Source organism: Biomphalaria glabrata, chromosome 1 (genome assembly GCF_947242115.1).
Source record: "Biomphalaria glabrata chromosome 1, xgBioGlab47.1, whole genome shotgun sequence".
NCBI lineage: Eukaryota > Metazoa > Mollusca > Gastropoda > Planorbidae > Biomphalaria > Biomphalaria glabrata.
In genome coordinates, this window is record NC_074711.1 from 69,534,886 (window position 1) to 70,111,601 (window position 576,716).

The 576,716-nt window shown below is 34.7% G+C and overlaps 19 protein-coding genes and 2 non-coding genes across 61 annotated transcripts in view; 10 read left to right on the forward strand and 11 right to left on the reverse strand.

Annotated features, from left to right (window-relative positions):
• The window catches only part of LOC106074843 (kin of IRRE-like protein 2), a 321,964-nt gene extending 227,666 nt beyond the window's left edge, over positions 1-94,298 (forward strand). For all 4 annotated transcript variants that reach the window (XM_056011107.1, XM_056011115.1, XM_056011100.1 and 1 more), the window contains exons 4-10: positions 40,835-41,118; positions 65,701-65,920; positions 74,606-74,626; positions 77,896-78,058; positions 89,387-89,514; positions 90,524-90,547; positions 91,219-94,298. In XM_056011107.1, the coding sequence (XP_055867082.1) occupies positions 40,835-41,118; positions 65,701-65,920; positions 74,606-74,626; positions 77,896-78,058; positions 89,387-89,514; positions 90,524-90,547; positions 91,219-91,364 (986 nt within the window). In that variant the 3' untranslated portion in view covers positions 91,365-94,298. The remainder of the gene's footprint in view (positions 1-40,834; positions 41,119-65,700; positions 65,921-74,605; positions 74,627-77,895; positions 78,059-89,386; positions 89,515-90,523; positions 90,548-91,218) is intronic.
• Positions 94,299-101,281: 6,983 nt separating this feature from the next.
• On the reverse strand, positions 101,282-118,603 carry LOC106074854 (ceramide transfer protein-like). The gene is made up of 14 exons (XM_013235736.2): positions 118,063-118,603; positions 115,700-115,816; positions 115,225-115,332; positions 112,404-112,536; positions 112,200-112,292; positions 111,870-112,024; positions 111,636-111,728; positions 111,287-111,373; positions 110,907-110,984; positions 110,442-110,609; positions 110,186-110,249; positions 109,859-110,058; positions 109,566-109,692; positions 101,282-105,592 (listed from the first exon to the last, which is right to left on the reverse strand). Exons 1-14 carry the CDS (start codon positions 118,288-118,290, stop codon positions 105,465-105,467), a joined length of 1,779 nt encoding a protein of 592 aa, XP_013091190.1. The 5' UTR covers positions 118,291-118,603; the 3' UTR covers positions 101,282-105,464.
• A 5,399-nt stretch (positions 118,604-124,002) lies between these two features.
• Positions 124,003-144,024, forward strand: LOC106074865 (sodium- and chloride-dependent glycine transporter 2-like). 2 transcript variants are annotated; one of them, XM_013235752.2, is made up of 15 exons: positions 124,003-124,181; positions 125,237-125,351; positions 126,755-126,886; positions 127,804-127,944; positions 132,358-132,535; positions 133,462-133,600; positions 134,170-134,304; positions 135,053-135,156; positions 136,204-136,328; positions 138,012-138,124; positions 140,904-141,032; positions 141,354-141,450; positions 142,669-142,799; positions 143,263-143,418; positions 143,687-144,024. In XM_013235752.2, exons 1-15 carry the CDS (start codon positions 124,107-124,109, stop codon positions 143,855-143,857), a joined length of 1,941 nt encoding a protein of 646 aa, XP_013091206.2. In that variant the 5' UTR covers positions 124,003-124,106; the 3' UTR covers positions 143,858-144,024. The 2 variants fall into 2 exon arrangements, with proteins under 2 accessions (XP_013091206.2, XP_055867118.1); XM_056011143.1 differs by having other exon boundaries at positions 124,045-124,174.
• A 166-nt stretch (positions 144,025-144,190) lies between these two features.
• LOC106074895 (coatomer subunit epsilon-like) lies at positions 144,191-151,717 on the reverse strand. The gene is made up of 11 exons (XM_013235784.2): positions 151,561-151,717; positions 149,680-149,843; positions 148,898-149,000; positions 148,740-148,789; positions 148,528-148,581; positions 148,339-148,420; positions 147,959-148,114; positions 147,226-147,294; positions 144,794-144,868; positions 144,579-144,633; positions 144,191-144,271 (listed from the first exon to the last, which is right to left on the reverse strand). The coding sequence occupies exons 1-10, from the start codon at positions 151,654-151,656 to the stop codon at positions 144,580-144,582; spliced, it is 903 nt and encodes a 300-aa protein (XP_013091238.2). The 5' UTR covers positions 151,657-151,717; the 3' UTR covers positions 144,191-144,271; position 144,579.
• Positions 151,718-154,003: 2,286 nt separating this feature from the next.
• On the reverse strand, positions 154,004-187,721 carry LOC106074902 (NBAS subunit of NRZ tethering complex-like). Its single transcript, XM_013235795.2, has 59 exons — positions 187,535-187,721; positions 184,368-184,431; positions 183,849-183,891; positions 183,588-183,668; positions 183,360-183,407; positions 183,027-183,204; positions 181,579-181,667; positions 180,972-181,266; positions 180,583-180,648; positions 180,353-180,481; positions 179,372-179,435; positions 179,232-179,281; positions 179,000-179,143; positions 178,554-178,735; positions 177,994-178,063; positions 175,811-175,936; positions 175,578-175,729; positions 173,636-173,770; positions 173,388-173,466; positions 173,172-173,276; positions 173,009-173,073; positions 171,723-171,794; positions 171,474-171,548; positions 171,319-171,387; positions 171,087-171,216; positions 170,689-170,823; positions 170,171-170,344; positions 169,762-169,835; positions 169,513-169,572; positions 168,763-168,825; positions 168,586-168,649; positions 168,378-168,436; positions 168,136-168,241; positions 167,009-167,063; positions 166,648-166,816; positions 166,408-166,520; positions 166,217-166,296; positions 165,025-165,120; positions 164,794-164,915; positions 164,433-164,520; positions 163,881-164,213; positions 163,292-163,492; positions 162,628-162,928; positions 162,200-162,266; positions 161,717-161,827; positions 161,387-161,631; positions 160,808-160,926; positions 160,607-160,702; positions 160,410-160,523; positions 160,171-160,265; positions 159,744-159,903; positions 158,345-158,487; positions 157,948-158,043; positions 157,715-157,823; positions 157,051-157,137; positions 156,771-156,910; positions 156,464-156,593; positions 155,879-156,007; positions 154,004-155,263 (listed from the first exon to the last, which is right to left on the reverse strand). The coding sequence occupies exons 1-59, from the start codon at positions 187,619-187,621 to the stop codon at positions 154,976-154,978; spliced, it is 7,020 nt and encodes a 2,339-aa protein (XP_013091249.2). The 5' UTR covers positions 187,622-187,721; the 3' UTR covers positions 154,004-154,975.
• A 189-nt stretch (positions 187,722-187,910) lies between these two features.
• On the forward strand, positions 187,911-198,254 carry LOC106074913 (phosphopantothenoylcysteine decarboxylase-like). 2 transcript variants are annotated; one of them, XM_013235804.2, is made up of 6 exons: positions 187,911-188,119; positions 189,021-189,157; positions 192,356-192,451; positions 194,233-194,361; positions 197,530-197,698; positions 198,077-198,254. In XM_013235804.2, the coding sequence occupies exons 2-6, from the start codon at positions 189,044-189,046 to the stop codon at positions 198,196-198,198; spliced, it is 630 nt and encodes a 209-aa protein (XP_013091258.1). In that variant the 5' UTR covers positions 187,911-188,119; positions 189,021-189,043; the 3' UTR covers positions 198,199-198,254. The 2 variants fall into 2 exon arrangements, with proteins under 2 accessions (XP_013091258.1, XP_055867203.1); XM_056011228.1 differs by lacking the exon at positions 187,911-188,119 and adding an exon at positions 188,152-188,260.
• An 882-nt stretch (positions 198,255-199,136) lies between these two features.
• LOC106074920 (uncharacterized) lies at positions 199,137-272,130 on the reverse strand. 6 transcript variants are annotated; one of them, XM_056011182.1, is made up of 17 exons: positions 272,010-272,130; positions 265,445-266,911; positions 264,184-264,371; positions 261,179-261,303; positions 259,367-260,170; positions 257,502-257,834; positions 255,204-255,316; positions 252,398-252,428; positions 250,133-250,284; positions 246,369-246,404; positions 244,396-244,482; positions 243,441-243,605; positions 206,673-206,855; positions 206,164-206,376; positions 203,502-203,621; positions 203,201-203,341; positions 199,137-203,044 (listed from the first exon to the last, which is right to left on the reverse strand). In XM_056011182.1, the coding sequence occupies exons 2-17, from the start codon at positions 266,858-266,860 to the stop codon at positions 202,973-202,975; spliced, it is 4,179 nt and encodes a 1,392-aa protein (XP_055867157.1). In that variant the 5' UTR covers positions 266,861-266,911; positions 272,010-272,130; the 3' UTR covers positions 199,137-202,972. The 6 variants fall into 6 exon arrangements, with proteins under 6 accessions (XP_055867157.1, XP_055867161.1, XP_013091302.2 ...); XM_056011186.1 differs by having other exon boundaries at positions 250,133-250,254; positions 271,950-272,098; XM_013235848.2 differs by having other exon boundaries at positions 271,950-272,098.
• Positions 272,131-283,243: 11,113 nt separating this feature from the next.
• On the forward strand, positions 283,244-291,120 carry LOC106074837 (eukaryotic translation elongation factor 2). The gene is made up of 14 exons (XM_056011286.1): positions 283,244-283,401; positions 284,046-284,260; positions 284,383-284,570; positions 284,760-284,968; positions 285,073-285,306; positions 285,429-285,542; positions 285,627-285,765; positions 288,573-288,768; positions 288,917-289,175; positions 289,288-289,539; positions 289,629-289,838; positions 290,069-290,251; positions 290,450-290,582; positions 290,689-291,120. Exons 1-14 carry the CDS (start codon positions 283,399-283,401, stop codon positions 290,880-290,882), a joined length of 2,529 nt encoding a protein of 842 aa, XP_055867261.1. The 5' UTR covers positions 283,244-283,398; the 3' UTR covers positions 290,883-291,120.
• Positions 288,411-288,501, forward strand: LOC129924324 (small nucleolar SNORD12/SNORD106). Its single transcript, XR_008776307.1, has one exon. It is a non-coding gene; the product is annotated as a small nucleolar SNORD12/SNORD106 (small nucleolar RNA).
• LOC129924325 (small nucleolar SNORD12/SNORD106) lies at positions 290,293-290,381 on the forward strand. Its single transcript, XR_008776308.1, has one exon. It is a non-coding gene; the product is annotated as a small nucleolar SNORD12/SNORD106 (small nucleolar RNA).
• A 3,235-nt stretch (positions 291,121-294,355) lies between the features above and the next one.
• Positions 294,356-317,304, reverse strand: LOC106066160 (ubiquitin carboxyl-terminal hydrolase 8-like). 5 transcript variants are annotated; one of them, XM_056011273.1, is made up of 24 exons: positions 317,137-317,304; positions 315,217-315,336; positions 311,430-311,574; positions 311,228-311,313; positions 310,567-310,694; positions 310,237-310,399; positions 308,797-308,959; positions 308,181-308,334; positions 307,083-307,716; positions 306,293-306,422; positions 305,681-306,182; positions 305,389-305,544; positions 304,309-304,456; positions 303,819-303,891; positions 303,594-303,724; positions 302,525-302,630; positions 302,270-302,374; positions 301,802-301,924; positions 301,162-301,275; positions 300,729-300,871; positions 300,521-300,647; positions 300,365-300,395; positions 299,846-299,934; positions 294,356-295,268 (listed from the first exon to the last, which is right to left on the reverse strand). In XM_056011273.1, the coding sequence occupies exons 2-24, from the start codon at positions 315,318-315,320 to the stop codon at positions 295,212-295,214; spliced, it is 3,612 nt and encodes a 1,203-aa protein (XP_055867248.1). In that variant the 5' UTR covers positions 315,321-315,336; positions 317,137-317,304; the 3' UTR covers positions 294,356-295,211. The 5 variants fall into 5 exon arrangements, with proteins under 5 accessions (XP_055867248.1, XP_055867239.1, XP_055867216.1 ...); XM_056011264.1 differs by having other exon boundaries at positions 305,389-305,541; positions 305,681-306,185; XM_056011241.1 differs by having other exon boundaries at positions 305,681-306,185.
• A 565-nt stretch (positions 317,305-317,869) lies between these two features.
• Positions 317,870-335,516, reverse strand: LOC106066322 (uncharacterized). Of its 6 annotated transcripts, none has more exons than XM_013225320.2 (5): positions 335,348-335,508; positions 329,712-329,772; positions 327,681-327,770; positions 325,737-325,914; positions 317,870-325,202 (listed from the first exon to the last, which is right to left on the reverse strand). In XM_013225320.2, exons 4-5 carry the CDS (start codon positions 325,909-325,911, stop codon positions 321,406-321,408), a joined length of 3,972 nt encoding a protein of 1,323 aa, XP_013080774.2. In that variant the 5' UTR covers positions 325,912-325,914; positions 327,681-327,770; positions 329,712-329,772; positions 335,348-335,508; the 3' UTR covers positions 317,870-321,405. The 6 variants fall into 6 exon arrangements, with proteins under 6 accessions (XP_013080774.2, XP_013080788.2, XP_055867295.1 ...); XM_013225334.2 differs by having other exon boundaries at positions 335,423-335,505; XM_056011320.1 differs by having other exon boundaries at positions 335,450-335,464.
• Positions 335,517-335,949: 433 nt separating this feature from the next.
• On the forward strand, positions 335,950-362,007 carry LOC106066292 (dolichol kinase-like). Of its 10 annotated transcripts, none has more exons than XM_056011354.1 (14): positions 335,971-336,008; positions 342,869-342,965; positions 345,854-345,964; positions 346,085-346,172; positions 347,263-347,348; positions 348,801-348,935; positions 349,041-349,198; positions 349,306-349,353; positions 349,549-349,734; positions 356,802-357,041; positions 357,322-357,481; positions 358,201-358,305; positions 359,963-360,040; positions 360,286-362,007. In XM_056011354.1, exons 3-14 carry the CDS (start codon positions 345,856-345,858, stop codon positions 360,417-360,419), a joined length of 1,527 nt encoding a protein of 508 aa, XP_055867329.1. In that variant the 5' UTR covers positions 335,971-336,008; positions 342,869-342,965; positions 345,854-345,855; the 3' UTR covers positions 360,420-362,007. The 10 variants fall into 10 exon arrangements, with proteins under 10 accessions (XP_055867347.1, XP_055867329.1, XP_055867355.1 ...); XM_056011363.1 differs by lacking the exon at positions 335,971-336,008 and adding an exon at positions 336,103-336,138; XM_056011331.1 differs by lacking the exon at positions 335,971-336,008 and adding an exon at positions 336,201-336,333.
• Positions 362,008-362,139: 132 nt separating this feature from the next.
• LOC129922973 (uncharacterized) lies at positions 362,140-385,782 on the reverse strand. The gene is made up of 5 exons (XM_056011403.1): positions 385,563-385,782; positions 381,614-382,264; positions 376,476-376,578; positions 363,166-363,270; positions 362,140-363,051 (listed from the first exon to the last, which is right to left on the reverse strand). Exons 2-5 carry the CDS (start codon positions 382,260-382,262, stop codon positions 362,853-362,855), a joined length of 1,056 nt encoding a protein of 351 aa, XP_055867378.1. The 5' UTR covers positions 382,263-382,264; positions 385,563-385,782; the 3' UTR covers positions 362,140-362,852.
• Positions 385,783-408,018: 22,236 nt separating this feature from the next.
• On the reverse strand, positions 408,019-429,119 carry LOC106064705 (T-cell leukemia homeobox protein 3-like). Its single transcript, XM_056011412.1, has 4 exons — positions 428,164-429,119; positions 421,685-421,767; positions 414,425-414,641; positions 408,019-413,279 (listed from the first exon to the last, which is right to left on the reverse strand). Exons 1-4 carry the CDS (start codon positions 428,667-428,669, stop codon positions 413,153-413,155), a joined length of 933 nt encoding a protein of 310 aa, XP_055867387.1. The 5' UTR covers positions 428,670-429,119; the 3' UTR covers positions 408,019-413,152.
• A 10,949-nt stretch (positions 429,120-440,068) lies between these two features.
• On the reverse strand, positions 440,069-464,111 carry LOC106066283 (leucine-rich repeat serine/threonine-protein kinase 1-like). Its single transcript, XM_056028114.1, has 32 exons — positions 464,092-464,111; positions 463,585-463,861; positions 462,883-463,054; positions 462,375-462,551; positions 461,455-461,594; positions 460,557-460,807; positions 459,883-460,007; positions 458,960-459,123; positions 458,303-458,438; positions 457,657-457,807; positions 456,187-456,333; positions 455,649-455,764; positions 453,620-453,717; positions 453,377-453,457; positions 453,196-453,261; positions 452,620-452,790; positions 451,822-452,179; positions 451,522-451,643; positions 450,769-450,929; positions 450,356-450,595; positions 449,304-449,420; positions 448,971-449,110; positions 448,592-448,722; positions 447,780-447,950; positions 446,548-446,709; positions 446,134-446,373; positions 445,657-445,881; positions 444,875-445,009; positions 443,972-444,169; positions 443,628-443,798; positions 443,372-443,491; positions 440,069-443,197 (listed from the first exon to the last, which is right to left on the reverse strand). Exons 1-32 carry the CDS (start codon positions 464,109-464,111, stop codon positions 441,959-441,961), a joined length of 6,222 nt encoding a protein of 2,073 aa, XP_055884089.1. The 3' UTR covers positions 440,069-441,958.
• A 12,924-nt stretch (positions 464,112-477,035) lies between these two features.
• On the forward strand, positions 477,036-497,827 carry LOC106052171 (uncharacterized). 5 transcript variants are annotated; one of them, XM_056011445.1, is made up of 22 exons: positions 477,036-477,058; positions 480,233-480,332; positions 484,049-484,139; positions 485,155-485,242; positions 485,598-485,694; positions 485,960-486,068; positions 486,197-486,265; positions 487,161-487,226; positions 487,522-487,705; positions 488,030-488,126; positions 488,541-488,639; positions 490,572-490,662; positions 490,847-491,033; positions 491,206-491,302; positions 491,416-491,555; positions 491,732-491,857; positions 493,436-493,488; positions 493,595-493,690; positions 493,803-493,986; positions 494,209-494,324; positions 494,763-494,856; positions 495,587-497,827. In XM_056011445.1, exons 5-22 carry the CDS (start codon positions 485,598-485,600, stop codon positions 495,866-495,868), a joined length of 2,187 nt encoding a protein of 728 aa, XP_055867420.1. In that variant the 5' UTR covers positions 477,036-477,058; positions 480,233-480,332; positions 484,049-484,139; positions 485,155-485,242; the 3' UTR covers positions 495,869-497,827. The 5 variants fall into 5 exon arrangements, with proteins under 5 accessions (XP_055867420.1, XP_055867410.1, XP_055867430.1 ...); XM_056011435.1 differs by lacking the exon at positions 477,036-477,058 and adding an exon at positions 477,834-478,036; XM_056011455.1 differs by lacking the exon at positions 477,036-477,058 and adding an exon at positions 477,834-478,036 and having other exon boundaries at positions 484,049-484,114.
• A 6,757-nt stretch (positions 497,828-504,584) lies between these two features.
• On the forward strand, positions 504,585-525,185 carry LOC106052162 (uncharacterized). 2 transcript variants are annotated; one of them, XM_056011466.1, is made up of 17 exons: positions 504,585-504,603; positions 504,725-504,924; positions 509,589-509,799; positions 512,563-512,657; positions 513,377-514,319; positions 515,149-515,347; positions 515,459-515,579; positions 516,117-516,384; positions 516,518-516,632; positions 517,117-517,344; positions 519,176-519,253; positions 519,680-519,799; positions 520,324-520,468; positions 520,582-520,708; positions 521,058-521,170; positions 521,304-521,408; positions 525,047-525,185. In XM_056011466.1, exons 2-17 carry the CDS (start codon positions 504,882-504,884, stop codon positions 525,112-525,114), a joined length of 2,979 nt encoding a protein of 992 aa, XP_055867441.1. In that variant the 5' UTR covers positions 504,585-504,603; positions 504,725-504,881; the 3' UTR covers positions 525,115-525,185. The 2 variants fall into 2 exon arrangements, with proteins under 2 accessions (XP_055867441.1, XP_055867451.1); XM_056011476.1 differs by lacking the exons at positions 504,585-504,603; positions 519,680-519,799 and having other exon boundaries at positions 504,610-504,924.
• Positions 525,186-525,733: 548 nt separating this feature from the next.
• Positions 525,734-538,691, reverse strand: LOC106052163 (DDB1- and CUL4-associated factor 10-like). 3 transcript variants are annotated; one of them, XM_013207467.2, is made up of 8 exons: positions 538,578-538,691; positions 531,829-532,030; positions 531,242-531,355; positions 530,392-530,589; positions 529,412-529,573; positions 528,331-528,487; positions 528,178-528,237; positions 525,734-527,067 (listed from the first exon to the last, which is right to left on the reverse strand). In XM_013207467.2, the coding sequence occupies exons 2-8, from the start codon at positions 532,011-532,013 to the stop codon at positions 526,147-526,149; spliced, it is 1,797 nt and encodes a 598-aa protein (XP_013062921.2). In that variant the 5' UTR covers positions 532,014-532,030; positions 538,578-538,691; the 3' UTR covers positions 525,734-526,146. The 3 variants fall into 3 exon arrangements, with proteins under 3 accessions (XP_013062921.2, XP_055867498.1, XP_055867506.1); XM_056011523.1 differs by having other exon boundaries at positions 538,571-538,614; XM_056011531.1 differs by lacking the exon at positions 538,578-538,691 and adding an exon at positions 538,283-538,303.
• A 67-nt stretch (positions 538,692-538,758) lies between these two features.
• Positions 538,759-550,910, forward strand: LOC106052166 (uncharacterized). 4 transcript variants are annotated; one of them, XM_056011550.1, is made up of 10 exons: positions 538,759-538,789; positions 539,156-539,195; positions 540,024-540,277; positions 543,900-544,029; positions 544,711-544,801; positions 547,063-547,155; positions 547,342-547,504; positions 547,774-547,866; positions 548,298-548,534; positions 550,070-550,910. In XM_056011550.1, exons 1-10 carry the CDS (start codon positions 538,774-538,776, stop codon positions 550,345-550,347), a joined length of 1,395 nt encoding a protein of 464 aa, XP_055867525.1. In that variant the 5' UTR covers positions 538,759-538,773; the 3' UTR covers positions 550,348-550,910. The 4 variants fall into 4 exon arrangements, with proteins under 4 accessions (XP_055867525.1, XP_013062926.2, XP_013062925.2 ...); XM_013207472.2 differs by lacking the exon at positions 538,759-538,789 and having other exon boundaries at positions 539,042-539,195; XM_013207471.2 differs by lacking the exon at positions 538,759-538,789 and having other exon boundaries at positions 539,157-539,211.
• A 4,070-nt stretch (positions 550,911-554,980) lies between these two features.
• Positions 554,981-567,619, reverse strand: LOC106052164 (late secretory pathway protein AVL9 homolog). Of its 3 annotated transcripts, XM_013207470.2 has the most exons (16): positions 567,480-567,619; positions 566,708-567,065; positions 565,918-566,038; positions 565,495-565,580; positions 564,686-564,757; positions 564,278-564,434; positions 564,105-564,184; positions 563,006-563,075; positions 561,732-562,879; positions 561,477-561,611; positions 561,205-561,343; positions 560,694-560,774; positions 560,278-560,392; positions 560,115-560,168; positions 559,824-559,912; positions 554,981-558,239 (listed from the first exon to the last, which is right to left on the reverse strand). In XM_013207470.2, the coding sequence occupies exons 2-16, from the start codon at positions 566,765-566,767 to the stop codon at positions 558,070-558,072; spliced, it is 2,577 nt and encodes an 858-aa protein (XP_013062924.2). In that variant the 5' UTR covers positions 566,768-567,065; positions 567,480-567,619; the 3' UTR covers positions 554,981-558,069. The 3 variants fall into 3 exon arrangements, with proteins under 3 accessions (XP_013062924.2, XP_055867482.1, XP_013062922.2); XM_056011507.1 differs by lacking the exon at positions 566,708-567,065 and having other exon boundaries at positions 567,480-567,613; XM_013207468.2 differs by lacking the exon at positions 567,480-567,619 and having other exon boundaries at positions 566,708-567,194.
• Positions 567,620-576,716: the final 9,097 nt, after the last annotated feature.

The window sequence follows — 576,716 nt, forward strand, 5'->3', positions numbered from 1 at the left end:
CCAAGATGTTCATCTCGTTCTTAGCCTCTTGATCTAAATTTCTGCCAATATAGTTGATTTTTTAAACTCTTAAAGATGGACCGTCATGATAAAACTCGGTGGATCTTTGTTCTTGTTTTGTTTTTACTTGTGTATTATCACTAAGACTTTGTAAACATTCCTCACAAAAGAAAAAGGGATCATAAAACGAAATTTAAGAAAAGGAAATACGTTAACGGAAAAAGAAGAGGAAAAATAGCCCCAGAAAAAAACTAATGATCCGTTAAGAGTGTTTTTATTTTATTGCCACGCGTTAGAGAATTAGCCAAGCCTCACTCAATACACCCTGTTCATCGAGGCGTCAACAGACTCCCTCGTCTAATGGTTCGTTTGGTGTTTATGTCAAATGGTTCGTTAAATGCATCTCATAAATTTTATGAAAATTGCATTTTTTGGTTTATCTCTGATTTACACTGTTGTAACCTGGTTTTGTGCTGGAGGTATTAGCAATGACCAGAAGTCAGCCGTCTGCTCAAGTTTTCCTTTGCTTGTATACAATTTTAAAATACATTAAACAGTTATTTTTAAAAACAAAACACCAAGTCCTAAACTAACATATTAAATGTTATGAAACTAATATAAACTAATAAAAAATTAGCAGTCGGAATGACAAGCACATTGGATACTATTTGTAGGGTGGACTGTTACTCAAATGTTTTTTATTCATATTTTTTAGCATGTCGCCATTTTAGTATTTTAAAAATTCAAACCTTTGAATAAAGGAAATGTAATTTTGTGAATAGTTTCACATTCGACTTAGGACAGTACGCAACAATGTTTAAGTCAAATACGACTTATTGTTGGTTCATGACAAAACAAAACAGAACAAATAATATACACACAAGATAACAAACAACATAAAACATAATAAACAATACAGACACAGGATAAAAGACAACATAAAACATAATAAACAATATAGACACAGGATAAAAGACAACATAAAACACACGTACAAGTACAATGCAATGTCAATAAACGACCTACACACATAGAGTTTTTTTCTTTGGTTAATGTGTAGTTGTTTTTTTTTTTACTCTCTCTCTCTCTCTCTCTTTCCCACTATCTCTTTTTTTCTTGCTTTTTGTCTCTCTTCTCCAAAAGCCTTGACTATCAGCATTTGTCAAACGTTCTGGAACCAAGTTTAAATAAGTACTTAATACCCCCCCCCCTTTTTTTTTTACCTCAGTAATTCCTACTACCACGAATGTATGTATAATTGTACTGTGTGTATGATTGAGCTGTATGTACTGTATGTATGATAACATTTAAACTAATGCTCTGAATTCATATAACAACAAAAAATATAAACAGCCGAGAGACAGACAGACTAACAGACAAACAGACAGACAGAACCAAACAGAACTCATAGCAACGAACATAATGACACAATATCATCAAACATCAAATTTGTCAGTGTGACCATTGATATCTCTTCCTCCCTAACAATGCAACACAAGGTTCCTGCTTCAACTAGATCTAGATCTCGCTCCATATAAGAAACATTTCCTATGAGATCCTAATGACGAACCCCTCACAATCTCTGACAATTCGTTGTTGGCTTTGGCCTCCTTTGTCCCAGACATCGGGCTCTGGCTGTACGTTTGGGCAGACATGTTGGTCTTAGCGGAAAGTCAATTTCACCACATTGTGAGGCTCGACTAAGTCAGATTGTGGGCCACTGTGTCTAGACAAACATTGACACGTCACATCCTGTGGAGCTAAGTGTGGCTTGTTAACTCCCTTTAGACTCGCGTTTCATAAACTTCTCTTTTTTTAAAAAAAAGGGAACAAACTAAAATAAAAAAGAAATTGATGACATAGGGTATATATTCTGTTTGATGTTGAACTGATGTTGTTCCCAACGAACAGGGATAAAATGAAATATATAAATGGTAGAGGGGATAATGAATAATGGCTGTATTTTGTACGTGGCAGTATTAGAGACAGCAGACGCAACATTGTGTTCTGGACTCTTTCAGTTTATAGTTTGTGTGTGATACTGGTTTGGTTTTGGAATCTATTGGTTTATATAGACAAAGTTGATATATAGGTCGCTGTAGTGTCACAGCTAAGACTTGATTGTACTTCCACTTCTTTCTGATGTTTTCCTAAGTCTTTTCTTGGTGATACTTTCCAATGTTTACTTTTCAGTTGCAGTCACATTATTGGCACACTACAGTTAACATTAGAATCACACAATAGTTACATTATTGTCACACTACAGTTAACATTACAGACACACAATAGTTACATTATTGGCACACTACAGTTAACATTAGAATCACACAATAGTTACATTATTGTCACACTACAGTTAACATTACAGACACACAATAGTTACATTATTGGCACACTACATTTAACATTAGAATCACACAATAGTTACATTATTGTCACACTACAGTTAACATTACAGACACACAATAGTTACATTATTGGCACACTACAGTTAACATTACAGACACACAATAGTTACATTATTGGCACACTACAGTTAACATTACAGACACACAATAGTTACATTATTGGCACACTACAGTTAACATTAGAATCACACAATAGTTACATTATTGGCACACTACAGTTAACATTACAGACACACAATAGTTACATTATTGGCACACTACAGTTAACATTACAGACACACAATAGTTACATTATTGGCACACTACAGTTAACATTAGAATCACACAATAGTTACATTATTGGCACACTACAGTTAACATTACAGACACACAATAGTTACATTATTGGCACACTACAGTTAACATTAGAATCACACAATAGTTACATTATTGTCACACTACAGTTAACATTACAGACACACAATAGTTACATTATTGGCACACTACAGTTAACATTACAGACACACAATAGTTACATTATTGGCACACTACAGTTAACATTAGAATCACACAATAGTTACATTATTGGCACACTACAGTTAACATTACAGACACACAATAGTTACATTATTGGCACACTACAGTTAACATTTCAGACACACAATAGTTACATTATTGGCACACTACAGTTAACATTAGAATCACACAATAGTTACATTATTGGCACACTACAGTTAATATTACAGACACACAATAGTTACATTATTGGCACACTACAGTTAACATTAGAATCACACAATAGTCACATTATTGGCACACTACAGTTAACATTACAGACACACAATAGTTACATTATTGGCACACTACAATTAACATTAGAATCACACAATAGTCACATTATTGGCACATTACAGTTAACATTACAGGCACACAATAGTTACATTATTGGCAGACTACATTTAACATTAGAATCACACAATAGTTACATTATTGTCGCATAATGGTTACATTATTGGCAAACTACATTGAACATTATAGACACACAATGGTTACATTATTGGCACACTACAGTTAACATTATAATCACACAATAGTTACATTATTGTCACACCAAATTGAACATTACAGACACACAATGGTTACATTATTGGCACATAATGGTTACATTATTGGCACACTACAGTTAACATTATAATCACACAATAGTTACATTATAGTCACACCACATTGAACATTACAGACACACAATGGTTACATTATTGGCACATAATGGTTACATTATTGGCACACTATAGTTAACATTAGAATCACACAATAGTCACATTATTGGCACACTACAGTTAACATTAGAATCACACAATAGTCACATTATTGGCACACTACAGTTAACATTAGAATCACACAATGGTTACATTATTGTCACACAATGGTTACATTATTGTCACACCACATTGAACATTACAGACACACAATGGTTACATTATGGCCACACTACATTGAACATTACAGACACACAATGGTTACATTATTGTCACACCACATTGAACATTACAGACACACAATGGTTACATTATGGCCACACTACATTGAACATTACAGACACACAATGGTTACATTATTGCCACACTACATTGAACATTATAGACACACAATGGTTATATCATTGGCACACCACATTGAACATTATAGACACACAATGGTTATATCATTGGCACACCACATTGAACATTATAGACACACAATGGTTATATCATTGACACACCACATTGAACATTATAGACACACAATGGTTATATCATTGGCACACCACATTGAACATTATAGACACACAATGGTTATATCATTGGCACACCACATTGAACATTATAGACACACAATGGTTAGATTATTGGCACATAATGGTTACATTATTGCCACACCACATTGAAAATTATTGTCACATAATGGTTACATTATTGCCATACTACATTGAACATTACAGACACACAATGGTTACATTATTGGCACACCACATTGAACATTACAGACACACAATGGTTACATTATTGCCACACTACATTGAATATTACAGACAAACAATGGTTACATTATTGGCACACCACATTGAACATTACAGACACACAATGGTTACATTATTGGCACACCACATTGAACATTATAGACACACAATGGTTACATTATTGGCACACCACATTGAACATTACAGACACACAATGGTTACATTATTGGCACACCACATTGAACATTACAGACACACAATGGTTACATTATTGCCACACTACATTGAACATTACAGACACACAATGGTTACATTATTGGCACACCACATTGAACATTACAGACACACAATGGTTACATTATTGGCACACCACATTGAACATTATAGACACACAATGGTTACATTATTGGCACACCACATTGAACATTATAGACACACAATGGTTACATTATTGGCACACTACATTGAACATTACAGACACACAATGGTTACATTATTGCCACACTACATTGAACATTACAGACACACAATGGTTACATAATTGGCATACTACATTGAATATTACAGACACACAATGGTTACATTATTGGCACACCACATTGAATATTACAGACACACAATGGTTACATTATTGGCACACTACATTGAACATTACAGACACACAATGGTTACATTATTGTCCTTGTGGAGAAATGCCTGGAGGCAAATGTAGGGAACGTTGTGGAGGGTAAAACAAAAACAAATTCATAAAAAAATGTTATTTGAGACAAGAAGATGACGTGATTATTAATTTTGATAATTCTGAATGCTAAAAGATATTTCGAAATCAAGTAATTAAAGCATCTTACCGGGTGTTCGAATTGTTACTGTGCAGATGTTTTGATTAGTTGTTTGTTTTTAATTGTTAGACACTTTGTCTCTGTTATACAAATAACAGGGTGACATTTTCAACATTTATTGTAGATGGCTGAGTGATACTTCAGTAATTTTTTTTAAATGTTGTTTTCATCAAATAAAACATTTATTTTCAGTTGCTACATAGTAATTTTGCGGACTCCTCATTTTTGTTTCTGTAATATTGTTTTTTTTTAGTAATCTCTTTAAAAGATTCTGTTACAGTATCGAGTAACCTCCCTCTGCAGCCCATTTCTGTTACAGTATCAAGTAAACCCCGCCCACATTTTGTTTAAAGTATCGAGTAAAACCCGCCTCCATTTCTGTTATGGTATCGAATATACCCCCCCCCCCTTTTTCGGTATTCTTCACAATAACTATCTTATACGTTGTGGTGCATTCATACGCTGTGGTGCATTCATACGCTGTGGTGCATTCCAAGTGACGTGTGTATTTCTCCTAACATTGTCAGTTGTAAATTAAGTTCCAGGCTCGATGCTCATTTTGTTTTGAAGTGAACCCTCTTGTTACTTCGATGATCTTGTTTTTGACCAAGAATAGCCTCCGGTCAGTGGGTCACCGGTTCCACGTGGTCCACTCTTGTTTAGATGACACGAAACAATGTTACTGTCCAGTAACGTTAAGTATGACAGAGCGTTGAGTAACAATGTTACAATGGTGCTGCTTGTCAGTGCTGATGCCACCCACAAAAGTAAGACCATATCCTTGACATCTAGTGTTTGGTGATCCTTGCCGCTGTCTACAAGGCTAACGAAATTGACCGTTGGTTTTAATGGAGATTTTATGTCATCAAAATTAACAAACAGTTATCAGATGTACGGGCGTCCACTGAATTTGGGGCTTCTCTGCTTGTCCCTGGTCCTTGACGTAGAGACAGATTCTGTCCCTTGTATCTGGCTTGACGATCTACCATCATTTCCATAGACGTCATTCATTTGCTTGCTTCCTTTCTGCGACTCTCTCTCTCTTTCTCTCTCTCTCACTCTACTTCGCTTCATTTCTAAATCTGTCCTCTTTCTGTCTGTATGCCCGACTTTCACTCTCTCTCTCTCTCTTTACGTTTATTTTTCTACTATTAAATCTATTTCCCCACTAGTATCTCTTTGCAGACATTGTATATTCTAAGCCACTTCGATCAGGCCTATTTATGTACGCCCTTCTTCTTTCTCTCTCTCTCTCTTTCGATCTCTTATAATCGTATTCCTTTACTTACACTTCCAACACACACACACACACACACACAGCCTGTCTTTTATCTTGTCACCTCTCTCACAAGCCTTTCTGTCGTCCTCCCCCCCCCACACACACTTTTCTCTAAATCTGAAATTGAATTAGCTTCCATGTAGGTCAACTCACAACTAAAAATAACAATGAGCCGCTGCTAGGGAAATTTAAAAAAAAAACTGGAATTCAATTAGCTTTTTGTTGCTTTTTTTTTCAGGAAAAAAAACATTTCATTGCTTTTACATTTTGTTTAGAACAATCTTTCTCAAGTCTTCGATTGAAATATCGATTAACTATGGCCTTGATCAAATATTATTTCTTAACAATAAATACAAATTCTCTCTCTCTCTCTCTCTCTCTCTCTCGCTCTCTCTCTCTCTCTCTCTCACACACACACACACACATACCTACAATCTCATTAGTCACGTAATCTTCTTTTTCTTAAAGTACATTTTTATGAATTGTTTTTCCCTCCAAAACAAAACTTTCCGTTACATTTTTGTCTAAATACATTTCCCGCTCGCTTACATCTCCAGTCATTGCAATCCAATCACAAGTATACCGCATGTTTTACTGAAATGATTCTATAGGACAGTTTATCACAATGTAATCAAAAGTCAGATTATTTGCAGACGATTGCATAATATATAGAACAATAAAAACAACACAAGACACAGATATTTTACAAAGAGAATTAGATGAATTACAGAAATGGGAATCAAATTGGAGCATGTCTTTCCACCCAGAAAAATGTCAGTTGTTAAGAGTAACAAAAAAACTAAAACAAATTAATTCCACTTATCTTATTCATGGCAAACCAGTAACACAGACTAAAAATGCAAAATACCTAGGTGTTATAATAAATGAAAAACTGTCATGGAATCCACATATTGATGAAACTACAAAAAAATCAAACAAAGCATTAGGATTTATTAAAAGAAATTTCTATAAATCAAATAAGAACATAAAACTAAAATGTTATTTAACCTTGGTTAGGCCAATAATAGAATATGCATCCTCCGTTTGGGACCCCTCAACTCAAGAAAACATTAAGAAACTGGAACAGACAAATAGAGCAGTGAGATTCATAACAAACGAATATTCACATTTGACTAGAGTAACACCTTTAGTAAAATCACTAAATTTAGAAAGCCTTCAGGACAGAAGGCTCAAAAGTAAAGTAGCAATCATACATAAAACACTGAACCATAATCTTCAAATACAAAAACAAAATTTAATAAAATACTCTGAAAGACACAAAGATAAAGGCACATTCCTCGTCCCATATGCTAGGACAAATTTGTACAAATACTCCTTCTTCCCTAGTGCTATTAGAGCATGGAATGGGTTGCCTGAGCTAGCCAGGAAAACCAGTGACTTGGCAGAATTTAAGTCATTGGTTAATATGCATGACTAAATGCATGACGCGTAGGACGTAATCATCTTCTTTTTTGAAGTAACGTCTGTATTATATAAGATAATCAAGACATTTTTACCAAAATTAAATCACATTTAAAAAAAAATAAATTTGAGATACACAAACTAATCTTTTGTACCTACAAGATGGCCGTCATCTGAAAATTGAATTAAACTGTAAAACAAGCAAAAAAAAAGTAAAGTATAAAAGGGAAAAACTAACTGCACATTTACAGCTAATTTTGTAAAAAGTTTTCCCTGTTTCTATATAAAAAAAAGAAAATAATTACCGCTAATTAATTTAATTGGTTTAAATTTTTGAATGATTTATGTTTTGTAAGGAGCAATAAATAATTGTGCAACGTTTGAACTGATCCGAGAATGGGAAGTGGGAGAAAAAAGCGTGTCAAATTTTGTTCCAGACAGACCGACAGACGGAGTTAAAAAAAAAACATCAACAAAAGACTATAATCCATTTAGTGAAATCCTTTAGGACAATGTAGCCTATATGTTTATAGTACATGTTGAAATATGGATGTCGTGTTATCTCGTAGATGCTCTGGAAATGTTTTCTATTTAGTGTTCAAAGTGAATAAAAAAATACAATAAAAAAATACTCATGTATTTGTAAGCTGGTATTGTGGTATAATTTAGAAAAATGTGTCTAGTTTCCTTTTGCTAAGGGCGGGCAACTAGTCATCTAAATAAGATGTGGTTGTCTTCTCTTGGGTTCTGGTCATCTTTACATATTTACAATCCTCTCGGTTGAAGAGTGGGCCAGGAAGGGGACGAGAAACATAAAAAAAATCGATTGATTTTAAAGTCTTTATTCTGGAAACAGATGGCCATTAGCTGGACAGTGGGTGTCCGAAATATAGAACGTCCGGTCAGTGTGATATATGTATAAAATAAGAGAGGGAAGGGTAGCCTTGTCAGATGTGAAAAGTCCCCTGAGTCTAAGACAAAAATCAGATACCCAGGAAGAAGTCACTTCTTTGAGATTTTTTTATATCAACTTATATTGGTGACAAAGGACCAAAGAAAATGTATATTTAGTACTAGCTATGTTTTACACCCGGCTTTGCGTAGGTTGTTCAGTCAGTTTTTGTTTTGTTCTATCGTAAATGGCATCTATGCAGTTTGAATAGTAAATATCTATGTCTAGATTCCTCATCGACCTAATTCTAGGAAACTCTCTAGCTGTAGATCAACTTGACATCTCCAAAGATCACCGCTAGTATCTAAGGAACGTTCATGCCAGGTTTCATCAAGATGGGTTTTGTAATTTCTGAAAGACATAAATACACCTTACATTCTACTTTATATATTAGATAGGTACAAGGTTGTGTGAATATATCTTGTGTTTGTAGTTTATTATGTATCTAGCAGCTTATTTAGTGTATCTTTCTTTATTTTATCTAGTGTAATAAGTCTCTCTAGTGTATATTGTGTATCTACATCTAGTGTAATAAGTCTCTCTAGTGTATATTGTGTATCTACATCTAGTGTAATAAGTCTCTCTAGTGTATATTGTGTATCTACATCTAGTGTAATAAGTCTCTCTAGTGTATATTGTGTATCTACATCTAGTGTAATAAGTCTCTCTAGTGTATATTGTGTATCTACATCTAGTGTAATAAGTCTCTCTAGTGTATATTGTGTATCTACATCTAGTGTAATAAGTCTCTCTAGTGTATATTGTGTATCTACATCTAGTGTAATAAGTCTCTCTAGTGTATATTGTGTATCTACATCTAGTGTAATAAGTCTCTCTAGTGTATATTGTGTATCTACATCTAGTGTAATAAGTCTCTCTAGTGTATATTGTCTATCTACATCTAGTGTAATAAGTCTCTCTAGTGTATATTGTGTATCTACATCTAGTGTAATAAGTCTCTCTAGTGTATATTGTGTATCTACATCTAGTGTAATAAGTCTCTCTAGTGTATATTGTGTATCTACATCTAGTGTAAGTAGAGTATCGAGTACAATTAATGTATTTAGAGTTTCTAGAACCATCTGCACTATGCAGTACTTTAGAATGTGCTAAGTGTATGACATTGTAAATCACTTTAACCAACACAATGAATGAAGTAAATACATACGTAACAAGACTAGTGTTTCAAGCTTACTTTTTCTTCTAGACAGCTTTATGCTGCTGAGCTGTAGGCTCTTTTGCTGCTTGTCCCAAGGAAAAATGGTGTGTTGTTGTCTTCAGTTGTTCATAACTGCGATACAGGCTGCTGTCTATGTTAGGTTGTAGAGGTGGTAGGGTCTGGCTAAGGTGGATTAAAATGGGACATACAGGATATGTTTCACAGTTTCGTAAGGTTGGGTGCAGTGTATACAGAGGTGTAGGTGAGTGGGATTTATTCTGTTAAGATGATAATTAAAAGGTGTGTATCCTGTTCTTAGTTGGAAGATTGTAGATTGCTCTTTGCAGAGGAAGAAATTGATAGTGTCCAGTTTTTTGTTTTGGGTGATTCATTTCTTTGTATATAGTTCTGGCTGTGCTTCCTAATGCCCGTTGTTTAAGCCACTCTACTTTAAAGCTTACAAGTTGGTATAAAAATAAAAAAGATTGTTCTATTACTTGAAATACGAGACAAACCTAAAACTATATCTTTCTCATTGATAACGTTTGAAGTAACACAAGAAATGTCAATGACACAAATACTTGATCACAGGAGATTACAAGTTCAATGTTCTCTTTGGATGTATCGAGGATTTATTGATCTACAGTAATTCAAGGAATGATCGATCTCCAACAAAAGCAGAAACAGTTTAAAGATAGCAATCTCCTTTTTTGTTTTTAAATGTATTTGTGAATTACACAATCTATGCCAATGTCAATAGGACTGTTACTGTATCCAGTAATGAAATGAATAAATGTCGAAATTTCTTGCAACAGAAGTAAACTGTTGATACATATGTCTTGTGTTATTTTGTCAAGTGAAAAGAAAAGAAAAATTAATAAAAAAATAATGATTAAAATAAGCAAATATTGAATAACAGCCACTCATAATAGTAATGCCATTTTTCTTAATATTCTAATTTTTTAACATATCAATATTTAGTTCTGACCATTGGTTATGGTTCTGACGCATTGTATTGTTAACTATCTAAACCAAAAATATGATGTAATGTGGAGAATTGGAAAAACGAATAGTCTCTAAAACTAGAATTTTTGAGTACACATTTCTCAGAACGAGGCAATCTTTACAAACATCGCTTAGTGTATTTACAAATAGAGACTACACAACGCCCCTCATGCTACCTAAAAAAAAAAAAAGGCAAGCTAAATTAAAAAAAAGATACTTTTTTGAAAACAAACCTTGTCTAAGGGGAAAACCAGCTAAATCAATGCTATACAACTCAATATTGCAAGGTTTATCTCCCCTTTTCTATATTAAACAACATTTATTAACTATCACTTATGGATTAACTAATTGGTTAATTTTTAATTTATTCAAGGAGGAATAATTGTGCAAAATTTCAACTTTATTTGAGAATGGGAAAAGGGAGAAAAAGGGGGGAAAATTGTTAGAAGACAGACAGACAGACAGACGAACTGAATTGATATAAGCTTTGGGAAAAATAGTGGATACCAAGTTGATATATGTATTCTTGATGAGACGTAGGAATGATAATTAAGCCTCATGGGTCGGAAAAAGCGAGAATAAACCTTATTACCTTAAGACGTCACTCAACAAACGTTTAGTTCGATGGGGGGGGGGGACAGGGGCAAGGAGTTTTTCTTAAGCCGAACTTCAATCTAACGTCTCACCATAAAATGACTCGAAGTACTAATTCAAGTCAAACTGAACAAATACAAGGTAATTGTTGACACAGTCGAACCCAATCAAAGCCATTTCGGTTAGACACCGCCCTGGTTGGAGGCGCTCAAGGAGGTCCACTTCTGCTCGGGATTTCAAGGAAGAGGACAAAGTCAACGCGCGGGGAGACGCTTCCTTGAGATCTCAAACTGAGAAGCTCTTGGTGCCAAATAGACTTTGATTGAGAAGTGTCTCCTGCTCAACTTTACTAGACCTCTGCCGCCCCCCCCCCCCATCGATATTCTGGAACCAAGCAGACAAGACTGACACGAATGGACTCTAGATACGGTATAAATAAAGAAAATGGTGGGTGTTGAGCCAGATTCAATGATACTCTTACACTCGTCTCCTGTCCAGGTTTACTTGCACTATTATAATGTCACTTTGTCTTGTTGTTTGTTTTCTCTTGGTAGGTCACCGGAAAGGATCGGGTCTGTAGTGACTAAGTTTGTAGTCAAATCTAATGTGACGGAAGATCACTTCATGGGCGGCAGCGGAGGGGTGACCTGTCATACGTCTGTCGTAAGGAATTAGGCTGGACTAATGTGGCGTCAGAAGTGTGACAAGGTCAATGTCAGACTTGTCCATCCTTGACTAATGAACGAATCATCTGTTATAGAACAGCCCAGATAATACATCTATACTATTAGAGTCACTAGAGCTATAGCCCCAGTACGTTCAGACAAAATAAGCCGGGAAACGTTTAAAAAAAAAAAAACAATACTTGTTTTAAAATAATGAGAGGCGCCAATTACAATCACTGAAACACAGCTACTTGTAAGTGTGGGCGGGGCCTTGGTGTTACCTGATCATTAGTATACCATCTTTGCCTTATTCTCTCTCTCTCTCTCTCTCTCTCTCTCTCTCTCTTTCTCTCTCATGTTTTCTCTCTTTTTACAAAGCTTATATCAACTCACTCTGTCTGTTTGTCTGTATGGTAAAAAGTTTGTACATGTTATTTCTCCCACACCCAATATCGGATTGAGCTGAAATTATGCACAATTATTTCTTTTACCTGACAACACAAGAATCAATTAAAAATTCACCAATTAGTTGTTAATTAATTATTTTGTTTGGTATCATGAATAAGGGAAGGTAATCGTACTTGACAGTTGTGGTGGTATAATATGAATTAGTACCATTGAGAACTCGAGCCCTGAGTGAACATTTTTGTATACATTTAAAAAACGATCAAGTAACATTCACCAAGATACTTCGTTCTTCTCTTCCCCTTTCCAAACTGGTCCAGACACATGATAAGATCATAGCGCATTGAGAAACATAAAAGTTAAACAAAAATAATTGGTAAAAATATTTCTATTCACTCAGATGTATTATGTCCAGGTCTATTGCATGCAATCACACCAGAGATACAAACTAATTGATACAATTAGACTTAATTTGTTTTTTTGTAAGTATTTTTTTTCCTTGTTCTCTCTCTCTCTCTCTGTCTCTCTCTTCTCTCTCTCTCTCTCTCTCTCTCTCTCTCTCTTTCTGTGATATAAGCGAACACATACAGTAATTTTGTACTGTACCTTACACTTAAAGATTGTATGTGACTATGAGCCTAATATATGCGAGACAGTGTCACTACCGCTGTTGTACGTCTCTGTATCTTTGTGTCTTGTCTTATCTGGTCCTGTCTTATTTTATATTATCCTGTCTTGTTTTATCTGGTCCTGTCTTATTTTATATTATCCTGTCTTGTTTTATCTTGCCCTGTCTTATTTTATATTATCCTGTCTTGTTTTATCTTGCCGTGTCTTGTTTTATCTTGTCCTGTCTTGTTTTATCTTGTCCTGTCTTATCTTGTCCTGTCTTGTTTTATCTTGTATTGGTCTTATTTTGTCTTTGTCTTATTTAATGTATAATGTTGCCACAAACACATGTCCAAAAATTAATTAAAGACAACTGCTTAAACCCGCTGACTTACAGAATGAAGCAGAAATCAACTCATCAATGCCCTCTCTGCCCTTTGTCATCTCTGGCCTCTCTGCCCCCTTTGTCTTCTCTGCTCTCTCTCTCTCTCTCTCTCTCTCTCTCTCTCTCTCTGCTTGTAGGACATCCAACGATCGACTTGCAGTTACATCAGCTCAAAGCGTCTGACTAGCGAGAACCAAATGCCGATTTAAACTCTATATCGCAATATAGATTTGGTTGAAGTCAAGCTCATGGAAGAGGCATGATTGATTGACCACACGATGGAAAGATTTTTTGTTTTACAACCCAGCAGATGCAAAGGTCTTGGTTTGAAAACAATTTTTTCCCTCGCGTTTGCCTGTCCGAAGAACGCCAACTTGAATCCGCTGTAACACCTGTCACCTGCCATCTTACTCCTGACTGTATGCATAGGAAGAGAAAGAGATGCAGATCTAGAGATACGAGAGAAGAACTGAATTACAAGTGAAAATAAGTCAATACTGATGGCGAGTCAGCTGGGTGACAATAATTGAATTGTATATAACACTGTTAACAAATGGAGTTGATGTTCAAAACGCGTTCAGAATATTCCAGACAAAGTTGAGCAAAGAAAATGAACAAATCTTAATATTTCAAATTCAGTGAAACATGGCGGCCTATCTGGGCTCTATTTGGAGTCAGTTCAAAACATAGGGTCTGTGTATTGTGAAATGTGTGTATGTGTGTGTGTTTGGGAGAGGGTGTGAACGAAGCCCAAGCGTTGAGTCCGACCAGCGCAGTATTACAAAAGGAGTGATTAGTTCCTTAAATACATGGTAAATGTATATTCACGCCATTGTGTGTTGCCATTTTGTAATCGATCCTTGCACTTGTTAAAGTAAACGCAGTATATTACTATATTAGATGTCAAATCTGGTCTTAACTTGCTTAGAACTATCTGCGCACCGCTCTTCTGAAATCGCAGACAACATTAAGTCATGAATACATACTAGTACAACACTGCAATAGTCAAGGCGAGACACTATTTAAAAAAAAACAACCTTTTTTGCTCTCCTGTTAAAAATAACCAGGCCCCAGATAGAGACCCTGACAGAGCTTTGTACAACAAGACAATTATGAGTCAAAGAACATTGTTCAGATCATTGACTGTTCAGATCACTGACTGTTCAGATCACTGACTGTTCAGATCACTGACTGTTCAGATCACTGACTGTTCAGATCACTAACTGTTCAGATCACTGACTGTTCAGATCACTAACTGTTCAGATCACTGACTGTTCAGATCACCGACTGTTCAGATCACTGACTGTTCAGATCACTGACTGTTCAGATCACTGACTGTTCAGATCACTAATTGTTCAGATCACTGACTGTTCAGATCACTGACTGTTCAGATCACTAATTGTTCAGATCACTGACTGTTCAGATCACTAACTGTTCGGATCACTAATTGTTCAGATCACTGACTGTTCAGATCACTGACTGTTCAGATCACTAACTGTTCAGATCACTAATTGTTCAGATCACTGACTGTTCAGATCACTGATTGTTCAGATCACTGACTGTTCAGATCACTGATTGTTCAGATCACTAACTGTTCAGATCACTGATTGTTCAGATCACTAATTGTTCAGATCACTAATTGTTCAGATCACTGACTGTTCAGATCACTGACTGTTCAGATCACTGACTGTTCAGATCACTGACTGTTCAGATCACTGACTGTTCAGATCACTAATTGTTCGGATCACTAATTGTTCAGATCACTGACTGTTCAGATCACTGACTGTTCAGATCACTAAGTGTTCAGATCACTAATTGTTCAGATCACTGACTGTTCAGATCACTAACTGTTCAGATCACTAATTGTTCAGATCACTGACTGTTCAGATCACTGATTGTTCAGATCACTGACTGTTCAGATCACTGATTGTTCAGATCAATAACTGTTCAGATCACTAATTGTTCAGATCACTGACTGTTCAGATCACTAATTGTTCAGATCACTGACTGTTCAGATCACTGACTGTTCAGATCACTGACTGTTCAGATCACTGACTGTTCAGATCACTAATTGTTCAGATCACTGACTGTTCAGATCACTGACTGTTCAGATCACTGACTGGGTAAAACAAAAGTTTTCATTTCTTTTGATTCTCTACTCACAATTTCTAAATATTTTTTTTCGAAATTGATTTGAATGACTGTCGCCGTATGCTCGTCCCTATCGAGTTTATTGTTGTTCAAAATCCTAGTACTCTTTTAGACAACAGCTTCAATAACTTTGTTGCCTGATGCGAAACCTCTAATGAAACTGACGAATCATAAGATTGTGAGTCTTCGGCGATGAAATGTTATGAAATAGCAGTTAGCTTTATAGCTTTACGGTTGAGATAATTTTGCCCACAGTTGAAATACTGATTAGTTTCATCACTCCGCTGACTGGCGAGATACTGCTATTTCAGTGTATCGGTAGCCCTCACAATTTCATGTGAATTAGATGTGCTGTGTGACTGTGATCATCACGTCTGCTAGTCACCATGTTCAACAAAGCGGAGCACAAAATAACAAGCAAACACATTTTTTTTCTACATTTTCCACCCAATTATTTCTCGTCTGAACTAAAAACATTTCAAGAGTTATCTCTAAAGTGCAAGCTTATTTCCCCTTAGTTTTTGTTTTCATTAGCCCGTGCCACCAGAAGCAGAGAGTAGGTGGGGCGCATGTGAAAGATTTCTTTTTGCGGTTGTTGCTGAGCCAATAACAAGTATATTCAAAACAATGTTCAAGGACAACTTGGTGTGCGTCCAATGACTCGAACTGATCCAATTCTCAAATACTCCCACATAGATATAACAAGGGCGCTGAAGATTGAGGCGTGTCGAGATTTGGCCGCCCCCATCCAAGCCCACTTTATATTATTGTGCTCATTAGTATGTTTGTATGTACAGCACGCGGCCGGGCACCGACTTCCAGGCATTTTGAGCAGGCGACCTTTGCCTCGCTCGGTGTTTGGTTACAGATATATTCCCTCGTAAGAGTCATTAAGTTAATGTCATTAATTTACTAATGGAATGGAGTGGGTGACCACAAAGAGAGAGGACTTAGAGATGGAGGATGCAAGTCAATATGACTTTGACCTCTTCACAAAATTAGTCTCCACCAGATTACATTCTAGAAATGGAAAGTAAAACACTTTTCCAATTATTCTAGAAACCGTGTGTCGAGTTCGAACCCAAATGGTGGAGGTGGGATGGAAGAGGGGGTGGGGAGTGATTATTTTAAAATTCTGCTACTATGAAGAGTCCAGGAGGTTCTAAAGAAAACTTTTTTAATTCTCGGAAAAGATGAGGTCCCCGCCACACGACACTCACACAAACAACTGAGATTGACATTAACTACCAATGAGTCAACTATCTCTCTAATTCAAACCTTGAAAAAAATAGAAGGAATACTAGGGATAATGTTTAAGATTTATTTTTTTTACAAAGCATATATTAACTCACTCCATCTGTCTGTCTGGCAGGATTTTTTTTTTTCATGTTATTCCTCCCACTTCCAATTCTTGGATCAAGTTGAAACTTTGCACAATTATTCATTGTTGACGACTACACATAAATCAACCCAAACAATTAATCAATTGGTTGATTCATTCGTGGAAATTAATTAATTTTGTTTATATAGAAAGGTGAAATAAAGTCTGTAGTATTGATAATTTGATATATATGGCAGTAAATGAACAGTTTTTTTCTTTCTTGTATATAAGCTCTGCTTATTTTCTATATTTTTTTGATATTCTGCTAGTGTATAAGTGAATTTTTAATGTTGTTTGTAACTAGTCACAAAGTGAACGGAGAAGAAAGAAAGTCCAGAAATCAATGTGTCAGATGTAAAACTAAATTGGCTTCTCATCACTGTCTATTTTTATTGTCATAACCGTTAGTTTCAATGAGCTTTATTAGAAGACTTTACATTTATAACTATTAGATACAAGTTGAGTTGAGCTTTACTACATGCGATGATTCTCAGTAGGATGAGCTCTTGGATGGATTATCTCCTTCAGTGACAAAGGGACATAATTTACTAGCCAGGAATCTCTGCGACCACTGAGAAACCATAGCTAAATTTATCTCGGTTAAACAGTGACTATCTTTCGATTGGATATAAGCAACAACATACAACACAATTAATTGCTAAGTATATGTCCATGAGCACGTGAGAACAAGACAAACTGAGATGTTTGCCTCAGATCTCGATGTGGGGCTAAAGACATGAGGGAGAGGACAGACCGAGATGTTTGCCTCAGATCTGATGTGGGGCTAAAGACATGAGGGGAAGAGGACATGAGGGAGAGGACAGATCGAGATGTTTGCCTCAGATCTGATGTGGGGCTAAAGACATGAGGGGGAGAGGACATGAGGGAGAGGACAGACCGAGATGTTTGCCTCAGATCTGATGTGGGGCTAAAGACATGAGGGGAGGACATGAGGGAGAGGACATGAGGGAGAGGACATGAGGGAGAGGACAGACCGAGATGTTTGCCTCAGATCTGATGTGGGGCTAAAGACATGAATATGAAAATGTTATCCGTTGAAAGTGAAATCAAAAAATAAATTGACATAGGGGTGAGAGTAGGGGGAGGAAGAGGAGAGGACATGAGGAAGAGGGCATGAGGGAGAGGGCATGGGGGAGAGGACATGGGGGAGAGGACATGGGGGAGAGGACATGAGGGAGAGGACATGAGGGAGAGGACACGGGGGAGAGGACATGAGGGAGAGGACATGAGGGAGAGGACATGAGGGAGAGGACATGAGGGAGAGGACATGAGGGATGGGAAGGTTGTGTTCGTTGAATTTGAATACAAAAAATGAAATCATTTACGATCACACATATACATTTTAAGAATGCAGAGGGAGAGTAGAACAGAGAGAGAGGGAGTAAGAGGTAGAGAGAAAGAGAGAAAGTAACAGAGATAAAAGGAGGAAGTAAAGAATAGTTAAAAAAGAGAAGAGTCAGAGAGAGAGAAAGAGAGATGGTAAAAGAAAAAGAAAGAAAAAGACTAGGACAAAGAGAGAAAGAGAGAGGTGATAAAAAAAAGAGTAAAGACAGAGAGAGACAGAGACATGGACAGAGAAATAAAGAGGTCATCAGAAAAAAAAAGTAAGAGAGAAAGAAAGAAAGAGTATCCTACCCCGACATATGTCTAGCACTAATTGTTAGTTGAGACAAGCATCTAATTAAACCCATTATCTTGATATCCATAACTCCACAAACTGGTCCCCACCGGTACCAAGTACAGACCTAGTCAATGTACTCAGACAGTACTAAGTACATACCTAGTCAATGTACTCAGAGACTTATACGAACCAGGGAAGTAATATAAACACGGAGTCTATCTCCAGAGAGTCTCCCCCTGGGTAAATGGATGACTTGTTTTCTAAACTCAGCTCATGTTTTAACAAAATTCATTACATCAGTGATAACTTTGCTGCTTTGTGATTTTGTTTTTTACATTTCTTGTTTAGTTATGGAACTTATTCTCATCTAGACTGTGTGTTTATTTAAGTCTATAATGTTTATCGTTTGAGTAGAAATGCGAGTTAGTTGAAGTGTAAAACTGATATATTGGATAACGCTTAGAATTGAATTCAGTTTTTGTCTCTATTGGCAGTAATAGAAGTGTCAGTCCTGTCTCTATATACATATACTCATAGAAGACGTGTACTCATTGCAGAGTATACATTAAACTATACATAATTTGTCCAACAACAAAAAAGAAAGAAAAAGGAAAGAGAAGTAACATATTTTGGCTTACATAAAAATGCAGTGCACATTTTGTTATGTCACTAGCAGACGAGCTGGTTTGTACGTGTATAAAGGTCATGATAATTAAATTCTTGTCTCCCTCCCCCCCTGCTAAAAAGAAAGGAAGTCTCCAGAAACAGTGCCTGTGTGTTTACTGTTTACGTTGGCGACGGAGTAGTTGCCAAAGGCAGAGGAAAAAAAACAACTAGAAACACAAATTAAATTTTATAAAAAAAAAATTCCGCTTAAAATTTAATTGAATTAAAAATTTGCTTCCCTTACTATATTTTTGATTTATTTAAAACCGACTAGAAATACTTGGGTTTTAAACATAAACATTGGTTTCTTGATAAGATTTACTTGCTTGCTGAGCTCACTAATAAATTCAACGTCAGTGTTAAGTGTAGATCTGTCACTGACAGCTTAATAGTCGAACTAATAAATGCATCTATTAAACAAAGCTTACATCAACTCTCTCTCTCTCTCTCTCTCTCTCTCTCTCTCTCTCTCTCTCTGTCTAGTAGCCTACACATTTTGGTACGCGTTATTTTGTTCACTTCACATTCTCTAATCAACAAGGAACCATCATCCCTTACAAAACATGAATCAATAAAAAAAATGGTCACTTAATTTATCAATTAGTCGTAATAAATTTAATTTTGTTTATATAAAGACAGAAATGGCTAATGGGAGATAAGCCGTGTGTAGAGAATTAAGTAGTTGCCTAAAAATGTATAAGCACTAGTCTAGCTCAGTGGCTAGCGTATCGGACTTCCTTCAAGGCGGCTTGACCCCACGAGTTCGAATTGAAGTCGAACAATTTATTTTTTTTTCAAAAATTGTTTTTGTAAAAACCAGCACGGAACCCTTCTTCCAGGCACGCCATTGATTGGACATAACACATTGAGCATGCTAATAGCATGAAATGGCGCTACACAAAAACAATTGGTAAAAAAATATTGAATCACACAAATTTATTATTGTTATTCTAGATGTATTATAAATTAAATAATTAAGTCAAAATAATTGATACAATTACTCTTAATATGAGCTTTATTTTTTTAAAGTACTTTTATTGCAGTTTTCATAGTAAATATCTCGGTTAACTTTTGCTATTACCATTACTATCCTAACAAACCTAGGTTTTACTTCTTGAACTAGCCTAGTCTTCCATTGACTGAAAAACTTGTTTAGCTGTGAACATATTGTGTTCATTAGTTTGTTTAGCAAACAAGAACTTCTTGATCATAGGCATTAGTTCATTGAATCTGTGTTGGAGCGTCTTGAACGTCAACATTACCCTGAAGGAGGTGCTCCTATAAGTGTATCCACTCAAGTAGCTGCTGTTATTAGCAATAATGCGGTAATTGTTTCATAAACGGCCTACGATAAGTGTCTGGTATCCTCCCCAACACCCCCCCCCTTTTTTCTCGGCTCCTCCCCCCTCGCCTTCTCCTTTCTGTAGTTTCTGAGAAAGTATAACCTCCTTTGAACATTGTGTCTACTTGAAGCTTTTGTTGACCTTTAACCCCACACTTAATGTGTATATCTTAGCAGTTGAAAATACCAGACTAGCTTACAAAACAAACAAATAATATTGTTTGATATTGGAAACACATGAACGCGTGTCTGGAGACCTCAGTAGAAAGACGTCATTCAGGAGACGCTCGCCTACCTGGGTATCATAACTCCTCATTGCACTCGCGCAGACACGAATTTAACCTTAACGTCTTCTAGTTAGTTCCTTTTTTTTAACAAAGCTTATATCAACTCATTCTGTCTGTCTGTCTGTCTGGTCAAAAGTGTGTACACGCTATTTCTACGACACCCATTCTCGGATCAAGGTGAAGTTTTGCACAATTAATTTCTTTTACCTGGCAACATAAGAATCACTAAAAAATAATTAACCAATTAGTTAATTAACTATTGGTAATAAATTAGTTTGTTTATCTAAAAAAAGGAATGAAATAGTACTTGACTGAAGTGGTAGTAAAAGCTAAATTAGTCCCCTTTATATTAAGCTGCTTTCTCAGGCTTAATGAACACAACCATGAAATAGAAACAATAGATAACTAAACAATCTTCCATGTTCATAGACTTACGCTAGCAGAGTGGTTACCGCGTTGGCTATGAAGCCTGAGAAGGCTTTAGCTCACAAGTTCGAATTCAGGTCCTTTTTTTTTTTAAAATTTTTAGATGCTTTTTTATTGTTAGTCTAGATCAATTACAAATTTAATTACATGGCTGATCAAAACTAATTGATACAAGTACACTTAATATAAGCTTTTGTTTTTTTAAAACGTATTTTTATGTTTTTCTTGTTTTCCATTTCCTTCTATCAGCTGACATGCTCGTCATTGTCCAAAGTTTGTGTCTTTTCTTTTGACCACTTTTCATTCTCCTATCGAGCTGACATTTTGAACCAGTGGCGTAGCTACCAATGTGCGGGTGGTGCGGGCCGCACAGGGCACCAAGTTGAGAGGGGCACCAAAATTCCCTCCATGTGTATTAATTTCCTATTTCCCTGATCTTTTCAGTAAAAACGACTAATTGTATGGACACGAACAAACATAAACTACTGTATTTTAAACATGAACTAACGATTTATAAACTAGTCATGTCGATATTTTGTTTCATCTCCTTGACTATTTCTTCAATACATTCAAGTCACATCATTACCAGAGACCACCGACTATAGACGAGCTGTTATTGGGTATGAATTAACTGAACAATTAAAAGCAACAAAGCAAGATAAGACGTTTATCATTGAATCCAGTAAAAAATGATGAGGCCGACATCCTTAATGATGAAAAAGAAGAAAATACTTCAATACCGCAGGTTCTAGAGACTAAAGGACAGCACACAAGCATGTCTTTAGTACACTCCTCAAAAATTCATACTGAAGAAGCTGAACCATCAGACAGTGTAAACAATACAGAAAGCAGGATAATAAACTCTAGACTAAACGACATTGGAGATTGGCCTGATGTCATCACCGATAATATTCGCATACACCTTGTCACTCAAGGATCTGAAACAATTCAGCGTATGGACAGTCAATTCAGAGAGGTGTATAGACATCAAGAATCAGCAAAAGGAAAGGCTAGAAAGCTTTCAAAGGCTTGGTTTTTACCGACAAATGTCAAACGGCAAGAAAGTTCTTAGAAAGTGGATGTGTTATTCGCCAAAAAAAGAATCCTTATTTTGCTTCCCTTGCATACTCTTCTCAACAAGATCAAGTACCAAATCTTCATTTAACTCCAAAGATGGATTCAATGATTGGTCAGAGGTTATCCCCGAAAATAGAAAAACATGAGACCAGCAGGGCTCACATTCAGTCATCGCTTGCTTGGAGGGAACTTGAAGTTCGCCTGAGAGTAGGGAACAATATGGACAACAAGGCCCAAGATTTGATTATACAAGAGACGAAAACCTGGAGAGACTACCTGAAGAGAATTTTGGACATCATTCGTTTTCTCTCAAAGCAAAATCTGGCTCTTAGAAGGGCAACATCAAGACAATTTCATGGAATTAGTAAAATTACTATCAAAGTACGATCCACTCTTGAAGGAGCATGTTTTTCGAAGTAAGCTTTGTTCCAGACCGAATACATCCATGTCTCCACAAATACAAAATGAATTTATTACAATATTGGGGGATCATGTTAAAAAACAAATCATACAGTAAGTAAAACAAGCCAAATATATCTCTATTATTTTTGACAGTACAACTGACATCTCAAAGCTGGATCAAACCTCTCAAATTTTACGTTACGTTGTCATGGATAATGCAGGTTCGTGAGTCTTTTATTGACTTCATCGACACAAAGGACAAGCATGCTGCTGGAATCGCTGAGATGATTCTAGAGAAACTGCGTTTGGATGGCTTAGACATAATGGACTGCAGGGGTCAAGGCTATGATAATGCTGCGGTAATGAAAGGTCAAAACTACGGTGTCCAAAAACGTATTCTAGAAGTCACTATTCAATGCCTGCTTAAACCATTCTCTTAATTTAGCAGGAATTCGAGCTGCTGAAGCTGAAGTCAATTCGGTAACATTTTTTGGTATACTGGACCACGCCTTTTTCTCAACTTCAACACACCGCTGGGATATCCTCATCAAAATAACCGGAACTAGCCTTAAACGTTTAGTTGAGACCCGCTGGAGCGCCATGGGAGAAGCCTTCAAGATGGTTAGGGATACATTTTCTAAAATTATAGAAACTCTGGAGACATTAACTAGCAGAGTTGAAAATTCATCGACTAGATCTGAAGCAGGTGGATTATTAGTTGCTATTCAATCTTTTAATTTTCTCACCTATCTTGGATTTTGGGCTCCTGTATTAACTGAAATTAATAATGCGCAAGTCTACCTTCAAAACCAAGGATTATCTATTCGAGACAGCTCACTCAAACTAAAAACATTAGAAACATTTTTAAGTACTAATCGAGAGGACATCGCTGAAGCCAGCATTACCTTTGCCGAAAACGTGTGCTCAGATCTGAGAATCAGTACAGAACCTCAAAAACGTATTGGCCATAAGAAAAAGATGCCTGGTTAGAAAAGTGACGACTCTGTACTTACACACAAAGAAGAGCTACGAAGGCAAATTTATTCTACCTTGGACAGGATTGTTCAAGAAATAATCACCCGATTCGAGCAACTTCATGATGTAGCAGATAGATATGAATTTTTGTCGCCTTCCCAGCTTTTAAATCCTCAGGTTGAAATCAATCTCGATAGTACTCCTAGCGACATTGATAAAAACGAATTTCTGCTGGAGCGAAAGAGGCTTCAACGGTTTGTCACAGTTTCATCGGAAGCCTCCGAACTTCCAAAACAAGGACCTGTTGAGCTCTTGAAATTTAAAAAACAATATCAGCAGATGATTCAGTCCCGAATATCGTCATCACGATTCGCATATTTTTGACTATTGCGGTAAGCGTCGCTACATGCGAGAGAAGTTTTTCCAAACTTAAACTGATCAAGAATTATTTGCGATCAACGATGACAAATTTACGACTCACTAATTTGGCCATTTTGTCCATTGAACAAGAGCTGGTGGAAAAAATTGATTTCGATAAAATTATTGATACTTTTGAAAGCAAGAAAGCGCGTTAAATTCATTTGTAGTATGTTTATGCAAAAGTGATTTTTTGAATTAACAATATTTGATTAATGAATACATATTATTTTGAAAAAAAAAGTAGGGTTTTGCAATGTTATTATTTAGTTAGCCTTTTTTTTTGGGGGGGGGGGGGCATCATGATGAAATACCGCACCAGGCATCATGTACTCTAGCTACGCCACTGTTTTGAACATAAGCCAGTGCTACAATACAAACCCATTTTATAAAACTTTCAGATAGATCACTTTAATAATTATTGAATGAATGGAAAAAAGTATTTACCGTTAAAGTGTTCCATATTAAGGGAACTAACAATAATATTGTATTGTTCTTATTACTGACTTTATCAAGAATATTCATTTTGCATAATTCCGCCCCTATGTAAGTATGATAAGCCATTATTAGGTAATGGTTCTTACCAGCATGCAACGAAAACAAAAATTGAAAATAGAATTTCAGTTTTCGTGTATTTTGTTATGAATGTACAATGTTAGCAATGTATAGGTCAGTGGACTAGAGACATAAAAGAATTGTTCCCTATAACAAATTAAATATGAATGTTTAGTTGACGAATTGATTTGTACAAGAATATTTTACTTTATCGTTATCTTGGTGTTGTGCTGTCCTTTCCGGTAAAACAAAAAAGTAAATATTATTTATGGTTTTCTGCTTGATCGAGTTACTAGATGTTATTGAATACTTTCGTTTATTTACTCTACATCACAGTTTTTGATATCACGTCTGACACAGTAGTATGTGCAGCTCCGTAGCTGCTTTTATACATTGCTAAATTGACCTAATGGGTTACTTCCGGCATAGGTCTATAATTTTAATAAAATTCACATCTTGAGACAAAGATGAATTTAAAAATTAGAACAGAAGTTTCAGTTCCATACTATCCGCGCTTGAAAATGAATTTCTTATAAAGTGGCGATTTGGGAGTATAAAAGTGAGATGCAGAATGTGTGAGAGTGTTTGTGTATAAGAGAGAGAGAGAATGTAAGAGAGAGAGAGAGGGTTGTAGTATTTGAAGATGTTCAACATGGTTCGTAGATACACACACATACACATGGTAAGGTTAACTATCTCTCCGATAAGACACACTTCCTGCATAAGACTTCGCTCATTGTTTGTATATATTTATATCCCAGCCAAACCTGCATCTCTCTATATATATGATGACGCAGGTTATAAAAGATGTAGAAGCCCCTGAGTGTCATATTATATTATCATCCCATACTGCATCACATTACCTAGTAATTATATGCAAGCATACAAATGTGACATACCTTCATATTTTGGACAAAAGCCATTGCACTGTGGTTATTTATTATAAGGGATATACATAAATTAAATAAATGTGCCATTAATACATTTGACGAAATGTTGGCGGGTTAACGAGTTAACGTTTCATAAAGCAGCATATAGGAGACTGTGGTTCCAGCTGTTTGAGACTCGCTTTTGTCTATACATCAGTGACGGAACGGCCTACTGTATTCATTACCGAACTTGTCAAGGGGAGAGAATTTCTATTTTCAAGGGAGTGAAGCAGTATTAAAGATGGAAAAGAAATGGAAAAAAGGAAGAAAAAAAAAGTTTCCATAACTACCTCCGCTTCCTGGTAATCACTTCCTTGAGTAGCAGAGCAGTGAACATTGTAGTTGTGTTGATGACCGTTATAGGATCATGGTCACAGGTTTAAAATAAACAAATAAACAATCTAAATGTATTTTTTAAAAATTAAAAAAAAACTAACCAAAATAAAAATAATATTTTCTTAAAATTAACTAACCAAAGGTTTAGTAATTTTACAAAATTATGAATTTTGTGTTTCTGTAACCACAGTAACCTTCCATCAGCTCCAAATGTCAAGGCAGGGGCGTAACTAGGGATTTGGGGGCCCGGGGGGATTGACCTCTTTGGGGGCCCCTTGCATTTTGACATTCGACATATGACATGAGATAATGTACGCAAAAATATATAAGCCTCAAATCAAATTGGTTCAGTATATCAGTAAACTTAACAAAAAGTAATCATCAAGACTCTTTTAATGAATAATACCGTTGTTTATTAGTTAAATAATGCACAAGTGACAAATCTAAATTGATATCGCTTCACGTAGTCCATTCTGTGCAGCAAAGACATCTATAACATCAACTACATCGATACTTTCTAGTATTTGTGACTTCACTGATATTAAAGCCATGATAAGCCTTTCTTGCGTCATTGTGCTCCTGAGATACTTTTTGATGAGTTTGAGCTTTGAGAATGATCTCTCACATGACGTAATGGAAGTGGCCTGAGTTAGCGGTATTCGGAGGAGGTTGCAAAGTCTGAGCACACGTAATTCCCATATGAAGCCTGTTTCCTCAATATGTCTATTGGTGATTGTATTACTGTTTGTTGATGAAAAGTGCTCGTGCATCAATGACATCATTGAAAAAGCGATTTTCTATTTATTTCATCATACAAACAGGAAAAGTAGCACAGTTTGTCACAAGCGTGTCTTCCAACAGGTGTCTTGGTTCAAGAAGTAACCCAAAGGTATCCATTTTCTTTCCAGCCTTTGGAATCTGCCCTTCATCTCCATATGAAATCTGTCCAGCACTTCTGTCGCAACACGTTTGAATTGCAGTTGTATTGACAGTCCTACATTAGAACTCAACTTCCCATCAAGTCTTTTCTTTCATATGGTTGTTTTGATTACAGGGAATCCATAGTATTCACTACCTTCTTTTGCTTTTTCGATGGATTGGGTTTTTGTCAGTTTCTCATCATTTTGCAGAAAGCATGAAAGGGTACTAATTTCTTTAGCAGATTCCCGTATAAGCAGTCCAGACTTTTGTAGTTTCTTCCGAACTATATTAATTGGGCACAGGAGCTTTGACCAGAATTCAAGATAGGCAAAAAATTCGTAATTTTCCACTGCATGAAGAAGATTCTGTGCTAATATTATATGGTATTACGTCATTGTTGGTTGTTTATGTTTTGTGCGAAAGCAAAAGGATTCAGAGTATACAAAAGTGGGAAAGATACATATCTCGTTATGCTCGAGTATAGAAATACTCCGATAAGTGGACTGCCGTATTCACCATCACAACTGCTGACGAGTAGAAGACGCAGGGAATCATTCCAACTGATCAAAAACTATTGAAACCATTGGTAGCTGAAAATGCAGAGACATTACTCAACGAACGACAGATGAAAAGCTAAGTGAAATACGATGCAAAAGCAAGACTACCTAAAGATTATTCTGTCAGAGAGTTCATCTAGGTCAAACATGGCAGAAAACAGTTGTCATAAAAAAAAATCAGCACCCAGATCTTACATCATAAAGACAAACAATGGAATAACATACAGAAGAAATCAACGCTTTTTAAATTAGAGTTTCGATGATAACATCTCTGGGTACTATGATACCGATGAAGACAATGAACTGCAAACTGTTGCTACAAACGAAACAGACAGTTATAGACCAACGTCTAGAGAACTTGTTCAGTCAAGACAACCAGAAGTGGACGAATTGTTAAAGTTCCTAGTAGACAGTGCCGGTCGCAGTGGGCGCCGCGCTTTCATAGGCCCCGCGCTAATTCCAAGTGTACATTATTAAATTAAACGATTATAACGTATATAAAATAACAGGGTTTTCGCGACCTCCTGATTTTTCAGGGCCTCCAGGAAATCTCATGAAAAGGCAAAATATACGATAAAGTCCTGAACTTTTTTTGAATTTATTCAAATCTCCTGAAGAATAGACGAAATTGACGTTTTGGGGTGCCAATAAATAAAAAGTGGCATTGCGAGCTTTCATTTGATAAAAATTTATTGCAAAGACGAAAGTAGGCCTATTTTCTAATTCAAAAAAAATAATTTTGACATTATGCTTATCCCTACCCAGACTAGGCCCCGCGCGATCCGTTTCGCATAGGGCCCCGCAAATGCTAGGACCGGCCCTGCTAGTAGATATCACTATTAAGAACTTTAAAAGGAAGGGTGTGATAATGACTTCAATAGGAAGGATGTATTAATATTATATGATTTTACGTCATTATTTTTTGTTTATGTTTTGTGCGAAAGCAAAAGGATTAGATCATTAGATGTAAATAAAAAGAGAGAGTTTCCATTGGATTGAGGAAAGATGAATAAAGGGGTAATAACTCGAGTGTGAAGTTTAATTCTGAAATTATAGACGCCAAACCCGAATAATGGACAATTTTAGCATTGTTAAGAATAACTTTTAGATCTGTTATACTCGATTCTGTAAATTTTGCTTCAAGGTTAATTAGTATAGCCATATAATACTCGCCATTTTGATCTATTATTAGTAAAGGTAACAAGATACCTGGAATTCGCTGTATATCATGCAGTTTTATTCGTGGCAACAAAGTTTAAAACGGATAACACTGTTTATCTTTCAAAACTGATCTGTGCGGCAAAAATATTTTTAAAATATCTAGGTTTAGTCTTTGTGATAAATTTAATCCATAAATGTTGATTAAAAAAAGACACCCGTTGACATTATTTGTCAATCAAATATATTAATTTATGTATTTACAAATAAATTTCGGACACCCATTTGGGGGCCCCCCCTAGGTGGGGGCCCGGGGGGATTTTAAAATTCTCCCCCCCCATCCCCCCCCCCCCTTAGTTACGCCACTGTGTCAAGGCAATATGTAAGACTGTACTGGTGTGTCATAATTACCGTTTCGTTCGTCTCACAATCTGTGTAATCAAATGAGCTTGGAAATAGATAGTAGGGCCTACTAAGTACTTCATGACAACATGATGCCCCCCTTTAGAATTCACCTAAGACCTATTGAAAGTCCACTTAGAACTAAACTCCAAGGTGAATTTACATTTGACTGAAAACCTGCTAAGTATGACAGCCCGCTGAGTTATAACCAAAGCAAACCAACAACATAACCAGTTGTTTATATACATACATCGAGAAATGTTGCACAATATGGTCAACAGACACTCCATTATAGAGTAACACTGGGTCACAGACTATTTGTGCTGTTCCACTATGAAAGTAAGTACACTCAAGGAAGGGCTATAATTGAGAGGTCTAACATTAAGAAGTGATGGACGGGTGGGTTGGGGAGAGGGAGGCAATACGTTTGTTGTTAGACGTACAGTAGAGCTAATGTCTTCTCATAATGTGCAATGTGTAAGATCCATTTAGTAGAAATATATTTTGTGAAATAGTTGATCTAGCACCTTGACAGGTGAAACTCATTAAGTCACATTTTTCTGGTTAGTTTTTTTATTAGTTTTATTTTTTTAACCACCATGATCTGTTCTTATGAAAACTTGGGACTTAACCCTCAGTCTGATATGCTTGTCACTGGCGGATGTCGTCCCTCAGTCTGATAGGCTTGTCAGTGGAGGATGTCGTCCCTCAGTCTGATAGGCTTGTCAGTGGAGGATGTCGTCCCTCAGTCTGATAGGCTTGTCAGTGGAGGATGTCGTCCCTCAGTCTGATAGACTTGTCAGTGGAGGATGTCGTCCCTCAGTCTGATAGGCTTGTCAGTGGAGGATGTCGTCCCTCAGTCTGATAGGCTTGTCAGTGGAGGATGTCGTCCCTCAGTCTGATAGGCTTGTCAGTGGAGGATGTCGTCCCTCAGTCTGATAGGCTTGTCAGTGGAGGATGTCGTCCCTCAGTCTGATAGGCTTGTCAGTGGAGGATGTCGTCCCTCAGTCTGATAGACTTGTCAGTGGAGGATGTCGTCCCTCAGTCTGATAGACTTGTCAGTGGAGGATGTCGTCCCTCAGTCTGATAGACTTGTCAGTGGAGGATGTCGTCCCTCAGTCTGATAGGCTTGTCAGTGGAGGATGTCGTCCCTCAGTCTGATAGACTTGTCAGTGGAGGATGTCGTCCCTCAGTCTGATAGGCTTGTCAGTGGAGGATGTCGTCCCTCAGTCTGATAGGCTTGTCAGTGGATGATGTCGTCCCTCAGTCTGATAGGCTTGTCAGTGGATGATGTCGTCCCTCAGTCTGATAGGCTTGTCAGTGGAGGATGTCGTCCCTCAGTCTGATAGGCTTGTCAGTGGAGGATGTCGTCCCTCAGTCTGATAGGCTTGTCAGTGGAGGATGTCGTCCCTCAGTCTGATAGGCTTGTCAGTGGAGGATGTCGTCCCTCAGTCTGATAAGCTTGTCAGTGGAGGATGTCGTCCCTCAGTCTGATAGGCTTGTCAGTGGAGGATGTCGTCCCTCAGTCTGATAGACTTGTCAGTGGAGGATGTCGTCCCTCAGTCTGATAGGCTTGTCAGTGGAGGATGTCGTCCCTCAGTCTGATAGGCTTGTCAGTGGAGGATGTCGTCCCTCAGTCTGATAGGCTTGTCAGTGGAGGATGTCGTCCCTCAGTCTGATAGGCTTGTCAGTGGAGGATGTCGTCCCTCAGTCTGATAGGCTTGTCAGTGGAGGATGTCGTCCCTCAGTCTGATAGACTTGTCAGTGGAGGATGTCGTCCCTCAGTCTGATAGACTTGTCAGTGGAGGATGTCGTCCCTCAGTCTGATAGACTTGTCAGTGGAGGATGTCGTCCCTCAGTCTGATAGGCTTGTCAGTGGAGGATGTCGTCCCTCAGTCTGATAGACTTGTCAGTGGAGGATGTCGTCCCTCAGTCTGATAGGCTTGTCAGTGGAGGATGTCGTCCCTCAGTCTGATAGGCTTGTCAGTGGAGGATGTCGTCCCTCAGTCTGATAGGCTTGTCAGTGGATGATGTCGTCCCTCAGTCTGATAGGCTTGTCAGTGGAGGATGTCGTCCCTCAGTCTGATAGGCTTGTCAGTGGAGGATGTCGTCCCTCAGTCTGATAGGCTTGTCAGTGGAGGATGTCGTCCCTCAGTCTGATAGGCTTGTCAGTGGAGGATGTCGTCCCTCAGTCTGATAGGCTTGTCAGTGGAGGATGTCGTCCCTCAGTCTGATAGGCTTGTCAGTGGAGGATGTCGTCCCTCAGTCTGATAGGCTTGTCAGTGGAGGATGTCGTCCCTCAGTCTGATAAGCTTGTCAGTGGAGGATGTCGTCCCTCAGTCTGATAGGCTTGTCAGTGGAGGATGTCGTCCCTCAGTCTGATAGGCTTGTCAGTGGAGGATGTCGTCCCTCAGTCTGATAAGCTTGTCAGTGGAGGATGTCGTCCCTCAGTCTGATAAGCTTGTCAGTGGAGGATGTCGTCCCTCAGTCTGATAGGCTTGTCAGTGGAGGATGTCGTCCCTCAGTCTGATAGGCTTGTCAGTGGAGGATGTCGTCCCTCAGTCTGATAGGCTTGTCAGTGGAGGATGTCGTCCCTCAGTCTGATAAGCTTGTCAGTGGAGGATGTCGTCCCTCAGTCTGATAGGCTTGTCAGTGGAGGATGTCGTCCATCAGTCTGATAAGCTTGTCAGTGGAGGATGTCGTCCCTCAGTCTGATAGGCTTGTCAGTGGAGGATGTCGTCCCTCAGTCTGATAGGCTTGTCAGTGGAGGATGTCGTCCCTCAGTCTGATAGGCTTGTCAGTGGAGGATATCGTCCCTCAGTCTGATAGGCTTGTCAGTGGAGGATGTCGTCCCTCAGTCTGATAGGCTTGTCAGTGGAGGATGTCGTCCCTCAGTCTGATAGGCTTGTCAGTGAAGGATGTCGTCCCTCATTCTGGTAGACTTGTCAGTGGAGGATGTCGTCCCTCAGTCTGATAGGCTTGTCAGTGGAGGATGTCGTCCCTCAGTCTGATAGGCTTGTCAGTGGAGGATGTCGTCCCTCAGTCTGATAGGCTTGTCAGTGGAGGATGTCGTCCCTCAGTCTGATAGGCTTGTCAGTGGAGGATGTCGTCCCTCAGTCTGATAGGCTTGTCAGTGGAGGATGTCGTCCCTCAGTCTGATAGGCTTGTCAGTGGAGGATGTCGTCCCTCAGTCTGATAGGCTTGTCAGTGGAGGATGTCGTACATGGCGGGAAACCCATGCGTAGTAAGCTGAGTATGTTGTTGTTGTTGTTGTTGTTTTTGTTGTTTGTGTTTGTCTAAAGTAAAGAAAGTGAGAACCTAAGCTTTGAACAAGAAAAACATCAAATGTACATTTGGAGAACGGTTTCTACAACGTGTACACTTGTATCAATTTGTTTGGATCAGTTCATGTCATTTAATTAGTTTGGATCAGTTCATGTCAGTCAATTAGTTTGGATCAGTTCATGTCAGTCAATTTGTTTGGATCAGTTCATGTCAGTCAATTTGTTTGGATCAGTTCATGTCAGTCAATTTGTTTAGATCAGTTCATGTCAGTCAATTTGTTTGGATCAGTTCATGTCAGTCAATTAGTTTGGATCAGTTCATGTCATTCAATTTGTTTGGATCAGTTCATGTCAGTCAATTTGTTTGGATCAGTTCATGTCATTCAATTTGTTTGGATCAGTTCATGTCATTCAATTTGTTTGGATCAGTTCATGTCATTCAATTTGTTTGGATCAGTTCATGTCATTCAATTTGTTTGGATCAGTTCATGTCATTCAATTTGTTTGGATCAGTTCATGTCATTCAATTTGTAATACATCTGGACTAACATGAATAAATCTGAGCGATGAGAAATATTTCTACTAATTGTTTTCGTTTAACGCAACTTCTTGCATTTAGCTTGCTCAGTGAGCTCTGGTCCAATCACTTGTGTGGAGGGGGTAGGGAAGGAGGGGGCTATCTGAGAGCAGGTTTCCGTGACGACTTTTTAAAAGAAATTTGAAAAAAAAACAGTTTTGAACATTTCATTTAACCTCGAGGGCTCAAGCCATCCCAAGATGATAAACTAGACTTATAGTTACCTATTGTTACATTCAGACTTTTAGGTTAGAGTCGCTCTACACAAGGTTTATCTTCCCTTAGATAGTAGTACTGTCTCTAAAACGAAATTAATAAACTAGTTTTGACTAACTGATAAAAATAATTGGTCAGTTTTTCTGTTGAGTCATGCTTTGTTATGGGCAATGAATAATTATGCTAAAGATGGCCGCCTCATTAGCCAGCCCCACACGCCGCTTCTGCGTTTGTAGTCCTGTATTATCGCCCAAGAGTCTCTGCTCACATTTACTGCTGCACTTTTATGTTCACTGATGGTGTTTGGGTGAAAACACTTATCCTTCCGTAAAGTGTGAACAGCTCAGGGAATGTCACTACTCACTCGGTGATCCTACTGTTCATTCCACGTGAAGAAAATGTTGTTCACGTCTAATATTGAACCTACACTGCTCACGTGCTGCTCACGTGCTGAGTACGTTATAGACAGCAATGATCTCCATAACAAATGACGTGGCAGATTATGTGAATTAAACTGCCATCTCGGTGATTATATCGCTAATTATTTTCCCTCAGATCTGGATTAATTTTTTTTTTTGGGGGGGGGGGGAATAATCTTGACATGACAAATATATGTAAACAGTACTACTACAATAGAAGACGTCTGTTTTGTTTGATAGCTGTCTATCAATGTGCGCCAGTCTGTGTTTGTGTCAAATATATGAGTGGAAAATATTTTTGTATTTGTCGCTATCAAGGGAAATAAATTAAATACAAGGAATAATTTTATTGACAATGTGCAAGTATCTTTCTCTCAATGTCCACATTAATTACACTTAGGAAGCATACAGTTTACTAACTACTGAACACCTTTACTGCCGTGTTGCGTGAGTCCTTAACAACACTTCATTGAACAGCTCACCTACAAATACGGCCATAAATCTTATTCACGTGACTCCATTGTTGACAACTCATTAAACTGAGTCAGTCTCGCGTACTCCAGTCTTGTCATTCAGTGTTACATTACACCACTTGAATGAGTGATTCGGAGTTAAACGTTTTGTCTCTAACTCGTAACTCACTTTTTTTTTTTTAGTGGCAGCTTTGTGTGTGTGTGTGTGTGTGTTTTGTTTTTCAATTCTTTTTGCTTCTCTATTTTGTTGATAGATTGACCAAGTTTTGCTTGTGTCTGGAGTATTCAGGATTGTGTCTAGAGATTCACCTGGTCTTTTATTAACATGTGGTATCTTTTTCTTTTAACAATAAGTGTAAATGAAGTCAGAAACAAAAGTGATTTCAATGTGGTAACTAGAAAATTAATTTATTTGGTAAAGTGAGAGAGAAGGAGGGAAAGAGAAAAGAGTAGTAGGGAGAAAGAGGGAGGTGAAACAATCACCAAAATGAGGGAAAGAGGTTGAAAAAAAGAAGAAAAAGAGAGTGGAAGAGAGCGAGACACAAGGACTAACAGATTTGTATTTTATATGACAGTTTATATTTCATTTGATGAACCAGTACGATTCATAGAGAGATAGAAAGACAGATAGAAAGACATATTCTCTTCAGAAAACAGTGAGACAGAGGCCTCAGTCACTATCTGGACTATTACCCGTTAGAGCATCATTGTAGGCTCTTTTACAAAATTAGGGCCGGGCCTCAGGCCTATTTGACAGATCGGTTCAAAATGGGCCCCGCATATCATTTAGCATTTACATTTAGCATATCACTCACTATCAGTCACCGCTCTTGTCATAGTCTTTTAAAGGGACTTAACATATTTAGTGTGTCGTACGATTGACATACCTTTAATTAGCCCACTAGCACCTATTGCGTTTAAGTTGCTTCCAATGCATGTTGTATAATACATGTTGATATAATGATCTAATTGATCTAATTAATAGTAATAGCTATTGTAAAAAAAAAAATAGAAGAGGGGCCCCGCTTTTCGTAAGTCCGGCTCTGATGCCATCAGTATCGTTATTCAATCTGAATCACTAGAGCAGTGTTTCCCAAACGCTTGACCTATGTGTACCCCTTTTATCATTTTTGTAAAGGTGAGTAATTTTAATTTAACTTTAATTTATTAACAGAACATAATAAATGGGTATTTAAACAAATCAGCATAGTTAATGAGGTACAATGCGTACCCCGTCCAAAGTCCTCCCGTAACCCTGGGGGTACGCGCACACCACTTATGGGTAACACTGCACTAGAGGAAGGTAAGTAAACCCAATCTTCGATTTACTTTCCTTTATTTCTGCCTCAGCAGCAACATGCACAATTTTCAATCTGCTCAACAGAAACATACACAATTCTCAATCTGCTCAACAGAAACATACACAATTCTCAATCTGCTCAACAGAAACATACACAATTCTCAATCTGCTCAACAGAAACATACACAATTCTCAATCTGCTCAACAGAAACATACACAATTCTCAATCTGCTCAACAGAAACATACACATTTCTCAATCTGCTCAACAGAAACATACACAATTCTCAATCTGCTCAACAGAAACATACACAATTCTCATTTTGCTCAACAGAAACATACACAATTCTCATTCTGCTCAACAGAAACATACACAATTCTCATTCAGCCTCAACGGCAAGATATACCATTCTCAAACTTATCAAAGCTGTTCCCAAATACAAAACGCCGTTGTAACATTTCCCTATCCTCTGGTTCTGTGAATGTAAGTTCCAATTGTCGTATGTAAGTTTCCTGATAGAAATTGTCTCAATAATTAACTACATAACTGGTAGAAGAATGCGGTTCCGTGGTTATAAATAGTGTATTCTTTAGCAACTACCAACAGCTATTCGACATGGCAGTAATTACGAGCTGGTGAGACTCCAACTGGTGCTCCCACGTGTAGGCCTGGAAGAGTGCCCCCCCAGCCCCATGATAGTACAAAAGTGTGTGTACCTCGTCACCTCACCTTCACCTTGTATTAGTTGTAATTAAAACTGTATGCCTGTAACCAGGCTCCATCACCTGCTTGCGACTCAAACCTTGCCGGTGTGTTTACGTTCAATGCACTCACTGTGTCACGGGGCCATCACAGTGCCTGGTGCCTAAACGTGGAAGGGGGGCGGGTTAAGTGTGTGGCGGCGGCGTACTGCGCCCTAGTGTCACGGGAATGTTTGCGTCAGAAAGCATCACAATGTGACGCAATGACGTCAGTCAGCATGCTCTAAGCTATGACTAGAATGTGTGAGTCAGTGAGCTACTGTCAGCTTTTAGACATCAACACTCGGAACCAAGCTAGATCGAAAGTTGTTCTCATTTGTTTGTTCGCTGTATACATTTTCGTATGCTGCCATGTCTGTTTAACTCATTCTTGTCTGATCCACCCACTGATGTAATCATGCTCATGTATAATGATATTAGATGAATTGGGTTAAAAATATTTATCTGTGGAAATCTTTTTTTTTCATTTGACTATTTAATTATTAATAACAGAAATATTATTGAATATCTACCGTCCCTGTCAGGATCACGCTAACTAGTACACTAAGATCACGCAAATAGACTACAAGATGGTTGCCTATTAGTGATGCACGCGCTTAGACTGTCTTATCTTATAAATTACAGACGTTACTTCGAAAGGGAAGATAATTTACGTGAACGTCCATAATAAATAAACGCGCTATTAAAACCACGCTAAGAACACGCTAAGATCACGCTAAATTATTTATTTATTTATTTACTTGATTACTCTTTTTTCAACACGCTAAGCTGGCGCTATGGTCCAATCTCTTTTGTCCTTGTAACTAGTTGATTCCTCACAGGGTAAACACGCCCTGCAGCCCTCAACTCATCAATTTCGGGAAGACTTGGGGCCCACATGGGGGTGGGGGGGGGTAAGTTCGGAGTTTAAATTGGATCAGCACGTGACACAGACCTTCTTGATAGTTGACCGGCGGTCGTGTCCAGTGCAGCAACATTCTTAGAGCTGGCATTGAATTCACAAGGTCTCGAAGGGGGCGCAATCAGTTCTAACCACTGGTACTAGAGCTGGCCCTAGTAGTTGGAGTCTTGGCGCTGTCTCCTTCCTTTCTATACCCTTACCTTACCCCATACCTAATACATTCACATACATACTGGTGACGATATAGTAGCAAATAAAGAAGCCTTATCATAGAAATGTTTGTTATTGTGGTGACGCTTAATAATTTCTATGTTAACACCTTTAGTCCAAATCTTAATTGATATATATGCCATGTATTATCATGTATACAGATAGTATGATTAAATGCATTTTTGTTCGCTGACAAACACACACACACACACATACAAGTATATACATATGTAGGCCTATAGCAAACTCTGCAAAACAAGAAAAGTGAAAGTTTTCTTTCCTATAAGCAGCATGTACTTCTGGAAAACAAAAAACTGTGCCAAGAAGTTTAAGAATGTAAAGACTTTGTGGCATACGCTCAACTTACATACCAACGGTGCATTTACTATTTAGAACATGGATAGCGCTGTTCGAGAAAGTCAAGAGCTTTTGGTGAATGTTTGTAAATTTATTAAAAGACAGTTCATTCAGTGATCTATTTTCATAAACTATGAGGTATTGGTGTCAGTGGTGGTCAATTGTTTGACCTGTACTGAAATTTGGAAAAAAAAATTGGACTATACTGGACAAAAAGAAAAGTTGTTTTTTATTATGTGCGTATATACAAGGCTTCAAACTTATTACTAAGAGCTCATCAAAATTTGTGAATTTTTCTTTTCTTTGAAGCTGACCTTGAAAAATGCAGGGATTTGGTTACTTGAACTGTCACAGCTACGAGAAAGTCAAGGGACAGATGATGATGATGCCAACGTTGAGAGATTGTTTTCACTGTTTAATGCACATGGAACAAAAAAAAAAGCTTGCATGGACTCATTGAGACTTATTCTTCTCACAACGGACAGTTGCAAGAAAATGTCTTGCATGGAGTAGCACGCGTATTTTAGCGCAAATTATGAAACGTGCTTTCTTCTGATATACTAATGTAACACGTTGCATTTCAGCCTACGATTTACTTTCTGTTAAATCAATCAAGTACAAGTCAAGTTTTTAAATCTAGATCTAGATTGACATTGACAGTAGGGCACTATGGAATGCGAATATATAGAAAGAGAGACATAAACCAGTTCAGCGAGAGTCCACACAAAGATACATCATATACACAGGTGCCAAATCATTGGAATGTTATCACGGAAATACCTTTACCCAAGTTTCCCTATAGTTTATCAATAACAACAGGACTAAAATATTTGAAATTATTACTTATCTTGAATTATAGGTTTCTTTGTATTCATGATAAGGTTTATAATTTTAATTATTCTCTCTCTCTCTCTCTCTATCTCTCTCTCTCTCTCTCTCTCTCGTGCTTTTACTCCCTGTAAAGTATTTCCTTCCTCTCTCCTCTTTCTCACTTCTCCTCCCCCACCCTCCCTCTGTTACGTCTCGCACACATCAGAAAACCATCTCTCTACCGCCCTTTGCTATGTATCATTCTTATAACTATCTGAAAACAAATGACAACAAAGTTGAGTCTCTTCGCAGGCAGCTTGACTATCTCTTTGAGTCCAGGCCACAACAACAAATACTCCTGGTCCCAGCCCAGCCCCAACATACCTCTCTCCCCCCCCCCCCACACACACACACACACAGTTCTCTCACATCTTCCGTGTAGACTACATATCTCTTGATTGGTCCCAGCCTAGACTCCAGGGATTGAAGTCCTATTGCCACTGATACCTTCACGCACTGCTACCCATTGCCAAGAAGTTTTTCCGTCACATGTAAAGACTTCCCAAGTTCTAGGTATAATCTACACACAAATAAACCCAGAACACAGACTTTGTGTAACTTCCAGTGTAATATATAGATCCGACAATTTAGTCGTCATCAGTGTAATGGCTTCAATTTCAACTAGTTATTTCTGTCTTTAGAAGAGCACATTTTTTAAAGTGATAAATATCTAGAGATATAATGAAGCATGTAACAAAAAAAGTTGTCTATCATTTTTCATTTTATATAATTCTTGTAATGTTTCAATTTGCAACGAGTCTTTCCAGTGAGCGTGCACAGTTCATTTCTTCTATTAAATCCAGTTCATTTCTACAGCGCTAAATGTTCCCTGTACGTCTAGTTACTCAAATCTTTACTAAATACAAAGAAACGTTTCAGTCGAGTACCGGGAATACCCACTAAAAGCGTGCTCAAAATACAAAGAAACATTTGAGTCGAGTGCGGGAATACCCACTAAAAGCGTGCTCAAAATACAAAGAAACATTTGAGTCGAGTGCGGGAATTCCCTCTGTATCGTGTTAAAAACAAACCAAATTTATTTTGAAGATGATCATATTTCAAGAAATAACGGTTAAATCATAGTCACTGTGTGACCAATAAGGTAGCAACTTTTTTTCCTAAAGATATACTTTGACATTTCTAGGAATCGTTACAGCCGTTTTTGAACTCTGTGTTCACTCAGTGTCCGTTCACCCAAGAAGAGTTTGCAAGCTGATAAGAAGAATTGCAATAACTAATGAACGTTTTTGATGTGTTTATGTCTGTGTGTGTAACGCAAACAAAATGTAAATCTTATCCTGCGTTAATACCCAAAGTGTCTCTTCTGATTTCTGTGTGACTTAATTGTCGTCAAGGTCATTGTTCCTTTGCGGTTTCACCTTCAAACAAAGTCTCTCTCATAGTTGAAGGTTGTCGTTCTTTACAGCGTCTAGTCTTAGATCTGAACATTGTTCTCTGAAGCGCCTAGTTCGAGATCCAAAGCTTTTCTTCAATGAAATCTCCAGCTGACCAGAATCTCTTTCGAGCTTCATTTTATAGATGACCCTTTGTTATATATACTCCATGTTTTGGTGTCCAGACAGTCTGGGGGTGTAGTATAATCTTATCTTGCACTGGTATTCCTGCAGCCTACAATGTGATGATCTCTGACTAAAAGCATTGGTTTGTCTAAACCAGACATCAATTGAGAGAGAGGAGGGGGGGGGGGTGAGTGAGAGAATCACATAAATTGTGAACTGTATCTACCGGTTGAGACCCGAGTCTCTGAGTACATTTATACTTATATGTGGAAGATATACTAACTGTGGATTCATTTATATTAGATTATTATACTGGAAGAATTAATTGTCCCTTCAGGTTCATGTTATTAAATTATTATATATATTCAATATTCTACATTGGCTTTGTGTTATTTTACTGCTATTCAAAAGAACTCGCTGGAGTGTAAGTCTCGTTAGATCTACATCTAGAAACACCCACACACATGTATCTTTAACAGAGCTATTTAAATTTAGACAGCTTTGACTTTATGTTGCCATAATGATACAATTAATTAGCGACACTATTGGACTGTGTCTCTTCTCTTAGGTATGTCTATCTACTATGGATAAGTAAGTCATGTTTCTATATTTCACGTCCACAGATTTAGATTCTACTGAGTCTCCATTCATGGCTGATCCTTTTGCCCCATTGAGGAAATCTGTGACCAAGGAAGCACCCACACCGCGTTACCTTGGGCGCTACAGTGGTAAATTGTACCCCCCGCCTTCTAGAGACATGACCACCAGGCTCCCAGAGTTTTTACCCGACGGCCCACGACCTTTCATCCCTGACCCAAGCTTCCTGCCCGGTGACCAAGACATAATTGCCAACCAGGGCGACGTGGCGGTGCTACCATGTACAGTTCAACACCTGGGTACCAGACAGGTAAGAACATAACTACAGTCCTTGTCAGAAGTAATAATAATACTGATAAATAGCTAACAATTCAATGTTGACAAATCTACTCAAATTATTGCTGCCAACTACAAGATTGGAAAGATGCTGACAGATTGCGTCGCTTGATGCCTGTCAGCTGGAATCTTCATAGCTCTTGGGATTCTTATCATAACAATCTAAAAATATGTGTATGTGTACTATGTACAATTTCTTTTCAACACACACACACGCACATACTTATACTGATACAAATATATTCTTTTTCATTCGTCCGAAACAACAACTAAAAGGAACCATCTCAGGGTTGTCTAAGTAAACTATTATTTATGTATTTAGTTTCATTAGTAAAGAAATGCAATTGTAAAAACACAAGTTAAAAAAACACAAGCAAACAAGCAAAAGGAAAAAGATTACTTTTTAAAAGCAAAGCTTATCCAAGGGAAAAAGCCATCATTTATCTAAAAATGGCAGGATTTTGATCCTTTTGCGGCCATATAAAACAATATCAATTAATTAGTACTAATTGATTTATTAATCGGTTTATTTTTGGAATGATGCCTGTATTGTCATCAACTATGAATAATTGTGCAAAGTTTCAACTTGTTCCGAGAATGTGAAGTGGGAGAAAAAACGTGTCAAAATAAGGGGGTAAAATCCGTATTTACATCCACATCTTTCATTAAGTATCATTTATTCCCCTTATTTTGATATCAAACAAAATAATTAGTCAGCAATAATTAATTAACTAATTGGTTAATTTTCTTATTGATGCATGTCTTGTCAGGTACAATGAATAATTGTGCAAAGGTTAAACTTGATTGGAGAATGGGAAATGGGAGAGAAAAAATGTTCAAACTTTTTACCAGACAGACAGACGGACAGACAGAGTGACTTGATATAAGCTTTGTAAAGACACAAACTAAAGATGAATAGGCAGTAGTAAAAACGAACATTAAAAACAAACTTGTAAAAAACAAGATTACAAAGAGAGTTTGTGTTACACAAACTCAGAGGCGGCCCCCGTCGAAGTCGGATCCCTGTCGGATCTGCATATTCGCAAATAATATTCAAGAGGTGATTTAATTTTGATGTAAAATGTTTTACACGTTTCGGATGTTCCTTCAGAGTTGAAGATAATTACTTCCTAGTCCAAACCTCCCGCAGGACGACGGGGGATGGGAGCGGGCAGGGTTTGAACCCTGGGCCATCCATAAATCTGAACGACAGTCCAGCGCGCAAACCGCACGACCAGGCAGCCATCCGATGGTCAAAAGTAATAATGTTTCAAAGATTCATTTGCCGTAAATTTAAATTTAAATTTAATAAAAAAATAGTAGATTAGTTTTAGTATATTAAAACATTACAATATTGATCAAAACGTTTGGAAATGAAAATCTACACTTTTTTTTTACACTTTAAGTTTAGAAATTGAAATTATACATCTTAATCTAGTCTATTTTAGTCTAAACTAGATCTAGAAATTCTAGATCTAGACTCTAAAATAATTTTAATTAGAATATAAATCCAGATCTAGATATACTGTAATAAAAATCTAGATCTAGTTTAAAAAATCTAGATTAGATCTAAATCAAGATATCATTCCTTTTTTAAACGCGAGTCACATAACGAGGCTTAATAAACATTACTATACCGAGTTCTTTTTTCATTTCATTTGAAGAATTAATTCCATATAACGTCAGAGGGAAAAAAAACACTACGTCACACGGCCTAGCTAGACTAAAAATCGCCTTCATCTATAAGAGCCATTTATCGAGTGTTCATAGACTTTGGTGCACCGAGTGCGTTCTTTAAGCATTTCATTTAAAGAATTCATTCCATATGACGTCAAAGGAAAAAAAAACACTACGTCACACGGCCTAGCTAGAATAAAAATCGCCTTCATCATTACGAGCCTTTTATCGAGTGTTCATAGACATTGGTGCACCGAGTGCGTTCTTTTAGCATTTCATTTAAAGAATTCATTCCATATGACGTCAAAGGAAAAAAAAACACTACGTCACAAGGCCTAGCTAGACTAAAAATCACCTTTATCAACACGAGCCATTTCTCGAGTGTTCATAGACATTGGTGCACCGAGTGCGTTCTTTTAGCATTTCATTTAAAGAATTCATTCCATGTGACGTCAAAGGAAAAAAAAAACACCACGTCACACGGCTTAGTTAGACTAAAATATGTTTTCATTAATACAAGCAATTTTTTCGAGGGTTAACAGACATTGGTGCACCGAGTGCGTTCTTTTAACATTACATTTAAAGAGTCCATTCATATGACGTCAAAGAAAAAAAATTCCATTACCTCACAATAGGCTAGTACCGGTACCATAAAAAAAAATGTCTTTATTTACACGAGATATTTAACGAGAGTTCATAGACATTGGTGCACTGAGTTCTAATAGATATTATTTAAAAAGGATCAAAGCCACATTGTTTTTGCGTTTTGTCTGTCAGTCGGTCTGTCCGTTATCTTGATATAAAAAAAACAACTAAAAGTTATTAAAAATTGATTAACCTTTATTTTACGTTTCAAAACATCGCAATAATTTTTAGGTATGAACACAATTGAAAAGTTTATATAATAGATTGTTCCGGATGTTTGTATAAATAGTAAAAGAAAAAGAGAATTTCAGATAAATGTAATACCGTTAATTAAATTTTTTGGATGGTCTCGTATAAAAATTAGATGTACTACAGCCACGTGGAGAGATTTTCATACCTTACTTTGGTGTTTGGATTCTGTTTTCCTTAAAAATCGGAACATAATATTAACGATAATTAGATTTTTTAATGTTTTAGGTAGAAAGTTAAATGTACTGTAAGAGAGTAGTGAGTTAAAATATTTTTCATAAAAATCCGTAAAAACATTATTTCGTAAATGAGAAGATTATTTATTTATTAATTAGAAGAGGGAGTTCAAACAATTATTTGGCGTTAGTAGATTTTTAAATAAATTCGGAAATTTCTGGCGACGATTTGTAAGAAACAAAATCCGGAACTTTCTTTATCGATTACAAAACTTCTATGTTATGTTTTACAAGAAAATTAAATGTCTAAAAAGTAATTTTCAGTAATCAATTCTAGTAAATTACTTTTTTTTAAAAGCCTTATGCGATTTCAAACAATCATTAGGCATAATTCATGTTTTATAAAACAATATCCGATTACGATTTGTAAGAAACAAAATCCGGAACTTTCTTTATCGATTACAAAACTTCTATGATATGTTTTACAAGAAAATTAAATGTCTAAAAAGTAATTTTCAGTAATCAATTCTAGTAAATTACTTTTTTTAAAAGCCTTATGCGATTTCAAACAATCATTAGGCATAATTCATGTTTTATAAAACAATATCCGGAACATTTTTACACTTAATGAAATATAAGTCAGTATAGAGATTATGATTTAGCATTAATATGCTATTTACATAAAAAACGGAACAACATATTATTGATAATGTGTTTTTGCAACGTTTAAGCATGGAAATTGAATGTAATATAAGTTAGAAGAGCAAACAAACATTTGTTGGCGTTGATTAGTTTTGCACAAAAAAATCCGGAACAATCAATTTTAGATACTTAAAACTATTGAGATGTTATGGGAGGAACATTAAAGGGTAAATCAGATTTTCAATAGCTTTTAGAGTTCTAGTTTTTTAAATCTAATTGTGACGGACATACCGACCAACAGACAAAACGCACAAAAATAAGCTTCTTTTATTCGGATGGGGGCACTAAACAAAAAATAAATAAAATCTGATTTTTAAAAAAAAGTTTAAGGAATTGGTTTAGCACCTGATCATGTTGCGACGTTACGCTACTGCACGAAAATCGCTGCATAAAAAGTCCATTTAAAAAAATGTGCGTGATATTTACATACAAAGTGCATTATTAGCCTTTATAAACAAACAGAAATGTTTTCTTTTAATTTTAGCAGCTAGTTGACCAGAAAAAACGTCTTTAACTATTATTTGTATTTGTTGTAAACATTTCCTGTACATTTTAAAAATATATTTGACTTAGTGATACTGAAAATACACAAAAATTGTCCATCTTTGTTAGCATATTGTAACATTGCCTCCCTTACATTTACGTAATTGTTTTAGAATTGGTGTATTTTTATGAAAAAATCGCTTGCATAATTAATTTTATAAATTAAACGGTTTGCTTTTAGAAAACCAAAAGTAGCCGTTGCACCTAAACTTTTCAAGCCGGATTTAATGATGAAATAATATTTTTCATATCTCTTCTAGTTTTCGAGATCTGAGTGTGACAGACGGACAGACGGACAGACGGACAGACGGACAGACGGACAGACGGACAGACGGACAGACGGACATTTTGCACAAACCTAATAGCGGCTTTTTCCCCTTACGGGGGCCGCTAAAAATGTTCTTGATGCTTTCACAATTCTTTTTTCGCTGCTGATTTTAACATAAAACTTTATTGGCATGACAGTGTTACATACAACTTTATTGACATGATAGTGTCACATACAACTATATTGACATGACAGTGTCACACACAACTTTATTGACATGACAATTGTATTGATATTATAGTGTCACATACACATTTATTGATATTATAATTTCACATAAAATCTTTTAAATATAAAAGTATCAGCTATAAGTTTATTGATATTCTAGTGTAACATACAATAGTAGTTGATATGACAGTGTCACATATCACTGTAGACGATATGACAGTGTCACATATCACTGTAGACGATATGACAGTGTCACAAAGCTCAATACATTTTTGACATTTCGACTCAAGCGATCTTAAAAACTGAAACGTAAACAGAGTGAAAACTTTCATCAACAAACAAAAAAGTGAATGAACTAAAAATAAAACCTCGAAATTGCTAACAATTATAGGCAGACAGATTCCAGTAGTCAGTTATTAGCTGCGGCTTTGATTTCAACTGCCCTAGTTTGCTCTATTGGTAAAGTCTAACAGTCAAGAAAGCCATAGAAAACAAAACAAAAAAAAACGACATAAATCGCAGAGATCTGGTTAGACAACCAGTAACGTCAGTGCGAGATCATCCATTGTTATCCCCTGAGTGTTGATAGTATCGATCCCTGTACCAGAGTTCAGTACGGACCTTCTTTATCTTTGACCTTTCATGGGGAAGTTACCTTTTTTTTTTTTAATAACACCGAGATTTATAGCCAATGGGAGTATTTACCTCTATTTTTGGTGGGAATATCGAAGCGCGAGAATTAGTGTTGAGCCAATGGGAGATAACTTCTACAAACTAGTTAATACGATAACTGTCAGTGGTTATTTATTGATATATTTAAAAACACAAATCTAGATCATGTGCCGAGGATCGTATTCAAAATGAAAAAAAAAATCTTTTATACAAGTGCACTATAAAAGAATAAATAAGTTGGTGCATTAAATAGATAAACATAAATAATATAAATAATTTCTCTGTCTATTGTATTGTAGGAAGATTTACATCAATAATCGATTTATTAAGGTTCCTCAGTCGTTGTGACTATGGTTTATCTCGTAGAGCACTTTTTTCATGTGACTATGGAATGGAGCCCTATTTTGGCGAGACACACCCGTCCATATGTATCGCAGGTTGCATCATTTTAAAATATAAGTAGTGATCTTTTTTTTTTGTTTTGTTTTGTTTTTCATTTCTTCAGCTACAGACTAGATTGTTTTGGTGTGTTGTGTGTTTCTAAGGCAACCATGAGGAAAGTAGGCCGGATGTTGTTGGTTGTACAGGCTGAAAGGTTTCTGATGAAACAACGAGATGGTCTGTCATAATTGATGCTAATAAAAGCCACGGGAATGATAGTTGAAGGGGGATTAATCAGAGACGCGAGAGACGTGCATTTATAGTGAGATTTGTTTCAATGATCATTTCATTTGCGTTACTGCTATAGTGCATCTATATCTCATTTGAAGTGGAATCTTTGCCTATTCTAAATCAAAGTTATATTCAAGTTTGTTGAAAAGGAAGCTTGTTTATGTTTTATTTTATGAAGAGTGTAATGCGCCTACATCGGTTTATTTATACTAACTGTTTAAAGTAACAAACCAAAGACCGAACAAATACATCTAGATATAGAGTTCACGTCCATCGAGTTCCATGTGGACCACTTCTGCCACCACAGAGTCTTAGGACATGTCTGCCTCTGTGTTTTCATGACTCTGCTTAGAATAGAACTGTATAACAAGAGGACAACGTAACAATGATTTGTATATTCGCTGAGAAAACACGGTTCTTCCCTCGTGTTAGTTTACTTCACTTTGTGGTTCTCATTTTGAGCATTCAACGTTATGACTGAATAGAATCTGTAATATTTCTACGCTCTACTATAGTCGAGATTGAACCAGTCACTTTTGTGTTATTTCACAATGCCATTAGTCTTTGGTTTTCCTGGCTGATTCAGGCAACCTGTTCGACGCTTTAAAGGCACTATGGAATGAGAAATGCGATTCTATCTTTTTGTCTTTCTGAGTATTTTATTAGTTTGTCCTTTTGTATTTGTAAGTTATGTTAGTATAGTTTCATGGTTGAGTGTTGTATGTTTTAGCCTCTACTGTTGTTTTACTCTTTAGTCGTCTGTCCTGAAGTGTCTCTAAATTAGTGATTTTACTCATGGTGTTAATCGAATGTGACTATTCCATTGTATAAATCTCACGGCTCTATTTAGTGTCTGTTCTAAATTATTTTTGTTTTCTTGAGTAAAGGAGTCCCAAACAGACGCATATTCTAATATTGATTTAACCAAGGTTAAATTTCAATTTTATGTTCTTGTTTGATTTATAAAGGTTTCTTTTAATACATCCTAATGCTTTTGTAATCATGTTGTCAATGTGGGGATCCCTTGGTAACTTTTCAATCATTTTAACACATAGGTGAAGAGTGTATTATAATTAGTCTACCATGAATAAGATAGGATATTGAAATCAATGTAATAAAGAGGAGTCGCCTTCTGAAATTTGTAAAAACTGAAGAAAACTCTGCTGCCACGATTCCTAGCTTCTTAAATAATGTTTTTTAAATTCCTAATTTCTTGATGAGAAATCTTGACGTCAATCCTGTAGGCTGACAGATCACCACGACGTCTTACGTCATAATGGCGGTGACCTACAAACTCATCAATCAGCTTTACCAGACTTGTGAGATTACATCTTTGTACCAAACTGACTTGTGAGATTACATCTTTGTACCAAGCTGCTTATCACAGCACGTACTTTACCACTAAATTAATTATAGTCATGAATTTGTTTTCTTTCCTTCTAATGTACACTGACTATCCGACATCTTTCGGATCCCTTTAAGCATTTCAAAAAATATTTACAAAAAAAACAACATTTTCAATAGCCGGGATAAAAATAGAGGGCGCTCTTTGAAATCAATTTAAATATAATTTCCTTTCTGCGAGTTTTTAATGAACTGTAGCCCCCCCCCCCTCCCCACATTCGTTAATGAGAGATTTGACTGTGCTAGTAGTTGACTTGTTTCTTTCTGTATACAATGTCTGTTTGACCATAATGGACTCCTAAATATGCGTTTATAACAACGATTTCTTGACTTAAAGACGATAAATGTCGTGGGCAGCTTAGGGGGCATTCAGAATGGGCATTACACACAAGAATAAACGAAATTCTTTAGTATTGTTTTAAGTTCTCTCGATGGATTTCGAGATTTACTCTTCTATTTGAAGCAATATTGAAAGACATTAAATGAATTTAATTTACGTTCCATTATGTGTGTGACAAGAAGACAAAAAAGGTAGATAAACATATATGTGAAATACTTGATTTGACCTTGAGAAGCGATATCAGAGGAGGGGGGGGGGGAATGTGTTGGCGCTAGTTTATGTCTGAGTTTATCAAAAGAAATATCACTATGCGAAGTAGCTTCTTTGATCTTGGATCTTTTACATGTATTGATATGTTTAGACTTTTGTGTGTTTCTATTTGTTTGAGTCTGGATTGTTAGCTCATCCTATCAGCTTATTTACGAAGATAATCTCGTCAGCATTTCCAGCATCATTGTTTATTACTTTAAAGCTGATGTGACTTTGTTGTTGACTGTATCAAACAGAAGTGTGAGATTATGGCGTGTCGGATGAATTTAATTATACATAATAATAGTGCAACGAAGAAATAAAAACAACGTTGCAAAGAGAATTTATGTTATCATACAAACTCAGAGGCGGCCCCCCGTCGAATTCACCCATGAACCAGGAATATTCAAGCTTGTTTTGATCGTTTAAAGCAGTGGTTCCCAAACTTTTTTGTCTCGTAGACCCCCTGCCATGTTTTCTGGTTTTCGGTAGACCCCCTGCTCAACTTGCAATTTTTGCAAATTCATCAACATTTTTTAAAACAAATTTCTAACTGTAATGAATTGAAGAGTGAAAAATAATAATTTAAAACTTCACAACTAAAGATATTATGTTTATTCATGTACGAATTTGTTGTTCAATGAAGTAGTCTTCCCAACATTAAATATTAATTAATTAATTAATATGCCTTAACTATCATTGTAAAAGGTTTCGTAAAGAGCAGTTTCTTGTATATCTCGTGATCTTTCACGTGTGGCTCAAATATTAAATCTGTGGAACTGTTTTCATTAAAAGGAGAAAGGGCGAAGCCGTCGAGTAACTGGAGCCTAAACCATTAAGCTTCGAGCATGAAGGGCTCATTAGCCTTGGCTTGCTACCCACCTAGCAGAAGGAAAACTGAATTCAAAACTCTGCTGCCTTGCAACTATACCCAAACATGGGAAAGGTCTCGTGGGTCAACCTTAAGGAAATATATAAGGAGACGGCGACCATTAGACAGTTTGTAGCACACAGCGCTACACCTTGTCAGACCAAACTGTATTTATGTCGTTTGCAAAGATTTACATTTAAGAAGCTTTTAATTTTATAACTCATGCCACCGAAGCGACTTTGAACTGTATTGTTGCTTTAAGAAATTCTTTTAATAATAAAAGTTGTAGGTTTGTGTAAAACGGCTGGTAAATTCAATGCTTGCCCTTTGCTGTTTTCCGTATTTGGCTTTAAGTAAAGAAATCTTGTAAGACGCTCACAAACCATCATCTTCTTTATATGATGCCAGAGATTTTGTGGCTCTATTCTGAACTTTATCTTTGAGTGTTTTAAAGTTTTTCAAATCTTTATTTTTGTCAGTGTGGCATTGCCTCAGATGATCCTCCAGCGTAACTGGTTTCATATCGTCATAAAAAGTCACTTAGGCAACCAATGCCTTGAAAAGGAAGGAAGGAATCCCAATTTTAAATTAACAACGCTGTACAGTTTACATTTATTTTTTTCTAAACATTAGTTACATGTAGACAAAATTAAGCTGTTTAAATAAGTATTGGAATTGAATACAACAATTATTCGTTTGAATAGCAGGATAAATATTTGTAAATTTTCTTTATAGAGTAATCTGACTATATCCATTAAATATATTTGATTCTCCTATACTTAATGCCTGGACCCAAAACAATGTTCATATCTAAATGAAATGTAATGAAACAAACGTTTACTGTCATTCGAATACAAATATATATCTACTTCCCGGAATACTCTTCTTCCTGCTGGTATAGCTTCCAACACTAGTGTATATTCTCCGCCGGTGATATGTGTCTTGACCGTTGTTTGTCTATATGCCGTAGTCAGTGTATATCCGTTGGTCCTAAATAGGCACTGTTCTCCACCGTATTCAAAATTCACTATTGTTGCCCACAGCAGTGCTAATAATCGTACAAATTTCCATCAAGATTAAATGTTAAAGGTTTTTGTTGAGAACTATGACCAGCCAGAATAATGAACATGTACTTCAGCAGCCACTGACATGATTTTTTTTTATTGACAATAAATTCATAACACATCCAAATGCAGTGGGTAATCCCTGACATTTTTACATTGGTGAATGTAGAGAATTGGCCTTCATAATAATTATAATGATATAAATCTAGATTTAAATGTTAAGCCAATTGATTAATACAGCAATAATGTTTTTAGTTAAGTTTCCACCAAAAGTTTATGTTTACCCATGAGCTTAGCACGTCACTGTAGAGGTCTAAATGACGCTCACTCTCTCAATCTTAATAGATCTAGAGATCAAGAGATTTTGTTACACTTTGTAGTAATAGTAATACCTCAGTAGACAGGAATTAGATACCGATATAACGCAGGTCTTGCCCCACGTTGGGTGCCACTTGTTACGACACAAGACTCTTCGAAATAATAAGACACTCTCAGGTTTTACTCTAGAAATACTTCAATATTATAACAAGTTATGTCTTCTTCTTCTTCTTCATCGTTCTCATTGTTATGTTGGAGTGTTCATATGACTAGACCAATACATGAGATGAACTGCGCAGTGGTTTCCAAATCAGGGAGCTCTCCATATAGTTTTCTTTCTATTGGGGTGATTTGGGGCCAATATCTTGTACGGGCCTCTTGGTAGAGAGAGCAGTTTTGGAGGACGTGGTCGGCATTTTCTGGTGATACTCCACATGGGCAGATTTCACTGGTTCCAATTTTGAGCTTCCGGAACATGTGTTGTCGCATTCTGTTGTGTCCGGTCCTGAGTCGAAAGATTAGACGTTGGTCTTGTCGGGATAGCTTATAGTAAGCGTCATCTTTCTTGTGATTTGGATGAGAGCTCGTCCATTTCTCATTTATTTTATGTACAATTAATTTCTTCATCTCTTCTGGATAGAGTGCAGAGTTTACTTGTGAGTTTGTTCTCCCACTCTTGGCGAGTGTGTCAGCCTTCTCATTTCCTGCTAGTTGTATGTGAGCTGGTATCCATTGAATTCAAGTTATGTAAATACGAACATTTCATTTCTCTTCCTGTCCATTTCTCCCGGCTTCCCCTTTTCAACATCCCTTCCATTCATCACACAAATTCGCACCATTACATTATTCATGCAAACCGTGCTACGCTACGACCGTAACAACCTTCTTAAATGAAATCTATTACCGTAGACCCCCGTGGACATCTCATAGACCCCCAATTTATTTTTTCACTTTCGTAGACCCCCTGGAGGTCTTCGTAGATCCCTGGGGGTCTATATAGACCACTTTGGGAATCACTGGTTTAAAGTAATAAAATTTCAAAAAATAATTTGGCGTTATTTTTCACTTAAAAGCAAACAGGACAATATGTCATTAATAATAAGACTTTTCTAGGATAAGTATTTGAAATAGAGCTACCTTGAAAAAAGAGTTGCGTTAACTGATCACCTGAAAGCAGCAAGGAAACCTCCCCAACTATTTCGCTTAATATATTGGAGTAGCCTCCAGCGCACTGAGCATGCATTACAATGAAATACAAATAGATTTTTTAAAAATATTCGATCATGATTGAAATTAAGCGCACTTTCCAATGCGATTACACAACTAACTTTATAATTGGTGATTTCTATTTCTTTTTTTCAAGAAACCTAATGTTCTAATTCCCTACATTGTTCTATTCCACCAATAGTTTAGTTTGCATGAAACGCGAAGCAATAAATTCAAAAAGCAAGTATGATTGTTCAAAATTTCAAGCTGCTATCTCAGAGTTACAAAGTTCTAAACAGTTGAATTCATTTTTCGAGCACAGTTTTTCCGACTTTTTTTTCAGTTTCATAGACCTAGACATAAAACCTTTCCTCTATGACATAGGAAGATAATTTAGAGTCTTTGTCAACATTTCATTGAGCTCTACACCACAAGAAACGTTTTGTTGTTATAGACTTATTTTAATTTGAACATTTGTGTCAAGTATCTAACTAGATTTCTAGGCCTATTAGTAAATTATTTAATGTCGTTTTCAGTTTACATTATTAGATCTAGCCCTATTTTTCTACATATATCTAAAGCTAATAGAGTTTAGATCGATTTCGATAGATCTATTGGCCCGTGTTTAACATTCATTCATTTTGCAGGAAACACTTTTGATATCTTAAAATGCATACGTTACGTTATGTACGAATTATATTAAGCTAAACCATAGAACTATACTAAATAATTTCGAAATATATCATTTATTTTGTTCTGGAAATTTAGGCATGGGAAATTTAGGCACCATATATTTGTTCATTTATAAATTGGTGTCTCTGTAGATTATAAAATATTGACATTAGAATGGATGAATAGTTTGCTTTGTTAGCCTGCCAATATCATGTATGACACCGAAAGTGTAAAGAAATTTTGGTACGGCCCAACAATTTCTTGCAGTCATGAAGTTCTTGTCAGACTATTTCGTGTTGAGTATTTGAGTTACACTTTGCTTATATTTACAAAGTCCTTTTTTAATTTGTTTTAGTTTTTCGTGGCATTTTGGTCAATTGAAAAATATGGCACGACCAGGCTGCCATGCACTTGATGGTGTGAGTGCCCCATTATCGATGTATGGCAGGCCATTTGTTGGTTTATTTGTTGGTTCTTTTATCTTTTATTCTTTCCATTGAGATACTCGCATCGTAAAGCAGTTCACATTTGATGGACTCAAGAAGCACAACTCGCAGATCCTACCTAATCACATTGAAGCCAATTATGGATAATCGTTCTTGGCGATCTGGGGAGGGGGCAGAGGTCAACGTGACAGGCTCACCAAGGAAAATTATTAAGAAGATTTATCCAATCAACGCTTTCGCAGTTTGAATGTAGTCGAATCAACGCTCAGCTAGCTCCGCTGTTAGCATCCTGGGGAATGGACGGCTGTCGTGGGAGAAAGAACATGGAATTATTGTCCACTCCACTGACCACTTGTTGGCAATAATATTAGGAGGGAAAACACCGGACTTTCTTGACCAGCACGCAATCTTTTCCAGAACGTTATTGATTTCAGGAGTTCCATTGGACTTTTAGAAATGGGAACAGTTTTCCTGGTATGTACGTCTGGCCTCGACCAACTTCTTCAGTATTCAGGTCAGTAAGCAAACACTCACTCCATTTTATACAGGTCAGAGTTGGGCATTCACTATAAAAGTGTTAACAAAAGATTGTGCTTTATGACAAATACTAAAATTGCGTTAAGCTGTTTCCTCAATATATTCTAGTCAAGTTTTATTAAATGCAATTACTCAATTCACTAATTCACTATAGTATAAGGATTGTTTTCACTAAAAAGAATAACGTTTATAGACAGTGTCTTTCTACCAGAGGAGGCCTGTAACCCCTGGAGTTGGTAGAGGAAGTCTGAACGGCTTTTTACGCCCCTTGAATTTTAATATCTACTTTTCATTGCCATTTACTTGACCTCCCCCCACCTCCACTATTTTACCTTCACCCTCTGTTTATTGAATGACTTTGTACAACTTTTTAGAGTTCTATAAACAAAATTGAGTTTTCTTACATTGAAAAAAACGATGCTCAGTTGATCTCTTATATTGGAATCAAATGTGCGGAATTCTAGAGTGAAAAGACGTGTCCAAACAATGTCTTTAATTATCATTTGGTCTTTTCTTTTGTGTGTGTGTGTCTGTGTGTGTGTGTGTGTTTGCTTAGGCTAGCTTCAGTTCTGAGAATAGTTTAATAATCATTCTGAGCGAGAGAAGTAATCATTCAGAGCCAGGGCAGTAATCATTCAGTGCTAGGGCTGTGTTTGACTCAATAAAGATTTTCTTATGAAAGATATTGGTATCTATGTAGACCTACATATTAACGAAATAACCATAATAATATCTAGGAATAAGATTTTTTGGTTTCTAGATATAATTTATCATGAACAGTTTGATTTACATTAAAAGTCGGTTCATGTGTGGTGTAAGTGTGGTATGTGCAGTGTGTATGTGTGCGTGTTTTCTTGTGGTGTGTGTGTGTGGTGTGTGTGTGTATGTAAGGTGTTTATGCGTGTGTTTGCGAATTGTGTGGTGTGTGTTTGTGTGAGATCTGTGCCTGCGTTTGTGTGCTTGTGAAGTTTGTACACGTGTTTGAGATTTGTGTGTATGGTGGTGTGCCTGTGTGTGTATTTGCATCTAGAATAATAGCCATTCCATTTTAAAATCCTGTCATTTAATTAATATTTTCATCGCAATATGCTTTGATTATATCAGACGTCAATATATCAACTCGCACGCATTCAACTTCCGGTGTCCTAGGTTCATTTCAAGATACTTCCGCTTCTAAGAAATGGATTATTTCCTTAAAGAAACAATCATTTGAAAATCTTCTTTAGGAATCTATCAATATTCTTATTCGATGATTTATAGATACATGATGACAACTCCGGATCTCCCCTGCCAGTGAAATATTTTTATAAAAGTCAAAACTCATCAATAAATGGACAAAAAAAAATTCTTAAATAAAAAAAACAACAAAAGAAACAGAAAACAAAACTTGTTTCAAAAAGCAAAACTTATATTAAGCGTAATTGTATCAATTAGTTTGGATCAGTCATGTAATTAAATTTGAAATAGATCTAGACTAACACTAATAAATTTGTGCGATTAAAAATACTTTTACCAATTGTTTTTGTTAGTGCTATATCATGCTTTTAGCTTTCTCAATGCACTATGATCCTTTCACTTGTCCGGACCAGTTCGAAAAGAGGGGGGAGAGAGAAGGAGGTATCTGTGTGTTTGTTACAATGATCGATTTTTAAATACATTTTTTTAAAATTACGACTTGAATTCAAACTTGCAACTAAAACCTCCTCAAGGGAACTAATTCAACAAATACCACCACAACTTTTAGGTACGATTTCTTTTCTTGTTTCAATACCAAACAAAATAATTAATTTTCGATAGTAAATTTTTAAAAATATTGATTCTTGTTTTATCAGGTCAAAGAAATAATTGTGCAAAATTTCAACTTGATCCGAGTTTTGGATGTGGGAGAAATAACGTGTACAAACTTTTGACCAGACAGAGTTGATACAAGCTTTGTAAGAAAACAGAAAACAATGTCAATAATATTTTAGGTATGTCTTCTCGATAAGAGACATCGACGTTAAGAGAAGACGAGGTTGATCTCACGTTGTACATCTCAGAATGACAGAAACAAAAAAAAAACAAGAAAAAAAAACAAAGCTTATTTGAAGTGTAATTGTATCACTTAGTTTGAATCAGTCATGTGATTACATTTGTAATAGATCTAGACTAACAACAATAAATCTGTCTGATTAGAAATATGTCTACCAATTGTTTTTGTTTATCGCTATTTCATGTTCTTAGCTTTCTTATTACGCTATGATCCTATCACTTGTCTGGACCAGTTGAGAAAATTAGGGGGGTGGGGGAGAGAAATGTTATCTGGGGGAACATTACCGTAATCAGCTTTTAAAAGCATTACACACAAAAAAAGTGGGGGGACGACCTGAAGTTGAACTCATGGATCAAGCCTCCTCAAGGCGACATGCTAACCACTTTGCAAGTGAGGTGCTTATGATTATTGAAGATTGTATAGTTATTTATTCTTTGTTTCAAACTTACTTTAAAGCGGTGACCTTTAAAGGGGACTAATTCAGCTTATACGACCACTTCAGTCAAGTATAACTTCTTTCCCTACTTCGAGATACCAGAAATAATTGTGCAAAATTTCAGCTTGATCCGTGAATGGGTGTCGGAGCTGTTTAGCTTGCAATGCTATGTTAACAGTTTAGATTGCATTGCACTATAGTACTTAAATATGAAATGTCAAGACGTCCTGGCACGTGATCGTGAGCCCCACCCCCTTCTTTCCTCGGACTTGTCTGTGCCAGCAGAAGTGTCTACCATTAAATATCTATTTGTAGTTTTACTCCAACGTCGTTAAGCCCCTCCCCGTACTCTTGTAGATCGGACAGAGAAAAGATTTTATTTGTGTGCAAACAACAAGTCGTGTAGGCTGGATCAGCTAACTAGTTTCAAATAGGTCCATTACATAAACCATAAGAGTATATTGATCGATGTATCCATTGTTTCTTGTTTTTTTTTTTTTTTTTTGCTACCCAAATATCATTTTTCATGATACATCTCTCTCTCCCTCTCATTTTTTCTGTTATTGTTTTTCTTTTTTCCTCTCTCTTTCTCTCTCAATCTCTTTCTTTCTCTCTCTCTCTTTCTCTCTCTCTTTCATACTGTCTTTAAATCAGACAACAGTTCAACTTGTGTGGATGTCTAGAAAAACAAATTGACGGTTTGTTATGAAGAGTAAAGCTGGTGATTGGGTGGGGGGGTAACTTGTGTGCCAGTGTGGAGGGAATGCAGAGAAATTGTGGCGGCCTTCCCGTCATCCCACTAACAACGTACTTCTTTACGTCTGCTGACAGTTTCAATTAGACTGGAACCAATGCGTATTTATCAAGTTAGTTGGAGAGTCCTGATGGAGAGAGCAGTTCCGAGTCGCACTTCTTTCAGGAGACTGATCTCTGGACACATTTTGGATTCGGTGAAATTAATATTTAAATTGATGTAGGTCAATATAGAGAAATTCGTATAGTAGCCCAGGTTATTACAGAACTTAATATCTATTCAAGCCCTCGCCCTGAGAACTAGTCCAGAACTTAATATCTATTCAAGCGCTCGCCATGAGAACTAGTTCAGAACTTAATATCTATTAAAGCGCTCGCCCTGAGAACTAGTTCAGAACTAAACATTTAGAGCTATTCCGAAGCTAGACACAATGAATCAAGAACAAGACATAGGAACTAATAAAAACAAAACATACGAACTGTTCCAAGGCAAGACATGTGAACTATTTCACAACTAGACGTGGGAATTATTTCACAACTAGACGTGGGAATCATTACACAACTAGACTTGGGAATCATTTCAGAACTAGACTTGGGAATTATTTCAGAACTAGACTTGGGAATCATTTCAGAACTAGACGTGGGAATCATTTCACAACTAGACGTGGGAATTATTTCACAACTAGACGTGGGAATCATTACACAACTAGACTTGGGAATCATTTCAGAACTAGACTTGGGAATCATTTCAGAACTAGACTTGGGAATCATTTCAGAACTAGACTTGGGAATCATTTCAGAACTAGACGTGGGAATCATTTCACAACTAGACGTGGGAATCATTTCAGAACTAGACGTGGGAATCATTTCAGAACTAGACGTGGGAATCATTTCAGAACTAGACGTGGGAATCATTTCAGAACTAGACGTGGGAATCATTTCAGAACTAGACTTGGGAAATCATTTCAGAACTAGACGTGGGAATCATTTCAGAACTAGACTTGGGAATCATTTCAGAACTAGACGTGGGAATCATTTCACAACTAGACGTGGGAATCATTTCACAACTAGACGTGGGAATCATTTCAGAACTAGACGTGGGAATCATTTCAGAACTAGACGTGGGAATCATTTCAGAACTAGACTTGGGAAATCATTTCAGAACTAGACGTGGGAATCATTTCACAACTAGACGTGGGAATCATTTCAGAACTAGACGTGGGAATCATTTCAGAACTAGACGTGGGAATCATTTCAGAACTAGACGTGGGAAATCATTAAGAACTAGACTTGAGAATCATTTCAGAACTAGACGTGGGAATTATTTCAGAACATCTAAATTCTTAAATGTTATAACAATTGGAAAATTTAACCCATTTAGGCCTACTATTTTATATAATAACTCCTAGTTAAACATTGTCTTTAATAACTTGACTCAGTGTAACTTTGTATTTAATAAGTTGACTTGGTGTAACCATGTATTTAATAAGTTGACTCAGTGTAACTTTGTATTTAATAAGTTGACTTGGTGTAACCATGTATTTAATAAGTTGACTCAGTGTAACTGTGTATTTAATAAGTTGACTCACTGTAACTGTGTATTTAATAAGTTGACTCAGTGTAACTGTGTATTTAATAAGTTGACTTGGTGTAACTGTGTATTTAATAAGTTGACTTGGTGTAACTTTGTATTTAATAAGTTTACTTGGTGTAACAATGTATTTAATAAGTTGACTCACTGTAACTGTGTATTTAATAAGTTGACTCAGTGTAACTGTGTATTTAATAAGTTGACTTGGTGTTACTGTGTATTTAATAAGTTGACTTGGTGTAACTTTGTATTTAATAAGTTTACTTGGTGTAACAATGTATTTAATAAGTTGAATTGGTATAAATCTGTATTTAATAAGTTGACTCAGTGTGACTGCATTTAAAAAGTTGACTCAGTGTGACTGCATTTAATAAGTTGATTCAGTGTAACTATGTATTTAATAAGTTGACTTAGTGTAACCATGTATTTAATAAGTTGACTCAGTGTGACTGCATTTAATAAGTTGACTCAGTGTAACTATGTATTTAATCAGTTGACTTAGTGTAACCATGTATTTAATAAGTTGACTCACTGTAACTGTGTATTTAATAAGTTGACTTGGTGTAACTGTGTATTTAATAAGTTGACTCATTGTAACTGTGTATTTAATAAGTTGACTTGGTGTAACTTTGTATTTAATAAGTTGACTTGGTGTAACAATGTATTTAATAAGTTGAATTGGTATAAATCTGTATTTAATAAGTTGACTCAGTGTGACTGCATTTTATAAGTTGACTCAGTGTGACTGCATTTAATAAGTTGACTCAGTGTGACTGCATTTAATAAGTTGACTCAGTGTAACTATGTATTTAATAAGTTGACTCAGTGTAACTCTCTCTGATGTTTTATTTATTTTTATTTTGGAGGCTGTGTAGAGTCAATAATTGTCTCGGAATGAACTGAAATACAAAATAAATAGATCTAATGTCGACCTAACTCTAGTCCTTTCTCGAATGTCCTAACTCTAGTCCTTTCTTAAATGTCCTAATTGTAGTCTTAACTCTAGAGACCTACCTTTAAAGTCCTATCTCCAAATACCTCCTAATACCTAACTCTAAAAACCTAGCTCTAAAGAGTCCTAAAGACCTAACTCTAGTCCTTACACGAAAGACCTAACTGTAGTCCTAACTACAAAGACCTAACCCAAAAGACCAAACTATAGTCCTTACTGTAAAGACCTTTGAAAAATGTACTCATTCTCAAGGTCCCCTATTTTCCAGTTTAAATAATCGAATCTAGCCAGAACGTTCTGGTATCGCCCATCAAAGGCGGGAATCGGCATCAATACCATACCCTCGTCAACCTTTTCACCAATGAGGTCAATGTCTCGTCTGTCGGACAGGAAACCTTAGACATAGAGTTTTTTTTAGTTTACCATAAGTCTGTGAACTTTGACCCCACAGTACGCACTCTAACATAAATGTAGATCTGAAAGAGGATCAAAACATATTAACCAGAAATGACGTCCATCTTTAAATCTCCAGGATCTGAAAGTGTTCTGGATTGAGCATTTCATGAGGATTGAGACATCGGTATGTTTGGAACTGATACCCAAACATTAAAAAGAATATTTAAAATGTATGCACATCACTGTTCAAAGGCACACACACACACACACATAAACACACACAGGATGGCTGCTTGGTCGTGCGGTATGCGCCCTGGACTGTCGTTCGGTTGTCTCGATGATTTCGGTTCATACTCTGTCCGCTGCCATCCCCCGTCGTCCTGCAGGAGGTTTGGGCTAGGATGTAGATTGAAATCATAAGGAAAATCCGGAACATGTAAAACATAAAACAAATAAACAAACAACACACACACACAATTCGACCACTCTGTATACAGAATAAATAAATTTAAAAAATTAGTCATGTAAATAAAAAATCAGATTAAATTTAAACTTTTTTTAATTACAAAGCTTAAATCAACTCACTCTGTCTGTCTTTCTGTCTGTTTGTCTGTCCAAAAGTGTGTACACGTTATTTCTCCCACACCTACTGTCGGATCAAGCTGAAACTTTGAACAATTATTTCTTTACCCGACAACACAAGAATCATTTTTTATAGAAATTAACCAATTAGTTGTTTAATTATTGGTAATAAATTACTTTTTTTTAAAATCTCAAGCAAGGGGAAAATAGTACTTGACTGAAGTGGTTGGTGGTATATGCTGAATTAGCCCCTTTTTCCAAGGAAAAGAAATAGTACTTGTCTGAAGTTGTGGTATTAGTTGAATTAGTCCCTTTTATAGATTGTCGTCTGAGACTTATCACAAATTTAATTACTGACCGATCCAAACTAATTGATACACTTAATATAAGCTTTGTTTTTTTTTAAGTATTTTTTTTGTATTTTGCTTCTTATGTGCTGTGATTCTTTTGTCAAGCTTAAAAACTCAGCGTCTGAGACAAATGTATAGCACTACAGAGTGCTAACATTTAAAATAGGAAACAGGGAAATCGTTTGAACCCCGACATTTCTTCATATTGCATCCTCTTCTTTTTTCTCTCTTAGTCTGTTTGATTGCTTGAAGGTATTAAGAACCTTAACAGTCATCTTTGAATTCAGAGTAAGAGATCAGATTTACTTTATTGTATTCTTAGGAAGTTTCTTATTGTGTTGATACAGAACTGCCAATGTTTATAACGTTCTGTATTGGACCTTTATACATAGTGTTCAATCAGTGTACAAATGTTACAAAATCAATCAACAATAAAGAAGAATCGAAAATCAATCAGAGACAGACAACCGGTCATCTTTATCAATGTTCTTCTCTATAGTTTTCTTTTGCTGCCGAAATGAAATATTTCTCAAACACTAACTAGGCTTTCAAACTGTTACTAAAATCATTTCGCTCATTTTATTCACTTCCGGTTTCAGTAAGTCCTTTCTTCATCGATCTCCTTTGTCTGCCTATCGATCCATCAAGGTCATCCCAGCAGACAGACATTCCCCATCAGCTTCAACCCAGCAGACAACATTAAAAACCCGCTCATGTGAACTTAAACAAATCTTGTTTCTCTGCTGCCTACAGGGGACAAGAACATTCAAGTCGATGGGATGACAGTAAACTTTGAGAGATTCTAGAGTCTAGACCGTGTCTTTCACGTTCCCGATATATTTTAGAAATGCATTAATGAGATTGTATAAGTTATTGCAGTGTAATGTGTACACAAAGTATAAGCTTGGAATAGTCAATCTCCCAGCACGCATTCCTATTCATAAATTAATACTTGAATGCTAGCACTATTAATATATGTGTAGGCTGAAGGAACTTTAAGTACTCAGACATAAAGCCAAACTTAATAATGTTTGGAGTAGGTGCGTTTCATTGGTTCTCTTAACGGGGTAAGACATGTGGTCTGACTGAGCTCAATGGGGAGGACTTTCAATCATTTGGTCTGACTGAGCTGAATGGGGAAGACTTTCAATCATTTGGTCTGACTGAGCTGCATGGGGAGGACTTTCAATCATTTGGTCTGACTGAGCTGAATGGGGAGGACTTTCAATCATTTGGTCTGACTGAGCTGAATGGGGAGGACTTTCAATCATTTGGTCTGACTGAGCTGAATGGGGAGGACTTTCAATCATTTGGTCTGACTGAGCTGAATGGGGAGGACATTCAATCATTTGGTCTGACTGAGCTGAATGGGGAGGACTTTCAATCATTTGGTCTGACTGAGCTCAATGGGGAGGACTTTCAATCATTTGGTCTGACTGAGCTCATTGGGGAGGACTTTCAATCATTTGGTCTGACTGAGCTGAATGGGGAGGACTTTCAATCATTTGATCTGACTGAACTCAATGGGGAGGACTTTCAATCATTTGGTCTGACTGAGCTGAATGGGGAGGACATTCAATCATTTGGTCTGACTGAGCTCAATGGGGAGGACTTTCAATCATTTGGTCTGACTGAGCTCAATGGGGAGGACTTTCAATCATTTGGTCTGACTGAGCTGAATGGGGAGGACTTTCAATCATTTGATCTGACTGAACTCAATGGGGAGGACTTTCAATCATTTGGTCTGACTGAGCTGAATGGGGAGGACATTCAATCATTTGGTCTGACTGAGCTCAATATGGAGGACTTTCAATCATTTGATCTGACTGAGCTGAATGGGGAGGACTTTCAATCATTTGGTCTGACTGAGCTCAATGGGGAGGAGTTTCAATCATTTGGTCTGACTGAGCTCAATGGGGAGGAGTTTCAATCATTTGGTCTGACTGAGCTGAATGGGGTGGGGAGGACTTTCAATCATTTGGTCTGACTGAGCTGAATGGGGAGGACTTTCAATCATTTGGTCTGACTGAGCTGAATGGGGAGGACTTTCAATTATTTGGTCTGACTGAGCTCAATGGGGAGGACTTTCAATCATTTGATCTGACTGAGCTGAATGGGGAGGAGTTTCAATCATTTGGTCTGACTGAGCTGAATGGGGAGGACTTTCAATCATTTGATCTGACTGAACTCAATGGGGAGGACTTTCAATCATTTGGTCTGACTGAGCTGAATGGGGAGGACATTCAATCATTTGGTCTGACTGAGCTCAATATGGAGGACTTTCAATCATTTGATCTGACTGAGCTGATTGGGGAGGACTTTCAATCATTTGGTCTGACTGAGCTCAATGGGGAGGAGTTTCAATCATTTGGTCTGACTGAGCTCAATGGGGAGGAGTTTCAATCATTTGGTCTGACTGAGCTGAATGGGGTGGGGAGGACTTTCAATCATTTGGTCTGACTGAGCTCAATGGGGGCTGGAGTTTTAATCATTTGGTCTGACTGAGCTGAATGGGGAGGACTTTCAATCATTTGATCTGACTGAGCTCAATGGGGAGGACTTTCAATCATTTGGTCTGACTGAGCTCAATGGGGAGGACTTTCAATCATTTGGTCTGACTGAGCTGAATGGGGAGGACTTTCAATCATTTGGTCTGACTGAACTCAATGGGGAGGACTTTCAATCATTTGGTCTGACTGAGCTGAATGGGGAGGACTTTCAATCATTTGGTCTGACTGAGCTGAATGGGGAGGACTTTCAATCATTTGGTCTGACTGAGCTGAATGGGGAGGACTTTCAATCATTTAGTCTGACTGAGCTGAATGGGGAGGACTTTCAATCATTTGGTCTGACTGAGCTGAATGGGGAGGACATTCAATCATTTGGTCTGACTGAGCTCAATGGGGAGGACTTTCAATCATTTGGTCTGACTGAGCTGAATGGGGAGAACTTTCAATCATTTGGTTTGACTGAGCTGAATGGGGAGGACTTTCAATCATTTGATCTGACTGAACTGAATGGGGAGGAGTTTCAATTAATTGGTCTGACTGAGCTGAATGGGGAGGAGTTTCAATCATTTGGTACGTGTACTGAAAGAGCTAATGTAATTCTTCTATGTGAGAGTTATTGATGGCATTTTGTTTATTTCATTTTTCAAACTGTTTGCTGCATTTCTTGATTGGATTTTATATTTCGTACGCGCCAAACATTTTTTTTTTAAAGTGTTGGCAATAAAAAAAAATGAAGATTGAAATAATAAAGAAAAATGAAACAAAAATTCAAATCTAAGCGTAATGTATAAATAGAGATAAATGCAACAAGCAGGCAGAGATAAATAGAACAAATCAAGCAGAGATAAATGCAACAAGCAAGCAGAGATAAATAGAACAAATCAAGTAGAGATAAATGCAACAAGCAAGCAGAGATAAATAGAACAAATCAAACAGAGACAAATAGAAGACGCAAACAGGGATAAATTGGAAAAGCAAACAGAGATAGATAGAACAAGCAAGCAGAGATACATAGGACAATCAAACAGAGATAAATAGAACAAGCAAACAGAGATAAATAGGACAAGCAAATATAGATTTATAGAACAAGCAAACAGAGATAGATAGAACAAGCAAACAGAGATAAATAGGACAAGCAAATATAGATTTATAGAACAAGCAAACAGAGATAGATAGAACAAGCAAATATAGATTTATAGAACAAGCAAACAGAGATAGATAGAACAAGCAAGCAGAGATAAATAGGACAAGCATGAGAGGATGAGTCTGCATGCATGGTAAAGGTTAAAAGGAATAACAGAGTAAGAGAGTATAGAGAAAAAGAGATGTGTGTGTGATAGAGGAATAAAGAGAAAGACTGTATATATAGAGAGAGAAATGGTGTGTGTATATGTGTCTGTTACAGAGTGATAAGAAGGATGAGAGAGGTCAGATAGATCGTGTGAGAGTAAGAGGGGATACAGATAGCATGCAACGAGAGAGAGAGAGAGAGAGAGAGAGAGAGAGTTTGTGTGTGGCAAAGTCTGAAAGAGAGATGCCAGATTGAAAGAGAAGTGGAGAGAGAGAAAGAGAAATCATTTCTTCTGGCCAATGTCAGTGGGAAAATAAAAACTCAAAACCTGGTTAAGAACAATGTAAATATTTTTCAGAGGACATTGAAAACATACAAATATTGACCAGGGGGAGATAATTACTTGCCGTTCAATTCTATTTTTGTCAACCAATCGTTGGCTCCCTCCATATTTTTTTTTCCCGATTAAAATGACATTAGAATGAGACATTTCACCTGCTGTTCATTTATACACCTGTCTTCATCTCACCCAAACAAGCAAGTACACACACACACACAATCACATATAAACTTGAACGCACACACTGACACACTCTCTCACTTAGGCAGTCACATAAGTACTGACATTCATTCGATCTGCTAGATGCCTCTAGTGTTGCTTGCTACCTTTGATCAAAGATTGTTACATCGATTGAAGCATTCATTCCTCTCTTTCCCTCGGCAGGTGTCCTGGAACAAGGTGGGTGGAGAGCACTTTCTCAGCATCGGCACCGAGGTGTGGGTGCAGGACGCCAACCTGGAGGTCGTCCACTACACCTGGCCTGCCGGGGTCGGTGAGTGGAATCTGGTGTTCAGGGAGGTCCGAGCTCAGGACGCAGGGGTGTACGAGTGCCAGATTATTTCTACAGAGAAGATCATCTGGAAGGTCAAGCTGACAGTTGTAGGTATGTCATTTTATGTATGGCTCTGTTTAGATGTGCATGTATTTGTATAAAGTGTATTAATTTTACTTTGTTTTATGCCGTTATTTTGGTTATTATCTATTAATGTGCTTATAATACATACTATATATACTATATTTGTTGAAAGGGTGCGATCTAGCTCCAGGTAGCTAATACAATATCATATGAAGACGTATCCATAATGTCAAATTACTAAGAAGTTTTAAAGCATAAAATCCGCTTTTAATAAATCAACTTTAACTTGTATTTCAAAGTATTGTAATAACCCTGCCTTGCACACCGCCATTCAAGTTAGTGCTGAAGTGCTCTCCAGCTTGTGCACTGTTAGAGACTAGACCGGAAATAAATGTTGCCATTTAAGAAACAACGGAGTTCCGCTAAGTCAAGGAGCTTATTAAGAAACTGTGTTGAAGGAAGCTCTTGTTGTTATATGTTTGTAATCGTCCTGTACAGAAACACATGTCCTCGTTGCCTTCGTTAGGTCAAAGTTTATTACAGTTTCTATAAACTGACCATATGAGTGTATTAATACTGACTAATAAAAATACACAATTTTAAATAGAAAACCTTATTAGATTGTAATGGACCTCATTCACCAAAACGATCGGTCACGTGATAATATTGATAAAACAGCGGGGGGGGGGGGGGGAAACTGTCACGTGATAACCATTGTTTATTAAAATTAGATTGAAATTTGTATAGAAGAGATAGAGAAGCACGTGACTAAATGTTGTTTGTTAACGATTGGTGAATGAGTTCCGTTCTATTTGTTGCCATTGTTTTCACACGCATCCAGCCCCCTTGACATCAGACTTTCTCTTTTCTTGTATCTAAGTCTACCTTCGTACAATGAATAAAACTAATATTGGTTTAGTCTGTAAACAAAACATCTTTCAAATTAGTAAAACCCTCAGTTCATGCTATTTCATCACTCTGGACCACAGGCATTAAAAGATGGCTTTAAAACTAATATAACTCTTCAGTCTACTGATAATTACAGATACTGCATGTACAATAAGAAGAGTATGGACATTGGACAATATAGAAATAACTGCAAATAATTACATCAGGGCTCAAACTTATTAACTGACCCTCAGCACACTTTATTGAGATTAAAATAAATAACAACAATGTGAATCCAAAAAGATTATTTACTTTGAAAGAAAGGAAGGGCGGGTGTGCCTCACAGTTTGAGAAACATTGCATTAGTTGCATTACGCAGTTAATAAAAATAGAAAAAAGATTAAACGGGCGACAGGTAAAATACATAATATCCTTCGCCTCAAATCTTTATCGGTTTAAGAACTATTCTTTAGAAATGAACCTCTCCTGGCTGAGACACATTTAAAATGCAAACGTTAACTGTAAAAATAATCAATAATGACTCGTTATAAATGTAGATATCCGACAGTGTGCTGTTTATATCACACATTAACAAATAGCATATTTGTATTCATTAAAGAGATTCACAATGAGATAGTATGATAAATTCACACAAGCAGCTGGACACAAAGGATCCGACTTCTTCTCTGTTTTAAATCTGCAGAGTGACAAACTGAAGAATAACTGTTACCTCACAGTGTGTTTGTGTGTGTGTGTAGTGATCAACACTAAAGCGGTTCATAGACGAAGCAGTTTCAAAATAAAAATACGCTACACCATTACGAGGCTGCTATCTCCCAGAATGCCTTTCTCTAATTTTCCCAGTCCACCGCGGAGCAATGGAATAGTACTTCCTGTTGGCTCCGACTGCTGGGAGGACGAACAATGGCTGCTCTTCTCCATTTCCTGTTCTATTGAAATATCGAGCGTAATTTTCGTCCTTTTCAAAACTATGGAAACAGTTTGGGCACAGCAAAATGTATCTCAAACTAAGGCTTTGAGGATCTCTATGGGGCACAGCAGAATGTATCTCAAACTAAAGCATTGAGGATCTCTGTGGGGCACAGCAGAATGTATCTCAAACTAAGGCATTGAGGATCTCTGTGGGGCACAGCAGAATGTATCTCAAACTAAGGCATTGAGGATCTCTGTGGGGCACAGCAGAATGTATCTCAAACTAAGGCATTGAGGATCTCTGTGGGGCACAGCAGAATGTATCTCAAACTAAGGCATTGAGGATCTCTGTGGGGCACAGCAGAATGTATCTCAAACTAAGGCATTGAGGATCTCTGTGGGGCACAGCAGAATGTATCTCAAACTAAGGCATTGAGGATCTCTGTGGGGCACAGCAGAATGTATCTCAAACTAAAGCATTGAGGATCTCTGTGGGGCACAGCAGAATGTATCTCAAACTAAGGCATTGAGGATCTCTGTGGGGCACAGCAGAATGTATCTCAAACTAAGGCATTGAGGATCTCTGTGGGGCACAGCAGAATGTCTCTCAAACTAAGGCATTGAGGATCTCTGTGGGGCACAGCAGAATGTATCTCAAACTAAGGCATTGAGGATCTCTGTGGGGCACAGCAGAATGTATCTCAAACTAAGGCATTGAGGATCTCTGTGGGGCACAGCAGAATGTATCTCAAACTAAGGCATTGAGGATCTCTGTGGGGCACAGCAGAATGTATCTCAAACTAAGGCATTGAGGATCTCTGTGGGGCACAGCAGAATGTATCTCAAACTAAGGCATTGAGGATCTCTGTGGGGCACAGCAGAATGTATCTCAAACTAAGGCATTGAGGATCTCTGTGGGGCACAGCAGAATGTATCTCAAACTAAGGCTTTGAGGATCTCTGTGGGGCACAGCAGAATGTATCTCAAACTAAGGCATTGAGGATCTCTGTGTGGCACAGCAGAATGTATCTCAAACTAAGGCATTGAGGATCTCTGTGGGGCACAGCAGAATGTATCTCAAACTAAGGCTTTGAGGATCTCTGTGGGGCACAGCAGAATGTATCTCAAACTAAGGCATTGAGGATCTCTGTGGGGCACAGCAGAATGTATCTCAAACTAAGGCTTTGAGGATCTCTGTGGGGCACAGCAAAATGTATCGCAAACTAAGGCTTTGAGGATCTCTGTGGGGCACAGCAGAATGTATCTCAAACTAAGGCTTTGAGGATCTCTGTGGGGCACAGCAGAATGTATCTCAAACTAAGGCTTTGAGGATCTCTGTGTACAAACAATATATTAATGATATTTTTAACAGAAAATATTCTAGATGTAGATGTAGATTCTAGAATCATGATTAGTTCGTTTTAATTAATTTTTTTTTGTCCTCATGATGTTCATTTGCATATTTGTAGACATATTTATGTTGTTACTTGTGTGTGTGTGGGGGGGGGGGGGGGGGGTCCTTGTAGAAATGTTATCTCTACTTTTGAGCTTTTCCAAAAGCTTTCTGTCTGTTCAGACAAACAAAATTCTGGCACGTCAACTTTTTAGTGTTATTGGTGACCTTGACACTCTGTATCACGTGACAAATGTTTACAGCTTTACGAATGCAAGACGTTTCAGTATGTTTTAATGTTTACAAGAAAAACGTGTTGTGGTTAAATTTACATACACAGTTACTATGTGCAGTCAGTCCATATCACAGACCCTACTCACATTCAGCTCTCTTTTTCTATTTCTTCTTCTCTCTCTCCATACTCTCTCTCTCTCTCTCTCTCTCTGTTAATTAAACTCTCTCTCCTCATTCTCTTTCTCTTTATATTTTTCCCGTTTTCTCTATTTTCTCCTTCTCCTCTCTACCTGTTTATCTGTTTGCTCCACACACACGCTCTCTCCCTACTTGCACTTTTTCGCTCTCTCTTTCTATTTCTCACTCTCTCTCTTAACACATTCTCTCTCTCTGCCACTCCCTCATTCCCCCTCTCTCTATTTCCCTCTTTCCCTTTAATATATATATACCCCACTTTCTCTCTTTCCCTTTACTATATATATATATACCCCACTTTCTCTCTTTCCCTTTAATATATATATATACCCCACTTTCTCTCTTTCCCTTTAATATATATATATACCCCACTTTCTCTCTTTCCCTTTAATATATATATATACCCCACTTTCTCTCTTTCCCTTTAATATATATATATACCCCACTTTCTCTCTTTCCCTTTACTATATATATATACCCCACTTTCTCTCTTTCCCTTTACTATATATATATATATACCCCACTTTCTCTCTTTCCCTTTAATATATATATATACCCCACTTTCTCTCTTTCCCTTTAATATATACATATACCCCACTTTCTCTCTTTCCCTTTAATATATATATATACCCCACTTTCTCTCTTTCCCTTTAATATATATATATACCCCACTTTCTCTCTTTCCCTTTAATATATATATATACCCCACTTTCTCTCTTTCCCTTTAATATATATATATACCCCACTTTCTCTCTTTCCCTTTAATATATATATATATATATACCCCACTTTCTCTCTTTCCCTTTACTATATACATATACCCCACTTTCTCTCTTTCCCTTTACTATATATATATACCCCACTTTCTCTCTTTCCCTTCAATATATATATACCCCACTTTCTCTCTTTCCCTTTAATATATATATATACCCCACTTTCTCTCTTTCCCTTTAATATATATATATATACCCCACTTTCTCTCTTTCCCTTTAATATATATATATATATACCTAACTTTCTCTCTTTCCCTTTAATATATATATATATATATATATATATATATATATATATATATATATATATATATATATATATATATATATATATATACCCCACTGTCTCTCTTTCCCTTTACTATATATATACCCCACTTTCTCTCTTTCCCTTTAATATATATATACCCCACTGTCTCTCTTTCCCTTTACTATATATATATATACCCCACTTTCTCTCTTTCCCTTTACTATATATATATATATACCCCACTTTCTCTCTTTCCCTTTACTATATATATACCCCACTTTCTCTCTTTCCCTTAACTATATATATATATCCCACTTTCTCTCTTTCCCTTTACTATATATATATATACCCCACTTTCTCTCTTTCCCTTTACTATATATATATACCCCACTTTCTCTCTGCTTTTATTGATTTCTCCCTCTCTTTCTCTTTCTTTCTAGATCCGCATCTCATTTTCTCTATATAAACAGAGGAGATTAGTGTAGTAACTCTATTAGTGCTTTAGTTTACTAAATGAATCGAGCAAGAGTTTACTACTGGTAAGTTTCTGTTCATTAGAAATATTCTCCCACGATGGACACTACAGGACACTGGTAGGACACTACAGGACACTGGTAGGACACTACAGGACATTGGTAGGACACTACAGGACTACGTTGAAGTCGCATTGAGGTATACAAATGTTATTATTTGTTGAGCGTACCGTAAGACGTTAGGCTTCATTACATCTAGTACAGCGTGATCCATTTTAAAAGTACTTGATACTGCCGCAAAGTTCAAACAAGGAAGGAACGTGACAATAAAAGAAGCAATTAAAGCTGATGGATAGCTCCGCCCTAGACCTGCAGTGGGAGGTGCTGCCAGTCTGGGGACTAATTGCCTGAATCTGTCGCCTTTGTTCCTATGACTCATAACTCTCTAATCCTGTGCGGTCAGCTTATTGTTTTGATTGTCCGTTGATTGTCAATACTTCTCTACCTGACAGGCGCAGCACCCCTCATTAAATAGGAATGGAAAAAGTCAACTGGGCGCTGACACGGAGTTCAAATACCGTGGCGAACTCCCTTCTGGCTATTAATGTGTATCCCACACACACATGCACGCCCAAACACACAAACACACACACATGGTCGTTTATTGCCGAAAACGATTATTCAGTAGATTAATTGCTTTTTTCGAGTCGACCCAAGGGATCTCCATCACAATTGTCCAGGAGAATTGTCTCAACACAAATGTTCATTAGGATTCATCACATTAGGCACATTTTGTCGAGGTTGAGATTGAAAAAATATACAATAGAAATTAAATTCTATTTTTAACTTTACTAGTGTGTAAGAACCATAACTCTAATAATAGTTTGTCGTATGAAACTACATTCTTACGTCCCCTAAAATAACTAGACCGAACATTTCTCTCTTACTTTGTCCTGCAGTGCACACTGGGTCAGAGCTTGGTACAGAAAAATTGAGTTAATTTACTCCCGAGGTGCACTATCCGCTTCTGTCTACATCATCTGAATCTTCCATAGCACCTCTTCAGAATAAAAATAAAACATTTCATCTATCTATCTATTCAATACTATAAAGTAGAAAGTAAGGCGTATGTATGAATGCCCCGCATAGAAATCAAAACCTTTCCACCAATCTTGATAAACCTTGGCATAAATGTTCCTTGGGTACTAACTGGAACCATGACGTATGTATAGTAGTTCTAAAAGAAACTTAAGACCCTCAAAAAAAAAAAAGTTGCCCAACTCTATGAAAGTATTACTATTTCATTGATCTAGGCTATGTTTACCATGTTTAGATCGAAAGGATCTAGATCTAGATCTAACTTTTGAAACTACACTTTGCACAGATAGTTTTTTACTTTGACACATGAAAATACAACATATAGTTTATTGATTTCATTATTTAGTAAAACTAACCTTCCAATTTGTGTTTCAAAAACATACATTCGTTCTTTATATCTGTGAATTTAGAACGTCCTGATGTACTTTATAAGCCCCTTCAATTAACTAATCTGGTAAAAACCCGTTTTAATTGTACTTTATATCCCATTCATCTCGCGCTACTTTCATTTTAATTGCTATAGTTATCTCTATTCGCTTTTAACAAATCAGGTAAATCCGTTTCCATAGTATTTTATATTTGATATTATTAGTGTTTCGCAAAACTAATTTTATTTTCGTAGCGAAAGAGAAAACCTTGAAAGGAACATTAGCTAAGTTTGACATAGATGTAAATCCAATCCACTAGATTAGTATTCAGCTTGTATCACAGCCGGGTTTTGTTTTCATTATAAATACTGTCCGTAGATGCACAAAGGCGTTTCAGCAAATCAGAATTAAACTACTTCTTGTCTTTCATGTTTGGATCGTGGCCATTGAAGGTCATAGCACACCACGGAAATACGGATGTATCTATCAATGATTTGAAGCTAATCTCGATGGTTCCTTTAAAACAATATCACCCCCAGAGTCGGATCAGCCTGCAGGATAGCTAGCTATGAAAGTAATGTGATATAGATTTTAATACAATGTCCCCCCTACTGTCAGGAAAGCAAGATATAAACGTACTGTGATATAAGCTCCTTTGAGCATAAAACTTCAGCCCGCCACTGGATCCTATAATACGAAATAATAGCTAACGCGAAATTATTCAGCCAATGCCAATGCATGAAACTGTCATTACGTGACTGTCCGTTTTATCAAATCACGCGCCGCTTGAGTGCAACGGAAGGGAGTTGATCCATGGCGTGATTTGGGTGAATGAACCATGTTTTGATTGGAGCTACTCGTTGATCGCTACAAGCGACCTTTTAATGTTATGTATCCGATTTGTTAGCTGGGTGGCAGATTGGCAGGTTAGGACAGGTGGTCAATTAGTTCACATTCTCAGGTCCTGGTACAAACAGACTAGATCTTTTGATGTATGGTTCATAGTATTATAGTAATACTGAGTGAAACATTGTTGTACTGCCAAAACCTGAAAACAATTCCAAGTTTGTATCTACCTCCAGCGTTTCAAAAATGATCTCCCTGTTATCGCCCTTTGTTACTACACATTCTGGCGCCACGAAACGGCTAAGCAAATGTCTATTTAGTAGAGCATTTCAAATTAAAGAAAGTTGCAATAGTGAGAATAATTTCTCCATGCCCAAACGAAAAAACTTTCAATTTTAAAAGAGATTCAATCTTTTTCTATTTTCAATGATATAAAATTGTTTGCTTTTTTTTTTTTTCAGCCTTTAGATTCTGTCTCTAAACATTTGTTCCACCCTCAAGTCAGATCATTATAACTGCCGGATATATTGATCAAGATTTTTTTTTATTGGGATTCCAAAATAAAGATTTATTTACAGAAGCATGATGCTTTGTGATGTTATGATTCTGATGTTATATGATGTGTGATGTTATGTGATGTGTGATGTTCGATGATGCGTGATTTGTCAATCTTCTTTTTATCTTACTACTATAAATCCTCTCTTGAAAGTCTTCCTCTAGTTCACATTGAAATGCTGCTCACCCAGCCAAGAGTTTTGAACTTACTGCGAAAATTATCTTTTTTATTTATTTTTTTTTTCAAGTGTTTTGGGGTGACTAATCCTATAAAATCATAGATCACTCGGTTCTCAGAACATTTCTATGATTGTGTTATAAATCTTTGTTTTCTGTCACATAGGCATACACATTTTTATGGTTTTACTTTTAAATAAACATTTCAAACATATCTTTTCGGAACACCTATTATCTAATCATTTATCCTTTTTTTTTATCTTATCAAACATCTAAAGATGTTCCATCAAAAAAGATTCTTACATCCTAAATATGTGTATATATCAGTCTAGCATAGCAGTCTAGCATAGCAGTCTAGCAGTCTAGCATAGCAGTCTAGCAGTCTAGCATAGCAGTCTAGCATAGCAGTCTAGCAGTCTAGCACGTCTTGGTCATGCCTTTTTTTTAGTCTAAATTAGCAACAAAAATGTAGCTACGAAATGAATAGACAAGCATCATCCGGAATTATATGTATTATCTTTCTTTTCAGATAAGCCACCACATAAGCCAGGTAAATACTTCTATGTGCTGTGTATAACATCACTTTTTTATTATATAGTTCTGTGTTGTTGGATGTAGTGTATGAATGTATTCAATGTTGTCACGTGACTAACATGCTGAATTATTTTGTATATACATTCTTATATTTTATAGGTCAGTGATCCTTAAAACGAACTTTTAATCTTGTAGATTCAAGTTTGTATTTTAAAAAATAAGTGAAGGTTTAACTGGGGCGGTGGAACATTTGTGAATATATATATTTTTTTAGCTTGAACTATTTGTGGTTCCTATCCTGAGTATTTGAGAATCACTGACTCTTAGTAATGTATTGTGTGTGTTTAGTTTATTTAGTGCACATCAACTTTAAACCCTTCCTTGTCGTACTTTGAGAACAAAAAAGGAGAAAGAAGTAGTTCTCAGTATTGTGTGCCAGGGTCAAACTTGTGGGCCAGGGTCAAACTTGTGTGCCAGGGTCAAACTTGTGGGCCCGGGTCAAACTTGTGTTTAGAGAATCACAAAAGATTTATAAGCTTTGGGCAAATCTAGTTTAGCTTTTTTAAACCAAGAGTTAGGAACACAGCTTCAATTTCTTGTTTCCAAATGTAAACTTACAAACAAAAGGATGGACTTGTGTAAGAAAAATTATAACGCTATTGCCATGTTTGGTTTCCTAATATTTATAAAGAGACAATTTGTTACCAGGACGTGAAAAGACATTCACGTCATAGTTTGAATAAGCTACTCTTGTCTCCTCAACACGATGTTTATAGTAGTGACCTTAGACGATAATAAATACATCTGGTCACTGCTTTAATTCAAGACTTCTTGTACACAATTCAATACTTCTTGTACACAATTCAGTACTTCTTGTACACAATTCAATACTTCTTGTACACAATTCAATACTTCTTGTACACAATTCAATACTTCTTGTACACAATTCAATACTTCTTGTACACAATGCACTACTTCTTGTACACAATTCAGTACTTCTTGTACACAATGCACTACTTCTTGTACACAATGCACTACTTCTTGTACACAATTCAGTACTTCTTGTACACAATGCACTACTTCTTGTACACAATTCAGTACTTCTTGTACACAATTCAGTACTTCTTGAACACAATTCAGTACTTCTTGTACACAATTCAATACTTCTTGTACATAATTCAATACTTCTTGTACACAATTCAGTACTTCTTGTACACAATTCAATACTTCTTGTACACAATTCAATACTTCTTGTACACAATTCAATACTTTTTGTACACAATTCAGTACTTCTTGTACACAATTCAGTACTTCTTGTACACAATTCAATACATATTGTACACAATGGTCACTCTAATGAAGGGCCCACTAGCTTCGTGTCCAGACCACGTTCACATTCAATCAATTCAATTAATTAATAAAACCTGCTAGTTAGGTAGCCTTGATTACTCCTGGCCATTTTGTTGCTAATAATCTGAGTGACCCATTCTAAGTCGCTTAAGTATTTGGTATGTTTGGCCTGATCAGTTAGTATGTAGCATTTGTATCTCCATAGAAAAAAGAAGGCGAAACTAGGAACAGATATAAGTTAAATTGTCACATTTAAAAAGGTTTGCAATTCAACTAGAGCGACCTGATACGAAATATCCAATTGAATTTCACGCCTAGTTTGTCTTGTTTAACTTGTCCAGCATTACTTAGTTACAAGTTTAATGCCAATGAATTTTACTAACAGAATTCGTTACACTTCCTCTGTAGGTCCTACCAACATGATCAACTGCTTACACGCACTAAGAAGTTATGTTAGAGAGCATGTAGTGCACATGTTATTTGAGCATGACAATCTTGATTGGATAGTTGATTGTGTGTTCCAATCATTAACCCTTTTTGTATTCACATGTACATGTTTATATCTCCAGTTCCAGACACGAAACTTTATATCAGTGATTCATTAGAAATTCTGTTATAATGCAAATGTGAGCAGATAGTTGAAACGTCTAGTTTATAAGTTGAATTAGAACGTGTAAGCAGTACAAGATGATGAGGTTAACTCTTCGAACACAAAAAGTGTATTCTCTGAGTAGAGTGATTAGTCTCTACACTCTTGTGCTAGGACTTATTGTGTGCACCCAAACTTGCACTTGGTGCTTGGCATGCTTGCAACTGTTTCTTTAGCCAGTAAAAATATTTCTATAATTAGAAACACAGTCTTACTTTGGTTGGTAAAGAAAAAAAACTCTCGTGTAATGTATTGTGCACGCTGTGGCTAAACAAACAACAAAACATCTTGATCAAATATTGATTGACTTTGTTCTATACTCTCTAGTCTACTCCAGCTGATTTGTAGTCTCGTCTGAATCGCTACTACGTTTTTCTTTTCAACATTATAAATATACAACTAAGAAAAGCTACCAAGGAAAATTTGAGCGTAGACCCACAATTTAGTTAGGGTGGTTAGGGTTAATTTACTAATTTTTTTTCTAGAACCAGGCAGTAATCTGCATTGACCACAGAAAACATAGCATAGAGCAATTAAAGTTTGCTAAGCCAGTTAGTTGACTAGTTAGAGAATAAATATCAATCCATTTAATTGTTTTTAATTGAAGTCATCATGGCGGAATCGTGTGAGCCAAACCAAACACAACTCTTGAGCTTTAACTCTCAGACTTGAACAGTGCAGTAAACTGCGTCCTCTGTTTGGGACCCCTCAACTCAATAAAACATAAAGAAACTAGAACAGACTCAAAATAGAGCAGTGAGATTTATAACAAACAAATATTTGTATTTGATTAGAGTAACATAGTTAGTAAAATCACAAATTTATAGACGCTTCAGAAGTGAAGTAGCGATAATATATAAAGCTCTAAAACATTATTTATCAATGCAAAAACAAGATCTAATAAAAGGCACAAAGATAAGGCACATTTCTTATTCCATTTGCTAGGATAAATTCTCACTAGTGCTCCTTCTTCCCTAGTGCCACTAGAGCATAAAAAGAGTTGCCTGAATCAGCCACCAAAGCCAACGTCTTAGTATAGTTTAAGTCACTGATTAATATGCCTGACTTAATTGATGAAAAACGTAGGATTGCATTATCATCTCCTTTGAAGTAACGCTTGTAATTTATAAGATAAAATTACTAGATCAAACTATACATGTATTATAATAAATTAATTATATATAGGCTTATATAGTGAGCATGTAGAATGGTGCACATTATCTCTACACAATCTACTTGAACCAATGGTCTTACGAATGATGCAGAATGCTGTTTCTACCCAACAGAGATAAGGATAGAAGGGAAATCCTTCGTTGAGTCGGGGCAGTCCGTGTACCTCCGATGTAACACGACAGAAGGAGACCGTATCCCTGACGACGTGGATTGGTTTAAAGATGGCGACAAGATTGAAGCCAAAGAATACCCTAATGTTGTCATCACAAAATTCAGGTAATGCACATCTGCACTGAACTAAATATTGTCTTACATTTAGTGACTCCATACGTGCATCTAGATCTCTATCAAAATATATGAAGTAAAAATAGATATTTATTTGATTCTATACTTGACAAAGAATTGTCCCATTCACGACAAAAGAACGTGTTTCGTTTGCACGAGACATTTGAAACTCAACAATCTGATCTTTGTTATACATTCATCTGTACGTTAATCAGGTGGGGAACAACACATGATCCTACGACAAGTCTCTCCATTCTTGTCTTGACACAGTACATCATCTTTTCCATAGACAGGCCGTCCATTAATTAAAAGTTGTCCTCTCATTGCTTTGTTTCTTCTGTTTTATGTCCCTGATACCCCCCCCCCCCCATGCATAAAAGTCTTTGAGAACCTGACAAAAAAAAGAGACAAATCGATTGGGATAGATATATCAATAAAACAAAATCAACAAAGTCAAGTTTACCGTATTGGAAGATCATTGTAGCCAATTGAATAATAACTAGCAAAATATAAACAAAATACATGTGAAAACAAATCTTATAAAAGGGGAAGAACTCTACATTTACTTCAATATCTCTCAATAAGTTAGAAGCCATTTTTCTGTTTCGATACAAATCTAATAGTTGTTGTTTTTTTTTTAGCTGATTCATGTTTTGTTAGGTGCAATAAATAAATGTTCAAAGTTTCAACTAGATCCGAGAATGGGTGTGGGAGAAATAATGTTTACAATTATTTAAGGGGACAAAACCCTAAATATTTTGCCATTCTTTGAACACTGAAGAATTAATGTCCCTTGTCGGTATAAAATAAAATAATCAGTTACCAGTAATTAATTGACTAATTGGTTAATTTTTTATTGATTCATGTATTGTCTTCGCCAATAAATAAATGCAAAGTTTTAACTTGATCCTAGAATGGGTGTGGGGAAAATAACGAATTCAAACGTTTTACCAGAGAGTGAATTGATATAAGTTTAGGAAAATATAGTTGTTCTTCAAGCAGCAAAGCTTAGAAGTTGATTTTGCAGTCTCGACATGTTCACACACAAAATAGTTCAATTTTTAAAAAGTTTCCATCACAGACCTATATATATATATTATATCTAGACTGGAAAAAGGGAATAAATTTTTACCCGCTATTGAACGATTCAGTATGTATAGAGATTGTTATGTACTTAACTCTTTTTCAAGCTGTTAGGGAAGTCGCCCCGAATCTGGGAAAATCGATCTTTTCTGTCTTAGAAAATTAATGATCTTTAGTTTTCGAAGTTTAAAAATAATGCAATACCATTTTTTCGGATTTTAATTAGAATGGACTATTAATCACACAGCTATATATTCACGCATATAAAGGCATTTCATGTTAGTGTCCATTGAGACAATGTTTATAAAATCCTAGATCGAAATAATTCATCTCTGTTGATTTTAATCATCTGATGTAGGCCTACGTTTAAATAGATTTATTACCTAGATCTTTTTATGAGAATATTATATATATAGGTCTGTGGTTTGTTTTTTGTTTTTTTTACTTTTTTGCACTCATCATCAAAGCGAAATTAGGACATCAGCTTGTAAAGAATTGGACTGTTATCAATTACGGAGTCGAGTGAAACTTTTTATATTTTCGTTTGAAAACACGTCATATTTAGTGTCTATCATTCAACACTTTGTAGTATTGCATGATTATATTTGAGTTGAATGTACTAGTTGTATTCTTTCAATTACCACTTTCAAATAGTAGATCACTTTTTATAATGTTCCTTATTTAATGTAATGTTTACTTCAGTCATAATTTTGTCATTCGCCAAGACCATACAATATCTGTATCTTATTCTTGTCTATCGATCTCTCTGATCAGGAATAAATCAAAACCTAACCAAGTTCTATTCAATCTAACAGTTCTGATTGAGTGAGCGTTGGAATCTATATTTAGTATTTTTAAAAAAAATAAATCGAAGCAAGACAAGTAAATATTTGATTGTAAGATTTATCCAAATATTTGATCAAACCTGTGACCCAACATCAATCAATATTTGGACACTTCCAGTTTGTGTAGACTTCACTGCTAGACATTGCTCCATCAGTGGACTTTCACTGCAGCCAGCGAAATGAGGAGGAAAAACTAGAACTCGATCACGCTGTTTAAAGCTACTAGAAAGATTGGTGTTATCGTTAGGCAAGGGGAAGGTCCTCAAATTATTGGCGCTTCTTTTAATTTGTTTATACAAATGTACAGGCCAGTGTGTAAAAAATGACCTTAAGTCAAAGCTTGAGTTGAATGTACTCTTGAAAAGTCAAAGAAGCCTACAAACAAAACCAATCCATCAAACTTAGTTTATATAAGAATAATTACTAGCGTGATTTATAATTAGCTAAGTGTAGCAGGCGAGCTCTTCTGACATAGAAATTAGAAATGCTGCTTCACATGACCAACCAATACGTTATTCCGTCCGAATGATTTCTGAAGTGAGCCAAAATGGAATGTATTAATGTCTAATTTGTAACAGGTGAAATCAATCTTTGATCTCCGTTGAGTTTTTTAGAGAGATTTTTTTTTAGATACTACTAAAAATGTCTGAAACCATGTCGTGGACATTCTGTGGAACTTAATGTTGTTTGAAACCTTTGAACTTGAGACATGAGAGCAATGTATTAAAACTGTGTCTAGTAACAAGTGAAGGGTCTTAACAGTCGTACAAATACAATAGAGTCACCGGAAAATGTGCTACCTTAGTATCCAATTTTTTAATGGACCTCACTTGAATGTGAGTGTCTGTGTGAGTGAGTGTATATATGTGTGTGTGCATAAAAGTGCACGCGACTGTAACCTAGCAATGGTTAGAGTAAGATTGCTAAGAAGTTTCTCTCAAGAGCGTGTGAATAGGCTACGGTTGGACGAGTTCTTTAATACATGAGCAGAGATTATTTCTGCTTCAATGACTATATCGCACCTGAAAATGAAAGTCAATGGAAGTGATATGTCTGGTCACTCTCCAGTGAACAAAAGAAAAAGTTATGAACATGTTTATATCACTCCCTGATTCCTCTATCACAGAAACCTAGAGCGTTAGAAAGTTGGGGCTTATAGAATTAGAAAGAAAATCCGTTATCCCGATAATTGACAAAAAGGGGGGAAATAAACCTAGTGGATAATGGACAAGAAGGGGGGAAATAAACCTAGTGGATAATGGACAAGAAGGGGGGAGTTAGGCCTAGTGGATAATGGACAAGAAGGGGGGAGTTAGGCCTAGTGGATAATGGGCAAGAAGGGGGAGTTAGGCCAAGTGGATAATGGACAAGAAGGGAGGAGTTAGGCCTAGTGGATAATGGACAAGAAGAGGGGAGTTAGGCCTAGTGGATAATGGACAAAAAGAGGGGAGTTAGGCCTAGTGGATAATGGACAAGAAGGGGGGAGTTAGGCCTAGTGGATAATGGACAAGAAGGGGGAGTTAGGCCTAGTGGATAATGGACAAGAAGAGGGGAGTTAGGCCTAGTGGATAATGGACAAGAAGAGGGGAGTTAGGCCTAGTGGATAATGGACAAGAAGAGGGGAGTTAGGCCTAGTGGATAATGGACAAGAAGAGGGGAGTTAGGCCTAGTGGATAATGGACAAGAAGAGGGGAGTTAGGCCTAGTGGATAATGGACAAGAAGAGGGGAGTTAGGCCTAGTGGATAATGGACAAGAAGGGGGGAAATAAACCTAGTGGATAATGGACAAGAAGAGGGGAGTTAGGCCTAGTGGATAATGGACAAGAAGAGGGGAGTTAGGCCTAGTGGATAATGGACAAGAAAGGGGGGAGTTAGGCCTAGTGGATAATGGACAAGAAGAGGGGAGTTAGGCCTAGTGGATAATGGACAAGAAGGGGGGAAATAAACCTAGTGGATAATGGACAAGAAGAGGGGATTTAGGCCTAGTGGATAATGGACAAGAAGAGGGGAGTTAGGCCTAGTGGATAATGGACAAGAAGGGGGGAGTTAGGCCTAGTGGATAATGGACAAGAAGGGGGAGTTAGGCCTAGTGGATAATGGGCAAGAAGGGAGGAGTTAGGCCTAGTGGATAATGGGCAAGAAGGGAGGACTTAGGCATAGTGGATAATGGACAAGAAGGGGGGAGTTAGACCTAGTGGATAATGGACAAGAAGGGGGGAGTTAGGCCTAGTGGATAATGGACAAGAAGGGGGGAGTTAGGCCTAGTGGATAATGGGCAAGAAGGGGGAGTTAGGCCAAGTGGATAATGGACAAGAAGGGAGGAGTTAGGCCTAGTGGATAATGGACAAGAAGAGGGGAGTTAGGCCTAGTGGATAATGGACAAAAAGAGGGGAGTTAGGCCTAGTGGATAATGGACAAGAAGGGGGGAGTTAGGCCTAGTGGATAATGGACAAGAAGGGGGAGTTAGGCCTAGTGGATAATGGACAAGAAGAGGGGAGTTAGGCCTAGTGGATAATGGACAAGAAGAGGGGAGTTAGGCCTAGTGGATAATGGACAAGAAGAGGGGAGTTAGGCCTAGTGGATAATGGACAAGAAGAGGGGAGTTAGGCCTAGTGGATAATGGACAAGAAGAGGGGAGTTAGGCCTAGTGGATAATGGACAAGAAGGGGGGAAATAAACCTAGTGGATAATGGACAAGAAGGGGGGAAATAAACCTAGTGGATAATGGACAAGAAGAGGGGAGTTAGGCCTAGTGGATAATGGACAAGAAGAGGGGAAATAAACCTAGTGGATAATGGACAAGAAAGGGGGGAGTTAGGCCTAGTGGATAATGGACAAGAAGAGGGGAGTTAGGCCTAGTGGATAATGGACAAGAAGGGGGGAAATAAACCTAGTGGATAATGGACAAGAAAAGGGGAGTTAGGCCTAGTGGATAATGGACAAGAAGAGGGGAGTTAGGCCTAGTGGATAATGGACAAGAAGGGGGGAGTTAGGCCTAGTGGATAATGGACAAGAAGGGGGAGTTAGGCCTAGTGGATAATGGGCAAGAAGGGAGGAGTTAGGCCTAGTGGATAATGGGCAAGAATGGAGGACTTAGGCCTAGTGGATAATGGACAAGAAGGGGGGAGTTAGACCTAGTGGATAATGGACAAGAAGGGGGGAGTTAGGCCTAGTGGATAATGGACAAGAAGGGGGGAGTTAGGCCTAGTGGATAATGGGCAAGAAGGGGGAGTTAGGCCAAGTGGATAATGGACAAGAAGGGAGGAGTTAGGCCTAGTGGATAATGGACAAGAAGGGGAGAGTTAGGCCTAGTGGATAATGGACAAGAAGGGAGGAGTTAGGCCTAGTGGATAATGGACAAGAAGGGGGAGTTAGACCTAGTAAATAATGAACAAGAAGGGGGGGGAGTTAGACCTAGTGGATAATGTACAAGAAGGGGGGAGTTAGACCTAGTGGATAATGGACAAGAAGAGGGGAGTTAGACCTAGTGGATAATGGACAAGAAGGGGGAGTTAGACCTAGTAAATAATGGACAAGAAGGGGGGAGTTAGACCTAGTGGATAATGGACAAGAAGGGGGGAGTTAGACCTAGTGGATAATGGACAAGAAGGGGTCAGTTAGGCCTAGTGGTTAATGGACAAGAAGAGGGGAGTTAGGCCTAGTGGATAATGGACAAGAAGAGGGGAGTTAGGCCTAGTGGATAATGGACAAGAAGAGGGGAGTTAGGCCTAGTGGATAATGGACAAGAAGAGGGGAGTTAGGCCTAGTGGATAATGGACAAGAAGAGGGGAGTTAGGCCTAGTGGATAATGGACAAGAAGGGGGGAAATAAACCTAGTGGATAATGGACAAGAAGGGGGGAAATAAACCTAGTGGATAATGGACAAGAAGAGGGGAGTTAGGCCTAGTGGATAATGGACAAGAAGAGGGGAGTTAGGCCTAGTGGATAATGGACAAGAAAGGGGGGAGTTAGGCCTAGTGGATAATGGACAAGAAGAGGGGAGTTAGGCCTAGTGGATAATGGACAAGAAGGGGTCAGTTAGGCCTAGTGGTTAATGGACAAGAAGGGGGGAGTTAGACCTAGTGGATAATGGACAAGAAGGGGTCTGTTAGGCCTAGTGGATAATGGACAAGAAGGGGGGAGTTAGACCTAGTGGATAATGGACAAGAAGGGGGGAGTTAGACCTAGTGGATAATGGACAAGAAGGTGGGAGTTAGACCTAGTGGATAATGTCAAGAAGGGGTCAGTTAGACCTAGTGGATAATGGACAAGAAGGGGGGAGTTAGACCTAGTGGATAATGGACAAGAAGGGGGGAGTTAGACCTAGTGGATAATGGACAAGAAGGGGGGAGTTAGACCTAGTGGATAATGGACAAGAAGGGGGAGTTAGACCTAGTAAATAATGGACAAGAAGGGGGGAGTTAGACCTAGTGGATAATGGACAAGAAGGGGGGAGTTAGACCTAGTGGATAATGGACAAGAAGGGGTCAGTTAGGCCTAGTGGTTAATGGACAAGAAGGGGTGGGTCTCCTTCGTGTTTTTTTTTTTTTTTTTTGTAATCCAAGTCAATCCATTAAAGACTTTGTGCGTGACTTGTGCTGTGGACTGTTGAGCGGAAGTAATACATGTCTAACTTGCCGTGTCAGTTTGAGAGTCCCTGTTCATTGCATGGGAACGTTGGCGCTGAGGCAAAGATTTGGATCAATTATAAATGAAGGATCAATAGCTCGGCCAGAACGACTTTAATCTATGGCGCGTAAGATGCTGAATCCGATAAGGTCAATACTTGATGGTCCCATTAGCTACATAAATTATCATTTATCGATGACCCAAAGCGAAAAATCTGTGCAGACACAAATATTGAATTGTTCGTGTTTCATTGACTCTTTCGAAACTGCCAGAAAGAGGAATAAAGGTTCATTTATGTCATTATATGTCATAACATACCTCAAACTCTTGTGAGGGTAGATCGAATTTTGTCGTTGTGGCAGATCTGGGAAAACTAAATGCTTAGCTTGATTGGTGGTGTACTTGAAAAAATTGAAAAATGTATTTGAAAAATTTCCCAACCTTCAAATCTCAATGTCATTAGGATGTGAGCGGGCTATTTTAATTTTTGGTACATCTGCATCTCCCCGGTGAATGCTCCTGGACTCTCAGAGGTCTGGAAATCGTAAATTGACCCTGAAGTGAACAAGAAATGCAAAAAAATCGTCCTCCAAAGCACGGCCAGGAAAACTGTCGCCCAGTACCCAGCCTATACTATTAGAGTGTACACAGATGGTTCTACGAGAGAGAACCTAGGCCAGACGACATCTGGGTATGGCGTGGTAGTACGATTCCCTGGCTCCACTGAAAACGACGAGATTCTGTGTCCGTGTTCTGGCAAGAGCAGTTACGTAGCTGAAATGGTAGTAATTCAAAACGCAGTAGAGTCCATTGAAGAACGACTTAACGAGGCACAACCCAGTCCTATTACACTATTCACAGACTCTTTGTCGTGCTTACAAGCCATTGAAAACTCAGCCGACACGCTCCAGGAACCACTGGCAAAAACACTGGCTTGCGCGGGACGCCTTCAAGAAAAACACAACATTCAGACGACACTGCAATACATACCCGGACATGTCGGCGTGGAAGGCAAAGCTGACTCACTGGCCAAGCTCGGCACAAAAACTGGACCATGTGGACGTGCCACAGACTTTTAAGCAGGCTCGGGCAATTGTAGACGAATGGACGAGGGAAAGTGGCATCGGAATTGGGAAAACAGTAACACAGGCAGGGAAGTCTGGCAAAACTTAAAAGGGCCCTCTAAATCGGACGAATGTTGGCAGTTGAACAATGAAGAACGTACAATCGGAGCTTATTTGGCTAAATTTAAACCTAACATGGATTCACGTTGTAGACACTGCCAGCAAGACAACGAGACGGTAAACCATCTGCTGTACGAGTGCCCGATACTACACCCCTGGCCATTGAAGTGAAAAAGAAACTAGTAAGCATGGTGAGTTGTACGGAGACAGGGAAACTCTACAACGAACTGCTGCTTTCCTTGTCCGTCTTATCAGAGAATAGATTTCTCAACACGGTGCCCGAGTGCAATGAGACTCACACGGTACAGAGGCCAAGCGAGTTATTAGTCGCCAACCAAGCACGCACTAATCATAAACAGTGCCATCGGGAAATTCCCATTCTTACATTAATCTCTGGTGTGTGTCTGAAAGTGAAAAACGTATCTATTACAAGTCAAAACTCTATCCACTCTTTAAACTGACTATCTCTGTCAACTCTTTAGATCGACTACCTCTGTCTACTCTTTAGATCGACTACCTCTGTCCACTCTTTAGATCGACTACCTCTGTCCACTCTTTAGATCGACTACCTCTGTCCACTCTTTATTTCGACCAACTCTGTCCACACTTTAGATCGACTACCTCTGTCCACTCTTTATTTCGACCAACTCTGTCCACACTTTAGATCGACTACCATTGTCCACTCTTTAGATCGACTACCTCTGTCCACTCTTTAGATCTACTACCTCTGTCCACTATTTATTTCGACCAACTCTGTCCACTCTTTAGATCTACTACCTCTGTCCACTATTTATTTCGACCAACTCTGTCCACTCTTTAGATTGACTACCTCTGTCCACTCTTTATTTCGACCAACTCTGTCCACTCTTTATTTCGACTACCTCTGTCCACTCTTTATTTCGACCAACTCTGTCCACTCTTTAGATCGACTACCTCTGTCCACTCTTTATTTCGACCAACTCTGTCCACTCTTTAAATTGACTACCTCTGTCCACTCTTTAGATCGACTACCTCTGTCCACTCTTTATTTCGACCAACTCTGTCCACTCTCAGAAGCGCCTAACAATACATAATATATAAGGCTTGTCTTCGAGTCCGAAGATTAGTGAGGAACACAATATTTCCTGTGGCTGCGCAGCCCCAGCTGTGACCTACATAAGATACATAATCTTGAACTAAATTTGCGTTTAATAGTAGTCTCTCAAAAATAAGATTCGTTAAACTTGTTTATCACTAGCTCCTAGATGACCTAGAACATCTCGACAGGACACAAATATTATGCATATGTGAGTCTTAAGACGACCTTATTAGAGCTGGTTCTAGTCCTCGGAAACATATCTACCGGATCTTTGGATACAAAAAAACCCATTGAGTGTTTGGAGGAAGTGGTGACTCAGGTCAGATCTGTTCACGTGCTGCTATGCCATCAGAACAGAGATCGATGGCTTCCATTGATTGATTTCATCTTTAGTCGTGAATCTCTTTGTCGCTAGTCGTGTTCACCTCGGTGTGAAATGAATAGAACTGTTATCAATAACTTCGAAACTTAAGACATTTATAGTTGGTGTGGGTGTACTTTTGATGTGGATTTTCTCTTGTAAAGTGGATGGCTGCCTTGTCGTGTGGTATGCGTCCTCTGTTGTCGTATTGGTGGTCCCGAGTTCGAACCCTGCCTGCCTTCACTCCCCCCCCCCCTGCTGGAGGTTTGGGTTACGATATAATAATCTTCAATTCTAAAGAAACATCCGAAACATGTCAAACAAAACCAGCAAGCGTTCAATTTGGGCTGTCTCTTATAGCAAGCGTTCAATTTGGGCTGTCTCTTATAGCAAGCGTTCAATTTGGGCTGTCTCTTATAGCGTGCGTTCAATTTGGGCTGTCTCTTATAGCAAGCGTTCAATTTGGGCTGTCTCTTATAGCAAGCGTTCAATTTGAGCTGTCTCTTATAGCGTGCGTTCAATTTGGGCTGTCTCTTATAGCGTGCGTTCAATTTGGGCTGTCTCTTATAGCGTGCGTTCAATTTGGGCTGTCTCTTATAGCGTGCGTTCAATTTGGGCTGTCTCTTATAGCGTGCGTTCAATTTGGGCTGTCTCTTATAGCGTGCGTTCAATTTGGGCTGTCTCTTATAGCGTGCGTTCAATTTGGGCTGTCTCTTATAGCAAGCGTTCAATTTGGGCTGTCTCTTATAGCAAGCGTTCAATTTGAGCTGTCTCTTATAGCGTGCGTTCAATTTGGGCTGTCTCTTATAGCGTGCGTTCAATTTGGGCTGTCTCTTATAGCGTGCGTTCAATTTGGGCTGTCTCTTATAGCGTGCGTTCAATTTGGGCTGTCTCTTATAGCGTGCGTTCAATTTGGGCTGTCTCTTATAGCATGCGTTCAATTTGGGCTGTCTCTTATAGCGTGCGTTCAATTTGGGCTGTCTCTTATAGCGTGCGTTCAATTTGGGCTGTCTCTTATAGCAAGCGTTCAATTTGGGCTGTCTCTTATAGCAAGCGTTCAATTTGAGCTGTCTCTTATAGCGTGCGTTCAATTTGGGCTGTCTCTTATAGCGTGCGTTCAATTTGGGCTGTCTCTTATAGCGTGCGTTCAATTTGGGCTGTCTCTTATAGCGTGCGTTCAATTTGGGCTGTCTCTTATAGCGTGCGTTCAATTTGGGCTGTCTCTTATAGCATGCGTTCAATTTGGGCTGTCTCTTATAGCGTGCGTTCAATTTGGGCTGTCTCTTATAGCGTGCGTTCAATTTGGGCTGTCTCTTATAGCGTGCGTTCAATTTGGGCTGTCTCTTATAGCGTGCGATCAATAAGTAGATTTTGTACAAAGTTGTTTGTTTTTTTTTTGTAAAGTATAATTTAATGGGTTGGGGTTTGGGACATTTTTTTTTATTGTTCCTTTTTTTTTATAGAAAACATACACACTTTTTCTTTAAATAAAGTTCTTTTTCCACCTTGTCCTCTTTTTGGAAGTGTCTTCCTTAAATGTATTCTATTTGCAACGGTTGTAATCTAAATTACATTGAACTAGTTCTTCCCCAACGGCTAAGCCCGGTGTTTTGATCTCGATGGAGGAGAGAGACTTCAAGGGAGAAGACAAGAGAGAGATAGGGGAGAGGCGTGGATCAAGGTGGGTGTGCAGTGTTTCCCATCACTACGCAAACCCACTTGCAACCTTCCTATTTTCCCGCATTCCGTGCACAGACAGGTGCAGAAGACGGAAAGAAAACTTAAATAGACCGCCAGCGGATAAACTTATTTAATTAACATGCATAGACTGATTTAACTCTTGTTCCACAGTACCTTGAAGGGATTCACTTAAGTTCCATAGTACCATGTAGGCACTCATTGAACTCTTGTTCCATAGTACTATGTAGACTTTCAGCTTTAATGTTCCACGTACCATGTAGGCACTCATTGAACTCTTGTTCCATAGTACAATGTAGGCTTTCAGCTTTAATGTTCCACGTACCATGTAGGCACTCATTAAACTAATGTTGCACAGTACCATGTAGGCACTGATTAAACTCTTGTTCCACAGTACCATGTAGGCACTGATTAAACTCTTATGTTTCGTATCACTTCCAGGTCCAGAGATACCATGTCACTGGTCAGCGAGCTGGTCATATCGCCTGGCACCAGCAACGACTCTGGCACCTACATCTGCAGGAGCTCTTCAGAGCTCATCGCCAGTGTGGAGGTCAACGTGTTAGTGGGTGAGATGGGGCGGGCTGGGAAAGAAGCATGTTCTAGACTTTAGGCTTTCTGGATGCACACCTTAGCATAGAACTAAATGCATTCAAACAATAAGGCCTGATATATTTACCATATGTATAATGTTATTTGTTTGTTTATATATTATGAATTACATTGAGTGAGATTTATAACATAATTAGGGCAATAAACTGTGTCCACTCAATGGCTGAAAATTCGATTTGATTAGCCAGAGGTTTTAAAAATGTTTGACCTAAAAATAAGTTGTTCAGCAATTCTCTGATGATGTTGTTGAATGTAGTCACAAATTGAGCCTGAGTACATCAACACTTGCAAAACTTTACAATTCAAAAACACTTCCCTGTAGATTGCGTAGTGTGCTTGTTTTCAGCTAAAATCTAGAACAATTATAAACCTCAATCCACTACATAAAAAAATGCTTAAACTAGTTCCATTATTTTTTTCTATTTTTTTCAAATTAATGCTGTATATATCATTGTAAAAGTTAGATCATTTTTAATTTTAGCGTCAATTTTAATGTTCAGAGACTGTTCACAATGTCAATGTATATGAATCATAAAATAAAAAAGATTTAAATCAATCGATTTGACAATTGTTGTGTTCCCTCCCCTGCATTCACGTTATATCAATCAACGTGTCAATGTTGTAATAACATCTCTTGGATGTTGTCTCTGTGTCACATAGTGAATGGCAGTGTCGTCACACACACAGTTGTGTTGGACAGTTTTGGTGTTGCTTCTAAAAAAGTTTTATCATGTGCTATTTACTTTTACTTAAATATAACGAAACAAAATAGTCTTCTTTTTTTTTTCAAAAGTATTAATTATGCACATAAAAAAAAGAAAACTATAAATCGCCATTGAATTGAAGGTTTTTAAAAAGTCTTGAATAATCCGAATTTGAAAATATGTTAAGCGAAAGAAAAAAGTGACTTTGTTTCTTTGATCTGGACATACATTTATTTTGTTTTCTTTTCTTTTTTTTTTTCAGCCGACAGTTCCAATGTCAAAAGAGGTAAGCACTCTCTATGTAGTTGCTGTGTGGGTGTTTGTGGGTGTCTGTGTGGGTGTTTGTGTATGTCTTTGTGGGTGCTTGTGTGTCTGTAAGTGTGTGTGTGTTAACGCAAGTTGGTGCCTAAGCTGGTCTTTTCCTTTGGGCACCTCTGTTACGTCGACCCTTTCAGCTCACCAGAAAGTATTGCTTTTGTTATACGTTCGTCCCCCATACGAGATACATGCCCTGTCCAGCGTAACTGTCGGACTATGCGAGGCCCCTCTCTAATGTCCATACCGGCGTTCGCAAGAACATTGCCTGTTTGTAGTGTGATCTTGCCACCGTAAGTCCATGATGGAGCGCCAGCACTTTTGGTGAAAGCGTTCAAGAGGTCTTAGTTGCTTACTCTAAAGTATCCATGTCTCAGATCAATATAGAAGGGTTGAGAGAACCACTGCCTGATAGTGATTTCTGTAGGCAGGCGGAGCAATTTATTCCACCAAACTCTCGCCTGGAGGCTTCTAAAAGCTATACTAGCCCTGGCCAGACGGTTATCAACAAATGTTACACTTATGAGTAGAATTAATCTCACTCTGTTTATTTTTTATTTCGGCTGTAATCTGTCTCATCTTTTCCTTTGAGCTGATTACCTTTTCCTTCAAGTTTGATTGTTTTCTTTGATTTTTTTTCAGGTACAGGCGTCTCTCATACACAAACCGGAAGTGGCTACAATGCCGGAAGTCCTCTACAAAACCCCAAAATTTATTTTACTGGCAATGTACTTTTGGTGTGTCTGTCAGTACTGGTTTCAATGTGTATCAACCGGCTCAACACATGACACAGTGCACAGACAGATTAGACATTCAAATTGTTCTAAAGCTTCACATTGCGAAGCTCTAACCGAATTGGAGCTAAAGGACTGCATTAATGGTCGTTGTCCAGGGCCAAAACGATGATTCCCTCGAGATGTTTTGCAAAAAAAAAAAATAAGAAAGAAAACTCTATTCTGACTACTGACAGTATATTAAGTATAATTTATTCAAGGCAGTGATATGGAGTTGTGTATATATCTCAGCTTAGTGTGTGTATGTATAGAGCCTTGATGAGTCGCCTGTATAACTGTCACATCCAGCCACAGCCATGATCATTCAAAAGTTCATACATTCAAGTCTTGAACTACTTATTTCCGTTAAGGTTCAACTGGAGTTCAAGGTGAAAACATTGCCTTGGTCAGAAAGCTAGAGGAACTTTTTTCCTTATAGACTTTCAGTGGAGTTGCAAGTATTTTCTTCTGGAAGGATCATTCAACTGTCGCCCCCTCTGGCATGGTTTCAAATCTAACTTTTAATGTCTTTACAAAAATGTATCACCTTTTAAAGGATTAACAAATTCCTACAGAGAAGATATTTTTTATGTTTAATATTTTTTCATCGCCAATATATATTTGTCTCTGTCAGGATTTTGAATCAACAGTGTGGATACGCAGAGAACTTGGTCACTTCAAAGTTTTCATGACTGGATTGTATAGTCGGCGGAATCAATGCAATAGTTCCATCTATAATTTGTGTATTGCAATGCCAACTGTCACAATGATTTTTATTTGTAAACTCGTCTTGTTACTAGCAAGTAGCGTTTCTAGCTTGACACTAGACAAGGCGTTTATCCAGTAGGGAAAAATAGTGATAAAAGTAGCAAACGAGTTTCCAAGAAGGAAATAGCTATCTGGCCCTGAACACTGCAAACAAGGGATGTCTCGAAATTTTAGACTATATAGATTTACGATGTTGGAGTCTCAGATTAGTATCTCTGTGTAGGTATGCACATCTAGTCATGCAAGTTGACTTTGTAATTCTGAGCGTACCGACTGACTTGAAGTGTACTGACTGACTAGAAGTGTACTGACTGTGTCACTGACTAGAAGTGTACTGACTTACTAGAAGTGTACTGACTCGGTAGAAGTGTATCGACTGACTAGTAGTGTACCAACTGACAAGAAGTGTACGAAATGACTAGAAGTGTACCAAAAGTTTTATTGTAGTTTATTAATTTATTTTAGTAAAATGACATGAACTTTAAATTAGGAAAGATGTTTTAAAAGTCTCCCCTTGTAACACGTAATCAATTATTTCTTTTCCAATTGGCTGGCATTGTTATTGTTGATACAATGATGTGTAAATGACTTCAGAATTCCAAATGTTTGTTTACTATAAATCTTGTACTTGATGTTTTGATGTACAGAATGTAGATTCTATTTCGTCCATACATTTATGTCTTCAATGTTTGTAACACATCAGGGAACATACTCTCCAAATTCTATTCATCGTTAGGTTGATGCAAGCTTTCTTCAAACGAGAGGCACTGTGTGTTCACTAGTTTTTCATTGATGTTTCTGTTTTCATTTACGATGGAGAAGATTTAACACATTATTGAAACACAAGATTTAAACGGGTTCCTTTAATTTAAAACTTTAAAATCACATTGTATCAAAACAAACTCCAAGATTGGTGAGATGAGAACTATTCAAGACTCCTAACAGTTATCTCTACACTGGTAATGTAATTCTGAAGTGAAATATAAAATATTTAGAGTATTCTAGAAATTTGCAGGGGTCTGAATTATCCAGACGTGGACTTTGAGAACTTTCTAATGCGTCTACCTGTTACAATTTCACGTTTTTTTTTTCTTCTCTTCCTGCAATATCTCGGGGGGGGGGGGGGGATAAGGTACTGGTACACCATTTATTTTTCTTTAAACCAAACTAGTCAATAATGGAGAAGCCCTAATATCACTTTCCCCAGACCTAGACAAAGAAGTGAACTGTGTGACCTAGCGAGACCATTTATTATATTGGTCTTGGTTGGACCTAGTCAAGAGAGAGAAGTCTGTAGGTTCTGTTGTCTTTTTTTTTTTTGTGTCCCTTCTTTTTCCGTGTTGGTATGATAGGAACCCCAGGCAAGCCTCATAATTCCGTAAATATGTTATAAACACATAATAGCTCACATATAACGAAGCGCTCACAACTGACATTCTGAAGTGCACATATAAGCACACAAATATAAGTACATACAGTGAAGTACACATATTCTTCTTTTTGAACTAACCTTTGAAGATCAGAATTAAGACTGGTAAGATTAGTTTGTTTCATTTCTGGCAGGCCTAATTTTTATTATGTCGGAGACTGTGCTGTGTTAGAAAACAAATTTCCTTTCTTGAAACGTATTCATTCTGCAGAGAATCGACTCAAATAAAATGTTGCAAAAAAACTTGCTGTATTGTCCTGTAACTTGCTGTATTGTCCTGTAACTTGCTGTATTGTCCTGTAACTTGTTGTATCGTCCTGTAACTTGTTGTATCGTCCTGTAACTTGTTGTATCGTCCTGTAACTTGCTGTATCGTCCTGTAACTTGCTGTATCGTCCTATAACTTGCTGTATTGTCCTGTAACTTGCTGTATCGTCCTGTAACTTGTTGTATTGTCCTGTAACTTGGTGTATTATCCTGTAACTTGCTGTATTGTCCTGTAACTTGGTGTATTATCCTGTAACTTGCTGTATTGTCCTGTAACTTGGTGTATTGTCCTGTAACTTGCTGTATTGTCCTGTAACTTGCTGTATCGTCCTGTAACTTGTTGTATTGTCCTGTAACTTGCTGTATTGTCCTGTAACTTGCTGTATTGTCCTGTAACTTGGTGTGGACACATGTTTCTTTTCAAATGACTTGAGCGTAAAATGTTTAACCGTAAATAATGTGTACAAACTATTGATGTGTTTCATTTACTTTGTTTATGTAAACGTGCGTCATGTACACCATGAGATACGGGTGAAAGGTCAACGCTGTTGAAGACATAAATATTTTTTTAGCTCCATTCAGCTGATTGTATTTATTTCATATATGTAAATTTGTATCAGACATTTTACTTGTTTCAATGTACACACTATGTATAGAACCAAATTAGTTTTTTCTTTTAATTTGACGAAAATCGTAAAAGACAACTCACTTCGGTACATTTTCAATTACCTGCCCTTTTATTTCTACCTCATTCATTTATTCATGCAGGTTTTTTTTTTTTTTTTTTTCAAGTTTGGGTGGCATCGGACGAAATCGAGAGACTAGTTCTAGTCTGGCCACGAGATGTAAGAAGTTTGGTTGCAGAACCGAAGCTGAGTTCGATGAGAAATTTAGGTCTAGGACAGCGATACATCAGGATGGAACCACATTGTCGTGTGTGCGTTTGCGCCCTCCTTCGGACTGATTGCCTGTTGGAAATTTTAACGATAAATATTTGATTCTAAATAAGGTGAAAGACGCTATCTTTAAGAATCCCTTTTGCCAACTAAAGAATAACAAGAAAAACATTTTTTACATTAAAAAGACAATACCTCTCTTATACCACATATAGAGCAATTGTAGAGCGATTTTTTTTTGTCTTAATAGCTAATTAATGTTAGATTTTTTTTAAAAGGAACATTTTTTTACCCCCAGCGCCATTCCCTTTTCCCTTCCGCCAGTTAAAAAATCCTGGCTAAGCGAATGTATAGATCTACTAAGCTTTATAATACTCCAATGATAGACCTTTACATCTAAGGTCAGGAGACGATGCGCAAAATATTCCTGAACATTAATTTATTAAACTCTTGAATGAATGATGCATAGACTTGTATATATTATATCTAGACTGGACATGGAGATTTTTTAACACTACAAAAACTGTCTTTAAAATTTTGTTTTGTAAAGTAGTTAGAAGAAGAACAGTTGTTGTTTTTTCAACCCTAACCTATGTAACATATAATTTAATTTCTAGATCTAGCTCTAGTAATTGAACATCAAAAATAAGAGTACTCTCCACTCATAATTATTATTTTGCTTTTTTTTTTATACATAATGTAGAAAGATCTAAGTAATCAATCTGTTTAAATGTATAGCCTACATAAGATGATTAAAATCAACAGACATGTATTATTTCGATCTAGGATTTTTGAAAGATTATCTCAATGGAAACTAAAAGGAAATGGCTTTGTTTTATATATTTGCATGAATATTTAGTTCTTTGATTAATAGCCCATTCTAAAGAAAATCCGATATATGATTTTGCATTATTTCTAAACTTTGAAAACAAAAGATCATTACTTTTCTAAGACAGAAAAGATTGATTGGAGCGACTTCCCTTAGAGCTTGAAAAAGAGTTACGTACATAATCTATCTATATAGGTCTGTGAATCGATCAATCGCGGATAAGAATTTGTTTCCGATTTCCAGTCTAGATATAAAAGTCTATGGAATGATGCCTTCATGCGGAAATAACCGAAGATGTATAGTCCGTTCAAGATAATAATTGTCTCGGTCTCTTACCAAATTGAAATTTATTTCTTTTTATACCTTGAAAAACTGTAACATTCAAACTCGAGTTTTCACAGTGTGGCCGAGCAGCTGATAATTTTTTTCTCAACGAAATATAGCAACTTGAAATTTCTAGGAAAATCGTTTGAACCGTTTTGGAGATCTGCTTTTGCCCACCTAGAGGGTTTTAGGTTCCACGAAGATACGAGTTGAATAGATGCATTGTAAAAATGAATTTGTGTTACAAGCAAAAATAAAAGGTTAAAAATAGGATTTTACACCGTGAAGAAAAGTGTATAAAATGTATACTTTGTAAATTATCAACACGTCCTGTTTTCTGTACACCGGATACGTCAAATAGCTAGCTATTTATAGTTATTCGCTATGGATGAAAATCTCCCATTGAGAGACGAATTTGTTTGTTAATACCATCCCCTATTATAAGCCCGCCGAGAACATTTCTAAAGGATACAAACTAAAGTTAATACCTGTACGTTTTTTGAAGAGTTCTTTTGAAATGTCCAAGTTTTAAATAAGTTGTTTTTGAATTTACAAGCTAACAGGAGGCTTTTTTTTTTCCTTCTAACTTAATTGTTTGTCTTGTTTGAACAATATTAACTATCCCCCCCCCCTCCTGATTTGATTTCTTTCACTCGCCTCCATAGGCTGGGAGGGGGCAGGCTGAAATATGAATTTGATTTCATCTGCAGTTTATGTTTATACTAGATGTAAGCAGTGGTTTGAATGAAACATATATTCTATACAGAGAATACAAGTGTATGGTGTAGGATGTCGTCAAGCCTCTCTCTGTGTTTCTGCCTGTACGAAGTAAGTCTAAAAGGGTTGCAACAAAATGGACTTACTGTCTTATATTTTCATCTTTAAAGTACAAGTCATCAATAAATTCAAATTTAATTGAATCAAAATCTAGTCATGGATTTATTTCTTTGTATGATGTGTGCGTCTTTGTATGTGTGCCTCTAGAAGAATGTAGCATCTTCATGGTTATACTGTGACATTTCATTATTACAGTTTAAGTTGCGCTTCATGTTCTTTTCGCTCACTGCAAACACACACACACACACACATACATATATATATTATTGGCAAAGTGCGAAATGCAGACAATTAATAGAGTGCCTAGGCAAAGTACGAAATGAGTCTCAAATATATGTTCCGCGACCTTAGTGAGAACTCCGGCTGTCTGTTTCGGCGTCTGCATCTTTATAGCACTTCGGGGGGGGGGGGGGGGGGGGCGGAGGGGGGGCCTCTAGCAGAGCATGGTTATTTGTGAGGTAGTATTGCCAGCGTAAGCTCATGGAGTGAAAACACCTTGGATGGATTCGTTCAGTGAGCCCTAGATGCTTCCTATGGAGCACCCAGGTCAAATAGCCTTTAAAAAGTTTGGCGCGATCAACAACTTTGTAAAAAAAATTTGCTAGTAAGCACAGTGAGCGAAGATATCTATTTGTCAAACTCTCCTTTGGAGTCCACCAAAAGCATCAAGTCATTGTCAGACTGTTATCTATCTCTTAAGATAGTGACGCATCGTTGGACACTGTGCTACCCAGGCACCTGAAGTAGTCGACAACATTAAGGATGTGGCTATTAACATTGATTTATGGAGCTGAGTTGGTTCCTTTTGTATTTAAGGAGCTGAGTTCCTATTGAGGACTTTAGAGCATGACCTCTGGTTTCCTGGGGTTGATAGACAGACCAGATGAGCCAGCAGTCTCAGCTTATTCATATATGTATTTTATGTATTCAAGTCAGTAAAACAACCCGTGTTCTTGTCAAATGATTAATACAACCCGTGTTCTTGTCAAATGATGAATACAACCCGTGTTCTTGTCAAATGATTAATACAACCCGTGTTCTTGTCAAATGATTAATACAACCCGTGTTCTTGTCAAATGATGAATACAACCCGTGTTCTTGTCAAATGATGAATACAACCCGTGTTCTTGTCAAATGATGAATACAACCCGTGTTCTTGTCAAATGATTAATACAACCCGTGTTCTTGTCAAATGATGAATACAACCCGTGTTCTTGTCAAATGATTAATACAACCCGTGTTCTTGTCAAATGATTAATACAACCCGTGTTCTTGTCAAATGATTAATACAACCCGTGTTCTTGTCAAATGATGAATACAACCCGTGTTCTTGTCAAATGATTAATACAACCCGTGTTCTTGTCAAATGATTAATACAACCCGTGTTCTTGTCAAATGATTAATACAACCCGTGTTCTTGTCAAATGATTAATACAACCCGTGTTCTTGTCAAATGATTAATACAACCCGTGTTCTTGTCAAACGACAATGTCAAAGTTTGAATGCGGCACCTCTTTTTCCTGTGGGTTCTTGGTTTATAATTTCTCCAGAAGGTTTTTACCCCCAGTTTCTTATTATAACTTTCTTTTAACACCAATTAATACTTTATACCTACAATCCATGTTCGTTAGTCGGTACTTAAAACTGCTGGCATGGCTGCTGGTACTCTGAAAATCCGTGACACTAACCTATATATCTTTGTGCCATAAGCCAAGGTAAACTAACAAAAGAGAGACAACTTGTTACTTTTTAAGAGAAAAATATTTATATTAATTACCTCCCCTGAATCAAGTATGTAAATAGGAGGATCCCCCCCCCCCCTTTTTTTTTTTCCCCCGAAATGAAATGCCGGTCTAAATTTAGTGACTGATTTTTCGCTTTGATTTTGTTTATTTTATGTAAGAATTTAATACTGAAACCATCACTTGCTCCAGCGCAGCCAAGGGGGTTTTGAGTTTAAAACCCCCTACCAAGGGGATTTAGCAGTTAAATCCCCCTCCTGCTAAATCCCCCTCTTCTATAAAACAAAACAAAAAAAAAAGTATGCAAATGACAACCCCATATTCAAAGAGCATAACTAAGAAAGATTTTGGATGTAAACCCCCCTCCAGTGGGATTTGAAGCTAAAAAAATACCTCTTCAATATTAAAAAAAACAAATTACACACTCTAAACTCTATGAGCGTAGCCAAAGGGGTTTTGAGTTTAAACCCCCCTTCAGCGTTGTTTCAAGCTAAAAAAATACATTTTCAATATAAAAATATAAAAAATTACAGACTAAAATTCTTTGAGCGTAGCCAAGGGATTCTTTAGTTTAACCCCCCCCCCCTTTTTTTTTTCAGCGTGTTTTAAGCTAAAAAATACCTCTTCAATATAAAAAAAAGCAAATTATACACTAAAATTCTTTGAGCGTAGCCAAGCCAATATGGGGTTTTTGAGTTTGCCCGCCCCCCTCCTCCAAATGGCTTTTTTAAAAGTTTAAAACCTCTCCAGATGGCTTTGAGTTTAAAATCCCCTACAGAGTTTTGAGGTTGAAAAAATCTCTCTTCAATGTTATTCTAAAGCAAACTACAGCTCAATTCTATGAGCATAGCTAAGGGTGTTTTGAATTTGTTAAAAAAAATCCAGAGATTTTTTAGTTTAAAACCACCCAAATAGATGATTTTGACGATAAAACTTCCCTTGTCGATATAAAATCTAATGCAAAGTACAGTCACCTAATTCCAAGAGCGTAGTCAAGAGAGTTTACAAATTTCTACCAGTGGCTGGGCTCCATTAAGAAAGTACAGTGAATAGTCATCTGCCAAAATTGAAAAAGACTAAATGTGGCTCAACAAAGACGGCTAAAACGGATTTTAGGAGTCAGTTATATAGAGAACGGGTTTCAGTCAAGGAAATCCTATGCCGAACTGGGAGTCGACCCCTTAGTAAGGTTGTGACAGAGCGCCGAATGAGGTTTGCAGGACATGTTGTCCAACAAAATGAATTACGCTTAATAAGCTCGATATTCAACTACTCATCAATCACGAAGAATTTGTAATTTTTGTTTATATTTAGGCCTATAAAAGAAATTTACTTTTGAAAGCTCGACACTGTGAGATCATATATAATTGCGCTTAAAGATAAAGCACACACATGGATGTAGACCTACACATTTTGAAGACACCCAGATGTCGGTCTACACATATTTGCACTTCCAATAGGCTTATAGTTTGGCCCACTGTTAAAAGGCCCTACAGATTAAAAAGTTAATAATTGAAACTCAACCAAAAAGGAAAGGGTTAGGATAAATGTACACTCAATAGCTGTGACGTCTTGTAGAGGTATTAGGGAACATCAGAACTCACGACTCTCAACCATCAATATCCGAGGTCACTAGGATCTAACGGTTGTGGCTCACTTACATTTGCCCTATATTCATAATTAGGTCATTAACCTTGCCTTTGACCAGCACCTGATAATGATTTAAATGATTAAATACCAAGCTGATAGGAAGATGTAGGGCTGTTACAAAGTCTGATAGCAAAGTGGAGATTTCATATTATAGGTTATTCACAGTAATCTGATCTTTGTTTACAATGTGATATTGAGCTGGATTCTACAGGGCTAAAACAAAGGCAAACAAATTATGATATGGTTTAAAAATAGATCGTTTAAACAATGCTTCCGTATTCTGTACAGCAGATAAAACAGCAAACTGCTTACCATTTAGTGATTCGCCTCCTTATGAAAATATCCAAAGTTCACTCCAAAAACACAAAAACGTCATTTTGCTTAAATGTATATAAGGTAGCAATCCAAAAAAATATATAACCAGTTCGAATTAAATCAAGGGACATAGTTCTATCTTAAATCCAATGTTACCGGACAGTGACGGTGTCTGTATTACACACACACAACTCGAAGACTTTACCGTAACAATTATATGTGTCAGTTGGACGAACAGGAAAAAACTGCGACTTTCCCCTACGAGGACATCTAGAAATGTAACCGTTTGGGTGTGTGCACCAACCCACATTTCTAGAAGCTGCTGCTATTGTTACAATGTTACAGTCAAACGAATACACTTTCTTAACAGAATATCGTGCATGTAACTACTCTCTGGAGTTTGAAATACGTCATGCAGGTTAGAAACTCCTTTATTTCAACGAGCCTGTAGGCCACGATTCAATTTTTTAATATTGTTTTTTTCCTAAGCTTAAATGGTGAATGAAAACATCTTAGATTCTTTTCTGTTGTATTTGTACTCTTCTTTCAGAGAATAAACATCACTCAACACAGCGAGGTCGCTTGGAATTTCACAACAGAACACAAATTGTTATCAAAAGAAGTTTTTACTTAAGTGAATGTCAAACATAAAACCATCAAAAATAGATTTGAAAAGAAAAACATCAGAATTCTGGCGATCAGTTACATCTCATAGTTACATTGTTTCTGAGAAATTGATTTATTTATTATTCACTTCATGTAGAATAAAAACTATAAAAAAAACACACTTAAGTTGAGACGATTAATGTAGAGTTGTCGTTCCTAATCATGTAACAAGGAGCACAACTAAACAAACAATGACATGAAAACATTGAAAGAATTCCAAAATAGATTTATTGATAAAACAGGCAAATAGATTATTGAATTTATTATCATAAAATTGTATATTTGAAGTAATGGCTGCACCAAAAAGAGACTAAAATAGCACAGAATATCTTGCAAAATGAACTTGCAAGTTTAAATTTTGTATCCTATTTGTTTTTAGAATGAACCAGAAACACAGGCTGCAGAGTTATTGCAATGGTTTATATACAATAGTTCTTGTATTACTCTGAAAGAATGTATTCCATGAAAAGTGGATGGTGAGAAGTCACAACATGCAAATTGTTCTATGCTCACATTCACATATGTTCAGTCTGAACCAATCATTATGAATTATAAATAATGTGCCTTGTTTTTGTTAGACAAATTTTCTTGAATGACTTCCAATCTAGTTCTCACTTCTAAAACAAATACTGCATTACCATTGAGCTGAAAACTAATGAAACAGCACTCCCCCTCAATCTGACACTAGCACTGTTTTGTGTCTCCTACACTAAACTGTGAACAGTCGTATTGCATTCCAGTGGCCAGTCTTGTCCAAAATCATGTCAAATATTCAAGAGTAAAGGTCAAAGGTTCAAGGAAATGATTACAAAGTAATGGGTGGTGGAGGGAGCAGGTCAAGGGGGGAGTAGTGGAACAAATCCATGATCAAGTAAGAACAATGTTTAAAATAATTTTACATGTAACTATTAAGCAGATCAACTGTTCATCAATCTTCAAACTGAAACTTCATGTTTTAGTCAACAGAAAATCTCCTGGCAATGATGGTCAAAAGTTAATGCCCTCAACAGAATGTTGAGAGACAAATCTCTTCCAATAAAATGTTTTCTCTCAGAGATATCAGTTCAACTTTAAAAGAAGAAATTGAAACTGAAGAGTCAGACAAGAAGAAAAAGTAGTCCCAACTCAGAAGTAGAGCTGTGCATGCATGATCAGACAGAAGTTAGATCACTTGAAAACTAGGGATGATGAAGAGAAACATAAGCAGGTGTAATGAATGATGCTTTCACAAGTACTGCTCCTAGATACTCTTCTGGACATATACCTAGGAATTACTAGACACAAGTCTGTGTTGGTTTTTCTGATGATCTGTAGCTGACAAGAAGTTCAAGTACACAACTAACACCAGAGCAAGGAGCATCTTGTACAAATAATGGACTTGGAAGATGAATAGAGATTTGATTTCAATACAGAAATTATTTACATCACTTTCAATCAAGTATCCCAACATTCATTCACAAACATCACTTTGAATCAAGTATCCCAAATGTGGTATAATAACAACAATAACAATACATTTGAAAATGAAAGGAAATAGACCGACTGGCATGATGCTCATTGTTAAACTTCATTTGGGCTGTGGCTCTCTTTCATTCTTGTGTAAAGAATGTAGCACAAAGGTGTGATCTCTTTGTTATGTGTAATCTTGGCCTAGCAGTTAACTATGTTGTTAATCACCTTCCTTACAAAAGTCATATAAACAAGAGTACAAGTATTGTACACAAGAGTGCAAGTATTGTAAACAAGAGTACAAGTATTGTACACAAGAGTGCAAGTATTGTACCACTCATTTGGAATTTGTCCCATTTCACTAGTGGGCATGACTGAAGAAGAATTATGCTTATATTTATTTCTTATCTTGCATCCGCATTAAAACGATTTTGAAATAAATGAAGACTGTCCAAGAGATGTTTACATTAGTGAGACAAAATGCATCCTAAACAAAATAATTTTAGGTGTAGTTGTCTGTGCATAAATTGTCTGATGCTCCATATCAACTTTATGCATCCATCTTACAAAGTGTTGAGGAAAAGCCACTCCCACTTAGATTAAATAATATTTATATAGATATATTTCTATGTACACCATGAGCTTTGAGTGCTGACAATGATATCACAGTTATCTAATGACACAAATAGCAAAGAGTATTTAACATCATACACACAAATATGTTATATTTAAAAACAAAAAACACACTAGATGCCAAGTTTACACTTTAGAAAGAAGAACATGGAGTTACAAGCACTTGATAGAACAGCACAATAGTAGTGTAATTAAACGAGCTCAGGAGTTGGACAAAATTGGGGGAAGGGAGAGTAAAAATGTTGGTTTGGATTTCATTTCCTCACAAAGAAAAATATGTGTCAAGATGTACACAATATACGCCAAGATGTACACAATATATGTCAAGATGTACACAATATATGTCAAGATGTACAAAGCTTGAACACGGAGAAAAAGGCACAGATATATTCCTATGAAATAGATTTTTACGTCAGCAAATATTTGATAGGACCAGAAAATAGAGACACATAGAAAGTACTGAGCAAATGATACAGGCAGGAGAATATCAAAACCAATAGGACTTCTCACACAGTATAAGCTAAAAACAAATATTAGAAAACAAAACATGGACTATCATTTAAAATCCTCATCAACTTTCATTGTAAATTCTTTTTTAGATTTGTTCAAACTTTTGGTTACAATAGAGTTTGTAAGATGTCATCCTAAAATACTGAAAAAATACACAGGTGGCGTTCACATGACAAAGACCAAACTACTTGCACTGCTCCTGATCTGACAAGACTTGTGAAGAAAGCAGTTCATCTCATATGTTCACCTCTACTCTCTGTGCCTAATAACAAATGTTCCATACAAACTGTACATGAACATTATAACTAATCCTATAGTTCTAAACTTTAAGTAAGAAATCTTTTTCTGTAAAAACATAGCAAAAGTACAAAATCTACAATAAATAAAAAATCTACAGAAATACAGCAATCAGAACTGTCGAAAAATTAATACAAAAGTCATCAGACATATTATGTTGATTTTAAATTACTTCCATTCAGATGTACACAAACTCAAAAGAAATGTTTGTATAAATTTGAAAATAATGACTTGCAAGTAGTTTGATGTTGATGTATTCCTTTTTAAAAAGTAAAGTTTTAGTTTTATTATTTTTATGTTTTTTTGTTTTGTTTTTTGTAACAAATGGAAGCAAAAGAAAGTGTTGTTGTTTTTTAAGTAGACTCTGTATGTAATGTCTGTACTTTTATATATTATGTCTAATCTGAGAACTTGTGTATGTATCTCTGGGATAGTAAAGTGATGGAAGACCTAGTGTAGACTACAAAAAAACAATAGAGTTAACAGACTAGCATTACAGACATGAACAAAAGTCAATAAATACAAAATGTAAAAACTACAAAGAGTCAATCTACATGTACAGAATACAATATAGCCATTGACCTACAACTCCTCACAGTCAAACATGGCTACATCATGTTCTTAAACCAACTCTAGATGGTATCATATGCAAATTATTTTCTTTCTAACTGGATATTGCTACCAGTATTCCTTTCCAATGCTTCTTCAGCAGTATGAAATAAATACAAATCTAATGCAATGTTTAGATTAGTTCGTATTTATATTAATTAAATAAAAAATCATCTCCCACAATGTTGTTTTTTTTACAAACATAATTATATAAGCCAAAACAATGAAGTTTTTCAAAGATTTGTATACACAACTAATACACAGCAATGATGGGAAAGTTATTATGTAAACATTAGAAGGGCAAAATCCCAATGGCATGGTACACAGTGGAGCTGGGAATACACCCAATACTGTATATATGCCTTTTGTTTCTTGAGAATACACCCAATGCTGTATATATGCCTGTTTGTTTCTTGAGAATACACCCAATGCTGTATATATGCCTGTTTGTTTCTTGTTTGTTTCCTGTTTGTTTCTTGAGAATACACCCAATACTGTATATATGCCTGTTTGTTTCTTGAGAATACACCCAATACTGTATATATGCCTGTTTGTTTCTTGAGAATACACCCAATGCTGTATATATGCCTGTTTGTTTCTTGAGAATACACCCAATGCTGTATATATGCCTGTTTGTTTCTATATTAAAAAAATGTCCACTTGGGCTGTTACTGTTAATGGCTACTTAAAAAGTTGTTTTTTCATTGATGATCAAAAGTAGTTATTTTCAAGTTTTATTTTGGCATAAATATGTTGTGATGTTGCCCTTAAAGTATGCACACCCCTAGAACAAGGAAATCATGGTGGTGCCTGGCTGCAGGAGGAAATAAAATGTAACAGTTTTATACAAATTTCAAACATAAATATAACATTTTGAGCTCAAAGAAACAAAAATTAGAAAAGAATTTCTTTATCCTTTGTCTTGTCTATGACAAAACTTGTGAAACGTTTCAGAAACTTGGGATACTCTCTCTTGTAAACAGCTCTCAGTACAGAAGCTGGTGCCCAGCCTCCAGGATTCACTGGTAGAAATAACAAAGGCTTAGTTATGGTATTCTTAGACAGAGTCATTCAATTTAATTCAATTCACTGGTAGAAATAACAAAGGCTTAGTTATGGTATTCTTATACAGTGTCATTCAATTTAATGAAATTGTAACATATAAAAAAGGAAACAATTCAGCTAGTTATTTTCTTAGAAAGAAATTTTTGAAATGATAACTTTTTTTATCCTCTTCTATAAGTCCTTAAATCCTAAGAAAAAAGAACTCATGATGATGTAAGAAGAATTGAGGATAGTTGAAGTCTGTAACATCCAATGTCCTGGCATATTGTTACATCAAATGGCAAGTTATCTTTAAGTGCCATTTTAATTATAGCAATGACCATCATATCATAGCATGATCCACATAGAACTGTATAGCACTAGTTTTCTCAAACTAATTCAATGAAGCCTGACTGAAATAGTTTTGAGTTTATTGAATATTTTGTGTAAACATGTAAACATTTAATACATTACTTATCTATACTGATGTAAACCTGGTGGTGACACAGATGGGGGTAGCGCTGTGTGTTTTTAGCCTACCCAAATCGCCACAGTCCAGCGCAGGACGAGCGGTCAACCGAGACCAGTGACAGTACACACCAGTTCGGCAAGGACCAGTGTCGTAAATATTACGCACGCAAGTCACTGCGAAAGTGATCAACTGGAGTGGTCAAGAAGGTTCGAGGCCAGTAGAGACACTATATAAGAGCGAGTGTGTCAGAATCACTTCACTTCACGTTACCTCGCAATGTGACCAGTACGAGGCGAGAACCAGCACGGTGTGTGAAGTCAGGCGGAGCAAGACTAGGTTTTTGTAAAGACAGTGTTAATGTTGTTGCCCATTGCGATGTATTTGAAATTAAACTGACTGATACTTTAAAGCCCTGAGTTGTGAGGTTCTTTAAGTTCGTTGTGTCGTGTGGTGCAGTTTGAAGAGAGCCTGGACACCAAGGAGAGATCGTAACACTGGTGTCGAAGTGGAATCGTATCTACTATGGCTCGTCTGAAACTGCTGAACAAACTGGAATAGAAAGAACTGAGGCGAGAACTCCATGATCGAGGGCTGAAGTCAATCGGAAAGAAAGAAACCTTGCAAGCACGTCTTCGAGATGAACTAACTGAAGAAGGTGAAGATCCGGACACCTACCTGTTCGAGTTAGAACCCGATGTAGTGCAGCTGTTGGTCACCTTTCAACAACAGATGTTGGCTGACTTTCAGAATGTGTGGAAGTGTGATTTACAGAAAGATACCTGTACCAGAGTAGAACAGATGTACACTTCAGTGAAAGAAGTGACGAGCCCCGAGCCGAATGCTTTGAACGAGGTGGTAGAAACCCTGTGCTACGAAATACGTATCTACGATGGCCATGCTAGTGAAGATGGTGCTTCCTGTGACTATAATAGCAAGCCATACGAAAGTAGCTACCATGAGAAGAAATGTGTTGATTGCTGCGATATCCTCAGCGAGTACAAACCTGATGAAGCTGTTAAAGAACATTTGCATGAAGAAAGCTACCGGCGAGGTTTGAAACCTGCAGATGTCTGTCTAGATGTCAAGACCAACGAGATAAGCCCTGTTGATGATTATGAACACCCACCGAAACCTGATGACGCAGTAGAGACCCCCTTGAAAGTAGAAAGTAATCGAAAAGGTCTCAACCCAACAGATGATTGGTCCGCTGCTGAGACTAGTCGAATGAAGCCTGATGCCGAAGGAGAGGGACCTTTGCATGTGGAGAGTTACCAACCTGCCCCACAAGCATGTCCTCCCTACAAGTCTGAAGATGATGACCTGTCCCATAATTTCCCCTCCAGTGAACCTGAAACCCATCCTAAAAGTCCTCTTCGAGAAAGCCATTTGAAACCACCTGTTAGGCAAATGATTTTGGTTACACCGGCCCTGGTATCCTATCCCTCCCCATGTGTAAAATGGCTGCCCTCAGTACAGAATGACAGAAGGCGACGTTTGATGAGCCCATGGTGCAAGGTGATGCAACCACGACGTCATTGCAACAAGATGATCGACTGGAGGAGAAGAAAGCGATGTTGGCTGCGTTCGAGGATGGCGATGCGACCACAATGTCAGTGCAGCCAGGTGAAGGTCAACTGGCAGAGAAGACGAAAGCGACAGTTGCTGAATTCAATGTGGATGGCTTCGTCTAGCTCAAGAGGCAAGCCCACTGTCACCCCCACCGATCGACCCCCACCTGCAGCGATGAAACTACACATCCCCATGTCATGAGATTGATGCTGTCCGGGCCGGACAGATCTAAGGAGGGGACAGTGTTGTAAACCTGGTGGTAACACAGATGGGTGTAGTGCTGTGTGTTTTTAGCCTACCCAAATTGCCACAGTCCAGCGCAGGATGAGCAGTCAACTGAGACCAGTGACAGTACACGCCAGTTCGGCAAGGACCAGTGTCGTAAATATTATGCACGCAAGTCACAGCGAAAGTGATCAACTGGAGTGGTCAAGAAGGTTCGAGGCCAGTAGAGACACTATATAAGAGCGAGTGTGTCAGAATCACTTCACGTTACCTCGCAATGTGACCAGTACGAGGCGAGAACCAGCACGGTGTGTGAAGTCAGGCGGAGCAAGAGTAGCTTTTTGTAAAGACAGTGTTAATGTTGTTGCCAATTGCGATGTATTTGAAATTAAACTGACTGATACTTTGGAGCCCTGAGTTGTGAGGTTCTTTAAGTTCATTGTGTCATGTGGTGCAGTTTGAAGAGAGCCTGGACACCAAGTAGAGATCGTAACAATACTATAAAGTAGAATGTAAGGAGTATGTATGTTCCGAATAGAAATCAAAACCGTTTGACCAATCCTGATGAAACTTGGCACAAATGTTCCTTGGGTACTGACTGGAACCGTGATGTATGTATTGTAGCCCTAAAACAAACTAAAGACCCTCAAAAAAAAAAAGTTGCCCAACTCTATGAAAGTATTAGTATTTGATGAATCAAGGCCATGTTTACCTTTTTTAGATGGAAAGGATCTAGATAATTTTTAAAACTACACTTTGCACAGATAGTTTTTTACTTTGACACATGAAAATACAATATATAGTCTATTAATTTCATTATTTAATCAAATTAACCTTCAAATTTGTGTTTCAAAAGCATTTTTACATAAATTCATTCCCTATATCTGCAAATTTAGAAGTCCTGATGTACATTCTTTCATTAGACAAGACCGAAATGTTACACATCTCTCTATTCCTAGGTCTAAAACTCTTAGATGATAGAACTTCTCTTCACAAGGATAGTTTTATACTTTAACACATAAACATACTAATTATAGTCCATTCATTTCATATTTTAATCAAATTAACATTCAAATTTGTTTTCCTAAAGCATTTTTCAAACATTTGTTCGCTATAGCAGCTAAGTCGTATTGACATACATTTTAATAGTTCCATTCATGATTCCGAACATCTAACAAAAAAGGTCACACATGCGCAGAGCAAAGCCTCCACGCACGCGCAGAAAGAACTCCATCCAAGCCAATATTTAGCTCTTGATTAGTCTAGACCTAGGCTATCTCTAACTCAAGATCTAATTCAAAGATGATAGATCTACTTAATACTTTAACACATGAACATACAAAATAAAGTCTATCCATTTCATATTTTAATCAAATATATGTAGCCTACAAGCAAATGTTTTTATTTGAAAAAATGGATTTAAGTCTATTAGCTATTTTAATAGCTCTATTCATACTATTTGACATTCACGCATTCGCTATACTTATGACATATTTCGTTTAATTGTTTACAAAACACTCTCAGTGACTATATCGACAGTGATATGCAAAATACGCAGGCAACATGTGGCTAGTATATATATATATATATATATATTTATGGTAAACTTTCTAAATACACCAAAGTTGAAATGTGCTATGACTAAAGTAGCACTGTGAACAAAGAGGTTAAGAGATTAAACTCACCATCAGCAGTGTATGTTATTTTACAGGTAATGTTGTCCCTTGTTATTGTACTTTCATTTGCTGGAGGTTCTATTATAGTCTCACAAATAAGTGCCACATTCATAGTGATTCGAACATACTTGTTTGGCTGTCAAATACAAGACAAATGGCACATATTCATATGTTGGAAAGGAAATCACAGTTGATGACTAATACATGCAATATTTTAATCCAAAACTAGATGAGACATATGACTTTGGACCTTTAACATGTTTGATTCAGAAAAATAAAAACAGCAAATAAGTTCAACTCACAGGGCACTCTGGATGTTCACAAGAATAGTTTACTACTATCCAACAGTCAGGCGTTTCATCATTCTTGTTGCTGATGTGTCGGATGTGTGACCAGAAGCAGGCATCCCTCTGTGATGCTGGCCACACACGTTTGATAACATTATTGCTAATAAATGTGTCATCTGACAGCCATTCTACAGCTCGACTTAAATCCAAAGTAGCTAACAAACAAAAGAAAGTGTACAAAATATTATTAAACAAACAATTTAGAGATTTTAGAATGTCCGAACATGAAAAATAAAATTGTCCTTACTTGTAAGAAATAATTGAAAACTCTATTATCATTACCTTCCCATTCCATCCGTGTATCAAAAGCCCAGAAGTACTGACAGACCTCATGACCAGTTATTCCCTAGCAATAATATAAAAAAAAAAGTTCAATATAAAAATAAATTCTAGTGTATGATTTAATAGGTACTAATTAGTGTTGACAACTGCTAAAAGACAAGAAATCATAATGATGGTGTACAGGTCATAAATGACATTCATCATATTCACTGAAGAAATAATTCTACAAATTCTTTCTGACTATTTCATTAAGCACCTTGACTGTGCAGACAGCTTTCATTGGGTCTATTGGTATGCCATTCTCTTCCAGCTCACGCTTGAACACTTTCATGTCACCTTGGTCAGCTATACACACCCAGTCTACTTTCTCTTCCACATTCTCTGTCATGAGACGCCTGATGTGGTTAGCCACAACTTCATTGATCTAAACAAGACAAAAGAACAAGGTAGAGGAGGAAAGAACTGAAAAACAAAAATTGATTCTATATGTTTAAAAAGTCTTTTCAGCATTTAGTTTACACAACTTTGTTTAATAACTAGTCATTTTGAATGTATAAAAGAAGCTACAATATCTTACAACAAAATAAAAGTTCATGGAATATGGCAACTGAAAATTCCAGTTACACTTTTTTACTTTTACAAGTCATCGTAGTGTTCAATTTAAAAAAAAAAATTGAAGTCTAATTTTGTTGAGTAAAACAGATATCATAAAATGACTTACCTCCTTGTAGAAAGGATGTGATGGTGCTAAAGAAATAACCTGATCTGGTTTACTTGGGGATTCCAGATTTCGCTTCAGCTGAACATGATTAAAAAAAAAATTTATGCTTTTTGATACAAAAAAATGCATGCTCTTAATAGGTAGTTGTTATATGAAGGAGATGTGAACCATATTTAAAATAAAAAAAAAAGAAAGGAATTCAGTGACTTGCAATATTTCAGTTAATGGAGAATGGAAAATTAGAAATGGATTACAATGACTCCTTATGATTACAGAGTTGTGCATTCCAGTTTTTATGTGTATGTGTATTCAAAATATTGTACAAAATGAACAAGTACTAAAGTAGAAATAAAAATTTTAATGGCACAAGTCCTACATACTTTTTCTTCTTCTTTCTCAAGCTTGTCTAAAGTGGCATCTACTGCATCATAAAACTCATCTTCAGGAATAAGGCAGTGAGGTCCTTCCTTCAAAATGCAGAAATAAATATTTAATGGCAGCAAAATGTTACCTTGAGGCTTAGTTTCAAACAAAAATTCTATTTAGGTTATACTAGCATCACAAAGAGTTATTCTGAATAAAAATTCTAATGGGTTATACTAGCATCACAAAGAGTTATTCTGAACGAGAATTCTATTTAGGTTATACTAGCATCACAAAGAGTTATTCTGAACAAAAAAAAATGGCCTACTGGCTGATTAGAAAAGCAAGTGCTACAAAGTGACTTACTTCATAATCTGGTCCACCAACAATCACTTTTTTTGTTTTGTCAGACACCAGAGCTTTGTAAGCCTCCTCAAACTTCTTTCTTTTATCTACCTCCTAAAAGAAAAGCAAATTACACTTATCAAAGAACAAACCCAATTTTTAAAAAAATAAAAAAGCATATAAATAGATTAAAATTCCATAATCTTATCATCTGCAAGCAGTATTGTAACCATTCTACAAACTCAATAAATGTACCCTATCTAATCTCTTTTTCCAAGCATCCTCCCGTTGTACCATCAGTTCTAAGCAGTGAGACATCGTAGCGATAATACCAGCAGTTGTAGCCTTAAAGGTGAAAGCTTCTCCTTTGAAATCCACAGCATGGCCACCATGTTGTTGGAGAATTGAGGCTGAAATAAATATCAAGATTTTAAGTTACAACAAGAATATCTTTATTCAATTGTAGAGAATATTTGTTCAACATGAATAGAATTTGTATAATTAAGAATACAACTTCAAAAAACACCACTTAATAGACATGACAGTTTTCAGTGCTTGTATAAGTAACAACTAGATATGACTTACCAAGATCTTTTCCTCTAAGCCCATCTAGTCTGTGATGGTGATGAACATCATGAGGAATATCAAGATCATCATCAAGATCATCATGTTCTGTTACTATAATCAATCATTCACACAATCTTAGTCAATCAGAAATCAGCAATTTAAAATGATATCATGAATTAAACACTACATATCATATATAAGCTTTGGAAAAGAAAAACTAACATTCATGGACGGCTCCGTGTGTGACTGCTGATGCGCAAGAATCAAAATAACTCTGGAGGGTATCAATTTGACGACAAAGAATATCTCTAAATGTTTCCATTTCAGCCAATTTTTCCTTCAGTCCTCGTCCCCTCTAAAAGAAGAGACAACTTTTGCGTCAAAATAATTGACAACAGAGTCATAGCAAATAATGAACATTTTTTGGGTGGTGATGCAGTACAAGTTTTAGTCTTCTTACCTCCTTAGTCTCCATCTTTTTTTAGTGAAGATACACAAAAATATAATCCAAAAACTAAAGAATGCTTAATACTTTACTAAGAATGTTTCAAAACAGGAAGTTTCTTGAATACAGTAAATAGGAGATGACACCAATAAGCATTAACTCAATAATGATAAGTTAATTTTTTTTTTTTTGTTACATGTATATGTTTTTCTAGCGTTATTCAATATATTTCTAAACATCCTAATATTTCATGACATACATTAAATTTTACAAAGTATGTTAATAATTATTCAACTCAAAATGAATGCACCAATATATATTATTAATAGTGTTATAAACATTTTATATTCAACACAGATTTTAGCGGCCCCCGAAAGGGGAAAAGACACTATTAGTTTTGTGTGGCCTGTCTGTCCATCCGTCCTGTTTATATCTCAAAAACTAACAGAGAAAATAAAAATCGGTCATCATGATATTTTAGATCATTCAAAGTTCTGATGCAACAGCTACTTTTTTCTTTTCCGAAAGTGAACCATCTAATTTTTTAAATTATATATGCAAGCAGATTTTTCAAAAAATTACACCACTTTTCAATGAAAAACTTCAGGGGAGGTAACTTTTAAAAAGGTTATGGGCTTCTTCATTAATAACTCAAGCTTCATTCATAGATTTACACATTGGTACAAAAAAATTGCATGTAAGGTCACAATGGTAAAAGTGTCAATGGTTCTTTATAACACATATTTTCCATTTATAACTAACTCATTGAATAGAATACTTATTCAAATGTTGTTTTAATACAAACTTCATTTTAGTTATAAGTTTCAAAAATAACTAACTACTTCTATAGCGCACTATTATGACATATCCTCATTATAGGGGTCTACACTTGACATTCTAGACAAGACTAAAGCCTAGATCTAGATATATTTATAACAAATGTATTAATAATTTGAAAAAAGTTTCAATTATTAAGGCAATAACTTATCTTCTGACAGCTTAGGGGTGCAGATTTATTTATTATGTAAACAATAGTATCACATTAAGAAATGAATCGGATACAAACAGCAAAGTACACCATTAGTAATGGCATTACCCGGTAACAAAAAGCCTACTATCCATGATCATAACATTAAGATTAAACGGGTAAATTCATACGAGTTCTAAACTAGATATAGTTGATTCTATATCAAGATTCTATATCTAGATCTAGAATTAGATCTACTTTTAGGTCTAGACTTAAATCTAATTCTAGACTAGACTTACATCTATTTCTAGATCTAGACTTAGGTTACTTAGATCTAGTTCTAGACCTAGACTTAGATCTTGAATCTAGATTTAAAACTAGGTCTAGATCTAGCTAGATCTATGTCTAGTTTGTATGACAAATGACAATGGAGATATTAATTTTTATATTGCGAGGGGAATGTCTGGTCCAAGTAGACCTACTCCAAGTCTTTCAAGTCATTTCTTGCTAGCTCACTACCTAAGTAAAATAGGTCAAGAATTATTTTTTTTTCATGTTGCCAATTTATCTAATTTTGTAAGAAGAATAAATCTTTTTTTAGTTTCTCTTTAGTCTCTCATGGTACATGTTATTAATTTTGAATGTATGGATAAGGTTAATTAAAATTATTTTTAAAAATAAAAGTTTACGCTAAGTGAATATATGGAGATGCTGTGGCTGAGTGGTAAAGCACTTGGAACCAGAAGTCCCATGTTTCAATCCTGCTGAAGACTCTAGGTAGACCACTTCGGGGGCCGATTTTCAGTTTGTGTTTCCACACAAACTGTCTTTGTAACCTTGTTTATTTTAAGTGCAACATACAGCCATCCTAGTAGTAGCCCCAACCTCATTAAAGTAAAATGAAATGATGTCAGGTTAAACTTTTTTTTATTGGGGGGGGGGGGGGGGGGGGGGCATGGAGAACAAGACATCTCAACACTTCACTTCATTAACATTGTCATATAAACTCTTTCATGTAGTCTAGTATAGAGCAAAAACTAAAGAACCTCTGTCCTGTGAACTAAGACTATATTTAACAGAAGTGTGGTAAATTTTGATTTTGCATTATATCTTTAATATTTTACATAACCTTTCTGCCAATTTATCCCATCAACACTGGCTAGTGGCATTTGCAGATTTTAACAGGTTAAAAAGGTGCCCTTTAATGATTATAAGTTACCAAGAAAGTTGAGGAAAAGAAATAAAATGTTTTAAAATAACAGAATTTCATGAGCAAGCTTCTCAATACAACCCACCATTGGTTATCCCAAATGAGACTTCAAACAGCAACTAAAAAAAATGAATATTTTAATCTGAAGATAAAAGTTAAAAAACCAGATGATGACTTGCTTGCTAATATTTATTGGAAGTGTTTGAAGTTTGTAAGACATTCATCAAGCTGTACAGTTACACAACTTTTTCTAAAAATACTTTGAGCTTTCAGTAGAAATTGTTGCTATACTATGAAAAAAAAAATTATAAATAATTATGTATGTTAATTGAAAATTGAAATTATTTTTGAAATCATATTTTTTAATAAGCTTATACTTCATGCATACCAGGGCTATATTATTATAAATAATTTTACTTACTTTAAAAGATGATGTTGAAGCTTGAGAAATACTTGTCCCAGATGCCAATGATAACATGGATCCATGACGACGTAAATTATTTTCACTGCCATAGCTGGAATCAGCTTGCTATAATTATAAAACAAAATAAGTATGTATATTTAGTGATTGTCTACTGCTAAAAGTATCTTTTATATTGCTGCAAGTATTGGCTGTCCAGAACTAAGTTACAAACTTTTTTTCTTTTTTATAGTTTTGAAAATTATTGAGTTTGAAAATATGCCCTGAACATGAACTTAAAGAGATTTTGTTAGGGTTTCAGAGATATGTACACTAAGACACTATTTACTACTTTGACAAGACTAGCTGAATATTGCTAATTGATACCTATTTCCTAGATGACTTTGCTGGTAAAATGCAGTTATATTTTCAGTAGCCAATGTATATTTATAATTGATAAGAAACTATTTAAACAACAGTAACTTCTATGACTTACTTTGTGCAATTCTATAGCATCTATCCATGTCTGCCTTTCTTCAGGATTAGCTGCTCGCAAATACCACACATTGTCATTAACACTGACATCAAAGCGGCATTCATCAAACTGATGCGGCTGAAATAGTTATTAAAAATAATAAATATTTTTTATAAAATTAATAACTGTAATCAAGTCAAACACTTTGTATACAAACAAAATTTCTATACCTCCAATAAACCACAGTTTTTAAATGACATAAAAAATGGTATCATTAAAATAAACTGAACCAGACTACAAATGATCAAAAAGGAAGCATGACAAACCAATAACTTCTAAAGAACAGTTAAATCTGGTTCAACGGACCTGCCGGTTATTAGGATCGAAAAAATTATTTCCTGGTGTGATCTAATTTCAAATATATAATAGGATTTGTTTTCTGTACTTTAGGATTCGGTCCGAATAATTGGTTGGATTGATTAACAGGTGGTTAATAGCCAGATTTGACTGTATTTGCATTGCTGCTGTACGATTGTGTAATGTCATTTATTTAACAGAGTGGTGAGTAATGTTAATATTCAAACAGTCAGGATGTTTAGTTGGATTTTTTTGCTAAGGTAGGAGTTTAAACCTTAAAAGCAAATTTAATATTAATTTAAAAAGGTGCTGATAAATAATAAAAATTATTTTTTTTTAAATAAAAATTTAAGATTTTTGAGTCTTTAAAGACATAGAACTAGAAATTGTATCTGATCATTTTATGTCTAGTATGCTTTTGTTCCCTTTAATTCATTACCCATAAGCAAAACATTAAAATTATTTCACTTCTCCTACTCTTTACCCACCTCTTCTATTCTGGAAAATTTTTACCCAATTTTAAAATTTAAAAAAAAAAAAAAAATAGAAACAATAAAGAAGATTGTGCTACAAAAATGTAGATAAATAGGAAATGTTTAATTTTGATTGAAATTTGATGTTTAAGCCTTGTGTATGAATGTTACTGTTTTTCCATTCTTCAATACACTTGATATTTATTTTTCAAACAAACAATGCAGACTATATCTAGCTTATACTTAAAAGCATAAATGGGTCAAAATTTAGTTATAACCGAAACCTAGAGCACATTAAAAAAAAAACATTTTACAATTTTGACTGCAGAATGATTGGAACTTGAGCCAGTAACATTCTAAAATGAACATATAATATGCATATTCCTTTTAAACCATTGTTTGGTGAAAAAAAAAAATCAAACTGTTTCAACAATGAAGGTTTAATTCTATTTTTAACATTTTATTTGAAAATTGATATTAGATTATCACTGCCTAAGATTGGTTTTTAAATTTCAAGTAAGTGTTAACTTAGTTATAAATTTGTCAATCTAAATCTAGAACTAGATTCAGATCTAGCTAGATTAAATATCTACTGCTTAAGTCTAGTGTTTACTCTAGCCAGTCTAGCTCTAGGCTTTATAGGGGAATATAGACTCTAGTGACTATCACTGACTCTGCTAGTCTCTAGTCTAAGGCTAGGGGATTAGAATCTATTTCTAGTCTAGATCTAGATTTATAATTTTAGTATTATATTACTACTATCATCATCTAGATTTTGATTTATATCATGTACTGACACCTTTTCGAATGTGTTGAAAAAATTATTACTTTTCATGTATTTTAACGTATATTATTAATTTATTAGTAGTTAAAAGTTAGGCAATCAATCACTGAGTACCAGCACCTATTTTTTTTACAAAAAAAAAGCATTGTATATATAATGTATAGTTACTATAGTATATATGGTTATTAGCTGGATATGACCCCGGGCCTGCAGATCTTAGTTTGGGCATTGATCTACTGGATTGAATTAGATCTATATCAAACATGGAAAATGTTTCCTTCAATTTTTTTTTATTTTGCAACGAATATAAAAGTAGATGGTGAAAATCGGTTTACACACATTCAGCCAACATGTTCATATTTAAAACTACTGTAAAAACAGGTTTACCCAATTTGTTAAAAAGTTGCATTCATTAATAGAGATACAATAAGGTACTTTTTGTCTATTTTTAGGTATCTCCAATTGTTGGAGAAACATTAAACATACATTACGGTCTCTGCCATGGTCTGAGGGACATAAATATATGCCATATTTATGACATAATGATAATATGACAAGTTTTATCAAGAATGGTTAAACAATTTTTATTTTTAATTGGGACATATGCATACAAACATTATTATACATATGCCTTACTTTCTGCTATATTATTATAATTTATATTAAATAGTATTATAAAAATAATTATAGATCATGATAATTTGATATCTAATTTTGATATCTAATTTAGAGTAGAGATGTCTACTTTGACTCAAACTTTGAGTACTTACAGTCACAGTTGCTTTCAAAAGAGAAACAGCTCCACGGCAACCTATGGCTGTCTCATCCTCTGATTTATAATAACTAATAGCACTGTCTTTTAAAACTATATAACGATCCTGCCAGCCATGCAAATAGTTAGTCCATTTGCACAACGTTCCGGACAACTCCGGTAATGGTTCATCGTCGAAATCTTCTTCGTCATCAGTTAAACTTATTACAGTTCCTTCTTCGGCCATTATCTTTCTTTAAAAAATGGATTGCATCCAAAAAAACAAAATAATAGATAACATAAAGTAGATAGATCTATATAAAGTATTAGATCTATTTGAAATTTACATGGTCTGATAGATCTAGATCTGGTCTATATGTTTCTTGTACTGTTGTCCATTCTATCTTATTCCACCATCTTGAAAACAATCCTCTGTTCATGTGACGGTGACAAGTCTATTTATCATATTTGTATTTTGTTTACATTGGTGTGTGGACGTCCAAATCTTTTTATTACATTCAACACAGAAAAGAGTCAAGCGTGCATTATTTATTTTGATTGTATCTAATACTATTATCTCAAATACAAAATAACATTAGTGTACATAAAAGGGTATTTGTTATAGCGCTTTATATTAAGAAAATATTTTTATCATTTTTGGTATCATTTTTTTTTCTATGATCACCGACAAATGCAAGGGAGGTAGATCTAGATTTTTTAATTAAATCTTTATTATTACGTCCCTTCTGAAAGGAACACAAGCGAACCCTTCAAACTCAGTACTGGTCTAGATCTAATCCTGATCGTTGCTTATAAGCAAAACAAACAAAACCAGTCTACTCCTTATAGCAGCGTTTCTCAAACTGTGAGGCTTGCCCCTAACAGGGAAAAAAAAAAAAAGGGGGGGGGGGGGGGAGTTGCGCCAAGTCAGTCAATTTATTTAAAGGGAAAAAATTTTCATTGTAATTATAAATTTATGTTAAAATATTAACCAAGTATAATAAAATTATTAACAATGTTTTGAAAAATAAAAAAAATCGTTAAAATAAGAGACGTTGATTCAGTGTTATCTTTGAATCCGAAGATTAATGAGAAGTGCAGTATTTCACGTGGCTACGCAGCCCCAACTAAGACCTACATAAATTTCTACATCCAACACACAGATACCATTGCCCAATTTAGATTCTCTTTTCGCTATCTAGTATGTCCTCGACAGTTCAACCCCCCCCACCAATTAAATCCCCCCCCCCAAAGGGGGGGCGGATAGAAATTTAGTGACTGATTTTTTGCTTTGATTTTGTTTATTTTAGGGGAGATTTTAATACTAAACCATCACTTGCCCCAGCACAACCAAAGGGGTTTTGAGTTTAAAACCCCCTACCAGGGAGTTTTGAGTTTAAAACCCCCTAGCAGGGGGTTCGAGTTTAAAACCCCCTACCAGAGGAGTTCGAGTTTAAAAACCCCTACCTGGGGTTTTGAGTTTAAAACCCCCCTAAGAGGGGTTTTGAGTTTTATACCCCCTACCTGGGTTTTTTGCATTTAACTCTCCCTCTTCTATAAAACAAAACAAAAAAAAATGCAAACGAAAATCCCCAAATTCCAAGAGCACAGTTAAGGAAGATTTTGATTTTAAAACCCCCTCTAAAATTTACGATAAACCCCCTCTTCAATATAAAAAAAAGCTAATTACGCACTCAAAATGTTATGAGCGTAGCTAAATGGGTTTTGACTCAGTTTTTAGTTTAAACCCCAATTCAGCTGGCTTTGAAGGTAAAAAAAATACCTCTTTAATAATAAAAACAAAGCAAATTATACACTCAAAATGTTATGAGTGTAGTCAAAAGGGTTTTGTGTTTAAACTCCCCTCCAGTGGAGTTGGAAGCTAACAAGTACCTCTTCAATATAAATAAAAGCAAATTACATACTAAAATTATTTGAGCGTAGCCAATCCAATCGGGGGTTTTGAGTTTAAACCTCTCTTCTACAGATGGCTTTTTTTTTATTAAGTTTAAAATCTCTACAGAGCATTTTGAGGTGGAAAACCCCCAACAGATGATTTTGACGATAAAACTTCTCGATATGAAATCTAAAGCAAACTACAGTCACTTAATTCCAAGAGCATATTCAAGAGAGGTTACACATTTTTACCAGTGGCAGGGCTCCATTAATAAACTGCAGTGAATAGTCATCTGCCGAAATTGAAAAACACTAAATGTGGCTCAACAAAGATGGCTAAGACATATTTTAGGAGTCAGTTATAGAGATCGGGTCTAAATCAAGGAAATCCTATGCCGAACTGGGAGTCGACCGCTTAGTAAGATTGTGAGCAACGCATGAGGTTTGCGGGACATGTTCTCCGACAAAATGAATTACGCATAAGAAGAGTTGTAATGATATCCTAGTACAACTTGACGCCACTCATTCACGGAGGTCCTCATGGCAGGTGGGAAGAGACTTCAGACATTACCAGTGACAGATTTTTATGGAAACAGCTTGACGTCAAATGCTCCGAACGGCGCGGGAGGGTCTACGTCAGTAAGAATAGCACATTAGGTTTTTGAAATAAAACTATTTAAAAGCAGGAAAATGCAGTGTAGATACCTCAAAATATGCATTTAGTTGGCTTTCAATACCAGAAATAGTGCTTGGCGGCGGGACTTCGCCCCGCGCTGGGGGAGCTCTTCAGACCCCCTTGCTAGTAACGGCGGGGAATCTACAATTTTTCCACTAACTCATGGAAAAACCTATTCTAGGGCACAATAAACGTCTTCCGAAAGAATGAAGGGTCAGAATGTAATAAAGATTATGTACACACACACACACATAAATACATATAAATTATTTTTTTCGCGGGGGGGGGATAGAAAAATCCACCCCCAACCCCCCCCCCCCGAAAAAAATCCTGGATACGCCCATGCATTAAATATTAAATATTATGCAAAATGCAGGGGCCCCCAAATGATGGAAAATTCCTAGCTATCTCCCCTAGTTATTGCGAATGCCCATGTGGAATCTTTCACGTGGGACCAATACTATCTCCAATATCCATTCTCAAACAGTTTCACGAGGAACACAAAGGCCAGATTAGACACAATGTTGACCTCTCTTATCACTTCCCAATAGAAAATGGCGTGAAGCAGTCTGTGTACTTTCTCCTACTCTATTCGCTATCTTCTTTGGCGTAATACTGGTTCAAATGAGGCACCGATTGCACGAATTCATCTACATAAGGTTTCGTTCTGACGGCAATGTGTTCAATCTTCGATGTTTACTATCCCATTCGAAACAAAAGAAATGGTCATATCAGATCTTATCTATGTCGATGATTACGCCCTTTTAGCTCACAAATGAACGTGATCTCCAGAACGCGGTCAACGAATTTGCATACGCTGCCGCCTCTTTCAGTTTATCTATAAACCTTGGGAAAACAGGTGTCACCCAATAAAACCCACTCAGCCCCAAAGATCACCTTAAATAGACAACCCCTTAACGTGGTAGACCACTTCACATATCTAGGAAGTATGGTATCAAATGACGCCTCACTTTCAATGGAAGTTGATAACCGTCTGGCCAGGGCCAGTAGTGCTTTTGGACGCCTTCAGGCGGAATGAATCGCTCCGCTTGCCTACAAAAATCAGTGTCTACCAAACGGTGGTTCTCTCCACACTTTTATATGGATCTGAGACATCGGCATTATACAGAAAGCAACTAAGACTACTTGAACGCTTTCACCAAAGATGCTTGCTCTCCATCATGAACATAAGTGGCAAGACCGCACTACAAATAGCGATGTCCTTGCGAACGCCGGTATGGACAGTATAGAGGGACTTCTTATGGTCCGACAGTTACGCTGGGCAGTTCACGTATCCCGTATGGGGGATGACCGTATGCCAAAGGCAGTCTTTTTTTTGGTGAGCTAAAAGGTGATCAACGTAACAGAGGTGCCCCACGGAAACGTTTTAAAGACCAGCTTAGACGCCAACGTGCCTTAGCTGACATAGAAGAGAGCGCCTTGTTGTATGCGGCCTCAGAACGTGACAGCTGGAGGTCACCCACAAAGGCTGCGCGATACACATTTGAGACCAAAGAAAATCCGCTGCCGAGGACAGATGCAGACGGCGAAAAGAAAATCTTAGTCGACCACCGGCGGACAATGGTTATGCTTGCCTTGGATGTGGCAAAATATGTAGGTCACAGCTGGGGCTGCGTAGCCACATGAAATACTGCATTCCTCTTGAAGACAAGCCTTATTATTAAATACTAGTCGACCGGCGGCGTATAATACGCCGCTATTTTGCAGGGGCGGCCTTAAGCCACTGCAACCTATGCAACCGCAGTGGGCCCCGCACTTTCATAGGACCCGCGCTAATTCAAGGTGTATAAATTATAAACTTAAACCATTTTATAACTTAAAAACCGATTTCCATCGCCGTCCTGCCGATTTACCAGGAGCTCCTGGAAATCTCCCGAAATTGCAAAAGATACGAAAAAGTCCTTAAAATATACGGAATATATAGACAAAAATTGTCATTTTTGGGTGTCATTCAATATGGAAAAAAGCCAATCCTACGCGCGATAAATAACGGATTATGCATTAGCCGTAATTGTGTAATCTGGTGAAAGAAGCTTCTCGCGCCTCAAACTAATGAAGAATTACTTGAGGTCAACAATTCTCACAGATAGATTGAAACATTTGGTGATTCTTGCTATTGAGCGTGATCTATTTAGGAAACAGAATTATTATGATATACTGTATGGTGTATAATATTGCTACACGCATGGCTCGTAAAGTAATTCTGTACGTAGTAAAGAATGAATAAAATACATATACGAATTTATTTTCCAATAGAAACTCTTAAATTTTACTTTTTAGTGGCTTCAAATAATGAGAACAAAAACAAAACAAGGTTACAAAGACAGTTTGTGTGGAAACACAACTCAAAATCGGCCCCCGAAAAGGTCCATCCAGGCAGGCTTCAATATTTTCAGAAAGAACATGCAAATGAAATTATATCAAAGACAAATGAGAGATAAGAATGGAGAAAGAAGGTTAACAGATCTTGTGTAGTGCCCCAACGGTCCCGCAGATCAAAGGATAGGTGAAAGTGAATGTTAAGTTAGATGTGAACCTGGCCTAACTAGTTCCCCTTTTAGACCTTGTGGTCTATAGGACAGATTATGTAGAGTTCATCTGTTTTTGTGGCCTACGGTTAACGAGGATGTCTTGTAGCCAGCACAATGACCAACCGCCTATACTTTTCCCCAACTAATGTCAGGTACCCATTAGAGCTGAGTAGACTCAGAGGCGCCCAAAGATTCCAAAGTTGAAAATCCCAGTCTTCACCAGGATTTGAACCCGGACCCCCAGTTCGGAAGCCAAGCGCTTTACCGCTCAGCCACCGCGCCTCCCTTGGCCTAACTGATGTCTTATAATTGATCCAATTGTTTTGAAAAGGCTCAATCTCTTATTCGAATCCTCAAAAAAAAATTTAAAAAAATTTCCGCAATAAAAAAAATGATCATAAAAATAAAGTTTATAAGATTACTATTTATTTTAAATTAGGTCTAACTTATAATGCATACTAATTAGCTTTTTCTCTTTAAAAAACTGCTTGCATAACTGATTTTAAATATTAGATTTTTCGCTTTCAGAAAAGTAGCCGTTGCATCAGAACTTTGAAGGGTCTAAGATATTGTGATGTCGGATTTTCAATATCTTTTCTAGTTTACGAGATCTAAACGGGACGGACGGATAGACGGACAGACGGTCAGACGGACAGACATTTCGCACAAAACTAATAGCGTCTTTTCCCCTTTCGGGGGCCGCTAAAAAAAGAAGAAAAGAACACAGAAACTATAGAGATAAGTCTAAAGTAAATACTACAATCATGGAACATTAGTCTGCTGCACTACTTTGTGCGAACAGTGAACGGAAGTTGGTTCTTTTAATTAAAATAAATCAAAGTCTTAAGTAAAACTTAGATATTTACATATGTTTGCGTTTGGTATTATTTTTATTAAACGCTGTACCTCTCAACAGCCCTTTGGAAGACCCTAGAAATAATGTCTAGAAAGTCAGAGGGCACGAACTCCCAGGCATTGTCCTGTGATTCAGAAGGCATCAGTTCAAGGTCATTGGTGTGTGATTAAGAGAAGTGTTTAGTTTAGCTTAGTCCTGTTTAGGCTCCGAAATAGATCTATGTAGGCCTAATTGCCACCTAATTATAAATATTCTAATGAGGTAGACAACCATAGAGGAGGTTCACGGGATAGGTTACTCTGGGCATTGCGTATATATAACTGTATTGTGCATGTGTTTATATTTAGATATGTAATTTGTGTAAATCTGTAGAACCTTAATATAGTCTACAGCCAATCGCCTAAGTGCCATATGTTAAAGACATTATAACTTTAACTGTAGACCAACTAATAGAAAATCTTACTAATTTTAAGACCATCAATCGATTTTCAATTACACCTTATAATTACCCCACCCAAAACAAGTCAGGATTGATCTATACTAAGAATGCATTTTCTTTTTTGAGTATTGGTGAGCAGATACCTGGGATACAGGGTAGAAGATCCCGATCCTCGCTCCATAGGTAGGGGGGTGGGAGAATGAAGAGTGGGAGTCCATCCGAGACCAATCGTTATAGAAGGCCTGAATACTGACCAGCTACGTCACAGCCTGTGGGCCGTGTTTAGACCAATAAATAGCTCGTTGCTACATCACAGGTCTGTACGATGTGTTGAAGCCTTCTAGAATGAATGATCTCGGCTTATCAAACATTACAGTGCAGTCTACTTAACTCGGAATTTGTGGGGACCATCAAAATTTTTGAAATGAAAAAAAAATTCGACTACAAACATAAACGTACACAGCACACAACGTTCAGTCTGCGTAGACCTAACTTTTAAATTGCAGACATTCCGTTAGAGATGAACAATAGAATAGGGCCTTTTTGTTCTTGCCATACCTCCCCAGGGCAGCCCGGGGGGGGGAGGTCAACAAGCGGGGGTTCGAATTCGGGATTATCGCGACGATTGTCTGAAAACGCATACCACGTGACCATACAGACACTTTTGTGTTAGACGAAAAGGCCATCGCCGAATTATTTTGGGCAGGCCTCAGATAATTCAAGCAAAATAAAACAAACATTTAAAACTTCTTGTATTAATTTTCCTGCACATAGCACATACGTGAACAATGGACTGGCAAACTGGACTTCTTGTTTTCATCTCTGGGCTATGCTGTGGGTCTCGGCAATGTCTGGAGATTTCCATATTTAGCCTACAGCAATGGCGGAGGTAAACAATTGTTTATTATATTCAACAAGAAATACACACGAAAAATACTTTTTAAAAAACAAAGTTTATATTAAGTGTATCAGTTTGGGTCAGTCATGTAATTAAATTTGTAATAAGCCACAGGCGACAATCTATAAAGGGGACTAATTCAGCCTATACCACCACTTCAGTCAAGTACTGTTTCTTTACCTTATTTGAGACACCTAATAAAGTAATTTATTATCAATAGTTAATTAACTAATTGGTTAATTTTTTTTATTGATTCTTGTGTTGTCAGATAAAAGAAATGGTTGTGCAAAATTTCAGCTTGATCCGAGATTGAGTGTGGGAGCAATAAAAAAAACCTTTGGCCAGACAGACAGACAGACAGACAGAATGAGTTGATATAACCTTTGTAAAGAAAAAAGGTAATACTAATGTTAAAAAAAATAATGTCCTGTTCATCTTGTGAGCCATTTCTACGATTAATGCGTTAGCAATTTTAAAAATATTTTATAACTATTTACCTTTGCTTTTATTTGAATCTGCTTTCATTTTACTTTTTGCATGTGCAATTAAGATTCGCTTAGACTAACTAATAATTTTAAATCCAAACTTGAATGCAAATATTCTGCAGGAGGATGAATCCGGCACATCTAGAACGTATGAGCTTTTTTTTTTTTTTGGAGTTTATTTGTCATTGTCAACCCATATTGGAAACTATATTGAGTCAATGAGTCTATTTCGTGTATTCTTTTCCACAATTCCCATCCCTATCAATCCGTCGTCGACTGAAATAAGGTGCGTGAATTTGTTTGGAGAACGGTTATCATTATCAAGGACTTATTGCTGAGTATGTTTTGAAATCTCACTCGGCATCTATAACAGTCAATTTTAGTTTAAGATGCTGAGTATTAAATAGATACGGTAACAGGACTTTGCATAGCGAGTAGCCAGACTTTTGACTGTGATGACCAAAAACCAGTAAAAACTAGTATTGTCTAGTTTGTTGATTTTCCGTGCCAAACGTTTCTGACCACCAAGTTGGTTTCAAACCACTGCATCACTACAAGAACAAGTAGGGGCTACAGTTCTAACGTACTCAATCGAACGATGGGAACTGCATAAGGTATTACGTACTTTGTAACAGTAAAAAAAAAATAGAATAGACCTACAGGTAATAAAGAGGCAGGCAATCCCTGGTACAAGATGTATCATGCCCCCCCCAACCCATAAATATAATTTTATATTGATTAAGTGAACCCTTTCGCACCATGATTGCTACGCCACTGTCAATATGTTTGAAGGTTTCTTTTATCTGTAGGCCTACTATTCTATAAGGAACCATGGAGAGAAAATGTCTCATAATGTTTGAGATCACTGACATGTATATTTCTTAGCTACTGTTTTCCTCGTTCCATTAGGGGCATTCTTTATCCCATACTTCACTATGGTCATATTTGTTGGCACGCCCATTTTTGTCATGGAAACTATCATTGGTCAGTTCAGCAGCTGCGGTCCGACTACGTGCTGGGATTTTTGTCCATTTTTCAAAGGTTGGTGACTTTATTGGAGTGGTTTTAACTGGATTTAATACGTTTAAATAAAGCTGCTATCTACTTCCTAATAAACTAATTTTAGACAGTTCTTCAACCTGGAGCTATATCATAAGTCCAAACAATATTGAAGTTTTGTATACATGACAGCAAGAATTATAACAAAAAATAATTTTTGGTGGAAGAAAAATAATGTTAGAAGCAAGTCTTAAGTATTAGAATCGAACTTGCACGTGCTCGAAGGCGCAGCTACTGGGGCACATGGTAACATGAAACAGCTTAGACGTGTAACAAGAGAAAAAGTATTTTGATAAATTCATCAGATGGCAGGGTAAGTGTATACATCCACAGTATTCAAACATTGAAATGCTCTCTTAAGGTCATTTATAGTACTGAACGTTATGTTAATACAAACCTTTATCTATCTATCTATCTACCTACCTACCTACCTACCTACCTACCTACCCACCCACCCTACTTACCTACCTACCCACCCTACCTACCTACCTACCTACCTACCCTACCTACCTACCCACCCTACCTACCTACCTACCTACCCTACCTACCTACCTACCTACCTACCCTACCCTACCTACCTACCTACCTACCTACATATCTATCTATCTATCTATCTATCTATCTATCTATCTATATGTGTCTGTCTGATCTGTCTGTCTGTTTTTCGAATTGTTTTCTTTATGTATCGTATTTCTCAAATATGTTTAGAACTTAATTTTCTAGTGCTTTAGTGATGTGCTTTTAGTTCAAGTAGGCAGAGCATTCTTCCTTCATCTTCTGACCAGAAGACAATGTCTTAGTCTAATAAACCCAGTAAAGGTCATTTTAAATATCAATGGATTAAGTTGTAAGCCGACACTTGTTTCTTCTTGAATGACAGTCTCGTCTTGTACTTCCAGGCTGTGGTTTTGCAATGGTTACTGTCTCGTTTCTTACATGTGTATACTACAATATGATCATAGCCTGGGCCTTCTACTACGTTTATGCTTCGCTGGAGTCTCCAGTGCCTTGGTACACTTGTGGGAAGTGGAGCACAAAATGTAAGTCCACTGAGGAGCGTACATCTTGATGTTTCCAGCGTATAATGTAGACCCCTAACAACTGAGTACATCTTGATGTTTCCAGCGTATAATGTAGACCCCTAACAACTGAGTACATCTTGATGTTTCCAGCGTATAATGTAGACCCCTAACAACTGAGTACATCTTGATGTTTCCAGCGTATAATGTAGACCCCTAACAACTGAGTACATCTTGATGTTTCCAGCGTATAATGTAGACCCCTTACAACTGAGTACATCTTCATGTTTCCAGCGTATAATGTAAACCCCTAACAACTGAGTACATCTTGATGTTTCCAGCGTATAATGTAGACCCCTAACAACTGAGTAGGTCTACATCTTGATGTTTCCAGCGTATAATGTAGACCCCTAACAACTGAGTAGGTCTACATCTTGATGTTTCCAGCGTATAATGTAGACCCCAGAGTATATCTTGATGTTTCCAGCGTATAATGTAGACCCCAGAGTATATCTTGATGTTTCCAGCGTATAATGTAGACCCCTAACAACTGAGTAGGTCTACATCTTGATGTTTCCAGCGTATAATGTAGACCCCAGAGTATATCTTGATGTTTCCAGCGTATAATGTAGACCCCAGAGTATATCTTGATGTTTCCAGCGTATAATGTAGACCCCTAACAACTGAGTAGGTCTACATCTTGATGTTTCCAGCGTATAATGTAGACCCCAGAGTATATCTTGATGTTTCCAGCGTATAATGTAGACCCCAGAGTATATCTTGATGTTTCCAGCGTATAATGTAGACCCCAGAGTATATCTTGATGTTTCCAGCGTATAATGTAGACCCCAGAGTATATCTTGATGTTTCCAGCGTATAATGTAGACCCTCAAGAACTGGGTACATTTTGATGTTTCCAACGTACATGTTTTCAGCTCAGACTGCTAGTATAAATATATTTAACTGTAAAAAGTTATAGCTCTAAATTCATACTACTAGATTTGTATTAGTGTAATCCAGTGATTCCCAAAGTAGTATATATAGACCACCAGGGGTCTACCATGACTTCCAGGGGGTCTACGAAAGTGAAAACGTAAATTGGGTGTCTATGAGATGTCCACAGGGGTCTACGATACTAACGGATTTCATTAAAGAAGGTGGTTACTTTAATTTGTACATCCCATTAATGTAATTCTTTCATACACTTATAAATGATTTGTACCTTAGTTAATCCTTTAAATATTTATCCTGCTAATCAAACAAAAAATTGTTATATTTAATTTCAATACTTATTTAAATAGCTTAATTTTGTCTACATGTAACTAATGTGTAACAAAAAGAATGTAGATCGTACAGCGAGGATTATTTAAAATTGGGATTCATACCTTCCTTGTCAAACAAACGGTCCCCAAAGTGACTTTTGATGACGCTATGAAACGAATGACGCTGGAGGATCATCTGAGACGATGCCGACCTGACAAACTAGATAAAGATTTGAAAAGCTATCGAACACTCAAAGATAACGTTCAGAATACACCCACATTATATCTCTTCGACACCATATAGAGAAGATGATGGTTTGTGAGAGTCTTATATCTCTTTACTTATAGCGAAATACGGAAAACACTATTAGGTAAAACATTGATTGTATCAGCCGTTGTAGATTTAAAAATGTTACACAAACCTACATCTGATAATATTCAAAGAATTTCTTTAAGCAACAATGCAGTCCACGGGCACATCGATGGTATGAGTTATAAAATTAAAAGCTTTTTGTGTAATTCTTTGTAAACAAGTTTAGGATCAGCGGCGTCACAGGCTCTGACAGGGCGTATCGCTGTGTGCTGTAAACTGTCTAAGGGTCACCGGCTCCTAATTTTTACTCACCTTCACCCCTTCTCCTGTTAGTGAAAACAGCTCCTCACTCAATATTTGAGCCACACGTGAAAGATTAAGAAATGCATGAGTTACTGTTTGCGAAAACTTTTACAATGATAATTAAGTTAAGGCAAATTAATTAATTCATTCATTAATATGTAATCTTTGAAGGACTACTTCATTGAACAAAAAATTCTAACATGAAGCATAATATCCCTAGTGACTGATGATAAACCTTAAAAAAAAAATAATTTCCAGTGTGTTTGGGGATTCCAGTAATAAATAAAATATTAATTGTTATTTTAATTGTTTTAAATTTGAATTTTATCAATACAAAAGATAGAGATCTATAATTTGATTTGTAGCTTTAAATTACTTTTTCACTCTTCAACTCACAACAGTTAGAAAATAGTTTTTTTTTAAATGTTGATGTATTTGCAAGAAAGCAATACAAGTTAAACAGGGGGTCTACCAAAAACCAGAAAACAATGCAAAGGGTCTATGAGACAAAAAGTTTGGGAACCAATTGTGTAATCGAATCTATTTTTTCACGTTTTTCTATTTTGGTCAACGAGAGATATGTGTTGATACTCTCGAAACCAAATTGAAAAGAATTATATCGAGAATTGTACAGTTCTGTATGGGAAGTATTTGCACATTGCTCGTAGACCTTATTGATTTGAAGAATGTAAAGTGGTTTGACAACTAAGCTTTATATATTTCTATAACTCCGCCAGCCCCCTCCCACTGAAGTCTCAGCAGTGCAGGTTATAAAACCTACATATAGACCTGCTTATTAGTTATTACCTGTGATTTCAGGGATTTCATTTAAATGGGAACTTTGTCTCAATGTTTAGCACATTTTGGGGCTTTTAGATGGTCGTTTATTTTATCTAGGGTTCGTTGATATGACAGCCATAACCCCCTCCATCTACATGTTCGTTGATATGACAGCCATAACCCCCTCCATCTACATGTTCGTTGATATGACAGCCATAACCCCCTCCATCTACATGTTCGTTGATATGACAGCCACAACCCCCTCCATCTACATGTTCGTTGATATGACAGCCATAACCCCCTCTATCTATATATTCGTTGAAATGACAGCCATAACCCCCTCTATCTACATGTTCGTTGATATGACAGCCATAACCCCCTCCATCTACATGTTCGTTGATATAACAGCCATAACCCCCTCCATCTACATGTATTGCTGATATGACAGCCATAACCCCCTCCATCTACATGTATTGCTGATATGACAGCCACAACCCCCTCTATCTACATGTATTGCTGATATGACAGCCACAACCCCCTCTATCTACATGTATTGCTGATATGACAGCCATAACCCCCTCTATCTACATGTTCGTTGATATGACAGCCACAACCCCCTCTATCTACATGTATTGCTGATATGACAGCCACAACCCCCTCCATCTACATGTTCGTTGATATGACAGCCACAACCCCCTCCATCTACATGTATTGCTGATATGACAGCCACAACCCCCTCCATCTACATGTTCGTTGATATGACAGCCACAACCCCCTCCATCTACATGTATTGCTGATATGACAGCCATAACCCCCTCTATCTACATGTATTGCTGATATGACAGCCACAACCCCCTCCATCTACATGTTCGTTGATATGACAGCCACAACCCCCTCCATCTACATGTTCGTTGATATGACAGCCATAACCCCCTCCATCTACATGTATTGTTGATATGACAGCCACAAACCCCTCCATCTACATGTATTGCTGATATGACAGCCATAACCCCCTCCATCTACATGTATTGCTGATATGACAGCCATAACCCCCTCCATCTACATGTTCGTTGATATGACAGCCATAACCCCCTCTATCTATATGTTCGTTGAAATGACAGCCATAACCCCCTCTATCTACATGTTCGTTGATATGACAGCCATAACCCCCTCCATCTACATGTTCGTTGATATGACAGCCATAACCCCCTCTATCTATATATTCGTTGAAATGACAGCCATAACCCCTTCTATCTACATGTTCGTTGATATGACAGCCATAACCCCCTCCATCTACATGTTCGTTGATATAACAGCCATAACCCCCTCCATCTACATGTATTGCTGATATGACAGCCATAACCCCCTCCATCTACATGTATTGCTGATATGACAGCCATAACCCCCTCCATCTACATGTATTGCTGATATGACAGCCATAACCCCCTCCATCTACATGTATTGTATTGCTGATATGACAGCCACAACCCCCTCCATCTACATGTATTGCTGATATGACAGCCATAAACCCCTCCATCTACATGTATTGCTGATATGACAGCCATAACCCCCTTCATCTACATGTATTGCTGAAACCTTTGTTTAGATGGCAATGAAGAGATGATGGGGAGGTTCTAAAAGTTCTGTCCCACTTGAAAAGACATAAAGGAAAAGGGGGGGGGGGGTATTAATCCTTTAACACTTCAAATACTTCGCTAGATATAACAGGCGTCACTGAAGACCCGTTAGAGTTCCTGTATTTAATTCCATTAACAGACTGTGTCGACAGAGTTCACATTTTATCACAGGAAGAGTGCCACAATTCTTCCGGCATTGCACTGAGCAATGGTATTTGTCAGACGAGGTTGCACAACGACTCCCTGGTATTGTGGAATAGGACACTTGCAAAGCAGAGTGGCATTGCTCTCACATTTCCTGCTAAAGAATATTTTGAGTATGATTTTCTTTTTACTTTTTTACTCTCATCATTAAAGGTTTCTAGATTTAGTTGACTTATCTACTTAGAAGTAGTAAAGAAATGTTTGTTTGAAAATTATGTTTTTTTTTTAAGATTTATCATTTGACAAAGCGTTTTATCCCTAGGGCAGAATGTTTTGAAGAATTAACCCGAGAAGTCTATAAGAACAAGAGGCGCCCTAACAGTCACCCTGCACGCCCCACCAAACCGTGCACTGCAAGGATCGGTTGTTTAAATATTCAAATTTGATTTTGGTTTGAAATGATATAAGAGCAAATGGCGTAATAGTCATTTTGAAAGAATTAGTTGTTTAGGTCTGGACTTTGGCAATTTGAAATAGAAGCTCTAGTTACTAGTCGGAAGGGACTAAAAATCACTTTTATATGCAGATCTGTTGTAGGTCGGTTGTTAGTTTGTTAATACAACTAAATAGATGTAGGTGTATTATAGGCTATTTTAAATAAATTAACTCTAAATAACATGAACAAACTTTTCTTGTGAACAAAACTTTTATTACAATATTCACAAGTTTAACGTGGACTTGAGATGAGATATAGATCTAATTGTGATGAAATAAACTGATATTTAAACAATATCTAACTCACAACAAAAACACACTTAACACTTTAATGTCTCTAGAATCTAGATCGTCTGCCGTTTCGTATTTGCATTACGCTAGACCCTTTTGTAATTTCATCCTCCTCACTGCATAGCCACCAACCTTTCTTCTCAGAGTCACCTAAGAAACACACACACACAACAAGATAATAGATGGCAGAAACTTACGTAGGCCTTCACCACAGAGTATTAGTATTCATTAGAATGAAATACTGTAGGTCCTGACCACTATTAATATGTAAACAATCAGTGATTTTGTAGGCCTACATTTTTTTTTATTACAGGCGCAGAGTTCTTGGGTATGGATTGGGTAATGACATTACAAACATTGGTCCAATGAGAATTGAGCTAATTCTAAGCCTAACTGTTGCCTGGGTGATTGTCATAGTTTGTCTTGCTAAAGGAATCCGGGTATCAGGAAAGGTAAGCTATCTCAATGCTTATGGAAACTTGAAACAGCAGTTATAAGATTGTGCAAAGTTTTAGTAGATCGTTGATGTAGTCACATAATAAATGTTATCGCCCTGCACTGTAATCATTTGGTAATAAGATCAGACTCCCGTCTGTGGACCAAATAACGGCTGGCTGTTAGTTGAATAGTTTTCTGTAGATCCTAAGTCTGGGTGAAAGGTAGAAATAGAAGTATAGCTTTTAATCTCTTAGCAATAATTAGCAATAATTCTTTAAATAATCGTCGCTGAATCCACTATTGAAGTAAATACCGGTACTCCAATACATAAAAAAATGGAAATAAAATGTCATGTATTCTGCTGGTAACATCAATAAGTAATATATTGTCGCTTACAAGGTTCCTTAACGCTTTAACAACAGCACTATGGGATGGCATTGTTACTGTTGTGTTCTATTCATATTATTGATAGCTAAAGAGTTTTAACAAAAAATGTTTTATATTAAGACATATATTAGTTGAATTACTACCGTACATTTCTGTTACATCCTGACCACTGTCCGTTTGTATTTCTATATTGCAGATTGTATATTTGACGGCTACTTCCCCCTACCTAATGCTGATTATTCTGTTTCTCCGTGGCATTCGTCTTCCCGGTGCGGGAAAAGGAATTCAGTATTACATCTTACCCAATATGAGCGCCTTATCTTCAGCCAAAGTGAGACAATTGTTTGTTTTGTAAGTTTTACCAGTCTAATGTATCAATGTGTGTACATCTAAGTTACATAATAATGCACTCTTAAAGGGCTCAAATGTTTAAGTAACTAATTAAAAAAATAATTGGAAGAGACATAGAATTAATCACTAAAATTTTGTTTACACAGTTGTAGCACATTTTGACGTATAGGGTTTTAAACAAGACATTTCATGCAGATCTAGAGTCTTTGATATTTGTAGGCCTACCAGTATTGATGACGTGTGTGTATACTGTCTCACTTTAGTAATCTTAAGGCGGGGGGTGGGGGGTGGATGACTATTTATAACTGGCTGTACTAATGAATCGAGGATAGCAGAGTTTGTTAGAGCGTGTGTGTTTGTGTTGAAGCGTTGAATTCGTAATGTGTTAGAAACGACTAACGATCTATATAATGGCTCGTACTTATTAATACATTTTAGTTCGTTTGTTGTCATTAGTTGCTTAACAATAAACAGAGTTTTTTTTTCATTGAGCTGTTGTGTGGAGAATGGATGAACGCAATAGAATGTCATGCTTATATTACAATATTGGATATCACTTTTATAAGTCAGAGACATCTTGATACCAAAATTGGTGCTGCTCTCTTATTTTATGTTGATTTGATACATCCTAGAGTTCCGTGTATACGTTGTACATGGACAGTTACATATTTATCTATGAAGTATAAATACAATTCTAAAGTATTCCTCTACTGATTGTCTACTTAAAGATATGGCAGGATGCTGCTGTACAAATTTTCTTCAGTTTGTCTTCTTCCTATGGAGGTATCATTGCACTGTCAAGTTATAACAAGTTTAACAATAACATCTTAAGGTACTCGGGTTTTTTTCTTGTGTTTCACGAACTTTTAAACAAATAAAAATTTAATGATGGTATGGTGATATATTTTATTGGGGGGGGGGGATGCTAACTACTAAGAAATATGAAAAATATAAAGATTAATTATAATACAGTTTCAGCCGTACCAATTACTTACTAGGTTGTGTGATTCATGGTTCCCGTACCTATACGAGTGTATTACTTTATAAATGACACCAATGCATCGCAATTTAAGCGATGACTGGAGTATGGTATTAGTAAAGGGAAAATAAAAGGGTTTTTTATCAATGGGAGACCATTAGGTATGAATGAGTAACATATATGAGTACCATTGATTAGGTTTATGACTAATTTTATAGCTGCATCGTTCAACATCTTCCTTCACTAGGAATAAATCATTTTTTACAAGAGCGACTCTCTGTAGGGGATGGGAGCACGAGCTCTTTACTATACCGCCCACTGCCCATACTTTTTGTTTTCATTTGTGCCAGTTTAAGGGGCTTTGCTCTATTTAAATGTATTTTGTAGTGTTAACATGTTTCTGAAAAGTCAGATCTGGCTATTGAACAATCAGTTGGAGTTGTTAGACTATTAGCCTATCTAAATGTTAATCAATTGTACAAAATATATAGCATTTGTACTTTGACAATAAAAGCTAAACATCATGCAAGCATAAAGATTTTATGAATATTTTCTGGTTCTATTTAAGCAAAATAAAATGAAGCAAATAAATTCTATATTGCTCCTGTCGTTTTCTAGAGAAAGATTAGACACAAACGAGAGATTTAGACTAACAAGTTACACAAGTTCGAGAAAGTAACTAGGCCAGCTGATACAGAGCACAGGCCTTGTTACGTGCCTACAGAACTCTGTTCTGCACTTGATAATTTGTATCGCATTTATAGATCTTAACAAAGTCTTGTTGTTGTTTTGTTGTTGTTTTACATTACGTACACACATTTGACACAAGTAAAACAAATAAGCGCCATTCACGATTATCCCCCTTCTTTTGACTGGCATTTATGTTTATCTCCCTTACAGAGACAGCCTGGTTGTTTGTGTAGGCAACTCTGCGACTAGCATCTTTGCCGGCTTTATCGTGTTTTCTTTCCTAGGCTTCCTGTCCTTTGACCTGAATGTCCCCATTCATCAAGTAGCCGAGGCAGGTTAGATTTGTGGAAAGCAGTCCTTTGTTTCATTCTATTTAAAATGACCCTCTATTTTTTAAATGCATAACTAATACACTCTAGGAGATACGGCTGTCCTAAAACAAGAATTCAACCAACTAATATATGCCAACATGTTGTTATTTATCTCTAGATACACACAAACATATGTGAGTGCACAAAAAAAAAATACTTCACAGTACATATAGTTAGCTACTATCGATTAAAGTTCTTAAATTTGTAAAAAAAAAAAAAAAAAAAAAAAAAAAAAAAAAAAAAGTAGGCTTGTTAATCATTCTGATAGAATGAGTGTGTGAAGGGGTTGGATGGAATGAAAGTATTTTGTATTTAAATACATTTGTTATATTCCCATCAGTAGGCTAATATATTTTTTCTTCGCATATATGGCCATGTTGCAGTCAGATAATAATTGTTGTTTTTAATTTGACTTATCCTTTTAAACAATGACTCAAATATTAATTCCAAAAACACATTGTTTCTCGCAATGTAGGACTGACTATGTCTTTCCCCCAAAGAAAGATCCAACTTTTTGAAGGATAAATTCAGTAAGAGATTTATGAGTTTTCATGTTCAGTGTTCCTGTATCTCGTCTAAATATATAATTCTCTTCAGGGCTCAAGAATTTGGACACCAAGTAATGGAAAGATCACTCTTTTATTTCTGCAATTCGGACAGACTAGAGTTACCTCACTTAATTTTAGAGGAGAAAAAAAAAGAGGGGGGGGGGAGAACAAGTAGTATTCACCCGACACTAAATAGCAAGGCCGGACTTAACCATTGTGGGCCCAATGGGAAACGGAATTCGCGGGGCCCAGTTTGGGTAGGGATACGGATAATAAGTGAAAATTAAGAGTTTGTATTAGATAATATATTCGTCTTTGCATTTTATTCATTCTTTACTACGCACAGAATTACTACACGAGCCTTGCGTGTAGCGAAGCCATACAGTATATGAAAAGAATTCTGTTTCCTATATAGATCACGCTCAATAGCAAGAATTACCAAATGTTTCAATCTATCTACGAGAATTGTTGACCTCAAGTAATTCTTCATTAGTTTAGGCGCGAGAAGCTTCTTTCACCAGATTTCACAATTACGGGTATTGCAGAATGCCGTTTTTTTTAATCGCGCGTAGGATTGGCGTTTTCCATATTGAATGACACCCCAAAATGACAATTTTTGTCTATATATTTCAGGAGACATATATGAGTTTTCTAAACATTATAATAATGTCCGGATATTTCCAGGACTTTTTCATATGTTTTGCAATTTCAGGAGATTTTCAGGATCTCCTGGTAAATGGACCGGAGGCCGAGGGAAATCTGTTATAAAATGGTTTAATTTATAAATTTATACACCTAGAATTAGCGCGGGTCCTATGACAGTGCGTGTCCTATGAAAGAGTGGGGCGCACTGCGGTCGCATAGGTTGCAGTGGCCTAAGGCCGGCCCTGCAAAATAGCGGTTTATGCTACGCCGCCGGTCGACTAATGTTAAAATATTATCTCTATCTTTTTCTCATCTAACAGACCAGTCGCTGAATCTTTTAAAAAAATATATAACTTATTGATACGCATGGCATTCGCATGTATGAGTTTGACTCTTCACGATCAATGTACACATTGTAACAGATGCTAAACGCATCAACTACTTTCCTCCACAGGTCCTGCATTAGCTTTCACAATTTACCCTTTCTGTTTGACCAAATTGCCCGGAACAAATTTCTGGAGTGTTTTATTCTTTGTGACTATAATCCTCTTGGGTATCGACAGCCAAGTGAGTTTTGCGGTAGATTAACATTAAGTAGGCGCTAGATGTAGTTGTACGTTAGTATAGAAGATTAGTGGTGAAAGAGCCAGGAAGTATGGAAGTATAGACAAACTGATACGAACTGATGCCAAAAAAATACGGCCCGCGGGTCACATCCTGTCCGCCAAAACATTGGCGCACAGTATAGAACAGTGATGCCCTACCTAATTCGACCTGTGGGCCATTTTAATTTCCAACACTCGTGTCGCGGGCCACATGAACGAAAAGGTACAAAAAATGATATCGACTTGAATTTGAACTATTTGATTTGAATTAATTAGAACTAGTACTTATATTAATGAATTGGACATTTGAAGCTTATCTCCTTTTTTCACGCTCCAGCAAATGGCTTGATTTCTGTCCTTAAAATATGAGCAACGTTGTAGCTAGCAAATACTCATTCTCTTTTTTAGTAAATATTCCCATAGATCATCCATTCTGTACGCGTAGTTAAACTATCTTTTATTCGCGGCTTAAATCGCCATATTTGTTTTATAATCCCGTTTACATGTTTTTCCTTTTAAAACAGTCTTTCTTTACAAATCAAATATGTTGGATTATTATCATGTTCCACAAAAAGTAAAGATCGGTTTACTTTTTCTGTTAGCTTCTACATTCAGTGTCCAATTTAATAAGCGTACAAATATTAAAGGTCATGGTGTAAAAAAAAATGAAAGAAAAATTGAGGCCCTAACATAGGTAAAGATACATTTGACAAGATTTTTTTTTTTGGATGGGGGTTTTTCTTCACTTTGTGCGAAAATTTCGTCGGGCCGGATGGAACCACGTCGCTGGCCGTATTTTGAGCATCACTGGTAAAGAAAATTAGCATGTTGAAAAAAAAAGGGAGGGTTGGGGAGAAATATCTTTCTATGACCTATGACAAAAAGCTCAAAGCAAGGGCAGTAACTGAAACATGGGCGTAGACAGGATTTTTTTCGGGGGGGGGGGGGGGTTTCGAGGGGATTTTTTCTCTTCCCCCCCCCCCAACCGGCTAAATATATATGTATGTGTGTGTGTGTGAACGAACCCATCGTGGTTGTGGGATTTGATGATTATATGCAATTTCACGTAGCATACGAATGAGCCAAACAGCAAAGAAAAGACAGATTGATTTCTCATCTGTATGCGGACATAAGGGTATTCCGAATGAATAGAAACTCTTCCATGCAGAAATGTGCTTTTATCTTTGTGTTTTCTACGTATTTTTCTTTTAAGTTTTGTTTTTGTATTTGTAAATCATAATGTAACAACTTAAAGTTTCTAATACAAATGTTTGTAGGCCTACTCTATTTCATTAATTTGTTTTTCTTTGCGGAAATGTAGCCAGCGACACGAATGTCGGACATTTTTTTAGTCCGCAGGCCGAACAAGGCTGGCCATCAGTAAAAAGTCAAGTTCCCCTCTCAGACCATGCGATCTCTAGGGCAGATAATGTAAAGGTCATCTGTTTCTGTGGTTCATGGTTAAAGAGGGTGTCATGTGGCCAGCACAACCTGGCCATTAGTGGGATACGTGAATATCCTAGATATTTGAAAAGTAGAGCATTGGACTATTTACTACATTCTCCTCTGGAGTTTCTATTCCTTTATCCTCCTTAATCACTTGGTGCTTATTTTGTAGCGCAGCGGTTCTCAACCTTTTAAGTTCGGTGACCCCTTTTTACAATCCTCCAATCTGCCGCGACCCCCACTCACCCACACACACACAGCAATAGAAGAATTGACAAAAACAATCCATATTTTCGATGGTATTAGGCAACCCCTGGCAAATCGTCAATCGACCCCCAAGTGGGTCGCGACCCACAGGTTGAGAACCCCTGTTTAGCGAGACCAATTTATAACGAATGGTCTCACTTGAAGCTTTGTCGGGCTAAAGGATGGTAAGGGAAGCACTCCTGGTGTTATGTTGCCCTGCTGACTTCTGACTCGTCCATTCTAGAATGTTTACCATCGTTCATTTGTTTGCGTCACGTCCTTTTTTATTCCTGGTTATAGACCTGAACAAAACACTAGGTCTGGCCTCGGGAAAAAATGCTAATTAGATAATAAAATTATCATTAAGTTGGATAACAAACTGACCAAAAAAGTTAGAAAATAAACTGACCAATCTCAATTTGGACGTACATACACATCATTTTGTTTTTTACAAAGCTTATATCAACTCACTTTGTTTGTATGGTAAATAGTTTGAACATTTTTTTTCTCCCGTTTCCCATTCTCGGATCAAATTAAAACTTTGCACAAGTATTCATTGAACCTGAACGAGTTATGAATCAATGAAAAATAATTTAACAACTAGTTATTCAATTGTTAGTGATTAATTACTATGCTTGGTTTTGAAATAAGGGGAATAAAGGCTACTTAATGAAAGATGTATATATATATATAGCCTCATATATATAGCCTCTATGGATTTAGTTCCCTTATTAAATTTTGACAAGTTTCTTCTCGCTTTTCCCATTTTCGATTCAAGTTGAAATTTTGCTTAATTAATCATAGTCGATAACAATACCTGAATCAATCCAAAAATAACCAGTTTATTAATCATTTAGAGCTAATTAAATAATTTTATGTTATATACCCTTAGATAAGCTTTGGTTTTTAAAAGTATTATTTCTTCTATTTCTTGTTTTATTTTAGTTACAGTAAAACACGGACCAAGACAGTCCTTCTTTTGGCCTTGCATTGCAAAATATTATATCTATCGACTTTTTCAATTATCTTATGAAATTATTTGTTAAAAGTTTGTTTTAGTTGAGACTGTAATCACTGGTATTATTGATATGAAACCAAGACTGCGCGAACAGAAATGGATTACAGTTGTGACGATATGTGGGATTATGTTTTTTCTGGGTTTGCCCCTGACATGTAATGTAAGTTTCAGGTAGATCTTGTCGTTGTGTTGTCCATATTATTATTATTATTATATTTTAAGATAAAATATTCATAAATGTCAGGGCAATTAAACTAAGACTAAAGTTGACAAACAATTAAATTGTAGTCCGCAGACATGGCTGACATGTCTTTCTTGTTCTTTCTAACTCACACATCAGTTTTTTTGTCATAGTGTAGACAGGAGATATAGAAAGAAAGAAATTACATTTATTCAAAAAAGATTCTCCTATTTGAATGTTTTTCCCCAAGTAATATTTGATTTGACCAAGTTAATCTCTACAATGTTCCTGTTTCAACAGGGAGGTCTGGACGTGATGGAGCTGATGGACACGTACTCGTCAGGCTGGAACGTGATATTTATAGCTTTGTGTGAGTGTACAGCACTGCATCTCTATGGTTAGTGCAGCTTTCCAAGTTTCCCTTTACAAAATAATGACATAGCTACCAGAGTACACTGTGTCGTTGGACTTGCTTGTGTGTATATAAATGCTTCATCATCTCTTTCATTGTCGTGCTAGTATTTCTTATAAACTAGTACATTTCTTTGTTGAAACCCTTGTAACAAAACCAAGTGGTCCAATTCTTTTATGAGAAGGCCCCGCGTTATCTTAGCGCTCTCCTACTGCAAAGAATTGTTTCAACATAGATAAAAGGTTGCCCCTTTCCCCATTGTTAATTTGAGCTATTCTCTTCTTGGCTGATAGTCTCCCCTTTCCCCAGAGACAACAATGAAATGGTTTCAAAAGATGCAAATAATGTCGCCGGGTAGGCCTATTACTTCTCAGCATAGTGGTATCTAGATAAAGTGAATGTTAGACTTAATGATGAATGAATAAAAAAGGCCAGTTAGCGTTGGAAATTTTATTAACAGTAGCTTTGTTATTGACATTTTACTCGAAACTTTATGAAAAATGCTTTCTAACAAAGGACGGTGAACGTTTCAATACGAGAAACAATATATATATATTTTTAAAAAATTAAACACGCTATATCCCTGGTATAGTAAAAGTTACCGGTATTCGTCAAAGTGCACTTATGCTAAAAATTCCTTTTGTTTTAATATTGGAATTATCTCCCCTCCAATGAACGTTACAGTGCAGAAAGGGGGGGGGGGGGAGGTGCGATGTACTGGCAAAGAGAGAAGTCGGTTGTATTGCGAGGACGCACATTTTTTTTCTATTTGTCATTGCATTAAAACTTCATAGTGGACTATTAATTAAGTCAAAGCAACAAACAATCTTCAATGAAGTGACGTCGTCAATCTCATGAGTAGGACCTTACAGACTGTCAGAGTTCTACGATATGTAAAAAGCTCTTGTAAAGAAAACATTGCAGTGTGTTCAATGCTATTCTAGAGTCTATTAGGCTTTTAAGTCAGAATGGCCCCATTCCTTAGACCTGTGCTCTTACTGGGAAATAAAAATAAGTTGCAGACGTCAGGAAAAGGTATTTGTACTGTTGAATGCAGGATTTGTTTTATGCCGGATCTCGATGGGGGAGCTTACAGAAATTCCCAAAACCTTTTAACTGGCTCAGGGGATAAGCGTATTTTAATTTCTTTTGGGGGGAGTGGGGAAATGTGTGTTGCACTTATCTATTCTACTTTTCTCCCAGGACTATGTAGGTTTATTAAGGACCTGGAAGCGATGATTGGACAGCAATTTTGTTTATACAACCACTGTACTAGAGTTTGTCGATTCTGGTGGATATCTTGTTGGGGGATTATAACGCCTTCATTGTTACTGGTAAGCAGTAGAGTTTCCATCTTACATCAATGTTATTCATGGACATCACTGCACAGGCCAGAACATAAAGTGTTTTAAATATTACTTACAATGTACTAACGCCAATAAATATGAAAACAAATTGTGTTTATTCTTATCAAGAACAATGTTAGTAAGTCTCAAAGTACCCATTACTTGCCCAGATAAAAAAAAAAAGTGTTTAAATATTATATATATATATAATTATAAGGCGTGTGGAGTCCCAAGATTAAGGAGGAATGTAGTATTTCATGTGGTCACTATGGTTGCATATATATATATATATATATATATATATATATATATATATATATATATATATGTATATATATATATACCATATATTATTGTGACCAATAAAGCAGAAGCTGCTAATGTGCTTCTACCAAATAAAATTGTTTGACAAGGTTTGTTTTGAGATGACTGTCTCTCTGTATACTCCTAGTTTGTATTTCTCTTCTCTGCTGTGAATCAAACAAGGATAGAAAAGTTCCCAGCTTGGGTAGACTACATTGGTTGGGGGATGCTGTCATCAGCTACTTTCTGGATTCTTGTCATAGGTGCCTATGTTATTGTCACAGCCCAAGGAACAATCCAACAGGTAAGTCCAAGGTACAAGGTCAATGAAGAAAGCATGTGTTGGAGCAGAAGGTATTATTCATTTCTATTTACCAAAATGATCATTGTTCAGCACCCAAAAATCTTTCCATTGAAAAGATCTTTCACAAAAATTTTAAAACACCTTTTATAAAAGTTTTCATTAAAACTAGGAAAGCATATTTGTTAATTTCTTCCATTCATATTTGAGTTTATTTCTATGGCCTCATTCCCTTGCTGAAATAATTGAAGATTTGCATTTTTTCCCCCAGAGAATTTACAGTGCATTTGTACCAACTATTTGGTGGGGGCCAGCTCTCTATGAAAATAGGATTACCGTTGCTGGCTATGTTGAAGGTTTCACTGTCGACCCTGAGGCTCTAACAATTATTTCAATGAAGAATGAAGTGGAGAATAAAGAGACTAGGAGTACCCTGTACTGATACAGTTTGACTACCAAGTAGAATGAATGTCCAGCTCAACCACATCATGAGCTACAACATTTCAACCAATGGTCCAGTGATAGTTTTTTATTGCAAACTGCTTTGTAACAACAAAAAACAACATCTCATAATAATGACAGCCTTTCCGACTTACATTTACTCAGTTAGATAAAAGAAAATAAATTCTAACACTAACAGGTTTTTAATGTCAAAACATTCACCAATGCAATTTGAATAGTGTTTGAAGCAGATTTGTTACAACAAAAAATGAATATGGTAACTTTCATCTATCTTAATCATATCTTAATCACTTCCACAAAATGAAAAGAGCAGTTGAAATTATCTCATACAATTTAATGACCTTGTCAAATAAATATTTACACTCCATTTGTTCCCACAAATACATTCTAGCATCTGCAACAAGAAGAAAAGGTAAACTGTAAAAACTAAGATAAAAAGTATAATCATGTAAAACATATAAACATAGAGACATGTAATCATCTTTATGTAATCATCTTTCCAGGCACAATTGTAAAAAAACAATTAGAAATGTACTAACACTTTGTCATTTATACTTCGTTTAAAGATATACATTGAACTAGTGCCATTTAACTAATTAAAATACCTGCTGTATGTTTTAATACTAAATAGTTACAGGTCTACCTGTTTGATAGTGCCAATGTTAATATAAACAATTTATAAAAATATAATCGGGTCATACTTTAAGCTACTGCAACAGGAGCATAGTTCCTAGTCAGTCTGTCAAAGTCTGATTCCTGGGGACATACAAATGTAAGGTTAGCATTAATCGAACTAGAAGCTACACAAAGAAAGAAAACAAGAGATATTCTTGACTGTCATTTCAAAAGTGCTGACTACTAAAATTTCAATTTGTTCTTGGACTAGGGAGACAATACTATTTTAACACTAACCAACCTTCTGCAAGTAATCTCTCACAAATGGATGACTTCGATGGGAATCCTTGAGCTGAGAAATGTATCTGTTGCTAACCTGATAGACAACATTTATTGTAAAATAAAACTGTAGAAATAAAAACATTTTATTTGCAATAAACAATGGTAACTATTCTCTAGACAGCAGGGCCGTCTAGGAGATGGAAACTTACACCAGCACAGACTACTGTGGTAGCAGTATGGCACTGTACAAGCCAAAATATTCACCAAAGACTACTGTGCCATTGTATCAAAAGAGTGGTAGCAGTATGGAACTGTACAAGCCAAAATATTCACTACAGACTACTGTGCCATTGTATAAAAAGAGTGGTAGCAGTATTGAACTGTACAAGCCAATTTTCCCTTGGAAAATATTCACTACAGAATGCAGGCCTTGCAGTATTTTTTGTAACTAGCATACATTGATCACTACTAAATTATAGCTGGAAATTTAATTTCAATGCCTTTCCAAATTTATATCAGATATTTTTGTATTTCTTACTAACGTCACTACTACCATATAGCTCACATTCGCTTGGAAAAGTTTGAAGCAGTTAAAAACATTTTAAGCTGTTAATAAAAATTCTATTTAATCACTTTTTTAGTAGTGCTATATGAAATAAGCTAAGTAACAGAGGATAAAAATCATCTTTATAGATACAAGATTTATTAAACTCAATACTGCAGTGATGGGCAAACTATGGATCGCGGCCTACTTTGGCCCCCAAAAACTTTTAATCTGGGTCGCCACATGTTTTGTAATAACAAATGTAAGAATTCAAGTTTTCAATATCAGATGAACCATTAGAGTAATATTGCTAAGTTTAGTTTCTATGATTTACTTAAAGTTGATGTTCCATTAGTAAAGTTTCATAAGTAGCTTTAACTTAGGACGTTCTAAGTTCGCTCATCTCTAATAGGTACCTGACATTAGTTGGAGGAAAGTAAAGGCGGTTGTTTGTTGAGCTGATCACATGACACTCTAATTAACAGTAGACCAAAAATCGCAAAGTCTGAGAGTGGTACCTCACTTTTTTTTTTAAATTGTATTCAAGCATATTTGTAAAATATAGACTTGATTCAAAATGTGTTTAAGATAAGTGGTTATGGAAGTATTTTTTCTACATTTTAAAGACAAACCTGTTTCTCATTTGCAAATAATCCATCAGCCCATTTTTAGGACTATATATCAGGGTTTTTAACTTCCAAACATAACACTCTTTATTAGTTTTCAATATTGATGACAAAAGAAAACAAAAAGTCCCAGAAAATAATCATTAGGAAAGCATTTATTTTTGTTTCAATTTGCTAGTTTTCTTTAAGTTGCTACACATTAAAGTTATTGTAGTGTTAAATGTTGTTAACAGAACTTAATATTTTCTGGAGGAAACTTTGTTAAACAATCAATGATTCAAATGTTTTATATCCAGATATAAAAAAATATATTAAACTGTAAGCTCATCTAAAAAAAAACTATAGGGGAATCAATAGGTAAAAATGAAATTTACATCACAGTTAGCCTAAAAAATTAGTAACTTTAAGTTATGCTTCAGTTCTACTGACAAAGACACAGATGTGAATCTTACAGTCCTATTGATATTACTTTATAAAGGCATCAATTAAACCTTTTACTTTACTGGGGAGTGAGCATTCATGTGATTCTTAAAAGGAACAACAAAAGGGCCAAATATTTTGTATGCAATATCAAGATTGATGGAGTTAAGCTCAAAATAGGATAGAGAAAATATCTGGATTTTTTGGGGGGATTCTAATTCAAAACTAACTGCGAACTAAAAAGATAGCTTCAGACAAGTTGATTGTGATTTATAATTTTAAAGGAGATTTCAAGGCTTAAGTTCTATTGAAAAAGATTTAGATATTTTCAGTGTACCTTTTAATGTGGATTGAAAAAGTATCACAAATGAAACTTAAAATAATATAACTGCAATCTAATAATTATCAGAATCATTTCTAAATGTTCCAATATTTCATGTTAAATGTTTATATCATAATATATTTGTGAGCAGCTTAAAAAAAAAACCTATATCAGAAATAGTTTGTCGGATGAACTACTCAGTTAATTTTTATTAATAACTACGTCGTAAGCTAAACCATATTTAAGAATTAAACTATTATCGAAACACTCTTAACTTTATGCATAATTTACATTTTTATAATATTAAATCTCATACTAAATTTCTGTTATTTCTAAATAGATAAGATTATGGACCACCAAATTTTTCCTTTCATTTTTTGGTCTGTGCCTCAAAAAGTTTGCCCATCACTGTTTTAGTGTCATATAAAACAAAAAAACTGAACCATATTTTAAGTATTATAATAAACAATTTCCCCTAACGGTAAACATCATGTGGGGATTTCCTATATTCGCAAAATATATTGAACAAATGTACTCACTTCGGGTGCCTTTCCTAAGTGTTGACTAAGCACAATCATATTAATTATGGTCTCAGGATTATTACTGTCCTAGAAAAAAGAAAACAAAAGTAGTTCAAAAGCAACCAAGTTGCTAAATTAATATGACCTTTGCACATCATTTTATAGATTAAAACAAAATCCTTAATAAAATTTCTAGCAACAGGAGCATGAAGAGACTAACAGCTCCCCCCTCTTTCAGTATAAACAGTACATTTTAACTGGAAAGATCTGCTTGTTATTGACAAACAAGAAAAATCCAGTATAACTATTGAGATTCATTACAATACCAATGTCTTACACAATACAAATAACTGAAAATGAAAAAAGAACAAAGTATGAAAACCTATGCTTGGAAATTGACTATGGAAGTTACTTAAAAGAAGTCAACACTATACCTAATATGATACTAGCCAAAAGCCTGCAAAAATACACATCACAAATATTTTTCTGGGTCTGAAATAGACCTAAGAAACTTCTAGTTACCAGAGTGTGGTAAATAGACCTAAGAAACTTCTAGTTACCAGAGTGTGGTAAATAGACCTAAGAAACTTCTAGTTACCAGAGTGTGGTAATGTAGAAGACAATTCATCTTAAAGAAATTTCTCAGTTGACACTGCTACAAGGACTAGATTGAAACTTGTTGATGCATTTCAATCATAGCAGTGTCAGATTAACAATAATTGTTTTTTAAATGTATTTTTTTTTAAATTACTTTATCCATTGCCTCTTGTAGTACAGACTCTGCATCATCAAATTTTCCTTGGGCCATGTAGCAAGCTGCCTGTCCATTTAAAAGTAAAGGTGTGCTCACATGTTTGTCAGCAATTTCTTGGTATATGTAAAAGGCATCTTGATATTTGTCACCACCCTGAAATACAAAAAAAAACAACACATAAGCATCATAAATTTTTTAAAAATCTTGTTATAAAAACACAAGAAGAAATTTTTAAATAACGTTCTTTAAACAAATATAATTTTAAAAATTATTGGAAAGAAATGTGTTTAAATAGTTAATGAAAATTACAAACAGAATGCACATAGTCTCAGTGCCATTCAACTGGTCACTAAAAATGTGTTATTAGAACTTCTTACCACAGCTAAATTAAACCAAGCCTGGGCTAGTTGAAATAAAATACTGTCTTCATCAGCATCTTGCATTCTCTTTAACTCTTTCCTAACATCATATAAAAAAAAAACTTTAAAAGAATGTTATGAGAAATTTTATGTCTAAATGTAACAAAATTAAAAAGCAAAAGAAAAATAAATTTTATTTACTCTTACTTTGCAAGATCAACTCTGTCCAACTTTAACAGAATCTGTACCATCAGTGCAATGCTAAATAATGTTTACAAATATTATTAGAAAGGTTCTTCTTTTTACACTCATTATTTAATGCACATTTTTTAAGAATAATTTAGATACAAAAAAAAAAAGTGAATTGTATAAATTTTTTTCTAAGTTAATAAAAAGAAAACTAATTGATGAAAACATACCATTCTAAATTATCAGATTGATGTAATGTTCTAAGTGCAGAGTCAAAGTTCTGAAAATTAAAGCAAAAAAGTACAGGTTTAAAACTGAAAGACATTTAAAGTACATTCACAAACCCTAACCCTTACAAAAAAACACTAACAACAGCAAAATTATTTACCTGTTCATGATAGTAAATAGAGCCAGCCATTAAAAGATATATATGATTAGTTATATCAACGCTGCCACTCATTTTTGAATCCAGATCTCTCAGTATGGCATCCCTAAAACAAATGCGTATAAAAAAGGTGAAGAAATTCCAAAATCGTCATCTATGGAAAATTATCAACAAACAAAATGAGATTTTATTGGACCAGACAGACATATTCAAACATGTCTTGAGTGCAGTGGACATGGACTTGAATTATAGAAAAGAACTAGCTCTCTAGTACAAAAAATGAAGAGATGTGGGGACACAGCAAACAATATGCAATGAGGCAAGGATGACCACTATCATCAGAGAAAGGAGGGCCAGGTGAATGAGGCAAGGATGACCACTATCATCAGAGAAAGGAGGGCCACTATCTTCAGAGAAAGAAGGGCCAGGTACACAAGAAGCACCCAGGTGAATACCATGTTTACCTTTGATATATATATATATATATATATATATATATATATATATATATATATATATATATATATATATATATATATATATATAAAATCAAGCAAGCGATTCAATGGAAGGACTTATAAAAATAAGCCACAGGCACTGTCATTCTTCAAATTAGTTTAAATGATCTTAGCCAACAACAACACATTACAAGACATTGTAAATCACAAGGCTGTAACAACATAAACAAAACTAAATTAATTTAAAAATGCTTGGTACACTTAACAATCTATTTAGTAATCAATCTGTATTAATTTATTAAAAAAAAAAAGACTAGGTATGCTAACCTGCGTGTTTCATTGGACAAATAATCAGCATACATTCTGACTGCCTGTAACTCAGGTGGTCCAGAACTTTTGATTTCATCCAAGACAACACCATATTTTCTTTGAGATATGTAAGCTCTGTACATCAGCACATCCCTTTCAATTTTAAGCTCAGGTGTACTTACCTGGTAAATAGAATAGATTAAATATCTATCTGTAATTTACACACAAAGTGCCTTCTAATGTAGAAAATGATAATGTAGTGAGCACATAATTTAGAGATTTTAAAATGTTTTTTCACACAGGCTGCACCTGGAAATTTATTACACTTTTGAATGAAATGTGAGAAGTTTTAAAGTTGTTTTATCAATTACTTTAGACGATGGCCTAATTAATGCTTAATTAGGATTTGTTTTTAAAGTTAATTATATTTTTTAAAATTTATTAAAAATTCCCGCTTTTTTATTTTTAGCAATACAGGGTCCAGAAAAATAATTGAACACTAATATTTTTTTGATGCTAGATATCATGCCTGGCTATAATTCTACCAAGTTTTATACTGCTATCTTATGCGCGTCATATCGAAAAGTTGAAAATAAGGTTAGCATTGTTAGCTATGGGATTTACAGTTTTTGATAAAAGACGTAAAACCACTTCAGGCCATGTAAGGCCTAAAATTCTGGATATGTTCACATAGTTTTTGTGTATTAAACATATGTGCAAGAATTTTAAGTTTGTTTCAGACAATTTTGATCCCACTTTTCAAATATTTTATTTTCTGCCATCACAACGCCACCTTTTGTCCACAATTCTCTGACATTTCTTGAAGCTCAAGACCTGATTATTTGTTCCTTCAATATTTACATTCTAAACAAGTAAAGTTCATAAATATAAATGAAATCAGATTTGTGAGCTAGAAATTTACTACTAATACTAGATCTACTGCTAGATCTATCGTCTACAAAACTCAATTCCAACTTTCTAGCTTTTGACTTGGGGAAGTGTCTCTGCCGTCTTAGTCAGTGACAAACTCTCATCCTACTTGTTTCATGTCAACACCAATGTTAGGTAAAAAACACAACAAAATTTTTTTTAAACTTTCTAACTGTTAAACATAAAGTCATAATTTATACACCATTGGAAAGTTCTGTTAAAGTATTTTAATGATGTACAAACGAAAAATTGTTTTTTCCAATATTTTTTATTTCACCTCCCTACATAAGCCTCATAAGATTATCATTATCTATAAGATAGACTCAGAGTCTCTAGGCCCTAGGCCTATGCGGCATGCCACTCTCCTGTTGTCACTGTCAGGTAGTACCTAGTACTTACTACTACTACTCAACTACCTTACTAGATCTACTTAGTAACATAATTAGGCCTAGATCTAGTTCCATTTTCACTGACTTTCACTTTAGCCTTAGGCCCTATCCTACCCCCCCCCCATCTTAATGACTGTATCAGTACTATTACAGTGTTACTGAGAGTAGTGAGAGTCTGATTAGTCTGAGTGTATCATGTAATTGATGTATGTATCCTGATCCTAAGTACTAGACCACTAGGACTAGGCTGACTCAGTGACTTGTTGAGTGACTAGATTCTAATTCTACTAGTTATTACTATCAGACTAGTACTAGATTTAACTAGATTATTAGATGCGATGAGTAGATCACTAGAGACAGAGTAGATGACTTAGTCGACTTAGAGTTTAGACTTATAAAGACTTAATTTTAATCAACTTATTAAATTAAGTTATTTACTTAATGATTAATGATAATTATAATATTATAAATTTAATAATTTAATGATCACCAATGACTTGACTAGATAAGATCTAAACTTAAGGTTTCCATAAGATATCTAATGCATTAGTTATAGATAAAAGTGTTGTTGTTTTTTTACATTTAATTTAGGCGCCTCATTTATACACTGCTGAAAATTTCCTGTTAGAAATGCCGTTCGAATATCAAAGAGAGCATCAGTTCCTTGGTTGGCCATCTTGTTTGTTGTGTTGTACTGTCTGCTAGATCTATATAACTATATGCGCATGTGCAGCCAACGTGGAAAAAAATAACTATTTCCGTTTTAATGGTGTGCAATCAACTATGTCCATTTAGTTTGTATCCAAAATACGTTACCTATGTGCGGTACGTCTACAATATAAAAATTTAAAAGTCTACGAAAATGTTTAAGAAATGAGAGCATCTGTGCTAGATTAAGAAATCTAAATTTAGAATATATTAAAAGAAAAAATATTTCACTTGGCCCAACTAGATTCTAGTTTGATATGGATTGTAAGATATATTGTCTATGGTCACAAGCTATAGGGCCTATAGGCATAGGCCTACTGTTTATTTTGCCACGTAAATTTGAGTATCACTTCCCCCCCCCCTTTCTCTTCGCCTTAACTAATAGTCTTCTTTACTTCTGCTTATCAGTTATTTTTAAATATTTGATAGGCTCTATGATATTTTTTGGGCTGGTCCCTTTTTTACTTTTCACATCCTGCTCCCCCTTACCCCTTATAAAACTTTAATTTTATAAAATGTTAATCTATTTGGCACGGCCCGCTTTATATCTCAAGCTCTCTCTCGCTGATACTTTTCGGCATGAGCCTTTTTTTTTCAATATTGCATTCTGCGCATCAAACGCTCACATAATATTTTATCTGGAAACACCCCCCCCCCCCCTTTAAACTCTCTTTATTGTAGCATATATTTTACCAGTGATTTATTGTCTGTTACGTTGAATTACAACGGCCCGCTTCTATCGACCTCCCACACACATATCTCTAGACTGAGAATTAGAGGTGTACTTTTACTACCTACCCCTACAAACTATTTCCCATGCAATCGCTTACCTTCTTCAGTTTCCTAATTCAATATTTATGTCCAAATATACAGGTATTAGGTATAGAATAGAGACGATAGAGTCCAGATGTCTAGTCATTCTACTCTATAAGTCGGAGGGCATACAGTATAGACTAATAGTAGTACCTACTACTTTTAGACTCCTAAATCTAAAGACTCCATTTTCATAATCCAAGAGTTTAAGCAAAACAAAAAAAATGTCTTATGTGCTCACTACATTATCATTATTAGATGGCACTTTGTATGTCAATTACAGATAGATATTTAATCCATTCCATTTACCAGGTAAGTACACATTAAGCTTAAAATTGAAAGGGATGTGCCAATGTACAGAGCTTATACATATCTCAAAGAAAATATGGTGTTAGTTCTGGACCACCTGAGCTACAGGCAGTCAGAATGTATGCTGATTAGGTGTTCAATGAAACACGCAGATTTAGTATATCTACTAGTATGGGTGATAAGTTTTTTAATTGGACTATTTAGTCGATGTCTTTGTGCCATTGGAAGTATTAACACAGCAGCAGATGATGGCTAAGGTAATTAGACTACTGATGGTAGCTGTCTTACTTACTTAGACACTTCCGCGCAGTTCGGCAAGCTGTCTCCACAAAGATCTGTCACTGGCAATACCTGAAGCCTCTTCCCACCTGGTGTCCACTGATATCCCTCCATGAAACTTATACGAGGACGTCCCCGTTTGCGCTTTCCTCGTAGTGGTCTCCATGTCATCGCAAAATCTTGGTATGCGTAGTTTATTTTGTCGGAGAACATGTCCCGCCATGCGACTCTGTCACAACCTCACTAAGTGGTCGACTTTCAGTTCGGCAAAGGATTTCCTTGTTTAAGACGCGATCTATATAACTAACTCCTAAAATCCGTCTTAGCCATTATTATTGGCTGTAGCTGTATACAAGTTTAATTAACTTCGCAAAGTTATATAAGTCTTTGATGTATCTAGATGTCAAGTTTTAGGCATCGCTCATTCCAGCTCTTTATTTCTTCCACTCCTTGTTGACTACAAAGAAACATTTGAGCGGAGTTTGAAATAAAAGACGTTTGCCAAGTAACAAGAATGCTATTCATTTCAGTAGCTTTCCTTGTAATATGTTGCTACTTAGATGATTTGTTTTGTTGTTTACTAAAACAATGGGCTATTTTATCTAAACTTTGTTTGAATTAAATAAGTAACTTGCACATTTAAAAAAAAAAAATTCCTTCTTTGTGAGGCTAGTTATGTTCTATATCTCATTCTATTCGATTTGTTGTAATGTTTATTATTGCCACAAGTCTTTTCATTGAGCTTTGGATTGATGATGTCATATTTCCCAAGCAAACTACATTGCTGACCTTAACATCGTCTGCCCCGTAGATCACAAGGTCTGAAAGGGAAACTTTGATTTTTTAAAAATTATATTGTTGATGTCCTTTTTCATAAGTAAACTGCTATTTGTTAAAACATTTAAAGATCTTACTTAGTGTTAGTAGCAAAAGCTATAAGTTTTATTTCTTTCATCTAGCAGGCTAGCTATTCAATTTCATACTTGTGGTGCATAACATTAACATGAATAATGAAAACAATAAAAAACAAACACCTTTTGTTATAGCTTTGGGTTCACTGAAGTAATGAGTGCATTCAGAAAATGAGTTCCATTGCATTATAGCTTGGATTGAAATGATTGTAGTTGTGAGTCACTTCATTCATAGTCTATTATCTAATAAATGTAAAGAGCTCACTCATTTAAACATGACTATAAATACAGCCTTCCTAAACATTTCACTTCTTTTGTTGTTGCACCATTATAAACAATGTCAATGTCTAGTCACATAACTTTCACAGTTCAAATTTAATCATCACATAGTTGCTTCATCAAAATAAATGCAGCATATCATAACAAACTAGATCAAACTGAAATTCAATGTCATTTTCTGGTGTTTACAGCAGTACTACATGAAATGCGTAGGATGTTATTATCTTCTTTTATGAAGTAACATCTGTAAGAGATAAGATCAAAAGTACTACAGAATATACAATTTATGTCAATTTAATGGTCAAAGCAGACCTTTCTATTTATACATATATAAGAAATTAGATCACAGAACTATTTCTAGTAAACAACACAATAACATAAATTTGGCCCTATTTCATAAAAGGCTTGTCAGGATGAGCTTTGGACTGTTAGCCCAATGATTTGAATGATGCTTAACATCATTCCAAGCAGGAGGTTTTGGCAAATCAACTGCTGCAATAGCACATGTATTTTTATTTTAAGTAAAAGCTATGTGCATTTGAAAACTTGTTAACTGAAATTCCTAAACACACAAGACCAAAAAATACTAACAAAAAAATTGACAAGATAAAAAAATATTTCTAGAAAGAAATGACACAGTAAAGTCAAAATGATTAATTCATAGGATTAATGAAAGTATTGTTATGAAGAATTTCATTAAAGTTTCTTCAACCAGTGACTGACAGAAACTAATGCAGAGTTAAATGTCAGTACAATGGAATGACTAGATTTAGCCTGCAGCAGCAAGGAGCCAGCTTCAGCCTGAAAACCAGCTTCCGCCAACTGAGCAGCAATTGTGCTAGGGTTAAGATATTCAGGGGATTCCGGCTGGCCTTGACATTGAAGTACATAAGTAATAAGGTGTGAGAACACAGGCATGGAAACAACTTGGGGTGCTAGTTTATTGCACAGGATGAGTTGAAGTAAATCTACATCTTCTAGACCCTGTCAAAATAGAAAGCATACACATTTATTTGTGGGTTCATGCTTTTAGTACATTAAATTTCTATACAGCATGTAAGTGTCTACAGCAGGAAAAGTATTAAAATTAAAAATGTATAATCACAATGGGTTTTTTTTTGGTCACAAAATATTTTTTTTTTGAATAAATGTAAATTCTATTATTGAAGTATATAATTTCTCATAGAAATAAAAAAAATAAATGTAACTTATAAAAATATCTTTTTGAATTGCTATAAATTAAAGTGTTAGGCGCCTCTTCGCTGTGTCTTGTGTCCATAAGTCTAAACAGAGGTAACACTCAAAATAAGCAAACTAATTAACACAGATGAAAGGCCAACAATATAAAGGTAGTTGACGCTAATTAACAATGTTGAACAAGAAGTTTAATATTTAATGAAGCAAACCGTTGAATGTCATATTATCAAAATATCTACATCAGAAACTAAATCAGACCTTAATCTAGAGCTGCCAAAATCCTAGTCTTGTTTTTACTAGTCATATCATTGTCTCTAAGTAAAAAACTTTCCCTATTCATGAAACAAATAACTTTTCCTGCCTAATTCCTAATTGGGTCATAACAATAACAAGAAACATTACCTGAGTCTGATTTGATAAAAGATTGATTGACTGCTTTATCAGCTTTTCATGGGATGATCTTAAAGCTAACTTGACACTAGCTATGGGCAAATTCTGTTTGCACAATAATTCAATCAAATGTTCTGTACACTGAAATGAAATAGGCACACACATGAAATAGGCACACACATGAAATAGGCACACACATGAAATAGGCATGTGTAAATCTGCATCCCAATGTTTCCCCTCTTACAAATACTCTATTAGATGCAATTGACAAATCACAAAGAATAAAATAAAAAAGAATTAATTAAAACAATTTTTCTTGGTCAACTTCAGTGGTCCCCAACTCATTGTAATCACTTTGATCTGAAAATACTTTTTTGCTTAACAGTACAATTCATTGAAACTCTAAACAGTATAACAAGTACAGTGATTCAAGTTAATGGTGTCATATACAGAAATAAATCTTTAAAATTCATTGAATGATTTCGATAATTAATTGATTCACTTTATCTTTACCTCATAAAAAGCAAAATGTCTTTAAAAAAAACATTCTAAAGAAATTAAAGGAATAAAATAAATTGTTTCAAAAATCAAAATGACCTTGTAATCAAGAGGAAAATGTGAGCATTCTTGTTTAATGATTGTATTGATAATTTCTCCTGCTTCTTGATCTTGAGTCAACAAAACAGATTGAAACACTTTCAACCACGGGTTGCTTTCTAAGCTCAAACTTAATAAAACAAAGATAACACAAAAATTGTAATAAATTTGTATTTTGTATTTGTATATAGAGCTGAATTTTAAAAAGTAAAAAGCAGAGATAAAAATATAGCAACATTATTTAAAACTCAACACTACAAGACAATGTTAAAAGTATAATATGTAAAATTGTTATCAGTTGAGCAACCTGTAAGTGTCAGACACAGGAGGCCACAAGATGAGCAGACGACTGAGCGTGACATAGTCTTCTTTACTCTTACTATTATCTAACAGATGTGAAAAAAATTGCATCCTTGATTCTTCTGTGTTGATTTTGTTTTCATTCACCTAGGAAGTAGATAACAGCTGAAATTGATTGTTTCAATCTGGTCTAGTAATACTGAGTAAATAAAATCTAACAATAAATTTATAATGCTTAATCAATCTATAAACAGAAAAAATGTGTAAAAGAACAAACTATTAGGAACCTGAGTGTTAGGCCAGGCTATTGAAACTAAAGCTTGAGTTCTGTACAAAGTTAACAATATTTTATCACATTCTGACAAGTCAAAGCTCTGAAAAGACAATAATAGAAAAATATGTTTAAAAAATATTTCAGAAAGTATACTTTATTAAGTCTAGGTTGTAAAAAGTTTTGTTGGGATCTTTTCTGATTAAACTGGGAGAAAAGTTTGGCAAAAAAAACACATCAGTCTTCAGCTTTCAAATATTGTAAATGTCTTATTGATCTTGAAATTGTTTTGCTCTTGCTATTATCAAAATGCAAACTAAAATTCTATGGCTAATACAAGGTCCTCAGGGCTTGCAAAGACCTTCAATCAGGGAACAGTACCAGGAAAAAGAAGTAGAGGCAGACAGAGAAAGCGATGGGAAGATAACATAAAGGAATGAACAGACCTGCCATTAAGGGAGATTCTGTCCATGGCAAAAAACAGAGGAATGGAGAGGGACAGTCGATAGATCTTGCATGGTGCCCCCCAACAGACTACGGGGTAGGTTAAGGTGATTATCAAAATATTTTCATAGTGTAGCTCTAAAGCAAATCATTGAACTGAATTTTGAACATAACTACTTTCAAGCAAATATTTTAAAACTTATTGATTAATTCTAGAGTAAACTTAAAAGTATTACCTTCTCCAAGACTTTAAGAACATTAAGGCGATGTGGAACTTCAATGGTGTTGTCAGAGCAAAAAGATCTAAGAAGTGATATCACATCTTCAGCTTGCACTAAGTCCCCACTGCAACAGTAACACTGACTTTGTTAACATTTTATCTAAAGCTCTGTTGTTTAGTAGCAGTTTAAGTAAGTAGAATAGTTGAAAATGGAAAGACTCAATTTAATTTGACAAAAACTAGGTGTACCCATTGTCATGGTGCTCTCTAACATTTTCCACAACCAGCTGTAAGACTGCCAACCATGGCTTGCTCACAGAAATTTCTTCCTTTATGTTCTCATTTCTGATGAAAAAATATTTTATAATAAATACATTTAAATTAGGACACTCTATGTATTTTGTAACAACTGTGTTAGCCATTGTTCTAAACAATATCATTTAAGTTTTTACAAGTTCAGAATTTGAAAAAAAAAAAAGTTTTTTTTCTTATATGAAATCTTTCATTGACTCATGCACACCTGCCATTTCACTTAAATGCTTGTAATATTACCATGTACAAATTTCTACAAAGTCAATCTTTTTATAATTGAAGTTACTACAAACATTCCACCAAAAAACCAAGCTTGCAGCACAGTTAAACTTGCCTTAGAGAAGCAACTATCAAATTAACAGCTTGTTGAACAATGGTGCGTGTTCTCAATGAACTGGGTGGAGCCACTTGAAGAATGTCATCCACTAATTCTACAGCCTGTCCATCTAAAATCATCTGTACCAACAAAAGCTCCACCTGTGATTTTAAGCATTTTTTAATAATTTTTTTCTTTGCAATATCATATGAAATATACAAAGGATCAAATAATAAAAAAAAAGGAAAGTTTTAACTCTTTCTCTTCGTAATTATTTTTCCATCTTTCGACAGAATTCATTTTTCTCATTACTATTTCACTCCCCTGTTATGATTGGGCTTCAACAGCTTTGTTGTTTGTTATTAGAAAATATTTTATTTGGTATAGAATTAAAGGGGAATGCAGGCTCTTTTTATATAACACAAAATAAAGTTTATAAAATTATACATGAATTTAATGTAATGAGGTCAAATCAACGATGGTATTGTCAATTAGGAGAGAAAGAGTTAAATAACTTTATTGTTATTGTCAAGGGAAATTAATTTTTAATGGGTTTAGAAAATGATTCAGTCTCTAGTTATAACAGCCAGATTAAAGCATCTTCTCAAATGACTAAAAATGTGTTTTTCAATTTGGGGAACAAAATATATAAATTGATTATCCATAATGGAAATTTTATTTCTATTTAATATATTCAGAAAGACTACAATGGTCAAGTAGCTTACATTTTGCAAACATCACCTAAAAATTACACATATGTAACACTCCGCCCATTTACTGTCAGTATATTTTTCTTTGGATAATTAAGCACTGCCTTTGATCTAATATAAATGTATCAAGGTCATGCAGCTTACATTACACTAGACATTAGCAGCTCAAAGGTGCTGAACATAGTTTCTATTGTAACATTCCTTAAAAAAGAACCAATGTAAATCAGAATTTAAACCACAGCTGAGCTCCTTACTCTCTCACTAAATAAATTGTAAATATTCTCTACCTCTTCCTGAACTAACAAATAAAAAAGGATTGCTCATAGTTTATAATGACAGAAATAAAAAAAGAACAGATTATGTTGGGCAGGTCACCTCAAAAGAATGTTAGAGAAAAGAGGAGCAATAAACCAGCAAAAATCAAAAGGCAGGTGCCCAGAATGCAGACCATAAACACGATGGTTTGATGATGTAGAGGCAGATATACAGCAGCTTAGACTTTGGGCATGGAGACGACAAGCAAATGATAGATCTGAATGGAAAGCAGGCCAGGCACCTCCATGGTGTGATGGAAGGATATTTACAAAGTAATATAAATCTGTATCTATTTATAATTTGTGATCATCATTGTCACATCGTGGGGCATGGCTGTCATGACTGAAAGGTAACAATTTTGCAGCATGGAACTTTAATAAGTATAAAAATACCTGATGAATATCACCTTTGGACAAATCATATTTCTCAGCATAAGTGGAAAAAACTGGGTCAGTGGCTTGGGCAAAAGATTGTATTGTGTCATTGGTGAGTGATTTCAAGTGAGATAATCTCATCTGTAGATGGTTGGAACAATCTTCCCAGCTTACATCCCTATAGGAAAAAAAAAAGAAGGATTAGGCCAAATTCTGATTGTACTAGAGATTTACACATTAAGCAAAACCCTAATTTTTTATCAGAAATGCCATAAATATATCTCACAAACTTCAGATAAGAAGAGGACATATCAAAACAGCAACAGATCCAAATAGATATAACCAAAGTTTTTGAACTTATTTAACATAATAAAAACTTTTGTGTGAGTGTGTGTAGTTTTCCTAGTTTCCATAATAAGATAAAACAAAGACTTCAGTTCATTACCCAAGGTCATCTTGTTTCTTCTTCTTGCTAGCTAAGTTTTGTCTGGAAAACTTGAGTGCTCTTTTTGTTATTTCATCACGACAAGCAACATCAAGCTGACAAGCACAAAATACAAAGTTTCCAATGTCAGTGAAATTCTTTTACAAAGAAATTTTCAACTACCAAATTAATAAATCTTATCTACAAAGTAAATAATCTCAGCTACCATGTTAATATGTTACAAAAAGTCAACAACTTACAGTCTTCCTGGAGGTGGCTGTAAATACAATCTGGTCTATCAGTTCTAGAAAGTCTTCAGGCCTCAGCTTTTGGATAAGTTCATGAATAGATTCATAACGGTGAATCCATCCTGCCTGGCAAACACACAGAAATAAAAAATGCAAATAACAGCAGGAAGAGGCCATCTAAAAACTATTTTGGATTAAAAATGACATACCATATTTTCTGGAAGTTTCTTAGTAGCATCACCAGTCCAAAATACCTGCACTGCCCAGTTGCTATAGACACAACTAGAATTAAGAAAACTTTTTTTCTGTAAAAGAAAGACACAATTTATAATTTTGTTTCCAATGGTTGTAACAATGAATTAGGCACAAATATTACTAGCTAAAACAAAGGCAATGATCTAAGTCTTCACCTTATCAGGGATTTGTGTAGAAAGTTTTGCCACAGTAGTTACATTAGATGCAGTCAAACAATGTCCTAGTACATTCATTGGTGGTGTTTTTTCATCCATTAATTGCTTATAATCAATGGCTGTAGAAAAAGATGCATAAAAATGAATATATAATTGTTTGGCCTACCATATCAACAACAATTAAAGTATCATAAAGTTAAAGTATACATGTTTAGGGGACCACTGTGTATATTGGACAGAAATGACTATTTGACATGAAGCTAGCTAATCATAAAGTGAGGAGGGTCATATAGATCTCATTTTAAATATTTTGTGTTGCTTTGATACATCTGCTACTCTGCTTCACCTATGTGATGCTCTTTCCCTTCTCCAGCCTACATCAGGTAACCATTAGGTCTAGATGAACTTAATTAGATGATCCGTATGAATCCCAAGCCAAACTGCAGAGAATTTCAAACCAGGAGCACTATTTTAATTATAGCAGCTCTACAAATCTACCATATTTTTCAAGAGGAGACTAGGCAGACTTTAAAACTATACATTAATACTAGTCTGGTTGATACTATAATGTGTACATACTTGGACAAGCAGGTTTTAATTTCTTGAGTAATGCAACATGTTCCACTGGGTTGAGCCCACAAAGTATTTTGTCCTCCACACAATCCATCAAACTAAAGAAATACTGTAGCCCCTTTAAGTCAGTGCCTGACAATATTGGGTAAATACGTTTCATCATAGAATCAGTGAAGTCTGACTTCCGTGTAATCAAAGTGGTTAATAGATCAAGTTTGTTTACTCTGGCCTGAATATCTTCAATAGATAGCCTGCAGTCAAAAAGATCTTTTAATATTGGACTTCATTAATTCATTCACAAATAGCAAATAGAAAAAAAAAATGCACTTGACCTACCCACTGTCAGAAAATAAGAACTCTATATGACACATATACACATCCCATAAATTTAAGCCATAACGTTGAGCAAGAGACAGGGCAATGTTATAGACTTCATCATCAAGACTCCTGGTAGATCACAGTAAATCAAGAAATACATTATTTTTTATCATCAAATTTTGTAATTTTCTAAACATTAACAAATACTAACTACTTAAGAATTAGTAAAAAAAAAAACTAACTAAAACAAAGGGCACAATCACAAATATACAAGAATATGTCTTTCAAACAGACTATTAGATAATAGCAATGTGAAGTCTGTTTAATGTGGCCATTTATTGTAGTAGACAAAATAGAGATTGTAACATCAAACCCTATAGAGGCAGTTTAAAACCATGTTTTTTAAAGTTCCACACTCTTGGACATGTAGAAATTAGGGATGTTGCCTTACAGGTTCATCTGGATCAAATAAAATTTCAGAGAACATAAAAAAAGAATTACATTGTAAGACCAAAAATTGTTTCACGTTTGTATACTTCATCGTCAGCAAATCTAATCACATCCACACCTAGGAACAGAGAAAGAAAAAAAAAACATTTATAGTGCTGTTTATTTGAACATAACCTAAAAAAAATAATTTAATCTTCTGTCACATTTCATAATTTAATATCATAATATAGTTTACATATTGTTAACAGTTACAATGCAACAAGAATTTTTAAGAGCATGTATGTCTACAAATTTTATGAGAAAAACTGATAACTTGTATTTTCTCTAAAAGAAATGTATTTAACTTGTAAGTAGTACAGATCCTAAGCCTGACCAAGTGATCAAGAAATACTTCAAGATAGTCAAGTGTTCATGTAAGCTTCTTTGATGTAAAACATTCACAAAATTAAAATTAAGTTTCTAATAGCTTTACTACTCACCTTTTCCTAGTCTCTTCAAAGTGCAGGCCTGGTTGTAATCTTCCAGCAACTCTTGGTAATTCTTGAGTTTTTTAAGTAAAGAGATCACTTCCTGGGGCCACTCACTCTCTGCCACACTGGAAATGTACTGTATGGCTCGGCCAACAATCTTAGAAGGAGGCTGTCTGTATAGAGCATATACATGAGGAGGGGTGACAGGTTGCAGGGTGTTGTACACTTGCAGGGCATAGTAATAAACAGCTAATTGTAGAGAAATATCAGTACTTGGGAACTCCTCAAAACAAATACTAACATCATAGTCCTGGAATGTAAAAACATCATTATAATAAGAACCTAGACTACTAAAAGTTGTTTAACTCCTAACATAAATCTTCAACTACCAGATCATAATTTGATTTTCCAGAATTATGATAGACCTAATAAAATGTTCTGATGTCACAGAATAATATCTTTGTGAAGTCATGAGCTCTGTTTAAAGACTCAGAAAGCAGTTAAAACACATTCAACTATCTTAATAAAATATTTTCTTCCTTATGAACATAACTATAACAAACTTCTATTCCACCATTAAAATAATAGTATTACAATAGTTCTCAACTTAAGAGCTATATAGTGTGACAAACAACATTAATAAAATAATAAGAAAAAAAATTATAATTCTTACTTTGGGTGTCGCCATCAAATAAGCCAATCCCAATGTAGCATCTCTGGGCAAGCTCTGTTTGGCCAGCTCTATCAATGCTTCAGAAGTTGCCTCAGAAGTCTTACGACCTGTCAGTGTTTCTTCCAATATAGAAGTTCTCAAAATATTGGCACTCAGACTATTGTCCTCATCTTTATAGCTACCACTATAGTCCAAAGCTCTCTGCAAGTTTTAAATAACAATTTACATTTTTCTTTTTGATACAACCCACTTTAATACTTTTTAAAAAAGTTCTATTACTATTTTAGATTAGGTAATGACCAATTTAAAAGTTGCCATTGCATAAACAACACATATTTTTCTACTTTTGTTTTATTATAAATTTGAATCTTTAAATCAGAAATTATGAAATGCATTGATAATGCTGAAATACTAGCAAAAGCTGAAAAAATATGGTCACAAAAAAACAGAACAACTTTTATCAAGGTCTTTCTATAAATGAAGAGAAGAAAATATAATCAGTTTAGTTTTGTGCAAAAACTTGTATCCATATGGTTTTGTTCACTTTCAACTACTTATTTTAATACTAACAATTACAAATTAAACCTACACTGTCCTCATAGCAATCTTTAACAAGACTGGCATAAAATGGATGGCACCCTTGCTTCTTCATATCAACATTTCTATTGTCAAAAGTGCAGTCCCTGGTATCAGGCACTTTGACCTGTGTGTATTGTTTCAAGGAGGACACAGCACTCTGCCACCATTTGGCATCTGTCATAGTGGAGAGGAGGGCAGATGTTGTGTGCTTGGTGGAAGACAGAATCTGTTGGGTCTGTTTGATGGCAGCTTTGGCAGAGAATGGACTCTCCCTTATATCAGAAGAGTTACTAGCTGTCTCAGATACTTCTATAACAACCTTGTTCACTCTCTCATAAAGAATCTACAGAAAGACAGATGATATCTAATACTGTAATACAAAAATCCACATTGTTGACAAGTTGTGAAGTAAATTAAAAGGTGACTAACTCCACACCTGTGTTTCTCATCCCCCCAAAAAAACAGTATTTGACCCTTCTATTTAGCCTTTTTCACAATGTTATGCACAAATGTTCTAAGCCTAAAAAAAAAAACTAATGAATGGTTTAAACTTAGTTCCTACCTGTGTTTCTAACAAACATCTTGCTTGAAGAACTTGCTGGATTTTATCTTTAGAACAATATGTCATAGCAAATGACAACAGCTTTGCTCTATTATAATAACAAAATAACTCTTTTGGTTAAAAAAAAAAGAAAGAAATGATACTAGTTTGAACTGACATGTGTTGAAAATATGTGCATAATAGGAGGAAGGCATAATCTTATCTTCTTATGTTATATATTACAGACGTTACTATTGTGCCCAATTTGTCATGTTTCAAGTTCCGTTCCCTGCATGTACCTTTAAGACATATAAGACTTCATCTACTTGAGAGTTGGTCATGTATTCATATAATAATCTTACAATACCCCTGGTCAACTTACTTGGCTACTATGTTTCTAAAAGCTTCTTGCTCTGCCAACTTCACACACACTGCCCAGGCTGGACTATGACATAGACTTATTAGACGTTCACAACACTGGTATGCTAAATCATAATCCATGGCCTGTGCAGAAGTGGTCAGAAATGAAGTATTAACATGAGACTTTGATGTACACAGAAGTTAGTAATATTTTATATCACTACTTTCCTTGTTATTCCATTTTATAACTCACATTTATACTTGCTTCAGCAGACATTTGAATGATCTGTCCTTCTAACTCCTGGACATCAGTAGTAGCTATCCCAAGAAGTTGACCAAGTCTTATTAACTGTTTGTTTGTTTTTTATTTAAAAAAAAAAAAGATAAATTTAAAAAATTATAATAATAATAAAATAATAATCTATATATATAATTCTCTTCATGGCTCAACAGTTTGGACACCAAGAAGTAAAGGAAAGATCATTCTTTTATTTCTTCAAGTCGGACTAGAGTTACCCAACGTAACTTTAGAGGCGAAAAAAAAAGAGGGGGGGATAACAAGTAATCTACTCTGTATTCACCCAGGGGGAAAAAAAGAGGAGGATAACAAGTATCTATTTTGTATTCATCGTCACTAAATAGCAGGGCCAGACTTAACCATTGTGGGGCCCAATGCCTAACGGATTTCACTGGGCCAAGTTTGCATAGGGATACGGATAAGTGAAAATTAAGAGTTTGTATTATACAAATAAATTCGTCTTAGCATTTTAGTCATTCTTTACTACGCACAGAATTACTACACGAGCCTTACGCGTAGCGAAGTCATACAGTATATTATAAGAATTCTGTTTCCTACATAGATCACGCTCAATAGCAACAATTACCAAATGTTTTAATCTATCATCAAGAATAGTTGACCTCAAGTAATTCTTCATTAGTTTGAGGTGCGAGAAGCTTCTTTCACCAGTTTCCACAATTACGGGTATTGCATACTGCCTTTTTTTTTAATCGTGCGTATTGAATGACACCCCAAAATGACAATTTTTGTCTATTTCAGGAGATTTGTATGAGTTTTCAAAAGATTTTAATAATTTCTGGAGATTTCCAGGACTTTTTTGTATATTCTGAAATTGCAGGAGATTTCCAGGAGCTCCTGGTAAATCATGAGGCCGCAGGAAATCAGTTATAAGTTATAAAATGGTTTAATTTAATAATTTACACCTAGAATTAGCGCGGGTCCTATGAAAGTGCGGGGCCCACTGTGGTCGCATCGGTAGCAGCCCTGCAAAATAGCAGCGTATGCTACGCCGTGGGTCAACTTGTAAATAATACAATAATAAACTCTATTTCAATTAGTCAAATGGAAATGTTTTTAGCCATATTTTTAGTGCATCATTTATTTTACTAAATTGTTTCATATCAAATTAAATCTAAATGTATATTACCCTTTGGGTTTGTTTATAACTTGTTGGTTTAGTGACAACAGCTTGTCTGACTAGCTCCAGTCTGTCTTTACTTAGTCGCACTGCCAAACAAATATTATTATTATTATAATATTTCAAAATTTCATTAAAAACCAGGTGAACATCAACAAGACTTAAGTTTTCATATCAAGTTGTGAACCCAGAAATAATACCTTGCAAAGGCAGTACAGAAACACCAAACTCGTCTAGCAGAGCAAGGCTCGCAATGAGGTCAAGTTCTTCTTGAATTTGTTTCGGGGAATCAAGTATTAAATTAAGACAGGTCCTACAAAAACAAAAAAAAATAATTGACTTGTAATAATGAGATTGAAATAGATCAAAATGTCAATATTTGATTTGAAACATAAATGAAAACTTGAATTGTTAAAAATGTGCTAAAAAAAAAGCAATACCTGGCCATATCCATGCAAGGATCACTCAGATTTGCAGATGAATTAAAATATTCTCTTGCAGCTGACAGAACTAGCTCTACAGCTCTTTGATATGGTACTTTGTCTTTCAAAGTTTCTTTGTATGGCCTAATGGGCTTAATGTCTCCTGAACTTCTTTCAAGCATGTGACCTATAACATAAAAAGATACATTAAGTTTAAAATGAATTTTTCAAATGCATCAGTTAGATTACAGTAGGATGTTTATACAACAAAATAAACATGTATTATTTGACAGTATCAGTAACAATGGCAGGAGACAATTAAGAATATTTTTGTTACTACAGTCAGACTTAGAAACTGATGTTAAAAAATTGACACTACCTGCCAAATGAATGGTGTCTTGTTTACCAGAGCACATCAAACTCTCAACAAAAATCTGAAACAATTTGTTTTGAAATAGTTGCAGTACAAATAAATCTAAGCACTTTAATAAAAAAAAGTAAAACCCAGAATGTAATAGAAAATAAATCATTATTTACTAAGAAAACAAAAGTTTAATAACATACTATCCATACTTTAATATAAACAAGGTTACAAAGACAGTTTGTGTGGAAACACACACTCAAAATCGGCCCCCGAAGTAGTTCAACCTCAGAACATCAGAATGAAATTCTATCAAAGACAAATGACAGGGAAGAATGGAAAAAAAAGGTTAACAGATCTTGTGTGGTGCCCCAGCGGTCCAGCAGACCAAAGGATAGGTGATTGTGAATGTGAAGTTAGATGTGAACCTAGCCTAACTGATGTCTTATAATGAATATCTAATTGATCTAATTGTTTAGTAAAGAGCCAATCTCTTATTCCTCAAAAATGAAACATTTTTGTAAAAAAAAAATCCCCTCAAAAAAATTTTTTTTTCTTTGGTTGGGTGTTTTACGGTGAACACAGCATTGCAGTTCACGGCGATAATATGAAAAACTACTTATTAATTGTTGTTTTAAATTATGTCTGACTTATATGCATACTAAATAGATTTTTTCTCTTTAAGAAAATAATAAACATCTTTTGTGCGTAAATATAGTATTTATATAACAGAACTTACATAACTTAATACAAATATAAAAAAAAAAAAAATTTTGACAAAAAATCTACAAACGTTTGCATAAATGTGTTAAAAATATGGTTTATTACTATTAATAGTGAATAGTTATAAAAGTGGTGTATTTTTATGAAAAAACTGCTTGCATAAGTGATTTTAAAAATTAGATTTTTTGCTTTCAGAAAAGAAAAAAGTAGTCGTTGCATCAGAATTTGGAATGGTCTAAAATATTGTGATGTCGGATTTTCACTATCTTTTCTATTTTACGAGATCTAAACGGGATGGACGGACAGACAGGCCACACAAAACTAATAGTGTCTTTTCCCCTTTCAGGGGCCACTAACAATTAAGAATAAATAAACTAAAGAATTAACCATCTCTGCTACTCAATATGGAAGCTCAACCTTACCTCATGACACAAGCTTCTAGTTATAGAGTTAGTGTAGACTTGACTCTGAAGTAACATGACATCATCATGAAGTTTATACCAGTCAATGTCTGACAATGGGATGGCCCTACAGGTTATTCAGAATGAACAAGATACAAAAACTTTAAATATCAAACACAAATGTATACATTTGTTCATTAATAGCAGACTGTTACTTAGGTTCTAAACTTTGGCATATTTTTTTAAAATTTAACTATATTCACCTTTTACTAGCCATTCTGGTTAATTTAATCATCAGGCTTTTTGCTTCATCTGGGTTATTCTGACCATAAGAAAAAATAAAATTGGAGAATATCAAAATTAAAAATGTTCAAACTAGTTTAGTTCAATGTCAAATATAAAATCTATTGATACACATATGAAGCTACATAACAACATAAATGTAAAATATACCAAAGAATATCAACATACCTCACTAGCTTTAATGTAAGCAAATGTTTGCTTTAGTCCATTGGATTCTAGTATTCTGGCAGCACTGAAAATTATTACAGATACATAATTTTTAAAGACATATCAATCATGAATGTGTTTATAGGAAAGGGTTGCTTAAAAAGAAGCACTCACTAAGAAATGATTTCACTAACTTACTTTAAGTGCTGCTCTAGTTGATCCACTTGTTTGTGTAGCCTCAACATCTCAGGGCTTTCCTTACTAGACATTATTTCAGAATAAAACAAGGAACATTTTTAATAAATATTGTAATCTAGACTAGGGTTGCACCGGATAGTCGTTCCGGCGCTGTCCGAATATCTGGCCATAATTGTCTCTTGCCAAATGTCACTGCAGGATAGTTGGCAGGATAACATAGCAAAGGTTAGAATAAATCCAAATCATAAGATTAGTACTGGCAAAGTTTCATCCATCTTAGAGTACAAGAAGTTCATAACCACTCCAAATAAATGTTGTGTGTAAAGAAAATATTAAAGATTTAAAGGTATAAAGATCCAAGTTAAGAGAATTGACATTTTGAAAATACTCATTCCTAACAGATCTTTATTAGATTTTGTTTTAAAAGAGCCTTTTTTCCTTCTCACCTCTCATTCTAGTTTTTTCATGAGGACTATAATGTCTACTTAACTTAAAGGTCCTTTGTTTCTATGGCCCATGGTATGAGTAAGTCATAAGGCCAGCACAATGACCAACGCCCTTTACTTTTCCCAATTAATGTCAAGTACCCATTAGATTTGGGAGGAGTCAGAAGCATCCTTAATATCCATAAGTTCAAAATCTCAGTCTTCACTAAGATTCAAACCCAATACCCCTTGGCATGGAAACCAAGAGCTTTACCACTCAGCTGCCACACCCCTCCTTAACAGTAACAGCTAATTATATTCTTACCTGTTACTTTTTGAAGGAAGACATTCAAATATTTTGGTGACTAAATCTAATTGGTCTGTCCTGGAGAAAGTAATATTAAATGATGATGATATGTTTCCTGCTTGAATTATTAACATATACTTCCCAAACAGAAATAATTGAAACTAATCTCTAAGAAAGAACAAACAAAAGTGGAAAATGATGCAGAATCAAAAACATGAGATAACATTGCATAAATATCAAGCTATAAACTAGACTATATGTGTTTACCTGTTGCAAGAATAAATAGCATCTAAAGCTAAACTCATAAGCTCTGTATGAGATCGAATAACTGGTAGTTGGACCTGATGTAGAGATGTCATTTGGATTAGTTAACATTTTTAGAAAAAAGGGTAATACAATTTAAAAAAAGGATTATCCTAAATTTAATCCCATTAACAAATTTACTAGAATGAATGCTATTGAAAAAATCCATAATGGATTGTATCAAATTTAAGATTTTGTTAGTAACAATTTATTGTAACATTTTTAATACAAAATTAATTTATTACCTCAAAAGTTATTTTCTATATGCCAATTTAGTTCTATCACAAAGTTGAATGCAAACTATGTCATATACAAAATGTTTACTTATTAAAAAATTTATAAAAAATTATTAGCAATAATATAAAATGCTCACACTTGGCTTGGATGTTTCAAAAATCTTAACCACCAATGTTAGGTCATCACATGCTTTAGTCAAAATAAAGTCTCTTAAGAGTCGATCATATGAGCCTGATTCTTTCTTTTCACAACGCTGAAGAAAAGGCACCATCCATCTTCGCAGATTCTTAATGTACATTTCCTCAGGAGACTAAAATAGATTACAGATGTTAATTACTGGCTAGCTCTAAAATATTTGCAGAAACTTGGAGCAGCATGCTTGATGAGACTCAGAGCAAGTAAGAACTCAAAAGAAATAGAATGAAATTTAAAGCATATTTTTAAGCATTCAAAAACATTTTTAAAAAGTTCTTTTCCACAAAAGAGATAAATGATAAGAAGTTATCAGTAATTTTGGTGATCAGTTAAGGGGGATTCAAATTCCAGACCTTCAATTTCAGTTTCATAGTTTTAAAAAAAGGACTTTAAAATTGAATTTCCTTAATAAAGAACCTAATTAAGTCACAGTGATAATATTTATTTTAAGACTCATACCTTAGCCATGATAAGTTCTAGCCTGTCATAGTCTGCCATCTCCCTAAGCTGAGAAAATTCAAATGCTATATCCACTCCACATTCGTACACCAACATCTCCATGATGACTAAATCATCTAAGAGTTCAGATAAGCTCTGAAAGAAAAGCAGTTAGTTACTAACCAGTTTGTATTTTTTATTGATAAGTTGATAACTATTGTTTCAAACGTAAAAACAAATAAAAAGTAAGTTTGATGATATATAATGTTTAAAAAAAAAATTTAGAATATATTTATTCTGAATAGCTTTATAGACAAAAATGTATGAGATAAAATTATTTAAGAAAGAATTTTTTGCAATATCTTCTAAATTCCTATTGAGCTTAAATATTTTGTAAGCGTTTCTATGATCATACTTACATCTACTCCCTTTTCAATTCCTAATTTCACCAACTCAATAGCATTGTCAACAATTTTAGATCTTCTTTCAATATCACAAGCTCTTTCATGATACCATTCCTGTATTAAGTTACTTGTCAAATTTTCAATTCTGATGAAAAAAAATAATTGTTTAATATGTTGTTTTCTTTCTAACTAAATAACAAACAGATACGCACTAAGTCTTATTATTATTCGAGAAAAACTTTCAAACCTATACTTGTTGTTAAAGTCAGTATATAGAAAGGAGGCTTCATCATCACAGCCAAGGTCAACAGCTTTCCTGCAATTAATAAACACAAATTATTTGTAAAGATTTTTTAGCATGAAAGTAAATGATAGAACTTATTTATCTGACCTCATACTAACCTACACTCAAAAGCTTCTGACCAATCAGGATGTCTCCAACTATCTGTTTCCCATGGTATGACTTCTTCATCTTCACTGAAAAATCATAGCAGAAGAACTGTAGAACACATTTCACAAATAAAATCAGTGCTACTATTTTATTGCCCCAAAGTAAATTAGTGCATAAGTAATAGGTACAAGAAGAGACAAACAGACTAAAATAAAATTGATTAATCTAAGGATTTTCTGGAAAAAAACAACAACAATTACCTCAACTTTGGCAACAGACTTTTGTATTCATTTGGATCTGAAGTTTCTGGGAAATTAGACAAGATGGCTAGTCTAGACAAAGAGCAGAAAACAGACACAACAAATTAAAATTGTTAATAGAATTTACACTTATCTATAACATTATCTCAGTGGTTACCAATCATTTTTCAGTATCAACTTCACAACATTAAGAGAACTACAACTTCAATATACAACTTCAAAAAGTGAAGACTTGATTCGAGGTTGCAATTCTTGGGCTGGTAGCATTAGAACTATTTTTAATTTACATAAATGTTTTACCAAATTGCATTAGTTCTGGAACAAAAGTCAGATTATTCGCACACAATTGCATGATAAATAGAACAATAAAAACAACACAAGATACAGAAATTTTACAAAGAGAATTAGATGAATTACAGAAATGGGAATCAAATTGGAGCATGTCTTTACACCCAGAAAAATGTCAGTTATTAAGAGTAATAAAAAAACTAAAACAAATTAATTCCACTTATCTTATTCAAAATACCTAGGTGTTATAATAAATGAAAAACTGTCATGGAATCCCCATATTGATGAAACTATCAAAAAATCAAACAAAACATTAGGGTTTATTAAAAGAAATTTCTATAAATAAAATAAGAACATAAAAACTAAAATGTTATTTAACCTTGGTTAGGCCAATAATAGAATATGCATTCTCTGTTTGGGACCCCTCAACTCAAGAAAACATTAAGAAGCTGGAACAGACACAAATAGAGCAGTAGGATTCATAACAAACAAATATTTACATTTGACTAGAGTAACACCTTTAGTAAAATCACTAAATTTAGAAAGCCTTCAGGATAGAAGACTTCAAAGTAAAGTAGCAATTATACATAAAACACTGAACGATAATCTTCAAATACAAAATTTAATAAAATACACAGAAAGACACAAAGATAAAGGAACATTCCTCGTTCCATATGCTAGGACAAATTTGTACAAATGCTCTTTCTTCCATAGCGCTATTGAGCATGGAATGGGTTGCCTGAGCAAGCCAGGAAAACCAAAGACTTGGCAGAATTTAGGTCATTGATTAATATGCATGACTAAATGCATGACGCGTAGGACATAATCATCTTCTTTTTTGAAGTAACGTCTGTATCATATAAGATAAGGTATACAATGGCTTTTGTATTAGGCTACAGAAAAAGTGAAGACTTGATTTGAGGTTGCAATTCTTGGGCTGGTAGCATTAGAACTTGAAATGTGTGAGATGTAAAAAAATAACTTGTAAAAAGGTCTACCTGTGTGGGGCCAGTTCATCGCTGTGATAAATAAATAGTATCTCCACTGCTGCCCAATCATTTTTCTGAAATGTTAAAAACAAAATTCCTGCATTTTACAAATATTCTTATCTTAGAAAGTGTTGCTATTAAAATTATTAACCTGATCTGGTGCTAAAGTTACCTGAGCATACTCTGTAGTGAGTTCAAAGATATTACGAGCACGAAAATGGGTATAGAACTCAGCATTGTATCTCTCAACAGCAGCAAGGGTGCCACCTAATATCAACTGACAAGTTTATACAAATTAATGAATTTCAAGCAAATACATACATACAACAGACTTTTTCAACAACATAAGAATTTTTTTGAAACATGTTTAAATATAGTGAGTACAAACCTCATATGTTTTTAATCTGTCTAGGTAGGTTAGAAACTTGAGTCTTGCCCTGCACATTTCTTTCTGTTCCAAATTTAAGCTTAAAAAAAATGAAATTAAAATGCTAATATTAACAATTACTTGTTGATAACCAATGCTAAATAAAATAGTTTTTATAAATAATTTCTACCCACTGTTACTACATGCTTATTCACATTTCAGTAATAAAACAGAACAGCTTTGTATTTTATCATAAGTTAATAATTTACTTCTGAAAATTGATTTCATCGAGATATGACTTTCGTATCTCAGCACGCTTTTCTTCCTTCAGTTGCTGAGAATCCGGATCAAAAGGGTCATAAACCTCATCATACAAGCCTTCATCTGGATCACACAATATGAACCTGTTAGTAAATTAAAAATAATGTAATCTTATTATTATAACCACATACAGCCATAGAGATTTGTTGGAAATATCAGACATTGAAAATAACCTTTAATAAATCAAATCTATTATTGGCATGATCTCATTCACATGTACACATGTACACAATCAATGCATAAAACATATAAAATATACTTTTACTAGATAGGAACCATGTTAAAAAAAAAACAAAGCCAAAACTACAGTCTTGTTTTGAATGTTTCAGATGTTCCTTCAGAGTTGAAGATTATTACATCCTATCCCAAACCTCCTGCAGGACAGAGAGGGATGGGTTTGAACCCAGGACCATCGAGTCAACAATCCAGAGAACATACCAGACGACAAGTAGCTGGTTTTTTTTTTTTACCTTAGCTTAAACTACTAAAACAAATGTACACTCCTCTATCAATGTCATATATCTAAATCTATAAATACAAAGAATGATTTACTATTTGTAATTTTGGTTAAACTGGTACAAGTTAAAAATATTTTGTGTAAAAGAGCTACTTTTTGATAATAACTGTAAATTACTCAAATACACACCTGCCTACCAAAAAAAGTCCAAATGCGTAACGCTGATGGTCAAAATGCGTATTTTGGCACCAGAATGCGTAACAATTATGCGATCCACTATTTTGTCATATATATATATATATATATATATATATATATAATATTAGATCTAGATGTCATGATTAGATCTACAATCTAAATCTAGATCAATAGAATATAATCTACTCTAGATCTGGGTTCAAGAGTGTTACCGATGCCGTGGATCCGCTACAAATGTAGGTCTACTCCAAACTTTCGTAGGCCTACCTTCATCCTTGATCTATTCTATACCAAGACTAAGAATCTAGTCTAGATCTAGACTAGATCATGATGGTAGTAGATGTTATCGATCTAGATCTAGTCAATCTAAATCATGCTACAACTAAATTGGATCCAGAGTGTAGAGTAATGTAGAGAATCATGACATTTAACGTAATGACAAGCTAGACTCTAACTAGATCTATTCCTGTATAACAAGTTATCTAGATTCTAGATCTAGAATCCAGATCTAGATTAGATATCTACAATGTCACTCAATGTGTTTTGAATCGATAGCACTTCGATATTTTTTTCTATACAAATGAATACGGGAATCAGGGATTCAACATAATTAATTTCTACTAATGAACTTACAAAAAAAAAAAAAGTCACGTTGGTGTATCAGTATCAGCTAACTGACGGTACCAACCTGGTACCAACCCGCCACTCCCTCACTCTCGCGTTCTTCATTTCTTGACTAAATCTAATTGCTTTTAAGAACCAATCAACGTATAGATCTGGACACAATGTGTTCCCCCACCTTTTCTGTCCCCCCCCCCCCCCCCCCAAACAGGACGGCTTAGCGTGACCTCCGTGACCGCTCGTAAGCTAGTCAAGAGAGGGGGGGGAAAAAGGATACGAAATGCGTAACGCGACGGGTTAAATGCGTATTCGCATACTGACGGTCATTTTTGGGAGATTTTGCGTAACGAATACGCATTTTGCGTAACGGTAGGCAGGTCTGCAAATATGTTGAAATGATCACACAAAGCATTCATTATAATCACACTGCGTCCATACATTGCCAACTTATAATCATCATATTGCCGACTTATAAGAATTGTTTTGTAAACACTATAATAATAAAAAATTAGAATAATGAAAAGTTTATAAACAAATGTTCACAATATCAGAACCTTTGATAACTGTCCCTAACTATATGTGCAAAAAAAAACAACAAAAATACAAACACATACCTGCCACCATCCTCCCCTTTCCCTACAGCAACAAGGGCAGGTAAATCTGTTCCATGCAATCCATATTCCAACAGCTCCCTCATGGCATCAATGTTCTCAGGGACACGCTCCATACACTCATGTAAAACCCAGGATCTTTTGCTGATCTTAGACTGATGACAAAGTAGTATGAGAAGAAGACTCATTGAACTAAAATTGTAAAATGATAGAAATTCCTATTTTTAAGTTATTACCAAATAATCTTCAATGGAAGCTCGAGTGACGGCTGACTTTCTCCACTGTTTCTGATACACCAGATCACTGTCCAACATGTAGGCCTGGGCAAGACTCAAGGCTTCACCATATTCTTCAGCTTCAATCTGAAGATGAAAATATTGCAATATGAAGACTAGCAATCAGGGATCAGCAGAACATGAATGACAAACCTGCTGCAACAGCATCTAAACTATGCTATTTTAAATTTACGAAGTAAAAATTGGCTCCATGTTTTAAAAAAAAATAAAGATAAAGCCAAGGCAGACACAGGGCCGGCCTTAGGCCACTGCTGCCTATGCGATCGCAGTGGGCCCCGCGCTTTCATAGGCCCCGCACTAATTCTAAGTGTACATTATTAAATTAAACCATTATAACGTATATAAAATAACAGGGTTTTCGCGACCTCCTGATTTTCCAGGGCCTTCAGGAAATCTCATGAAAAGGCAAAATATATGATAAAGTCCTGAACTTTTTTTGAATTTATTCAAATCTCCTAAAGAATAGACGAAATTGACATTTTGGGGTGCCAATAAATAAAAAGTGGCATTGCGAGCTTTCATTTGATAAAAATTTATTGCAAAGACGAAAGTAGGCCTATTTTCTAATTAAAAAAAAAATAATTTTGACATTATGCTTATCCCTACCCAGACTAGGCCCTGCGCGATCTGTTTCGCATAGGGCCCCGCAAATGCTAGGGCAGGCCCTGTTGCGATCCCTCCCCTACACACATGCAGCAATAGAAGAATAGACAATAACAATCCATATTTTCGATGGCCTTAGGCGACCCCTTTCAAATCGTCAATCAACCCCCAAGGGGGTCGCCACCCACAGGTTGAGAACCCTGTGCTAAATTATTTTACAAAGAAAAACATAATTTTTTGTTTGTTTGTTTTATATGTTTTTTTCAGTCACATATCACAAACAATAAATACTTTGTCCAGAAACTGGAAAAAAAAATTGGTATGCAGCATGCAGTCCTTCCACACTTTGGCAATGTTAAACATGATGCAATACTTTTAAATAAGCAATTCAACATTTGGTTATCACCATAACAGCCAGGGCATTCTTCTAGCCGTATAATTATATTTTTAGACCAAAAATATGCACATACAACATCACTCAAATATGAACACATATTTCTAGTTTTATAAAGATAATGAATTGTAATCATTTATTCGCAGTAAATCCGTGATTTCCAAATAATTAAATATACACTGAATTTGTAAGTCCTAATTGTGAAGAAAGAGATAGATGCACTTTTAAATTTAAAAAAAAAAAAAAATTCAAATGTAAAAATATATATAGATATACATGAATGACCTGGGTTCAAAACTTTGTTTTCATGCAGACGTATTTGTTGAAAGGCTCGTTAATTTTTTTTATTCATTTAATTATGTTTTTTAAAACTCAAAACTAAGATAAATTAAGATACAATGGTCATGAACAATAAAGTGTTTAACCTGAAATATTAAAAAAAAAAAACAACATAGGCCTACTCTTAGCCCAGGGCCGGTCTTAGGCCACTGCAACCTATGCGGCCGCAGTGGACCCCACACTTTCATAGGCCCCGTGCCAATTCTAGGTGTAAATTATAAAACTAACCATTTTAACTTATTGTTGAAGGGTTCCTGGAATTCTCCTGAAATTGTAAAATATACAAAAATCTCCTGAAACTATTAAAATCTTCTGAAAACTGATGCAAATCTCCATAAAAACAGATAAAACAACGCCAATCCTACTCGCGATAAAAAAAAAAAACACGGCATATTCAGCTTTCATTTAATAAAAAATGTAATAATAAGGCGAATTTTAACCAAAACAAGAAGTTCAAATACTTAATTTACTTTAATAGTCACTGGCATCTATCTCGACATCTTAAAAAAAAAGCAATATTTTGCTATTCGATAGTAAATCTAAAAGGAAGAATGTTTATCGGCTTTTTGTTGGAAAATCTACTATCTACTGTAGATGGCTCGTAAAGTTAATTTGACAGTGATTTTGTACTTAGTAAAGGATTAATAAAATGTAGACGAATTTATTTTCTAATACAAAGTCTTAATTTTCACATATTATCCTTATCACAACCCAGAATTTTCCCTGCGCAATCCGTTTCGCATAAAGCCCCGCAATCTGTAGGACCGGCCCTGGGCAGACATTTTACCTTTTTAGTAAATAACTCTTCAGGTGTTGTGGATTTCAAAGAAACAATTCTGTAGACTTTAGTGACAAGTCTGTTTGGAATGAAATTAAATCATTTTAGTTCATTGGGCCTAATGATTAACTAAGGCTGTTATACTTTTGGACACAAAATTATAATACAACATATTGAAACTCAAACTATAAAAGATTCTTTGATGTCTCAGACATATTAGTATATTGGTGAAGAGGAAAATAAAACTTTAAAGTTTTAGACTAATAGATGTGGTCTTAAAAGAACACCAAGGTCAATAAAATAGATATTTGTTTAAATAGCTTATGAAATAAAAAGAAAGCAGATATATAAGATTGTTAAAGTAAAACAGAACTTATAAATTAATACATAAAACTAGGGATATATTTTTAATGCACCTTTTTTATGATAATAAAATCTTTATAGTATTGTTTATATACAGATCATTGGTTCAAGGTGATTGGAATATATTATTTACAAATTGATCAGGGTTTTATATAGGTATTCAAAGATAACGTTAACCCAATTGAATCATTTATTAAGATGCTAACCTAGGTTTTTTCTTTGGAGGCTGAAAACGTTCACTATCTGTGAGGTAATATAACACTTGTTTAGAGACACGTGTTGACCTGGCCATCAGAGATGGATCTTCTTCATCACTGTCATCCTCATCCTCATCTCCATTATCGACAGAAGGCATAAGGATGCGCTTCTTAGGAAAATGTATTTCACACTAAAATGAAAATATTATTTCTATTTATAAATCATAAAACAAAATAATTAATTATTGGCATATTATAAATCATCAAGCAAGAAAAAAACAAAAGGTTTTAATGTGCATGTAAAAGAACGCAGCACAGAAACTTTTTTCCAAATAACCTCTCCCCCCCATATGTCTATCAAAAACAATTGGACTATAATGCATTAAGCATGCTATAAGCATGAAATATATGCTATACAAAATACATTTTAAAAAATCACGTTAAATTTGACTGACCTCTAGACCAAGAAATCCACCATTATGCGCCTGAGTCAACTGTGGTGATGGTTCAAACCACTCCAAAGAAGTTCCAAGCAAGTTATGGAGATCTGATGAGGACACTACACTTACTGCTCCAGTACATCGAGCCAAAATCAAAAGCTGGAAGACAATAAAGAAACAAATTGACTTACAATAAAGGCTATGACATTAGGTTGCAAATGATTTCAAGAGTATTAAATGTACTTACATCCTCTGACCAAAAATTCACATCAATCAACTGCTTATGTGGGACCAAATCTGAAACATAGAAACATTCAAATGTACGTGAAATTATCTGACTTTCAAAAAAAATAATTTTGTTCACTTAACATTAAATAATATTTTAACCTTTTATTCTTTTCTTTTTTGTTGGATTCTCAAGTAATTCAGGATTCAGCTCATCCCATCCAGGCTACATGGAAGAAAAAAAAATTAAGGTGAATGAAATACAAATCAAAACCTGTCATAATCAAATGTGTATTTGGACAACAGAGCAGAATTAAACAACAAGGTCAAAAGAAAAAATATAGAGGCTAGAATAAATTTCAAGTTAAAACCCTGATCAGTTCAAGATGTCAGACTGACCAGCATGAAAGAACTTTCTAAGAATGGGTAGTAAGTCAATGTGGCTCATGGAAAAGTCTATTTAAAATTGTATAGAAGAAAGACAAGGGCATGTATCAGGGTATCTTTACAGTCACTTAATGCTCTGTGCATGCCAGTTAATAGTAATCATAGATGGCTATGTCAATATATTTAACAATTTTAGCAGATAGAAAGATGTAAAACTATATGTTCCTATTACATCTAATTCTACATACAAACATTTGGTCAAGGAAAATTACACACATCATTGATAGTCAATAATTTTAATTACACATCTTCAAGTCTTCAACAAGACATCATTTTGACAAGGTCAATATAAAACCTTACTTCAACATTAATATGTCAGCTTTGATAGACAAGATCTACTCATTTACACATTGATTAAGCCAGTAAACATTATCTACTACAAGTTTTCAGGTCGAATTTCTAATTTCAAATAACATGTTCATTTGAAAACTTCGATTTATCATTTACACTTACAGAAAAGAATTTATTGTCAAGAGTCACATTAATAAAGTGCTTATATTATATACTTGCATTATAAGCTTTTTTTATACATTGATTTACATAACCAGCTAATGCATAAAAACACACCCCAAATATTTATATTTAAATAAAAGTAGCAAAATGTTTGGGCAAAACCAACCATAATGACTAACAAACATCAAAGAAAAAAAAATTAAAGGCTATCTTTTTAAAAAGAAACAAAAAAGCATCTTTTACCTGGCTTTCTAAGTCAAACTCATTTCTCAGACGTAAAGATGGTGCTTCCCATTCAGACAACTTCCCAGAGAAATGGATAGCTACAAGCAATGATGTAGCAGGTGATAAACACAAATGAAAAATACCATCCTGAAATGGAAAAAAATACAATTATTTAGAAATTCACATCCCTATTTGTAAATTCCTTACATGACTCTATTATGTACTGATCATGGGTAAAAAAAATTTACCACTTGAAGGTTGTTCCATGAATAAGGTACTTTCAATTTAGACAAGAAGGAAACTTTCATTTTGGCCTGAAATAAAGAATCAATAAATGTAGTAAGTCTTTTTCTTAAGTAGACAAAACTTTTTATTTTTTTATTTTAATGAGTTAATAAACAGCCATAATATATGATTGATCATTTCTTCTAAATAACATATCTAGAATGTTATATTCTTTAAGAAAAGTATTCTATGTTTACATTTCATGAAATAACAGTTGAATGAAAGCACGTTGAAGAAAAATTATGGCTAAAACAAATTTTATTGTTTAAATTCAAACACAATGACACACATTGGAATGATTTTTTTAAACTCTCAATAGTAACTAAATATTTTCATATTAGCCAACTCATACCTTAAGTTTATCTTCCTCGTAATCAGTAACTAGCTTACAATAAGGTGCATCAGACAGTAACCTCCAAGCTGAGATGCCCTCTTGCCTGGCTTTGGAGGAGCTAAGAGAAGCATCAACTAGCCCAGTGCCACCAACAAACAGAATCTTGTGCTTGACATCGAAGGACACAGAGCTAATACCTCTAGGGTACTCAGAGGCAAAAACAAAAGTGTACCTGAGTTTGAAACCATTGTCTCTATCCACCAAGTAACTGGACATACAACCATGATAATTTATCACTAGTAGCTCAGAGGTCCTGAAACCAAATCCAGCCATCAATTATCACTTTTGTTTTTATTTGGGATATAAATTCTAAAAGAGAATACAAGAATTAAATGGGGTGGGATATATAGAAAGCCTATTAATATTTTAACTATTTAAATAATATTTTTTTCCTTCAGTAAAAAATGTTTCAATGACTTTATCACCACTGCATTGTGAGCCAAATATGTTAAAAACAATACACGAAAAGCTGATTATGAAAAAAAATTACAATAACTAAAGGTTTTCACTAATCTCAAATTTAAACATAAGTCCCTTTTTAGTTAAAAAAAAAAAAAAATATTACCAAAGTTTATCAACAGGTTTATAATCAGTAAAAATGAGAGCAGCCACAGCATCACTTAAATCTAGTGAACCTAATCCATCCTCTTGAACCTATAACATGAACAGACAAAGAAAGATGATGACATGTATGCTTGTAGCTAATGCCTATTTTACACAAAGCTAAAAGAACCAAAAAAACATTTCTTATTAGGCTAGAAACAACCTATAAGTTCAAAATTTTTATTGCAAATAATATTTTTATGAACCTGGGTTGCACATTATTTAATAGGTGTGCTCCATTTAGAACATAAATAAAACACTACTGTTAAAAGAGAATTAATGACTTCCACCTCAATTTTTGTTTCTCTGGTGAGAGAAATGGAGACAATAGTGTAAAGGTAACTCTTCTGAGCCTTACTGGTTGCCTGTAAGAAGTTTGCTTACAGTAGAAAGAATGAGGAAGTGTGTGGTGCTGTGTTTTTTTTTTGAAGATGTGGTTATCTGTTCCTGAGACCTGTAAGATAGCAAATAACATTGGTGCATAGAAGAAACAACCAATATACCCTAGAGGCTAAGAAGGTATCAAGTACACAGCCAGGATAATGATGAAATGTGTGTGAAAGAGCCCTGCAAATATATGCCTTTGTGCTCCTCCCAGTAGTTAAAAGAGTGAATGTCATGTTTGCTGTGATTCTTAATAGACCCAATTCGTCTGGTTGTGCTTAGGCCAGGCTGAGGCTATTTGTTCTTTGAGTTGTGCCCAATATTGTTATCTCATTTAGAAACTGTTTGTATTCATTTTGCAATATCTTTTTGTAGAGTCACTAATACAGGGCCATTGGTCTTTGTACATTTAAATGGAGCTAACTGTGGGCTTTTTTTTACTTTTTAACTGTGGGCTTTCATTTACCATTTTCACACTTACTAAGTGGGGCTGGATCCCTATATGACTGTTGGTCCAGTGAGGGATGTGCTTATCATGTAGCACTTCTGTCACATAACCACAATGGGCAGAATACTTAGTTTTTACTGTTTTAACCAATTAGTATTTACCAATATTGTATGTAATTAAATTAAGCACTGGTTAGTACTTCATGGATGTATGCTCATTGTCAGAATCATCTCATCGTACATATTGAATGCTACCCTTATTCCATTCTTAATGTTTGAGCGAATGGTTGAGAAGATATGTCAGGAACATGCATGACTGATGTCAATTATAAATAAGTAGAACCTGATAGGCATTCAAGATGGATACACATGTGTGACCTAAAAAAAGCATGTGACCTGACAACTGTAGTACTTATTAACCTCATCTCATCATTTTAAATCTATACAACTGTAAATAAACATTCTTCTTCCACTTAATTTCCTTTGGACCAAAGTTTAAGTGCATTGTCATATATCTTTAAAAAAAAACATAGGATATGCTTAAGTAATCTAACAAAGTCAAATTTTGCTCTTACTAACCCCTGGAATAGTAAAAAGAAGAGAGCCAACAATATCAAATACATCCACAGCACCACAACTTCGTGAGCAAGCAACCATGGTCTCATCATCGCTCCATACTATACAGCGCCATTGTGGGTAAGGATCCAGAGGAAATGCATTCCTACCACAAGGTGTCTCCAAGTTATCTCGATGTGATCTGCATTAAAAAAAAACAACAAAGTCATTGAGTCAGTAAAGAAAGCTACCAAAAAAGAACACTATAAAAGCATTAGAAACATAATTTCCATGACAAATGTTAGATATTATCTTTCATTTTTGTTCATGTTAAAATATCATCTTATTTCAAGTTACCTTATTTCAATCCCATTTTCTTGAGCCACTGCCACATAGGTGCCTGAGCTAAATAGAAATAAATAAAAAAAAAAAAGAATATTGTAATAGATATTTCTTTATAACATTTTCTTTATAAAGAAAAACCTTTAAGTATTTATGGAAAAATTATTTTTGCAAAGTGTTTCAGCTTTAAAATATTATTCTTAAATCAATAAAATGTTTCTCTAAAATGAAACAGTTATTTACTTGCTGACTGCTATTTTCCAATTATTCTGACTGCTTTTGAGTTTGACCAACTGTTCAGGTAATAAGCATGGTGTTGGCATCCTTTTCAAGAAAAATAAAGTTGAATCATTTTAGTTACAAAAAGAAATATTTAACATTTAGAGCTGTTCAAGAAAACAAAGAAAAAAATATAATTAAATAATAGATAAATTATTATTTATAACAAAAAGATCCAAATTATCAGTGTTTTAAAGGCCACATAATTTTGTTTAAAAAACTCACTGCATTGGAACACCAGCACTTCTTAAAAATGTCCATGTTGAGCCTGAAAAAAAAAAAGATATGGTCAACATTTGCAAAAAAAAAAAACATTTTTAAAATACTTGGCCTATATGATTCTAATAGGATGGTAAATTTGATCTTAATTAGCTGTTCTGATAACCTAAAGGGTTTAGTCCAAAGAAGTCTAGAGTGAAAAATTGTGATCATACTTTGCTTAGCCCATAGAATTCTAGTGAAACATTCAAATAAAAGTTTGCTTGGCCCATAAAATTCTAGATAAACATTCAAATAAAATGTTGCTAAGCCTATAGAATTCTAATGAAACATTTAAATACAAGTTTACTTAGCCCATAGAAGTCTAGAGTGAAAAATTGTGATCAAACTTTGTTTAGCCCATAGAAGTCTAGTGAAACATTCAAACTTTTCACATAAACTAACACTATTTAAATAATATCAATGAAAATGAAAATTCAATAATTTTGAGAAATAAATAATTTCTGAAACTGAAATTATACTTACGCCTTACTAGTGAAGAGACTCTTCCTATCAGTGAAGTGTTAACTTTTTCTCTGTTGCTACGAACCTTAAGACAAAAAAAAAAATCAAAATTATTTTTATATCTGGAAGATATATAAAAAGAGAACAAATATATTCAAGCACACATAAAAGTAATTTTAACATTTATTTTAATAGTAAAAAATCTGAATTTTTTTTTAATGCTGTAGAGTGTAAAGTGGCATCTGAGCATTTTGAGGAAGCAATTCTGTCATATTCTCCTTCTTTAAACTAAAACTAAAAATGAATAGCCTTTGACTTGGAGTCATCACACAAATGGGATTTACTATTCATAATGACAATCATCAAAGATTTGTATTTGTTGTGTAGTCTTGTTATCTTAACCCCATAATTGAGCACAAGCACCATAGTTGAAATCATTCTGGGAGCTTTAAAAGGTTCCTATGTAGAACTTATGTCTCAATGAAAACTACAACAGATACCTGATAGAAAGGGATTTCTTTTCTGGAGATAAAGAGACATATTCTGAACATTCTTTGAAGACAGCCAAAAGCATTGCTACCTTTAGCAAGACATATCTTCTCTTGATAATGATGTGTCAAAATAGGTAAGAAATATGTATGTCTCTTCTTTTATGTAAAAATATGTATTTAAAAATTACTATGTCAAGCCAATGCAGCATTACACAATACTTGTTAAAATATAACTATCTAATGACCAGTGGCTGGAATTTGTAAATAGTAAACCAAACAATGCAGCAGTGTCAGCAATAGTAGGCCTATTTACAGAAAAGTGAAAAGTCTGTTCAGTGTGGGGAAGTACACCACAATCCAGCAGTTGCTATAGGTTCAAAATATTTTTATTAGAGCACTATTTGATATAGATACATTATTATTATTCAATTACTGTTTCATCTGGTTAGGCATTACAGCTAAGTAACCAACAAAAAATGTTATGCTTCATTCAGTTTATAAATGATGGGGTTAGGGTAGATCTAGACTAGACTCAAGACTAGTATTAATACTTTTAGAGTAACTTACATTACGGACCCCCCCCCCCCCCCCCCCTGCAGTTTTCAGTACATCTTGAACACCCTTTCGTATTTAAAAAAAATACGCCTTTATTTTGATGATTATGGTCTAGTAGGAAATTTCAAAACTCAACCCAACTGCAGCCATAAGGTTAACACAAAACTTTACTATTGAGGGGAAAGGGCTAATTATTGATCGACCAAGTGCCAACGGTTAAGGCATGAATTAGGTCACAAACACTGAGCGAACATTTTTTAGGGGTCAAAAACATCAAATTATATCATATTAGATCTATATGATAAAATTGATATGAATACTTTGAAAACATCAGGGCTCAACAAAATAAGCTAAGAAACTTATGAACTACCTAAAGCTGCCAGAAAAGGGATTGATAGCAAGTTATAAGGTTGCTCGGTTATTAGCAAAACGCAAGAAAGCACACACAGAGGCTGAATCAGTCATTGCACCGAAAAAGTTAAAAAAGTTCCTTTGTGAAATGATACTACCTCAGGCAGAATTGACTTATTGTCAGATTTACAAGATCAAATCTGCAAACACTTTGACGTGACTGATGATGAAGTGTCTCTGCTGTGGTCTCTTCAAGTTGATAAATCCACTGATGTTAGCGGCGAAGCCCAGCTGCTAGTTTTTATTTGGTTCATAAATGATGAAAAATGTGTCAACGAATTCTTATTTTGCAAAGATTTACCAACTACGACCAAAGGTGAAGATATTTTCAAAGTGGTGAACGAAAACATTTTGCTCTTCAAATTACAGTGGAAAAATTGTGTCAGTGTTTGCACCAATGGCTGTCCTTCCATGCAGGGAAATAGAAAGGGATTGTGCGTCAAAAAAATCCAAATGTATTAGTTAATCACTTAAGCTCTTGCCTTCAAATCTTTGGCGAAAGATTTGATGTCTGTTCTGGATCAAGTGATTGAAGTTGTAAACTTCATCAAATCTCAGCCGCTTGCATCCTGACTTTTCTCTCAGCTCTGTGAAGCAATGGATTCGGACTAGAAATGCCTCCTGTATCAAGCCTATAATACAGGCGAGTTCTGTATGGGGACTTTGACTTTAGAGACTTTATTTTCTAATCGCCATGTACATTGACATTTAGAACTAAAAGAACACAAAAGCAACTTTTCAAATTGGGAGTCTTTACCCTATCCAAAATAAGTAAATATATTTCCTTAACAAATTATTCAAACGAGCGAGGCTCTGTCACCTGGTACTAGAGAATTAATAGAAAAGTATTATTATTATTAATCATCTTTTTTTTTAAGTAACATTTGTATTATATATAAGGTAATATATTAATTATTATAGATCTAGATTAAAAAAATAGATTTGATCTAGACTCTAACCTATCTAATACTATCTATTTGATATTATTGACACTATTGTCATTGAATTGATGTGAGCATTTAAAGCAAAAATAGATCTAATTTGTATCTGTATATGTTTAATATTAATATATTTCTATGCTGGAACGTTCAGATGACTAGAAGACCAATATTATGCATATATTATTTTTTTTTATGATATATCATAGTGACTCATATCATATGAGATGAACTGCACAGTGCCCAGTGAGGCCAGTACCTATGGTTTCCAAATCAAGGAGTCTGAGGGATCTCTCTGTATATGATCTAGTTTTATTTCTATTAGTCTATACTCCATTACTATAGTACCTATAGACAATAATACTACTATAGTTACTTATAAATATAACTTATATACTGAGTTATAGTAAGTAATATAGTATAAAAACTATAATATAGAATGTTTGTAAAATGTTTGTTTGTTATAGTAAGTAATATTATTTAATTTTTTTAATATAGTATAAAAACTATAATATAGAATATAGTCACACTATACTACACACTATAGTGTCACTATATAGTACTATAGATAATAGAGTATGTATAGTATAGTGTATATAATATATGAATATAGTTATAATAGTTTAATAGTATTATTAATTTTAAATTTATAATTATAGTTATAGTATAGTAAAAAAATAATAAAATAGTACTATAACTTATAAGGGTGTTTTGGGTGCCAGAGTCTTGTACGGGCCTCATGGTAAATAATATAATATAATATTCAACATAAACCACACACAGATTTCCTTACAAATAATTCGTTTTCGTATTTCCATTCACATAACACTGATAAATCGTAAAGTATGTTTTCACTACTTTTGCTTTCCACGTCGGCCATGTCTATAATAATATCAAAATCTCTACTACATCTGTTGTTTATTATCTTAAATCTAAATATATTCTGATATTTAGTTTAGATTACATTCAGTTATACTAAGATTAGCTAAATTTTATTTTAAATTAAACCTATTTATGTTTTAAAAATCCTAGTTTATATTTTAATGCTATTAAAAATATTGTAGAGAGTATGACCTATTAATAAATTTGTTATCGGGAATTACCTTTAATAAATGTTTACCACAGACATAATATAGGTCTGTGATGTTTATATTTTGGTTGCTGTCAGTTCTTTTATCCACTAGTTTGCCACTGCCTCTAGACTACTCTAGAGATGTTGATATTTATAGAGTCGATAAACTACTCAAATAGAAATCTAGATTAGATTTAGATGTTGATTTAGTCTGATATCTAGATCTCGCGTGATATGTCAAGACGTCTGAAATTACTTATCTAGCTAGACTGTCTTAGTGTCTAAGACTATGTTGTAGCCTGTAGTGTAGGCCTACTAATCATATTAATCATAATCATACTAAATTTAAAATACTATAAAAATATAGATCTAGTCCTAGTATACCTAGATATAGACTAGTTAATAGTATAGTATAATATAATCATTCATGACTAATTGACTAATTCAGTAATTGTCATTAATTATCTATTATCTAATGATACTAATCATAATAAATGTGATAAATAAATGTAGTTATCAATATTATTATGCTATAATAAGTCATGTTTAAATAAGACTATAAAATATAGATCTAATTAATATAAATAAAACAATATAATTTAATATAATATAGATCTAGTGACTAGTCTAGAACTCTAGATCTAATAAATAATAATATTTATAATGAGATTGATAAAAGACTTGAGTCAATCAATGTATACAATACATTTATAATAATTTTTATATATCTAGATTCTAATTCTAGGTATACCTATAGGTATAGGCTTAGGCTCCATTAACTGTATTATATATTATGATTATATATAGGGTCATAAAAATTATCGATCTATATTCGTTTTATCATACAATTATATAAATAATATCTATCTAGATTCTAGTTTAACTATAAATAAATGTTTTAAGTTACTAGTTTATTAGACAGATTAGTCACCTGTTTTAGCACTAGATATAGAATATCTATAGAATAGATATAGAAATAGAATATAGGCTTAGGCTTAGGTTTCATTAACTGTAATATATATTCTATATAGAGAGTTATACAAGTTATCAATCTATAATTGTTTTATCATACAATTATATAAATAATATCTTGTTAGAGCCTAGTTTAACTATAAATGTTCTAAAACTAAGTTACTAGTTCATTAGACAGATTAGTCACCTAATTTAGCACTAGATATAGTCAATATAGAAATAGAATATAATCTAGATCTAGAAGGTACTAATTAAGTAATGGCTAGTGAAAAATTGATGCCAGCTCCTCATATACTGATTGGATGCACAGGAAGTGTTGCATCTATAAAAATCCCAATGCTAATTGAATCTCTTCAGCAACTGAATCCCAAGGTAAACTTACATGAAACACATTTACATGAAATTAATTATAAAGCAATTATAATTACTATTATACATTATTTTTATGATTATTATAATATAATGTTGGACCATGCTGGCTGCATGATATATTAGGATGGTCCTAATTTCAAATCCTCCCCATTTCATTTGTCTTATCCCAGCCATCCAATAAGAAGTTGGGATAGTAAGTGAAAAGCTTCATTTCCAAAAGAACCTTTGAAACTTAAGTCAAATGTCTCATAATATTTCTACTTTAACTATACACTATAGCATACTCAGTGCACTCAGATCCAATATCTTTTGTTGGCATATTGCCATATTGAATTGGGAATATTGTGAAAAAATGACTCTATGGTGTTGTTTTGGTGCTGCTAAGCAAACACCACTGAAATCAAGTAAAATCTTTCCTTCAGGACATTTAACTCTAGCCCCTATGATTAAGGAGTCAAGCAATTTATACCACCAAGCCAAACACCTTTTTGGTGCTTCATAAAAACCTACAAGCCCCTTCTCCTTCTTCACAACTAACCAAAAATTGCAATGGGGTCAGCTATGATAATAAGTTATATAAACAATATAAAAATGACTGTGCAGAAATCTGCAAATATTCCTGGAAATGTACATTTTGCTACATGAAGTGTCAATCAGAAGGCATTTTAATCAAAAGTTATTAGTTTTTTTAATATACTTTTATTATATTGAATCTTTGTACTTAAAGTAGCTATGGTATATGTTCATACTATATTTTAACTAATTTAAGTTCCGATTATCATTTTATTGATGAGTTTTAGCTACTTCAAAAGCTGCATCACATTTCATTGGGAATAGATAAGTCACATTCATTGTGATTTAAACATACAGGCAACATGAGAATTTATATTACTCTTCATTTTACAAACATCTATTTTACAAATATTTGTTGATGCATTAGATGATTAGCGAGTGATAGAATTTTAAATGAAAAAAAAATCAAGCTTTCTCTACTTTTGGAAAGACAACAGTATTTATGAACATGAGAACTAAAATGAAAAAAAAAATGTGAAAAAAATATCGTTAACAGTCCCCAGTAATACAATTAATCTTAGATGAACATTCAATTGGCCAGAAGGCTAGAAAGAAGCAGGACCTAGTTATTAAGGCAGTGTTTCTCAAACTGTTTGGCTTGCCACCCCTAAAGGGGCATGATGTCCTCTCAAAGAAGGCATAAAGGGTGGGTGTGAAGCCAGTCAATTTTTTTCATTCAAGTTATCAATCCATGTTTGATTATTAACCTAGTAAAATAGCATTATTACAATTGTTTAACAGATTAGAATGTTTTAAATGTTGTTTCATCTTCTAATAAAGACCTTTTAAAATGTATACTGTTAAATTGAGAGGCATCTGCAACAATATCAACTGAAATCTTTTTGAAGATGACTTTTCAAAATGTCTCCTCTAGCAGGATTCTTCTTGACTTAACACTTAAATGGTCGAAATTCTCCTGACTGTTGTACATTATTATGTTGACAATGTTTGTGGGACAAAAATTAAAAAGGTCTACATCCTAACATCTTACTTAACACAAAGATGATCTTACAATAATCATGCACATTACAAAAATATGTACACTATATGTAACTTAAATGTTCTCACATAAAAGTGATTGGTCAGTGCTGCCTCCTTCTTTATTAGACTTAATTTGATCTTGATTTTTTTTTAAAGAAAATGAATAGTATGCTCTATTGCAAGAAAACACTTCAATATGATATATCAGCCTGTCCTATCCTTTTTTTTATTTGAGCTCTTATTACTACTTGAAAAAGTGAGTTCTGATGCTAAAAATGCTGGAAAATACTTGACCCTTGCTGGACGAGCTTACAGCACTTCATCAGACTCCATTCCTGTATATGGGAGAACCTACGGCTTCTCTTAAACTATTTCCAGGAAGAACCTTTTTTAATATACAAAATAGAAAAAATTTATCTTCAAAACATTTTATTTTTAAAAAGGACTTTGCTTTAATAACAGTTAATACCTAAATTTGGATTTGCAACATATAATAAATATTTATATAAAATATAACTTGAAAATAGACTTAAGTTTGTTTTCTTTTTCATTACATTCCTAAAACCCTCACAGTGCTCACCTTGCAAGCTTACAGTGCTCCCTTAGGTCCCCAACTATCTAAAGGGGGTGCAAACAAAACTCTTCTATTTAGGGGGGCACCATTGGCAAAAGTTTGAAAAGCATTGCATTAAGAGAACATAGTCAAGAAATTAACAGTGACTGAGGAATAAACACAAGCAGTCAGTGGTGTTGCTTTGGGTGTGATATTGTTCATAGGGTGTGATATTGTTTGTCCTTTCTGAAATTCATGACAGTTGAAGTTGTTCCTGAGACTGTGAAGCTATGGAAGTCATTTCTTTGATTCAGAAGTAGTGAAAGACGTCCCTGACACACTGGGAGATAGCACCACTATATAGATTTAGCTCTAGTAGTGACATCAATTCATGAAACAAGTGGTTGTGGTGGCACCCATACTTGTAGACTGTGTCAGCACCCATATCTGAAAAGTATTCAACAGTGGGAGCAATTGCATTTTTTAAGTTAGTTTATCCAAGTTGGCTAAAGTATTTTCAATTTCCCCTATTGGCTTCAGTTTCTATTTGACAAACTTTTTAAATTCTCCATACTCTAAGACTCTGTAGTGAGCTAAATCTCTTGCAGCATGGTCCAGAAAGATGGCAGTGCTTTTAAGTGTTTCCCTGTTTATGTGCAGGAAGAGACCATGCTTGTACCAGTGCAATCACTCTCATGACCTCCCTCAATATCAAAACCAGCTCCATTCTGATGTAGTATTCTACATTCATAGTATCTTTCTGGCAATATCTTTCTGACATCAGTCATCCAATGTAACATTATCATAGAATAGGGTTGACATGCTTTGTCATTCATGTTATAATATCTTCCTCAGTTCCTATTATATTCACATTTTATAATTTACAACTTTTTTATTTCTATGTAAATAATGACATCATTTGAACAATCATTATTAATCTGATTATCTGCCCATTCTATGAAAGAATATTGGAAAGAAAAGCTCTCTTGTTTGCTCCTGCTTTTGAGAAATCAGATGTATATGAAATGTTGCTACTTGTTAATAATGATTTAGAACTAGATATCTTTTATATTTATCTTTATTCCAAACAGCCTGAAATAAAAGTTGTTTCTACCCAACATGCTTTGCACTTCTTTAGGAAAGAAGAACAGAATGTTATTATATATACAGATAGTGATGAATGGGAGGTAAGTAGCCTTAATTGAATAGCAGAAAGGGAAATAATTAGTGTGGATTGACCATTAGGGTGTATAGGCAAATATCCTTTGAGCAGACACCCAATGGACTGGTGGGACTACAGCCTAATGAGCTGTTTATAATGGCAGTAATGGCAATTAACTCTTTTAAATATTTTATAATCTTTTCTTTCTTAGAGTGTCATGATTGGCCTTGTCCTTACCCTTTATAAAAGATATTTTACAGACTTTACAGTGTAATGCTATCTTAACACATTTGCTGCAATGAAATAGGCTTTATCATTATGCAGTGGTTCTAGTGAGCTTTAATCACTTATACACACTAAACTCTTATTGAACAACATACCTATACAATTTGCCAGGTGAATGATGAATCTATAACAGAACCCTCACTTATTTATCACTAGCAAACTGTGTTCATACCATGTTGGAATGCCCTAATTTAGCTCACATCAGACAGATCCTATTACCACAACAGCCTAGCATAGCCAACACTCTGTATGGCATTGCAGAACAACTGAGAAGAATAGCTTGCTACTTTTCCATTGCACACACTGCTAAAGAGCTTACAGCTCAGTAGCAAAAAGATGGCTAGATGAAGAAGATGTATCACACATAACTCAATGTTATGTAATGGTATTATAATTAGCAATCTACCAAAATCATCACCAATATTGACTTGTAGATGATGTCATTATATTATTGGGTTTGTTGGATTGTCAAATGATTTTTGTTGCTATGAAGATATTCAACACTACCACACAACTTTCAATTTGCCTTCAAACAAGTCAACTTCATGTTCTTAGAGCATATAATATGGTGTGTACAACAAAAATAGAAGTGTGTTTGCCTCTTAAAATGGCAAAAAAAAAACAGGCAAATGATGAGATAAATCTAGACGTTGAAAAGCATATAATATCCAGATTTTTAACGCCATTATAGACCTCAAGCCTTGTTGAAACCTGTTTTATAAAGATCTTGCATGTCCCAGAAATTTCTGTGATATGACTCAGTGGACTCTAGGCTGATAAATATAAGTGCGGGAAACATATAATATGAACAGGGCAATAAATTTTGTTTGGATGGTGTTATGGAAGTTGAGAACAAAGTGTTGTTTGCTGTTGCAGAATTTTATTACTAGGGGTGCATCTTTAATCAGCTTGGCTTATAAGTTTGTGATTATGTTGTCATGTAGGCCTACACTAGCAGTTTGTGAAAGAAGTTTCTACATGTGTAAATTTGTAAAGAATAGACAAGGGAGTACCACCACACAAGAACACTTTTTAAACTTGACATTCTACTAGAAAATGATTTGGAAACAATTACAAATGATGTGGCAGTGATTGGTTCATGGATTAGAAATCTTCTTTATGCATTGAACGTGGATATCATATATTAATCACATTAATTAAATTTCCTTTTAACGTGTTATATTTAACCTTTAGAAAAATCAAATAATTTCAAAACCATTAATAAAGTATAATTTGATAACTAATTAAGTTTGGCTTGTTTTGGAACCTACCAGTCTGCCAATATGTTGAAATACAATACTTTATATAAACCCATGCATGCTTTTTTTTTCATTCAAACTTAACTTATTATGAGGACAAGTATGAATGGATGCCCATCATGACATTCGATGTATGGGTCGGATTGCATGGTTATGCAAGGGACCATTTTGACACCCAGTCTTCCTCTGGAATTAATATTATGATTGTAATATTACTTTACTTTTTTTTAACCAAAATTGGAAACTGTGTATTACTTTGTAGACATGGTCTAGTATCCAAGATCCTGTACTGCACATAGAACTACGAAAATGGGCAGATGTAATGATCATAGCACCATTAGATGCAAATACTTTAGCAAAAATTGCTAATGGTCTCTGTGATAATCTTCTAGTAAGTAGATATCTTTTATCTCATCAACTTTAGACTTAAAGAGCTGTAAAGGAGTTTAGGGAATTCTGTACCGCTTGTTAAAATGCTTTTTACAAAGATTATATCAACTCTCTCTTGTAAAAAGTTTGTACATGTTATTTCTTCTCCACTTTGCAAAATTATTTCTTTTACCTGACAACACAAGAATCATTAAAAAATTAACCAATTAGTTAATAAACTATTAGTAATTAATTTTTTTTTTATATAATAATAATAATAATAATAATAATCTTTATTATCCGTAAGGAAATTTGTCTTACATTACACCAAACAAAAAACATTATAACTATAAGAAACCAAAATGTACATTCACACCAGATTCACTCATAATTTACATGTGACAAAGTTTATACCAGATTGTTCTTATTTAATGATTTGATTGCCAGGGGAACAAAAGAGTATTTGTGTCTGTTTGTCTTTGCTATCGGTGTCTTGTATCTCTTTTGTGATGGTAAAATCACAAAATCCTGACACAAAGGGTGATTCTTTATTTCGAGGATCTTGTTAGCTTTTTTATAGATGTTTGTCTCACACAACTGCCCAAATGGGGTTTGTTTTTTGCCAATGATTTTGCCAGCAGCATTTAGGATTCTATGAAGTTTATTTTTATTTTTAATGCTCAGATTGCCATACCAGGCAGTGATATTGAAACTTAAAATATTGCAGATGTGAGCGTGATAAAACATAGCCAAGGCCTTTTCACTAATATTAAACGAGGACAGTTTTCTTAGTAATCGTAATCTTTGCTGCCCTTTTTTGCTGATATAATCAGTATTTGCAGTAAAATTTATTTTATGGTCTAGGATAGTACCAAGGTATTTAAAGGTTTGCACAATTTCAATAGTCTCTCCAGCTACAGAAACAATATCATTTTCCTTCTTGTCCCTACGAAAATCGATTATCATTTCTTTGGGGTTTTTTTACATTTAATAATAAAAAATTATCTTTACAATATTTTTCAATTTGTTCTATTTCTTTGAAATACTCATTTACGTCTGAGCTCTCTGAGAGCAGGGCAAGAAGAGCCGCATCATCAGCGAATTTTGTGAAGGAGCAACAAGAACTATCGGATTGAAAATCATTGGTGTACAAAATGAACCACAATGGCGATGTCACAGCCCCCTGGGGCGCCCCTGTGTGAACTATGCGTTCATTAGATATAACATTGTTTACCCTAACCCTCTGAGCTCTCTGGGTCAAACATTCATTAGCCCATAGTATTATGTATGGACTAATCTGCAACGCTTTCATCTTTTCAATGAGTAAATGAAGTTGTATAGTGTTAAAAGCTGATGAGAAATCAATAAAGAACAATCTTACATAAGTGTTCGGTAAGTCCAGATGTTTGTAGACACAGTTTAAGATATTTAGGATGGCATCGTCTACACCTTTACCCTTTTGGTAAGCAAATTGTAAAGGGTCTAACTTATTACAAAGATCATTCAAAAGAAACAAGGGAAAGAATCATTAAAAAATTAATCAATTAGTTAATTAACTATTAGTAATTAATAAATTTTTTTATATCTCAAACAAGGGAAAGAATTTGTACTCGACTGAAGTAGTGGTATAAGTCCCCTTTTTAGGTCGTCATCTGAGTCTTAGTGAACACAGCATGAAAAATAAGATGAGACTATAGAAACAATAGATAACTATACAATCTTCCATGTTCATAGGCTCTCCACAAGCAGAGAGGTTACAGTGTAGACTTCAGAAGCCTGAGAAGGCTTGAGCCTTGATAACAAATTCCGGTCGTTTTTTTGTGTGTGTTTTTTTTTATAAATGCTTGTTTATTGTTTGGCATTTTCCATATTGAATGACACCCCAAAATGACAATTTTTGTCTGTATATTTCAGGAGATTTGTATGAGTTTTCAAAAGATTTTAATAATTTCTGGATATTTCCAGGACTTTTTCGTATATTTTGCAATTTCAGGAGATTTCCAGGAACTCCTGGTAAATGGACAGGAGACAGCGGGAAATCTGTTATAAGTTATAAAATGATTTAATTTAATAATTTATACGCCTAGAATTAGCGCAGGTCCTATGACAGTGCGAGGTTGCAGTGGCCTAAGGTTGGCCCTGCAAAATAGCAGCATATGCTACGCCACTGGACGACTAGTTTGAATTATTAGCATAAATGTTTTATTTGTAAGCCATTTAGAAGCTATTTCAAATCATTTCATACATTCCTTTAAGAGAATATTTCAGATTGAAGGAGAAAGAAGGGGATAGCTGAGTGAAGGTTACTGTGATAGTTCTTTAAATGCATTTTATAAAAAAAAAAGTTGAATTTGAACTTAAGGGCTCAAGACTCCTCAAGCCAATATTCTAACCATTGTACCAGCAAAGTGCCTATGAAAATGGAAAGTTTCAAAGATATCGATTGTTAGTTTCAAACTTTTAGGCATTGACCTAATTTTCTACACAAAGTATAAAGGGGACTAATTCAACTTATGCCACCATATCTATTAAGTACAATTTTTCTCCCTTATTCAATACCAAACAAAATAATTAGTTACCAATAATCAATCAACAAATTGTTTAATTTTTTTTATTGATTTTTGTTTTATCAGGTACAAAATTTCAACTTGGTATGAGATTGGGTCATTTGGGTGTGGGAGAGATAACATGATGTACAAACTCATTAGGGGGGGGGGGGGGGGGGGGGAGTGTGTGATGAAGATAAAAAGGTCTAAAAATAATTTAGATTTTTGTTTGGCATTGCTTATATATCCACTTTTCTAATTGCTATGGTAGCAAGGCAATATCAAGAATAAAATATTTGTTAAATTGCTTGTACAATTTATTTCTGGATCTTTTTGATCAAACTTTAAAAAAAATAATTCTGGACATTATTATACCATTTCTCTTTTACTGCATATTGTTACAGCTTCCTTATAATCTTCTCAATATACAGGTCTGTGTTTGGCAATAACAAAATTTTGATAGCCTAAATAACAAATGAACACTTTTCTAATCCACAATACTTGATTTAAAACACAGACCATCACACAACACGCTATCCTAACATCTACTCTATAGTTCAGTTCTTCGGCTCCTTCATTCCCAAGAATATAAAGTAAAATTGAATGAGACATTCACCTACACTCTCTTGCATGTTTGTTTTAAGACTTGTGTTGTCCGAGCATGGGACTTCCATAAGCCTCTCATGTTTGCTCCTGCAATGAACACTTGTATGTATGAGCATCCCATTACAGCTACACAAATAGATCTGCTGAAGAAACTTGGCTATAAAGAAATACCTTGCATTAGTAAAAAGTTGGCTTGTGGTGATACAGGTATTTATTTAGTTCTTCATAATGCAGGTATATCTGCAACTTTCATATACTAAGTAGCAGAGAATTTATACAATTTAACTCTGTTAATCAAATGAATAGTCTGCATGTTTTTGGTGAACATGAATCAGCACACACAAAAAAATATTTTGCACATGCACTGAAAAATGTTTATTTCAACAGTATTTTGAACAAATACTACTAATATTAAGGCTTTTGAAAAATGTTTAAGCAATAAATGCATCAGCATAAACTTACTATATGATTAAGTCATTTACAGTGCCACTGAAATTTTGTTTAGTACTTTCTACTAAAAATAGCAATCACATTTTTATTTGATAAAAAATATTTATTTATTACATTTTTTTTTTCAAAACACAGGTTTTGGGGCTATGGCAGAAGTTCCTACACTGGTCTCAGCTGTGGAACAAAGTCTATCTAGTTTCAATAAAAATGCGGGAAACACCAGCTTACCTAGCACATCTCAGTCTTCTGGTTTATAACTAGCTTATTAACATAGAATAATAGGATGCAATAAATATTTTTAGTGTTCATACAATATTAGATTTATAGATTATAGTTTTTTTAATTGATAATTTTTTTTTGTGACTGTATTCTAGCATAAGTTTAGTTTTATGTCAATGAAGCTAAAATACCAGGTATTAAAATGATTTGTAATTCTAAGAAATTCAAAGAAACTTGATGTTTTTGAAAATATTATGTTTTTAAATCAAGTAATTGTATTCTGTCCCAGTTTTTTTTTCTTCTGAAAGAAAGGAAAATAATTAAATAAAAATAAATAATTCAATAATGAAAATCAACTTTTTATCATTAAGATAAAAGCATTAAAAGAAAAAAAAACAAAGATTTTTTTTTTGAGATTATTTCACCTTCTTTTATTGAGGCATGAGTCAATCACAAATGTTGACAAGAGCATCCATCCATTCAGCAAGTGGCAACCATGTACAATGATTAATAGTGGAAGAAAACATCATCAAATGATGACAAGACAAATGTGTACAAATAAAATCATAACTGGCAAGTCTTGAAACTAGCAATGCACATTAAGATTAAACCAACCAAGTTGACACAAAATTTACACACAGTCAATATCTCAAAGCTTTTGTTTGCAATAGTGACAGTAGTATTGAATATTGTTGCTAATTTTCACTTTTAGACTCAGCTAAAACAGAATGTAAAACATTAAGAACTGAAGGTCTAAACGCATACCACATTACACCATATGAAAATGAGTGGATTGCATGCATACTCTTTATATTGCACAAAAGGATCATTACAAAAAATAACTTATCACAATAAACATGAAGAAAGCTTCAATGAACAAATTATAATGCCAACTCTATCTAAATAGTCTCTGAAACCAAAAATGTGTTTTTTATTGCTTGTTATTCTTATCTGAGTGTAATTGAATTTAGATGTCTTTACAGAGGCAATCCAATATTTATAAAGAATGCATTATATTTCCCACTGAAACTACTCTGAACTATTCTAATAGTCTGTAGTGTAATGTGTATGGTGCTAAGCACAAGTATATCATGACATCTGCATGCTGTTTTGTTGTGTGTATTACATCATTAGCATTATTGCACTAAAACACCAATAAAAGTATCCTGATCAAAACAACTAGTTTTAAATAAAAATGTGTGAGATGATTACAATTAACAATTAATGAATGACTTCAAGCCAATGATGTCAGCATAGTTACATAGTTCGCTACAGTCCCACATGTAGTAATGTTTAAAATCAATGGTATTTTTAGTACAGACAATCAACAGCTTGCCTGCTGTTCCGTTAGCTTAGAAGAATGTACAAAATGTGTTCAAAGAGGATAATTGTTATTGACTGACAACATGTAAATATGTTCAATGAAGACATTGGTACAGTAAACAGAGAACAATTTCAACCATTTGATGCTAAGAAGATGACATTGTTAATGAGTTAATAAGTACATAACTTTTAAAACTGACTTTCTAAGACAGAAAATGATAAATGTATAATCACAAATAATGGGTAACATACAGTAGTACATATGTTTGCTTCAGCAATTTTCCCCTCCAATAGCAATGCTCCTCATTAGTAAAGTGTTACCAGCAAAGTACTGCAACTAGGGGTAATTATCATTTACATGATCACCAAGAAAATTATTTAACTTGAAGCCATCACCTTTGTTTCTATAATAGCAGTTCAATCTATACAATGTTTTTAAAGAGCTGAAGCTTTCAACACCTAAAATCTATAGTTCTTTATTATAACATATAATAACTAGACAATAACAAACTTAGATGTCTTGGTAGTGATGGAAGTGCTAGTCATTTTAAGTAAAAAAAATTAAAAGCTTTTTAAACTTTCCAGATATTTTGATTAATACTTAAGACATTTACTGTGTTGATGAGACTTTAAACCTTTTTCATACTTCTTTTTTTTTTTAAGATTCCCATATACATTATCAAAATTTGCTGCAGAAAAATTACTTTAAATATTAGCAATTTTTCCTATTCCTCTGAATAGATGTGGCCTACATATAAATAGAAGAAACTATGTAAAAATGTATCATAAATACAGCAGGATTTATACAATTGTAAGAAAAATTCAAAATGAGGGAAACAGACAGGTTTTTTTAAAAACTAAAATTTGATATTCTCACTTTTATTAGTTCAATAAAGAAATATGCTTCAACTCCTTTAAATTATTGGATTCTCACTAATCCCCTTATAAAAAGTAAGCTCCTGATAAGCTATGACTAGTTTTCTCAAGAGAGACTAACAAGTACATTAAAAAATGTTTCTTTCCCAGATAAAAAAAATTGCAGCATTTTCATATATATTTTGCAGCACTGAAGTATTTAAATTCCCTGTAAAAAAAAATCAAGCTCAAGGTTAATACTTTCTATGGAAAAAAAAATTATCCAAGAGGGTATGAAAAACTGTAAAGAGACGTAAAATGTATTTAGTCTAGGAATAAAATAATGAATATTTAAAACTAAATCATTTTAAAACTATTGCTATGACATGGAAAGTAAGAAACCAGGTTGTACTTTTACAAAATTCAATCAACATGGATGCAAATAATGGTAGATCATTGCTTACTTACTAAGACTTATGTTATCTTCCTTTGTTAATTTTAGCATTGATTTTTTTTTAAGTTTCTCGAGCATTCCTTTTAAGCAATATGTTAAGTTAAGAATTTTAAGTCAGTGAATGAAAGAAAAAGAAAAATGTAGAAATTTTACAGAATGTATGTTTTTTAATTATAAAATTCATTCACTAAAGTAAAAAGAACTCTTTTTTTGGAATATAATGACACAAATATATCCAAACCAAATCTTTGTAACAGTAAAACCTCCTCATATACTGACATTCTGAAATTGTGTGGCTGAGAGGTAATGTACACTTGAAATTGGCCCTGGCTACCTATCAAGGGGGCTCGATGTTCGACACCTGACCAGAGCAGAGTTGTGTTTACTGAGCACCTAAAGGCAGCAAGGAAAACCTTCTCCCCGATACTCCTTCCCCCCACTGAATGCACTGTCAAGCATGAGTTTCCACAATCAAACCTAACACTCTTCCTATCAAATACCAATGGTACCAGTATTAGATCAATTCCTTCACTGCGTTGGCTGAGAAGGTTTATTACATTAAAAAAAATTGCTATTTTTTGTAAAATAAATACAATTTCAGATCTCCACTCTTTACTAAAATAATAATTCACTGAAGGATAAATAAATCTATAAATTCTCTATTCCACAAAAAAAAAAATTTGTTTAACCATTCATGCACCCTCCTTAAAATATAGATAAAACCAATATTAGTCAATACACTGCTTAACAAAATAACTATTAAATATTAGAAAATTTTCCCCTTTAACAAAAAATGTAATGACAAATTAATCCAATCAATTCTTTTTTTGTTATTTTGCAATAATATTTCGAGTAAAGGGTTTAAGCTTAAAAGTGATGTAAGGAATTTTTACTTCATCAAAAAGCTTAGACATTTCAGTTTGCATTAATTATTTTCTTGGAAGTGAAATTTGATTTTAAAAAGTATGGTATTTTGTAACATTATTCTATTGGTCATGCCTGGTTGTGCGATATGCGCTTTGGATTGGCATTTGGTGGTTTCAGTGGTCCTGGGTTCAAACCTTGCCACTGCTTCACCCATTGCCCTGCAGGAAGTTTGGGCTAAGATGTAATTATCTTATGTAATAATTATCTTATGTAATAAAACTGAAGAGACATCCAAAACGTGTAAAACAAACAAACAAGTAAATAAAATTCTAAGTGCAGCATGTCAGATAGTGAAAGCTTTGAAGTTAGCATAATGAATGTTCTTACATCAATCAATTTATCAAAATATAATTCATTGTAACTATCAATTTCTGTGTGCTCATGTTAATGGCCCTTAAAATTAACAAGTATAGAAACTCTACTCAGTCACATGCAAAAAAAAAATGTATGAAGCATGTTATTTGCACAAAAACGCAAATATGTTTACACAAAATCACACACTAAACAAAGGCAGATCCTCAGCAGTGAGGAAGATGATTATTGGCATTAACATTCAAGCTATCAACATACATGTTTTACCATCAAAATATCCCTAGTACCTATTCAGAAAGCTAGATAAAATGTTTTCCAAAGTACATGTCTCTTCCAATGGCAGTGAACAGAGAATGTGTACAGAATGAGGGATGAATGCAAAGAGAGCATTTATGCTTCTTATAATAAAAAAAATCCTTTGAGTCAAAACACTTCCCAAGAATTCCTAATTATACAGTGCATATATACACACCACACAAGTCATTCTAAATGCAATTACAAAAACAAAACAAATAAATAATTTTAAATTGGACAACGCAACTCAAAATTAGAAAAGTCCTTGAAAAGTTAGAGATAAATACAACCATTTAATCTAGAAATGTAAATGCCTTTATTTTGAGTTTTTCTGAGTGAATGAAAATATAAAAGTTTTAAATTCCATCAATATTTCCATCTATGTTGAAGTAGCTAAGCCCATTGCAGCTTTCAAAATACTTGGTTCAACAACAAAAATTAATTATGTTTCAAAACTTGGCTGTTGTCTTTAACAAAATAGTAGAACCACAGAACCACAATTGATAGAACTCTAAACGGTAAGTCTGTGAATGAAATGTCCATAGGTCTCAGCAGCAAAATGATCCAATTGTGTAAGTGGGAGGGCACTGTTTCAGTCTTTAGAATAGAACTCACATAGAGGGAAATCATAGTGACTATACATGTTCTTAGAGATAGTGTGGGACATCTTGGCCAGTCAGAAGTCTAAATATTGAAGTTGGCATAGTTTTCATATGGATCTGAAACAAGTAGGAAATCAGTGTAAGTAAAATCAGATAAAATGTTTCAGCAAGTATCAAAACTAGAGAGAAAAAAAAAAATATGCAAGATCAGGGAGATTCTAATAGTAAATGAGTAAAGTGTAAATCAACAGATGACTTGTCTATCCACATTACCTCTCCAACAGAACTAGCCAACAAAGTGACAATTTTCTCATGAGGTACTGCCACTACACTTTGATTGTTGATTTCAATGATTCTGTGACCAACTCGAACACCACCACGCTCTGCTATACCACCTCTCAGTAAACTACAAATCTGAAAACAAAATGATTTTTTACTTACAGCTAGGTAAAAAAATTCTTTCCATTTTTTTTTTCAAAGATTTTGACATCTCACAAGTTTAAAAAAAAAAATGTATGATAATATTTTACTTTTTCATTACAGTTCATCACAAAAGGTTTAACAAAGAACTGACCACTCCATTCTGGACACTAAATCCCAACTGATATTTGACATCAGGTCTTTTAATTAGAACTTCCACAACTGGTGGGCAGGGAACAACAGTCAACTTGACCACAGTTTGTGAACGAGACGCCTGAAATAAATAGAACTATGGAATACAACAGCTGCTTCAATGAAGCTGAAATAATTTTTAGATTAGAATTAAAACAAAACAAATAGTCATGTAACAACAAAACTACTTTAATGTCTTTCCATCAGTGTTTGTGTAATGGTTAGAATGAACAATTATTATGAAACAGAAAATAAGTTTGGATAAAGACACAGTACTCATAGTACATGGATAATGACAAAATTATGTAAGGGTTTCTTTTTTGTCCTCATTTATTGGTGTATACTTCCTGTATATAACAACCTAAATCAGATCCTTACAAGCTTATTTTGTTTCACACTCAAGACAGTCTACAAAGATTGTCTGAATGCTATTCAAAACAGGTGTGGAGTTTGCTTGCCCTCCATGCAAGATTGGACACAGCACCCAGTAGATTACATTACTTCAATTGCCCATGCACTATAAAGAGAAGATATAAGCTTCAACAACTGTCTAAGTCTCTTAATTTTCAGTCAACAAAAGGAAATGTACCAAGCCAAACCATATAAAAATGCTACATAAGTACCAAAAAAAAAGGTGAGAACAATGTCAATATCTTTAAAGTTAAGAAACCAAGCAATCACATTGTTGTCTTTATATTACTAAAATTGTTGTAGAGCATTTAGAATTAACTCTGTTTATCTACATGTAATTCTTTCTTTAAAGGCATATCTTTAAGTCAATGCAAGATTTGCGTAAGTCTAATAAAGTGATTGGAAAAATGTCTGTTTGTATTTTGTTACTTTCAAAGATCATTGACCGTCTTGCATGAATACTCCTTTCCTCTTTGCACAGGCCAAAAAAATATATCAGAATGCCCCAAACTTTTTTATTTTTATAGCTGTAAGATCTAAGTGAAAAATTCCTAAAGACTGTGATATTAAGGTTTCTATGAAACTAATAAACTAATTTTAAAACAATGGAACAATTATTAATTTTTTTCTTTTTATAATCTTTGTTTTTCCTTTAAAAAAATTAACCTGAGCAATGCTAGTCTAATTATCTAAAAATGTAAAGTGTCTGAATTATTTTTACTAGGATCAGCTTTATCTCCTGTCAATATAATTTGTTCTAACAACAAATGTTTATAGATAATTATCAGGCATTTGGCTTCATCCATTTTTTATAAAACAAAAAAGTTTCAAAGTTTGGGGTATAATAATGTTTCACTTTACAAATATAGTACTAAATGAAATGTAAAAAAAAAAAAAAAAAAAAAAAGTTCATTAAACAAGTGAAAATGAAGTCTATCAACATGAGTTAAAACAAAGAGTTTAGTAAACAGAGAAATGCAGTCAACTTTTGTACTTTTAATTATGATTTGAATGATAACAGAACTCCATTTCTAAATCTAACATTGTGCTTGGATAAAAGTTCATATCATTTTTTTACAACTTATTTTAATTCTTTTCATTCAATTTAAAAAAAAATACAACTTAAAACAACCTACAATATGACCTTTTTAAAAAAAAAAACAAAGCTATTATGTTTTTAAAAAATGAAGCTTTTTTCCCTAAACAATACAATCTCTTTATTAGATTATAAAAGCAACTTAATTACTAAGTTCAATGCAAGAGAATGCTATCAGAAGCTTTTGAATCAGTAATCATCTAAGCCTGGGGATCAGGCTACAGTGAACTAGGTTACAAAAATCTATAGCCTATTCAACACACCCATTGAACTCAATGGACCTAATCATATTTATAGCTAGTGGAAATCAATTTCATTTCATCAGCTTTCAATAGTTTAGTGGACACGGGTAAGAAAACAGAAGGAAACAACACAGAAAAAGGGAGGGAATAAGATATGGTTGTTTTGTTTCATTTATTGATGAGAAAAAAAATATTGGAAAAGCTTGTTTATTCCCTTTATAGCTTAACACTTCATTATAATAGCATATATTTTTCAAGCTATACACTCTTATATAATGGGGATGATTAAACTGAAGAACAGCATCCATGTTAACTTTAAATAAACCCAGCAAAAATTAAAACTAGTACAGCTTTCTGGGATAATTAAGGGAGCTACTATGAAAATTAAAAGACTGAAAAGCACTACTTGGTTATATCAACAAACAAATCCACCATCCCTTTTCAATTCCTACCATTAGCTTACACTCTCTTCATGGCTGACTCAGTGGAAGCAAAAAGTTGTCAAAAGTCAGAAAAACTAGCAGGAATCTTGTGGTTTCAATCCCCATTCTAGCCATTATTCTTTTCAAAAAGGATCCAATCAGATCCAGTCAATCAAATACAATCCCAAACAAATCATATTAGAAACAATTGAGATGATCCAATTTGATACAAGAAAATTTTAAAATATCATGTTGCTATTATAAACTGTGAGGACCTCCTTAGTAGCGGATATAGTATGTAATTTGTTGTCAGTGTATCAAAAACTAGTTTCTCTATAAAAATCATAAAAGTTTGTCATTTGAGATCTTACAGTCATTTAGTCAAACAGAATTGCCAATGTGTAAACATTGAAAGAATTTATTTTTGGATGGACCAATAGTAGGCATTCTTACCTTAATGTAGGTCTGACAAGATGACAGTGGTAATCCAACAAGACTTATTCCATTGATTGAAATGATTTGGTCACCAATGTTGAGTTGACCACAACGAGCAGCAGGTCCAGTGGGCAGCATATTGGCTAATACAACAGTGGGCACCATTGAACCCCAGCCAGATTCGACTATTACAACCCCAAGGGGCTCATTTTTGGCTTTTGGAACTATCACCTGGTAATATATTAAACATGTTTTGACAATTAAGAAAATTTTAAAAAGCTTAACAAGAAAAAAAATTATTTCAAAGAGATTTTATCAACAAATAATGCTCATAAGCATAAATAATGTAGAACTAATATTTAGTATAACAAATCAAGGGAAAGAGAATAAACTAAACAAGTATATATATAATATATATATATATATTTATTTATGTTTAAATAAGCTTTAAGAAAAACTTTAGACATTAATACAATTTGGAAAGAAACAGGATAAGAGGTTTAGGGATTTATTATTTGTATTCAGACCTCTTTATGAAAATCTTTATTGGCAAAAAGATTGAGTTCCTCCCCATAGATTTCCTGTTGGTTGAGCACATCTTGATAGTCCATCTCCTTGAGAAGGCCTGGGTCTTCAATGCCATTGGCCTTGAGGAACTCCAAATAGGCAACTTGGAAAGCTTGACCAATGGACTGGGCAATGAGCTGAGCCTAAACAAATCAAATGTTTAAGATTATAAGCATGGTAATTTATTAAGTAATACTTCTGTGTAAATACATTTTATAGATAAAAAAAAAAAGGTGAAATATGCAATGAACATTTGCCAGATAAAATATAAAATAATATAATAATGAATTGAAAATGAATAAATCCAAACTTCCAAAATGTATTTTATGAAAGCATTGGCAGAAAAGAAAATCTTTTCAACAAAAACTAAAGAAAAGTAGTTGTCATTTATAGCTATTGCTATGTAATGTTGCACCTAACCACTAATTCAATCAAATGTAGTCTAAAAAGAGACAAATGAAAAAGAGAATATAGCTCTTGAACAAAAGAATATTTCATTACATTATATTTAAACAAAATTACTGAGTATGTCGGAAATCAAATTTTAATTTTAAACAAAAGAGATCACAAGAAACCAGCTTTATAGACTTGACGTACTAATATGTAGTAGATGAAATCCCACACTGATCTAAATAACTTGGGTACATTCCTTTATACATTTGTTCAAAACAATATTGATTGCACAACATCTAATTTACACTTTATATTATGTATAAGTGACATAATATAGTAAATAAACTAAAAATGGATGATAAACCTGTGTCATATTATGCAATATAACTAAGACATGTTCAGTCTTTGATTCATATGTTAATAAAAGTGAACTTAGACTTGTCATGTTATGAGAAAGTTATTGATCTTGCATTTAATCAAATTGTCAGTTTTTTTTCTATTCCGTCAAAAAAATAATTAATAAAAAGAATAATAATTTAATTGCAGTTCCTTCAACAAAAAAAATTAACCAAAATACCTTTTTATTAAACATCTTTAATATTGTTTGCAATGGAGTAAAATTTGATCTGAACCATCCTTTCTCTTATAGTATACAAGGGGAATCATAGGAAAGTAGCTAAAGAATTCCTAGATAAAAAGCTTTATTATTCATATACCAGGAAACTAATTGTAAATGCAGAATGTAAATCATCTTAATACATAAAGTCAACTTTTCAAATTGTAATGTAAGATTCAATATTTTATCTTATCTTATATGATACAGACGTTACTTCAAAAAAGAAGATGATTACGTCCTACGCGTCATGTATTTAGTCATGCATATTGACCAATGACCTAAACTCCGCCAAGTCACTGGTTTTCCTGGCTAGTTCAGGCAGACTATTCCATGCTCTAATAGCGCTAGGGAAGAAGGAGCTTTTGTACAAATTTGTCCTAGCATATGGAACAAGGAATGTGCCTTTATCTTTGTGTCTTTCTGAGTATTTTATTAAATTTTGTTTTTGTATTTGAAGATTATGGTTCAGTGTTTTATGTATAATTGCTACTTTATTTTTAAGTCTTCTATCCTAAAGTTAAAGGCTTTCTAAATTTAGTGATTTTACTAAAGGTGTTACTCTAGTCAATTGTGAATATCGTTTGTTATGAATCTCACTGCTCTATTTTGTGTCTGTTCCAGTTTCTTTAATGTTTTCTAGAGTTGAGGGGTCCCAAACAGAGGATGCATATTCTATTATTGGCCTAACCAAGGTTAAATTTCATTTTAGTTTTATGTTCTTATGTAATTTATAGAAATTTCTTCAAATAAACCCTAATGCTTTGTTTCATTTTTTATAGTTTCAGATCAAGTACTACCCATATTACAGAATTTATATTTTTAAGAGCACTTTTCAATGTTCATCAATTAGTGAATAGCAATTGGTAGTATAATATGTAAGCCTGCATTAATTTAGAGCTAAAATTTTAAGCAGGTAAAAAAAAAACATTTTAAAATATAATTTTAATTTTGTCAATCTTTAACAAAAAATTCAAGCATGTTTAATAAAGATAAAGTAAGTATGATGGTATCTGACTGAGAGAAAAAAAATGTTTGTGATGACAGGGAACCAACCAGCTGTTTGGAATCAGTTCTAATGCTCTACCCTGAAGCTAGGAGACTGCAACACTCCTGCCCACCATGAATAGAATTATTTCTTCTCTGGTCTTCAAAGGACGCTAAGGGAGGTAAGGGGTTCGAGAGAGGGGCTGGGAACTATTTGGGCGGTCTTTTGACACTGATCATGAAAGAGAATAAAGAAGAGAGTGAGGATGGGGGGGGGGGGACCATGGAGTGGAAGGAAAAAGGAGAGGGAGGAGACAAAGAAGTTTCCTCCTGTCAAGGCAGGTATCAGAACCAAATGAGTCCACATCGGATAATCAATGGATGGCTTTAAATAAAAATAAAAAAAAAGCGGCATTCTTTTATATTTGAGACAGATTACTTAGCAATTAGGTCTAGTAACAGTGCCAGTGCTAACACAGGCCAGTGGCTTCAAGCTAAACTATTCAGCCATTTATCTCTGATGAGTTCCCCTAAAATGCAGATCTACTATAAACCCAAACGAATGCACAAACATCCAACCAGTGAACACGTTTGTTATATACACATTGGTTTGAACAGTTTCAATTGTCCTCATTTCTATGGAACGTCTTGTAAGGGGGCGGAGGTTTCCCCTCCCGACTGCCTAGGTTTGAAACATTATCTCCCTCAAAAAAATGCAAATGATAATTACGTGTTTAAAAGCCTGCAATATAGAGCATGTGCATGTATTTGACAATATAAAACTGATGAATGGATGAGTTCAGTTGGTCCAATTTAAAAAGAAAAGCCTATGAATTATACTAAATGTTGATTTTGCAAGCGGTAGGAAGTAGATAGACTACACATGGCAAACCCAAGTAGCCGCTGCTAACTAGTCTACAAAAGAAACATTCTCTTAGTGTACGCGTGATGTCTAGTGTATGATCTGCCTAGATACCACCTCTCTATACTAAAGCTCTTGAGGTGTGCTCTAAAGAACAAGAGACAAACAATTTCAGGACAGAACATTAGTTGGATGATTACGCGGAATCATTATTTCTTGTCATTTTCCTCTTCTCCGGTAAGAGGATTACGGGATCCAATAAATTTGGATGCCAAAAGATAAAGTCTGGGTCAATGGCTAGGAAACGTTGGAGGTCGTCAGGGTGAATAGCTTGAAGCCACCTTTTAATAGAGGACACTAGAGAGTCTGAATAGTTTTCTTTAAGGAGTTGGGGTTATTTTTTCTTTAAAAGGTCTTTATAATTATCGCATTGATATAATATCGGAAATAGTTCTTATGGAAAAAAATATGTTAAACTGATAAAGTCTATCAAACAGGATCTGATAATATGAAGTTTATTGACTTGAGTCAGCAAAGGAATGTTAGTATCAAGTGTGTAGAGTCTATCAAACCAAGACAAAACATATCATGTATGTTCTCAAATGGACAATTCGTCTGAACAAGACTATTAGTACTATCGACACAGTTCTTATTACAATACTTAATGAAGATATAGACATTGGCACAGAGAGGAAGGGAAAAGGCATTGATCTAAAGAATACTCTGTTTCCGATTGAAATATGTGCCGTGAAAAGACCTGACCTCCAAAACCTAACACCTTACTAACGACCGAAAGAAAAACAACGACAAGAAAATATAGGTCTACAAGGTACCAAACTGGAAGACGACAGTCAAACTAGACTCATATAGTGACAAAACACTTGTCAAGGTCTGAAGGGGGAAATACTACTATGGGTCGAACATTTCAGCTCGCAAATGTTATGATTTGGTTGGGATCTAGGAAAATAGCACCTTTAGAACCAAGTGCCGGTAATAAGGAACTTTTATTTAGAAAAATAAATTTCTTTTACTTGGGATATAGAACTAGTATTGAACTGGGTGGGAATGGCTTATAAAATTAATGCCTGAGTTTCATCAAGCCGAAGGCCTTTTTCATCCTCTGATGCCAACTAACTGTAAAATCGTTTTCAATAGACAGGAAGTCAATGCTTTGAAAATTTCTTCATTATACTCGTCTCGTTCTCCAGTGTTAGCATTTGCCCCTCGTTCAGGGGAAATAAACAAAAAGAAACCCGATTGGGGAAAATTGAATATGTGGAAGAGTGCTTTTCTCCTTTTGGTTGTCCCTATGATTGCAGAACTAAAATGTCAACCTTCTGAAAGTCAGCCTGTAATAAGGGTAATGCTGGGAGTGAGTGTTATCACTAGATTGTCATTAACCTTAGTCTTTCTATTGAGATAACCTCCACCAGCAACAACGAGATGAAGGGAGGCAAGCAATCAATAAGCTAATATAAGTGTAGGGGGAGTTAAGCAGGGTGAGCCCCTGGCCAAAGAAGGAAGACTCGTATTCAAACTACTAAGTGAAATGATCAATCAAATAATAGAAAAAGGGAAGGCACTGTCGCTGTTGTCACGTTACAAAATAATGAATCAAACAATATTGTGAATTAGTCGATGGCCGGCTATCCCATCTATGTTCCGTGGTTTTCCGTGGCGCACAGTGTAGCTTGTGCACTGGGAGTAACGCCTATGTACATACAACTAGCTTGTGCACTGGGAGTAACGTCTATGTACATACAAATAGCTTGTGCACTGGGAGTAACGCCTATGTACATACAACTAGCTTGTGCACTAGGAGTAACGTCTATGTACATACAACTAGCTTGTGCACTGGGAGTAACGTCTATGTACATACCACAATAACAATAATAAAGCAAGTTTTGAAAGAGAGAACGTGACGGTGGCTACGACTAAAATGAATGAAATGCAACAGATATCACGTGAATTATCACACTGGTGTTCGTAACGAGCAGTGTCATTAAAAAAAAAGATAAATACAATATTGAAATGATAGGTACTGCTTCGCGGAGCATTTCAGATGTATCTACTAGAAGAGATAAATAGCTGACTCCTCACCAAGACTTGGTACTGGATATACATTGCAAATGAATGGGTCTACACTTATCGCATGACTAGTTGTAGCCTACGATTGTTTACAAATATATGGAAAAGTATTGGAAAAAAAAAGATTACATGGACACAATATGCATTTCTTGCTATCTTTAAACCAAATAGTAGTTTTTCTTTGAGACTGGTTACAAGCATGGTAAGACTGATTCAAAACAATGATATTCTTTGTAAACTGTGGAATAGACCAAAAGTCAGCTTTTTTTTTTCTTTGCGAATCCAATATATTAAAAACCCCTAAGAGTTTTTAAACAAAGCTAAGCTGCAATAAGTTCAAGTCTAGAGCAGTGCTATGCTTACAAAGAGGAAATATTTGTCAAGACGGTAAATGCGTTTAAAAAAGGAGAGAACTTTCAAGTGACTTTGTGAAACGCTGGTGTAGCCCACCTAATGCCTCAAAGAATGCCTAATGAAGCATAAACTCAAACACACGCCTCGTAATGCCGTGAAAGCAGTGAAGCATAAAAGCCAAAGGGAGTCAATTATTGATGATCCCGTATGTCAAGTGCTTCCAATTCGACGCTACTGCAAACGTTCTTTTACGCCATCATTTAAGAACACGTTGAGTCTGTATAGGCTATATTCTCTTAGTAGCTTATACCACTGCCCTCTGGCCTTAAATGATGTTCTGACAGTATCCTGGACACTGACACTTACCTGTTAACAAGTGATATCCTTATTAAATCAATTCACCTCTCAACAATTCCTCGGGTACATGTCGTATGATACTGATACACTAGGTTTACTACACCGACAGAATTCACTTCCACAGACAGGTACACAGCTGAAACATCATTCATCAACACATCTAAGCACACATCACAAACGAAAATAACATTAAGAAGTAGAAGAGAAGAAAAAAAAGTTGACCAACCTCTTGCTGTGTTTCAAACACAGCCTCCAAGGGCTCATATTTGGTTTTGCGGTACCTGGGCACGGCGACATTCCCCCCTATAGCAAACATGTCAGCGGCGTACACCACATTCCTCCCTTAAGTCAACCTTTTGACCAGCACTTTCAGACAATCCAGGAGAGATGCACGTGATGGGCTACCTGTAATGTCCATCGTAATCCGCCCTTTGTCGCCGGAGAAAACACCACAGAATATTAAGTCGAAGGCTTAAGTCAAGTTGACTCAAGACTGGACACCGTCCAAAAATAAAAAAAAATCCTTTGAAATCACTTCCCAGTGTTTGCACTGTTTGCTGGTTCCCTCACGAAGGAAAAAAAAGTAACTTGTGAATACATGGAAATAATCAGTTGAGTCATTAGTCCAAGTTTTCGAGGCACCGCCTTTTCACGCGCTCTGTCGTCACATTGTGATGTACACGAGTTCATCAATTCTACACGGCTTCAGGGATTAGCACTGATTTCAATCTAAGGCTACGTTAAATATGGTAGACATACACAGCCTTGCAAAACAAGAGGGGTAAGATTGACAGGTTGTAACCATGAGGATCCACAAGAAAAAAAAAAAAAAAAAAGATACCTTCACATTACAAATCCTATTATCCTAAATATTGTAGTAGAGATTTTAGAAACATTTCAAAGCAATTTTTCCTAATTTGCACACATTTGTTTTTGTTGTTCCAACAAAGTCATCTAGTGATTCTAGTCACTGACAAAACACCGGCTCATTCAATCTCCATTCCATTATTTTGTTGTCAATCTTTCAAAGTACACACATTTTCGCTGAAGTATCTTTAAACAAGAAAAAAAAAACTTCACTTCTTCCTTCTTAAAAAAGAAACAATTCTTTGCTTGTGTTAGCTCCCTTCTACAGTATAAAATATAGTTTGATTTAAAGACTGCCATTACATGTTTATGTCAAGTTTCATCAACGTAGAACGCAATAAACTTGATGAGAAAGCTTTTCTGAAAGTGTATTTCTGAACATTGCTGTGTTGTTGTTTTTTTAATTACCTTTAAACTCGTACCTTTGTGGAAACACCTGGACTCAAAACTCAAAAAAAACCTGGGTGGACACGATCTCGAAAAAGTCGCAAGTTATTTTCATAGAAATCTGACAGTTGCTGTATATCGTTGGGACAAGAATGACTCACTCGTTTAGCACACTGAGAAAACTCTAGTTTGACCTTTATAATTTTTCAAAGTATAAAAAGAAAGAAATTTTAACTTGGCTAGAGAAAGAAAAACTATCTTGAACGGACTATACGTCTTCGGGTATTCCGCTTGATGCCATTCTATTATTCAAGAGTTTCATTACTTATGTCCAGGAACAGTTTACGCCTATAATCTAGGTCTAGATCTAAGGGCCTATTCTCGCGTAACGTAAGCGCTTCAAGGTGGTAGTTTGAAAAACAAACGTATTTATTTGCCACTGGTGTATTTCTAGAACATAGAGTAATTGCGTGTTTGACAATTGTTTACAAATCAGTTTAAAACTAAGAGGACATTAGTAAGTTTCCAATAGCTTAGATGGTTCGAGCAATAAGGAGAGATTGTAGGAGATGCATGAACTGTTTCGGGGCCTCAATGTAAATGTAGTGAAATGAAATTGTATTGTTTATTTATGAAGTGTGTTCATCATCAGAGTAATTCCAAGTTCTAGAATAAATGTTTTGTATTTATTTAAAAAGTATTTCTGTTTTTAGTTTATATCTAAAATGTAGTATCTCCGGCATTACGATGTTGTTTGAGGGATCAGACATTTTTTTTTATGGGAAAATTTAAAAGATTATAATTATAACATCACAATGTCAACTACAATCTATACAATCGCATTGTATGATCAACACAAACTCATCGTCACACCTATCATTAGAATATTATAAAGTGTAGTAGATTTAGACATTCGCTTAACCAGAATTTTGTTTTCTCAGGGTGGGGTAGGGAGGCGAGGTAAAAATGTTATTTAAGAGGAAAAAAAACGCCATAAAAGTTGTATAGAAGAGTTAATGTCTTTTTTTTTTTGAAGTTGTTTGTTTTGTGTTTCTTGTTCATTAGAATAACTCAGGTCGCACATTCGGAGTCGGCAAATACAAAAAGCTAGGTGTACACGATTCTCGAAAACGGCTCTAACGATTTTCCTAGTAATTTAACAGTTGATGTAAATAGCTGGGAAAAGAAGTACTTGCTCGTTGGCCACACGGGGAAAACTCTTAGTTTTTTCAAATTAGAAGAAGAAATAAGTTTCCATATGGCTAGAAAACTAGGAAATATTTATCTTGAACGAACTATACATCTTCGTGTATTTCCGCACGTAGACCCTATTCGGTCTTCATTCTAGATCTAAAGGCCCATCATTAGGATATAATCAAGTCCGGTAGATATATAAATTCGCTTAACCAGGATTTTTTTTACGGGGGCAGGGTATTAGTGCGGGGTAAAAAATGTCACCTTTTTGTTTTTTTTAATCTAACATTTCTTAGTTATTAAGAGCAAAATAATCGTTCTATAAGTTGTAAAAAGGAGCTATTGACGTTTGTAAAAAAAAAAAGCATTTTTAACGGCCCCCGAAAGGGGAAAAGACGCTATTAGTTTTGTGTGGCCTGTCTGTCCGTCCGTCTGTCCCGTTTAGATCTCAGAAACTAGAAAAGATAGTGAAAATCCGACATCATAATATTTTAGACCATTCAAAGTTCTGATGCGAAAAATCAAATTTTTTAAAATCACTTATGCAAGCAGTTACTATTAATAGTAACAAACATTGGAGTCTCTATAGTATGGGAGATCACTACCATATTTTTAACACATTTATGCAAATGGTTTTAGATTTTTTGTAAAAAAAAATTTTTTACAAATGTATTGCTAGGTTATGTAAGTTGTGTCATACTAACTACTACATTTTACACACACACACAAAATGTTTCCTTTTTTTAAAGAGAAAAAAATCTAGTATGCATATAAGTTGGGCATAATTTAAAACAACAATTAATAAGTAGTTTTTCATATTACCGCGTGAACTGCTGTGAAAGTGCAAAAACTATATAACGCTGAACTAAATTTTTTTTTTTGAAAAAAATATTTTTTTCTTGAGGATTTGAATAAGAGATTGACCCTTTACATAATTTAAAACAACAATTAATAAGTAGTTTTTCATATTATCGCGTGAACTGCAAAGCAATACCAAAGAGATAGGACACTTCACTAAAGGAATTCTTTTTTTTATGGAATTTATTTTTCTTGAGGCTTTGAATAAGAGATTGACCCTTTACAAAACAATTAGATTAATAAGATACTCATTTGAGACATCAGTTAGGCCAGGTTCACATCTAACTTCACATTCACTTTCACCTATCCTTTGGTCTGCTAGACCGCTGGGGCACCACACAAAATCTGGCAACCTTCTTTCTCCAATCTTCTCAGTCATTTTTCTTTGATAGAATTTCATTCTGATGTTATTTCTGAAAATATTGAAACTGCCTTTTTACCTGCCCGGGTGGACCACTTCGGGGGCCGATTTTGAGTTTGTGTTTCCACACAAACTGTCTTTGTAACCTTGTTTATTGTTTTTATAATTATTTAGCAATATGCATACATTTAGTGGCTTCTTCGAGGAATAGCGAGCTCAAACTAAATAAAAGGACAAAGGAATTCCTATTTATTTTTGTTTGTTTCACTAACTGAGCAATGCTAGTGGTTGGTGATAGAACTAGACACAAATCAGTTGTCAACTTGGTCACATTAGCAATGTTGACGTTGTACAGACAAGAATGAAAGAGACAGGAAGCAATATAACAATGGCAGGAGACTGAACCAATAGAAACTGCTGCCATAAACGTGTTAAGGAAAGGTTTGTCCTGAACTGCATTTCCCGAACATTTCCCAACGATTTAGCCCGAGGGGAAAACATCTTCTGGGACACAGACTCGTGTGTTTTGTTCTATTTGCCCACTTCTAAACAATGAGATTTACTAGAAACAAGTCACGTGATTTCAAAATGAAATTGTTCTTAACATCTGTCCACTTGGCTTTAAGTTTAGAAAGTCTCAATCTGTGTAAAACAACTGGATGCGATGATTTTTTAAACTTCTCGCTGGAAAGAAGGTATGCAGAAGTACAATGACCATCCATCGAGATGGGATTTTCGCAGTGTCCCTTCAAAGGCTAACGGTAATTATGATTAAAAAAAATGTTTTTTTTAATACTTTCTTGAAGAGCTTTAAAAACCTTTACAATCAACTGTGAACAGACGCTGCACCGTACAAAAAGGAATGCACTAAACAGATAATACAAAGTAGTATTCCTAGAATAACAGCGCTTTTAATACTTTTATCATTGGTTTTATACTATATTTTATGAAACAGTACACGAATTAGTGCACACTTATATAACATAGTCTAGTAGATGGTGCTCTTGCAAACGTCTTTGATGTTTTTAAAAAACGCTATGACACAATGACACCAGTAAGTTTAAGTTAATGTGACTGTCATTTCATTATTTTCTGTGGACGGTCTATCGATTCTTTCCTGACATTGGATTGTGATGGTGTCATGACTCTACTTATTATTGTGTGCACAACAGATGTGTAAAGTGTTGGCTCTACGCTGGTCTCAAGCATTAGAAGGAACACATTTTCAAAGAAGAAAACTTTTTCCAACCACTTCCTACGCACCACCTACAAAGGAGCTACGTTCATAATCCCAAGAAGTCGCCCACGAGATTCAATAACCATTTCATTTGTATTATTTCTCTGTTTCAATCTGTTGTCTGTGCTATTCTCTGGACCGGGGGGGGGGGGGGGGGGTTTACATTCACCAAGAGAAGTCTTAGTGCCTGCATCAAAGTCTAGCAAAAACTAAAGTACTATATTGTGTTCAAGTAATGAATACATCTTGGAGTACAGAACAAAAGTATCAGATACAATAGCAGTTTTTTTTATTGCCGATGCAAGTGCAACAGCGTTAAAGGAAAATTAATATGCATTTTATCTTCACTAATTTTTCACAATATTTTTAGCCAGCAAGAAAATACAAATGTATATCTATACATTTGATAAAATATTGCCAAAAAATATTTTTGACACGGCACTAAATAATATCACTAAGTGAATAAAAGCCTCAAGTTGAAAAGAACTTATTGAACCATCTTTCTGTTTGAACAACTCATTCCACGAATCAGCTGTACAAATAGAATGCTCTAGTGTGAAGGCAAAAATCAGCAAGATCGAGAACGACAAAAAAAAAATTTGCAAAACGCCTAAAGGGAGAGTAAGCATCATTAACCTAAATGCTTGAAACTCAAAGAAATAATTTCGATTTACAAAAACTGAATAAACTTTTTATAAATGGATACACCCTCCTTCCATTTAGAGAATGTCTAAACATTAAGAATTTATGAACGTTTGCAAGCATGAATACAAGTACACTGAACATCACTAATCTATTCTAAAATGCATGCCTTAGAAGCAATCACTGAGTGTAGTCCGTGACATTGTTCATCAGCAGCGTAACTACTGCTTACTAACACGGCTAATTGGCTTAGTAAGTTTTGTGAAGTCCAAGTCTAGAAGAGGAAATCGATCTCCACGCCCAAATCTAAGCTAACAAACTAATCATTTATCTTGCACATAATCATTACATTAAATTGCTCCATTTTCTCAGCAAGTCTGTAGCTTAGTTTGCTTCTACCATTCCCCCTTGTGTACACACTCGGGAAGTATGGGAGACATTCAAGCATCGCTCGAATACAGGAGTCGAAGAGTAGAGGACTCGGAACATTTGGAAGAACTGTATTAGACATGATTTTCAAACAGAACGTATTTTTGTTACTGAATACCAGCAGAATGTGCTGAGAGTAAAAAGCGTTACAATAATGCACTATGTGCTGAAGGTATAGATACTGGAATTTCAAAAAGCGTTACAATAATGCACTATGTGCTGAAAGTATAGATACTGGAATTTAAAAAAGGCTTACAATAAGGCACTATGTGCTGAAAGTATAGATACTGGAATTTTAAAAAGCGTTACAATAATGCACTATGTGCTGAGAGTATAGATACTGGAATTTAAAAAAGGGTTACAATAAGGCACTATGTGCTGAAAGTATAGATACTGGAATTTCAAAGAGCGTTAATAATGCACTATGTGCTGAGAGTATAGATACTGGAATTTCAAAAAGCGTTATATAGGAGGCACTATGTACTGAAATTATAGATACGTGGACTTCAAAACGCGTTACATTGGAGATACTAAGTGCTGAGAGAACTAACATACTATTCTAGATTATTACTTTATCTGAATGTTATATTCTTTGACCATTTATGATTACGATTAAGTTACGTTAGGAATTTTCGGACAACATACAAGCAAAGACTTCAAAGTGTTGTTGTTTTTTTTTAATTCATCTGTGATATCTTTGACAAGATAAAGAAACAAAAGAATGCATGTATGAAGATCACGTTTCTGTTGACTGGACTTATTTCACAAAAGAAAAAGATTACTCCTAACTAGCGGTGTACTAGAAACAAAGTTGAACATTAAGTAAATGACACCTTAGACAAATGTTTTTAACCAGTCAAAAAAAGCAATGACTAGTTTCAATGGCTACTTACAAAACATTATTCGCCCAAATTCTAACATATAACTGACATCCAGATTTCAAAGTTTATTTTGGGAAAGGTATATAATAATCTTCACATCTGATGGAGCATCAGAAACATGTCAAACTAACTATGAAATGTCAGATTCCAAACCCGAGACCATGATACTGACATGCTTCTCCCATACATTTCCTCCTTAAGTCTGTTCACTATGTCTTGAGCTTTTAATAAAACCCCACGAAACTTAAGAATTAACTGGAGCAGAAACTTCTTATTCTAACATAATCTACTTGACCGAGATAGTTGTCTCTCTTTATTTTATTTTGTATCTGACGTATGTCTTAATACTGTATAATGGGGATGTACCGTATAGATCTGTAGATTTATCATTAGAATGTGTGCCAGGCCAAGATGTTTCTTCTCAAACACACACGTTCTCTCACAAACACAAACATACAAACTCTAAAATGTCTCTCTATCAATTCCAAACAAATCTAGCCACGTGTAAGAAAAAAATAATTCTGCAATCAGTTTGACAACACTCTGATCCACATGACCTACATAAATCAGCCACCAACACCTGAACAATGACAGTTCTCAATCCACCTAACCTGCTAAGTACGACTACTCACAAGCGGTTCAATTACTAAACTTGACCTTGTCCACCAAAATTACCAGCTTTTATCAACACATCTACCATTTATCAATTGAAATAACTCACTACACTTTATATCCACAGTTAACGGATCACATAAGAAGAACAACAATTAGTAATCCCCAAACAAGAAATGTTTAAAGAGCACACATCCAAACGTCTCCAGAAGCCGAGGTTACGGTTCGTAGCGTGTCAATTGTAAAAAGGAAACAATAGCCTTGAAGTTTACCAACGCCAGTCACGCGACTCTAAAAGAAACCTATATTAAAACGTAAGCAGCCGCCCGTCATCCCCTTAGAAGAAAAAAAACAACTATTGATTTGGACATGGTGCAGGCGCTCACACGAGGAGGCAGGCGAACGAACCCTTCACTCACAACCTTCACGGTGGACAGAGGTGACAGTTTTTGTTTACACTCACCCCTTCCCACTCTACGGCAGACGTTTCCAGTTATCCGGTGTGCTGTACCTTTTTTTTTTTGTGGGGGGAGGGTTTCATTCCTCTAGTGGGTGGCAGGCAGTCTGAGGATCGCGGGTGGTGCACTGATAAAGGTGAAACAAATCAAAACATTGACATTCACATGCCTTCAAGTATGAGACGCTGACTGAATAAGAATTCATTCAAGTTCATCGATTCTGTGTTTATTGCAAAGTAAACAAAGGAATTTATCTAGTGAGCTCAAATGATACTTATATGTTTCAAAAATATGGTTTATAAATGGGATGTAATTAGGAAGTAGAAATATTCAGCACTGTCAGATCATCTTTGAGAACGTATCCGCCAAGTCAACTAGACCAGGAATGCACCGAGTTCAAAGAAATAATATCTCGATGTTTTCATCCCGTCAGTTTGTACATTTAAAAGAGGCAAGCCATTGGGTAGACACGTGGAGGAAATACATACACATGTGGACAAAGAAAACAAAGAAAAACATCGGTTATAAATATATAACAAAAACACACACAATGCTTAAACGTACGTAAAACGAAATTGGGTGTGTTTAGTATGAGTTAAAAAGAAATTCACACCCAACGCTTCGATTTATTTATGTGTTAATCATTTTCTACTTTTTACATTTTTTATAATATTTTTTTTAATATAAGAGCTGCTTAAATTTTTTTTCACTATTCATTGTTATGCTATAGCCTTATTAATCTGAAACTTTCAAATAATTCTTAACCACTGATGTATGTAAACTATTTAAATTTTAATGGTATTTTTGTGGAGGGAAAGATCATTTGTGGAAATTAACAATAAGACAATGTAAATAATTAAATCAATTACAAATCTTTTTTTTCTAATCAATTAATATGCATTCAATCTTTGCTATAATCTTTACATTAACATTTAATTATTTTATTTTGCTCTAGTTATCTTTCAATTACAATCGCTTAATTCTCTACACAAGGTTTACATACCCTTAGCTTAGTGACTATTCTATATAAAAAAAAAATGAATTAATTACGACTAATTTATTAACTGATTGGTTGATTTATTTAATTTTTTTTTTTATCGATTATATTGTTATCATCAAACATGAGATTGTATACAAAGTTTGATGACGATTGGAAAAGTAGAAGTGGTGTGTGCAACTCTATAAGATGGAAGAAAGATACAAACATACAAGTATACAGAGTGAGTTAAGATAAGCGTTGAAAAAGTAAAGACCAGAAGAATCGAGGCTAGAAAAGAGAGGGGAAAAAAAGTGAACCAAGGGAGACCACCAAATTGTAGTCCAAGTTAAGGAATTCCAGCTCCTCCTGCCAGAGAAGACAGGCTGACTAATGGGCTAGTTAATGGGCCTCACGTTGCCTACAGTCTCACATAATACGACTAATTGAGCCCATTTCTTCTAGAGAGTGGATACATTTCATCACAATAGGAGCGCAGGTTCAGAGAGAGCGCGTTAAAGGACTAGCTAGCTATGTCTGAGGCCCATGTATGAGATCTCGTTACAGACATCGTAGCAAAGGAGACTATCATTAAAATAACAACGTCATTCCATTGAATGTAGTCCATTTTACAAATGATACTTTTCTAAAGCGGTCGGTATTAGAAAGAGACGATACCTCCTCCTCGTAAAATGGTCGGAAAAAATAAAAAAGTATGTCATTTAATTATTTTACACTGTCTATACATCACCCGGGTACTTTGTGCTGTTTATTTCCTTGTAAGTAATATTTTCAATGCTCAACTATGGTATTATAATTTCAAAAAAAAATTTTTTTATAAATACTAAAAACATTTGGGGGGGGGGGGGAGGAGAAAGAGGAGTTGAGGGGGCAGGGAAGGTTCCGTAATCCTGTGTACCTCTGGAAATATAAGAAGCTCAGTGTCGGAGTCCTAGATCCCGCAGTGCAGCTCTTCAAACCATCTAAATACATGAGTTCAACCAAAATAAAAATGTAAGGACTACAATTGGTTGCGATCGATTGAAGAAAGCGTCCGTTTGAAGATGAAAGAAGAGTGTTCAGTTGAAAACAAGTCTATGCTCAATACTTGATCTCATCACGTTTTGCCACTAGTAGAAAAAACTAATGTAATTAGGTCTCAGAAAATGATGTTGAAAAATTAAAAATAAAAAAAAAGAGATCTGTAAGAGTATAATTGTTGAGTTCTAACTAAAAAGGATGTGGCTAGATGTTGATGTCTGTTGATGATAACTGTGTCTTGAGCCGAGGACAAACACACAACTTGTTAGCTAACTTTAAAACAACTATATCTACATCCTAACATTTTTGAAACATGAGTTAGGTGACTCCAGTTCAAATAAAAACAACATAAACATCTTGCAGAGGAGCATTTCGACTGATAGGCTACTATTGGCCCTAAGTCTTCAATGTGTGTGCTCCAATTGTCTTGAAATCATAATTATACAAAAGCACTTTTAATACTTAAAAAAAAAAAAAAAAGAGTCCGTCATGTGCACACATTAGGTTGCAGACAAACTGACGCCCACATCAAACGAAAGTAATGGACTAACACGAACTACACAAATTGCCCTTTCAATCTTCTGGGATTAAGTGTTTCTACAATTATGAATCCAAAAAACATACTTAGTTTTTGGAAAATAAAAGTGTGCCTTTCGAAAGTACGTCTATTGCACTTTTTAAATGCATTTATCTTTTATTACTTTCATTTGGTCACTATTTAAGCTTTATTAATATATAATTGTATAAGTCGCAGAAAACTAAAGTGTGATTATTGAAGAGCACCTTGTACCACTATGCTGTAGCAAAAGAATTTTATATTTTGTCATGCAATTCCATGAAGAAGAACAGAACAAGATATATTTAATTATTAAACCAAATAGTTCACTTTCAGAAGACCAAAGATCCAGGCAATGGGGAAAACGTATGTTCGATAGCGCTTTTCGTTACTTTTTTTAAATGTGACAGACATGCAGACAGACATGCAGAACAAGCTAAGAGGGTTTCTAGATGGTCAAAGTTAGAGGGGGGGAGGAAGGGAGTAAATCATTATTATTTGTGTGAAATAAGAAAAGCAAGTAATATTTCAGAAATGAAATGCAACAATATAAGACTATAGAACAACAGGAACCGAGCGTATAAAACTAATGAATGAAAAATGCCAAATTAATAACAATTCAGTGTAAGACTTTCGTTTTAAATCCTGTGATTTTCAAATGCCATAATCAATATTATGTCGAAAATTACTTTGAACATTAAGAAGAATTGACTCTTATGATTTCATGTACCTTGGTGTGAGAAACAAACATGAAACTGGCTGGCGTGGAGAGAAAGAAACCAACTTGCTGCAATATGGCATTTTGCTTGGCTAATGCACTGTACTGACCTGCATCGTTTAACACTTGCCCAACATTGGACGCCTGAGCGCCTCTCTTTCAATGGGGCCACTTCTGCTACCCGCTAAGAAAGAATGCCATTGTAGCCAGGAGACAACGTGTTCGCCGAGTTTGATTGTTGGCGTTAATGACGTGGAAAAGAAGGCTAACGTTAAACACTTTAAATGTCAACTCGCCAACGGCAGAAGAAATATTTTTTTTGGTCAGCAAATTGATTTTGAAAAAAAAAATGACCTCGTAAATTTAGATCTATACAACTTACAGTCTCCCAGACAAAGCTAAACAATTTTACACCGAACTACTTCTGAAAATACCACTTCCAATTCTTGTTACATTTTTATTGAATTCATTTAAAGTAAATTTGTTGGAATAATGAAATTCTATTGTTAAAACTAAAATTCTCTTCGAACTAAGCACTTAGAAAAACAATATTTTCAGAGCGAGTTAGTATGCTCTTGATGTCTTCAACATAATAACACCAAGACTAACTAAGTGTATACAGATTTTAATGTAGCGCTCATGACATTCTTAGACTTAAATGTGTCGCAACGATCAAGAAAGACCAGGTCATGGAGGGGGAGGGGAGAATGAGATGATTGACGAAAACGACGAAGTAAATCCTGACTGGAATCTAAATCCAGATTGTTTTTTGTTCCCCCCTGCTGTTTCTACTAAGCTCAAATGCTATTTATCTTAGGACTGCCGGATACACATTTCTTCTAGTCCATTTAGAACAAGTTCATCGGCTTGTTAAATAAACGTCGGAAAATGTTTCTCAGATTGATTCGTTTCTTTCCAATAATTGCTACGAGAGCGTGTAAACCTATTTATTTATTAAGCGTTTAGATGGAAAATAAAAATGCTGTGATTTTAACTCTTCAGAAATGTATCATGAACCTAACCAAAAAATAAACACACAAAACAGAGAAAAAAAAAAAGGGGGGGGGGAGGATGCTTGCTTAAATCTTCATAGTAAAAACAGACAACCTGTAGCCCCCTAAATCTTGTTCTGGCTTTATTCTTTCCAGAATGATAAGGCATAAATCTAAATAAAATACAACTAATTATTTTATACTAAACTAGCTGATACCCGTGCTACGCTACCCCACTCACACATTTTTCTAGCCCTCAAATTCTATAAGTCCCCTTTATTTGTGTTTCTTTCATTCTTCAATCAAACGACTCGTAAACCCCTACTACGGAGTATGCACAAACACTTCTTAGGCCCATAAGTTGTAGCCTTTCATCGCTTTGCACTATAACGCCTTCACTTACACACTATTTTCAAACGTAACGCCCCTTCCTGCGGAACAGTTTGAGAGGAGAAACATCACTATTCACAACTTTTTAAAGTCCACTCTTTACATAATTATTTTTATTTTGTCAGTCATAGATCTAGACCTAGAGTGGCACGTTTTTTAGAATAACCCAATGTATCTTCTAATGAAACAGCTGTCCTTGAGTTTTAAGACATTACAAACTGTATTATTCATCCCCCCCCCCCCAAAAAAAAAGAACACGCGCACACACACACACTTTATAACAATTTTTAGGACTTTAATTTTTTTGCATAAGAACAGAGGCCTTACTTTTATATCTAGATCTAGTGTTTAATAATTGTTCTACAGATTATCATTAACTATAGTTTCAAAACGTAGTAATGTTCTAACACACACACACACTTTCATATCTGATGTAAAACATATCTGATGTAAAAACATATCTGATGTAAAACAAAATTAAAAAAAACAAGGTAACAAAGACAGTCTGTGTGGAAACACAAACTCAAAATCGGCCCTCCCGAAGTTGTAAAGGAAGGTTTCAATATTTTCAGAAAGAATATCAGAATGAAATTCTATCAAAGGCAAATGACAGAGAAGAATGGAGAAAGAAGGTTGACAGAAGGTCCAGCAGACCAAGAGATAGGTGAAAGTGAAGGTGAAGTTGGATGTGAACCTGGCCTAACTGATGTCTCAAATGAATATCTAATTAATCTAATTGTTTTGTAAAGGGTCAATCTCTTATTCAAAGCCTCAAGAAAAAAAAATTCCTTTAGTGAAGTGTATTATCTCTTTTGTATTGCTTTGCAGTTCACGCGATAATATGAAAAACTACTTATTAATTGTTGTTTTAAATTATGTTCCACTTATATGCATATTAAATAATTGTTGTTGTTTTTTTTTTTGTAAATGTAGTACTCAGAATGAAAGAACGTATTCAATTTAGCAATACACTTGTAAAAAAAAATTGTTTACAAAAATCTAAAACCCTATGCATAAATGTGTAAAAAAAAAAAAAATATGGTACATTACCATCTCAATTAATAAATAGCCACCCGTGTTTGTTACTATTAAAGTGAACAGTTGTAAAAATGGTGTACTTTTATGAAAAAAAATGCTTGCATAGTAGATTTTAAAAATTAGAATTTTCCCTTTCAGAAAAGAAAAAAAGTAGCCGTTGCATCAGAACTTTAGCGAAGAAAAAAGTAGCTGTTGCATCAGAACTTTAAAAGGTCTAAAATATCATAATGTCGGATTTTCAATAGGCTATCTTTTTTAGTTTACGAGATCTAAACGGGACGGACGGACGGACCACACAAAACTAATAGCGTCTATTCCCCTTTCGGGGGCCGTTAAAAAAAAACACAACAATTGATAATCAAAATGATCTAAAGATAATCTGTCACATTCACTCTGAGAATTATCTACACGTAGAGGAGAATTACATTAAAGATCTAGATCTATGAAGAAATATAGATAAATAACAAAATGGAAAGAAAAAAAAAGAAAGTTGTGTTTATAAGTGTTTAAGCGGGAGGAATAATTGTTTTGTACTTTCGACATTAAAATGTCGGCTTTCAAATATATAGTTGGTAGAAATTGTGAATAAAAAATCATTTTTGGTAAATTTAACCGATAAAGTTTCGATCATGAAAATATCTTTGTTGTCCTAGATTCTAGATCCAAGGTAACATTTTCTAAGGTAAAATTTATCGTCCACGGCAAGTGAAGAATTAAATTAGTGATTATTATGAGTGAATGAGTGGTCAGGAGCATCAATTTTATATTGCTGACATCTCAGCTATATTTACAACCGATGATGAAGAGCTAATTTAAAAAAAAAAAAAAAAGTTTCATGCTTGAAAATGATTTCGATAAACATGGTTGCTTAGTACGAGAGCAAATCTCGGGGAGCACATTCATGGCTAATTAGCATTCTAAAATCAATACAAATGTCCAACAATCCTATGATGATGTTTACTCCTTCTAATCACCGTCAGTAATTATTGTCAGATGACAGAATTTTTGAAGACAAAAAAAAATTAATTAAGGAATAAACTTTAGAGACCGACATATTGCAAACAGCCCCACATGTTGATTTCTCTTATCTTATCTTATAAATTACAGACGTTCCTCCAAAAGAGATGAGATGATTGTCTCATTTGTCTATTTATGAATTAATCAGTCGTGCATGTTAATTAGAGAACTTAACTCTGCTAAGTAATTTAGATGATTCTGGTAATCCAGGGAAGAATTTGTCCCAGCATATGGAATAAGAAATGTGCCCTTTTGTCTTTGTCTTTCTGAGTATTTTATAATACGTGTTAATGTAATTATAAATTATGGTTTAGTATTTTAGGAATATTGCTACTTTACTTTTAAATCTTCTGTCCTTAACTTCTTTACGTTTAGGGACTTCACTAATGATGTTACTCTAGCCAAATATGAATATTCATTTGTAATAAATTTCACGGCTCTATTTTGCGACTGTTCTAGTTTCTTTGCTTTCTTGAGGGTCCAAAAACAGAATATGCATATTCTAACACTGGTCTAACCAAGGTTAAATAACATTTTAGCTTAATTTTCTTGTTGACTGGTAAAAATGCCTTTTAATGAACTCCAATAGCAGTACTGTGATTCTTTTAGTAATTTCGTCAATATGACGATTCCATGCTAATTATACTTTTAACACCTAGGTATTCTTATTTTATAAGTATGACTGGTTTACCATGAATAAGATAAGTAGTTTTTATTTGTTGTAGTTTAAGTATTTTTTTAAATACAATTCGCATTTTTTTATAGTAGAAGACATGCGCCCATTTCTGTAATACATGTAATTTTCGAAGTAAAATTCCAGTATCTTTACATTGCTTTTATTGTCATAATGCTGGAGGCTCGTGTGGATAGTATAGAAACACCACTGACCATTCGACACTTATCCAGCATGGGGGACGACCGCGAGGAAGATATGGTAAAAGAGATCAATTCAGGCTCCATTTTGCCCTGACTGGCATAGAGGAAAGTAGCAGTCAGCCTCTGAAATCACTTGCAAAAGATCATCTTTGGTTCTTGAACTAGTGCAATTAGGTCGGTCATTTATATAAATTTGAAACAGTAATGTATTTTTCCTGGTTTTTCTGCGATCGGTGATAATTTAGAGCCATTTATTATTACAGTTTTCTACAGTTTTCCACTAGTGTAATGGGCCAGTGTGACAAGTCAAAAACTCGCTGTCAGAGTCACTCAAATTTATCACAGCATTAATTATTATTTTTCACTATTTATTTATTTATTTTAATTATTTCCCCGTCCTACCCCCAAATTCTCCACCCGCGCAACCTTTTCCTCTCCAGACTAGACTTAGTTGACCACATTGGAGATAGCTAGGCCGCGTCTTTCGACTTATCTTCCCTTGACCGGGGCAAAGATAGACACATTCTCTTTGATCGTACCGGCCGGATGTCTGACGGGCGCAGTTGACACCACCTTGTGTGGAATGCAAGTCACTCTGGCCCCCCCCCTCCTCTCTCCCACGTCTCTCTTTGATCTAAGGGATTACTCGGGTCAACACACCACGTGATACTCCAAGGTGCGACTCTTGTCGGACTTCACCCACGTGTAAGAAAATCTTAGCCTAGGACATTTCCTGTGTCCGCCCACATTCTCCAGGCCTGTATATAAGGTAAATTAAATCAAGTCAGACTCTCTCTCCTTTCTCATTCAAGCTGAGCTATCGAGTCTGGACTATATCATTTATTCTCCCTCCTAGAGGAATACCTGGTGGTAAGCCGAACTTAATCACAAGTTCCATCTTAATTACTTTTGTGCTATTTCCACTGGATATTATCATGTGTATTTTATTATTTCATTTATATTTAATAAGTGCATTGTGTATTTCTCACTGTCGTAAGTAGAAAACATAAACATGTCCTATGTATGTATTTATTTATGTATTGCATTAATCTATTAATGCTACGTTGCTCAATTGATCGTTGATGCAACCATGTATATATTTGTACATCTTATTTTATTTTCTTTATCTCGGCTGACAACCTTGATAATTTTACTAGCGCACTAATACTGCGTCTAGAAAAGAGTTATGAGTTATCTCCCCTGTATTGAATTATCTTCCCTGTAGTCATTTTACTTTAACGAGAGTTGCGCCGCTTGAACGGACACCCTCTCCATTCAAGCGCGCTCCATTGTTCTCGGCCGACGGTCGTATGTAAACAAACCGTCTTGGTCGCTGACCACCGCCCATTCCCCCCCCCCTCTTTCTCTATCCACCTGTGTTGTTTATTTGAGATTATCATTTCCCCTTCTATGTACATTTTATATTATTACTTTCCCTTTTATGTACATTTATGTAATGCTACTATCCGCCATCTATTTTCCAAATCCCATTTGTCATCATCTCCCCTTTGTGCTCTAAAGCAATTTCACCAGTCTGACGAATGCACCTCAGTCGAGGGCATCGATAAGATGCATGAGAGACATGTCCTAACTTGTCTTTATTTATCCGCAGCCTCCCTCAGGTGTCTGCCTATTTATTGGATCAACGATCTATTTACCTGCCTATTTGTTTGATATCAAGAATCACCTACTATCTTTGTGCTTAGTGCTATTCAGCACTGCACTGGCTCACTGACCTGCCTATGTGTGTGCTTAGTGCTATTCAGCACTGCCCTTGCCTACTGAGATCTACTCAACTCTATTACTTGGCGCTATCGGCATTGCCCGCCTATTCGACAGCCCACCTGCCGAGCTATTAGGTGCGACGTCCCTATAGATTCAGATCTGTGCGAGACATCATAGCTACGCCAACCCTCTGCAACTCACTGGACATATCCTGTTCACTACACTGCCCAGGCAGAACCGCTCTGCCCGCAGTACACTTGTGCCCACGGTAGCCGGCCACCTGCCCTACTGTGCCCACTACAGATATTAGATTTTGGGATTGAAACTCCACAAGAACTATATCACCGGCGTCCCTCTATCCGCTAGAGCGCCACCTCCAGCTGCAGAACCTCAAGCCAGGACACAGCCAGCTGCGACATCAACAGGACAACCAGCTAAGTCAGAGGACAAAGTGACATACTCTCTTATTAAATGCAAGAGTGATGATTAAATCTAGTATTATTTAGAGATAGAAGCAAACCCTCCCCCTTTTTATTCTTATATGTATATTTATGTAAATAAATATTCTTCATTTTTAACTTTTGTATCTATCTTTCATTGCTTTGTCTCGTTGCGTGTCAGCTCCCGATTCATATGCTGATAGGTTGGTGTGTGATAGCTTTAAAAATAATCATCCCCTAGACATTAAACGCGCCAAACACTCGTCACATTTCCCCACCTGTCACATTTTGGGCCAGTAATGCCAAATAGTTGTTTGTTTGTTTTTTTTTATGTTCTAATATAAGCCTAACGATAGTATGCTGAGATGGTCCACGAAATAGTTCACAATATAGTGAGTAGATGGCAACCAATCAGTCACAGGAGGTTCTATATTATCAAAGCTATTGCCCATTTCTAGGCCAATGACTAGTCAACGTCATTGACATAACATTACGAACATTAGAACCTCTTTTAAAATGATGACTTGTTCACACATAATAAATACCCTCTTTTTTTAATCAACTGTACAAAAGCCAGGCCCGACTACCTTTAACAGTTCTGTGTATACATAATATTACGATTAGAAACATTGTCTGGTATTAACAATGAAATCGTTCAAACACGATTGCACTGATTTCTTTTTATTGATCAAAAACATAATTTTGTTGTCATTTTTTTTTTCTAATTTTACGTGAGCTCAATGTTCTTGCTTTAAACCCAGAAAGGCATTTCCTCCCTTTTATGATGCACCGCGTAAGGTGTTCGTATTGAAAAAGAATCCAGTCTTGAAAACCAGACAGGAGAGACAATAGAATGTCACATATCGTCCGATTTAAGTGATTTAACTCTTAGCCTGGAGTCAAAGTCAATAGAAGAAGCCGGCGGATATACATCGGATACATCCGGGTCTTCTTTTCAATCAACATGAGAGATGTCAGAAGCCACTGAAATCTATTTGCAACAGCGATACACGCGACTTGAATGTGTACTCTATTTGATTCAGTAATAGCCTGAGGTCAAAGTGAATGGAATTCTCAATTACTATGTCACAAATAGGAGAAATGACACAACGAAATCTATAAACATGACTTCCGACTGGGTAAAATCATTGAAATAGAGGATTTGGGGCTGATTTTTTTTGTTCAAATGCATTTGTATTGTATAAGAGCTTAATGTTAACATTTAAGTAGTTAGTTTTGTTAAGTACGTCTAGCAGTCCTAACATTTACAATCTATAATTATTCACTCATACATGTACTTATTGACATGAACATAACTCTATGTCGACTGGGTCGTTACAAAGATTGATTCAAATATATTCTGCGTGTCTTAAACCACAATTTTATTTTTTTTTAAAAAAGGGACAAAGTTTAACAACCACGCACTAGATGTAAATGAATTTCGCATTTTTCATAAACTACCAAATGTGACCATGAACCAAGTAGATGACTATATATAACATAGGATAGTACTAGGAATCATCAAGTAGGTGACCACAGAGCAATATGCAGATGACCACAAAAATCAAGAGGATAAAGAAGCATCAAGTAGATGAACACAAAGCATGAAGTAGATGACCACGTCCACCAAGTAGTAAATGGCCGCGAGCTACATGAAGTGTTCGCAAGTAGAAAACGTCAGTGAACTACAGCACAAGTACCTTATTGGTCAAGGAAACGTGACAACCACTTTTTACTGCAAGAATGGGGTAATAATAGTGTGACAGAGAGCAAAAACATTCATTGATTTAATTCATTAGTATTTGAAGTTTTTATGTTGTTGTTTTTTACCTTGCATATCCAAAAATACAACATATCACATGGATCTATTTATAGTAATTATTTCATTCATAATTATATGTAACATTTCTTCCCAATTTTAAAAAGCCCTATCTCTGTCTGTATGGTAAAAAGTATGTACACGTTATTTCTCCCACGCCCAATCTCGGATCAAGCTGAAATTTTACACAATTATTTCTTTTACCTGACAACACAAGAATCAATAAAATTAACCAATTAGTTAATTAATTATTGGTAATTAATTATTTTGTTTGGTATCTTAAACAAATTGGTAGTATACGTTGAATTAGTCCCATTGAGAACTCGAGCCCTGAGTAAACTTTTTTTTATGCATTTAAAAAACTATCACCATTCACCAAGATACTCCTTTCATCCCTCCCTACCCTGGTCCAGACAAGTCATAGGATCATAGCGCATTGAGAAAGCTAAAAGCTAAACAAAACCAATCGGTAAAAATATTTCTAATCGCACAGATTTATTATGTCGATGTCAAGAATAACAATAATGACATGAATGATGCAAACTAAATGATACAATTACACTTATTTCTTATGTTTTCTAGACAACCAAAACTTCTAAAACACACGTGATAAGCTCTGAACGAAACCAAAAATATTGGGCAAACATAATGATCAACAGATTGGTGAGTATTCATATGTTTAGGATTAAGACGATTGGTACAAATAAGGTACATTTGGTGGATAAGAGGAGCGCTAGGCTTCCGAAGAGAGGAATCTCGATTTCAAACCTTGGTGAATACTGGGATTTTCAACTTTGGGGATTGCAAGGCTTCCTCCAACTCAAATGTATACATGACGTACGTTGTGAGGAAAGTAAAGGAGCTTGGTGGTTGTGCTAGCCATACAAACTGACAAGCTTTACATAATCTGCCCCCATAGATCGCAGTCTTAAAGGGGCACCTTTACTTTTTTTTTTCATATCTGTTGTGAATTTACGTTTCTAAAAAATTAAGAATTGAATTTGTAGTTTAACTCCACAGTCTATGAAAATATTAAAAGAGTTGCTACAGTTAAATCCTCTTATACTGATAAACTCAGTAGATATCTTTCTTAGCTGCGTGAACTAATCAATCAAAGAATCGGCTAAAACCAATGCTGTGTTCGAAAAAAATATGTATTGGAAAGGACAGTTATTATGTGAGCATTAAAATTAAAAGCTGACTCTAACGGAGTTATTGATATTTCCACACCAATTATCTTCCATTTTGCTAACACGTGAAATTAACTGCTCGTATTACCTCCCTGTTCAATATTCTTAAAGCAATGTTTGTATCCAACAAATCGATCTATTTTACGCTGCTCATATTCTTGGGATCAAATCCTAGAGAAGTAGGAGAGCTGCGCACATTATGCATGGTTCACCAATCACAAGTAGAGAAATAAAGAAACAGAAATGTTTTGTTTTTATTTTGGTTTGCTAAAGTTGTCTCAATTCGACCTCGAGCCTCCACAGTGGAAGGCCGACTGAACTATCCAAGCAGAAGGTTTGACAATCTATTGTTAGCTGAAATTCACCGAACGACCTAATTCTCTTATCTCCCCTAAGCTGTGTCTATATATAAAACAAAAGCAATTAATTACTACTAATTTATTAGCTATTTGATTTTTTTTATTAATTCATGTGTTGTCATGGACAATGAATAATTGTGCAAAGTTTCAACTTGATCCGAGAATGGGAAGTGGGAGATATAAACTTACAAGATTCCACCCAGACAGAGTAAGTTCCTATAAGCTTTGGAAAAAACAAGATTACAGATGCGGCCCTAATCAAATTCACCAATGGACGAGAAATATATTCAAGCCTTATTCTTGTTTTGATAGTTTAAAGAAATTTTAAAAATTTGGCGTTCTTTTTCACATAAAAGCAAACAGTGCAATGCGTCGTCTTTGATAAGATTCTAACTCTTATGGAATAAGTTGAGTAGCGTCAAGTGATCACCTAAGATCAGCATGTAAACCTCCCTATACAGTGTCGGTGGCACATAGTGCCAATGAACACTATTACTAATTTGTTTTTGTTTTTTTTTTTGTTGAACCAATACAGTGCGTTGATTACCTACTTTATTGATTTTTACTCAAATGTAAAATCCCAATGCTTATTACATTTATTCAAATGTTATTGCAAATTTTACAATAATATTTAATTAAAATTATGAACAGACTTAACATCATATGAACAGGTTTCTTTTGTTATACTTTTAAGACAAATGGTATAACGTTGTGCTGTATCATTTACACTTAAACTACCATCTAGATGTGTCTAGGCATATTTGGGTATATATCTAGAGATTTTATTATTATCTTTTCCATGTGTCTGCTTTTACCAAGTTATAATTTTTCCAACTTGGTTGTCACCCCCAAAATGGTGTCGGCTGGTGTGGACCACACCCCTCGCACCTCATCCCCCTAGTGACGGCACTGCTCCAAGATATAACTCAAAATTTAAATCTAGATTTAGATATATCTAGATCTCGATCTAGAATATCGATCTCAAATCTAGACTAGGTCTAGAAGCTAGATCTAGACTAGGTTTAGGTCTAGACTAAATAGACTCTAGATAAAGATCCAGAAATAAATCTACATCCTAATCTAGACTAGAATCTAGACTAGATCTAGAAATCTTGAAATAGAGTTTACTAAAGCTAAATCTAGGTCAATACTATGATCAGGATTAGTATTCCTACTACTGGGTCTAACTGGGTTATAGTGCACTTATGCTGTTCGCATCAGATACACTTATTGATGTGATACTGCTTACATAATGAATAAAAATCTGCACCCCTAAGCTATTAGAAGATAACCTTTTTTTTAAATGGATTATAAATGTAAATTTTGTTCAAATTGTTTAATACAATTAAATCTAAATCTAGATCTAAATCTATTTCTGGCCTATATTTAGTCTAACTTAGATTGCTGTCAAGTGTATAGCCTAATGAGGATATGTGAAAACTGCGCGCTATAAAAGTAGTTTATTTCTACTTACAATTGAAACGAAGGTCGTATTAAAATTCTTTTTTAAAAACAACATTTCAATCAGTATTTCATTCATTGAGCTAGTCAATAAATGGAAAATAAATGTTATAATAATACATTGATATTTTTTCTATTGTGACCTTAGATGCATTTTTTTTCAACCAATGCGCGAATCTATGAATGAAGCTTGAGTTATTAATGAAGAAGTCTGTAACCTTTTCAAAAAATTTACCTCCCTTGAATTCTTTCATTGTAAAGTGGTGTAATTTTTTGAAAAATCTGCTTGAATATATAATTTAAAAAATTAGATGGTTCACTTTCGAAAAAAAAAAAAAAAAAGTAGCCGTTACATCAGAACTTTCAATGATCTAAAATATCATGATGTCCGAATTTCATTTTCTCTTCTAGTTTCTGAGATCTAAACGGGACGGACGGACAGACAGGCCACATAAAACTAATAGCGTCTTTTCCCCTTTCGGGGGCCGCTAAAATTGACTTAAGGTGACTGTATATGTGTATGTGTGTTTTGTTACAATAACAGCAGTGGATTACGTGATCTGTATAATCTCATCACCTCAGATGTTCATAGCTACGATGTCGGCAGAAGAATAATTTTGATCAAAAACATATTTTTGAAAACTTTTGAATGTCAACGTTCAGAAACATTCTAGAAAATGATAGGAAAGTCCTTAACAATGTACAGTATTTCAATAGACGGACCCTATTAGACCATCTTTAGATCTGGTACTACACTGAGAGTTATAGGTATAGCAGTTAACACCATAAGTGTTCTCGTCAAGTTTCAGATGACCAGCACTCGGGCAACTAGTAATAGCTTATGTGAACAATTTTTTTATGAAGACTAGTCTAGCCACGTATACTGGGTAGTATCTTCCTTCGTAATGTCACACTGAACATTGAACAAAACGGCAACACAAATAAGATGTGTTCTATAAGCCAAACTATTATCAATTTTAAAGAGAGGTCAGAGAACAGACAAGAATCAAGAGTGTGAACGTCAAAAAGACGCTTAAGTTCATAATCATTGTAATGAATTGTTTATTCATTTTATACTTAAAGTCTTTAATTCTTTAAAACTTACACTATTCTGGATTAGTTGTTATAGAACTAAACAAACCTACAGAACTAAACGAAACATTAGTTTGAGTGGAGGACAATATGAATTAGATAGGAATAAAAGAAAGAGGAGCAAAAAGACAGAACAAAAGTGACCTATCCTTAACAAGGGTTAGCCAATAATTAAAGGTTCTGATTAGCATTGGAGCGGCTCGGAATGAAGTAAATTTGATAGCCATTGATTCGGGCGGTGTTTGATGAAAAACAAATCTAAAAACTGACGGGCAGCCACCGTGTACCAATGACTTTCAACACAAACACGACTAAGCTGCGAGGGTGTCTGAAACATCAAACTCTAATCAAGCTCCAAACAATAGATGAGAAAAGGGAAGAACAAGGGGAAAGGTTCTTGAAATCAATAGTGAAAATTAAAGGGAAGACAATTGAAGACAAGAGCTACTAAAAAAAACACAGTAATGAAGAGAGAGGAAACTCAGTTACAGGTCCACGCGATGGACATTTGGATATCACATGGTACAGTCCAATCAACCAGATAGTTCAACAAACTATAAATAAATACGTTCACATGCACTTGATTTTTTTTTTCATTTTTTTTTTTAAGTTTATCCTTGAATGTGGTCTGACATTAGATCTAGAAAAGAAAAGCAAAAAGTATAAGCACAACAGAGTGCAATAGAGTTACACACACACACACACACAACAAGCAAGCGGATCGGAATGACATACAAGTAAACAAAAAATTTAGGTGGATAATTGCTGTGAGCTCTAGCAGATAGTGATGGGCAAGTAGAATTGGAATCTAAATCATGAACAGTAAGTAGTGTATACAATGTTTTTTTTTAAACGACAATTAAAATGTTTGGGATTATTCAAAGTCAATCAGTCGTCAGTGAGATATCACTACAGTGAAATGTATCAGTTTGTTTTCAATTCGAGATTATAGCCTCCTCTTAATAAGATCCTCAGACAAGAAGTCTCTTTCAGTAGCCGCACACTAGTGAATGGAAATAATTAGCATTCTTAAAGTCCGTGCTTACAATACCACACTAGGTTTGTATTCAACGTCAATACAACAGACTGTGTGACGTGTATTCTGTGTAGTCTATGCCATGATGCCAAAAAAAGAGAGCAGACAGAACGAAGAGACAAGATGCTGTTAAGAAAACTTGAACCTTCCTGTCGTGTCACTCACACTTCCGCACACCTTACAATTTCTATGGAAATGAGAAAATAAAAGAAGAGATTCGGAAGCAATTTGATCTCCTTTTTTTAATATGACGTTTTTAAGCTGTTTCCAATAATCTGCTTTGGCAATTAATTGGCTCAAGTGCTGGTGCCTCTACACAAAATCCTTCGATTGAATTATTTAAAGCACTGAATCTGTTCTTTGTCAACATCAGAGAAAGTTTTCAATGAATTCTTCAGCGTAACATTGTTTAGAAGACAGCAAGCATTTGACCTTATACCAAACAGACTGTAATTATCAATGTGCAAGCAGAGAATGTCCATTAATAAGAAAGTTGTAACAAAGAAACTTAGATCTCTGTAAAGAAACAGTTGAATAGAAACAAGGTATGGGTTTGGGAAGAGACTCTTCAATAACTTTATCATTCTTTTAGCTTACAAAAACATAATTATTACATAGATTGTACAAATAACAACAGCCTTTGATATAGCGCAACGTCACCAAATTAGCAACTATTCGCTGAACAAAATCTGTCACAGAAAAAAAAAAACAACTATTCAATATACAAAGTGATTGACAAGAAACAGAGTTAAGCAGAGTTGAATATGACTACGAAGTAAATTTGTTTTTCAACTAAAATCTGCATGTGCCAAAACGAGTCAAGAAATAACGTTTTTTTTAAATGAAAATAAAATGGTAAATCTATTAAGCCACTAGTTTGATGATTTTAACAAATGGTGGTGGGAAAGAGCCAGTTATCAGGTGACCTTTCAAACAAAAACTTGTCGAGCTAATCAATAACAAATCAAAGATGTCTACAAGAAAGCTGGACAATTAATTGGAGAGGAACAAAAGGATTGAAACATTGGACAAAGTTGAACATATTTCCGCAGGCAACTTGCATTCGAACGAAGATCTTTCTTGAGTTCATGGAATCTGCTTAGAAAAGAAGAAGGAGATTCATTTTATGGCACATCAAAGACATTTTTTGCAAGTTGTTTTTTTTTCGTGGATACAAATATTGCATTTCTTGGATCAATGTGTAGTCAATGCCTAAAGAGTGTCATGTAAGCAGCCAGATGACGGCTTGAGTCAATTAGCTGCTTATTATCGTTCACTTTCAACTGCTGTGTGCAGAAGTACTGGCGCCAAGATCAATAGCGTAAATGTCAAGACTGTTGACAAGTGTCTGTATACACAAGGACGAGGGGCTGCATTAGGTGATAGAAGTGGCCGGGGCTAGTCAATAGAGCAATCCAAGGAAGAGAATGGCAGCAAGAATACCTTGTCACACCTTTTTTGTTGACACTAATACACAACTTAATAGCGCTTTGCTCTAGCAATAGGTTTTTGTTTTTTTGTTTTAAAAAAGAAGACACGTTTAATGCGTAAAATATGCCATACGTACACTGATCATTCCTTGATGTGTGTGTGTCTGTGTGATAATCAACGAGATATGGAAAAGATATTGTGATAGTGCGGATTGGAATTTCAAGTTTTTCTCACAACATAACCCACTGATAGTTTCAGTATAATATCATAGAGGATAAAATAAAACAATAAGTGTATCAGGAATTATGTACGAAAGGAGGTGGGTGGGGGAAAAAAGCCTCCTCGTGGAGACCATCAAATATTGTATCTATAAATTATCTTCAAACTTCACTTGCAAATAATCAAGAGTGTTATGCTATTTTGTTCTGTGTGTGTGTGGGGGAGGGACTACAGAAAAAAATGTGTGTTTTGTTGAAGAGCTTCTGAAGTCCCCAAACAGAGCGCCACACCCAATAACAAAGTCTAGTCCAATCAATGAATAGGTTACATTTTAAGGACAAACTCCTGATTCGATAAGTAATCTCATCTCTGTTATCGGTCTTCAACACCAGTAAATGCCGCTTCATCATGTCTAACGACGCAAGGTTAGAAAATTTACTACGAGATAGCGCCCTTCGAAATTAAACGATAATTATACAATCTAAAAGGATATTGAAGCGGCCCATGGACGTAGATAGAAATTTTCCATAATTTGGGGGCCCGGAGGGCTTGACCTCTTTGCGGGCCCCTGCATTTTGCGTTATATTTAATAAAAAAAAAAACACTCATTTGGGGAGGCCCCCTGTTACCAAGATTGTCCTTTAAGTATGGAGACCAGTGCTTTAAAGAGAGCCAGTAGATAAGTGCTTTGACTAACTTAGATTACATTCAATAGTTACATAGACCAAAACAAATCTTATTTAATACTCTCCCAATCCCGGGTCTTGTGTGCGAGGGAGAGAGAGAAAAATTCCTAAAAACAAAAAGTGGAAGTTCAATATCACAGGAGCCAGGCTTCTGTGGGTCGAGAAGAAAACGTTTTGCTAAGAACACGAGGGGAAAATGAGGTCCTAGATGAAGACAAGATAGAAGGGTGTCTAATTAAAGAGTCTGAAGGCTGACATGGGTGAACCGCTGACGTAGTTGGCATTCTGAGTTATGTTTGTAAAAAATGAACTTATTAATAACTGTCAGAAAAGTTGTCACTAAATTCGAAAAAAAATGCATATAATATAATGTGATATGATCGGTGTATATTTTTAAAAGATCGTATAATGGTGATTATATGGTAGTATCATGAAACAATGAGGGATGTGATGAATGTATAATAGTAAAACAATGGGGATAAGATGGCTGTATACTAGTGATATAATCATTGTTTAATAGTGATCTGATCATTGTATTATAAGTCACAAAGTGATATAATAATTATTTAATAGCGATCTGATCATTGTGTTATAGTAATACAATGATTTATTAATAGTGATATGATCATTGTATTATAGTGATATAATCAATGTGTAACATTTATATGATCATTACACATAATGATGGAAGAGTGTTGATATGATATGATGATTATATATTAGTGATACGATTATTGTGTGATAGTGAAATGGTAACTGTATAATGCTAACATGATCACTGTGTATTAGTGATATGATGACTGTATACCGGTGATATAAATATTGTCTATTGGAGATAGCTGATCATGCTGAAAATGTATTTCATATCAATATTACTCTGAAGAAAAAAAAAGGGGGTTTGTGTATTCGTGTACTTTAAATAACACTTTTGCTGGGCCGACTGTCCATTGTTAGGATTAATATGAAAAAAGCTATTGTGTATTGATCGCACCACGCAGTAAACACACACACACACACACACAGTAGCAGTGATTCAAAGAACGTAGATTAACGTTTGGATACGATGCTTACATTAACCAATAGCACGACAGTTAGGGAGCGAAGGGGAAATAACAATGATGTGTTGCTGCTACACACATCTCAGTTTGTTGACTAATCCTAATTGTAACAATTATGACGTAAAGAATAGGTTTTTAAATATTAGAGAATATCTTAGTAATAAACATTTTAGATAGGACTTTTAAGAGAATAACCTTCCCAGCGATTCTTAGTAACTAAATGAAAGATAAGACTTTTAAGAAAAAGAAAAAAAATTCCCAGCGATCCTTAGCAACTAAATGAAGCCTTGGACCAACAGACGGTATGGATATTATATGTGACCAGTTGACGATCGAGATCGACTGTACTATTCTCCGACAGATATCAAGAACCCGTTTGGACTCAATGATATGCTTGAATTCTTTTAAAGTGAGAATTTTAGAGAAACGCTTTATCACACAGCCATCCGCGAAAACCAATCTATGTCGAGCATTCCACTCAAAAGTGTATCCCGATTTCAATTGAACAACATTAAATTATAATCTCATCTATGTAGGCCCACCCTATACATCAACCCACTAAGACACAACTTATAATCTCTGTAAAGTAAGTTGACCAAACACAACATCCGACTAACACATTACTTGGTAGTAATCTGCTATTATAATTTCAAGGTTCCAGGAGAAATATTCTCTGCAGTTGGGTGAGCGGGTGCGCTTGGGTGCACACAGACCTTACAAGTCGGTATGAATCAGAATCAGTTGGAGGCACGAGCTGGCTGTCTGGAATCCATTTGATTTACTACTTCTATCTCAACACAGTCATCTGGAAACCAGACAGAACCAGATATCCACCAGGACAAATTGCTTTTCAAAGAACTCATCAAGAAAGCCTGACAAGGAATCTCTTTAGAACTGATAAAAACACTCTGATCTCCATAAAGTGGGTGGCACACAACGTACAAACGTAGCAAGTAACTAGTTGACTTACAATGAAAGTTAATGGTGTGACTGGCGCCTCAAGTGACACTTCAATGTTTTCTTTGTAAGAAATGAACATACAGTACTATTAAGCTAAAGAGACTTTCTATAGTGGCATTCTTGATCAATGATTATTCAATTATCTTGATCTCATAAGTTTAATCTGAACTCATTGGATGCTAAGGACAGATTCATTTTGAGTTAGCCTAAGATCTGAACTTCATAGTACCATCGGCAGATTTTTGTTGTCGGAAACAAAGTGTTAAAGAAAGAACATTCTTCCATTCTTTCATCTACCATTGTGCCTCCTGAGCACTTCAATCACAAGTAACTTGCTAATCATTTCTCCCAATTTTAAACTGTGAATTAAAACCCAGATAAAGATCTAGATTAACTCTTAAATCTTTCAAGCAAAAGCAAACCAAAGGCTGAAGGTAATCAATGAATCGGCCACGCTAAAAATAGTATCCAATACACTTTGGTTGGAAACAGTTTTCTTGGGACTATTTAGTGTAGATCTAATTGATTTATTACTTTGAAAATTGACTGTAACAATATCAGTGACAGGCTGACTTTGTAATATTGTTTCATATATTATTTGTCCAAAAGTTCTTGCTGAGCAAAACATTTTTTTAATCCAGTGTAATGATATAACTTTAAAGAATAATACAACAGAAGTCATTCAAGTTGTTTCATATTTGTCAAAGTTTATATTTTCTATTACGGTAACTTCAGTATCTGATAATTAAAATTGAAATGCTTGCTAACAAAATGTTGTGAGTTTATTTCAGTTGTATATGGAGAATTGAGAAACAATTTTAAGTTACCATCTAATACTATTAGATTTGGTGAATAAAATGTGGTCGTGACCTGAGCATTATTATCACAAGGAAATCAAAGAAAACTACAAAACTATCATAAGACCAGTGAGTATGTCTGCAAGTGAGACCTGGATACTGACTGAAACAATAAAAACATGCTAAATATTTGTATGGCATTACTTGTAGGGCAGAATGTATGGTCCAACTAGATAGAATTTTTAAACATTATGCAAACCACCCTAGATGTAATATTACTAATTGTTACATTTAGATGTTGGCATTATTTTTTTTAGAAAAATAAGAGACATGGATAATTCAAACAAACATTAATCAATGAAAAGTAAAAATCTTTTATCTAGAATCTGCCTATATGTCTTCTTTCAATATCCACGATTAAGATTCATTTTAAAACTCTTCCTGAGATTGATGGATAACAAGCTTTTTTTTGTCAGCCTAAGGGGACGAAGCTTATGGAAGAAATATAAGGATATGCAACAAGCATTACATCAAAATTTTTAACTCAAAGAAATTAGATCCAAATAATGTTCTATTCAAATGTAAATCAAAGAAAGAAATAGCAGACAACACTGAAAAGCCTGTCATGCATTACAATTGTTGCTACTTATAGGGAACTAATTATATTATTCACTCCATCACAAAGATGTTAAAGCAGGAGTCATACAGATTCGCATCACTATTTAAATGATTCTAATTTTCAATAAGCAATCAAAATTGCTTTAAAATCATTTAAAAAAATATTAAAAAGGAACATAAAATAACTTTTTACAAACAGATATAGTAGGAGACAAACAGTGACAACATGTTGTAGCCTAAGGTTTTATGTGATTGTTGTTTTTAATACAACTCTTATTAAATTTTGTTATTAATATAGATGATTATATTTATTTAAGGCTTTAATATAAAAATTATATAGAGTAAACAATATGATTGCTGTCATATTTATTATGTGCTTCTTTTTTTTTTAATTTATGTCTTTAAAAAGTAGGCTGTCATTGTAAAAAACTGAGAATCTCATTTTTATCCTAAAACCACAAAAAAAAATATAACAAATAATTATTTAAACAGTCAAACATTCATTCATTATATTACATCTTATTGCATGACAATAAACCCTGTTAACATTTTTTTTTCCCTTGTGGATAACATTTTAAAATTTAATTTAAAAGTGCACATTAATGGGAAAAAAACAGTGCATATCCCAAATTGAAGGTATAATGACTACTTACCTCATCAGATTCGAATACATGGCAAAGAATCTTGGCCTGCCTCCTGCGTCTACCCAAAACATCATCAGGACTGGTGATAAGTCTTCTCCTGGCCATAATAACCAAGATGTCACCAATGTCAGCAATGTAAGAAATAGTTCGTAAAGAATGGTCCATCATTATTTCCTAGAGAAAGCACAAAAACATTAATGGATAGATTTTACCAAATAAATGATAATGATCTACACTAACAAAAGCCATAGATGAATAAAAAAATATTTAAAGAAATCTTGTTCATAAATATAAACAGAGCGACTTAACATTTTATTAATTACACAATAATAACTAAAAGAAATATAGTCAAATGATTTATTTGGAAAAAAAATGTTTTCCTTGATTTTCTTTTAACTTATTTTCATGCTGAGCTGTAGGATCTTTAGAAGTTTGGGCAATAGAAGAATAGTCATTTCAAGGTTCTAAAGTTTCTCTTCTAGAGAAGTAAACCAACATCAACTAGATTGTGGGATTTCCAGAGGTTAGTTTCTGATTCATTCTAAAACAATACAGAATTTCAACATAAATGTGACTGATTGCAACCTTGATTAAAGACTGAATAACAAACTCATCAGTTATGAAAGCCCTTTAAACAAATCTGATAGAACAGCTCAGATATATGTCTAAAATTAGGGTGCAAAATATACCAATACCAAAATGCATGACTAAAATTTGTCTTTTATGACATGTACATGAGAATAAAGCAGTTGGCGATTCTCGCACATGCTCAATTCAAAGATACTGATACCAACACAGTTTTATAACATTTAGAAATAATAATCTAAAATATGTTTTGTTTACATTATATTCAACAGAAAGGTACATTTCTCTGTATCCCTGTTTTGAACTTTATTTTAAAACCAAGTAGCCAACTGAATGAGACAAGCTTTTATATTCTAGTTGACTGTATGCTACTTCATACCTGTAAGTCTGTATTCAGCACCATAATCTTTTCAGTAGAAACAAAGAGATCAACATCAGTGCTTGGCTGATGTTCTCCTTCAGGAGCCTAATGAAGCAAGAATAACAATCCATGTTTAAGAACAGGAAACCAATGGAGAGAGGAAAACTTGAAGACTGTTTTGTGGATTTAGCTACTTTGTTTTTTTCAGAAATGCACTCATTATTGTTATTTTTTAGCTATTATATATTTCACTAAATTGATTTAAAAAAGTAGAAAATGTTTTTTTCTGAGTATGATTAAATAAGCTTTGACAGAGTTGTACAAACAAACTAAAATTGGAAAAAATCAAATGTGTGACAACATTTTTCACCCTGTAAATTAAGTGAGATTAAACAATTTGTCTGCTTGTTCTTTTCTTTAGATTAACAAAATTATTATCAGGACAAACACTAGTACTCTACAATTCAAATAATTCTAGGGACAACCTGAATGAAACAAATTATAATTAAGGATACATAAACACATCAAAATGAAAATACACAGATTCTGCTAAAAACAGCAACATCTAATATATAAGAAAAAGAAAAATACTAAGTGAAACATTGTTCTCAAAAGTGCATATTAAGCTTTAAAAAAAAGTTACCAAGGAAATTGTATTAAATTATATATAGTTCTGTGCACAGAGGACCAACATGTGTGGCAGGATTTACAATTCCATGTATTACCTCCAGTATAAATGCTAACAATTTGTGCATGTTAAAAAAGCAAGCTTCTTGTTCTCATTTTAAAGTTTGGGGGTGGGGGTGGGCAGGAGGGATGCTTCAGAAAACAAGAAATTTCATCACTTTCTTCCATGGTGAAAAGACATTCATTTACATATGAATGCACATAGATGAAACGTCTGGCCCTCCTTTCCACTTACTTCTCAACTTATGCATGACTTATAAATGTTCTAGTCTCAGGAGGGTTTTGGTTTGTTTTTTTTACTAGCCATTAAAAGGAGCAAAAAGAAGATCTGTGTGCAGGAAAGCGCTCTCAGGTGCTAAAGCGTTACAAAGACACCTAAAGAGCTCTTTCAAGGAGTGTGATATTGACATTCATGGCTGGGAAACACTAATTCTCAATCACCCCTCAGGTGTAATGCCTTGATTGTCAGAGGCTCAATATAATTGAGGCAAGGAGAGCAGCCAGCATGATGCAGAGTTAACAAAAGGCTGAGAAAAAAAGCAGGCTTATCTGTATTGAGCCCAAATAACCCTGCCATGTGTGTGGCTGGCTTTTTAAAGCAAGAATTGGTATCTATAGCCATCTTTAATGAGAAATGGGTTCATCTTCAACCACAAGGGAGTATATATATATTTCTTGTTGCTTTTTCTGTCTGTATCAACTTTCGTTTTACTTTTTTATAATAGCAGCATTTTAATTTTTTAAGTTTGGGGTAAATGAATGGTGATCTACAACTATAAATTTCTAATAATAATTTACATAACAAATGCAAGATTCGGGAGCTAGTTGAATATTCCTCAACAATTAGCTCATCGTTAATCTAGCATAATTTCCCTTTTATGCATTTCAGTAGAAAATAGCAACACATTGGAAATTTAAAAAAAAAAAGCTCCTCATATATTTAACAAATATATTCAGCTATGTAAACAAAAATGAGTCCATCTTATATAAAGCATGTACATTCAGAGATTAAAGCATGTACATTCAGAGATTCAAACAAACATAACACTGAACACTTAACTAGATTTATAATAAACGTATTAACAATACAAATCGTATCATTTAGAACTAAATATCAAGAAACAAGTTTCAATGCACAACGAATAGAGTTTGACACAATGTGCACACTATTTCAAGCATTAAAAAAGAAAAACAGAAGTAATAAACAAATAATACAAATACACTGCTTTGAACAAAAGTAAATCATAAAAAATATATAAAAAGCTACAACATATACTGGTGTTACAATGATTTTAGTTGTATACCTGAAATCTTTCACCAAAGTGAAGAACTCCCAACGTCTGGAAAGAAATAATGTTTGACTAAATGCAATAAATGGGTTTCTGACATACTGGCCATTTCAAAACATCTTTTTTGTTTTATTATAGCTGAATATTTTAATTAAGACACTTTTTTTTTCTTTTAAACAGTAAAAATAAAGTTTATATAAAAAATAAAAACATCATTTTTATGTCAAATTTTTTTTTTCTCAAAATTTTGTTTAATGCTTGTGAGTTAAACTTCTATTTAAAGGTTGATAAAAAAATCTTCAAATAAGGAGATTTTTAATCAACTACATGCTAGAAGATCAAAAGCCAAAAATAGAAATTACATTTATTTTAAGCCTATAAAAAAATAAACTCTATGCATATAGTCTGTTGTACTTAAATAAACACATTTGAATAAATAAATCACAGCAAAATTTGGAACCAAGGAAAACAAAGAAGGAAGGAATGAAGCAGACAGTTATGGCCAATCAGACAATAACATACTAACGCAAAAATATATTTAGCTTATTTGTTGGTTTTTTGGGGGTTTTTTGTCCAATTTTATGTCATTTAAACAATTTTTTTCCCATGCATTTAACATGTACAAGTGGTGTATGTACTATGGTCATAAGTTTATACTGGTAGACCAGAAACTAAACATTCATTAGCCTTTCAAAGTAGAAATAAATTAAGAAAATATAAAACTCAGGAAAACATTAAAATTTTTCATGCACAAAGTTACTGAAGTGAAATGCTCAAAAAAAAAAAAAAAAAAACATTTATGTGGCCAATTGTGGTCATCATTCTCTGTACTTTCAACAAGAAATATATGAACTCATGGTTGTTAAGATTTCTGTTGTTGATGGTTTTTGTTGTTTGTTTTTTTACCCAAATGTTTAATGAATTACATTTTCTGAAACGTGTTTAATTAAGTATGTTCAGCTCTCTATTGAAATAACAATGTGTTTAGTACATTGTGCAGCAGAAGTTAAGAATGTGTTAAGCCCAGTATTGAAATGACACTCAAAAATGTTTAAGCATCATTTTTAACACATAAAATTGCTTTACAAAACCTTATCATCTGAGTTTCCTTGGTTCTGCTGCAGTAAAAATAAAATAAAAGAAGATTTAAAATAGGTAATATATCTATTTCACCATTGGTAACATAAAATATGAAATGCTTCACATAAATAACAAAGGGCATATACAGAAAAGGGACTTGAATTTCCTCTCTAAATGAAATCAATAAATGTACTTAATGATATTAAAGGCCTAGATATAAATGAGTAGTGTAGAATACAGCTCTGTTTTATACAAAAATTACATTTAAATATGAGTTAAAAATGTATTTAAATCAACTTCTTTAAAACAGTATGTCACTTTGATTATAGTTAAATGTTTTGTTCTATAATAGTAATGAATAATATTATTTTGAGGTTTAAAGGTTACAGGTTAAAAAAAATGTTTCCATAAAATTTTTGGAACATATTGGTGTTATAACAATAAGAAAATAATTTATTATCCTTGAGACGACCAAACGATTGTGCATAACAAATAACAATACATTATAAAAACAAACCATTTATATGATAGCACAAAGATATACTTTCATACCACAGTTTCTTTGAGTCATTATTTGTGAAATTTACATCAGAAAGTTGGATTTCATTCAATTATTTATTTGCCAAGGGAACAAGAGTTCTTCTATCTGTTTATTTTTGTGATGGTGTCTTGTATCTCCTTTGTGATGGAGAAATATTAAAATTCTGAACAAGACAGTGTTTTTTTATGGGTTTTTTTTTCGAATAAAGTGGGGTTTGTGTGTTGCCAAATTTAGCAGAATATAGGCTTTTATTAAGTTTTTATTTATTTAAAATGTTCAAGTCCTGACATGGATCTACATATTTGATTTTTAATATTTATTTCAGAAAATTACAAATAATCTGCCAAATGTTTTCCTTCTTTGTTTTATGAACTAGTAATACAGCACACACAAAATTATGCAACTGAACTAATTTTTCTGGATTTCTCTCAAAAACAATATTATGTCTGAAAATCGAAGACCAACATGTGTTTCTCAATTACCACAGACACAAATTAAATACTCTTTTAGTTTATACATAAAAAAAAATATCAAATAGCAACATATGATAAATTTTTTTGCAAGACAAATAGAAACAAATAGAAAAAAAGGAATAAATTTCACAATTGTTGACTGGATGTAAACTAAAATTTCCGAGGTCCAGCAGAATGTCCTCATATTGAAAAGAAAATATAACAAAAGAAAAGCACAGAGAAATAAATAATTCAAATAAAGAACAAAACTATGAATTATTGTAACCTTGAAACTCTTTTATGATTGCAAAGTTTTGAAAGGACATAACTTGGTTGTTACACTAAATCTCAACAAATGACCAAAGTCTATGCAAATGTTAGCTAATGACCAGAATACAACATAAAATGTAAGCATTATTTATATCAGGAAACATTGCAACAGTTCTCTGTTGAAATCTGCCAAAGCTAAAGTTGATCTAAGAATAGAAAAGACAACAGACAACATAGACTAAGAACATTGGTCTCTTTAAACAGAGATGTCCATCAACTTTATAGTGTATAGTACAAAAAAACTGTTAAATACAAGAAGCAGGCTAAGAGAGGCTTTTTGTTATAAGCTCAACAAGGTAGAACTTAAGCCAGACAATTTTATTTAAAAATAGAGTCTTGTCAAAAAATAAAATTAATAGGAACACACTTCAATTCCAACTTTATATCACTCTTGAAGGAAAGGCAATCTAAAGACAAATTTGATCTAGTACAAGCAGAAGAAAGCAGCTTTTAGAGATAACTAAATAACTAACAACCTTACAAGAAAAGAATATTATCAGCATTTACATTCTTTAAATGTAAATGATACAACATTCTCAAAAACAAACTAACTTGAAATCCTGATACTATTTGTATTTGACTTGGTACAAGTTTTATTAAAATTCTTTTTTTTCCCTTGTCTCTATCAGATTATATATTTATATTTGTATTTTTGTTCCCATCTGGTTATGTTTTTTTTTATCTGTGGTATTTCATTACTTCACTTCTTATTCTTAAGGAAATTTTTTCTCAGAAATATATCACTTGGTGTTAACAAAAAAAAAAAATAAAGTCTGTGCTCCTCATTAAAAAAAAAAAATCAATTAAAACAAACTAAGATACAGAATTAGAAAGACAAATTTAAAAACTGTTATAACAAAAGTTTCTTGACTTGTAGCATGTCTTGTAGTTGGCGATTAATGCACACAGATAAACACTAGAAATTTAAAGAACAACTAGACAATATTTAGAAACTTACCGAAGCCTAATTTGAATGGCAACAAAAAAATATATGTGCAATGATAACAAATTTTGTACAAAACTTCATTTGAATCATGACTTTGTCACTAGCACTTCATGAGATTAAAATATTGTTACAATGGATCATTTAGAGTGTAAGCAATTTTTTTTTTTTTAAAAAGGTACATCAAGCAGACAAATTGATTTTTGAAAACTAAAAAAGTAAAAAAAAAAAAAAAAAAAAACACTAGTTATAACTTAAAGAGCAGAATTTTCTTTTAAGATGGTCATTTATAATATGATTTTATGGCCCATAAAGCATTGGATTTAATAAGAAATTACATTCAAATATTTGTTAATAACCTCATTGTTAGAACCAAAATTACATATATAAATATATACAAAATAATATACAAATTTGGTACAAATAAATTTACCTTTATTCTACCAACAGCTTCTTGAGCCTGCATCATGCGCATTGCCTTGGATGGTTGGCCTTCAGAGATAAGCTGCGTGGAGCCCAGATAACGTGCTCGAAATAAGACACCTTCAATTAAAACTTCAGGTCGATCAGGATCACGGATAGCAGCTAGAAAAAAGAAATTAGTAAAACAAAACAGTAAAATCTTTTAAGTATAAAATTTCAATAGAAGTAGAACTTATCCATACTAATAAAATGATTTTCAATGCACTTTTCTGTACCTAAAGGATGTTGAAAATTAATCAAAGAAAAATGAGCAATTTTTAACACCACTAGATGACTCAAAAATTAAAGACTTTACATATACTGATAAATTTATTTAACTATTGGAGAAAATTTATTTTTTTTTATTTTATATATATTTCTAAATTTTTTTAGAGTTGAATTTTTTGGGATAAGCTCTTTTAATTTTTAAGAACAAAATTAATCACTTTATTTTATTTAAAATACAAATTTTTAATCACAGATACTAAGGCCCTTCTTCCATTATTTAATAACATTCTGCCAACATTCTGTGTTACGGTGAAAAATGATTTGGCTCTATTATATTAATTATATATATTTTTTTAAAAATATTAAAATTGAAGAATCCACCACCAATGAGACTGTACATCAAACAGAAACTAAAAAACAAACCAAATTTATTTTCAAATGTGTAAGAATTGGAGTGTGCAGTGGATCAACCTAATTGAAAAATGATTTAAAAAAAAAAAAAAAAAAAAAAAAAAAAGGCTTGATTTAAATATAAAACTACAAAATTTCATTTATTTGAACTTTATTGCGAAAAAAAAAAAGGAAAAAAAAATAAGAAAGGAAAGAAGAGGAAATAATAAATAAGAAACTTGAAAAACTGAAGAAAAGAAACTGAGGGAATATATCAATCAAGGAACTTACCCCAAAAAATATGTAAGCAATTATTGCAGCCACCAGCAATGTGATAGTACCGTTGATTAAACACAGTACACAATGTATTAAAATGGCATTGGTTTACATTCGGCATTAGTAATACACACTTAGTAAGTAAATAAGTTCACTTTTTAAAAAAACTAGAGTAAAGCTTTCAGAGTAACATTTACTTCTCACTGACAGTGATGCCATTGGTCTCTCCCTAAACAATATATTTGGGTAACAACATCACTTAAACAGACCAGAATGTGTACACAACTTATAGTATACTGCTCTTATTTAAACGCTCAATCTTACACTAAACATTTTAAAAACATATTTTTAGTTGCTTTATTGTCTTAATGATATACAGCTACACTTAAACCTCATTATACTTAATTACTTAAAGGCTTGCTTTATAAAGCTTTTTTTGTTCCCTTTTATATTTATACTTTTTTTTAAAGCCTGTCAAGTGTACCATTTGCTTTTTCAATCATACATCTACATATAAAATCAAATCAAAGATCTTTTTCAGTAAGAGATAACAGATATTCTGAGTACAAAATTTCAGTACAATCTGTTTCATGAGATTTAATGATGGTCATTAAATCAGTGAGTGGCATTTCATTTATATTTATATCTATAGTAGCACACTATTTTTCCATGGCACATTTCTCAACCTTTAGTTTGCAAATCTCAGAGAGTACCAATAGAACGTATAGAGAAGAAATTTTGTAAGTGGATGAGAAATCCTTCAAAAGGATACAATTTTATATAAATGTGTGTTCCATTGAAAGAAGGACAGATTGTCCTTGGAAATGAACATTTTTCTCAGGGATACTTAGGAGAGAGAAAAAAAAGGTTGAGAAATGCTAATGTTTCTAATGCACACACAAAGCTAATTTAAGTCTTATATTTCAATATCTAGTAAGTTAAAATATAAAGTTAACAAAATAGAAAGACAGCAACAAAAAGCAACAAACAGGCAAAGTAAATATTAAAATGACATTTGGAGAAGAGCCTCAGAACCTATGTTGTTTTGTTGTTTGTTTTTTTTTTGCTAATTCCAAAGTGGTAATTAAGACGAAAGGAAACAAATGTAATATTTTTAATTAGCTTAATCCTTTTTAGTCACATTTTTATACCAGAATCAAACAATAGCTATCTTATTTAGCTTGCTAGACTAAGAGATTTAACAATAGTTTGTATTGGAATGTACATCTCCAACACAGCTCAATAACATCACATAAACTACTGCAGTTAGACAATTTTTTTTAATAATGTGTGAAAGTAGATTTATTTTTGTAGTGGGAGATAAATAACAAGTAACACTGACCTTCCTTAGCTTTTGAGTGGCGCCTGTCAGCCTAAAGAAGAAAAATTTATATATAGTTGAGTTCTTATATCCATTACCACTTCCAGCAATAACTAACTTACGGAACCAGTTCAACTCCTGGCCTTAACATGTGGCTCAGATATTGGGTCTGGTGGAACTGTTTTCATTACAGGAGAAAAGGTAAAAGCAAAGGCGCCAGTAAGCTTCAGGCAGGCAGCTCATTAGCTGGCTACTGTCGTGCGCATCTAGAGTTGATTCTTGTGTGATGTTTTCTTTTATGCACAATAATGGTTTGTGCGCTAGTTCCTAAGGACGCGCTATGTTGATGTCATTGCTTCATTGCTTCTGTTGTGTTTTTGCTGCTGGTGGATCTTTTGCTGGAGCTTTCTTTTGTTGTTTTCTTCCCCAGTATTGGGTAAGTTAGTTTATTTTGCTTTATTCTTTGCGATGTAGTTTAAAACCATTAGTAATATAATCTTGGGAATGATGGTCACAAGGAATGCATATTTTTCTTGTTCAGGGACGCAGGCTTGGGACTCTGAGAGGGTCAAGCTTGATCTGTGAGATGCATTACTTGACTATCACCCTTGGCATTGGCCTGTGACCATGGTGAAGCCAATTCGAACTGTTGCATTGTTTTTAAGGTGTGCTTTATTTAGGTTGAATGACTTGCTGAACTTGTCTTGGACATACTCATCACTGATGTCATATTATATCATTTATTCATTAAACTGTTATCTGTTAAATAATTAATGTAAGTTGACTTAACGTTATTATTAAATATTGTTCGTGTTGAAAAATTGTTGTTAAGTTGAATGACATTTATTCGATGTTTAGTAAGCCATAGTTTTAAATAGTATTACTCTTTGTTTTGGTTTATACTGTTAAGGTGGGGTGGGGGGGGGGGACCCAGAAATCCAATGAAATTATGTCTAACCCTAGATCAACAAGCTGGAAACCCACCTGACAGCTACCCACCTAGGAGAAGAACATCTCTGAATTCAAAACTCTAAAGCTAAACAAGGGAAAGGCTTCGGGAGTCAACCCTGAGGAAACACCGACAATTCCCAACTGTATTGACACTTGCTATTCCTTTGGAAACATCAGCTGTGTGGGCAACATCAACCATAGCAAAAGCCCAGGCATTTCTATGAGATGATCCACACTCACTTTGCGACATATGTATGTAATATTTATGTGTATGTGTGAGTGCATGTGTTTTTTTTTGTAATCTTATTTTAAATGTTTTAAAGAATTTCAGTTAATTTGTTAACCAATGTGTTAAGCAATGCTTTCAATTATGGTGTTATTTGTTATTTATGTGATAATGATTTTGGTGATCAATGGGTTGGTATTATTTGGAAGATGTATTGCTATTGATATTCTTTGGAAAACAAGAACTAAATACCTTAAGCAAAAATGAAATTAATGTATGAATTCTTGAATGCTACCAATCATGCTTTTATAATGTCCACTCAGATCTAGACATTTAATCCAAGCCAATGTTTTATAACAAAAAATTTCAGGGGAAAAGTTAAAGGTTTGCTATAGAGTAAGGCATCTTCAGTATAGATAAAATTGTCTCCAAGAGAAAGACTAAGATAGACTAGGTATTATTTTGTGCTCATTAAAAAAATGAGACTAAGGTGACAGAAATGACAGTTGCCAGAGGATATACAGACAAAGACCTAATCTTCCACAACCAATGTGAAGCAACTGTGAAGTCAGATGGTCAGGAAAACATCCAAGCTGAACAGATTGAAAGACAAATTATTGAATTGTCAAAATTACTGAAAAATCAGTTCTCCTAGTATTGTCCTGATATTTATTTTGTAATTGTAATTTCCTAAATACAGACATACTAAAACAGACTTGGATAATTCTGCAAAGAGTGTCTGATTTTATCATTAGGGTTTTGCTCTAATACCTATCAAAACATGGTTTTGTTTTATGTTTAGTTTTTATTTTAATTTCTACACTTCCTAGGGCTAATCTATCTTTCATTAACAGAGAACTCCGGAGAATTAGACTTAAGTTTTTATTACTTTATAGCACAGGTTATTAAATGTAACCTGCCTGGTGAAAGAACTACTCTTAAAACATTGATTGGTAATAACTTAATTACTTTACAAGTCAAATTAAGTCTTACTACAAAAACTGTATGAGTCATGGTGGCTGAGTGGTTAAGCGCTTGGCTTCCGAACTGAGAGTCCTGGATTCAAATCCTGGTGACGATTGAGATTTTTAATTTCTGGATCTTTAGGGTCCAATAAGCTCTAAAGGGTACCTGACATTAGTTGGGGAAATGTATACAAGACACTGATAGCAAAGACAAACAGACACAAACACTCTTTTGTTCCCCTTGCAATCAAATCATTAAACAGAAACAATCTGATATAAACTTTGTCACATGTGAATTACGAGTGAATCTGGTGTGAATGTACACTTTGGTTTCTTATAGTTATAATGTTTTTTATTTGGTGTAATGCACAAATTGTAAGACAAACTTCCATACGGACAATAAAGATTACTATTATTATTATTATAAGTAGTTGGTCATTGTGCTGACCATCCTCACTAACCGTGGGCCACCATAGAAACCGATGACCTTTATATTATCTGCCCTATAGATCACAAGGTCTGAAATGGGAACTTTACTTAACTTTATGAAAGCCTTTACAAAAAAATATATTTCTCAATACAATTCAAAGAGTATATGAGTAGAAACACCTTAAGACTTATTCTTAGGACTAAACATTCTGTTCATGGTCATGTTGTTATAAAAAAAAAGGTTAATAACTATTACCTCTGGGCGTCTGGTTGTTGAAGGGTCATTTAATTCTGGTATTTCAACATTCTTGTCCCTCTCTTGATATTGCTTCTGAAGCAACCTATCAGTCTCTTCATCTGTATCAGAGTCTAAAATATTGCAAGTAAATTGAAAGAATATTAATTTGTTCTTGATGTTTATTAGTCCATTCTTATGGAGACACTTTAGCAAGGAAGCATGAAATGAACTATGATATGCTTAATGTAAAGATCTTTTTGTTTTGTTTGTTTGACTTTAGGTTTATTTTCAGCTCTCTCTACAAAATGTGTTTCATACATTATTATTTAATTTTAAGCTTGAAAGATTTTTTTTCCAGCTTCTTTTAGAAAACTTTATATACAGTGTAATCTATAAGCTAATATATAATGCAAATCAAATATCTTATTGTTTCAGAGAGCTATGTTGTCTTGTTTGGGATGTCATATTAATTATAGTCGTTTGATGCTACACTACAAATCAACATCCTTTATATTCATTTACAAATAAACAAATGTAGACACAAAGTAAAAGGTGCAGAGATTAATGTGATTAGTATATACAAGTACTGCTGCAAGCCTTTATTATAGTCAACGTTAAAATATACTAACCTTCATAAACTCATTTACCATTTACTAAGGTAATCTATCAGCAGTTAAGGCCTCTTGAGTGCACACACTAACAAATGCTAAACTATTAGGAAGTCTAGTTGTTTTTTTAGTTTCTTTTTACAAAGCTTCTATCAACTCACTCTGTCTGTCTAGTAAAAATTTTGTACAGGTAATTTCTCCCACACCCAATCTGGGATCAAGCTGAAATTTTGCACAACTATTTCTCTTACCTTACAACACAACAATCAATAAAATTAACCAATTAGTTAATTAATTATTGGTAATTAATTGTTTTGTTTGGTATCTCGAACAAGGAAAGATATTGGTCATGACTGAGGTGGTCATATAAGCTGAATAAGTCCCCATTATAGCTCGCCTCTTTAAAGTAAGTTTGAAACAAACAATACATAACTACACAATCTTCTATAGTTATAAGCTCTTCGCTAGAAGAGTGGTTAGTATGTTGGCTTGAGTAGGTGTGAGCAATGAGTTCAAATTCAGGCTGTTCCCCCTTTTTTTTCTGTAAATGTTTTAAAAAAACAACAGGTAAAGTAAAAATTCTTGAGATATCCCTTTCTTTCTTCACCCCCACCCCACCCATTTTCCCAACTGGTACAGAAAACTGATAGGATCATAGCGTACTGAGAAAGCTAATAGCATGAAATTGGTAAAAATATTTCTAATCGCACAGATTTAATGTTTATGTTTCTCTTGTTTATCCTGTCATGTTTGTTGAGTCTTTTGTTGTTGTTTTTTTTCTTAAACAAAATAATTCTATCAAAGACAAATTTATGGAAATATTAAATTTTCTACTGCTAACTAATATATTTAATTTATAATCATAATAAAGAACAATTCAGAAAAAAACATTTCAAAAGTATGTTGAAAACAAATGTAACGTTATTGAATGGAATATCCAGAAATGAATGAAATCTGATTGTTCCAAATGTATTTCAATTTTTAACAAATATATTCAAATTGGATCAGTGACTAATGTTGGATTAAACCAAAGAAAAGAAATGTTTAATTAAACCACCAACAATACAAAATTATCAAATCAAAATATTCCTAGATACAATATAGTTTGGACTACCTTCAATATAAGTCACAAACATGTATTTTTCATGTGTTTTTTATAACCAGTATTGTCTTCAAGCCATTCATCCATAAAAAATGCATCAGGACAACAAACTAATATTAAGTTTAGAATGAAGACCTTTACATCCTGATTATAATTATCATCAAACTTTTTTCTGTATTATAATTTCATTCCCAGCATGCTGAAAAGGTCATCTGCTTCTAAAGACATGCACATTCTCTGAATTAAAAACAAAAACATGGCAAGACAATCCAAGTTCTCAATGCACACTGCAGCCAAATACAAGAATCAAGGAGCCAAAATAAAATATTAGACTAAATTAAATGAGATAACACCAGGCACAATGCCTACAATTAAGACTGCAATTTAAAAAAAAATTAACTTTAAAAAAAAAAAACAGAAAAAAAAACTCATGCTCAACTGTAAAACCACAAAATATTCTAGGCATAATAATAATATTTTCCTAAATTTTAAAGAAATATTTATTTCACTAGGTAAATGAGATGTTATTTTGGCATATGCAAAATGGTTAGTGCTGTTTTTTTTTTTTAATTTTCCAAAAGATTCAAAGCTAGGAAAAATAAATACCTGCATTGGGTGGTCTCGTATAAGAATTAATGTTGCTCTCAATATCACTGCTTTCTTCAGATGAAAGGGGACCATCCACATTATGTATATGGTGCTCCCCAGGAGAGTTTCCTTGATTATGATTGTTCAATGTCCCATTGCTGCCTGCGTGCGCACCATGATTGATTGGAATCATTTGTCTATTAGCCTTGGCAGCATCTTTCTTGCCACCACCATAGGCACCACCCATCTCTAACGAATCATCTTTTTGAAGAGGGGCATATTTTTTCCCTTTGTTTCGCCGTGTGTAGCGGATGCCATCAGCATCCTCACACTCATCATCAGAATCATAACCTACAAATGAAAGCATGCATAGGACATCAAATCACATGCAAGAATCTAAACTTGGATTTTTTTTTATGGGAAAGAAAAAAAAAAAAAAGACAGTTAAAAAAAAATTTACAATCTTGCAAAGCTACTTCTAAAACAAGTACTTTTCAATGGCTGCAGCAAGTATTCAATATAAATCAGATATAGAAAGGCTTCAAACACATCTCATTCCCCTAATAAACATAACAATACATTTCAAACAAGACAACAAAATATATAAACTAGCTAAAAGTTATTCAAAATGCTATATGAAATTAGAATTAAAATGACTTACAATACATTTTCTCTATTTAAAAAAAAAAAAATCAAGTTTGTTAATACAGGTAGGAATAATTTAGTTGAAAACTAGACTAGCCCAGGAATCACAAGCAAATGTTGTTAATAAAGCAGTTGAGATGTGAGGTGCAGGGTAAATATATGCAGCATAAACAGGTTCTTTTTTTCCATCAATTTTAATTAATATACTCATCAACTAATTTTGATTACCACACTATCATACATGATTTATGTCTAAACCTCATGACACCAGTTGCAAACAGATGGTTAGAAATGTTCTTTATGATGAGCATAAATTGTTATTTAGAATGCATTCAAAAAAATAAATATCATACAATGATGACTTCCGTAATATCTTTTATGCTGATTTGCTTAAACAGTTTTAATTTTCAGAGTGAGAAAATAAAAATATGTAATTTGCATTCAGAAAAGTAATCATTTACTTTGTTAAAAGTATATTACAATTCTTTTAACATTATCAAGATGTAGTGGTTATTATAATCAGTAAAATGATAGAAAAATGAATACTTATCATAAATCTATCACTCAACTTACATAGACTGATAGATATTAAAATAAAAATTAATGCAAAATCAGCTTTTACTTAAAATTTTACATTTAAAATTATTTACTTATATTCCAATAGAAATAACTTTATTTTTACAGCATACTTCTACAAAATAAAACTTGTGAAGTATGAATAAAACAAACAAAAGTGATGCATAGCTTTTTTTTTTCTTTTTCGATGTTCATAAAAGCAAAAACCACAGCTGGTTAGAAGCAAGCATTGGACATCTAATTTTGTTAGCATAGTAAAGACGTTAAAAAACAGGTATAAAAGATAATTTTATTTTGTTAATTTTAATAAATAACAAAAAAACTAGACATGCAATTTTAAAATAAAATTTCATGATATAAAATTCTGTTATTAAAAATATACTTTAAATAATGCTTAGTATTTAATTAGCATACCATTTTAGGTTTCATTTTAATAAATAGAAATATCTACTAATTACATTATTTAAAAGATGCAATAAAGAAGCTTCTTGAAATTCATTGGTTAGTAGGTCTATTTATTATGATTCTTGTTTATGTAAATCAAGTAGATGTCAATAACCATCACCAGTTTTCAACAAGCAGTTATTAGGTTAATAAACTTAGCATGTTTTAGGTTAAATAAATAGAACTCGGCTAGCAAGAAGTTAACAAATACTATGTACCTCTTGCTGGACCATCTGGTCGAATATGTTCATCTTTGTCTTCATACTCGTCCTTATCCTCTTGCAAATCTGTATTAATATCATTGCTTCCTATAAAACTACTATTTACATGAAAACCTGTATCTTCCTGTTTAATATCATTTGGTACCAAGGCTTCTGTTGATGGTATCACATATGAATGGCTGTTCTTTTCTTGCAAGGTAGATAATGTTGTTTGTGATGCAAAATTACCCATTGTCAATGAGATACCATTTGACTCATTGATTCCAGCATTGGAATTTAAGTGTGAGCTAGAAGCCACAACATGTTTAAAACTAATTCCGTCACATACAAATCCATTAGAATTGGCTGGTAGTTGATTCTGAACAACATCTTCAATATCAACAGGTGGATTTTTTTCATCTTGCTGGAATGACAGAACATTGGAATATGTTTCTGAATCCAAAACAAAATCTTCACATTCACTGACTATTAATGTTTGGTCTGAAGGCATTTCCACAGGGACTTTTTCAACCGATGTACTTGCACAAAATGCATCGAGTTCCATCTGTAAAGCAGTAGTACTGCAATTAACTTGCTCAAGCTGAGGAACAGATGACAAAGTAAAAGCCTCTATTCCAGTAGAGGATGAACAATCAGCTGTTTCTAAAAAGTCTAAAGCATGTTTCTCATTCTGTTCATCTCCTTCAGATAGATAAGTTGGAGTGGAGCAAGAATCTGAGAATGGTCCTTCTTCCTGCCAACTCTGAACAGTTTTAAACAAGTCATCAAGTACAGCAACAACATCCTGTTTTTCAGTAACCACTAATATATGATTCATAAGGAGAAAGAAATAAAGAATAACCAAATTTATTATGAATAAAACATGAAAATGCTGACATTACTACAATAAAACTCAACAGGTTTCTCATTTTTTAAATTAAAAAAATGTTATGAAACAATTCTAATGAGTACATTTTAATGTTGACTGAAGTTCAAGATGTGATTTAGTAAAATGTGTATTGCTCAGATAAAATCTTTAGTCAAAAACTTCATTATATGATAATTTCACACTTGATGACATTATTAAGATATTTCCAGAGTTTGACACAGCCATGGAGCCCAGTAATGACTGAACATGCACCCATCAGGAAGAGTTAAGTTTGAAATTACAAATCAACAGGAACAAAACATTTACACTAAACAACTTAACAGTACATAAAGCTGTACTTAAAATTAGTTTTAAATGAAATACTCAAAAGCTAAGATGCAATTACAAAGCTAAATATGTATCTTAAAGATTTTAAAACACACATATACAAATAAATGGTCATTTAAGTTAAAAAAAAAACAAAAAAACACCAAGCAGATAAATTTAAAAAAAAATGAAGATGCTGAAAGCTCAACAAGATAATGTCACACAAAAAAAAAAAAAAAAGCAACAACCAAAAGAAACAAAAATTCAGCATTAAAATAATCATTCCTCAAAATCAACCATAATGCACAAACTAGAAATAATAAGCAGAAATTATAGTAACAAAGACAGTGTTCTAGCTGCAAAGTGAGTTTATTGAATTATGAAACAGAACTGTTCTTAGGAAGAGAAATTCGTTTTTGTGTGTATATTTACTAGGTAAATGATACACAATGATACACAATCAAAACCAAGCAGTTTTTGAAACAATCCAACTTTTTAATTACAAAACTGAACAAGACTTTTTCCTTGCATAAGATGCTCCAATGAAGAACTAGAGTTAATTACATACAAATGATTACAAGCTCTCTGCTGTTCAATGACTGAGAAAACACTCAGTAACCTAGTAAGAAACTAACCTTTTTCCTGAAGTGGTTTTCCTTGAACAGGTGCTATTTGCTCCTGTTGTCTTTCTATTTCTTCCCTGACACGACGCATTTCTTCTTGTCTACGTAATAACTGGCTTTGTCCTTCTTTATTGTCCCTTTTAAGAAAACAAAAAAGGTGTTGGTTTTTTACTTTGGAGACACTAATGTAATTAAAAAATGTGTTCATTCATCCATTGATTTTCTTAAAATATATTGAAACAGGCCTAAACTGTTTTAGTTCTTTTAAATCTATGGAAACTATGAAATGCAAAATGACCTAACCCTAACTGAATGCTGAATTACAACCACAAGAATGAAAAATAGAGAAATAGAAATTGATTTCAATTTTGTCCAATATTATATCAAATGTAGGAAGAGCAAGAAACAATGATTTTTTACCAAGGATTGCAAACAGTCAAGAATAAATTTAAGGATTACAATGTCATTTTAATAATTACAGAGTTAAATCCAATAATAGGAATGGCAAATTTAGGCTTTAAAAAAATCATTAGACAATAGGGCTTTGAAATGTAAACAACTAACCCTAACCCTGTGGCGATTACTGCTCAAACTTTCAAGCCAAAATTGAGGCAATTACCATAACAGACAGTGGAAAACAAATTATATGAAGGAGAGCAATCACCAGCAGATATTGTTGTCTTTACAGACTCCCAATCCACTCTGCAAGCACTTAACAGCAGCACCTCAAACAGCCCAAGAGAGTTGACAACACTAATTGTGATAATCCATCAGATGATATCAAAATTAAATATCAATATCACACTTCAGTGGATCCCTGGACACATTGGCATCATTGGAAATGAAAAGGCAGATAAGCTATCAAAGGCAGGTTCAACTATGGAACAACCAGATAGACCTGTAAACTACCTCACCCAAAGGTCAATGTTAGTCAACAATCACAAAGAGGAATGGCTCAACCAATGGGCATCAGGAAACACAGGCAGAGCCATGTACAAAGAAATAACTATGCCTAACAAACTGGACAGTATTAACTTCCTCCCCCGCAAAGAACAATCTACAATCTTCCAACTAAGGACAGGACACACACCTCTGTTAAATAACCATCTCAATAAAATAAATCCCACACAACTCCCCCTTTGTAGACACTGCACCCACCCTTATGTAACCGTAAACCATATCATTTTTTAATGCCCCTTCCTAATCCACCTTAGGCAGACCCTACTACCACTCCAGCCCAACATAACCAACACCCTGTACAGCAGTGCTGAACAACTGAAGAAAACAGCACACTATTTTTCCTTGACAGTCTGCAAAAAAGCTGACAGCTCAGCAGCAAAAAGCTGGCTAGAAGAAGAAAAGTTGCTAAAGCATGGTAATAGAGATGCGCTGCTATCCCATTCCCGCATTTTTTTTCAAAAGTTGCTACAGCTTAATAAAAAATTTAGTTCATTAATGAGAGTGTTTTCTTTTGCTACAGCTCAATGAAAATTGTCTGAAAATGTTTTCTGTTGCTAAAGCTCAATGGAAATCATTTCTGTGTTTCTGAAAGTAATTGTGTTGCTACTTAAGTAAAAGTAAGTTAAGTTCCCCTTTCAGACCTTGTGATCTATGGGGAAGATGATATAAAGGTCATCTGTTTCTGTAGCCCACGGTTAATGAGGGTGTCATGCAACCAGCACAATTACCCACCGCCTTTACTTTTCCCCAACTAATGCCAGGTACCCATTAAAGCTGGGTGGACTCAGAAGCGCCCTAAGGATTTTGAAAGTAAAAATCCAAATCTTCACCAGGATTTGAACGTGGAACCCCTGGTTTGGAAGCCCAGCACTTTACCATTCAGCCACCTTGCCTCCTGTTACTACAGATGAATGGAAATCATTTCTATGTTTCTGTTGCTACAGCTATAAGGTAATTTTAGCGCATTAATGAAAAGGATTCATGTTGCTACAACTCAACGGAATTTTTAGTTAAGTCAAATTAACTTTAACAATATTCCTATCTTTAATTTGGTATACCCATAATTTAATTTATTATTACATCCCTATATTTATTTGAATCTCAAACTAACAAGTCATGTATTTTAAAATACATGCCAAATATATAATTACCTTTTAATTTTTTTTTTTGGTTGTTGGAAAATCAGCACAATTTAGGCCATGTCGTGCGTGTTAATAATTTGTATAATAGAATCAGGTCCATAAATTACAATCCATAATATGTAATTTGGAATTGAAAACATGAGCCCTAAACAACAACAGATAATATCTTAAAATCTCACAAAAAAAAAACCTGACAAGTTTAGGAAAAACTGACTACTGACTTGTTATTTTGAATTTTGTTATTATAGTTGCAGCGTTTGTTATCAAATTTAAAATGAAAAGTATCCATTAGTTATGTAGAAAAAATGCTAACAAATAAATGTTTCAATATTTTAGGAAAATAATTTATGTTCAAAAACTGATAGATTAAAAATTCTAAATTATAATCAAGAAAAAAAAGTATTCAAACATTCATATTTTAAAAAATTCCCTCTGTGGGCTGTCATCACACTTGTGGTACAAAGACATTCTTATACTGATCCAGCAGTCATGCCAGAAAATAACTTTTTGGGGGTAAAAAAATAATGAGATCTTATCACTTTAAGAAGCAAGTGGCCTGCCTAGTTCCCCTTTCAGACATTGTGGTCTATAGGGCAGATGATGTAAATGTCATCTGTTTCTGTGGCCTAGGGTTATCGAGGGTGTCATGTTGCCAACACAACGACCAACTGCCTTTAGATTTTCCCAACTAATGTCAGGTACCCATTAGAGCTGGGTAGACTCAGAGGCGCCCAAAGATCCTGAAATTAAAAATCCCAGTCTTCATCAGGATTTGAACTCAGGCCCCCCAGTTCAGCTCTTTACTGCTCAGCCACAGCACCTCCTAGCTAGCTGGTGGCCAAATTTTCCTACAAATGCTTTTAAGTAAAAAAAAAATATGAAATAATTAAGTGTAAATCTGGTTAAAAAATCTACCTTTTCACCCAAACTGGTTGTACTTCATCTTGCTCTTGATGAGCTGAGTAAGAAGGTGTTTCTAAAGACATATTTTTACTGCGCTGAATAGCTGACTTGATGTCAGCTATGGCCATGTCCAGAGCCTCTCTTTTCATTTTAAGATCATCCATGATTGCCTGAGCATCCATTTCCTTAGGTTGACCTTCCTGTAAAAAAATAAGTGTTAAACATTTTTTTTTTTCAGAACAGCTTTAAAAAAAAAATAATTTGAAAGTTAGGTTCTCCTAGAGAACTAGATACATGTATTGTAGTAATTGAATTACATTTTTTTTGTTGTTCAAATGATATGTAGTCAGTGCAATAACTCAATGTATTTACTCTTTCCAAATAAAGTAGAAAAAATCTATATTTCAACTTTTGGTTTTGTAGTAGTTTGAGGTATATAGCAATTAATTAGATGTTGAAACAACTCATCTCGTTCACTGGATATAAAAAAAAAAAAAAACAGAAAGAAAAAAATCCATGTTGGTGACCTCTAAGCAACCTATTAACAGATGTTATCAAGTGAAAGGTAGAGTTTGTACTCAGGGAAATAGCTGGATAATAGAGAGAAATAATGGCAAATGCTGACACTTTCAACAAGAGAAGCACCAGCACTCAAATAAATCTGAGCTGTTGGCTGGCTCAACAAAAACACTGTAAAGGTATAAAAAAAAAAAAAAAAACAAGTAGACAAAATCAATGTAGAATACAGAAGAAGCTCAGTTTCTAATAGAATCATTAATTTTTTCCATTGCACTACCATTAATATTTTTATGAGTGATCGTTTGATTAGTAAAAACATGATATCAAATAAAAAAAACACTTCTGTTTAGCTAATTGTCACCATGGTGCTTTTTCCTTGTTTTTTTTTTTTTTTTATTTATGCCAATTTGTTTAAAATGTAAATAATTATTTTTTTTTGTTAAATTAAAAGAAAAAAGTTTGATGAATATGTAAACTTTATTTCTTATTGAAATTAAGAATGCTGAATAATTAATAGTGCTATCATATTGACCACACAATATGTTATAATTAAATTATGTAACACAAGCAAAGTATTGGGTTTTTTTAAATACAGGGAAAAAAAATCAGCCTCCAGAAGTCATGTATCTACCACTGATAATTAAAAACGATGCCTCAAAGTAGCATTTCTTTTAATATTCAAGTGAATTACAATGCACCTAAAAAAGTAATTTTTTTTAACAAATCATATAATGAAACAAATGTTTTAACTTACCTCATCATCTTTGAGCTCTTGCTCAAGAGCAGCCTTTTGCTTTGATTTTAAAATCTTTGAAGGGGAACGGTCATTGTCAAGCCCACAAGCATTTTCTTCTGTATCGCTTGCCTGGCTGCTTGACAGACCATCTTCAACAGTTGGAAAGCCAGGTGTTGAGTTACCCCCTTCAGAGGTCACGCTTTCAACCTCAACACTATCACATTCTGTATTCTCAGGAGACAGCGTGAATGCCTTTTTATCATCTAGAAAGTCACTGTTGTTCAAAGGTATCTCCGTCAGAGTTTCTTCACTGACTTTTTCTTGGCTACCAATGTCTGTGTGAATCTTTTGGTGCAAGCTTTTTTCAGGAGATGGCTCCCTAGAACTATTATCTGAACTAACACTGTGTTTAATATTAAGAGAATCATTAGAGCTGGAATAAGCCAGCCTCATGCCAACATATGAATTTCCCTGCTGAACACGAGCATATTTTACATAATCATATTCATTTTCAATATTCATGTTTTTTGGAATGGGAGTTATTACCTCTATAATATTTTCTCTGGCTTTGTTATTTCCAAAATTTCTATTCTTCAATTTTTGAGACATTTGTAATGACAAGTATGATTCAGAATGTTTGTCTTCTTCCAAGTTTGAGACTTCTTTATCACCATGATTATCCAGGTCTACTCTTCTTGCCAGTCCAGGGGAATGCTTTAAACCTAATACTATTGGCTTTGGACTAAGTGATTTGTTAAATTCTAAATTTAATTCTTTCTCATAGTCTTTGACTTCACCAACTACAGGAATGTTATTTCTGATTTCTAAACTGTTTCTCTTTGTACTATTGTCATCTGCATCCTCCCTAAGCTCAGATTTATGCTGAGCATTTTTTTCCCTCAATCTTACTATATCTTCAACAACTTCAGATGACATATCTTTTAATTTAACATTGGGATGTGATATGTTGGATGAAATATCAGAGTTGTTACTTATGTCACCTCTTGGCTTTTCCTTTCTTTCAGCCCCTTGTAAAGCTCCCATGGGAAAATGCTCAGAAAGTGGAAGATCACATGCTCCAAAAGTTTCCAAGTCATCAGGGGGTAATTCTGCATCTGGGAAATCAGGAGGATATGAGTCCAGGCTGTCATCACTACCCCGACGAGATATAATGCTGTTGGTTGGTTCCCCATCATCTAAAAGATTCTGATAAGAAACAGAACTTATTTCACTGGGGTGGCGAGAATTATCACCCCCCAGGTGAACTTCCATACTTAGGTTATCAACACTTTCATCTAACAAACCCCCGGATCTTAAAGTCTCTGGAACTGCAAGGGAGGGTCGCCGAATATCACTTATGTTGCTACAAGCACCAGGTTCATTTTCATCATCTGAATCAATCACATTCTTTACTCTTTTCTCTTTTATAGACATGATTAGTTTAATTTCAAAACTCAGTGAAGATGTTACTGACAAATTTCATTTCTGAGGAAGAAAAAAAATATTATGCCAAATCTGTTTTGTGTTTTTTTTATAATATTTGAAATACTAAAATATGATAATAAACTGGTTCTATTGAAATCTAATGAAGTATATTTATTAACTCTTTATAATTTTCAATGTTTTCTTCATTAAAATTGACATCCTTTTAGTTTTTTAAACCAAATTTATAATAAACCATGAGCTAATGCTTAAATCCCTGGACATTTATTACAATCATTATTCTAATTTTGAACACTTTAGTGAAATTTCCAGTAGGGTAGGTAGAACTATAAAACCAGAATGTGTTGAAATATTTATAGGACTTTTTCACTGGCATTTAAGATTGACAATTTATATAATTTACTTTTTTTTTAAGCACACTGAAATTTTGGACAGTATCATGGTACTTAAATGTTAGAACTACTTTTATATTCTCTTTCCCCATTAAGACATGTTAAGTTTCCATCTTAGTCATTTCTTTGAACTTGTTCATATTTAATAGTAATAAAATATATTTTTGCTATACATTTGATATCATTTATTTCATTTAAATACTATCTGAGATATAGAGGAGCACGACCCAATGCCAATTCCTAGCAGCGACCAGGTTCCAGTGAAACATCTACTTTGACTATCCAGTACTATAAAATAAAAAAAAAAGCTTTCAAGTCAGTATTGTTATCTGGCCTCCGCATTGCTGCCCAAGGCCATGTGACCCCCCATTGTCGCCCACATCCTTGACATCTCAAACAATTCTATATTTAGGGTCATGCCTGAGACTTCTTTATGTCTGAGCCTCTAGTTTGAGTGCTCCTTGTGGCTATCTATTTTTTGCCATATTTTCTTAACCATTTACTCACAATAACTTTGGTACCTTAGTGCTGCTATTAATATATGCCACATGTTATTTGTTTCAGCACTAAATGCTTCAAACACCATTTATGTTTCATTACTTTAATTACTACCACTTCCGAAGCTCTATATGCGTGTATTAATGTAGTCTTTTTGTATAGTTAGATAGAATAAGATGCAATTTAAATTAGGGTCTTTGTTTGCCTTTGGAAGAAGCCTAAGGCTCCAATATATTTTGACAAATTTTCTTAACCTTCTACTCTCAATAACCTTGGTACTTTATAGCTGCTATTATTGTATGTCACAGGCATGTTTACTCGTTTGCTTCAGCACTAAAAGCTTCAAACTCAATAATTTATAGTACACTTCTAGACATTCTAATGTAGACTGTGAGTTCGATGATTTTGACTGCCATATATAAAATTATGCCAGAACAAGCAAAATATTTTTTTAAAAATACTTTTAAAAAAAAAAAGGTTATCTAAGTGGAAGAACTCCTTTTTTACAACCATACCTCTCAATACTGTAGAAGCTAGTTCCCCATTTTATGGAAAAAAAATCAATTACCAATAATTAATTTACTTTAGTGGTTAATTTTTTAATTGTTTTATGTTTTTTACAATAAATAACTGTTTAACTCTTTCTCTCCTAATTGGCAATGCCATCATTGATTTGACATATTGAAGATCTTTTTGTCAAGGAACTAAGTCAGTTGCTTTGTTTTTTTTCTCCCAAAATGTTTTTAATTGCTTCTAATTTAACCTTTGGAAAACATGACATATTTTTTCATTTTCAATGTGTTTTAATCAAAAACTATGTTTTTAAAGAATGGGGGGTCAAAAAAGGCTCTATTTTTACAAAGCTTATATCAACTCACTCTGCCTGCTTGTCTGGCCAAAATGTTTGTACACATTATTTCTCCGACACCCAATTTTAGATCAAGCTGAAATTTCGCATACTTATTCCTTTTACAATAGATAATAGATATAATCCGGAACTCTGCTTGTAGGTCCCTATGAACTTCGATGTTTGTTGAAAGAATGATTTTTAAATAAAAGCCTGACATTTATCAACTTCTTTGATGAAAGGAGGCCATTGGCAGTCCCGCCTGGACAATTTAATGAAAAGCATGACAAATGCTCCAAAATGGGACTGTCTAAGTCAGTATGTCTGGTCACCTTATCTATAGACTATAGTCAACAACAGAGCTAGACAAGCCTTAGAGTGGAACCCCCAGTGCACAAGACGTAGAGGAAGACCAAAAAGAAGGTGGCAACACAGTGTAGTAGATTATGCAGAGAGGACAGGAAAGACCTGTGAATCCATTAAAAAACTAGCAAAAGACAGTGAAGAGTGGCATGTTTTTACTGAGGCACTATGTCCCATGAGAAATGCAAAGGAAAGATGATGTAGTCATAAAATCTTGTAACAATTACTCTATTACTGTATAGATCTAATTTATCTTTAGTCAAGATACTCTTACCTAGTAATACTAGTATACTAGTACAGATCTAGAATCTAAACTTAGGACTAGACTAAGAATCTAACTTACTCTTACTCTAGTCTAGACTTTAGTCACTCTAGACTCTAGATCTACTCCCTACTAGAAGTACTAGTACTAGGTACTAGACTGGACTATCTACCGTTACTGTGTAGAATCTACACTCTTGGTCTAATCTAGAATTAGAGGCTAGTGACAAGTGACTAGTACTAGTGTGATGACAATCTACTTATTAAATCTAATCTAGTCTTCTAAAAAAGCAAAAGTGACAAGTGACTAGTCACTAGTACTAGTGTGATGACAATCAGACAATCTACTTATCTAATCTAGTCTTCTAAAAAAGCAAAAGTTATAATATCATTGAATATGTCATCTAATTGTAGTAGATACTAGATCTAGTAAGTGATAATAATAAAGTATAGATCTATATGACCATATATGACATAATATTCATGATGATGATATCAGATATTTGAGATAAATCTAGAGTAGTTTATTTAATCCGGACTTTACATGAATTCAAACACTCGCTGTTTTTTTGGTCATTACATCTTTATTTTGATATTTAATATGAAACTAGCGTGCTGTATAATGTGCTTGTCCATTTTCCAATGATTCTAACCAATTTCCTTCCATTTAGCTGTCTTATTATGTAAGAAAAACGAATTTCAAATTTGTTAGTCAGGTTGTTATTTTTTTCTATGTTACCAGGATGACTTTACCTCTTCCTAGGGTTAAGACTATATTTTTTGATTGGCTAAGTCTATACTAATGAGCCCTGCAATATTTATTCTGTTTTTGGAGCTGATTTATTTGATTCATAAGCCAAGTTGTTTGATTCCATAAAAAAAAAATAGGGTGTTTTAATTAAATTACCATTTTCTTACCAAAATTTATTTCAAACAGCCAATTTTGGACATCAATGCTAATGATCTTATATTATATTTGTTTTTTTGTTGTTGTTTTTTATAGAGAATAAATGGGCAAATGTTTGGAGTGAGCTTGGTACATTGAATGAAGTTAAATGCCTAGATCTAGACCTACTAGATAGATAGATAGATTTATATAGAGAGAATATAGAGGATTCAGCTATTTAGGCAAGAATGGGTATCCTAACATGTACTATACTACAAAAGATCATCTGTATTAGAAATTTATTAAATTAATAAATAAAAAAACACAAACTTTCAACACACATCTAATTATGCAAACATAAAATAAGTCTAAAAGTCTGTGTAGAAGTCACTATCCCAGTGACCTAATTTTGGTAGAATAAGTGTGTTCATATTTGTATTTTTTGTGTTCCTATTTATATGTATAATTTGAAAACATCTTAATGATTTCATGTGAGGGGCTATGCCTGGGGATCTTAAAATTTAGTTAATATAGAATTAAAATCTGAGTTTATTGATGCCTAAATATAGAGACTGTCTGAATAAATGGTGTCCGGAATCAAATAATAATTTGTTTGTTTTACATGTTTCGGATGTTCCTTCAGAGTTGAAGATAGTTTACTTCCTAGTCCAAACCTCCCGCAGGACGACGGGGGATAGGAGCGGGCAGGGTTTGAACCCGGGACCATCGATAAATTCAAACGACAGTCCAGCGTGCAAACCGCACGACCAGGCAGCCATCCATAATGTGGGTCAAATTTGTCTGAATTAAATGAAAACACAAGGCCTCTTTGAGCTTAAATATAATAACAAATATAGGTTAGGGGTACAAATATAAGTAGTCATCCTTATTCTCCTTAAACTAAAGAAGATTTTGATACTTCATTTTCTTTTCTATGTCGAACCATTGTCAAATAATGCGCTGTCAAAGTCAAACTTTGAAATTTCGGCCTATACTATACTGCCTATATGTGTCCGAATAGAATAAACTACTCTATACTCTATATCTAAATTAGTAAATATCTTGTAATTTTTATTCTTGTACTTCATGATACTGATCATTTAGTACCATTTAGTTTACAGTTACATTATTGACATGATTATTAATGATTTTTCATTATTGTAATTGTATTGATAGAATTAAATTTATATATTCTTAGTAGATAATGTCACAATGCGACTATATTCTTCTATATTGTCACTATATACTCTATATAGAAATATAGATCTAGTTAAATCTAGTAGACTATACTCTATCTAATAATTCAATGCGACTATATTGTCACTATATACTCTATATATAGAAATATAGATCTAGATCTAGTTAAATCTAGTAGACTATACTCTATACAATAATTAAATAGGTATAGACTTATTATCTTATAGATCTAGAATAGATGCTGGGACAGTCAGTGAAGTGTCAATCACCATCAATGATCAACGTGAATGCACTGAATAATCTGAATTTGAATGCCTATGGCTATGCCTAATAATCACTTCACACTTGGCCGCTTAGCTATAACAGTAACTTACAGAGTAATACAGTATAAGTATACTAGTATAGTCTAAATATTAATATAGTTAAGTCTAAAACTTAACTTACTTAAGTTAAGTCGTTAAGTTATATTATTTATATTTTATATAAGGCTATTAAAGCTATTAAAACTATTAAAAGTATTATTGAATTTATTGTATTAATATAATATTGTGACGTGAACTAAAATTTAGTTATCTCTAGTCTCTAAATCTAGATCTAGACTCTATATATATAAGGCCTACTTATCCCTTTCCTTACTCAATAATAATAAATCTAAATGTAATTGTAATAGCCAGAACGTAGACTATTGTAGCCTACTTTGTTTGGATACAGTTTCATGATCCGGAACTGGTGATGATTTCGTTGTCAGACATAATGACTAGAATAAGTTACCACTTGCCAGATAGGATGTAAATCTAGATCTAGATCTATCTATAATCTATGTGTATAGGATAGAGCTAATCTAATTAAAATTTCCTAATTGAGAAAATGAGAAATTAAGACCAATGCATTTTAAGATTTTAATGCCAGTATAACTAGATCTAGATCCAGATTACCAACTGACAATCATTTTCGATATCATCATATTTTTTCAGCACTTGATAGCAATTTCTTTTTTCTAAAACTTTTTTGTCTGTTTTCGGACACCCCCTGTGGTTACTTGTTAAAATTGCAAATAATTTAACACTAAAATATCTAGATATCTAAAATCTAGATCTATGAAAAAACATAAACTGTGTGAAATCTTGCTAAAGCATAATTTAATAATATAGATCTAGTTACTAAACCTAGATTTCAGTTCTATGAAGTCTATAAGACAGACACACATTTATGTAGGCCTATAATATCAAATATAGTCCAATGGGGTGGCGCCCAACCTTTTTTGGGGCATAGGGCCCGTACAAATTCCCGACATGCGTGTCACGGGTCGCATCAACACCAAAGTGTGACCAAAGACGAAACATATATAGCATAACAAAATACTGGGAGAGAAATAATGAAAAACTCCCGTTCTATGTGCTGTGGTAAATTGCATACTATGACAAATTTACATAAGAACTGTGCCCATCATGGGCGTAGCCAGGGGGGGGTTCTTGGGGTTCAAACCCCCCCCCCGAAATGAAATACACCCCCCCTTGCAGGGGGGGGACGGAATTAAGTGACTGATTTTTGCTTTCATTTTGTTTATTTTAGGTGAGATTTTAATACTAAATCATCACCACAGCACGGCCGAGGCAGTTTTTAGTTAAAAACCCTCTACCAGGGGGTTTTGAGTTTAAATCCCCTTACCAGGGGGTTTTGAGATTTTAAAAACCCCTATCAGGGGGTTTTGAGATACAAATCCCTCTACCAGGGGACTTTGAGTTTAAAACCCCCTACAGGGGGTTTTGAATTTTAACCCCCCTACCAGAGGTTTTTGCAGTTAAATCCCCCTCTTCTATAAAACAAAACAAAAAAATGCCAACAACAATCCCCAAATTCCAACAGCACAGTTAAGGAAGATTTTGATTTTAAAACCCCATCCAAAATTTACGATAAACCCATCTTCAATATAAAAAAGCAAATTACACACTCAAAATTCTATGAGCGTAGCCAAAGGGGTTTTGAGTTTAACCCCCCCCCCCTTTCCATTTGGGGTTTGAAGCTAAAAAGTATCTCTTCAATATAAAAAAAAGCAAATTACACACTATAAAATCTATGAGCGTAGCCAAAGGGGTTTTGAGTTTAAATCCCCCTCCTCCAGATTCCTTTTTCTTTAAAGTTTAAACCCCTCCAGATGGTTTTGAGTTTAAAATTCCCCTACAGAGCGTTTAGAGTTGAAAACCTCTCTCTTCAATATTATTTTAAAGCAAACTACAGTCACCAAATTCTAAGATCGTAGCTAAATGGGGTTTTGAATTAAAAACAAAACAAAAAAAAAACCAGAGATTTTTTAGTTTAATAATTGGACGAAAAAAACTTTCCTTTTCGATATAAAATCTAAAGCGAAATACAGGCATGTAATTCCAAGAGCGTAGTCAAGAAAGGTTACAAATTTCTACCAGTGGCTTGGGCTCCATTAATTAAGTGTGAATAATCTTCTGCCGAAATTGAAAATCATTAAATGTGTCTCAACAAAGATGACTAAGACAGATTTTAGGAGTCAGTCATAGAGATCGGGTCTAAATCAAAGAAATCATATGCCGAACTGGGAGTCGAATCCTTAGTAAGGTTGTGACAGAGCGTCGCATGAGGTTTTGCGGGACATGTTTTCCGACAAAATGAATTACGCAAAATAAGAGTTGCGGAAACAGCTTGCCGGAAAATGCGCCGAACGGTGCGAGGGGGTCTAAGTCAGTAAGAATAGCACATTAGGTTTTTGAAATAAAACTTTTTAATAGCAAGATAATGCACTGTAGATACCTCAGAATATGCATTTTGTTGGCTTTCAATACCAGAAATAGTGCTCGGCGGCGGGGCTTCGCCCCGCGCTGGGGGAGCGCTGCGAACTCCCCCAGACCCCCTTGCTAGCAAGGGCGGGGAGTCTACAATAAACAATAAACGTCTTCCGAAAGGGTCAGAATGTAATAAAGATTAATTATGTACACACACACACACACATATATATATAATTTTTTTCCGCGGGGGGGGGGAGGTCAAGGGGGGGGGTGGAATCCCCCCCCCCCCAAAACCCACCCCGAAAAAAAATCCTGGCTACGCCCATGGTGCCCATAGCCGAAATGCCATTAGACCAGGGGTGGGCAAATTACGACCCGCGGGCCACATGCGCCAGAGTGTTTTATGCGGCCCGCGGACAACTACAGAAATCCGGTGTGCCCACAGATTCAAAATATTAAAATGCAAATATATTAAAATTTAATGATTTTAAATATCTATATAAATTTATGAAACTTCTGATTCTTATCACTATTATAGCATTGTCTCCACACGTCATTCTAAAACGTTTAAAGTAAACGAAGATTATTCTGATTGACAATATTTCGATACATTTTGTCAAAGGCACAAACTCAGGCCAGTATTTATTCAATGCTATGAAGAACTGCGTTGAAAGTGTTGGGTTGGTTTGGAACAGGATGGTAAATGTAACAACTGATGGAGCACTTGCTTAAATTGAGAAAAACAGTTGTTGTTGTTGTTTTTTTTAATAAATTAAAGAACAATATCTCAACCATAAACTCTACACGGGAAACTTTGTGCAAGGATGCATTGAATATCAAACATGTTATGGACCCAATTATCACAGTGATCAAACTATACTGAGCTAGGGGGATTTCACCATAAGTAGTTCCAAGAAGTATATGAATATTTGGAAACTAAACAATTCGTTTTTTGATACCACTGCAGTATTTGCTTGGTTAGCATGGGCAAGCTATTGAGAAGAATAAGAGATCTCAAGGAAGAAATTATTATGTTCCTTGAAGGACATTGACCGTGACTTTGTTGTAGAGACTTCATGTTTTTCATCCGCAGTATTGCAATGGGTTACTTGCACATAAAAGCAGCACATGCGCAAAACAGGTTTCATCATTTTCCTTTTTCTGAAAGGTGAATTTAATTCTAGTGAAATGGTTGAAAAGTACAAGACTTAATTTGATTCCTTGATAATGGAATTTGGAAGCAAATTTTAAGACGTCAAGAAATTGGAACCAGTTTTCAATACCCTTAGTTCATCATTTACTGCTGAATGATTCACCTCCAGAGGAAATACTTCCAAAATAATTATGAAAAGTTTCAGCCAGTTCTTCCTCGGGAGTTTTATGGCTGCCAGAAGCTGTATTTCCACACCTAGAAATCTTTGCTGCTGAACTTTTACATTATTTGGGTCCCCATACATGACCAAACATGAATTTTCTTTGGTTTGAAAATAAACAAGTGTAAGAACAGGTCGATGCTGACTGAATGTTATTTGACAGGTCACAAGGATAACTACTAAGCTAGTTCCACAGTTCCGGAACATTATGCACGAGTGTAAACACTTTAATGCATCACGTTAAGTATAAATGTAATGTGAAAATACAATAACAAAATAAATTTAAAAAATATTCGTAAAATTAGTTTCATAAATGGCTAACTATTGTTGTTATTCCTAAATTGTAGTTTTTAAAAAATGTAAATGTTTAATACAGCATACATGTAAATTAAAAAACAGTTAGCTAGCGTATAAGTTGTAAATACAAATTTTTATATATATATATAGGCCTATATATATATATATATATATATATATATATATATATATATATATATATATATTGATAATAATAATAATAATAATAATCTTTATTATCCGTAAGGAAATTTGTCTTACAATTTGTGCATTACACCAAACAAAAAACATTATAACTATAAGAAACCAAAGTGTACATTCACACCAGACTCACTCATAATTTACATGTGACAAAGTTTATACCAGATTGTTCTTATTTAATGATTTGATTGCCAGGGGAACAAAAGAGTGTTTGTGTCTGTTTGTCTTTGCTATCGGTGTCTTGTATCTCTTTTGTGATGGTAAAATCACAAAATCCTGACACAAAGGGTGATTCTTTATTTCGAGGATCTTGTTAGCTTTTTTATAGATGTTTGTCTCAAACAACTGCCCAATTGGGGTTTGTTTTTTGCCAATGATTTTGCCAGCACCATTTAGGATTCTGTTAAGTTTATTTTTATTTTTAATGCTCATATTGCCATACCAGGCAGTGATATTGAAACTTAAAATACTGCAGATGTGAGCGTGATAAAACATAGCCAAGGCCTTTTCGCTAACATTAAACGAGGACAGTTTTCTTAGTAGTCGTAATCTTTGCTGCCCTTTTTTGCTGATATAATCAGTATTCGCAGTAAAATTTAGTTTATTGTCTAGGATAGTACCAAGGTATTTAAAGGTTTGCACAATTTCAATAGTCTCTCCAGCTACAGAAACAATATCATTTTCCTTCTTGTCCCTACGAAAATCGATTATCATTTCTTTGGTTTTTTTTTACATTTAATAATAAAAAATTATCTTTACAGTATTCTTCAATGTGTTCTAATTCTTTGAAATACTCATTTACGTCTGAGCTCTCTGAGAGCAGGGCAAGAAGAGCCGCATCATCAGCGAATTTTGTGAAGGAGCAACAAGAACTATCGGATTGAAAATCATTGGTGTACAAAATGAACCACAATGGCGATGTCACAGCCCCCTGGGGCGCCCCTGTGTTAACTATGCGTTCATTAGATATAACATTGTTTACCCTAACCCTCTGAGCTCTCTGGGTCAAAAATTCATTAGCCCATAGTATTATGTATGGACTAATCTGCAACGCTTTCATCTTTTCAATGAGTAAATGAAGTTGTATAGTGTTAAAAGCTGATGAGAAATCCATAAAGAGCAATCTTACATAAGTTCGGTAAGTCCAGATGTTTGTAGACACAGTTTAAAATATTTAGGATGGCATCGTCTACACCTTTACCCTTTTGGTAAGCAAATTGTAAAGGGTCTAACTTATTACAAAGATCATTCAGAAGAAACATTTTAACCAATTTTTCTAAACATTTAGACACAATGGAAGTAAGTGAAACAGGTCTATAGTCATTCATTTCCTTCGGTTTGGAAACCTTTGGCACAGGTACAATTATAGATGACTTCCACACAGGTGGTATCTCATGGTTTAGTAATGAAGTAGAAAAAATATCTTGGAAAGGTTCAGCTAGTTGTTCAGCACATTCTTTTAAGATTCGCCCTTTTATTCCATCAGGCCCACCAGCTAGATATGTAGGCCTATACAATGTGGCCCCACATTCCTGAAATTTTTTTATAGCGGCCCTTGATAGAAAAAGGTTGCCCACCCCTTCATTAGACCATGGTAAGGGTTGTCCAAAAAAAAAGTTATAGATCTAAAATTACAAACTCAGCATGATTAGTTAAACCATGTAGGTATAAGCTTTGGACATACAAGATTTTTTTAGGGGGGGGGGAGCATGTTTGTACATTTCAATAGAAACAAATAAACGTCTTAAACTTTAGAAATTGCTTTCTTTTTCTATCCCACATTAGGCCTATAACATAAGTACATTAAGTTTCAAAGATTTATCACATTTTTACAACAGCTAAATGAAGCCCATCAACAACATGTTGTTTTTTTTTTACATAACTTTTTATCTTTTTTCAATAAAATCGTTCGTAGGCTATTTTTATTTAAACGAACCTGCAAGTAAGATATGATTACCTACATTAAATAATTGCTACAAAAAAATTAAATATGTTTTAGGTGAAATATCAAAATTATGAATGTAGGATATTTAAATTATACATTTATTGGTTTGATTGTCAGAATTTAAGAGCTTTTTCAGTTCAGCATAATCTTGATACAATGTCATGTGCATAGCTTTCGTATAAAGTACACTCGGCGCCTTTAGATTTGCCCATCACTTTTTTTTATTTAACCTTTAGTCTGAAAGTAATCTTGTGTATTATTGACTTCATCAAATACTTCTGCCCCTAGAAAAAAGTAAAATCACACACCATCTCGAGGAAATAGCTTAGGAGTGTCCCTGTATTTAATGAAAATTCATCTTCAATGTCTCCAATTTGTCAATTTTTTATAGGCTATCTAGCAATCCAAGCAATATTTCCAAGATGACATGCTAATTTTTCTTCTTAGTCATTTGTAGCAATGACTTCCATGTCGATTTTTTGTAATTTTTTAGCTGCCCCTGAAAGGGGAATAGACGCTATTAGTTTTGTGCGGTCTGTCTGTCCGTCCGTCTGCCTGTCCCGTTTAGCTCTCGTAAACTAGAAAAGATATTGAGAATCCATCAAGATATTCTATACCATTCAAAGTTCTGATGCAATGACTACTTTTTTCTTTTCTGAAAGCGAAAAATTTAATTTTTAAAATCAATTATGCAAGCAGTTTTTTTCATAAAAATACACCATTTTTACAACTATTCACTATTAATAGTAACAAACACGCGAGGTTATTTAGTAAGGGAGATGATCATTTACCATATTTTAAGATATTTACGCAAACGGTTTTAGATTTTTTGACCAAAAAATATTTTTTTTTACAATTGACTTATTACTAAGTTATGTAAGTTCTTTCATACTAACCACTACTTTTACAAAAAAAATGTAAACTGTTTTTTAAAGAGAAAAAACTTATTTAGTATGCATATAAGTGGGGCATAATTTGAAAAACAATAAGTAGCTTTTACATATGGACTCATGAATGCCATTGTTTGAATTTTCACTAGTAAAACAAAACTAACGAAAGATATTGATTTTTTAAATAATTATTTTTAGGGAAATGTTTTGTTTTATTCTTGAGGCTTTGAATACGAGATTGATCCTTTGACCATTGGCGTAGCATCCATGGCGTGAAGAGGTTCAATGAACCCGGGCCCACGACCATTAGGGGCCCACAGCCTGTGGAGTAGCAACAAAGGGGTTCATCGCACTTGGGTCCATGACTCTTAAATTGACTAGTTGAGGACTACGTCAGAACTTACAGATGACACTTAGGTCCTAATGTTCACGAATTAAAATTTCGACACACTGCTAATTATTCAATTTTCTCAAAGCTAAATCTGTTTCTCTTTTTTTTTTCTACATTTTAAATGTGATATAAAAACACGTTTCACATTCACTATACTCTGTTACAAATTTAAACGGAATCTGAAATCTTAACTGAGTCTGTACTGTAACAAACTGTCTTAAAAAGTTGTAATTCTAAAACTTTTGTATCCGAGCCAATAAAGTAAATACCTTAAAATACTACAAAAGAAAATAGGATGACAGCGTCCTTGGAATTATTCGCCACATTGTTTTGTTGTCCTCTGTATTATGTAAAAAAAATGTTAATGTAATCATTAGAACAAAATAAAAGAATAGGAGAACAAATCTAAAAAAAAAAAAATATTTAACAAGCAAACGAAACACCCTAGTGTTACATATGTATCATTAAAGCTGAATATGTTTCTTCTGTTACAATGAATGGCGAAATCAAATGGGGAAGCAGATTTATAACAAAGATCCGGAAGATAGAGAGATGTCCAAATTAAGCATGGACTTGTGTGTGTCTCTCTCTGACCAATACTTAGTATTTGGTTCATAGTTCTTAAGGAAAGTTAACACCATTATATATATAGAAAAACCTTTGACCAGGCTTTATTGAAAATGCCATGAATATTGATATTTAACAGGAAAACAAAGCCCCACAGATTCAAAACAAGAAAATAGACCTGTTGGGCAATGCAGTTTTAGCAAAAACGCTGAGGTCCGATCCGCGCCATTTTTCTCTTTCATTGTTGATAGCACTCAAGACATATTTAAAGTTGATCAAATTAGCATGATTTCTTTAAAAACTGTTTTGTGATCTCCGACGAGGAATACCAAAAAGAAAAAATTGCAATTAACCATTTCTAGGTTTCCGTATTTGTGAGAATCAGACGTCTGCAGAATTGGCTGAACAAATGCTCCAAGTAACGAATAATCCCCATTTATCCTTAAATAAGCTGATAGGCTCAAACTGTGATAGTGCTTCTAATATAAGCAGTGGCGTAGCATCCATGGCGCGAAGGGGTTCAATGAACCCTGGCCAACGACCATTTAGGGGCCCACACTCGATGGTGAGACGGATTAGCCCAATAGCGTGATGTGGTACGGTATATATAGTCTACCCTAACGGCTAAGGGCCCCGCACACGACGCTCGCCCAGGGCTTCGCGCACTGCTAAGGCTGCCCCTGCTGCTATATCGTCTGGTATGTGCACTGGAAAGTCTTTCGTGTTGTCTCGGGTTTATACCCTGAGACAGCTTCAATGCTGTTTGTTTTCCAACTGTATCGTCAAAAAAAGCATAGGCCTACTAATTACTTAACTTCACCAACAAGCTTCCCAAACATACAGACAACATGAAAGACTAAGAACAATGCATGATGTAAACAAGGAGCACATTGAAGAAGTTGATTATTACTGACGGAGAGTTATTCATCGCATAATGAATGTTAGTTTTAACATAATCATGCAACAACCTTTTGTTTTCCGGTCATCACAAAGAGTATCGTTTAGGTGACACAAGTAACTGCGACAATGTCTTAGCAGTACATAAATTCTTAAGAAAACAAAAAAAAACACAATCCTTTACCTCGACCCACAGATTCAAAACGATATAATAGACCTGTTGGGCAATGCAATGTTAGCAAAAATACTACACGAGATCCAATCAGCGATATTTTTCTTATCATGGTTGACAGCACAAAAAGAGAATTATAAGTTGAATAAATTTGCATTTTTTCTGACAATGTTTTTTGAACTTCGATGACGAACTACCCAAAGAATTTGCAATCAGAGAGTCATTTGTAGGTTTTCATATTTGTGAGAACCAGAAGTCTGCAGGATTGACTGAACAAACATTCTTAAGAAATAAAATATCACCATCTTTCTTTAAATAACTTACGATGCCACTTAAGGCAATGATGGTTTTCCAATATGAGCGCACAGTACAATAGACTAAGATATTGTTTCAACAAAAGAAGTGGCTTGCTCATCATGTTCACTTTTCTAAACTGTACTTAAACATGGTCTTAAATGATTCTGTTAGCCGTGTTCATGAACTTGCATTGGAATGTCTTTTAGTATATGTACCGATACATACAAACTACTGGATTTCGTTGTCAAACAAAATATTTGTCATATGGGGGGGGGGGGGCATCAACATATTCTTGAACCCGGGCCCACGGGTACTTTGCTACGCCACTGATTTAAATACTTCAATATTTTAACAAAATGGCAAATGGAGCCGTTTTACATAGGCCTACAATTTTTAGAATCCAACTCAGGCCAGTCGTGTTCACAAGCAGTACACAAACTGTCAGTTAAATCTTTCACAGTAGAGCTAAACTGGCCATAAAAGAAAACGTAGGACTTTTTTCTTAGAACCTAATTCCTGGTCATTCTGGACTTCTGACGCGATTGGTCTCGGTGTAGGTCTAATAAGCCTAATACATTGTCTTAGACTCCGTAGATATAACGATGAATGCATCATTTCACTAAATACGACCTGTTGCGACCTTCTTATTTTGTAGCATTAACGCAGACAAAGGCCTCGTCCAACTGTGGTCTACTTAAGCTGACTTTTCGCTGCCTGCGCCTGTCTTAGACAAGAGATTTTCTTGAGATCTAAACAAAAATGTGATCCGCGACGTTTGGAAGAGTTCTCCAGCTGTCACTATCCGAATCCATTTTTATAACTACCACTAGCTGTTATCCTCTTTGCTAGTGAGGGCAAATTGACGTCTGAGTTGGTATAGTAGCGCTTACAGGAGCTGTAAGGGTAGAGTTACAATGTTATTTATTATTATGTATGGACGCTAAAAGATTTTATAATATTGCTGTAACTTAGCCAACAGTAAGCTCAAAGAACCTCAACGAAAGAAGCATATATAAACACTAGTTTAATACTATAACAACAGTAGTACGATAACAAATAGTCAACTAGAGTACTCAATAATAACAACACTTCTTTCTTGTTTACGTCCTAGGTCTAATTATCGACCATCTTTCTTTTATCGTGTCTATGTCCTGTGTCTCATGGTGCACAGTCTCGCACCTAATGACAGTGCGCAATGTAGGGTCATAACAATATTTACTGAAATTGCAAGCGCCCCTTTCGCCCCAGTGTGTACACATATCTATATAATGAGATTTGCATTTTTCTTCGAGTCAGAAGATCACTGAGAAGTGCAGTGTATATTTCACGTGGCTTATACTAGTCCCAGCTGCATCTTTCTTTCATCTGTCTTCAGATATCTCTTTGCTCTGTTATGCCGATCACCTTTCAGCTTACTAAAAAAAAAAAAGGTTGCCATTGGCATACGGTCGGAGCTTTCGAAAAATAAGTAGGCCCTCTATAGGCCTACTGCCCGCCATTATGGCATTCGCAAGAACATCGCTATTTGTAATGTTCATGATGGAGCGTAGACATCTTTGGTGAAAGAGTTCAATGAGTCTTTGTTGCTTTCTGTATATAGTACCCATATCTCGTATCCCTGAAGAAGTTGGGGCGTCTAATAGCACTACAGACCTTATCCAGACGGTTTTCAATTCTCGTAAAAGGAATGCGTCATTTGATATTGTACTTCCCAGATATTATGCAAAGTGGTCCATCGTATTCATTCATGGTCAATTTGGGGCGAACAGATTTATTTGGTGGCCTTTTAAATTTGAATTATGTTTTTCTTAGGTTTATTGTTAAATAATCATATTTGGAGACAGACAAGTACATCACGTTATCAAAAAATCCATCATTTTACAACTTTTTTTTTTTCAACCGGTTGAAATGGACGCTATACAGTACTGTAAAATAAATAGGCCTAATATAATAGCAAGTAGTTATAACAAAGAAAAAAGATGCACGAAATGTGAAATTTGTTGTTAAAGTATACCGGCGTTTTCGGAAGCTATTTCGGCATTTTATAAGATAAAATGTGATCATTGTAAATTGTTTATTCTGAGGCATTGATCTTGGTTAAACTTTAAAATTATTTTTAGTCTTACTTGGCCGGGACCTCATTATTATTAGATGATTGTGAAACTTCCGCTTTTATGTACGAAACCAACATTTCGCATGTTAAATTATCACGTGACTCACTACGTTCTTTTTCCTGCGAGTCCCACTGATAGGACACCACTATTTTGTAGAGAGGTTGTCCATCTAGACTCAATTAAAAATGGTAAGTCTCATCCATGAATATTTTAATATTTAATATCTTGAGAATAGATTTATTTATCAAATGATCAAATATTACGTATATATTTGTTGTGGGAATAAATAATATTTTCAATTTCATTTGATCAAATATTACCATTCTGTCGACGTCACCATAATGTATAATGTCTAGAATTTTTTTTTTATAAAATGTAATCGAACATTCAAAAATATCTCCATAATATTAGAGTTTAATATTGTTGTGCTATTAAACACAAGAACCGTAAAGATTATTCATTGATGTACACTTCCGAGGTATAAAAAAATATCTAAAACTAAAACTCAGCCTAAAATTGTAAAATAAAGTTCTAAGATTTAAAGAGACGAGTTGACCTGATGTAGATTTATATATCTATAGATCTATATATAGTTTCAAAACATGGTGCAATATTTGAGCTTACTTTAGTTAAATTTTTAAATCTAGAATTAATCTAGATAGACTATATCAATTTGTATTTCACACCTAAAATTCCTAGGCTAAATTATCTGTATTTGTCTAGATCTAGCCTAGGCCTTACACATTTCTCCACTCAGTATTAAAGGTTTAGAGTTTAGTCTAGATTTTGATGGATCATACTTCTGTCTGATAAAATTATTGTTTTATTTAAGGTGAACTTCACGGTAGACCAGATTCGGAACATTATGGACAATAAAAGGAATATCAGGAACATGTCTGTGATCGCTCATGTCGATCATGGCAAGTCCACCCTGACCGATTCACTTGTCAGTAAAGCTGGTATCATTGCATCAGCCAAAGCAGGTGAAACTCGTTTCACAGATACTAGGAAAGATGAACAGGAACGATGTATTACTATCAAGTCAACGTAAGCTCTATTCTATTCTCTTGCTTTTTAACATTTTTCATATTTTATTCTTTAATATTAGACTAGGCTTAGATCTACTTTATTTTGAAAGTCTAAAATCAATAATTGAAATTTGTTTTCAGAGCAATCTCTCTTTTCTATGAACTGGAGAAAGATGACATGAAATATATCAAGCAAGAATTTGACCCAGAAAACACCCACTTTTTGATTAATCTGATTGACTCTCCTGGGCATGTTGACTTTTCCTCTGAGGTCACTGCTGCATTGCGTGTAACTGATGGAGCCTTGGTCGTTGTAGACTGTGTATCTGGTAAGGGACCATTTCATTTAGTTTATTATGAAAAGATTTATGGTTGGACAACTTATTTGTTAAAAAAAACAAACTGAAACCATAAACTAAAACTCGAGCATTTTTTTTCTCAAATTGCTATGAATCAATGTACCTGTTAATATGCATAAAAGTTGCATTCATTGTAATGAAAGCATTTTTATTCTTTAGGTGTATGTGTACAGACTGAAACTGTTCTTAGACAAGCCATTGCGGAAAGAATCCGCCCAGTTCTGTTCATGAATAAAATGGATTTGGCTTTGTTAACTTTGCAGCTTGAGGCTGAGGATCTTTACCAAACATTTCAAAGGATCATTGAGAATGTCAATGTTATTGTTGGTACCTATGGTGAGGACGATGGTCCTATGGGAAACATTCAGGTAAATGTTCTCTCTTCTTCCTTTTTAAAATTTTTCTAATGCTTAGTAATAGCAGTACTAAATCTTACATTTTGATAATTAACTGACCTAAAATTTATTTTTAGGTTGATCCTAAAAATGGAACAGTTGGCTTTGGTTCTGGACTGCACGGATGGGCCTTTACTTTGAAGGACTTTGCCAAGATGTATGTAGGCAAATTTAAAATTGATGAAGCATCTTTAATGAAACGACTTTGGGGAAACCAGTTTTATAACAACAAAGACAAGAAATGGTACAAAGAACAAACTGAAGGTTCTGTCAGAGGATTTACCAACTACATTCTTAAGCCCATTTATGAGGTATTTTAATTTTCAAGATTACTTGCATTCGGACAAAATTATTTACTTTTACTTGCATTCAGACAAAATTATTTAATTACATTATTTAAAAAAAGTTTATTAATGAATTGTTATCTCTCTAGATCTTCAATACTTGCATGACAAAAAGTAAAGAGGATGCTGTTACTCTAGTTGAAAAACTGGGAGTCAAACTCACTGCTGAAGAAAAAGAAAGTGAAGGAAAACCATTGTTGAAGGTATACATTTTTTATATAAAAAAATAATAGTTAATAAAAAAAAAGTGACCTATTTAAGACAATTTTTGATTTTTTTTTTCTAAGACTGTCATGCGTAAATGGCTACCAGCTGGGGATGCTATGCTTCAGATGATAGTAATTCATTTGCCATCACCAGTCACTGCCCAGAAATACAGAGCTGAGCTTCTCTATGAAGGTCCTTTTGATGATGAGTGCTGCACAGGTGTGTATACATAAGCTTTATCTGTTTTCTTGTATTTATTAGTTATTGTTGGTATAATTTATATTATGCTTACCTACTAAATTCAGTTTGCAAATCCATGCATGGGCTTAAACCTGGATGGCTGGACATGGTTCTTGAAAACTGATTTTCCTATAAATTTGACATTTTATGTACATCTTTGGGGAAAAATTTACAAGCTATTTGGGAAAAAAAGTGACCATAATAATTTGTTAAAAAAAAAATTAAACTGGCTAGAGACAATCATCTTGAATAGATTATGCGGGGTAATTTTTTTTCTTCCCCAAATTTAACATACATAAGCAGAATTATTGCTCTATAAGCTGAATCGCGGATGAAAGTCTTTTAAAAATGTAAGCTAGTTTTCAATCTCATTGCTATATCAATGATGACATACAAGAGCCTATTTCATGACAATCATTGATTATTAATGATAGGACTGAGATACAGCAATGATTATACCTAGTGCATGTTCTAGTCTCCTTCACTTTTTCAGAGTACTTTTTCTTTTTAGTTGCATTTTATTCTAATGACAAGCTGCTTTACATAGTAGGACTGAGATAGATAGTAAAGCATACCACACTGCTTCAATTAATTATGAGTTATATTTTAAGAAAAATGGTATGGTTGACTAAATAGTCCAGTTAAGGAAAGGAGGGATGTTGTGCAGCCAAATTTATGTTCTATTTCAAAGAATTTAACCATATGTCCAAAAAATTCTGTTTCATGATGTAATAATAAATAAGATTCTCTAAGACTTTAAAGTGTATAAATCAAACATGAGACAAAACTCACTGGCAAATTTCACCCTTCCGTTAATAACCTTGAAAAATTAAAATTTTCAGTCTAAGGTTCTAGCCACAGAAACAGATAACAGATTACTTTTACTTTTTTAAGGTTCTAGCATTTATTTGATATAACTTCCAATGTTTTACTTTATGTACATAAGACAGTGATGACATTCTTTTTTCCCCATCTTATCGAAATATGAAGATATTCTTGCATTGTCAAGCCATTGTGTCTGAGTCTTAATTTTCCTCAGTATTTTTTTTTAGCTTTGGCACTTGTAAAAAAAAATGTTAGCTTGATAGTGTAAAAGACCATCAGTGTCATTTAAGCTATTTGGATCATTTTATTGCTAATTTTAAATATCAATGAAACAACCAAAAGTATTAATTTTCAATTATCAATTTAGGGAATTAGTTGGCTATGTAAAAAAATTTTTTGCATGATTGAAAGTAATTTTTGAGTTATTTTATTTTTGACTGCATTTAATGACTATAGGAAGTTATGTAAATTTATAATATGTATGTAATGTATGCATGGCTAGTAAAATCTGATATAGCTTAATGTGTGAAAGCTTTCAGTTAGTCTGAGAATTGGTTATATAATATATATAAAAATGATGAAACCCTTGTGTTACTGTGATTTCATCCCCCCCCCCCTTTTTTTTTTTTTTCTACTATATCAATGATGAGTCTATCAAGAGCCTAATATTTCATGATATTATATGATTATTAATGATAGGGCTGAGATATAGTAGCATGGAAATATACAAAAGTAATTCTGTTTGACCTGTTTTTATTGTTCTTGTATTTTACTCTTGTAACACTTTAAACTGTTATCTCAGTCGTAGATAAAAATGCCTTTTAGTATTATGAATTCATTTGAATTCCTTTACCAAATTAACTATAGTTACTGTTTACTACTTAAATTATAAAATGTCTTAAGTAAAATACAAAAAGGTTTAACATTAGCTCTTTTTAGCTTGGAAAGCATGAAGTAATCATTTTAAACCAATAGTCTAGACCTATGCTAGTAGGGATTGATGCCTTCAAGCATTAGAAGCATTATTGCAACTGTTTTAGAAAGGTTGAAACGTTAGAAAGCTTTATCAAAGTTCTCTTTGAAATTATACTTGTGTACACTTTAATTTAAAAAATTTCATGTGTTCTTACGACTATGATGACATTATTTTTTCCCCGTCTTATCGAGATGTGAAGATAAAATTGACTTCAAGCCAATTTTTGTCTGAGTCTAGAGCACATGCAACTATATTTGTTAATGTTGCCAATCATTCTTCATCAAAGTTTTTATATGTAATCAAACATGCCTACCGTCCCACATTACGCAAAACCCTCCAGCAAAATCATCAAAAAAAAGCTCACGTTCCGCCAATTAGTATTAAGTAGTTTTATTTATTACGTGCAATATGGCTGCCAGATGTAAGTTAACGCATTTATGTTCCACTTTGGGGCCCAAAATTCCACATTTTCAACTTGATCGAGTGTTCCACATTCTGGGTATTGGAGGTAGGGATGTCTGTATTTATTTTACACTTTAAGCTGTTATCTTGATCTTAGATAAAACGCCTTTTAGTATTATAATCTCATTTGAATTCCTTTACCAAATTAACTATAGTTACTGTTTACTACTTCAATCTAATTAAAAAATCAGTCTTGCGTAAAATAATACAAAAAGGTTAACATAGCTTTTTTCAGTTTTTATTTTAAACCAATAGTCTAGACCTACTGCAACTTGTTTTAAAAAGGTTGAAATGTTTGAAAGCTTTTTTTATCATAATTCTTTTACCTTGTGTACACTTTTATTTAAAAAATTTCATGTGTTCTTACGACTATGATGACAATATTTTTTCCCCGTCTTATCGAGATGTGAAGATAAAATTGACTTTAAGCCAATTTTGTCTGAGTCTAGAGCACATGCTACTACTTTTGTTAATCTTGCCGCTTATTCTTCCTTATTAAATTTTTTATCTGTATTTATTACAGCCATCAAAGCATGTGATCCCAAAGGTCCTCTTATGATGTACATTTCAAAAATGGTACCGACAAGTGACAAAGGTCGCTTTTATGCTTTTGGACGTGTTTTCTCTGGTATTGTTGCTACTGGTCAGAAAGTTAGAATAATGGGACCCAATTATTTGCCTGGCAAAAAGGAAGATTTGTACGAAAAGACAATTCAGAGGTAAATTTTCATGTATGAAAACTTTAGATATTCAATCACTAAAATAAATAGGTGTAGTTAAAATTAAATTTTTTGTCATGTTGATGAGCATAAAGCATTGCTAAGCCATTGTTTTAAAATGATTGGCATGCAAATTTTTTTTTTTCAGAACTATTTTGATGATGGGCCGTTACACTGAGTCCATTGAAGATGTTCCTTGTGGTAACATTTGTGGTCTTGTTGGTGTGGATCAGTTCTTAGTGAAAACAGGCACTATTTCAACTCATAAAGATGCCCATAACATGCGTGTCATGAAATTCAGTGTCAGCCCTGTTGTTCGTGTGGCTGTTGAATGCAAAAATCCTTCTGAGTTGCCTAAGCTTGTTGAGGGGCTTAAAAGATTGGCCAAGTCAGATCCTATGGTTCAAGTAAGATTTTTTTAATTTTTTTTTTAAAGAAAATTTTATTGTAAAACATTTTAGCATGTAGTGATTTTATACCAGTAACCTTAAAGACTTAGTCTTTGACTTCTTTCAACAGTGCATTATTGAAGAGTCTGGCGAACACATTATTGCTGGTGCTGGTGAACTTCATTTAGAGATCTGCTTAAAAGATTTAGAAGAGGATCATGCTGGCATTCCTATTAAAGTATCAGAACCTGTTGTTTCTTACAGAGAAACTGTCAGTGCTGAATCAGAAATCATGTGTTTGGCCAAATCTCCTAATAAACACAATAGGCTTTTTATGAAAGCTGCACCATTACCAGAAGGCTGTGCTGAAGCTATCGACAAGGTAATTATAAGAGATACATTAAATAAACTTGTAAGACACATATATTGCTGTATTATCATTGCTAAAGGCAATTTACTATTTGTATTTAGGGAGATGTTGCTCCCAGACAAGAAGTCAAAGAACGTGCCCGTTTCTTGAGTGAAAAATTTGACTTTGATGTTACTGAGGCTAGAAAGATCTGGTGTTTTGGTCCTGAAGGTACTGGTCCTAATCTCCTTATTGACTGCACCAAGGCTGTTCAATATTTGAATGAAATCAAGGACAGTGTTGTAGCTGGTTTCCAATGGGCAACCAAAGAAGTATGTGTTCGTTTTTTTTTTTTTTTTTTTTTAAACTTTTTTGTTTACAATATTTAGCATACTTTTGACATGATGACTTTTTTTTTCCCCGTCTTATCGATATTTGAAGAGGAAAATATTCTTAAGCCAAATTAACTGATTCTAAATAAAAGTATGCTTTAAAATCTTTTAATTTCTTTTCCTGCATTGAAAAAAATTGTTTAAAACTTTTTTTCCTTATTGATTGACAGGGTGTACTTTGTGAAGAGAACATGAGAGGCTGCAGATTTAATCTGTATGATGTGACACTACATGCTGATGCTATTCACCGTGGTGGTGGTCAGATTATCCCCACAGCAAGAAGAGTTTTGTATGCAGCTGCACTGACAGCTGAGCCAAGGCTACTTGAACCAGTATACTTGGTCGAGATTCAGGTATTTATTTTGTAAAATAAAATCTTTTTTGTTCTAAGAATACTTTTGATAGTGATGATTTTTTTTTCCCCGTCATATCGATGTATGAAGAAAAAGCCATATAAAAAGCCATTTTAACTGAATCAAAAGTATGTACAATTAATTAAAATTACTAAATGATATACCACATTGTACTTATTTATTTTATTTCCCTTTTAGTGTCCTGATCAAGCTGTTGGTGGTATTTTCGGAGTACTTAACAGAAGACGTGGAGTGGTCTTTGATAACCAGCAAATTGGAAATACACCACAGATCACTGTAAAAGCCCACATGCCTGTAAATGAATCTTTTGGTAAGAGAATTTTATATGAATATATTGTTTTTTTTTTCTGGTTATTTTTTTTTTTTTTTTAATGATTGAAGTAAGGTGGAATAAATAAGTTACTTTTCTTTAACAGGATTTACTGCAGATCTGCGCTCTAATACAGGAGGCCAAGCCTTCCCACAGTGTGTCTTTGATCATTGGCAGATTTTGCCAGGTGACCCTAAGGACCCAGCCACCAAACCAGGCCAAATTGTTATTGCCTCAAGAAAGCGTAAAGGGTTGAAAGAGGGCATCCCACCACTTGACAACTTCCTTGACAAATTGTAATAGTGATTGCAACATAATTTGTACATTTTCTGTCTAGTTTACCAGCTTTTGTGACATTTCCTGGGTCAGGGTTAAAACCAATTTTAATGGTCCATAAGAAATCTGCTTTGGTTTGAACAGTTTAAGTTCATTGTTACTAGTCCTGAAGTGATATGACAAGTAACACTAAATGATTAAAATATTTTGAATCTGAATACGAATTATTCTATTCGATGGTCAATAAACCTCCTAAATTAAACTTGTCTTGTTTTATTTGTTTTTTTTTTTTTTAAGTACCGGTACTTGTGCAATAAATGTATTTTATCAGAGCTCTACCTACAGGCATCCTTGAAGATGCAACGCTTAAAGCAAAAAAGTTTGGGAATTGGTAGTGCTACAATAAAAATGCACTAAAAAAAAAATTTTTAGTGAGAAATTAATATATACGTTTTGCAGAAGTAGAAAGGAGCTCTGTATGGGGTATTTTGCATTTTTTAAATATTAAAGGTAATTTTTAGCTTCAAACCCGCTAAAAGGGGTTTAAACTCAAAACTCTTTTGGCTACGTAGCTACGCTGTGGTTTGCACGCTGGACTGTTTCGGATTTATCGAGGGTTCAAATCCTGCCCGCTCCCGTCGTCCTGCGGGAGGTTTGGACTAGGAAGTAAACATCAACTCTGAAGGAACATCCAAATTATGTAAAACATTTTACAAAACAAACAGATTCTGATGAATGGATAGTCATATATTGAAGAGGGTGTTTTATCGTTACGGTAATTTCAAAGGAGTTTTAAAATCAAAATCTCCCTTACCTATGCTCTTGGAATATGGGGAGTGTCGTTTGCATTATTTTTGTTTTAATGAAGAGTGGGATTTAACTAAAAATCCCTTGGTAGGTGGTTTTAAACTCAAAACCCCCCTTGGCTGCGTTGGGGCAAGTGATGGTTTAGTGTTAAAATCTCACCTAAAATAGAATCAAAGCAAAAAATCATTGCGTATATTCTCTGAACCAGCGATTTTAATTTGGAAAACTGGAATTCGACAAGCCTTTTGAACAACTCTATTTTAGAATATTTAGAAAAAATTGAGTTTGTTTGGAGTTCAATTAATTTAGGCTGCAAGTTTAGTCTCACTATTTTACCGTACACACTAAAAGGTATGCTGAAAATATTTAGGCCTACATCTTTTTCAACAGCTTAGAAGTCTTTTTAAATCTCCTTTTAAATTCACCATCTTCATATCATAAATCTGTCTTGTTTCACATCAGCCAGTGGCCCTACAGTCATGTAACGAGACAAGTCATTTTAACTAGATGATTTGTAAATAAAAAGTTGTTTGAAACTTTATTAAATTGATTTTTGTTTTTGTGCCGTGAATCTTAATATCAATTACTCATGTAACAGAGATCTGTCTAAATGCGAAATCTGAGAGCCAAGGATAAATCTTCAAATATTACGAGATCCGCAAACCAATTTTATTATATACATGGAACGCATGCAGCTTGATAATCTTCAGTAACAGAACATTTTTCTGATAAATAATACCACTTATGCAGTATTGTTCTTATCTTATATATTAAAGACGTTACTTCAAAAAAAAAAAAAAAAAAAGATAATTACGTCCTACGAATTTCATGTGTCAATCTAATCATAGGCCTAAGTCGTTGGTTTTCCTGGCTGATTCAGGCAACCTATTCCATTCTCTAATGACACTAGAGAAGAAGGAGCACTTGTACGAGTATGTTCTAGCGTATGGAATTCGAAATGTGCTTGTGTCTTTTTGAGTAGGCCCTATTTCATTAAGTTTTGTTTTTCTATTTGTAAGTTATGATTTAGTGTTTTGTGTATTAGGGCCTATATAGCTACTTTAGTTTTTATTTTTCTCTCCTGAATTCTCTAAGATTAGTGATTTTACTAAAGGTGTTACTCTAATCAAATTGGAATGTTATAACTCTCACTGTTTTCTTTTTCTTGAGTACACTCGTCTAGTCTAGAACTTACAGTTACTCATCTTTGAAGTCGACTGTGATGGACAATGTTATTTATAGATTCTAAGGACTTGGAAAACTTGAATCATATATTGTTGAACAAAGTCTTTATTACTTTTAGCAATGCAGATCAATAGAACTTGTATATGTATCGACTGTCTGAGCACTATAACATTTGTTGAAAGGATTTTGCTGGCCTAATAAATCTAATTTGTTTGGGAGATCTTCAGATTTTTTGTTTTCTTTCGTCATTGGTCACGAATTCATAATAGTGTTTGGTTTAGAAGAGAAGTTTCAGGATATAGTGCTTATGAACGACATGGCTTTATTGCAAATGAGACAGGCTTAAAATTGTTTGTAGCAATTATACTTGAATGTTTCAACACATATTCAAAACTTTTTTCCATTATGTATGAATTTATTTTAAATTTATATTGTAACACATGTGGCAGGCCGACTTAGCCGTCTACGTTTGTCCTAGGTAATGATTTTTTTGGATCTCAAAAGTGTAGGCTTAAGCCTATCCTGCGGCTTTTGTAAAAGATCTAAATAAGCTACTCGTTCCGAAGCCGCATGCAGCCATCTGCTCTCTTCTATGTCAGTTAAAGCAAGTGGGGCACCTCTGTTATGCTGACCACCTTTCAACTCACTGAATAATAGTTATGTAACACAAGACTTTTTTTTTCACTGCATTGTTACAAATTCTGATGAGTGGTACTCCTATGATCATGGGGTTATTCTGGGATTTTGGAGTGACAAACATGTGTTAGCAGATCTGGAGTGACTCTCATGGCCAAAACCAGAATAGGCTTAGTTAGTGATGTTGGTAAGGAATTTTTGTGTACATTAAAAAATGTAAATTTGTGTCAATTAGAGATGTTAAGAGGATGCAAGAACCGGTAGTTCAGCTAGAAGTATGTTGATTTAAAAAAAAATAAAATAAAGTCCTTTCATTTTCATGTAATGGATTTTTTTTATCTTGAGCTTGTTTCCTATTAAGATTTTTCATTTGCAACATTTGATTTATAAAAGCTTGTCAAATAGGGAAGATGGTGTGAAAAAACTGTAATGTAACTGGTCATCACAAGTGTTAGTGATGAAATAGTCTTTTGCAAGAAAATATTTCAAAATGGATCAAGTATGAATATTCTTATGGAAATAGTACTGGTACACAAGGTCATACTTCATAATTTTTTAAAATATTGTGATAATGTCCTTTTTACTTTAGTTTTTAAATACACTGGAAAAAAAACAGGGGAATATTTTTTACAGTTTGAGAAATGCTAGTCTATACCCAGTTTTTCGAAACAAAAAAACAAACACATTAAAGCATTCTTTTTTAACTCATAGGGTTATGAATTTAGGAAATAAATCAATTTCTAATAGATGAACAAACTGCATAAAAAGCTACATTGCAAGAAAAAAGTTTATTATTGTTACCTGATTATTCTAAATGTAAAAGAAAAAAAAAACAGGAGTGCCAGCAAATACAAAACACTTGGAAGAGGTTGATGGATTAATTCAAGATTTTAATGTAATTTTTATTTATATCTTTTGTAATTGTGAAATTTTTAAATTTGCATCTTGTAGTGGTCATGTCATAAGAAATAAGAATAATCTTTAAGAGAGTGTTAAACAAAGATAGTTAAACATATTGGTGATAATTGTCTGACATATAGTTTTGAAAAAGAATTGGTCATTTACTGGTAATGTAAACAATTCAAGCTCGAGAAAAGCATATAGCAACTAGTTGTTTACTAACATAGTCTTCACTTCTCAACATTTAAAGGATCAACATGCTGATGTCTGGCACACCAATTTGATTTGACTAGAAATGTAGCAAAGGAAACACATTTTGTGTGCAATATACTTAGAAGTTAAGAAATATTTACAATTATATATATATATCACATAGTCCACAACAAATAACAAGAATGAATCACACTGTTTTATATCTTGTTCAGTCCACTATATATAATGGCACTTATAAGTTAATGACTTTTTACAGGGAATTTTTTTTTTAATTTGAATTACTTCAAGGCAATAGTTACAGTAAAATATGTTAATTACATACAATTTGTACATCACAATCAATTTACAGATTTAAAATTAAAAATTATGTAAATCATAACCCAGTACCAGGAATATTAAAACCTTGCCTGATGCTTCTTTTAACAAATAGTATACCGGTAATTAAACATGTCAAAATATATTGTTTAAAATTATTATTTGTACAGCATTGGTCTGGGTAGAGATGTACATATTAACATCCTTGCTGAAAAAACTAAAAAGCTCTCCAACTTGGATGACAGTTTGTCACACTGACTGTTTGATGTCTTCAATCAGACATCTATAAATGTGTCTTTAGACTGGGATTGGCATGTCCATTGAAGTGTAATAAAGTACAAATGCTGCAGGGCTCTGAAATAAAAATGGTAATAATGGTGAAAGCAACAAAAAAAAAAAATAAATAAAATGTAATAATAAACTTTGATTAAAGAAACTCGGTTATCTATATATATATAATTCTCTTCATGGCTCAAGAGTTTGGACAAGAAGCAAAGGAAAGATCACTCTTTTATCTTTTATTTCTGAAAGTCGGACTAGAGTTACACTACCAAAAAAAAGAGGGGGGGGGGGCAGGAGAACAAGTAGTATTCACCCGTCACAAAATAGCAGGGCCAAACTTAACCATTGTGACCAAGGAGTCATGGAAAGATCACTCTTTTTTACTTCTACCCCACATAGTTTTAGCAGCAAAAAAAAGGGAAGGGGGGGGGGGGAACAAGTAATCTATTCTGTGTTCACCCGTCACTAAATAGCAGGGCCGGACTCAACCGATGTGGGGCCCTATGCAAATCGGATTTCGCGGGGCCAAGTTTAGGTAGGGATACGGATAATAAGTGAATTTGCATTTTATTTATTCTTTACTACATACAGAACTATTTTACAAGCCTTGCTTGTAGCAAAGCCATACAGTATATCATAAAAATTTCATTTCCTACATAGATCACGCTTAATAGCAAGAATTACCAAATGTTTCAATCTATCAATGTGAATTGTTGATCTCAAGTAATTCTTCATTAGTTTGAGGGATAAGAAGCTTCTTTCACTAGATTCCACAATTACGGGTATTGTATAATGCCGTTTTTTTTTCATCACGCGTAGGATTGCCGTTTTCCATATTGAATGACATCCCAAAATGACAATTTTTGTCTACATACTTCAGGAGATTTGAATGGGTTTTCTAAAGAGTTTAAAAAAATTTCCAGATATTTCCAGGACTTTTTCATATATTTTGCAATTTCAGGAGATTTCCAGGAGCTCCTGGTAAATCGTCAGGAGGCCGCGGGAAAACTGTAATAAGTTATAAAATGGTTTAATTTAATAATTTATACACCTAGAATTAGCGCAGGTCCTATGAAAGTGAGGGGCCCACTGGGGTCGCATAGGTTGCAGTGGCCTAAGGTCGACCCTGCAAAATAGCGGGGTATGCTACGCCGCCGGTCAACTATTATTTTGACTAGAGACCATGTTTAAGTTGAATCTTTGCACTGATACCTATCCATCTGCATCAAAGACAAGCTTGTCCACTGACTAACATCAAAGCATAAGTTTTTACATAATTATTACTAATAGATGAAAGTCAATTAAAAAGCTGTTCAAAGTAATTTTTTTTTGGCAACCTTCAACAATAACTTAGAAAGATTCCGAGTGGCTGTGTGCTTCTTTTAGGGTCAAAATAATAAGATGACATTTTGACAACATTGTTTTTTTGTGTGTAGAAATGGGCAATGTTAAGTTAGATTTTTTTAATAGTAACCCTTTTGTGTATCCGGTGTACAGAATATGAAAGCATTGATAAGTGAAATAATTAAATTAAATAATTAACCATATAATAATTTCTGTGCACTTTTCAGTACTGCAGAATCAAATATCTAAACTCAGTACTTGAATCACAAAGTAATTTGTATTATATAGTTAGCAAATCTTTCACTATGGCGGCCCTGACATTGTTTTTTTTTATCTAAACAAGGATGGTCGAAAGGCCTGGACCCTTCTGCACCGGCTAGCAGGAAAGAAACAAATAACAAACCCCCAACCTATAAAAGGCACTGACGACATAATAACAGAAAACCTTAAAAAGGCTGAAACCTTCAATAAATATTTTGCCAGCATTAGCAAGTCAAAGCCAAGAAAACAACTGTACCAGGCCTTCAGTAATATCTTAAAGAAAGTAGAAAAAGCTCCAACAGTCAACTGTCAGATCTTTGACACTCCCTTTACTCTACATGAGCTCAATACTGCCCTAAAAAGCCTCAAGTCAAGAAAATCCCCTGGACCCGATAAAATAACAGATGAAATGATTCGGGGACTAGGACCACAGGCCCAAAACTGTATACTTAACTTTATCAACCATACATGGAAAACTGGAGACATACCACAGGAATGGAGAACAGCAAACATAATACCCATTTTAAAGAAAAATAAACCACCTGGAGACCCAAAACGTTATAGACCAATATCTCTAACATCCAACATTGGCAAAATGGCAGAAAAAATGATCAATAAACGACTTTATTGGTGGCTAGAAAGTACTTGCTCACTCCACAATGCACAAGCTGGCTTCAGGAAAGCAAGTAGAACAGAAGACCACCTCTTTCGTTTTATCCAGGAACAGTAGAAGGGTTTCATGAAAACAAGCACACTACAGCAGTATTTATAGATTTGCAGCAAGCCTATGATAGTGTGGAGAAAAGGTCTATTTTTGAAAATGAAAAAAATGGGCATCCATGGAAAAATGTACAGCTGGATCAGGGCATTCTTAAAAAACAGAACCATCCAAACCCGATTCGAAGGTGCCATCTCTAGTAAAAAAAGTTTGGAAGAAGGACTACCACAAGGTTCAGCCCTTAGATGCACTTTCTTTCTAATCTTCATGAATGACCTCCCGGACCTTATTTCGGTCAATAAGGCACTTTATGCAGACGACCTTTAAATTTGGACTACAGAGAAATATCCAGTGCTGACTAGATCCAAACTAAATAGAGCCCTCACAACTATCTCCACATATTCAAAATTATGGAAGATGGAAATAAACAAAGAAAAGTCAGTTTATTCAATCTTTAGCCACAGCAACAAAACAGCAAAAAGAAACTACATCCTAAAAATAGACTCTCAGCCAATAAATAAAGAAGAAAATCCAACATATCTTGGTGTAAAACTAGACCAAAGACTGTCTCTAAAACACTTTATGGCAGATTTAAAAGAAAAGGCATCACAAAGATTAAACATAATAAAACACCTAGCAGGAACATCCTGGGGAGCTGAAAAGAAAACCTTAAGAATACACTGGATATGTCAGATCTGTAATGGATAAATGTCTCTCCATACAAGTAGCTGCCAACAAAACATATCAATCATCATTAGATACAATCCAAAACCAAGCCTTGCGGCTAATTAGTGGAGGTATGAGAACTACTCCCACAGCAGCCTGTGAAATAGACTCCAATATTGAACCTCTTAAGTTAAGGCGCAACAGAGCAGCATTAGAAGCTATTGAGAGATACAGAAGGTTGGAGGACGATCATCCAAATAAATTACTAACACAGAGAAATAGGAAAAACAACCAAAAAAAGCAAAGGACTCTGATCCAACTTACTGACGAACTAGCCCTAAAACACCACCTAACCAATAACAGAGAAAAAATTACCAGGTTTTCAAACATTACACCCGGACTAAACTACAAACAACCAACCATCAAAACACATTTACTAAATAACACCTTAACAAAAGAATCTAATCCACTGGAGCTCAAAGTAAGCACGCTTGAAACAATTGAAAGCTATCAAAAAACATCTATCCATATTTATACAGACGGATCGGCTTTCAAAGCTACCATCAATGCTGGTCTTGGTGCCTTCCTGGTCTTCCCTAAAAATAAACACTTTCAGATAAGCGCACCCTGTGGCGATTATTGCACAAACTTCCAAGCCGAAGTTGAGGCAATTACCATAGCACTACAGACAGTGGAAAACAAATTATATGAAGGAGTGCAACCACCATCAGATATTGTTGTCTTTACAGACTCCCAATCTACTCTGCAAGCACTTAACAGCAGCACCTCAAACAGCCCAAGAGAGTTTACAACACTCATTGTGATAATCCATCAGATGATATCAAAATTAAATATCAATATCACACTACAGTGGATCCCTGGACACATTGGCATCATGGGAAATGAAAAGGCAGATAAGCTCAAAGGCAGGTTCATCTATGGAACAACCAGATAGACCTGTTAACTACCTCACCCTAAGGTCAATGTTAGTCAACAATCACAAAGAGGAGTGGCTCAACCAATGGGCATCAGGAAACACAGGCAGAGCCATGTACAAAGAAATGACTATGCCTAACAAACTGGACAGTATTAATTTCCTCCCCTGCAAAGAACAATCTACAATCTTCCAACTAAGAACAGGACACACACCACTATTAAATTACCACCTGAACAAAATAAACTCCACACAACTACCCCTTTGAAACCGTAAACCATATCCTCTTTGAATGCCCCTCCCTAATCCACCTTAGGCAGACCCTACTACCACTACAGCCCAACATAACCAACACCCTGTACGGCAGTGCTGAACAACTGAAGAAAACAGCACACAGCTCAGCAGCAATAAAGCTGGCTAGAAGAAGAAGAAGAAGAAGTCTACCCCTTTCAAAATCTATCCTAATCTTCCTCTTTTCATTTTCTTATTTTTTTTCCTAAAGGTTCCATTATATCACCACCACATTTCTTCTTTTTCTCTCTTAATGTATTGTATAATTTTAAGAATGTCAACTGTGTAAACAAGAGCACATTACTGTGATTAACTTATATAAACTTCTCAATAAACTTAAGGAAATTGTTTATCTTTTAGTGCAGACAAAGAAAAAACAGAAACAATTTTGGATTAGGATGAAAATGCATAACAAAATGGTATGAAAATAATAACCTTCACATCAGAACTAGACATCTCATACACATCTTGGTCATCAAATTTGTACCATTTTTTATTCACAGGATTTTTGCAGAAGGCAGTATCTGTAAAGACATTAAAAAAAGGCTATGTAATAATCAAAATGCATGTTTTATCACATTAATAAAAAAATATGTTAAAATTAATATTTAGGCATTTCAGAGATCACTGATAAAAAAAAATTATAGCTTTTATATAGCACTACTATCATGCTTAGCATGCTCAGAGCACTATGGTCCAATCTCATTTGTGGACCAGGTGGGAGGGGGGTATCTGGGAGGTTTTTCCGTGCTGACATTAGGCGTTCAGTAAACACAACTCTGCTTGAGTCGGGTGTCAAACCTCAAGCCCCCTTCAAGCCAAGCCAAGTTCAAGTGTACTTAGCCTTTCGACCATGCATCCCAATAATACAAAAATACATGATGCACATGAGATTCAGAAGCATTGCATAATTGAAACAAGTCTAGCTTTCTTTGCCTAGATCTAAATACTTACAGTGTCCACCTTCCATTGTGCCAAAATGATTCTGTGAACACAAAAAGAAAGAAAAAGCAAAAGTTAATACAAAATTTAATGTGTTGATTTGATAAGTTTGAATAAATTCTTTCACCACTTTTTAATAAAATGTAAAAAATTATAAATATTTCTTACTGATACTCCATAAAGATTGTAACGCTGTCGAGTTGGAGGGCCAATAACAACCTGAGAGAAGTCATGGTCATTCACAGGAAAATCAACAAAAGTAGTTTTTTTCTGCCACATCCCATCAACGTAAAATCTGAAGAAATGTAATATAAAGAATAATAAGAAGTATTAAATGCACAGACATTGTCTATTAGTATGCAGTATTTTTCCTTACCTGTTAAGACCAATCAACAGAATGGGTGGGAGTTTCCAAAGGTCAATTTTTTTCTCAGCTTCCCTTTCAACACGACAAGAAGGACATTTCCATTTACTACTTCCTGTCAAGATCTCTGGCTTTAAAAATTCTTTCAAGCAATCCTAGTAAAGACAACATAACTTTAAACAAAAAAAAAAAGTTTTAAGGTATTCAGAATTAGGGCACAAATAAATGAGTCAAGAAGATTAGAAAAACAGATTGAAGATGGTGAAGTAAATCAGTATAGAAAGGATACTTTAGTGTCTCTAATGCCCTACTTTTTAATTCTAGAAATGAACCTCTAGTTATCATAATTTAACTCTAAACTTTTGTTAAGTGTTATTGGTAAAATTCATGTACAAAAGATTACTATTAAGTGTCACAGAAACTACTACATGTAGTTACTTATTACCATGAGAGAACACCTTGATGAAGCTGGTATGGGAAGTGAAAGAGACATAAAAACTTGGAATGTCACAGATTTTTTACCACAAGTTCGACACATCAGTGTAGATTTTAATTGTCCCTGAAAAAAAAAATTCTCAAAATAAAATATGCTTTTAGGATTGAATTTAGAACATTTTATTACTTGTTGTTTAAATGCTGAAGAGGAAGAGCCACTGTTAGTTTTGTTTTGTCTTGCCTGTTCTTTTGTCCCATTTAGATAAAAAAAAAAATAAAAGTGCTATTTCACCATTTTAGTAGCTAATAGGTGTGATGTCTTCTGAAACTTACTTGTTTTTAAAATTAAATATGCAAACTGTTTTGTCATACAAATGCAACCTATTTAGTATTAAAAACTAGTTTAAAAGAAGTCATATATTTTATATACTAGGTGTATATGTATTTGTCAAAAGGATAAAAAAAAAATTTATTTGCTAGCTTCATCCATAAACAATGAATGTTAATTTGATTTGATCCCCATACATTTACATAATTTGAATAGCCAGGAAAATTTTGCTTTTTGTATTTCGCATAATTTTGAACTCATGATAATGATTGTAATAATTTTCATATAACAATTAAAAATGACTAAAGAGTAAACTTTTAACCTGAAATAGTTCTACTATAATTGATTTGTTCAGTAACTTGTGATGTTTCCAAGCTAAATGTGCAGCATCAAAATCATTCAACTGTTCATTGTTTTGTTCAGGAATTTCTGGGGCATTTCTAACCTGCAAAAACATACAGAAACCTATTTAGAAAAAATTATAAATTGTTCACACTTTCGTGTAGATTTACGCAACTTACACAAGCCTCCAAACCTTTAAGTTTAGATCTACAACAATCTATCATTCAAAACTTTCTGATCTAGGGAAAGGTTGCATATGTTGCTGAGCTACTTCACTAAAACATTTATAGTCTATAACAAGGTAAACTAAGACAATTTTATATGGTCTAAGACAGACTAGGTAAGACTATTATTTACTTTATTCAAAATTATCTGGTTTCTGGCATGGCAGGACTACTAACTTCTTCATACAAAATGTTCTGACCTAAGACATGGTAGGACTACATACCTCATTCAAACCTTCATGTAAGCCATCAAGTAGAAAGGTCAAAAATTCTTGTGAATCTTGCTGTTGAAATCCAGCAAATGCAGAATAGTACTTGGAAATTGTATTCTATAAATTTCATGAAAGATAACATTTAATAAATAATATCTTTAAATATAAGCTCTAAATACAAAATACCTTAGAAAAAAAGTCTTTTTTTTTAGGCTACGAAATATAATTTTATTAAGTGTTTTTAAATCTATTTTTTTAAGTCTTTACCTTAAGATCTCGAGGTGTTATGGAGCGGTAGTCTCCTGACCACAGAGCCTTGACAACCACAGCAAACTCATCAACCACTTCACCTTGCATTCCTTGTGAACTTTCTCTACATGTTTGAAGTAAAGAGGAAAGCAAATTAAATCTTACTTGTTTTACTTTTAGATCCTTTTGTTTTATGTAGAGGGAAGCGTTGGTGAGTTGTTTTACTTTTAGATCTTTTTGTTTTATGTAGAGGGAAACGTTGGTGAGTTGTTTTACTGTATTATTTAAGATACTTTGCAATATGACAATTAAGTCACAATTTAATACCTCTGAGTTGTAAAGTTCCCCTTTCAGACCTTGCAATCTATAGGGCAGATGATGTTAAGGTCATCTGTTTCTTTGTTCATTGGTTAATGAGCACTGTGCCATGTGGCCAGCACAACAACCAACGCCTTTACTTTTGCCCAACTAATGTCATGCAACCATCAGAGTTTGGTGAACTCAGGGACACCATAAAAATCTCAAAATTCAAAATCCCAGTCTTCACAGAGATTTGAACACAGGACTTCAGTTTTTGAAGCCAAATGCTTAACCACTCAGTCACCCAGCCACCCAAGTTGACATATACACAAATGACAGAATTTCCATGCTGCTGCACTGTGATAACATTTTCTGATTTATATATATTATATACAACATAACTATGTTATCTACTAAATATTTGTAAAAAATTTCTTCAAAAAAAGATAATGCTAACATTAATCAAGACTGATATTATCCAATATCATACTTAAAAAACAACTAAGAAAATATATAGTATAAAGGAAAGCAAACTTTGATACAGAGAAAAGAGCACTACTAGAATCTACCAAACTAAATTGTAACAGCCCCCTTCGGTGCTGTGTACATAACATACATACGGTATGATGTTGTAGAGCTCACCATGACCATTTGACGCAATTGTGTCAACTTATTAGCCCATCATAGAGAAATGTTAAATTTATATGTTAAATAATACTTTTAGGTAGTATCAAATAAAATAATGTGAAAGTATAATTTAAAATATATTTTAAAATAATGACCAAACCTGTTAATGTCATAGAGATAACTGTCATCTAAAAAATATCTAATGAGAGGAGAGGTGTTGTTGAGACATTGAATAGTTGAGTTCATGTAGCAGGTGTTGCCTAGATTTTTCAGGCCAGTTAGTGCAGGTCCCTGTGTAGGATTAAACAACAGTAACAACTAGAAACAAAAATAGAGACAATTTAGGAAACAATGACTATTAAAAAGAGTTAAGTATCATACTGACCACATTGCCATAAACAGGATTCAAATCCCTTTTTCTAATTGAGTAAGCACTTCTTGGAGGCAAGGACTTGTGTCTGTTGATAAAAAGTTATGATAAAATAAAATTAATAATACTAATTCATAGCATTTTCTCCACTATTTCTAGAAATAATTTGTGTTCTAAAATTTGATTTGAAGATACAGTATATGATCATGGCCAAGCCAAGTAGATTTGCTTAAAGCTTTGCCTTGTTCCATAACATTTAGAACATAATAATCAACATTAATAGATGCCAGCAATTTTCTTCTTCGTTAAAATGAAATAAACTATTCCATTTCCAATGATATTAAAAAAATAATATAAAATAAACAACTGTTAATTAAATGATATGAATTCCTAGTAGTGATAAATAACAAATAAATAAATGGAGTCTGCAAAAGCATTTTAGAGTGGACAACACCGTATTGTATAAACCATATCAATAAAGATAAACTACAGTTCAATATCTTACTCAAATCTTGGCTTATTGCCCCGGTTGATGGTTGGCAAAGACTGCCTCAGTGCTTCTTCATCCTCCAACTGCTTTTTAATATTTGGTGATGAGAACGACCTACTTAGTCCCAAAGAACTGGACACATTGGGTTCATCTTTCAATTTGACTGTGAGAGCATGAAAACAGAGTTTAATTATTGAAAGAGTTTTCTTACTCATTAAAACTATTGTAGTAACTCCAGTGGCGGACTGAAAGGGTTAATGTATGTGCGGCCTACTGATACACACGACTCAGGCCAATGGGCTGTCGATAGACAAGGGACAGTACTGCTAATAACCACAAGTATGACCTGTGTTGTGGTCATGTGATCAAGAGCCTTCACGGTCCAGAGACACAGTGTGTAACAATAGACAGTTTAGTCCAGGACAGCAAGACATAAGGACTGTGTGGTACCTTTGAAAATGTAGCTGTACGAGCTAGAGAGACTTGTTAAATTAGGCAGTTCTATTGTGTTAAAGCATTTGAATTTGATGTAGCCAATTGTGTTTAATTGGCTGTTGATGTAATTGTCATTAAACCGCCACTTTGTTACTTGAAGCTCTTGTTGTCAAGTTCTTGAGTCAGATGTACTGTGTTGTGTTTAGCAGTGTTTGCAGAAGGCCGGATTGAGAAGATCGTAACACTATGATTAAGTGATTAGAAATTACATTTTACTTATGCACAAGTTCATTCACAATCACATCTTAAATTGTTTCTTTAGATAAAAAGAAAAAGGTTTACTCTTAATCTTTGAGATGAAAATACTTAAGTGTAAGGTCGAGAACATAACTGTTCTTTAATTGATCTACTTAGTATGATTTTTTTTTTTTTAAAGATAATATATCAATTTTGGGATGTAACACTCCATGTTTTTTTCTACCATTCTCTTAAAAACTCTTCCACCCACCTCATGCATTAACCAAAATCCACTCAAATAACACAACTGATATAAATTAACATGACGCCACCTCATGCATTAACCAAAATCCACTCAAATAACACAACTGATATAAATTAACATGACGCTACAAACTGAATTGATAATTTTTAAAAGACTACCTATTGTTTTTGTACCAACAGTAGCTGGAGGGGTCCACTGAGTTAGTCCCTTGTTATGGTCAATGTAGTAATATGTGTTTGTGGTGCGGTCAAGTCTCTTCTCCCAACCAACAGGCAAGTTGGTGGAGGGAATGGCTTTTGAAGCTGGAGCCTCTACTGGAGAGAGTTATTAGAACAATGCCAGTAAAATAAACATTACCTTTCTTTTTTTTTTTTTTAAATGCGTTATAGTTAATGGTTTCAAGTCTGATTGCTTATTTAATTATTTAACAAAGATATAAAAAAACAACACCTTTAGCAATAATTTGCTTTTGTATTCTTTCTACTTCTTCCAACTTTTTGGCAGCAGCCTCCCTCTCTCTTTTGATCCTTTCTGCCTGCTCAATCATCTGTTTTTCTCTAATGGCTTTTTCATTAGCAGCCTCTTTCTCTCTTTGAATCCTTTCTGCTTGCTCTAACATCTGTCTTTCTTTTAAAGCCTTTTCATTTGCAGCCTCTTTCTCTCTTTGTTCTTCTTGTGTTTTTTTCTCCAAAGCTGCTCTCTCTCTGGCTTTTCTTTCTTCTTCCTGTTTGAACTTTTCAGCTTCCATCTGAGCTCTCTTCATTTCTTCCATCTCCTTTAATTTTTCTTGATTTATTTTCCGCTCCTCTTCTAGTTTTTTCTCAAATTCTTTCCTCTGCTCCAACTCCTTTATTCTTTTCTCTTCTTGCATTAACTTTTCAAACCTTAGTTCTTCTTCCTCCTCTTCCTTTAGCCGGAGAGCTTCTGCTGCAAGTCTTTTCCTTTCCTCTTCCTGCTAAAAGAAGAAGAAAAAACATTATTTTAGCTACTTTGTTTTGATTTAATAATTTTATTGTTCAAATATTAACAATTTTTGACTTAACAGGAAAATAAAAAGTTTACTTTTTCGAATCTCTTTTCTAATTCTTTTAGCTTTTCATCTTTTTTTCTGTCTTGACGAAGTTTTTCAACTTCTTCCAGTCTACGTTTCTTTTCGTCTTCTTCCTTCTTTGCCATTTCAAGGGCTAATAATCTAGGAAGAAAGGAAACATATTCATAATTTTCTTTCCATTCAAATATCATTCATAAGCAGAGATAATTTAAATAATAATTGAAACTAATATTAATGTCGAATAATTGTTCCCCCCCCCCCCCCCCCATAACAATAACTAATAATGGCTGGTGTATTCATGGTTGGGTACATAAGGTTTTGGCAAGGCCATTTTGGGCCAAGAGACTCTGATCTCTGATGTAAATTTATAACACATACATTTTTTAAAATAATATACATTGTTTTTCACTATACTATACTATAGTATATATAGTTTACAGTGCCCCCCCCCACCCAGCCTGAAAATTTAAAACAAAAATTTTGACCATTTCATGTAGACATAGTTCGAACTATGGATGGCTGCCTGATCATGTGGTATGTACTCGGGTCATGTTGTCTCAATGGTCCCAGGTTTAAAACCCACTGCGATCCCCCACCATTCTGTGGGATGTTTGGGCAAGAATGTAATAATCTTCAATTTTGAGGGAACACCTGAAACATGTTAACATAAGAGACCATCATGCCAAAATGTAATGCTTTGTTTATGGTTAACTATAGAGACAAAGCAACAGCTACAGTAATTCCTAAAGTTTAGCTAAAAGGAATATACTTCAATTTTTAATGAAAAATAAGATGACTTACTTAATTTTTTCCTCTTTCTCATAAGACTTTATTTCCTGATCTTGTCTTTGTTTTTCTTTATCCAAATCTTCCTTCATTTTCTTCTTCAATCTCATGAGATCTGCTACATCTTTTTCTTCTTTCTTCTTAATCTTGTCAAGGTCCAAGAGTTTCTGTTCTAGTGCCTTTACTTTCTCCTGATGTTCCATTAAAAAAGCTGCTTTGGTCTGCTGCAGGTTTTTGAGCTCATTTTCTTTTTCCTCTCTATTCTCAACACTAGCTGACAAGTCTGATGCCAGGTTGTTCTTTATGGATAAATTAATTGATTTGGGCTCATTCACTGCCAAGCTATCGTTGGTTATATTTGTGTTCTTTAAGTGTCCTAAGATGTTTGGATTGGGAATAGACTCAACATTGTTAATGATGTTGTTTAAGCTTATTACTTGTCCACTTGTGCTATTATTAGGCTTTGAGGAAATCAAATTATCTTTTGAGGTGGATGGCTTTAGACTACGATCCACTTTTGGCAAAGATGAGTAAGTAGATAATGCAGGTGACATATCATTTGAGACCATAGACTCATTGGAAGGTCCCTGATTGGCAGATGAAACTTTGGGTTGCAAATTGTCATCAAAATCTGGGTAGTCAAAGTCCACTGTAAATCAAATTGAACATTCATTGTTTATGAAAAATAGTAATCAGATTGATTTAATAGTATATTATATATATTAATATTAATACCAGAAAGCAATAATTTATAATATTAAAACAGAAGTTCACTTACAAACATTTACTTTAAAAATAGAACTATTGACCCAATTTATAATAATCTGAAATATTGCTTCACAGATCACAACACAGTTTAAGAAATATCTTGTATGCCCATAAATTATTTACTTCATAGCCATAGCTTATTAAACTTAGAATTATACTGAAAATTGGGTTGAGAGGTGACTTTTTTTTTTTCTGTTGTTGTACTTCATAGCTTCTGATATTCGTGCTGAAAATATTAAAACCTGCAAGTTACCTGCATTGCTTCCAAAGTAGATGATCCATCAAAAGTCATTGAAATAATATTTTATTTGACTGAATCTAATCTAGAAGCTGCAGATCACTTACAAGTCATTGTGGGAGATGGTGGGTTGACTCTGGCAGCATCACTTGGTTTCATGATGTGTGGGTTGGTGCTCATTGTGGGATATAACAGCAACCAGTTCTCATAGCCCCCTTGAAGTATCAGAGGCTCAGACTTGATGATGGTACTTGTGTCAAACTGAGGAAAGAGTGTGTTACAAACTTTAAGAGCATACGAGGGCAATTTAAATTGTAGTTACTATCTTTTCGAAATATTATTAAAACTTATTGTTTAATAAAATTAAATGTATCCAAATATGTTTAATTTTTTAACAACTCATTCCTTTTCTTTCGTTTCTTTACACTTTCTTTAAAGGATTTTTACAAAATATTGCCCACCCAGGATTAAAAAAAACATGATTAAAATACTAAGTATACTTGTCAGCAGTGCTTTTTTTTTTTTACACAAATAGGTTCCAGTATTCAGTGATGGATTGCCTAACTTTTAAATACTAATAAATTAATAATAAACGTTAAAATTCAAGAAAAGGAATACATTTTTCGCCACATTGAAAAAGGTGCAGGTACGCTGTACCGGTGCATACTGTCACAAAAAAAGCAATGCTTGCCAGGAATAATGAAAACAAATGAAATTATCTACCTTGTACAGGGCATCTTTAAGTGTTCTTAAAGGAGTACCCACTAAGACATCAGTGAGAGTAGATTTCCAGTCTAAAAGTATTATGAAATCAGCATGTCCTCTTTGTGCCCATAATGATCTTGAATTTGTTGGCAATTTGGACTGAATATGTGAAACTGTTGAACTAATAAATAGATTAAGCTTGCATTTAGCAATAGAGAAAAAAAAAAAAGATCTAATTCTTTATGTATAATATACTAAATCCTAAAAAGTTATTTTAAAAATATTCCATTTCAAATGCAGTCAAAGAAAGAAATGCTTATTTTATATACAACAAATGAAACTAAATAGACTAGTTTAATTTAAAACCTGTATAATTTTAAAATCTGAAATAGATAATTTGCACAAACAAAAAAAAGCAATAATAAAGAAGTTTCAAAATTTTCAGAACCCAGTCAATGATACAGTATATAACACCTTTTTTATATGTCCAGTAAGAAGCATTTACTAACTGGTTGAATGTGGTATTTCGATAATTACTTAAAATAAAAAAATGTAAGTAAATAACCAACACAACAAAGTTTATTATGTAATTATGTACTGAAGAAAGACTCCAGTTTATTATGCTATAATAGACTTATTTACATTGACACCAGTAATCATGACATAAACCCATTTTAAACAGAGTGGCTTACACAGAACATTGTCTTTCTAGCTATCACAAAAGGGGGACTTTACAAAACTTCATCTATCTATGCCATAACTGAAATACCAGTTAACTTTTTGGTGACAAGAACCAACTCCTTCTTGGTCACATGTCCCTTTAATCTATTAGGTCTTCCAGTCACCTTCCTGAATTCAAGATGCTGATTACTGAACAATATCTTGTCGTCACTGAACTTTCCAAATTATGATTAATCATTATGTCAATTAAATAATTTATACTATATTTAAAAACATATTTTGATCTATCAATATCTTAAAATGCAATAAAAAAAAATGCAATAACATGAGTTAGAAAAAGGGAAATATTTGTTTTCAAAATTATTATTATCACCATTTCAACTAGTGAATCCATTTCATTCTGCTCCAGCCTACAACAGAAGTCTGCATTCATTTAAAACTGCCTCAAATCAATAGCATTGGTCTTCATATAGCTCTTGCTTGTACATAAAAAATTAACTTGTCTTATTGAAGGCTTCCTTTTCATATGATAGTATTGCTAGCCGCAAGCTAATCCTTCTCTTTTATTGACACAGGGTACAGCCAGAAGTTCTCATAGAAAGACCGCTACTATAGTTTTTTTTGTGTGTAAATAGTGCTAAACTTTTTATGTTTTACTTTATAAAAAATAAAAAATTAGCAGATATGTGAACCCAAGGGATGAAGACTCTACATGAACACAAATCTATTTCTTAATCAACTGAAGGATCCCTACTAAAACTATACCAATAAACTCACCCTGGTGCAAGAATATCTTCAGGTACATTGATACATTCTGTGAAAGAGATGTGTGACTGGCTGAAATCCTTTTCTGACCTCACATCTATCACAGTCACTTTAGTGTTGCTATCTCGAAGAAGTTCACACAATTTCATGGGCATAATTAAGCCTGGAGTCTCAGCTAACAAGAAAGATGCTTTATATATATTCTCTTTACAATGTGTCATAGTAAATAGAAATGTTTATGCTTTAGCAAAGAATATTTGGTCACATAGTATATATATAATTAAAACCTTTCTGATTTATGTGTGTGTGTTGAAAACATAGCAGTACATGTACATCTGTTACCTGACTTCTCCTCAGCTTTAGGTATTACATTCTCTTTCTCTTGTGAGACAATAGCTGGCTCGTCTTTGATTTCAACAGCAACATCTGACAACTTCTTGGCCACAGCTTCAGCTTCTTTTAAATCATATCTATAAACAATAGTAGAGATGGTCATATACAATGTTACAAAAAAAAACAAAAAAAAAACCCCACAACAATTTATACTTTAAAAAACTATGATAGAATGGAATGATGAAAATAAATAAAACAAAATAAAAGAAATTTGTGAAGAAGCAAATATTACTTATTATAGCATGGCATGGCCTTGATGCATTTTTCCAGGAATTCATTATTAGTTAAATACGGTACTTAGTGCTAAAATGGACAACATTTCAGGTGAAAGTAATTTACTATCAAGATTTAGTTTGAGGCTCAGAAATGTTTTGGCCAAGTTCTTTATGGCAATCTAAAGGAAAGCATAAAGAGTAGATGTTCATAGGATGCCATCTTATTAAAACAAGGATCCATTCAAGAAGGGATATTTGCCTAAAGTGTCAAGACAATTAAGTAACCTGCAGAGCATGTAAGTGACCCACATAAGGACTACGCAAACAAAATCACTACATAATGAACTAAATGAAATCAAATTTATTTTCATTAGTCAATTGAATAAATCAATCACCTTTCTTTTAAACTTTCTGACAGTTTCTCAGCTTTTTCAATAGCAAGAAGCTGATTTTTTGTTCCTATAATTTTGTCAAAATAATCCTGAAAATAAAAATGCATTTAAAAACTGTTTTGATATAAATGGAATACTAAAGCAATCTGCATTACTAATTAATTACATAAATTCAAATTAGCGAACATCATTAAGAAAGAATTACCTTTTGCTTCTTGTAGTCTGCTTTAGTTTTGATGATTTTCAGGAGACTGAAATACTTTAGATATAAAACATAAGCTTTTTCGTCATCACCTTCTTGTTCATTTCTCGCAGCATCATCAAATAATCTATTTAATGATTTGATTAAGCTGATATTGAAAGAAGAAGTTCAAATTAGCTTTATTTAATAATAATAATAATAATTTTATTTATAAAGCGCTGTTAACAAGCAAAATGTAGGCTCAAGGCGCTGTAATAACATTACAAACCCAAACACGACAGTAGATATCATAAACTAATCTAAAAAATTTTTAAACAAGTAGGTCTTAATGTTCTTCTTAAAAGTGGTGTAGCATGTTGTCGGTCTGAGATCAATGGGGAGTGAGTTCCAAACCTTTGGTTCGTGCACTGAAAAAGCCCGCAGACCCTAGCTTTTGAGGGAGAAACGTGGCACCATTGAGTCCATTGAGCGCAGGGCTCTCTGGAAGACATATGGAGTAATCAGTTTGCTAAGGTATAAGGGCATCTCAATGTTATTATATATACACTGATGACAAAGTGTGGCGACCTTGTAAACCATTCTCGCTTTCAAGGGAAGCCAATGGAGTGTGCGCAAGAGCATAGTAGCAGAATCTTGCCTTGTTTTTCTATGTACTATTCGTGCAGCGTTGTTCTGTATACGTTGCAGCTTGGCTATTTTGTCATCAGGTATACCTGCTAGCAGGGCCTTACAATAGTCAAGGCAGGAGAGTATGAATGTCACAGCTAGCATTTTTGTTGACTCCGTTGTTAAATATGGTCGGATCTGGCCTAATCTACGCAGCTGCAGATAAAGACCTTTGCAGAGCTGACTTATGTGTGGGTCGAAAGATAGTGTTGAGTTGAAGAAATCTCCAAGATTCTGCACTACATGGACATAAGGAAGCTGGCAGTTCGTGATAAAAAGAGAATCTGTGCTTTCAACTTTTGAGACATTGTTCCGAGTGCCAATCGTAATTATTTCTGTCTTATCTTCGTTCATCTTGAGCTTATTTTCAACCATCCAATCGCTCACCCTTGCAATGGTACTACAGATTTTCTCTGCCAGATGCGACACCTCTGAGGGTACTGAGGAATCGTATGACTGTGAGTCATCGGCAAAGAAATGGTATAGGATGTCGGTTGGCCATATGACTGTGAGTCATCGGCAAAGAAATGATATAGGATGTCGGTTGGCCATATGACACCGCTGAGTGGAGATGTATACATAGTGAACAGTACTGGGCTTAGAACTGATCCCTGGGGTACTCTGTACTTCAAGAGTAAGCTTGTTGATTCTGTTCTGTTAACAACGACACTTTGGGTGTGTTCAGTCAGGTAGGATCCAAGCCATTTTAGGACGATTCCTACTAAACCAAAAGTGGCAGAGAATCTGGCCATCATAATTTCATGATCTAGCGTATCAAAGGCTGCGCACAAGTCCAGCATTGAAAGAATTGATATGTGGCCTATGTCGGAATTGTGAAGTAAGTCGTTTGGTACCATGACCACTGCTGTCTCTGTGCTTTGGCACTTCCTATATGCAGATTGAAATTCTTACAAGAGACAGTACTGTTCAAGATGAGAAAGAATTTGCGCTAACACGATGTGCTCCAGAAGCTTTGATGGGAAGGGAAGATTTGATACCAGGATTTTTTTAATAAAGGCCTGACAAGTGCATGCTTAAATTGCTGTGGTACAATGCCTGAAGTCAGTCAAGAGTTCACAATGTTAGTAATTGTGTGTACAAGCTCATCTAAACATTCAAGGAGCAAGGAAGTTGGAATGGGATCAAGGTCACATGACTTATTTGGCATCTTTAAAATCAAATCAAAGGAACTACTAGGTAATCATGCTACTTTGTAGCATGTAAAAAAAAATTTTGTTAAAATATCTTTTAATTGTACAAAAAAAACAAAAAAGTGAACATTCTGATAAAAAACAATAATTGTCACAGTTTGCACACTAAGTTCAAAGGGTAGAGTTTCTCAGTTTTCTAAAGTAACACAAGAAAAAAAATGTCTACAACTGTGAAACTAGTTGAAACATGCCAGATAATTATTGCCTTAAATTGTGGTAAAAGTAATGAACTGGTCTAGAAATTAGAAATAAAGATCATTTGAAATCTATTCAATAAAAAAAAAGCTGGTTCTAGACAAATAAAAGTACAATACTAGAAAAAAAGAAAAAGAAAGCAAACAAAAGACTGACAGTTTCTCCACTTCTAATGATTTTCAAATTGTTTCATTCTGATTCATTCTATTAAATTTGGAGCTACAATTATTCTTCGTATTGTTCCACGAGGTTGTCATTGCCAGAAGTGATAATCCTATAAAATGCTTCCAATGGCACAAGTCTCAAATAGCCTCTGACAAGTCCAATTTCTGGCCTTTATGTGTGGTTCATATTCTAGAATGGGTGTGGCAGAACTGACAGGAAAAGAAGCAAAGACGAGCAACTAGCGCCTAAATCAATAATCTTCCTTGCTGCCTTGTGGCTATACCCAAACTTGGGAAAGGCTTCAGGTGTCAACCGTTAAACTACTAGCTGCACAGAGTGCTACAACCTGGCAGAGACTGTGACACAGCTGATCTCAAACTGTATCAATACTGTTCCTTTACAGACATCAGTTGCATGGAGAGAGGAGAACTGCTGTGTGGGTGACATTGTTCCAACCATAGCTGATGTCCATTATTTCTATGAGTTGATCCAGTCGCTTTGCGACCGAGGGAGGCGATAATAATATTATTTGGATTGTAAGTTGTATTAAAGTTGAAAAAATATTACAGTATCATTCGTTGCCTATGAATAATTCAAAGTCTGTTGTGATTTTTTGTGTGCTTTTCTACCAACATTGACCATCAACATAATGTGTGTATGAGATTTATTAAGTTTAGCCTTCTGGATATTAATAACATATAGCTCCGCCTTTGTGGTAGAAGATGAGCACATTTCTCATTTCATGTGAACTCGAAGATGGCAATAAAGTCCAATCATTACTTTAAAAAGCTGGCCACACTTGTGGCATGGGTAAATTGGGTCCTACACAGATAAGACTGCTTCTTCTATCAGCCTTTTGTTGGCTCTGCTGCTCTCCTTGCTTTGTATCTTGAGACTAAGACACTCATGCTTCATGCCAAGGCAAAAGATCGAGAGCTATTGTTTACCAGCCATACATGTCAATATTACACTCTTTCAGGGAGCTCTTAAGGATGTCTTTGTAATACTTGTGTTGATCCCACTGAGAGCGCTTTCCTGCACACAGCCCACATAAAGAAGTCGTTTGGGAAGGTGATTTTCTGGCATAATAATATATTATCTTAGCTGATCCCCACAGTTCTTTTTAGTGACTAAGTTGACAGCATTCTTTTTACACATAAAAGTAATTTTTTTCTTAATCTTTTTTTTGCCAAACCTACACAATTCTAAACCAAGTCCTAAAAAATAAAATACCATTGTTTTTTCTTCCTTCAAACAGGCATCCCTTTTCACTATTTAGTCCCCGCACACACAATCATATTGCTGATATCCTAACCTTCACCAAGAGAATGTATCTATGTAAATAATTTTACCACTTGGCTGCCAGGCAAAAGAAAAAGTGTAAATCATAACAAAACAGTAGGACAGTATTTAAACTTTTTACCATGTCTAAAATAATTGTGTTTGCTAACATTTAAAACATCTTAGCCTTCATTTTAATTAGTATTGGATCAAATGATTCCCAGGTCAGCTAGGTCTTTGTATAAAGCTAAATTATTGTGATCAAAACTTACATAGTGACATTTTCAGTGTTTATTTTCACTTCACTCAATTTAGACAAATCTCCAAGACACTTGCCTAAATACAGATCCTTCTTTTTAAGTGTCTGACTAGGCATTTTGATCTGTTATATCCTAGACAGAGTACAAAATCACATTACATTAAAATAGTGTTTGAGGGAGAGAGCTCTAACAAGGAGGAAACTAACAAACAAGCAAACTCCTTGGCTGGTTATGACTTATGAACTATGTAGTGTAGAATGCTACTTTTAAGGAAGGATGGAATCGCTTAGATTAAAGCTGACTTAAGTATTAGTGAAAAATAATGAAGGGGGATCAAGGGACACAGTAAATTTATGATTGATAAAAACTGAGAAAAAAAAAGGGGGGAGAGGACTAATAATTAAAGCACTACATAAGGTTGTCATTGCCAGAAGTGGTAATGGCGGAAATTTAATAAGCAATCCACTACCAGGCAATAATCTCCTTTATCTATAGTCATTTTGCAACTGAAAGAGGCCATACACATAAGGAACAAAAAACCTTTACATCAAAACAATTATATTACAAGCTATTCCTACAAATTTTTAGATTGATAGTAAGATTGAAACACTTTTTATAATGAAATTATGAGGGTACAAATAAGAAACAAAATACTAAGGCTTGTGTTCTAGGTTCTAAATTTTAAAAAAACTATATATATCAAAAGGCCAGAACGAGACTCTGGCCCCAAAACCTTCCTATAGAACAAAAACTATATGGAGAACAGCCTGATCTGGAAACCACTGCGCAGTTCATCTCAGATACATAGGATTACTGATCTGAACCCTCCAACATGTAAAATGAGAATGAAGAAGAAGAAGACTACATTGACTAGTTACAGTATTTATCTCTGACTCTGTATCTGACCTCCTAGGTCCTAGATCTATAATAAAATAATAAATGAATACTATTATCTAGTCTATCTAGAATTTATATATAAACTAGTCAATAGAGTCTAGATTACTAGACTAGAGTATATTTTAATTCTACAGACTAGTAGAGAATCAAAAGTCTAGGAGACTAGGACTAAATATCTAGAATCTTGATAATTTAGATCTAGAAAAGATAGATCTTGAATTCTTGATCTACTGTAGTGTAATTAAAATTTAGATCTAGTGCCTTAGTCTTAGTGACTTGTCTAGAGAGGGTCTAGTATTAAAAAGTAGTAATCTAGATTAATTATACTATATTATTCAATATAGATCTAAATATAAGAGTAATTAATATTAATAATATAAATATAGATCTACTACTCTAGATTCTAAATCTAGATCTTAGTTTAAAAGTTACATTTAATTAAAATATATTTTAATTTAAATACTAGATGATAGATCTAGATCTAAATACTAGTACTATACAATTCATAAATTCATACATTTATCATTTAGAATTTTAGTTTTACTTTACAAGATAAAGATTTATTCTAGATCTATAAAATTATAATAAATGAAATAAAATGTATGAGCTATCACTCTATCAAAGACTATCACTACTATACTCATCTGTATACTGTATACGACTATAGTAATTTAGTAATAGTATTAATAGTAATAGTATACTTAGACTTAGTATTAAATAATATTGATATTATTATTATCATTATGACTATGAATAGTATGATCATATTTATGATACGTATTATGTCAATTATCATTATTATGATCATTCATGATGATAGATCTATAAATCACGATCTAGAATAATCATGATCTATTCTAGTATAAGTATTCTATGCCTAGCCTACCCTAATCTAGTTATTCTCTAGCTACTAGATCTAACTACTAACTAGTGAGGACTAGCTAGTGAGTCAGTGACTAGAAATTGTAGAAAGAATATTATATTATAATTATAGTTATTTAAGTTATATGTCAACATCAACAGACTTTGAATTACCAACATCTAGGTAATTTCCGATCTACTAAGACTATTTTTTACTAGACTAGATTTGTATTATCTAGACGTCTAGTCTATTTATTATTATATACATCTATATTTATATATTATAAATCTATAGTCTAAAACTCTAGTAGACTCTATTATCTATAGCTAGACTAGAGCTTCCTGTTCTGTTTACTTTTTTTTTTTTTTTTTTATATTTCTTCCGGTTCTATTTTTTTTTTTTATTTTCTTACCTCACTGGTATATATATATATATATATATCAAATATCTAGATCTAATAGTAATACTACTAATAGCAGGATGGAAAGGAACATAAGCCAAGGTTACAGGTCTAGACATATACATCTCAATAGGGTCCAACACTGGCAACAGCTAGATCTAGACATACCCTCTACTGTTACTTTTTTTCAGAGATAGGAAACACAAAATTAAGGAAATTTCAATGTAGATCTATTTGTAATAATATTCTATAAAAAGAAGTATTTTCATAATAGAAACCGCTTTTTTATTATCTGCTCATTTATATTTTAGTATTATTAAACAATTTCTTTAAAAAGTACATGTCTGCAAACCTAAGTAAACCAATTTCCATTTGACACATACTAATCCACAGGGAGATGATGTTGCCTATTTCTAGTGTCAACAGTTAAATTTTGAAGAAAAAAAAAGGTGTCAAAATATCAAACACTGAGCCATATAAAAAAAAATCTCAAACCACAACAAAGATCATTACCGATTTATCTTTAATTGCAAATTAAATACATACATGTCAATAATTTACAGAAACACAACTGGCTGTGCTTACACACAATTTAGTGGAGGTGACTAAACAAACTCTCATAGCCCGGAATAGGTCAACAACAAGGTGAGTCTAATACTTATGTCTGATAGGTCACATCTCACCAATAACTAATAAGCATATTACATAGCTCCACACACTCACAAGTTCACATTTTACAGCATTGCTATGTCTCACCAAACAGCACATCAAATTACTAGACAGCCCCACTCGTGAATATATGACATTGGAGACCACATATTACATCACAAGACAGTCTCACAAATAACATGATTTTACTAGATACACATCAGCTAAGACAAAATCAGAACATTCTCACAGATGAAAGACTGAAAATGACAAGAATTAAGCCTATTGTGTACTGTATGTTTCACATACCTACCAAACTATTCTCACAATTTTTATCTACACATAAAATACATTGGCCTTAATACATGAGAGGACATGAACATTGAGACCAGATTACATAGATGACCTTGTCATTGTCTGCAAGCAATAAAGGTTAACATTCTTTAAAAAGACTAATATGAAAATACTTTAAAATAACAAACAAGAAAAAAAAAAACAATAGCTTGCAATAATCTGTTCTACAGCGTATAGTGAGACAACTGACTTTCAGTAAGGTAATTTCTTTAAAGAGAAAATGAAATGGTGCTTATACATAAACAAAATCAAACAGCAGATACCAAACTGTGAAAGCGAAATAGTCGCAGATATTCTGATAGTGCTATGTCAAAGTGCATCATTCCCCATTTAAAAAAACAATATCTAAGGCAGGAAAAAAAAAAAAAGAAAAAAAAAATTTGATGTACCAATCCTTAATTCTGCTATATACAAAGTTCAACATGAGAAAAAAAAAGTGAATTGGTATAACTCAAACTACATTTAATTGAAATATGTAAACATAAAAATAGAAAAAAACAAACAAACACAAAAAAGCAATAAATACATTAATTTAAAAAAATAAAACACCCTAATCACACAAAACTAGAGAAAAATTTCAATAAAAAAAAAAAAAGAATTTTCCATACATCTATATAATGTTCTTAGCATAATTTGTGTTTATGTGTGTGTAATAGCTACATGTATTACAATAAATGTACAAGTACTAATAGTTTAAATAAAATGAGACATAACCTCTTCCTTTGCTAGTTTATTAATGTTTAGAAATTTAACTAACCATATATTAACAGAATTTAGAAAGAAGTAGGTCCAAAAACTATCTTTCTTGGTGTAATTATGTAGCTTCTCCCCATTTTCTTTAAATTGACAATTTAAAAAATAAATAAATAAAAAGTAAAGTATGAAATGCATACAAATTCATATTCTCTGTAGAGCTGCGAAAACTTTGGCATAATCTAAAAAAAATAAATAATTTATTTCAATAACTTCATATTTAGAGAGAAGAGAGGAAGGTGCACAGCTTTTTTTGCGGCAGCAAAAGTTTCATAATAATTAAAATCAAATCCAAATAAAATTAATTATTATGCAGATAGTTCTAGCTAATACTATACATGATGTTTGATAATTAACTTTGAAAAGTAGTATATAATGTTCTAAGAAATTTACATGACAGAAAAAGCCAATTTAAGGAAGTTATATGCAAAAAATATATATTTCTTTTTCATAAAATGATATTTGATGTGATCATAACATTTAACAAGCTAAATTTAAATTAACTGTTCTACAGTAGCTTGTGAAAAAGCATACTTTTAAAAATACTAATTACCTTTAGGTGATTATGTCAAAAATTAAAAGAGCTTAAAAAAAAAAAAAAAAAAAAAAGAGGTTATATTTTTTTCATTTTTTATTGCAAGAATGGTATTCAATTTGAAAAAAAAAAAAAAAGAGTAATTCCATCAAATGAATATTATTATTTTTACTCTAAAACACCTAAGCATATTTAGTTGTAGCTTAACAGCAAGCGTCAACACTTGGTTTATAACAAACTCTGGATCTTGTATATAAAAGAAATCAATGTGGCTTAATGAACTGGGATATAATGAGGTATGGCTTCATGTAAAAGAAATCAACATACCAATTTTAAAACAAAACCATGCCAACTGAATCAAGGTATCATTTCATTAATAACTTTCCTAAAGAAATCTTAAAACAATCACATAACAAAAGAATAGTTGTTTTTTTTTAGTCAAATAAGGAACATTGTTTGTGATTTCACAGAATTCATCATAATTTTTGTTTTAATGTCTCTTAAAAACTAAGGTGTTAAATAATAACATTTGTAGAGATATTTCACAAAACTTTGAACATAAAACATTTTCCATCCACACTGAAGATTCATGAAAACATACAATGTTCTTAAAAGTATATGGTTAACCCAAAACCTACTTTGCTATTTTACATATACTATCAAATGTATGTAAAAGCGGCAAGAATATTCATAGTAATCATTCTCACCAATTCTAGATTAGTGTGAAACATTCACAGCCTTCCTAAATAAATGCGAGAGTATAGATTTGAGTGGAAGCATTAATGGATTATGGCTTGCAAATACATAACAGTAAAACTCAATCACATAATTCAAATGAACATTACTAAATGTTAAAAATTTTGTTTACAGTAAAAATAAACTTAGATGCAAATTTTCACAACTAATTTGATAATTTAAAAAATTCAAGTTAATGTAATGCTCTACACCATTGTTTGATAAAATAAATAAAGAACAGTATAAATACTAACACAATTACCATGATAAACTTCTACTTAAGACCTAGTCTTGGTAAATTTTAATCTGTGTATGTTTCTGTTACACAAAGGCCAGAAGAAAAAAGTTAATTTAGTGGCTTCAAACAATTCTATACTATAATAAATATATTTTCATTTAAAAAAATATTTTTTTTTTGCTATTAAAGTTGATAAATTTATTAAGTGCAAATTTTTAATTTCTGATATTTCATTGCTTATATGGTCGGTCTACTAATACTTTATTGTATTTTTATGTTGAAAGAAAAAAAAAAAGTAAGTGCTAAAGTGACATTACATTAGCACAGACTAGCTGAGTAAGTAACTTGTGTCATAAAAAGAACTTTCTTCAGCAATATGATTAGATAGTAAATGTGTAAAATTGTCAAAATGATTTCACCAAAATTTATTGCCACATAAATGTCCATGTGATAAATTATTGCTAACAAACTTTGAAAACAGAAGAGAATAAGAAGAAAGAAGAAAAAAAAAATTCATTTGCCCTTACAAAAGAACACACCTTTGAACTAGCAAGTGATCACATTCAAAAGAACAAAGTTTGAAGGTTGTGCTCTTTTACATTGTTTCATCAGAACATTATACTCACTGTTATTACAGTAAGTGCAAATCCAACAACACACACACAAATATTTGAACAGGATACTTATCAAATAAGATGGAAAACAATTGTTACCTGGCATTCATCTGCTCATTCCATTTAATGAAGACAAGAAAAAAACAAGGTACAATGTTCAAAAGTTCAATCAAAACTCTGGAGGAATCTAGTGACACAGTCAGGACATTCTTTACAGTTACAGACTCCATCTGGAGTCTGCTCTGTTTTATTTGCAGGTGGATTACTTGTAGCAGGTTTGTTGTTATTTGAAGCAGGTTTGGCATTACTTAGTGGTCTAATTATGTTGGGTTTTTCACTCTCTTTTGTTCTAGGAGCTTCTATCTTGTCGGGTACTTTTAATTTTGCTTCAGGGATGTTTATTTTCAACTTTGGAACACTTGACTGTATTGTCTTAGGAACAAGTTTAGAGTCAGCTGAAATACTTTTTGCTATTAAATTACTACCACTGCTTGTAGTTTTGGGAACATTTGTGACGGATGTCTCTCCACCCCTTTTTAAATGCAAAACAAGAGGTGCATTACTATCATCTTTATCAACAGTTTCTATTTCACCACTCAAGGCAGAAGCAAAAGATGTGGGTTTTTTGGGAGGAAAAGAGGCCACTTTATCTTGGGCGTCTTGGGGAACCTTTTTAAACGTCTTTTTATGAGCTAGGTCAAATTTCCCAGGTTGGTTCACCCCTGAACGTTTAGGATGAGATTGCATGTGATGGTTTAGATCTGCCTTGTCAACAAAAGCTTTGCTGCACATATGACAGCGTAACAGCTTTTCTGGAACATGGGTCTTGCGATGCGCTGACAAAAGATTTCTCTCTGTGAAACATTTATGGCAAATATCACATTCGAATGGTTTGTCATCTGTATGGATACGTACATGGTCCAGGAGAGAAGGCTTTGATGTGAACATCTCCCCACATTCTCCACACTTGAATTTAGCTTTTGCTAATTCACTTTGAGCATCCAAATCTTTATTGAGTTCAACAACCAACTTCATCTTTTTATCAGACATAGACTGTTTATTTAAAGGCTGTGAGCTGCCATTTGTGGGACTTCTATGTGCCCTGGGATCCCTGCTATTGATGGCTTGCCCCAAATATTCATTATTTTTCTTCTTCTCATCTGTCCCTGGGGTGGGGGCAGTATCTTTAGCCTCCATCTCCATCATGTGGTCTTCCATATGGGTCATAAGATCTTGCTTACTGTGGTACCGCTGTGGACAATAACCACACACAAATTTTGGAGTGTTAGAATCTGAGTCCTCCTTATCCATTGCCTTCTCCATCTTCTCATCTTTATCAATATCAAATTTAACAGATGACTTTTGTTTTACACCAGAATCTTCCAATTTCTTTCGACCAGTTTTTATCTTTGCACTAACAACCCCTACTTTCTTTTTCATTTTGTTGCCTTTCACTTGTGTTTTCTGGGTTTGTCGGGCCACTGTAGCAGAATTAGCACTAGAGAAATATTTTTCCATTAAAGACATGTGTTTTTCTGTTGCATCACTTGCAGATTCTGCTGTTGCCTTTTCATCTGATTGCTGCTCTTTAACAGCTAGACCACAGTCTCCTAATTCTTCAGTCTCCATTGCAGTATCTGCTGGTATTTCTTCGCTTAATAGTTTCTTATTTTTGGCTTTGCTATTTTTCTTTTTTGCAGCCTTTCTTTTCTTTTTCAGTGGTGAGTCTGAGATGCCAGAAACTATTTCTGCTGAAGAGTTACCACTCAACTTGATGGATATTTTAAGACCCCCCACTTTTCTCTCTGTAGATTTTTTAACTTTGTCAGATTCAGCTTCAAAAATATCATCCTCTTCTATCACATGCGCTTCATCTTCATCAATCACATAGTCATCATCACTTTTTTCCTCAATTGTCTCTTCGTCACTTGCCTCATCAATCAACTTTGAATGCACTGGAGTCTTTCTGGAGCTTCGCAAAGATTTTTTTTCTGTGGCTTGCTCTTCTTCTTCATCTTCATCTGCTTGACGAAAGTCAGAGTAATTAGAGTCTGCCTGTTGCTCAATAAGTCTCATTGCATTATCTTTTGATTTGCGGCTAGAACTTCGCCGTGGTGTTACCTCCTGTAAGACTTCACGAGCCTTTGGTGGAGCCCTCTTTTTCTTAGGAATAGTATTTACTACAGGCTCACCAGCCTCCTCAAGTTGAACTTCTGTGTTAACCAAGGTTTCATCCTCATGGCTTATGGCTGCTTTAGTTTTTTTGGCACGACCTTGTTTTCTGGTTGGCTGCTTTCTAGGCTTGGGTGGAAGACCAGAAGCTTTACGTTTCCTTCCTCTAGTAGCTTTAGCCTTGCCACGAATGGGTGGTGTACTAGAAAATTCATTTTCTGGATTATCAAGGTTTTGTGGTTCACTATTATTTACAATCATTTTTACATCAAATGAACTGTTGTCAATTTCATTATTATGTGTTTCTTCAGCTAACACAAGACTCTTTTCTTCTTCCACCTCAGTATCATTATCACTTTCAACAGTTTTTCTTGTAGATTCCTCAATGAACGAATCAATAGATTGAGCTAAACTGGCATTAAATCCTGATCCAAAAGTGTTGTCTGAAGAGTTTAGAGGAAACATTGAATCGCCATTATTGTCCCCAGAGCTGTTATTTAAAGATAAATCTATAGTAGACACATCTTCAGGATTTGTGGAATCCCAAACATCAGTGAAACTGTTCTCAGATTTCTCACCACTATTTTTTCCTGAAGATCTGTCTGTTTCTTCTTTAAGGCTGTCGCTCTTGTTTTCAATATTTGTAGAGGATTCATCCACAACACAAGGCTGAGAAGAATCATTATCTGGCTCTTGTGAAGGGAATGAGAAGAGAGATGCATCCCTACCGTAAAAGTTGGACTTTTTGGGTGTGCTTTTGAGTGGTTTAACAAGCTTAGCCTGAGAGCTGATGGATAGTTCCAGCTGCTGTTTGTTAGTGACATCAGATGGTGTTTCCATATTGTCAGAAGATAACACTTTGCTTTTGTTCAACAAAGTATGTAGAAGTGGTAGCTTGTCATTACCAGCTACAGTGCCACTCACAGGTACATGAACAGGAGCTCTCATCAATTCTGGAAGCAATGACTGAGTTTTATCAGTCTTTGTGCTGATAGCTGTAGTCATGTCTAATGGTGTATCTGAAGGACTGGGTATCTCATTGTATGTGCTGCCAGAGTGAAGCATATGTGTGAGTACTTTATTATCCTGAATACTTTGTGAAGGAAGGCCTGTGGGGCCTTGCTCCATCTTAGAAAAATAGCTAAAAATGTCGGTAGGGTCAGAGGAAGATAGGGAGGGAGCATAGCTCACAGCAACATCATTTTCTCTCATCAGTAGCTCTGCTACTCGCCCTTGATTCATAAGTGATCTAGATATTGAAAGTTTATCTGCCACTGTGGTAGGAGGTGAGACTGGAGAATACTCCCCTGAAGATTCCAGTGAATTCATGTCAGTGACCACGGTTAAAGGATGAGAGGCTTTCTCAATATTTGATGCTTTTGACAAGTTCATTAACTGACCCAAATGCTGAACGGCTTTCTCATGAGAAGAGTTTTGAGTAGGATGTTGGTAGTAAGTGTTATGGCTTTCAGACACAGAGCTAGCAACAGCAGAGGTGAATGGTGTTCTAGTTGAATTAATGCTGGAAAAGTTTGAGATAGGATGGCTCTTGATCAAACTATCGTTTTTTTCCCCCAGCTCATCTAATGGAGAATATCTGTTTTGCATATGTCTGATTGAATCGTGAGCTCCATAAGAGCCCAGAGACTGATCAAGAGACATCATATGAGTCCAAGCAGAACGTTCATTAAGTTGGTGCTCAGGTTGACTCTGCATAGAAAGGCCATACTGGGAGAGGAGGGATGAATTCATCAAATGAGAGCTTTGACTAACTTGAGCTAAGGAGTTTTCTGAAATATAAAAAAAGAATATTTGAAAATGTTAATGCCTATCTCACAGACATCATTATTTACTATGTTATATTGCCACCCGGAATCATAATTATAAAATCACAACTTGTCTTGATCACAGTCTAAAACCAATAGCAGTATGTCTCCTTCTGTACTATTGGCCTATTTTTTTAATTTTCTCTTAAGAATACATTCCAAGGCATCAAGGGATGGCTATGTGCTATGCTTCCTCTCTCAATCAAAACCAAAGGAATGCTGTGCAATACAAAGGGAACCAACTCAGTAGCAGAATATCAAAAAGGCTGCACAATGATTTTTACTCAAGGCAGCAGAAGTTTGAAATTAGTGTACCTCTCTCCCAGATGATGCCTTAAGTTGGCTAACTCAGAGGTTCACAGTTTTAGACGTGGCAGGTGTACCCATTCACCCCTTAAGTTTCAGGCCTGTCTGAAAACTTTGTTTCCTTGTCACAATCTTCATAACAAAATAAAAAAACAGAGAGACTTAAATCTTAGCTATGACAATGATTATTACCCATAGAAAAAGTCACTGGCATTGTTCTGTTGGTATGCATTGGGTAATCTCGTAATGGTTGGCTGGAAGGGTGGGGAAATACGCTTGAAGGGTTTTCCTGATGGGACTGTAACTGGTTGAACCACATGTCTAAAGGCAGTCCTTCAAAGCCATCAAGATTAGAAGGGTTATCCATGACCTGGAAAGAAGAAATAACAAATAATTCTTTATCAAAAAGTAAATATTTACCCCTTTATAATCTGTTTAATCAGAAAATACTTTGACAAAAATCTTTTTATTAAAAAAAAAAAAAAAAAAAACAAATGAAAAAAGATGCCATTAAAATTATCACTATTAAAAGACATGTATCCTTATTTTTTTTTTTGTATGCTTCTTTGACATTATTGATTGAGCTCTACTGTGAGTCTATGTCACTTGACCTACATTGGTTATGCCATACAAAGAAAACAGACAGATGCAAGAAATATTGATTTTTACATGCTAGGTAAGACAACTTATTATATCTGCTGAAAGTTAGTAGAAGTTTACCAAGTAGTTACTCTGAATAATGATTTTAAATGAAATCTAATGGGTAATTATGAAATAAGACATTGAGCACAATTGTAAACACACTACAACATTTGCATATATTTTCTTTAAAATAGGCACACTTTCTGAATTATAATCAGGGTTATGTCTAGTTTTTTTTTTCTTTCCAAAACAAAATTAAGTTTGAGTTTTGAGTTTTTGTCACATCAGTACAATTTAGGCCATGTCGCGTCCGCAATCTTTCAAGGATTACTCTTCCTTCATATCACCAGAGCTAAATTCCATACAGTTAAATCATTAAAAGCAAGGTCTATTCACAATTAAAATAGTAACGTTTGTAAAAATGTAATAATTTAGTAAAATTCTTTTGTAAATATTATATGGTCATAATTTCACCAATCAAATCTTCATAGACAACCCCACCTCCTGGACAAAGCCCAGAAAGAAAATTCAATTTGATTTGATGGTCTCTTGCGCTTTCCATGTAGGAGCAAAGTTTATTTAGGATCTCCCAAAAGCATACTCTTTAATTTTTAAATTTCATCTATACCATATGGTGATTTTACTTCAGGCATTTATTTTAGTTTTGCATGGACCAGCAATATACTTTTCACCTCTGCCCTGGTCTATGGCGGTAGTAACCCAGACGACGACTGAGCAGGTATGGATTTATTTATGGTCATAATCACATTTGGTGTGATAAGGGCTAGATACTTGCATGGCAATGCCAAATCCCTCCCCATGCCTGACCACAGCTTGGTACCTCCAATTAGGTGGTTTGCCTTGGTTCTGAACATGTGGCCGTTGTAGTCCATCTTAGGACTCCTCCGCCCTTGCTGGTGACCTTAGTCAAGAAGGCCTTTCGTAGAGTGGTGCCATGTTATCACCACCCCCTCACACGGTTTAGTTTGCCAGATCAAGCAGTTTTCATGGTGCTTGGAGAGTTGTATAACTTTAAAATTTCAGGAGTTCCAGAGATACTAAATGTCCTGCAGTATCCAACATTAACCAATATCATATTCTTCGCTTTGGGAAGTAGCATAAGCAGTGAAAGCCCTAAAAAAGGGAAAATCAGATGGAGTTGACAGCATTCCTGGTGAATTTCCACAGGAGAAACCATAATAAACACACTTTTTAAGATTTGCAACAAGATCAGGCAGTCAGGGGAATGGCCCAGCCTTGTACCCAATCACTCATCATCACTCTTCCAAAGAAAGGCAATTTACAATTCTGTCAAAACTACCGCACCATCAGCCTCATAAGCCATCCCAGCAAAGTTCATGTTAAAAATTATACTAAACTGGATAAAACCGACAGCAGACGCTGCCTACTTTCACAAACTCTTTTCAATATATAATGAAAGATGCTCTCCACGGCTATGAAGGTACTATAAGCATTGGAGGAAAAATTACTAACTTGCACTTCTTTAATGACATAGATGGCCCAGCAGGGACAGAAGAACTAGCAAAGACAAGACATCCACAGCATATGGTATGCAAATAAATGCTGAAAAAAAAAAAACTTAAATTATGACCAATAGCCAAAAGGGCTTTAAAAGGGGCATCAGCATTGAAGGTGAAAAGCTGACAAGTGTCAGTAGTTTAAAATACCTCGGAGCTATTATCTCAGATGATGGAACCAAACCCAAATTACTGGCTCGAATAAAACAGTTCACAGCAGCACTGGCAAAACTCAAAACAATATGGAAAGACAAAGGCATAGCCCTCAGATGTGATGCCCTCCCTGGTCATAGCCACATTCTTATATATGCTTATGGGTCTTGGAAGCTGACTGCAGAGCTAGAGAATCCTAGCAATGGAATTAAGATGCTACAGAAGGATCCTAGGTTGCACATTTAAAGACTGCATCACAAACGAAGAGATTAGAAACAGGGTTACTAGGGCAATAGGCCCAACAATGACCTGCTAACTATTGTAAACACAAAAACATAAACTTAAACTCTTTGGCCATATTACAAGGTGTTCAGGGCTTGCAAAGACCTTCCTTCAGGGAACAGTATCAGGAAAAAGAAGAAGAGGCAGACAGAGAAAGTGATGGGAAGACAACATAAAAGAATGGATGCCCTGCCATTGAAAGAGGTTCTTTCCAGGCAAAAGACAGAGAGAAATGGAGAAAGATCAGACCTGCCTACCAAAAAAAGTCCAAAAGCGTAACGCTGATGGTCAAAATGCGTATTTTGGCACCAGAATGCGTAACACTTACGCGATCCACTATTTTGTCATATATATAATATTAGATCTAGATGTCATGATTAGATCTACAATCTAAATCTAGATCAGTACGACAATAGAGATGATATCTAGACTAGATCTGGATCTATGTCTATATAATGAATATAATCTACTGAGAATCTACTCTAAATCTGGGCTGTGTTACCGATGCCGTGAATCCGCTACAAACGTAGGTCTGCTCCAAACTTTCGTAGGCCTACCTTCATCCTTGATCTATTCTATACCAAGACTAAGAATGTCTAGTCTAGATCTGGACTAGATAGTAGTAGATGTTATCGATCTAGATCTAGATCTAGTCAATCTAAATCATACTACAACTAACACTAAATTGGAACTAGAGTGTAGAGTAAAGTAGAGAATCATGACATAACGTAATGGCTAGCTAGATCTAGATCTATTCCTGTATAACAAGTTATCTAGATTCTAGCTCTAGAATCCAGATCTAGATCTAGACTAGATATCTACAATGTCACTCAATGTGTTTTGAATCGATAGCACTTTGATATTTATTTTCTATACAAATGAATACGGGAATCAGGGATTCAACATATTTAATTTCTACTAATGAACTTACAAAAAAAAAAAAAAAAAAAAGTCACGTTGGTTTATCAGCTAACTGACGGTACCAACCCGCCACTCCCTCACTCTTCATTTCTATACTAAATCTAATTGCTTTTAAGAACCAATCAACGTATAAATCTGGACACAATGTGTTCCCCCACCTTTTCTGTCCCCCCCCCCCAACAGGACGGCTTAGCGCGGCCTTAGCGTGACCTCCGTGACCGCTCGTAAGCTAGTCAAGAGGGGGGGGGAAGGATACGAAATGCGTAACGCGACGGGTTAAATGCGTATTTGCGTACTGACGGTCATTTTTCGGAGATTTTGCGTAACGAATACGCATTTTGCGTAACGGTAGGCAGGTCTGAAAGATGGTTGACAAATCTTGTGTGGTGCCCCAATGGTCCAACAGACTAAGGGATAGGTGAAGGTGAAACCACATATATTTTGTTTCTTATTAAATCTGATTTTATCAATGTCTTCATTATGCAATAGCTTATTATAATATTTGGGAAGTACCTCCCTATTAAAAAGTGAAAATTTTAGCGTTTAGACCAGTTAAATTTAAAATATCGAAAATAATTGTTTATAAAGATAAATTTGTTGACAGAAGAACAGAAATAAAACAAGTACATACCACTTTATATAAATGTCACAGATATGTTGGCTGAGAGTAGAAAAATCATTATAGAGTGTACCTGAAGATATGGAAAAAAAAATGATTAGATCATACATATATTTATAGCATGTGAATGTTAATACTATAAAGTAAGCTTGTTCTCGTTAGGTGTTCAATAATTACTAAATGTATAAGGTACAACACCATTCTCAAGTCCATGTTATGCCTATTTATTCATGTGGATCAACATTTAAAGATACCTATAACAAACATAAATAAATTCAAAGTAGTTATTAAATGCCTGGTATGGTACCCTGTCTACTGAAGAAACTAGGTATATTTGTGACTTTTAGTCACAGGGAGACATAATTTCATACTTTGCAAAATATAATTTCTAGATTAATCCATAGTATGAATATTTTAGTAGGTTACTGAGTTTCATCAACAGTTGATAAGTTATTGGCTATTGTGCTGGCCACTGAAATAGTTAAGAATTGTTTCATGAACTACTAGGTTTGGACGGAAAAATTTTATTTTGTAGCTTGGATATCAAAAAAATTATTATTCAAAAGAAGGGTTTACAGTAATATTATTTTTTCACTGTGATATATTTTTGTTAACAAATTATTTAAGCTTATTCAGGTACAAAAAAAAGTCACAAGTCTATTTCACTCTCAAAGAGAGACAACCTCAGGGGTGCCACCCATGAGACCAAGTAAACCCTGAAACCAGAATTTCCAAATTTTACAAACCCTGAAATCATAAACCCCAAACTTTACCAACCCTGAAACGTACCGCATATACAATTTAAGCACCAAAATTTTACGAAAGAAGAACAGTATTAAATTACTACCTAGATCTGTATCATAATATGCCCCCCATGTTTTAAATATGTAATTAGTAAGCCTATCATTATAATAAATAGAGTTTGTGAGTATTTATTGATAAAGCTTGTAATACAAGTTAAGAGGATTTAGTACAATTTTATATTAACAATGTTTGTAAACCTCCCCCCCCCCCCAAACACACAGTTATTTTAAATGATGTTTCTCTCTTAACATTTTTCCCCTCATTATTCCTTTGAAGCAGCCTACTTTAATCAACATTGATAAAACTGATTCCATCAATGTACATGCATGGACCTGTAAATCTATTGCAACAAGATAAAATTGATTTTGAGATTTAGTACAGATCTACTCCAAAATGAACATTAAGATTTAGTTTCTAATATTTAAATGTAGACCTAGATGGCTAGAATGTGCTGGACTGCTTATACATAATTATAATTTATTTGCATAAATCTATTGACCAATCGATCTATTTTTTCTAGCCTTCAGGTGAACGCAAACTTATTAATTTAATTCTTCAATCATTGATTCTAGTTCTGACCTAAAAATGATGTAAATATCCTAAATCTAGATCCTACTTCTATAATACTCTAGACATAGGCTAAGGCTCTATGTCTATATGGAACCTATACAAATTTTAAAATATAAAACATGGGAAAAAAAAAAATTTCTCACTCGTGAATTTTTTTTTCTATTTCTAGATCTAGGACCAGCCGCTAGGTACGCGAGTAGATCTAGACTATATCTATACTAAATACAAGACTTTACAGTCTAGATCAGATCTAGATTGACCATAGAAATAAATCTAGACTGTAAATCGAGCTGATTCGAGGCGCGTTCCGTAGATCTAGAAATTCTTTATAGATATAGATCTAGAATGTTTACACTTTTTTGTCACTTAAAAAAAAAAAAAATACTGTACCGGTAAATAAAGCTTAGTGCGCATGCAAAGTGAAAGTCTCGCGAATAGCGAGATATGAGACTGGTCGATTTTGTTTAAAAATGGCGGCTCGCGAGATCGGAACTAACAAACTAAAATTAACCGTTTTTAATGGGGGAAAATGAGCAGAAATTTCGAAAAAATCTAAATCAACTAAAAACCTGGATTTTTACAAAATTGTAGAAGGCAAACCCGGAAGGGGGGGGGGGGGGGGGAAATCGGACCCCTCAAAACCCGGATTTCCGGGTTATTCCGGAAAAGTGGCACAAATTTTTTTTTTAAATAATTAATTATTTACAGTTATCCCAGTTGAAAGTTTTTATTAAACATTATTGCCCACTTAACAACCCCATTTCAGCTACTGTATATATAATATATATATATGAAACAAAGGTGAACTCCCACAAGGGCTCTGTGACTAGTTAATATAACTGTGTTTAGAATGTCTGCAGTTACTTTTCAGCTATCTAATAGTGTTTGATTAAGATTATATCACTTCTTTTTTTACCAGTGAGAATTGTCACAACAAACAATATCCCATTAAATCAAAGAAATCTAAGAGAACTTAAATAGACCCCCCCAAACACAGATGTGACTACATTCAACGCTATGCATATTCACATAAAATAATGCAATCTCATCTTCTGACAATGCCTTTTAGTTTTATATAATGAGATTTGTAAAATAATTTTAATTTAATTATCTAATATGAGGCTTTAAGAATACATACATTTTTGGGACATTATATATTTTATATATTCATTCATACCATCAATATGTTACAAGTGCAAGAGGCATCTCAAAAGTTAGTCGAACTGGACTGCCAATGACATAAATTGGAATTAGCTCTTTAAAACAAAGTATCTGAAGGATATGCGCTAAGCTTTTTTTTTTTTTTTTTTTTGTAAAATGTTACATGTGTATACTAATTACATAACTGAACCTTCATTAAGTTATACCAGTTAACTCCGATAAAGTCTACAGAGTGCACTGACTTTAGTTTGGTGAGACAGTGCATTAAAAAAGCAATTAAAAGGCAACCCAGTATTTGTTTACCTTTTAAGAAAGGCAAGGGAGGGGTTATGTAGTAACTTTTCTTACTATTTGTTGTTTCCAAGACCCAGAAATATGCAGCCATAAAGAAGTGGAAGTTTGGAGTTTATCTTGTACTAGATCAGTTTAATTATTAAGGATGATGTACACTACAAAAACTCATATTGAAAGTGAACTTTAAGCCCCAATGAGAACATGTACATGATAAAAGTTCGGCAACAATTCAGCATACAAAAAAAAATGAAAAAATTGAAACTAAACAAAATCAACATTGCTATTTTAAATTTAAATAATTATAACATTAAGGGGTTACTGGATAGCGAATTTTATTTTTTTTATTTTTGCTTTAACTTAATAACTATTGTTATATTATATCATATGACAACTCAATAATAAAAAATATTAAATGTTGTCTAATGTTTCCGGGTTGCCATGGTAACGGCAGCCATCTTGAAAATAAACAAAAATTAGTTCATATATGAAAATTCTAAAATTTTTCAAAATATATAAATTTCAAAGCTAAAAATACTTACACCTTAAAGTATAAAGGTGGCTGGAAGGAGCTAGCTAGATTTTATACATTTTCCCTTAGTATTGTGCATTTTATGATTTTTTAAAAAAGGGTGATTTTTTTCCTGTAAAATGCATCCACATTTTTTTTTCCCAAAAGATCATATATTAAAAACTTCTTCAGCTAAAGTCATTAAAACTAGCTGATTCTCTGTATTATTTATCTCTGAATATGTGTACCAAATTTGACACATTTATCTCTATTAGTTCTAGAGATTTTAGAAATATGTTACAGGGGGGGGGGGGGGGGGGTCACAAAAAATGCATTCACTCAAAAACAGTGAATTTGTATTAAGAAAAATATGGAAAATAGTGTTCACAACGCATCATTAAAATGCTTTTTTTCAATAAAAAATGCTATTTTTTAGAAAATTTTTGGTGCCAGTTTATAAAATACATGTCCACCTATTTAATTACACCAAAATTGAAAAATCGATTTTTTTACCCAAAATCGGATCCAGTAACCCCTTAAAGTTAGAAAGAACTGTAATTTAGCATGTTTGAAATGTATATTTTATCATGAGTTGTCTATTTGATTTCCATTTTTACTTACTATGGAACAACTTACATACTGATAGATACTTAAATACTACATAGTTTATTATAAATAATACAAAAAACTATATTTAAATCTAGGATTAGATTAGATTTCTTGCACATTGGCACAATTCAGGCAATATCTTGCCCACAATCCCTCCAGGACCACTTCTCCCATATAGGTCAAGTGCAAAGTGAATAAAAGATAAAGAAAGAGAAAAAACAACAACAATGTAACATAGGAAAATAAATAATGTTTTTTGTGTGTAATTAGGTAATTAGGAAAAGACATTTATTAAGACTCATATTATGATCTTTATTTTAAGTGACATAGAACGGACCACCTAGGCAGTGGTTTACACATTTTGAGACCAAAAGAAAATCCACAGTCGAGGACAAGGTAGAAGGCAAAAAGAGAATCTAAACCAACCACCGTGGACAGTGGTTATGTATGCGCTGAATGTGGAAAAATATGTAGGTCGCAACTAGGGCTGCGTGGCTATGTGAAATACTCTACTCCTCATTAATCTTTGGATATATATATATATTTCTTCTTTCTTACTTATAAATGAATTAAAAAAAAAAACATACAATCATTGAAATGACTTAATTTTTTTTACTGAAATGAAAACGTTGGAAAATACTTAACAGTATATCAATCTAATCATGTTAATATTGTCACTGAGTAAAAATCAAACCTATAGTCAGTATACTAAATTGACTAAATCTAATCTAGATCAAAACTGACAATAGCGACTGTATAGACTATAGCTAGACTTTGGAGACCAAAACATGTAAAAAAAAATAAATAAATAAGTACTGTGACATCTCTGAACAGTTTAAATCTATTCTATAAAATAAAGCTACTAGAATAGATAGTAGGGCTAGGGACAGTAGATTTAACAGTGGCAGACAGTGCTATCTAAATTGTAATAAGATCTTGTGAATTCTAGAATGAGGATAGATCTAGTTTCTAGAATCTATAAGTTAATATAATATAGATTAAAGATCTAGTTTAAGTGATAATAAGTAGAATATTTATAGAGATTGTCTAGAGTCTATTTAGAGTCTAATGTCAACAACAACAACTGTTGACAACATGATTTAGATCTAGAATCTAGTCTAGATCTACTTGGTGATACAAATTTTATGAGCATCAGTATCTATGGCTCTATGGTGACAATGGCCAGTTACACAATAGTATTCACATACATATTGTCATATTATCATTATTTATATTATGATTTATTATTTTATGTTATCCTATCTTGATAATATAAATCATAACTTAAAAGTCACTTAAGACTTTACTAGATCTAGACTACTATACTATATACTCAGTATATTATATAGTATTTTACCGTATTTAAGACTAAGTTTGAAGCCACTAATCACTAAGTTTAAGAGTCTATTATTAATAAAAACTAAACTAAAAGAAGTACTATTCTATTACTCGTAGAGACGTAGAGTTAGAGTCTAAAACTAAAAAAAAGAAGAGCAAGAGTTAAAACTATAAAACTAAAAGTTAAAAGTTAAGGAGTACATCATAGTATTCATAGTCATAGACGATACATGTTACTTTGTTAGTCATGTTACTCAGTTACTGTGTCATGTACATTTGTACAAAAATAAAAACTTTAAAAAACATGTCTTTTTCTAACAAATTGATGAAATTGCATTCAAACTAGATCTAGATGAGTTATTACCCAAAAACGTGTTGCTGTTTTTGAATAACAAATATGTTGTACTGGGGTGAATTTAGAAAGTATGTTCAAACGCACCTATACATTTAGATATAAGTCACATACTGTAACTAAACTACAGATTTCTACATTTCTTTGCCATCTTTACATGTTTCCATTTAATCAAGCCAGAGTTTACGCATTTCTAAGCCTAATTTAAAAAAATTCAGCCTCTACAATTCAGAATGATTTAATTCACATATGACACACATTGAGATAAAAAAAATATCTTGGTTCATTAATTTTTGTGTCATTGAGATAAAAAATAAAACATCTTGATTAATTAATTTTTCTTTTTTCAATCAGAATCTTTTTTTTTTGTTCTGTACTGATTAGTAAATTGTCTGAAAACAAAATGTCTCAACAGGATATTGATTGAAATAATTTTGCTTTTTATTTCCCTAACAATAAAAAACAAATATTTAACATAACGTTTAGATCTAGAAGATCTAGATATAAATGATAATGATTTAAAAAATATAAACGTAGTACTTTTAACAACAAAATAAATAGAAATTATATCTGACCAAACTGGCAATTTCAAAACCTTTTTTTTAGAACTATACTATTTATAGAATTTATTTTCTATGTTCATTAACAATACACGTGATATCTAGGTCCTAAGGTCTATAGATCTATATATTAATCTTACTTATAAAAATACTATCTAGATTCTAGATCTAGATTAGAATCTAGAGTGTCATTAATTTATATGCTTACTTTTAGCTTTTTTTTTAAGTAATAAAAATTACGAGGTAAATGTGCTTATATTATGACGTCACATTTAGATTTTCTGCTTACTATACAAAACAATATTTAGTGTGTTAGATCTTTTAAAAAGAAAATTAGATTTTATCTAATACATATACACATACAAATAACTGATGTAAACAAACTTTGAACCCATACCTACATGATAGATCTAGATCTCTATATCTAAATAATCTGCTGTAATGAAGATCTATAGTCTATAATATATAATAATAGATCTAGATTCTAGAAGACTACCTCTCACAGTCTCAACTCTAAACCCTCCGCTATAGATCAGTATGAGTAGATGATCTACTATCTAGAATCTAGATCTAGTTTACTTAGTCGTCTTAGTAGTTAAGTCTAGTAGTAGTAGTACGTAGTAGTACTAGTAGTAGTACTACCTAAGGCGGCCTAGGCTACTAGTTAGTTACTAGTACTGTTTAGTAGTTACTAGATCTAGTAATAAACTTTCAAAAGTTACATTAAATTAAAAAATTATTTAAATTACAGTAATCAGCACGAGCAGAGACAGACTTAGTTTTAGAAAGTGAGAAATAGAAATGGAATAGATTCTAGATGAGATCTAAGACTAAATAGATCTAGTTGACATAGATCTAAATAATTGCAGGAACAGAAACTTGGCTACATCCTGTAATTTATTTCTCAGAACTTTTAAACAATTTTCAATTGTGATTATCATCTCCGATTATGACATTTTTAGAAAAGATAGGACAGATAATCATCCAGGACCTTTTTTAGCAATAAACAAAACACACTAATAGCAGAAGAAATTACTTTACCTAACTCAAAAAATATAGTATCAACATTTTGTAAAATTAACATCACCTCAACATCCCTATTATTAACTATAATAGGCAGTATCTACAGACCATCAAATTGTATATATTATATAGTTTAGAGTATATACAAGAACTAAGCAATCAGTTAACTAGATCTAGTATACTTAAAGGAAAAAAATAATGCAGTTTTTTAGATTATTGGTGACTTCAACCTACCTGATATAAATTGGAAAACACTTTAGACCAACACCAAAACCTTAAGGACATAAGACATAATGAATTATTCATAGAAACTTCACACAACTTAGGTTTAGATCAAATTATAAAAAAAAAACTAGATTAAACAACACATTAGATCTCTTCTTAACCAACAGACCTGGATTAGTGGTAGACTATGATATCTGACCATGATATCGTTAACATACACAGATTAAAGCAGTAACCAATACATAACCCAAAAGACAAATATTAATGTGGAACAAATGCAACCTCACACAACTACACCGAGCTGCATTTCAACAAATATTCTTATCAGAAAAAGACATTAACTAACCAGTTGATGACCTCTGAAATTTCATTAAAAGCTATCTTAAAAACATTATAGATAATCATATACCAACTACATACTCATCCAACAAAACAAATCAATACTGGTTTAATAATGAATTAAAGAAACATAACATAAGGAAAATCTATATAGAAAATTTAAAGAAATTAAATTAAGGCAGAAAGAGTTTATAAAAAGTATATTAAAATTAAACACCTAACCCAAAAAGTAATTAGACAGCTGCAGAGTGAATACATAAACAATGTAATATCTAAGGATAACAATAAAAACCTATGGTCATACATTAAGTATAAGAAAATGGAAACAACAGGAGTAGCACCATTAAAAGGTGAAGATATATTAACACATAATAATAATGAAACTAAAGCTAACATCCTAAATAAATACTTTCATCAGCATCCTCAGACCTAAGAGACAAAGACAGTTACTTAATTTGAACCAAGTCGACAACATAGAAGATATAGAAGTACAAGAAAAGGTGATCTAAAAACTATTAGCAAACATTAAACTGAATAAAGCATATGGGCCTGGTGGTATATTCCAACTAGATTAAGACTAAGACTGCTTTATTGATCCTTACGGAAATTTGTTGTGATTACAAGGACTCGTTTCTCATATAAAGACAACACAACAGAAAAATACACATAAATACAACAGACAACATAAAGAGTTCATTCAGCGACTACACACAGGTATCTTGGTGCATTTCATGTTCCCTGATCAATGAGTGGCGGTGATAGAGTCTGACAGAGTGAGGTACGAACGAGTTTTTGTACCGCTCCGTTCTTGTTTTGATTGACAGCAGTCGCCCACTTCGCGACGACCTGGCGTAGTTCTGATGGAGCGGGTGGCCGTTGTCTTCCAAGATTTTTTCGATTTTTCTTAGGCACGTTTGTTCAAAAAGTTCCTTTAAATGTGGTAATGTTGTGAGTGTAATTTTTGATGCTTTTTTAATGATGTTTTCTAGACGTTGCAACAGTTTAGATGAGGCGTTGCCTTGCCAACAACTTATTCCGTATGTTAGCAGATTTTGTACAGTCGCGCCGTAAAATGTCTCAAGGATCTTCTTATTTAATTTAAAACTGTTGAGTTTGTATAGAAAAAAGAGTCGCTGGGCTGTTTTCTTTGTCAGAGTTCCAAGGTGGTCTTCCCATGAAAGCTTGTTGTTGATGATAATGCCTAGATATTTATATGCCTTTACTTGTTCTATAGATGTAGTGTTTTTTTGCAGTTCACGTATAGTTTGTTTTTTCTTTCTAAAATCTATTATAAGTTCTTTAGTTTTTGTTACATTCAGTTCTAGAAAGTTGTCGGTGCACCAGTTTGTAAACTCTTCTATCGAGCTTCGATACTGAGTTTCGTCTCCTGAAATAAGACCGACTATGGCAGTATCATCAGCGAATTTAATGAGTTTAACTGAGTCATAGATGCTTCTTATGTCATTAGTGTAAAGAGTGTATAGCACAGGAGAAAGTACACAACCTTGTGGAGCACCCGTACATAGTACTCGAGTTGACGATTTGGTGTTGTTGACTTTAACATACTGGGGCCGTTGGGTTAAAAAGTTTAGAACCCATGCTTGCAAGTAAGGGCTTACATTTAAGTTACTCAGTTTGTTTATCATTAGATGTGGCTGTATGGTATTGAAAGCCGAGGAGAAATCTACGAAGAGGACTCGTGCATATGTTTTGGGTATATCGAGATGCTTATAAAGCTGGTCCAAAAGCAATAGAATGGCATCCTCAGTTCCTCTAGCTGCTTTGTATGCAAATTGGTGAGGGTCTAGGCTGTTATTGACTTTTGCTACAAGTTGTTTAAGGATATATTTTTCAAAACATTTCATAACAATAGGTGTTAGTGCTACTGGGCGGAAATCATTTAAGCAATCTATTTTTGGTTTCTTAGGCACTGGTATGATTTCTGAAGTTTTCCAGATGTTTGGAATTACGCACGTTTGCAATGACTGGTTAAAGATATGACAGAAGATAGAAGAAATTTGCTCCGCACATAGCTTGATCAGCTTGCCACTAATTTTGTCTGGTCCACAAGCTTTTGTTACGTCTACTCTTTTAAATAACAATGTCACTTCATCCTCCGTTACAAAATTGACGTAGGGTTCTTGTTTTCCTTTGGACAGAGTGTTGAAAAGTTCTTTGTGTAGATCAACAAAATCTTCTTTGTCAAAACGAGAATAAAAATAATTTAGTTCGTTGGCGAATTTCTCATCATCAGCCACTAAAATTTGTTTTCGTTTTGAGGCGCAGCCTGTTATTTTCTTTAATCCCTCCCAGCATTGTTTTGAGTTGTTCTTTGCAAAGAAATTCTCAATTTTTTCTTTGTATGTTTTTTTCCCTTCAATTATTGCTTTTCTCAGTTTATTTTTAGCATTTATAAACTCTTCGTTGCTAGCCTTATACTTTGTTTTCTTTTCAGTAATAAGGTGTTTGATTTTTTTGGTCATCCAGGGCTTATTGTTTCCATAGACTTGTATTGTTTTTGTTGGAATTGTTAACTCCTCGCAGAATGATAGATATGAGGTAACAGTTTCTGTTAGTTCGTTTATGTCTGGACAGTTCTCAATAAAGATTTCCCAGTTAGTTTTCTCAACGCATCCTCGTAGTTTTTCTACAGCCTCTTCAGACCACATCTTGACTGTTTTTATAACTCTCTTTGTAGTTTTAAGAGTAGGTTTGTAATTTGGTATAAGATGGAGTAATACATGGTCAGATTCTCCAAGTGGGAACAAACTTTTACATTTGTAAGCCTGCTTAATGTTTACGTAGCATTTGTCGAGCGTTCTGCCCTGCCTTGTGGGGAGGGAGACATACTGGCAATAGTTTGACAGAGTGTTGTCAATATTTAGGTTGTTGAAATCTCCAGTTACGATACAAACAGAGTCCGGGTGTTTTGATTGTACATTGTGTAACACATCAAAAATTATTTCCGACGCAGTCGCTGTGTCAGCCGTCGGTGGTATGTACACAACAACAACACACACCTGGGTGAATTCTCTAGGCAAGTAGTAGGGCCTATGTGTGACACACATAAGTTCAATGTTAGGGTCACAAATTTTATTCCTGATGTTCACATTATTGGCGTTGCAGTATTCCTTGTTTATATAGATTGCGAGTCCTCCTCCTTTTGACTTTCCACTATTAATTGTTCTGTCTGCTCTATAAACGTAAAATTTATCGAGATCAACAGAAGAGTCGGGTATCGTATCATTGAGCCAGGTTTCAGTGAAACACATTAAGGAACACTCTCTAAATTGATACAAATGTTCACAGCAACCTGTTAATTCTTCCATCTTATTTTGTAAAGACCTAACATTGCCTGTTACGATGGGTGGAAGGAAGCCTCTTTGTCCTCTTCTTCTACACTTAACTCGTATTCCTCCTCTACGTCCTCTCTTCTTACGTTTTGTACTAGGGATTTGTTCGGTTAAAGCCTTGGGCTTAGGCTCGTTATTAGGTTCCAAGATGGCGGGTGTGTTGTCCATACTGTCAAGCGTCTTACCACAAAACTCCACTGAAATACACGTTTCCACACAAATTAAAATCCATACCAACATTAGAATCCAAAAGACACAGTGCACATCTATTGAAACATTGAGTAGTAACAAATGACATGAAATATTAACAGAAAAAAAAAATTAGAAAAAAAGAGTCCGGTATAATCAGGTCGCCTGCTGTGCAGCGCCCCGGAAGTAATAATACTCAAAGAACTAAACAACAAGCTAGCACCAGTGTTCAAAATACTTTTTTTGGGTATCTCTTAACCAGGGCAGAGTACCAAGGGACTGGAAAGAAGCTAACGTCACTCCCCTATTTAAAAAAGAAGAAAAATATGACCTAGGAAACTACCAACCAGTATCACTGGTAACCAGCATCACATCTGAAATCCTAGAACACATAATATGTAGCAGCATCATAAACCTCTTAGACAAACATAATGTCCTTACTCCATACTTCTTCTTCTTCTTAAACTGCCAGGTAGAGTTGAGCCTTCGGCTCTTGGAACTCTAGGCCAGCAAAAGTGAACAAGAGCTCCCTCTCACCAGCCTGTATGAAAACAGGCAAGTGGCCGCGTATAGATCTACTAAGACCCCCGCCATTTTTCTTTTCAATACCAGGCTAACTGTGTAGGACACGCCATTTATTATGTGACGGCCCCTTGAGGAACATCGCCTGGATTGTGACAAGGTTGTGGGAGCTTTTTTACAACTCCACGCAGTTCAATGAGGATGCTCTCTCACCCCCATGGGAGTCTTGTTTTGCTATCCTTTAGCCTAATCGTTTCCTCCTACGATCGTTTCCACCCGGGTGCCACTATGAGGCAGGGTAGCATGCCTGGGCCTTACTCCATACAAACATGGCTTTAGGAAATATAGATCATGTGAAACAACTAATAGGACTAATTCAAAAGGTTTAGATAATAGTGAGCAAATAGATGCTGTCTTATTAGATTTTTCCAAGGCTTTTTGACAAAGTTCAAGTTTGCTTAAAAAATTAAAATATTTTGGCGTTGATGATCCATTGCATCAGTGGATTAAGGATTTTCTGATAGGGAGAAAACAAAATGTAATAATAAATGGCTGTAAATCAACACCAATAATAGTAAACTCAGGTGTACCTCAAGGAACAGTCTTAGGTCCACTACTATTTTTAATTTACATAAATGATTTACCAAATTGCATTAGTTCAGGAACAAAAGTCAGATTATTTGCAGAGGATTGTATAATATATAGAACAATAAAAACAACACAAGATACAGAAATTTTACAAAGAGAATTAGATGAATTACAGAAATGGTAATCAAATTGTCTTTCCACCCAAAAAAATGTCAGTTTAGTTATTAAAGAGTAACAAAAAAACTAAAACAAATAAATACTACTTATCTTATATATGTTAAACCAGTAACACAGATTTAAAAGGCAAAATACCTAGGTGTTACAATAAATGAAAAACCATCATGGAATCCCCATATTCATGAAACTATTAAAAATCAAAACAAAGCATCAGGGTTTATTAAAAGGATATTCTGCAAATCAAATAAGAACATAAAACTAAAATGTTATTTAACCTTGGTTAGGCCAATAATACAATAAGCATCCTCTGTTTGGGACCCCTTAAGAAAACAATAAGAAACTGGAACAGCCTTTACTAAAATCACTAAAATTTGACACCCTTCAGGATAAAAGACTTAAAAGTAATGTAAAGTAAAAAGTAAATTATACATAAAACACTAAACCATAATCTTCAAATACATAAACAAAGTCTAATAAATACTCAGAAAGACACAAAGATAAAGGCACATTCCACCATTTGTGAGGAAAAAGTTGTACAAATGCTCCTTCTTTCCTAGGGCTATTAGAGCATGGAATGGGTTGCCTGAGTTAGCCAGGAAAACCAATGACAGAATTTAAGTTGTTGACTAATTGACCTAGGAACACGCATTGGAGGTAATCATCTTCTTTTTTGAAGTTATGTCTGTATTTCATAAGATAAGAAGATAAGAGAAATAAAAAAAAATAGAATCTATATCATATCTACATAAATTTGACAGTAGTTGTCTAGATTTATTATTAGATATTATAATAATAGCTCTATTAATTGAATATTCTAAAAAATCTTTTTTTAAATTTATAGAATAGATGATATAATGATATAGATCTAGTCATACTATTCATAGAATCTTAAATATAGAAACAATTCAGTACAGAAGGCTAAAAAGTAAACTACCAATAGATCTAGAATACATTAAAGACTAGATATCTAAATCTTTACTTAACATACTTACATAATTTACCAATACAAAAAAACACAACCTAATATAATACTCAGTAACTCATAAAGACACAAAGATAAAGGCACATTTCTTATTTATACACTACAAGTTCTCCCTCTTCCCCAGTGCCATTAGAGCCTCAATCAGCTCACGTCAATAAAACATTCCTCAAAATCTCAACAGCTAATTTTTGTTGTGTATTTAAGGAATACAATAAGATAGTCCCTACATTTAAAAAATTAATGTGATTGATAATTTTTGAAAAAAATTAAAATAAAAAAAAAAAGTAAAAAACAAACAAGCCCTGAAAATCTGGTCATGATATTTTAAAAATCACAAGAACTTGCCTAGGAATAATAAAAAATGTTTACACTTTTTAAATATATTTTTAAAATCAAAATCATCTTGATAGTTTTTTAAGGTATTGTTTTTTTCCCAGGACAGCTGCTTATACCATGGCAACCATTGGCTTTCTTCCTTTAAAATGATTTTTTTTAATGTTGTAATCTTTATCAGTATAACTTCATATATATACAAATAAAAAAAATAGTTTTCATTGTGCAACCCCTTTAAGATTATAACAGAAACATTTCTTTTAGTAGCATTTCCTAAAATTGTCCCCCAATAACATGAAAAAATCCATTTTGTATTGTGGTTCCATACTTCTGAAATTGTGTTATACAAAACTTGAACTCTTAACAAAAAAATATTTTAATATCCATGACTATAATTTGCAAAACTTTATCATCATGTTATATGAAAATATTGAATGCACAAGTTGGAGTTTTTTTTTATATATTGAATAAAGCTTTCAAACAAAAACATTTAGACAACAAATTGCATTCAAATTAGAAACTAGATAGCTCTATATCTATAAGATTTATTGCCCCAAAAGTTGTTGTTTTGTTGTCAACAGGCTTTTGTCTTACTTCAGTGATGGCCAACCTAAATCTGCCTGCGGGCCATATTAATTTTCGACACTCTTGTTGTAGGCCACATCAACAAAAAAGATAAAAAAAGAAGAAATTAACAATAAAGCACTTTTATTAGAAACCAATGGATCTAGTACATACTCTAATTATGGGATGTTATAAGTTTATTCGAAACCAACTTCTCAATATCCTGCTTCATAAATGAGACACCAAGTCAGGGCACTGAATCTAGATATTTGTCTGTGAGACGATTATGTAACTTTAATTTCACCCCTTTCCAACTGCTAAATTAAGAGTTCGTTTGAAGGCACTTATGTCAGCATACTCATGTGAATTCAACTTTTTCCCTGTAGTTTGATTTTGAGTTCATTTAGATGTGATATGATGTAATTTTAAATTGCCAAATCCTTCAAATATGGGTTGCTAAGTTAAGGCACTTGCTTTATTTCTCCAGTCATAAAAATTTCAATTTCATATCTTTTAAAAATAAGGTTTTAGTACCTTTCCTTTGCTTAACCAGTGCATTTCATTGTGAAATAGAACATCTTCATATTAGGGCTCTATTTCTGTCAGAAAATCTTTGAAAGTTTTGTGGTTCAATCCTTGTAATTTAACTTTTTTTCTTACTAGAACAAAGAAAAAATAATATGAATGTTAGAATAGCATAGAATGAACTCCATGGAAGAAAGAATGAGTGTACTTCTTTAACATAGGGACATCATTTTTTCAAACCTTTTTTTGTGATTTTCTACATTTTGGTTCAATATTTCAGCGGGCCAGATAGCAACATGGCACAGGCTGATCTGGCCCACTGGCAATATTTTGGGCATCACTGTCATACTTGAAAAAAGTATGGTATGCATTCTGATGAAAATCAATATAATTTTTAGCTTTTTTTTTTTTTGCTTTATCAAGATCCAGGTCTCTGGTTCTAACAGTATTCTAGGCATCCTGATCTCAGAACTCTTGCAATTGAATAGGAAAATAGATTGGCTAGAAAAACTATCATAACCCCTGTGGAGACGTGGAAAGGTTGTCTAAACCCCTTTCCTAAATCCACTTTGCCTTTCCACACAAAGCCATTTACCTGATGGCAACATGGTCTTTGGTGGTGCATCGTATGAGTATGTAGTTCTCTCTTATGCTAAATTACAAGCCAGTGAAAATAAAGGATACTTAAAGGACTCATTTTATCTTAATGGTTGTGATTAAATAAGTTTCCTGTGGATGAATGCTCTTCAGACATGTTGAAGTTAATTATTCATTGCTGATCACCCAGGAGATATGCCCCAACTATTTACTGGGCACTCTAAGTCAGCTTTAAAACAATTGGTATTGAGTTGGTGTCTACAAACAGGCTTTATAAGATCTAAATCTAGCACACAAAAAGGCATGACCTTTGCAGCTTCCTAATCCTAATGTTTAGATAGACCAACTAAATCAATATAGACGAAGAGTTCTGATGTGCTAGATATAAAGAAAGGGGTGATGTTATTGGGCTTAAAGATTTTATTTATTTTTTTGTTTATTTACTGTACAAAATTATATTAACTTTTTCATGTTTTCCATGTTGAAGTATTATCAATATTTTTCTTATGAAAATGTAACTTTTTCTTTAAAAAAAAATCAGTCATGGATTCACAGAAATGGTCCTCCCATATAGTGATGTCATTGACTATCTACGTGACCATTAAATATTTATCACATGGAGGGATTAATGCACTTCAGTTTGCAACTTCAGGTATTTTAATTGAGAATTGAATTAATTTACATTAATATTTATGTTAATTTATAATATTCAATAATAAACTCAATTTCAACTATAACTATTTTTAAGCAAGTTTTTGTTTTTATCTTCAAGGCGTTCTCTTACTGGAAGGTTTACTTCTGTGGTTATTCACCTGCAGATGTTTACATTGTTCAGCAGATTTGCATCATATTGGTTATAGGTTAGTAGAACAGTAGAAAGAATTATTTTTTTTGGAAATGCTTCTACCATATGCAAAACAAAATAATAAATGATTTAGTTATTCTCTGGAAATGGACTCAACCATATTTATTACTTATCTGCTATAATAAACATATTGTGTTAGACACAGATACATGTGGGAAGTGTGGACATTAGTTGGGGAAAAGTAAAGGCGGTTGGTTTTTGTGCTGGCCACATGACACCCTCGTTAACCGTAGACCATGGAAACAGATGACCTTTACATCATCTTCCCTATAGACCACAAGGTCTGAAAGGGGAACTTTACTTCTTTTTATTGGATAGTAGTAAAAAAAATGGTGGCCATTTTTTAAAATTCAATTTATGTTTTTTTTTTGCCTGGCGGCAGTGATGGTGGCAGGCAGGGTTTGAACCTGAGGCCATTATTACCATCCAACAATAATTCAGAGGACATACCACATGACCGGGCAGCCATTTAGAAGCTATTTATAGATCTAGTTATTTATATTTGACCTTTTGTAGTATGACTGATTAGCATGGAATGGGTTGCCTGAGGTAGCCAGGAAAACAAGTGACTTGGCAGAATTTAGGTCATTGGTTAATATTCATGATTGAAGGCATGATGCGTAGGAAGTAATCATCTTTTTTTTTTAAGTAATGTCTGTATTATATAAGATAAGATAAGTCATCTGTTTCTATGGCTGTTGGTTAAGGGAATCATGTAGCCTGAACAATGGCCAACTGCTTTTAATTTCTCCAATTAATTTTAGGGGCTTCCACAAAAATTGCAAAGTTTAAAAGCTTCTTTGGGAGTTGAACCTACTCCGCTCTTGAATAGAGTAGAATTACTAATATTGTCTGAAATGGGAATAATGAAGCAAAACAAACACTCTTTCTATAAATATTATTTTCACACTATAAACAATGCAGTTGCTGTTCTGGCTACTGAAAAACTAATTAATTATTAGTATTAAGGATGTTGATCAATTAGGGTATTAGGTTTTTTATGTGATACATAATTTATTGCTTGCCTTTTTGTATTTATAAATAATGTTAATTTTTTTTTCGTTTGCATTTTTTTTTTCATATAGACCAAATACATCCTCTGGTGTTTATTCAATTTTATTAGTGCCTGTAGCACTGCTTGGTAATGCTGCTTACATTAAAGATGCTCAAGGTAGATTTCCAAAACATTTGAACTTCTACAATTAGCTTACACTTTCGTCATACTTAAAAATGCAAAATTTGAATAATTTATTTTAAAAATTATCATTATTCTATGGAGCTGAAATTTAGCACATTGTTAAGCGCCTCTGCTGTGTCGAATGAAAACAAACCCAAAATGAAGGTAACACTCAAAGAACTGCAGGAATAGATAACACTGTCGAAAAACCGAACAATCAATAGAGTTTGTTGACTCTGATGTTGAACATCAAAACATGTTAAATAATCATGAAGGGAACCATGGAATGTCTTCTGCTTCTAGCTGTTTATAAAATGTTCTTTATTTCTACATTGTTATCAAAGCGTCTTGTTTATGTCGACCCATATTTTGTTCTTCCTTTTCAAAGTTAGATCACGTCATCGTCACTAAGTAAAAATCTCCCCTGTTCCCGAAACAAATAACTAATTCCTAATCGTGCCATAACAACATAAACTCAAGCTGTGTGACAACACATTTTAAAAATATTTCAGAAGTATGGTCTCATTAATTATTGAATTAATTAAAATTATTGGATAATAGTGGAGGCGTGGTAGCTGAGTGGTAAAGCTCTTGGCTTCTGAACCAGGAGTCCCTGGTTTGAATCCTGGTGAAGACAGTGATTTTCAATTTCTGGATCTTTGGGCACCTCTGAGTCCATCCAGCTCTAACCTGACATTAGTTGGGTAAAAGTAAAGGCGGTTGGTCCTTGTGCTGGCCACATGACACCCTCGTTATACGTATGCCACAGAAGACCTTTACTTCATCTGCCCTATAGACCACAATATCTGAAAGGGGAACTTTACTTTACTTCTTTGTATTGGATAGTAGTAAAAAATGGTGGCCATTTTTATATAATTCATTTTCATGTTTTTTTAAATATGTTTTGTATGTTTATTCAGATTTAAGATAATTACATCCTAGCTTAAATTCCCAGGTGAGGGTCGCAGGCAGGGTTTGAACCTGAGGCCATCATGATCATCCAACAACAGTTCAGAGCACATACCATATGACCAGGCAGCCATTTAGAAGCTATCTAGATATTTATGTTTGACCTTTTGTAGTATGGCTGATTAGCTAAGTTGTTAGAATATTGTGCTAATAATACAATTGTCATGTGTTCAATCCCCATACTAGCTGTTTTATTTCACTCTGTTTTTCAATGACAAATAAAATATCAATGTTTACTAAACTACATTATTTGAACATACATTAAGAGTGAATTTAAAGATCTTTTTTTATATTCTTGTTTTAATTAAACTTTTTTGTCAGAACATAAAGCTTTCTAGATATTTATTTTCAGAGTAAGTCTCAATCCTATAATATTATTATAACATGTTGATTTATCACTTAACCAGAGTAGAGTAAGTGTAAAGTTAATAATATTGTAATTCTAAACCAGTGATTAAGGAGTTTTTCTATTTACAGAAGATGATCGTAACATTCAAGAGATTTGGTTAAGTTTGACGTCAGTGTTCTCTGTTATTGTATGGCTTAAGTTTGAAGCTGTAAATAGAATGTTTTTTTTAATGATTTCCATGGCATTTATATTTGTTTTTCGCTGTAAGTAAAGTATACATTAACTTTATTATGTTTAATGCATTTTTAAAAGAAAAATTAATGAATATGATAAAGGTTATATTCACAGTTTTGTTTTGTTTTTTTAAGGGCTCAGTGTTTTTTATATCTTCACCTTTATTATACAGTGGAAAGGAATTACTTTAATACCAATGTTCTTACAAAAGACTTTTACTCTAGGAGAAGTATCAATTCTTTTACAGTTAGTTTCCATTTGGATCCACAGATTCTTTTGGTCATTTTTTCAGGTGAGCAGCAAAATTTCCAAAAGCTGTCATTCTCATTTAGTATGATTGTTTTTTTAGAAAATGTTTTAACACAAAAATAATCTATGCATTTCATTTCTTTTTCCCAGAATTCTTATCTTGCAGATAATATGTTTCAGCTATTTTGGTTTGATTCGGTAAGAGATGTTACTATGTACAAAATGTATGGCATTTAGAAGTTGAAAAAACAAAGGTTTATTAGAAAATATCATAGAAATGTAAATTTTATTACTCTAGTTATAGTTGTACATAAACAAATGTTTTATTGTTCTTTCAGTAACTGATATTTGGAAATGGTTATAAGTTGTAATTAGAAGCAATATTTTCCTCAGATATTTGTGATTGCCATTGTTCTGGCTACTACTTTTGTGTGTCTAAGTAAATCCTACCTTTCTCCCATCAAGTTTATGGCAACTTATATTGTCACAGCTTTACTTGCGTTGCTGCTGCTCTTTCAAATCTTCAATGAAGATCCCATCAGTTGGTTTTTCAATTTTGTATTTGGTGGCTGTGTTCAGGTATGACAGTAGAAGATAGTCTTGATATTTTTTTCTTTTTCATATATACATCATATATTCATTAGTACCATACATCATATGTAATGATCACATATTCATTAGTACTATACATCACATATTCATTAGTACCATACATCATATATTCATTAGTACCATACATCACATATTCATTAGTACCACCGTCCCCAGACATGACGTTAAACTGCGCTCCTCTTTCCTTAGCACTTTTGGAGCTCAAAAGTGCCCTACTTCTTTCTATTATTGTGTCTGCCTCCTCTTTTCCTCAGTCTGCCTTCATTGATCATCACTCTGTTCCTTATCTCTAAATATCTCACTACGTCCTAGACCAGTCTGTTTGCCGTGGACTGCGACGGGTAAGGGGGGATAAAGAGATCCTGGTGTTTGAGTGGTGGCTATCTGAGGATAAACCACCACAACAAAATACTTTGGCTCCAAGTTCCCCTAGACCTGAGGCCCAGATGGCCCACTCTGGGTCAATCGGCTGGTCATGCCAAGCTACCAGCATAGGTCTTCGACCTATGCTGGAGGGCGGTGGCTGTAGGGTCAATCAGGGAGCTGCTGTATTGGACACATGTCCGATGCAGCAGCTGACTGAGTATAGCACCTGTGTAGCCCTGGCGGGCTCATTCTGGACTTCCGAATGGCCCGTCCCCTTGTTGGACTCGATGGCGGGTGGGGAGCACAGGTGCCGAATTAACAAGAATATATATGGACAAAAAAACCCCCAATAAACTACTTGCCCCAGATTTAAGTCTGGGCAAGAGACGCCGTATTGAGGCAAAAAAAGAGGAGGCCACAAAAAGCTGTACTACCTGGCCATCATTTTTGGTGGTCAGGTGCACAGAGAAGGGGAAAAGTCTGACAAAGCTGAGCCCTTTCCTTATCTATAAGGGACTCAAGTCAGTAGTGGGAGAGCCCAAGAGTGTGTCTAAGCTACACAAATCAATGGAACTTCTTGTAGAAGTAGATGGCAAGACACACTCTGATGGGCTTTTAAGATGCAGAAGACTCTGTGATCTCCAAGTGGAAGTCATGCCACACAAGAGTCTGAACACCAGCAGAGGTGTAATCAGCTCTAGGGACCTACTGGAATGTTCCGAGAAGGAAATAGTGGAGGGCATTGAAGGAGTCACGCATGCCTGGCGCATTACCAGGCGCAGGGATGGTGAGGAGGTCAAAACCGCCACTATTATCCTCACATTCGGAACTAGGACACCGCCAGAGTATGTGAAGGCAGGATACCTACGAGTTCCATTGAGGCCCTACATACCTAACCCCATGAGGTGCTTCAAGTGCCAGGGTTATGGACACGGCGCGGCAGTCTGCAAGAGGAACACTGTGTGTGCCAGATGTGCTGGAGAGGGTCATGAGGACAAGGGCTGCACAGCCCAGTTCAAATGCCCAAACTGTCAAGCTGGCCACTCAGCCTACTCCAAGGACTGCCCTGTGTGGAAACAGGAGGTTGCCATGCAGGAGTACAAGGCAAGAAATGGATGTACCTTCAGCCAGGCGAAATCGGCTGTACTGGCCCTACCCAAGGGCCAATTCGGCTTGACAAAGACCTACGCCCAGGCTGTTGCTAAGATAGGAAGATCCATAGCCACACAGACGGACACATTGACCCCACCACCCCCTCCTCCTCCTCCAACTCAGAAGAAAACACCACCAAAGAACACACCTCTCTCTGAAGAAACAAGAAAGCCCTGTTGTCATGCTAAAGAACAGGTTCTCTGTGCTCAATGATGAGAGCATGGAGACTGAGCAGCATGTCAAAACCAATAGTCCGGGAGAATCCGGAGACATCATGTCTGACACAGGTTCTCCTCAGAGAACCCAGCCAGACACCCCAACCTCTACCAAATTAGAGGTTGACCAACTCCCTAAGGGGAGAAATCAAAGCGGAGAGGATGCCCGAGGTGAGAGAGGAGGAAATAACCTCCGCTCTAACCAGTGGGATCTCCCCTCTCCAGAGAGAAAGACTTCCCCCAAAAGGGGGTTGTCCTCCTCTCCATCCAAACCCAAGAATAAAAATACCAAGGTCACTGGAATAAAGGGAAACCCCTCCGGGGGCCTCCCAAGGCCAAATAGCTCCAAATAGGTCATCTAGAATAAGCCATGGATTCCAGAATTGTACAGTGGAACTGTAGAGGCCTCAAGGCCAATTACGAGGAAATGCAGCTACTGATGGACTCTAAGACTCCTGTAGCTGTCTGCTTACAGGAAACATTTCTGAAAGATTGCATCAGCTTCCGAAGCTACCGTGCTTACAGCAAGAATGTTGAGGATGCAGAGAGAGCATCAGGTGGAGTCTGTATCCTTGTGAAGGATAGCATCCCCCATGAGAGGGTAGAACTACAGACCACACTACAGGCCGTAGCAGCTAGGATAACCCTTCACAAGGTTATCACTTGCTGCAGCCTGTATCTACCACCAGGCGCTCCATTAAACCCAACAGACATGGAGGACCTATAGAAACAACTCCCCCGGCCTTATTTAATCCTTGGGGATTTCAATGCCCATAACACCATGTGGGGATCCAACAATACCGACACAAGAGGTCGTATGCTGGAGGATATCTTCCTCCAACATGATTTATGCATACTTAATGATGCATCACCGACCTACTTGCACCCAGGAACTGGATCACTCACATGCATTGACCTCACCGTATGCGTCCCCGGACTTCTGGACGATTTTAAATGGTCACTTAGCAATGATCTATGGGGAAATGATCACTTCCCAATCATCATTACTAACAATCTCCCTTCATTGGGATGACCTCAGCGGTGGAAACTGAATAAGGCCGATTGGGAACAATTCCAAAAAAGATGCTCCGAGGATATCACAGAAAATATCCTCCATGAACAGAACCCAGCTGATACCTTTGCTAGCAAGCTACTAAGTATAGCCAGGAAAGTTGTACCCCTAACCTCTGCTAATCCAAAACGGCCTAGCAAACCATGGTTTGATACAGCTTGCAAAAGTGCTATTGGCGATAGGAAAAAACGACTGGCTGCATTTATAAAGAATCCTTCCCAGGAAAACCTAAAGCTATTCAGGATAGCTAGAGCAAAGGCTAGACAAACCATACGGTCAGCCAAAAGGAATTCCTGGAGAAGTTTTGTCGGCAGTCTGGATGCCAAAACTTCTGCTAGAGCGGTTTGGAAGGCAGTAAGGCGAATCAAAGGGAAAGAATCAAATGCAATAGGGCATTTGAAAAACCAAGGATGAACTGTCACGTCCCCCAGAGAAATAGCTGACTGCCTTGCATCCTCAATAGCAGAAAAATCATCCACTGCACACTACACGCCAGAGTTCCAAAAAGTCAAAACCAGGGAGGAAAGACACCCCATTGATTTCAGGTCAGAGAACAATGAAGACTACAACAAACCATTCTCGCTTGAGGAACTGAGGGAATCGCTGGACAAGTCACATGACACAGCGCCTGGAGAAGACGAAATCCATTACCAGTTCCTCAAGCACCTTCCCGAACCCTCATTGGCAGTCCTGCAAACAGGCGCTTTCCCAAACAGCTGGAGGAAAGCCACAGTTATACCGATACCTAAACCGGGAAGAGACGGCTCTGACCCAGCTAACTATCGACCAATAGCACTAACAAGCTGCATCTGCAAAACCATGGAAAGAATGATTAACAGTAGGCTGGTCTGGTACCTGGAAAGGAATAAAGTGATCTCAAACTACCAGTGCGAATTCCGGCAGGGGCAGACAACAACTGACCACCTGGTAAGGCTGGAAGCTTATATTAGAAATGCATTACTCAGAAGAGAACATCTAGTAGCTGTATTCTTCGATATAGAAAAGGCCTATGACACAACCTGGAAACATGGCATTCTACGTGACCTGGCGCTTATGGGGCTTAAGGGACACCTCCCCCGTTTTGTGGAGGAATTCCTGAAAGATTGAAAATTTCAGGTTCGAGTGGGCAACTCCGCTTCTGACACTCATGACCAGGAAATGGGTGTACCCCAGGGCAGCATCCTGTCAGTCACCCTGTTCAACATTAAAATAAATAGCATCATAAATGCGCTGTCCCCTGGCATAGAGTGCTCTTTGTATGTTGATGACTTTGTCATTTTTACTTATGGGAAAAACATGAACACCTTAGAAAGAAAATTACAGTTATGTTTAAACAAAATTCAGGGTTGGGCAAACTATAATGGTTTCAAATTTTCAGACTCCAAAACAGTTAGTATGCATTTTTGTAATCTAAGGGGACTCCACCCAGACCCTGAACTATTTATACACAAAAAGAAGATCCCTGTCGTGAAAACTACCTTAGATTCCAAATTTAATTTTCTCCCCCACATTAAGGAACTTAAGAAGAAATGCCAAAAGTCATAAAACATACTAAGAGTACTCAGCCATACGGACTGGGGAGCTGACAGAGATACCTTGCTGCTGCTTTATCGGAGTCTAATTCAATCCAAGCTAGACTACGGATCCATAATATATGGAGCAGCAAGGAAGTCGTACCTAAAAATACTGGAACCAATACAAAATGCTGCCCTGCGTCTCTGTCTCGGCGCGTTTCGTACATCACCTATCCCAAGTCTCCATGTGGAGGCTGGAGAACTCCCCATGGATATAAGAATGAAAAAGCTTGCAATGCAGTATATAGTCAAGCTAAAATCCAACCCCACGAACCCTGCTTTCGACTCCATATTTAACCCCACAGAGGTAGAATTATACAATCGAAGGCCTAACGTCATACAGCCGTTGGGCCTTCGAATGAGAGAACCCATCCAAAATTTAACCCCACCCATTGACCAAATCTCTAAAATAGAAACCCCTCAGAATCCTCCTTAATTTCAAAAAAGAAAATACAGACCCAAGCATACTACAAGTCCACTTTAGGGAACTGCAGGAGAGCTACGGAGATTGTGGCACCATCTACACAGACAGATCCAAAATGGATGGAAAGGTTGCGTGTGCCTGCTCCTTTCGGAACAAAACAATCTCCCGTAGACTCCCCGATGGCTGCTCCATCTTTACGGCCGAATTGCACGCAATATTGCTTGCACTTATGGCCGTTATTGCATCAGAAAGGAGGAAATTTATAATCTGCTCCGACTCCAAATCTGCATTGCAAGCTTTGGGGCGGATGAAGACTGACATCCCATTGGTACATAAGAGCCTGAAGCTGTTGGACCAAACAACAGCCGACCGTAGGGATGTCACCTTCATCTGGGTCCCCTCCCATGTTGGCATTGAGGGAAATGAAGCCGCAGGCAGAGAAGCTAAGAGAGCCCTAAATCATGCGGTTTCAGGAACCCAAATTCCCTACTCAGACCTGAGACAAAGTATTGCCTCTGCCACCTATCGAGAGTGGCAGAACCAATGGGAGACTGAGACTCACAGTAAACTCAGGCAGATTGTGGCGGATGTCAGGTGGCGGCCCACATCTAAGGGTCTGACAAGGCGTGGTAGCACGACCATGTCCAGACTTAGGATTGGCCACACCTACATCACGCACTCTTTTGTACTGAAGAGAGAGGAGCCCCCACTTTGTGAGTACTGTGACTCTCGCCTCACCGTGGAACATATCCTCGTTGATTGCCCCAGATACCAGGATGTCAGGGCGAAATATTTTAGAGCCACTAATTTAAAAACACTATTTGATAATGTCGACCCTGGGAAGGTACTGGGCTTTATCCGGGAAGTGGGGCTATCTACGAAGATCTGATTTATGAATTTGTGAACATGCACTATTTACATTAGATTTTTACCAAATATTTAAATTTTTACTACCTTCACTATTTTAACTGTGAATAGACCTTGATTTTAATGATATGACTGTATAGAATCTGGCCCTTTTTGTTTAGAGAGAGAGTAGTCCTTAAGGGACTGCAGGCACGACATGGCCTAAATTGTGCCGATGTGCCTCAAATCAAAAATCAAATCAAATCATTAGTACCATACATCATATATTTGAGCATTATTTTTTTTTAGTTTGATTGAATAAGGTTGGACTATTATTTTGTATTATCTCCCTTGATTTTAAGTTTGCTATTTTATGTGGTTAATGAGAGATCATGATATTGGTCAATAAGTGGTACTTTATAAAAGTAAAGCAAAGAAATTAATATATTTTTAGTGGTTATTGATACTTAGTCATTCGTTTACAGCTTGAAACAGCTAGTACAACTGTTTTACATGTTTTGGATGTTCTTTTTGATTTGAAGATAATTGCATCTTAGCCCAAATTTCCCAGAAATGGAAGCAGGCGGCATTCAAACCTGGGAACATTGAGACCATGGAATGACAGTCCAGGGCGCATGTCACATGATTAGGCTACCCCAATGTAGGCATATTAAATTCTTATGTAGAACTTGGAATATAAACAATCTTCTTTTAAAACAAAACCAAATATAACTTTTATTAATACATTTACACAGATTCAATATGAAAGTAGATATATGTAGAAACACAAATGAAATGATAATTTAAACAAGATATAACTCACTAAAAATACACATCTTTTCTCCCATGTCTCTTGCTGGTCCCCTATTCTTCAACTTTCACAGCAGTATTTATAAACACACCAAATTGTGGTTTCGGGAGAAACTCTTCAGCATACTCAACCAAAACATTTACTTAACATTCCTCATGTTTACATCACACACCTACACTCCATAACATTGGTTTTAATATTTCTCTTATCTTACATAATACAGACTTTGTTTTTGTATTTGGAGATTATGGTTCAGTGTTTTATGTATAATTGCTGCTTTACTTTTGAGTCTTCTGTCCTGAAGGCTTTCTAAATTTAGTGATTCTACTAAAGGTGTTACTTCAGTCATCTGTGAATATTCGTTTGCTATGAATCTCACTGCTCTATTTTCTGTCTGTTCCAGTTTTTTAATGTTTTCTTGATTTTAGGGGTCCCAACCAGAGGATGCATATTCTATTATTGGCTTTAAAGTGAAATTTACATTTTATTGATGTACAATTTTTAGTCTTGTACATCTCTTAGGGCTAGATAAGTGAAACTGATATTTGAAAGTAAAATGTCTTTCTTATTTCAGATATTTCTTATGTCCTCCTGGGCGATTCTTTTCACACTGACCATTGTTTGGACAGCCTTTTATAGTTTGACAGAAGCTAACAATCCCAGCAGCTCTAAGATAAAAGATATTGACAAATTCAGTGTCAGAAAAGTGTTTCATATACTTATATTGCTTGTTTACATTCCTGGACTTTTGATGCACATTCAGTTGCTATTGATAGCATCTGTTGTTACATTTGGAGTGTTTGTTATACTAGAGGTAGAAATTATGAACCTGTAACATTTTAAAATTTTACATAAATTACTTTACTTTGTTTAAAATAACTAGCTATCTCTATAAATAATTTTTGATTTAATTACTAAATCATTAAATGGCATAATTGACTACAGTAACTAATGGCAGAAGTTAGTATAAATCTGAATATTGTAGCATTAAGTCGTGCACAATGACAATTAAGTTTGTAATATTGCATAATATTCTTAAAATTAATGTGTGTATATGTGGTGTACCTTGATTTGATTATTTTATAATATTTCAGACAACGAGAGCATTGCAAGTTCCTGTATTAGGAAACCAACTCCATGAAATCCTGAAAGTATTTGTGGATGATAGAGATCAAGGTCCCATCTTCTTGACTCACATTTATTTATTGTTAGGATTATCACTTCCTCTTTGGCTATCACCTAACCTTTATACATGTAAGTACTTATTTGATACACATAGTAGACAACTGCAGCCTAATACACATTCTCTTACAGTCACTGTGGACAATTAAAGAGGAAAAAAATTTTCCACCACAAGATTTAATTACAAGCTTGTTAACTTACAATATCACAGTACCCTCTATTTGTAAAGATTATACAAGCGAAGAATGATGTAATAAACATACTTTAGGTTGTTTGAAAATGAAAGATGTGAAAATATTGAGTTTGAGATTGTGGTAGGATAGAAGTTGCCCTATTGAAACATGGCTAGATCCAGTATGATAACATTATAATGGGGAGAGAAAAATCCTGCTGTGAACTATGTTGTGGCGTAGTGAAAGAAAATGTTTGTAATACTCAGGCTTAAATGTGGGAAGGTGCACATTTTGAAGCTTGGGAGTGTGTGTCAATTAATTCAGGAGTTTTAAGGAAATTTCCCTGAGCATACTTTGGGGATATAAAAATAGAGGGGGAAAATTCGAGGAAAATAGTTATGTTTTTATGTTAATATCTTTACAAAGTTGCATTAACATATGAAGAAACTGTGAGTGGAATATTTATTTTTATATATTGGCTGTATTGTATTCATTACAATTGTTGACTGAAAAGTCCTAAGAACCTATATATCTCATTGACAAACATAGATATATATCTCATTAGCAAAAGTAAATTTGTTTTTAAAAGCATTGTTTTTTTTTTTTATTTGTTTTTAGCTATCAGAGGTTGGAATGAAATGTTCAGTGGTGTTTTATCCCTGGGTGTTGGTGACTCTGTTGCTTGTATATTTGGAAGTAAATTTGGACAGATTTATTATCCAGGTAAGAGTTGGCAATATGTGAGTGCATTCAATTACAAATGAAATAAATGGCACATTTAGTTACTTTCTTAGCTTCAGTTTGAAAGATATTGTTTGTGGCTCAGTAAAATTTGAAATGATATATGTTTTTAATGTTTGAAAGGTTTTTAAAATTATTTTCTTATTGTTTCAACAAAACTTCTTGTTTATTTTCATTTTCTGAAATATTTACTAGGCATAGTCTCCTTGCTACCCAATCCTGGGCTAATCCCAAGCTTATTGATATCTATGTATCTGAAGACCTGTTAGCATATAGTTTTGTCACAAATAGGACATCATAAAAATGGAGAACACAAGATAGAAATTTCCAAAACTAAAAACAGTCTTAAAATAGGAATGTATTCTAATAACTTAAGAAAGGTAAAATTGCTAAACATATGAAAGTCAATTGTGGTTTCTATTTTCAATACACTCAGTTCTTTGAATAAATATATTTTGATTACATTGAATCCTTGTATTCAGAGAAACTAATGTTCCATCTCATATTAGACTTTGTGTTTGAGCTAACTTAGTTCAAGTTATCCTTGTATTACATAATTTTCAGTGTCTTGTGTTTTGAACCTGCATCACAATTAAGCATATGTCAATCATTGTAACTTAATTGAATGTGACATTTTAACATAGTATTTGACATTGCTTGGTTCAGGTTCCCTTAATCATGTATATTGAACACTGCTTGGTTCTGGTTCCCTTAATCAGCTTTGCATAGAGAATGTTAACAAGTGAAAAGTTTTGAGGCAAAGAAAAAGATGAAAACTTCCTGAAAGCAAAAAATACTCAAACTTTTATATATAGTCACCGTGACAAAGTCTTTCACACTAGGATTGACTTGACAAGTCATAACAAACTCTGTCTCAACCAAGTGGAAGAAATCAACTTTCAACAATCCAATTTCACTTTCAAGATAATATATGAACATATACAATTTGTTGTGTGAGACTAGTAACCTGGTCAACAAAATCAAGCTGTTTCTTTGGCTTATTACTGGTGAAACTGTCATGTAGTCTGTGCATAGTCTAAGTGCATTTACTGTCAACAAATGTTAAGTACCTATAAAAGCTAGGGTAATTCAAAAATATTCCAGCTTAAAAATCTCAACCTCCAGTTGCATTCAAACTTGCTAATCTTCTTCTAGTTGGCAGGGTGGCTGAGCAGTATCTACACAGGGTGGCTGAGATCAGTTTCTAAACCAGGAGTCCCGGGTTTAAATCCAGGTGAAGACTGGGATTTTTAATTTTTGGATCTTTGGGCGCCTCTGAGTTCAACTAGCTCTAATGGTTACCTGACATTAGTTGGGGAAAAGTAAAGGCGGTTGGTGGTTGTTAACTGTAGGCCACAGAAACAGATGAACTTCACATCATCTGCCCTATAGACCATAAGGTCTGAAGGGGAAACGTTTTAAAAAAATCTTCTCCTAAGACATTCCATTCTGCAGTGCATTCTTCATTGCAAACCTAATTTTGGAGATATTAATACTATTGGAAATGCCTTTAAAGTATTTTATTTATATATATATAATATATATATAAATATCTGCTATAATAGATAAATAAATAAGTAATTTATTTATCTATTATAGCAGATATTTATTAAACAACAACATTTTATTCATTTTGAAGGTAGCAAAAAAACTGTGGAAGGTACTCTGGCATCAATATTCAGTCAGATAATCTTAGTTTCTTTAGCCAGCTATCTAGGTATGTTTAAATATTGTATTTTGTATTATATTATATTAAATATAATTTCACTTGTTATTGTTTTCTATTTCTACCATGAAACATCATATTTTTTTTTTCTTGAAGTCGAATCAAGAACAATGGCTTTTTTTTGTTTTGGATTTTTTAAAAATATCTTTTTATATCTGGTTGTTTCCCTTAAACAAGATGTTCATTTTAATAAATTCACTGTTACTGTTTCAGTGTACTGTTTTCAATTGTTTCAGGGCTTGTTCAAGTGAGTTCAGCTTTGTCAGTATTAATTGGAGTTTCTCTAAGTTCTCTATTTGAGGCTTTCACAGATCAAATCGACAACTTGATGTTACCTTTAGCTCTTTATCCTTTTTTATGTTACAGTTAAAATTGATTGTGTAATGAGGTCTACTGAATCCCTTCAGTATTCTAAATAACTGCTTTTATTGATAGATGTACATAAATACTTTTTAAAAAATACTTACATTTATTATAGGAAATTTTTCCCTTTTTTTTAAAAATTGATTCCTGATCCATCAACTCATTGAATTATTGACATATTGACTCAATGTAACTTCACTTTTTAAATTGAAATAGCCATAAAAGCAGCAACAAACATACAAGTTTATATTATATTATAGGCTTTTATGGGCAAGTATAGCTATACAATTTTCTATAGTTTTTACAAATTTCTTCATCTTTTAATAACAATGAAAACACTAAGACATCAGGCTGGCTTAATTACAATGTACCGATTCCTAATTGTGTAAATACAATACTAAATAGTTTTCTCTTCCTTGTATTGTTACGTCTATGTTGTTTTTTTCTCCCCTTACATATTGCTTTTACAGCAGCCTCTGCTCCATGACCCCATTGTTAAGTTTATAAAGACTAACCCCATTGTTATGTTTATAAAGACTAACCCCATTGTTATGTTTATAAAGACTAACCCCATTGTTATGTTTATAAAGACTAATCCCATTGTTATGTTTATAAAGACTAATCCCATTGTTATGTTTATAAAGACTAACCCCATTGTTATGTTTATAAAGACTAATCCCATTGTTATGTTTATAAAGACTAACCCCATTGTTATGTTTATAAAGACTAATCCCATTGTTATGTTTATAAAGACTAACCCCATTGTTATGTTTATAAAGACTAATCCCATTGTTATGTTTATAAAGACTAATCCCATTGTTATGTTTATAAAGACTAATCCCATTGTTATGTTTATAAAGACTAATCCCATTGTTATGTTTATAAAGACTAATCCCATTGTTATGTTTATAAAGACTAATCCCATATCTTGTTACAAGCTCAAGTTGCCTTGCAATGTCAGTGTTAGTATCATCAAACTTATATTTTGTAGTTTATTCAATTCAGTGTAGCTTTTTTTCTGGATGACTATACCTTTGAATTACCTCCTGAATATTTTGACTTGTAGAAATGAACAGTATGTAGTTTCAGTAGCATGATCCATTAGCCCTGTTAACTTTAACAGGAGACCATGTTGTTTTTTTTTACTTAATTATTATGGTTTTTGTAACACTCCTATGGCTAATGTTGGCCATTGTTTCATAACCTTTGTCAGTTGGATTGCTTTCCACTTTTAGAGAAAGGACCTACATGATTGTTTGTTTTTTTTTAGATCTTGTTTTACAGTATTTTAAAGATAGTATTTAAGTCTTTAGGATTCAATATTTATTTATATATATTTATTGTCTCAAAGGCCTTTGGATGTGTGGATTGTACAAGTACTTAAGTTGTATTAGTGTGTAGGTGAGAAGCTATAAATGGCTTGTGTGACTGACAATGTATAGACTCTAGATTTAATACAAAAACATTCAAAAGCCATTGGATGATTGTGTGAGTGAGGTGTGCTTTTATAGTTATGCTACTTATTCTTGGTACTTTGTTATATAGACCATACTTTATTTCATATAAATAAACAAATGATGTTATGTACATTCAAACGCCCCAAGACTTCATTTATTATTACTAAGAAATTGTGGGTGCAGTATGGTTCAACTTAAAATATATTTATCATCACCAAGTTTTTTCTGTCTCATTTATATTTATTTAAAAAACAACAACTGAGAACAAAATAAAAAAAATAAATAATTTGTATATTGCATTAGAAGTTGTGAAAAGACAAAAAAATAATCTGCAGTGTTCCTCAAATTGTTGGCAGTGTTCCTCAAATTGTTGGGTGTTTCTTTTTTTTTTGGTCTTGTTCTTACATGTTCAGTGTGGCTCAGCAGCAATGACTAAGACAAAATTGTAAGTCAATTTCAGAGATCGGGTCACAAAGGGAAAAATCCTGGACCACTTAGAGAAGTTGTCATCGTGCATCGTATTCGATTTGTATGACATGCTCTCTGACAATGACATGGAGGCTGAAACAAGGACAACGCAAACAGGAACGTCTTCGTATAACGAAGCGTTGCACCTTCATGAAAGATGTCAAAGCAGTGGAAACCAGTAGGAAAGAGGCTGCAGACATTGCTGGAGTCTGATTTTTATGGAGATAGCTTGTCTCCCAATGTGCCGATTGTCTCCCAATGTGCCGAAAACCACGTGAGGGTCTAAGTAAGTTGAAGTTGAACATTAAAATCTTTTTAAGTCTATATTATTGGCATTTTAAACAAAATCTGATAGGCATAAAATAATAGAGTGTACTGTGCTGCAGCATTTTCTTCAGATTTAAATAGCCTTACCATTCAAAGTAAAAATAAAGGATTTTCTTTCCTTACAGAATTAAAGAATATTTCTTTTTTTTCATTTTACAAAAGAGTAAGAATGATTTTTTGTTTTATAGTTATGTAGCAGAATCGCTACTGTTTTCACCATGATTGTCTTCCCGCCAGGGGCGAAGGTTCTGTAAAGCATGTAAGGATGAATTCCTTAAACAAACAGAATCTGGAGCATCTGAAAAAGTAAGCTTGTCTGTTTGCAGAGTGAAAATCAGACGACTTGCAGCTTCCCGCTCTGCGTCTCTTTCTTCTGCTGTCTGACGTCTGAAACAAACAATGAGGACTAAATTTGTTTAAGAGCCAAAACTACTTAGGAATACTTAGACACGGTTGACAAACTCACTATAATAACAGTATAACATAAGATTAAAATGTTACCTCCATTTTGTTCTTCTGTTCTGAAACCAAGTTTTTACTTGGCCGTCTGTCATTTTTAAAGTCTTTGCCAACGAACATCTTTCACTAGATGACAAATATTTTTGTCTGAAAACAAACCCATTATTTAGTCTTCATTGCACGGTTCAGAAAAATTTATAACCAAAACCTAAACTAGAACTCAACTTTGCTATGAGCTTGATCCTGATGATGATAATAATAATATTAAAGAACAATACTTAATAAAGGGCTGACATAGTGAGAGACTACTATAAATGCCCCAAATCAGAGAAGAGATGCAATTAATACGGCGAAAAGAAAATCTTAATCGATCAACGGCGGGAAATGGTTATGCTTGCTCTGGATGTCGATATGTAGGTCACAGCTGGGGCTGTTCATACACGGGAAATAATGTATTCCCCCATTAATCTTCTGAAGACAAGCCTTATCACTATAAACCTAAGGAATTAGAAAAATGCCTTGTTTTTGGTTTCAAGTTTCTGTAGACTTTGACCAGCGTTTGTGATCCTATTCTGATGTAAGTATATCCTAAAAGATGCTTGGGCCATCGACCTTAACGGGCACTATCAACAGAAAGTAAGGTAGGAAGATCGAATAGTCACGATTTTGACGTAATCCCAGCAGCGACATAAAGAATTACAAAATTGCGGCTTCCTTGTCGAAAACCCCAAGACGATCGCGGTACAGAAGTTAAGGTGTAGTGTAACTGAGTTGATTTTCTGCGTGCGTCCAGCGTGTCTGAAGGTCATGGCCATTATTGTGTTTCATGTCCAGTGTGTGTGTGTGTATAGACTGCATCAGTGGTATGCTAGACGTGCTGGTTTCATTCACTGTTTACTGTAGTCTAATTTTGTCGAATAAAGCCATGTTATTGGTATTCTAGTCGTTATCATTTCATTACAATTTATTCGACAAAATTATGTATCTGGATTAGTGTTGGATTCCTTAACCTACAATGGATAAATTACTCAGACCGAAAGAGTTGGACATTGATCCTAATGCTCCTCTGGCCTCAGAAAAATGGACTCACTGGTATGACACATTTCAGAATTTTCTTTCGTCCATCAAGGATATTAACGAAGACTTTAAACTAAAGTTGTTGAAGAATCACGTATCTGCTACGGTTTATATGCTCATCAGTGATGTATCGTCCTATTCGATGGCCATAGACACACTCAAGACTACTTATATTAAGGTAAAGAATGACATTTTTGCTAGACATTTGGTTGCTACATGTAAACAGCAGCCGGGCCAAACGGTAGAGTCCTTTATGCTAAAGTTGCGAAGCCTGGCCCGGGACTGTGACTTTAAAGAAGTAACTGCTGAACAGCACAGAGACATTTGCATTAGAGACGCCTTCATAACTGGTCTGGCATCCAACACTATTAGACAGCGGTTACTGGAAAAGACATCTCTTACTCTACAAAGCGCTTTTGACGAATCTAGAGTGTTAGAAACAGCGACAACGCATGCTCAGGCTTACAATTCAACGAACGAAATCTCCTGTGGGGCAATGAAAACACCAACTAGCTCCCATCTAGAAACATACATTTCTAATGAAGACCAGGAATTAAATGCCATTAAGTCGCTATGCTACTTTTGTGGTAGGAGGAGACACTCTAGAACTGAATGCCCTGCTCGAAATGCATTATGTCATCAGTGCGGTAAAAAGGGACACTTCCAAACTGTTTGTAAATCAAGTAAAACAACAGCCAACAAAGCTGACAGCAAAATATCACTGACCAGTGTGATAACTCCATGTACCTTGTCATCAACGCATTTCTCTGGGCTTACACAGTCTACGGCACAAGTGAACGTCAACGGGTTGCTGTTGCAAGCTCTTATAGACACTGGCAGCTGTGAAAGCTACATATCAGAAGCCATCGTCAAGAGAAATAAATGGCCAGTACGTCCGTCTACAAACAGAATATTCATGGCCACTACACATCTTTCTGAAAAGACATTAGGACATACATTTGCCGATGTCCAGTACAAGGGAGAACACTACAAAAAGGTCAAACTTTCTCTACTTGCTGGATTGTGCTCGGATGTAATCCTTGGTGTAGACTTTATGTCTTCATAAGGAATTGACCATACCGTACGGAGGAAAACGCAATCCTCTACACATCTGTGGTCTTAAAGCAGCACGAGTCGAAACACCGAGCCTATTCAGTAATCTAACTTCTGACTGCAGACCAGTGGCTACTAAGTCCCGAAAGCACTCAATAGGTGATAACAAATTTATTGAGTCTGAAGTGAGAAAACTCCTCTCGGACAAAATCATTGAACCTTCAAAGTCTCCCTGGAGAGCACAGGTGCTTGTGACAACAAACGAAAGACATAAAAGAAGGATGGTCATTGATTACAGTCAAACAATAAATCGCTTCACCTTACTGGATGCATACCCAATGCCCCGAGTCGATGAACTGGTAGAACGGATATCCAACTATTCCGTTTTTAGTACTCTAGACCTCAAAAGTGCCTACCATCAAATACCAATCAAGACTGAGGAAAGACCGTTTACTGCATTTGAGGCATGTGGCAAACTCTACCAGTTTTGTCGCATCCTTTTCGGTGTTACCAACGGAGTTGCATGCTTCCAGAGAACAATAAATCAATTTATTGAGAATGAAAAGTTGCAGGACACCTTTGCATACGTGGACAATGTAACGGTATGTGGTCATGATCAAGAGTCGCACGATGAGAATATGCAAAGATTTCTAGATGCTTCTAGAAAGTATGGGATCACATTTAATGAAGAGAAAAGTACGATAGCCACTGACAAAGTTTGCCTATTGGGATACGAAATTTCTAAAGGCCTTCTCAAGCCAGACCCTGAAAGATTCCAGGCTTTAAGAAACCTTCCTCCCCTTCATGATATGCGCTCACAAAAACGGATCGTGGGCATGTTGGCGTACTACTCACAGTGGATCCCAAATTTTTCTTACAAAATAAATGTTTTGGCAAATAACACGTCGTTCCCTCTTTCAGAAACAGTAAAGACAGCCCTTAACGAATTAAAGCAGGAGCTGGAGAAAGCTGCCATCTTCACCATCGACTATACTCGACCTCTGACGGTTGAAACAGACGCTTCGGATGTTGCAATAGCTGCCACCCTCAACCAGGATGGCCGCCCCGTGGCGTTCTTTTCAAGAACACTCTCGAAAAGTGAAAGGCGGCACTCAGCTATAGAAAAAGAAGCTTATGCCATTGTAGAATCTTTAAGGAAATGGCACCACTACTTAGTAGGAAATCGCTTTACCCTTGTCACGGATCAACGCTCTGTGGCCTTCATGTATGACAAACAGAGCAAAGGGAAAATAAAGAATGAGAAAATTCAAAGGTGGAGACTGGAACTGAGCTGTTTCCACTACGATGTCTTGTATAGACCAGGCAAACACAATGTAGCGGCTGATACGTTTTCTAGAAACGGGTGTGTGTCAGCTATGAGTCGAAATGAATTGAAACTGCTACATGACTCTCTGTGTCATCCGGGAGTAACAAGACTATGGCATTTAGTGCGAGCGAAAAACTTACCTTTCTCTTGGGAAGATGTTAGGCTGGTTGTCAACCAGTGCAGAATCTGTGCCGAAGTAAAACCCATATATTTCAGTAATTCTAATGGAACTCTAATTAAGGCGATGCAACCTTTCCAGAGACTAAGTATGGACTTCAAAGGACCGCTCCCTTCTACCTCTCGGAACACATACCTGCTAACTATAGTTGACGAATTTTCAAGATTCCCGTTTGCATACGCCTGTTCTGATATGTCGGCTTCAACAGTAATCAGATGTCTAGATAATTTATTTGGACTATTCGGAATGCCTGACTATGTACACTCTGATAGAGGTACCTCATTCATGTCAAGAGAGGTGCAGGAATTTTTACACGAGAGAGGGGTGGCCACAAGCAGGACGACCCCTTATAATCCCAGAGGGAACTCTCAAGTAGAAAGGCTAAACGGGTCATTATGGAAAGCTATAACTCTGGCCTTAAAAACTCAAGGACTCCCGGTTTCCAAATGGGAACAGGCGTTAAACCAAGCCCTGCACTCTCTTCGTTCTCTGCTCTGTACCGCTACAAACGAGACACCTCACGAGAGAATATTCAAGTTCTATCGCAGGTCCACCTTCGGCAAATCACTCCCGACATGGTTAGCTCAACCAGGAAAAGTGTTGTTAAAAAAGGGAGTCCGTGCATCAAAATATGACGATGGTACAATAGCTGTGGACTTAATTACATGCAACCCACAGTATGCCATTGTAAGACTTCCTGATGGAAGAGAAGAAACAGTGTCATTGCGACATTTGGCCCCCGTTCCAAGAGAGGGAGAATCAGAGGTGTATCAACATATGGAACATGAAGACTTTGAGCCGGAGACAAACCCTATAACACAGATGCAGGTGCCTACTGACCATGTGACTATAGAACCAATAGCTGCTCCTAACACATATGTACAACAAGGGGTAAATGGACATCAAGAAGAAGTAAATGCAGGGGCTGAGTCTCCTGTTAGAGAGCCGCCGATGTCACCAACTCCAAGCGACGGCAGTATTGGTCCTGGTAGATATAACCTAAGACCAAGAACAAGCAGACCTAATTATAAGGTCTAACATTTATTTAATTATTTTTCCATATCACAAGTTCTAACTCAGTATCTGTAGGCTTAATATGACACACTTTGAACTGATCATTTTATAGTGTATAGCTTTTCTAGTTAGACTTTTTGTATTGTATTACTTATTACATTATTATTCAAGACAACTGGTCTTAATATTTGTATGCATAAGGGACTGATAATTTTATAGTGTATAACGTGTTTGTTTATAGTTATACAATGCTTTTCAATAGAGTAAATCTGTAAGTATTTTGTAGGGATACTAAGGCCTCTTATATCGCTGTCCTTCACTATTATTTACATGTTTATGTTCCTATAACTTTTAGGCGGGGTGATTATAGTGTAACTGAGTTGATTTTCTGCGTGCGTCCAGCGTGTCTGAAGGTCATGGCCATTGTTGTGTTTCATGTCCAGTGTGTGTGTGTGTATAGACTGCATCAGTGGTATGCTAGACGTGCTGGTTTCATTCACTGTTTACTGTAGTCTAATTTTGTCGAATAAAGCCATGTTATTGGTATTCTAGTCGTTATCATTTCATTACAGATTGTAGCATTAGAGAAGCATTTCAAAAAACATACATCAGCATTTTAGCATTTTACACAGAATATATGTAGCTGACACCGAAACTATGCTACTCATAAAGAGTTGGGCCTAGACATATTACAGACGTTTCTTCAAAAAAGAAGATAATTGCGTCCTAAGCATTTCATGTGTCAATCTATTCATGCTGTGACAAGTCAAAAACTCGCTGTCAGAGTCACTCAAATTTATCACAGCATTAATTATTATTTTTCATTATTTATTTATTTTATTTTAATTATTTCCCCATCCTACCCCCAAATTCTTCACCCGCCCCACCTTTTCCTCTATACCAGGCTAGACTTAGTCCACCACCTTGAAGAAAACTAGGCCAGTCCTTTCATTTATCTGCCCTTGATCGGGGAAAGATAATCACACTATCTCCTTTGTCTTATCCGCCGGATGTCTGACTGACGGTCGCGGTTGACACCACCTTGGTTTGAATGCAAGCTAATCCTTCTCCCCCCCCCCCCTTTTCTCCTACGTCTCTCTTTGATCTAGGAGATTACTCGAGTCAAAGGGCCTCTCGACGCTCCCATCTTAAGTCTAATTCACCCACGTGTATGATAATTCTTAGCCTAGGACGTTTCCTGTGTCCGCCCACATTCTTCAGGCATATATATAAAGTAAACCAACTCAAATCACCCTCTCTTTCTCATTCGAGCTGAGCTATCGAGTCTGGACTATATCACATATTCTTTCTCCCTCCTAGAGGAATACCTGGTGGTAAGCCGAACTTAATCACAAGTTCCATCTTAATTACTCTGTGTACATTTCCATTGGATTTTATCATGTGTATTTTGCTTAGTTCATTTATATTTAATTAGTGCATTGTGTATTTCTCACTGGCGTAAGTAGAAAACATAAACATGTCCTATGTATTTATTTGTGTATTGCATTAATCTATTAATGCTACGTTGCTCAATTGATCGTTGATGCAACCATGTATATACTTGTACATCTTATGTTATTCCTTTATCTCGGCTGACAACCGTGATAATTCTACTAGCGCACTGATACTGCGTTTAGAGAAGATATATGAATTATCTCCGCTTTACTCATTTTACTTTTATAAGAGTTACCCCGCTTGAAGGGACATTCAAGCACGCTCCATTGTTCTCGACCCACGGTCATATGTAAACAATTATCTGGGTCGCTGACCACTGCCCAATTCAACCCCCCCCCTTTTTCTTTCTCTATCCACCTGTGTTGTTTATTTCATATTAGTATTTCCCCTTTTATGTACATTTCTATATTGCTACTATCTGCCATCTATTCTCCAAATCCCATTTGTCATCATCTCCCCATTGTGCTCTAAAGCAATTTTACCAATCTGACGAATGCACCTCAGTCGAGGGCATCGATAAGATGTATGAGAGACATGTCCTAACTTGTCTTTGATTATCCGCAGCCTCCCTCAGGTGTCTGCCTATTGTGTGTTGAGTGCTACTCAGCACTGCACTTTCCTACTGAGATTTACCTGCCTATTTATGTGCTGAGTGCTATCCAGTACTGCACTGTCCTGCTGAGACCTGCCTATTTGCCTACTGGCCTATCTATGTGCTTAGTGCTAATCAGCGCTGCACTTGCCTAGTTGCTATCAAGAATCACCTATTGCCTAGTTACTGGATCAACGATCCATTTACCTGCAGTTGTGCTTAGTGCTATTCAGCGCTGCATTTGCCTACTGAGGTCTACTCAACTCTACTACTTGGCGCTATCGGCATTGCCCGCCTATTCGACAGCCCACCTGTCAAGCTATTAGGCGCGACGTCCCTATAGAGTCAGATCTGTGCGAGACGTCATAGCCACGCCAACCCTCTGCAACTCACTGGACATATCCTGTTACTTACACTGCCCACGGCAGATCAGCTCTGCCCGCAGTAACCTTGTGCCCACGGTATCCGGCCACCCGCCATACTGTGCCCACTACAGATACTAGAACTTGGGACTGAGACTCCACAAGAACTATATCGCCGGCGTCCCTCTATCCGCTAGAGCGCCACCTCCAGCTGCAGAACCTCAAGCCAGGACCCAGCCAGCTGCGACATCAACAGGACAACCAGCTAAGTCAGAGGACAAAGTGACATACTCTCTTATTATGTGCAAGAGTGATGATTAAACATAGAATATACTAGAGATAGATGCAAACCCTCCCCCTTTTTATTATTATATGTATATTTATGTAAATAAATATCCTTTATTTTAACTTTTGTATCTATCTTTCATTGCCTTGTCTCGTTGCGTGTCTGCTCCCGATTCATATGCTGATAAGTGGGGGTGTGATTGCTTTCAAAAATAATCATCCCCTAGACATAAAACGTGCCAAACACACGTCACATTTCCCCACCTGTCACACATGCATGTTAATCAATGACCTAAACTCTGCTAAGTCGTTGGTTTTCCTGGCTGATTCAGGCAACCCAATCCATTCTCTAATGGCATTAGGAAGAAGGAGCACTTGTACAAATTTGTTCAAGCATACGGAATAAGAAAGGTGCCTTCAACCTTGTGTCTTTCTGAGTATTTCATTAGGTTTTGTTTTTCTGTTTGTAAATTATGGTTTAGTGTTTGATGTAGGCTTATTATAACTACTTTTATTCTGCTAGTTAAATAACATTTTAGTTTTATGTTCTTGTTTGATTTGTAAAAAATTCTTCTAATAAACACTTGATTTTTTAAAATTATCTCATCAATGTAGGAATTCCATGATAGCTTTTCATTTATTATTACACCTAGATATTTTGAGTTTTTAGTCTGTGCATAGTCTTTGGTCAGTGCGACTGGTTTACCTCGAATAAAGTAAGTAGTTTTTATTTGTTTTAATTTGTTTTTGTTATTCTTAATTTTTCTAATTTTTTTTTTGTGTGAAATGTCAGTCTCTTGTGTTGTTTTTATTCTATATATTGTGCAATCATCTGCAAATAATCTGACTTATGTTCCTGAACTAATGCAATTTGGTCGATCATTTATGTAAATTAGAAACAGTAGTGGGTCTGAGACTGTTCCTTGTGTTTAGACACTTAATGCTTATACCACTTCTTAAAATAACTATAGGATGTTTCATATTACCAAACACATGTTTTATTTCTTATTGCATTGATTTACATTTTAAAAACACCTCTATGTGAGAACTACGTAGAACTGTTGAATATTAACCAAATATAGTTCTGTGTCTGTATTCATCAATTTATAATAATTTGAGATCATATACCTATTTTATAAGTGGATCTCTCCCTCTCTCTCTCTCTCATCTTTCGTCATAGGGGTGCTGTGACAGTTCGCGTAATCTAATCCCTCCACTTTTCCCGGTTAGCAGATGTTCTTAGCAGGATATCAAGAGAGAGGCCAGTCCATTCTTTCACATTGTCCAGCCAGCTTGTTTTCAGACGACCCTTTCTTCGTGCTCCCTCCACTGTACCTTGAAGGAAAACTTTAGACAGTGAGTCATGTCTTCCAGTAGGACCAAACCAGCTCAGTTTTCGTCTCTTCACAATATTGAAGAGTTCTTCCTTTTTGCCAGCCAGAGTGTTGACTTGTATCAGTACAAACTCATTTGTCTTCTTTTCCTTTATTTGAGACCCAATATTCTCCTGTAGCATATATATTCTCAAAGGCTTGAATTCTTCTTCTAGCCTCAGCGTTCAGTGTCAAAATTTCACAACCATGTATTCTAAAAGTGCTTTTTTTTTCTGACCCTCCAAGTCGTTAAAGGAAAAGAATAACTTTGATTGCGTTCACACTTATGGACTTGACAAGAAGGTATCGAGTTTTTATAATTATTCCTTGATCGATGCTGCTTCGCGTTCTTGTCTTGCCACTGTTCCGTCCACTTAGGATGAAGACACCAGCATATAAAGGGGTTTGAAGTTTATTTCAAGACAAAGGATGATTTTTCATTGATAGTTTATTTGTTTCAATTAAATTGCTTAAGTTTTGGGGTGATTTAGAACTTGAAGAAAAACGCAAGAAAATGAAAAGAGAAAGATTTTGAGATAAACAATCAAAATCTTATCTAATTACGTCCAACGGGGATCCTTGTGTCAATCATACAACCTGGATGTAATCGTGTAATTGATCTCAATCATGTGTCAATCATACAACCTGGATGCAATCGTGTAATTGATCTCAATCATGTGTCAATCATACAACCTGGATGTAATCGTGTAATTGATCTCAATTCAGTTAATTTCTTACCCATACGCCGTATATATCTTACATATTACATATTATAGACGTTCGGCCAATGGGCAGACTGGGCTCTATAGTTTTGGTCGGCAGCCACTCTAGGGGACGGAAACTCCTAACCCTGTCTCAGACTTCTGTGCCCCTGTGAACTGCAGTATTGGTCTGCGCGAGCCAATTATCACTTTAAAAATACTTTGCGCAGGATGGAGGCAATAGGGCCTACAGTATTTTATATAAGTAGCCCACAAATGACTAGCCGCAACAGAGCAGATAAAAGGATAAAATCTTTATCGATCACCGGCGGACAATGGGGCTGCGTAGTCACAGAAAGTACTGCATTCCTCATTAATCTTCCGACTCGAAGACAAGGCTTATTATTATTGTTACAGACGTTACTTCAAAAAAAGAAGATAATTACTTCCTACGCATTTCATGTGTCAATCTAGTCATGCATGTTAATCAATGACTTAAACTCTGGTCATTGGTTTTCATAGCTGATTCAGGCAACCCATTCCAAGCCCTAATGTAATGTCACTAATGAAGAAGGAGCGCTTGTATAAATTAGTTCTAGCATATGGAATAAGGAATGTAGGCCTACTTTTATCTTTGTATCTTTCTGAGTAGTTTACGAATTGCGTATCTGTATTTGTAAATTATAGGTAAGTTTTTTTAAATGTATAATTGCTGCTTTAATTTTTAGCCTTTTGTCCTGAAGTGACTCCAAGTTTAGTGAACTTACTAATAACGTTACGCTAGTCAAATACGACTATTCTTCACTTGTTATAAATCTCATGACTTTATTTTGCGTCTGTTTCTTCATGTTTACTTTTACTTTGATCACATTTGAGACAAGACAAGGACGATGTCTTAGGATGCTACAAGTTTTGCTTCGTTCACAACTTCTCTTGACAAAGAGATTTTCCCTCTTTTTTTTTCTTGGCCACACATTCTTTGCGAAAATAATATCCAGATATTATCTTCTGGTTTTCTTCTATTTCAACTTCATGTTTTATATAGTGTTTGCAAAAATCATATCTTCTGTTAGCCGAGAAATCGCGCTCCTAAACAATGGATATTGGTTTTCCTAATGGACTCGAAATGTATAAGAATTAATTATCCCATATTTCACTAAACTGACATTTGCTATCACTTTCTGACTTTCTTTTGTTATGTTCTAGTTGATTTTGTTTCAATAACAATCGCTAAGTTTGTAACGTTGTCAAGTTCTGGGATTCGCCGCTGTATTCAAGAGTTAGGAAATATTTGTTCTATCCGAGTACAATCATCCTGTACTTTATTTAATTGTTTAGTTTGTGTTTTGTTTTCAACTAATTATTGTTAACTGGATAGACTTTAAAAAAAAAGCGTCCTGTAGTTCTTTTATTTCTATACATCACAGTGTAACGTTTATTTTCTAGGGATGACAAACGCATTTTAAAAAAATTCAACCAAATATAAGTTAATTTTGGTATACTATGGCAGAACAAACATATCTCATTACTGGCAAGAAAGAATATTTAATGTTAAAATCATATATAGGTCTTTGAATGCAGATCTATCAATATATACAATTCTCTTGTTCGCTCAACAGTTTGGACGAGCAAGAAGCAAAGGAAAGATCACTTTCTTATTTCTGCGGATAGTCACCCCACGAAAAAACAAGAGGGGGGGGGGGGAGAACAAGTGGGTATTCACACGTCGCTACGGATGGCTGCGCGCTGGACTGTCAAACCCTGCCCGCTCCCATCCCCCCTTCGTCCTGCGCGAGGTTTGGACTAAGAAGTAAACTCTGAAGGAACATCCGAAACATGTAAAACATTTTAAAAACAAACGTTTTACAAACACTAAATAGCAGCGCCGGACTTAACCATTGTGACCAAGAAGTCATGGAAAGAGAACAAAGTAATCTATTATGTATATTCACCCGTCATTAAATAGCAGGGCCGGACATAAGCATTGTGGGTCCCTATGCGAAACGAATTTCGCGGGGCCAAGTTTGGGTAGGGAAGCGGACAATAAGTAAAATTTAAGAGTTTGTATTAGAAAATAAATTCGTCTATGCATTTTATTCATTCTTTACTACATACAGAATTACTTTACGAGCCTTGCGTGTAGCAAAGTCATACAGTATATCATAATAATTCTGTTTCCTACATAGATCACGCTCAATAGCAAGAATTACCAAATGTTTCAATCTATCTTTGAGAATAGTTGACCTCAAGTAATTCTTCATTAGTTTGAGGCACGAGAATCTTCTTTCACCAGATTACACAATTACGGCTTATGGATAATGCCGTTTTTATTTATCGCGCGTGGGATTGCTGTTTTTCATATTGAGTGACACCCCAAAATGACAACTTTTGTCATATATTTCCGTACATTTTAAGGACTTGTTCGTATATTTTTGCAATTTCGGGAGATTTCCAGGAGCTCCTGGTAAATCGACAGGAGGGCGCGAGAAATCTGTTTTAAGTTATAAAATGGCTTAATTTAATAATTTATACACCTTGAATAAGCGCGGGTCCTATGAAATTTTGGGACCCACTGCGGTCGCATAGGTTGCAGTGGCCTAAGGCCGGCCTTGCAAAATAGCGGCATATGCTACGCCGTTGGTCGACTAGTTTATTCAAATTGTGATGATTTCAAGTACTATCCTTCACAATTCGTGTTCAGGGTTGGGAGGGGCGCGCTTAGTATTAAAACATGTCACTTTCACATCATAGTAGCTAATGAGTTATGTTTCCATAAATCTCTTCTCTGCAGATCGTTTTTTTATATTTTTTTTTAACTAGCAGACATTTTTTTTTTTCGTATCAGGGGTGTAGTGCTCCACCTGTAATCGTGCACTGCCCCACTTTTGGCGCATGTAACATAGATTGGCCACCCTTGGTTTAGGGCCAGCCTTTCCATGAAAAGAAACAAGGGCTAACAAGTTTCTTGCTAGGGAAGAGGCATTTTTATTTTAAAATAGTGTTTTTATTGTGTGTGTGTGTCTGTGGGTGGGTGCGTGGGTGGGTGAGGGTGTTATGATGCAGGCAGACGGGAAGGCTACAAATGATGGACATAAGAAGCTTCTGTGCATACTCTATATTAGGGGCTTTCAACCGTAGCGCAGCACGAGTATCTGCTCGTATATAGATATTAAGGATCTGATATTTACTAACTGTGTAGGCCTATGTGGGATAGTATTATATCTAGTAGTGATCGGGCTCGCAGAGCCCATATGAAAAACTTATTGCTAGCACTTGATAGTGGTCACACATTAGTAAACCGTTTCAAACGAAGCTTGACGATGTCACTATTTGTTTGTTTCTATACTACTTAGAAGGCACTTTCACCAGTAGTTCATCAATTTATAAAGAAGACGCTCCAGTTCTAAAAGTCAGTTTATCTTGCATTTATTTAATAATTATCATCCTATTAAGAAATGAAATGTCTACTATACAAATGCTGTATCTAAATATATTCTCTAATACAATTTAATGTAATACTTACTCTGATACTTTAGCACAAACGTAAGAAGAAAGGCAATAATTTTCGACCGTTACGATTCTGGTTATCAACTGCTTTGTTTCAAGTGGATTTTTTTTTTCGCGAGTCAAAGTGAAAAGACGTGTTTTTGTAGTGAGTTAGATTTTGTTAAAATACCATTTTATATTATCACTAAAGTCTACTCTATTTATTGCATTTCACCTCAAGTTGAATCTGTTGATATTGTAATAAAAGCTATATAAACTATTGTTCACGATGAAGTGATTCAAGTTATGTCAAGTTTTATAAGTTAAGATCTAATACGCCTACAGCGGTTTAGTTGTCTACCAGCAGTTTGATGCTTCAGGTCAAAGACCGTCAACAACAAGCAGTTTTTTTTTTTAAATAGATATAAAACAATAACAGTTGCACATACCTATGAAAGCGTTTCTCTAACTCAATAATCTGTAACCTCGTGAAAGATGTGCGAGGCTTTTTTCTCTTGGCCGGACATTTGTCAAAAACTGGACCCCTGAGAACTGGCAGAGAAAATATTTTGGTTTAAAGAAGAGAACACTATCGTGCAAAGAGACATTTGAATTTCATCTAGATTTCTTTGAGTAAGACTTTTAAAAAAGGACTTTCAAGTTCGAACCTTTTTTTTCTTAAAAAAAAATAAAATCAAATCTATTGTTAATCTATTAACATAACATAACATAATACATAATGACAATGAAACTAAAGCAAACATCTTAAACAAATACTTTGCATCAGCATTCTCAGCCCCGGGAGACAAAGACATATTACTTAATTTGAACCAAGTAGACAACATAGAATATATAGTAGTACAAGAAAATGGAATCCAAAAACTATTAGCCAACACCAAACCAAATAAAGCGTCTGGACCTGATGGTATTCCAGCTAGATTACTCAAATAACTAAGCAATGAGCTAGCCCCAGTGTTCAAAATACTCTTTCAGGCATCGCTTAACCAGGGCAGATTACCAAAGGACTGGAAAGAAGCTAATGTCACCCCCCTATTTAAAAAAGGAGAAAAAATTGACACGGGAAACTACAGACCAGTATCACTTACCAGTATCACATGTAAAATCCTAGAACACATAATATGTAGTAACATTATAAACCACTTAGACAAACATAATGTCCTCACCCCATACCAACATGGCTTTAGGAAATATAGATCATGTGAAACACAACTAATAGGACTAATTGATGATTTTTCAAAAGGTTTAGATAATAGTGAACAAATAGATGCTATCTTACTTGATTTTTCCAAGGCTTTTGACAAAGTTCACCACCATTTTTTTTCTGATAGGGAGAGAACAAACTGTAATAATAAATGGCTCTAAATCAACACCGATAACAGTAAACTCAGGTGTACCTCAAGGAACAGTGTTACGTCCACTACTATTTTTAATTTACATAAATGATTTACCAAGATTTCCAGGGAAGTCTTTTATATGGTGGACTTGAGGGTTGAACATTACTCTGAGCACTACGCCACAACAAGCTCAGTCTCTGACTCAGCCCTTAAGGCCATCATACAATTACCCACAATGAACGAGCTAGATGAAACACCCACCCTTTCAGAGCTCAACAAAGCCATAGACAACATTGCTGCCCGCAAAGCACCAGGATGCGATGGTATCCCCCCCCCCCCCCAGATCTTCTAAAACAATGCAAAACTACTCTAATCCAACCTCTACACGAACTGCTTTGCAAATGTTGGCAAGAAGGTGCTGTGCCACAAGACCTGCGGGATGCTAAAATCAATACACTGTATAAGAACAAAGGTGACAGAAGCGACTGCAACAATTACAGGGGAATCTCCCTCTTAAGTATTGTAGGCAAAGTTTTTGCTCGAGTGATACTTCCCAGGCTACAAAAACTCTCTGATCGGGTCTATCCAGAATCACAATGCGGCTTTCGCTCAGAGAGATCCACGATTGACATGATTTTCTCCATCCGCCAACTCCAGGAAAAGTGCAGAGAACAAAGGATGCCTTTGTACATTGCATTTATTGACCTGACAAAGGCCTTCGATCTAGTTAGCAGAGATGGCCTCTTTAAAATTTTACAGTTAATAGGCTGTCCATCCAAGCTACTAAATGTAATCATATCTTTCCACCAAAATATGATGGGTACAGTGCAATTCAACGGTGCCAGCTCTGAAAGTTTCAGAATAAACAGCGAGTTAAACAAGGATATGTCCTGGCCCCAACCCTCTTTGGAATACTATTTTCACTGCTGATCCACAACGCGTTTGACAAATCCACTGAAGGCATCTATCTCCATTCCAGATTTGATGGCAAACTCCTAAATATTGCCAGACTGAGGGCCAAAACTAAAATCAGAGCCACCCTCGTAAGAGATATGCTATTCGCGGATGACGCAGCGGTAGTGGCACACACGCAAGAGGAACTTCAGTCACTAATGTCCCGCTTCTCTCAGGCCTGTAAAGAATATGGCTTGACTATTAGCACTAAGAAAACAAATGTTATGGGACCACCTGCTACAGCACCACCCTCCATCCTCATAGACGATAACAAGCTGGACGCCGTAAACGAATTCTGCTATCTGGGATCCACAATTACAGATGACATGTCTCTAGAAGAGGAGTTGAAAAAACGCATAGGGAAGGCTGCCTCAACATTCGCTAGACTCAGACCAAGAGTTTGGGAAAACCAAAAGCTAACTACAGTGACCAAAATGGAAGTCTACAAGGCATGCGGTATGAGTACACTGCTGTATGGCAGTGAATCATGGACCACCTACGCAAAGCAAGAGAGAAAACTGAACTCATTCCATTTGAGATGTCTCCGTAGGATCTTGAATGTCACATGGAAAGAAAAAGTGTGCAATACTGAGATCCTTGCGCGATCAGGTATTCCCAGCATCTTTACAGCCCTCTGACAACGCCGTTTGCGCTGGCTTGGACATGTTCGCCGGATGGAGGACAAGCGCATCCCGAAAGTCATCCTCTATGGTCAACTCGAAACTGGCACAAGAAAAACTGGTCGCCCCCAACTCCGTTACATAGATGTAATAAAACGTGACCTCAAATCAGTGAACATCAATACTGACAATTGGGAAGTCATAGCTCTAGACCGCAACAGGTGGAGAGACACAGTGACCAAGAAAGTTATGGACAGTGAAAGTACATGGGTCTCAGCCCAGGAAGAAAAACGCACAATCCGAAAAACGGCCAGCTCCTCTACCACCGAAGCAAAAGCCACCATAACCTGTGCTATCTGTGGACGGGAGTGTCTCTCCAAAATAGGGCTCCACAGCCACATGAGGAAGTGTGCTCTGAGATGAACTATAGTCGTTCCACGACTGAAGGAGGTCAATGAAATGGCTCTAAATCAACACCGATAACAGTAAACTCAGGTGTACCTCAAGGAACAGTATTAGGTCCACTACTATTTTTAATTTACATAAATGATTTACCAAATTGCATTACTTCAGGAACAAAAGTCAGATTATTATTTTTCTTTTCAATACCAGGCTAACCATGTTGGACACGCCATTTATTATGTGACGGCCCCTTGAGGAACAGCGCCTGGATTGTGACAATGTTGTGGGACCTTTTTTACAACTCCACGCAGTGCAATGAGGATGCTCTCTCACCCCCTTAGGCACCCCCATGGGAGTCTTGTTTTGCTATCCTTTAGCCTAATCGTTTCCTCCTACGATCGTTTCCACCCGGGTGCCACTATGAGGCAGGATAGCATGCCCGGGCCTTACTCCATACAAACATGGCTTTAGGAAATATAGATCATGTGAAACACAACTAATAGGAATAATTGATGATTTTTCAAAAGGTTTAGATAATAGTGAGCAAATAGATGCTGTCTTATTAGATTTTTCCAAGGCTTTTTGACAAAGTTCAAGTTTGCTTAAAAAATTAAAATATTTTGGCGTTGATGATCCATTGCATCAGTGGATTAAGGATTTTCTGATAGGGAGAAAACAAAATGTAATAATAAATGGCTGTAAATCAACACCGATAACAGTAAACTCAGGTGTACCTCAAGGAACAGTCTTGGGTCCACTACTATTTTTAATTTACATAAATGATTTACCAAATTGCATTACTTCAGGAACAAAAGTCAGATTATTTTCAGACGGTTGCATAATATATAGAACAATAAAAACAACACAAGACACAGATATTTTACAAAGAGAATTAGATGAATTACAGAAATGGGAATTAAATTGGAGCATGTCTTTCCACCCAGAAAATGTCAGTTGTTAAGAGTAACAAAAAAACTAAAACAAATTAATTCCACTTATCTTATTCATGGCAAACCAGTAACACAGACTAAAAACGCAAAATACCTAGGTGTTATAATAAATGAAAAATTGTCATGGAATCCACATATTGATGAAACCATAAAAAAAAAATCAAACAAAGCATTAGGGTTTATTAAACGAAATTTCTATAAATCAAATAAGAACATAAAACTAAAATGTTTTTTAACCTTGGTTAGGCCAATAATAGAATATGCATCATCCGTTTGGGACCCCTCAACTCAAGAAAACATTAAGAAACTGGAACAGACACAAAATAGAGCAGTGCGATTCATAACAAACGAATATTCACATTTGACAAGAGTAACACCTTTAGTAAAATCACTAAATTTAGAAAGCCTTCAGGACAGAAGACTCAAAAGTAAAGTAGCAATTATACACAAAACACTGAACCATAATCTTCAAATACAAAAACAAAATTTAATAAAATACTCTGAAAGACACAAAGATAAAGGCACATTCCTCGTCCCATATGGTAGGACAAATTTGTACAATACTCCTTCTTCCCTAGTGCTATTAGAGCATGGAATGGGTTACCTGAGCTAGCTAGGAAAACCAGTAACTTGGCAGAATTTAAGTCATTGGTTAATATTCATGACTAAATGCATGACGCGTAGGACGTAATCATCTTCTTTTTTGAAGTAACGTCTGTATTATATAAGAAGATTAATTTTTCTTTTAAGTTAATAGAAAGTATAGACTTTATAGAAGTAACAGCAATGGTGTAGGCTACATCCTACCTCCCCCCCCCCTTTCAAATCGTATAATACGAAATAAAAAAAAGGAAAGCCAAAACTGAGAGTGTTGAACAAGACAACCCTGTAAGTCAATATGTGTAGGGATTTAAAGAAAAAAACTAGATTAACGTCTCGTTTTGTTTTTGTTTGTTTTCTAAGTTTCGGACGTTCCATCAGGATGATTATCACGTCCTAGTCCGAACGTCCTGCAAGACGACAAAGTGTGTAAGTGGGTATAATTCGAACCTCGGTACCATCATCATGACAGTCCGAAACACGACCAGGCAGCCAGTCAGAAGCATTGCCGAAATCTGTGGCTTGAATCTTGTAGGCCTATAGTTTATCCTTTAGAGGATGAAAGGGATCATGGGAAGACGGTGAGTGGCGGTCAAGATAAAAGCAACATTGGCAATCTTGAGGACCTACTCGTAGAAGTAAGCGATCATGAAAAAGAGCAATAAAAGATGTTTCACTTGACTACATGAGATAGAAAATGACTTACACGATATCCGATCCTTTCGAATGTCCAGCCAAGATTGCGAGAACGTGGTCGCTCCTGGACAAGCTAAACTTAGACCAGGCCAAGAGAGATGAAGTCTGGAATCGAGATGTATTCCGTAACCTTTATTTTTTTTTAAATCAGTGTGATCACATCTAGATGGCTGTGAGTACTCCCTATGAGCCAATCTCAAACTGTCATTTAGTGATGTCTGTAGCAAAGCCGATGGTATCTCTCCCGCAGCATTAGCGCCATATTTTAATTCGCCCCAAAGGTCGCTGTTTTCTTCGTGCTGCACTGGTCTTAGAGGATCATGACACAGAACTAACTTTTCAATCGTCTTTGGCACCGCGCCCAAACGTCGCGATTCTGAAGTCCCGTTAGATGTCTGATAAATATCTTCATAGCTTGATGCACAGGCAGGTCGATATCCAAAACATTTCGTTCTAGTTCTGTTACTACATTCTAAGCACTCGCTGGAATCTTGATATTTTCCACCGAAACACTCCGTTTTGTCGTTTGGCTGCAACAGACGATCCCTGCATGAAGCTTTGACTGTTTTCTTGGAAAGAATTTGATCAATGCCAAACGAAAGAAAACTTGGAGGCTTAGGACTTGTCTGGCAGACATCAGTGGACAAGGTTGTAGACATTTCTGGAAGGTGATTTTTATATCAAATAAAAGTTTGAGAATGTTCATGTGCATGTGTGAGAAATATCTGTCTGTCTGTCAGTCTGTCTGTTTCTCTCTCTCTCTCTCTCTCTCTCAAGCTTCCAATCAAAAACATATAAAACTAATGGTCCTCCCGAGTGTTATTGTACATTTTGTTCCATTTATTTCAGAATAAATAAAAACAACAACTACAACACATGCATGAGCTACCATTCAATAACAAATAAGGCAGTGTATTTATATTTGTATACCTATGTTAGCTACAAAATAAATAAAACAAAACCCTTTTGATCACTTTTTCCCTAGGCATTTAAACAATAAAAAATAAAGGAAAATGTTGAGTTTTTATAAATACAATGAGGTCCTAGAAAAGCAACAACAGCTGCTTAACCATGAACACATGTACCGTAGGCTTAACTCATTGAACACATGTAGGTTTAACTCATTGAACATGTGTAGGTTTAACTCCTGGAACACATCTAGGCTTCGCGACACTGAGTTATTTATTTGTGTTACAAAGATTTGATATAGATTTTTATAAAGTTATATTTTACATATTTTATATTTTACATATAATCTAAAATATATTTTATGTGAAATACTAAGTTTTTGTAGAGACAGCTTGCCACCCAATGCGCCGAACGTCGCGGGAGGACCCAAATAAGTAAGACAGTAAAAAAAGTTTTTAATTCCACAAATGTCCATTGTTAGCGGCTATCGAAAGGGGAATAGATGCTATTAGTTTTGTGTGGTCTGCCTGTCCGTACGATCGTCCGTCCAGTTTAGATCTCGTAAACTATAAATGTTTTTAAAATCCAACGTATTTTAGACCATTTAATGTTCTGATGCAGTGGCTACTTTTTTCTTTTACGGTTTTAGATTTTTTGTAAAATAAAATTATTTTTTTTCAAAAATGTATTACTAAGTTATCCCAGTCCTACAAATCACCTATATTTACAAAAAAAAAATAAATTATTTTTAAAGAGAAAAAAATTATTTAATATACATACAAGTGGAATTGAATTTAATACACCAATTAGTAAGCAGTTTTTCATATTATAAACGTGTATTGCTGCATTACATGTATCATCTACAGCACTGAACCAAAGGGAAACATTGTATTTATTGAGACTTTAAATGAGAGATTGGCCCTTTACAAAACCATTAGATAATCATTCAATAATATCAGTTAGGCCAGGTTCACAGTTAGGCCAGGTTCACAGTTAGGCCAGGTTCACAGTTAGGCCAGGTTCACAGTTAGGCCAGGTTCACAGTTAGGCCAGGTTCACAGTTAGGCCAGGTTCACAGTTAGGCCAGGTTCACAGTTAGGCCAGGTTCACATTTAACTTCACTCTCACCTATCCCTTAGTCTGTTGGACCATTGGGGCACCACACAAGATCTGTCTAACGTCTTTCTTCATTTCTCTCTGTCTTTCCCTTTGATAGAATTTAATTCACTGACAGGCATGTCCATTCTTTGATGCTGTCTTCTCATCGCTTTCTCTGTCTTCCTCTTCATCTTCTTCCTGGTAATGTTCTCTGAAGAAGGATCTTTGCGAGCCCTGAGGACCTTGTAATGTGGTCATAGAGTATGAGTTTACGTTTTTTGACAGTGGCTAGCAGGTCATCGTGGGGTCCAATAGCTGCATTAATTCTGTTTCTAATTTCATCATTCGTAATGCGGTCTTTGTAAGTGACACCTAGGATTTAACTATATCTTCATAACTATCAGCTCATCGAATACATATGAATATTAACAATGTAATAATAATAACATTGATGAATCTTCGTATGGTGATATCAAGTTGTTTGTCGAACAATACAACTGTATCGCTAACACTTTCGACATGAGCACGTCTCTTCTTTTTTTTTATCAGTTAGTAGTTTTTGGTAGTTTGTAGTTCATAGTTATGATATTCTTTCTGAAAATATTGAAGCCTGCCTTTTTAACTGCCTGAGCCGACCTTTTCGGGGTTGATTTTGAGTTTGTGCTTCCACAACCTTTTTATATACAATGTCGAGACTTCTTTTTTTTAAAAAGACTATTCAGACTTATTGGTATCTTTGTATATAAATACTGAATAGCTCTGTGCTTCTTTTTTATTAGCGGAACCCGAAAGGGGAAAAGACGCTATTAGTTTTGTGCGAAATGTCTGTCCGTCTATCCGTCTGTCCGTCTGTCCGTCCGTCCCGTTTAGATCTCGTAAACTAGAAGAGATATTGAAAATCCGACTTCACGATATTTTAGACCATTTAAAGTTCTGATGCAACGGCTACTTTTTTTTTTTCCTGAAAGCGAAAATTCTAATTTTTAAAATCAATTATGCAAGCAGTTTTTTATAAGAAAAAGCTAATTAGTATGCATTATATGTTAGACCTAATTTAAGACGAATAGTAATCTTATAAACATCATTTTCGAGAGCATTTTTCTAAATAGCGGAAATTTTTTTTTTTTTTTTTTTTTTTTTGAGGATTCGAATATGAGTTTGAGCCTTTTCAAAACAATTAACTTATTTAGTTCGAACCGAGGGTCCCGGGTTCGAATCCTGGTGAAGACTGGGATTTTCAACTTCTGAGTCTACCCAGCTCTAATGGGTACATGACATTAGTTGGGGAAAAGCAAAGGCGGTTGGTCGTTGTGCTGGCTACATGACACCCTCGTTAACCGTAGGCCACAAAAACAGATGAACTTTACATCATCTGCCCTATAGACCACAAACTAGTTAGGCCAGGTTCACATCTAACTTTACATTCACTTTCACGTATCCTTTGATCTGCGGGACGGTTGGGGCACTATACAAGATCTGTTAACCTTCTTTCTCCATTCTTATCTCTCATTTGTCTTTGATATAATTTCATTCGGATATTCTTTCTGAAAATATTGAAGCCTACCTGGGTGGACCACTGGTGGTGCGGTTTGCGCGCTGGACTATCGTTTGGATTTATCGACGATCGAAGGTTCAAACCCTGCCTGCTCCCATCCCCCTTCGTCCTGCGGGAGGTTTGGACTAGGAAGTAAACTATCTTCAACTCTGAAGGATTATCCGAATTATGTAAAACATTTTACTTCGGGGGCCGATTTTGAGTTTGTGTTTCCACACAAACTGTCTTTTGTAACCTTGTTTATTAATCTCTATTTGTCTTCTATTCATTTTATCAGTGGTATTTATCAGCACAAAAATAATTACAGAAAAAAAAGATAACCAATAAAAAAAAGTTTCAAGCGTAAAACCCTAAAAACAAATAAACAAGCAGAAAACTTCAATGATGTCATGCTTACCAAACTCTAGAGGTTTCTAAATCCAATACATAACAAAAAAAAAACCAGCATAAAATGATATTTCTTGCTCAACTTTCGTTGATTCTAAATCCAATAAATTTCTATTGAAGTCACAAACTGACTAGTTCGGCTTGTGGCCACATTATGGAAACATAACAAATGGGACAGATCATAGTGACTGCTGGACCTGACCTATATATTTATATAGTTTTAAGTGATGTGTGAGTGCACCCCCCAACCTCCTCTAATCGCCCATCCCCTTTCCTTCTCTACTCCTTCTTCTGAAACACGTACATTTTGTCTACACCTCATTACAACAAGGAGTTTAACTATCCCCACTTTTCTGTATTCAACCACAGGCACAGACTTTTCAACAGCAATCTTTCATTCAGACCGTCCCAGGTCACGTGGTCGGGTGACGGGGAAGGCTATTGAGTGAGTACTACTTGGGAGGTCAAAGGTCACGTACAAACAAACCTTTCGCGCGCTAGCGTAAATGTTGAGCCTGGGGAGAAAGAGCTGGGGAGGAGGGTGGGTTGGGGTGGAGAGTATAAAATGACATGTCGGATGTCGTTGAGTGATGAGGACAGTTTGTTCATAGATTAATTGATTGTGGAAGTGGGTAATTAAAATATTCACGTGCAGAGAGGGCGAGGGTTACATTACGTCAGATAAGAGTACATGATGAGGAGTAGTGAGATGAATAGATGGCGCTGGCCTCGCAGAATTAAGTGATGCGGTCAAGTTAATGGAAATTTTATGACACTCGTTTAAACACTTACAAAAAATAAAAAGATCATTATTATGCTTGCATTAAACTTTTCCTAATGATGTTTATATAATAATATTCCATATTAACTTTTTAAAAAAAACTTTTTAGACTAAAGTTTAATTTTATGTTTAAGTACTAGAGGCCTCTTGATTGCCGGAGGACAATGAAAGTCTGTATACACAAATTTAATGTCATTTGAATACACTTCACTGTACTGAGTTGTTCTAAAATATTATACAAAGAAGAGGGCAAGAGGCTGTTAGAAAACAATGCTACAATTGTAGTAGAGTCACTCCAGTGTCATTCTAACAAAGCACTTATGCGTTTTCACTTGGCATTTGGCATTCAAGAATTAGTTTACAATTTATTTTTAAATTTATGTTTTTTTTGTTTCTCGATATGCCAAGCACAATTTTGTAACTACTTTTTTTTAGCGTATAAATAATTGAACAGTTTTGAGCGAAATATATGTAAAATGTCAATGCTAGATGTACAGTTCAATGTTTAAATAGTCTCTTAGTTATGTCCTTGTTGTTCTTGTTGTGTACAATGGTGGTCCTATGTTTGCAGGATCCATTTGATGTTCTTCAATTATGTCTATAAAACGTTCACGATGGAGATTAACTAAAAGGTACAAGGTAGTTCAATAGCACCCTAATATATCTCTAGGATAGAGCACCCTAATATATCTCTAGGATAGAGCACCCTAATATATCTCTAGGATAGAGCACCCTAATATATCTCTAGGATAGAGCACCCTAGTATATCTCTAGGATAGAGCACCCTAATATATCTCTATGATAGAGCACCCTAATATATCTCTAGGATAGAGCACCCTAATATATCTCTATGATAGAGCACCCTAATATATCTCTAGGATAGAGCACCCTAATATATCTCTAGGATAGAGCACCCTAATATAGCTCTAGGATAGATCACCCTAGTATATCTCTAGGATAGAGCACCCTAATATATCTCTAGGATAGAGCACCCTAATATATCTCTAGGATAGATCACCCTAGTATATCTCTAGGATAGAGCACCCTAATATATCTCTAAGATAGAGCACCCTAATATATCTCTAGGATAGAGCACCCTAATATATCTCTAGGATAGAGCACCCTAATATATCTCTAGGATAGAGCACCCTAGTATATCTCTAGGACAGAGCACTCTAGCATATCTCTAGGTTAGAGAACTTAATATATCTATAGCTTAATAAACTATAATGTAGATTAAGTGCATAATTTAATTATTCATGTGCTATCTCTCTCTTATCGTAAAACTTTCGTATGAAGTTCTTTGACCTATTTGAAATGATATAATTGTATACTAACAGTGTGAGTACAAAGTAATATACAATAAGATACACAATGTATCTATTGAAACAATCTTACTTTATTATTTGTAACTGAAAGTTAGCTTAAGATATTAACAGTTTTTGCAATTTTAAGAAACAGACATTTATGATTTTCACAAAATGTCAAGATTTGCTGAATGGTTTATTCAATAGCGGGTTTAAATAATCAAAATCAACGTAATTAGTAATACTGTCTTCTAATAGCTGTTGTCTCACGACAGGCTGATCATTTGTACCACACAGTTAAGACATCATAGGTCATACATTTATGCATTTAGGTGTCCAGCTGTACTGACAAAAAAAAAAAAAAAAAAAACCAACGAAAAACAACGGCATAGATTCTTGGTTTAGCTGCTAGAATAATATTCGTTCCATGAAGAAATAATCTAAATAGTAAAGTACAGTTCTCCTTTCAGACCTTGCGATCTATAGGGAAGAAAATGTTAAGGTCATCTGTTTCTTTGGCCAACGGTTACAGAGCAGCGTGTCATGTGGCCAGCACAACGGCCAATCGCCTTTACTTTCCCCAACTTAAGTCAGGTACCCATTAAAGATGGGTGGACCTAAAAATCTAGAGATTCAAAATCCCAGTCTTCACCGAGATTTAAACCCAGGATCTCAAGTACAGAAGCCAAGCGCTTAACCACTCAGCCACCGCGCCCCTACAAATATAGATCTATAACTATATAAATACAGCTCACACAGACATAAACCAAGATAGTTGATGCCAGCGCTCTTGGGCTCACCGCTTACTTTAAGCACCTTACGTAAATTACACTCCAGACTTTGTTTTACTTAACAGAGACTGGGGTCAGTCTCCACAGCACAATGTTTAAAGGTCATGTGTTATTAGCACCGTGAAGATGTAGGCTGTAGTTTAAACATGTCAAGAGATGACTAGAAAACACAGCCATCATCACAAGGTTCGTTAGACACTTTGTCAAGCTAAATATTTGTTTGGAAAGGGGAGAGGTAGTGTGAATAAGCTGTTGCTCTTTCTGAGAAAAGACGCGACGCAGCAACATACACACTGTTGACCAAACTAGACTCTGTAGAGACTTATTTGTGTCGATGCCACCATTAGAAATTAGATAAGGATTTGAAATACTTTCAAACACTCAAAGATTTATTTATGAAACAAGTCTGTTACATAATCAAAGTCCTATTTTTTCGCTCAATTATTATTTTTTAAATTTGATCTTAAACATCCAAGAACTCAGAAACAGTGTCAAAAGAGAAAAAAAAATATTGTTAAGAAAGTAAGCCTTTCCACAACCATCGACTCAAAGAGATCGCAAAGAGCAGTTCTTATGCTCCATAATAAAACGAACATATACCAATAATAATATTTCATTACCAGGCAAGAATTTACATCAGGCCCATCCCCCAGTCTATAACAGGGTATGCTTTTATTTTTTTTGGGGGGTGGGGGGGTGGGGAGGCGGGGATTTCTGATAATACATATTACATTTTATTTTTCTGCCTATAAATTTTAATTTCATTAATAACTATATTTAGTTTGTTAATACGTTTCCACTCTTCACCACATTGCAGTTAGAAATGAGTAAAACCAAAATTAAGCACATTACACATTTCAAGTTGATAAATTTGCCAAAAAAATTAATATTGAAGCAGGAGGTCTACTGAATACCGGACAACATGGCAAGTAGTGTACGAGACAAAACAATGTTTGGGAACCAGTGCTCTAGACCAACACTGGAGAGATCTCGCCATGACGTGAAGTGTGACACGAGCTTGCCGTCTTGATTCAATGTTGTTTACTGTGGAATCAAACAGAATAACGGGCGTATTTATTGTATTATTAAGTCAGACATTAAATGTAGGCCTACGCTGCGGTGTTGATAGGAATGACTTTTGAACTTGACATTTAGTTCTAGACTATTGAGTCTAATTTAAAGCTAGAGTAAACATAGATCTAATACAAACATTGGTTAGGTGCTTAATAAAGAATTGATAATTTCAAAATCGATACTAATTAATTAATCAAGAAAAACAACCAGCAGTAAAAGGAATTTGTTCTATAACCTGTAAAAATATATCTATTCCCCCGTTTCAGAGCAAAATCTATGGACATTAAGTGTACCAAGAAAGTGATCATTATGTTATTGCAGGATGAGCATACAGAACTCTACAAAGGCAAAAATAGGTCAGTTATGTATAAATAAAGGCTGTGTGTCATGTTTGTAAACTATTGTAAACATCTCGTTACCAAAGTCAGTGTATATCTTAAAAGCTTAAATATATTTTAATTTCTATATTATCAAAATATGCCTCCCGTTGTTCTATAAACAACACTGTGTATAAGAGTGCATTAATAATAATCTATTCCACATCAAGTTATTTTTAGCTTACATTAGTTGCTAATTAATACATTGCCAATGTTTATGTTTCAACACTTGGCCTAACCGTTTGACTGTAGTTGGCTTTTAGTTGCGGGAAAGTTGGAATGAAGTAAAGTTTACTATCTGACGCACATCCCGTGGGCAGCATTAGAAAAATAGCTCATCAAAATGGACGTAGAGAGCTGTCAAAGAAAACGACAATAAATAGCTAATTTAGTCGTCCTCTCGTTCGGGGAGTGCCTTGGTCTGCAGGGCCCTATCATGTATCCGTCCTGGCCGGGCAAGCCTTGGTCCCCTTGCGTCAGTTCCAGCTCTGCCGATTATTGTGGGAACACGCTTGCTTAACGATTGATTAGTTCGACGCTAGAGTTGCACGGCTTGCGCTCTCGGCCAGCTCACGGGATCGCGTAGGGGTAATAGGAGAAAACACCGTTTCCCCAATTATTCTCCCTCAGTTTGTGTTATTGACTTACTAATACCAAGGTCTGGCCGTTAACTGGCCGAGCACGAACATTGACGCTTACGATCGCGTGAAGTCGACCCCCCGTTGCTATACGGACAGTCGCACAAGGGGGTCGGTAATACAGCCGGCCTGACTCGAGGGTCCCACGGGAGACAGATACTCTGGCAAAAACAAAATACGGAAGAAAGAGCGGAAATTTACAAGAGGAAGACACGGGTCCGGTCTAAACAGAAAAGTCGACGTGATACCGGTAGTTGAAGGAAGAGAAAATATCGCCCCAGGGTTGTCAAACTATAATTATGGAGAGAGAGAGAGAGAGGGAGAGAGGAGGAGGAAGAATGTGGTTTAAGATTGTATCATCACAACTAAAGCGAATGGCTGCCATTGACGCTCGCAGATGTTTCAAGTTTGGCTACTTCTGGTTGCCCCGTGGTCTTTTACTCCGGCCAGAGTTGCTAGCTTCGTCAATTATAAATGACCCTATCATCGTTTCCGACAATGGCATAATTGAGAATTGAATCTATCAGGGGGTAATCGGATTGTTTCCGCTCATCAACCTTTAGATGACTCAAAGTAATGAACTCTTGTCGAGGACTTGCTCCAACCAGAAGAATTGATCAGTTAGGAAAATAGTTCGTGCAAGAACTTTTAAAGTTGGAAATAGGCTGAAAAGCAGTTTGGAAACACAATTCGTTTTGAACTAGTAATCTAGAGTAAAATGAAACAATATTTGAATAAAAAAAAAAACGTTTTATTGGGGCAAACGTTTACATTTGGAAATGAATTATCTAACAAGCACAAAATATTTTTTAAAAATCGTTTTTTTTTAAAAACAAAGCTTATATTACGTGTATCAATTAGTTTGGACAAATCAAAAAATTAAATTTGTAATAGATCTAGATCAGGAGTGGCCAACATATGGCGCATGCGCCGAAAGTGGAGCCTTGCACTATTACATGTGGCGCATTTCACCTCGAGAAAAAAAATCAAGAAAAAGCATGCCTGTTCGCAAAGAAATGATAATAACCTATTTCTAGAAAAAAAAAGTTCCACATGAATTTAATATACTAGCTATTATGAAGTCCAAATTGTGAACAGGCATTTTTAATTTCGGGATTCTTGGGCACCTTTGAGTCTGCATAGCTCTAATGGGTACCTGACAATAGTTTAGGAAAGTAAAGGCGGTTGGTCGTTGTGCTGGCTACATGATATCCTCGTTAACCGTGGGCCACAGAAAGAGATGACCTTTAATCATCTGCTTTATAGATCGCAAGGTCTAAAAGGGGAACACTAAACAACTATTGATAATTAATTATTTTGTTTGGTATATCGAACAAGGGAAAGACATTGTACTTGACTGATAAGGTGGCATAAGTTGAATTAGGCCCCATTATACTTTGTAGAGAGAAAAGTTTGAAACTTACAAGAGATAACTATAGGCTACATTCTTCTATTTTCATAAGCATTTCCTTGCACAGTGGATGAGGCTAAGGAGGCTTTAGAACCTCGAGTTAGAATTCAAGTCGTTAACTTTTTTTTTATAAATGTATTTAAAAAGCGATCACTCCCCCTCCCCCCTCCCAAATGGTCCAGACAAGTGAAAGGATCATAGCGAATGGACAAAGCTTAAAGCAAGTAATTGCTCGAAACAAAAACAATTGGTAAAGATATTTGTATCGCACAGTTTGTTATTGTTAGTCTAGATCTATTACAATTACATGACTGATCCAAACTAATTGATAAAACTACAAGTAATATTAACTAAGAGTATTTTTAGCGGCCTATTAGTTTTGTGTGGCCTATCTGTCCGTCTGTCCGTCCGTCCGTCTCGTAACTCACGTATATATCTCTGAAACTAGAAAAAAAAAATAAAAATCGGATATCATCATATTTTTGATCATTCAAAGTTCTGATGCAACGGCTACTTTTTCTTATCCGAAAGTGAACCATCTACTTTTTAAAATTATAGGCTATATGCAAGCACATTTTTCAAAAAATTACACCACTTTTCAATAAAAAAAAAACTTCAGTGGAGGTAACTTTAAAAAAAAAAAAATGTCATGGACTTCTTCATTTATAACTGAAGCTTCATTCATAGATTTGCACGTTGGTACTAAAATTTACATCTAAGGTCACAATGGTAAAAGTGTCAATAGTTCATTATAAAGTACATTTTCCATTTATTAACTAACTCATTGACTAGCATACTGATTCAAATGTTGTTTTAAAAAGAATTTTTATACGAACTTCGTTTTAGTTATAACGAAATACTTTTATAGCGCGCAGTTTTGACATATCCTCATTATAGGGGCTTCACCAGATCTAGATAGGCTATATTTATAATAAATGTATTAATAATTTGAACAAAATTTTAATTATTAAGGCAATAACTTATCTTCTGCCAGCTTAGGGGTACAGATTTATTTATTATGTAAACAATAGTATGAATAGCAATCACATTAAGAAATGAATAGGATACGAACAGCATAGTAGGGCCTACACCATTAGTAATGGCATTACCCGGTAAGAAAAGGCCTACTATTCATGATCATAACATTGGCATAGGTCTAGTAATTTTAAGATTAAACGTATAAGTTCATACGAGTTCTAGTCTAGATATAGTAGATTCTATATCAAGATTCTATATCTAGTTCTAGATCTATAATTAAATCTTCACCTAGACTTAAATCTAGGCTTAAATCTAATTCTAGACTAGACTTAGATCTATTTCTAGATCTAGTTCTAGACCTAGACTTAGATTTTGAATCTAGATTTAGATCTAAAACTAGGCCTAGATCTAGCTAGCTCTATGTCTAGTTTGTATGACAAATGACAATGGAGATATTAATTTTTATTTTGCGAGGAGAATGTCTGGCCCAAGTAGACCTACTCCAAGTTTTTCAAGTCATTTCTAGCTAGCTCACTAACTAACTAAAATAGGTGAAGAATTTTGTTTTCGTGTTGCCAATTTATCTAATTTTGTAAGAAGAATACATCTTTTTTAGTTTTTCTTTATTACATGTAACATGTTATTTAATTTGAATGTATGGATAAGGTTAATAATTATTATTCTAAAAATATAACTGTACGCTAAATGAATATATGGAGATGCTGTGGCTGAGTTGTAAAGCACTTGGAATCAGAAGTCCCGTGTTAGAATCCTGGTGAAGACTCTAGGTAGACCACGTCGGGGTCGATTTTGAGTTTGTGTGGAAACACAAACTGTCTTTGTAACCTTGTTTTGTTTGATTTTATTGTAAATTTTCAAATTAAACTTCACTGTTGCCAACTTAATAAGAAAAAGAATTGAGATATAATTTTAGCAACTTCTCAATCGTGGCAACTAATCATCGTGCCAAAATCTCCTTGATTACATTTAGTTATTTGCCTATTTTTTTAAAAACGTTTCCCGTCATCTAGTCTTATGCTTCCTCAAAATTCAAATTATTTTATGCTACAAATGGAAGAGCTTAGACAATATGAGTCTGCAGTGCTTTAAAGTTCATAAATAAATAAATGATAAAATACAAATGATCCTATACGGTACTTTTAAAAAGCAAAGCTTATCAACACTTCCTTTATTTTTTATACACCGGAGACACCAAAAAGCTAGCTACTTATTTGTTCGCTATGTACGACAATCCTCACTTGGTTATATAAGAAATTAACGTTCACAATTTTGACTAAGTTTAGCAATTCCTAACTACAATGAGTAAATTGAATATCCGTTCAGGCTGTGGTAGAAGAGCGATATTTGACCAGGTTGGCAATTTGAGCTCTCACAAGTTAAAGTACGAAACAGTACGTGGCTTTTACAGTTAATGTAGTAACGCTCGGTTATTGCTGTAGATTTAATAACCACAAGTGAATTACCCGTCCAAAACACAATGTAGTCAAATGTTAGGGTGTGTCCTACTGAACATTGTTCAGCGTTTATGTGTTTAAAACCCCGTAAATGTACAGTGTAAATTGATTAAGGGAAGCAGTTTCAGCCGACACCGGACACCCACTTTATATCACTGTATTTAAATATACTGGAAATGGCCCAGAAGACGTTTTAGGGTGACAGAGAGCCGGAAAATAGGAGGGGGTGTGTGCCAATGGAGGGCGAGGAGAACTTAACTGGAACCAATTTATTATTTATTATCAATTTCGGGGTAGCGTCACATCCCAGGTTGGGTTAGTGTTAAAATATCTCTGCCCAGCTAACCACCGCTTCCCGCTTTTCTTGTCTTTACTCGCCTCCGGAGAAATAGATTCAGTTTTCGGCGTCTGCTAGCAAATGGCAATGGAAACACCGTGTGAACAATTCATTTCGGCTTCGCTTGAGCCTTTCTCAATTGTTCCGCTGAGAGCCCGTAATTTAATGTCGGTCCTGTCCCCGTGGAGGTACCGGGGGCCACTGCGACTACCAATCATTTAGTAGACAGAACCGGATCCAGTTGGCCACAGTGTCAAGTCTTTACTCTGGTCAGGGCAGTCCACATGCTTCCTTGAGGTGTCCAGGGAAATGTGACTATTGGATTACTTCGGAGGTATTCCATTATTTTATTTTTTCTCCGACTCAAAGAAATCCATGTTTTTAATGATAGCTGTTCTTGAGTCGTTTCTTTAAGTAGGCGTACTTTGGGGAATCTTTAAATTACGGAATAGATCTAAATCTAGATCACAGACCTTCAAGAAGATATTTTTAATGTCAAATTTCACATAGATCTAGTTGTCTACCAGTTACGAAATGTCGCCCTAGTAGATATGTTTGTAACAGGTTTAACACTGAAAGACACTTCTTTTTGTTCTTCTCTGGACTGCCGTCTGGAGGTCTTGTGCGGGGATGTTATAATTTTTAATCTGAAGAAATATCTGAAACTTGTCAATTAAAACGAACTAAATTACAGAGTTTGGAAGGGAGGATAAAGTTAGCCAAGCTTTCTCTGCTTATATTTATTGGCTATGTGATGCGATTTCTTCTTATATAATCTATGTGTGGCAAAGAGGTTAAAGCACTTGCTATCAGAGATGTGGCCCGAGCTCGAATCCTGTTATACGAGATTTGATTGGAGCTGAATTGCGTTTGCTGAGCCCTTTCTTCGAGAATCCAGTCTTCCCCATATGTTCACCAATCAGATTCGACCAGGGCGTACTGAACATGTTACATAGGCCTATGCATGGGGAATCGGTAGGTCCAATTTAGCCTAATACAAAAGTAATAATAATAATAAACTTTATATTAGGCTTCGAAATACTGCCTTCTCTTGACACGCACATACAATCGTTATGTAGCCTACATTAGGGAAAATCCTTTCTCGACCCTATAGTATTGCAACAAACAGCAAACTTCGATCAATAGCAAATGAAATATACTTTTTCTTATCTTTGATAGCTGAAATAAGAGACTTGTTATATATGTTATCACTGTATATTTCAACACGTTTCTGGAGCGGGTTGGCAGTCCAGTTAAATCCCGTTATGTCCAGTTAAATCCCGTTATATCCAGTTAAATCATGTCCAGTTAAATCCTCCAGTTAAATCCCGTTATGTCCAGTTAAATCCCGTTATGTCCAGTTAAATCCCGTTATGTCCGGTTAAATAATTTGAAAGTGAATATGAAAGAAAATGAGTTTTTAAGAACTCAAAGAAATAAATTTAAAAAAAAAATGAAAAGGAGCTGAGTGAAACAGTGTCTTTAAGAAGGGAGCTGAGACTAAAAGCAGTGCAGAGAGAAAGGTTTGACACAGGGCACAAGGAATAACGTTTAGAAAGCAGGTGAAGAGATGGAGTTTAATTTTACAGCGTTTCATTGTCGTGAACAAAGATGACTTACAACTGAATCGATAACGCAACTCCAGTCAATATGATCCAGAAAGAGTAATAAAATATTTTTATATTTACAAAATACATTCGATTAATTAATATTTTTTTTTTACGAAGTTCAATTGGTGGAAAATTTTAATATACAATGTAAGGGAATCGATTAACATTAGCGAGTTCAACCGAGGGCCAATCGTCATAGCAGGCCTCAACACTGACCTGCGACGTCACAACATATGGGCAGTTTAGACCAATAGCTTGTCGTATAGACATGTGACGTGGCGACGAGATATTGGTCTCCACTGCCCACAGATTGTGACGTTGCAGGTCAGTGTTCAGGCCTTCGATGACGTTTGGTTTCGGTTCAATACTGTAACAACAACCATAGCATATCTTTTTCATATTAGATAATTATTAACATTTATTACATAATTTTTTAAATAACTAAGATGAGAGAGAGAGAGAGAGAGGGAGGGAGGGAGAGAAATAGTCCACTATCTCATTAAGACTTTTGCTGCGTATTAAATAGATTCTAGTGATGATTTTCAAGCAAAAATCTGGCTGTAGTGGCCAGTGTGTTATAATAAACAGTTTACTTTGAGAGTGCTCCTGGGATGAAATTTAAACTGGCACAAGGTGAGGACAGAACGGAACCAAACCGTTTTTCTGGAGGGGAATATTAACTGCAGTCTATTTATCATTGTCTGCAAGTCCGGCACGATCATCGTGAAGAGGGAGCTTAAGGAGGATACAAGCGGGTCACATGCAAGTCGCAATCATTAACAGGAGGAAGGGGAACGTGAAGCGTAAGGAATAGGGACCTCCTGAGTTGCTTCCCTTCCCTTCTTGACATTTTAAAAATAGGTTCAGATTATTTACATAAATTAATTCTAGTTAGTACAGTACTGTAGTAGCATTTCTTTAAAAAAATAAAAAGTTAATTAAAGTCATTCTTTGTAACTGTGCAAGTGCATATTGGTTACTAAATCACTGTGAGAAAAATGTGTTTTTTTTAATAAGAAATATTTCATATGAAACTTTCTTTAGACTATTTAAATAATTAGCAATAATATGTTTTCAACTGTTTGCACATTCATCTTTACATCCTCTACTTATGGGCAAATATCAAGAAACTCCAAAATATAAGATATTTTTTTTTTTTTAGAAAAGGAGTAGTATTTAAAAATTTCGAATCGGGTATATAAATATAATTAGGCCTACATTGAATCCATGGCTATTTTTAACTGCATGAAAAACTATTATTGAAAAAAAGGCGGAATGGAGTGATTCAACTAGGTGTATCACTCATAATTATAACAATGTCTATAATTTTTAAAATGTCTTTTAGCGGCCCCCGAAAGGGGAAAAGACGATATTAGTTCAGTGCGAAATGTCTGTCCGTCTGTCCGTCCGTCCCGTTTAGATCTCGTAAACTAGACAAGGTATTGAAAATCGGACATCACAATATTTTAGATCATTCAAAGTTCTGTTGCAACGGCTATTTTTTTTTCTGAAAGTGAAAAATATAATTTTTAAAATCAGTTATGCAAGTATTTTTTTAAAGAGAAAAAGCTAATTAGTATGCATTATAAGTTAGCCCTAATTTAAAACGAATAGTAGTCTTATAAACTTTATTTTCCTGAATTTTCTTACAGAACATTTTGTACCGCTTTTGAGGATTCGAATAAGAGATTGAGTCTTTTCAAAAAATTAGATCAATTTTAAGACATCAGTTAGGCCAGGGGAGGCGCGGTGGCTGAGCGGTAAAGAGCTTGGCCGGAGGTCCTTGGTTCGAATCCTGGTGAAGACTGGGATTTTTAACTTTGGAATCTTTGGGCTCCTCTGAGTCCACTCAGCTCTAATGGGTACCTGACATAAGTTGGGGAAAAGTAAAGGCGGTTGGTCGTTGTGCTGGCTACATGACACCCTCGTTAACCGTAGGCCACAAAAACAGATGAACTTTACATCATCTGCCCTATAGACCACAAGGTCTGAAAGGGGAACTAGTTAGGCCAGGTTCACATCTAACTTTACATTCACTTTCACCTATCCTTTGATCTGCTGGACCGTTGGGGCACTACACAAGATCTGTCAACCTTCTTTCTCCATTCTTATCTCTCATTTGTCTTTGTAATAATTTCATTCGGATGTTCTTTCTGAAAATATTGAAGCCTGCCTGGGTGAAATACTTCGGGGGCCGATTTTAAGTTTGTGTTTCCACACAAACTGTCTTTTGTAAACTTGTTTTTTTCTGCACTTTTGATTGTCTCTTTTTTACCACAACATACATTGAACAAGATTTTGAATTTTTTTTGTATTCTATGGGGGTCATAGAAATAAACAGGTTTGAATGTGCTCAACTTTATTGAAGGTATTGATTAGAACATAATCTAAACCCTATTTCAGTACTTGGGGTGTAAATATATCACATGATGTATGGCTTCCCTCAGTAGATATGTGCAATCTTATAGAGATGAGATGAATGCCTATGGATTTCCAATGGTTGGAACGATGCCGCCCACACAGCAGCTCTTTCATCTCCACGAAGCTGATGAATCCAAAGGAACGGAAAGTGATGATAAAGTTTGGGATTCGCGCGTCTCAGGCCCTGCCAGGGTGTGCACTGTGTGCTGCAAACTGCCTAAGGGTCGCCGCTCCTGATTTTTCATCAGGATTGACCCCCGAAGCTCGTTCTATGCTTGGGTATAGTAGCAAAACAGCAAAGGTTTGAATTCAGAGTTTTCCAGCTCCTGTGGGGATAGCCAACCAATGCTTACGATTCCGCTACTGCGCGAAGCTTACTGGTTTAGGCATCAGTGACTCACCTTTGCCCCCTTCTGTTAGAAAAACAGTTCCGCCGGACTCAATATCTGATCCACACGTAAAGACCAGGAGTAGGACTGGTTGTCAGAGGCTATTTGAGACGCACGCCATATGGTTGTTATTGCCGGAAGTGGTAATGGAAATAAGCACTCCACTACCTATAAAACATCCCCAATGGCATGCTTCTCAAATAACATAATTTAGAATACCTTTATTGCAGATATATTATTTGTCATACTTTGAAATGTCCAACTTAAATTAATTACTTTTATAGATAATTTGTTGTAGAGAGACAGCAAGTCATATGGCTAGTTATCCTCAAGTCATATTTCTGGTAGATGTCTGTTTACTTTTTGTAGGCTGCCAAGTTTTAGCATGATGAGATTTACAATCTTTTATCCTACTCTGTAACATAGTACAGCGGTGCTGTTTGCTCATCCCTATGGTATTACACAGTGTCGTGCCAAAAGAATCTGTTCGTGTTATTTAGTTATAGCCACACGTTCTAGACTTAACAATTGTATCTAGTTGTTTCTCTGGACCGTTTCAAAACAGAAAAAAAAAACGATTTCAGACCGATTTATTTTATAATATCTCAGTTTTCTTCAATTATGGTGTCTTAAATTTTAAAGGCTTTACAGAACTGTAAACAAAAAAAAAAGAAAAAAAAAAAAAAGAAAAGTTAAGAGAAAGATATAAATGAAAGGCATAGGTCTCATTGTTTGAGCAAAATATTTCATGGATTCCATACATCACTTTGTAGATTGTGAAATTTGTCCACTTTTGCTTCAGAATCTCTTATCTGTACAGTATCTATTATCCATACAGTATCTATTATCTGTACAGTATCTCTTATCTGTACAGTAGGCATTTCTCTTATCTGTCGGTATGCTAATAGATGATCAATAAATTAGATACATTTTTATCCAACTGCCAACAAGTACCAATAAGCACCGCCAAACAAAGAAATGGAATCCCCCAAGGTCGTTAATGGTTTACCAAGAAAATCTTAACATGATTGCAGTGATAGTCGTCCTCTAACAAGAGCCAATTGACTTTTAAGTAGAACTTCATTTTTTCAGCATTCTAGAGCCACATGTCAATATCCAGGGATGTGAAATTTTAACCTATATAAGTGGACTATTTTACAAATTTACTTTTTTGTACTGACAACTTTTAATTGTAATGACTTTGGGAATGTACATTAACTCAATCGAGAAAACATGCTACAAGACAGCATAGATAGACAAAGGCTGGACATGATCTTTTCATCATTAAAAGATCTATCTATCTATCTATCTATCTATCTATCTATCTATCTATCTATCTATCTATCTATCTATCTATCTATCTATCTATCTATCTATCTATCTATCTATCTATCTATCTATCTATCTATCTATCTATCTGTCTGTCTGTCTGTCTGTCTGTCTTGGCCTATCTGTCTTTCAATGTGTCTGCCTGCCTAGTCCTATCTAAATTAGTAGGTCTTTCTAAGTAACTAACCATCTGTCTCTTTGATCAAAACATTTTAATGACACTGCATACATGAGGTTTAAAAAAAAAAACGTTTGCAGTTATCCCAGGATTGCTGCACAAGACGGCTGAGAGTGCTTGAAATAAAAACAATGATTAAGTCGACTCATTCCTCTAGATGAATTATTTTAATTATGATGATTTTCTCGACAATTCATTTCTTAGACAATGGACAATTTCAGAGTAACTACTGTAACAATAACATTATAGATGCAAATACGAACAACATTCACACACGAAACACATACACACTCACAACCAGCGCTTTATGAATTAGACTTCTATGAACTTCTCGATGATGACAGATGATCTTATAACACTCTGACCGACAGAAGAATGAAGGAGTTTTTAAATCTGTTTTAGTCCTAATGGAAAGGAGACGACCACTTCGTTCAGATATGATGTAACAGTGGTTTAATGGGTGCAGGTTGTCTTTAAGAATCGTGAGTGTTTTGGAAAGGCATCTTTCATGGAAAAGCTCTTCTAGAGATGGTAGCTGTGTTCGAGTGATATACGATGTTTTTTTAATTAGTCTAAGTCTTTGTGCCAGTGAAGTATTACCATACCAGCAGGTATGCTGTATAAAAAAGTTTAATTATTGTTTTGTTGATGTTAAACTTCCTTAGCTTTCTAAGATAGAAGAGTCGTTGATGAATTTTTGTGTACAGGTTTTGTCAGTGTTCACTCCGTTTCAGCTTGTTGTTGATGGTTGTACCTAGATATTTATATTCTTGCACTTGTTATACGGTTTGGTTTTTTATCTGAAATTCTGCAAGATGGCCTTTATGTTTCCTAAAATCTATTATCATTTCTTTCGTTCTCTGAACATTTAAAATTAGAAAGTTATCTAATAAAGATCCCACCCCGAAGAAAATCCTAGCTACACCCCTGCTCAACTTTGTCTTAGATCTATCCATTTATCTGCCTACATATGCCATCTTCTGATGTTTGATAGTTGCTGGATACACTAATCGTGTTTAGCACTTGGCATTGACTCGTCTTTTGACCCTTATCCTTTCTGAACACTGGCTATCACCCCCAATAAAAAGTCGAGTAAATCGCTCTGCTAATTGAGGCGTTTAAGGCTTGGATATATAACAAGAGAGAGAGAGAGTGAGAGAGAGAGAGAGTGAGAGAGAGAGAGAAGCAAGAACTAGAAGTTTATCACACAGTAAGTTAATTTCTCCTTGAACGTCATGGCGAATAATCGGAGCAGTCGTAAGATGGCTACCACCCGCTAAGTTAAGTGTAACTTGAGTTATCTGCCCTCACAATTGCAGCCCTTAATGAAAGGGTTTGCTCTAGAACAAGGGCAACTATCACCAGTGATGCTCAAAACAATAGAAAACTAGCTAAATTGATTTTTGTCTCCCTTTAACGTTACACAGGCCAAAGAGGAAAACAAAAAAAAAAAAGAAATCCCCAAATAACATGACATTCTATCTTAAGGATGATAAATGCATTCTCTTCAGTGTGTGCGTACTGTGTGTATATCTTAATGTGTATGAAAAAACGCTGTGTTGTAAGATGTTTTGTTATATTTTTAGTACTTCTAAACAAGAATAATACTTTCTGAAGATGTAAACATACAAGAAATTTAAAGACACTAAATTCTAAGTATTCGGTATTACGTGCGTCTTTGTTACAATGGAATCGTAATTATCAGGTGTCTCTGGGAGTTGAATCTAATGACTGAAAGTACGATATATACCTCATAACCGAAATAAATAAAAAAATGTTTCTTTTTAACGAAATAAAAAACTTTAATTCTCCAAATGAAAACAAAACAAAACATAATTAAACACATAAAAAACAAAACAAAACATAATTAAACACATACTTTTAACACACAATATCACTTAATATCAACAGATTTACAAAAATAATTTTGACTTGAAACTTGAAACTTATTTGAATCATCACGTTTATTGTCTTCCCTTGCCTTTAATTCTTATCTAAAATTAGGTTCTCCGACACTGAACTTTCTAGATGTTTTTTTTTTTTTTTTTACAATACCTCAATTTAACTCATAGGTTCGTGGAGCCTTCTGGGAAGGAAAAGGATGGAGCCTAGACATGTCGTTTTTCGAAAGGTAATCTATAATGTTTGTTGATCTTGATATTTATTAATACGTAACAAAACGGTTTATCAGAATATATAAGACAGTTTGAAATTAATACAAGCTACAATAATAATGCCCACGTCAATCACATTTAAATTATTTAGGCAAACCCTATTTAGACGACCAATGCCTCGTGCAGAAGTTTTTTTTATCGTCAAACGAAATATTTGGAGGCAGATATTCAGGTCTACATTTTTTAAAGTTAATTTAATTTAACAGTTTTTAAAAGCCATTCAATTCTTTAGAAACATAAAAATTAAATTCATTTCATTCAAGAAACATTAACGATTGAGAAATAAAAGCTAAAACGGGACATTTTTTCCCTGAAATCAATAACGTCTAAACTAAAGTTAGATCATCCATTATTTGTGTTCATTTATTGTCACCCCTGTTCTTCTTCTTTCCATGACTCTTACTAGAAAAACAAATTCAATGCCGGGGGAAGATCTAAAGCCACAATTTCAAGATTTTCATTATTGCCAGGATAGCCTCTCCAGCTGCCACTACACATTTCCGGAAACAAAGTCTGAGAAACAGCAGCGTTGCCGATTAAATTTCGCTTCTGGCAAGTCCTTGACCCCCTGTGGCATCTACCCATCCATGGCCCCAAGTGGCTACTTGTAAACGGACAGTTTATTCCATCCATGTTGTTACCCCAGGAATCCGGGCATCAACCAAAAAAAATGGCGTCAGCGGCAAATAAAATCATTATTTCACAAAGCTACCACCCCACTGGGACCACGATCATTTGGAATGGAGAAATATAAAAAAGAAAGGGAACAAAGACCGGCTACTCTAATGTTACTCGTGAATGATACCGATTTGCCCCCAGTTACAGTTCCTTGTCAATGAATTAATCAAATCATCCCTTTTTATTGTGTTGTTTAAAAACTGCGCCTTTTAATAAGTTAAACGCTGGTTAGGACAGGAAATACAAAAAATACATAGAAGAAATTGACTGGTTCGATCTAGTTGTAAATACCGAATCCTTTGTTTTTAATAGAAATGCAAATATTATACATAAAGATTTCATAGTGCACTGACCATCTACATTCTACACAATATTAAACATTTTAATTTGTAGTGTGAAAAGTAGGAATAGCTAACTATTTATATATCTAGTGTACGGAATAAAAAAAAAGTTTTGATAAGCTTGAAATAGCATTTCTTTTCTAACTTTAAAAAAAAATCTAATTGTCAACATTTAAAATTCAATTTAGCGTCCTTGACCTAGTTTAGTTTCTCATGAAAATCTCTGATAATATTTATTTGTCTAGTTTGTACCATAGTAGCTTTAATCTCTTAACACTTCTGGGCTATGAAATTCTTGCATCATTAAGTAATTTAAATACTAAATAATTTCTCATCGACTTCGAATATATGAAATCAAACTTGTCGACTGAAAGAAGACAACTATGGCATTATTAGTATAGCCTACTTCCATTGTCAAAAGTTGTTGGTGAATGGAACATTGTCCTACATGACAGAAACTCTAAGACTAGGGGGCTCTACTCTAGTGATCCTTGCTGGGAATTTGTTGTCATTGCATGGACCTTTTTTCTCCAATATCAACACCAACCTTCAAATAGCGTTTTGGTGCATCCGGTGTGCAGACTAAGGGAAGTGTGTTGATAAGCTTTGGTTTGTAAAAAGTGGCATGATCATTTGTGTGCACTGCAGAATCACATTTGCTAAGCCTTTCTGTTTATGACTTCTATTTGGTTGGCATTCTTCAAGTGCAATTTAGCGTCCTTGACATTGTTTAGTGTCACGTGAAAATCTTTCCTTTCAATTGGATTATTGTTTTATCAACAAAGAGCAGCTTTGTTTGAGAATATTCTTATGGAAGGTGGATAACTCCGGCACTAAATTATTGAGACTACATTTATTTATCTTATCTTATATAATACAGACGTTACTTCAGAAAAGAAGATGATTACGTCCTACGCGTCATGCATTTAGTCATGCATATTAACCAATGACTTAAATTCTGCCAAGTCACTGGTTTTCCTGGCTAGCTCAGGCAACCCATTCCATGCTCTAATAGCACTAGGGAAGAAGGAGTATTTGTACAAATTTGTCCTACCATATGGGACGAGGAATGTGCCTTTATCTTTGTGTCTTTCAGAGTATTTTATTAAATTTTGTTTTTGTATTTGAAGATTATGGTTCAGTGTTTTATGTATAATTGCTACTTTACTTTTGAGCCTTCTGTCCTGAAGGCTTTCTAAATTTAGTGATTTTACTAAAGGTGTTACTCTAGTCTAATGTGAATATTCGTTTGTTATGAATGTCACTGCTCTAATTTGTGTCTGTTCCAGTTTCTTAATGTTTTCTTGAGTTGAGGGGTCCTAAACGGAGGATGCATATTCTATTATTATTTATATCAATTGTATATTCCCTTTTCTTTATAACAGTCGACATTTAGGCAACCGTACTTGAATATCAATACAATTACTTCAATCTAATCCCTAGCCGCTAGAAAACCTCCCATTCGTTTTTCTTGGACATTTTCATACATGAAGCCAAATCTATAAATAGCAAGCATTGTGATGTATCTGGTGTGCAGACTAGAGGAAAGGTCGACAACCTATGTTTTTTGATTAATCATTTCTGTGCACTTTTTAGTAGGTCAGAATACAAGTTTCTACTTCCGTTTGTAGTTGGGTTGTTTTTTTATTTTGTAAGCAGCATTGGAGTTCAATTTAGCGTCCTTGACCTTTAGCTTAGAGTGAAATTTTCCAATTGATCCATCACCACAATTTATGTACTAATCTTAAAAAAGGTTTTATAGACACCAGTCCACCGATGTGTGCAGGTCTCCAAGTAGCTCACTTCATTGTCTCCTTAATATTTTATAGTGAAACGAGAAACTCCTACAAGACACAGCAAGACACACACACACACCTCAACAGATGGAAAGAAAAACAATGCTCAACGTTTATCAAGTTCATTAAGTGATGGTGATGGCCCGATAGGTTTATAGTAAGATTGCAGACTTTACTTAGATATTCTAACGTGGAAGACTGCAGACTTTACTTAGAGATTCTAACGTGGAAGACTGCAGACTTTCTTTTATTCTAACGTGGAAGACTGCAGACTTACATATTCTAATGTGGAAGACTTACAGATTTTACTTTGAGATTCTTAGTGGAAGACTGCAGACCTTACTTATGAATTCTGACGTGGAAGACTGCAGACCTTACTTATGAATTCTGACGTGGAAGACTGCAGACCTTACTTATGAATTCTGACGTGGAAGACTGCAGACCTTACTTATGAATTCTGACGTGGAAGACTGCAGACCTTACTTATGAATTCTGACGTGGAAGACTGCAGACCTTACTTATGAATTCTGACGTGGGAGACTGCAGACCTTACGAATGAATTCTGACGTGGAAGACTGCAGACCTTACTTATGAATTCTGACTGACGACTGAAGATTTGACTCACAGATGGAATGTGGCTTGGAAATGATTAGAATGAAAAGCAGCTTTCAAGTTTCACAAATTCTCTGTTTGAACACAAAATATAAACACACATAAACACAAACACATAATGGCAACACTGAAAATAATCTTTTAAAACCATGACACAAAGAGCTGGTTAATATCTTCAAAATCACTTAGTTGGAAGTTTTATATTTATAAATACTTTAAAAGCGACATAAATAATTGCTCAAACCCTAAATTCTCGTTTGCATACAGGGGCGTCACACGTGCAAAAGTTTACCTCCTACGTGACGCCACTGTAGAAACTAATGTTTTCTTAATGAGCTTTTTGCTTGTGATGTAATTAGCAGCAGAACTTTTTTTTATTTTATTTTGGACGCTGTCACCTGGTGCTCTTCAGTTTTTGAAAACATTAAATTGTGGTCCCATTTTGCTGTTCACTAAAGTTGTTGAACAAAGTCTCTGATGAAAACATCCGTGTCTAATTAGGATGTTTAGAGAACTCTCCAGGGGCGAAGAATATTAAAGATAAATACACGCCTTTGTTGTTGTTATAAAAAAAAACATAGGCCAGTGAAGGTTAGAGGTAAACAGACGTCAACATGTCACCTAACAATATTGTCTAGTCGGATGAATGCAGGGGTTTGATGGGTCTTCGGGAAGGAAAACAAATTACTGGCGACATGATGCAGTCGTTCTGCAAACTTTCAGTGGCTGTCAAGGACGCATCCAGTTTCTTTCTCTGTCCCTCCCTCCCTCCCCCTCTCTCTGTCTCTCTCTCTGTCTCTCTGTCTTTCTCTCTCTCTCTGAAATCTTTGACTTTTAAAATCACTTTCTCGCTTCCCTTTTTTTTTTCATTTACTTATGTTCCTCTATTAACTTCCCTCACAATCGTATCCAATATAAATGTTTTGTGAAATAATTTACGTTTCGAATGTTTCTTCAGAGTTGTAGATAATTTACTTCCAAGTCCAAACCTCTCGCAGGACGACGGGGGAGGGCAGCGGGTAGGGTATGAACCCGGGACCATCGACAAATCCGAACGACAGTCCAGCGCGTATACCGCACGACCAGGCAGGTGGATAGAAGAGGACAGGAAAAGGAATGGAAAAAAAAAGTGTAGAGGAAAGAGAGAGAGAGACAACGTTCCCATGTAGTGTTACAGTCTCACAGATTGCTTATTAGGACGTTGTTGAATTTATTTCAGAGCTCAATCGTTCTCATACTAAACAAAAGTGACACCATTGTGAACATCTTTGAGTCGTGTTACGTTAGTGACTTCAACCCAATCTCATATGTTCCCATTCGCTTCCGTTTGTGTTTCACGAATCAACACTTTAGGTTCACTGTTTACTGCTTAAATCTACCTCAATTCTATACTAATATTTATATATATATTTCAATGACAACTATGGACAACATATGTGCAGTTGCGGATGTCTAACAAGAGTTAATTATTTTCCTAGATCTTATCTGAAGCACCTTTTACGTCGAGCGTTTGTCTCTTGTATTACACAAAAGAAATGGAACAGTGTGACTTCGGGTCTCCTTGGTTCATAGCGACCTAGATGAAGTCAACAATGAGTTGTTCACTTTAGATCTTGCCTTCAAATCTCTTGGAATCGAGCTTGTTTTTTTTTTTTTATCTAATCATGTCATCAACATCATCCTAATCAACATTATAATCACAGGCTTAAATTTAACAAAATATTTCAATACGCATTTAAACAATAGAATCAAGCCTTGACTGTTAGGAGATATTTATTTTATTGTCCTCTTACATTAATGCAAACATATATACATATAGATACGTGTTTGGTAATAATACTCAATATAATGGGGACAGTTTCTATTGAAAATAGATTGAAGACTGATTATATTTGACATTTTCAATTATGAGTCCATCCAAGGTTGACCTTAGGTCATTGGAGGCCCTAGACGAAGTGAATAGGAGGTCCTAGGCGAAGCGAATGGGGTGGCCCCAAATGAAATAGAAAAACAAAAAAAATTAAGACCGAAAAATACGCAATGAATTATAAACCGACCTGCATATCTAGCTCAATCAAGCAATACGCAATGAACTATAAACCGACCTGCATATCTAACTCAATCAAGCAATACGCAATGAATTATAAACCGACCTGCATATCTAGCTCAATCAAGCAATACGCAATGAATTATAAACCGACCTGCATATCTAACTCAATCAAGTAATACGCAATGAATTATAAACCGACCTGCATATCTAGCTCAATCAAGCAATACGCAATGAACTATAAACCGACCTGCATATCTAACTCAATCAAGCAATACGCAATGAACTATAAACCGACCTGCATATCTAGCTCAATCAAGCAATACGCAATGAACTATAAACCGACCTGCATATCTAACTCAATCAAGCAATACGCAATGAACTATAAACCGACCTGCATATCTAACTCAATCAAGCAATACGCAATGAATTATAAACCGACCTGCATATCTAGCTCAATCAAGAAACACGTCAAATTGATAAGAGCGCCAAGAGCACGAGAGTGTTTCATGGACGATTGATGACCACCAGACTAGATATAACGTTTCGATATTTCACCAAAAGGAAGAAATATCTAGTCTAACAAATAGATATAAACATTTGTGAATAAATCTACAATCATAGTAGACACTTATGAGAGCTAGGCTAATAGACATAGAGCCATAGAGTTTTGATATGTTTGAGATTTGATCTATGTTTAACTATTCTTTCTCTAAAAAAATTCTTTGAGTCCTGTGCTGCTCCCCCCCCCCCACACACCAATCGGAGGCCCCTAGACGGCTGTCTAGTTTGCCTATGCCTAAGGCCGACCCTGTCTGGCGATCATACGTCATCATAGTCCAGCAACACGAACTTGTATTAATTCGTTATTTGAAAATGCACGAAATGCATGGCCTGGTTATGAGTTTTTGAGTCTCCTAAGCCATAATGCAGTTCCAGAAACAAAAAGGTCCATTACTATGCGAACGCTTCCAAACTCCCAAGTTCGCAATAAATAACTAAAAAAATAACTATAATTAAAAGTTTAACAAAATTTTCCAATATAAACTCAATAAGACATTGGCTCTCTTTAATAGTTACTTGTGCAATGGTGTTATGTAATGTTACCTTGGAATGGTGTTATGTAATGTTACTTTGGAATGGTGTTATGTAATGTTACTTTGGAATGGTGTTATGTAATGTTACTTTGGAATGGTGTTATGTAATGTTACCTTGGAATGGTGTTATGTAATATTACTTGTGGAATGGTGTTATGTAATGTTACTTTGGTATGTTGTTATGTAATGTTACTTTGGTATGGTGTTATGTAATGTTACCTTGGAATGGTGTTATGTAATGTAACCTTGGAATGGTGTTATGTAATGTTACTTTGGAATGGTGTTATGTAATGTTACCTTGGATGGAATGTTGTTATGTAATGTTACTTTGGAATGGTGTTATGTAATATTACCTTGGAATGGTGTTATGTAATGTTACTTGGAATGGTGTTATGTAATGTTACTTTGGAATGGTGTTATGTAATGTTACTTTGGAATGGTGTATGTAATGTTACTTTGGAATGGTGTTATGTAATGTTACCTTGGAATGGTGTTATGTAATATTACTTGTGGAATGGTGTTATGTAATGTTACTTTGGTATGTTGTTATGTAATGTTACCTTGGAATGGTGTTATGTAATGTAACCTTGGAATGGTGTTATGTAATGTTACTTTGGAATGGTGTTATGTAATGTTACCTTGGAATGTTGTTATGTAATGTTACTTTGGAATGGTGTTATGTAATGTTACTTTGGAATGGTGTTATGTAATATTACCTTGGAATGGTGTTATGTAATGTTACCTTGGAATGGTGTTATGTAATGTTACTTTGGAATGGTGTTATGTAATGTTACCTTGGAATGGTGTTATGTAATGTTACCTTGAAATGGTGTTATGTAATGTTACTTTGGAATGGTGTTATGTAATGTTACCTTTGAATGGTGTTATGTAATGTTACTTTGGAATGGTGTTATGTAATGTTACTTTGGAATGGTGTTATGTAATGTTACTTTGGAATGGTGTTATGTAATGTTACTTTGGAATGGTGTTATGTAATGTTACTTTGGAATGGTGTTATGTAATGTTACCTTAAAATGGTGTTATGTATTTTTGCCTTGGTATGTTGTTATTGAACAATGTCATGGAAAGTTTTGTGGAGTGGTGTCTCGCATTGGTCCGTGGCTTTGTTTCTGCATAGTGCTCAGTAATGGTGTTGTGTATGTGTGCCACTGGCGGATCCAGGGGGGGGGGGCGGTAGGGGCGATCGAAGGGGGGGTTGGACGACTTTTAGTATAGAATTCACACAATTTTTTATACGAATTTATTACTTATGTTAATAATATATACTAATTATTTATATTTCAACCTATTTTTAGATTATTTCGCCCCCCTCCTTCTAGTATTTTGGCCGATATGGTAGGGTCGGGAGGGGGCGATGGCATCAACCCCCCCCCCCTTCCACCATAAACGTTCGAGTGGGGGGGCGGTCCTATTTATTTGTAGAAATCACAGATTGCTAACAAAATCAATGAAATATCTATATGATTAAACTTGTTATTGGTATTTTAACTGGGTTTATATTATGTCGTTCACCTGTTGGCCGATTGGAAGGGGAGGAGCGAATACCTCTACTGCCCTTCACATCTATACCCTTTGAGTGGGGGGGCGGTCCTACTTTTATGGAGAAATCATAGTATGTGAACAAAATTAGTCGAATATCTATATAATATAAACAGGTGGAAGTGCGATACATGCAATCACCTTCCCCCCATCGGACAAACCAATACTTTTTCTTTTTTGTATTATAGTAAGAAATTACAAAATTTAAAAAATCTGTCACTAATATAATTTATATATGCTATAAAGTAAATTCTTATATCGAGTCACCCAACCCCTATTCTTGAATGCAAAATGCAATCATTAGCAGAAATTATAAAAAGGAGCGAGGATTAATCGTTTTCATTTTACCGCCCTTCCCCTTTCCAGACAGAGTTTGTGTAATTTCACATGAATTTATCAAAACTATTTTAAGAAAGACTTTGCTTTGGAAAAGTTATAATTCAAACAAAATTATTTTTCAATATAACAGTCACGGTTGAGATGAGTTCAAAAGCCAGATAATCTTTTCCTAGTCGCCTTTTTCCAACCTTTACTCTATCTCATATTTTTTCTAGTTAAATAAATTTAGGACTATAATTCACAATTTATGCTTGAATTTTATTGAATATTATTTATCGAATATTTTTTTTTTCGGCGGCGATCCTCAAAGCCTTAATCTAAATATGTGTGGTATCTTATCTTTTCAAGGAACAAATCGGTTTTATTTGCAATGTATTCAGGGACTATAAATTCATATTAGAATATTTTCAAACATTTTTCAAAAGGTCCTTTATAATAGAATGAATAATAAGCTGTAGATGTCAGGAAAATCCGTTTCTGCAGTGAAGAATGCAATAAAAAACGCTTTTGGCGACGGGGCTTCGCCCCGAACCCCACTAATAAATAATGAGCCGTAGATGTCAGGAGAATGCGTTTCAGCCATGAAAAATGCAAGAAAACGCTTTTGGCGTCAGGGCTTCGCCCCGAACCCCACTGATAAATAATGAGCAGTAGATGTCAGGAGAATGCGTTTCAGCCGTGAAAAATGCAAAAAAACGCTTTTGGCGTAGGGGCGAACCCACTGATAAATAATGAGCTGTAGATGTCAGGAGAGTGAGTTTCTGCAGTGAAAAATGCAAGAAAACGCTTTTGGGTGTCGGGGCTTTGCCCCGAACCACCCTGAGAACCTTACAGCGCTCTCCCAGACCCCCGAGCTTGCAAGAGAAAGGCCTCAACATGACTGTTTTTTTTTCGCCGAAGTTTGAGAAACAGTCTTATTTTATTCTCATATATCGAATATATATACGCACGTTTATGCATAGTGTTAGGGTTTACTGGGCGTTAGGGTTAGGGTTTGTTGGAAAAACTTCGCCCCCCCCCCCACTCCAAAGTTCTTGATCCGCCAGTGATGTGTGCTAAAGATTAAACTTTAAAAAAAAAAAGTTAAATGACAAGAGATTTCCACTAAAGAAAACGCTTTTTTAAAAATTTAAATAATTTCTTTCGTTATTCACATTATGTCCTACTTTATACTTGTGTTAGTGGTTTGCTCAGAAGTAAAAATAGGAGAGGCCAGGCTACTATTTTTGTGGTCAACATCTGGACATGAATGGCACCACGAAGCTCAGTCGGTCAAAAAAAAAAAGGTTTGAGAATGAGGAATAATGGATGAAATGCGGCGTGAAATTAGTTGTTAATATAAATAAACTGTTTCTCTCTACTGACTCGAAACATATGTCAATTATCATTAAATGTGCTTCAGCATTGATCTCCATTGAACAGGAATTCAAACATTATCCATCTAAATAGTCTGACACTTGAACTCAAACATTATCCATCTAAATAGTCTGATACTTGAATTATCTTCATGATCTGCTAAGTGGTGAGTTTACACACAATTTTTAACTTTTAAAACATCAACATCCTTTGAGGAAATGGTCACATTTTTTTGGCACAGTACGATCTGTACGAACCAAAAGGTATCAGCAGAAAATGTCAATCACAAATCTAAAGAATACCATGTGTTGTTCTTCCACTACAAAGTGAGACCAAAAATCAACGCCAGATTTATTGTTGAATGAAACATACACAAGGAGTTTGGCCAGGAACATATACTCTCTAAATGTAGAAGAAATGAAGTCTTTGTGGCCAGAATGTGCGACATGTTTGGACAGTCTTTCTTATTACGCTTTTAACAAGAGTTAATGGTGCGCTGTGATATCAATGTGATATCGGTGCAGGCTCGCAACACACGTTCCCTCGTCTGCTAGCGTCCTCTGGGCGGAGACTTAGAAGAAATTTATGGGCCGCTTGTCTTTCAATTTCCCTTTCTTCGGCTGTTTGACGTCTGTAGAAATAAATAGTTGAGACTTATAAAGCTATTCACAATATCGTTTTATTTACTACGCAAATAATATATTTTCTTAGCAAAGGCATAAATGAAAGTTTAGGTTCAATAAATATATGGTCTATTTGCTATAAACATAACTGGTCAGTTTTTACAATTTATAAACCGTAAATAAGCATAGTACTAGTATTCTCTAAATTATTTTTAAGCTTCATTATATTTGTTAACATTTACAATTATTTACTTATTGTATTTAATGAAACGTATTTGATAAAAAACAAATACTGGTGATCTTAAGCATTTGAACATATCACCTTTCAAAATATCACCTTTCAAAATATCACCTTTCAAAATATCACCTTTCAAAATATCACCTTTCAAAATATCACCTTTCAAAATATCACCTTTCAAAATATCATAGTGTGTGTGGATGAAAAGTCTGTAATGTTTTTCTTCTAACTCTATGTCTAAATGTTTTCTAGTTTCTGTTTGCACAGAACAACAATCTAAGTCAAGTTAAACTCTCTACTGTACATCGGACCTTCTGACTTCTCCTTCATCATTGTCTTTTTATAATGAAAATCTGACATGTAACTTGTATAGTGTTGCTACGATTCAGTGATACAACAAGCTATAATAGGCACATGTAAAAAAACATAATGAACACAATTTACAAACTAGATTTGACTTTATGGCAGCTAACTATAAATAGCTAGGTTTTTTTCTCTTATATAGAATATAGAAAATTTTTATAAGCTATGTATTTCAAAAAATATTCGATAATTTTTTACTGTTTTTATAGCAGGCCTACAGTAAAATCACATTTCTTAACTTTTTATTTTGCTTTCGTAAAATTTCAGTATTTCGTCATTGGTTTGTCTCTTTATTTTGAAATATCGGCCATGTTTTTTTTTCTATATATTCCTAATATTGCCTCCACATTAGTCCATATCGCTTTTTCTTCTTTTACCAGATTTGTGTAGGTTACTGCTTTAAATAATGGAAACCGGATATTCAAAATCAAAAGGAAAACGAAGGGGAAATTACTGTATTGTATTGTACTAATCCCCAAGAGTAAACACAAATACAAACTACACAGCGATGTGTGTGTGTGTGTGTGTATAGAGAGATACCGAAGGACTAACCTCCATTTTGTTCTCCTGTTCTGGAACCAAGTCTTCACTTGGGCATCAGTCATACTTAATGATTTCGCCAATGCTGACCTCTCAGCAGACGCCAGGTACTTCTGCCTAGAGAATCTCTTCTCCAGTTCTAGAACCTGTTGCCTGGTGAACGCTGTCCTCGGCTTTTTTCTTTTCGGAGGAGTTCTATTCTGATATGGATGTCCAACTCGTCTGACAACTAGACAGAAAACGAAAGCCACTCATCAATGCAATTATTTTCTTAAGTATTTTAACAGAATTTCGTCCATTAAATATTTCCTATAAAACCATCGTTTGTAAAACTGTAGGAAGCTACAACTTGAGGGGCTGGGGGACACTTGTTGACAAGGTGGGTGCAAACACGGTCTTTGGATTGTAGTTAAAATACATATTTTATTATTAATAGAGTAAAAACGTAGCGAAGCATAATTTCTCCTGGAACCCAATGGGCGCCCCTCCCTCCACCAAGAAACACCCACACAGTAATGTAATAAATACAATGTACTCCATAATAAGAATATAATACAAATAACATTATAACGTATTTCCTAACTCAAAATATCTACACTATTTTACGAATAGTTACTACCTAATTTCGCTTCTACAAATATACTCTTGTTTCGTGCTAAAGGAACACAAAAAGGACTTGTAGTACTCTGATCTAATCTAACAGGCAGATTTCAATATTTTCAGCAAGAATGTCAGATTACCACAACACTATCTCCGCCAATGCTAAAAAGACGAGACTTGTACGTATCGAAAGTTTGAAAGTGTTGTCAATAACATTGTACAAATTGGGCATATTGTTAGGCAGGCTAACGGGACAATACCGCAGGATACGGAAATTTATAAATGTTAGTTATTACTATTACATTTTTAATATTGATATGTATGGAATGAACTGATTTCATAGGTATAGTTCAATGGGAACCTTGCCTAACAGATGTTATTGATTGATTATCTAATTGATGATTTTCTAAATGGCCAATCTCTCAATCAGCCTCAAGTAAGAAACTTTTCCATTTTGTTAAAATGTTAAGTGTATTAACTGTGCACTTCTATTAATCCTGTGCAACACGTGTATGAAACACTATTTATTAAATTAAATATATTTTCTAGTTACTGCTAACTTAACGAAACGGACGGACAGACAGACCACACACAAGTAATAGCAACTTTTCCTCTTTCGGGGGGTCTCTTATAACTCTTATAAATATAAGACTTCAGTGCTATTGGTGACTGATAGTCTTCCGACTGCTTGCTTACTGTTTATTTTGTATGCGTATACTTAAACACATTAGTAATATTCTAGTAGGCTACCTTTTTACATAGCCTGTAAATGGCGACAGTCTTAGATCAATTCTGATTGATAGCGGAGCAGAAAGGAGCTTTAAGGTATCACTGTGTACCAATTTCTTTACTCTGGGCGTATTTAGTCAGGCGAGAAGAGTGTATCTCAAAATCTGCCATTGACTTAATTAATTATTCTCATGTAAATGTAATTTAACACTAGTTATCTTGTGTTTTTTTTTTTACAAAGCTTATCTCAGCTCACTCTTTATGTCTGTCAGTCTGTCTGGTAGAAAGTCTGTACATATAATTTCTTCCACACCCATTCTCGGATCAAGTTGAAACTTTGCACACTTATTTATTGGCGTAGGCAAGACATGAATCAATGCAAAAAATAAATGTGTCGATGAAGTAGCAGCTCTTTTCTGTGTTTCTAAATGTAAAGATTTTATCAATGAAACTTTACTATTCTTGTTACATGCAAATATTCACTGCTTTCTTTGGCCAGCAGGGATTGTCGTGTCCTTAATCCCTCAAAGGGAATTCTCCCTTTATAACTCAAGCGCTAGATGTTCTACAACTAAGTTATTAAAAATAAGGCTTATTCATAAACCAGTTTTACTCAATGAGTAAGAATATATATAATTGAATCAAATATGTTGTAACTATGTATATATTTACAATTACTCTGCCAATCTCAAATCAAATTTTCCAAAGCTGAAATAGTTTGTTGCAAGGACATGTATTCTGCTCGGATTAATCAGTTCTGTTTGTCATATATACGCGTAATCATCAAAATTTAAAGGCCGGATGCACAAAGATAAAACAAAAGAGATATTGTTGTGCTGTTACATTGACATAAGGTCGTATTATAATTGGTTGTATTCAAATTTTTATGCTATGACCTCAACTATTGTTTCAAATAAACTGGCTTTTAAACAGATTTTATCTTATGATTTACTACAGTTGTATTAAAATACTACTACTGATAAAAAAAACTAAATCAATACCTTGGGTTTAATAATAAAGCAAATCATTTTCAGTACACATTTATATTGTGTATATATATTTCTTCATCTTCCTGGCTAGTAAATATTTAAAAAAATGAAAGTAAATGTGATTTAAATAAATACAAGTTTTCGCTCACGGCGCTAGAACTTAATTCATAGCTAACAGATACAGAATAAAAAATTCCTTTTTTCTGACAAAAAATTCGGAGCTGTGAAGTCTAAATATGAATTATTTAAAAATTTCTTAAAAAAACTAAGATTTATATTAAGTTGGCCGACTCATCTCGACACTTTCTCATGTGACTGTGAACCCTGTTTTGGAGAGACACTCCCGCCCCACAAATATTGCAGGTTAATGTGGTTTTCGCTTTGGTGATAGAGGAGCTGGCCATTTTTCGTATGAAACGCTTGTTTTTTCACTGTCCATAGCTTTCTTGGTCTCTCTCCATCTAGTGCGGTCTAGGGCTATGTCATACTAATAGATTTATATATATTGTAATAATTTACCAGCAAAATAAAACATTAAACATTGTCTAATATGACTGTTAATTTTACTAAACTATCTGAAAATGGGAACAGTTATTCATTGCTGAGAAAAGAATACTTGACCTATTAGATTTATAATTGACATTGTTTTATTTACGAGGCCACAATAAATTCTAATAAGGGGTCAAACTCAATTGAAACGTTTGTTTGTAAAATGTTTTACATGTTTCGGATGTTCCTTCAGAGTTGAAGATAATTACTTCCTAGTCCAAACCTCCCGCAGGACGACGGGGGATGGGAGCGGGCAGGGTTTGAACCCGGGACCATCGATAAATCTGAACGACAGTCCAGCGTGCAAACCGCACGACCAGGCAGCCATACCTTGGGTTTAATAATAAAGCAAATCATTTTCAGTAAACATTTATATTGTGTATATTGAGTGTATTGGAAGGTTAGTACATACAAGTGAATCAAACCTAAGAACATTCATATCTTTTGTGTCGAAACGGCTAGTTTTTGGCTTCAAATGTTTTTTTTTTTTTCAATATTAAGCGAATTGGAAAAAAAATTAAATGAAATTTATGTAATATTTTATGTATCTTTCTTGCTATAAGGTATAGGGTGTGGGATGTCTGGCTGAGTGACGATTCGCTTGGCTACCTATCAAGTGGGCTATAGTTTCAATTTCAATTCAAGCAGAGTTGTGTTTGCTGAGCGCATACATGTAGCGAGGTAACCTGCAACCCACTGGATATTAGACCATAACGTTGTGAGCGTGCTATAAGCATGATATTTGCACTATTTAAAGTTTTTTTTTAAAAAAGGATATTCACGATTTAAGTATTAAAGAGCGATTCACAAATATTCGTTGATTTGTACTTTAACAATGTGTAAAAAACAAAATTGAATAGCCTTTCCAAAACTACTTACATAGCCAACTTTTTTTTTTCGCTCTTGGAAATATGTACAAGTTTTGTAATTTTGTTCTATTAAAGAAATACCACTCTTACCACTCTTGGATGGCAGCCTGGTCGTGTGAATTGCGCGCTGAAATGTCGTTCGGACTTATCGATGGTCCCGTGTTCAAACCCTGCCCGCTCCCATCTCCCGCCCTCCCGCGGACAAGGAAGTAAATTATCCTCAACTCTGAAGGAATGTATGAAACATATAAAACATTTTACAAAACACACACACACACACACACACACATATATATATCTTATCTTTTTTATCTTGTAATGTAGAAGACAAGCTGTAAATATCTAGCCCCCCTTCCCTATATAATAACTTTGGAACGAAATCTTTGCCGTGAGCCAATATATTCAAGCTATTTATTTCACATTTGGTTGTAATCGATTTCTTAACTATTTCTAAAGTGTGGGTATTTTTCCAATGACATAACGAATAGCAGGGTGCCAGGACATCCGCTCTGTTATTTGCAGCAGACGCCTTGGCTGGCTTGGCCACGTTCATAGAATGCCAGTAGGTCCACTTCTAATAGAAGGCAGGAGAGCCGCTGGTCGCTCACTTTTACGGTATACGAATGTATGCAAAAGCGACATGAAGCTCTTCAAAATCGACACTAGCAGCTGGGAAAAAGTAGCACTGGATAGATCCACATGGAGAGAGAGCATCAAGGAAGTGTCTCGAAGTGCAGATGTCATACACAACAGAAGCAGAAAGAAGGGTGAAAATGTTACGGTGCCTGGTGATTACATATGCCCAACCTGCGACCGCAGCTGTGTATCAAGCATTGGCCACTTTAGTCACACAAGAAGTTGCAAAGGGAAAAGATCTTCTCTCTAGACGTAAAATGCCAAAATGCCATAGATAACTCTAGGGTGTATTATTTGATTGGCCTACTATCAAAGCTTATATCAACTTGTTGTATCTGCTTGTCTGTCATGTAAAAAGTGTGAACATGTTATTTCTTCCACTGTCATTCAGGTTGAAACTTCGCACAACTATTTACTGGCGTAGACAAGACATGAATCAATAAATTAAAAATAAAATTATTTCGCTTTGTTATAAATAGATAATATATATTCCGTGCAAAGTCTGTAAAGAAAGTCTTTAAAGTTTTTTTTTAGTCCTAGATCTAGACTAGAGGTTATTAGAAAACAAGAGAAACGTAGTTGCGATACGTCAATAAAATCTTTTTCCTATGGACGGACCACCGTATTGTTTTTATGAAATGTCTCTGAATTACGTTGTAGAAACTTTGTTATAAAAGTAGTCACACATTGAATGAATAAATGGATTGTATTAGACCCATAGTCACGCAATGTTCACACACTGAGTTATGGTGGTAATTTTTTTTTTTTTTAGAAATCGTTTCGGAAAAACTGTTTAGACATTATTGAAAGATTTGAATTTGATCCAGGACTCACGAACAGAAACAGCATGTGCGAGTACGAGTTTGTGTGTATGTAAGAGTGATTGTGTGTATATGAGAGAGAGAGAGAGAGAGAGAGAGAGAGGCTATGAAGATCATGTCCACATTTGTCTCCCCTTAATTGAGCCCATTGTGTATTTCAAAATAGATTCGCCATAACGCGGACAATAAATGGCATCATTAATTAGCAAGGGAGACAAAAAGACATATTTAGGGAATGTTTTTGACATCCTGGGAAGACTCCACATGAAGTAAAACAAGAGCGGCTGATATGATCATAGCTGATGGCCGGGTTAGTAAACCATCACCCTTCTCAGAACAGACTATGCTTTTGTTTCTTGTTTGTGTTATAAAGGATTCTGTGTTTGCATGCACACAACACATGGACTTAAAACATGAGCAACATTTGAAAGACTTATAAATACATTGCCATATACATTCGAGTGGATGAGTCACTTTACTACCTATCAATGGAGCCCGAGTTCGAATCCCGACACGAGGTGAGTTGTGTTTGCAAAGCACGAAAACCCTCCCCCTCTCCCCCACGGGCTCAGAAAAGAGAATAGACCAGAGCGCACTGAGCTTATAGCTTGAAAGTTTCGCTAAGTAATTCAAAATAAATACATAAATAAATTATCGGCGTCCAATTTAAGGGTGCAAAAGATGGTGAGACCACTGGTCGATAAAAGCATTTGTAAACTCTACAACATGTTAGCAGTTTGAATGTCTCAACAAAAATTGTAATTCAAGTACAAAATCTTTCTAGCGGTTAAAGGTTAGTATATATGTTTTTAAGATTTTAAGTCATTTACATGAGACTGTTTTCCATTTCTGAATAGTTTGTTATCATTATAAGAAGGAAGAAGTGGTTTCTGTGTGTTTATGGATGCAACTTATATGTTGCAATAGAAGCGATGTTTCTCTGATATAATGTTGTACCAGAACCTAAGGTTTTGTTTAAATGTAACGTTTCCACAAAATTACTATTACACCAGAACTAATCTTAGATTAGAACCAAAGTTTCTTTAGAACTAATGCTTCGTTTCAGTGAAAGTCTGTAAATAAAGAAGATTTCTTTGTGATGTTATCTATCAGAGAACAGAATTTCGTTTTAATCTTCTAGAAAGGTAACGCTAAACAAATAAATTCGGTATATTTCAGACGGCTAATCCGGCCAAGAAAGTACATAATGAATGAAATAACTTGTCCATTATTACAACTCTAAATATTAAACTTATTGGTACTTTAAACTTATGTCATGCCTATTTCCCTAATCTACAAAAAATTAGCGTGAGTGTGAGTCATTCTTATCACACCCTAACTATTAGTTTTGTGTGGTCAATGTGTCCGTCTGTCACATTTAGATCTAAAAAAAAAACTAAAAAAGATATTCGATTTCATGATATATTGTAGCTTGCAAAGTTTAGATGAAACGGCTACTTTCTATCTTCTGAATGTGAATGTATTGTATTTAAATTGATATACGTGAGCCGTTGTTCGACGTTGAACCACATCTTCCTAACACTCTGTTCACTGAATACTTACGGATATTAACAATATAACAGTGGCTTCAGCAGGCCAACCAATGCTATCATGACTGCAGCATTTCTGCTCCGCACAAGTCTACTTTGTATGGCGAGATGTAGGATTGTGATTGTTGCTTGTAGCTCAAAACTTCTGATTCAAGTGATGAGAATAGTGAAACCTGAATCTTTGCCTGCATTGCTTAGCAAACAGATCACCCATGGGTGTAATCTTGTTTAAAAATCTTGTACTTAAATCTGCCTAGTCTCATATGTCTGATATTACTTTTACTTTAAAGCATGCAATATTGTACAGATCTTTTTGCGTAATCATGTATTACCTATATCGCACTACTAAGGGCTTAATAAACAATAGTTATTACACCGGGTGATAAATACACTAAATCATCAGTGATGCCCAGTCTACGACCCACGGGTCATATTTCGGACCCTAACGAGTTGCTACTCGAAACTTCAGTCATAATGCAGGAAATCGGCCAGGTGTCCTTAACTTTTTCTAAATGTAGATTATACTTACGACCAAAGCGATCTCTTTGCATTCCTGTCCAGGGACAAACAAAGACCTCAGGCCAAACTGGACGTGACGACATTATTTCAAGCCTAGAGGAGAAAAATATTTTATTTTTAACTCACCTCAGGATAAACACATGAAATAGATGTGCAGCATATCAGTGTTTCTCAAACTTTTTACCAGTTGCCCCCCCCCCCGGGTCATAGGGAGCAAGGTAGGTTTCCAATCCAACTTTCCACATTGGGCCCTGTGTGGCTTTAGGAATGTCATGAAAAAGAAACTCAAAGACATTTACTTATAACACATTTTCCCGGTTTTAGTTTGCATGTTTGTTTTAAATATTGGTAACACTATAATGTTATGTGGTTTAAAAGCCAATCATTGATTACTATCTACAATGAAAATGAAACTGTTCACATCCTCCCTTTTGTAAGAGTTCGCGCACCTCTTTGAGAGGAAGTTGCCCCCCCCCCCCACACACACGGACAACGGATGCAAGCTCCACAGTTTGAGAAATGCTGCATTATATTGTAACCCTCAAAAGTAGTACAAGTCGGGAAGTAGAAAACTTTAAAACCATTTGTTTGTCTGCGGTTATTGAGGTCTTTAGCATTTTGCTTTTTTTTTTTGACATTTCTGTTCCATTAATGTTGAAATTTATGATTGATACTGGTCAATGTAAATTTGGAATGTTTTATTATTAATGTAAATCTCGTGTGATTACGTTTCACTTACGGAAGGCTTATCTTTTAGAATTGGCAGCAACTCAGAGCAGAGGTTTGACAATTTTGACAGCAGACGTAGACGGATAAATGTTTAGCCCACAGCAGAATTTGAAATCGCGACCTTCAGTCTGGCAGCCATTTTATTTTCCTTGTAGTTAACAATAGCTTCCATCAGAATAATTGTTCTTGTTATATAGTATTTGCCTTAACATCAATTAGCAAAATTAAACTAAAAAGTCACATAGGTCATTTTTCATTGACAGATCGAAAATCTCTATTATCCTCTAACCCTACATATGGTATGTTTTTCTTAATTTAAATACAATATTTAGGATACATATTTAAGGTTTAAAAAGTATTTTGTTACATAAGATTCTAATAATTTTCATATCATCATTACTTACTCATGTTTTAATAGACATTTTTTAAATACCATAAAATACGATTATTTTAAAATATATTTCTTAACGTCAACGCTATTAATTATTTTTGTAAATGACAAATTTGTTTCTATTATCAGTCACACACGCAATTAACGTTCACAAAAGTTTGTCTAGACAAAGTCTTGCAATGGACGTCCTGAGAATTTGGAGAGCGTTCATTTCAAACAAAATAAATGATAATAAACATTTAATTATAGTGAATACTACTACTACTACTAAAAATAGTAATAAAAATAATAATTTTTCTTGGTTTTAAAATCCCACAGTGCAAGATAGCTAACAGATGTGTGCAAGATAGCTAACAGATGTGTGCAAGATAGCTAACAGATGTGTGCAAGATAGCTAACAGATGTGAACAAAAAAACATTTGTGGAATTTAGATTCAACGTAGATATGGAACGCAGTGGAGTAGCAACCAAGGCGCTCACGACCAATAGTAGCCCAAACGATAAGGGGAAAAAATTCAAATGTATTGACTGTAGCAGTTTAAATGTTCAAATTCTTATATAATTTTACTTAAGACCAGTGTATATTTATTGTTCTTGTCTGTGTTTCTATATGTAATCAACTATGAAAACAGATCTAAAGATGTCAATCTTATTATTGTAGACAATGTAAAGTGGTAGTTTGAAATCTGTTCAAGGGAGATAGCTCTGTAATTGTCTGTACAGCTATGATATGTTAAAAATTTTAATGATAATAATAGTAATAATAATAAAAATGTATAAGCAATATGAAAGTACTCTACTTGATAAATTATGTTGTTTTCATTGTTATCCAAAGTTCTTTTTTTTTTCGTGTGTCTAGAATACAAGTGAATAATATCTTCAAATCTTTGGTTTAAGAAGCCATAGAATAGTTCGTAATATATAATTCATATAAAAGTTAAAGGTAAGTTGATGATATAATAACCAATCAGTGCATATCGAAGTAACGTCTGTATTATATAAGATAAGATAAGACAACTTACACAAACAAATGAACTGGCTTTTAGCGAATAAATTATTTAAATCTAACCCTAACCCTACCCTAGAACCACTGCTTATGTGCTTTATAACTACTATAAAAACCGCCCTTATACTCTTCCATGTTAAATTATAAAGAATTTCTCCATTTGTTGTTCCTATTGCGAGCCGCTATTAAATTGAATGGCATCTCTACATAGTTCCATTGGTGTTTGAAACACAGTATAACGTCAGCAAGAAGACAGTTGAAAACTTTTTTTTAGTTGATCTCAAAGATTTTCATTTGGAAGAAATTATACTGGAAAGTTCAATGTTTGGTGGTCAGGCAAACGTAAACATTATCTACTACAAATGCTGCAGAGGTCTGTATCAATGTTCAATTTTCAAAATTGAACAACTGTTCATAGCGAAGCATTCGGTCATCCTTGTAGTATCATTTTCACAAGGCTGCACAACAAAAGCCTTACTCACATTTTGACCATGACTCTTCCAGTTATTCAAAGTATTGTTGATATTGTCCTTGACAAAAGAAACAATCGACTTTCTACTGTGCAGGCTAAATAACGATCGTAACCTAACCAATGCGCTTCAAACAAACTTCTGTCTTGTGGAGCTGATGTAAAACATTCAGTCAAATTTTTGTTTTTGTTGTCCTGAGCCCGTTAGGACAATCTCTAGACGACGAGCAAAAACACATTCAGAATATCTGAAGATTCAAGGTGTGACTCGGAATTCTAGCAAGTTAAATGTTTGACCAATGACATTGACTTTTGAATGACTCCGAGGTTTGAGGACCTCGTTCATGCCTACACCGATGAGGAACATAACATATGTACTGCTTTATGTGTTATTTTCTTGAAATTGTACTCTCCCATTAGATACACTAGGGTTCAATTAGGGTTCACTTAACTTACCCTAGGGAATATTTCTGCACCCAGGCTCACAGTGACGCTACTGATATAACGTGTTAGTTATTGCTCACTATCGATGAATTGTAATTTAAATTGAAGGAATCTATTTCTCTAGAAGTATTTTGTTCTAAATAAAAGGCCTTTATATTATGTCTTTGGAGATATTAAAACTATCAATAAGTATAGTTTAATTTATAAATGTAGATCTAACTACTTGAATAACTTTTTTATTCTTGGGAAATTAAAAAAAAAATGATGAAGTGAAATGACAGCTATTATCAAACAATATTGTGTTATAAAGATGAGCAATGAGTTAAATGTATAACAAAAGATTACCAGTAAACCAGCAACAAAATGTCAATACAACGATGAAGTATAAATATGATGTTTAAAAACAAAGTTGACGCATCTCTCTCTACTAAATTTTTACTAATAAAAAAATATTTCAATCCAAAAGTTTGAAAAAAATTATATTAACTTAACAATGGCTGCCTGGTCGTGCGGTTTGCGCGCTGGATTGTCGTTTGGATTTATCGATGGTCAGGGTTCAAACCCTGCCCGCTCCCATCCCCCGTCGTCCTGCGGGAGGTTTGGACTAGGAAGTAAACTATCTTCAACTCTGAAGGAACATCCGAAATATGTAAAACATTTTACAAACAATGTAACAATGTTGCAAAGATTTTTTTTATATTGTTACCGGTACAAAGAATTGTTCATTGTCCGTTACTTAATGAGCCACTGCAAAGTAGGATTCGATCTATGGACAATTTCATTGTAATATAAAGAAATACATCGTGTCCAGTTTTAAACATTACCAAAATATTTGAGCGTATTGTAAAATGCGTCCAGTTGCTTCTTCGTTAGAAAAAAAAAAAAGGGGGGGGGGATTAAGGATCTTATACACACTTATTTTGGATCCACTCTTCAGACTTTATCCTCTACACCAGTGGTCTTCAGACTTTATCCTCTACACCAGTGGTCTTCAGACTTTATCCTTTACACCAGTGGTCTTCAGACTTTATCCTCTACACCAGTGGTCTTCAGACTTTATCCTCTACACCAGTGGTTCGAAACTTTATTTTTTTCTCATAGACCACTTGCCATGTTTTCCAGTTTTCGGTAAATTCTGAGCTTAGTTAATGTCGCTTTTGTGAAAATTCATCAAATTCAAATGTGTTTTATTCACTTATTTCTAAGTCCTATATATTCATAATGAAATTCACATTAAAACAAAGCAAAATACTATTTAATATGTAATACAAGAATTCACCAAACAAATTATAAACGCCTAAAAGTGAACTGCTTTGATAATAACATTTCAATGTCGGGCTTCAATGAAGTTTAGGCCTACAATTTAAACTACTCGCTTAGCTTTTTATTATAACATAGGCAACCTTGACCCTTTCCCACTAGATATGTCTGATATGAAATTTAAAAAATGAGAAATTTTCTGTTAATATTCCATAATGTCTAGTAAGTATCAGGTATAGACCTTTTTAAAGCAAAAAAGAGCTAATATCCCTAGCAAAATAAAATTTTCACTATAGTGTGCAATTATCCTCATTGTGCTATAGAGATAATGTAAGACGCTCGCAAGCTTTTTCTCTTAATGATGCGGAAGCGAACATTTTGTCCACTGTGGATCTATTTTGAACTTTTAAGTTTTCTACGGGTGTCTCGGATAAACCCTCCAGCTTTAGATAGTTTCATGACTTCATGACGTAAACTATGTTGCATAAAAGGCACATGATGAAGGAAGGAATGAAGCTAAATTTCAAATGATCAAAACACTGTACTGTCTACATTTCTTTCTAGACTTGGCCATGTTCAATATTACTTTCTTGTAGACGCAATTAAGATATTTAAAAAAGATGCTAAAATTTAGAAATATAAACAAATGCATTCGAATAATAGGATTAGGCCTATAATTCAAAGGGTTAGCTAAGGTAGAATCCATGTGTATGAGTTGATTTCATAAATGGGAAATAAATTTCAAGTCTCGACCTGTTTAAATAAGATCACTGTCGTAGTCCCCGCTTACATCTCATGGACCCCCAATTCATTTTTGCACTCTCGTGAACCCCTGAAAGTCGCCTAGACCATATTGGGAATCACTGCTCTAGACCTATCCCTCTTTTCGCATCTTCTTTCGGTTATTTGTATAGCCCCCCCCCCCTAACAACTAATCTATTGTTTTATCAGACGGTTATTCCATTTAATTACTGAAATATTACTCCTTCTTCTATATAGGCCTACATTCTCCTATTTTAGATCCACGTGCTGCTAATGAAAAAATAAATAAAGTAGGCAAGAAATTTTTTCCACCTCACTGCGAATGTTTTCTATGAGACCTGGAGTTGAGACAACCAGCACCTAACATTAGTACAGTTAGTCTACCTATAAAGGCTCCATGTCGACAGTTGTAGCTAATGGACATACTGTTTATGTTAGCTACATTGTAATTGGCGTACATTTGATTTCCTTTTTGATAATGTCTATAGACTCAACCTATTTATACAATAATTGGTTTAAACAGTCTTTTCCAGTCTGTTTTTTTAATGTTTATATTATATCATGTCTTCAGATAATCTATATATATATATATATATATATATATAATTCTCTTCTTCGCTCAAGAGTTTGGACGAGAAGAAGAAGTAAAGGAAAGATCACTCTTTTATTTCTGCGGAATAGAGTTATCCCAAGAACTTTGCGAGCTTTGCGTGTAGCGAAGTCATACAGTGTAACATGAAAATTTTATTTCCTACATAGATCACGCTCAATAGCAAATATGTTAATTCATCTACGAGAATTGTTGAACTAAAGTAATTCTTCATTAGTTTGAGGCGCGAAAAGCTTCTTTTACAAGATTACACAATTACGGCTAATGCATAATGCCGTTTTTATTTATCGCCCGTAGGATTGGCGTTTTCCATATTGAATGACACCCCAAAATGACAATTTTTGTCTATATATATCATCCGAATTGTATGAGTTTTCAAAAGATTTTTAATAATTTCCGGAGATTTTTCATATATTTTGTAATTTCAGGAGATTTCCAGGAGCTCCTGGTAAATCAGACAGCCGAAATAAATCTGTTATAAGTTATAAAATGGTTTAATTTAATAATTTACACATAGAATTAGCGCGGGTCCTATGGAAGTGTGGGGCCCAATGCGGTCGGATAGGTTGCTGTGGCCTATGGCCGGCCCTGCAAAATAGCGGCGTATGGTATGCAGCCGGTCGACTAGTATTTTTTATTTTTACTTTTGATAACATAAAGTTTGAAGTGTCTTTATGGAATAAAATCAATTCAACCCACTGGACAGTTCAACAAGTTGCTCAAGTTTCTGCGCGTGTTGTGCTTCTCTAAACTTCTGTTTCTGTGGTAAAAGTGGAAACTAATGAACTAACAGTTTTGCCAAATATTTTCTTACTTACCCTCCGGAGTCTATCCTGCAGACTTCAGTTGGTAAACACGCAATTTGGAGTGGGTGATGGTACGGAGTTGGTATGTCATCAGCGATGGCTCTGACGTGACGAGTGAGAGATCTGTCAGTTGACTGGCAGGTAAAAACACCCAGCCCAGAGGCCGCGGAAGGGTGTTTACAAGGTTCTTCCTGGGCGAGTACCTTGTTAGCATCATGTAATTCTCTTAGCGATGTGGCTCTCTTAGCGTCCTCATTGACCCCTTGTAGAATACGATCAATACTGAAGGAAAGTTTACAGGGCGCTATCCTCGAACCGCGGTCTTTCAGTTCCCCTGCCTCTAAACTACAATCGCCGTCAGAGAACTTTCCACCTTCTTTTTCAACATCGTTCTCGTCGATGTCATCGTCGCTGTCAACCTGATCCTCGTCACTGATCTCACCGCCGTCGTCAAGTTTGTCTTCTGTCACACTGTTGTTGTTGGTGTCGTTAGACACAGGTGAGACACTGGGCTGCATGACGTGTTGGACGCGGATACTCTGTCAGATATCTTTTAATGTAACAATAGTCTTTTTTGTTTTGTTACGAAATCATTTTAGATCACTTGTATCAAATTCCGTTTTGAAACTCCTTGCCAGGCTTTGTGTTCATTGGTGACATCATAACTTTTCGTAAGGCGCATCCACAAGTTTGTAAAAACATCGTCTGAACTGTCTTGGATTACATTGAGTAAATCTGCCTACGTCAATGTAACCACTTGCAGAAAGAAAGAATGCCATTTATTTTCCCAGCATGCCATGTCGACAAATGCATTTGTGAATCTCTTCAATGCGCTAAAATAATTGTGTAGAAGGAAACAGGAAAGAACACACACACACACAAACACACAACGGGCATTGAGCGCGTGCCTTTTCATGCTCCAAATCCCTGTGTTACCTCTTTTCAATTGAACGTGAGCAGAGAGTCTGGCCCGCAAGTCAAAAATACAACTCACACTCTTCTATTGTCTTGACGTGTTTGGACAATCCCTGGGAAAACTAACACCCAATCACGCGTCAGCTTCTGGACAACCGCAATTAGCATTTTGCACAACAGAGACAATTTCTTTCCTCGATTGGAGAAGCGATAATAGCCTTTTGCCTGGTCCCGCCCTGATTGGCTTGCGAGACAATGTCAGCTGACAGAGCCGAGCATCTGTTTACCCAGGCAAGGCAAAGATCAATAAAAGCGCGTGAGACAAAATCAGATTAGATCGGGTATATAGGGAAATCAAGTAAAATGGAGGCAGCTATTAAAACACTTTCAATTAAAACCATTTTGGCAATTTGAAAAAAAATTCCCAAGCACAAAAAAAAAAATTGTAAAAATAACGTGGTTATTAATTTTTTTTTTAAAGCTCAACTGGGAAAAGGAAAGGACAAATGATTTGGGCTGTGGCGTCAGGAAATAGTTCAAATACTTAAAGATCACGTGTGGAAATGTGCGGCCAAAGAAAACAGAAAGTTTACAATTTTAATGTGAGATACGTATTTTAACTTCGAGAAGAAGAGTGGGTCTCATCAATAATCGACTGCTGGGCGCGTTTTATCGTTTCTCTCAGTTCTTTGAAACTAAAGTAGAGAGAGTGTGAGACAGACAGACAGAAAGAGAGAGAGAGGCGGAAAAGGAAGAGATTCATTGCAACGCTTGAATGCTAACATGTAGATAACTCATTTCTGTGTCATGGACTCGCGGATATAGGCTTACAAGTAAACAAACATCAGCCGTTGGAGACACACTAGAATCTACGAAACTGAATGTGATGATCTTTGTATCACCAACATTAGAAACAATTATTGTTTGAATGGAAACTTTTTTCTTTTTTTTTTTCCAAATAATATTGAAAATACATCTTTAAAAGACCATCAATTAAAAATAGAGCAAAGTTAAGGCGGTTTGATATAGGCCTATTTTGACCGAAACTTCTCATTAATTTCTCTTGAATAATGTACACATGTGTTTTCACAAAAATGTTCACAAATAATAGATGCGTGCAAGAAAAACAAGCAAAATGTTTGTAAAAAATACTATTAAAAAAACAAAAACAAAGCTTATCTTAGGGGAAGAACTTTTACCGCTATATTTCTCAATACTGCAAGATTTTTTTCCCTTTTCGACATAAAAAATATTTAATTACCAGTATTTAATTAACTAATTGGTTAATTTTTTTTTGGTTGATTCATGTTTTGTTAGGAACAACGAACAACTTGCGCCAGGTTCAACTGGATTCGAGAATGAGAAGTGGGAGAACTAACGGGTTCCCAATTTGTACCAGACTAGCGGACAAAGTGAGTTGATATTAGACCTTAGGAGCTTTCTCTGTCACAATAGATTGAGCAGAAAAGTTGAAATAGTTTAGCGCAGTGCTTTTATTTTTTTTGTAAAGGTGCCGGTACTCAGTGATGGATTGCCCATGGAACTATACTAACTTTTCAGTACTAATAAATTAATAATAAACGTTAAAATACAAGAAAAGTAATACTTTTTCCCCACACTGAAAAAGGTGCCGGTACGCCGTACCGGTGCGTACCGTCACAAAAAAAGCACTGGTTTAGCGAATCAAACAGTTTTATAACCTAGCTATTGCCTTCTGACATCTCTCTGCCACTAGTGACCTATAAGATGTAGCCTAGTATCACAGGCTGTAAGGAATAACGTAGTAACAAAAGTGCTGTCTACGGTCAAGTGTTTTAGAATGTACGCTTTATTGGGGCTAAATCGATCGCACAAACAAATGACACGATAGCTCAACATTGACAATTACAATCCAATCTATCACCAACTCGGATGAACTTTTCGGTTTTCCTGTAACGTTTCAATATATTGCCATCGCTTAAAGACTTGCGTCCAGACCCTTTTCCAGCAGTAACATAGGCAGACTGTATCTCTTGCTTCAGTGAATCAGTTCAACTAATGGCTGCTCATTTAATCGTTGTAAATCTAATATCAGAGGGAAAGACCATGTAATTATCGGATTTCTCTCGGGTACTCTGTCTCGTGCAGACTGGGTTCACCAGTAGAGACAATGCTTCCCCAAAGACCCAGGGCCTGGTTGGATTGGCCCAGAGATTCGTGTAGGGAACTGATGCTGATTAATGTACTCAATGTACACTGACTGTACTCCTGTACATGTACACCCATACGGCGATCCTCAAATTAGGTACACAGCACAATAAGAGAACTAAACGTAGGAAATGGGAATACAATTCAAGTAGGTGAGTTTCTATGAACGGCTTACACTTGCTTAGTGGGGAGTTTTTTTGCTTTACATCTCATTGCCAATAAGATGATATTTTATTAGTTCTAAACTGTAACGGTGCTACTTAAAAAATAACTACTGGAATATTGTTTACACATAAACATTTTCTCACCCAAATGAGTGTCCGAAATTTGTTTTAAAATCAATTAAATATTACGTCACTGTCACATAATCTGGCTTTTCACGTTGATCAAGTTAGTGACCACGTTGCATGTATTCCACACAGATTATTAACACTTTCCGTGCGGGGTTACTCTCAATTTCAAGGAGTAGCGCTGTCTAGTGCCGTGTTACTCTCAGGAAGTAACTTGGTATATAGGGTAGTTTATTTTATCAAGGAGGCGCGGTGGCTGAGCGGTAAAACGGGGTCCCGGGTTGGAATCCCGGTGAAGACTGGGATTTTTTATTTCGGGATCCTTGGGCGCCTCTGAGTCCACCCAGCTTTAATGGGTACCTGACATTAGTTGGGGAAAAGTAAAGGCGGTCGGTCGTTGTGCTGGCCAAATGACACCTTCGTTAACCGTGGGCCACAAAAACAGATGACCCTTACATCATCTGCCCCATAGATCGCAAGTTCTGAAAGGGGATACTTTACTTACTACTTACTTATTTCATCATCCTCATCATTTAAGAAGAAACCTTATAAGAGCAGTGAAAAAAAAGAAACCATGAACTTGTCAATGAAAAGTAACACTATTCAGATGATTCATTCAAAGATACGGCAGTCGAAGAAGTGACAATGTCTCTTGATGAAGGTAGTAGTGCTGATGAGACTCTAGGGGAATACCGTTTTATGGGAAAAAACTTCTGAATCAAGTTATGGTCTTCCAAAATCACTCTCTCCAGAAGTGGAAAAAGCTGTAATTAAGTACAAATACTTCGGATATACCCAGCCTGGAATTTTATCTGAGGAACTGCGAGCAAAGATTGTGTTAAATGGTAGCTTATTTTCCAAAACAAAGATGAACGGTATTTGTTTCCAGTAGAGTTTACCCAAAATAAATCACGAAGTTTGACATCATGGTTCACTAGAAAGCTTCCAACAGGAGAATTCTACAACCGATCTTGGCTCCTCTCCACACTTGGGATGTCTGTTTTGGTTTGCATGTGTACTGTTTTCTGAGGCATCAAAAAAGATGCATAGTGCATTTAGCAAACCTGGAGTTGGTTTCACCAAATAGAAGAAACCTGAGAGACTGAAAGAACATGAAGAAGGAGTCCACCACAGACAAGCTTTTTTGAAGTGGAAGTTAAAAGAAGAAAAGCTTAAGGCAGAACCAGATGAACAGTCACATATGTTTCATGCGCAAATTTTGAATGATCAGCAGTATTGGAGAAATATTCTGAAGCGTGTAGAAGCAGCTATTAAGTACTTTGCAAAAACAAACTCAAGCTTACGTGGTCACAACTAAAAACTGAATTTACCCAATCCTGAAAACTTCCTAGCATCTTTGAAATTTCTTGCAGAATTTGATGAAGTTACGAAACACCACTTACATAGAATCGAATATGGGAAGACACATTAAGTTGCCACCAGAAATTCAAAATGAGTTTATTAACTTGATGGGCAATCAAGTTAGGGAATCAATTGTTAGGAAAGTCAAACAAGTTTGTTACTTTTCTCTGATTTCCACCCGATGTTTCTCACCAAGAACTGGTATCTCTAATAGTTCGTTACTTGGATGTTGATAATTTCGAAATAAAAGAGTCATTCATTGGTTACTTTAAAATAAATTTTAAAACCTGATGGGCAACATTATAAAGAACTTGTTCTGAAAACTCTTAAAGACATTGGAATGAACTTTAATCTGTGTAGAGTTCAAACGTATGATAACGCATCCACATTCTTCTGAAATAGATCCAGCAATTGTCAACTCTTTTTGGAACTGTACATGAATTGTTTAACTTTTATATTTTTTTCCAATTCAACCCAGAGATGGTGTGACAAGTTGGATTAAGATTTTGCCGTTTTGGGTGTCTAGGGGATTTTATAGTTTGAGAACCCACACTTGCACATATAATCTACAAGCACAGCGTTATAATTCAGGCAACAAATACTATATTTAGATGTAAAATATGTACAGTTTATTATACAAAAGATAATTAAAAGGTGAAATGCTGTACAGTTGCTAGGATGGGATCTAGCGTATTTACATATATAGGTCTAAGTTTATCATCATTAGATATGTGAACCAAGTGGTCTGAGTGTCATTAGGCTGGTTGCTTAGCTTTGGGTCCGGTGCTGCACTGATGAGACGGGTGTGGCTGGTACTGATGCTGTCTTCTGGTGGGCTGGCGTAGTGGATCCAGGCTCCGGGTGCAGTCCAACGTTGTATGGTTGCAGAGCTAAGCTGCGTCTACCATTCAGTCAAGCCAGTGACGAGTCTGTGGCTAGCGTTGTTACTTGGACTCTTGAAGGATGAGTAGGACTGATGTCTACAGATCTGGTGCCAGCAAATCTTGTATCAGCTTTAGGTTGCTAAGATTTCAGGCGGATGTTGCCTATAGATAAAAGCTGCAACGATATGATGTATGCGTCGGTTTAGCCATAATGATAACACTGGGAGGTAGATGCCTTTCCGTGAAGGACACCTTCAGACTGATGTGGAGAAACTATAAACTAGTTTCATAAATATCAAGGGAACTAACAAATGAATATAGTGTACCATCAAGGGAGATAACAATAATAATGGGGACTCCCACAAAGGGAAATAACAAACAGTAATAAGTGATATATGGTAAGTAATACAAGTGATGTCCACCAGTCACGGTGAATAGCAAGTACATACATCGCTTAGATAAATGAGATGAAAGGGAAGGGGAGATCAACGACTGATACTCGCACAGGCTCTCAAATAAGTAAACATAGAGCATCAGTAAATACATACTTAGTGATGAGACATGTTTATAGAAATGTTATGATAATTCCCTGCCAAGGAATTAATCAGTAATAATATAAAAGGGGTTCGTGCTGAACTATAATGTATCAGCGATAAGTTGATAATGGTCAAAGAGCTAAATACATCTGGTAAGAATTGTTAATAAATTCTATTCCAGATGGCTTGAACATTTAGCCACAAAAGTCATGATATAAAATATAAGTATACAGTAATCTACTTACATTATCCATGATAAGAATGCACAAATATGTACACAAATAATGTAGTAATAAATGCACAAATATATATATATATATATATATATATATATATATATATATATATATATATATATATATATATATATATATATATATATATATATATATATATATTGTTATAAACCTGGTGGTGGCACAGATGGGGGTAGTGGTGTGAGTGTAGTCAGCCGACGCAAATCGTCCCAGGCCAGCGCTAGACGAGCGGTCAACCGTGACGAGTTACGATGGTCAGCCGAGTCGAGTGTCAACACGGCGGTTCGGGAAGGATCGACGGCGGTTCGTGAACAGAGCTCAGGAGCGTCACGAGAGTTTTGAGTCATCTGACCACCTGGAAACGTCGAGCGGCGTTCTGTCCGGTTCGAGAAGGCCAGTAGGGACCCTATATAAGAGCGGAGGTGTCGCAGTCAAGACGGTTCACGGCAGGGGTTCAGAGCCCGGTTCACTACAGTCCGGTCGACTACAGCACAGTTCAGCGGTGTGGAGCATTACGACGGTTCAGTGCGGAGTACTGTCAAGTACAGTTGAGACGGCTGGCGTCTTGATCTTGGTCTGTGATCGAGTCCGACACAACGAGCCTAGTGTGTGAAGTCAGTCCTGAACTGTTGAACCCAGTGCAAGCCCGGAACGAGACGTTGAGGCCAGTGAAAGAGTTGATACGGCGGAACGGTGTTATCGGAGAGATATTTGTACAGTGTACGTGTTGCCAATTGTACAGTATTGGCTGTTATTTATCGACATTAAACTATTACGTTACTTTGGAGCCCTGAGTTGTCAAGTTCTTTAGGTTGGTGGTGTATGGTGCGTGAGATTCGTAACAATATATATATATATATATATATATATATATATATATATATATATATATATATATATATATATACATTACTAAGTAAAATGGTTCTCAAGCACTTTACTAAGTTACATACCACCAATCCAAAGTGGAATAAGGGAATGAAAATAGTCCAGAGCTCAAGCAAGAGATAGATGTGCTCCCTGTGGGCTCTCCAGCGTGAATGAGATCGGACGATGAAGTTTTGTCCATATACATGTGGAGATAGGAGGGGGGGTGCGGCAGACTGCAAAGGTGGCGTAGACTACCTGGCGTCCTAGACAGAGAGATCCACGCTTGACCGTGACGGCGATTCCGGGAGATAGACCCCGCGCGAAGGCGCGAGTTGAAAGTCCAGGGAGTTCGCCCAGGTGGTCAGAGGATATAAAAGGTGGGGGGGGGGGATTATCAGAGCTCGGCCGGATCAAGGGAGATTATACCTTGATAATGGCTAGTACTAGACAAACAGCGATGCCCGAGGCGTTGAGTTGAATTTACACTTTGATGTGACCAACCGCTCCCGGAAGGGGGGGGGGGTCAACGGATGTTTGCCAAGATAGATGGAGGGAGTGTACTCTTGTCAAGAGTCTAGTGTGGCACGTGTCAAGGTGGGTATGGCAAAATGTGACATCGATGCCAAAAGGGGTTGGGGTTGGATTGGAGGGGTGTGGCTGTGTTTTAGCTCTTGACTGGCTAAATTAATAAGATTGATGATTAATATGTGTAAATAAATTAATTGAATGCTTTGACCTGAGTGATACCTTGAGTGAGCTAAAACGGTTTGTCACAGATGGGCCAAACTGTAAGAAGTTGGAGCCTGAAGTTTAAAAAAGGAGAGTAATACAAGATGGTCCGCAAGAGAAGAAGATACGTCTTCAGTTTCCTTGAATTTCAACAAATTCATCAAGCTGTTGGAGAAACTTTCTGAATCAACAACTAAAAAAAATGGACACTAGAAGCAGTGCTCAGATTCTTCTTCATGCAGTGGAAAATTATGAATTTTTTGCTTATCTGGAATTCCGGTCAAATCTCCTGCGCCCAATTAATAGAGTTCAGGAGAAACTACAAACGTCTGGACTGCACATAGTAAAGCTGCTGAAGAAATTAAAACCCTTTCATGCTTTGTGCAAATTGATGAGAAAAGGACGAAACTGATCATCCAATCCTTCGAAAAAGCAAAAGAATATAGTGAATGCTATGGAGTTCTTGTAATAAAAAAAAAACAGAAGAGAGAAAAGACGTGATCGGGAGTTGAGTTCTAATGTAGGACAGTCAATAGAACTGCGACAAAAGTGCTGGACAAACTTCATATGAAGATGAACGACAGATTCCAAAGGCTGGAAAACCATGTGGACACCTTTGGATTTCTTCTTGAACCAAGACACCTCTTGGAATTTATGGATGCTGACACGCTGATGAAAAACTGTGTTACTTTTCCTGTTTGATGAAATACAGGGCCAATTGCTTGTTCAATGATGTCATTGATGCACGAGCACTTTTCATCAACAAACCAGTGCCACAATCACCAAGGAGACATATTGAGGAAGCTGGCTTCATATAGTAATGATGTGTGCTCAAACCTTGCGACATCCATTCGAATACTGCTAACTCAGGCCACTTCCATTGCGTCATGTAAGAGATCATTCTCAAAGCTCAAGTTCATCAAAAACTATCTAAGGAATACAATGACGCAAGAAAGGCTTAGCGTGGCTTTAATGTCAGTGAAGTCACTAATACTAGACACTATCGATGTAGATTATTTTATAGATGTCTTTATTGCATAGAAAGCACGACGTGAAGCCATATGATTTGAGATTTGTCCACCCCCCCGTGCCCACAATTCCCTAGCTACGCCCCTGGTCCAATCACCAAGTGGACATCGATAAGGCACAAAGAATCAATTTGAAGATGAACGTTTCAGGAGCTCAGACACACCTGATTGGTCAGAGCTATGATCGGTCACAAGGCAAGCCACGAGTTTGATTGCGGAATCAAAATTTAAAAAAAATGGAAAGACTTCCGTACAAGTTAACAGTAATTATCTAAACATTCCTAAAGGCATTGAACAGTACAGATGTACCAGACGTAGGCCTACGTGTGTCCCAGCTGTCTCAGCATTGAAGGTCTTATACTCTATAGCAGTGGTTCCCAAACTTTTTTGTCTCGTAGACCTCTTGGCTTGTTTTCTGGTTTTCCGTAGACCCCCTGCTTAAGTTATATTGAATTTTTGAAAATTCATCAATTTCAAATTAAACATTTTGTGTAAAATAATTTCTAACCAGTGACACGAGGAGTGAAAAAGTAATTAAAAACATGTTAAGTTGAATTAATTATTTAAAATAAATTTATTAACAAAATTCAAATTTAAACCCATTATTTAATAGTTAATACGTATAACAGACAATCACTAAACACATTGGAAACTGTATGTTTTTGAAGGTTTGCAAGCTCACCATCCGTTGCTACGGAGATAATTTTTCATATAGGTATTTGTTGTTTTATGAAGTAGTTCTTCAAAACATTAAATATTAATGTGCTTTAAGTTTCATAGTAAAAGTTTTCACAAAGAGCAGTTTTTTTTTTGTGTGGATTTCTTGAGCCATAATAATTTGAATAAAAAATACATCATTACCAGACAAGGTTGACTCAGCCAGCTGTCTAGAGAAATATGTTGTTTGCAGAAATATGTCGTTTGCAAAGACTTACATAAGAAGAAAGAAATATTTGACTATATTCCAACAGAGCTCAATAATTTAGTAAACTCTTCTAAAAATCCATTGCCCTAACAACCAATGGGTCAGAGTTTGCTTGGATGGTTCTCAGAAAGCAAACTCAAACGGAGAAACCGGAATACTCAATGAAAGGCCCAATGGAGAAAAAAATAATTTAAAAATTAAGTTCATTGTAACTAATGAGCTCTATGACAACCACAGAGAAGAAATAGGAGCACTGGAGCTAACAGCTGTCATGCTAGCGAATCGGCCAAGTTCGCCAAACAATTACATTTTTTCCAGCCAATATAAAAAATAGTCATTCAAAGCTTGACAAACTCTGATGTCTCCTAAATAAAACAACTCATGATAACTGGACTGACGTTCGGTGGTGTTAGACACTTAGTTTAGTTAGTTTAGTTACGTACTATAATAGACCGACAGTGAACACACATTTTATAGTGACCACATAGACTGGGGGTTAAAGATTAGTGTCGACTTTTAAATCAGTTATTGATAGGCTCTCGAAGGGATTGTTAGTGACCGACTGGACTGTGGCCAATTCTGCATTAAAGATTGTTTATATTTTTCATCTGGAGTGAACTTAGTTATTGAGCCTTTGATCCTGTTTGTTATCGTATACTGTCTTGTGGCGGATTGCATGAGAACTCGCATATGTAATACATCTTACAAGATCCGCACTAATCTAGAACTATCAAGGTATTTAGAAATACTTCAAATACAACTTATTACACATGCATCCGTTACAATGGTCACCTTGACTGTTCGCATCTCCTGTCGGGGGTTTGGGCTAGGATGTATTTATCCACATAATCTGAAGGAGCATCCAAAAGATTTTGTACAAAACTGTGTGACCTTGTAAAGCTCAATAACAGCAAGAACACTGTTCTCCAATGTTGAAATAGAAGGCTGACACACTTGCCAAATGTAAGAAAACAAATATACACTTGATGAAGAAACTAATAGTAAATTGTAAAAACGAGTAATGGACAAGGTCTCATTTGATATACAAGAAAGATGACAACTATAAACTATCCCGATAGAACCACCTAAAATTTTTCACATCAGAACCGTACACATCATAATGAGAAAACATATGTTCTGGAAGCTAAAAATTAGGACCATTGAAATTTGCCCTTTTGGAGTGTCACCAGAGAATGCCGACCATGTCTTTAAAATTGCATTCTTCATCAAGAGGCCCAAAACAAGACACTGGCCACAATACCCAAACATGAAATTCTTTTAATGATATAAGTTTGTGTAAGAGTTTTTACAATTTCTTCAACGGCTGGTTAAATCAATAATTTGCATATCGTGTGAGTTTTTCAGTATTTTACTATAAGTAAAGAGATAAAGTAAAACGCTTTATCTTTTTATCAGGTTGGCATCATCTCAAATGATCTTCCAGCTTAATTGTTCTCATAGCATCATAAAAAAAATGGCACATTAACACTCGCTTGTTTGACAAGGAAGTAATGAAGTTCAATTTCAAATACTTAACACTGTACAGTCTACATTTCTGGTAGTCAAAGTTATAACTAGACAATACCTCACTATTTAAATATAGTTATTAAATTTAAAAAAAACCCCACAATTTTTCATTCTATCAGCAGGATAAAAATTTTAAGGATTTCTTAAGGTACAAATCATAAATGTGTGTATGAAAAAATTACAATTGTCAAAATTAAGGTCACGACATGCTGAATTGAAATTCTTTTTCGTAGACCCCGTGCACATCTCATAGACCCCCAATTCCCTTTCGTAGACCCCTGGGGGTCTATATAGACCACTTTGGGAATCACTGCTCTATAGGATCGGCATCTAATTCCACATCATATTTTACAAGTAGACACACAAAAAATCTTTCGAGACGTTCTATATAGGTCAGTGGATCTTAATTTAAAAAAAAAAAAAAAAAAAAAAAAAAAAGCAATCTTTTCACCATGCTACATCCACGCAGTGACTAAAAAAATGCATTAAATATTAATCTTGGTGGAACACTTACTGAGTAATTTGAGAGAAGTGTTTTGCCTACCACGCAAGTCAACGCAAGCGACGGAAGAGAGTTTGTTACAAAGCCTTCGTACTCTACAAAGAAACCTTTAAAAGTGTTATGTAGTTATGCAAGACATGGCGACATAAATCACACTATTTGGATGGTAGGCCCAGCTGGAATTGCCTACCTTAAGTTAATAAAAAAAAGTTCAACTATAATTTTCAATATTGTTTCATATGAATCATCATCGTGTTACCGACGAAACCTCTTTCTAAGAGAGATAACTAAGTAGAAAACATTTAACAGTAAAATGGTGATTTACCTAACCTTATTAATGTGTATGAAAAAAAAATTAATTAAATATTGCTAATGTGCACAAAATGTAATGACACAATTTCACTAGAAAATAAATAACTTTTTTTTTTGGTTTTCTTCTAAAAAACTTAAAACTGCTTAACATGTTAAAGTGAAACAAAAGTACACATTTACTTGATGCATTGGACACCAAAATGGCTGCTCCTATTAAAAGAAATACAACTTCAACAACCAAATGTAATTGAAAAAACTGTGGTTTATTTACACTATGTACATGTTAATGCATGTACATGTTAAAACAATAACAACTAAAGTTAAGAAAATACTGAACTTTGTCCAAAAAAAAATTGACCAACACTACATACATTCTTTCAAGTCAACATTTGTTTATCCATTTGAGCAACAAAGTAATAACTCCACTTTAGTAAAAAAAAAATACTTAGCGGAAAAAATACTTAGCTGAAAAAAATACTTAGCGGAAGACAACATTGTCTAATTAACAAGATTTACAGTTGATTATGGGTGAACAAACTATTTGTTATTCACCGGGGTAGTTATACATTATTCTATTATTAGAATCACACAATAATCATAGATGATAGAGTATACTCTGCCATATATTGGTGACCTAAATTTTAAAGACAAATGAAAATTCTTTACCACTGGTTTATGAAATATTTTTATGAATTCTGTACTTGCCAACTATGGGTACACATTGTAATACTGTGCTAAAATAGTATTCTCACATGTGTGCATTAATAAAAGTAAAACATGGCAAATAAATAAAGCTACTATTTGACAATCCTTTCAATTCATTTGTTAGCCAATATGTTTCAATGCAAAATACAAATACAGGTCTATTGCTTTTCAGATATATCTTGATATCAGCTCTAATAGTAAACATCTAGACATCATGGTAAAACACTTGGCTTAGAAACTGATGGGTTTCAAATTTAAATCCTGTAGAGGACTGGGAATTTTTGTTAGGATCTCCTGAGTCCACCCAAATCTAATTGCACCTAACATTTGTTGTGGAAAGTAACGGTGGTTGGTCTGTGATGGCCACGTGACACCCTCATTAACTATTGAGAAACACATTGGGGGAGTGGGGGGTAAACTCACCTAGAGAGTGCATTGCAATAAAACCCAACTTTCTGATATAAAATTCGGACGTAATCTTTATGTGAAACTAGAATTAAAATAATGTTGGCTTACATAAGTATTACTCTGAAAGATCTATTGCAAATATATTTGTATTACTCTTGAAGATTGTTTATTTTTGTTTCACAAATAGATAAACTGATTGTATGAACACAGCTTCAACATATTATGAGAGGAGAGAATCATATGTACAGGTTGATAGTGTCTGAGAACAAAAAAAAGCAAGACTTGTCTCAAACTTTTCAAATGCCCATAATTAGCAAGAAATGTTCAAAGTACAGGCTATAACTGTTAAGACACACAATATAAATGTATTTTATGTTAAACTTTGAACATATTGTCTAATGATGTTCAGTCGTTCAAGTGAAATCTTGTCCCATAGAGCAATGTCAGCTACTCCTGAGATGTCACTCTCTTCTTCAAGAAAGAAAAAGGATACAGAGTTTCTATCTGAAGGGCTGTTAGTTCCTATTTCATTAAATACAGCATCATCCTCTATTTCTTGTTCTGATGTCGTCATTAGGCTACCATGTCTTTTGGACTTATCCGGGTTTTTTGTGGTAGATCTTCGTAAATCCACCTGCTCTGGAAAAGTGAGTATGGAAAGAAGCTTTTCTTGAGCTAGCAGCAGCGAAGAAACTACCTTTGTCGTCTCTGCTTGTATCTCATTGCAAGATCTTATTGTGCCACTTCTAGTCCTGCTGTCTGTTTTACTGGTAGGATGTCTTAGGAGAGGACATTGTAAAATGTGAACACCCTCCTGAAAAGAGTTTACTGGGAAATTAAACATGGCACCTAGATTAGTTCCTACCACCAATACATCACTTGATACAATTAAGCTGGTGGCAATTAACTGCTCTTCTCTATCATTTGGTTTGACTGCAATAGGTGGTGCAGGAGATGATGGATTATAATTTCCCTTTGGAGGGAGGGAAGGCTTAAAGCTATCAAAACTGCCAGAAGCTATCAAAACGGATTCATAGTTGTCCAAATCTTCATCATCGTAGAGTGTTTCATTTTCAGTCTTCTGAGAACTTTCATTTTCAGAAGAATGGGGGTAAACATTTTCAGGCATTTCTGCATTTGTTTTCCCAACATGGTCTTCAGGTATTTGCCTCACAATGACAACATCTCTCAAGCTGCTATAGGACAAGAAAACAATGAGCTCCACCATCTTGGAGGTTGCATTGATTTTCACTAGCCACGATTTATTTTCCAGGCAGCACCAAACTGCTGCTGAGCTAGTCACTATGGCGGCCACTGGTTCGTATGTTTCTAGCTTAAGCACTTTTTGTAGACAAACAAAACCAGAGTTATTGATTTCTGGTAGTTTCCCATTATTGTCCTGTGCCTTGACATCAAGGAAATAAACTTTGGTGCCACATGCCACAGCAATAGAGTTGAGAGTAATGGAACTGATGTCAGCCACTGGAACATTTTTTCCTAAAGTCAAGTTGTGAATAGACATGACTGCTGATTTCTGAAGTGGATTACTGTGATACATAGCCATTATATTTCCATTTTCAAAGCCAATCAGTACAAAGCACTCACTTTCCTGTTAGTAGAAAATAGAAATATCCTTTGAGCTATTTTCTATCAATTAACAAAAATATTTAAAAATATTGAAATAATTAAAAAGTTAAACTTAATAATAATCAGACATATTTTATTATAACTATCATATTAATTTTCTAAATAATGAAAAACAACAAAAAAAAAAAACAACAACCTCAGAAGATCCAAACAAGTGATTCATAATTATAGAGGGCTCTGCATCTAAGTTAAAGCCAGTTGACACTTCTAGTTTACTTTGGTTTCCTCTGCCAATTATTTGAATGTATCTTAAGCCCTGTTGAAGTATTAATGAACAGAATGCAGATGACATTTTAATTTTTTTTTCCTTTTTAAATGACTAAGTAAAACTTTTATAATTAATATAAAAAAATGTTCTTTGTTTTTAAATCTATACTTAAAAAATGGCCAACCTGGCAAACAAGCCAAATTTTGTGACCGACTTTGGCCATTGACAAAACTTTTTTCCCCTCTGAATGCCATCTATATACAACAAAGTTAGATGATTCCACGTCATAAACACTAAATTTTCTGATGTCTGGAAGTTCATATTCTGATATCCAAATGTTCCATCGACCAGAAGTCTAAACACATTTTAATGTAAGGAAAAGAGAAAGAGATTAATTAATGAACTTTTCACTAAGGAGACAAGTGTAATGCTTATTTTAAAACTAGATCTAAATACCAATACAAATTTTTACAAAAAAAGTTAATTCTTTCTTAAAAATCAAGTGACATGGGAATATATGTGACACACCTCACAAGTATAGACACAGGATATTTTTAGCCTGTTACGTCTATCTGTAAGCCACAAAGAATTGTGAAGCAATAAGAACTGGTCGTTTTTCAGCCTTTTGATAATTTCCTCAGATGTTGGCCTATCCTCCATTCTAACATTCCAACACTCAGGCATGAGTTGTTCTAGATAAGGGAAATTGCATTGCAGAGTACAACCCTGAAATGAACACATTGTTTTTTTATTATTCTCAAAGTTTTCTTTTACAAGTATTTATTTTGATTTAATAATATATGTTTTTGATAAAATAATATAAAATAATACTTAAGCATTAAATTATTTCATTTTTTGTGTGGCTCATGAGAGCATCATGTGACCAGCACAATGACTAATTTCCTTTACTTTTCTTCAACTAATGTCAGGGCTGGCTGTGCTATAAAGCACCCTAAAGATTCTGAAATAATAAACCTAGGTCTTCACCAGGACTTGAACCCAGGACCCCACAGTTCAAAAGCCAAGTGCAATACCACTCAGCCAATGTGCCAGATGACCTTTACATCATCTGCGCTATAGATTGCAAGGTCTGAAATGGGAACTTTACTTACTTTTACTTTGTTCCTTTATACAATGTTTGAGTTCTAAATTAACAGATGCTATCGTAATCTATAAATAGACAAATACTTAACTTGTCTGGGAGCAGTAATAATTTACTGAAACTTTTTCTAAATTATTAGTTACTGAAAATAACTGTTCAATTAGTTTTCTCACAACATAAAACTCCACATTGAAGAAGAATTGCACAGAATATCAAAGTAGCCTTTTTAAAAAATGTTTTACTTAAAAAGGCCTTTTAAAAAAGTAAAATAGCGAAAGAGAATTTTTTTTTAAATGTGTAAAGATGAAACTTAAAAAACCCCATCTCACATTGATTTGATGTGGTACAACATCATCTTTTAGCAACTGTGATAACTGAGACACAATTGGTTTCTGTTCATTATTCTGAGGTGAGATTCCTGTAAGTATTTCCAACATCACTATTGCAAGGGAGTAGATATCAACCTGTTGAAATACAATGATTACTGTCAAAATGATAAAATAATTTTTTTTTAAAAACATGTAAGTCAAATTCATTACTTAAAATTTATTTCTTTTATAATGTGGTGGGGAAAAATTTTCAACTATTGTTGCAATAGAATGTGCTGTTTTCATCTTGTTTTCATAATGTGTTATGATGTGATAGGAAGTTACCAGAGGTTTTATACATTTTTTGACTGGTATAAGAAGCAAGTCTACTCCACCCTGGCACCTACAAAATATTTTGCCAATATAGATCTATATTATTGTAAGGTGGTGTTAAGCTTTATGGTTTAGTTCTCTTATTGTCACTACTGGGTCTAGCTACTTTTCGTTTCCAAATAAAAGTATTATTAATAAGTAATCAATACTTTAATTAAATGAATTAACAAACACAGATATATCTCTGAATTAAAATATTTGAACAATAGAAAATTTATTGAGCTATTTTCAGCCATTCTAGAAAAATTCCAATTAGAAAATGATTACAAGTTTTACTTGTATACAAAGTTCAAGGCTATGCCTCTTGGAGTTGCCAAATTGGCTTGCTAAAGATGTATAATGTCACAAATATTTAATGATAAAAATATTTTAAAAGTTTGGTTTATTAACAAGTATTAACAAGAAATTACCTTTGTGGTGTATTTTTGTTTCGTCAAGACCTCTGGAGCCATGTATCCAGGCGTACCACATAAACCAATTAAGCCTTGAACAGAAGCAAACTTAGATATCCCGTAATCAGAAAGTTTAACATTAATAGGTGCTGTCACATCAAGGGACATAAGTAGGATGTTGTCTGGCTTGAGATCTCGGTAGATAATTTTGCAGCTGTGCAGATAGGCAAGTCCTTGGGTAATCTACACAAAGGTAAATGTCTTAGTTTACTTTGAGAGCAAAAACCAAAGCATGAAATGATTATGAAAAACTGGAATTACTTTTATATTTTTAAAAGATGCTTTTCTATTCAATTGTACTGTTTGCAATAATTGCACTATAATAAAATTGCATGAGCAGTGCTAATGCATCAAACTGTTTGAAATGTTACTAACATAATACAATATTGGACTTAGTTTTAAAAAATTCAGAATTATTATAGAAACTCATTTTACCTGCAGTATCATCTTGTATGTTAAATCTTTGTTGAAAACTGTGCGAGAAATAATTTTGTCATCTGGATTTCGTTCATAATCATTTTTCAACACTGACCTCAGACTTCCCAAGGGAGCCAACTCCATAACCAAAAGTAGCTTTGGCTTAACACAGACACCCAAAAACTCCACAATGCACTTGTGTTTTAATTTACTTAGGACATTGACCTCTTTGCGTACATCACAAAAAGCACTGCTGATCTAAATTTAAAATGCATGGTCATGATATATAAATCACAAAAAGCACTGATGATCTAAATGTAAAAAGTATGTATATAGATATTTTAAATGAGAAACTGTGAAAGAGTAACATTTTTTTTGAAGTTACATAAATGATAATAGAAAAAATAGCAGTAAAAATACACTTTAACTAACCTTTCTTTGTTCTGTTTCATTTTGATCCTGACGAAGATTAATTATCCTGCTTATCGCTGTCTTTGCATTATAGTACAATGGATCTGATACTTCCAAGGACAGGGGTCTGACTGATGGACTATGAAATAATTTAACAGCCACATCTTTGTCTTTGTATTTACCCTGCACATAAATAGTATTAATTTATTTAATAAGATTTTTTTTATAAATATGAACAACAATATACATTAAAACAGTTTAATTAGCAATGAATAGTTATTAAACTTGATAAGTAAAGCCTTAAATATATCATTTTATGGGAGGTGCTAGATGAGTGGTAAAGCACTTGGCTTCCTAAATGAGGAAATGAAGGCTGAGATTATAAATTTTGGAATTTTAGGATGCCGCTGTGTTATGTGACATTAGGTGGGGAAAGTAAAGGTGGTTAGTTATTGTGTTAGCCTAATGACACCTTTGTTGATGGACGGCCATAGAAACAGATGACCTTTAGGTTGGGAAAGTAAAGGTGGTTAGTTGTTGTGTTAGCCTAATGACACCTTTGTTGATGGACAGCCTTAGAAACAGATGACCTTTAGGTGGGGAAAGTAAAGGTGGTTAGTTATTGTGTTAGCCTAATGACACCTTTGTTGATGGACGGCCATAGAAACAGATGACCTTTAGGTGGGGAAAGTAAAGGTGGTTAGTTATTGTGTTAGCCTAATGACACCTTTGTTGATGGACGGCCATAGAAACAGATGACCTTTAGGTGGGGAAAGTAAAGGTGGTTAGTTATTGTGTTAGCCTAATGACACCTTTGTTGATGGACGGCCATAGAAACAGATGACCTTTAGGTGGGGAAAGTAAAGGTGGTTAGTTATTGTGTTAGCCTAATGACACCTTTGTTGATGGACGGCCATAGAAACAGATGACCTTTTCAAGATGACCTTTTCATTATTTGCCTTACAGATTGCAAGGTATAAAAGGGTAATTTTTTTTTTTGCTAGAAAATTTTTTTTACACCCTAATATCAAACTATTTTTATCTGCTGAAATACTTAAATTGAAAGGTTTAACTAAATTTTCATGCTGGCACATTTCTATTTCAACTAGCTACAACTAAATGATTTACATTTAATTGATTGTCCTTCTAACGTAAATCCTTCTTGTTATAAATGCGCCAGATACTAACAGAACACTGCTTATCAAAATCATATACATTTTATAAATAGTAGCCATTGGAAAATGTATAACTACCTTTTGAACAGTTCCGGCAATACCATGACCTAGTGTACTATCCAGTAACTCTAGATATTGAGAATCTAATCTCAGCTTTTCTGGGAGCTCAAAGAAATAAAACTCTGGAACTAATTCTTCCAGTGAGGAAGGACCTTTGGAACATGTGACGTTCTCTGCCCACATAATCATCTAAAAAAGGAAAATAATGTTAGTCTGTTACACTCTAAGCATTGCATTGGACTGCTCAAACTCTCCCAGAGTTCATTGTTTGACATAATGGCCAGTCAACACTAAAATGTTTGTTAAATGTTTTACATGTTTCGGATGTTCCTTCAGAGTTGAAGATAGTTTACTTCCTAGTCCAAACTTCCCCCAGGACGACGGGGGATGGGAGTGGGCAGGGTTTGAACCCGGGACCATCAATAAATCCAAACGACAGTCCAACGCGCAAACCACACGATCAGGCAACCATCCAACCACTATTTTACAAAGCTTTTTACCCTTTAGATGATTGTGGGTCAAATCTTCCTGCTGTTTTAGGGTTTCCTATAAAAAAAATTCTCTGTTACAAATCTATATTTCTTTAAATTGAGATGAACTTTCGATCGTACATATTTCAGTTTTGTAATGTCAAGCCGTGGACAGTCAAGTTAAGTAGTAAGAGACAAAAGCCAAATAAAGACATTGACTGAATATGTACAGTGTCATCATCTTTACGTTAAACATATTTTATTCAGACTGTTATAATCAATAAAAATTATTGTTCATCCTTTCAGGGCAAATACAGTATGTTACTAAAATGTGAAGTAAAAGACTGTTTTTATCAATACCTGAGCACAATCACGAACACAGAAATGCAAATCTGGAACAACAATGGAACCAGAAAATGGATGGATATGTTTGAAGCAATGCTGACACAAAGCGTATGGTTTCATTTCTTCTTCCCCAGGATCATGAAACTCTAATGAATTGACAATTTAACATCTTGTTAAACGAGACAATTATCAAAAATATATTCATTAAAAAATTTAGATTAAAAAACGCTTGGAACTCTTAAGTAATTAAAAAAAACTTTTTGAAGTTTACAGTAATTATTTTCAATCTTCTAGTTACTTTAAATGCATTTCATTTCATGGAAATTTTTATAAGGCTTTTGCATAGTAATATTTTAAGTTTAAGTTATGATACTGTTATATCAAAAATTCTCACTAGGAAAGAATATGTCCAGAATTTCTTCTAATTCATCTCTGACTATACCAATGATGGAAAGTTTCTTTAAATTGGCTTGACGTGAATCACTGCCAGTTGTTTGAACTGTGACTAAGATGGATGGATTTCCTTTTTCACCCCTTAAAATAGCAAGAAATAGGGAATGAACATGAGAATTTCAAAGATGCTATCCTGTAAATACAAAAAGTTGAAAGAAATAAGCAAGTAAAAAGAAAGTTTGAAATTACTGGTAACTAGTGTAACAGATAGAACAGGTTACATTCCTGATTAATGACATTGTACTAGTGTGACTGAGATAAGCAAACAAGTTACCTGTCTGAAAAATGACTAGAGACTTCTTCAACTACGAGGTATCCTTGGTCATGACTAATCATAATGCCTGTCCTCCAATACTGAATGTTCTTATTTAATATGTGCAAACCTTTTAGGCTAAAAGTGGAACATTTTAATTAGTAAAAAATGAACAAACAAGTTTAGCATTTTATTCAACTAAACTTTCTTTATTCAACTAAACTTTTTTATTGGTAAAGACATTCATCCCTTTCTACAAAAAGAACATATTTGACTAAATACTCACTAACATAAAAAGAAACTACTTGTTACTTTTTTTCAATTTTCACACACTGAAGCCTAACATCTGTGTGTTTTACTTTAAATTCATTGCTTTAGTGACAACTATAATATCCCTTTACAAGGCACTAAAGTAACTCTCAAAATGAAACAAATAACAAAAAAAAACTCATAACAAAACCTGAGTCTACCTAACTAAAATAGTTTCATGACATTAGTTGGTGAAAGTAAAGGTGGTTGGTTGTTATGCTGGCCACAAGAAATAATTGTTAACCGTCGGCCATAGAAACTAACAGATGATCTTTACATAATCTGCCTTATAGAAAGCAAGGTCTGAAAGGGGAAGTTAACTTTTTTTTTTTACATAACATTCATTTCCACTCACATATGTGCTTTTCATTATTGCAGACTCATAAACTTAAATCATTTACAAAAAAAGCAAATGATTTTCTGTCTTGAAAGTCAAGAAAGACTGAATTGACTTGATGAAACTCAAACATCTGCCAATGTGAAAGCCACAGACTGAAAACCTAGTGAGGAATTCAGTTTGTTCTTAAGGATGAAGTGTTGGACTGAAATTCATCATTCATGAAGTTCTCATTTGGGAAATAGGTACATAATTCCATAAGTTAACTTTTTATTCTAAGTATATTACTAGTTTATCAAGTTAAATAAAATGTTAATTTCTGACAATGTGGTATTCTTAAGTAGACTTAAATGACAATAAGTTAAAATATCGAAAAGGTATTTCTGAATAGTTAATAATTTCTAAAACATAAAAATAATTAATATACCTGACTCTACTGCCCATTTTAAATGATTTTGTATGATCTTGAGGAATAATTGGAGATCCTATTTTCCACTTTGAAGAAGAAAACCTTTCAAAGGCTGTGATTAGTTGAACAATCACCTGACTCCAAAAGGCTGCTGGGATGGCTGACACACAATAGAGGCGCACAGCTCGAAAACCTCCAATGTAGGGATCCAGTTGTATATGAGGTGCTTGTGTTGGTAGTTTAGATGGTATGATCAGACTAGAATAAAAGACATTTTGAGTAAATAAAGAAAGATTGGATTCAGTGGGCCAAAAGAGATTGCACATGGTAAACACTATTTGAAGTTTACTATAATGTTAACTTGAGTACAAAAAAAAAAAGAAAATAAAAAAAATTCCTTTCTTAAAAAAAAAACAAACATTTATACTCACATTTCTTTCTTGTAACTGTCAACTATCCTGATACCAATATTAAAAGCTTCCAGCAAGTGAAGAAAAGCAACAAAAAACTCTTCTTTTAAATGTTTTGCCACACTTTTTTTGACATCATCAATCGTCATGTGTGTTAGAGTTATATTATTTCTAGTTAGTGACTGCAACAAAAAATTAGTATACATGATTTTAGTTACATTCACTAAGACTTAGACTGCTATGTGCTTTATTGATCCTAATTAGAAATGTGTTTTGATAACATAAACTCCTTTTTAAATTACATAGAAGAAAACAGAACACACAAAGAAAATCAAGGAGTGACTACAACAGACATCTTGCTCCCCCAGTCAACATTGCAGTGCTGATACAAAGAGTAAGGAACAAATGAGTTTTTATAGCATTTGATTCTTGCCAAGTCATAAGATGGAGTCAGTGGCGATTGCCTTCTAAAATTTTTCAAAATTAACTGAGGCATCCTTGTATAAAAAATTCATTCAAATAAGGTAGGGTTGTGCATGTGGTTTTCTATGCTCTTTTTATTAGACTGTCCAAGTAGTAAAAAAAAAGTATGGATACATTACCTTGCAAACAAGTATTGCATATATTAGCAGTTTTGTATTGTACAAGTCAAAATTTAGCCAAAATGCAGTTTATACATGAAAAGTTGCCTTCATGTGACTTTTTTTCCCCACTGGCTGCTATAAGAAAAGGAATATTAAAAACTATTGTGATATAATTTTAAAAAAAAATTACCTCTAAGAAATCTTTCATAACAGTAAACAGCCAAGATGGATTTAAAAAAACACATTGAGAGAGCTCTTCTCTGTACAAGTTGTAGTGTAACATTGCACCAACCTGCAGAAGATGCTCATGCACTGAAAAAAAAATGTAAATAATTCATAAGTTTCATCTGATAATGTTGATGATGTTTGCTGATAAAGATTATCAATCTATTTATCTTCTTGTTATTTAAAAGCAATTTTTTTTATTACAGAATCTTTTATTCCACTTGTTTTAGTAATTAATAAAACAAAAGATTCTAAAGCAACTTACATTTTAAACCATTTTGAACACCCTCGTTTAAATCCTGCTTGCTGCAGCCCACTCCTTTCAAGAAATCCTCCAAGGAACAAATGTTTGTATCTTTCTTCAACTTTGTCCTTTTAGCAACATCAACAAAAAGGGAGGGAACACCTTTTTCCAAAGCTGATAAGCCTTTCAACCGATCGCAAGCTTCATAGATTTTCTGGCACAAATTCAGAAGTGTTTGATTGTCATCTAAGTTGATAAAGACAAATTTACATCTTAGACGTTCTTTTGTAGCTTCCCGTTTCAGTTCTTCTTCCCAATGTGGATCAATATTTGGTGGACACAAACAGGCAATGATAATCTCTGGATGATGAACACATGACTGAAATATATACAAAGAAAATCTATATTCATTGTGCTGAAGTATTGTTAAGAGACTCTATATTATATCTGCAAAATTTAGACAAAATGTATTGTAAAAAAACAAAAAGAAAATATGACTAATATAAACCTATAGTTTTTGTACATTTCATTATGTAACCAAATAAATATTATGAAATTAATACCCTTTTGATCATTTAAGAAAAAAAATTAATTAGCAATTAGCTGTACAGTTCAACACAATCAGCAAGTTCATGATTTGACACAACTATGAAAACTTAATGCCCAAGATTAAACTTGCTTTTATAGGATTGAAAACATTGAAACATTGTATGTTTTTGTTTGTTTTTTTTAAACTCTATTTCAACGTATAAGGTCTGCCCTATAAATACCTCTGTAAGGTTAGAAAAAAAAAAATAAAAGCAAGATTTCTAGCCATACCTGAATGACTGAGATCTTCTCTGACACAAGATGCAACATAGTTCCAGATGTAGTAAAGTCATGTACAATAATGTATAGAGAATTGTGGGTTAGAAAACATGGCAGCAAAGCCAGAGTCTCTTTGTTTTCTGGGAATTCCCAGGTATGAAATGTTATTGTCCTTCTAGGACTCTGAAAACAAGTACAATAAATGAACTAATTTATACAGTCATTAATAATTTTAGAATAAATTAATTAGTACTACTGTCTTTAATAATTCAAGAATATCATAAAACCCAAAAAATTCTAAGAAAAACTATTTTCCGAAGCTAATATACACACACGTTTTATAAAACAGTTTGAATAGTTCTACAATAAAAAAAAATCATCTATGATGACAATGTTTGTTTCTAAAAAATAGATTTTTATCAAAGTTTTTAATGTCAAATATAACAAAAATATATTTGCTTCCAGAAGATAAGATCTAATTTCTACAAAGTTTTTTTATAACTAGATGATTATAAATTCAAAATTGAGTATCATAAATTATTGCATAGAACAAATTTCCTGCATGAAGTATTATTTTTATTTACTCACCTGTGAGAAAATGTTTTTAAATAAAGAATTATTCAGAGAGAGCTCCCATGTGGACATATTCATATTCTGGGAAATAAAAAAAAAAAAGGTTAATCTATTAATGAAAAAAACAAAACAACTTAAAATAAGCAAAGAAAACAAAACAGACGAAACACAAAATAATTTGTCAAAAACTAGTCACCTGATGACTAACTGATGTGCAGTCATCATACATTCCACGTCCGCTGATAAGTTTCTCAACAAGACATTGACCACCAAAGTTCTGAATACAAATAAAAAAATATAGTTTCTTTAGAAAATAAGATAATAATGCACTGATTGCATATTCAAACTTGTTTTCTTTTTTAAATGATGACTAGCTCTTCAATGAATGGTACTTGAAGGGAAAAAAGGAATTAATATAAAAGATGGAACCTAAACTTACCTTACAACCTAACACTACCATTTTGATAACGTTATCTGGTACACACTTTTTAAGTTTCCTTTCAAGGTAGGAAATTATTTCTTGAGTATTGTTTTCATCTGAAAAAAAAAAAGTTTCTTTAACTACCTATAAGACCTATCAAAGTAAAATAATACTATAACTTACACATTTGATTTGATTAGATGAAAATTGTGTACATGTAGAGCTAGATAAAAACAACATTGAGAGAAAAGCACTCATATTTTAGGAGCATAAAGTGACTAGACATTTAGGAAGTGAAAGCGGTATGCATGCTGATTACAGGTTCAGCTCATGCATTACCAATTCCAAATCTTGTCCTGAGGAATACAACTTTGCCACATAGTTAAACTCATCAAAGAACACATCATGGTTGACAGTTTTGACAAAATAATTGCAACCTTAAAGGGTTAAAACTGTCAAATTGGCTTCTTCTCTCTCTCTGAGATACTCAGCCCAGTTTTACTAAAAGTTTATGATTGTCGTTTCTACCTGATTTCTTTTAACAAACCCAAGTAGAAAATTCGGTGCATACTTTGATAAACCTTCTTTCCTTAAATTTCTGAACCTATTGGCAGATGATACTTAGAAAGTGACATTCTGTTCCTCAATAAATAGAACTGCTGCATGGAATATTGCCCCAATGTTGTCTACAAAATACAGCTACAATTCAGCACTGTTTTTTAGCGGTCCCCGAAAGGGGAAAAGAAGCTATTAGTTTTGTGTGGAATGCCTGTCCGTCCGGCCCGTTTAGATCTCATAAACTAGAAAAGATATGAAAATCTGACATTACAATATTTTAGACCATTCAAAGTTCTGATGCCACTGCTACTTTTTTCTTTTCTGAAAGCGAGAAATCTAATTTTTTAAATCACTTATGCAAGCAGTTTTTTCATAAAAATACACCACTTTTACAACTATTCACTATTAATAGTAACAAACACTTGAGGCTCTTTATTAGGGGATGCAACTATTTACCATATTTTTAACACATTTATGCAAACGGTTGTAGATTTTTTGTCAAAATAATTTTTTTAATATTTGTATTGTTAAGTTATGTAAGTTCTGTTATACGAAGTACTATATTTACAAAAAAAATGTTTACTATTTTTTTTGAAGAGAAAAAATCTATAAAGTATGCATATAAGTCAGACATTATTTAAAACAACAATTAATAAGTAGTTTTTCACATTATTACTTGAACTGTAATGCTACATACACACGTAGAACACCTAACAAAAATGTAAAAAAAAATATATATTTTTTTTTAATGGAAATGTTTTATTCTTGAGGAATAAGAGATTGGCCCTTTACAAATCAATAAGATCAATTAGATATTCATTATAAGGCATCAGTTAAATCATGTTCACATCTAACTTCACATTCACTTTCACCTATCCTTTAGTCTGCTGGACCAGACTAGACCACTGTTAACCTTTTTTCTCCATTATTTTTTGTCATTTGTCTTTGATAGAATTTCATTCTGATAATATTGAAACCTGCCTGAGTGGACCACTTCAGGGGCCGATTTTCAGTTTGTGTTTCCACACAAACTGTCTTTTTTTAACCTTGTTTTAATTTAAATTGTGGGGCACTTCTCCTGAGAAAAGAAATATTTCAAATCAGGAAATAATAATAGTAGTTTTCCACTACAGGTATCATTTGGTCTTTCCATAGTCTGAAATTCTGTTATATTTTACTTCGCCTAATTCACAGAATTTTTATAAAGATTCCATGTGAACAGTGAAGATGCAAAAGTAATAAGAAATATCTAAACATTTTGCCTCTATGTCTACAAGACAATAAATTTTATGATAGCTGGACAGATAGAGGTTGGTCTTACCTAAATGGGACATCGAGTCACCTAATTGAGCAGCATCTACATCTGAACAGCTGTTGTGAACATTGCACCCCCATAAAACCACTCTAAGGCACAAAAAACTTACATTGTTTCATAAGACTTCTAAAGCTTAAAGCATTTCAAACAAACTTTTAGAGAAAATCATCTTACTGTCAGAAATCCAAGCTTGTAATTGTCTATCTTTTAATGTTACTCCTTTTAAATTAAGCAATGTTAAATTTTTCAATGTTCCCAATTCTTCAGGCAAACTTGTAATCTCTGGATTTCTAAAATGATCATTTTTAGGTTATATAAAAACATTGCTTTATAAAGTGTTCTATTTTATGTACATCATTTATCTTAAATAAAAAATTATTTATCTGAGAATGAAATATCTTTTGAATACATTTTTTGGTTAGAAATATATTCTAAATATTTTTCTGTATACAATTAAGGTTATAAAAATATATAAACAGATTTAAAGACTAAATTTTATTCTTTAATCTTTTTATTTTACAGATATTCTTTTTAAGAAATTGAAAGCATGTAATTATTATATTTCAAATTTTATAATATTAAAGATATTAATCCATGTCCATCCTCAGTAATTGCTAAGAAATAAAAAAAAAGATTTTTTTTAACCTATCCAAATTAAAGAAAATTAATACTAGAAAATATCTAGACATTTTGTTTAAAAGTTTATAATAACCTGCTTAAATCAAGAATGCATAAATTTTCTAAGCAACTGATTCCTCTTGGAACTTCTTTCAAATTGTTTTCTGCTAAAGATAACTCTATCAAATTATTCTTCAATACAATTCCTGGAAACTCAAAGTCCCTTGACTGATCCACATTTCTGAAATCACCAAAAAATAACATGCAGAACCATAATTAATAAAACCCTTACCAATGATTTTGATATAGATATCAAATAAGTTACAGTTATTTGATATCAAATAGGTCAGTGGTTCTCAAACTGTGGTCTGCGGACCAAGATGACCGGAAGTCCGCAGAAAGATGAATAAGTTGCATACAATTAAAATACATTTTTCGCTAAAAAGTCAGTTTATCCGATTGTATAATTTAAATAACAATCTACTCGCCCATCTCTCTTGTTTACTATGTCTATTAAGAACTGTGTCATGACTCAGCTTGGAAAAACAACAATGATTGTTAACAGTCCTATGAAAGAATATCAAATTTACTCATTTCAAAAACTAATAAATGTCTTTAATTCAATTTGTCTGCTTTTCAAGCCAATCAATGTCAGTCTTCAAATTTCTCTGCTTTTCTTATTTTATAGATTACAGACGTTACTTCAAAAAAGAAGATAATTACGTCCTACACATTTCATGTGTCAATCTAGTCATGCATGTTAATTAATGACTTAAACTCTGCTAAGTTGTTGGTTTTCCTGGCTGATTTCAAGCCAATCAATTTCTCTGCTTTATCAGGCCTTTCAAAGAAGTTTTAATCTTCCAACCGATGAACCTGAGACTCAACAACACACCAACATCAGTCTGATTAGTACATTTTATAATTGATTATTAACTTATATACAGTGGTAATTCATGTTAGTTAATTGTTTTTCCCATGCCCATCTAACCGTTAGATTATGGATAAATATTTGAAACGCAAGCAGACATCTGAAGAAGACCAAGAGTTAAAGGGAAATAATGGCAATATATTGAGAGGCTGCACCACATAAGGCAAATTGCACAATTATGTTCCTGAATATTAAGAATTCGGATTTATACAGTACAAAGGCAACAGTGATCAGCCACAATGTGTCATTTGTTTGAATGTGCTATCTTACAAAAGTTTGAAAGCTACTAAACTAAAGCATCATCTTTTAAGAAATCAAAATGAACTAATACACAAGCCCGTAGAATTCTTTAAAGGTGACAACAGAATATTATTAGCAATGCAACAACAGTGAATGAAAAAGCTCTTAATGTTTTCTATATTATGTCATTGCGAAAAGCATAGAGCCAAAAAGCACACATGGTTGCGGAGAGTTTAATTATGTCTGCGGCTTTAGAAATATGCAATTTGGGCAGTCAAATCAGGCTGCATCGGAGGTCCACTAATATCTTATCGCTTGTAAAGGAGTACCTGAACTGGAAAAGTTTGAGAACCTCTGAAATAGGTTACAGTTGTCTAATTTTTGTTTCCTTACAGTGAAATATTTCTCTGCAGTGGAGTTCTCTGCCTGCTCACACCCAGATTGTTGTTGTTGAGGTGCATTATGTGTAGCTGACAATGCCATATTTTTTTTGGTGGAAGCTTTTGAATTGAATTATGAGATACATCGAGATGCACAAGTTTACCTGGCAATAGAAAAATTTTTAAGTAGGCTAATAATGCTTGACCTATGTAAGTCTGTTGAGAATATATTGGAAACCAATACATTTTTTAAGCACAGCAATATGTTAAAAATATTATTTAGCAGAAACAGCAAACACATACACATTTTGAGCTAATGTTGAAACTGTATATTAATATACCTGTCAAGAATAAGATAAATAAATATATTTTTTTTTTACAATATTTATATCGTATAAAGCAGCGGTTCTCAACCTTTTATGCTTTTTACAATCTCCCACTCTGCCGCAACCCCCCCCCCCCCGCACACACACACACACACCTAGAGAAGAAAAGACAAAAACAATCCATTTTTTCGATGGCCTTTGGCGACCCCTGGCAAATCGTCAATCGACCCCCAAGGGGGTCGCGACCCACAGGTTGAGAACCCCTGGTATAAAGGAATATAAATAAAGCAATAATAATGACTTCATGAAAATATTTGTAAATATAGAACATACTCATTTTAACAACACTTTCTGTAAGCTCATCTAACATATTATGATCTATTTTCAAAGTTTGAAGTGTACGACCCCAAAATTGATCAGCACTTGGAGAAAATCTGGTTAATTTGTTATGTGATAGCTCAAGGATTCGCTTAAAAACATAAAGAAGAAAAGAATAAAGCAAATATGTTTTTTGATTGAACTATAAGGTAACTACTTATAATAAACATACAATTTTGAAGCATTTTTTTTCAATAACACTTAGTTAAATTAATGAATGTACACAACAAAAGAAAAAAATATGTTTAAATATATGTTTTTTGTTAAACAGATACTGGAGCATGAATTTTACATTAAACTTTTAAAATGATACCTATGATACTTAAACTTAAAAAAAAATGTTCCCATGTTTAAAATATAATAATATCATATCAGCATGAGAGCTTTATTACCAATGTTTAGGTGATTAAAAATAATAGTTAAAAATAATTATCACCCATTTATAAATTATACCCTAGAAAAAGCAAGAAGCAGAAAGAGAGAAAAGGCACACAGAGGTAGGGACTAGAAATAAGTGATAGAGAATACACAAGATTGTGTGAGGAACATAACATTTAAAAAAACAGCTGATTATATAAAGGTATTTCAACAATAGAAAAATAAATAGCAAACCATTGGGCACTGCCAAGGAGGAAATGGTTGGTCTATATTGTTACTGTAAGCAACTAAGTATTTCATTAGCAAACAATTTTTTATTCCAGGAGGAATTTGTGTAATCTGGTTTTCAGCAATGTTTAAACGAGTCAGCCTTATGCATTTCCAGTCTTGGTTTGAATCTGCAAAATATTTTTACAGAATAGTGTACAACAAAGATACATTACTTTTGCAAATTATTTTCTTTCCTTTAATGTTATTTGTCCACTTTAACACCCAATGTCATACAAAAAATGCAACAAAGATTAACTTCTAGTTGTCATTGATTCCTGCTAATATTTGAGCAAATTCTTTTTCAAAACTAGGATAGGATGTGTGGTGGAGAGGTTAAATATGCTTAAGCTTATCTATCTATCAGGAATTTGAGATTTGGTACTCGACTTGAGCAGAGTTGTGTTTACTGAGTGCCTAAAGACAGCATGAAAACCTTCTCCCAGATACCCCTCACCCCACAAATGAGATTGGACCATAGCGCTCTGAGCATGCTATAAGCATGAAAGTTGCGCTACATAAAAGCTATTTCAAAAAAAAGCTAATCAAAGTTTCTTTAGAAGCCCACAAATTTTGATGTTCATTTTGTTAACGAAAGGTACTGTCCAGTCAGCACTCAAACCAACTATATGAACCACCTGAAATACATGTCAGTTAATCATTAGTACTAAGTAGGCTTGTGTTTTCCTAAAATCTGACAGAAAACCCAATATTTAATCTAATCTTAAAATCCATGATTCCACAGCCAACATGTTGTTTTGAAAACTAACTACAAGTAAGAAATAGTGAAACAAACCCACTGAATGCTAGAAATAGTCTACATACAAAATTTGATTCTTTTCAGTTCTATTTTTTATAATAAGTAAAAAATGTTCACAAAAATAACACACTTTGTTCATTTCCTAGAAAAGTTAATTGATTATTTGACAAATTTAAATCCTTCAGGTGAGGTAGATCAAATAAGTGACTACTGACTTCTGTGAGGTTACAATTTGACAAGTCCAGCTCAGTTAGACTGAAGAAAAAAAAAATTTTGTAAAAAAAAAACTAATTAAAAAGTCAATCTAAATACTTTAACGCAATAACTTTCAAAATGATTATAGTAGTATGATTGATGTAGCAGTCCTAATACTGAATATTTGAAGCTAAAAAACACAACACTCACACTAAATGAAATACAGATTGACAAATTGAAATTAAAGTATTTTCTTAGGTTAATAGAGTTCATTGGTATTTGCTAGGTGTATTGTGTGGCTATTACTTTGTACAACAGCCATCACTTAACAAGCCAACTTAACCTGGGACTAATTTAGAACAAGGTGACTTTAAATCCAGGCCAGCTGCTTTGAGTTTAAGCCATATTTTTACCTGGGTTCAAATCTTGGGTAAAATAAATTAGCTAACTAATGCTTTTAAAGCTGCTACTTTATCTCAAAACTGAAGACATTTAATAAAAGTTGTTAATAATTTTGTAGGAGACACTTACAATATTAAAGAGAGAAAGTGAACCAAAAAAAAACTACAACAAACCATGTTTATATCACAAAGAAGAATAAAATGTTACCAATTTTGATGTATTGTAGATGGATCAGAGCAACCACTAATTCTGCTGAGTAGATTATGAGACACTTTGAGAACTGTTAATCCTTTCATATTCCATAAAATTTCATTTGGCAAGTCCGTGAGAAAGTTTTGTGACAAATTAATCTTAATGTCTATATCTACAGTAACATCAGACCTATCACTGGTATTGTCTTTAGATTCTAAGAACCATTGTGGATGAACAGCCTGTAGATATCTTTCAGTCAAATCATACTGGGAAAAGATAGAACAATTTTTAACTGATTGATAAAAAAAAAAAAGTAGATAAAAGGTTTGATTATCAAGCCTATGGTTTTAAATTTTTTTTATTAAATGGAGACAACATTTTTGAAAATTAACATTTTTTAAACAATTATTCTAAAAATAAGGTCAGAAAAAGAAAACTGACAATTTCAAATTGTGGTAGCTGAAATTTTAAGTTCCTTTTTTATACAATTGGTTAGAAAAGGGAAATATATTCTTTTGGAGAATTAGATCTAGATTTACCATTATTATGCAAGAATTATAGACTTTGAAAAGTGAAAACAGTTTAAGAAAGATAAGTAAGCAATTATGACATTGTTAGGAACAAATGTTGATTATATCAAATTATTCAGATGGTTTTTAAGGCAGTCAGAGAAAATAATACAACTGGAGACACTCATTCTGAAATTAAAGAAAGAAACAAAAAGTTTTAGGGGGGAAAAAATATGTAGACTGTAGATACCTTAAAGTAAAACTTTTGCTAAACATTTTTACTCTGTTTTGTTAAAAAAACATGACCAGAAACTAAAATAGATCTAGATCTAGGCTTCCAAGACAAGATTTAAAATTGTGCTAGTCTAGTTAAACAGACTAATTCAACAGTGGTAGATACATACTTCTCGTTTTCCTCTTAAATTTGAAGTTTGAAACTTAGATTGTATTAACTGAGTCATAAATTCTGGAAATTGATCACTAATCTCTTTTGTTACTGAAGCTCCATTTTCTATTAAAAAATTTGCCACTTCTAGATGTTTTGCTGCAATAAGAAAATAAATTGTTTGCTTTTTTTAAAAATACTAATATATTTCTCACAAACAATAAAAATTAGTCAATTATTATTATTAGTGAAGGTCCTAACGGATGCTTAGTTAGACTAAGCTCAAATGAGAACAAACAAGAAAAAGACTGAGCTCCTTACTAATGTTAATTTAATATTAAAATATATAATATTATTAACAGCTAATGCACAGTACCAGGAATAAGAGCTGGATTAATTCTTAAGTTAAAATTTGTAAACTTAAAAACAATAAAATTGTTATTCTTATAATATATATCTGTTGCTCTTAAAAATGTCCCATTTTATGTTCATAAAATATTGAATAGAACTGGACATTTTGATTATCAAATTCATTAACACATTTGCAGGTGTCACTGATATAAACAACAACATCACAAGTAGAGAAGTTTCAAGTTTGTGATGGGACTGAATAGTTATTTGGGGATCCCATGTTACAAGATCCTTAGGTCTTGACAAGGACATTCAGCAAGGAAAAGTGGCAGAAAATGAAGAGAGGAAAGGTGCACAAAGAAGATCAATGGTGGTGTAGGGAGTTACAACCAATAGGACCTTCAGCATCAAAGCAAACAAAAGGAATGGACAGAGCTAGCTGGCATCATTTGTAATGTCTCAAAAGTCTGACCAGACTTCAGGGCAAGTAAAGGTAAAGTATGTCAATAGTTAAAAAAGTGTATTAGTATTTGGTCAATTATTTGATAGTAGGGCTTAACAAAAGAAAAACATAATACTAATACTTACCTTCACAAGCAGCAAACAAAGGATAGAATTTTTCACAATCTGTTAATGTTGGCACAAACTCAATGACTTTATTGAGATTCATATTTGGGAAATACCACTTCTGAACCACATCCAGCTTCCCACTGAAGCAAGCAGCATAGAACAAACAATAATAGATACTTCTCTCCTGAACTAGATCTGTGTATGAACAAGTGTGCATATCTTGTTAACTAGAGAATGGCAAACACCATAATTATGTAAGCTTCTTTTTTTAAGCTAGTCAGAAAATAAAATTGTGTAATATTTTTTAATGATTTTCCTAGCTTTTTTTTTCAAGCTAACCATTAGGTTATTAAAAAAAAATATTAATAAACTAACTTTAAAAATCTTTAATTACCCTGTTGTTATAATTATTTGTTCAAAAAGTAAAGGTAAATTAATCTTAAAATATATGATTTGGAAGATATCTCTACCCTTATTCACTCCCCACCTAAAAAAAAAATAGCATTTCAGAATTAGAAAAACTTACCATAGAATTTTTCAAATAACATTTTAATGATGTCTAAATGTCCGTTATAAGATGCCAGATAAAACTCTGAATCTTGAGACCAAACATCTGGTTTTGCTGTTGCTCCAAATTTTAACAACATTTGAGCAACATTCTTGTTGCCTTTTTTACATGCTAGTTGAAGCAATGTTTTCTATGGAAAAGTAAGCAAAAATGTCATGTTTATTATATAAAAAACATAGCAATTCTATTTTTCATAAGATGAATGGCATCTTGGGTTTAATTATAGCATATGAATAGGATATTTTCCTTAAGGTTAACTCCAGATTCTGTATTTACTTTACTAAAAGGACGAAATTTGTGGAGAAAAATGAAAACAGTTGAATGTTGATCTGATAGTTGATCGCAGAAATTCTTGAGGTTTGCTTTCAGTTGGATGTTGATCTGATAGTCAGCTGATTGCAGAAATTCTTGAGGTTTACTTTCAGTTGGACTTTGATCTGATAGTCAATTGATCGCAGAAATTCTTGAGGTTTACTTAAACTTTTCTTAATGATTTTCATGATCTGACTTTTAAAGTTTTATTAATTGAGCTTTACTGATAACATTTCTTTTTTTTTTCCCTTAAAGAATGAATGTCAACTGATTTTAAATTAGTAAAGCTTCTATATTCAAGTATTGTATGCACTGAAAAATGAATAATGTTATTTTTTTATGACTTACCTGGTTAAATTGTACTTCATTAATATCAATTACTTCAAGGATTAGAATTAGCTCTAAAGCATTTAGTATCCCAAGCTTGCAAATCTTAAACACAATATCAATATTTCCAGATTCTGTATTTACTTTACTAAAAGGACGAAATTTGTGGAGAAAAATGAAAACAGTTGAATGTTGATCTGATAGTTGATCGCAGAAATTCTTGAGGTTTGCTTTCAGTTGGATGTTGATCTGATAGTCAGCTGATTGCAGAAATTCTTGAGGTTTACTTTCAGTTGGACTTTGATCTGATAGTCAATTGATCGCAGAAATTCTTGAGGTTTACTTAAACTTTTCTTAATGATTTTCATGATCTGACTTTTAAAGTTTTATTAATTGAGCTTTACTGATAACATTTCTTTTTTTTTTCCCTTAAAGAATGAATGTCAACTGATTTTAAATTAGTAAAGCTTCTATATTCAAGTATTGTATGCACTGAAAAATGAATAATGTTATTTTTTTATGACTTACCTGGTTAAATTGTACTTCATTAATATCAATTACTTCAAGGATTAGAATTAGCTCTAAAGCATTTAGTATCCCAAGCTTGCAAATCTTAAACACAATATCAATATTTCCAGATTCTGTATTTACTTTACTAAAAGGACGAAATTTGTGGAGAAAAATGAAAACAGTTGAATGTTGATCTGATAGTTGATCGCAGAAATTCTTGAGGTTTGCTTTCAGTTGGATGTTGATCTGATAGTCAGCTGATTGCAGAAATTCTTGAGGTTTACTTTCAGTTGGACTTTGATCTGATAGTCAATTGATCGCAGAAATTCTTGAGGTTTACTTAAACTTTTCTTAATGATTTTCATGATCTGACTTTTAAAGTTTTATTAATTGAGCTTTACTGATAACATTTCTTTTTTTTTTCCCTTAAAGAATGAATGTCAACTGATTTTAAATTAGTAAAGCTTCTATATTCAAGTATTGTATGCACTGAAAAATGAATAATGTTATTTTTTTATGACTTACCTGGTTAAATTGTACTTCATTAATATCAATTACTTCAAGGATTAGAATTAGCTCTAAAGCATTTAGTATCCCAAGCTTGCAAATCTTAAACACAATATCAATATTTCTTCTCAAACATTCTTTCAGTGTGGCTTCATTCTGACCAATGTAATTGTTTAACTGTGTAAATATACTTGAATCATTTCTGTCTAAGCAGTCTCTCAAGGCTTTAGCGCACTGATCAAGACAAATATCTGAAACAAAAAAAGTATTGGGATTAAATAACATAAGCTGCTTGCTACATAAAACAGTTCAAAACCCTAATTCAGACATAATTCTAGTCATCTTTATTCATATAATTGTCAAGTGCCTAAAAGCAAGATTTCCCACATACTCCTCCGCACTTACCCACAACTTACCCACAAATAGGGTTGAACTATAAAACACACTGAAAAAGATATACCTTCTATACATCTAATGGTTGGAAGATGTGCTATATAAAACAAATGAATAATAAGTAAAATACAGCCTATTTTATTATTTTAAATTTTTGGAAAAAAAAAGAATAAAAAAAAGGAAACTATGGAAATTATATGAAACATTACTAAATATCGTATTGATTATATATATATATATATATATATATATATATATATATATATATATATATATATATATATACAGTGCTTTTGTTGTAAAAAAAAAATTGGTGCCGGTAGTTGATTGCCTAACTTTTAATTACTAAAAATTAATAATATACGTTAAAATACAAGAAAAGTAATAATTTTTTCAAAAAGGTGCTGGTACACCGTACCAAAGCCCTGTATTTATATATATATATATATATATATATATATATATATATATATATATATATATATATATATATATATAAAGAGAAATTTAAATTTATTACTTATACCTAAGATTCAACATAGAATATTTTTATATTGGTTAAACTGTTAATAAAGCCCATTGAAGTCATATAAAATAATTGAGTTTGCAATAAAGTACCTGTTATGAAAAATATATTTAAAAATTTTAACATAAAGATCATTGTTTAAATAAGCTTGCAATGTTGTCTAAAACAGTGTTTTCCAAACTGTGTTCAGTGGAATCCTAGTACCGTTCCGCAAGGCCTGACTAGGTGTTCCACAAACTACTTGAATAATTAAATAGATATCTAGTAAGCCAACAGGTGAATTAATCTCTTAAAAAAATAAGCAATTTGTGCCACTGAATACTCAGAATTTGCAAAGTGTACTATTCTGGAAAAAGTTTGGGAAACACTGGTCCCAGTCTTTATATAATGAGAAATGAGTCCTTGTAATCACAACAAATTTCCGTAAGGATCAATAAAGCAGTCTTAGTCTTAGTCTAAATTTATAAACTGAAGATTTTGATATGCATAATCAGCTCAAGAGCTAGATTCTACTAATTCTAAATGTAAAATATGCATATTAATCATTAAGTATGGAAATAGTCGAATAGATCTAAATCTAGACTTTATAAGGACTATCTAGACCTAGGCCTTTATAAAGAGTAGCCCACTATATCATATGACATGAGTATATGGAAATATCATGCACTTTTACTTCAGACACAATCTACATAAATTCATAATAGGGCCTACAATATAGTAATATAGATAGATCTAAATCAGATTAGATAAACACTGAAAACAAAAGCATCATATAAGAATCTAGAACCTTAAATGTAGATCTAAAATCTAATTAGTAAACTAATATCTAGATCTACCTGCTTCGTCCATTATTAGGTGTCATGAATCAATCAATGCAATTAGGATTGAACTAAGTTACGATATCTAGCTATATAGTATAAGTATAAGGGCGGTAAGCAGTACTATAAGATAGACCTCTAAGTTGAACGTATCAAATAACAAATGAAAATAGGCTACCCTAACTAAAGACTAAAGAGGGTTGGTAGCCTACTATTAGGCCTACTGTTTGCTAAGGCAGACTAGATATGAAAAAACGTAAATTACGATGCCCCATTATTATATAGATCTTTCCCTTTAGTTTTTCTTGTTAACAGTCAGATAACAAACAATCTTAAAAAAAAATTATAGCCACTAAAAAGTAGACTTTTGTTGACACGGAAGTGTGTTATCTAAAAATAAACAGAGTTCCCTTTGGAATTTGTTAGATCTGGGCTGGTTTGATTATGTCACTTTCCCCACTATTACGTATAGCGGTATAGTCTTCTACATGTGCATATATTGTTTTTCAACAATAGCAATTAGATCTAATCTACTTCCTTGGTATGGGCCTATCACTTAGTGATAGCGATAACCTAATCTTTTTTTTTTTTTTATAAGGATTCGAGCGTCAGTAATTTTACATGGGTCTAGTGACAGTCTAGTCTAGATTATAGACTATTGACTCTACATAGATCTATATATGCGATATAGAAATATAGATTCTAGAGCTCTATATGTGTTACATCTTGATTTAGATACAGATAAGCTTCAGGGCCGGATTTAAGTAAGTGGAGGCCCCTACACTTTTTCATAAGCTTAAATATAAATCCACTCATTAATAATAATTATTAATAAATATAGGATGCCATTTTTAATATGAAAGAAATAGCGTACATTTAACTTCAAATTCTTTCTATTTTAGTTAAAAGAATGGCAACCCTGGGTTGACAAAATGCCGTAAATCCTGAGCTACTTAATGACACTTCTTATAAAAGACGTTACTTCAAAAAAAAATAAAAAAAAATGAATACGTCATACGCGTGTTTCTAGGTCAATCTAATCATGCATGTTAACCAATGACAAATTCTGCAAAGTCATTGGTTTTCCTGGCTGGCTCAGGCAACCAATTCCATGCTCAATAGCACTAGGGAAGAAGGAGCTTTTGTACAAATTTGTCCTTGCATATGGAACGAGGAATGTCAACCAAAGATTTGCCGGTAAAAATGCGAAAAAAAAAAAGTTGAAAAAAAAAAAAACGAACTGCAAAAGTTTCTGAACCGTCGAAATTCGGATTTTGTTTCTTTTAAAATCTTTTGTGGAAACACCTAGATCTATCTTGTGGAGTCCCCGGCGCAAAAAGAAAAAAAAAATAGCCACGCCTGCCCGCCCTTAAATCTGGCCCTAAGAAGCCCTACATTTAGATTCTACAGATTAGATGAGGAGTTTGAGGGCTACAGTCCCTGGAAGCCTGGATAGTCAAATCAAGCGACAATTCTAGTATAATTTCGAAGGTTATATTTTTTTTTAATGTCAACACTTTGACATCAAACTGTCTTAGTTAGCAAAACAATTATTTTAAAGTCTTAAATTTGTTTTTAGCTCTACTAAAAGTAGGCTACTCTTTAAAAAAAAAAGATTACTCAGCTCTTTAGTTCCTTTTTATCATTTTTATGATATGTTTATTTTGCGTCATTGTTTGTTGTGAATGTATTTGTGAGACAGTACTTGAAAGTCTCTGTTTATTAAATATTATTATTTAATGTCTACAGTATGTTATTTATTTAGCTGTGACCTTAGAACAGTTTTAGTAACTATTAGTCGCAAGTAATTCAATATTTCGAATCAAATGTATAATTCATGTGTAACGGAGGCACTATTTTTTATTTTGAATCGTTAGTTGATGTGGTGCTTTTGGATGATGGTCTATCTTTAGACATAACTGACAAGAAACTTGACACACAAGAAACAAAACTATTAAGCCTTCATGTAGGTTTGAAAAGTTCATTAGGCCTAAGACACAAATAACACCTGATTGACACATTGACATCGTCCGACGGGGGAACGTGATTACTTTTTTTTCCAGAAGAAAAATGTAGGCCTATGAGTAGGCCTACCCCCGGCGGAGAGGGGATAAACCTATATTGCTTAATATGTATTTTCTTGATTGACACACACATTATTGGTTTCATCTTAAAGGGATGGGTGGGTAAAGGATGTTGAACCAAAAAAAAATGTTTTTGTAAAGGCCAGCTTGCTGAACCGCAGAGACCTTTGGGAATCTCTAGATCGACATTGTGGACTTGAAAGGGCTCGCTCACCTCTTCCAATATCACCAGCAATATCGCTCACGGTTCTCTTCCAATATCACCAGCAATATCGCTCACGGTTCTCTTCCAATATCACCAGCAATATCGCTCACGGTTCTCTTCCAATATCACCAGCAATATCGCTCACCTCTTCAATATCACCAGCAATATCGCTCACCTCTTCCAATATCACCAGCAATATCGCTCACGGTTCTCTTCCAATATCACCAGCAATATCGCTCACGGTTCTCTTCCAATATCACCAGCAATATCGCTCACGGTTCTCTTCCAATATCACCAGCAATATCGCTCACCTCTTCCAATATCACCAGCAATATCGCTCACGGTTCTCTTCCAATATCACCAGCAATATCGCTCACCTCTTCCAATATCACCAGCAATATCGCTCACGGTTCTCTTCCAATATCACCAGCAATATCGCTCACGGTTCTCTTCCAATATCACCAGCAATATCGCTCACCTCTTTAGATATCACCAGCAATATCGCTCACCTCTTCCAATATCACCAGCAATATCGCTCACGGTTCTCTTCCAATATCCACAGCAATATCGCTCACCTCTTCCAATATCACCAGCAATATCGCTCACGGTTCTCTTCCAATATCCACAGCAATATCACTCACCTCTTCAATATCACCAGCAATATCACTCACGGTTCTCTTCCAATATCCACAGCAATATCGCTCACCTCTTCCAATATCACCAGCAATATCACTCACGGTTCTCTTCCAATATCACCAGCAATATCGCTCACCTCTTCAATATCACCAGCAATATCACTCACGGTTCTCTTCCAATATCACCAGCAATATCGCTCACGGTTCTCTTCCAATATCCACAGCAATATCACTCACGGTTCTCTTCCAATATCACCAGCAATATCGCTCACGGTTCTCTTCCAATATCACCAGCAATATCGCTCACGGTTCTCTTCCAATATCACCAGCAATATCGCTCACCTCTTCCAATATCACCAGCAATATCGCTCACGGTTCTCTTCCAATATCACCAGCAATATCGCTCACCTCTTCAATATCACCAGCAATATCGCTCACCTCTTCCAATATCACCAGCAATATCGCTCACGGTTCTCTTCCAATATCACCAGCAATATCGCTCACCTCTTCCAATATCACCAGCAATATCGCTCACCTCTTCCAATATCACCAGCAATATCGCTCACCTCTTCCAATATCACCAGCAATATCGCTCACCTCTTCCAATATCACCAGCAATATCGCTCACCTCTTCCAATATCACCAGCAATATCGCTCACGGTTCTCTTCCAATATCACCAGCAATATCGCTCACCTCTTCCAATATCACCAGCAATATCGCTCACGGTTCTCTTCCAATATCACCAGCAATATCGCTCACGGTTCTCTTCCAATATCACCAGCAATATCGCTCACCTCTTCCAATATCACCAGCAATATCGCTCACGGTTCTCTTCCAATATCACCAGCAATATCGCTCACCTCTTCCAATATCACCAGCAATATCGCTCACCTCTTCAATATCACCAGCAATATCGCTCACCTCTTCCAATATCACCAGCAATATCGCTCACGGTTCTCTTCCAATATCACCAGCAATATCGCTCACCTCTTCCAATATCACCAGCAATATCGCTCACCTCTTCCAATATCACCAGCAATATCGCTCACCTCTTCCAATATCACCAGCAATATCGCTCACCTCTTCCAATATCACCAGCAATATCGCTCACCTCTTCCAATATCACCAGCAATATCGCTCACGGTTCTCTTCCAATATCACCAGCAATATCGCTCACCTCTTCCAATATCACCAGCAATATCGCTCACCTCTTCCAATATCACCAGCAATATCGCTCACCTCTTCCAATATCACCAGCAATATCGCTCACGGTTCTCTTCCAATATCACCAGCAATATCGCTCACCTCTTCCAATATCACCAGCAATATCGCTCACCTCTTCCAATATCACCAGCAATATCGCTCACGGTTCTCTTCCAATATCACCAGCAATATCGCTCACCTCTTCCAATATCACCAGCAATATCGCTCACCTCTTCCAATATCACCAGCAATATCGCTCACCTCTTCCAATATCACCAGCAATATCGCTCACGGTTCTCTTCCAATATCACCAGCAATATCGCTCACCTCTTCAATATCACCAGCAATATCACTCACCTCTTCCAATATCACCAGCAATATCGCTCACGGTTCTCTTCCAATATCACCAGCAATATCGCTCACCTCTTCAATATCACCAGCAATATCGCTCACCTCTTCCAATATCACCAGCAATATCGCTCACCTCTTCCAATATCACCAGCAATATCGCTCACGGTTCTCTTCCAATATCACCAGCAATATCGCTCACCTCTTCCAATATCACCAGCAATATCGCTCACGGTTCTCTTCCAATATCACCAGCAATATCGCTCACGGTTCTCTTCCAATATCACCAGCAATATCACTCACGGTTCTCTTCCAATATCACCAGCAATATCACTCACGGTTCTCTTCCAATATCACCAGCAATATCGCTCACGGTTCTCTTCCAATATCACCAGCAATATCACTCACGGTTCTCTTCCAATATCACCAGCAATATCACTCACGGTTCTCTTCCAATATCACCAGCAATATCGCTCACCTCTTCCAATATCACCAGCAATATCACTCACGGTTCTCTTCCAATATCACCAGCAATATCACTCACGGTTCTCTTCCAATATCACCAGCAATATCGCTCACGGTTCTCTTCCAATATCACCAGCAATATCACTCACGGTTCTCTTCCAATATCACCAGCAATATCGCTCACCTCTTCCAATATCACCAGCAATATCGCTCACGGTTCTCTTCCAATATCACCAGCAATATCACTCACGGTTCTCTTCCAATATCACCAGCAATATCGCTCACGGTTCTCTTCCAATATCACCAGCAATATCGCTCACCTCTTCCAATATCACCAGCAATATCGCTCACGGTTCTCTTCCAATATCACCAGCAATATCGCTCACGGTTCTCTTCCAATATCACCAGCAATATCGCTCACCTCTTCCAATATCACCAGCAATATCGCTCACGGTTCTCTTCCAATATCACCAGCAATATCGCTCACCTCTTCCAATATCACCAGCAATATCGCTCACGGTTCTCTTCCAATATCACCAGCAATATCGCTCACGGTTCTCTTCCAATATCACCAGCAATATCGCTCACGGTTCTCTTCCAATATCACCAGCAATATCGCTCACGGTTCTCTTCCAATATCACCAGCAATATCGCTCACGGTTCTCTTCCAATATCACCAGCAATATCGCTCACGGTTCTCTTCCAATATCACCAGCAATATCACTCACGGTTCTCTTCCAATATCACCAGCAATATCGCTCACGGTTCTCTTCCAATATCACCAGCAATATCACTCACGGTTCTCTTCCAATATCACCAGCAATATCGCTCACCTCTTCCAATATCACCAGCAATATCGCTCACGGTTCTCTTCCAATATCACCAGCAATATCGCTCACGGTTCTCTTCCAATATCACCAGCAATATCGCTCACCTCTTCCAATATCACCAGCAATATCGCTCACGGTTCTCTTCCAATATCACCAGCAATATCGCTCACCTCTTCCAATATCACCAGCAATATCGCTCACGGTTCTCTTCCAATATCACCAGCAATATCGCTCACCTCTTCCAATATCACCAGCAATATCGCTCACCTCTTCCAATATCACCAGCAATATCGCTCACCTCTTCCAATATCACCAGCAATATCGCTCACGGTTCTCTTCCAATATCACCAGCAATATCGCTCACGGTTCTCTTCCAATATCACCAGCAATATCGCTCACGGTTCTCTTCCAATATCACCAGCAATATCGCTCACCTCTTCCAATATCACCAGCAATATCGCTCACCTCTTCCAATATCACCAGCAATATCGCTCACGGTTCTCTTCCAATATCACCAGCAATATCGCTCAGGGTTCTCTTCCAATATCACCAGCAATATCGCTCACGGTTCTCTTCCAATATCACCAGCAATATCGCTCACCTCTTCCAATATCACCAGCAATATCGCTCACCTCTTCCAATATCACCAGCAATATCGCTCACGGTTCTCTTCCAATATCACCAGCAATATCGCTCACGGTTCTCTTCCAATATCACCAGCAATATCGCTCACCTCTTCCAATATCACCAGCAATATCGCTCACGGTTCTCTTCCAATATCACCAGCAATATCGCTCACCTCTTCCAATATCACCAGCAATATCGCTCACCTCTTCCAATATCACCAGCAATATCGCTCACGGTTCTCTTCCAATATCACCAGCAATATCGCTCACCTCTTCCAATATCACCAGCAATATCGCTCACCTCTTCCAATATCACCAGCAATATCGCTCACCTCTTCCAATATCACCAGCAATATCGCTCACGGTTCTCTTCCAATATCACCAGCAATATCGCTCACGGTTCTCTTCCAATATCACCAGCAATATCGCTCACCTCTTCCAATATCACCAGCAATATCGCTCACGGTTCTCTTCCAATATCACCAGCAATATCGCTCACCTCTTCCAATATCACCAGCAATATCGCTCACGGTTCTCTTCCAATATCACCAGCAATATCGCTCACCTCTTCCAATATCACCAGCAATATCGCTCACGGTTCTCTTCCAATATCACCAGCAATATCGCTCACGGTTCTCTTCCAATATCACCAGCAATATCGCTCACCTCTTCCAATATCACCAGCAATATCGCTCACCTCTTCCAATATCACCAGCAATATCGCTCACGGTTCTCTTCCAATATCACCAGCAATATCGCTCACGGTTCTCTTCCAATATCCACAGCAATATCGCTCACCTCTTCCAATATCACCAGCAATATCGCTCACGGTTCTCTTCCAATATCCACAGCAATATCGCTCACCTCTTCCAATATCACCAGCAATATCGCTCACGGTTCTCTTCCAATATCCACAGCAATATCGCTCACCTCTTCCAATATCACCAGCAATATCGCTCACGGTTCTCTTCCAATATCACCAGCAATATCGCTCACGGTTCTCTTCCAATATCCACAGCAATATCGCTCACCTCTTCCAATATCACCAGCAATATCGCTCACGGTTCTCTTCCAATATCACCAACAATATCGCTCACGGTTCTCTTCCAATATCACCAGTAATATCGCTCACGGTTCTCTTCCAATATCCACAGCAATATCGCTCACCTCTTCCAATATCACCAGCAATATCGCTCACGGTTCTCTTCCAATATCCACAGCAATATCGCTCACGGTTCTCTTCCAATATCCACAGCAATATCGCTCACGGTTCTCTTCCAATATCACCAGCAATATCGCTCACGGTTCTCTTCCAATATCACCAGCAATATCGCTCACCTCTTCCAATATCACCAGCAATATCGCTCACGGTTCTCTTCCAATATCACCAGCAATATCGCTCACCTCTTCAATATCACCAGCAATATCGCTCACGGTTCTCTTCCAATATCACCAGCAATATCGCTCACGGTTCTCTTCCAATATCACCAGCAATATCGCTCACCTCTTCCAATATCACCAGCAATATCGCTCACGGTTCTCTTCCAATATCCACAGCAATATCGCTCACCTCTTCCAATATCACCAGCAATATCGCTCACGGTTCTCTTCCAATATCCACAGCAATATCGCTCACCTCTTCCAATATCACCAGCAATATCGCTCACGGTTCTCTTCCAATATCACCAGCAATATCGCTCACCTCTTCCAATATCACCAGCAATATCGCTCACCTCTTCCAATATCACCAGCAATATCGCTCACCTCTTCCAATATCACCAGCAATATCGCTCACGGTTCTCTTCCAATATCCACAGCAATATCGCTCACCTCTTCCAATATCACCAGCAATATCGCTCACCTCTTCCAATATTACCAGCAATATCGCTCACGGTTCTCTTCCAATATCACCAGCAATATCGCTCACGGTTCTCTTCCAATATCACCAGCAATATCGCTCACGGTTCTCTTCCAATATCCACAGCAATATCGCTCACCTCTTCCAATATCACCAGCAATATCGCTCACCTCTTCCAATATCACCAGCAATATCGCTCACCTCTTCCAATATCACCAGCAATATCGCTCACCTCTTCCAATATCACCAGCAATATCGCTCACCTCTTCCAATATCACCAGCAATATCGCTCACCTCTTCCAATATCACCAGCAATATCGCTCACCTCTTCCAATATCACCAGCAATATCGCTCACGGTTCTCTTCCAATATCACCAGCAATATCGCTCACCTCTTCCAATATCACCAGCAATATCGCTCACCTCTTCCAATATCACCAGCAATATCGCTCACCTCTTCCAATATCACCAGCAATATCGCTCACCTCTTCCAATATCACCAGCAATATCGCTCACGGTTCTCTTCCAATATCACCAGCAATATCGCTCACCTCTTCCAATATCACCAGCAATATCGCTCACCTCTTCCAATATCACCAGCAATATCGCTCACGGTTCTCTTCCAATATCACCAGCAATATCGCTCACCTCTTCCAATATCACCAGCAATATCGCTCACCTCTTCCAATATCACCAGCAATATCGCTCACCTCTTCCAATATCACCAGCAATATCGCTCACCTCTTCCAATATCACCAGCAATATCGCTCACCTCTTCCAATATCACCAGCAATATCGCTCACTAAACTGACGACACAGTTAATTTATAAATTCATCGTGACCTTATCGGCGGGAACCCTCTGCATTCAGATTGGTCTTGTAGTTCAAATAGCAAATAGACATATTTTACACAGCTCTTTCTTTCGTTCTACATTTCTAGTTCACTATTAGAACAACAATTGTGTGTCTTTGTCGTCCTTAAGTTTGTGTGTGTGAGTGTGTGTTTGAAATAATAAGAGAGAAAAAAAAACTTATAGTAGTAGCATAAAGGATAAAGACATGTCAACATAAAAGAGACAAGCTTCAAAGAAAAAAACAACTTTGATGGGATAAAGTTATATTATAGTTATCTATAGCAGTCACATCATCTCATATATAAAACTGAATTTGGGTATTTTTGCCTTTGTCAGTTTTTCTCACATAAACTCAAGACCTGTAATATGAAACAAAAAAAGTGTACTATTGTCAAAGTATTTGAATGAGTATCTAGATCTAATGGTACCAGTAGCGGCCTTAGGGGTTGGCAAGAGGGGCAACCCACCCAGGCCCCGCGATCGGAAATTTTATTGTCACCAACTTCGAAAACTAAATCAGTTCTTATAAATTAGGACTTATTATTCAAGATTTTTTTAGTATCTTCATGATACCAATTATCATTTAAGCTCCTTATATGACATTTTTGGTTTCGAAATACCATTCAGTTTCGGCATCAATAAAAACATCTATGTGGAAGCAACCAATCCAAACCGTTTATTTCGTAAATAAACATCGACGTCCAATCGGATTTTATTAGTAAAATGTGTTAGTGATCAAGTTTTAACTCCTCTTTAAATTGAAACAATTTGTTTATGAAAAGGTCATCTGTAGTGACATAAATGCAAATTAAAAAATTGATGACACCGAAAATGATCCACTGGTGAAAAGTGAAGAGCCGAATGTCTAGCAAACAATGAACACGGAAGCTTCCATTTTATTCTCAGTTTATTCAAAAGGTGTCATGTTTTATTTTGTTGTGAATACTGTCAGCAAAACTTTGCAATCTGTTGACATGCAACTCCATATAGGAATACAGCAAATCAAATGCATTGTTGCATTTTTGAGAAAGTACCGGGAAACCGGTTTCTCTGATGCTATGATTACAGTAAAGGTACTTGATTCGAAATGAAAATCGATCAGATATTCAAGGAACAAAAAGTCAGAAGGAAGAAAAACAATTTGATTATGAGAGTAATGACCAATGAACATCTTCTCCGGAGGAGGCTTTTAGAACAGGATATTTCTTAGCGATAGTAGATCAAGCATTTACCTCAATGGAAAAAAAGATTCATACAGCTGGAAGAGTAGGCCTATGCTTCAATCTTTGGATTTCTGAACAACTTGAAGAGTTTACGGACATTGAACTACGATAATTTCTTGAAGTGCTTCAAGGATTTGGACATAATTTTACACGCAGAAGATTCGTGCGACTTGGACGAAATTGACTTGTGTGCAGAATTGAAGATTTTTCAAGAAATGATTTCTGATAGCATTCATGCAGCTCAAATGTGTCTTCGGTAGGTTTGGCCCATTCGAGTTTAGCTTTTTTGTCAATCGAAAGGGAACTTGCATCCAAATTGAACTACTAGGATCTTAACAACCAGTTTGCACAGCTATAAGCCGGAAAAGTTTCGTGACTAAATCGTCTGTGACCGTCTAAGCAGCTACTTGGTAAGTGTTAGTTTTATTGCAAGTGCTCTGGTTCTCCTCCACAATTTAGTTACTTTCCGACGCAAGCTTAGCAGAAATTATTGTCTAGTTTATTGATTTGTCATGCAAAATGTTTCTGAATCATTAGTTACGTTTATTAACCTAAAAGGCAAAAATCTTTCTGTGTTAATATTAGAAGATATTACGTCATTGTTTGTTGTTTATGTTTTATGCGAAAGCAAAGAATCGGACGGAAATAAAAGTTAGTTATATATGTCTACCTTGATAAAGACAGTCTCGTTATTATCATTATTAATTAGTAACGTCTACAGTAATTTATTATTAATCTGTGACAACAGAACATGGTGTCAGATTTGTTTTCAGATCTCAAGACAACCAGAAGTGGTCGAGTTGTCAAAATTCCTTGTAAATATAAGTATTAAGAACTTTAAAAGGAAGGATGTGATGATAGCTTCAAAAGGAAGGATGTGTTAATATTAGAAGATAATACGTCATTGTTTGTTGTTTATGTTTTATGCGAAAGCAAAGAATCGGACGGAAATAAAAGTTAGTTATATATGTCTACCTTGATAAAGACAGTCTCGTTATTATCATTATTAATTAGTAACGTCTACAGTAATTTATTATTAATCTGTGACAACAGAACATGGTGTCAGATTTGTTTTCAGATCTCAAGACAACCAGAAGTGGTCGAGTTGTCAAAATTCCTTGTAAATATAAGTATTAAGAACTTTAAAAGGAAAGATGTGATGATAGCTTCAAAAGGAAGGATGTGTTAATATTAGAAGATATTACGTCATTGTTTGTTGTTTATGTTTTATGCGAAAGCAAAGAATCGGACGGAAATAAAAGTTAGTTATATATGTCTACCTTGATAAAGACAGTCTCGTTATTATCATTATTAATTAGTAACGTCTACAGTAATTTATTATTAATCTGTGACAACAGAACACTTTCATACAGAACAATTACAATACAGTATGTAATGTATTTAAGCGACCAATAGTAGGCCTACCTGCGTAACGTTCTATGTTTTTGTAAGAAAAATAAGGCCCACGGCTTTAGAGGCGGACATACGGATTAGCCCTTTAGCGTGATGTGGTACGGAATATATAGTCTATCTCGCCCAGGACCCCGCGCACTGCTAAGGCCGCCCATGAATGGTACGAAGAGTTAAACATAGTAAAGATCTAAATCTAATTTTTTTTTTCTAGATCGGTCCATATGTCCAGAATCGTGCTTGAATAAAGTTACACAAGTTTACCTTTACCCATTTTACCAACTGGTCCAGATAATTGATAGGATCATAGCGTATGCTAAAAGCAGCATGAAATTGCGCTAATAAAAAACAAGTGGTAAAAATATTTCTAATCTCACAGATTTATTATTGTTAATCCAAAATAATTGATACAATTACACTTCGTATTAGCTTTGTTTTTTTTTAATTTAATATTTTTTTATGTTTTTCTTTCAAAAACGCAAATGACAAATAAGAAAAACGAAGTGGCTATTTAAAATGTTACTGGAGTGTTTTTTTTTTAATTCTTGTCCAAAATTATTTGGACCACTAGGTTTTAGGATACTGCGGGGTGGGGTCCATTTCTCCCCACTCTCCCCTACAAGTCGTCTATGTGTGTATGATAAGAATACTTCCGAGTACATCAGCGCATGGTTTATCCATGATGCAAACTGAGATCAATACCATTTATTATTGTTACCCTATTTTGTTTACCCACCATTTAATATTGTTACCCTATTTTGTTTACCCCTAATAGTCTGGGGAAAAAAAACAACAACAACGGTGGGACACAACATTACTAAATGGCATATCCAGGTTGCTGGGCGCCCGGGGCAGCAAGGCCTGTCGGTAAACCAACATCTCCTACCTTCCAGTTAAGTAAGCGCCAGTGTTTCTCAAACTTTTACCAGCGGCGCCCCCCCCCTCCTTGAAATAGTTATGTGACTGTGGTCGAGAAGGATATGAAAGCCGGGTTAGGGGCCATGATATGATTTCGTAGAAGTCCCTATTGTGTTGAACTGACTGGCCTGTCTCCGAAAGGTGTTAAGCAGAAGTTCAGGCAGTCTGATAAGCGTTGGATTACATCGAAGGAAACATCAGTGATGAAAGCGTGGTCAAGAGGCCAAGTGCGCTTGAATTTGGCTTGGCTCGGCTACCTAGAAGGGGGCTCGAGGTTCGACACCCGACTCGGGCAGAGTTGTGTTTACTGAGCGCCTAAAGGCAGCACGGAAAACCTCCTAGATACCCCCTCCCCCCACTGGTCCACAAATGAGATTGGACCAAAAGCGCTCTGAGCATGCTATAAGCATGAAAGTAGCGCTAAATAATAATAAAAAATTCCTCTAGATGCAGACGTGGCGATTTTCACAAACTCCATCTCAACCTGGGGGACCTCGAAGAGCAAAAAGAATGACCCGAAATTTTTGGACCTGCGTGCAGCGCCTGGAATTGTACGTAGGGCGGTTGATTGCCAACGAGCGTGTCTATTTTTAGAAAATTCCGATTGGCTTTTGAGACCATTACCTTACACTCCTAGCTAAGCCCATGTCGACAGTGTTCGTGCGTTAGTCCTGGGAGGGAACAGATACTTTGGTTGAATGACTGGGACGAGTAAAAAATGAAAATAGCTTTGGAGACAAAGTTGAGGAAACCGTACTGTTTACAGCTCCTACTTTGGTCGAAGATTACACATGATCTCATTTCGAATGAACTCGAAGATGGCTATGGAGTCCTATCCTCGATCTGAAAGCTTACGTGCACAACCATGGAAAGGTTGATTCTCTTACAGAGTTGCCCGCTTGGATTCTGCTTTGTTTTATCTGCGTTCTTTGCTGATGGCTGGTCTCCTTGTCTCGTATCTCAAAACACGGACATTCACGGCTTTACGTCACGAGGAGCTATCCCAGTCAATTTCACATTCTTTGAAGGAACTCTTTTTAAATGTCTTCATATCGCCCCACTGTGAGAGCTTTTCAGCACACAGCTTCCTAGAAAAAAAAATCGTTTGGGGGGGCGATTTTCAGGCATACACACTACATGTCCTGCCCATCCTAGTTGGGACCTTTTAGCTATGGCGTCGATACTGCTTATCTGTGACATCTCAAAATCTGCTATGTCGTCAAATCACTTCACCTTGTGAATCTTTCTTGGCTTAGGTGGAAGGAGTTCTACTTGTTGATGTGGTGGGTGCACCACTCTGAAGCATACACAAGTGATGGAATGTCTACATCATCTAGGTTGGCATTTACTTATATGGTAGGCCTCTTCTCAAAATATACTAACTTTTTTTTTTTTTTTTACATTTGTTAGTTTCTGGCCATCTATGAGCATGTCTGATTCCTTGGCTATTTTATAAGGAGGAGGCTGGAAGAGAACTTCTTTTTTTTTTTTACATTGATAATTAGGCCACATTTTTTTTTTTGCAAGCCTTGACAAAGTGGGACAAGCTCTTTCGAAGGTCTGCTTCATTTGAGGCTTTTAGGGCGCAGCTGATAGCAGATCTCTGATGCAGTCGTATTTGACTTTGGTGTTCGTTTAAAGTCTCCTAGTGTTGAGTTTTTACTCCAACGCTTTATTTGCGAAAAGCTAATCTATTTTTAATTTACATAAATGATTTACCAAATTACTTCAGGAACAAAAGTTAGATTATTTGCAGATGATTGCATAATATATAGAACAATAAAAACAACACAAGACACAGATATTTTACAAAGAGAATTAGATGAATTACAGAAATGGGAATCAAATTGGAGCATGTCTTTCCACCCAGAAAAATGTCAGTTGTTAAGTGTAACAAAAAAACTAAAACAAATTAATTCCACTTATCTTATTCATGGCAAACCAGTAACACAGACTAAAAATGCAAAATACCTAGGTGTTATAATAAATGAAAAACTGTCATGGAATCCACATATTGATGAAACTATCAAAAAATCAAACAAAGCATTAGGGTTTATTAAAAGAAATGTCTATAAATCAAATAAGAACATAAAACTAAAATGTTATTTAACCTTGGTTAGGCCAATAATAGAATATGCATCCTCCGTTTGGGACCCCTCAACTCAAGAAAATATTAAGAAACTGGAACAGACACAATTTATAAAATAGAGCAGTGAGATTCATAACAAACGAATATTCACATTTGACTAGAGTAACACCTTTAGTAAAATCACTAAATTTAGAAAGCCTTCAGGACAGAAGACTCAAAAGTAAAGTAGCAATTATACATAAAACGCTGAACCATAATCTTCAAATACAAAAACAAAATTTAATAAAATAGGGCCTAATCTGAAAGACACAAAGATAAAGGCACATTCCTCGTCCCATATGCTAGGACAAATTTGTACAAATACTCCTTCTTCGCTAGTGCTATTAGAGCATGGAATGGGTTGCCTGAGCTAGCCAGGAAAAACAGTGACTTGTCAGAATTTAAGTCATTGGTTAATATGCATGACGCGTAGGATGTAATCATCTTCTTTTTTGAAGTAACGTCTGTATTGTATAAGATAAGCACTGTCGTTGCGTCACGAAAAGAGTCTCTATATAAAAAAAATATATATGTCAGACAATGTTTTTTTTTCTTATGTTAAAAAGTTGGATCGTTGCTATGATAAATATATAAGATATATAGGTGAGTTGTCAAATGAATAAACAAATCATTAATCACTTCAAAACTTCATGCGAACATAAATAAATATCTAAAAAAAATTATTATACATATATGTCTAGATCTATAGATATAGCTCTATAATCTAGTCTACTAGACTCAACTAGTCTCCTAACCTAATCTAATCTAATAAATTATAATTACATATCTAGATCTAAATCTATTTAACTTTCTTAATGACTTTAACTTTAATTTTAATATTAAATAATTAAGTTGCCGAGTCTCGATTAAGAAATAAATTGAAATTCTACAGATTATATAATAATGATATGATATATTAAATATATATGAATATGTTATACTGATATACTATAGTTACAATAGTAGTTTTCTAGATTCTAGACTCTATATCATATATTTGTGATAGATTCAGATAGATGTATTACTCACTGATAGTGTTGAGTTGTTAAGAAATAAGATAAAGATAATATTTAATATGGCTATGGTAAAGCAGTATGCTGTTCGTGATACGCATACAAGATCAATTACAGCTATTGGTTATAATCCAACAAGAAGAGAAATAGTTTTGGGTTTTGAAGGTATAGATATATCTAGATTAGATTTTTATCTTATAAATTTACAGACATTCCTTCAGAAGAGAAGAATCACCCAGGAATGCCAACAATTTAACAAAGTTTAAATTAAGTAACTGATTAACATGCATGTCTAGATTGACATAAAATGTGTAGGATGTAATTATCATCTATTTTTTAGGATCTGTAATCTTTAATATAAGATAGACATTTTTGTTCTATGAGTTTCCATGTGTTCACCCAGTACTAGCTGTGCATCATGCTAAGTCATTCAAGTCATTGGTTTTTCTGGCTGATATTTAAGGCAACTCATTCAATGCTCTTACTCTTCTGACACTAGTGGTAGCACTTGTACCAATTGGTATCTAATTTTCATAAATGATCTACCAAATTGCATTAGTTTACTAATAGATGTTAGATTATTTGCAGACCATTGCATATTATAGAGAGCTATAACAGCAACACAAGATACTGAAATTTAACAATAGAAATTAGAACAATTACAGAAATGGCAATCAAAAGCATGTATTAAAATTTCTACTTAAAAAAAAGTTATTAAGAGAAACAAAAAAACTACAACATTGGACCTCATTCACCAATCATAAACAAACAACATTTAGCCACATGATAATATTGATAAAACAATGAAAATTACATATCACGTGACAGCCTTTATGGATTGCATAATTTGTATAGAAGGTATAGAGAACCATGTGAAAAATGTTGTTTGTTTACGATTGGTGAATGAGGTCCATTAAAAACTATGTTTATTACTCTTGGTAAACCAGTTACACAGACTAAAGACTCAAAACATCAAGCTATGTGTAATAATAAATGAAAAGTTATCATGGAATCCCAATATTGATGAAATTATTAAAAAATCAAACAAAGCTTAAGGTTTTTTAAAAGAAATTTTATACAAATCAAACAGGAACATAAAACTAAATTGCTATTTAATCTTAGGCCAATATTAGAATATGCATCCAATGTTTGGAACCCCTCAACTCAAGAAAACATAAAGAAACTGGAACAAATTGCAAAACAGAGCAGTGAGATTTATAACAAACAAATATTTACATTGGATTAGAGTAACACCATTAGTAAAATTTTAAATTGAGAGACACTTCAGGACAGAAGAATAAAAAGTAAAGTAGTAATAATTCATAAAACACTAAACCATAATTTACAAATAGAAAAACAAAGCCTAATAAAATACCTAGAAAGACAAATAAATAAAGGCACATTTCTTATCCCATATGCTAGGACAAATTTGTACAAGTGCTCTTTCTTCTCTAGTGCATTTAGAAATGGCATGGATTTCCTGAGTCTGCCAGGAAAACCAATAACTTAGCATAGTTTAAGTCACTGATTAACATGCATGACTAGATTGACACATGAAATGTTTAGGCCATAATTATCTTCTCTTTTGAAGTAACTTCTGTAATCTATAAGATAAAATAATGATGATTAATTAAAACTGGAATCTCTGCTTGTAGTTCTAGTCCATGTGCTTAAAGCTAATTCACTGTTTTGTTCTGACCAATTTTACTTTTATTATATTGTCCCACTTAAGCTGTATTATTGTCCTGTGCTTTGATATTGCAAAGAGTTCTCCAATCTGCTACATAGAGACTTAATTTTGCTGAACTATGAAACCACCAATGACCTTGCTGTTTAGTGCTTAGATCTATTACAGGGCCTATTTTTAGTCATACTATTCTTATATTTTAGTCCACATAAATGACCTACAATTGTCAATCTAATGTCTACAGATGGTGTCATCAAGTCATGGGAGGCAGAAAGTGGCAAATTAGTGCAAACATTTAATGAACACAAAGGTTGGATTACAGATTTCTTGTTCTGGTAATTAATGAAATATCATTTGTCAACAACAAAGGCAGTTCTATGTATTCATAGTTGGTCTATACTTTCCAAACCATTGTTTACATATTAAAATGAAATCTACTGTGTAACTTCCATAGCACACCTGAATGACCAAAACGATCATTGACGAAAAATACACTTACATACACAATAGTGAATGTATATATCTAACAGTGCTTTTTTAAAAGCAAAATGGAAAGACCATTTTACATAATTAAACATTTTTACTTAGCCTTTAAAAGTTGGATTTAAACAATTATATCCCCCTCTAAACAATTTGGACAAGTGTATACTACTTTGAAGTACATGTTAATAAATAACTGGGTAAAAATTATCTAATTAATTGAAAGATTTTTAATAAAAGAATCAATTAACTTATGAGTGATTGAGGGAGTTGGATTATATATTGACATAGATTTCTATATAAAAAAAGCTTAAGTAAAGTAATTTGGTTTGGGGGGGGGGGTTACATTATCTTCTAATTATCTTTTTTTGTAACTTTCACTTGTTGATCCTTTAAAAACTATTTTTGTAAGGTAAAACAAGTGCATATAAGATATAGATAATGTTAATGTTCCGAATTTTTTCCAAGAAAGAAAGTCTCTCCTAGCAAACATTTCTTCTCTCAGAGTCATTTCCATGACAGCTCTTGCACCAATGTACAAGATATAGGAATAAAGCAAAACTTTTCTGGGCACATGGTTCCAATCTTTCTATTCTTCTTCTTCTTCTAGCCAGCTTTTATTGCTGCTGAGCTGTCAGCTCTTTTGCAGACTGTGCCAAGGAAAAAAAGTGTACTGTTTTCTAAAATCTTTCTATAAGTGGGCACTTCATAGCTAGTGACATAAATTTACATTTCAATTGTTTACAGAAATCTTCTAATATAGGGCTGCATAAAGTTAATTTCAAATTCCTTGCCATAAGTAAAATTCTGTTTGTTCAGTGTTTTACAGAAGCTCTAAAAGAAACTAAACCACTATATTTATTTCAACAGGAATGACACAAAGTTACTTCTTTCTTCTGCCAATGATGCACACATTATTGTTTGGGGTGCTGGTGGAGGGGTTGTGGATAAAGTTCCAGTAAGCAGTAGTATACATTTTGGCTAAGTATTCAAAACATTTTTAGTTTTATGTCCGACTCTCTGTGTGAATAGCTATATCTATATAGATATTAGGTACAAATAAATGGATAAACAAACATATAATTTTTTAAATATTATCCCTTGAAAGGGTTTTTTGGGTACCACAACAGCGCATTGAATTTTAAGCTTAAAACTCCTATTTATATATGTGTATTGCTTACTGTATTATCTAAGGTTGTTTTTTTTTTAAGCTGAATTAAATTATTCAAATCTAACACTTTAATCATGCAATATTTGGTAAAATCTGTCAATGCAGCATATGAATTTTTAATTTATTTAATTATTTTCATTAGATGTCTGTCCCAGTTTATTGCATGACTGTTAGTTCCCGTAGGCATCAGCTTATCTGTGGTGTAAATGGGGGTATCAGAGTATATGCAATAAATGAAGGTAAGAGTTAACAACTTACTGAAGTTTAAAAAAAATATCCAAATAATCAACAGACTCAATTAGATAATAAGATGTAAAAAATCTACTAAAAATTAAATAAATAAAAATAAACATTTTGAAATTACTTTCTGTTGAAAATATTTGTAAAAAATAAATTATTTAATCTAAATGTAGGATTATAATAAATAATTTCTTGCTTTTTTTAAAAAAATAAACAAAATATTAGCAAGTGTTCAGTTAATGCAGCATATAATTTTCATTCCAGAGAAAGAAAGTGGTCATTATATAAATCCTCAGTATCTTCATTTTTCTCAACATCACACTGATATTGTTCGCTGTGTTCTTTGCCATGAATCTCGGATATATTCTGCAGGGTAATGATTTTCTATTACAATTATTATAATTGGTGTTATAATATTGGCAGCATATTATAATATTTCTTTGCTTTTTAAAATCTTTATTGTTTGTTTATTTTAATTGTACATTTTATTTTTAATTACAGATATGATCAACGTCTTATCATTTATGATTCATCATACGCCGGAGATAACAGTTTAACCATTGTTTTTAAGTATGTTTATTTTCTATACATTTTAAAATATTTAACTTATGGATTGTTCAGTTTTCTCCACTAGTATGATTAAGTTTTGCATTTTTTTAATGGAGAAACATGTTAAATGTGATTTGATAAATAGTATTTATTAAATAGAAAATAGAAGACTCCAAACTGTGGGAGATGGGTAGACAGAGAAATATAGAGTTGCAGATCTTAAAGAGAAAGTAGAAATGGATTGGTCCCACCCTTAGAAAAGATACCAACAACAGAGCTAGACAGGCCTTAGAGTGGAACTCCCAGAGCACAAGTCATGGAGGAAGACCAAAAAGAATGTGGCAACACAGGGTAGTAGATGAAGAGCTGGGAAACCATTAAAAAACTAGCAAGAGATCATGGAGAGTGGCATATTTTTACTGAGGCCCTATGTTCTATGAGGAACGCAAAGGAAAGATGATGAATGATTTATAGAATATAGAGTTCTTAAAATTGTTGAATTCAAAGGTGATGGCATCATCTTTAAAATGAAAATCTCTGTCTTCCGAATGCAACAATAAGTTTATGGAATACACTATATGGACCTACTGTTTTGATCAGCTGGTGTTGAGAGCATCGCTGGGAGGAGTGCACATATCTAAAAGAAGATTAGGTAGAAAAAGAACATTGAAGGGAAAAAACTACATTTTATTGTAAGGTCTTTTCAAATCACTATGTTTTACATAGTAAAACTGTATAGAAAAATATTTTTGTATATCCCAAGTTAAATTAAAACCACACAAATAAAAAAAATAGTATTTAAATATTTGAATTTTATTAATTTATATAATTTAGTATGCTCAAGCTTTTTATTTTAATAAAATGTGTAGTTTAAACATAACTATTGAAACTTTTCTTCTATTTTATTCATTTACAGCAATGTAATTCATGATGCTGGTATAGCTTGTCTTGTTTTAGCCAAAGACAGTGAAAATAACTTATGGTAAATATATCTATTGAAATTAAGATAGTAATATATTAACAACAATGCATTTTTTTTATGCAACATAAATTTTAATCTTATCATTTTTCTTTTACAATACTGAATTCATTGTAAAAACAAAATGTATAATGTACCATTTGAAACAAAGTACCTCTCAGTGATAACAGTGCTATGTATATATTCTAAATTCTTGCCTAGTGCCAAGCATGAAAACTTACACTATTAAGGTACAGTCTTAGATATTTGAAAATCAAACTTTAAAATTGTGTAATATTTATTTGTGTATTCTATAAAGGCTATTGACTGGATCATTTGATAAAACTCTCAAGATTTGGTCTCTAGATGGGAAGCTCATTCACAAGCTAGACACATTCCTTTCAACTGTTAGTGGCATTTGCTACATCCCAAGAAACAAAACCATCTGGGCAGCAGGCGGTACACAGTATGCCAGCATGTTTGATCCTAAAACTGGGGATAATGTACGATTACTTTCTAATTTAGCACTAGAATTTTTAACTCTTTGGCTTCCTGACTATTATAATGAAATATTCAAATAATCCCATTTTGTCTGTGGTTGTTAAAGGGTTAAGGTATTTTTTTTTAATATTAATGAACTATAGCCAATTTAGAATGCTTGCTCTTTAACAAGTAAATGAAGTAGATTTTATACTTGTTTTTGAAGTCTATGTTCTAGGCTTTATTAATTAGGATAGCTACAAGGTTTGAACTCTGAGTAATTTGACTGACACTTAGATTCTGCTTTTCACTTTGAATTTAACCTTAATCAAACAATTTTTTAACAGGTTTCAGATTTCATAGGTACATTTGCAGATCAAGAGGAGGATGAAAAATACCATTTACAGATACTTAAATTTTTCCCAGAATTTAATCAAGTTGTTGGTATGTTTTTAAAAAAGTTTTTTTTTTTTGGTGGAAAAAAGTGTTGTTTAAAAAGAAAAAGCTTTTTGCAAAGCTTATATTAACTCTCTGTCTGGTACAAACTTTGTTCACATTTTCTACCACATCCCATTCTTGGATCAAGTGAAATTTTACAAAATTATTCATAGTCAATGACATTACATGAATATATAAAACAAAATTTCCAATTATTTAATCAATGAGTCGTAATAAATTAATTTTGTTAAATAGAAAAAGGAAGTTAAACATTTTAGTATTAAGAGATATGGCAGTGATTTTGCGTCTCTTCTAATAAGATAGTAAGTTTTGTTTAAAAAAATTGTTTGTTTTTTTTGTTTTTTTTTTACATTTTGCTTATTCACATTTATAAAAGATATAATTGTTATATTTTCAAAGGCTCAAGCAATCGACGTCATTTTGTTGTATGGAAGTATAATTCCTCAGGTTGTGTGACAACACTAACAAGTAAATCTGGTATTGAAAGCTTATGTTACAGTAGGTATCTATTTTTTTACTTTATAGGTTTTTTTTGCACATGAGTCTGGTCAGTGATAGTAGACATCTTCTTATCTTATCTTATATGATACAGACATTGCTTCAAAAAAGAAGATGATTACTGATTACGTCCTATGCGTCATGCATTTAGTCATGCATATTAACCAATAACCTAAATTCCGCCAAGTCACTGGTTTTTCTGGCTAGCTCTAATAGCGCTAGGGAAGAAAGAGCATTTGTACAAATTTGTTCTAGCATATGGAACGAGGAATGTGCCTTTATCTTTGTGTCTTACTATTAAATTTTGTTTTTGCATTTGAAGATTATGGTTCAGTGTTTTATGTATAATTGCTATAGATTCTTCTATCCTGAAGGCTTTCTAAATTTAGTGATTTTACTAAAGTTGTTACTCCAGTCAAATGTGAATATTCATTTGTTATGAATCTCACTGCTCTATTTTGTGTCCGTTCCAGTTTCATAATGTTTTCTTGAGTTGAGGGGTCCCAAACAGAGGATGCATATTCTATTATTGACCTAACCAAGGTTAAATAACATTTTAGATTTATGTTCTTATTTGATTTATAGAAATTTCTTTTAATAAACCCTAATGCTTTGTTTGATTTTTTGATAGTCTCATCAATATGGAGATTCCATGACAGTTTTTCATTTATTATAACACCTAGGTATTTTGCATTTTAGTCTGTGTTACTTGTTTACCATGAATAAGATAAGTGGAATTAATTTGTTTTAGTTTTTTTATTACTCTTAATAACTGACATTTTTCTTGGTGGAAAGACATGCTCCAATTTGATTCCCATTTCTGTAATTCATCTAATTCTCTTTGTAAAATATCTGTATCTTGTGTTGTTTTTATTGTTCTGTATATTATGCAATCGTCTGCAAATAATCTGACTTTTGTTCCTGAACTAATGCAATTTGGTAAATCATTAATGTAAATTAAAGATAATAGTGGACCTAAGACTGTTCCTTGAGGTACACCTGAGTTTAATGTTATTGGTTTTGATTTAGAGCCATTTATTATTACAGTTTGTTCACATGTGATGCTGGTAAGTGATATTGGTCTGCAGTTTCCTGGGTCAGATTTTTCTCCTTTTTTAAATAGGGGGGTGACATTAGCTTCTTTCCAGTCCCTTGGTACTCTGCCCTGGTTAAGAGATGCCTGAAAAAGTATTTTCAACACTGGTGCTAGCTCATTGCTTAGTTCTTTGAGTAATCTAGCTGGAATACCATCAGGTCCAGATGCTTTATTTGGTTTGATGTTGGCTAATAGTTTTTCGATTCCCTTTTCTTTTACTTCTATATCTGCTATGTTGTCTACTTGCTTCAAATTAAGTAATATGTCTTTGTCTCCTGGGGCTGAGAATGCTGATGCAAAGTATTTGTTTAGGATGTTAGCTTTAGTTTCATTATCATTATGGGTTAAGTTGTCTTCTCCTTTTAATGGATCTATGCCTGTTGTTTCCATTTTCTTAGACTTAATGTAACATACTGTATTGTACAATCATAATATCAATGTGTAATTATTTTTTTTAAAGTGGGAAAAACTTTGTGAATGCATAAACAGATAATTCAAATTTGACCACGAAAATTGATGACTAAGAGTTATATTAACACTGAAGTATAATATTCTGCTTCTAAAGTAATATCGGCATAAATCATTTTATTTAAGACTTGGTAAATAATAGGTTGCTGTTTGTACATTCTGTGGTACAAAAAAAAAAAACAAGCACCATCTTAAGATGATTTCATATATTTCTTTCATATATTCTTATCACATCGCTCAGTTTTTTGACAAGGTAGATAAGCTGGGTTGGAAAAAATTGGAAGTAGTTGCATTCCTAGAATCAATACTACTAAAACTAAAATATTGCAATACTGGTGCTAAATAAAAATCAAAAATATATTTCACAGCATCCAAAGTTCCAATACTCTTTTTTAGCGGTGATAGAGATGGAACCATTATCAAATGGGAAAGAATGCAGTCAAATCATTTTATGTACAGGTAAGCACAAATTTGCTTGTTGACATTTGAACTTTTAATTTGTTAACATGTAGCTAGCCTACATGTTAAGGTCTCCCCTCCCTCTAAAGAAACAAAAATGTAAAAATAGTTATTTAAGAGGGTACAGATTCATCATTTTTAACTGTTATTACCATCTTCATGTACATTTTATTTCAATTTACAGCAAAGAAATATTTACATTAAGTGACTCCAAGATGAAGAAGAAGAAACGTGCTGGTAGTAAGACCCGTGAACTTATGCTTGAACAGGAATTGGCCAGCCAGAGTAGTTCCAGGCCTAGCACCCAGTCATCTGAGAAGTCAAGACGTCCACAGAGTAGCTATTCCTTCAACAAAGCTATGATACCACCTGTAAACTTTTTACAATCTTAAAGTTTCATTCTCATATACCCTAGCTGTATTTAGATAAGTATACAATTAGATAATTATTATTTTTATTTTAAAGTAAAAATGAATTATAACATATTTTAATCATATATGTGTTCATAAGTTTTTATTGCATATGTGTCTGTTTATATTTAAGGTCTCAATACACAAACACCCAAATACTACTATCTTGAAAATCATTTTTGTTGAAAGTATGGATTATATATTAGCTGCCTCTGAAGATAGCAATATTTGTAAGTAATTCAAAAATTCATTTTATAGCTTTGAATCATGAATTAAAGAGCACCCTTAATTGTTATTCATTACTTAAAATTCTTGTTGCTTCAATCAAAGTTTTTGTTTGCAGATGTCTGGGGATTTGACCAAGCAGCAGTTCAAGTGTTACAAAGTATGAAGCCACAGGACCTTGACCTTTTAACCACTAAATATGCTGTTCTACTAGATCCAGACTCCCCTTTGTTGCCTCAGAATAGTTCATTTTTATCTGTGAGAACATTTTTTAACATTTCATTACAAAGAACAATTTAGTTTGTTGTATTATTGGTACAATAGTTAAAAAACACAATAAAAAAAATAAATAAATAGTCTCTCTTTTTTTTTAATCTTTTTTTATGGTTAGTTAAATTTAGTTTCAAATAAAAAAATGTTCCCTTTGGAACTAGGGTAATGACTCAGTAACAAATCGAGTAGCTGGATTTATTCTCAAGTATGTGTTGTCTGAGCATCTGAGCTGTGTAACAAGTGTTGTACTGATTGGCAGAGATCAGGGAGTGAATGGAACTTTTGCTGTAAGTAGAATTTCCTATGACATTTAATCATTGACATATTTCTGGCAATGTAGGACATAACTTTATTGTCTGTAAATCAAAGACAGAAATGTCTCTTCTACCAGATGTTCTGTTTCTTTCAGGTCTTGTTTGCTTTTTATTTATATTTTCCTGCTGATCCTTGGTCTTCACTCTTTGTGAAATATTTTGGGATAGACTGTGTGAAATTCACTTTAACTATTATTATAGGTTTAGAATGGGATTAGTTTTATCAGGGATTTTCTTTGAGCGACACAAATAGCACTGAATTCCAATATAGTAAATTTGTTTGACAATCCATTTTCAATTACTCCAGCTGTGTTTTTTTTTATCTTGCATCCCATTGTAAAACTTATTTGCAATATCCTGATTTTTTTTTTTTCCTGTACTAGCTTTGCTGTGAACAATCTATAAAGATTGTTTTTTTTTCCACAAATTCTGACCTGTGTTGAACCTTAAAACTAATGGTGTATCAAGCAATGTGAATTGTCTTAAAAAGTTTTAATCTATTTCTTCTAGTGATTAGAGGCACCTGAGCACCACAGAATTAGTCATATGATCTTAGTGCACCATTAGAAATGAGTATTCCTTATCAGGATGGGTCTAAAGTTGATAAGAAACAGCAAGAATAAAAATCAAAAAATGCTGTATTATCATTTTAAAGCATTTGTTTCTTCTAGCACAGCTCACACTGTTGATTACAAATTTCAGTGTTATGATAAGTAAATTTCTTGTATATGGCTCCAAGATCTGTCAACATTCTGGCATTGTCTCAGAGGCCCAATGAGTGTTGTGAACTGTGTCAAATATTTCAGTTGTAAAACTGTATAGCACTGAAGCCTTGTTTTACAATGTAAACTAATTTGCTTTTATTTATTATCATCAGATCAAAATATTTCAGCACTTAGAAGATCCAGATCTAGTCTGGTGCTTTCTTATTAATAGTTGTTTTAACCTTGTTCACGTATTATCATTCTCTTCTTCCAATATTCCCAAAACACAATTAGGAATAGCTTCTGTATTAACAATTTATCCAGCACAAAAAAATTGCATCACAGAAAACACACTCATACGCAATAAAAACAAACTCCACACTTTTAAAAACTTGATAAAACTGTCCAGATTATTGGCAAATAGAAATATTATTTTGAGAAACTTATGTTTTTATTAAAATAATTTTTAATAGACATTACCTACATTGCCAGAAAAGTATTAGTCATTCTACAAAATGCCTTGGCAAAGTAGAAAATAGCAAAGTTATTTCTTACTTTACCTGAAAACATGAGACCCTAGAATGCCTATGATTTTTTAGAATGACAGAGTTCTTACTTTCCCAGTAAATATATGTTGACTTTAAATATATCTTTAAGTCAGGGCTTTCTTATAATATTTAATCATACATTAACTATCAAAATATCTATTAAAAGGCAGGTAAGTATTTTTATGAAGTTTAGTCATATATATTTAATATGAACTCATATATTTAAGTCAGGCCTTGGACACACAGTTGACACTGTTAAAATAAATAATTCAATAATACAATCTTGTTTTTATATCTAGTTGAGTGGAGGCTGGGATAGAAGAATCTGTTTATGGGATCTGGAAGCTGGAATGTAAGTGAGCCAAACATTTGTATGCATTATATAAACATCTATAAGACAAGAATAAACCTGTTACTTTCAACTATTATTTTAAATCTGAATTTTACAACTGTTAAAGGCTAAAAGATACATGCAGATCTGAGTCCAGTTATGGATCCCATAATGAGCTTGCATGTGATGATATAATTACTGATATGGACTTTAACCCAAAGAGGTAAAAAAACCAACACAAAACTTTTTTAATGTTCGTACTAAAATTGACGTTTAAGTGCTTTTATTATAACAATTTTAACAATGTAAAAAAAACTTTCCTATTTTTCGTTCAGCATGGAATTTGCCTACTCTTGTGCTGACAAAATGGTTTACATAAGAAAATTTTCTACTAATGGATCCAAAATGACATTATCCAACACTCTTCAAGGGCATGAAGCTGAAGTCACCTGTGTCAAATGGAATAATATTAGCCACAAGTGGGTGACAGGTGCAGAGGATGGCACTATCAGAATCTGGGTAAAACATTTTCACCACAAAATTCATCTGTATGAAATAGTTGCATTCATGAAATATTAAAATTTACAAAAGGATCAGTTTTATTGTTAACTTTAAGTCATGGGATTGTTATAACTATTGCAAATAAAATGTTCTGGTACTTTACATTTCATAAGCTTTAAAACAAGATGTCATGTGATAGTTTCTGCAGAACTTATAATTATTTTTTTTTTTACTCTTTAGTCTGGACATGGAATGAATGAATGTGAACAAGTATTATCAACACAAGGAGCTGTCACATGTTTGTGTATTGATCGTAACCATGGCAGCATTATTGCTGGTGTTCAGCGGATCATAAAGTATGTCCTATTTCTTATACTAATATCTATTGTGCAAAGAATTCTTTCAAATACTGCCTGTATATGTATGGTACCTGTTATTATAGTTTAGATACTACTTTTGTTAGTATTATTTCTAACCTTATTTTAAAGGAAAATATGAATTTATACTTTACAGAAAAAAACATATAGCTTTTTTTTTCTAAATTATAGTTTGTTTTTTTAATTATATATATATATATATATTTAAATTATAGTTTTTTTTAAACAAGTGATAGAATGATCAAAAATGAAAAATTTATTTTGTTAATTACATTGACTCAAATTCAATTAGCTTTATTGTATTAGTCACTGATAATTGTTCTGTTGGGTTAGCTATTAACAATGTGTTTTTAATAAACTCATGAATGTGTTTGTATAATACATCTAAAATGTTTTAAACAATCTTTTCATTCCAAGAGTCTATGATGCAGATCAATACAGACTGGTACAAACTAATGTTGGTCATACTGATGCTGTCAGGTGTATTATACACATTACAGAGAGAAATCAAGTAATGACTTTGTTTTCTTTTCACTTTAGTAGAGCTATGTATTTTAATTTATTTTTGTTTTTATCGGTACGTAACCTAATTAAAGCTTAGATTAGTTCAAAGATATTTATAAGTAATATGTAACTATTTGTTTCAATGCTAACCCTATTTAATTATAATAATTCTCTTGGAAGCTATTGATATTATAATAGGACTTCTGACATTTCTAGTAGGCTATTAGTTTTATAGTCTAACCAAAAAATCACTTTATTAACTAATGAGGGTCCATTGTTGTTTATGATTTTTGTTGCTTATTTTAAAAGTCTAACAAGAACATGAGATATGATTAAAACATTAGGTATGATTCATAGAGACTGATCTACAAAAGATAAGAGTCCGGGCATGGAGAGGTAAAGCACAGGATAGATCAGAATGGAGAAATGTGCTAAAGCAGGCCAGGGCCCTCCATGGGTTGTAGTGCCACTGGGATGGATGGATGATTCATATGTTCCGTTTCTGTAATAACAATCACATCTTCCCTTGAACAATGAGGGCAAATTTTAACATTCAATGAACTCACATCTTTCTTAATGAGATGGTCTTTAATATTCAGTTTGAATATAAACCTTGATCAATTTTCTAATTTTATTAACAATTTTCAATTTATTTTCCTAAGAATATATTTGGAAAACACTTATAAAACTTTGACTTATATTTTATATAGAATAATACAAGTTTTCTGTCATTGCAGTATGTTTCTTGTTCCTGGGATGAGACAATCAGAGTCTGGAACACATGGAAGATGCCAAGGCGAAGACATCAACAGACTCCTCAAGGTAAAGACCAAAGGCAGGTGTCCAGGTCTAATCAAAATGATCCCTATCCAGAAATCAATGAAGAGTCCAAGAAAGAGGACAAAGAAAATGGAGTTCAAGCATATGATCAAGAGAATGATGAAGTCTTAACAAAAGATGATCAGGATGTTGATAGTGAAGAAGATTTGGAAATGGACAGCACAAGGGATCAGGAATAATAACTTTAGAGCAGCTTTAAGAACTACTGACAATTAGGGTTGCCTCCCTGTATTTAATGCTTGAACAATATATGAAAATAATGTGTAGTTAAAATTTCTTATTGAGTAATCTATTGTTTAAATGAATTTAATGTGATTTCTATAAATATATTGTCAATTACTTGCTCTGTGATATTTTTTAATTTTTTATACAATTCACATTCATTAGACATGTACATCTTTTATTTTAATATTTAGCTTCAATGTTAGTAGACTCTCAAGCAGCATTCTTTATAAATATCTACAAAATATTTTTACAAAATTGTAAAATATCTTGTTACTTTTCATTATGAGATGTAAATATTTATGCAATATCTTATTAACTGAAATTTACTGATTAAACAAAATGTATAATATATGAATTGCTGTGTGGGACAATACCTTGCTGACCAACAGTACCAAAACTTTAGTCTACTGGACCTGTGTGATGAGCACTGTGCTATACGGAAGTAAAACATGGTCAACCTACTCATGGCAGGAAAAAAAGCTAAATACCTTCCATCTCTAATGCCTAAGGCAGATCTTTAAAATAAAGTGGCAAGATGAAATAAACAATAAGGAAGTGCTGCAAAGAGCAGGGTGCCAGGACATCAGCTCTGTTATCAGCAGCAGACGCCTTGGCTGGCTTGGTCACATTCATAGAATGCCACAAGGTTGACTTCCACAAGACATTCTGTATGGTGATCTAACAGAAGGCAGAAAATCTGCTGGTCATCCTCTTTTAAGCAAACGTGACATGAAGCTCTTCAAAATTGACATTTACAGTTGGTAAAAATTGGCACTGGATAGATCCACATGGAGAGCAAGCATAAAGTGCCCCAGATTGAAGATGCCATACACAATAGTAGTAGAAAAAAGGGTGAAAGTGCAACAGCCCCTGGTGATGCCCAACCTGTGACCGCAGCTGTGTATCAAGGTTTGGCCTCATTAGTCACTCAAGAAGTTGCAAAGGGAAAAAGTCACCTCTGAAGAGGTAAAATGCCACAGATTCTTATGAAATACTTATTGCTGTCAAAACCTTTCTCAACTAGTTAGATCATGACATTCTGTTGTTAGATTCTATTTGCTCTTTATCTTGCTCAATACTTTTTATACAAATATTTTTCCTATAACCAATAGAAAATCTTCAGGGCATTTTTCAAATGTTTAAAACAGATCTAGCTTCAATGTGAATCATTTTATTTTATTTTTTCACCCTTTTCAGAGTCAGGCTTTACTGCAGGGAAAGATGTTAATTTTATAAGGCATTTTGTGTGAATCATGATAACATGATAGTTTTTAAAGTACAAAAGTGTTTATCCATTCAAATACTTGTATTATGTTTGATAGAATGGCTTACAAACAGTTGAAATGTATATAAGAGCCTATTGTTAATAGAGTTTTATTTTGTTGATCATAAGACATTTTCTGCTTCTATATTTTTAAATTAAACAATTAAGGTTAAATTTAACAATCTTAAATTTAATCAAAACTTATGCTTGATATCTCCCAAATTTCCCTTGGCCTCCTACTCTAAAGACCTTGTGATTTTCTGTGACCATATGTACTTCAACTGTGAATAGTTAATTTAGAGCAAGCTGTTTGGTAGTAAGGATTAAAATAGATTGTATGACTGATTTTGTATATAGTCTACTCCATGACAAGATATCATAAAATACATTTAAACAACTTATCAAACCAGTGCTTATATATTTTCTTACAATAAACTGACTCTCATTTTGATGTCATTGATTCAGTGTTGATTTAAGTATAATAAATAAGTATAATAAATGTAATGGCTGCCTAGCTGTGTTGTATGCACTTCGGACTGTCATGGTTCGAATCCTGAATGCTTCTATATATATTATTAATTTTTAGTAGTTAAAAGTTAGGCAATCAATTACTGCATGAGTACCGGCACCTATTTTTTAAATTTTTTTTTACAAAAAAGCACTGTATATATATATATATATATATATTGTTACAAATGACCAGTGACAGGAAGATGTTAATGTGTGACCCCGGCGAGATAACACAGCAGCGAGTGTTCTCTGGAATGTACATGTATAAACAAAGACAGGATGTGACTGTTATATAAGTTAGTAACCCTAACCCTATGTATTCCACACATTAGACTTGTATATTTATTAAATATATTATCTCATGATGTCGAATGTCAATGCAGGGGCCCCTAAAGTGGCAGGGCCCAGAGTCCCTAGCGACGCCACCCCCGCCCCTTTTATAATGTAGTGAGGCGGCCACCCCCCTAAGGCCGCTGCTGTAGTCACTACCTATATATTCCCAGTGGGTTGGAAACCAGTCATAAGTCCATACCACAGAATGACAATGTTGAAAGCTATCATACTACTAGCAACATAATTGATCTACTGTACTGCACAGTGTTAACTATTCTAAGATATAGGCTATCTATTTTATTTTTAAAATGGCGTGGGTGCCATAATAGAAGAGTGCATGGTCAACGTAGGCCCTATGTGTGCTACAAGTCCACTTTAGTGCAGCACGAAGGACCTATACACAAAAAAGTAGGTCAGACACATTCTTGCACAGCACACGTGACACATCTATCTATAGATCAAAATTATATAAGGGAAATTTTTTTATGTCGCTATACTGCAATAGAATACTTCTCTATCTAATGTAATCATATCTTATCTATCTAATCTATCTATATGTGTGTACGTGAATGTGTGCATTGGGAATAGGCTTGAGCTGATATTAAATCTATTTCAATATCTCCTGTTGAAATAAATATAAATATTTTTTCCCTAATAAATATTTAGCCTATTACTTTTTGAAAAAACAGTGTTAGATTGATTTAGTATTACACTGTAGTCTGTAAAAGATGTTTTTAACATGACACTCATCATAGCCCCTTATATATATGAGAATATTATAAAACCTTTAACAATCTAATGCGTTCCCTAGTGGCATTCGTGAGGCCCTTTAGGTAGCCCACCGGGCATTTGCCCAAATGATCATATAGTCAGTCCGCCCCTGGGAATGGGGAATGCCAAAAGCAATTAATCTTTAATGAACTAAAAACAAGCGCAACCCTGAAACACTTTTAAATCCAGCTGAGCAGCCTAATCTCATAATATTAAGGCATTTGTTTTAGTGAACGTAAGGATATTAAAAACAATTTGGACATGTTCTGTTGTGTGTGTGTGCAGCCAGCTCTAAGATGAAGTCAAACTAGGTTTCCAAGTTATTGAGAAAGCATTATTATGAGTAAAGTAAAGTTCTCTTTCAGACCTTGCGATCTTTCCTAGCCAATTGTTTACGAATAGCGAATCGTGTGGCCATCACAACGAGCAACCCCTTTTACTTTCCTCAACTAAAGACTTAAGGGAGTCCTAAAAATCCCGAAATTCAAACTCAGTCTTCACCGAGATTCGAACCCAGGACCCCAGGTTTGGAAGCGCTTAACCTCTCAGCCACCGACCCGCCATGACCGTGCGAGATGGGCAGTTAAATAGTGGAGGATGAAGATTTATATTTGTAAATTGAAGTCCAAATGCCTGAGAAAATGGCGAGGAGTGAAAGTGACTCATAATGTGTTCGTTAATGGAAGAGCTTCAGATGTCTTGAATGTGAATTTTTCACAATAAGAGATTCCCGATTCGAAAGGTTATACTTTATTCATTTAGTAATAATAGTGCTTATCAGATAGTTTCAAAATCATCTAATAAATTAACTATAATATTCATTTACTAACTACTTTCGATACATTATTAAAATTTACACAATGCTTTTGAGGTCAGGTAGGATTGGACGTCCATCATGTGACATACAATTTGTGGGCTGGATTGTATAGAAATGCCCGGGACGATTTTGACACCCAGTCCGCCCCTGCTAGCAGCTACATATTATCGCTAACAGACGCTATCGCTATTCTTCACCGACAAATGGTTTACCGACTAATTGTTCACTGGATAGTAACATATCGTGAATATTATATTCTCGTCGCGTGTTTAACTCAATTACACTAAAAAATAGGCCAACATACAGGTGAAGGAACAGTCTGGTGAACGATATGTCAGGTGAACGAGCAGTCTGGTGAACGAACAGTCTAGTGAACAACCAGTCTGGTGAACGAACAGTCAGGTGAACGATATTTCAGGTGAACGAACAGTCTGGTAAACGAACAGTCTGGTGATCGAACAGTCTGGTAAACAGTCGGGTGAACGAACAGTCGGGTGAACGAACAGACGGGTGAACGCCAATCTCTGAATAAACGGAGAGTTTATTTCTCTCGTTGATCAGCAACTGGGCAACAGATGACTTTTAGTTTCACACATAAAATCCCTTCAGAAATGATCTTTCAGGAAGGGGGATGACAGTACGTCGCAGTCCAGACCAGCCCATTGTATATATATATATAGCTCCTCCTTAGTGGTCAAAGATGAGCACATTTCTCATTTCCCATGGACTCAAAGATGGTGGTAAAGTACAATCCTCGCTTTATAAAGCCGGCCGCATACGTGGCATGGGTGGGTTTAGTCAGTTGCAGATAGACCTGCTTCTTCTCTCATCTTTTTGTTGGTTCGGCGCTCTTTCGCCCTGGCCACTCTTCTTGTTTCAAATCTTGAGACTCGAGACTCACAGCTTCACGCCATGAGTAGCGATCAAGAACTAGTGCTTCCCAGCCGTGAATGTCGATATCGCATTCCTTGTAGGAGCTCTTGAGAGTGTCTTTGTAGCGCTTGTATTGGCCTCCCTTGGAGCGCTTTCCCGCACACAACTCCCCGTACAGAAGTCGCTTGGGAAGGCGATTGTCTGGCATGCGGACTACATGTCCCGCCCATCGAAGTTGGGACCTTTTTACTGTCACATTGATACTGTACATGTTGGACAGCTTTAAGATTTTTGTGTCTGGTATGTGGTCTGACCAACGCACCTTCGAGATACTCCTTAGACAGCGTAGGTGGAAGGAGTTTAGCCTTTTGGTGTGGCGGGAATATAGGGTCCAGGTCTCTGATGCATATAGGAGTGATTGGAGAACTACAGGACTGTAGACTTTCAGTTTAGTGGATATGCTGAGTCCTCTCCGTGGCCATACTTGTTCTTGAAGTCTGCCAAAAGCAGCACTGGCACGAGCAATACGGAAGTCAACCTCATCATCTAGGTTGGCGTTTGCTGATATGGTGCTTCCCAGATAGTCAAACTTTTTGAAGTTTGCTAATTTAAGGCCATCTATGAGAATGTCTGGTTCTGTGACAGCTTTATTTGGAGGAGGTTGGTGCAGCACTTCTGTCTTTTTTACATTAATGGTGAGGCCAAAATTTTTGCAGGCATTAACTAAGAAGGACAGACTCTTTTGAAGGTCTTCTTCGTTTGCTGCATTTAGGGCACAGTCGTCTGCGAATACCAGGTCTCTGATGCAGTCGTAGTTTACCTTTGTCATTGCCTTTTGCCTTGAGTCTCTGAGCATTGAATACACTTGCATCGGTGCGATATAGTATGCCAACTCCAATGCATTCTGTGCGAAAGGCATCTTTCATCATGGCGGTGAACATTATGCTGAAAAGCGTTGGAGCCAGCACACAGCCCTGCTTCACGGCATTTGAGACAGGAAAAGGCTTGGAGTAGTCACCGTTGTCTTGGACTCTTGCTTGCATGTTATCATGGTATTGGCGTACCATTGTTATGAATTGATCCGGGCAGCCGAATTTCATGACTGACATTATCAAAAGCTTTAGTCAAATCTATGAATGCAGTATAGAGATTTGAATTTAAAGGGGTGTATGGGTTTTGTAGGAGTAGTAGTACTTCTGCCAACTGGGCAGTCGGACTCTCTGAGCAGCTCATTGACCTTGGTCTTCACTCAGAGCCCAGATCTCACCTGTGGCTCCTAGCAGTTGTCTGCATGCGGCAACGGCCACAACCCGGCAAACCGTCTCGACTCTCGACTGACGGGCCCAACCAGGAGAGGGTTAGCCAGAGTTAGTATCTGGAGGAACTATGGTCTCTGTCCACCAGCAGCACGTGAAGTCTAGTTGCGGCTGCATGGCGCTCAAGTCGTATTGGACTACCAGAGCCATCTGGCGTCACCTAGCAAACGTCGTGGAATGTTTTGGAGCACTGTGAGACATGTAGAACACACTGGTCATCCACTGCACCCCAAACCAGCTCCAGTTGTCTGGACTCTGTTCTGCCAATGGATTCAGCTGGCAAGGGGCGAGTGAGTGAGGCTGATGCAGCTCAAATCTCCTTCACTTTAATAAATTTTCATCGGTCAAGCCACATTCTCATCTCCATGTTCATCAATCAAAAAGCCCTGCGGGCGATAGGCAAGTGGTGAAATGGCAGGTGTGGATACACTGGAAGCCATAGCTACAAACCTACACGTAGGCGGCCCAGACCATGTGGTCGCCTGCCAGTGATTGGGAATAACACTGGAACTCGGCAGCCGTCTGAGCGTCTAAGCAGCCCTTTTTAGGAATGCACTGCTTACCTCCTAAACATTCCCTGTCCCCCATGACCCTGGCCAGTCTCCCGCGACTTGCGGGGATCCCACAAATGCGTGAGAAACAAATCAAACATATAAACAAGAGAAACAAATCAAAACAAATGAACTAACACTCGGCGCCTGGAATGTCCGCACTCTACTTGACCGTGCTGAATCAAACCGTCCTGAACGTCGTACTGTCCTTGTGGCAAGAGAACTAGCCAGATACAATGTAGATATTGCTGCCCTGACCTCAAGGCGACATGCAACTCTAATAAGTGCCTAATAAGTGTCCAACCAAGACAACATCAAGGAAAACTTCTACTCGGATCTGATTCTGAACTCTGCAATAATCAAAACGCCCAAAACAGACAAACTCATAATACTGGGCGACTTCAATGCCAGGGTAGGCTCTGGCTGGAAAACCTGGAGTAATGTTCTGGGCAGTTACGGAATTGATCACTGCAATAGCAATGGTGCATTGTTACTAGAATTGTGCACAGCCCACAAGCTGACAATAACAAAAAACTCTTTTCCAGCTACCTCACAGAAAAAAGACATCATGGATGCATCCCAGGTCCAAGCACTGGCATCAAATAGACTTCATCATTGTCAGACAGTCTGATAGATAATATTCATAGATAATACGTCAAAGTCACCAAAGCATTATGCGGAGCTAACTGTTGGACTGATCATCGCCTAATCTTATCTAAGCTAAAAATATGCATCAAAGCACCTAGACGGCCCCAAGAATGCAAGCATGCAAAGCGCCTAGATGTTGGTAAGCTCACAAACCCAGATATCAAGCAAGAGCTCATCAACAAACTAGACAGCTGGAATAAACTAAAGGGATTCTGTGTACTCTTTGGCTAGCAGCGTCCTCGGTCAGCCAAAACGCAAGCTCCAAGATTGGTTTGACGAAAACAATGTGCAAATTGGAAAGCTTATAACACACAAGGAACATTGCTTTAAGGCTTGCCTCCAAATCAGATTGGACCAAAGCGCTCTGAGCATGCTATAAGCATGAAAGTAGCGCTATATAAAAGCTATAATAATAATACACTAATGCCAAATAAACTAACAGAAATCTACCAGATAATGTGGGAACAAAAGAAACTACTACAAGAGTTCAAAGACGCCTCCATTATTCACCTCTACAAGAGAAAGGGAAATAGGTAGTTATGCGATAACCATCGTGACATATCCCTCCTATGCATTATTCATTACCAGCAAGATTCTGGCTAGGGTGCTACTAAACAGACTACAACACCACCTAGAAACTGGCCTACTTCCGGAGAGTCAATGCGGCTTCAGGCAGGGTAGAGGCACGGTTGACATGATCTTTGCAGTCCGCCAACTTCCATTGACAAGAACAAACTCATACCAAACAGCGTTGCAGTCATCTTGACAATAGCAGTTATGTCCCGCGAAGGAAAATTAAAATCACAGGCCTACGAGAACTCTGAAAACAGGTTTCTTTTGAATTGTTTTGAATAAACGAAAATATGTGCATGTAGAATAATATAGACAGTCTAAAAAACAATGTGTTATTTTTCTGTCATTGAGTTAGTTTCAGTGTTCAAACCACAAGATAGGTTAAAGGACTATAGCTTCGCAGTGACGGGGACGTATTTAAGCGTCTTCTTCAAAGAACGTTTTAAACCTTGTGGCAGATGCGAACACACTAATAAATGACAAGATAGGCTATTTGAAGGACTGAATAGTGGCTATTGGGCCTATACAGTGGTAGTAAACAGCAGAATAAGAGCCGGACAGTTTCACACTTTGGACTGGTTCCTGCCGGACAGAGAACATACCCCCCCCCCTAAAAAATAATATGGCATGTCCTTCTTTTGCCTAACGTCTGGTAAGCTTAACAGGGTTATGCTAGTGGTTGACCAGTGTCACCAGTAGCCAATACGCATAACTTTGGTTTGATCAAGGTTTATCTGAGCTCCGAGTTTGAGTGCGTCTATCTCCTTTACTTTCACACAATGACTCTCTCAATACTGTGTCCGCAAAAGTGGAAAGACTAGACTAGATTTAAAGACTTAAACAAAAACAAACCCATACACAATCCGGGGAGCGGCAGGAAAGGGAATGTTCCTCAAAATGAAAAAGTCCTAGTGGAAGTTACGGTCGACCAATCAACAGGTGAGGCTGTCACAACAGACAGGATCTTGTACTCTAAAGTGTTCATTTTCAATGACGAGGAGGGTAGTGGCTGCCACGTGACTTGAGGGAGAGGGTTAGATTAATTTCCATACGTAAACATCATAGGAGATCAACCCTGTTATAAAACTATAGAATCTAGATCAAGGCCTCACCTTAGCTTATACTTATAGCGTATACTTTTTTTTTCTTCTAAGGGCTACACACACTACTAGGGAAGACTGTTTAACAGAAGGAAAACAACACACACAGTTAATGAGATACAGGATTTAAAAAAAAAATAAAAAATTGTGGAAGTAAGATAAACAGTCGAACGAATTGAAACTTGAAAGCCAAAGTTGAAAACATTGCACTATGCTATTAATCATGTTAAAGTGGATAGTACTAGTACATTTCTGTGAGTACAATTTTCTCTTTTTTTTTTTGTGTCATTGTAGGGCTAAATCTAAATTTAGTATATGACCTATATGTTTAGGCTTCTCTGCGAAATCTGTCATTCTCTCTCTCTCTCTCTCTCTCTCCGTTTTGTATGACCCCATTGCCTTATTGAAAAGGCACTAACTAGTTGAGATGTAGGGCCCTTTATGTCATTGTTAAATATTTTTTGTAGGCCCCAAGCTATAGCTTATGTTGCTTATAGGTCAATCCTGCCTGCATAACGATTAAAATTGTGACATGAAGGCACAGGTATGTTTTGTATTACCTTACAGGTTATATCTAGTTCTATAATTTTATGAATACAAAAGATTCATTGTCAAGAAAAGAGAAGAAAAAAAAAAGGGGGGGGTGGCGGATAGGAGGTGGAAGAGAATGTAGGTTAAAACCCGTTGGTAAATTTAAAATTAGAAATTGTCCCACTTGAATGTAACGGATGTTTTATGATGTCTTATAATGACACAGTAGGAAACTAACCAATTGAAGTTAATGTATTGGACAGGAACACAAGACTCACACACACACACTCACACATGTACACTGCAAACATAATATGCAGGCTACTAACAAGCCCCCAGAGTTTTATAACCTGTTATAGGCCTAATAATCTTAGCAAGGGTGGTTGAAAATTTATTAAAGCATTCAAAACGTTAAACCATATCATCTGCAAAACGTTAAATCAGGGTTTTTCAAACTTTCATTATAGCTATGAACCCTTATATTAAGTACTAAATTAAAACCAAGTAAAACCGGGATTATTATGAATGTTAAATCATTATACTAAGTGTAGTCGTTTCATCTCCTAAGTAAGACCTATTTTCAAATCTGCATCTGCAACACGATTATGAATTTTAAAACGTCCTCGTCAATGGGATTCTAGAGTTCACCAATCTTTCTCTTATGTCTTATTTATTGCAATGTTCTGTATGTTGTAATAAAAGCGACACACATTTTACAGTCGTACACCATAGGGCATAGACTATATTATCGTTTACGTTGTAAACCAATCAATGAAAGTACTTCATCGGCTCATTGTATAGCAGTTCAACAAAAAATAACAAAAAGAAGATTTGATTTTATCATTTCGAGGGAGGGTGGTTGTGATGGTGAGACAACACGAGCTTATCGCTTCTAAGTAGAGGTTTACAAAGAAATGGCTTCTCTAGAGAGTATAATGATAAATACAGATCAATACAGAAGTATTGCAATGCATCAAGGACATTCAAGGCCTAGATATGGAGATCGAATTATTCTTCTTATTCTTCACAAAAAGAAACAATTTCTAAATGTCGCTATAAGTATGATTAGTGTGTGCCTGGGGCTGAAGTCCAAAATAATTCATTATTTGAATTCACAAGGACTGATCAAGAACCTTGGAAGCAAACACTCTCTCAAAGCGATGAATTGCTGCAGACCTGCCTTTAAGATGCAGACCTCAGTGGAATAGAGTTAATTTTGTTTTCCTGTAATTAATGAAGCATGGAAGACAATAAATATTTGCTAATAATTTGAAATTGTGAAGTAAATTTGTTTACTATAATTCTCAATGTACACAACTATGCCGCAGATAGCGAACACACCAGAAGAATGTAAAACGTTAAAAACATTTGCACCTTTTGGTAGAATGACCAGAAGTTTGTCAAAGAGAGACAGCAGGCATTCAAAATATTGAAACTGTCCGGCTTTTAGTGTTGCTGATATAACTAATAACATTTCTGTTTCGGAAATTCATATGGCCTCCGGACCGAAAAATATTGGGCACCACTGGCCGAACAAATAGTTCTGAGCATCAAAGTTAAATGTAGAGCTGCAAGTACAGGTCCGTAACTCAAAATTGAGTTTCATGCATTGCATGTTTAATATAAAGAAAATACAGAAGCATTTAAAAAAAATTCAGTTGATATCACAGTTTCTCTCAAAGCAGGAAATGAATTTTTTTTTCAGCCAGGTTGAAAATGAGTCGTGAGATTTATAACAAACAAATATTCACATTTCATTAGAATAACACTATTAGTAAAATCACTAATTTTAGAGACGCTTCAGGACAGAAGACTGAAAAGTAAAGTCGCTATGAACCATACTTTATAAATACAAAACCAAACCTAATACGATACTCGGAAAAACGCTAGGACAAATTCATACAAGTGCTCCTTCATCCTTAGTGCTATTAGTCCATGGAATTGGTTGCCTGAATCAGCTAGGAAAAACCAACGACTTGACAAAGTTTAAGTCAAAGATTAACATACAAGACTACATTGACACAGTGGTACGCGCAGGACATAATTAGCTTCTCTTCTGGAGTATGCTAGTGTCTGCAATTTAAAAGATTAGATGTTAATAATCCAAATATGACACTAATAGAACACATTTTGAGTAGCCAAATATGTTATCTAATGAGTTTCTCTTCTAAAAGAAAATGTTCAGATCATTTCTGATATAATTAATAAAATTTCTGGAAAAAGATAGACATGACTTTATAATGTGATAATACAGTTACAATGTCTGAAATCTATAAAGGAATACATACTCAAAATTAAAAAAACATTTTTATAACATATAGTAGACCCTTTACTTAATCTATGTATGCAGCACTCTTTTTCAGAAAATGCTTAATGCCTAACGATTTTTAGACCCCTTGAAAGATTTTTTTCTGTCGCTTCTACCCATCGAGGGAATATCTATATTGAACATGCTGAATATGGAACATATTTTAAATAAAATATAAAAGAAACTATAAACATACGCAAAGGAATCTAATTGGTGGTTTGCTTTCGTTTTTTCAAATGCTGTTGTTTGAAATCTTGTAGATTTACTTTATAAACGGCGACTAGTAGGAAGTGAGTTGTAATTAAAACCACGCCCCCCCCGGCCCATGGTATATGTACCTCGTCTGTATTTGAGTGTCTATGTTCTTTTTACAAAGCTTATATCCTGTCTGTCTTGTCTGTCTGGTAAAAATTTTGTACATATTATTCTCCCACAACCTATCTCCGATCAAGTTGAAATTTCGCACAATTATTTCCTGCACCTGACAAAACAAGAATCAATTTTAAAAAAAAAACAACAGTTAGTTAACTAACTATTAGTAATTAATTATTTTGTTTGGTATCGAACAAGGGAAATAAATCGTACTAGAAGGTCTGATGGTATAAGTTGAATAAAGTCTCCTTGAGAAGGCTTGAGCCCTGAGTGAATAAGTAGTTGGCCTACAACGTTTTTTTTTTTTACAATTAAAAAACGATTACAGTAACATTGGTCCAGATACCCCCGTCCTTTCCCAACTGGTCCAGATACCCCCGTCCTTTCCCAACTGGTCCAGATAACCCCGTCCTTTCCCAACTGGTCCAGATACCCCCGTCCTTTCCCAACTGGTTCAGATACCCCTGTCCTTTCCCAACTGGTCCAGATACCCCCGTCCTTTCCCAACTGGTTCAGATACCCCTGTCCTTTACCAACTGTTCCAGATACCCCGTCCTTTCCCAACTGGTCCAGATACCCCGTCCTTTCCCAACTGGTCCAGATACCCCCGTCCTTTACCAACTGGTCCAGATACCTCCGTCCTTTCCCAACTGGTCCAGATACCCCCGTCCTTTCCCAACTGGTCCAGATACCCCAGTCCTTTACCAACTGGTCCAGATACCTCCGTCCTTTCCCAACTGGTCCAGATACCCCCGTCCTTTCCCAACTGGTCCAGATACCCCCGTCCTTTCCCAACTGGTCCAGATACCCCGTCCTTTCCCAACTGGTTCAGATACCCCTGTCTTTTACCAAGTGGTCCAGATACCCCGTCCTTTCCCAACTGGTCCAGATACCCCCGTCCTTTTCCAACTGGTCCAGATACCCCGTCCTTTCCCAACTGGTCCAGATACCCCTGTCCTTTCCCAACTGGTCCAGATACCCCCGTCCTTTCCCAACTGGTTCAGATACCCCCGTCCTTTCCCAACTGGTCCAGATACCCCGTCCTTAACCAACTGGTCCAGATACCCCCGTCCTTTCCCAACTGGTCCAGAAACCCCCGCCCTTTCCCATCTGCTTCAGATAGTATCATAACGCATTGAGAAAGCTAAAAGCGTGAAATTGCACTAAACAAAAACATTTGGTAAAAAATATTTCTAATGGCACAGATTTATAATTGTTAGTGTAGAGATATTACACATTTAGTGACATGACTGATCCAAACCAATTGATGCAATTACAATTAATGTAGGCTTAGTTGTTTTTTTTTGTTTAGTATTGAAATAACTGAAGGGAGACATAGATGTTTATTTACATGGAGACATAACAAACACATCGGACATCTGCCTTGAGCACAGCATCGTCATATCGGCTCTATACTTGGGCGGAACTCGTGCTCTTCTCTAATGTCAACATCCTTCCTAGTCTAGTCACTAATAGTGCGCACCTTCTGCACTGTCTTAGATGGCGGTGTGCATGACAAGGTTATAACAGTATTTTTTTTTTTTTGGTTTTGTCTTGTCATATTATATAATTGTATTTGATCTAGCTAGACATCATGTACTGAGACATCATGTACTGAGAAATCCACCCACCCCCATTTTGTCTACTTATACACATTGCTAGCTATAATTTCTAAAACAGTATAACCAGAAATATTTATGATTTTAGTCCAAGGCTGTAGTGGTCAAGAGTCATTTGTGTCTGAGTTTCACATGGAAGAGGTCACAGGAAAAGCCATTTTGTCATTGATTGACAATACGTTGACAGTGTCCTTAAATGTATCAAAATCATTTGAAGATACAAGAATAGAAATTCATCCATTATGGATGGACTACGACACAGCAGATAAATGCAGTGATCAGCAATTAGGAACATCTTGGTATGTATTCATTTTTTTTTCAGGCTATTAGTCCCACTTTTTGCCTGCCTGGTTGTAGGGGTACATGCGCCTGCGCCTTAAGGAAAGACCAAGACCAAATACACGTGTGATTACTTATTGACAAGATATGCCTTCCAAAAGGGTTACTATTGCCATCCCAGCAATTATACCCACAAAGTTTAAGATTTAATCTACTACAACATCTAGAATACTCTATTTAAACCACTTAGAGAACAGTAAACCTGCTTCTTGTTTATTTTCATGATGATCGGGTCAAGTTCAAAATGGTGTAAAATAGATATGTTTTAGGTCATTAGGAGGCCAATGTAGATGTGATTGCTGTAACAAAGAGAAAAGTACCATAATATTTTGGTATATATTTTAACATTTTGCAATGTACCAATTCTGACACCAATGTAGGCCTATATGTACTTATATTCTTCCGCTGTTATTTATTTTTTAGTCCATCAATTAACTTTTGTTCAAATGTCTGAAGATCTCAAATCCACACTATCTACTCTTCCATTAACAAGAAATTTAATGACGCATTTTAGAAATCCCGATAGCTTTCGATTTCTGAGTTTAGGAAACTTATGAAAAGTTGAGACAAACTTGTATCGGCGATTATACGCTTATTGAGTCTATAAGTTTCAAGCCACATGTTAAGCCTACAACTAAGAATTACGTACACTGTGCGAACTTTCGCTTTATGATTTCAACTTGGACAATTCAAATTTTATTTTTTAAAGAGAATTTCCCTGAGTTCACCAATACAAGAATCCCATGCATGCATACATTTTGGATATTGGGTCATCGGATTTAACTCCTAAAATCTAAAGATGTCTTCAACAATCAAAACCATTGTAACAGTATTTAGTGAGTGAAACCAAAAATACACCACCTCTTTATGGGCCCTGAAATTTGAGGAAAAAGCATTTCCATTGCGCTAGTTCAGGGGTAGGCAAATTACGGACCGCGGGCCACATGCGGCCCGCCGGAGTGTTTTATGCGGACCGCTGATACCTACAGAAATTAAGTATTCCCACAGTATATACATATACAAATGCTAATATATTAAACTTATTTCTAAATATCTTTATAAATTATTGATTGTATCTCATTATGAAAATTAAACAAAGTTTATTCTTATTGGCTGTACTTCAATACACTAAGTCTGAGATGGCAAGTGTAACAACTGATTGAGCTCGATCTTTGACTCAGAACAAGTTTTGTTGTTGTTGTAGTTATTTTAATAAAGACTATCCCAACCATAAACTCTATACAGGAATCTTTGCACAAAGCTGCATAAAATGTCAATATATAATGGTTTTAATAATCTAAAAAAATAAAATATAACAGAGTTAAAGGACTTATTTTTATATTGCTTTGTGGAAACTAAACAAACGAATCACATGTCGATGCTGATTGTAATTTGACAGCAGTCAAAAGTATAACAACTAGTAAGCTAGTTTCACTGTTTCGGAACATTACGCACAAGTGTAAACAGTCGAATATTTCACATTAAGTACAACAGTGCAACTGTACATTTATGTTTAAATTTTGTGATGTAAAAGTACAATATAATTTTTTTATTTAAATTCTTAAATTGGTTTCAGAAATTCTCTTGTTGTAATTCCTCAATTGAGAGTGTGAAAAAAATGATAAGTGAATTATAATATGGTATACATATGAATTAAAGAGACATTATACACAGTTAGCTAGCGTATTTTTCAAAGTTGTATATAGGCTAGATTAATTTGCGCCCCTCCCCCCATTCCCAAATTTGTCTTAATGCAGCCTTCGATTCAGGTTGATCCCATCAAACAGATCTAGCTCACAGAAAATGTAAAAAAAAAAATAGGCCTACCTCTTTAGCAAATGATAAGCATATTTAGGCAGTTGTCGAATTTAAGGCTTGGGTAGAAATCAGGTTAGTTTTTCTAGTGAGGCTCAGTAATAAACGTAGGCCTATTATTCTTTTCAATATCTGTGATAAAGTCTATTAATCTTCAATTTGTATTCTTTTTAAAATTGAGCAACAGCAGCAGTTTATGTAATGTAATTTCTATATGTTATCTTCCTTTAAAAAGAATGTTAATAAGACTACCAAATCTACTGTACAAAATGCACCATATGTCTGGCAAAATAATTAAGGACTTGGCGACGTGCCTTCCTTTTTCGGGTAAGTGCCCTCCGTTGGGCAGGCATTGACCCAAAGTGAAAATCTTCGGCTTTTATCTGTTGTTTACTTCAATTGCAAATTACACAACAATTGAATCAAAGGCGCAAATATAGGATAGATGATATATCTATATTTATTTTTTTGGACAAATTTTGAACAGGTATTCTTGTATTCAATGCTGTTGAAAAGAAATCTGTTACTTAGCTCCTCATTCAAGCTGATCTGTGTTTTTTTTTATTGCATTCCCGGGCATATGCCTAATGCTAGCTTTGAACGAGCGTTTTCGCTGATCAACGCACTAGTGAACAAAAGAGAGAACTCAGCGAGAGGCTTTTTTTTCCCTGCAAAGTAGGCCTACAATCTGAAGAAAATGTGCTTATAGAGTTCCAAACGAATGTTTGTGGAAATGGTTATAGGCCTAAAGCATAATTACTGTGAAAAGTCGTTTTATTTGAGAAATATAATCAAATTATTTTTTTCCACATAGATTTGGATTTCAATCAATATTTATTATAGATCTAGATCTAGATTCAATTTAAATACAAGAATTGTGAAAAAATGTCTATAATTTTGTGTTTTAGGTTTTGGCCTACTAGGCCTAGTACTATTCAATCAATACGGGCAAACACTCTAGTGACTGTCACATTCTCAGATTTAAATATATCTACAGTGGAAGGTGAGTGATACTCTAAAAGGAAATATGACTTGGAGGGCAAATGAATTTTACTTATTATGGAAAGTTATTGGCTTAGAGAAACTCCATACTAGTTGTGTTCTTTGAACAAATAATAAAAAAAATAGAAGGTAAATAGCAAGCAAATGGTCAAATTTCTTTTTATTGCCGAATAGGCTATATTGAAAATTATAGAATAGACCTAGGTCTATCACTTGAAAAAAAAACTTAACTCAATTAAGCGCTAATTCCTTATATTTGTATCAATGTTTAGGCACCTAGAGTTAGCAGAGAGGATTCGAGTCATTTGATCTCTCCAATCCGGCCTTTTTCCTTCTTATCCAGCTCTGACGGGGACACTGACAGTTTGTTCACCGACAAATCGTTCATGACTTTTCGTTCACGCGACAATTCCTTTACCAGATATTTCGTTCACCCGACAATTCGTTCACGCGACTATTCATTCACCCGACATATCGCTCACAGACAACTTGCTCACAGACAACTTGTTCACCGACAACTTGTTCACCGACAGTTGGTTCATGACAAATCTGACTGCATGCATATATATATATATATATTCCTCTGCTGGGTATTTGAAAAAAAAATGGCGTGTAAGACGTACAGAAAGTAGGCCTACTGTAAACTTTAAAATATTATGTAGATCTAATACATTTGTTGAATACAGTATTTGACTATTTCTGTTGTTGTTTTTTTTTAAGGTCAATCCATTGTATTACGATCAAGCAACAAAACCATTTGTGCAACCATTCAGAAGGAAGGAGAGTACAAGACTGCTTTGGCTCGTTTTACAAGAGGTTCTGTTTCTGGTTATGTGTACTTCAGACAAGCTGCTGCGTCATCCGCAGGCTCCACTCGAGTAGTTACTGATTTGTACTCAAGGGATAGCATTTCATCCCTTAGGTGGAAAATCACTGGTGCTGTTTCAAACTGTGCCTCCATCACTTCCAGGCAAGCAGCACTGGACCTATTGATTTACAACCCAAATAATGCCAGTGATGGTGTATTATGCACACCCCAGTCAAACTCAAAGCAATGTGCTGTTGGTAACCTGAGTGGAAGACTTGGTGATGTGTCTGTGGGTCAGTCTAAAGGGTATAGTGACAACGATCTACCTTTAACAGGGGAGACAAACATAGGTAATAAGCTTCTGGTTGTTTACGAAACTGATGGCTCAGCCTATGCATGTGCTATTATCAAAATTTTTAAGGTGAGAAATGCTTTGGTGAAATTCAGTCATGATGGAGTTACAGGAACAGCTAGTTTCTCACAGAATTCCCCATTTGATCCAACAGTTGTTCAGATAAACTTCCAAGGGTTAAACAATAATTCTAAAGGTTTTCATATCCATTCATGGCCAACACCAACCAAGATTACACCTGACCAAGACCTATGTGGCGCTGCAGTCACCAGCGGACATTTCAACCCATACAATAAAAATGTGAACTCCCCAATTTATCCACAACCAGATGCAAGTACAGATGACATGTACGAAGTGGGAGATCTAAGTTCTAAATATGGTACCTTGGCTAACTTACAATCATTGAATGGTACTTACACAGATTGGAATTTACCCCTTTTTGGTGCCAATAGTATCATTGGGAGGTCACTGGTTATTCACCACAATGATCCAGCAGGTAGCAGGTAATTTTTTTTGTGAAGTTTATAATATTTATACAGCAATACTCATTGACCCAATAACTTTTACAGATATTTATTATGCGATTGATACCATTCTACTCTACAGATACTTATTATATGATTGATACCTTTCTATTTCTACAGATATTTATGTGTCAATGTATTAAAAAAAAAAACTTACTTAACTGTCTCCATGTTATCTTCACATGATAGTTTGTAGTCATATGAGTATGACTTATAATATACTATTAGTTGACTATAAGTGATTTCTGCTCTTCAGTGACCGACTTAGTAAAAGACATTGTAATGATTATATTAATATTTAAATGTACAACTTTATGAAGTTGTCAGCATATTTTTAGCATCCTCAGCCATTGGAGGGAAGTCATAAATGTGAAAGGTTTCACTGAAAGTGCCTTGCTTAGGCCCCATTAGGATTAGAACATTTGGCCTTTAAGCATTTAATACCATCATCATCAGTAATATAGACTGGTGTTCTTAAAATCTCAACAGTTAATGTGAAAATTGTAGTGGCCAAGTTGATGATTTTCACCCTAACAAATGATGCTTATATAGTTACTCTCATAGGAATCAAAGAAATAAATAAAATCACAGAGTTTAACACTGAGTGGGTTATTAAATAAAATCAGAATATGCTGCTGGAACACTCGAAATAAAAGTCATTCATTCATATAATTTTTTTGTGTGCAAATTTCTCATATTGTCTTAGTTGCCATCAAACTTTCTGTAGGTGTCCTCAAATTTTAAAATAAAATTATGGTATAATTGGACCATATTTTATTCAATTTAAAACTATAATATTTAAACTCAGATGGGTTTGTGCCAATGTCAGACCTCTGTATCCTGTTGTGACAGCTAAAGCCATTTTCAAGTATCCAGTAATTGGCCAGATTTTGTTTATGCAAGAAATGGAAGAGCCAGATACAGAAACATCTACTTTTATTAAATTGGATTACAATGACGGCAGAGCTGGTACACAAGGACATTTGTGGAAAATATATTCACATCCAGTAAGACTATAATCATTTAGAAAGAAACTTAATTTTAATTACATTTTAACGTGTCTACAATATTAAAAACTATTGAAAACTTTATACCAGTATTTCATTTCTGTGGTGCAGGTAGCAAGTAGTTTATCTATAAGTCCTCAAAGTTGCAATTCTACAGGCACAAATTATGATCCATTTGAAAGCTTATTACAGCGACCAAAAACATTAAACATTCCAAGTGTTGGAAATGCTGGTAAGATCCATGTTTTACTTTCAATTAAGCCTTTTTATTACTCCATCTAAATATAATATTCAATGTCTAACAGAATGTGTTTTAGTAATTTTATTTAATTTTCATGAACATTGATTTTCACAATTTCCACTAAAAGTCCTCTTTCAAGATTAAAGAAAACAAAAGCTTAATGATAATAGTACATATAAAATCTTATTCTATAATTAGTTCTATGTATTTTAAAAATCATTTTAGATGTATGAGCCAACTTGTACAAAATGTGCAGCAAAATAAATAAAAAGCCACTGTACTATAAAAAAAAATTTTTTTCAAGCAAATATTTCAAAGATCCCTAATTTTATATATGAGCATTTAAAATTCCAATCAGTCAAACCTATCTCTGGCTAAAAGTATTTTAGGAGGAAAATGTTATGACATTAGCAATACAATTTCTAAAATTTGTCACAATGCTCAGCTATTAGCTTTCAAAAAATTGATATAAAATATTCTCCATATTTTTTTAAGTAAAGTCATGCATCTCTAAAACTTTTATTGCAGATGTTACTAGCAAATTTTTTTTCACTGATTTGATTTTACCACTGTCTGGAAGTCAATCTATAATTGGAAGATCACTAGTCATAATGAATCTGGATAATACAACATTCTTATCATGTACCAACATTGAGTTAATGAAAGACCTTGCACTTTATGCCCAACTATCATCTAAGGATATCAAAGGCATTGTTTACTTTACCCAAACTTCTGGCTTTGGAGCCCAAGAAACAACCATTAACTATAATATTGCTGGGTTGCAAACTGGATACAGGTTAATTTATTTCATTATTGAATAGATAGAATTCTAAAACAATTTTGTGATTTTTTTTAAAAATGCAAAGCACTTGAAAAAAACAACTTGTGTATTTGAATTACAGTTTTTGTCCTTTTCTTCTTAATTTTAGTGTAAAAATTTTTGAGCTGCCTCCAAGTGATTCCCATTCATGTGATAATCTTGGGCCAGTCTTCAATCCATTCAATATTACTAGTAGCATTTCTATGTCAGATGATAATTACCAGGTAAATAGTTATTAATTGATATATTCCTGAAAATTTTTTTACATAACTTGATTTTAGTGATATTTAAGTAATAAAACAGTAGACCAAGTTATTATCCCCCCCCCCCCCCCCAACAAAAAAAATATATGCTAATTTTTAGATTTATATTAGGCATAAGCAAGACAAGAAATTTTATATAAGTTTTAGACTAACAAGGATGATTTTTTGTTTGTGTCCAATATGTCTATGCTCACACAAATTTAACTTTAACAATATAAGAAAATATCTGAAGATTCACATTTCAATTTTAGTATTTCTGTCAATTGTCTCTGTATATTAAATAAAAAATGGTTAAGTCAGAGAAATGTATTTGCACAATTCAACACGGAACATTGAAAATATCATTTACCCATTGAGTGTGCTTTTGATCTAATTTTACTTATGTGTAAAGATCATATAAATGATCAACGCTAAAGTCTAAATATATATTTTGTAACATCAACAGGTTGGAAATATTGCAAGATTTTTTTCTTCAAAACAAAGTCCAGCAGGGAACCTAAACCTTCCTCTGGCAGGAGTAACCAGCATTTTAGGAAGATCCCTAGCTGTGGTAAACTCTGATGGTGCAGTTGTTGCATGTACAAGGATAGAAAACTATCTGAATAGCAGCTTGGATCAACAAATTACTGCTGTGTCCAGATTTACAGGAGATGTTAATGGAACTATTCTTATGGTAGATTGTCTTGAACGTTACTAATTTGACTGGTGGTATAAGTTAATTGGTTACAAAACATTTGTGTTTTATTTGTCCTTTTTTTAAGAGGGGGGACGGAGGCTTGTTGTAGACATATTACTAAAAACTAGTCGACCGGCGGTGTACTATACGCCGCTATTTTGCAGGGCCGGCCTTAGGTGACCGCATTGGGCCCCGCACTTTCATAGGACCCGCGCTAATTCTAGGTGTATAAAATATTAAATTAAACCATTATCCCGTAATTGTGTAATCTGGTGAAAGAAGCTTCTCGCGCCTCAAACTAATGAAGAATTACAACAATTCTCTTAGATAGATTGAAAAATTACCTAGTTGTTGCTATTGAGCATGATCTATGTAGGAAATAAAATTTTCATGATACACTGTATGACTTTGCTACACTTAAGGCTCATAAAGTTCGTGGGATAACTCTATCTGCAGAAATAAAAGAGTGATCTTTCCTTTACTTCTTCTTCTTGTCCAAACTCTTGAAGGAAGAAGAGAATTATATATATAGATACTACTTAAAACAGACTGTTCCTATTATTATGAAAGTTTTGTCACAAATATAAAACTTTTATTATTTGATGTTTTGAAAATAACTAATAACCGTTTTTATTTTAAATCTAATTATTTTTTTTAATTATAGCATATAAAGCAAATTGATGTCTGAATGTCTAAAAATATTGTATACATTTCAACACCATCAATTCAATATTCATGAAACATTATGAATATTTATTAGATCATTCAGATTCTGAAGTACACTCCTCCCATCCTCAGACTAACTCTGGATGCTCTAAATTAAAAAAAAAAAAAAAAAAAAAAATAGATCCATAACTGTTAGGAGAGGATAGACTAAATATATAGGTCACTATTAAACAAAAACAAACAAACTTACACAACCAACAGTTAAACAATTTTTATGACTTTTTGGATTGAGTATTACTTAGATCTATATACTAGCACTAGAGTATTTCACAATGCCCAGCAGGTTTATGTGGGCCTTAACTTTCCATTTCCTAGCATTAATTCAAGTTTAAAAAATATTAAAATGCACTGACATATAGTGGTATATTAAAATAATTCAGTTTCATTAGCAAATTAGAAAAAGACTTTTTTTTTTTCTTTTAAAATTAAAAAAAATATCTAAAATAGAATCTATTTTCATGAATGTGGATACAGATGTTGGAGGACTAGATCAAAGTCTAGATTTTTTCTTTCATAAACAAGAGACTTCTTACTTAACAAGAAACAACCCATTTTATCAAATGTTATATGAAATCTGAACTAGTTTATTCCTTAGACCTTGTTAGAGAGTATCTTAGAATTATACTAATGCCACAGTGTTATGTCTTAACTAGCCATTTTGAATTCTAATTAAACATTGTGCAGTTGACTGCTCAAATATCCAAGTACATCTATAAATGGCAAAAAAATTAAGGGGTCTGGTTAAATAGGATTTGTTGATTAGTAGTAGGCCTATTTATTTATTTATTCAACTTTTAAAAAATGTATATATAAATTATTATTTTACAAAAAACCAACTATTTTTGATTTTTTTTTCTTTTAGAATGAACCTGGGCAATGCCATGTAATTTGACTATTGTGATACTCTAATACTTACATTTACTCCTTTATATATATATATATATATAACTGTTTTGCATTATGCATAAGCGGAGACAATGCTATGAATAATTAGTCCTTCCTATTCCAGATTTGAGTGTATTTATACACTAAGTAAGCTATGCTTTAGGTATCCCAATTTAGTTGATGTGTTTGAAATGTTTTGTCAATTAAAATGTTTCAGTATCAAACACTTTATGCTGATGGAACAATGAGTGACACAACTATTTTAGTTGACCTGAAAAATTTGTCAGGAACATTGGTAATTATTCAACCACTTTCTGCTATCTCTTCTACTGCCTGAAATTATTTGATTATATTTCAACAAGTCAAATATTGTGAAAGATACAATGTTGTAGCGATTGCCATGTGTTTTATTTTTCACCCTTGCTACAATATTGTATCTTTCACTTCATGAAAAAACACAATTCATGTTTATAGAAAAGTTAAAATGGTTCAAATTTTATCTCTATGAATATTTTTGATATTTTAAATTAAAAGTTGATACAGTTACAAATATTCTAACTAAATTAGTGATCTATTCAAAGAAAACATTAACTTTCTATTTTAAACATTATTATTCAACCACAAAGGTCAAACTCCAAACATTTAAAGTTATGAGGATTTAATGCTTTGATGTATAATACACTACAGAATAACTTAGACTATACTTATTGATTTTGTGTAGAGTTATCAACATAACTGGCATACTCATTCAAGTCCAGTCAATGGAGATAATACAGTGTCCAGTGGGAGATGTAGCAGCACAGGGCCTCATTTTGATCCATACAAAACTATGATGAATGAAGTAAATAATTCATATATATTAACTCTTTCTTTCTGTAATTATTTTCCGATAGTATTATTAGTTTTGCTCATTTGTATTTCACTATCCTGTTATGATTAAACTTCAATAACTTTTTTTTTTGTTATCAGAAAATTTTATACGTGGTATTGAATTATAGGAGAATGTGTACTCTTTTTACATAACATAAACTAAAGTTTGTAAATCCGAAAACCCATTTAGTTTAATGAGAGTCAAATCAACGTTGGCATCGTCAATCAGGAGAGAAAGAGTTAATTCAGTATAGGCACTAATTAATGCTATTCAATTTCTAGCTCACAATAGTAATACCTTCTCATTATCTGTAACTTGTTCTAAAAGAAATAATTAATATAATTATTTTATGAATATTGACCCAATTACATAAATTATGCATAATTTTCACTACTTCTTTAAAACCTAATACTTCAAACAAGTATTGACAATATTAAACATTGAATCTTATAGACCACTTCATATCATCTGACATTTGAAAATGACTTTTTCAGACTAATTATGCCAATAAATGTAGCAAACAAAATCTATTACAATGTGAAGTAGGTGATCAAGCCAAGAAAGTTGGAGCATATGATTTAGGTGGCGGCAGAAGGTTATACACAGATATTGACCTTCCTCTGAGCGGTCCTTTTACTGGTGAGTGAAAGATGTGTCCCAGTTTGTAGGACATTACTTCTAATTACTAAACTTATTGAACTAGTGATATTTTTTTTCTTTTAATGATTATGAATTATAAACAATTTACTAAGTTCAAGGAAGAGCAATGGTGGTTCATGACCAAGAACATGGGGCTCCCAGATTAGGTTGTGCCGACATCATTCCTAACAGTGATCTTTTCATTACTATATTTATAAAGACTCCACCATCTTTAGACAAGTAAGCTTTTTTTTTAAAGTTCAAACATTTTAAGAAATTAATTTTTAAATAAATATAATAAAAATTATTTTCTTTGATGACCACTAATTTAATTACTTTGATAAAAAAAAAGCAATTAACCATAATTAGTCTCATTGTGTTTGATAATCCTATCTAAAAGTTAAATGATATGGCTGATGTTCACTGTTCCATGATATTAAGCTTTGTTTATGACAATATAAATAAGAAGCCAAGGAATATGTTTACAGCTATTATCATTTCATATTTATTATTGTTATATGAATTATCAATTTACAAAATGCAATAAGTATATATTATGCTACAGAGAATTTGTACTTATTTTGTTCAGGAGAGAATTGGCTAAAACTATTGCCAAAGCCGTTGGTGCAAATAATGAAGATGTTGTAGTTGAAAATGTGGCCAGTGTGAATGAAAAGACTGAACTAAAAGTATACTTTACAGGTACCTTACTTTGTTGGTAATTCTAAGCCTGCACCTTTTGTTTGTTTGTTTGTTTGTTAATGTTTCATATTTTAAATGTGTTATTTATTGTTAACCAAAATTTACATTTAAAAATTATTTTTTTTTACCTCAGGTCAACAAGGGCTAATTTTGGCATCCGAATTTGCAAAATTTATAGCAGATAAAGATAATTATAAAAAGTTATCTCCATATCAGCCAATCCCTATTAATTCATCCTGTAAGTATTCCTTTAAAAAAAGGTATAAAATTATTAGCTTGTAAAAAAAAAAAGAGATAAGCTTTACTGAATAAAATTATAAGGAGACATATGTGGTACATTGATAGGATGCTGAACTAGAGGTTGAAAATTTGTTGCTCTTTAAGATAGACCTAAATATAAATAAAGGTAAATTCTTTTTTTTGAAGCCAAAGATTTATGAGTGGTGTCAGATCACAGGTTCTAAGGAGAGATTGATACACCTTTGTACTAGCAGTCAAATAGTATCTACCTAGGGTCATCAGCTCTGATTTTCCCTCAGGATTGAATCCTAATTTTTTTTCCAATGTTTGGGTTTAGTGCTATGCAGCAAAGGTTTGGATTCATGCTTTTCTTTCTCTTTGGCTAATGAGCACCTCCTGCCTGAAACTTTTTTGTGTAAGCACCATTTACTTTGTCCTTTCTCCTGTCACTGTTATCTTTTCCACCGTGATCTGTGCCATCAGCCACACCAGAAGCATGAAGCTTCACTGCTTATTTATAATTAGAGGCTGTGAGACACATTGGAAGCACTTTATAGGTAGAGAATATTTATATAAAGTCCTGTTTGCTCACATGGCACGGGAAGAAGAGAAACCTGTGTCTCATATTCTTTTTGACTGCCTCAGACTTGCTGATCTCGACAGGTCTGGGAAACCAAAAATTCTCTCCCTGCATGGTGACATACAAGCACTATGCAAAACAGCAGGGTTTCTATCCAGGGCTTTTGCAGGAGAGGAGGATTTGAGCTTCTCAATCCCACACTCAAATGGACTTTGATGATGATAACTTGTTTTAGAGATAAGCATTTCATTTTCTTCTTCTTCTTCTAGCCAGCTCTATTGCTGCTGAGCTCTTTTGCAGACAGTGCCAAGGAAAAAAAGTGTGCTGTTTTCTTCAGTTGTTCAGCACTGCCGTAAGGTGGATTAGGAAGGGGCATTCAAAGAGGATATGGTTTACGGTTTCATAAGGGTGGGCGCAGTGTCTGCAAAGGGGGAGTTGTGTGGAGTTTATTTTGTTCAGATGGTAATTTAATAGAGGTGTGTGTCCTGTTCTTAGTCGAAAAATTGTTCTTTGCGGGAAAGGAAGTTAATACTGTCCAGTTTGTTAGGCATAGTCATTTCTTTGTACATGGCTCTGCCTGTGTTTCCTGATGCCCATTGAATTGGTTGAGCCACTCCTCTTTGTGATTGTTGACTAACATTGACCTTAGGGTGAGGTAGCTTACAGGTCTGACTGGTTGTTCCATAGATGAACCTGCCTTTGATAGCTTATCTGCCTTTTCATTTCCCATGATGCCAATGTGTCCAGGGATCCACTGTAGTGTGATATTGATATCATCTGATGGATTATCACAATTAGTGTTGTCAACTCTCTTGGGCTGTTTGAGGTGTTGCTGTTAAGTGCTTGCAGAGTGGATTGGGAGTCTGTAAAGACAACAATATCTGATGGTGATTGCACTCCTTCATATAATTTGTTTTCCACTGTCTGTAGTGCTATGGTAATTGCCTCAATTTCGGCTTGAAAGTTTGAGCAGTAATCGCCACAGGGTGCACTTATTTCAAAAGTGTTTATTTTTAGGGAAGACCAGGAAGGCACCAAGACCAGCATTGATGGTGGCTTTGAAGGCCGATCCAACTGTATATATATGGATAGCTGTTTTTGGATCGCTTTCAATTGTTTTAAGCGTGCCTACTTTGAGCTCCAGTGGATTTGATTCTTTTGTTAAGGTGTTATTTAGTAAATGTGTTTTAATGGTTGGTTGTCTGTAGTTTAGTTCAGGCGTTATGTTTGAAAATCTGGTAATTTTTTCTGTTAATGGGTAGGTGGTGTTTTAGGGCTAGTTCGTCAGTAAGTTGAATCAGAGTTCTTTGCTTTTTTTGCTTGTTTTTCCTATTTCTCTGTGTTAGTAGTTTATTAGGATGATCGTTCTCCAACCCAATAGCGTCTCTAAATGCCTCTGACAGTCAAATCCAGCTCTTGGCCTTCACGTGTGATTTTCCCAAAAATCTGGCGGAACCTGTTCTTACAAACTGACAGAATGGATGAAAGGCGGAACACTGGCGCCTCAAAACCAGTTTAGCTTCGTGTTGATGGGGCATGTCAGCCAAAATAACACAACCCATCTAGGAGAAGGAAAACTTCCAAACCTCCACTTTGTGGCGATACTCCCCCGTGTGGGTATCGGGGCTTGGAAATGACCAAGAGTAATAAATAACCCCACTGCCTTTCCACTTGCATTTCACTCAGCGAATAATAATGGACCTTCCACCCCTCTAGGTGCTTTTTGACGAAGGTCTGGATTGCACTACTCCAGACGGAGGTCTATGTCTCACTACTCTCTTCTACTGGATCTTCTAACCCATCATGAAGTTTTTCTCTGGATCTGGTGAATTCATGAAGGGGCCTGGATCCAGGATGTGACGATTCCACAGGGCATACCCAAGGCACCAACCTCACCTTGTCCCATGGATATTCCTGTTACAGTCTTTAGACCCAGATGTTCTTTTTATGTCAGTATTGGAGAAAATCGACAAGACCGAAAACTTCCTTAAAATGCGGGGATTATATATTTAAAAAAAAAAGCCTGAGGAAACACCTAGCCTACACTAAATGCCAAGCATTTCATTAAAAATTTTGGGACATTTTATTTTCCCAATGAGAATTGCAATGTTTCTCAAACATTTGATTGTGGCAGCCTAATAAACAAGAATTCTTTTCATTTGCTCCCCCTCTTAGCTAGCTGGGGACCTTGAAGAAGTAAAATCATATTAAAGGAGACGTTTTGAAATTTTGAAATGTTCGTAGTGTGCAGATGCCTCTTGCGAAAATGTGTATACATTTTAAACAATCCTCATATAGAATATGAAACGATATATAAAATATTTTAATCTGTTAGGCATTGGTAATAGTCATTTTACTTGGTTAATAGGGAAACATAGATTGATAACTACAATGTAAATTTTTTCTTCCACTTTTCAAAAGAAATTGGACGGCTCTGATCCCCTTTTTTTGTCTGGTTGTGGCCAAAGTGGCGCACCCCTTATTTTAGAAATGCTGATTTAGTCCTATATTTTTGGGCTACTGAAATGTACTCTTATAACCTTCTAATATTTATAATGAAAAATTATTAAATTGTTATATATAGTATGCTCAGGATAATAAAAAAAAAAGGATAATATACAAAAATAAGTTAAAAATTATGAAAAAAAAAAAAATTAAAAAAGGCAAGTCAAAAAAAAAAATTCTGTAAATTGTTCCTTAGCTATAGAAAAGTTGTTTTAAATTTTCTTCATTATAATTTTTAGGAATTTTAAAAAAAGTTTTAAGTAAATCTGCAACAGCTTATTTTATTTTTAACATATTTATAGAGGAAAGAGGGGAAAAATACAAGTCTGTGCTTATTTCTCTAGATGTATGACACATTTGAATTTGTACAGGACTATTATCTGATTCTTAGAAATAAACAGAACTACTAGCCAGTTTTTATGTCAAATTTTTGAATAAATGACTAAACATTTTTGTTCAACATGTAATATATTTTTATTATGTATATATACAAACCATTATATAAACCCCTGTTTATATTTGTTTCTAATATTTTTTTGTTATTTTTGCAGATCACAAAGTCCCATCCATTATTGTCATTGGAATATTGTTTGTCTCAAAAACATTAATGCTGTCATAAACAATGTGTATATACACTTTCAGACTTGCACAATATCTGATAATAAAATTAGCATTGTTGTAGAAAAATGACGTTTTTGAGTTTTATACTGTCCTCGAATTTGTTAGAAAAGAAAAAGCTAATAAGACTTGATTTGTTTTTTAAAAACATTCAAATTTACATAAAAGCACACTAAAGTTAAATCTATAAATGATTATTATGCCTTGAACAAATTATAATTTATAATTCCTGAAAAAAAAACTGACATCAGCAGTCCAGGTTTTTTTTTTTAACAAGCCGGCCAAAACCAAATAAAGGTTGACAATCATAAACTTAGAAAAAAAAAAATTGCTCTATTTTTAAATTAAAAAAAACACCAATACATTGAAAAAAATCCTAATGGCAAAACATGTCATTTAAATTGTATAAAACACAACACAATCTCAGCACTATCAATATCTGCATAAAAATATATTTTAACATTATTTCCAAGACATAATGAATAAAACAGAACAAACAACACTGGGGTCATCTTGTGTTTTTAACATTATGCTTAATAAGTAGGAAGCAGTTGTGTTGTGTTCATGATTTGATGGTGTTCATTACACTAGGATTATAACTTGAACACTGAGGAAGATACTGATACTGTTGCAAAATCTCATGGCACAAAGCCATCTAAGGAGTCAAAGACCAAAAATAATTTTGTGTTTATTCAAATTTATTCTAAATCACATTAGTCCTGACTGTACTAATGAATATGTTCACCACTGTTTTGAAGTACAGTGATTAGTTTCATTGTAATCCAATGATTTAAAAAACATCTTTTCTTTTGTCACTTGGAGCAAATGATAAAGTTGAATGCATTATATCTTAGGAAACTGCTTTTTTTTTATGTATTTACTTCTGTAATATCATGCACTTATAACACAAATGAAACATAACACTAAAAGTTACAAGCCATTTTTATATTTTATGAAAGACTGACTGTTTAACAAAACTTACTACAATAAAATAAATCTATTGTATATACAGGGGGCTAATGGCAGTGAGTCATTAAAACCGTGGAGAACAAAAACAGATGCTGCCGTCTCTTGCCCCAGCAACAAACATACAATGTACAGGAGAGAATGTACTGGCTAGAATGGTGCTGCTGTGGCCCACTGTCATTGCCACTTGGCAGAGCTGCCTTGGCTTTTTGGGCACAATGTCACAAAGTTCAGAGCAGGAGTGATTAAATCCCAACAGCCTAACACTGTTGGCAAAGGGTGAAGCTAACACTTTGCCATCAGAGCTGAAGCTTTGTTCTTTTATAAACCCACGCCCTACATTGGGCTCCTCAGAATAAAACAACAATCTCCGCTTTTTGTATTTTGTGGCTTTTGCTTTTCGGCTGTTGGAAAGTAAGTGTCGCCTATGAGCAGTCCCATCTACTTCAGGTCTTTCTTCCTCAGATGCAGTAGGCACCCGAGGTGAAGATCCAGCAATCTCACTAGTAACATTGGCCTGGGAACCAATATTTGGGCCACTGTTGTGAGTGTCCTGGGAACCACTGATATGTGTAGGGTTGGAATACATCAGACTGTCATTCAGTAAGTTGATGAATGAGTTGCCCAAGGTTTGACGGAAAGTATTATAGCTATTGCTTTCATTAACACTATCACTATCATTTCTTTGGTTTTGAGAAATCGGGATCAAGAATTCACTGCTAGATGAATCTGTCTGAGGACTTGGAGAGTTAAAAGGAAAATTTTGGTCAGCATAATCACGGCTATCCTCACTTAGTTCCTCATCACTGCTCCTTTCATTCAACTCCACATTCTCCATCCGCCATAAATCAAATATTGGACGAGGATTTAAATACCACCTTTCAGATGCATGTCTATTTACTGAGCTGCTAGGGCCTGAAGTTTCTTCATCTGATGATGCTGAATCAGTTTGATTATCCAATGTCTGGATATCATGGATACTTGTCCACTGCAAGAAAAAACAAACAAACTTTTAAGCTTTGATAGGGCTTATTTTAAAAACATTTAGCTTTTTGAGTCCGTTGGGCAGATAACCATTTGACTAGCCTAAGATATTTTAATTTATCTGAAAATGAAAAAATGTATAAAAATTCATAATTTCAGCAATGTACACAGAAACACTTATATTGGTACTTATATTGGTCAAATGTATGCATTTTTAGCATTGTTTTTAAAGTGGTTTACATTTAATACTTTCAATTTTGGTTTAAAAATAAATGGCATATTTACACCACTCATCAAAATGTCTATACTCTTATAATATCACTGACTATAAACTATATAACAACTCTTTGTCTTCATATTTCAAACTTCTATTGCTTTCCATCTGGCACTATGATACATTTACCCAGAAAATGAATAATTCTGACTTGACTTGCTATCATATATCAGTTTTTATAATGTGTAAAATACTTTCTTCTCATTACATAGTATTTAATAGATAGATTCAACTTTAAATTACAAGCAAATTGGCTAATAATGTCAGAATCCCAAAATGCTTTCAAGTTAAAGCTGTCTTTCTATCAAGTACCAGACTCCATTCTATCTGTTAAAATGTAATATTGAACTATGATAATTACTCAACTACACCAAGTTGCTAGCTCATAGCTAATGTTGCCTTATACCTTTAATTTCCATAGAGTCCTTAAATATCCCTTCCTCTGTTATATCAATATATCAACCATGAGCTTACACAAGAAACATAAGAACACAAGATTTTCTAATAATCTTTTTTTTTTAAATTAAATTAGCAGGCCAACTAAGCAAAAACAAAATATTCATTACAATAAACCTTTTAAAGCCGTCATTGTTGTTGTTGTTTTTATTTTAAAACTATTTAATAGTAAACCAATGTGTCTACAATAGTTAATAGTAAACCAACATGTCTACAATGAATGAGTACACTTACAAGAAAAACTAGTGGATCACAAATATATTTAAAAAAAAACTAAAAAGGAAAAAAAAAAATTAATAAAACTAAATGAATACAAAAAATGATATAGTAATTAAGAAATCAATGACACATATGTTTAACATTCAAATTATTATTCACTATTACCTCTGACTTCTCATCTGAAGTTGTATTTCTGGAAGCTATACACCATCCTTGAGGATGAACCTAAAACAAAGTTTGTTAAAAGTATTATTTAAATATATATTCTAATTTTTTGTGAGGATTTAATAAAAAATAAATAAATAAAGTAACAGAAACCTGTATAGTTGAAATGGACTCTGCAGTATCATCACCAGGGAAATCACTAATTATTTCAACCCTGTTTCTTTCTCGTATGAAAACAGGATTACTTTTAGAAGTGTTGTATGAAAATTTATTGAACAAATCCATGGCGTAGTAGAAGTTTGGTTTAAAGCTATAGAAAAAAAAATGTGTAAAATAGCATGATTAAACTTAAGATTAAGACTTTCCTTTTAGTAACAAGTATTAAATGAACAGTTCGACTAGAAACTAACATTCTAATTCAAGGAAACTGAACTCAGGAAAAAATCCATGATGATGAATGTAAGTCTTCTTTTAGAATGTCTGAATGCATCCCGAATGCCTTGCCATAATTTCATATGTTGCTATGTCTACAATGAAAATTGTGTTGTAAATTAGTGAATTAGATGATGTATACAGAGAAATGTAACTTATAATTAACAAGCAGGATATTTTAAATTATTTAGAGCCCATTTTTATGGGATTATGATTTCTGTTCAAAGCTTAAGCTTAAGACTATTCACTGCTCAATCGGACCATTATGCCATAGGCAGTGAAAATATAACAGTGTGTAAAATGTTTCCATACAGGCTGTGACCTCATAAACTATAATCTTGTAAACAACAGCTGTGAACTGTAATGAAATGTGACAACTGTTTTCCTATTTGCCTTCAATAACCATTGCCATAACAAACAAATGGGAAAAAGGAATGAAATGCCAGATTGACAGAATTGGTAGCACTCATACATGCATTTTCTCTATTTCAGAACTTTAATCCTGATAAACAGGATGTGTACAACATGACTTAGGTTAGTAGGAGCAGATATGAGTTTTTATTCCAAAAGAATGTGCTTTCTCTAATTTCCACACAATAAATTCACAAAATGCCAATGTCTAGAAGAATTAATGACAATTTGTGAATAAGTGGGAGTTGGTTATAGAATGTTTCCAATTGACCTTTAAAGGTTTTCTGCTTAAAAATAAAAGAATGGGACTGTGAAAAAAAAATGGCTATAATTACTAGTAAATGACAATTTTTTAACATAATAAATGTGTATAATAATAAACAATATATACCCCTTGAGATCCTCCCTCAGAGTAACTAAGTCAAGATCATGGATCAACAATAAAAACCCTCCAATTGTAGCAATGATCATTTTCTTTTCATCTGGCGTTACTTTCATTCTCATGATACCATTAGCATTCAAAAGAAGTTCACCTTTCTCAGTTTCTGAATAACTGAAAAAAAAAAAAAAAAAAACATTTTTTAAAATTTGTCTATTTTAACATAAGTAACAGAAACAAAACAAAAATTGTTATGCACCCTTTCTTATATTCAAAACTTTGAATAAATATATGTATTTATCTTTGTTTCTTGCTGTATTTAGATTAGTCATTTTTCACCAATATACAACAATGTACTTGATATGATGTAATATCTGGGATCATATCAATATATTAAATCTCTTTTGAAAAGCATGATAAGTTCATAAAAAGATCTCAGTTCATCCAGTTGAAAGGGAAAAACAGTTTTTACTGCCCCATATAGTGATGATTTAGAAATGTCTTTTAGAAACTAGTAAACAATGTGTAACAATCATTTCTAAAACATACACTGTGTTCAAGCACAGCCAGGTCAGAAGCTTCTCATTGGCTAAGCATAATTTAGGTTAATTTTCTTGGTCATGAAGCATATATAAGTTAATAATTTTGAATGGCTGACCAATCAACAATGCTTCTTGAAAAATCAGGACTAGTTTGCAGGGAATCAAAAGATTTTATCAGCAAACGGAGGACTCTTGTTCTTTAGTTCAATCATTAAAAATTAATTTATAATTTCAGTCATGTATTATTAAGAATCGACTGTGCTAATCTTTCCTGTTTTGCAAGACACAATGTCGGGCAGTAGTAAAGGAGAAGCTGTAGATAAATATTTAATTATTAATATGAAATGTATTAGTTGCACAACTCTTAACGACCTTTAATAACAGGGCATTAAGTTTTAAAGTGGTTCATTGCACAAGCAGTTGAGAGTCCCTGGATTATTTTAAAATTACTTGTTAATGTTCCAGCTAAAGATGTTTCCATCGAATCCTGAAGTTAAAAGCTTTCCCTCTGAAGAACAGTATTCAATACTCTTCACCCAGCTAGTGTGGCCTTTCATTATCTTGATTTCATGATTTAGAAATCTGGTATCCCATAATCTAACAGTGTTATCATCTGAACAAGTAGCAAACATTCTGTCATCTAGGAATCTGGGGAAAAATATTTGAAAGTCAATAGTTAGCTAAATATTCTAAAAATATGTAGACAAGAAACTGTTCAAGTATTAAAGTGTTATTCACTCTATTGCCTTTCACTGGTTGGGAATTAACAATGCTGAACACTTAACAATTAGCCTGTTATTATTATCATCATATTTAGAAAGAGTGTTAAGTGATAACAACTTGTCCTATCTTAAGTCCAGTATCCATAAAGAACTGAGGTCCTTTAGTGCAGGTCTGCAAAGCAAAGGACATCAAATGGAAACTTTGCACCCATTAGGCTTAACCTCTCAGAGTATTGAAAACAAGGATACAAAAAAATAAACAGAGAAAGAATATTGGTTGGTAGTTGATAATGTTAGGATATCAGCATCTAACATATAAAGCATAGTGTAAAGTGTTTGCCTTTAAGTATGTAATATTTAGAGATTCTATTTTCATTTATTCTTTTTTTGTATATTTTTATTGGCTTAGACAATTGCTTGCAGATGCTTGTATGACAGTTTTTCTGGTGTCAATAACATGTTGATATGTTGTTATTTTTTCTTTTGTAGTATATTGTTTCAATGTCATTATTGATTTTTTTAAAAATTCAAATGATAAAAATAATTTTAAAAAAGGAAAAAAAAAATTAGGATATTACCTTATACAATTTACACAGTCTGTATGAGTTTTAAATCTACGATTTATAAGTCTTGCATTATGCGGGTCATACATCAGCATACATTTGTTTTCACAGGCTGCAGCTAACAAAGATCTGAATGAAATACAAAGCAAGGGAGAAAGTGCACAAATTAACCCCCAAAAAAATGTTTCATAATAATTTTTTTTTACACTTTTAATGCTGATCCACATTTCCTTTCGTTTTGATGGAAAAAGATAAAAAGTAAAACTTACTTGTAGTTTAGATTACAAAAAACAACAACTTTTCAAGATTGTATAACTTTACCAACAGTGATTTAAAAACAATTTAGATTTTTTTGTAAAAAAATAACATATGATGTAAGCTTTAAATGTACAAATTGTGTGACAGTAAATATTGTTCAATGAGCATGAAGGTAAGGGAAACAGGGACAGGAATTACACAATTTAAATTTTATATTGAAAAAGAAAATAATGTTTTTATATTTTAAAAAAATATTCTCGAACAAATCTTAGAAACAAATATTATTAATGGTTTAAAAAGAATTATAGCATGCATACTATATATAAGAAAATACACATAATTACCCATCAGGAGAAAATCCAAAACCAAAAATAGCCCCCCAATCAAGTCCTTCAGATGGTGTTGTTTCAGTGACTTGTGTGGGTTTCACAGCTGCATATAGGGATGAGTATAAATGTTCCTTCCAATTCAGTATTTTTGGTTTTCCTAATTCTCTAGCTCCAATGTAGTCTAACAAAAAGGTATTCATTCTTGCCTTGATGATAACTAAACAGAAAAAATATTTTAATCTTATAGTCGATATAATTCAAATAAGGCTTATAAATAATACTGTTAATATGAAAAATTAAAAATTATTAAAACAGATGGCATCAAGTCTTTTAGAAAAAAAGTGAAACAACTTATTCATTTTAAAGGAAATGTTCAACATTTCAAAAAAAAGAGAGAGAGAGTAAGTCTTCCAGTAAACTAGGCATATTTTTTATGTTTAGAGCTGAGTAAGTTTTCACACTTGTCCAGATCCCCCATCCCTTTTAAAGCAGTTTGACAATCATTTAAACACACAACCTGCTAGTTGCAGGGCTGAATTTAAGAGAGGGAAGGCAGGGCTACAGATGTAATGCCTCCATAAAAGAGATAACAATAAATCTGAATTTTGATGGGCCAAAACTTCTTAAAAAATTAATTTTTTATTTTTTTTTTACATTTTTACAGCTGGCAACTATATATAATATTTATAGATGATTAAGTTCATGGTAAACCAGTTACACAGACTAAAAACTCCAAATACCCCTAGGTATAAATGAAAATTTTTTATGGAATGCCGATCTCAAGGAATTAAAAAAATAATAAATAAAACAAACAAAGCATTAGGGCTCACTAAAAGAAATTTTTACAAATCAAATAAGAACATAAAACTAACATGTTATTTAACCTTAGAACATGCATCCTCTATTAGGGACCCCTCAATCCAAGAAAACATTAAAAAACTATAAAAGATACAAAATAGAGTAGTGAGATTTATAACAAAAGAATATTCACATTTGATAAGAGTAACACTTTAGTACAGTTATTAGATTTAGAGACAGTTTAGGATAGAATAAATAGTAAGGTAGCAATTATACAAAAAAACACTGAACCATGACCTTCAAATACAAAAAACAAAACCTAATTAAATACTCAGAAAGACACAAAGATAAAGACACATTTCTTGTTCCATATGATACGCTAGAACAAATTTGTAGAAATACTCCTTCTTCCCTAGTGCTATTAGAGCATGGAATGGGTTGCCTAATTCAGTCAGGAAAATCAATGACTTGGCAGAGTTTTTAAGCCATTGACTAGCAAGGATGACTAGATTGACCTAGGGAAAAACACCTAGGAAGGAATCATCTTCTTTTTTTGAAGTAATGTCTGTATTTTATAAGATATCTAGATTCTATTTTACTGACTTAGCTAATAATCTAGTAACTTAGTATCTAGCAAATCTAGACTCTTAGTCTAGTCTAGTCTAATAATCTTAGATGAGACCATTCCTTATACTAGGCCTCAACACTGACTTGCGATGTCACAACCAACGGGCAGTGGACAACAGTAGATATAGGTCTATAATGAATCTATATTGAAAGATTAGAGGATTTATAATGGAATATATCATGTAATTTAAGAATAAGAGCTAGTTGGTAGAATCTAGATTAAGAAGTCTAGCTAGATTGATTTTTCTACATGAGTATCGTGATTACATGAAAATGAAATGTATACTAATAATAAATAATTATAATTAGATCTAGATCAATATTAATCTATAATGATGTAAGATTGTAACATTCCAATAATAAATTAATATAAATTTATAATTTTAAATTAAAAATGTATTAGATCTAGATCTAGTTCAAAATTATTTACATTCAGAATTGTCAGATACAAGATTTAGATCTAAATTATCAATATTATCAAGATTAAAAAAAAATGAAGATCTTGAAAGTTGAATGATCTAGTCCAGGGCTGGCGAACCTTTTTCAGTCCGAGTGCCAATTAATTTCAATTTAAAAACAATGAAGATTGTTGCGTGCCCAGTAGGTCTTCTATATAAAAGAAGTGCTACAGCCAGTAAGTCAACTGCATGTATAAAAACAGCTTAGTAACAATATTACTTGTTTATTCAATTTTATTATCCTGACCTACAGATTTGAAGTCTTCTGCTGTTGTGTGGTAGACGATAACAGTTTAATATCTGGTGTATACCGTGTATTCTTCAAAGTTACACACGCCGCACTTAGTTCATCGGTCAAGCAACTTCTGGCATCTGATTTAATATAATTCATTAAAGAAAATAAAGATTCGCATGAGTAAGTAGACGAGAAAATTGACAGAATGGATGTTGCTACTTTTATCAGAGAATTGAAAGTTTTAGGCAGGTCATTCCAAACTTGAAGAATCTCATTTTCTGCTAATATCTGAGGTTCTAATTATCCATTTAACCGTTCACGTTCAATTAATTCAAGTCGTATTCGTAAGTCAATAAATTTCTGTCTCCAAATTGCGCTGGACTAAAACTCAACAAGTTGCATTTCAAAGTCGTGTAATCCCATCCGAGAAAACATGGTCAAATCCAGAGTTTCAAAATCTACTGTATCTGGATATTTTATAAATTTGGAGGTGTACTCGAATTTTCGAAATAGTTCAAAACGCAGTGGAAATTGTTCAGCAGTTGTGTCAATTATCTCTTAAAAGCAATCTTTTCTGATAATCTTTGCCGGTAGTATCATGAACTTTCATCATAAAATTTCTTCAGTTTGTTAAACTATTTTAATTCTTCCTTCTCTATGTAACGTTTGTAAATCTTCAACTTTTTCTCAAATGCTGTCAAGATGTCAAATGCCTGATCGACAGATTTTCCGAAACCTTGCAACTTCGTATGAAGTTCATTGAAATGGGATGAAAAATCGGTAAAAAACATTAGTCTGATAAGCCAGTGAACATTTGTCAATTCTGAGCAATTTTGTTTGTTATCATCCATAAAGATTCGAATTTCATCAAGGCATTCCACAAACCGTTCCAGAACGTGACCTAGACTTAGTCAACGTACGTTGTTGTACATTAATAAGCCAGAGTAACTGGACTGAACTTCATTTAGCAGCTGTTCAAATTTTCTCTTATTGAAAACACTGGCATAAATGAAGTTTACGGTTTTTGTTACACATTTCATAATGTCTTCAAGTTCCTTTAAGCCGTTTTTTGAACATAGGGCTTGTTGGTGCACAATGCAGTGAAAATTTATTAGTGGGTGTCCAACATTTCCTGTAAACAAAGTAACAAAACCTGCATCTTTTCCAGTCATACTTGGAGCACCATCAGTTGTAACAGAAACTTTTTTTTTTAGATCAACACCTGCATTTCTGAGTTCAGTCACAACAGTTTGACATATATCTGCACCTGTTGTTGTCGTTGGTAAAGTTGCTAATTTTATTAATTCATCGTGTATTTCGTTTCCTTTGCTATATTTGGCAATGATGGCCAGTCTAGCGGACGATGTCACATCAGTACTTTCATCAAGGCAAATAAAATAGGCTTGACATGCATTAATATCCTTCTTTACTTGTTCTTGAATATTAACGTGCAATTTCATAACTCTCGCTTTAACCGTGTTTCGGCTTATTGGCAAATCCTTTATTCTCTGAATGACTTTATCCTTGTTTGAAAGTCTTCAAACAAATAAGACGCACATTCTAACATTGCTTCCTTGATATAATCACCGTCACTGAAAGGTTTTCCATGTTTAGCTATAATTTTTGAAACTTCAAAACTTGCAGCCACTAAGCTAGAAGAACTTTTAACAAAGTTTACAAAAGAACTGGATTGTGAAATCGCTTTTTTAAACTCACGCGATATATGTTCTTTCTGCTCATCCTCGCTTTTGCCTAAAAGCCAGCTGCGATTGGACTCATAATGACGTTTTACTGATGATGTCCGACAAACAACACTTTCCAAACACATGGCACATAAGGCCTTGTTTTCTCTGTGAATCAGTCCACCACTCTTGAAAAGGTCTGCCACTTCCTTCTTCTTCATTTAGTTTTCTTTTTTTTATTATTTTTTGAGAACGACATGTTATGGTAATTATTCTGATAAAAATTTATTGATGGCAACGCTAGCAATCGATGTAAGACCGACACGTTTTCAGTATCAACAAAATGACGGAAGCTAAGGAGATCTCGTTCAAATACAAGAACTGTCTTGAAAAAAAAATTATTATGCCCTATGCTCCCCAAATGAACCACAGTCATATGAAAAAATTATATGGAATATGATCCACTAGCGCTTCTTCCATATTTACAGTTCTCGGAGATAATTGAACGTTATTAATTATGGTAATTTGAGATATCCGTGATTTTTCCAAAAAAACACATTTCTTAATATCATTGTCGTCAAAATCGTTTCGCGTGCCACCTTGGGCACGCGTGCCATAGGTTCGCCAGCCCTGATCTAGTCAATTCAAGTCCTAGAAATCTAGATTCTAACTAGAGTGGTTTATTTATTTCGGACATTACATGAATCCATACAACTTGCTGTTTTTGTGGTCATTACATCTTTATTTGATATTTAATATGAAACTAGCATGCTGTATAATGTGCGTGTCCATTTTCCAATGATTCTGACCTAATTTCCTTCCATTTAGCTGTCTTTTTATGTAAGAAAAAAGAAATTCAAATTTATAAGTCATTGTGTTTTGTTTTTTCTATGTTACCAGGATGACTTTACCTCTTCCTAGGGTTAAGACTATATTTTTTGGTTGGCTAAGTCTATGCTAATGAGCCCGGCAATATTTATTCGGAGCTGATTTATTTGATTCATAAGCCAAGTTGTTTGATTCCATAAAAAAAAAATTATTATGGTGTTCGTATTAAATTATGATTTTCTTTTTACCAAAATTTATTCCAAACAACCAGTTTTAGACATCAATTTTAATGATCTAATATTATATTTGTTTGTTTGTTGATTTTTTTAAAATAAAGAATAAATGGGCAAATGTTTAGAGTGAGCTTGATACATTGAATGAAGTTAAATGTCTAGCTCTAGACCTACTAGATAGATCTAGATTTATATAGAGAGAATATACAGGATTCAGCTATTTAGACAAGAATGGCCATCCTAGCCTTTACTAGACTACAAAAGATCATCAGTATTAGAAATTTAGTAAATGAATATAAAAAAAAAACACAAGCATTTAACACACAAATCATGCAAACATAAAATAAGTCTAAAAGTCAGTGTAGAAGTCACTATCCCAGTGACCTAATTTTGGTAGAATATAATATAATGTGTGTTCGTATTTATGCATAATTTGAAAACATCTTTATGATTTTATGTGGGGATCTTAAAATGTAGTTAATATTAATATAGAATTAAAATCTGAGTTTATTTATGCCAAAATACTGTTTTCAGAAATAAATTTTGGTGTTTGGAATCAAATAAAAGTGACATAAGTTGTTTAAATTAAATGAAGACACATGGCCTCTTTGACCTTAAAGATAATAACAATTGTTAAGGGTACAATTATAAGTAGTTATTCTTATTTTCCTTAAAGTAAAGAAGATTTTGATGTACTTCCTTTTCTTTTCTAAGTCAAACCATTATCAAATAATGCGCTGTCAAAGTCAAACTTTTAGTTTTTGGCCTCTAGGTGTTTGAATAGCATAAATTACTCTGTAGACTATAGAATCTAGCTAGTAAAATCTAGTTCTATTCTAAACCTTAAATCTAAAATCCAGATTTAGATTAAGTAATCTGAGTTTCTATTTTTTTGGACAACCTATAGACTTAGACATAGTCTTGTCTTAATCAGATAATCTAATCTATTATTCTCTAGGCTATCTAGATCTAAATCTAGATTAGTAGAAGACTAAAATTATAGACAACTAGCCAGACATTACCCACGGACTGCAGACCTTAGTTTGTAAGTTAGATTACCAATCTAGTGGAATGGATTTAGATGTATGTTAAACTTAGCTAATGATCCTTTCAAGTTTTTCTCTTTCGCCACAAAAATAAAAGTTAAAGTAGTTTTTCGAAAATGGGTTTATCCGTTAAGCAGATACATTAATATCTATTAAAAACAAAAGGAGCGTGAGATGAATAGGATATAAATAAAGTACAATTAAAACAGGTTTACCCAATTTGTTAAGTGAATGGGATAATAAAGTACATCAGGACGTCTAAATTTGCAGATACAAGTATAAAGAACAAATTTATGTAAAAATGCTTTTGAAGCACAAATTTGAATATGAAATCAATAGAGTAGACTATATTTTGTATTTTCATGTGTCAAAAAAACAACAACAACTAGACTTAACTAGACTCTCTATGTCTATCTGTCACATTCTTTGCAAAGGATAGTTTTAAAATTATATTTAGTTAATTTAGATATTAGATCCTTTCGATCTTAACATGATAAACATGGCCTAGGTCCATGAAATAATTAATTATAATAATATTTAATAATAAAATTAAAAATAATACTTTCATTGTTTCATTTTCAATTATTTCCATAGACTCCGAGATAGAGTTGATAGAGTCGAGTGTACTGAGTGTTGGGCAACTTTTTTTTTAAGCCACAATTTGTTTGAGGGTTTTAAGTTTGTTTTAGTTTTTAGGGCTACTATACAATATATACATGCGTTACGGTTCCAGTAAGTAGCCATGGAACATTTCTGCCAAGTTTTATAAAGATTGGTCAAACGCTTTTGATTTCTATGCTGGACATACATACAATATCATATTCATAGTAATTCATACATACATACATACGTCTTACTTTCTACTTTATAGTATTAAGATGTAGATTGATTTGTCGCTTCCGGTGATATTTTTTATTCCTACCAGTTGAAATGAGTTTCCTTCACTGAAAAGTTACTATCTCAATCACAGACATTCATATATAGTATAAGGATCTAGAAAACCTTTATATTAATTAGACTCTAGATCTGAATAGAGACACTACATCTAGATCCATGATTTATTGTTTTAGTTAAAGAAAAATGATTTTTATTTTAAAATTTTATTAGATCGATCTAGACATTTTTACATTTAAAATTAACATAAGAGTCTGGATTGTTTTGTTATTTTTTTTATGGTTTCTAGATAACAGTTTTTTAGATTGTGCTGTCCATTTTTATTTTTTTTATATCTTATACATCTAAGTATTCCTTTTTAATGTAGTAATTTCATAACTTTTATATTTTAATTTGAACATAAAACTTTAAACAAAATAATTTTCTAGATTATCAGAAATCAGTCAATGTTTTATTTACATTGTTTAATAAATTATCACATAATTCTCTTTTCTTATGGCGAATTTACATTTTGGAGTTGACAGTTTTATTTTTTTCCTAGTTCTAGGAAATGAAAATGAAAATAGACTAGAGTTTAGAAAGTGAGTTGGTCTTGAGGTACTCACATACTGCAATGATACAGAACTAGATCTATAAATAGAATAAGACTAGTTACGTATAGTATTATACCGTACGGTATTATAATTATTGTAACGACAACGTATTCTTAGGCTTTCAGCTGTATTGACATAGAGTGTATTCTGATTCTGAGAATACTTTAAAAAAATAAGAAAAGTAACATTGAAATTCATTGAAATATATTTAAAACTACCCTGAACTGAATGAAGTCTGAACCATTACCATGGACTGGACTGTGCCATTGTCCATGGCCATGGCATAACTTACAAAAATAAGAAAACAAACTACAAACTAAGTATAATAAAGACAATTTTTATTCTATACCATACTTATTGATACTATGGATTATGGTATCTAGAGCTAGGACTAGTTGTAGGACAAAACTGTACAAGTTCTACTATAAGTGTAACAAGTCTAACAAGTACTAGATCTAGATCTACTTCTTCCATCTTTTAGACAACACATTTGAAATATCTTCTGTATCAACAATTTACTTTACATCTTGATCTATATATATAAGTAATATTTGGATGCTACAAAAAATTATAAGATCAGTTTTTAATATTTAAAAAAAAAATTCTTATAAAGAAAGAATAGTGGTCTAAAAATTATTACACACCAGTACCAAACTACATACATTTAAAGTGTTACATTGCAGTTCATTTATTAGGACAAAGGCTAGCTATACAAAAAGTAACTCAAAATACATGTAGAGAGACTATTTCTAATATCATTGACAATTATTTTTTACTTGCTGCTGCTAACAAAAATATTGTATTTCATTTTTTTAGAAATAAAAAAAAAATGGAAGGATTAGGAATGACAAATCAAGTACCAGAAAGTTTGGTGGAGCCAGATGATCCATTTGACTCCCCTTTCCTCTTGCAAGAATTGAATCCAACTGACAGGTCTTACAGAGAAATTGAAATAGATTTTGAAAATGCTGATTTAAAGGTAATCAAAGTTGAAAAGCTAAGAAATGCTCATCTTTGTAAACGATATCTTACAGAAAGAAAATTAATGCTTGAACAGCGATTGTCACTTGGTAAGCTTATTTCTGTTATATAGGTTCTATAATAGGATGTTTTAAATATAATATGCAAAATTGTAATGAATAAAAATTCTCACACAGACATAGAATTACACATACTATGGTTTTATATAAACTAGGGGTGCACCGGATAGTCGCTCCGGCTTCTGCCGAATATCCGGCATTTTTTACTATCCGGTGCTATTCGGCTCCGGTTGGATATCACTACTGGATAGTAAAAAATACACCTATTTAATATGCATAAAGTGGACCTCGTTCCATTAATGTCTGTTGTAGAATGTATTAATGTTTATATTAAAACAAAATAATGTGCTTAAAAATAGAGCCATTATGAATATGCACCAAACATCGTTTATTATAAAGACAAGGCGTGTTAATAACTTAATATAAATAGAAATGAAACTTTACATCATAAATGCGCTTTACATACAGAGCAGCAATGGCTGACACTTTTTTCAATTTGTCTTGACCTTTGAGTAGGTTAGTTAACATGTTAAAATGCTACATTCCTTGACTACGTCATGCTGACCAGACGTCTGTCTAGCTGTGCGGGTATATCTCCAAAGGTAGAGATGAACAACTCCCACCCCTTTTATTTGTTTAGTCCATCACATTGAGTTGTTTTTTTTATAGGCAGGTGACCACAAGTTAAATACGATGGACGTAGCTTTAATGTCAGCGTATTGACACTCTCTAGAGGTCAAACCTTTCGAGGGAACTGAGTTTGTTTATTTAGTAGTTAATCTTTATTACGGGGGCTGGACTACCATAGCCACACCTCTAAGGTAACCAGGTATATTTCCAGATGAACAACTCCCTCCCCCTTTTATTTGTTTAGTACATCACATTGAGTTCATTGATTGACAGGTGACCACAAGTCAGATACGATGGACGTAAGCACTCTCTAAAGGTCACACGAGGGAACTATGTTTGTTTACTTAGTAGTTAATCCTAATTGGGTGGGGGGGTGGACTGGACTTCAAGCCAAACATCTACACAGGTATCCGGACAAAGAGTTTGCTTATTTGGAGAATGATCTTAATCGCGTGGTTGGGCTAGAGGCCACACCTTTTCAAGTGTGCCGAGTTACTTGAACATAAATCTCAATTAGTAAGCTGGACTAAAGATCACATGCACCTAAACGAGTGACCTTTAGCTACACAGAACACAAACCGCGAGATTGTATAGCCCAGTAAGCCAGTAACTAATTATTTTGTAGAAGACACGACCAGGGCTATCTTTAAATGGAGAGCTAAACACCCCATATTCTTTATTTTATTTTTTTGGTCCTTGACACCCAATTTATTGATAGACATTGACCATTTTTAAGCCAGAATGAAAAAAACACAACGTGCTAACAAAGGATATTACACTGTCAATAAATATTACGGTGAAATAATTTTTCTAACGTGTTAACTTGAATATTACTCCTGCAGTTAAGTGTCTTGATTTGATAACAATATTCTTAATAATTTGTGACAGTCAATTAACTCCTTGTTATTACTATTTTTGTTTACTTAAGATGCCTACTTAGCCACTGTGTATCAGGCTAGGACGACTTTTACACACCTGACATCCATAGGCTTATTATCGTTCCGTTTTGTAACAGTTACTGAAACCACGAATAAAATAATTAATAAGTAATAATTAAGGAAGATGTTTCTAACATAGTTCTTTGCATTTAATATGTCTTACGTACGTTCTTTGCACAATAAAATAAAACAAAGATGTGCATGTTTGTGTGTGTGTTTTTTTTTTCCTTGTATTAAAACCTTTAGAAAGCTAATTTCATTGTTTAATTCGTTTGACTTAATAAATAACGGAAAACCTTACAGTAAATTTTAAAATCGCATAAAATATATTGAATAATAGTACCGCAGTTAGATCTAGCAAACAAAGAAACAATATGCTGGAGTGTAAAAAAAAAACAACAACCCTTGACCTCTAACTATTGGACGGGTATAATTTATCTATGTGCTTGACTGACCATGCCAATGTGTTATCTTTTTTGACTGACACCCAACTCTATTGCGTGCGTATGCTCAAGGAAAAAACAATGCTTGATGGTTAACACAAACAACTATACACACTACACTAGGACAACATGTGTAGGCTCACTAGGTATGTCTGACCAGGTTGTTGGTCTGAAATTCATGAACACATACATCTGACCACTATACAAGGCAGATTGCACTTTACTTATAAGATTTACAATAGTAACTAGTTAAATATATACTAACATTATTTAAATTGCCCTTCCTACACACATCCTTTACAGTTGGTTGCATCGTACATACACACAGTCACACTCATGCTATACAGATTTTTAGAAATACTGTTAAGCTTGAATAAATCAATCAGTAACAGAGTTTAAAACAATAACGTATATAAAAGGGAAAAAAAATAAATCCAACCAATATAGATATGTTATTTAACAGTTTCGTAAAATGTTCAGCAACACAAGCTATTAACAAGACACTTAGGTATCCGGCCCCGGCCGAATATCAAATTTTACTATCCGGTCATATCCGGCCCCGGCCGGATATCAAAAAGTACTATCCGGTGCACCCCTAATATAAACTAGATCTAGATAACATTTGGAACCAAAGAAAATTTTCAACAAGTTTTAATAATGACTTATCATTTACTAAACCAAGTTCAGGATGTTCCAATTCAGTCCAATACACAATTATCTTCCTGGACTAACAATGACACCAAATAAAATGTGCAACAATCTTGAAAACTGATAAAGTAACTATTACAAAATGAAATATTGCAATCAGTATTCACAATTTTTATGACAATGAAATTAATGATATGAAATTAAGTTAAACTTTTTGGTCTATAGGGCAGATGATGTAAAGGTCATCTGTTTCTGTGGCCTATGGTTAAGGAGGCTCATGTGGCCAGCACATCAACCAACTGCCTTTACTTTTCCTCAACTAATGTTAGAGCTGGGTGGACTCAGAGGGGACCAATAATTCCGAAATTAAAAATCCTAGTCTTCACAAGGATTCGAACCCCAGACCCAGGTTCGGAAGCCAAGCGCTTTACCGCTCAGCCACCGCGCCTAGTGTATAATATTCAACGTATGTAGTTACAATTCTGGAAAAAAGCATGTTTAGGACATTTTAGTTTTCATTTTTTTTTTTAGCAATTTGAACAAAAATACTATTATTAAAAGTAAAACCAATCTAGTAACCTTAAATGAAACATTACGAAAACATGGCTCTTTCAAAAGTTTTATTAAATAACACAATACAAAATAACACAGTACACACACAAACTGACCTAGACTTTAAACTAGTTTGGCACAGCAGTAGAGGGCAGTTCACAATACACAAGAAACATAGCAAACAATATCTACAAAAATATCATTGATAACTAATGTTATATTATTCTATTTTACATATGTAAAAAAATATCATTGATATTTTATTATTAATGTTTAATACTTTTTACATCTCTGTAAAAAAAATTAAAATTAATTTCATTGATATTTTATTATTAATGTTAGATAATGTTTTACATTTGATCATTTTTTTTTCAATATTAGTTTTTGCAATTACTTATTAATGTTGTAATTATAAGTTTCTGAATCTTCAACAATATGTAGATCCACAATTCAATTTGAATGAAAAATTTCTCTACCATGGAACTAGCACCAAAAAAGATTTTGTATGTGAAGAAGGATTGGACTCTCGAATGTCAAAGCAGGGATGTTTTGGGAAAGGCATTTATTTCAGGTCTTTATATCTTGACTAGATCCCCCTTATATTTTTTCTTTAAAAAAAAAAAAAATAAGTAAAAAGCTTTTAAGCAAGTTAAAATTGAAATTTTCAGTTAAAATATTTTTACAACATATTGTTAATACATAATAGATGATATGCCTTTGGATTATTATCACAATAGTAAACTGTTTGCTTTTTTTATTTTGGGTTCTTGAGTAGGTAGTGCTAATGATTTCACTTTCATTGTATCAGGGCCTATTATTGACACTATTTAAGGACTATTGAACAATTACACTTTTTCTTCTTGATTAAAAAAAATAACTTTTTAGTGTTAAGAAGTGAAAAAAAGTTAATGAAAAATAATGTAATGTTATATATAAAGTATAAAAGTAAGTATAAAAAAAATAAATGACTACATTTTATAAAGCAGTCTTTAGAGTCTGCTTAAGTTTGTTCTTAAATCAGTCTTTTCCTTCTAAAATTAAAATTATATAAAATTAAGTTACCTGGTGGTTTTATTTATTTATTTTTTTTAGTTTTTGGGAAGTATTCTGTTTTATTGTTGTAGTTTCATACGTACAAGTCCATATTCTCATTAATTTTAAATTTTTGATGAAAAAAGACAAATAAACCTTGTAACGTAGATTTAATTTACTAGAAGGAAATTTTTATAGCAAAAAAAAAATGTCTTTGCAGTGATTACCCTAAGAAATGTTTGAAATATGCTGAAAGAGGTGGCCATAACAATTTTATTTTGTTGATGAGAGTCATACTGGGTGAATCTAAAGTGAGTATAGTCCTTCTCTTTTTTTATTTCATTGTTTACAGATAAAATTATAACACTTTAAAGGTGAAATGCTTCCTTTTTCTTGGCTTCATGGCCTGTTACACACATAAACTAGGAATCAGATTTCATGTCTGCTGTCACGACCCCACTCACTTCATAATCTTGGCTCTTTCATCTAGCAATGACTCTCACGTTTGGTGCGTGTAATTACTTTGAATGTATATAAATTAAACTAATGACAACAATGTCACAACATAAATGACCACAAAATGAATACTCATAATAAAGTCAAACTCTCTAATTAAAACTAATATTTAATGTACTAAATAGGACATCGATGGCCACTTTAAAATAATGTAATACATGTAATGATAGATTGATGAAATGAATTGATAACTACAAACATATATTATGAATAACATAAATTAATAACATAAGACAAGTGTCTTCAATACTATGTACTAATAAAACTATGATATCTGTTAACATAATAAACAATAAAGACATAATCAACAATACAGCAATTAATCACCCATGCCAATCAGACCACCACGGCTACTCCATCCTCCATGCACTGGACCCAACGCCGCAGACTGCATCAGAGTTCAGTACCGCTGTCAATGTCATCTGATGTCAATTACTGCATGTCGCTCTTTGTCTTGCTGACTACGCCACTGTCGCTAACATCTATTCATTGTCTCTACGCTTAGACTGCCTCATGCTAAAGACTGCTACCCAGACTGTCAGAATGTCACTAAGACTCAGACAGTCGCCAAGACTGTCACACCTGGTCCCTAAGAATTGGTTCCTACATGTTGTCTCTGGCAAACAACTCACACCTCTTGGAACCAAGATCGCGAGCCAACCTTGGCGACTTGCTCCCAATGTCTGTATGTGTCGTTCACCAGAGAACGCCTAGCATACGACACACGCCCCTGCTAACACTACATGGCGCTGTGTCCCGACTTCCCCAAAACTCTACTCTTTATAGGCTGAGTATCTAGCCTACGCCTAAACTAACATTACTAATTGTCTGTGTCTGTCCCGACCCACATATCAGTCTCTCTACAAGACAAACACCTAACTGACATTGTCCTAACCTTTGTCTGGTCTCTGTCAAGTCTATCGGTGAGCTTTGATAACAACTATGAATCTATTAATAACTCACACACTCAACACTGTGACATCTGCCAGTCAACAATCTTAGCATTATTTATTATGCCATAAAACACATTTATTTTATTTGAAAGTTGGTGCAACAAATGTCAGAAAATATAAATTTTGTATGTTAACAAAAGACTAATAATGGGAGGTTAAGAACCTGTTAACTGCTCATGTCTCAGTAAACTATGGCAAACTTAAAGGAATGTCTCTTGTCAATCCTGAATTGACTTGTACATTTCAGATGTTCCACCAGGAATTATTAAGCCCTAGCCCAAATGTCTTAAAGGACAGCAAGAGATAGCCATTTTCAGAGGTTCATACATTTTAATGACAGCCCATAGTGTATATGAAGAAGGATAAGTCAGATAGTGGCTATTTATTAGGGCAATGTCTTACACAAGGGAATGTAATTATTGGCCTTTGAATGTAGTGTAGCTAACATCTGATGAGCCAACTATAATTTCAACTTAATGTAAGTAATGTCATCGGCTAGAACTGGAGGGGGTAGGGAATAAGAGAATCAGATTTCTAGCCAAAATAACAATGTCACCAAGATTTGAACCTTGGTTTACCATCTGTAATATCTACCACTGAACCATTTAGTCTCAAATACATTTACTAAATAGTATGCAATAGATTACAAGGTATAGGAATAAAAGATGAAGCTAGTAGTCCATAGAAGAAAATATGTAGTCTTATTCTGTTCAATAGGAAAATATCCCAGAGGTTTATCTATTTTTAATAGCATACTGTGTCATGTATATTCATGTGAGGCAGAAGCTTTAATCTTTGACTGGAAATGTAATAGCTTTATCTTTGAAGACAATTATGCTAATAGTGCACAATCTATACTATATAAATGTAACACTTTGCAAACCATAATGAGTTTTATAATAGACTACTGATAAAGAACGGACAAAGTTGAGTCTACTAAATTTTATCATCTCTTTTGTGATCCTTGATTGTTAATTACTCCAGAAACTGAACTTTACTTTGCCATGTTGAAAGTTTGGATACATAAGATTATACATGTCAAAATGTTTTATTTGCTGTTGTAAATTTGGTTAAATTATATTTGTTTTGTGTGTGTGTTTTAGATGTATCCCAAAGGTGTGAAAGACAAATACTTGGTTAGAGAACCAGAGAAAGAAGCTCCATACAGAGGTTACAGGTTTTATGACTCTGTACAGGTAAATCAACAGTAAGATATTTTTTGTAAATTTGAGGTATGTATTTTGTTTGAAAACTAGATATTTTTAATTTATGGTCATTGTGAGTTTGACACTTATGACACATTTTGTTTTGAAGGTTACTGATTAAAGTTTGCTTTGATCAAGTATACTTTATTGACTTAACTTTTACTTGATATATTCTAGGGATGCCCTGTAAATCACCAAGAATTTGTAGTTTATGAAAACAGAAGAGCTCTGGTAGAGTATATTATAACTTATCAAAAAAAAGACAAAGAGCTGGTTGGTAAAAATCTTGAAACTGATTCAGTTGTACTTTCCAGAGATTCTAAACCCAGCAGAATTGAAGGTGAGTAAAAAAAAAAAAAAGATAAATAGTCTAGAAAAAGTGATAGAGATAGATAGACAAAGCTAAATTTACTTTGATTCTTTCAATCTTGCATTTTATAATCAATTTATCAGTCAGACATTTAGTAGAACTATATACATGTCGTAATATATTTAAAAAAAAAAGACTATTAAAAAATGAACACATTACTTCTTTTTTATTTAGACAATTAAAGTTACATACAAATAAAGCAAATCATTACTATTACTTTTTTTTTTTTTTCAATGTAGATTCCGGTCATAGCAGCGACTCAAGTCATTCTGATGGTTCCTCTTATCGCCATTTAGGTCCTTATCGCCATTTAGGTCAGGGTGACAGTTCAGGTGAATTTATTTTATGGTGCATTATTTAAAATTGTTTTGATAAAAAAATTAATGTAATCTATATGTTTCAGAATAATAACATAATTTTAATTTAGTGCCCTATTATTTGTTTCAACTTTCTCTCATGTTCAAGGTACTTTATCAAAGTTTTATTTTTGTCGCCTGATTTTTAAAAAAAAATTTATATGGTTCAACAAACAAACATAGTATGTTAAATGACTTTCTATTTGCTTTTTTTTTTTCTAAGACAATACAACTGATGAAGAAGAAATTTTAATATGGTTCAACAAACAAACATAGTATGTCAAATGACTTTCTATTTGCTTTTTATTTTCTAAGGCAATACAACTGATGAAGAAGAAATTTTAATATGGTTCAACAAACAAACATAGTATGTCAAATGACTTTCTATTTGCTTTTTGTTTTCTAAGGCAATACAACTGATGAAGAAGAAAATACTCTTGCAAAGAGTTTCCAAAAGAATGTAAACATTAGACAAAATATACCAGACAGTTCTACATTTGATGTGAGCGCTGAGAAATTATTGTATCAGAACAAGGCTGAATTCACAAGACTTACTGGAGTCACAGATGATTATTTAATTGACCACTGCCTTCTGAGAGGCAACATGGACCTAAATGAGGCTGTTAAATTATATAATGCTCATGGTATGTGTTTTTTTTTTTAAATATATTTAGGAGGGAATGAATGTTGGTCACAGATCCTGTTAGCTTTATGACTAGTTGGCATAGTTCACTTCTTTGACTGCATTTATCCCAAAACAAGATTTCCTTATTAGATTTTGATTAAATAACACTTTATGTGGTCATTCATCTGAACAGTATCATGAGATGGTAGCCTGGAAAATGGAAGTTACAGTCTACTACTTGACAAATTTTTTTTTTGTTTCAAAAAAATTACAAAGGGCATTAAATCTAGTTGGTTTTATAGTCATTCACTCTTAGCTTAAGTTTTTTTTTATATGATCAGTAATATTGCTTTTTTACGATTGCAACATTTATCTGTCTTTAAAAGCTCATGAAAGTTTCAGGAATGATGATTCAAAAGTCAGTCAAAACTTTATTTTTATCCAGTGTATCATATTTTAGTTGCATAATCTGAACTAGCATTTAGTAGTTTTGAAAAGCTGAATATGAGAAATGAAAAAGTAAATTAGTTTAAAAGAGAAACCGACTCAATACTATGTCTGATTCTAAGCCTAGTTAACAGGTTCTTGGGCAAGTGTGGTTTAGTTTTTTAATGATAAAATAAAATAATAAAAATATAATTAGGTAGACACTACATGTTTTATTTTTCTTTGCATTTAAAGTACTCTGACAATATACAAACCAGGAATAAATATGTTGTACATTTAGATTAGAAGATAAATTGAACAAAAATCTCTGGAGCTAAAGTTCTTTTTGTTGACTTTGATTTCTTGGACTGTGAAATCACTTCTGATAACTACATGCAGTTTAATTTTATTGACACATATACTGATCACATTCCATTATTACAACTGGAAATAGACAATGACCAAAACCTTGTCCCTTATGTAGCAACTGTGAGACTGATATAGTAGCTGTGCCACTCAGATTCTTGTTTTCAGTTATTTTTATACTTGGACATACTGTAGTAAGCTGTGGTCTTCTTCATTCTTCAATGGCTATGGTTAATCTCGTTAAACTCTTATACATGTGGCTGTAGAGCCCTATTCTGGAGAGACATTCCTGTCCATAAACAACACAGGTAAAGGTGTCATATTTTTGGTGGTAGATGTACCAGCCATTTTTCAATTGGCTAGCTTTTCTTGAGGTCATTGTTTTTTCACTGTCCTCAATTTCTTTGTCACCATCTCTCTCCACATATTGGAATTAGGGCTAAGTCTTCCCAGTAATCAACATTTGACATACTGTACACTATAACTTGTGAAAGGGCATGAAACTCAATCTCAATGCTTTAAGTAAACTACTTCTAATTAGTAAGGCGACATTATAATATTATATGGTTGCAAAATTTTAAAAAATTTAGGCTACATTATAATGTTATATGTTTACAAAATTAAATTAAAGGGAATTTTTAAACCTGCATAAATTGTTTAGAACTACATTTGTAATATTGACTGTAAACTGTGCTCTATTTCAAGAGATATCTCTAAACAATATTAGCATAAAATACATAAAATAAATACAATATTTTTCAGGGGATGGCATTAAAGATTCACCTTTGCCTGATATTCCAAGAGAATTTGAAGAAGAATTGATGGCTGTAGGTGGACGACCCTCACATCCTGAGCCAGGAACTATTGAATGGCAAAACCTAAGTGAAGAACATAGGGAAGCCATAATTGCTGGTTTGATTGAAGATTTTCTACATGTAGCAGGTCTGCCTCAGGAAGAGACAGACTATGCCAAAAAACGTTTAGCTTCCACTGGAAACAATCTTGATCTAGCCATTGTTGCCCACTATGAAGATATGTGATGTATGAAAGATAGTTCTAATGAATGGTTTGTAGAGCTTCTTATTCTATCTCAGTCAAACCTTTTTCCCAGATTGTATTTTTAAATTCAAGGCATTAAGGGAAAAATCTGTTTCATATTTAATTTCTTCTTAAGCTCTCAGTACTTTTTTTTTTTTAAAGCAAATGCTAAGTACGCTTGAACTTGGCTTGGCTACCTATGAGGGGGCTCAAGGTTCGACACTGAGCGCCTAAAGGCAGCATGGAAAACCTTCTCCCAGATACCCCCTCCCCCCACTGGTCCACACACGAGATTGGACCTAACGCTCTGACCATGCTATAAGCATGAAAGTAAAAGCTAAATTATTATTTATTATTATTATTAAATGAAGATGACTTTATCACCTGTCTTAAAGTCTGGTGGGTCTTTAAACCACTAGAATTAATCTGCCAAATCTGTTCAATTCCTTTCTCTTTTGTTTCCTGCCATGCTTAGCCTTGTATGTAATTTAAGTAAAGTTTGTTTTTTCATTTAGCATGATTCTCATTACACTGCATGATAATAAAATAAAGAAAACCAAAACTATACTGTGTTATTGGAAATTATATTATTTATCAAAATTCAGCTGTTCTTTGAAGCTCTCTTGAGTTTGTGGTCTAAAGATAGACTGTTTTTTGTTTTCCTTACTTTATTATCATCTTACTATTGTTTTATTAAATGGCATTGAAAGGATTCTTTAGTATGTATTCATATCTTGGGGGAGCAACACCATAAACAAAGTTTCCAAGGGGCTTATCCTTTACCTTTTCTGAATTTCGTTGTTTAGAGACTGCAGTTGTGTTGAAATCTGATTTAGATTATAAATCTTGGCAAACTCTTAATTTATCACACACTAGATGTGGTGAATCATAAAGCTCAATATTAGAATAGAAATTTCTCATGTACACATAATCATTGTTCTGTATTGAAGTAAATGTTTCAAAAGTGTTTGAATACTCAACATGGTATATAAACAAAATATTGCATTTCAATACAAGATGTCTGAGTATGAATTGAAAGAAAATGATAAAATATAAAGTTATAATAAAGTTGGAAATACTCATTCAAACTTAACATAAAAGCCTAAAATTCAAGTATCAAATAAATAAGCAAAAAAAAAAAAGTGCCAATGGAATTTAAAATAAATATTGAAGCACTTTTTGGGTTTCTTTCTATGATTGTCTGTAGGCCTAAATTTTTGGATGTGGGACAAATTCAGTAGGTTTGAATATTTCTGTTGTGACTAAGTTGCAGGATTGACTTAGTTGTACATGTCTCTATATGTTTCTTCTCTATTATTACTTATTTAAATAGCAGGGACACAGTATGACTCAGTATTTCCTTCATGCAAGTGAGAATCTTGGATTATAGTTTTTTTTTCTAACTCAAACCTTATATCTAATTTATTCCCCGAGAGTGTTTGTTTCAGACATAGTTCAAAGGCTTGCTGACTAAAAATCATTTAAGCATTACTTTTTGTTTTCATTACCTGCACTAGCATTACATTTCATAGAGTAGTTTTTGAGAAGGTTTAGTTCTCTACTCACATTACCTCTCAACTTTGGAACAGGATGTATTGTTGTAGTCATGTTTCACAATATTATTTATTACATTTGAAAGTTATATGCTTTCTTTTTAGGTATTGTATTATTCTTAATGCAGTTTTGATTGTCATTGTATAAATATTTAATTATAAGTAATTCTTTACATTTGATAGAAATTGTTTTGTTTTTTATATTCTTTATGCTTTGTTTTATAAGTTTGTAAATGATATCTTTTTTGATCTGTACAAATTAAAATTTGATTTCCCTATCAACGCATGACAATATCAACAAGCAGAACTGAATGTGATGAAATGAATGTTATATGTATTTGTACCAAAGAAACATTCTCAAAACAGCATTATTTTTGATATTGTGTTGTATCCTTCAGTGCTAGAATGACTATGGTTCATCTTGTAGAACACTTTTTCTTGTGACATTTCTAGAGAGACACTCTCGTTAACACACAGGTTATAGTGGCATTTGCTTTGGTGGTAGAGGAACTTGCCATTTTTCATTTTCTTCCAGAGCTGAGACCAGTGCTTTTTTTGCTGTCCACAACTTTCATAGTCAGCGTCTCTCTCCACTTAGTGGGGTCTAAGGCACTCTAAGGCTATGTCTTCCCAGTACTCAACATCAATGTCCACTGCTTTGAGATCCCATTTTATTACATTTACATATCTGAGGTGAAGTCAACCAGTTTGTCTTCAGCCCATCAGGAATTGTCTACAAAGGATGAATTTCAGGATACATGCATCTTTTTTGTGTTGTGAGCTATCAAAAGTGTTTATTTTATTTCAGGAATACAAAGACATTAGACATTTGTTCACAGTAATAAATTAAAAATACATTAATAAAAAAAAGTGTGTTAATTCCATTCGTATCAAATTATTAATAAATCAAAGGTGCATATCAAACAGCTACGTGTATTCATGTGGCATTCTTAAGTATTGGCCTAGTTCAAAAAGGTGGCATTCCCAAACATTAAAATTGATTCATAAAGCTAGTCTAGGCTCTTCCTATACTAATGAATCTAGGTTTAATTGATTAGTTTATTTTCAATTAATTTTCTTGGTATTAGGAGACATGTCACAGTCAACAGTTTGTAAAAAGAACATTTCAACCATCTTCCACCGCCTTGAGATATTATGGAATGAATAAGTACTTCATTACATTCTAAAGTTAGGGGTAATTTGAATGAGACCATGTCAATAAGCTACAGAATGAATGACTTTTACTTAACTTGCTTTAAGCACTTCTGAATAACTTTAGAATCTCAAATATTCAGTTAAATTACCGAATAATTATTAACACAAATGTTTGAAATGAACCAAGTAAAATCTCATCACTTCATGTAAAGTGCTCCAATGATGTGACATGCTGAAATAGGAAATTTCATTTCATTGTAAAATGTTCAGTACAACATATACAAACATTGACAATGTCAATCTAGTAATGTATATGTCAAGGCTTCACGTTCTAAATAAATAAGTTTTTTACAGCAAGTTAGTTACAGAAGATATATATATATATATATTTGTGGTTTAAGATGAGCACATTTCTTATGAATTTGAAGATAGCTATAAAGTCCAATCGTCACTCTCAAAAGCCGCCACACTCATGGCCAGGATAAATCTGGTCTAATGCAGATAAGTCTGCTTCTCTCAGCCTTTTGTTGGCTCTACGTTCTTTCGTGTTGGCCTCTTTCCTTGCCTGGCTGAGACTCAACACCCAGGGCTTCAGGTGATCTAAAGCTGGTGTTTCCCAGCCATGAATGTCAATATCATTTAAGGGTGTCTTTTTTAATGCTTGCGTTGACTCCTGAGAGCAGTTTCCTGTACAAAGCTCCCCACAAAGAAGTCGCTTGGGAAGGCAATTGTCTGGCATACAGACTAAATGTCCCACTCATCAAAATTGGGACGATGTGGCATGGATGTCCATATGTGACAACTGTAGGATTTTTAATGTCTGATATGTGATCAAACAAGTTCACCTGATGAAAAGGTGGTAGAGAAGATAATCAAAATACTGTAATATACGCATTGTCGGTGTGTAGGTTATGGCATTCTAGCACCAATGTTTATTAAGTGCACATTTTTTGAACGCACTGTTTTGGTTGCCTTGCTTGTAAGCTGATGGATTGGTTTTTGTTATTATGCTGGTGCAACGTCGTGTGTTTGAGATTCTTCTGTGTTCCCCTGTTTAGGGTGAGTATTTAAGGCAGTACTGCATTTCGCAGTTGTTTCGCTGCCTTAGCGTTTTGGGAATAGAACTTTCAATTTTTCTTTTCTTGTCTCTACAGGGAGTTGGTTATGGGATTATCAAGATTATATTGCCATTGGAGTTGGGTATCGGCAGTGGGCCAGTGTTGAACGTACTATTGTGTTGCATTGTGTGATAGCAAGGTGCAGAATTGTTATAACCAAAATATTAGAATATTTTAGACTCAATGTCATTACTCCATCAGTTGTCATTATTACTTATATTCATGTCATTAAACAATTACATTGTTAACAGGGAGTCAAGTATTTATTGCAAGCACGAAGGTGCCTGTTGAATGTCAAAGGCCCGGGCAAACGAGCTAAGGCTTTAACACAATCCTAACACGCATCAAAGTCATTGTTTGGATAAATATGATGTGAACACACAAATAAACTTCAATCGTTTGCTCATACTGCTGGTAATAGACATTGGGATTTCTATAATACTAAAAGTAAGATTTCTAGCTTGTTTTCAGTAATTGGAGACTTGAAGATTAGGAAGGTATATAAACAAAGACAGGAAATAAACTGGTTCATTGAGTTGTACAAATAAATGAAATTGTGTATTTGTAGTGTGTGTTTCAAACTGTTCATGACTCCAAGATGAGGATTACAAGTGTTTCAGTTCACAAAGAGGATTTCTGTTTCTTCACTTCACTATCTCTCCAGTATGATGAGTTAGGGTTGTTCTTATATATTACAGACATCACTTCAAAATAGAAGATAATTACATCCTACGTTCTGAGAAGTATGAAATTGAATTTTAAACCTACAATCTCACCTTAACACACAGCCAGATAGTAAAGTCAAGCTATTAGATTATAAATGCTTTAATATGAACAAAAGGCATAAAAACAAACTTTTGCACAGAACAGACCCTCAATTGGAAGGAAGGACTATTTAACACCCAAAATCAACATTTTTTAATCCAAACATCAGCTATAGAAGATATTAGCATGTTGATATCAAATATTTAGTTATAAATTAATACAGGTTGTTTTTTTCCATAAGTATCAGATGTCTCTTCATAAATGAAGGTTATTACTCCCTAGTCCTAATGTACAACAGGGGATGTGAATGGGTAGGGTTTGAACTCTGGACCATCATGTGACAGTTCAAACTGCATGACCAGGCAGCCATTTGTTTGCAAAGAAAATAAAAACTATTTTATTTATATTTTAATTAATATAATTTAAAAACTAACTTCTCATTACAAATTTGGTGAAATCTTTCCCTGGAGTTAAATAAACAGATGTATACTCAATTATAAACAAATACTTTTGCAAAATTATTACATTTCTTTTTTTTTTTTTTTTTTGGACAGAAGTCATACATCTTGGCAAAAAAAAAAATTGTCAAGTAATAAGCAACAAAATTTGTTAAACATTTCTTGTGCAGTTTGTTGTTGTTGTAAACATATCTTTTCATAAATGTTGGAGTAATAGTACAAGAACATGTCATTTTGGAGCGAAAAGAAACACGTTAACAGGAAAGAAATTTTCTTTACTAAAGAACATTGGAAGTATTGAAGGTATTGATTTATTCATACATTTGATAATCATCAAAACTTTAAATATCACTTTAAAAAAAATTGTGTATCAATTGTCTTCTCCACCAAGATAAAAAAAAAATTCAATAGCGGAATGAAAAACTTTTGGCAAAAAGAAAAAACAAAACAACAAAATATAAAAATGTCTTTAAAAAAAAATAAATTTGTAGCTTTTCTTAACCATAAGACAATTTTCTCGAGTTGAGGTTTTCTTTCATTCTTTGTAATTATAATCCTCCTTAAAGTGTGAATTCTTGTATTTAAGCTTAGACTTTTTGTAGTCCTATTTAATATCAGTCGTTTAGTTCATGTTTTATGGATGTAGACAAAAAAAATAAAATAACTTGGATTGTAAGAGTAAAAATCCAAATGTTTCTGAATACATTGTACAGTCAGTGATGGCAGGAGACTAGACAAACTTTGCTTGATTTATTATTCTGTAACAGACATGTGCATTAAAAAAAAGAAAACTTATAATATAATAGTAATCTCAAGTAAACATTTAAAAAAACTAACATAATGTATTCCTATTAAGAAGAAAATATGTGATTCCTTACTTTTTAATTAAAAAGGCATTGCCTTTTAACTCTCAAGTTAGACTGATGCATTTCATTTGACAATGCAGGCTGAGACCTGCTATAATAAATAATAGAACAAAAATGATACACATGATCATTGCACAGGTTATAAGATCCTTCAATGCACATTGGAAATCAATGAAAGACTTTGTCTTTCAATTTTATTCAGATGTAGAAATGGCAATGAAAAAATAGTCAAACTTAATAATAATAAACTGCACCTTTAAAATACAGTGAACAAACTAGAAAGTTCAAGAAACATGGTGACATCAAGCATCACTTAATAGTTAAGTTCACAGTTGTCACTACAAACCAAGAGTTTTGCTTAAGCTTGTAAGTACAGACATAATACTAATCAAAATACAATCAAATCTTGTTATGATTAACCATTGTGTGAAGAACAAATTGTTTTGAAATTCCTGCACGCTGTCCTACACAGGAGGAAATGGTAACAGGTTTTGGATGCTAAATAATATCACAGCAGAAATACACAAATATTTTTAGTAAATTTTCAAACATCATAGATATTTTTTTTAGTCAATCTGTTGAAAACATTTATAACAGCCAGTGTAAAGATTTGTTTTAAAAATACAACTATAACTAGTTCTCACTCTACCATAATAAAATATATTCTTCAATAAGGTAAGACTAAAAATGTGACTGGCAAAAGTGGATGAGATTAAAAAGTGTTATTTCCAAAATGTGAAGGTATTGTTTGGAAATTCATTTTGACTTTATATTTCTGTATCTCATTTCTTTCATTTTCCATATATTTTAAGATCCATAAGGAAATTCAGGGTCAGTTTATTCAACCTTAAATTTTTGTGAAAAAAAAACAACAATCTCCAAACTGCCTTATTTCTGCACATCTACAAAATAAACTTTTTTTTTTGATGAGTTCACAACACCTTTTCTTTGTAACCCCGCCCTACAAACAAAAATCCTTTCTACAGCTCAAAACTTATTTCTCTAGCAAAATCTAGCATCTAGGTAACAGGATATAATTATTTCATCAACAATCAAAGTACACATTTTCCTAAAAACTACACAGATTTAGAAAATTCCAATGCCAAAACTTTAACAAAAATATTTACCTTAAACAATAACAGTAAAAGAGCCAGTCTTTAGTGCTAGTTTATTTCTACTGTATTTCTAAGGGTGGTCTAACCAATCTTCTACAAGAGTGTTTCTAACATATGTACTCTCACAATATTTACAGAATCACATTGAATCTCAGTTTCAATTACAGATTGAAAGAAAACTGCCAACAAATAACCAACAAAAAAAATCTATTATTAAAACAGTGAAAAATACAGCCTTAGGAAGAAACAATTAAACTGTCATTACACAAAAAATATATTCACATTTAGAAAAAGGAACCCATATGTTTGTCATGTATAAAATATGCCAATTATGTCATAATGCTGGTCATGACTCATTTATACTTTTTTTTTAAAATTAATTCAATTATCAAATAAATAAACAAGACTTTTTTGTTTTTGTTTTTTTTACAAACATATGTACAAGTTTATGCAACATAAAAAAGTGATCTCAAATTTGACTTTCCCTGGCATGTTAAGTGATTAAAGCAATAATCCCAAACATAAGCTTAATGTAGTGACTAATCTATTTACATCATATCCACTTATTTGTTAGCTCCAAAGAGTGAAGACTAATAAAAAAGTATCACTATGGTCAATGTCTAAAACTAAGAAAACACTTTTTTTTTCTAAAACTCAGCTAATGATACTACAGCAATACAGTCAGAAGTTCCCTTCATGTGGTTACTTCACCATTACTACTTGAGGCAACTGTTTCATTGCTTAAAACTGGTAGGTTGTCACTTTCATGAGATGGTTCTTGGTCTACATCTTGGATTTTATCATTGTGTCTCCAACTACTGAACCAACCAGAAACAGCCGACTTAGCAGATGTAAATGCACCCCCTATATAATAAAACAAGACAAGTAATATAAATTCTACTTAATGTCAAAAAAATATAGTTAACTTAACATTGATATTTTATTTGTTCTTGAAATATAAAAAAAAATTTAAAAAGATGGGGAACAAATCTACGACATTCTTGACCAACCCTAGCTAACCAACCACAATACCATGTGTGAAATTGTAGGCTTGAAATGAATGATTCAATTTTTTACTAGAGTTTTTGACATTTTACCTTTATGAAATCTACCTTTTGACTATTAGGAAAGTGTGAGCTAATGGCGATAGAAAAAAATTGCTAAGCATCAAATTAGAAGTAGTTGGCCTCCTTCAGTTGTTGAACACCTATGGTTCATCTTGTAGAAATGAGATGAAAGCATGGGTATTATTTATGGTAGGAATGTTGTCATTCACACAACATTTCCCCCTCTTCAAGAAGCAGTTGAGGAATGCCGTGGCAGAGTGGTTAAGCACTTGGCTTCCAAACCTAGTCCCTAGGTTCAAATCTCGGTGAAGACTGGGATTTTGAATTTCTGGATTTTTAGGGCACCCATGAGTTCACCCAACTCTGAGGGGTACCTGACATTAGTTGGGGAAAAAATTGTGCTGGCCACATGACACCCTACTCGTTAACCTATGGCGGCCAAAGAAAAAGATGAACTTAACATCATTTATCCTATCCTATCTGCAAGGTCTGAAAGGGGAATTCAAAATTCAATTCAAGAAGAAAATGCGTCCAAAGAAACTGCAGGTTTACTCTACAGTTTGGGATCAGGGGTATCATTTGCCAGATTGTAGTACTTAAGGGTAAGCTGGCTCCTGATTTGTCCTCAGTGTTTAGTTCCAAAACCTGCACCATGTTTGGGTATAACCACATGCAGCAGACTCCTTAAGTGGGTAGACAGCCACAGCTAACAAGCCTCTCCGCCTGAAGTTTACTGGTCTAGTGCTAGCAGCTTGTGAAATAAGATGTTCCCATGTTTTTAGGAGAAAACAATATTATGAGCACCATGAATGGTAGGAGCAAAACAAAAAGCATTTTACTTTGAAGAGCAACTAGAAAGTTTGTGCTGGGGGAGGCCATTAGAAAGATTGTCCATTTTATGATGTTTTCAAAAAAGGTTGATGTCAAAGTCAATAACGTATTCCAACTTCTCTAATGTAAAAAAGTAAAGGTATTGGCAACAAATAACTGGCTGAAGAAGAGTGTGTATGTAAGGGGTGAGAACCAGAATGTGGGAAGACTATTTCATGGGAAGAAAAAGATAAACTTTATCCTTAAAATCTACTATTCATAAGTCGAAATGTGTGTAGGTGGAGGGGAGGTGTTTCAAAGTTGAGCATTCCATTGAAGGTTGTCAAACAAAATATTTCTGATCAACTAATCAACATATACTGACCATTTCACTGATTACATTGTCTTTAAAAAAGAGTTACATCAATGCCAATCACTGCCATGTTTAGTCTTTTAAGGACATGAAACACAAAATACTGAGAAATACTACAAGGCAAGTAGTGAGGTTTAAACTTGTGAATGGTTGGGTTAACCTACAGAAACGAATAACAAAAGTTGTTTTATAACTCACCAAATGCTTTGCCAGTTTGTACAACATATTTCCCAGTTTGAACTACGGCTGCATTGAGCTTTCTACCACGCTCTGTACTTTGTAAGGTACTGAAAAATTGTAAGCAAATTCATTACTATGAGAACTTAGTTTCTTAACTAATATAATTAACAAAGAAAAAAAAAACATTAGCACTGGAATAATTCTAACTTATTAGTATTCTTTTTTTTAAGCATGGATCACAAATAATGGAAATAATTTATATAAACAGAAACATCCAAAACTTGACATGTAAGTAAAGAATCCACTTACTGATTGAACCGAACTCGCACATCAGCCATACTTAAATTACCTTGGAATGGATGACTGCAAATAGAAAACTAGAATTAGACTAGTATTTACAAAATGTTAAGAATAAATATTTATTGAAGTTTTTTTTTTAGAGGAAATGTAGTAACAATCTCAGTAATGGTACCCTGGTGCAATGTCTTGTATAGCAGGATGCTCCACTTCTTTCCAGTATCTAAAATTATGTGTTGTTTTCCAAGCCGCCAGAAATGAAACTCCAAAATCCTCAAGAAGTTTATGATCTGCAACAATACAAAAAAATAAATATGGGAAGTATAAAAAGAAAAAAAAAATAGATTCAACCAAAAAAAAGCTAAGACATTAAAAATATTGGGCACATGAAAATGAAGCAAACTTTTAAACGAAGTATCTAACATTTTCAAGAGTATAAACTGTATCTAGCTTAAAGCACTACAATGTTAAAAAAACAACAACAAAACATTTAACCCACATAATTCATGAAACCATAACTTTGACCAAATATAACCAATGAACTAACTAAACAAATATTTCTTTTTGCACTAGAAGTAAGCCAAAACTTACCATCTGCCAGAACAGTTGATAATAAAGAGTTTAAATAATGTTTAAATTGTGCTCTGACCCATTCATCACTTCCTTCCCATTCTGAAAGAGAGAAAATGTCATAAAAAAAATAATTAAATATTACAAATAAAAAATAATAGTCTTATTTCCATCAATATTTAATGTGATATCTATAGCAGGTACACTTTAAAATGCTTCTATAAATGTGTATGGGACCTGGTGCAAGAGTGGTTCTGAATCAATAGTTTTTATTTAAAATCCAGATAAAAGTTGAGAATTTTATTTTGGGATTTTGGAATGTCATGTTCACAAGGTCATAAAGGTACTAGACATTGCATAGAGGATGTAACAGTAGTTGGTTATTGTAATGGCCTAATGACAATTTTACAAGATTTTGTAACATAAACTTAACTGGTGTTTAACCTAATTAATACAGTGACAAGAGTAAAACACTAGATGATAGGCTGAAAAAGCATATAAAATAAGTTGCATATCTGCTTTAAGAACTCACCAGTGCCATCTAGAAACAGACCTGGTCTATCTTCTGTCACTGTTTTCACCAAATAGTCAGCAAATCTAAGGTCAGCTGTTGTAAGACTCAGCTGCTTGACAAGCTCTTTGTCTCGGATATCTACTTTTCCTTCAGTTACCTGTAAAACATTGCAGACTTTGTGTAAGAAGCAGTGTTACAGAACATTTCAATTCAACATGATAGACAAAACGTTTTTTAAAAATATTTGGTGAAATAAAGGCAGAAATCAACAGAAAAATTGCATTACTGACCTCTACAAAAGCATCTAATAGCTGTCGCCGTTGTTTAAAAAGTATATTGGTAGCACCCAGCACAAAACTGCGTATGTTGACATCAGTTAGAATGTCATGGTACTGGAGACTTAGATAAGGATGACAGACAGAGCCCTAGCAAGATACATCATTTAATATAAAAGATGTCAAGAAATAAAAAAGTAAATTATATTATAAACTGAAGAAAAAAAAAAGTTATACTGTTACAACTGTTTGGAAAAAGTAAGTGATTACCCTAGTAAAGATTGCTAAGGGATGACCAAACTGATCTTGTTGCAGTACCACATCACCCTCATGTTTATTCTGGTTCTCATTTCCAAGTTTATTCTTTGACTTCTTTTTGCCAAAAGCTGATGACAGTTTGTCTTTAAGTGCTTTGGATTTTGCTCTGGGAGAAGATTCATTGACAGGCTTTTTTATGGTAACAATGGAACTGTTTGTGCCAGCTTCCAAAGTGGTGGCAACATTCAATATCTCCTCTGACACTGAGGATTCCTTACCACTGTCACTAGCAGATATGGAATCCCTACTCTCACTCATAGAAGATGAAGGTGTGGCAGTTCCTGGTTTGTTGGCCTCCTGAGCTGCAGCATCATGGTCAAAACTCAAATGTAAATGATCCTGCTCCCAGGAGAAGCAATCTTCCTTGTCTATCTTGCTGATACTCTCTGGAGAGTCTAGATCTTCAATTACTTCTTCTGTATCCTGTCTAATCTTGGTGCTATGTAGCGTTAAACTGTTGGCATGTTGCTTCCTACCTGAATCGACAGCATTACTGTTGTCATCAACTTCAATGAATTTATGATCAGATGTCAGGTAGTCCCCCTGCTTCACATCCTCCATTTGAACCTTCTCTATCTGGGTTATGTTTTTCATGTTGACCAAAGGACTATTATCAAACACATATTTGTCTCTCTCATTTGAGGAATAAAGTTTGCTCTCATCGACAGAAAACTGTCTTTTGGCTTTGTTAAATGCATGCACAGTTAATTTATCAGAATCATTAGAACTGGCACTTCTAGATCTTGACCCAGTTGTTTCAGACCCTGTCTTTCTATGTGAACGTTTCTCAAATGATGAGTCTCTTGGAATTGAGAGCGGCTCTGGTGCTTCACTACTGTTCTGTTTTACAATGTCCTCATCGTTTATGTCTAATGATGTGTAGTTTGTATCTCCCCCTGCAGTTAAATTCATTCCAGAATTATGAAGATGGCCAAGAACTTCTGAAAGTGGTGTTTCTGGAATTGTTTCATGATAGCACACCTCTAAAAATTGTTCATTTTCTTCAAGATCTGGTTGAAAGTTGACCACAGCCAAAGTAGGAGATAATTTTTTGTCACTCCATTGGTTGCATGCTTGATGAAGACCATTTTCTAACATACCTGTTAAGGGAAATAGTAAAAATAAATAGCTATTCAATTAATGCATTAAATAATTTTAAAAAAAAAGATAAATATAAGATTTAATTCTTCAATTATACAACAGAGAACTGAAGATTAAAATATTACCCGGAAATAAAGACAAAAATCCCAATAAAGTTGGACAAAGAAGCTCTACTGGGGAGCCAAAAAATAGAACCTGAAAATATAAATCAGTTAAGAAATTTGTTTTATTTAATTTCTAAACTAAAAGTTAATTCATTAGATGAACATAAAAGAATAAAAGCATGGGATCTAGAAATAATAAACAGTGTTGAAGATTCCATTAGAATAAATCAATAATAATGTACACATTCTGAAAAGTACGCATACATGGTTGCAAATAGAGTGTTTGTTGGTGATGAAAAAAAAAAAAGGATAGAAAATGACCATTAGTGGTCATACAATATTAATACAAATAGAAATCCGAAACAAAATGGTGAAAAAAAAAAACAACAGATGCTAAAAAAAAGGAGATAATAATAATAATGAATTTTCTTTGTTCAAATCACAATTGTAAGGAAAGAGTAATGTAATAAAACAAATCAGACTGAAATAAAAATAGAAATATACAGGGTAAAATAGAATTAAAGTATGACTATATTACAAATACACACTAGTTCTAATATTTTACTTGTTATTTATTTCAATTTCATTCGTTTGTTCAAATTTTTTATGTTTCTATTTTGTTTAGTTTCAGTTGCAAAATTCCACATGTGGATATTTCTGTTTTGATTACTGACATCATTAGTATCAAAAGTTTAACCACCACACCTCGTCAAGTGAAATAGTAAGAAATTGTAAAGTAATATAATGAATACACTTAAGTAACACAAAACGGTAAAAAAATGTTCAATGTTAAACTTCAAGCGTATTTTGCTAACCAATATTTTTTTTAAATTTTAGCAGGAATATTTTTAAAAAATAATAATATTAAGTAATAAAATGTATGTAACATTTATTACCTTGTCTCTGCAAAAAATCAAATTTAAATAATCAATGTCAGAATGTAAACATTGCTGTTATTTTATAAAACATCTGAAAATAAAATAACTTTTAAAACTTCTTCTTATAAAAATTTCAAAATGAAACTTTTTTTTAAAAAAAGGTACATTGTTTGTATCAGGAAATGTCAACTTCCTAACAAGTTCCTGTGAGCAATTATAAAATTTGATTTTTAAGTTCATACCCTTCTTTCTAGCATAAGCAGCTTGAATAACACAATGACTTTATGTTTGTAGGTAGCAACTAGATCTCGGGCTGAAAGACCTATTGAAAAATATTTAAATGTGTTAAAAAAAAATCAATTGTTCTTGATACATCTATAGCTACCAAATTTTTTAAATACTCATGAATACTGACCTAAAAATACCTGTGTTCCTTCCAATAAACTTCGAGTGAGAGAAGAATTAAGATTTTTGTAAGTTTGTTCCAGGAGAGAGACTTGACTAAAATCTTTTTCATCGAAATAAGCATGTGTAATTAATTCAAGCTTGGCTTTGATCAAACCAAACAATGGCTGTTTTAAAGAGATATTTGTAACATTTAGTTAAATTGTTTAATAGTTTAAATACTTTATAATGCATACTTTTTCAATATTCAATACATTTTAAAAATTTTGTATTGTGAGGGTAAATTTAGAATTTACAATCTGGAAAATATTTTGATAGCATATTTTTAGTTATTTTAATTTGCATGTATACAAACCCAAAATAAATAATGCGATAGGCATTGAGCACTGAAAACAATATATTTGATATGTCTTCTTACCAGTCTACTTAAAACACAAACACTTTTCTGTACAGTACTTCTGGTCACATCTGCTGTTTTGTTGATCAAATCCTAGAAGGAGTTAGGATAATGTATTCATTAGGTTGCCACTTGTCTACTAATAAATAGTATAACAAAAAAAACTAAGCAATAACTGACAATCAAAGTCAAACAGTATTTCATGAATCCTAGAGATTTCAAGTCACTAGATGTGAAGTAACAAGAAAATATTTGTTTCTTAGAACTGTGAGATAATACTAGCGAATGACATCAATCTAATTATTTTGTGTGTATATGTGTAAACAAGGTTCAAGGTTAGGTCACGTAGGTCACCCACATAGTAGTTACTGGACTTGTAACAAAAAGGTCAATGTGTAAAGTGAAACAAGAATTGAGATGTTCATGGTTGTATGGGAAAGTTCCAGAAGAATGTCAACAAGATAAGTTTTATAAGAACAAGCATTAAAAAAACAAAATAATGTCTTAAGCATTCAAAGATGCTAGATCATGAGAACAAAAAAAAATGTATCAGAACCCTGCTTCAAAATTTCCGACAGTCATCTCAGAAAATGTGTGAAAACATATAGGAATATCAAAACAATGGACTTGTGTTAACCAAGAAAAGGCATTTGACAGGGGTGACGAGTAACAAGTACATGAGAGTACCAGAGTGATATGAAGTTCAAGAACACCACTTGAATAGCTATGTGAAAAGAGAAAACCAAATAATGAGTAACCCTTTAACCCTAACCTCCCAGAGGAAGCATAAAGTCAATATGCCAGGAAGGCTACATCAGTCTTATACTAACTTTGGCATCCATCTGTCTATAACAGGAAACAGCATACACTGTTTGTGGCGTATTACTTCTTCCAGGCAATAGAAAATACACAGTGTCTGAAATCAAACAATACAAATATTAAAGTATCATAGAAAATACACAGTATCTGAAATCAAACAATACAAATATTGAAGTATCAAGTGAAAAGCAACAGTAAATAAATTAATCTTTCATTGCAACAGGTACAGGTATCTCTCTATTTTTAATTTTTTTTTTTTAAAAAAGGTTAATCATAATTTCCTAAAATCTGCTGGCAGTTAACTTCACCAACTAGACATGTTCATATTCTAAAAACAAAAACACATGATACACAGATGAAAGATTTTGTACTCAAGTCTACTATTCTTAAGTATAAATAGTAGAGAGATATTTGAAGAGTATACTTGTAACTACCTTTGAGAAAATTATGAGCTCCATCGGGCAGTGCTAAGGAGGGAATATGTTTCCACTCTTCTGGTATTTCATTGCTTTCTACAGAATTACCTTCTATAAGTGGTGGATATGAAAATTCAACCTGTGAAGAAATATTAAAAAGACAATTGTAATAACTACAGCTTACTTAAATTTAAAACACTCTTAAATGGTAATAAGATTATTTGGTAAAAAAAGTTTGTTTACAGTGTGAATTCACTTAATTTTATATTAAATGGACATAAATTTATCTCTAAAACTAAGAATTGTAACTTTCAACCATGAATCATCTCATAAGTACATTAGATTATTACTAGAATAGATCTCTAGATTACATTAATTATATAAATATTTTTCTGTATTATTCTAGATATAAAATATTAACACCTGTATTTTCAAGAATATAGCCCACAGGTTATACAAGCATAGAATAATGGAAACTATAGACATACCAGTAGGTCTTTAAGTCTCCAAACGTTAATTTGTGGTACATTGGAAAGCTTTATTAACATTTCATTATAAATCTCAAAAAAAAAAAGGAACAGTACCAATGAGGCAGAGGATCTTTAGTATACCAGTATTTAAATGTGACAAGTAATTAAGCAACAAAACTAATTTGCCTATACTGTCAAAACGTATACACTTTGAATGGTATATAAGGGTATGGGTTCTACGAATGTTTTTTAAACTTATTTTGTATACACATGTGCATGTTATACACCTATGCGGGGTATATATGCAGGAAAATATGGTTCATATATCAATCACTAACCTGGCATCCCTTTTTGTGATGGAAGCCTACAACAATAACATGCAGAACTGGATCATCCATATTCTGCCTATTACTAATAATATTGGCAATATTGCATTTGTATTCAGTATTGGTTGGGTGATGGACTGATGGTCACTTAGTCTACTTTTAAATTTCCGATAGAATGAATACTATTGTCACTATTGATCTAGTAATAGTCTAAATAATACTGACAAGTATTGTAGTATTAAGTATTGGCAATACTATCTTCTAGAGTCTAGATTTAGATTACATTTGATTGTTCGACTGTCTATGCCTATTATGCTCATCATCATCTGTACTGTATAATGTAGTCAGTGTAGTTTACAATAGTTACAATCTATATAGTACAATAAACAGTAACAATACTAATACTTGGAATCATCTAGTTTTCTAGATAGATTATAGATCTAAATCTTGAGATTTAGAATCTAGACTTGACTCTCGAGTCTAGAATTTAGTTTTAATAGTCTATCAAAAGTATCATACACTAGTGACTATGATCTATCTCGACTCTATACTCTATCCACCTACTGCCTACTGAGGGCTACTCTGACCTACTCTACTAAGTCTAGAATTTATTTACTAGTAGATCTAGAATCTAGTCAGATTCAACTGTTACTGACATTACTGTGACTGTCTCAATAAACTAAATTTCAACTGATCTGTATTGATTTGATTAATCAAAAATTAAAATAAAATTAAAAAGCAACGAGAAGTGCAAATTTAAAAATAAAAGCTTATGTGACTAGACCTAAGTCTAACATCTAGATTTAGACTCTAGATTATAGATCTAGATCAGAAGATCTAACTAAAGTCTGTGTCTGAGTCAATTTCAAATCAACTATCAACGTATTATAATTATTGTCAAGCAATAAGTGAACAGGAACTCCCCTTGCTTTGATCGATTTGTTTTTGCCAGATTTTTTAAGTTGAAGCAAACCGAAAGGAACGTGTACAGTTCTCTCCGATATTATTATTATTATGTTAGAAATGAACGAGTAGTCATTCTCTGGCGCTGCCAGGGTCGAGTTTCGCTAAAGAGAAACAAAATTCATCGTAGTCCCTTTAACAGTTTCCACTGAGGAATTTTCTGGTGATGTGGCAGGTCTGCAGCAGTACCGCCCTCTGACAGGCAACGAAGATGTTCCTAGGAATGTTAAGGGCCTTGAAGGTGTCTGTGAGGTCAGTTGTTATTATCCCCTCGGTTGATATAACAATGGGGTATATTGTTATTTTGGACAATTTCCATAGACGCTTAATCTCCAAGCCTAGGTTCCCATATTTTCTTTGTTTTTCTATCTCAGTTTTTCTTAAATTATGAGATAGTGGTACGGCGATATCGATAATGGTAGCGGTTTTTTCTTTTTTATCGATGAACAGCAGATCCGGGCGATTGAAATCTACCGTTTTGTCGGTCAGAATAGGCCTATCCCAGTACAGCAGATGTTCAGTAGACTCGAGAACCTCTTGCGGAGAGTATTTATAATAAGGGGGAGTGTCCTTACCGATCAATTTGTACGTCAAAGCCAAGTGTTGGTGTATTAACTTTGCAACTTGGTTATGGCGACCCAGATAGGCCGATTCTGATAGGGCTGGACATCCTGCCATAATGTGTTCAATCGACTCGCCCACATTTCCACATTTTCGGCATTTGTCGACAACATTGAGTTTCAGGATATGCTTCTCGTAATTTTTTGTCCTGATTACTCTGTCCTGTATTGCTGTAACAAAGCCTTCTGTTTCAGGGTAGAGATGACCTGCTTTGAGCCATGTTAAGGAAGCAGCCTTGTCGATGTTGTCCCCATGTAATGAAGCCGGAAATTTTCCGTGGAGTGTTTTTTCCTCCCATTGGCGAATCTCATGCCCTACGTCGTCCAAACCGACATTGACATCAGCATTGTGTAGGTTCAGAGGGGTTGCATCGGAGTCGTATTTCCGTAGGAAGGAAACTAATTTGTTGCTGGAGGCGAGCAGTTTTGATCGTATTTTTAAAACTTGCATCTTACACAATTTGAAGATGTTCTGCAATCCACGACCCCCATCCTTCCTGGGCAGGTATAACCTTATGGTGGAGGACTTGGGGTGTAGGCATCGAAACTTGGTTAGTAATTTTCTAGTGAGTCTGTCAATGTCATGTAGGTCGGTGTCAGTCCATTTGATCACACCGAACGTGTAAAGGAGCACTGGGACGGCCCAGCTGTTTATTGCAGTGATGAGATTACTGCCAGACAGTTTGGTGTTGAGGATTTTATTAACTCTTTGCATATATTTGCCAAGAAAGTCCTCTTTTAATTTCTTATGGTTTATCTTGGCATTCTGGTTTATTATTATTATATATATATATATATATATATATATATATATATATATATATATATATATATATATATTGTAGTGTAACTGAGTTGATTTTCTGCGTGCGTCCAGCGTGTCTGAAGGTCATGGCCATTGTTGTGTTTCATGTCCAGTGTGTGTGTGTATATAGACTGCATCAGTGGTATGCTAGACGTGCTGGTTTCATTCACTGTTTACTGTAGTCTAATTTTGTCGAATAAAGCCATGTTATTGGTATTCTAGTCGTTATCATTTCATTACAATTTATTCGACAAAATTATGTATCTGGATTAGTGTTGGATTCCTTAATCTACAATGGATAAATTACTCAGACCGAAAGAGTTGGACATTGATCCTAATGCTCCTCTGACCTCAGAAAAATGGACTCACTGGTATGACACATTTCAGAATTTTCTTTCGTCCATCAAGGATATTAACGAAGACTTTAAACTAAAGTTGTTGAAGAATCACGTATCTGCTACGGTTTATATGCTCATCAGTGATGTATCGTCCTATTCGATGGCCATAGACACACTCAAGACTACTTATATTAAGGTAAAGAATGTCATTTTTGCTAGACATTTGGTTGCTACATGTAAACAGCAGCCGGGCCAAACGGTAGAGTCCTTTATGCTAAAGTTGCGAAGCCTGGCCCGGGACTGTGACTTTAAAGAAGTAACTGCTGAACAGCACAGAGACATTTGCATTAGAGACGCCTTCATAACGGGTCTGGCATCCAACACTATTAGACAGCGGTTACTGGAAAAGACATCTCTTACTCTACAAAGCGCTTTTGACGAAGCTAGAGTGTTAGAAACAGCCACAACGCATGCTCAGGCTTACAATTCAACGAACGAAATCTCTTGTGGGGCAATGAAAACACCAACTAGCTCCCATCTAGAAACATACATTTCTAATGAAGACCAGGAATTAAATGCCATTAAGTCGCTATGCTACTTTTGTGGTAGGAGGAGACACTCTAGAACTGAATGCCCTGCTCGAAATGCATTATGTCATCAGTGCGGTAAAAAGGGACACTTCCAAACTGTTTGTAAATCAAGTAAAACAACAGCCAACAAAGCTGACAGCAAAATATCACTGACCAGTGTGATAACTCCATGTACCTTGTCATCAACGCATTTCTCTGGGCTTACACAGTCTACGGCAGTCTAGATGCTTCTAGAAAGTATGGGATCACATTTAATGAAGACAAAAGTACGATAGCCACTGATAAAGTTTGCCTATTGGGATACGAAATTTCTAAAGGCCTTCTCAAGCCAGACCCTGAAAGATTCCAGGCTTTAAGAAACCTTCCTCCCCCTCATGATATGCGCTCACAAAAACGGATCGTGGGCATGTTGGCGTACTACTCACAGTGGATCCCAAATTTTTCTAACAAAATAAATGTTTTGGCAAATAACACGTCGTTCCCTCTTTCAGAAACAGTAAAGACAGCCCTTAACGAATTAAAGCAGGAGCTGGAGAAAGCTGCCATCTTCACCATCGACTATACTCGACCTCTGACGGTTGAAACAGACGCTTCGTATATTGCAATAGCTGCCACCCTCAACCAGGATGGCCGCCCCGTGGCGTTCTTTTCAAGAACACTCTCGAAAAGTGAAAGGCGGCACTCAGCTATAGAAAAAGAAGCTTATGCCATTGTAGAATCTTTAAGGAAATGGCACCATTACTTAGTAGGAAATCGCTTTACCCTTGTCACGGATCAACGCTCTGTGGCCTTCATGTATGACAAACAGAGCAAAGGGAAAATAAAGAATGAGAAAATTCAAAGGTGGAGACTGGAACTGAGCTGTTTCCACTACGATGTCTTGTATAGACCAGGCAAACACAATGTAGCGGCTGATACGTTTTCTAGAAACGGGTGTGTGTCAGCTATGAGTCGAAATGAATTGAAACTGCTCCATGACTCTCTGTGTCATCCGGGAGTAACAAGACTATGGCATTTAGTGCGAGCGAAAAACTTACCTTTCTCTTGTGAAGATGTTAGGCTGGTTGTCAACCAGTGCAGAATCTGTGCCGAAGTAAAACCCAGATATTTCAGTAATTCTAATGGAACTCTAATTAAGGCGATGCAACCTTTCCAGAGACTAAGTATGGACTTCAAAGGACCGCTCCCTTCTACATCTCGGAACACATACCTGCTAACTATAGTTGACGAATTTTCAAGATTCCCGTTTGCATACGCCTGTTCTGATATGTCGGCTTCAACAGTAATCAGATGTCTAGATAATTTATTTGGACTATTCGGAATGCCTGACTATGTACACTCTGATAGAGGTACCTCATTCATGTCAAGAGAGGTGCAGGAATTTTTACACGAGAGAGGGGTGGCCACAAGCAGGACGACCCCTTATAATCCCAGAGGGAACTCTCAAGTAGAAAGGCTAAACGGGTCATTATGGAAAGCTATAACTCTGGCCTTAAAAACTCAAGGACTCCCGGTTTCCAAATGGGAGCAGGCGTTAAACCAAGCCCTACACTCGCTTCGTTCTCTGCTCTGTACCGCTACAAACGAGACACCTCACGAGAGAATATTCAAGTTCTATCGCAGGTCCACCTTCGGCAAATCACTCCCGACATGGTTAGCTCAACCAGGAAAAGTATTGTTAAAAAAGGGAGTCCGTGCATCAAAATAAGACGATGGTACAATAGCTGTGGACTTAATCACATGCAACCCACAGTATGCCATTGTAAGACTTCCTGATGGAAGAGAAGAAACTGTGTCATTGCGACATTTGGCCCCCGTTCTAAGAGAGGGAGAATCAGAGGTGTATCAACATATGGAACATGAAGACTTTGAGCCGGAGACAAACCCTATAACACAGATGCAGGTGCCTACTGACCATGTGGCTATAGAACCAATGGCTGCTCCTAACACATATGTACAACAAGGGGAAAATGGACATCAAGAAGAAGTAAATGCAGGGGCTGAGTCTCCTGTTAGAGAGCCGCCGATGTCACCAACTCCAAGCGACGGCAGTATTGGTCCTGGTAGATATAACCTAAGACCAAGAACAAGCAGACCCAATTATAAGGTCTAACATTTATTTAATTATTTTTCCATATCACAAGTTCTAACTCAGTAATTGTAGGCTTAATATGACACACTTTGAACTGATAATTTTATAGTGTATAACGTGTTTGTTTATAGTTATACAATGCTTTTCAATAGAGTAAATCTGTAAGTATTCTGTAGGGATACTAAGGCCTCTTATATCGCTGTCCTTCACTATTATTTACATGTTTATGTTCCTATAACTTTTAGGCGGGGTGATTGTAGTGTAACTGAGTTGATTTTCTGCGTGCGTCCAGCGTGTCTGAAGGTCATGGCCATTGTTGTGTTTCATGTCCAGTGTGTGTGTGTATATAGACTGCATCAGTGGTATGCTAGACGTGACGTGCTGGTTTCATTCACTGTTTACTGTAGTCTAATTTTGTCGAATAAAGCCATGTTATTGGTATTCTAGTCGTTATCATTTCATTACATATATATATATATATATATATATATATATATATATATATATATATATACATGGGCGTAGCCAGGTTTTTTTTCGGGGGGGGGGGGATTTTTTTTCTCCCTCTCCCTCGCCCCCCCCCCCCCCCGCAAAAATTATATATATATATATCTTATCTTATATAATACAGACGTTACTTCAAAAAGAAGATGATTACGTCCTATGCGTCATGCATTTAGTCATGCATATTAACCAATGACTTAAATTCATATATATATATATATATATATATATATATATATATATATATATATATATATATATTTCATGGGCGTAGCCAGGGGGACCCCCCCCCCCCCGAAATGAAATCCCCTCCCCCCCGCAGGGGGTAGGATCGGAATTTAGTGACTGATTTTTTTCTTTGATTTTGTTTATTTTACGTGAGATTTTAATACCAGGGGGGTGGAGTTTAAAACCCCTACCAGGGGGTTTTGAGTTTAAAACCCCCTACCTGGGGTTTTTACAGTTAAATTCCCCTCTTCTATAAAACAAAACAAAAAAAAATGCAAACGAAAATCCCCAAATTCCAAGAGTACAGTTAAGGAAGATTTTGATTTTAAACCCCCCTTCAAAATATACGAGTAACGGGAGAACTACAGCACTGTACGTAGACTTTCAGTTTTGTGGATATGCTTAGTCTTCTTCGTTGCCACACTTGTTCTTGCAGTCTGCCAAAAGCAGCACTGACACGAGCAACACGGAAGTCAACCTCATCATCTAGGTTGGCGTTTGCTGATAAGGTGCTTCCCAGATAGACAAACTTTTTGACGCCAGCCAATCTCTGGCCATCCATGAGAACGTCTGGCCCTGTGACACATTTGGAAGAGGTTGGTGCAGCACTTCTGTCTTTTTTACATTTATGGTGAGGCCAAGATTTTTGCAGGCATTAACTAAGAGGGACAGGCTCTTTTGAATGTCTTTGTAACATAATAGTATTATATGTACATTTGCACACTAGCGCGTCAGTGCAACACCGCTTGTGTTTACGTAATAAATGGAGTTCCTAATATGTCTTCCCTCTTAAACACTAGTTTGTTATTTGTGTAATACAAATATTCTACATGGTGTCAGAATAAAACTTAAAAAGCTGTCCAGACAAAGGTTTTTATTAATCTAATAATGGCTTCTTTTTATTTTGAGCAACCAATCTTGAATTGGAATGCTAAAGATCTGTATCAAGAGTTTTTAAGGTTTCAACAGCAGGTGAGCTTTTGTTTCAAAGGACCGTTAGCTGGTGCCGATAGTAAACAAAAAGCCGGATGGCTGGGAATGTGGATAGGTCAACAAGGCCGTGAAGTTTACAAAACTCTAAATATTAATGATAGTGAAGAGGGAGATCCGCAATTGCTATTAAAGAAAATAGAAGACTACATAAGGCCAAGACAAAATAAAAGAGTGTCTAGATTTAGAGCACATCAGAGAAAGCAGGTAGAAGGAGAAAGTTTTGATAACTTTGTGAAAGACCTAAAGCTTCTCATTATGGACTGTGAGTATGACAATCCAGATGATATGCTTATTGATTTGATTATTAGTGGAGTCATACACGAAAAGGTACAGTTAAGACTACTTGACCAGGGACAGAAGTTGACCCTTAGCAAGGCTATAGAAATTGGACAACAATATGAGATGTCGCAAAGCCAAGTGAAAATGTTTAGGGGCCAAGAAGTTCTAGCAATCAAGAGACAGTCACACAATGTACTGAAGCAGAAGTCTAAAGATAACTCAGATAAATTATGTAGTAAATGCGGCAAGAACCACGAAAAGGGAAAATGTCCAGCAATAGGAACCACATGCAATTTCTGCAAGAAGAAAAACCACTGGTTTCAAATGTGCAGAAAAAGACGCAACGTCAATCTAGTAGAAGATGACAGTCACAGTGATGAAAATATTATACCTGTTAGCACTGCAAGTAGCCAGTATAGAAAGGGTAATATTGAGAACATCAATGTCGTCGAAGACAAGTGGACTGTAAAACTAGTTGTGCATGGCAAGACATTAATTTTTCGTATCGACACTGGTGCAAGATGTAACATTCTTGTCAAGTCAGAGTTTGAAAAGCTCAAAGACAAAGTAAAACTTGCTTATTCAGCAAAGTCGCTCAAGTCTTACTCTAATCATGTTATTAAGACTTTAGGAGCAGTAGTGCTACCTTTGAAAAATAATATCCAAGAGGTGAAAGCAAGGTTTGAGGTAGTAGACATTAGTCAAGAGAACATTTTGAGTGGTGACACAGCAGAATGTTTAGGACTACTACAACGGATTGACAGCATAGAATCCAAGGCAGAAGACGAGTTACAAAGAGAGTTTCCTGAGATGCTTAAAACAACTGGAACACTGCCAGGAGAATACAAGATTCAGTTACAGGAAAATGCTAAAGGAGTTATCCATCCACCACGTCGCTTAGCAGCATCACTACGCAATAAAGTTGAAGAAAAACTTAAAGAAATGCAAGCTGATGGATTTATTACTCCAGTACATGAACCTACTGAATGGGTTAGCTCCATGGTTGTTTCGTTCAGGAATGACAAAGTGAGAATATGTATTGATCCAAAAGATCTCAATAAAGCAATCAGACGGGAACATCACCCGATGAAAACTATTGAAGATGTGATCACTAATATTCCAGATTTGAAGATATTCTCAGTTCTCGATGCCAAGTCAGGGTTTATGCAAATAAAGCTTGAAAGAGAATCTTCATTTCTCACAACTTTCAACACACCTCTGGGAAGATATAGATGGTTACGATTACCTTTTGGAATTAAATCAGCGCCAGAAATTTACCAAAGAATTATGGATGAAATGCTTCAAGGTATTGAAGGAGCATATGTCATCATAGACGACATTCTAGTAGCTGGTAGAGATGTTGAGCATCATGATCACATTTTGAAACAAGTAATGCAAAGAGCAACGAAGTACAATCTAAAGCTGAACTATGACAAGTGCAAGATAAGGCAAAACAGAGTACCTTATATGGGCCATATCTTGTCAGAGAAAGGTTTAGAACCAGATCCAGCAAAGATAAAGGCAATTATTGACATGCCAGCTCCTCAAGACAAAGATGGAATCAGAAGATTTCTAGGTTTAATTCAGTACCTAGCAAAATTTATTCCTAATCTAAGTCAAGCAGATGCTCCAATACGAAAGCTTCTAAAAGATGATATAGAATTTCAATGGAATTATTAACAAAACAAGAGTTTCAAAGAATTGAAACATCTTTGTACAAACCCTCCAGTTTTGTCATATTATGATGTCAACAAGAACGTAGAGATAGAATGTGATGCAAGTAAAGATGGACTGGGAGCAGTATTACTCCAGGAAGGCCGTATAATTGCATACGCATCAAGAGCTCTCACCGATACAGAAACAAGATATGCTCAAATTGAGAAGGAAATGCTCTCAATTGTGTATAGTACAAGCAAATTTCACTGCTACATATTTGGTAAAGAAGTAACAGTTTATAATGATCACAAACCTCTGGAGCAAATCTTCAAGAAACCTCTATTGTCAGCACCAATGAGAATACAGAAGATGCTAATAAGACTGCAGTGGTATGATCTGAAAGTCTGTTACAGAAAAGGCAAGGAAATGTTTATCTCCGATACACTTTCTCGTGCACATCTACCAAATACTGATACACGGACATGTGAATTTACAGATGATTCAGTGCACATGATCTCTGTAAGTGATTCGAAATACAGTGAAATTAAAGACTGTACAAGCAAGGAACTTTCAATGCTTCTGGAAGTAATTATGACTGGTTGGCCAGACACAAGAAGCGAGACTCCAATTGAAGTCAGGCCATATTGGGATTCAAGAGACCAGTTATCAACTTCGGATGGTATTATATACAAAGGTCTGAGAATAGTCATGCCACCAAGCTTACGTAAATACATGCTAAATCTGATTCACAAGTCTCACTTAGGAATAGTCAAGTGTAAGCAGCGAGCCAGAGAAGTCATGTATTGGCCAGGCATGAATGCAGACATTGAAGTGACAGTTAGGGATTGTAGCAGGTGTGCTGAACATCAGAATCAAAATGTGTCAGAACCGCTAATACCTACCAAGACACCAGATCTCAGGGTGGTGAAGAAACACTTTGACTCCGAGAAACA

Coding starts and splice junctions, on each gene's coding strand:
- LOC106074854 (XM_013235736.2), bottom strand. CDS start 118,290: ATGGCCGAAGAAGGAACTGTAATAAGTTTAACTGATGACGAAGAAGAT. Junction 112,537..115,224: donor CTTCAACATCATCTTTTAAA/GTAAGTAAAATT, acceptor CTCTTCTTTTAG/AGGGGACGAGGACTGAAGGA. Junction 112,293..112,403: donor ACACGGAGCCGTCCATGAAT/GTTAGTTTTTCT, acceptor GATTGATTATAG/TAACAGAACATGATGATCTT.
- LOC106074865 (XM_013235752.2), top strand. CDS start 124,107: ATGTCTAGAAAGTCAGAGGGCACGAACTCCCAGGCATTGTCCTGTGAT. Junction 134,305..135,052: donor GCGCCTTATCTTCAGCCAAA/GTGAGACAATTG, acceptor GTCTACTTAAAG/ATATGGCAGGATGCTGCTGT. Junction 141,033..141,353: donor GTTTGCCCCTGACATGTAAT/GTAAGTTTCAGG, acceptor CTGTTTCAACAG/GGAGGTCTGGACGTGATGGA.
- LOC129922973 (XM_056011403.1), bottom strand. CDS start 382,262: ATGTCTACAACCTTGTCCACTGATGTCTGCCAGACAAGTCCTAAGCCT. Junction 376,579..381,613: donor TCGAAAGGATCGGATATCGT/GTAAGTCATTTT, acceptor TTTCTCTGCCAG/TTCTCAGGGGTCCAGTTTTT. Junction 363,052..363,165: donor AACAGAAGAACAAAATGGAG/GTAACATTTTAA, acceptor TGTTTGTTTCAG/ACGTCAGACAGCAGAAGAAA.
- LOC106066283 (XM_056028114.1), bottom strand. CDS start 464,111: ATGAAGTACAATTTAACCAG. Junction 459,124..459,882: donor TTTTCTAGGAAATGAACAAA/GTGTGTTATTTT, acceptor AATATTTTGCAG/ATTCAAACCAAGACTGGAAA. Junction 453,262..453,376: donor GCACATCAGTTAGTCATCAG/GTGACTAGTTTT, acceptor TTTATTTCCCAG/AATATGAATATGTCCACATG.
- LOC106066160 (XM_056011241.1), bottom strand. CDS start 315,320: ATGCCTAGTCAGACACTTAAAAAGAAGGATCTGTATTTAGGCAAGTGT. Junction 306,423..307,082: donor GAGAAAGAGGAAAAAATTAA/GTAAGTCATCTT, acceptor CTTTCTTCCTAG/ATTATTAGCCCTTGAAATGG. Junction 299,935..300,364: donor CACAATGGAAGGTGGACACT/GTAAGTATTTAG, acceptor ATGTCTTTACAG/ATACTGCCTTCTGCAAAAAT.
- LOC106052162 (XM_056011466.1), top strand. CDS start 504,882: ATGCTATTAATCATGTTAAAGTGGATAGTACTAGTACATTTCT. Junction 514,320..515,148: donor AATGATCCAGCAGGTAGCAG/GTAATTTTTTTT, acceptor ATTTAAACTCAG/ATGGGTTTGTGCCAATGTCA. Junction 516,633..517,116: donor TGTCAGATGATAATTACCAG/GTAAATAGTTAT, acceptor TAACATCAACAG/GTTGGAAATATTGCAAGATT.
- LOC106066292 (XM_056011372.1), top strand. CDS start 345,856: ATGGATTCACAGAAATGGTCCTCCCATATAGTGATGTCATTGACTATC. Junction 345,965..346,084: donor ACTTCAGTTTGCAACTTCAG/GTATTTTAATTG, acceptor TTTATCTTCAAG/GCGTTCTCTTACTGGAAGGT. Junction 349,199..349,305: donor TCTTTTGGTCATTTTTTCAG/GTGAGCAGCAAA, acceptor TCTTTTTCCCAG/AATTCTTATCTTGCAGATAA.
- LOC106066322 (XM_013225327.2), bottom strand. CDS start 325,911: ATGGATAACCCTTCTAATCTTGATGGCTTTGAAGGACTGCCTTTAGAC. Junction 325,203..325,736: donor GCCAGTGACTTTTTCTATGG/GTAATAATCATT, acceptor TTTATATTTCAG/AAAACTCCTTAGCTCAAGTT.
- LOC106064705 (XM_056011412.1), bottom strand. CDS start 428,669: ATGCAGCCCAGTGTCTCACCTGTGTCTAACGACACCAACAACAACAGT. Junction 414,642..421,684: donor GCAAAGAGATCGCTTTGGTC/GTAAGTATAATC, acceptor TTTTCTGTCTAG/TTGTCAGACGAGTTGGACAT. Junction 413,280..414,424: donor AACAGGAGAACAAAATGGAG/GTTAGTCCTTCG, acceptor TTATTTCTACAG/ACGTCAAACAGCCGAAGAAA.
- LOC106074913 (XM_013235804.2), top strand. CDS start 189,044: ATGGCTAGTGAAAAATTGATGCCAGCTCCTCATATACTGATTGGATGC. Junction 189,158..192,355: donor TTCAGCAACTGAATCCCAAG/GTAAACTTACAT, acceptor TATTCCAAACAG/CCTGAAATAAAAGTTGTTTC. Junction 194,362..197,529: donor GTCTCTGTGATAATCTTCTA/GTAAGTAGATAT, acceptor GTTTGTTTTAAG/ACTTGTGTTGTCCGAGCATG.
- LOC106074895 (XM_013235784.2), bottom strand. CDS start 151,656: ATGGCCAACCAAGGAACTGATGCTCTCTTTGATATTCGAACGGCATTT. Junction 149,844..151,560: donor ATGAGGCGCCTAAATTAAAT/GTAAAAAAACAA, acceptor TCTATTTACCAG/GTAAGTACACCTGAGCTTAA. Junction 148,421..148,527: donor GACAGAGTTGATCTTGCAAA/GTAAGAGTAAAT, acceptor ATATGATGTTAG/GAAAGAGTTAAAGAGAATGC.
- LOC106052171 (XM_013207479.2), top strand. CDS start 482,180: ATGGCTATGGTAAAGCAGTATGCTGTTCGTGATACGCATACAAGATCA. Junction 486,069..486,196: donor TCTCGGATATATTCTGCAGG/GTAATGATTTTC, acceptor TTTTAATTACAG/ATATGATCAACGTCTTATCA. Junction 493,489..493,594: donor TGGGATCTGGAAGCTGGAAT/GTAAGTGAGCCA, acceptor CAACTGTTAAAG/GCTAAAAGATACATGCAGAT.
- LOC106052163 (XM_013207467.2), bottom strand. CDS start 532,013: ATGAATACCTTTTTGTTAGACTACATTGGAGCTAGAGAATTAGGAAAA. Junction 529,574..530,391: donor TTTAGCTGGAACATTAACAA/GTAATTTTAAAA, acceptor TTTTTTTTTCAG/TTATTCAGAAACTGAGAAAG. Junction 528,238..528,330: donor AGTCCATTTCAACTATACAG/GTTTCTGTTACT, acceptor ACTTTGTTTTAG/GTTCATCCTCAAGGATGGTG.
- LOC106052164 (XM_013207470.2), bottom strand. CDS start 566,767: ATGGATGATCCAGTTCTGCATGTTATTGTTGTAGGCTTCCATCACAAA. Junction 564,758..565,494: donor ATAGACAGATGGATGCCAAA/GTTAGTATAAGA, acceptor AACTCCTTCTAG/GATTTGATCAACAAAACAGC. Junction 564,185..564,277: donor AGGAACACAGGTATTTTTAG/GTCAGTATTCAT, acceptor ATTTTTCAATAG/GTCTTTCAGCCCGAGATCTA.
- LOC106074837 (XM_056011286.1), top strand. Junction 284,261..284,382: donor TGTATTACTATCAAGTCAAC/GTAAGCTCTATT, acceptor ATTTGTTTTCAG/AGCAATCTCTCTTTTCTATG. Junction 289,839..290,068: donor TCCAATGGGCAACCAAAGAA/GTATGTGTTCGT, acceptor ATTGATTGACAG/GGTGTACTTTGTGAAGAGAA.
- LOC106052166 (XM_013207472.2), top strand. CDS start 539,110: ATGGCGAATTTACATTTTGGAGTTGACAGTTTTATTTTTTTCCTAGTT. Junction 540,278..543,899: donor TGAACAGCGATTGTCACTTG/GTAAGCTTATTT, acceptor AACAATATGTAG/ATCCACAATTCAATTTGAAT. Junction 547,867..548,297: donor AGGTCAGGGTGACAGTTCAG/GTGAATTTATTT, acceptor TTGTTTTCTAAG/GCAATACAACTGATGAAGAA.
- LOC106074902 (XM_013235795.2), bottom strand. CDS start 187,621: ATGGCCGACGTGGAAAGCAAAAGTAGTGAAAACATACTTTACGATTTA. Junction 184,432..187,534: donor AATACGAAAACGAATTATTT/GTAAGGAAATCT, acceptor TTTTGTCTTAAG/GTTCGTAGCAACAGAGAAAA. Junction 171,217..171,318: donor GACTTTAACAACAAGTATAG/GTTTGAAAGTTT, acceptor TTTTTTCATCAG/AATTGAAAATTTGACAAGTA.
- LOC106074920 (XM_056011182.1), bottom strand. CDS start 266,860: ATGTCTATAAAAGAGAAAAGAGTAAAGAATGTGATTGATTCAGATGAT. Junction 260,171..261,178: donor AAAACCACTTCAGGAAAAAG/GTTAGTTTCTTA, acceptor ATCATATATTAG/TGGTTACTGAAAAACAGGAT. Junction 206,856..243,440: donor ATGTATTCGAATCTGATGAG/GTAAGTAGTCAT, acceptor TGATTTGTTTAG/GCTCAGCTCATTGCCCAGTC.